The 576,349-nt window shown below is 33.2% G+C and overlaps 21 protein-coding genes and 6 long non-coding RNA genes across 75 annotated transcripts; 11 read left to right on the top strand and 16 right to left on the bottom strand.

Moving 5' to 3' along the window:
- Positions 1-5,815: 5,815 nt before the first annotated feature.
- LOC125057236 (nuclear factor 1 B-type) lies at positions 5,816-44,581 on the bottom strand. 8 transcript variants are annotated; one of them, XM_047660801.1, is made up of 14 exons: positions 44,452-44,581; positions 21,498-21,653; positions 18,734-18,925; positions 18,035-18,218; positions 16,782-16,853; positions 13,672-13,767; positions 13,082-13,243; positions 10,876-10,983; positions 10,446-10,579; positions 9,427-9,535; positions 8,420-8,577; positions 7,842-7,957; positions 7,541-7,629; positions 5,816-7,370 (listed from the first exon to the last, which is right to left on the bottom strand). In XM_047660801.1, exons 1-14 carry the CDS (start codon positions 44,527-44,529, stop codon positions 7,216-7,218), a joined length of 1,809 nt encoding a protein of 602 aa, XP_047516757.1. In that variant the 5' UTR covers positions 44,530-44,581; the 3' UTR covers positions 5,816-7,215. The 8 variants fall into 8 exon arrangements, with proteins under 8 accessions (XP_047516757.1, XP_047516759.1, XP_047516758.1 ...); XM_047660803.1 differs by having other exon boundaries at positions 5,816-7,349; XM_047660802.1 differs by having other exon boundaries at positions 10,446-10,564.
- Positions 44,582-56,040: 11,459 nt separating this feature from the next.
- Positions 56,041-57,949, bottom strand: LOC125057160 (U3 small nucleolar ribonucleoprotein protein MPP10). The gene has a single exon (XM_047660659.1). The coding sequence runs from the start codon at positions 57,806-57,808 to the stop codon at positions 56,060-56,062; it is 1,749 nt and encodes a 582-aa protein (XP_047516615.1). The 5' UTR covers positions 57,809-57,949; the 3' UTR covers positions 56,041-56,059.
- Positions 57,950-58,607: 658 nt separating this feature from the next.
- Positions 58,608-72,005, top strand: LOC125057161 (nuclear receptor subfamily 2 group C member 2-like). Of its 2 annotated transcripts, none has more exons than XM_047660661.1 (11): positions 58,608-58,831; positions 59,268-59,396; positions 65,934-66,083; positions 66,667-66,779; positions 66,889-66,997; positions 67,455-67,565; positions 67,987-68,082; positions 69,694-69,862; positions 70,446-70,635; positions 71,154-71,301; positions 71,725-72,005. In XM_047660661.1, the coding sequence occupies exons 2-11, from the start codon at positions 59,273-59,275 to the stop codon at positions 71,949-71,951; spliced, it is 1,437 nt and encodes a 478-aa protein (XP_047516617.1). In that variant the 5' UTR covers positions 58,608-58,831; positions 59,268-59,272; the 3' UTR covers positions 71,952-72,005. The 2 variants fall into 2 exon arrangements, with proteins under 2 accessions (XP_047516617.1, XP_047516616.1); XM_047660660.1 differs by having other exon boundaries at positions 66,664-66,779.
- On the top strand, positions 62,636-63,449 carry LOC125057162. Of its 2 annotated transcripts, none has more exons than XR_007118173.1 (3): positions 62,636-62,669; positions 62,829-62,951; positions 63,253-63,449. It is a non-coding gene; the product is annotated as an uncharacterized LOC125057162 (long non-coding RNA). The 2 variants fall into 2 exon arrangements; XR_007118172.1 differs by lacking the exon at positions 62,636-62,669 and adding an exon at positions 62,671-62,717.
- LOC125057163 lies at positions 64,478-64,909 on the bottom strand. 2 transcript variants are annotated; one of them, XR_007118174.1, is made up of 2 exons: positions 64,799-64,909; positions 64,478-64,642 (listed from the first exon to the last, which is right to left on the bottom strand). It is a non-coding gene; the product is annotated as an uncharacterized LOC125057163 (long non-coding RNA). The 2 variants fall into 2 exon arrangements; XR_007118175.1 differs by having other exon boundaries at positions 64,792-64,871.
- Positions 72,006-73,659: 1,654 nt separating the features above from the next.
- LOC125057239 lies at positions 73,660-84,734 on the bottom strand. Its single transcript, XR_007118185.1, has 3 exons — positions 84,171-84,734; positions 83,132-83,136; positions 73,660-73,926 (listed from the first exon to the last, which is right to left on the bottom strand). It is a non-coding gene; the product is annotated as an uncharacterized LOC125057239 (long non-coding RNA).
- On the bottom strand, positions 74,311-82,943 carry LOC125057237 (carbonyl reductase [NADPH] 3-like). Its single transcript, XM_047660809.1, has 2 exons — positions 82,299-82,943; positions 74,311-74,524 (listed from the first exon to the last, which is right to left on the bottom strand). Exons 1-2 carry the CDS (start codon positions 82,930-82,932, stop codon positions 74,319-74,321), a joined length of 840 nt encoding a protein of 279 aa, XP_047516765.1. The 5' UTR covers positions 82,933-82,943; the 3' UTR covers positions 74,311-74,318.
- Positions 84,735-89,850: 5,116 nt separating the features above from the next.
- LOC125057307 (carbonyl reductase [NADPH] 1-like) lies at positions 89,851-95,045 on the top strand. 3 transcript variants are annotated; one of them, XM_047660921.1, is made up of 4 exons: positions 89,965-90,050; positions 93,610-93,662; positions 93,886-94,523; positions 94,776-95,045. In XM_047660921.1, exons 3-4 carry the CDS (start codon positions 93,890-93,892, stop codon positions 94,979-94,981), a joined length of 840 nt encoding a protein of 279 aa, XP_047516877.1. In that variant the 5' UTR covers positions 89,965-90,050; positions 93,610-93,662; positions 93,886-93,889; the 3' UTR covers positions 94,982-95,045. The 3 variants fall into 3 exon arrangements, with proteins under 3 accessions (XP_047516881.1, XP_047516878.1, XP_047516877.1); XM_047660925.1 differs by lacking the exon at positions 93,610-93,662 and having other exon boundaries at positions 89,851-89,968; XM_047660922.1 differs by lacking the exon at positions 93,610-93,662 and having other exon boundaries at positions 89,910-90,029.
- Positions 95,046-101,552: 6,507 nt separating this feature from the next.
- On the top strand, positions 101,553-103,399 carry LOC125057280 (carbonyl reductase [NADPH] 1-like). 3 transcript variants are annotated; one of them, XM_047660877.1, is made up of 4 exons: positions 101,571-101,689; positions 101,792-101,824; positions 101,897-102,534; positions 103,054-103,399. In XM_047660877.1, the coding sequence occupies exons 3-4, from the start codon at positions 101,901-101,903 to the stop codon at positions 103,248-103,250; spliced, it is 831 nt and encodes a 276-aa protein (XP_047516833.1). In that variant the 5' UTR covers positions 101,571-101,689; positions 101,792-101,824; positions 101,897-101,900; the 3' UTR covers positions 103,251-103,399. The 3 variants fall into 3 exon arrangements, with proteins under 3 accessions (XP_047516831.1, XP_047516832.1, XP_047516833.1); XM_047660875.1 differs by lacking the exon at positions 101,792-101,824 and having other exon boundaries at positions 101,553-101,672; XM_047660876.1 differs by lacking the exon at positions 101,792-101,824 and having other exon boundaries at positions 101,554-101,689.
- A 1,382-nt stretch (positions 103,400-104,781) lies between these two features.
- Positions 104,782-114,141, bottom strand: LOC125057279 (zinc finger protein 26-like). 2 transcript variants are annotated; one of them, XM_047660873.1, is made up of 12 exons: positions 113,493-114,141; positions 112,821-112,927; positions 112,472-112,517; positions 111,810-112,000; positions 111,566-111,660; positions 110,396-110,506; positions 109,754-109,870; positions 109,405-109,608; positions 108,469-108,573; positions 107,610-107,826; positions 106,619-106,804; positions 104,782-105,879 (listed from the first exon to the last, which is right to left on the bottom strand). In XM_047660873.1, the coding sequence occupies exons 1-12, from the start codon at positions 113,653-113,655 to the stop codon at positions 105,565-105,567; spliced, it is 1,857 nt and encodes a 618-aa protein (XP_047516829.1). In that variant the 5' UTR covers positions 113,656-114,141; the 3' UTR covers positions 104,782-105,564. The 2 variants fall into 2 exon arrangements, with proteins under 2 accessions (XP_047516829.1, XP_047516830.1); XM_047660874.1 differs by having other exon boundaries at positions 105,767-105,879; positions 106,614-106,804.
- A 3,234-nt stretch (positions 114,142-117,375) lies between these two features.
- On the bottom strand, positions 117,376-124,302 carry LOC125057469 (adapter molecule Crk). The gene is made up of 8 exons (XM_047661194.1): positions 124,063-124,302; positions 123,784-123,970; positions 122,676-122,798; positions 121,959-122,211; positions 120,148-120,276; positions 119,352-119,459; positions 118,612-118,707; positions 117,376-117,883 (listed from the first exon to the last, which is right to left on the bottom strand). Exons 2-8 carry the CDS (start codon positions 123,867-123,869, stop codon positions 117,779-117,781), a joined length of 900 nt encoding a protein of 299 aa, XP_047517150.1. The 5' UTR covers positions 123,870-123,970; positions 124,063-124,302; the 3' UTR covers positions 117,376-117,778.
- Positions 124,303-124,557: 255 nt separating this feature from the next.
- On the top strand, positions 124,558-130,053 carry LOC125057470 (ubiquitin-conjugating enzyme E2 H). Its single transcript, XM_047661195.1, has 5 exons — positions 124,558-124,756; positions 126,172-126,248; positions 126,901-127,068; positions 127,383-127,511; positions 127,827-130,053. The coding sequence occupies exons 1-5, from the start codon at positions 124,704-124,706 to the stop codon at positions 127,997-127,999; spliced, it is 600 nt and encodes a 199-aa protein (XP_047517151.1). The 5' UTR covers positions 124,558-124,703; the 3' UTR covers positions 128,000-130,053.
- Positions 130,054-130,528: 475 nt separating this feature from the next.
- On the bottom strand, positions 130,529-134,855 carry LOC125057468 (mitochondrial import receptor subunit TOM40 homolog 1-like). Its single transcript, XM_047661193.1, has 8 exons — positions 134,626-134,855; positions 133,704-133,771; positions 133,422-133,613; positions 133,066-133,197; positions 132,574-132,685; positions 132,113-132,189; positions 131,885-131,981; positions 130,529-131,782 (listed from the first exon to the last, which is right to left on the bottom strand). Exons 1-8 carry the CDS (start codon positions 134,753-134,755, stop codon positions 131,643-131,645), a joined length of 948 nt encoding a protein of 315 aa, XP_047517149.1. The 5' UTR covers positions 134,756-134,855; the 3' UTR covers positions 130,529-131,642.
- Positions 134,856-150,537: 15,682 nt separating this feature from the next.
- LOC125057009 (STING ER exit protein) lies at positions 150,538-151,395 on the top strand. The gene has a single exon (XM_047660413.1). The coding sequence runs from the start codon at positions 150,690-150,692 to the stop codon at positions 151,332-151,334; it is 645 nt and encodes a 214-aa protein (XP_047516369.1). The 5' UTR covers positions 150,538-150,689; the 3' UTR covers positions 151,335-151,395.
- Positions 151,396-152,218: 823 nt separating this feature from the next.
- LOC125057007 (muscle calcium channel subunit alpha-1) lies at positions 152,219-225,664 on the bottom strand. 18 transcript variants are annotated; one of them, XM_047660396.1, is made up of 48 exons: positions 225,468-225,664; positions 192,273-192,398; positions 181,173-181,384; positions 178,434-178,539; positions 177,866-178,005; positions 176,930-177,036; positions 175,863-176,015; positions 175,303-175,499; positions 174,866-174,969; positions 174,573-174,751; positions 174,290-174,393; positions 173,862-173,977; positions 173,239-173,341; positions 172,342-172,493; positions 171,910-172,120; positions 171,602-171,722; positions 171,367-171,452; positions 171,179-171,285; positions 170,889-171,052; positions 170,406-170,556; positions 169,313-169,448; positions 168,308-168,474; positions 167,603-167,690; positions 166,136-166,243; positions 165,891-165,943; positions 165,682-165,819; positions 164,727-164,841; positions 163,982-164,112; positions 163,536-163,761; positions 163,151-163,249; positions 162,860-162,892; positions 161,782-161,967; positions 161,094-161,196; positions 160,810-160,973; positions 160,568-160,665; positions 160,314-160,402; positions 159,681-159,821; positions 158,820-158,985; positions 158,118-158,126; positions 157,066-157,240; positions 156,834-156,933; positions 156,477-156,552; positions 156,322-156,405; positions 155,591-156,072; positions 154,580-154,680; positions 153,839-153,945; positions 153,498-153,561; positions 152,219-153,433 (listed from the first exon to the last, which is right to left on the bottom strand). In XM_047660396.1, the coding sequence occupies exons 3-48, from the start codon at positions 181,376-181,378 to the stop codon at positions 153,272-153,274; spliced, it is 6,108 nt and encodes a 2,035-aa protein (XP_047516352.1). In that variant the 5' UTR covers positions 181,379-181,384; positions 192,273-192,398; positions 225,468-225,664; the 3' UTR covers positions 152,219-153,271. The 18 variants fall into 18 exon arrangements, with proteins under 18 accessions (XP_047516352.1, XP_047516366.1, XP_047516351.1 ...); XM_047660410.1 differs by lacking the exons at positions 155,591-156,072; positions 166,136-166,243; positions 225,468-225,664 and adding exons at positions 156,191-156,228; positions 167,144-167,251; positions 219,723-219,984; XM_047660395.1 differs by lacking the exons at positions 166,136-166,243; positions 225,468-225,664 and adding exons at positions 167,144-167,251; positions 219,723-219,984.
- An 808-nt stretch (positions 225,665-226,472) lies between these two features.
- Positions 226,473-237,204, top strand: LOC125057324. The gene is made up of 7 exons (XR_007118190.1): positions 226,473-226,551; positions 228,040-228,089; positions 228,896-229,047; positions 229,667-229,808; positions 229,996-230,162; positions 236,731-236,907; positions 237,037-237,204. It is a non-coding gene; the product is annotated as an uncharacterized LOC125057324 (long non-coding RNA).
- A 487-nt stretch (positions 237,205-237,691) lies between these two features.
- On the bottom strand, positions 237,692-251,670 carry LOC125057155 (protein transport protein Sec24C). 5 transcript variants are annotated; one of them, XM_047660651.1, is made up of 19 exons: positions 251,546-251,670; positions 250,266-251,025; positions 249,386-250,232; positions 249,149-249,291; positions 248,776-248,893; positions 248,422-248,507; positions 247,902-248,091; positions 247,501-247,610; positions 247,249-247,362; positions 246,762-246,851; positions 246,206-246,391; positions 245,709-245,856; positions 245,266-245,426; positions 244,489-244,657; positions 243,091-243,303; positions 242,443-242,637; positions 241,891-242,070; positions 240,385-240,578; positions 237,692-238,939 (listed from the first exon to the last, which is right to left on the bottom strand). In XM_047660651.1, exons 2-19 carry the CDS (start codon positions 251,007-251,009, stop codon positions 238,802-238,804), a joined length of 4,026 nt encoding a protein of 1,341 aa, XP_047516607.1. In that variant the 5' UTR covers positions 251,010-251,025; positions 251,546-251,670; the 3' UTR covers positions 237,692-238,801. The 5 variants fall into 5 exon arrangements, with proteins under 5 accessions (XP_047516607.1, XP_047516602.1, XP_047516604.1 ...); XM_047660649.1 differs by adding an exon at positions 239,788-239,921 and having other exon boundaries at positions 238,800-238,939; positions 249,386-251,025; XM_047660646.1 differs by having other exon boundaries at positions 249,386-251,025.
- Positions 251,671-253,587: 1,917 nt separating this feature from the next.
- On the top strand, positions 253,588-277,927 carry LOC125057459 (gamma-aminobutyric acid type B receptor subunit 2). 7 transcript variants are annotated; one of them, XM_047661177.1, is made up of 32 exons: positions 253,588-253,795; positions 254,162-254,317; positions 255,077-255,180; positions 255,757-255,894; positions 256,461-256,628; positions 257,866-258,041; positions 258,427-258,601; positions 258,704-258,782; positions 259,301-259,455; positions 260,600-260,754; positions 261,421-261,567; positions 262,222-262,331; positions 263,902-263,928; positions 264,655-264,785; positions 264,889-265,011; positions 266,370-266,480; positions 267,048-267,176; positions 267,697-267,792; positions 268,073-268,255; positions 268,972-269,077; positions 269,369-269,459; positions 269,836-270,007; positions 270,474-270,635; positions 271,085-271,265; positions 271,610-271,711; positions 272,321-272,431; positions 273,560-273,685; positions 274,470-274,543; positions 275,522-275,602; positions 275,779-275,914; positions 276,622-276,768; positions 277,580-277,927. In XM_047661177.1, the coding sequence occupies exons 2-32, from the start codon at positions 254,170-254,172 to the stop codon at positions 277,825-277,827; spliced, it is 4,092 nt and encodes a 1,363-aa protein (XP_047517133.1). In that variant the 5' UTR covers positions 253,588-253,795; positions 254,162-254,169; the 3' UTR covers positions 277,828-277,927. The 7 variants fall into 7 exon arrangements, with proteins under 7 accessions (XP_047517133.1, XP_047517128.1, XP_047517129.1 ...); XM_047661172.1 differs by having other exon boundaries at positions 276,607-276,768; XM_047661173.1 differs by having other exon boundaries at positions 255,074-255,180.
- A 1,364-nt stretch (positions 277,928-279,291) lies between these two features.
- Positions 279,292-309,719, bottom strand: LOC125057168 (vinculin). 4 transcript variants are annotated; one of them, XM_047660673.1, is made up of 27 exons: positions 309,452-309,719; positions 302,272-302,379; positions 301,458-301,603; positions 295,827-295,932; positions 295,576-295,677; positions 293,934-294,066; positions 293,688-293,769; positions 293,463-293,580; positions 292,908-293,029; positions 292,157-292,223; positions 291,476-291,585; positions 290,110-290,212; positions 289,761-289,897; positions 289,227-289,357; positions 288,298-288,446; positions 287,977-288,042; positions 287,663-287,774; positions 287,161-287,254; positions 286,470-286,659; positions 285,573-285,809; positions 284,869-284,998; positions 284,016-284,036; positions 283,649-283,761; positions 282,813-282,903; positions 282,396-282,416; positions 282,237-282,301; positions 279,292-281,527 (listed from the first exon to the last, which is right to left on the bottom strand). In XM_047660673.1, the coding sequence occupies exons 1-27, from the start codon at positions 309,506-309,508 to the stop codon at positions 281,420-281,422; spliced, it is 2,919 nt and encodes a 972-aa protein (XP_047516629.1). In that variant the 5' UTR covers positions 309,509-309,719; the 3' UTR covers positions 279,292-281,419. The 4 variants fall into 4 exon arrangements, with proteins under 4 accessions (XP_047516629.1, XP_047516630.1, XP_047516631.1 ...); XM_047660674.1 differs by lacking the exon at positions 282,396-282,416; XM_047660675.1 differs by lacking the exon at positions 284,016-284,036.
- A 528-nt stretch (positions 309,720-310,247) lies between these two features.
- On the top strand, positions 310,248-311,655 carry LOC125057170. The gene is made up of 2 exons (XM_047660677.1): positions 310,248-310,593; positions 310,920-311,655. The coding sequence occupies exons 1-2, from the start codon at positions 310,440-310,442 to the stop codon at positions 311,486-311,488; spliced, it is 723 nt and encodes a 240-aa protein (XP_047516633.1). The 5' UTR covers positions 310,248-310,439; the 3' UTR covers positions 311,489-311,655.
- A 9,271-nt stretch (positions 311,656-320,926) lies between these two features.
- On the bottom strand, positions 320,927-371,354 carry LOC125057489 (talin-1-like). Its single transcript, XM_047661212.1, has 86 exons — positions 371,068-371,354; positions 370,538-370,675; positions 369,979-370,128; positions 369,370-369,473; positions 368,996-369,131; positions 367,771-367,962; positions 366,322-366,403; positions 365,940-366,108; positions 365,177-365,349; positions 364,217-364,372; positions 363,801-363,886; positions 363,487-363,572; positions 362,690-362,783; positions 362,014-362,091; positions 361,410-361,528; positions 360,849-360,962; positions 360,285-360,407; positions 360,085-360,199; positions 359,795-359,872; positions 359,601-359,725; positions 359,409-359,513; positions 358,868-359,029; positions 358,458-358,671; positions 357,892-358,037; positions 357,451-357,553; positions 357,306-357,377; positions 357,025-357,164; positions 356,585-356,677; positions 356,125-356,286; positions 355,664-355,874; positions 355,275-355,408; positions 355,085-355,187; positions 354,947-355,018; positions 354,307-354,428; positions 353,993-354,085; positions 353,724-353,888; positions 352,759-352,969; positions 352,287-352,435; positions 352,107-352,203; positions 351,722-351,793; positions 351,542-351,654; positions 351,228-351,320; positions 350,651-350,809; positions 350,132-350,342; positions 349,531-349,673; positions 348,971-349,079; positions 348,562-348,639; positions 348,032-348,153; positions 347,278-347,376; positions 346,809-346,967; positions 345,660-345,858; positions 345,078-345,145; positions 344,734-344,814; positions 343,866-343,991; positions 343,267-343,374; positions 340,596-340,685; positions 339,865-339,981; positions 339,426-339,544; positions 338,652-338,784; positions 338,087-338,238; positions 337,369-337,498; positions 337,159-337,259; positions 336,250-336,412; positions 335,361-335,453; positions 334,530-334,604; positions 334,051-334,210; positions 333,600-333,712; positions 333,274-333,399; positions 332,610-332,783; positions 331,857-331,999; positions 331,326-331,460; positions 330,665-330,751; positions 329,975-330,077; positions 329,479-329,588; positions 327,758-327,882; positions 327,061-327,203; positions 326,501-326,563; positions 326,207-326,318; positions 325,244-325,322; positions 324,471-324,606; positions 323,903-323,989; positions 323,661-323,781; positions 322,982-323,094; positions 322,478-322,568; positions 321,911-321,975; positions 320,927-321,521 (listed from the first exon to the last, which is right to left on the bottom strand). The coding sequence occupies exons 2-86, from the start codon at positions 370,671-370,673 to the stop codon at positions 321,426-321,428; spliced, it is 10,365 nt and encodes a 3,454-aa protein (XP_047517168.1). The 5' UTR covers positions 370,674-370,675; positions 371,068-371,354; the 3' UTR covers positions 320,927-321,425.
- A 3,328-nt stretch (positions 371,355-374,682) lies between these two features.
- On the bottom strand, positions 374,683-418,221 carry LOC125057016 (apolipophorins). The gene is made up of 59 exons (XM_047660421.1): positions 418,074-418,221; positions 414,582-414,608; positions 413,563-413,759; positions 413,236-413,400; positions 412,997-413,146; positions 412,527-412,719; positions 412,235-412,398; positions 411,965-412,035; positions 411,302-411,467; positions 410,404-410,586; positions 409,913-410,065; positions 409,108-409,255; positions 408,627-408,747; positions 408,141-408,303; positions 407,774-407,968; positions 407,523-407,702; positions 406,641-407,178; positions 405,904-406,080; positions 405,487-405,833; positions 404,959-405,174; positions 404,137-404,257; positions 403,688-404,063; positions 402,830-403,058; positions 402,371-402,525; positions 401,924-402,083; positions 400,771-400,992; positions 400,012-400,184; positions 399,509-399,617; positions 398,811-398,967; positions 398,060-398,229; positions 397,158-397,303; positions 396,014-396,265; positions 395,319-395,460; positions 395,007-395,151; positions 394,161-394,352; positions 393,387-393,625; positions 392,036-392,134; positions 391,506-391,559; positions 391,268-391,433; positions 390,335-390,516; positions 389,579-389,778; positions 388,854-388,983; positions 387,941-388,112; positions 387,266-387,384; positions 386,854-386,982; positions 386,192-386,335; positions 384,795-384,960; positions 383,619-383,824; positions 383,117-383,248; positions 381,846-381,950; positions 381,163-381,347; positions 379,687-379,918; positions 379,057-379,204; positions 378,326-378,466; positions 377,634-377,749; positions 377,233-377,347; positions 376,412-376,527; positions 375,699-375,893; positions 374,683-374,998 (listed from the first exon to the last, which is right to left on the bottom strand). The coding sequence occupies exons 1-59, from the start codon at positions 418,144-418,146 to the stop codon at positions 374,981-374,983; spliced, it is 9,885 nt and encodes a 3,294-aa protein (XP_047516377.1). The 5' UTR covers positions 418,147-418,221; the 3' UTR covers positions 374,683-374,980.
- An 11,940-nt stretch (positions 418,222-430,161) lies between these two features.
- On the bottom strand, positions 430,162-435,731 carry LOC125057439. Its single transcript, XR_007118202.1, has 3 exons — positions 435,091-435,731; positions 434,155-434,204; positions 430,162-430,801 (listed from the first exon to the last, which is right to left on the bottom strand). It is a non-coding gene; the product is annotated as an uncharacterized LOC125057439 (long non-coding RNA).
- A 29,632-nt stretch (positions 435,732-465,363) lies between these two features.
- Positions 465,364-495,055, bottom strand: LOC125057346 (protein boule-like). 2 transcript variants are annotated; one of them, XM_047660998.1, is made up of 4 exons: positions 494,350-495,055; positions 473,649-473,711; positions 471,451-471,604; positions 465,364-470,693 (listed from the first exon to the last, which is right to left on the bottom strand). In XM_047660998.1, the coding sequence occupies exons 1-4, from the start codon at positions 494,722-494,724 to the stop codon at positions 470,524-470,526; spliced, it is 762 nt and encodes a 253-aa protein (XP_047516954.1). In that variant the 5' UTR covers positions 494,725-495,055; the 3' UTR covers positions 465,364-470,523. The 2 variants fall into 2 exon arrangements, with proteins under 2 accessions (XP_047516954.1, XP_047516955.1); XM_047660999.1 differs by having other exon boundaries at positions 465,364-470,675; positions 494,350-495,052.
- A 751-nt stretch (positions 495,056-495,806) lies between these two features.
- On the top strand, positions 495,807-523,423 carry LOC125057338 (dual serine/threonine and tyrosine protein kinase-like). Of its 3 annotated transcripts, none has more exons than XM_047660984.1 (22): positions 495,807-496,033; positions 500,745-500,892; positions 501,134-501,294; positions 502,250-502,366; positions 503,259-503,654; positions 503,994-504,181; positions 504,503-504,600; positions 505,133-505,344; positions 506,180-506,296; positions 507,014-507,128; positions 507,868-508,043; positions 508,396-508,543; positions 508,953-509,040; positions 513,249-513,416; positions 514,564-514,693; positions 516,370-516,488; positions 517,023-517,114; positions 517,785-517,917; positions 519,554-519,732; positions 520,320-520,545; positions 521,326-521,411; positions 522,460-523,423. In XM_047660984.1, the coding sequence occupies exons 2-22, from the start codon at positions 500,778-500,780 to the stop codon at positions 522,684-522,686; spliced, it is 3,291 nt and encodes a 1,096-aa protein (XP_047516940.1). In that variant the 5' UTR covers positions 495,807-496,033; positions 500,745-500,777; the 3' UTR covers positions 522,687-523,423. The 3 variants fall into 3 exon arrangements, with proteins under 3 accessions (XP_047516940.1, XP_047516937.1, XP_047516938.1); XM_047660981.1 differs by having other exon boundaries at positions 507,868-508,166; positions 522,460-523,422; XM_047660982.1 differs by lacking the exon at positions 495,807-496,033 and adding an exon at positions 496,140-496,157 and having other exon boundaries at positions 507,868-508,166.
- Positions 523,424-526,562: 3,139 nt separating this feature from the next.
- LOC125057576 lies at positions 526,563-527,719 on the bottom strand. Its single transcript, XR_007118219.1, has 2 exons — positions 527,332-527,719; positions 526,563-527,170 (listed from the first exon to the last, which is right to left on the bottom strand). It is a non-coding gene; the product is annotated as an uncharacterized LOC125057576 (long non-coding RNA).
- Positions 527,720-548,966: 21,247 nt separating this feature from the next.
- LOC125057593 (trypsin-like) lies at positions 548,967-560,035 on the top strand. Its single transcript, XM_047661377.1, has 7 exons — positions 548,967-549,119; positions 549,640-549,714; positions 551,584-551,735; positions 552,456-552,583; positions 556,497-556,755; positions 557,514-557,663; positions 559,868-560,035. Exons 1-7 carry the CDS (start codon positions 549,056-549,058, stop codon positions 560,018-560,020), a joined length of 981 nt encoding a protein of 326 aa, XP_047517333.1. The 5' UTR covers positions 548,967-549,055; the 3' UTR covers positions 560,021-560,035.
- Positions 560,036-576,349: the final 16,314 nt, after the last annotated feature.

Raw genomic sequence — 576,349 nt, 5'->3', positions numbered from 1 at the left:
TTTTATCGATATGAGCACATTTATATGTTTAAAATTGTCAAGTATCAATCGTTAAAGATATATCTACTGAGACCAAGTTGAACTTAATAATAGAACTTAATAATAATTAACTTTAAAATATTTATTTTTATCAAGCTTCATATTTTTGACATAACATACTTTATCGATAATTAACGTTACTTTTTTCAAGCCATTAAGCGTAGCTGAATCATGGTAGTTAATTTATTTTTAAGTTGTTAATTTTTTAACTACTTAATTCGTTATTATTTTAATACAAAGTTACTATAGGATATAAAATTCTAATTTGCATATACATAATAATAATATTTCCATCTGACGCCAGGTGTTTATTCACTTTCTCGATGAATTAGAATAATGTTAGCAGGCCCCTGTTATAATAAAAAATACATTTGCGTACTAAGCACGAGTTTATCACCCCTAATATTGCACCCTACTTAATTAGCTGTACAGCTGCGCACGCAGCTCGCGTGACGTCATATCGATTCTTTTATCGATATTATCGACCGCGCACCTGTCCAACTCTATCTTCCGGGGTAATGAACTTATGATGTAAGAAAGGGGTTAGGTACTTCCTTATTTTAATAACGGAAGAAGAAACAAAAAATTTGAAATTACTACAAAATCATTATAATTCTACTCTATTACGTCAGAACGGCTGAGTAGATCTGGATAAAATTTTACAACAAGAATAAAGTAAAGTCGTTAAAAAAATAGGCTTAGCCGGAAATGAGCTCCCGTTCTACGAAAAATAATCATATCTCCCATAGAATACATTACGATTTTCATGCGATCTAGTTCACGAACAAGTTAGTTTTTAAAAATATGTTTTTTAATATAGGTAGATATATAATTATTTGAAGCCTATATATAGTTATTTTATTAACTATTTTAATGTAAGAGGGCTTCGCAAATACAGTTTTCGCGTTTTCTTTTTTTGACAGCAGACAAAACCTTTTCATGACATTAAAGCAAGTAGACGTGACGCAGAATAACTAGACGTAGAAACAACTTTTGTGATCTTTGTAGTTTAAGCGAAATCATTCCCGTAATATTTAAACCAAGTACCCGTTGCGGTCGCTTTAAATAAACTACGTTTAATACAAAACTATTATGCTGTATACGTACAAAAAAATATAAAAGTTAAATACCAAAGAGCAACTGTATTGAAAAAATCAATAAAAAATCCAAAAATCAATAATTGACAAAAACGCGCCATTTCGTTTCTTACCGATTCCTCTTCAATTTTTTTTGATTCTCCCTCTAAATCGATCACCTCAATTTCATTGGCGATGGAGACATCTTCACCATTTATGAAAACCTCGACAATCAACTCGGACATGAGAAAAAACCATTAATTTATCGACTTTAGATATTCTTCGATCTCATAATATCGGAAATCTAACCCTCTGTGACGTACCGTTGCCATGACAACCCAGTTTTACAGTCCGTACTGATAATATATGTCTATCTCTTTCTTTTGCATTGTTTATCCCATAAAAGAAAAGGATGATGATATTCCGCTCAATGCCTTCATGTTTCGTAAAATCGATATCGCACAAGGCTGGCCGTCGATTAACCGTTCTATGGAAAGACAAAAGAAGAAAGTTACATACCATAGAAATTGCACGGTAAATTCAATTCTCTTGCGTTGTCTTAAAACCTACTTTAACTATTACAATACCCTTCGTATGAGCTGTTATTTATAATCGCCGTTTTCTAGACCCACCGCGTGGTTCAAACGATATTGATTTTCCGCGATCGCGTTGGCGTTTTTCGATTTATTGGCTAAAATTAAAATCCACTTATTACCACCTACTTATCTAAGAATATATTAATTAGCAAACTGAAGAAAAAGGTGTAAGTTAGTATATTATATGGCCCCAGAAAGATAGTGTTAGCACATAAAACTTATGTACGAATTAAGTAACTACGAAACTAAGAAAATTTTGACTTTTTAAAATTAACTCAACTTCTTGTAAGCAGAAAAAAACCATTTAATTATGTGTATGTTTCGAACATGGCTTTTTTCGAATTTACTTTTAGTTGCATTCTGTTTAAGTAAATTCTGGTAATTTTTTACTCGAAAATATCGCTTCAATCACTTTTTTGAGATCTCAAAACTTTATCTTATTTAAATTTATTTATTTATTAAATTAAATTCGAAATATTATTTATGGAATTTTGAGCATGTTCTACCATTTTCAAACTATTGCTAGAGGAAAGGATGTTAATAAGTATAAGGTATTTAATTTGTGGTTTATAAATAAAACACAACTATTGTTTGTTTCTTTGTATTGCATCAACTGTAACACTTTTCAGTTTTCTTCGATATTGAGCAAAGTTTACCTACATTATTATAATTGCTTGTATATTTACGTTAAATTGTTAATAGCTTTGTGCGCTAGTTTGTGCGTCCGAGCTTCCATTAACGCCCGATAGGTGGCAGTATTTTCAATTTCTTTGAGCGTAGATATTAGAACTTCAACATGGCCAGACTGCGTGGTGACGGAAAAGTTTAGTAGTAAAAACCAAAAAGAGACTTCTGCGCATTTAATTAATGGCCATTTGCCGGGAATTTTAAAGGCTTTACTATACACTGTCGGTTTTATTAACAATTTAACGTAAAATACGAGCATAACAACGCATGCTATGTCATAATGCTCCAACTCCTGACAATACACACATGGCAACTTGTGCCTCATATTTGTTTTAAGCTTTAAGCACCAATTTTCTTTATAACAAGTCGTTCGAAATAATTAAACGACTAAAATTCTATAAATATCTTACTATGTATAGGTTAAAAATACATGTTATAACATTTTTACAAGACTATCCTTAATTAAGTTTCATATAAAAATCAAATAACTTAGCCATTGGTGTTTTATTAAGCCATTTGATTCATACATGCACATGAGACAAAACAATACTACGAAATTAATTAAATAATGGTAAGGACAAACAATATTTTTCGTCTACTTTATGAAAATTATAAATACACTCCAAAAAATATTTACATACAAAAAAATGTGGACACAATACTTAAAAAATAATTAATAAATTCGCTACACAATTCATAATTGCACGATTAAATTGACAAACTAACATAATTGATAACTAGGAGTATTCTTCTAACGGTTAATTATTCTTAATTAATCTTTAATTACGTATGTTGTTATTCAATTTAAGAAATCCAAAACTTATAAAGACGGATTTTTGTTTCTTTATATTTAAATATAATCGTCAGAAATAAGTGCGGAGTATTGAAATCATTAAAAAGCATCGCAGGAGTCAAAATAGGGACCTAATCAAATAAAAGCGAGCCTAAATTCTCATAGATTAAGATATACATGCCAGTAAAATATACACGGGTAGGGTACAATGTAGGTAATACTAAAATTATAGAATATATTAGAAGTATTCATTAATCAGCGAAACTACGCGTAGAAGCGTTACTTAACCGTAATATACTTAAGACGAGGTACAACTCTGGATTCGAAATAAACTTCCAGACTGCTGGGTGCCCAACGATATCGAACTGTGGAGCTTCCAGGGGGAAATAAACAAATGAACATCTCACGCGTCGGGTGAGTAATTGGTATCCATAAGCCTTCGCGGAAATGAAATCTAACAATGAAGGTACAGGCTTTTAAAGTAAATTTAATCATTTATTTCTAGTTAGCACGTTGTATAGAACGCATCATAAATATACAATATTGTTGTATCTAAGGCACATAATGTTTAGGCTTTCAATTATTACTCCATATCGTAACAATGGTGCTAATTAAAAATTAGAACGAATGTGTGTTGTGACAAACACACAGACGCATGAATTTGTCACACGCACACGCTATTGCAAAGCTATTAATAAATACTACGGAACCTACCGACACGGTTAATAAAAAAGTTAACATCTCTGTTTCCCTTACTTATCCGCTTCAACAAATGCATTTCATACAACATGTTTTTGAGTGCCTAGTTTGAGTTGCACGTGAGTAAAACGTGATATTGAACATTTTTGCAATGCCCAGTATCTATACCTCAAAGTATTAAACCTGATCGACTGGGCTTATTTGTATTAATTTTAGATTTGGGCGTAATAAACCCGTAATATTTTGCAAACAATTTTTTGATGTATGCTTACGCGTAAGACGTAAGTATATATTCCTACGTCTTACTCGTTCAATACTTTGTGAAGCTCGTGAAATTTCTGTATCACTCAAAATGTAATTAAAAATAAATTCAACGCAGTATTACAAATTCGTTTAGATTATTACGTTTTCCTGCATCTCACTAGATGTAAATCGTAGGTTAAAGGTACAAAATAGGCTAACGTCACGCCTAAATAAACGCATTATCGCTTAACTCATACTAGGCACTTCTTTAAATCTCTATTTTCTTCAGCACGTCGTGCGTTATCGCCAATCATACAAAACAACTATTTCAATATAAGACACGTCCAGAATGAACAATTTTAATCACAGTCTAGAATATTCGGCACCAATGAGCTTTTAAATTCGTCACATTAGTTTAGATCGAAATTGTGATGTCCGAACGTTATTACGTGACGCCTAATTTCTGGTATAACTAATGTATATGCTAGCAATTGACTAAATCTTCGCTTCCTATTTCAACTAGTAGCTGTTAAATATATCTATAGTCTGTGGAACAGCTAAGTTATAAATTGTACCAAACTGATTTAACAGGGAACTCCGTTCCATCCTCTTTCTATAGAAAAAATATTGCGTGTCATACGATCGTACTAACTTCTAGCTCACTAAAGCTGATTTATAATAATCTTTATTGCTCGTTTGTTATTGCTACGTTACACTATACTAGTTCTCTATAAAAGGGCAACTGATTAGAAAATCCTCTGCAGCTTTTGGCCTGTATACATGGCACCTACTGAATTGTATCAATCCTTCTTTCACACGTCGATACAAAAGCAAGGTACAATCCAAAAGTTTATTGTTTTAGTTTGCGTATCTAGCTAAATCTAAAAGTTATAATAAAACGTGTGCCTCAATGAAGACGTGTAAAAAAAGGATATTTATAGGAACCCAAAAGTTGACATGAAATTTTTGTAATCGGGCAGTGGTGTATGAATTTCAAAATTTTGATTTTGTTTTATGACAGCGATATAGAGATCGCAGATTCATATCACACTGCTGGATTATGATGAACAAAAACGCTGTCAACTCAACCGCACCTTAAACTAATACTCGAACACAAAGGTTTTTTAACTATCGCTATCTCTCTCAGTAAGGGACAGAAATACCTTTCAAAGCCTTCGCGTTCGAGCGTAACTATCAAACCGTGTATATATATTTAGATTTAAGTGTAATTTGGCCACAATCGCCCCTTACTATACGTAAGGGGATCTATAATTGTAAATATTTTCTTTAAGTACATTACATTGCTATACTAATGACTAGCATGTATGGCCACGGGAACTCAAAAAACCAAAACATGATTTTAAATAATGTTATAACAAGCACTACCGCCTTTTTCTAACCAAAAAGATTGACATGATGATTATCTAAAAGTTGACTATGTAAGCTGTGACTATTTAAGTTCGCGCGCGTAATTTCGGTATATTCCCATATTAACAATTATCCCAGACAGTTCTTAGCTATTATAAAGTATTTTAATCGTCCTGAATCATTATTTGTTCCGTTAGTCAGCATTTTAATATGGCGTACATTGTTTTTTAATTATTGTACGAAGAGTTAACTTTTCACTTATCTAAATTTATTTATCAAATTTTAATTGTTTTAAATTTGTTTTTGATTGTTATAAATGAATAATAATTGGCATGTGAATTATATATACCTAAGAGCTTATCTAATTAAATAGTGGTAATTTCTATGTCTTATAAATGAATCAAATCATCAATGTCATTTCACCTTTTTGGTTACAAAATAGGCCTACAAAAATCGGATGGATTTATGACGAACACTACATTTTATGTCCTAATTATAAAGTTATTATACGTTACGAAAGGCACCTATATGTCCCTCGACAAAGGTCGATCTACTTCTATCATATATTTATCGGTTTCAATCCGATATAACTTAATTGTTGGTAATAATTCGCCGATAAAAAAACCACAGTCTAAGCAGTAATGTAAACACTTCATTTGAGATCTTCTGTTTATTAGTCTGTGGAGAATTTTCGAAGCGAAATGTCGTATCGGATTAAAATATGATAAATATGTGACAGCCGCTTCTAAATATACATGTAAACTAAATTCTTAAGCAAGGCTCGTCTTTCTCAAACGTTCAATAAATTAAAAATCTCAATAAAACACTGCGCTTACACTAATTATTTTTAAACAGAACAAAAACAACGTATCACACTTTCAATCGAAAATTGGAAGCATTTTTCTTAACTGCCTTTAAGGTCAGCAAAACAACGATAAAAGCAGTAACTTTCAAATATTCACTAAATTACTGGAAGGCTTTTTTCATATTCGTTATATTCTATAAAAATATTAGAATATAATTGTTTTTATAACTTTTGTAACAGATTTACCAGTTATTAAAATAGTCCACTAGATGGCGTTGTCATCAACACGTGACGTCGGTAAAGTCACTCTACTAAACTACAATGCCAACAAAATATGTACACTACATAGAAAAAAATATTCTGTACAGCGAATAAATTTATTGTCAAATGAAAATATTCGATTTCAAATTGAAACTCGAAAGACAGTCCGGTGGTCTGACCTCTAACGATATCCTTATTCTTTCAGGCCCGTTTAGTTAGCCCGCCCCTTTCCTAAGGTAGTTTAATCATAGAGTAAACCACAATTTGAAAGAGAAAGGGCCGATAAAGTCGGTGAACTTGAATGTCAGTATTTATAAAACTTTGTTGTTTTCCTGTGAAAATGAGGGTAGTTAGTACCAGGATATCTAAATACGCTGAACTGGCCAAAAATTAAAGCAGATAGTGTACAACATACAACTTTCACGAAAGACGTATTTGATAGATTTTTGAAACGTTGTAAAAACCTAACAGTATTAGTATCACTAATAATTCTGCTTTTTGAAACGTTCAAGCCAGTACAGTGTACAATAGAGGTCAGTGTCTATGCGTAACAGGACGCCAGTGAGGGAGGGGCGCGGGGGTCCACCTTAGCACTGTTGCGGCCGAACCGTCGCCATGAACGGACGTCTCGGTCGCACCGTGCAAGGATCACGGTGATCGAAGATCTGGAGCCGGTTTATCCGGGGCAATGTCGTCCGTGTCAACTACGGATTGGACATTTGTCCCGGTGGTGTCCATGGCTGTTGTGTCTGATGTTATTACGTTCGATTGAAAGAAACGCTCTGTGAAAACAAAGTTGCCCTCTGTTAATGAATAGGCATCGGATGCCTATTGGTCACAATCACATTTATTCAATTATTTAAGCTTAGTTTCAAAATCTCTGAGTATAGAAGACAACGACCATTCATTCTCAAATGTTTTGAAACTTTTTTTAGCGAAATAAATGTAAACTAAAATAAAGCTTTTTATTTACCATCATCCAATAAAACGACGTGGTCTGGACCCGTTGGTGCTGTCATAATATTAAATTCCTCTTCTAATGTTGGAAAAGGGGCATTCCATCTGGAAATGAAATCATAACTTTCATTTTTATATAGTTAAATGCACAATGCAAATATATCGATAGAACAAATCATTTTCAGTCTCAAATATAGTAACATTATATTTGAGAAAACAGAGTCTATCATTGAAGTAAATGCAGAAGGTTAAAAATTAAAATGATGATTTATTCTTGTCGACAGTACACAGCTAAAATTTGTTAGTATGAACCATACCTTGGTGGTGCTCTAGGTGGAGGTCGAGGTCCGTATAGCCCCAGGCCTCCCGGGGGCGAACTCCCTCCTCCTCCGGACACCACTGCCCCACCACCTAAAGACCCGTAGCTAAACACCTGCAATTATTATATTTATTTATTTTGCTTGTAGTTTTAAGTTAGTATTTGATGTATACAAATTGATGTTATTGCGTCCCCTTTTTTCAGTTTTGGAGTGTTATCGTAATTCCCATAATCCACTTTGAACTTCGAGATGATGTATGGGATGTAGTTGAATATATATAAACTTGTGTGAATAGAGTACTGTTACTCCAACCTAAATGGAGGATCCTCGACCACGCTTACAAGAGGCCCCAGCGGCTAAGGTCAAGAAGATTTATATATCGTTATCGGTCGGAATAACTTCATTAGCGCGTTTCAGAGTATACGTCATCGCAGTCAATCTACGGCTACAATCGTAGGTGTCGCTACACTTGTGTAGTACACAGACAGTGAACTGATTTTGCCTTAACAGGCAGACTCTGATATTAATGATACTCACCACATAAAAACTGGTCACTGAACTAGCATTGAGATTACCTGTTGTGGCTGCGAATGGAAGTGGTTGAAGTGTGAGATGGGAGGGTGGCAATCCCTGTAGGGGTGCGGACTACGTCGTCGTGGAGATCCATTTGGTGACCGCACTTCGGGAGATGATGGAGATCCCACTCCCACGCCACCCACACCTACTTCACTTGCTGGAGAGACATCCACACAAATTTAAATAAATGTCTGTGATACATACTTATACAAAAATAAAAATTGTGTCTTAAGTCAATTTCGCGCGCTTGTAGCTTGGTGATGCGCACGAAATGTAAAAGGAAACGTTAAAATTTTCAAACCGAAAAAAATTGCATGAAAGTTGATAAAACCGTGTGTTATTGTAGTTATCAGACAGCATTCAGTCTGATCCTATACAATATATAGATTGGCTCGTAAACACATGGCTAGAATGCGGTTTTTTAGGGAAAAGATTGTGTAGTTGTGGGTATTTTGAAGTGAAACTTCTTTAGGCGCATGAGGGTAACATTTTTACAGAACGTCACGAAGATGTGCAGCGTTTTTGTCGAAGAAAAGAGAGAAAGCGATTGAGACCGATTGAGAGAGAGTGAGAACCTTATAGAAATTCTATTTTTAAATTTAAAATTTCGTAAAGAGAATTTATGACATATATTAGTATTTAATATTTTATGCAAAATAATTTATTGAAATCTCAAATGAAGAATTGTAAATTAAAATGCCACGTGTTTGCCACAATTATAATCGAATAAATAAAATTTATAATTGTATTCATTTTCGACACTTAATATTTTAATGACAATTAAATTCCTAAAATTCCTTTTTCCCTACCTCTAAGTCTCGGAAATCTAAAGTTTTAGATTTGTATAAATATGAACAAGAGTTAAAAATTAGTTTGCCAAAAAGTTTCACTTCTGACATGTGTAGTGTGTACTCATATACGCACTCACTTTTTTTACAATGGAAACACGAAAAAACGAACTCAGGGCTTTTAAATTTTATGAATGAATATACACTACTAAACATACCTGTAGATCTGATAATAGCAACCGGCCTTGCCATTGGTGGTAACGGTGGTGGTGGTAACATGGAGCTGCTGAAATACGGTGGTTTGGGGCTTCTGGATAATGTATGAACCTGGAAGATAAATATCAATATTTATTTATTTATTAACACTTCGTTGCATATACATTAATATAGTACAATTGACATAATTAAATAAAAAGGAGAGCAACTGGCTGCCTTATCGCTTTCGAGCGATCTCTTCCAGGCAACCACTGTGAGAAAAAAAGTATTAAATTACATAAGATAGGCAAGAAGTGCAAAAATACATGTATTACATTTATATATTTATGTATTTGCAAAAAAAAATTTTTTTTCTATTCATAAAAAAGAATCACAAAATCTGATGCTAGGCGCGGAAGACGGCTGGAGCAATTCGAGTATTTCTTAAATTTATGCCTTGAACGCTAAGGACGGTTTATAAAGAGTGAAAAGTGAACAAAATATTTTTATTTAGCACTTTAGGGTTAGTTTTATTCTCTATGGGGAAGTATAGCAAATAGTTCTACATGTTGGTATGTAGCTATTAAAAAATAGCCTATGTAAAATCATATTAAGGTGAAACGAACTTCTCGTGGGCAGATAGTTTAAAATAATATTGTTACAAAACATCAGTTATTTTCAGATATTAATATTGTGAATAAGTAAGCTGTGACTAAATATTTATTGATCATTTTTTTCGTTAGATCGGTAAAGGTAACTTCAAAACTAAATAAGTCAAATTACTATTAACTGAAATTCTCCTTCAGGTCTTAAACTTTGTTTACGCTATGATAAAATTTAACAGATGAGCGATGATTTGAGATGAGGTGAGGTTAAAATTGTGCAATTAGCCTGATTGGTTATTTATGAATAAGGGTTTAGAAGGCAGACAATTATGCACACGTTATAATTTTTTGTAAACTCCATTTTCCCAGAAAAGTTAAATCCATTGCTGCACGGGTTTTCCATTTCCAACCTGTTTCAGCGCTAATAACATACTAACTTGTAATTGCTGAACATCGGTAGGTGGTTCTTGGCAAACGAAAGTGACGAAGTCCCCTAGGGAATCCTGGGGTGTCCCATCATATTTGCTAGAGTGCTGGCTTGATAGACCCTCAGATGCTGAAAGGCAAACATCTGTATTAAATGATAAGATACTTTGTAAAACCATTCATCGGGACCGATAAACGATAGTCTGAAGCGAAAATTAAAGAAATTCACTATTTAGTGATTTGCACTATATTTTCCAAACACTTTTAGCGAATTTCTATCACATATAATAAACACAATACATAAAGCGTTAGATTAAATCCAAAATAATAAATAATTTAATTTAATAAGATGTTGAGTACGAAAACAAAATAAAAGAAAAGATTTTACAGAAAAGTCAAAGTTAATTATTTTTTTAATCTAGTATTGAATATAACACTTACAAGTAGGATGTGTGTCAGTAGGAGGTGGTGCATGTTGGTAAAATATCGTATTAGAAGGCACCAGGGGTGCCTGCGCAGCACTGAGGCCCGACGAACTATGTGGGATGCCTGGAAAGAGTTTCAGTTTCATTACCTAGATGGCACTTTGTACTATAAAAAAATTAAAATGAATTACACTTTTAATATACATATATCTATTATTTACGTTATTTTTATTCGCTGACTATTTTGAGGGAAACATTGGGCAATTTACACGGAGCTTATGAAGTATTAACTAACTGGTTTAACTATGCATAAACCCCAAACGCTTTTGGCTCAAAGGCTGTATCAGGAGAAGAAATTGTCTATTCTCTATAAAGTCTACACTACCTTTTTTATTAATAAACCTTTCTTTAAAATTCCCGCTTTATTCATAATAGTCTTTCACGATGTTTAAAAAGCACTGTTCTGCCGTTTTTCATAGAAAAACACGATTTAATAGACAAGGATGAATACTATAGTGACATAATATGGATGAATAATTCTTATATAAATGAGACTTTAATATACAATGATTACACATATTTTTATATAGTAAGAACACTATAATATACGTTCGTTAACCTTTAACACGTCAACATTGACTTCTGATTCACAAAACAAGCTATATTTAGTTGGACCAACGCGATGTGCATACTAACACGGATGGTTTGTAACTTATAGTCTTACATATGACAACAAAACTACCATTGTTTAGCGAATAATGAATTAAAATTCATTCAATATTGAATATTTATTTAATGAGTGTAATTTAAAAAAGTGTATTGTACTCTTAACTGTAAGACTTGACAATTACAATCATACCATTATAAAAAAAATCGTGGCGCTAAAACCTTTTTGATTATTTTGATGATTATTTGTAAATCTAATAGGCAAGTAGGCGATCAGCCTCCTATGCCTGACGTCGACTTTTTGGGTCTAAGGCAAGTCGGCTTCCTCACGATGTTTTCCTTTACCATATAAGCGAATGTTAAATGCGCACATATGCAGAAAGTCTATAAGTGCATAGCCGGGGATCAAACCTACTACGTCAAGGTTAAGATCCGCACGCTGACGCCACTAGGCCAACACTGCTTTAATTGTATCATTATATTTACTTATTCAGTTTAGAATTATTCTATGACGATAGTACAAAAGCTATGCTTAATATATCTGCAGCATTTTATGATATGTTCTAATGTTCACGGAATTATACACTGACAGTGGTGCGAACTCGTTACCTACTATTGGTAAAGCTTGCCATGTTAGCTACGAGGACACGAGTCCAAAACACAAGGATAAATTAATAAAATTTTAACTTAATTTAAACTTGAAAAAAAACTTATTTTTCAAAGTGTCCTTTGAGATAAATTTAAATAGATGCCTTCTAACATGCCAAAGAAGAATGGAAAGGAGCATGTTTCTAGGAGGAATGGAAGGGTTTGAGGTAGACAAAGTCAGAAAGATTATAAATGTGAAGTTGTTTTACAACATGGCAACAACGGGGCACATTACAAGAGTAGAATAGAAAAAAAATACTGAATGGCAGCCCCAAGATGGGAACGGTAAAGAGGTAGACAGGTTAGGCGATGGCGGCATGATGTACAAACTATATCGGCGGATATGTGGACTACAGTTGCCCAGGTCAGATATAAGAGAAGAGATCTAAAAGAGGTCTACTGACTAAATATTTTGAGTGTCTTGTATTATATTTAAAATATGTAATTTTATTAAGTAACATAATACTGCTAATATATAATAAAACAAAAAGCAATAACTAACCTTAAAATATAATAACTAAAATATATTATTAAAAGGAGTCCCTTTAGGCAAGGTTCCGAAGATACAGGCAGCCTTAAAATTATTGTATGGTCACACCTCAAAAGGCGAACATTAATACGTTTTTACATTCATATTTAAATAATATTAATTTATGTTTTTATGGAAGAGTAAATAATGATGTACTTACTTTTAAAAAAGGGTTTTTAGATCAGATACGAGACTATACTAACGTTTAGAGACACAAACAAAATAAGGTAAGATTTATTGAGTAAAATACGCCTTCTCTGCATACATTTAATTTTTGTGACTATGGTAGCACTAAAAAGATTTGTTATAATATCGAACTATATAAAATACGGGTGATCTAATAGTTAAAAATTATTAAGCAAATTGCATATTAACTCACTAAAACACTGTCCAACAAGCATGGTAGAGGGAGTCCCTCGGTCAGTGGGCGGCTCAAATGCGGGCGGCGCTGGACTGTTGTAGCCGTAGTAGCTGGACTCCAGCTTAATGCCGCCGCCGGACCCACTGGGAGATTCTGAACCCGTCTCTTGGAGAATTGAGGCTGGAATTATTATAAATTATAAGAAAAAATACAGAAGGTTTTGACACTTTATTGAAGAAAGTTTGATTATTAACGATAATATACATATATTTTTTAATTATTGAATTATTTATGTTCTCTAGTGAAAATAATTATTTCGAAGATTATAAGAGTATTATTTGTTTAAGGGTCTGTTTCACAATGTACGGATAAGTTCTACATAAGTTCCAAATTAGCTATTCTTTACTTATTGGTAGGATAAACACTATTGTTGCGTTTCACGACTGTCAGATAGCGCTATTCGTCACATAAAGTCCATCATAAGATAAGAGTCCGATGAATGTCAAATAGCACAATTTATCTTACAAATAATTTATGTGTTGCATTGCTATTTGGTACTTTATCCATACATTGTGAAACAGACTCTAAATATAAAAAATAAAAATTACCTTTAGAGAGCTTCCAAAGCTCCTTGGAGGAGAAGACGCCGGTCGCTAAAATGATATCGTTGCATATAACACCATTGTACGGATTGTGCGTGTAGCCTGAAAGCCACATCCCACACATTATCTATTAATGGCTTTAATTAAGGTTTATTATCTATCTCATTTCCACTAAACGATAGCTTCAGTATAAACAGGGATAGACATATTTCTGTCCACATTGCTTTATGTTTCTTCTCAATGTGAACTGATTTTTTTGAGTTTATAATTTTAGTTCAGCCAATAATAGTATAGGATAATGTTTGTCTAAGAAAATACACTTCTAAGTTTTACTAAATTTTCTCTCAGGGAATAAAAATCTATCTATAGTTCAAAGGATAGTCAATATAGCTACTATCTGTCAATTCACCTAAATATAAATGTTGGACAGGAATTATATATAAATTTAACAAACACATACGAAGAGATACAATTGTTTTCAAATTTCTAAATCAGAGATAACACACCCATGTCTATGCTCCTCAAAATTTTACATGCTACAAACTTATTGGATATATTAAGGTGAATAATGGACATACACACAAATATGATGTGTATAATTATTAAATCAGTATTTTTACACTGTTCTACTAATCTGTTCTATGCCCTTAATTTGAGAACTGGCACTAAATGTAAGATTATAAAAAGCAGTACCTGTATTTACCTAATGTTTTGATTTTCATCTGTTTTTATCTGCGTTAAAACAATTGACAACAGAATACAGAGGAGTACAGTTTAATCATTTTATTTCCTCCTTATTAGTAATAATACTGATTTAGATTTTATAAATATAAGAATATAGTTTAATTATATATTTGCTACGTAATTTTTATAAAGTCATGTAGACTTTATAGTTAGAAATAAAACCACTGTTTAGTCTGTAGCACTATTAATATAGTACGTGATCGTCGTGCTAAATATATTTAGAAGAGCATAGACAAGAAGAAAGAGAAGGAACACCAACTACAGATAATTTGACCAAATTCAAACGTTAAGCATGAATGTGAGTGCAAGCCAATGGGATTAAAAAATGTGCCTAAATGTCTTTGTGCAAACACCAATTGTACTCGCTAAGGTCTGAGAATGGTTTTATAATTCTACTAACAATCGTTAATCGCTAGACACCTTTTTAATTAAACGTAATTCAAGTATTCATCCTCATTCATAAAAACTGAACCACTAAACTCTTTCCGTCTCTTTCTGTCAAACTGTGTTTATGCTATGATTAAAAGAGACGCAAGAGTACAAAGTTAAAATGGTGAAATTAGATTTAGTTTTTTTTAATAAGAAGTTAAATAGCTATGTTTGTCCTTATGGTTGAAATAATGATTTCTCAGAGATTTAAAAGTGAATGAACATCGCAGAAGATTTAGCTTGAGGCTAATATCACGTAAATGTATATGTCACCGTAAAATTGTAAAAACCGTTAGATTGTAATCTATCTCGCGAGATTGTAAACTGTCGAAAGATTGTGAACCTCAACGAACTGCTTACAAATTAACGTATTACAGTGAAACTTGGTTAAGTGGGACCTGGATAAGTGAGAAACCTCCATAACTGGAACTCATGCTGAGGTCCCAACACGTTGGCACTGAATTACCTCTGTTAGTGGGACGAGTAAGCCTCTATATCTGGGATTTGTTCTTCCGATTTATGATCATAGTTACCTCTATAACTGAGACAGCGAGTAAATTTTATATGCATAAACCTATTATTAACCTGTATTAAATATAATATATATATATAATAACCTGTATTATTCGGTAGTTATATGAAATTGTTGGGAAGTAAAATTAATCTGTAATTGACCAAAGAAGTTTGAATGATAACTAAGTTAGTGTAGTACAATCTACCGAATAATACGTTAAATTGTAAGCAGTACGCTGAGGTTCACAATCTTTCGACAGTTTATAATCTCGCGAGATAGATTACAATCTAACGGTGTTTACAATTTTACGTTAACATATACAACTATAAGAGTAATTTAAAAGGAATTGCTGACAATATTTATTGAGCAAAATTATTCTAACACTCAGATTCTATGTAGCATTAGCTCACAACGCGGGAAAATCTTTCTTTTCTGGACGTAGCAACTGCACTAGGTATTTTCAATTTTCCCGGAGTGTGTCATTAATATCTATCTAGCGATTAAGATTTACATATTAATATAAACTAACACATAAGCAGTAAATTAAAAAAATAATTAAATTTTTTTTCTTAGAAAAACACTTTTTTAACGGATTTGAAGTTATGTTTTATTATAAATTTACAATTATTTTACATAATTTTAAATTTAACCGACGTTTCGTAAAAATTTTTTTTCTTATTAATAAAGAAAACGTCTCTCAAAGTCTTAGTACAAGTCACGCCCAATAGATTTCTTGGTTGATTACTACGAACGCAACATAATACGCATAATAAAAAGATTAACACAGCTGAATTAAAATACTCATATAAAAACAAAAAGTAATAACGTTTTATGAACGAGCCAGGCTTATGTTGGTTCTAAGGGTAAGTAATAGGGTCTGAGACTTAGAGGTAATAGTTAGGCAAGTCAAAAACGTATCGAATTTGACACACGAGAGTCACACTTAGAGCTGTCTAGACTCAGAAATCTTACTGTTGTTGTTAAATTGAAAACGAAGGAAATTTAATCTAGGAAATCACCTCTAGTTCAATCACACGCGACACGTACCGTCTTTCCTTTTAACCAATCACGCGATCGTCTTTTGTTCTACCACTTTTTAAGATTAAAAAAGCCAGCCCATTGGGCATTTACTAGCATTAATTTCTCTAATACACTTTTACTTTATTTACATTTATTGTGACTTGTTCATAAATTAAATATTAGCTTAGTAATCCAACTTAAATCGTCAGCATTTGAGTGTCATTTATCGCATCTATTTTTTATTAAACACATTACATATTATTAAATAAATAATCCTAACCTAAAAGTACAACAAGATGCACTGTCTACAAAGCTACACGTGCAAATAAAAAAAGCGTGCAAACACATTCTCAGTGACCGTAACGAGACACGACACGACACCGACACGACACCTTTACTTTAAAGTTACCTTTGCTCTTTGCCTCATGTTCGTTCTCTTTGTCCCTAGGCGGGTTTGGCGATAAGGAACCGCTTAGGATATCTGAAACATTACCACTTTATAATATTTTAGATAAAATACTATTAACGATTTTTTATTAGCTTTTTATTGAAGTAATAGAACCGTATGTATTCTGTGATGAAAGTTTTGTTTTAAATTTATAGTTTTCAAATTTGTTAAAAAAAGAATGAGAAAACCAGAAGATGATGATTATATGTCTCTTAACGCATCATTATTCATTAATTTATTTGCCATAAAACTAATAATATTGTTTTTTGAAGTTATACTTCTTTTGGCGCGTTAGGGGAAAATGATGCGAGTAAATTTTTACGATGCGCGCGCACACCGTCACAAAGATCCGATACCCTGAATATCTGTTAAAACGTCGGTAAAACAGTCTGGGCCGCTAGTTGGCGCTTGCTCTGTTTTATCGACAAGTTGCATTGTCTGTCATGGCGTAGTGTTTTTCAGAGTCGTGTTTATTTAAACTAAAATAATGATTTCTATACGAGAATAGTGTTTATTGTGATATCGTTTCGATTGGAAGCGACTATTAAAATGGACAAGAAAAATGCAATTCGAAGAGGGAAACGTCGCTCTAAAGTGCTCGAAGAAAATTATTACGCCAAAGAAGTATACAACAAAGATGTATAACTTCTAAAGCTTGTACATAAGTACACACACGTTTTTTTATGGAACTGGAGGCGGGTCACTTAAAGTTAATTGTTTAACGCCGCCCATGGACTCCCAAACAATACCACGAGGTGGTGCAATACCACGAGGTTTGCAAGTGCCTTTAAGGTGTACGCTCTTCTCTTGAAGGGCCCTAAGTAATAATATTTAAGTTATAAAAGTGTAATTCTAGCATATTTAAATAAGCTTTTTACTTTAAGTTCCTTTTGAAATGTATGTAGGAACTCCTTTGTAATTACTAATTACTTTTTCAATATTACTAATTCAAAATTATTTAAAATATATTTAGTTTTACAACTGTAACGTGTCTTATATTGTTTGACACATATATGTTATTTTTGGCATCTATGCTAAAAATAAATAAATAAATCTTAAGCCAGAAAACATATGTGCTTCATTTTCCACCCCTATTGATATAAATTTAAATTTCCAATACTGGATCAAAAATTTAAGCATTTTATAGGGCGGAAAATGAAGCATTCAAAGACAATAGTTGAGCGATAGACCTGGCAGACCGTCGCTCCCATTACCATAGCTATTGATGAAGTTCGCAAGGTAGAGGTCCAGCTCTCTAACTGATACATTGATGTGGTAAGGGTTCACACAGAGGCCTGGCTGCGTGCATTCTGGATGTTTCTCCAATCTCTCACCATCTGTGCTTTCTAGTGGTATCGCTTTGAAAAGGATTACCATTACTAGGTCTAGCCGCCACACCTGGAAAGTGGGGTAAAACGTGTAAGAAATCGGTGTCTCTTTCAAATCTTTATTGATACAAATACCACATATGTGGCTATGTTGACTAAAGTTAAATTGAATACCTACATTAATTGATCTAAAGGGACGAATTCGATTTTCTATGTAATAATTAAACCATTTTCTTGTCATCCATAAGTCACCTACATGAATTGTAGATCGATGCAATTGTATTTTTAATCTTAATTTAAGTTAATTTTTAAATATTTTTAAAGTATAATATATCAATATCTTAGTTTAGATAAGCGATAAGTTAGTCGCCAAAATATAAAATATTTATTTATTCAAGAACGGAACAAAACAGACTCATCATAAATACCGTAAAGAAAAATTCACGATATAATTAGAGAAGATTTCTTAAATTGCTTCACAGATAAAAGGTTAACTTAACTTACTAGTAGGAGTAGAACGTAATCTCCAGGTAAAGATTGTAATTTGTGTATTATTATAGACTAATAGACAAAAAGGAAACCTACCTTATCGGCTTGACGTAAGCAGTCTATCCTCCTCATCTTTCCCTTCTGGTCTGGGTTGGACAAGACGCAGACGGCTGGTCTTTTCCCCGTGATGCTGAGGACGAAGTCCTCTCGACAATCCTGCGTTATATCCTTGCGCAGCTTCCCTAATAATCTTGACGCCCATTTCTGTTTCACTTCTGCTTTCTCGTTCTGGAATTATTTTTTTATCGGATCACAAATATGTATTTATTTGTTAAGAATCAGTAGAAGAGGTACATTGCGTACCAGATTATTTAAGATGACATCTCGTTCAAATTGCTACCAAAAATATTATGATTGATAATAAAAATGGTGTGAAATTCCAACGTCAATGGAAGGTACGTTAGAAAACGAACCTTCATTAAAAAAAAAATATAATTGATATTTTGATAAACCTATAAATATCAATAATTTATGTTTAAATAAACTATTTTCTTACTTAATCTAAATTCATTCGACGACTTCATTGAAACAACTTTAGCGATGCTTTTAGATAAGGCTTTCAAACCGGGGTTTACAAAACCTTCATTCAATATTTTTTTTAGAAGAAGAGCTCTTTTGTGTTTTGATGAGCGTTTATGAATTTGAATATACATTGTAGGTACCTCCTGCAGTCTACCTACTCAGGGTAAACTTTAGAGTCAAGAGTTAGCGCCAAATGTTGTCTAAAACAAAATACTGGAGCCATATTTAAGTTTCGATTCCGAATCTTACCTTAAGTACAATTACTCGTAAGTCAAATTTACGAATCTCGAATCTGCTTTCGTTCCAACGTGCTCCTCACTTTACACAAATGTATATACAAGCTGTTTTACAAATTGCCAAGTTTATTTAACCGTAGTTAATTGTAGAATAAAAAGATACTTTGGAATAAAAAGAAGTAGGATATGAGGCTTAAGATTTCGGTTTAATTCAGTGGCGAATTTACCAGCAGGCTGAGTAGGCCCTAGCGGCCCTAGCGGCTAAAGGCGGCAGATTTTTAAGGCGGCAAATTTGGGAACCGATTTTTTGCTACCTTATAGAATTCAAAAAAAATCTGCATGACCGTTTTCTGATGTTTCACATGTGATCTTCCCCTCTCGCTTGTCATTGTATATTCAGTGTAACAAACTTCCATATTCTAGAACAAAACAGCTAGTTTGCCGCATACCAACCAATAATCGACCTCTGCGCCCTCAGCTCACACTTTGTATGAGTGAGAAAAGCGAAATGCAGAAAATCTCTTTCCCCTAACCCATACATGTCAGTCCTTCTTCTGGTTGAAGGCTGGAGGGTATGTGTATAATTTTGTGCTCAAAAATGAAACCCAAAAATTATTTTACGTGCAATTTCAACGAAATTGTTGGATTGTATAAATAATCTAGGACATGACAATTGTAGAGGCAAGGGCGGCCAAAACTCCACAACCTTTACCTTGAAAATTTGTATATCCACTGATTTAATTATAGTTTATTATTGAGTGGAGGAAGAACATGACCTTCACAAACATTGCGATTAGAAGAAGAAAAGTTTATTAATTATATTTTATCCTATGAGAAGTACAATTGTCAAGAATTCTCGGGGATGTTTGCATCATGAAAGGCATCGAGAGCCAAATTTTTAAAGGCTTTAATGTTCTGAATTAGACAGGACTAGTAGATTTATATACATACATACAGGTTGTAGCTAGGTTCACCATGAAACCACCATACCTAGTGGTCGTGAATAGTCGGTTAAGTCAAACATGTACGCAAGCGGGATACCGTCCAAGATAGTGGCATACCAATTCTATGTAGATACTATTAGGATAAATAAATATAGCATTGTTAGTGGGGCCAAATTTTTAATTTATTTATATCTATTCATATATGCTATATGAGTTAAAGTTGATCCATCTTTAATATTTTGCTGTTTTACTAATTACGTTAATGTTATTTTAAACTTTAGGTACTTTACACCATCATTTTTATTGTATTTTTTTTATATCATTTTGTTAAATTTGTTGGTGACGAGTCGCACAAAATTAAGAGTATATATTTTGTATTAACAATATTACGACAATTTTTACTTTATAAGTAAAACACTATACGCACTTTTTGATACACATTAATCAACAAAGATATTAAAAGATAAATAAATAATACAAAAACATTATACGTTTTGCAAAAGAAATATTTACAAACTTATTAAACGAATCTAAAACCAGCCAGTATTCTATTAACGAAATATCAAAATCCGCAACACGCCATACTGTCTCCGAATACCATAGGCGGGCAGACGCAATGCGCTAAGCTCTTCCCTTCTCATAAATCCGTGTAATTTATACAGTGACGTCACGTTACATAAGACCGAACATCCGAAATTTATAAATTATTTTATATGCACAGAGATAGACGAAACGACCCTACTTTATGTTTTTGTTTTGCTAGACACGAGCAAGGACTTGATTTTCGATAAAGGAAACTGTTTAATTTGAACAATTGCACTATAACACCTATGCGTCCTAAGGTGACTGATGATTATCTACATTTTTTTATTACACCTATTTTATTTAGAAAAATGCGCGGTTAGTTTTATTGAGGCGAGTGAAACTACCTTGAAAAGTTAGTGTCTAAATACTGGCTGCTGCCATCGACTGCGTCAAAGGATAATAAAAAAAATCTCTTCACTAAAATTCGCTTAAATCCGATGAGTTGCGCGTTAGTATCAATACATCTATCGTCTATGCCAAAGGTTATTCGAAAATGTTTGACTTGAAACTTACCTGTAACTCATACTTAGTATGCCGCTCCTCTTCGAGACTCATCCGTTTTTCGTGTTTTTTATAATATTTCCTCTTGGCCGCTTGCAAATTGAACCACGTGTATGAAAAGGACTTTACAAAAGGCATCAGGGCCTCTATGAACGGATGGAATTCGTCCTGTAACATTCAACACACATAAAATCCTCAAATCAATACATTAGGTTTTATCTCCATATAATTTCGGCTTAATGTTCTATTCTGTACAAAGAAATCCACGCTGCAAAGTCCACGACATTTTTGTGTTAGATAAAATATATCAAACCATTTTTTGCAACAACTGTAGCTGCTTTTCTTCCTTAATTATCATTGTAATGTAACAATTGAAAATCAGTCATCATGCTATCTCGTTTCATATCTAAATAAAGTTACTTCTAGAAAGGGATAACATGATTATGATTAATTAAACATTTAGATATTTACAACAAAAGCATTCATAACATAATCTTCCAAAGGCACGGAAAGTTACCACCCGAGTGTCGGTTTTTAGTAGATATTAGGTATATTTTATTTTTTACTCATTCGATAAGAAATTCCAAAAGAACCTTATAATAAATATCAATAATATGTTACCTAGATAAATCTATATATATAAAAAGAAAATGGTGTTCGTTTGAGGCTCTTTCACGCTTAAACCACTGATTGTATCGACATGAAACTACCACCATTCGATGCGAAATTTTTCCTAGATGGTTTATGGCTATTTAATTCCAACGTTCCTTCATTTTTTTATTTCTGTTTTACTTTTATGAAAATTTTTCCCGCTAATAAAAACAAAAGAGGCTTCCTAGAACCGCAAAACGTCAACATCTGTTAAAAACTCGATTTTCGAAATATTTCAATTTTCTTAGCGGGAAGTTAAAGAGAAGAATAATAAAAATATGAAAAAAAAAAAAAATAATGAAACATAAAATTTATTTTAATTCGTCCAGCAAAGCGGGCGCGACACGGCTAGTATATAATAAAGTATATTTTTAATTCGTTAAACATTTTTTTTCGTGATACCGACGGAATAAAACAAACAATTTAAAAACCGAATTAGGTCATCTAGACAGTGTAAAACCCGCCAATATTGACACATGTCACTGTCACCGATCAAGCATTCATCGCGCGCGGCGAACAAATGTTGTATTGTTGTGCTTTGAATCATAACTTAATATGCAAATGTGCCATCCTGATTTATCGCTAACCCTTTTTAGCATATTGGAATGTATTTGTTTTTATATTTTTTTCGAGACTCAAATTATAAGTGAATGTCAACCGTCATGTTTTATTCATTAAGAGTTCGAAGAAACCGTTTGACGTTTCAGAGAATTTTTATTCGAATTCTGAAAAGTTCTTGGCCAACTGTCTATCGTCCGTCTACCTTTTATGGAGTGGGTTACCAAATCATGTAGGGTGATATGAATAAACGGGGAAGGTGCCTTCCTTAACACTGTTATTTAATTTACTTTTTTTACCTTCCAGCAAAATTATAACAGCTATATTTCACATGCAATACTGTTCTTATATCACTTGGTGCTTTAAAAAAAAAGGGTGCGTGTACTTATGTACGCGCGTAAGAAGTTATACTTTTTGGCATTATTAAAAATAGTTTTTGATTGCATGCAAATAATTAATTACAATAAAATAATCAAAGACTGGAAAAGGAGTCATTATAGTCAATAAAGTTTTTACATTATTTCCAATGCCGTAGCATCTTCCGTGGGCAACTTCATTCTGTTAATTTTGTGTCACGGTGTGCGCGCATCGTAAAATTTCACTCTCATCAATGTTTCATAACGCGCCTATAGAAGTATAACTTCAAAAAGCTATATATTTTTGATTGTATCTGCAAGAAGCAGCAGATGTTTCGAAGTTCAGCAGAACATACAAAACTGATTTGTACCTGTTTTCTAAATTGCAAGTTCACCTTGCTATGTTAAAAAGAAACTAAAAATCGAAAATATACGTGCGATCCACGTGTATACAATAAAATTCCTCTCTACTACGATACGATCTAATAAAGAAACTATGAATGAAACCTGAAAAACACCGGTTATGTTTTCCATAAACAATGAACTAGTCAAAACATTAACTTGGCTAGCAACAGGGCGCGTAATGCCAGAACTGATTGCCAGGATTTCCACACGTGGGGGCTTCCCTGATCGCTTTGCCAAATATTTAATTTTGCCGTTCACCTAATGAATCATGGAGTTTAGGAAGGTTAAGTGCAAGAGGTCGCGGGCTAGAGTAGGATGGGTTTCAGATGAGGTAAAGAATGTAAAGATTCAACTTTTTTCTAGGCCGAATTTTATGTTATGGTATTTTTATGTATTGTAATTTAAACTATATTGCATTAAAAAAATTAAAAGATAAATTATATTTTACCTTGTATAATATATATAAGACTTTCTATATTTAAAAAAATAATTAATCTACTAGGTAGAATAACTATAAATATAATATGATAATTAGAATAATTTATTATAACCTAAACATCATCAAACATACAGTATTTAAAATTCTTAACCTACATAGTAATAATAAAAATAATATGATAATTAAATATCAACGAAAAATTACTGACCAACTAATAAATAATTTTCCATTCCTCCTAACCAATGAGATTAAGACAGTAGAGTATCGTAAAAATCTACTCAAACATTCTACTTCACTTTTAAAAAAAAATAAGGGCTTATATTCCCAATTATGTGCAAAAGCAGGTCATTCTCCACACTCCAGTCAAAACATTATCTTGGCTTACACCACAGACGCTGAGTACTCTGGCAAACCACCTTGGCAGGACCCTACCGCCACGTGGCGCATTCCTGGCAGAAATACACAAAAAACCTGCCAATTTACTACTGAGAATGAAATTAAGCCTATTGAGATACTACGAAGGTCTAGTTCACTACGAGTACAAGGACGATATATGTTTTTATTTTTTTTTATTCAAAGAACCCTTAGTATATTTATAAGGTGAATTTACATCAATTAGGGTCAGAAGATTTATTTTAATACATTTCTAACCAGTTAGAAATGTATTAAAATTACAGATTATTATTAAAATTTCAGATTATTTTTAAAGTAGGAAAGTCTTATAAAAATAAACAAATTTTTTAATTGCAATTTATGCCATCAAACAAAAAAAAAACTTTAGATAGTTTAAATTATACAATACATAAAAATACCAGAACATAAATATCTTCTACACCGCTCAATCCCATCTAACCTTCTAAAAATAGTTAATAAGAACTACATTGATATGAAAAAGAGGAGAGATTTAATTGTTTGTAAGAAATTAACTTTACTACTGAACCGTTTCAGATGGGCTATAGAATCACTCGGAGCAGAGCATCAATAAAAAATGTTGCAAAAACGGGGGAAATTATTTCCTTTTAAAAACTTCCCTCAGTTTGTTTGGTTGAACGCGCTATGTAGATATCAATCTCAGGAACTACGGGTACAGATTGTTTTTTTTTTAAACTTGGAATGTCCATTTATTGAAGAATAAATATCATGCTACGACCAAGTTAAAGTTGATAAAAGGGTGGTCCACAGCTAGCATAGACAATTTTATTTTTTACTTTTTATTGCATTTTTGGTTATATGTTGTAACAAGGTTTTTTTACACATTTAAACATGTTCTTTTTATAACGATTTCACTGCATTGATTTCCAAAAATGGGGGGATATAATATCACTACCAAGATCGGATCAGCGTTATAAGAAAATTTTATAAAATTGCTTAGGCGGTTTAAATGTTGCCGAATAAAGCTTTTAATTTTCAACAACACGTGCGGCTAACGAGCTTCTATGAAGGTAATAATAAATAGTCATGTCATAATTTCCATAATTAGTATAGTTATGATTATGACAACCAACTCGCTTCGCTATCTTTTATGGGCTCATGGTTCATTAACGCTTGTGATAGCTATTTCCAAATAACTGTTGAAATAACACTGTCAACCAAAATGTCGTTCTAAATAATACAACTAGTTCAGTATATAACAGTAAGAAAATAAAACGAGCATAATCTAAAAATAAAATTACCGGAGCAAACGCGCAACCGCCATGTTGAAGACACGAAAAAGCGCGCGAAATAGAAAATACAAAATGGCGTCGTAAAACTATCAAAGCTCGCGATAAGGCGCGAATATTTGGCGTATATGAGAGAAATGCTGAATTGTAATATTGTTGGCAAGCTAGATCGATAGAGTTTACTCTGATGCTGATGATATCACTGGGTTTCACGTGTTCTAAATTTGCTTCCTATTTTATGAAGACAATACCTGCAACTGAATTTGCGTTCTTTGTGTGTCGAGCAGTTGCTCACTAAAGTATTTTGTTTAAACCTAAGAACACATGTCATGTAAGTATACATGTAGCTAATATTATTTTTTTAAATAAATAAAACTTTAAATTATGAAAGTTAATAACAAATGTTTCAAGGATGATATACATATAAGTTATCAAAGTTTATATAATATTATCTGCTTCGTAGACCTAGATTTTGGGTCTCTCTCAGAATTTTAATGGCGATAGCCTATGGAGTTTATTTCGTCATAAAATTGACATAAAAGTAAAACCAATGTTTATAAACGTATGCCGAGCCGATCTAAACAAACTATTAGAAATACTTCCAAAACACGACTACTGCCAAACTGGAGAGCATTCACCCGAAGATTTTGGCGCCAAATCACTCGTCAACGATTCATAATTTTTTATCTGTATTCCGCGATTTATTTTATAGACATTGGCGCTGGTTCATCGGGGATACCCATCTGGACTTGGCCGTGGCACCGGTTGGCTACCTATTTGGGTCACAACGTCATGCCGGAGGTCGCCAAAAACATAGACAACGCGGAAAGTTGCTATGTGAAAAAATACGGCAGCCATCTTGACACGAGCCGTTTTGGCGCGCAACAAGTGAACGCATACGTTTAGCTGCGCACGTAATTCCACAATAAATATCCATTGTTGTAAACTGAATGCAGAATTTGATTATATGCATTTAGGTAGTTAACCTGGACGAGCCTGGAATATTTAGCTGTGCGTTTTGAGGAATTTCTCCTTATTGAAACTCCTTCGTTCTCTCAAACATAATTTTCCGTAAAACGTCAAGAAATATCTACCGCTCCTTGACAATATGCCGCAGATTACTTAGTGAAGGTATTTAGATTTCTAAATACGTATTGATATACGTTTGAATACATTTTTGGAAATATAATTCAATTGTTTATATGTTACTTGCCATGTTCAAATATTTGTAAATTCGTCCGATCACTTACCTTCAAGACAGGTCTTTACATCATCAAGAAAAGCCAATAATAGATTACGTTATATCTAAGTATTTTAGTCCCACTTAAACAGCTATTAAAGTATATTAAATCGCTTCAATTATGGAGCTACTTATTACCACTAAAATTGTGAAGACACGACAACACCGCGCGTTTGAATTTGTTTGATTTTTTCGTAGGTAAATAACGTAGGTATTTCAAAATTTGAATTGGTCGTACAGAACTCGAAAGAATAATTCATTTGGATCGTAAAGTTTGTCATGTGTATCAGGGCTAACCCATCAAAGAAAACTGTTTTAGACGTCGTAAACCTCTATAGGACACAGTTATTTTTTTAACGCTTGTTTATTATCTCAGCTTTCTTTTTAAACGTTATCATTTTGTTTTTAACTTTAGACAGATTCCGTTTGCGCTCATCTACGCACGCTGGAGTTTCACCCCTTAGTTAATGGAGGAGTGGAACTCTTTGCCTATATTATCTTTCCTAGACAGTATAGTATGGGTTCATTTAAGCGGTGGTTAAATAGGCATCTCATGGACAGGCGAGCCCTCAATAGGCAACATCTCACTTAACATCAGGTGGGATTCTGGCCAAACGTCTGTCCAGTTCTGTATATAAAAAAGACAAATCAAATCATTTTTGGTGATTTAATCTGGTGATTTGAACAATGATTTATACAGTGTATAATTATTATTTATAAAAGGATAAATATGTAATAGCTCTATAGGTACTTTAATAATGTAGCAGTGTTGGCCTAGTGGCTTCAGCTTGCGGCACTTATCCCTGAGATCGTAGGTTCGATCCCCGGCTGTGCACCAATGGACTTTCTGTCTATGTGCGCATTAAACATTCGCTCGAACGATGAAGGCAAACATCGTGAGGAAACCGGCTTGCCTTACTCCCAAAAAGTCGACAGCGTGTCACGCACAGGAAGCTGATCACCTACTTGCCTATTAGATTGATATGGAACATATACATAAATCTGAGGCCCAGACCTAAAAAGGTTGTAGTGCCACTGATGAATTTTATACTTAATAATGCAAGCGTAATTAGCCTAGTATATTTACGTTGCCATTGACTTAAAATTCTGAATGAAAAAACTAGTACAAAACTGTTCAAATATTTACACTAAAATCTCCAACTAGAATCAAATGTATCGTTTGATAGTGATTCCACAGTGATACTTTGACGTATTTATAACGCATTCACGAGCTGAAGCACTGAAACAGCTGAACCGTTTGCTGAAATAGAAAATAGTTTCAAGAACTAAATATTCGGCACGTTTGTTAGCGGACTTTTAAGCATCTAAATAATTCTCGCTATTTCGTTTGGATATAGCTAAAAGTAACCAATGTTTACTACAAATCACGTAAGTGTAATCCAAATTTAAGGATGTAAATTATAGCGATTTTTTTACTTTCATTCGGAATTCATAAACTGTATAAGTACTTAACTTTGTTTGCTTTTCGTATTGCTATAAAAAAAAATTTTAATCTATTTAATAACATGCGTTACAATTGTTAAACTAATATAAAACGTATAGGACTCTTGATTGCCAAACGACGTGTTACTTATGAAAAGCTATACATACGCTTTCGCTTCCACATATGAAAACGCTATCAAAATCGCCATAACTAGCACCTCATCGTGCACTCAAACCGACCTTCCTCGATAGCACCAGAGAGTGTTCAGCCCATACTAATGCAACGCTCAATATTATTTCAGACATACGGATACTCGTATATGAAGACAGATCTCTATATTTTACGATTTAAAAATTTATATGAGATAGAATTTATATTTTATGTAATACTGGAGAATTACATATTTAAAGAATAGGTCGGCTACTTATTTGTGGATCATAGTCATGTATTTGTATTTAATATTATATTAACATATAAATGTCAAATCTTAATTTAATTAAATATTTAAGAGTTTTTTTTTAATACTCAAAACCTATTTAAATCAAATAAAAATAAAAAATATCTAATTTAGAATACTACTGTCCTATACTTGTGCAGAAACCTAATCAAATTTTGACGCTCACTTTCTTTTATTTTAATTGGTAGTATACGAGTAGTAGAAGTAAACGAATATTTAGGAAGACGGTATTTAATCGAGCATTAGACTACTAAGCTACAAGTTACAATAAGGGACCACTGCACCCGGATGCGACAGAGTTATGCGCGGTACCTACTACGAATAAACACTGCAGTCGGAGGAATTCTAATTCACTTTATGTGTTTTAATGGCGCGCTTCTTAGACCTCTAATGCGATTTTATCATGCATTTTCTTGTGCTTTTCACGTTTTTATTCTCCGTATTACCACTAATCACACACACTCACTGATGCACTCACATGAGGTGTACACAGTTAAAAAAAGTACGTACAAAGTACACATGTCAGAAGTGAAACTTCTTTGGCAAACTAATTTTTAAGTCTTGTTCATAGTTATACAAACCTAAAACTTTAGATTTCCGAGACCTAGACGTTGGGAAAAAGGAAGATATGTTAGGAATTTAATGAAAATTCATTAATTGATGATTAAATAATCATCATTAAAATATTAAGAGTGTCGAAAATTAATACAAATTATTAAAAAAAAATGTACCTCTTCGACAATAAAAACACGTGGCATTTTAATTTACAATTCGTCATTTGACATTTCAATAAATTATTTTGCATAAAATATAAAATACTTATATTTCTCTCTCAATCGGTCTCAATCGCTCTCTCCCTTGATTTCGTAAAAAAATTACCCTCATGAGCCTAAAGAAGTTTCACTTCAAAAAAAAAATTTAAAAAAAAAAACAACAAAAAATTATGTAACTATTAAGTTTGTTATGAAAGAGTTGGTAACCCTAACAGGTATTTTTTACTTAAAAGGGTACCCAAATCTTACATTTTATAATACATTTTTATAACAAATAAACACATTTTTATTTATTATAAGTTATAACCATGAATCAACTACGAAACACAAAACGTTGGCAATTCAGAAATCCACGCTTTTAACTCCCATTTAATTTCACATGAAAAATCTATAAACTATGATTGTTTAATTACGCGGCATGTTTTCTATTTACGATGGCGTGCATACGAGATTTTTATCCTACTATTATTATGTGTCATAAATTATAGCTAGAAACATTTTGAAAATTGTAAATTAATAAACACATTCGAATTACTCAATTAATAAAACGCAGATAATAAACGTTTGTTATCTGAGTTAATAAGTTCATAATGAATATAAAACTTAGTAAGAACTATAAAAAATAATTAGCGGCTTTCTTTGAATTTAATTTTACATCGTCACGATTGAGTACAAAGAACTATAAAATACTAAATTAGTGGCGCTACAACCTAGATCTGGGCTTTAAATTTCTGTATCTGTTTCATGATCATTTGTCAATCTAATAGGCAAGTAGGTGATATTTTCCTTCACCGTTAGAGCAAATGTTTAATGCGTACATATAAAGAAAGTCCATTGGTGCACAGCCGGGGATCGATCTACGACCTCAGGGATGAGAGTCGCACGCTGATGCCATTAGGCCAACACTGCTCTGTTCACAAAAAAAACAATATACTTACAATATAAATCAAAACAGAAAACTTTCTAAGTACCTTTGAGCTTAAAAATACGTCATCAATTAATGGCCTGAAACTCTCTCGTTACCGCTAGGGATCAAATCAAAATCCACTAAGTGCATCTTGTTTGTATTCCTCAAACATAACACAAGGTGAGCTCCGGACATTGCACTGCTCACAATTATTTGCAAATAAACTAAATAAAATTCTAATCACGGAGCTATTTTTTTACAATGGCTTGTAGTTTTAGGGTTATCACTTCTGATGTCAATATATAGTATTTATATATTACCCATTCTTGACCAGGTATATGAAACATATATTTTATTAAAGGTGTATTTATTTTATTCAATTCGAAATTAATAATCCACACTATTTGATGTGTACGGTGTTGAGTTAAAATATTATAAAATTGTGATAAAAAAGCGCGTTTTAATCCAATAAAATGACAATATTATGAGATTATACTATCAAATAGAGTACAGTCCTATACTCTCCATATGGTGAGTCTCAATATTTTTTTGTTACAGAACAGGGGGAAAACGGACAGGAGGCTCAGTGAGTGAAGTGATACCGCCGCCCATGGACACTCTCAAAGCCAGAGCGCTCGCCAGTGCGTAGCCTTTTAAAAATAAATCAAAATATCTTTAATAAGAAAGTACGCCTTACTTTCCTTACAATATTTAACTGCTCGTCGACAACCCTAAGATGGAGGTTGTATTGTAAACCTTATGTTAATGCTATTGTTTACCTGTGTGTCATTGCGTAACTGTTTAAGCTGAGGTGACGTATTTTTTATCCGGGTTAACAACTTTGCTCTAAGGGTTATGTACTTCGAGGAAATTGGAAAGAAAATTGTGACTCTGAATGAAAAACGTATGAATATGAAAGTGGAGCGAATACGTACTAGTTTTAGTTGGTCTTATTTCTATAGATATGGGTGTATTTTGAGAAAGCTTTACGCTTGGTTTAAGAAAACCCAATGAAATCCAAATCAAAATGTTTACAGTAAAACCCAGCTCCTATTATTTCAGTAATGAGAACAAACAATGATGAGGATGTAGAAACATTTTAGTATACCAATTCGTCTATTCGCTAAAAACTTCTTAGCAATTTCAAATTAACCTAACAGCTTTGTTAAACCCCCAGCGTGCAGTCATAGTGTTAAAACTAACATTAAGAACCACCATTAGCGCATATACATGCAAATTCAACAATCAACCGTCGAAAACCGTCGAAAATTATTCACATAGACTAACTCCAAAATCCCTTAAGACGCTACCATTTCAAACTACCGAATGACGTTTAACGGCAAACGTATGCAAATACCTCTGTTGTCTCTGGATGCTGGGGATTACACAGCTCTTCTTGTCTATGGCTTAGCTTAAGATGTATCTGAATATTGGCATAATGTTAAATCGAGTTATGACTATGTTCGTCGATAGTAATTTGTGGTAGCGCATGTTGGGATAGTGTTGAGACTGAAATATCGATACCTATTCGATTTGAATGCCATATAACATGAACAGACTAGATAAGATTAGATTTATTTTTTCTCTGTATTTTATATAAAACTATTGGCTTCATGAATTACCAACGCAAGATCAGAACAATATATTTAAGACACGTAACCGTAAAAACCGACACAGTTTATTGTTAATTTTATACAGTATGAAAATTATGATTTTTCCTATATTATATTCCGGACGATAAAAGTGGTTATGAAAAGATTAATTACGTTAGAAATGTACCTATATAAAGTTGAAAATCAAAACAATAATTATAGTAATAACATGATTCAATATAACAATGATTTATTAACCCAATAGTAATATAAATCATACAACTTATATAAAAGGCGCCAGGCGTGTACAATTTAAACAAGCACTGACCATTAATTCATCACATAGATCACTTGAAATTCTATGCGATCGACTTCCACGCATACAAAATGACTGAAACGTCCCGATTGATTTTCTCAAAGCCTTAAGCCCTTGAATTTTAAATATATCTGTTTGCAACTAAAATATCACTTACTATTTGGTATAATAATAGACATACCTTACTTTAAAGATACATTCTGTTCAGTATGGAGTTTATTACTATATAAATGGCCCCAAAAATAACTGATTATCTTCAATCTTCCTGATGTTATACGATACTTTTATATATGGTACTATAAATAATAAGTAATAAAAGACCGAAGTCGGAAAGGACGAAACTCGCATTGTTAATATTGATTTTCCTTCATAAATTAAGTTTGCCACAGATAGGGAATTTAATGCGCATTGCAGTGTCTTTTATGAAAATTAGACAGAATGCACTAGAAATAAAGAAAGTCACGTCCTCTGAGTTAAGTGGCCCGCGTTCAATGGTCCAAAGTCATTAGGAAAGCTGTAATTAAACGACCGATTAAAAAGAAACGAATCTTTCCAGACAAAGGTAGTTATAGGCGAAATACCAGTATCTACTAACAAAACAACTGGGGCGGTTTCAAATAATCAATATTAATGTTTTCTTGGAGCTGTTATTGCGTGACTATTTATAAATATTATTTAATAGAATGTACATGTTTTATAGGTTAGGTTTTAGTATATAATTTCTAACCGAAGTTTATACAATATAGGCAATAAGCAGCCGTTAAACATTTGCAGATTTGTGCTTACGTTTTGGAAAAAGGGTAATGGATGACAGTAACAGAAAAACCTAATTCATTAATGGATCAATGGATAAGACTCGGTGTTTTGGATTAATGTGCCTTCGCGAATGAGGAAAATGGAACTGTATACTTTCACTCCAATTATTACCGAAGCCTCTCTAGAAAAATATAATTATGTAACTTCCACAATGATCTTATTTGGATTTTCTTTAATTTATGGTTCGAAACTATTTCTAGATGATTAGAAATATTTTTCCGAGCCACGGAAGTTAGTAAACACACAATCAGCGCTGTACAACATCTAATAAACAAGATACTGTTTGGCAAGGCTGCAAGGCGTTCCCGATTACACTTCCATCATTCCGCCGGTTCATTCAATATTTTTTTTTACTGAACGTTGTAATTTCTTGGCGCGAACGCATCCGTTTACATGCCAAACAATAAATTTATTAGCCGGAGGAGTGGCAACACTAAACTCGCGTCATCGATACGTCATCGATTTCACGATTTTCAATATTTTGGAAATCGATTTGTACTCGATGTTCTGCGTGTTATATAACGCGCGTCAAGGTGACTTCGTAGCCACTACTCCGGTCTATTTTAAGTCGAATTTCATAAATACACCGTGACAGCTCATCTCTCGCCCGCCGCCATGACTCGCCGGCCATTTTGCCTTGCGTAATTATCGGCCCTGCTTCTAAGATATTCCACATCGGAATTAGTTGATAGAAATACGAAAAATAAGAAAATTTGTATTTGATACAGAAAGTATGTGACGGCATACAAAAAGCTTTTCAAATCCCAATGAAACAGCAAGATCTGGCGTCCATATTATCCAATGTAACATTAAAAATAATTGCTGTCAAATGAAAGTTATTCCGGACGTTTCAACTATTAAAACGACAAATTGTAATTTTCCACTTAATGAGGCACAGTTGTCACAGAAATACAAGTTGCCTTGAGCGTCCTTGCTAATTTTAAAGTCCTTAAAAGTTTACCGTTTATGAGGTAACAGAGGTTGTGACGTATTTCTGGCAAGCTGCCGGACGCCGTACGAGAAAAATAGTCGAGACGGCGTGTGCCTTTATATTTAGAAGTGTCCCAATCGAGCGAAATCAACTAGAATCGGTGCTGGGGACGAGACTATCGCGATAATGTCCAGTATAGTGCAGGGCCGGAAAACTAATCGTATATTACGTGCATGTATCGGCAGATGCGCTGACCAAAATTGCGGAGCGAGCCTCCCATCAATATTCTCGACCTAATTGAATATTATTCGGCAATTTGTGTTGCTGAAAATCTGGCTGGGAATATGCGGTGTCCATATATCGTCTGGTAACGGTGTTAATGTTTTCTATGGGCATGACACGGAGCGATGCAGTTGCAGAACTATATTTAGCTGAGCGGTTTTAGCTCTGGGCCGACGTTTGCGCAACGCGTTGCTCTGAGCGGGACGGCGAATTCTATTATCGGAGAAATGGTACGGATTCAGTTAAGAAATATTGTCATTCCGGTGTTTTTGAGGACTGTCCTCTTTGCACCTTCTGAGTTTTATTTATATAAAATCGTAAATGTTTTTTAAATAGTTTTCCAAGAAGAAATACTGCACTTGAATACCAAAACTAGAACAATGTTTTTTAATGAACAAGCATATTTGACAATAATTAGTCTCAAAAATAAAACGTTTCTGTCTCTTCTCGATTACAAAGCAAGTTGAGATCAAAGACGTCAGAATAACAATGTATTTATATTTGTAACATTTGGTAGATATGTGCATACAAATGAATATTAGTAGGACTTCTAGAGAAAATAATTATGTGCTAGTATCGGTACTACAATCACTATCAATACAATACCCCATATATTACAGATATTAATAGTTACAACTGAGTTACTTGATTATTGAATAAAGTTATGTAAAAATATTTAATATAAACAAAATCGTCGACGAAATGGAAGCAACTTTACAAAAAGTCTTTATAAACTTTGGCTCTTACTTTTATTATATGCTTATTTATTTAGATTTTTTTAAATGAATGCTCTAGATACAAGGTTAATATTTTAGTTAGATAGCGAGTCTAACTGTTAAATTATTCTAAATCTTAACCTGAAGATATGCATATAATTGTATGAACACTTATGAATGTTTTACGTCTTTAGCTAATTTTAGAGTTCTATTTAAGGGTGCCGCACACTCCCCAAATAAATACAATTATCTTTAAGATATAGTTGGATAAGGTTAAGGACTGCTTAGAATTTTATTTAATAGTGACAAAAAATAATAATTGGTATTAATATTTTCACCTAAGTGGTCTAGGCATTCTTCCTAATTGACCCAGGTCTACGACCGTATTGCCCGCTATTTGGTCTCCGATGTTTATTTTTGACCTAACGATGTCCTTTCTACGGTAATATAAATGGTATATAATTTCACGCCACCTGTCATGTGAGAGGATTAACCATTCAGTTGCGACCGACCAACCACAAGTGGAAAACGAATTGAAACTACTTGACGTTAAAAAAATACTGTACGTAATGGAAACTTATTCAATCGGTAAAAAATAGGTTGGTACCTAATTGTCTACGGTTAATAATAACTATATATTCAACTTTAAATAGTAATAGACCAGAAGCGCAAAATATATTTTATTTATGTTTGATAAATAAATATGTACGTAATACTCCTGATTAATAAATATTCGTGTACGATAAAGCCCCTGAATTATAATATTCTTTAATATCAAAAACATTCAAAATGTCTGCGTTTAAACAACTAACGAGGTATTTAAATAAAGAGTTTTAACGGCTTGAGTTATATTAAAATCCTCCTCTGAAAGTGAAATAAGCACTGAAATACAGCAATATTTCAAAAATAAGCGAAAAATAACGTTTCCAAGGTAGCTCCTATCGGTATTTATCAGTGCAATGTCACAGACAGACGAAGATATTTTATATATTTGCTAACGAAGCGCTCTCGGCTTTCAGATAATGTTATGTTGGAAATTAATATAGGAGTTTTCATTATATTGTTATAGGTATTTTACTAATATTTTAATAAATAATTTGTGGTCTCCATAGACAAAGACATAGGTTTTACTTAATTTTGCACAAACTCTGTTACTATTAACAGAGTAAAACGTAATTTAAAATATTGGTTGTTTGTAAAGTAGGTTTACGATCGAGATGTTTACGTGATAACGTCTTATTGGTGATATAAGTTTTTGGGAAGTAAGGAATTAATGAAGATAACAATTTTTTCAAATTTTAAATTACATCTATCGTTTTATTCACACTTTTGATGATAAATTTCGGGTGTAAAATGACAAGTTTACTTATTCGACTATGATATACATTTTTCTTCATACATTCACGGAATGACTGGCAGCGCTCGAGATGAGACCGTCTCTCTCTCGTTATACCTGCGATCGCGCTCGTGAGGTTTTGGTGTGACACAAGTTTCTGAACATGTCACCCGAATAAAACGATTTTAAAGACGTTATCACGTCAAAAGGGATTTTCATAACTTTTGCTTACGTTGATGCTACGTTAATGACGTAAAAAACCGACTCTCACAAACACTCTCTAATTAAATGTACGTATATTATAGTATTTACTAAACCCTGATAGTTCAAAGAAAACCAGTTTAATACATACACAAAAAAGCTATATAAAACAGAATACATAATCATTTAAAAATAAAACATGGCATGTCAAATACATTAGTTCTACTTAGCAGACGTAAGAAAGCTGTAAAAGCTTCCTTATACACTGTATATTCAAGGAAAAGAGGAAATTGAAAATATTTCATATAGAATAATGATATCGATAACAATTTGAGCGAATTAATCCGGAATCGGCAGATTACAGCGCGGCCCGAGCAGCCGTACCGAATTGATTTTATGTAAGCCGCCATTTTAGAACGTTTTAAATTATTTTTAAATGGAATCATATTTTATATATTCATAGATTTTACGATTTCTGACAAATAGTTGGCGAAATTTTATTCTTTCTTCAATTAATAAAATAAAATTTATAATATCTATGTCATTAGTAGTATTAAATACCAATACTTATTTTTTAGATTACTTTTGATACGAAACTTTATACAAAAATGCAGTATTCCGTCAAAAGTTCAAAGCCTAGAAATATGCGCTGAAAATTCACTCTACAGTCGTGAATTTCAGTGTAAAAAAGGAAAGCAATAAGATCCAATATCCCAGTATGTGGATCTAGCTATTCTATTGGAATACTAATTCTTAGAAGTTAGGTTTAGAATGTAGTGTTCATTTCCCATATTAAAGCAATTTGTAAAAGATTAATTAAAAGACCGTTTATAGTTTGCACCTTCTTTCTTTCAACAGGATTCATAGTTTAAACGAATCGTATATTACGATTATGTACTCTTTTTCATTTTTATTTATTAGACATGGTCGAATTTACGGGTTTGGAGGCTTCGGATAACAAATTATTTTCCAAAGAAAAAGGACCAATTTTTTTAATCGATAATTTACTGTAAACCCAAGTAGATTATTTTAGTATTTAACAAACATATCAAAATTTATCAAGAGAAAAGTTGTTTACTATTATTTACTAGACGATTTTTTTTCCGGAGACTATTGTGGGGGCCCCTCTTTTGGCTACAGCCCTCCCCTAAATCCGGCCCTGTTACTAGATAAACCCTCTGTTCTTACTATAGTAGTAGTTCAATAAAAACAAACACAAGAATACATAGAAAATCTTACCGCAACTGTTACACTAATATAATAAAGAGTAATAATTTGGCTTTTGTTTTCTTGTTTGAAATGGATAATCTCTAAAACTACTTCAAGTATTTTAGAACAGCTTTCGCAATTACAGTTGCTCGCCTAACACTTTGAGCCTGTTCCTTTACTTTTTTATTTTTATAAAGAGATATATCTCATTACTTATGAGATATGACTTGCATAATATAACAAAACTGTATAATTCTTTGTGACAATATTGTTCATTTCATTATATATATTTGGATACATAACGTCTGTCTGTCAGTGTCAAGGATACGTCCGGTGATGGATGTTGGCAGGTCTCCGACAGTCACGTGCTGAACGTATTTTTAAGATTTCTTACCACTGTATTCATAGATTGAGAAGGTGTGAAATATGACTTTTATAATTTTAAGAAATAAATTACATTTTTCTAACAATTTTCACAACCCCAACAAGAATGAAAAGTTCGCATCGCCGAGATTTTGCTTTTTTATTTTATTATGAAAATACTTAAGCTATATAAGATATTTATGCCTTTGGGTAAGAATTCTGATAATATAATTAACTATTCTCCCTGTTTCAAAAATATTAAAAAAAATCATCAATATTGTTTTTGTGTACGTAACTGTGAACTCAATGTACATTTAAGAACGAAACGTGTTAAAAAAACAGTTCGTAAGCAAAAACCCCATTCTAGGATTTAATAATAAAAAAATCTATTAGCCAAAACATTTTTCTGTTTATTCAAACCCCAAGGGGGTAAATAAGACGTTTAATACTTGTATTCTCCCTTGCATAACATGGGTGCGAAACTTGGAGTCCGACTGACAGTCTCAGAGTAAACCTTCCGAAGTTTCAAAGGGCAATGAAAAGGAGTATGCTTGGAATAAGATTGAGTCACAAAATCAGAAACTCGGATTCAAGCTCGTATATACCACCTAAAATGTAGATGGACAGCTCACATCCGGAGATGCCAACTTGATACATAGAGCAAACCGGTAACTCTTTGGTATCCAAGAGATGAAATCAGAAGAAAGGGAAACACATAAACACGCTGGAGGGATGACATAAGCTTATATCAATCTCAATGTTAAACCTGTAATTCGGAAATAAAGGCTTTATTATTATTATTAAGGGGGTAAAAATATGTTTTATAAGTATGGTAAGATTTTTTTAACTCTATGCAAGATAATTCGACATGTGCTTCGACACGAACGGTACCGACTTCTTCAAGTCATCATGATGGGCAAGGTCGAGGGGAAAGGATGCGCTGGCAGAAGGAGGAAGTCGTGGCTCCGCAATATCAGAGAATGAACGGGAATGGCCAGCGTAGTACAGCTGATGCGCTTGGCGAAGAATAAGGAGAATGATGACGTGCTGACCGCCAACCTCCAGTAGTGGAGAGGCACTACAAGCAGAAGAAGATAATTCGTGTCTAACTTTCACATATTAACATTTGTTGAAAAGATTCAATCTCCTAGTAAAGCTAGTCCTACTAAATCTAGTCACCCCAACAGCAAAATACCGCAGAGCCAGTGTTGAAGTGTTTTAGTTATCTTAGTGAAATCGTTAGAGCGTGTCAAGAGGTCCTCGTAGCGACGATCAATGATTAGATTCATTAGAATATTACGTGTTTAGGGATTAAGTCGTTTTAATTTCTATGTCCATAGCAGTCTAGAGTTTCTTAGTCTACAAGCAAACTAATATTATTTGAAATAAGTAAAAGTCACACATTGTTCTATGACTATATTAGATGTTTAGTTTAAAAAAATTCAATTCAAAATACATTACAAGTCGTAAAGTCTTTTCATTCGATAACATGACAAATTAAATTACCAATACGTCAATAATCAAATAAAATATTGTGAAAAATTACATTTAAAAATAGAATATAAAATATGGCATAGAATATAAAACATTCTTAATTCTTAAAAAGTTTATAAGCTATTTCGCAAGAGCAGTCACGGGCTGTCTGATAAATACATTTCCACAATTATAAAGGAAAACTTGGATAGCTAAACTATTTAGAGACTACGAATGGCGTAGTCCGGTCATTACCAAAGTAAGGGCGTAACATTAAAGCAGAGAGCCGTCTAAAAAAGTAAATGCAATCAAAACTGGGAAGTCTTAATTGTTGGAAATAAACGTTAAACGACGTAGCGTAACAGATAGGAATGAGGCGCTGCCAAGTCATACCGCGGCTAGATAACCTTGTATTTATAAAAACCTTTTTACAGTTTGGCCAAAAAGTGTGAACGCCTATTATTAAACAAATCTGCCTAAAGGGGTGCGAATCAAAGTAATTGGACCAAACTTTTTATATGAAATGCTACCTACTAAATTTGAAATGGTAACGTTATTTTCGTTGTTTGATTTTGATGTAAATTAAAAAAAAGAATCAACCAACTAATAAATGCGGTTAGTATATTAAATATGAGCCGATAGCTTTGCCGCATGAATTGCAGTTATATTCTGAATCCTTGTAATACAAATTGAATTTTAATTAGATTCACGGAAAATTTTAAATTGTCTTCAAAATAGCATTTAAATACTATTATTCCCTGATTTCAGTTGAAAGCCCAACCTCTTGAAAAAAGTGCGAGACGTAATGTTTATTCTGTATTACTTTAGTGGCCATATTTTTCTGTTTTACGGTAAAGTAATTTAATATATGTAAATGAGTTATAGATACAAAATAAAACTAAGAAATTAATAAACAACTGTGAGGATAGAAACAAATTGTTATATTTTAGCTTTTTTTCTCTAATGTCAGTTCAAAGCCCATAATATTTTTTCTGTTATAAGTCACCATATTTTTGTTTAACGATGAAGTAATTTAATATATATTATGTATAATTGTATAGATGTTATATATATAAAATAGGTGTTCTAAAAATTTAATAGAAAGCTCTGAGATTGGAAATAAATTATTATATTTTAGACTATACACAGCATCTCCTATATTAAATTAAGCTAGCCGTGTCATTTTTCGCATGTTTTTCGCATAAATATTGACGTGACTCCCTCATACGGAACGTGACTTCGAATGATATTACGAACTAATATAACGCCATACATAATTGTGTGTCAAACACTTCATGATACTATAAAGTTTACATTTGAATTTATGTGTTGCATTTGTTTAAATCATGAAACCCTTGTAACTTTATTTTAATTTGTATTGAAGCTAACTATACTATTATTTTTGTTTAGAACAGGGCAAGAGGCTAACCTGATGTTAAGGGATACCGCCGCCCATGGACACTCTCAATGCCAGAGGGCTCGCCAGTGCGCTGCTGGCCTTTTAATAATTGGTACGCTTTTTCTTGAAGGGCCCTAGGTCGAATTAGTTCGGTAATACTTCAGTGGGCAGCTGGTTCTACATAGTGGTGGTGCGCGACAAAAACTGCCTTAAAACGCTTAGTTGTAGAACGACGGACGGCGAGGTGATACGGGTGGAATTTCGTATTCTGCCTCGGCGTCCGATGATGAAACTCAGCATTTATTGATCCGAAAAAAATAATATTTATAACAAAAATGTTTTTAATTTTGGACTGCGTAGATATTGATAGCGCGAGTTATATTTAAAGCACAAAAAAAATAATACAGATACTTATCAATTATTATTAACGAATTATTAATCTAAAATTTAACTTGAATTCCCACGTAGAACCAATCACATTATTTTACCTGAACTTTACCTTTTTACCTAATTTTAACTGCACTTATTGTAAACGCATCTATAATGGTTTTTGGTTGACAGTGAAATGAATAAATAACACAACGGTGGCGGATTGTTTATATTTCCTCATATAAGTAGATTTGAAAATGTAGATTATTCCGTTACGTTTCTTTAAATCTACAGCAGCGTTGGCCTAGTGGCTTCATCGTGCAACTCTCATACCCGAGGTCGTAGGCTGTGCGCCAATGGGTTTTCTGTCTATGTGCGCGTTTTACACTCGTACGATGTAGGAAAACATCGTAAGGAAACCGGCATGCCTTAGACCCAAAAAGTAAGTTAGACCTTAGACGGGCTCAGGCACAGAAGTCACTTACGTACCATTTCCGAAAATGATTACGAAACGGACATAAATAAGTCCCAGTCTAAATTTTTTTTTAAATCTATATAAACTTTTTGTGGAATCGTCTTTTATAGTTCCGCCCGCCCTAGCATAAACTAAAAGCAAACTGAACTATAAATACACTATACATAACTTTGATATGAAATTATAGTATATATATGATAAAATATACATACATATAGTAAATACTGTTGATGTGTGTACACAAAAACAATCTCATCGCAGATTGGAGGATTGCAATTTTGTTTAACAAAAGTACAACATTGAACAAAATTTGAAAGTTTAAACATATTGTACACAGAAATAAACAATGTTCCTTGGATATTCTTATAAAATGATAAATCGTATTGATTTATGATTTCTGAATCGTTGACCTAAATTCCATAATTACGAAACGTCTTATTGAAGCATTCAATAATTCCTGTAATCAATAAAACCTAATAAAACCAATCACCAAATTCACAATCTACTAATGGACTTTCCTTTGCCTTTGGAACACGTAAAAAAATATAAAAAAGGGAACGTGCAACATTCTTGCTGTAGGGAGTGCATTCAGGGCTCATGCACATTTACAGTCATAAAAGAATGACTATAGATTAAAATAATAGAATCTATGGCCAATCTTTCCACACGGATTCAGATTTTCTTAATCTAAAGTTATTTGAATTTACATCGCATTCGAAATGGATTTTTTTAACATGAAAACTTTTTTAACATAGTTGAGAATAATATTGTAAATTCAAATAATTTTAAAAATAGAAACTAACATTAAAAATACAGATTATATCAACATTAACAGTTAGTGAAAACATCCAAACACCGATAGTGGCAAGAAAAGGTGATAGAAAAGAGAAAATAAAAACACCAGAGGGGGTAGGGGGGAAAAACATCGAATTTCGTAAACACCGATGCGACGCGAACCGCTTTTCGCCGGCCGGGTACTTTTAGGCGATTAGTTATTTTGAAATTTAACCAATTTATTTCAAGAATATTTAAATATTCTTTATTAGAATCTTTAGATACTTTTAACAATATTTCGTGTATTCCAAATATTTTAATTAGTTTATTGTAACAGATTAAATTCTTCGAACGCATGAATTGATCGTAATAATTGAAAGAAGATAAAGATAATCCTATATTTTTCTAGCTTGTCTTTGCATTTAGGAAAATTTTACATGTAAAACAAATTCTATTTATACATATGCCACTTTTCTACGTTATTGCCTTCAATTGCGACTACTGCCCAGCCAAGCATACACTGCTGTAAGCACTTTCTTAGAAACAGGAATTTTATAAAGAAATTTACTTATATTGAATATTAAGGCTGTATTTCTTTTTACGGGTAATAGAAATCATTACTGATCCTTAACATAAATGTATGTAATATCTGGCGTATATACTTTGATATATTAACTTCTGTTAATTAGATACATTTTTATCAATCACTATTTACCTTGTATTACGTGTTAAATTGTTTAATTTATTTAAGCTATTTTTGAAACAAATAGTTATTTTCTTCATGATTTTAATATCTTACATTGTATGCTACCAGTATTTCAATTTGTTTGTTTCATCTGTCCGTAGACAAGATTTATAGTCTGAATTCGATATTTATGTATAGAGTATTGGTGCAATGTAAACGGTATATAATCTTCGTGAAAAGGTTCAAACTTTCAGACGACTGCAGTGCGTTGCCGTAGAGTACTGCACTGCTTACTCATATCTTAACTGATAACATATTGATCCATTAAACGAATTTCATTTAAAATTATCTTCAGCATTTGTTGAATGGAATATAATGTATGCTGCAATAATTTTTTTACTCATTTAAAGTTTCAACCATATATTGACATTTTGAAAAAGCTAAATATGTTTATTATAATTCTATTAAAATGCAGCTACGTCGTGTGTTTAAAATTCAATTATTTTATTATTAATTATATTATCAGATGTAATATTCCAGCAAGGTTATTTAATTAAAATAATTTCACATGATACTAAATTTTTCAATATTAAAACATCTAAGATTTAAGAAATACAGCAACGATATTGTCAATATAATAATGCAAAGAGAGATAAAACTACACCTACGTGAATGCTTTTAGTCATCTAAGACGTCTTAAATTATATACGTATTAAAGATATTAAGAGCGAGCTTTGAAAGCACCAGCTTGGAAATACTTTAGCATTTAAAACAAACATTTAGGTTATATTCATCTTCGCATCTTAAACCGAACGAAATAAGATCACTGTTTTTCAGCGTGAACACAAAAACGTCGAATTTTCAGTGACTTTATGTAACGCGCATCAGATAAACAAGCTAATTTATATAGCCTTATTTTTGAGGTGTTGCGACGCCCTCTTTACCCTACCTTATTGATCTGTTTACAAACTTACACTTAACACTATTTTTTAAACACGTGGTGCCTAGCACTGAACACAATTTTAACCCGAAAATACCCGGGCGGCGGACGCGAGGAAGAAGCGATACAGCCCACAACATCTGTTAATATGATCATTGTTAATTACATATGGGTTTGTTGTTAATATATTGTAGCAACCTGTCCCGAGGAGGGCGCTTGAAGGTAGGTTGCGACGTCGTCCACCATGCAGGCTCGCGGGAGGTCGGGTAGGAACATAATACGTTAGATGGCGCGCATCACGCGTGCGAGCTCCGCGGCGCGCCGCGTCCGACTGCCGACTGGGCCGAGAGCTGCCCGCCTCGCCCTCACACCCCTTACTATTTCAGGGCTGTAAGCTTTTCCATTTTTCCTGCATCGCACAACTAGTTCACGTAGATGGCGTTGCTATATTCCATCTATACATTTGACTACTAATTGATTCTCATACTACACTATAATACTTATAATGACTTCCTGTTAGTAGTATCTGTAAATTATAACAATGTGCAAGTGTTTGTTAAGTTATGATTTTTGTTGTCAAAATACGCTTATATTATAGATTACACAAAATATTCATTCAGTATGCGTAATCTATCAAACGAAAGCTAAGGTTTTTACTTTTAATAATCAAGAATAGATGAACTTTTCGAAGTAGTTTGGTAATCATTTTCCAACATTTATTGAAATGTAATAAAAAAATCAATAGAATTTGTTTCAATTTATTGTCTATAGTCATCAGGCAGCGATCGTGCTGCTAACCTAAAACATATAGTCAATACTTATGAAATAGATAAATAAAAGTGAAAATAATATTTCTAAAGTTTTTCCGGCTGATCAGCCCTAGCCAGCACGTTGTAATGCATTCGCAGTGCTCGCTGCGTCTCGGCGCCATTCGGTCCCGATCGGTACTCGCTCGTCGTCACTCGGAAAGCTCTTTCATTTCCTACTACGTGACGTATCAATGTTGACTATATAATGTAATATGCACTTTATGTTACTACAGTAAAGTTTAAAATAGCCCACACAGTTCCTCCTTGAGTATTGTATTCGACTTTTGAAATATCCTAATTTATCGAACACTCATTTAAATATTGTAGTCTCTATTACAAGGAAGTAAGGTTCCCTTTGCGTGTGTGCGTTTTCCAGCTGACTCGTCATAAATGTGTGCGTAAAAACACATCTTGGGCGGAACGGCGTTACGTTTGGGCGCATTTTTTAGACGGTTTCCTTTGGCGTGTTAAAGAATATTTTGCTCAATTTTCAACATTGCAGTATAATTAAATTATGTTTTTACAACTTTTGTTAGCTTAGTACAATGTTCTTCTCAACTTTATGCTGCAAGTTTTTATTATATCATTGAGATATTTTAGCAAATGTTAATTAATACTACTATGGCTGTAAATGTTAGTAGGATCTTTAAACAAACTTTATTCCAAATGAATCACAATTATTTTCAAATAGCTCGGCTATTTACGAAAGTGCACAACAAAATGTAACATTGTTTTGTATACCTAACAAAATCTTGTATTGAAAAGCTTTTATATATTTAATATCTATAACTAGCTATATTAAGGTCACATATATATATACTAAACTTAATAAAATGCCATTTATGTAATGGCGTGTTTCTAGATTATTGTGTATATTGTAATATGATCGTTTTGATTGTATAGCTCGTTACTTTGAAGTTATTTAATAAATAAAGTTCTATCCGTATATTATCTATCATACATCGTTCTATCAGTATTCTACTCCGCGTACGGACTCGCCTATCTACCATATTCCTACAGCGAATTGTATCTTATTTCGGCCATACAATGCGCAGAGGCGATGAGAACTTGGAGAAACTGATCATGGTTGGTAACACAGAAGATCACGTCACCGTTCACCAACCAAATGGACCGATCAAGTGAAAGACTCATCGTCCTCATAACTGTATAGTGTATAAGAGAGGTTCTGGACAGAAACCGGTGGAAACAGATAGTCCTTGCTGACCGCGACATGAGCTGCTGATTAAAGAGAGAAAGTATATCTAATATCTATAGTTTGTTTCATATTAAATGCACGATTGTGATAAAGACAAAACATTCAACTGCTGCTTGAGGCCTGTTGTAAATACGTAAATACTAAATTATTAAAAAATGCATTGCAGTTACGGTTATAAGTTTTTTACATATATATTAGTTTTTTACAGTTTTATATCTTAATATATATAAATTACGTGTCACGTTGTTTGTCCGCTATGGACTCCTAAACTACTAAACCGATTTCAATCAAATTTGCACACCGCGTGCGGTTTGATCGAACTTAAAAGATAGGATAGCTTACATCTCAAAACTATTTTATTGCAAATTATTTGTTAATTATTTGATAGTCACAATTCTAACAGATGGCGCTGTGTTGAAAGTACCAACGTTTCACATAAGAGACAATTTAATGGCATTACCACCAAAAAAGCATGGTGGTCCCCATGACTGGTGTTCTCCTACCGTTTCCCTTGAATAGTTAACTACTATGTAATATAACAAAAACCTTAGCCACAGCAACGCCTGGCCGGTCTGCTAGTAATATATATTTTTTTTATCTTACCTTCTCTTTGGTTAAAATAGTACGTTCGTGTAGGAAATTTACATGACAATAGTAAAGAAATTCATGACATTGATTTCGTATACTCTGTGGTAGAACAGAATCATAACAAGTCAATTGTCTTCAATAGGTTAAAAGGGATTGACCTACTTGAAGATTGAGGAAAACAAGCCCTATTTTTCCTTTGCCGAACTCTCAACGTTGGTGATAGTTCATTCGTGTTTTTTATAAGTCTTGATAAGTACTTTTGAGGACCACCGATTTGAGATAGACAACGCCACCACCACTACGGTATCTCGCATGTAGCAAAATATTGATACTACCATTCTTTGAAAGCACTTAAATTATTTTTTAAAAATCAGTGGCGCTACAACCTCTTTAGGTCTTGGCCTCAGATATCTGAATGATCATTTTTAAATCTAATAGGCAAGAAGGTAATCCAGTGCCTGCCACACGCCGTCGACTTTTTAGGTCTAAGACATGTCGGTTTCCTCACGATGTTTCCTTCAACGTTCGAGCAAATGTTAAATGCGCCCAAAGAAAGAAAGTCCATTGGTGCACAGCCGGGGATCGAACCTACGACCTCAGGTATGAGAGTCGCACGCTGAAGCCACTAGGCCAACACTGCTCTATATAATATATAATTCCTCTATGGATAAATTATTATCCATCGAGGAATTATCTGTCACCCAGAAATCCTGAACCTAATTAATTCAAGTTGACACGGATGCTGATCACATACTTGCAAATGGCTAAAGCGTGGAACCCCTTGCCACATTGAAAGGTTACAGAACTTAAAATTTACAACTAAAACTCTTTCGTTACCAGCAGATTTATTCTGACTCTTTTTTATAGGACATTAGGCGAACCTGCAATACCAGGAGGTATTTTTGTCTAAATAAGTGCGAATGAAATAGCATATTTGAAAAAACAAAGCAACTTTAACGTTTGAACTGCGAAAGTAAAGAAACATTTCCTATATTCCAATGAGATCTCCAGTTTAAAAACGCATTAAAGCAGCTTAATGTAAATAACAATAATTGTAAGCTCACATACGTTTTAACTTTTAATTAATCCATGCACTTTTACGGGAATCTGTAAGATTATTCAATGGATTCCGAAATGCAGAGGCTTAAGCAATTACCCTCAACCGTACACACTGTGATAATTTATTTCTAGCTGATTAGTGTTTTAGTCTGGATATACATGTGGCTGGAGCTTTTACAGGCAGGTCACGGCATACTCTGTTTACACATACACATGCTTAGAATTTATACGATTGATCCTCTCATAATATCACCATACCCAACACCCACAACTTACAAGAAACAATAGCTTAACAAAGACCCTTAACAATGTATCAATAATGTCTATTATTTTGTCCACCGCCGGAATAATCCTAAAATAGATACACGAATCTATAAAAAAAGATCACCCGAAAACCATTTATATCAACCCTCAAAAAGCAGTACATTAAATACGCCAATAATAAACCGGAATTTCTACAATTTCTACCCATTAAAAAAAACTGTGTGGGCTTAGGTGCGTGTGCTACAGTGTACCAGGATTGATTCATTCAATCCTGAGCTAAAGTAAACAGTTACCAAACTTAATAATAATTATTATTTATTTATTTACAGGAATATGATACAAAAATATTAGAGTGATACCATCTAAACTCCGCATAACTACCACACATGATGTCGTGCAAATATGTCTTCCATAAGTAAAAGATAGAATTTTACATAGGTTGATAATAAATAGATTGTAGTTACATATCTATTTCATTATTAATCATATTATCATAGTCAATTCTTTTTTTATTTTATCACTACATCATCCCATTATTATAATATATTAAAACGTTATCAAATACACATATTAGTAAACATAACAATCAAGTATAAAGTATTTAAATTTTCTGAACCTACAAAGTAAAAAAAAAATACTTAAACATAAGAAAATTAAAACAAATTCAAAAAGTTTGGTTCCTGTGGCAGTACCTTTAACGCTTTCAGTAATTCCTCGCTGTATTGCGATACTTATTCGTTATCAAATTAATATTCAATATAATGTTTCACTTGATAACTCTCTTCCTCTTCAAGGTACACTAAGTCACTCACTGTTTCACATGTTCACTTGTTCACATGAGTCCAATTTCTAATTTTAATGTGTAAACACTGTAGATTATTAGCAATATCTTTAGCGGAAATCGTGCATGGTTAAATTAAACGTTCCCATTTGCAACTCAAGTCGAAAAAGATTTTGTTATCAAATGTAAAGCATCGTCTTAGGTTATCGATTATATATTTAAGAAACATCATTTGCTGCTTCGTACGTCCTTTTATTACTCTAATAATTTATTTGTCATACCTTAGTGGACCGATCCAGTACCAGTACAGGTCTTACCATCACCCAAGCGCAGAGGCTTGGCGAAGACAGGAGAGAGTGGAGGAAGTTGAGCGGCGACCTTCAGAAATGAAAAGTGCGAAGCAAAAACTGGTCATGCCCAAACATTGTAGTGGAAGTAGCGTTTATAATACTTGTGACTAGAAACCCTTAGTCGTAGTATGTAAAGAGCGCTCTCTGATATTGCAGCTAGGCGGGCGCAGTTTTATTCCACAGAGTAACTTGACATAGATATATCATAACATACCTATAATAATTAATATAAGAGGATTAAATCACGTTTAAATATTAACATTTTGTTATTATTTATTTTTAACACACGTGTTTTCGTTTATAAATTTTACTACAGTTGTGATAACATAATTAAAAAAATGAAATAGCCTGATTTTACTTTACTTTAAAATGACACATTTTTAGGCTTAATTATTTCGAATTTAAATTGATAAACTGTTGCGACGATTCGCATTCATTAAACCTAAAAATGGGGTTTGTTTCTTTTGTAGCAAGTAAACGGCGTTTCCAGGCTACCACGTAACTTCCAATAGCGATAGTGATTCCAATTTTATATTAAGTATATACTATACAATATCTACACACCATAAACATTTTGCTATGAATGATGTATTTTTTGTTAGGGAGTGCAATTTCAGTCATTTATTTTTTACAGTGTAGTAACATGTAGGTATGTTTTAATAGTTGTACACAAACGTATATTTAATTCATTTCAATTAGTATATAATCTCTATTCTATTGCTACCCTGTGCGATAATCAGAGAATACTAAATCTAATATAGCACAACTAGGAGTCTCAAAATCCGGCGCCGTATATTATATTAGGCTGAGAACAGAACGGTTAAATGATTCCTCTCTCTTGTGCACTTTGCTTAAACATATTTCATTCGTCATGTTTTATTCTACAAATATATAATATATTCAAGTTAGTGTTGCCCAAATGCAAGACCAAGACGAGACTTAGGCCAGTCTTGGTATTGCGAAAATGCAAGAACAAGACCACGACCGATTTTGGCCAACACTAATTCAAGTAGTAGTTACCTTCTTTCTCACTATTAAAGAATAATGGTAATAAGCTATAATAAGTTAAAAGTCGGGTAATCACTATAAATTTATTTATAAAGGTATTAAATACATAGTTCCTATATTTATTTATGAATCGTTACACTCAATGAATAAGGACAGTTTAATGGACATTCGGTGTGCGTTAAAATCATTGTATTATAAAATGCTTTTTAACAAATATTGGATCAAATTGAAAATTTTGCTATAAGAATTTAATTGTATTATTTTTCGTCAAATACATTTTAATTATATGTTGTGTTGTTTGGTTGTAGAATATAAACACGAAAAGAACTAAACCGGTTAGAGCATTATAATATTTTATTTGCGATAATCTCTTGGATTGTCTATTGATACTTCAAAATAATAATTTCGACTTTAAATATTCATTATTAAAAATTATGTTTGCACTAACGGCATGAACTTTTAATGTCAACTCAACATTCTGAGAATTCTTATGAATATTTTCCTCGGTTATGTCAAGCCATCAATAAAGAATAACGCGGTATTTACGGAAATATCCAAATAACCATAAAACTATATTCGCGCAATAGATAAGGGATGGTAGCCGACTGGTGCAAGGACAGGGGCCACATGGGCTACAGGGACAGATGCATGGATGGGGCCTCCACTATATTAAAGATTACATACAAATTACCCATAGCATTATTTACCAAGTATCACTGTCTAAAGGCCGATTTACATTATCTTAGTGTTTAGGAGAGTGCTTTAGGATTGTACTTTAGTTGAAACATGTAAACGCTACTTGCTTTAGTAAACGCTACGCTAAAGAACTTGCCTTTCAAGTTGTACTAAAGCACTCTCCTAAACACTAAGATAATGTAAATCGGCCTTAATAACCATAACATGTAGGTACTTGAATTTGAAGATTTTGTAGCGATCAACAATAAAATGTCGATGTTAAGCTTAAACTTAAAAATACAACAACCAAAATACAACAACAACAATAACATTTTCTCTTATCCACCTTAATCTTTGCCATATTTACCATTAAAGGATTCTGCCTTGTTTCCCACTCCTCCCACTGTCCAATACACGTAAGACCATGTGTACTGAATGTTTACAATTAACAGACACATTTATTTATTTTATTCGCATTACTTGTCCACAGTCCCTGGAGTCCCTGGAGTCCCAATATACATACATACATAGGCCTAGGAGTGTTGACTCTCATCCCTGAGGTTGTAGGTTCGATTCCCGCCTGTGCACCAATGGACTTTCTTTCTATGTGCGCATTTAATATTCGCTCGAACGGTGAAGGAAAACATCGTGAGGAATCCGACATGTCTTGGACCCAAAAAGTCGACGTGTGTCAGGCACTGGAGGCTTACATACTTGCCTATTAGAATGAAAAATGACCATGAAACCGATTCAGAAATCTGAGGCCCAGACTTAAAGTGGTTGTAGCGCCACTGATTTATTTTATCACACCTACATATTATTACCCGCCTGTAAAATGTTTGTAAACATTTGGGACTCAACATTTAAAGATCAAATCATTGTATTTGAAGTGTGTTATAAGAGGTTACAAGTATACGCCAGGGCCTCTGGTTGTCTTAATGCAACCCTTGCCACGGTCGTGTGCTATCGTGCACATAAAGTCAAACGGGGAAATTAAAAAGAGTTACAGCCGCATCGACGCCGCGGGCTTGCGCTTTTTTCCGATAGTAATTAGTGGGAATATCAGTTTTATTTGCTACCAATTTTATCTCTAAATGCACTGTATTTTATTTACGATAGTTTAATTATCATTGATAATTTTCACACTAATTTTCGTAATATCCGTTTATTTGTTAGGTTAAAGTAGGCTTTATAGAACTAGGAAGTATTCATATACTTTCAAAGAGATTTGATTCCTCTTACTATGTAGTGTATTACTATTAATTATTTGAATAATCATAATTACCTTTAGTATTTATTTATGAAGCATGTTTTACCGTTTACGTAATAAAGTTCGCAACACAACGGACAGCCTTGTACCGAGATTATAATTCCCTTCCAAGCCACCTTTATCTATTTAGAAAACGTTAGGATGAAACGTTAATTATGCTTTCATGTTACAGTTTATGCTAAAAATCATAATATTTTTCATATTTCATTCATATTTGCATAAAATAAAAAAAAAATGTATTTAAACTATAGTTAGTATCGCATGCTACGAGAGCTACGAAATGTGCGCTCCTCCTTAGACGTATTTCGTAACTACGCAATTACATTTAGAGCATATTTTAGCCCATATTACAGGTCATTAAGTACTGAATTGCTTATGTGCCTACAATTTATATAAAAAAAATTAATTTTAAAAAACTTTTTTTTGAAAATAAATTTTATTTGCCCCATTTATTTACGAGTTTACATGCTGCATGTATTGACCATCTTTGTGAGAGGCTGGTGCCTTTAATAGGACTATAGAAGTCTTGTGGTAACAGGTCACCAGCTATCCATCGCGGTCACAAAATATACAAAAAACATAAAACTAAATAAAATAAAACTAAACCATGTGTGGTGGTGTGGGTGTTCATTATGTGTTAGTGTGTTTGAATGAAACGTGTGTGAAAGATAATTTAAAGTGTACATCAAATGGCTATGGATAACAAATTTTCTACTACATCGTATTAAAGGGTTTTTAGAAATTTAGAAACATTACTAAACAGACTGTATTTACTCAAAGAAGAATAAAGTTTATTGTACCAAAATAGCTAATTACAGGAAGTATTTAAATTAAAAATATAAATAAATTTAGGATCTTTCTAAAAGGCTTTTGAAATATTTTTAAACCTCTTGCGGTTAGCCGAATATAAATTCTTATCCAATATTCACAAATTCTCGCGGCATTCTAATGTTCAGTAGCAAATTGCAATTTTCTCATGCCGTCCGTGTCGCCGCGTTAAATATTATATCTTTAAAAATATCGTCTACGAGCTTAATACGGAAATTCTTTTTAAAATCCACGCGAACGTTTCTAAAAATACTTAAATTTTCACAAACGACTGCACTAACATACTACTAACTAGTCTAATCTTTAGGTAAGGGTGTGACACTTGTCAATGAAATTTTTCAATGTTTTAATTGTAATAAATTTATATATAGATATTATAGCTCTCATAACTAATTATCTACTTTGTAAGCATATATTTCGCGTAATATAATCTTTAGTGTTCGTCACTTAAAGGCCTGTACATAGTAATTAATATTTGTTGAGAATTTAGAATTGGTTGACTTATTATTAAAATTATATCTGTCAAAATTATTTCCTACAGACTATATTGTTCAAATATTTTTTACCACAGCCAAAAGTAAAGCCAAAATATTATAGTAATCCGCAGCTGATGCACAATATAAGCCTCAGAAAGGGCATCGTCAAGTTAAACTGATGTCCCAACGTCTTCCAAAAGACCCTTCTGTTACTGCAATAATAATCAATAATTGCGCCATACAAAAAAAAAAGTATAATGAATGTGTATTGTGTGCTCCAGTGAGTTACGCGTTGTGCTGACGTGCTACATATGCTACGACGTAGAACTTTACAAGATTTTACCTATATAATAATATGACTCCTTAGCAAACAGGTTTTATTAATTTGGTTTAATAAATAAAAAGATCAACGTTTTATTTAGCTCTTGGAAGTGTTTCGTGTTCTTTTAGCATCCATAAGCTCCATGCCAATTATTATGCACATTGAAAGCAACGTAAGAAATTACGCTTAGAAGGTATATGCGCCTAGCTCGAAAACTACTATCTTAAAAAACTTGATTCAAAATCTTAGCCTTAGTAGAGCGAGAAAAGCGCGATGTTTTTAGCGCTCGCGGCGCTTTCAGCTGATTTATACTTCGCTTATCGCCCGCTGAATTTATTTGTCTGCTCGCTGCAGCCCACTGATGGTGGCTTCATTTAGTCGGCATTATTACTTTTAGACCTGCCAAAAAAAATTCTAACAATTTTATTATAATATTCTAGAGATAATTGCTTATATTTGCTTTAACAATGGCTAATACAAAATATTGTTTTTGTTTATAGAAACTTCGTCATTCTTAACATTTTCTAATTCTTAAAATATGTTCATATATAAAACTTATGAATTTAAATCAAATAATGAATTCTGTTTTAACTCAATATCTGTTCAGAAAATATTAAGAAGATAGCTTTCATATTGTAAATCAGAATTTTGTTTTTGGGACGATATTGTGTCACATGTGAACAACATTTCATCTCTAAAGATATTTAAGTCTTGACGCGGGTTGTCTAGGCTGTGGTAATTGTACAAATTATAAATATGTGACCGAGCGCTGCGACGCGGATTACAGTCGCATCACAGTCCACATAACGTTTACAGTAATGAGCAATGTAATTTGTAATAGGAAATTTAAATAATAATACCAATCCTGTAATAAAAGAATGTCTACAAAAGTAAATTCATGATATACCTACAAATATATAATCGGTTCTCATGATACACGCTTTGACTTACAAGTTTACAAAACATATAACGCATAATAGGCCTAATATTCACCCTTAAATTGCTCAGTAGTACTACATAATATATTATCACCAATATAATGAACAACTCAACAATAAGAAAACTGTGGAAACATTCGCTTCACCGCACTGTACGATTATTTATTTACACCGTATGCAGATTAATAAACTTTTAATGTTCAACTGTTTTGTGGTCTAATAATTTTCAATGGATGACCTCTTTATTCTTACATTATTTTACGGGTTTATTATAGGTACCACATTCCTAAGTCAACAATATTTTTGAGATATCGAGTAAATATAAGTATCATGATGTCTGTATGTGTAAACCAAACTATGAAAATGTATGCATGTTTTAAATAGTATGAAAGTTTTATTATAACGGAAATGTTAATAGATTTAATTAAATATTTTATAAACTACAGAAAGCCGAAGCGCTTAGCCAAATATTAGCAAAAGCGCGCTAGTTGCAGATGTGTTTTTTTGCAGGCGCGGGTTATTTTAATTTTACTTCTTTTTGCTCTAACATTGGCGGTTCATTTTGTTACGAGAATTTTCTGTTTTCGTTAGTATTGCACGAGTATATCCTTATTTTAATTAAATGCAAGTAGAATTGAAATTATTTTGTGTAATAAATACTCTATAAAAAGGTTTTTAACTTTAATCTTAAGAAAGATGTATGCTAAAAATAAAATCTTTAGTGTTTTAAGTATTATGAAATCATTATTTATGGTATGAACTCACGTGTTCTTTCCTTGGTTTGTTGTTGTTTAAAAATATGTTAAAGATATATATACCGTACTACCAGAGTTAATGACAGATTGTAAAAAATATCCAATGGTGCAGTGGTGATTCGAACAACCAACCTCGGGGTCGAGATTCGCGAGTCTAGCCACTACACCAATCACATCACCACGTATATTCAAGTAATTCTTTTAAAAATGTCCCTACAATATTTATATTTAAGTTACCTAAATGTATAAGCTTTATAGGTAACATATACAAGTTATGGTAAATAGAAATACTTAGCTAAATTACTTATCAGCTTCAGACCTACCAAAAACACATTAATATTATATATTTTTCTGCTTGTGTATTTATTCATTATACCTATGAAAAATGTTAATGTGACAAATAATTATAAAGACTATAAATATCAAACTTTAAATCAAACAACGAAAGTAGAGATAAATAATACCATTTATTTATTTTTATTCTTATTTTTCTTAATCAAACTTGTGGCATCGTCATTCAACTGTTGGAAAAAGGCTTTAGATGTTTTTAACGATTTATCATTTGCCTCCACACCTTTTATTGTATTTCTATGGTCTGTAACTTTCATAACTTGACCCTTCTTTTTCTGGAACATTTTCTTTTTCCTTCTTTCTCTATTTTTGTCTGTTTGTGTTCTTTCTTCTTTACTCATAAGGTCTCCTTTGTGCTTCTTCTTAACTTCTTCAGGTGCTAATAGTGCTGCATCACTAGTGGCAACAGGGGCAACCTCTTCCATTGAAATTGCTGGTGTGTTACTGATGATTTTAACTTCCGCCTGAGGTGCTTTTGGAGTGTAATGATAATGGCATAAAGCATCAAGTTTTGCAAATAACTTGGACATTATATCACGAATCTCTTTATGGCTCTCTGGTTCATCTTCTTCTTGAATGTCTCCAGATGCTGCCTGCTTTTGCTTTAAATACTCAGCTTCATAAACTTGAGCTAAACTAAGCTTGCTCTTAGAGTGATCTAGAATTTCTGGTTTTTTAAATGCTAGTTGATCATCAACTGGTTTTTCTTTCTTTTCAACATCATCCCATGCTTTATCTTTAATTCTCTGACGTATGAGACCTTCTAAAGTTACTGTTGTTTGTTCAGTTATTATTGGGGCTGGCCGTGTAGTCAAGTCAAAATCAACAACCTCTTGGAGTAATGAGTTTTGTGGTCTTTTAGTAGCATCAACTTCACCTTTTAGTTGCCATGGAGCTTCTTTAATGGATTTTTCTTCTAACCTCGATATCTGTTGCTTAAGTCTTTCTTGTCTTAGTTCAAATTCAGATTTCTTTTCATCCTTATTTATAACTGTATTGTTGACTTCAGTATTACTATGATGGGAATCACTCTCAGAATCAGTATCTGGTTGAAGACCAGTAAACCTTACCTTCTTATCAGAATTTTTAGGAATTGTATCTTCACCATCATTATCTAAATCACTAGCTATATCTTCATCTGGCATATCTTGATCATCTACATCTCCATTCTCAATGCCTTCATCATATTTATTATTTTCTTCACTTACATAAGAGTCATCATCATTAAAGAAATCTTTATACATCACATCCTCATCATCTTCAGACTCTGCTTCATCAATATCTTCAAATAAATTTATTGACTCTTCATCATCATCTTTTTTCTTGCCCTTTTCCTCCATCTTTTCTTCATTAATTAAAAATTGTTCCATTTCTTGTAGTTTAAAAAACTGGTCATCTACAATGGAAGACTTTTTATGAGGTTTTCTCTCTTTCTTAGCTTGGTTTGTTCTCCCAGATGATTTACTTGGAAAGGATATTTCATCTTCTTCAGGTTTTGTATTTTTCTCCTGCATTTCTTGCATCTCCTCATCATCAGATTCATGTTCTAATTCGGGTACATCTATAGGAAAACTCAAATCATTTTTATTCGAGATACAATTGGCGACTTCCCATACCAAATGATCCCAACACTCAGAATTCTGTAACTCAATTTGCTGCCATATTTGCTCTTCATCAAGTTCCTCTATGATGAGATCCTGCAATGCACCACCTTTAGATTTTTTGTGAGTCTTTTCTTCTGATTTTGTGAAATCGTACAACGTTTTAATTAAGTTTTTAACGTCCCCTTTGATATCATTTTGAATAGCTAAATAATTTACAGGTTTTGCTGTTATATCACTAAACTTTTCAATTAAATGTTCCATGATTGTGTACCCATGAATTTAGCTACTTATTAGTTTTTACTCACGATTTATTGCATCAAAAATAGATTTTTAATAGTTCATTTATTAATAAACACGTGCGACTCATAGATTTGATTTTTGGGTTAATCAACAACAATAACAGATGACAGCTACGACACTGACAATGATTGACAAAGACTGATCGCAAGACAAATTTTGGCAATTTGACTTAAAGTTAATTATTTTTCTATGAAATTCTTTCGACTTTGAATAAGATATGTACTTAATTTAAATTAAATACCAAGTCGTTTTGTTCTTGAATATATCGTGATTATAAAATCGACGTAATCTTAAGAATGGTGAACCCAATACTGTGTTAAAGTAAATCTACCTCATATAAAGTGTTTTCTCATTTGCGAACACTGCTACGATATCTTATACTATCGTCTATCTAAAATTAAATCGTTCTTATTGCTATTTTTAACAAAGGCACTCTTTTGCCTCTCTCTGTAAAACTGTGTTTACACTGATAAAAATAGGCAAAATTACTAATTTAGTTAAAACCATGGAGCTTCAAGTAAACATGTTTGTCTCCATCGACAAATGCAATTCTACTATAAAATTATACAAAATATGTAAATTTATATTTGATACTATGAATAGAAAATGCATAACTGACATAAATATTTTATTTGTTGACCTGGGAAAAAATATATGAGTTTATGAATAAGTCTGTGCTTGGAATTCTACTTTCTACCACAATAGTCTACTTACTAATTTTACTACTCTGTGGTATTGAATTCATCTGTGGACTACTCTATAATTTCTACTCGTTGACGTGCAAGGGATATTTTTTGTTTGATATCTAATTTTCAACTTTCATGTTATTTTTTATATTCGTCTTACCTCCTAGTTAAACTTAATAGTGAAACTATGTTCTCTAATAACCAATCGTGATATAATTTCAAGGAACGTCTGAAAACCTTGATTACTGAAGTTGGTAAACTATATAAGATATCCTCAAAAGTACTGTTAATTCTACAGGTAAAATTTCTTTTTTGAGATAACTGTTAAGCACTTAATAGGTAATACACACTTGCAATGATTCCATGCGCTTTACGCATCAGTTGATATTGATATAGAGACTTACTTTAGAATCATTTTCAACTACTTACATCATATATGATTTATGCCAATATGTTCTTTACCGCGGCCTTAAAGTGAAAGGTACATTATTATTTTAAACAGTTAGGATTATGATAATCATGGTTTTGTGTATGTAATATTGTTACAACCAATTCTTGTATAGTTTAAAAAACGTAACTATGTTCGTAGACTCAAACAATTATATTAACAGAACTCTCAATTGCTTAATAAAAAGCTAGATTTTGTTTTTATGTTTTATCATAACAACATCCAAAACATTGTTTTCTACTGAAGTCATGGGTGATAAGAATTATCTACAGCAATTGATTTTTAGCGACAATGGACCCACAAGATCAGATGGAAATGAAATACAATACAGGAAATGAAGTAGGGGGTTTGGAATTATGTATAGTTTGTGGAGATAGAGCTTCAGGACGGCACTATGGTGCTATTAGTTGTGAAGGTATGTAGCACAATTTGTTACTTTTAGGTGTCAAAGCATATAAAAAATCCTTGATTGAGATTTTTTTAAAATTATATATTTACAAATCCTTATTAATTCATGATTACAAACCATTCTCTTACTTATAAATAAGCATTAAAGATTATTTATTATTTTAATTTTTTTTCAACTGTAATGACAGTATTTGCTTTCAATCCCAATTCACTGTCAAATGTAGCTAACAGGTTCCTGTTATTTTCAAATACAGTAGAACCTCTATAAGTCGAACATCAAGGGAAACGCCAAAAAATTCGAGTTATAGACTTTTCAACTTATGGAGGATTTCGACTTAGGCGGATTTTGATTCGACATAAAGAGTTTGAGGTTTATTCTTATAAATTTTGAGTTAGAGAGGTAAAATAAATAAAAATTCAACTTGCAGAGGTGACAAACATATTTTTATTTATTATAAATCAACATTATTTCAAATCATTTTAAAATAAAAAATATGGCATTAATAAAAGTCAGTAATTTTTTTTTGCTTTCTCTATCTATAGCATTGTCTAATCTATAAAGAGCAGAAAATTCTTCTTCTTCAGAGTTACTGGTTTGCTCTATAAAATTACGTAAGGTATTCAATGCGATTCGCGCCTCTTTGATGGAAACCCATGGAGCGCATGTACTATTCACGTCTTCTATGTCATCTAAATCATTAGTATCGGTTTTCTGAGCTACTGAATCGATAATTTCGTCATCAGATAATGTCCCAGCAGTCATAACTCCATCATCGCATGAAACAAAGTCCTCAAAGGATATTCCTGATTCAGATAGCACTGCGTTCCATTCTGCAGGAGGTGAATTAGAAATATCTTCGGTTTCAGCTACTACTGTTGACGACGATGAAAAACCACAGTGTACATAACAGTTTTTTATTGTAGTAGCAGTAACATTTCGCCAAGCTTTATCAGCCATTCTCATGGCTTGCAATACATCTATAGTAGAATTCTTTTTTTCTTCCATATTATCCAGCATGTTCCTGACAACTTCTTTTCGATACAATGACTTGAAGTTTTTAATGATACCTTGGTCCATAGGCTGTAAAATTGATGTGGTATTGGCAGGCAGGTAATGTATTTTAACAGCTTTCATTTGTGGAATATCTTTATGAGCTGTACAATTATCAAGGAACAACAAGATTTTTCTTTTTTCTCTGGCCATTTTCTTATCAATGCTTATGAGGCAGTTTTTGAAAATTGCAGAAGTCATCCATGCTTTTGTATTCGCTTCATATTGCAGTGGTAGTGATTTACATCTTGAAAAACAATGAGGTTTTTTAGATTTGCCGATGACTAATGGTGAGAGTTTTTCTGTGCCCGACATGTTTGCTCCTAGCAGGATAGTCAAACGTTCCTTGCTATGCTTCCCACCATGGCATTTATCATTTCTAAAAGTTAGAGTCTTATCAGGAAGACATTTAAAAAACAGGCCTGTTTCGTCAGCATTGAAGATATTGTCAGGTTCGTAACCATGTAACAAATCTTGCAATTCACTTTTCCATTTGTTACAGGTTTCAATGTTGACACTTGCACTTTCCCCACAAACTTTTTTAAAAACAAGTTCCTGTCTTCTTTCGAATTTTTCTAACCATCCATTACTGGCTCTGAAATTAACGAGTCCCAATGATTTAGAGAATATTTGGGCTTTTTTTTGTAACAGTGGTCCACTAACACTAATATTTTGGCTGCGACACTGCTCAAACCATTTAAGTAAGCACTCCTCCAAGCCCGGATATTCTGCAATTCTTCGTCTTTTGCAGGACAAACTTTGACCATTTTGTATTTTTCTCATGATGTCTGATTCATTTTTTATTATTGTTGAAAGAGTACTCATTGGCAGGCCAAATTGTTCAGCAACATCTTTCTTTTTTTGACAGCTCTTCACAGCTTCGAGCACTTCTAATTTTTCAGCAAGACTCAAAGTTTTTAGTTTACGTTTCACAGCACTCATGTTAACTGTTGTACTAATTGATGTGTATTGCAGTAGAACAGGGTTCACAACCTGAAGCCAGGCAGTTATCGTACCAGGGCCGTAAAATTATCGTATATGTGATCCATATACGATAAATTATCGTACAGTCAGGAAAATGGCTAAAAATACTTTAAAAATCATATGAAACGTGAAAATAAAATGTTGCAAACGATTTATAGTTTAAATCTTGTAAACTTGTGTTTTTCAAATTGAAAAAAATAATACTTAAAAAAAAATAAACTTAATTCAATCTCTTCCGTCAAAGAGGAACAAAATACGCAATATTTTCTCGTTGAACAATATGGTGTTCGCTCTAAGTGATATACCTATTGTCCGTAAACATCGCATATTATTTTTATCACTTAAAATTCGTTAGGTATTAAAATGTTATCGAAGACTTCCAAATCTGCGTCACCATACAAATCGTGAATTTTTTGGCTGGGCATTCTGATGCGTTTTTGTGTTTGTACATTAACGCTTTGTTCATCTACTGTAGTTGCCTTGTGACAGCATAAGTTCCTAATAGAAAAATAAGCCAATAGATGGCACTGACACTAAAAACTGTAATTGTTATTGGGCTATCTGTGTAATCATCAAATTTTTTATCAGACTGGAAATTATCGTACAATCTGCGTACGATAGTCATGTACCATCGTACATCGTACGTAGCTATGAAATTATCGCAAATGTACGATAATTATCGTACGGTTGTGAACCCTGCAGTAGAACCAAACTACTTCTGGGGGTCTAGCCAAGATGGCTTAACAGTAGTGTATGTAGAAAGTCGAAAACTAAATTTGTATGAAAATGACAGCTCGTGTCGACAGTCGGTAGCCTAGGCCCTAAAGGCGTGAGTCGGGATACAATAAGCGACGCCATGACAGTGCTACGAAAAGACACACATTAACGCTTACGCTATTCGGTAGCCAACGGCCAATTAATGTTTCGACAGTGTAGAAAAAACGGCGTTTCTCCGCCATGTTTTAGCGTGATCTCAAAAGCTGCTGTTTGCAATATTTAAGTACAACTATTGCCATCTTTAATGGCTACCGTTTTAAAAACATGTCATATTTTGGACGTTTTAACGAAATGGTTTTAATTTGTTATCTGTCTTTTTTTAACGTTCTCGTGTAATTATAATAATTTAAACTAGAGTTAATATTTTTAAGTTAAGAGTTTTAGTTTTTCTATGTGAATCAATGCGAGGATAACATAATAGACACAGATAAATATGAAAATATCAAGAAAATCAGCAAATTAGTAGAGGTAAATCCTAGTTATATTGGATATCTCTTATTGATATTTATATTGCATGTAAGTTCATGAAATTGTTTTTTAATTTGAAAAATACATATACCATTTAATATTGCATATATTATGTAATCACAAAGTAAAATTATTGTACATTTTATTTGTATATTTCAGATGATAAAGCAGTCACTAATGAACATAATTAGAAGTTCTAAATATATTAATCAAATAAAGTGGATTTATAGGTACTTCATGAACTTTGGAAATATAAAATCTAGTGAGCAATACTAAGGAATGGTAAGCAGATATTTTCTTTAATTATTTACTAAGTTTATATACTAGAGAAGTTATTATAATATTGTTAATGAATGAGAAGTTTGAATTCAAGTCCTTTGGGAGTTACTGACATTGTTTGGTTATTAAGAACTTTAATTGACAATAAGCAGCAGTGACAAATTAAGTATATTTTTAAGTTTAGAATTAAGTAAAGAGTTTTAATACTAAAGTTACCTATTGAACAAACCTTGGGCCGATCTTACAGTTTAGTTTGTCAGTTTTCTATTTGATCAAAGTACTAACTAAAATATTTTCTTTTCAGAAAAAGAGAAGCTATGGAGTATGAAATAATGGTTGGTTAAGTAACATTACCTCAAGAACAGGAAACAGTAACTGAAACTATGTTCTTCTACATTTAATCTTAATAAGTTCAGCAGTTTGAATGTTAATGAGACATTATTATAAACAAACTGCATTTGTAGATTTTGGGAAGAATTATATCTTTACAATAACTATTATTATTTACATTTGTTGTGTTAAGGAAACAATCACTATTTTTTTTAATCGCCCAGGATGTATTCATAGTAACTGTAGGTATCATAGTAATTTTATGAAATCATCACAACATCTAACGTTAGGTTTTATGAATTGAACATTTTTTTGTATATAACAACACAAACAAGATATTGACATTGCTGCAAACTAACACTTACATTTATTAGTTAATTATCTACATATATAAATATGAATACATCTACATTAGGTAGTAATGCATTTCATTTGATGCACCTGTGTGTGTTCAGTAGTAATGTCTGTATTGTTTAATAAGTTGTTACATATGCTTATTTTTCTATGTAGACTGCATTAAGGAAGATATTTGGTGCCTTATTTTAATGAAAAATAACCATAACTGAAACATTTTTATTTTGCTACCTGTTTGTTTAATATTCCTAACTATTAGTAGGTATGGGTCTTTCATATATGCATTATCTGTATATTCTTATAAAATAAACTAATATTGTGAACCACTTTAATGGCTTTTCCTACTAAAGAAGACATAGGTAAATTACCAAAAATAAAACTGACAAATACATAACATACAATGTTTATTCATTTCTTACTTAAACAGATTTTGCATTTACATATTCACTAGTAGCAAATCACTGATATAACCAAAAGTTAATTGACATGAATATTAACTTAAAATAAGCATCAAACTTAAATTTATATCTAAGATGTTGGAGCATCAATATGGAGTCAAAGGTTGATTAAGGGTTATAATTTAAGACTAAGTTTCTATTTTATAATTTTAATTAATCCCTCTTTTTTTATAATTATATTATAAACAATCAACCTTTATGACTCTAACTTAAACTGAAATTGTTTGATGGACATAAACAGAGATAATTCCAACTAGTAGCAAATCACTAATCTATACTTATATAAAAATCTGCTTTCAAATTGACATTAAAAATGTTCAAGCACAAACACCAAACCTAATTAAAGCTTAAATCAAACTCTAATTTCAGTGTTCACACTAGTCTATGTTTCTATTGTTTTTAAATTCCTTGGACTTTATCAACTTCTAGACAACCTTATTTTCACTCTTTATTCATCAAACCACAGTACTATTTATATTGTTTCTTCTAAGCGGTAACAAAATATGTTGCTTCTTCATTTTGCAGATTAGTTGTGAGGTCAAAACTCGAATCCTAAAAATATCAAAGTACTACTAATTATTATTATATATCGCGATTATGCAATTTCAAAATATTGTATTTATTTGTAGCCTTAAATTTCTGAGAAAACATGAAACAAAACATAATTAATTTAAACATGCAATTAAAATTCATATATTCACTTTGCACCTTCCGTAAATTCCACTTAAATCGAAAATTGTTCCAACCTTGCTGACATTCTAATGTCCCTTTTGCAATAATATTGTAAAGTTTTAACTTCTATTATTTTGTTTATAAAAGTGACATTAGGAATACATTTAATCCAGAGACAATATGACGGAATAAGGTGCTACGAACAGCAGCTCGCATCTACGCTGTCGACTTTGCGGTAATGTATCGACATGCCTCTTGGCTACGAACGAAGCGTTTTCGACAGTACAATTACGCAAAAGCGGTAGTGTATGTAGAATACTTTTCGACACCAATATGGCTAGACCCCCTGACAGTATTTAAGTCGAAAACAAATGACTGGCTCAGCTAAATTTCAAAGGGAATGAAAATTGAACACCTGACACAAAGCAAGCAAACACGTGTTTCCATGAGTCATAAATTTATTATTGTATACTCCTAAAATGTTTTCTAAGAAACAATAGTGTACTCACATTGTCGGCAAGTTCTTAAAGTCGGTAACTTATTTTTGTTCGAACAATAGAGATAATAAATTCCAAATGGACAAGTTGTAAAGGTTGTAAAATGAAACGTTCCTATGTTCGAGATACAGAGGTCAAATTTAATTTTTCGAGTTATAGAGTGAAAATATGTACCAAAATGGCTTGGAGGGACTCGGTGATTATTTCGATTAACAGAGGGTCAAGATTTCAAGTAATGGAGGTTTTGGTGTTTTAAGGGAAGGGAACAAAACATTTTTTCGAGATTTGGAGGTTTTTGATTATCGAGGTTCGACTTAACGAGGTTCTACTACCACCGTTAACGTTAGTAAATTAATCTATTAAAGCTTTTTATAAATTTGACAAATACTTATAAATGATCCTAATCCTTGGGATTGATTTGCTCCAGTTCAAACAATTTGTATGACTCAATACTTGGCGATTAAAAAGAGTGGCAGAATGTTTCTTGCCAGTTCTGTTTACCCGCTCTACGCCCTTGACTTGCGAACTAGTAATAAATGTAAATTTACAATTAATTTAACTTGTTTTTGACATTCATAACTGTACTTGTTTAGCTACATGAATAATGATATTTTGTGTTTGAGTTTGAACCAAGAAACAATATACATATACTTATATTAATGTAATCCATCTAGGGTGCAAAGGCTTCTTCAAAAGATCAATCCGCAAGAAGCTTGGCTATCAGTGTCGAGGCAGTATGAATTGTGAAGTTACAAAACACCACAGAAATAGATGCCAGTACTGTCGTCTGCAGAAGTGCTTGGCTTGTGGTATGAGAAGTGACTGTGAGTATAAATACTATAATTACTTAAGCTTTTGCTAAAAAAGTCCCAACCGTTTAAGGCAAGCTTGACAGAATGTGCATGCCCAACCTGGTCTAATCAAGTGAAACAAAATATGAATATATTAATATTCTATAGGACATTAAGGGAAAGTGATATCGTAGATAGGATATTTTGCTGAAAGAAGACTTAATTTTATTTTGAAAATTAAGTATTTACTGTTTCCCTTGATGTTCCATAGTCTTGGAATATGTATGTGTATATAGGAAAAAAATAATTTGTATTGTAGAAAATATTTAATATGAATATGATTCTAAAAATCTCAGATAAAATTTAATTTGAAATAGATTCTACGAAATAGTGTTGACTAATGCTAATTATCAGTTTTCGATATTATTTGTATTATTTACATAAACCCATTTATTTCCATGGATGACAGAAATGGTAGTCTCAATGTTACTCAAAAACAAACTGCAGATTGGATTCCTACCTAGAGTATACATCTTTTTAAAAGCCTAAAATATACAATAATAATGTTTGGAACAAATAAAATGAGCAGTAATTCTTGTATTGTGTGGCACAGCGGTCCAACATGAGAGGAAGCCGATAGTAGAGAAAGTGAAGAGTGAACGGGATGTTCATGAACGACAAGCAGCCTATTCAAAACTATTGGGACTTGCCAACCATACACAAGGACAGGTATGTAGAGAGGTTTAAATGAAATGCTTAAGAATAAATCGTAATATCTATATTTAATTGCAAATTTATTGTAATTGCATTTTTGACAACTTATGTTCGTTTTCTTTAGATAAACCCAAAGGAGGAAGGAGGCGAGGCATTTGGAGCAGTATCTCCAGCAGCTCCAGCTTTAAACTTTGCTTTAGCTGCCGCTGTTGCTTTCAACAAAGGGAATCCAGGTAGATTTGTGATGGTCCTATGTCACCAATATTCTTATTTGTTAAATGAAGAAACTGTGTAAAAATTACTCTTTGTACTCGTTAAGTAGTGTTGGTCTAGTGGCTTCAGCGTGCGACTCTCATACCTGAGGCCGTAGGTTCGAACCCCGGCTGTGCACCAATGGACTTTCGTTCTATGTGCGCATTCAACATTTGCTCGAGCGGTGAAGGAAAACATCGTGAGGAAACCGACATGTCTTAGACCCAAAAAGTCGACGACGTGTGCTAGGTACTGGAGGCTGATCACCTACTTGCCTATTAGATTTAAAAATGATTATGAAACAGATTCAGAAATCTGAGGCCAAGACCTAAAGAGGTTGTAGCGCCACTGATTTATTTTTAAAAATTACTCTTTAGACATAATTTAGCAACCCACAGCTTTTTTATGATTTATTTTCATAACAATTGTAATTTTCAGCTGTTTCTCCATACTTGGGTAGTGGCCCCAATGAGTTGGATGGAGCAAGACGCCAACAGCTCATGTTGCAGACACAACTGGCAAAGAATCTCTTCAAAATGGGACAATTTGGTAAGGATACAGTTTTGTTATTTACTTGTTATGTGGTAAATGTTTAAAAATCATTAAATTTATCTTTTTTTGGTCTGAATCTGTAGGCCAGATTATCTGTGCTATCTACATATAAACCTGCATATACTTTTTATATTTCTTTTCATTTACATATTTTCTTTATGTTCAAGTTGATACTTTAATTTGTGCCTCTATATATTGTGTTTTTGACATGAAACATTTGTGAAACGAAAGTTTATCTGTATTTTACGTAAATTAAAGATCAATTATTTTTCTTTGTTTAAAATAGTATCCAAATCGATGTTGATCTTTGTCTGATAGTACAACAAATAACCATGGAAAATAAAAAGCTCAAACCACCACACAGATGTTTATTTTAATAGCATGATAACAAAAATAAGAATTGTAATTTCATATGCAGGTGCAATAAATGAATACCTGCAATCAGCGTACGGGGCCACGCCTCCTGACGTACCCATGACCGCCTTACACGCAGCGGACACACAGCAAACAGATGGCGAGTATTATTCCTTATTTATTAAAGCGCAAAAAAACTGAAATAGAATATCTTTATATATATAATTCTTCTGTGAGTGTGTATGTCACTGAACTTCTGTCAAACGACTGGACCGATTTTGATGAAATTTTTTGTGTGTGTTCAAGGGGATCTGGGAATGGTTTAGATTCACAAATCAGCCCGCCAGATGGCGCTGCAGTCGGTACTTTCATACTTTGCTTTACTAATTGCTTGAAATATCATGCAGGACAACGTCTGTCGGGTCCACTAGTATTATATACATTTATAAAGGAATCGCATCGCTAATCTATGCTTAACTTCTGCATAAATTAATTTTTGAAGTTATACTTCTTTAGGCGCGTTATGAAAAATTGATGAGAGTGAAATTTTACGATGCGCGCGCACCGTGACACAAAATTAACAGAATGACGTTAGTGGCGCATGTTGGCACACACGCTGCCTCTGTTCACTGTGTATTTATATTTATAATATTTATCCACAGGCTTTGAGTTTGGTTTTGAGTACATTTAAAACACGTGTTTTCATTTTGTTTTAATTATACAAGTGCGAATTTTATATGTGCGTCGGAATTGATAATCAGAAGTGATTTAAATTGAATATTTAAATCAATACTAATTAATATTAGAAAATAATAATACATATAATAGTAATATAGTATAATATAATAGTATATAGTAATAGTATTTATTTATTTAATTTTTCAAATGTAAACTGAACTTTATTGACTATAATTACTCCTTTTCCAGTCTTTGATTATTTAATTGTAATTAATTATTTGCATGCAATCAAAAACTATTTTTAATAATGCCAAAGAAGTATAACTTCTTGCGCGCGTACATTTTTTTATTCATATATGCATTAAATGTTCCAATAGCGACAGCAATACCCATCCCTACATTTTTGTTTGCAAGTTAGATGCAGTTCTCTCAAAATCCGTAGTCCTGACGTAGCATCATATAATTGAGATCGGGATCGCTATTATAAGTTATACAGTAAGGGTTGTTAGGATGTTAGGCCGTCCATAGACACTGCTAGAAAGATCGCGAGTGCGTTGTCGGTTTAAATAAAAAGATCCTAGTTATAGGATTTGCTCAATCATCATGGTTTTAGTTATATTTGCGGTAGTAGTTTTTGTCATATCCACACATTTAAGTATATGATAACAGACTCGGCCAAGCGTTGCTGTGGCTAAGGTTTTTGTTATATTACATAGTAGTGAACTATTCAAGGGAAATGGTAGGAGAACACCAGTCATGAGGACCACCATGCTTTTTTGGTGGTTATGCCATTAAATTGTAGCTTATGTGAAACTTTCAACACAGCGCCATCTGTTAGTATTGTGAAGTTGTCAAATAATAAACAAATAATTTGCGATAAAATAATGGTAATGGGTATAAATTAGGATGTAAGGTATCCTATCTTTTAAATTGGATCAAACTACACACGTTGTGCAAATTTGATTGATATCGGTTCGGTAGTTTAGGAGTCCATAGCGGACAAACAACGTTACACGTAATTTATTTATATTAAGATTATATAGTAAGTATTTAAAGTTTTAAATTAAAACATTTTATTAATTCTATTTTATAGGTGAAGAACTAGGGATCTTCAGTAACCCGGACTCACTTGAATTGCCCTTATCCCTTCCGGGGTCGGGTGCGCCTGCGCTGCGATTACACGCGGCGTGTGAAGCGGCTGCTAGACTATTGGGCGCTTTAGCTAGATGGGTGCTATCTATGAGCACAGTTACTGCGTTGCCGTAAGTATAAAAAAGCTGTAAACCAGTTCTGTAGTCCAATCGGGCTTGGAGCAGACGCATTTTGGCGTTTTCTTCATAGTGACTTTTCCTTAAGCCAGAGCCTTCTACGCTTCTTTTCTTCTCCTTCTGTGCTTGATACGTAATTTTTTTTGTTTTGAATCGGGAATTATATGACTATTATTATTCTTAAAATATTTGTAAGCAGCCATTTTGCCATTCAGCGTTCGACTCTCATACCTGAGGTCGTAGGTTCGATCCCCAGCTGTGCATCAGTGGACTTTCTTTCTATGTACGCATTTAACATTTGCTCGAACGGTGAAGGAAAACATCGTGAGGAAACGGAAATGTCTTAGACCCAAAAAGTCGACGGCGTGTGTCAGACACTGGAGGCTGATCACCTACTTGCCTATTAGATTTAAAAATGATCATGAAACAGATTCAGATATCTGAGGCCAAGACCTAAAGAGGTTGTAGCGCCACTGATTATTTTTGAAATAAATATTGGAACGTCCAACTGTAAACCCCCAGAGTTTTTTTAAATTAAAAAAACACGTTTGAAATTTTAGAGAAAACTATTTTCCAGTTTTGAGATCCAAGTTACGCTTCTCCGCAAGTCCTGGGCTGAGTTATTCGTTTTGGGCCTTTGTCGTTGGGCCCAGCCTTTGGGGCTGGATTCTCTTCTGCCTCTAATGTCTGCACACTTACACTCTGAGTTACGGGAAAGATCAGAGAGTAGAAGTGGAAATCAGAGCAGTGAAGTCACTACACCGGAGGTAACATATATACACATATTTTAAAAATTTACCGTTTAATTTTGATTTTTAATGTCAATTGAATTTGGCTATAAAGCAAACATGGTCATGGATCAATTAGGAAAATAACTCGTAGGTCATGTATGACTGCACATAAGATTCTGGGTTCAAATGGCTGGGGGAAAATGAAAAATCATTGCGTATTTTCTTGTGGGAATTATTTATTGAAACATTACAAAATAAAAAAGAAAAACAAGTAAAATAAATTACTGGTGATGCAACGGGCGGCCTTATCGCTAACAAGCGATCACTTCCAGGCAACCCTAGTAAGGGGAAAAAAATAAAAACAAGAAATAATAAGGGTAAAGGTTTACAAAATTGGGAAAAAATTATGTATATTAAAATTTTATGTAATATTAAAACGCACACACACAACTGAATTTTTTCATTGTGTATTTTACCTAATAAATGACGAATGTAGAACGTAAGAAAGTTAACAACTAAAACTAATAATTAAAACAATAACCAAATCCTTACAGATAACAATATCGGACTATTCAGACGAGCGCATAACTGAAGTATCAACGATGCTGTCGCGTCTTCACCAAGTGGTCCATAATATGCACCAGCTACGCATCAGCGACCGTGAACACGCACATTTGAGGGCTTTATGTCTCTTTTCGTCTGGTAAGAACATACAAGTGATGTTCCATTTCTGTGTACTGATATTATTGTATATTATTTTTTCGAACATAAAAAAAAATTCCTAGTTGAGTTAGAGAAATTACCGAGTTGTAGATTTTGAAATTCGCAAACGGTGAAAAATTTTGCCCAATAAAAACCCAAGCTCAGTTGGTATCACGTATGAATAACTAATAAACAGATTCTATAATAACGTACATCTAACCGCCACCATGCTTTAAAGATCGATTCCCAAACAAAATGCGTAAAAAGACTCAGGCTTATTATGTAAAAAAAATGACGGTACTCCAAAATAATTAGTAGTGGTAGTTTAACGCATGTCAAATGCATTTATTTATTATATAGTTTTCGTTTTTTAAATTTAGAATCCGTGCGTTGGACAATCCCTTAATTTCACTTTATTCGCAGATGGCGTTCCAGATTTTCTGACCCGAAAACTTCAGGACTATCAGATGAAAGTGCTGCGGTCTCTGCGCTCCATTTGTGACGAAGAGAGGGCGTTGACCCTTGTCCTACAACTGTCAGTACTACGCAGTTTCACCCCGACCTTTATAGAAGATGTCTTCTTTGTAGGCTTCGTAGGAGACGTCAGCATCGATGAGGTGATACCTTATTTGTTGAATGCGGAACGATAAGTAAGAGCATTTGGGAGCGTTCAAGTAAACATCACGCAATATTTGGAGATTATTGACCCCCCCCCCCATGTAACGCGCCGTAACGTTTTTCTGTACCCAAGTATAGTAAAACGTTTCGTGACCACCTAGTGACTCTTTATACGTAAAAGTTACTATTATATGGTCTAAGTCGAAAATAATATAAACAATAACGCGTAATTCAATCCCCGCCCCGCATCGTAACGGTTTACAAAAGGACTCCCCCCCCCCCCCAAAATTCGTTACGTCGTAGTTGAACGCTCCCTTATGGCAAATCAGTGTGCTTCAAAAATACTATGTGATAGAGTCGGTGCGGAAAGAACCGGCGTGGCAGTTATGAGAACTAATAAAACTCTTATTTGCCACGCCTTAATGTATTATTATGATAATTTTATACAATTAATTTGATCACATTAAGTATCGAGAACTGTTGAACTATAATGATGTACATAACAACAAAATAGGCCTCAAATCCAACAACGGTTCTCTTTCTGCACAGACTCTAACCGTTATTTAAAAATGACATTACGCTTGGTCACGTGACCTATACAAACTGTATTCACGCTAGTGTCACCCTACCCAAAGTATTTTTGCCTATGTACGAAAATAAAAAATTTCGTTTTTGACATGGGTTGCTGGAGGTAAAACTACCCACATGTACTAAGAAATTTTGATTAAGAATGCTATTTTAGCACAATATAAAGCTATATGGACTTATTTAGATGCCAGTGAAAAATTACGAATATGTTATATTAGTTTTATTTAAGTCAATATACATACTATTTTTAAACCTGATAATTGGTTGAAATTTCTCTAATACACTAATTAAAAAATAAATATAATCAAGACCACTTCCATAGACATAAGTTCTAATTCTCGTGCCTGCTCATATAAGTGCGCGTTGTTCTTGACTTGTTGTGGAGTTATTCTAAAAGTTATGTCCCTATTTCCTATACACAATATTAAAACATATTTTTTAGACCGTAAACAATTATATGTGACAAGAGAATTTTGAAAAAAAATCCAGTTGTGCCTTAAAATAGGTCTAGTTCTTCAAACTGTCTTCCTATTTAATAATTTAGATATGATAATAATAATCCGTCCGATAAGTTAGAAATAAGTTATTTATAAGTGCCTTAATAAAAATTATTATAATCTACCTTATTATTTTATTTATTGAACTATATCCTATGTCGCATAAGAACGGAGGTCGCTTAGGTAAAGAGGATTAGGATAATAAATATGGGAACCTGCGTAGTGCCACGACACTAGTAATGATATTCTCACGTAGCTCGAGTTTCGCTTTGGGAAAACGGTAATTTAAAAATATATATTTAAATGTAAGACTGGGAGACTTATTTCATTATAAGAAATACCTAAAATAATAAAGTCAACTAATACGTGGGTAACACTGAACATGTTTAGAACTGGCCAGTTAGAAACATTGCTAATGAAAACTTTTTTGAATATAAATTTTAGAACTCTGTTAACCTAATGTAGCATATTGCATTCATTTGTTTTATTAATTGGCGGCAAATCTAAAACTCTTGTTTCACGTGAAAGAACCCAACGCGAGAAAATTGTCGGTCAATGATTTATTATGACTCGTTGTGGGCTTACTCAACAACAAAGCTATGATAGGCTGCGATTTGCATTTCTTAATGAAGCCATCACCCATCTCGACGCTGTATTTGACATCGACACAGGTGATGAAACCTGAAACCAAAAGACATCAGCTCAGTGGGTGTTTCCTTTCGAGGATCGGCCAACTAAGGTAAAGAAAGGAAGAAGTCAAGGAAAAAAGATGATTCCCTCATTCATTAGTCGGAAAGGTCATTTCGCGACAGTTGTGCTAGAAGACAAAAGGACAGTTACTGCTGGTATGTCAGTCGCTGTTGTCTTGGAAAAATTCGACAGCAGCGCCCTCGAAGCAGGATCCTTCTTCACCACGACAATGCTTCAGCGTACAAAACGGACTGTTGAATAATTCACTATGGCAGATAATGAATCATCCGCCATTCAGTCCTAACCCTGGCGCCCTACTACTTTCGTTTATTCCCAAAAACTAAAGATAAAATTCGAGGTATTCGCGAGGAATATATGAACTTTATGCTATTAAGTATTGCATGACTCTATTTTTATGAGTATTGTTTTACTGTATAAAAAGTTGATCTATTTATGATTCCATTTTTAAGCTTAGTAGAGCAAATTTAAAATTATAAGCTGCTCTTTCAAAAAAAATCAATATTAACGCTATTGTTATACTATAAGTAATTAAATATACTGTAACATTATTAAATTTTATTATTTAGAAAATTTACATATAATTTTATATATTTATTATAATCTTTATAAAATATAGTCTGGATCAGCCAATTCCTCTTCCCAACTGATTGCAGTCTTGTCCTTCCAAATATACTGCCCTTTAACAGAGTCTGGAGCATCTAATGCCAAGTAAACCGGAGCACGTGCTGCTTCATCAATAGTTAGTGGTCCCCTATGTAAAGTCATATCAGTGGCCGCATAACCAGGGTTCACTGCATTTACTATAATACCTAAAAAAACATATTTCTAAGTAAGTAAAGTTATAACAACGACAGGTTGACACAAAGACTGATGATAGCAAAAAAAATTAAATTGTGGAATGCTTAGAAGGCTGTATTCCGGTGGATCCATATATTATAGATGTACAACATTTTATTTTATTACATACTTTTAATGTCATGTGTTGTATATGTGTTTACATGTTAATTACGATTTCGTCAGCCCGGACTCCCAAAAAAAACCAATAGTTAGCTAGGTATTTATTACATTTAAACTTATAATTAAATTACAAAATGACATCCGTTATCGATGCTAGATATATACGGAGTGCCAAACATATTTTATTTAATTAAAATGTTAAATCGCGGTAAACACTGTGTCAGCAGAGTAATTCCTTGAAGCCGGCACGTTGACCATACACGTGCCGCGATGTCAGCGATCTTCTTTAGGGTACCGTATGTAATTCCTCCACCCTCAGAACAGCAACTATTTGAGCACTTTGAGGGAAAATGTTGCTGGTACTCCAGGTTTTTCAGAATCAGGAACAGCATATATAGGGTTGCTTCTTGGTTCTTCTTCTGGTGTAGTAGGGTTCTTTCGCAGGTATCGTCGAAGAATATAGGCAAGGAAAATTATAACTATACCAGATACAAGTGCATAGAGGGGCAACGTTGTATGGTACAGTGAAGAATCAAAGTGGGCAAGACGTATGGGATTCTGTAGCATAATTCTGTTTTCCAGATGATGTAAGTTATCGAGATTTAAAGAATTTAGAGTTATATGTGGAATCTCGTTATTTTGAACTTCAGTGAAATTACTTCGTATTTCGGTGATCTTCAGCGGCTGTCCCTTGACTTCATCTTCGCTATTGGTTATCTTAAAGGTATCTGTTCGTAATGAACATTCATGGGGAATTGTTGCTAAGTAGCTGCCAGATAAGGATACATATTCCTGCCGTTCACATTGAAGTTCGACATTCGTAGGCTTTGGGAAGACAATAGTATAGTGTCTATCATCCAGTTGTTCCATAGCTTGTCTTGTAATGGAGACTTAAGTGGGGCTACATGATTTATCTAAAGATTGATGAATGATGATACTCTGGATACAATCTGCGTGTTCTTGTGGCTGGTAATAATTTGTGCTTTTCTCACAGAGAAGGTATTCGCCGACTTTCGGGCATTCGGTTTGCAAATACATGAAATATTTCCCATTGGTTGCTATGAAAGGATGTATAGGTATAAAGGTCTGTTGGAATTTATTAGGAACAATGGCAAGCCTAAATAGGTCGTAACTATCTTTAGATATTATAGGAATTTTAAAAATTATAACAATTCTCTTACCTATGAAATAACTACCTGGTTTTATAAGATTATAATATTCTCTCAAATCAATATCTAAGATTTCATTATTACTATATATTTCTCTTAATCTACCTATCATGTATTCTAAGTTATCTATGCTTATCATACTATGATGCGTGCTCGCTGCACGTATAAATCCTAAAATATTCTCTATTCTAATTAGCTCTAAATATAAATCATCTGTATTTTCAGTAATAATAGCTAATAATTGAGCGAATTTAGCAAACTTAACTTCAAAAAGATAATGCTTATCCATAACTAATTTCAGTGTTTCATTGATTTTAATTTGATTTTCCGCTAAATTACTAATAAGTTGCGAATATTGGCTCGTCCAATTTTTATTAATACTTATATGATCATTTAACTCAGAAACTAATTTATTTTCATTTGCTTCTAATAACTCTATAGCTTTATTAAACCTTTCAGCATCTTTATGATCTAAATTACCTGTAAGACCTTTAATTAATGATCCTAATCCATTAATAAGTCCCCTTTTTACTTTAGAAGGTTCCAAGGTTTTTAATTGCGAATCTATTTTTGACAATTTAGTATGAAGATAATCAATCTGAATTTCATATATAGGCAAAGTAGTATTATCTAGTTGAATTTTAAAATAGTCTAACTGTTCATTTATAGAATTAATACGATTTTCTAGTTCTGAAAGTTCTAAATATTGTATAAAGGTATGATAATGAGATATTAGCTTAGCTTGACCAAGTTTAAAGGGTAAAAGTCCAGGTCCATTGTCAAGAGTCTCAAGTTTTATCTCTGCTGCCTTCGTCATTGTCATTATCAGTATTAGTCGGTACCTGTAACAATTTTGATGACTTTGGTACTCGTTTCAAGCGACATTTAGCAACAGGTCCCTTTTTCTTTGAAGTGTAAATGTGTATGGGTAGATCTGCAAGAACTGTGTCGTGAGTGTATCGTGGTGCTAACTTTTGTCTACTTGCTAAGGGGTTCTTAATAAAAACCTGCTGATCGGGTACATATTCAGTTTCTGGCTCACGATTTTTATTTCTATTAGTCATTAAATTCGTACGGTCAATATTTGTAGCTTCGCTAATCATTTCATATACTGTCTTCATTTGGTCTCTATGAGTTATAATATATTGTTGCATAAGGTGTTCAGCTAAATTAAGATCTAAAGGGTCTCTAGGATCAAAATGACCTCTAATGATATCGTGTGGTCTACATTTGGTGAAACTATGTACTGAACTGTTATAAGCTAGGATTGCATAAGGTATTTGATTTATCGTGGGTTCATCTTTATTTTTCAGGCAAAGGATACGAAGGTGTTCTAGTAAGGAAGAATGGAATCTTTCAATAATTCCGTTGTCATTAGGCGAATGAGCTAGTGTTCTATGATGATTAATCTTATGAAGTCTAACAAATTCTGCGAAAAGTTGATTAGTGAACTCAGTCCCGTTATCTGTCACAATAGTCAAAGGTAGTCCATGATGAGTACTGAAATGTAATAGACCTTGAATGATACTTATAGCTGTACCATCTCGTAAGTGATATGCTTGGCCGTATTTTGAAAAATAATCTACAAAGGTAAGATATTTTTCAGCTTGCGCTGTGAATAGGTCCATATGAACTATCTCAAAGGGCTTTGTTGCAGGTGGTACTATGTTAAACTGTGGTCTAATTGGGTTTCTGTCATATTTAGTCTGTCCACAAATTGTACATTCATTTATATATTTAGTAATTTCTTCCCTCATTTTAGGCCAGTAATAACGACGTGATAAGGCTAAATAACATTCATTGATACCTCTATGGTTAGTTTTACCTTCATGATAGTGTTTAATTATTTCTTGCTGCCGTAAATACTCCTTAACATCTTCTAACTCGGTTTTTACTAAAACCAGATGCATAGAGTTACATTTAAAGTTATTTTGTAAGATTGGGATTATCGAATACATACCTAATGGTGGAGTTATTTTAATAGCAGTCTTTATTTTAGGATTGACAAATTCTTTTATTGCATTTATGACATCTTGTTCTAATGAAGACTCTGAGACTTGTATATGCGTACGCGTATGGGTATCAAAAGGTTTAGTAACATTCGGTCTTCTTTTAATGTCACCTACTATAGTCAAACAAACCTGTCTATGGAATTTGTTAAGTGGTTCATCTGTGATAGGTATTTCAAGGATAGGATTTTCAGCGGATGTGTGTGCTGTTACAGTGGTAGATCCAGGTGGCTCTGGTCTTACTGACACATCTATACCACATTCTTTAAGAAGTGACTCTATTTCCTCGTTATTGATTTGTACACGGGATAAAGCGTCAGCGTTGGTATTATATTTTCCTTTTTTGTAAATCACTGTATAGTCAAACTCACTTAATTTAAGTCGCCATCGCGTCAGTCTCGAGTTCGGTTCCTTCAAATTCATAATCCACTGGAGTGGTTTATGGTCTGTAATAATTTTGAATTTCCTACCAAACAAATAGGGTCTAAAATACTTAGTTGCCCAAACTATTGCCAAAAGTTCTTTTTCGATAGTACTGTAATTCAATTCACTGTCACTCAATGTTCTAGAAGCATAGCAGATCGGTTTGTCAGAGCCTACTGTGCCTTGTGAAAGTACTGCCCCTAAAGCTACGTTGGAGGCGTCCGTTGTCAGAATGAACTCTTTGTTAAAGTCGGGATATTGTAAAATAGGATCGTTAGTAAGTAAGGTTTTGCATTTCTCAAAGCATTTGATATAGTCAGAGTCTAAAGTTATTTTGTTAGTCTTTTTAAGACATTTAGTCATCGGTTTCGTTAGTCGTGCAAAGTCAGGTATGAACTTCCTATAATAACCCAATAGTCCTAAAAATTGTTTAATTTCCTTTGTTGTTTTAGGTAAAGGATAATTTTCTATGGCTCTAATTTTATCGGGGTTCGGTTTAATACCTTCATTACTAATTATATGACCAAGGTAAGCAGTTTCAAGTTTTAAAAATTCAGATTTGTCCATCTGGATCTTAAAATTGGACTCTCTCAGTCTGTTAAATACTTTTTCTAAATTAATTATATGCTCCTGCAAAGATGTGCTAAAAACTATGATGTCATCAAGGTACACTAAACATATCTCATTTTGTAAACCCTTAAGGATGTTGTCCATTACACGCTGAAATGTCGAAGGTGAATTTTTGAGTCCCATTGGCATGCGTAGAAATTCAAAGTGACCGTGTTCTACGTTAAATGCTGTCTTCGGTATGTCTTCAGGATTCATCTCGACTTGGTAAAAGCCAGATGCAAGGTCAAGAGTCGTAAAATACTGACATCTACCTAATTTGTCTAAGACGTCAGTAATGTTTGGAATAGGGTACTTATCGTCAATAGTCTTGTCGTTTAACTTCCTAAAGTCCACTACAAGTCGCCATTTTTGTCTACCAGATGCATCAGCTTTCTTTGGGACTACCCAAATGGGTGAGCTCCAAGCAGAGTCAGAAGGTCGTATTATCCCTTGTTCGAGCATTTTACTTATCTGTTCCCTAACTTCCTGACGATGTACAAAAGGATATCTGTAACTTTTGGTATAGACTGGGTTTTCATCATGAGTTCTAATATTATGTTTGATTTTATTAGTGAAGGTTAATGGTTCGCCTTCAATGTAAAATATGTCAGCGTAACGCTTACAAAGTGTTTCTAAATTTACCCGTTCTTCGCTATTTAAATGATCAGTTCTAAGTCTGTCTAAAACTTGGTTTACCCTGTCTGAGTCCAGTTCAGTATAAGAACTTTCAAAGTTAAATAAGTCAAGTTGTAAAGGTCTGTCTATTGGAAATACAATGTCTTCGTCTGTCATATTCTCAACTTCTACTATACCAGTCCAATCAGTCACATTAGTAATGCATTCGTGAATAATGCAATTACTTATTATTTGTTCTGGTATAAACACGTCACCATCGTCATGATGTATCGGTATACCAACTAAACGAGATGATTTCGCTGGTATTATTTGTTCTGTGAATTTTTTACATTTATAACGCAATAGAGGGATTTTTGCAGTGTCAGTGATTAGTATATCGTCTTTAAAATCGATTCTACAGTTTTCTAATAAATCTAATCCTATCAAACCATCAAAATAATTATGAAATTTATAGATAAATAATTTTATATTTTTAGTATCATTAAATTCAGGAAAACTAGGAATTGATATTGAGTGTTCATGAACACTTGTTAATCTAGAATTAGTAACTTCAAAAGGATCGTACATTTTTGGAATATTACCGAAATATTTATCTACTGCTTCAGGACTTATGAATGATTGGTTTGCTCCTGTATCAATAAGAAGTTTTAAAGGTGGATTGTTAATTTTGATATAAGGTAATTCTTTTTTTGATTGTATATTTAATTCTATTCTGGTGGGGAATTTCGATGGCTCTGTTGAAAATCCTGACGTTTTCTACCTTTGGAATGTCTCGGTTCAATGTCTTTACTAGTACTAGGCATGTTATTATTATAGCGAGTATCCTCTATTGGTGGTAAATCTTGCTGTTCATAGTACTGATTATTATCTGAGTCACAATAAGAGTATTGTCCATAATAGTCATTATAGTCATATTCAGTATTACAATAATTATAGTCAACATAATCATTGTCGTATTCATAATCATTATAATCATTAAATTCATTAAAATTAACTTCTCTAAACTTAAAGTAATTAGATGGAGGAGGATTGCCGAATTTTTGCCAATCATGACCGGTAATTCTAGGTGGTAAAGGTTTTGTCACAAAATGACTCACTCCACTCATAGGCTTAGGGCCAGAATTATTCTGTGGAGGGTTCCTGTTAGGTATTCTAAAACCACTGTTATTATTAGGCAATGGTGCTCGGAACATTTGCTGAGTACGCGTTGGTTGCATAGGCATGCGCTGATGACTATTAAATTGGGGATTAAAATTAGGTTTATGCCAACTAGGTCCGGGTAAAAATTTAGGAGAATTAAAATTATTATTCATAGGAGGAAATTTAGGCTGTGTAAATTGTTGGTGTGAGTTGTGTGGTGTTAATGGTAATAATGGTTTCTTCAGATCTGTTGCTAAATTATTTCGCTGCTGCAAGTACATAACATTAAGTTCATCCTGGACAAATTCCAAAGCCTTCTCAATTGTTTCAGGTCTCATACACCTGATTCTGGACCCGAGAGGATCTTTTAAACCTCTTACAAACGCTTGTAAAGTTAATTTTCGATATAAAATTCTCTTAGCTTCTATAGTTGTCTCTAATGTCTCGTGCAACGATACATAAGACATTATAGTGCTAAAAAGGTTTTGGCATTTGTCATAAAATTCCTGTGGAGTCTCATTACACTGTGTCGCTAATGCTAAGTCATTGTATAGTGCGGTCTCATCCCTTTGGTCAGAAAAATTATTAATTAAAGTATTCCTAATACCTATCCAATTTTCAGGAATACCATTTGAATTTATTGTACGAGCTGCGGAACCAGTAATTTTATTTAAAATGCCATTTATAACACATAAATTCGATAATTCATATCCTAACTCGTCCTTCACGCATTGAATTACGATCTGATCACATATTCTAATAAATCTAGGGAGAATATGTGGGTTACCGTCAAATTCAGGAACTGGGCGGAGAGCCTTATATACTGTATCAGGATCCATTTTATATTTTAAATTACTAAAACTTAAATTCAACCTACTGTCTAAACTTTGAGGGCAATTCGAGCTCTCAGGAAAATTATTTAAATCTACTGAAGGGCAATTCGAGCCTTCACTTAATTGACGATTCGAGTCTATACCTAATTGACGATTCAAGTCTACTAAGCTATCCCTACGAATTTTATGCCTGGAGGACACAGGACTATTTTTCATAGGACGGAAAATTGTGACGAGGAGAAAGCAACACTGATGGAAAAATAATTCAATGTACTCACATAACTCGTCGACTTCCCTGGTTTTCTTTGCGTTGTACTGAAGTTTGAGTACGCCCCGGCTGCTTCCAAATGTTCTTTGATATTTCGGTGAACGCTTAAAAGCGATAGCTAGAACGACCGCGCGCGGTGTCGAATCTAGACCCCGGAAATCTTCTTTATAACGATCGTAGTAGCCCCGAAAGTATCCTACCGACTGCGCCAATTACGATTTCGTCAGCCCGGACTCCCAAAAAAAACCAATAGTTAGCTAGGTATTTATTACATTTAAACTTATAATTAAATTACAAAATGACATCCGTTATCGATGCTAGATATATACGGAGTGCCAAACATATTTTATTTAATTAAAATGTTAAATCGCGGTAAACACTGTGTCAGCAGAGTAATTCCTTGAAGCCGGCACGTTGACCATACACGTGCCGCGATGTCAGCGATCTTCTTTAGGGTACCGTATGTAATTTGTTTATGGAATAAAAAAAGCTATATTAATGTCATTAAACTTGACTAACTTAAATAGAGAAGAAATTACCTCTATCAGCATACATTCTTTGTTGTATCTTGGACAATGCTGTTATAGCAACCTTAGCAACAGCATAGCTTGAATTTCCCCAGTCTGCTGCCTGAGTGCCTTGTTTCGCTGCATCAATATATTCTTGCAGCATGCTACACAAGCCTTCTATAGTTAGATTAGGGTCCTTAAACCGATTCCTCAACTTCTCACTCTTGATTTTAGTCAAATGCCCACAAGAACTTGTTATGTTAACTACTCTTGCACCATTGCGTAGAATTGGAAAGAGTATTTGGCAAGTCGATAGAACAGAGTAGAAATTAACAAACAAAGTTTGTTCTGCCTGAACTATGACAGGTTCCGGAGCATTAGTTTTAAAAGCAATAGCAGCATTGTTCACTAGAATATCTATACCCCCATAATTTTCTTTCAAATGATCACGCAATTTTTCAACGCTCTTAGGGTCTGTGATGTCCAGTTGATGGTATTTTGGTCGCAGGCCTTCTTTGTTAAGTTCAGCGACTGCATTCTGTCCGCGATTTATATCTCTTGAGGTAAGGTAAACGTCACCATCAAATCTCTTACAGAGACCACGTACTATGCCAAAACCGATTCCTCTATTTGATCCGGTAACAACGGCTACTTTAGTGGGCATTTTTCTGAAAACTAATATTGTTTTAAAAATCATTTACTATCTTATACTATCTCACCTTATCTTATCTTTAAGTATAATATTTATTTTTATCACATCCGATTCAAAGTACCTGATTACTTATTTGGAGTATTTATAAAAATAATGTATTGGCCGTTTTAGGGCTTCTACACACGTACCACAACCACACCACGACGACAACCACACCTCAACCACACCACGTAGCCGAGCGTATATTTTGTATTGAAAATGAATAGGACTGTTCACACGTACCACATTTGCAGTCGTTATCGACCGTGTGTGTGATTCCGACCCCATTGTAACCACAACGCAACTACCAGCGACACTACGAGCTAGTGGCCGACCACATCGCAAACTCAACGACATTTTTTCGCTATGAAAGTCAAACTGTGTCTCGACATTTTGTCGGTACCACAACGCATCTACATGAAGCTGCAGCGACACTATTCACACGTAACCACTGCTTGACAGCATTTCACAGTCGTTGCAACGTGGTGTGGTTGTGGTACGTGTGTAGAAGCCCTTAGTCCCTATGAAAATTATTTATAAATAAAAAGCTCAAAGCAGATCGTATTCAAATATTCTGATATCTTCATCTTCTTGTTTACCTAGGTACCTATGACTTTCTGCTCTGTTTAGGTGTTAAACTGAGTTTGTGAGATTTTTTTCCTGAGACTGTTTTACTGTAATAAACATGGTTGAGATAAATTATTATTTTCAGTCAAGTACTAACATCACATTACCATATAGCGGATACAATATTTTTTTATCAAGTCATTAATTTATAGAAAAGGCCAATTTACTAATAAATGACGCTACGTAGATCAAATATTTACTCATCACTTTGATAACAGTGTCACCTTCGATAGATTATTTTTTTCAGGTAAAGCTGAGCTTGTCTGAAAATATAACATAATGTTTTGAAATAATTGTAAAACTATACAATTAGTTTTTATAAAAATAACTGAACTCCTATTGCTATCCATAAATATTTTGTAAGTACATTTTAAAATCATAGTAAACGATAACCCTATTATTATGAGAAATAAAGCACCCTAGTGGCAGTGTCCGAGAAGCCAACTGAACTTCCGCAGGACAAACCTTAACATGCAGCATCTGTAATATTCCGAAGTTTCTCCTTCAATATAAAATCTAATTAACCAAAGTATTAAATACAGGTTTTATGCATACGACACCTTCACGACAATGCCTCAGCGCACTCCGCATAACGGACTGTTGAATATTTGACTATGGCAGGTGTCGAGATAATGAGTCATCCGACATTCAGTCCTGCCCTGGCGCCCCGACTTTCATTTATTCCCAAGAACAAAAGATAAAGAGAGAGCATCAAGCCGATCAGTAAGACATTGGACAATTCGACAAGCCCTTTGGTGAATTTGGTCGAAAGGAAGAAGCTGGTATTTGGGAGCACCAGCCCAGAGATGTGAGCAGTATTCCATATGAGGTCGTACTTGAGCCTTGTAGAGCTGCATACGTTGTACCTCAGTGAAATACTGCTTAGCTCTACCCAAACCACCCAGCTTTTTGGAAGCCAGTTTGGCTTTTTCTTCCAGGCTGTTTAGGCGTTCATCTGAGTTTGTGAGTTTTTTTTACCTGTGAGGTTTTTTTTTATTACTTTAGTCTCTACCTCCTAAGACCTTCAATACAGCAAGTACTAATATAACATGTTATGTCATTAGCATGTAGCCGATAAAATATTTTTAGTTTTATCAAGTCTTTATTTATAGAAAAATCCAATTTACAAATCAATGACGCGACGTACATCAAATATTCACTAATCACTTTGATAACAGCTGTGTCACCTTCGATAGGTTTTTCAGGTAATGATGAGCATGTGTGAAAATATAACACAATGTTTTGAAATATTATGTAATTATAAAACTATCATACAATTAAGCTATTTTTGAAGTGAAACTTCTTTATCGGGGTTGGAAAAATTTTTTTTGTTACTCGTCACAATTTTTCGTTACGCTTTCGTACGCGTTTTCGTTAGGCGATTTTAAGTTTCACTTCAAAAGATGGCGATCTTTTGAAGTGAAACTTCTTTATCGACGTATGGGAGTATGGGAGAATCTTAGTATCTACTATATAGTAGTACAGTAATAAGTTAAAATCTAATAATTGTATTTGTATTCATGTCTATGATAATAAAAGCCTTTTGTTAAACTTTATCTAGTTTAACTTTATTTAACCAATTTCTGTAAAGTTGCATATAGTAGATCATTTTTCGCAAAATAAGGTCATTAAGAAGTTTCACTTCTTACGTGTGTACACCTAGTACACGCACACATTTTTTTTATTAACTGAACTTCTATTGTTATCCATAAATACTCGTTGTCTAAGTACATTTTTAAATCATAGTAACCATAGGGTTACTATGTATTAAGTCTTTATAAACTTTTAAAAATGTTTTTAAAGACTTAAGAAAAATAGACGTTGGTGGATTCGATGATGGTTGGACAAGAAAGCATTTGGGTGGAATGAAGTTAGTCTCTGAATTAGCAGATGAAGATCCTGAGAGCTATAAAAAGCCGAAAGCCGGTACCAAATGGTTTAGTAGTTAGGCTCCAGCAGCAATTTTTAAAAGGCCGGCAGCGCGCTTGCGAGCCATTTAGAAGTGCGAGTGTCCATGGGCGGTGTCACTCAACATTAGGTGAGCCTCCTGCTCATTTGGCTCCTGTAACATTAAAAAAAATTTAAGCTTTTATTAAAATAATTCTTTAAAAATATTATAAGTCTCATCCACCATAGATAATATACATAATCTCAGGCTGCTTTGTTTCTTAATCCTCGTATGACTTTTATCCCTGGAAACTTAGTCAAAATGCATTAACTACTGTTAATGCATTTTGACTAAGTTTCTAAGTTAAAGTTCTTTTTAAACAAATCTAGTTTTCCACTTTCTACAGTAGTAGAAAGTGGAAAACTAGATTTGTTTGAAAATTTGTCGACACGAACTGTTAGGGCATCTTGGCTAAACCCTCTTGGCAAATGTTCATCTGAGTTTGTGAGTTGTTTTTCCCTGTGACTGTTTTACTGTAATCAACATTTGAGATTTTTTTTTTTAATTTAGTCGCTGCCTCCCAAGAAGTTCGATCCGACAAATAAAGTACTAAAATCAAAAGTCATGTCATTAGCATGTAGCCGATGAACATTTTAGTTTTATCAAGTCATTATTTGATTTACAAATAAATGACGCTACGTATCAAATATTTACAAATCATTTTGATAACTGTATCACCTTCGATAGATTATTTTTTCAGGTAATGCTGAACTTGTGTGAAAATATGATATAATATACAGGGTGGCCAAAAAGTCGTGGATCAAACGCAAATAGGGGATAGATGAGGTCATCAGCAGCAAAAAATTGTTCTACGGGAGGTCTCTAAGGTCAACCCTTGCAGAGTTATGATTTATTTTGGTTTTTATATGAAAATTGACTTTTTTTACTAATTCTTATTGAAATTCGAAAAAATCTACATCCTGTATCTTTTTCATAATATCCACTAGATTGGTACTGATGAGTTCTTGCATTAGACATACTATTTATAGTTGTTTATTTAGTGTATTGAAGATAATATTAAGTTTTACGATGTAAATTTTTTTCAAATCATAACTTTTTGTTTATTTCGGACCCCACTGTGAAATAAAAATACTCTACCGAAAAGTGACCCTGTATTACAAATTTTGGCGCATTTAATAGGGATTCTGAAAATGTATTACACATTACCATAAGTAGCTCTAATATCTTTCTAGGACGAAAAAACAACAACGATTCGGACTTATGATAGATTATTTACCTACCTGTGACCAGTACTGTGTGGATCAGACTAAATTCAAAAAATTGGACAGATGGCTGGAAGGTTACGTAAAAATTTGATTAGACGGTGCAGATTAAGTATTATGGTCAGAGTAAGGAATTATGAGCATATTTTATTGTAAAATATTTTGTTTCCTACAAACAACCATTGAGAAATAATTGTTTTAATACAATTATTATTTCACAATCGTTGTTTGTAATTATTCCTAGAAAGATATTAGAGCGACTCATGGCCACGTGTAATATCTTTTCAGAATCCCTATAAAATGCGCCAAAACTTGTAGTATAGGGTCACTTTTCAGTGGAGTAATTTTTTTTTACAGTGGGGTCCAAAGTAAAGAAAAATTTATGATTTGAAAAAAATGTTATATCGTATCACTTAATATTATCTTGAATACACTCAATAAACAACTACAAATAGTATGTCTAACGCAAGAACTCATCAGTACCAATCTAGTGGATATTATGAGAAAGATACAGGTGTAGATATTTTCGAATTTTAAGAAGAATTAGTAAAAAAAAGTCAATTTTCATATAAATACCAAAATATATCATAACTCTGCAGGAGTTGACCTTAGAGACCTCCCGTAGAACAATTTTTTGCCGCTGATGACCTCATCTATCCCCTATTTGCGTTTGATCCACGACTTTTTGGCCACCCTGTATATCTTTTGAAATAATTATAAAACTATCATACAAATAAGTTATTTTTATAAAATTAACTGAACTCCTATTGCTATCCATAAATATTTTCTAAGTACCTTTTAAAACCCTAATAAACGATAACCCTATTATTATTAGAACGCTGTTAGCTGCTCTTACTGCCACCATGGTAAACCAGAATGTTCCTGGGATGAATATGTTGGTAATTTTACCAACATATTATATATGTATTTACAATGAGACTTAGACTATGAGAATTAGACTCAATATTACCTTACCTTTACCTTTACCTATTACCTTTAGTAAGGGAACTGGAAAAACCCTAACACAATCATTATTCGGCGTAAAGTTAGCAGGAACTTCTGAAGCGTTTTTGCTTTTCTATATCAAAAATGAGTTTGTCGGTGAAGACGTTGAAAATATTAGAACACATAAAAAATCAGTTAAAACAAAAATAACGTTTTGGTAAGTCTAGCAAGAGTATTGTATTTAATGTTGGCGACTTAGTACGAGTGGAGAGAGCAATTCCCGCAACCGGCAGAAGTAGAAAATTAGGTCCCATTTCGTGGTCACTACCGCATTAATAAAACGTAACGACAGATATTAGATATATTATCATTGATGTCACCCCTTTATCTCGAAAAGAGATTCGACCTTTTACTGGTGTTTTTACTATTGACAAAATTCATCCTTGGCTAATTTTTATATCACTAGAATAATTAGGGGACTTAATTCGGTTCATAGACCAGTGCAGATAGCCTTTAAAAACCCATTAGAAAAGGAGGGGAATATGATCAAAATGAAAGGAAAAATAAATTACGGTCGATCTGAGGTCGGGAAGGGGCAGGGGGGGAGTTTTAAGGGTAAAAAACGGTTTATCTCGATTTCCGGCAAAACTAAAAGTCCTACCGAAGAAAGTTAAATGGCAAAGTTGTAGGCAATAAAAAGATCTACAAATTTTGTATTTTTTATATTTTTTTTGTATCAGTTAATGATACGTATATTTCTATGTTTTACATATAGATATGAAAGGCATATATACTCATTTGCTGTTGTGGTTATGATGATCTCGTACAGTTTTTACAATTATTGATTATTGTGGACATGAAAGGACTTAAAAGGAATAAAATAAAATATTATTGAAATAGGCGATATCGTAATTTAGAAGTCATTGTATATTTTGCCGGACGCAAACATTATCAGGAAAGGCGGTAGCTTTTAATGTTTATTAATATAAATCCTGTTAAATTTTAGTTAAAAAAATATAATCTAATATATAAAATTCTCGTATCACAATGTTCGTTCCCATACTCCTCCGAAACGGCTCGACCGATTCTTATGAAATTTTTTATGCATATTTAGTAAGTCTGAGAAACGGTTACTATCTATCTTTCAAACCCCTAAATGTTAAGGGTGGTCCGTCCACCCCCAAATTTTTATTTTTTATGAAACAGCATACAAAAATACATACTACCCCTAATTTTCACCCCTCTACGATCAGCCCATATTTTGTATTATTGTAGATGTTTTATTGGACTAAAAAAATGTTCCCTAGTAATAATATTATACATGGCAAAACAACGTTTGGCGGGTCAGCTAGTTATTATCTAATAATCATGTTCTTAAAAGCGCGGATGTGCCACAGAGTAAGTATACTCGGGTGTCTAAGTAATGAAAAAGGCAGTGTTGCCAACTTGGGGTTTTCCCCCCCAAATTTAGGGGTAATCAAGAGGTCCAGGGGTTTTTGGCGGTACTTTGTTCAAGAATTTTCTTCTCTACAAACACACGATTCTATTACATTAACCTTCAAACGCTATCAACAAACAACCAAATATAAACACCAAGCCTGGCTACAGCTTAAACATTGAAAAGCAATAATTTCATGTGTCAAAGTTGTTCCTTCTGACAATCAATCGTCAATATATACGATTTCAAAAATATCAGCAACAGCAAAACCCAGCGCTATATCCATGCCAATGCCTTCAACTAAATATTTGAAGCTTATCCCAATGACATTAAATAATATTGTATTTGAAGGAAAAAAGCACATTGAAGCAATTCATTTTCTATTTTAATTCTGTCTCATTTCACTGTAACAGAACAGATAGAAAAGAAATTGACGAAAACGCAAAAAAATGAATGAATTCGAAGAAAGAACAGTAAAGAAATAAAAAATAAGAATCGTTTCATCTCATTGTTATTATCATTAATACTATTCGGTCATTGATTAACATAATATATAAATATATTACACTAAACATTATTAAATATGTACTTACATAAATACAACAGCTATTTTTTATTACTTCAACGTATTTTTAATTCATATTTGAAATTACCTGTCAAACCAATTGTACAACAAAAAATTTAGGGGGTTTTGATCGACATTTAGGGGTATTTGAAGTTGGTCCTAGGGGGAACATTTTGTATGAGTTGGCAACCCTGGAAAATGGTATAAAACATGCTGCACGCGGAGGAGTGAGGCCAAACAATTCTGAAGTTTATATTAATATGGTAATCAGTGAACTGTGAATTAAAGTCATTTATTTAACTACTTTACAGAGGAAATTAAAGTGTAATAAGTGATTCAAGATCTATATCGACGCCTCCTACGCATAAAGTCGGAACACATTTTTTGAGTAAAATTGTTTTTTTGTGCCATAAGAACACTATTAAACAGCAATACACAATCCTGAAACCCAAATTTTAATATTTTCTATAAATAATGAGTTTTTGAATTGATAATAGTCGTAACATTTGAACGCTCCCGCGCAAATCGTCGCGCTTATAGTTCCGACGATGCGCTCCGATCTATTGGACCTCAGCCGGCCAAACAGAGCGCAGTACCGACGTCGTATGACACGAACTAGCATGCACAAAGTCTCTCCAATTTAAATGTTGAAAATAATATTGATGTTGTGTTGTTTTTGTTTACTTTTGTTCGTTAGGACGTGTGCAATTATAAATTAGTGAAATGAGCAACCTACGTTCGTCTAAGATTTTGAAATTAGTGTTAGATAAACCCAATCCAAACAGCGAAGTAATGACGGCCGACGAAAATTTTGGAAATGGTAAGTTTTACTCTATTTTCTTACATTATTATATAATTCACTTGTTTATATGTGAGATACCATCATACGAATAAATTATATTAATAAGTGTTAGTGTTTAATAGACCTCGACAAAAAAAATTTAGTCCCGGTGCATAACGTCGGAAGGTCTATGTTACGACTATATACGTCGGATTCAGTCGCTAGCAGTGGTCAGTTAAGACTTTATACTACGCAAAAAATTTATTCTAGGAGTCGTAACTTACACTTACGACCATACGCGTGGTTGTAGTATAAAGATAAATAAACGTATAAAGACGGATCACAGACATAAGACTTTATGCTTTGTTATATAATGAAGATACGATTATCTGCTATTCAATTGTAGCTAAAATATCACTAAAATTGAACTTTTAATTCTATTTATAACTGCTTATGTATTTTTCTCTAGGTTTTTAACTAATTGGACTTCAATATTTTCAGAATAACCGGTGCCACTTGAAGCTGAAGACCAGTGGAATCTGTACAAGACGATGTTTGGGCACTCTTTTAATAAAAGAGCAGTGATATTGAAAACAGTTTTGTAACAAGTATTCACGAGGTAACGTCTAATACGGAAGCAAAATCGTCACTGTCGTCTGCTATGCCAAATGAAAAAACTATAAGATGTATGGATTCAGAGCTATGTGCTGAAGAGTTTTCTGCTGATATAATAGAACCTTCTTTAACACCAATGCCCTCCCCGAATTTTTTCGAGTACAGTGTGGCCACTTCAACTCCGTTATTTAGAAACTCATCTATTTATGATGATAATAATTATGGTTCAACTAGTAGTGTTAGTAGAGGCAATACACCACAGCTTCGTAACGCTTCGAGTCAGGATTCTTCTGTATGTTCGTCAAATGAAAGTACACCGTCAGGCAGAGTTGGAAGAAAGCGTCACCGTCGCCGTGATGAGGGGAAAGACGTAAAAAGAAAATGTTTAAAAAATTTAGGGAAAGCCTATTTAAGAAGAAATGGAGTTCAAAGAGATGGAAAGATTTTGAAACAACCATGTCCGACTACTTGCTTTTACAAAATTTAATGCACAAGAACGGGAGCGTATATTTTGTTATTTTTGGCAAATTGGAGATCACTGTCGGCAATGGGATTACATCGTCAATCATACCGAAGTAGGCGACACTAAGTATCCTTCTACTTCTAGACGTAAGAAATCCATTAAGTATTGCTTGCCTCTTATTGAACCAAACTCTGACATACCTATTAGAGTGTTTGTCTGCAAAACGATGTTCCTAAACACACTTTCTGTAGGGGAGAGAACTGTTCAAACAGCATTGGCAAAATGGAGTTCAGGTGGTGGATCTGTTTCTCCTGATCGGCGTGGTGGTACCAGAACTGTTATTATTGACGACGAAATGAAACAGAGTGTTTTAAGGCATGTCAAAACGTTCCAGCCTATTGAATCTCATTATGTGCGTTAGGACACTACTAAAATTTACTTAGAGAGTGACCTAACATTTACAAAAAAGTTTTCATTATACAATGAGTAGTGTACGATTGAAAATATAACTAAAAAAGCAATGACAGTAAGACAGTATCGAGATATCATAAATCAAAATTTGAATATATCATTTCACAAACCAAAAAAAGACATCTGCAATGAGTGCCATATATACAATACAAACTTAAATACAATGACAGAAGAAGAAAAACAAAAACAAGAACTTCACATGCGAAACAAGACTAAAGCTAGAGAAGTGAAGGCAAATGATAAAAAGGAAGCTTTGGAAAGCAAAGGAAAAATAGTTACGGCGTGTTTTGATTTCCAAAAAATTGTAAACTGTCCCCATGGCAATGTCGGTTTATTTTATTATAAAAGAAAATTGTCAATTTATAATTTTACTGTATTTGATCTAGCTAGTCAAGAAGAAGAAACCGTATTGTGTTTGCATGTTATACCTATGTAGCAAAAAAGTATTGTATAACGATAGTTCATAGGTTTTAAGAGCGCGGGCACACACAAAATGAAGCCGACTCAGTTCATGCTTTGATTGAGAGAAATGCAAAAAATAAACTTATATATACTCCTGCACAGTGGTTTTCACGGAAAATAACATTATGAGTTTAATAACCAAAAAAAATTATTCATCAAGAAGGAAAAATAATAATTTATTACATACAGAAATTTTAGGTCCATGTTACTCTGATCATTTACCTATTACATTAGCAAAGTTTAATGATTTATTAAGTCTTTGTCAAGGACGTATAATACCTCAAGAGTACCATGGTTTTTATCAACAGTTGTCACACAGCGGCAATGTTGCAGAACAGAACAGTAGTGATTCCTCTGAATAACCGTCAATTACATCACTGCTATTCTATCATAAATCTAAAGTTCTATTATGTATAAGATGATTCAATATCTAATTTAAAGTAATTTTCATTTTATTTTGAAGATTTAAATATTTTTTGTTTCCTTTAACTTGATTTATCAGTCTTATTTTTAATTTTTATTTGTAGTCATTTTTTATTTCATTAATCTATCTGTGCTCCAAAGACTCACTGGCCAGTTTTAATTTTATTAGTGAAGCTATTTTTTTTTTAATTAAACGTTTATTATACTGTTCATGGTAATGAGAGAAGACTGCATTATGTTCCTATACTTATAGATATTTTAATAAAGCTAGTTTTAGCCTACACTTTTTGTTGTTTTTATTCTTGAAGTACCACCACCACATACGACCACCTTTTCGAGATACCTATATGGCAGTTTACACGTAGCATAATGTCGTAATTCAAACATACGACTTTATTCGCGTTGTTTATAACAACCTGATTAAAAGCATAAAGTCGTAACAATAAGATACGACGTTTCTCTAGTGAGTATAAGGTCGTATGTAACTAAAATTAGTAATTTTGCATAAATATAATTTTTTATAGCATCCAGCTTTGAGAGCAATGTTTTGTAACTAATAATTAATCGCATAGTGCAAAAATATCGGTTAAAAATGTTTAACAAATTAAGTTTATCATTAACGAACACAAAAATTGCTCTCCTGAAAAAATGCTTTTTTTGCCTTACGACTTTATGCGTAGGAGGCGTCGATATAGTTTACACATTTGATAATTGTGGTCGTGTAGCATAATATTAATAATAAGTATGATATCATTTGTCAATTAGATAAACAAGAAGATGAAGTCATTTCTGAATATTTGAATACGACATGCTTTGAGCTTTCTTAATTCTTATTTATAAATAATTTTCATAGTTAAAACTAAAACGGCCCATTTATTATTTTTATAAACTCTCCAAATGAGTAATCAGAGATAAGTTTAGGTGGGATACTAAATGACTCTTTTTTAAATAATGTTTGTTTTCAGAAAAATGGCCACTAAAGTAGCCGTTGTTACCGGATCAAATAGAGGAATCGGTTTTGGCATAGTACGTGGTCTCTGTAAGAGATTTGATGGTGACGTTTACCTTACCTCAAGAGATATAAATCGCGGACAGAATGCAGTCGCTGAACTTAACAAAGAAGGCCTGCGACCAAAATACCATCAACTGGACATCACAGACCCTAAGAGCGTTGAAAAATTGCGTGATCATTTGAAAGAAAATTATGGGGGTATAGATATTCTAGTGAACAATGCTGCTATTGCTTTTAAAACTAATGCTCCGGAACCTGTCATAGTTCAGGCAGAACAAACTTTGTTTGTTAATTTCTTCTCTGTTCTATCGACTTGCCAAATACTCTTTCCAATTTTACGCAAAGGTGCAAGAGTAGTTAACATAACAAGTTCTTGTGGCCATTTGACTAAAATCAAGAGTGAGAAGTTGAGGAATCGGTTTAAGGACCCTAATCTAACTATAGAAGGCTTGTGTAGCCTGATGCAAGAATATATTGAGGCAGCAAAACAAGGCACTCAGGCAGCAGACTGGGGAAATTCAAGCTATGCTGTTGCTAAGGTTGCTATAACAGCATTGTCCAAGGTACAACAAAGAATGTATGCTGATAGAGGTAATTTCTTCTCTATTTAAGTTAGTCAAGTTTAATGACATTAATATAGCTTTTTTTATTCCATAGACATGTAAACAGATATATACATTAAAAGTATGTAATAAAATAAAATGTTGTACATTTATAATGTATGGATCCACCGGAATACAGCCTTCTAAGCATTCCACAATTTAAATTTCTTTGCTATCATCAATCTTTGTGTCAACCTGTCTTTGTTATAACTTTACTTACTTAGAAATATGTTTTTTTTAGGTATTATAGTAAATGCAGTGAACCCTGGTTATGCGGCCACTGATATGACTTTACATAGGGGACCACTTACTATTGATGAAGCAGCACGTGCTCCGGTTTACTTAGCATTAGATGCTCCAGACTCTGTTAAAGGGCAGTATATTTGGAAGGACAAGAGTGCAATCAGTTGGGAAGAGGAATTGGCTGATCCAGACTATATTTTATAAAGATTATAATAAATCTTATATTATATGTAAATTTTCTAAATAATAAAATTTAATAATGTTACAAGTATATTTAATTACTTAGTATAACAATAGCATTAATATTGATTTTTTTGAAAGAGCAGCTTAAAATTTTAAATTTGTTCTGCTAAGCTTAATAATAGAATCATAAATAGATTAACTTTCTATAAAGTAAAACAATACTCATAAAAATACAGTCATGCAATACTTAATAGCATAAAGTTCATAGATTCCTACTTTTCTTTTAAAAGTCCCCATTACCTAATAAATTGTTTGGCCTGAGAAATTTTTCACATATAGCTCCTGGTAACATGTGGCTTCAACTATAACTAGGTCACTACTCATTTATTGACATTACATTAAATGATAGTATTGATTACCATCGATATGGTGTTTATTATAAGCTGGGGGTTAGGTTTGTAGGACTCCTTTTTCCGCAATTAGACTCCTGATTGGTCCGTTGTGCGTAAAAGTCCTGGCTAATTTAGCCAGCCTAGCTTCTTCCAGAAGCACAGAAGTCTCTGGGCACTTCACAGGCTTCCCGGAGCGACCTCACCGTTCCGAGGATTTTACACGTTGATTTGCCACAGCCTCGCATTTATATTTTTAATACATACTTATTTATAATAAGCTATAACAAACACCACATACTTAATTAGGTAGAAATTAGGCTTGTTTTTTTAAACAGTATTTAGAGCGTGATTTGACTTTAAAAAAAAGTTTGATTTGTATGGTGTAATGAACAACAAATAACCAAAGATAAAGCTACATCCGTAAGGCAATTTAAAGATATCGTCAATCAACAGTTAAACATTCGTTTACTCGTACCGAAAAAGGATCAGTGTGACTTAAGTCACTCAATGAAAAACATTAAGTACCTCACCATTGGATAGTGAGAAATTAAAATATAAGTTACATTTAAAGAAAAATAGGAGCTCAATAGAATCCATCAAAAAGTTGTACAGCTATGTTTTATTTATAAGAAAGAGCAAGAGATCAAAGAGCGGGGCTATCAATGAACCTCGCCAAAACCAAGTATATGGTAATTAGCAGATGAGAAGACTTAAACCCAACAATCTCGGTGGCAGGTACTACTTTAGAGAGAGTTAATAAATACAAGTACCTAGGCACATGGCTGACTGAAGCATGGGAGTCTGAAAATGAAGTGAAGACCCGAATAGAAGTTGCTCGTGCTTCCTTCAACAAAATGAGAAAGGTACTCTGCAACAAGGACATCAGTCTGCACCTCCGAAGTAGGATGCTTCAATGTTACATCTGGCCAGTTTTAATGTATGGTTGCGAGGCTTGGACCTTGAAGGAGGCAACCATTAAGAAACTTGACGCCTTTGAAATGTGGTGTTACCGAAGAATGCTGAGGATAAGCTATGTCCATAGATAGAGTCACGAACGAAGAAGTTCTACGGCGCGTCAAACGATCTCGAGAACTCACGTTGAACATTAAAAAGAAGAAGATAAGTTACTTGGGACATGAGTTTCGACACGAACGGTACCGACTTGTTCAAGTAATCATGATGAGCAAGGTCGAGGGGAAAAGACGCGCTGGCAGAAGGAGGAAGTCGTGGCTCCGCAATATTAGAGAATGGACGGGAGTGGCCAGCGTAGAACAGCTGATGCGCTTGGCGAAAAATAAGAAGGAGTTTGACGAGCTGACCGCCAACCTCCAGAAGTGGAGAGGCACTTTAAGAAGAAGAAGAAGAATCCATCAAAAAGTTGTACAGCTATGTTTTATTTATAAGAAAGAGCAAGAGATCATACTAAAGAAGTTATACAGGTAGCCAATCGCGATAACTGAAGCTAAGTAGGTACAAGGACTTGATTACTTTGTGTGACACAATGATAATTCCACAAAAGTATCATGATATTTATAAAAACCTTAATCATACTAAGTAAGTCCAGGGTGATGACGAAGATAATTAATTAGATAACTTAAAAACTAATTCAATTTATTTTTATGTTGAAAAATAATAATAAATAAGTTTATAAATTAAATAATAAGACTAATCAGTCTGAATGAAGCTGCGATGATAATTAGATTAGTAATATCTTCAGATAATTAAAATATTAGGTACATTAGTTTATTGTTAATCTCTTTTTAGAATAGTTGATTGTGAAGCATTAAATGTACCGTTATTTTATATTTTAAGTTCCTATTTAATTTTGCCTGTTTAAAACTAAACCTATTTAGTTGAAAATGTTATTTAATGATTATTTTAATTCAGTGCGTGTCGTTATTTATATTCCCCTAAAGCAGTCGTAGGTAGAGCTAATAAAAATAACCCCGTATGAAGAGATTTGTCTACAGAAGTATATTTTTTACTTTTAAGGGTAAAAATCTTAGAATATTCAAATCGTATTATAATTGCACGTTTTAAAATAACTTTAAAAAAAACTAGTTGATATCATTGATTTGATATCTCCTACGTATAAACGGTTAACTTAGACTTGATCGACACGGTTATATTACTTATAATGTAGAAACAGTCATATATCGAGTTTTTCATGAAAACAAGTATAAATATACAAATGGCTAATAGAATCATAAATTTCAAATACATATCTTACAAATCATTTCAGACAAAAAAATAATACGAAAAAGTGATTAGATTAATTTCTAGAGAGATTCAAACATTCACTACGCTCTCCTGAAAACCTCTATTTATGACATGTCTGTTAGTCAATATGAGAGATTCATACATATGTAAGGTTCTAACATAATTCTTTAAAAATGTTAAGCCCATCCACCTTAGGGTGCGTCCACATCTGGCGAATATGCCGTGACTGCTCGCGAACTGCACAATCGCGGCATATTCGCCAGATGTGGATGCACCCTTAGAACTAAACGTATTCTCAGGCTGCTTTGTTTCTTAAACTCTCATATGACTTTCTGCCCTGTTTAGGTGTTCATCTGAGTTTCTTTTTCCTGTTACATTTTTTGTATTACTTTATCCTCTGCCTCCCAAGACCTTCAATCCGACAAGTCAAGTACTAATATAACATGTTATGTCGTTGGCATGTAGCCGATAAAATATTTTTTGTTTTATCAAGTCATTTATTTATAGAAAAATCCAATTTACAAATAAATGACGCGACGTAGATCAAATATTTACCAATCACTTTGATAACTGTGTCACCTTCGATAGATTATTTTTTTTTAGGTAATGATGAACTTGTGTGAAAATATAATACAATGTTTTGAAATATTATGTATCATACAATTAAGCTATTTTTATAAAATTAACTGAACTTCTATTGTTATCCATAAATTCTTGTTGTCTAAGTACATTTTTAAATCATATTATTAATTTATTGACATATTAAATTAAATATAAAATACAATGTTTCATTAAATAAGCATCTCGGTGAAGGTCGTTGTATATCGGGATCTTAGACCATGTAGTATAATATTCATAATACGTTAATTCATAATTACGATATCATTTGATAATAAGATAAACAAGAATATGAAGATATCTCAATATGTGAATACGTCCTGCTTTGAGCTTTTTATTTCTTATACATAATTTTCATAGTTAAAACTAAAACGGCCAATTTATTATTTTTATAAATACTCCAGATAAGTAATCAGGTACTTTGAATCGGATGTGATAAAAATAAATATTATGCTTAAAGATAAGATAAGGTGAGATAGTTTAAGATAGTAAATTATTTTTTAAAACAATGTTAGTTTTCAGAAAAATGCCCACTAAAGTAGCCGTTGTTACCGTATCAAATAAAGGAATCGGTTTTGCCATCGTACGTGGTCTCTGTAGGCGATTTGATGGTGACGTTTACCTTACCTCTAGAGATTTAAATCGGGGTGAGGGGTCAGAATGCAGTCGCTGAACTTAACAAAGAAGGCCTGCGTCCGAAATACCATCAACTGGACATCACAGACCCTAAGAGCGTTCAAAAATTCTGTGAGTATTTAAAAGAAAATGTAAAATAGGTAAATTTTTACTCTATCTATTATTAAAAAAATCTATTCAAATCAATTTTTTTTAATGTAAAAATCTATATTTGTACGCGATATATTTAAAATAATTGATTAATAATCAAATTTTTTTATAATTGAAAATCAATCATAGTCGATTTTTCATCTGCCACCTCCCGACATTGTCTGGTTTTTTATAACCCATTTTTATAAACCTCGAACTAGTAAGGATATTCAATATACATCGATGTTTACAATGCGATACATTGAATCCGATGCTTTGAAGATGTATTGATATGCTCGATGCATTGATGTTTTTTGTAAAACATCGAAAGGCTGATAAAACCAATTTGTTTTACAAAAACTCAAGTTTGGATGGAACACTATAATTTAAAAGTAAAATAAATTAACTCAGCAGTACAAGATTACATACAATTAAAAAGACAACAAAAATACTGCAATGTGCTACTGAAAAGGCAAACACTCAGCATTTATCAAATTTCACCTAAAATCTATCAAAACGAGATTAAGTTAATTTCTATTTTGATTATTCTTAAACGTTAATTTATGTTTATTTTAGATTTGGACATCCATAAGTCGAGCGGACCCGATGGCATCCCTCCAATTGTGCTGCGTACTTGTGCTCCTGAGTTGGCTCCGGTCCTAACGCGCCTTTTCCGGTACCTTTACACGCTCGGCACTGTTCCGAAGTGCTGGAAGATCGCTTCGATACATCCGATCCCTAAAAAAGGCGATCGCTCTGATCCGTCCAACTATCGCCCAATAGCTATAACCTCCTTGTTCTCCAAAATAATGGAAACCATTATTAACAGCCAGCTCCTGAGGTATCTAGAGGGCCACCAGCTGATTAGCGATTCTCAGTACGGCTTTCGTCGTGGTCGCTCAGCTGGTGACCTCCTTGTATACCTTACACATAGGTGGGCAGAGGCAATTGAGTCCAAGGGGGAGGCGCTGGCGGTAAATTTGGACATAGCGAAAGCCTTCGATCGGGTGTGGCACAGAGCACTGCTCTCGAAGCTTCCAGCCTACGGGCTCCCTGAGAAATTATGCAACTGGATTTCCAGCTTTCTCGCTGATCGGAGCATCAAAGTCGTCATCGACGGAGCATGCTCCGACCTGAAACCTGTGAATGCTGGTGTCCCACAAGGCTGTGTCCTATCCCCGACCCTGTTTATTCTGCATATCAATGATATGTTGCAGCTTAGCAACATTCATTGCTATGCGGACGACAGCACTGGGGATACTTTTTACACTGGCCGGGCAGGTATTTCTCGGGCTGTTGTCGATGAGTACCGGAACAAACTTGTGTCTGAAGTCGAAACTCTTCTACGTGGAGTCTCGGACTGGGGTAGACTAAATCTAGTCCAATTTAACCCCAAGAAGACACAAGTATGCGCGTTTTCCGCTAAAAAAACTCCCTTTGTCGCTACTCCCCTCTTTGAAGACACTCTCCTTAAAGCCTCAGCTAGCATCGGAATACTGGGCGTTGAAGGAAAGGCTAAATTAGCCTCCAAAAAGCTTGGTGTGCTCAGCAAGGCGAGACGGTACTTCACTCCGGGCCACCGCTTGCAACTATATAAAGCTCAAATTCGGCCCCATATGGAGTACTGCTCTCACCTCTGGGCGGGAGCTCCCCAGTACCAGCTCCTTCCACTTGACCGTATTCAACGAAGAGCGGTTCGAATCGTCGACGACCAGTCCCTTTCAGTGCGGCTTGATCCCTTGGCGTTGCGTAGAGATGTGGGATCTCTCTGCATCTTCTACCGCATTTACCATGGAGAGTGTTCAGAGGTGTTGTTCGGTCTAATACCTGCAGCTGAGTTTCATCATCGGACGTCAAGGCAAAATACAAAATACCATCCGTATCACCTCGACGTCCGTCGTTCCACAACAGAGCGTTTTCTAAGGCAGTTTTTGCCGCGCACCACCACTATGTGGAACCAGCTGCCCACAGAAGTATTTCCGAACCAATTCGACTTAGGGTCCTTCAAGAAAAGAGCGTACCAATTCCTGAAAGGCCGGCAACGCACTTGCGAGCCTTCTGGCATTGTGAGTGTCCATGGGCGGCGGTATCACTTAACATCAGGTGAGCCTCCTGCCCGTTTGCCTCCTATTACATAAAAAAAAAAAAAATAAAAAAAAAAAAAGATTTTTAAAAGACATGAAAAATTAAATGTTAATTCAAAAATTAGGAAAAAATCGATTTTTATGCAGAATGTCACATCCCTAAGTATAACATTAATAATAATTATGATGTAGGGGCCTCACAGCCTAGCTGTCTTATTAAGTGGCAGCTAGGTGAGGGGTACCGGGTTCGATTCCCGGTTCGAGGGCAAGTTTTAATTTAATTTAAATTTGTTCTCGGCCTTTGGGAGTGTTGTGCCGTACCAGGCGAGGGCTTAAACCGTACATGGAGGACACGGTCGAATTTCTAAAGACAAGCACGAATTATAAAAAATCCTATACTTGACGCTGGCTAATGCACAAATCGTGCCAGAGCCATATAAAAAAAAATTATGATATAATTTGACAATTGACAATATGATAAACAAGAAGATGAAGATAACTGAATCTGAATTCTGAATACTTATGTACGACGTGCTTGAGCTTTCTTAATTCTTATTTATTTTGTAAAAAAATTTCAAAGTTAAGACTTTAACGGCCAATTTATTATTTTTATATGACGTAATATAGGTTAAGGTGAGAGATAAGTTTAGGTGAGATTGTAAATTTGATAATTTTGGTACACTGCCACAGGGACCAAACTTTTTAAATTTGTTTTGATTTTCATTTTATTTATTTTTATTATTACTTTGTAGGTTAAGAAAATTATAAATACTGTATTGTTTAAGGTTAGTTATTGTTTTAATTGTTCTTCTGTTAGATAGTAAATTACTTTACTTTTAAATAATGTTTGTTTTCAGAAAAATGGCCACTAAAGTAGCCGTTGTTACCGGATCAAATAAAGGTATCGGATTTGCCATCGTACGTGGTCTCTGTAAGAGATTTGATGGTGACGTTTACCTTACCTCTAGAGATTTAAATCGAGGTCAGAATGCAGTAGCTGAACTTAACAAAGAAGGCCTGCATCCGAAATACCATCAACTGGACATCACAGACCGTAAGAGCATTGAGAAATTCCGGGATTATTTAAAAGAAAATTATGGGGGTATAGATATTCTAGTGAACAATGCTGCTATTGCTTTTAAAGTTAATGCTCCGGAACCCGTCGCAGTTCAGGCAGAACAAACTTTGTTTGTTAATTACTACTCTGTTCTATCGACTTGCGAAATACTTTTTCCAATTTTACGCAATGGTGCAAGAGTAGTTAACATATCAAGTTCTTGTGGGCATTTGAGTAAAATCAAGAGTGAGAAGTTGAGGAATCAGTTAAAGGACCCTAATCTAACTATAGAAGGCTTGTCCAACTTGATGCAAGAATATATCAATGCAGCAAAACAAGGTACTCATGCAGGAGACTGGGGAAATTCATGCTATGTTGTTTCTAAGGTTGCATTAACAGCATTGACAATGATACAACAAAGAATGCTGGCTGATAGAGGTAATTTATCTTTATATATATAATTCTTCTGTGAGTGTGTATGTCACTGAACTTCTCTCAAACGACTGGACCGATTTTGATGAAATTTTTTGTGTGTGTTCAAGGGGATCTGGGAATGGTTTAGATTCACAAATCAGCCCGCCAGATGGCGCTGCAGTCGGTACTTTCATACTTTGCTTTACTGATTGCTTGAAATATCATGCAGGACAACCTCTGTCGGATCCACTAGTTATCTATATAAGTTAGTGAAGTTTAATGACATTTATTTAGTTTTATTTTATTCCATAAAAATGTAAACATATATACAACACATGACCTTAACAGTATATATAAAAATAAAATGTAACTTTATGGATTTAACATAACACATTCCACAATTTTCTTTCCACTTTTCATCTCCACTTGTCTTTTGTACCACCGGCCTCTCAATCTTCTGCTTCATGGCCCCAGCCACATTACCAGTCTTTGTGTCCATCTGTTACTATACCTTTACTTACTTTTGAATATGTTTTGTTTCAGATATTAAAGTTAATGCTGTACACCCTGGGTATGTGGACACTGATATGACTTCTCATAAGGGAGTGCTAACTATTGATGAAGGGGCAGTTGCTCCACTTTACATAGCATTAGATGCTCCCGACTCTGTTAAAGGGCAGTATGTTTGGAAGGACAAAAGAATAATCAGTTGGGAAGGAAAATTGGTTGATAAAGACTAATTGGACCTTACAATTAAAGCTTAGAATAATCCTTTATTATGAAAATTTTTGATGTTTACAAATAGACATCATAGAATGAGGCTGAACTGTTCTTATAATTGCTGTAAATTTTGTACTTTTTCTAAATAATATAAGATTTAATAATGTTACAAGTATATTTAAATTACCTATAATATAACAATAATGATTTTCATGAAAAGCAGCTTCAAATTATAAATTTGTTCTGCTAAGCTTTATAACAGAATCATTAATAGATCAACTTTTTATAAAGTAAAAAATTCTCTCTTCTGTTGTCTGTCTTGCATTACTTAAGCTAAACATAAAGATAAATTTCTATGATTTAATTAAAAATCCCTATCAGCTATTAGATTGATTGGCCTAAGACATGTTTCACATATCATAGCTGCTGTTAACAAGTGGCATCAATAAAAATGACTGCAAAAGAAAAGACTGTCACATTATTAGAGTTGCACAGAAGTCATATAGGGCTTTATGGTAGTATTAATATAGTATATAATGGGGTAAATTACTACTTGAATATAGTACGAAATCTGATGTATGGGTAATCAAGTTTGTGGTACATATTATACTTTCAATAGTTAGTGAGACTATAACTTTGTTGGTTAAAATTTCCATGTCATTTAGAATGGAGGGACTCTCGTGGTCTTGTGTTTTTCATTAGCAATTGTTTCACAAACTGCATGTAATGCAAATTTTTCCACCTATATTGTTAATAAGGAGAATCAAGGTACTGCATGCAGGATTGTTTGAACCATTATAATTTTAACTAATTTATACTGGTGCCATAAGCCTAGTTTGCGCTGATTAATACAGTCTAAATCTATATTGATTAGTCTTTAGACAAACTATACATAAATTGGGATATTTTTATATAGCTAATACCAGATTATAATTCTATGGTTACAAGCACAAGTCTGATGCTATGTTTACCCACCAAATTCCAGCATTTTATTCATAAAGCCTGGTTAAGAAAACATTGTAAAGTACTTTATAATTTGGTTTTTGTTGGTTAATAAAAACTCAAATATTTTGTTAACATCAATTTGGTGTTTGTATTGACTTATTAAGTAGAAATTAGGTTTGTTGAATGAATCAGTTAAAGAATATTACTAATTAATTATCACAAAATATTAAACTTCTCACTCTACAAACTACATTCAACATCTGAATTAAAATATAAAGAACAATAATTTAAAGTTTTTTTTTATTTACATTAATTTAAACCAACTGCTTCATAATTCTTTTCATTGCTATACACAATAATTATGTTTATCGAGGAGTCTGTCTCAATACAAGAACATAACAGTACATATTATACTTAAAGTCTTATTTTCAAACATACTAGTATCCTTAATTATGTAATGTTTTGACATAATCATTATTCAGTTTGAATGTGACTTACAAGTCTTAGACACTTGTAGTATATTTGTAAATAAGGGGTTCATATTTGTAATATTGTGATAAATTATTATTATATCTAAGTGGGCAAGTATTGTGATGAGATATAAAATAAAATATTTAATTTGTAATATCGGAAATAGACAAGAGTCCTAAGGAAAAACAAAAATATATGTTTTCTAATTTGCTTAATTAAATAACAAATAATCTCTTAACACCTAGTGCTACACTCAAAATAAGTTTGAGCAAAACATTAATTACACAATAGTAATTACTAACTTAACAATGGTTAGATTAGATGTGATACAAAACCCATGGAATTATATGAGAGAAACATACAGATGTAAGCTTCTAACATAATTCTTTTAAAATATTAAGCCCCATCAACCTTAGAACTACACATATTGTGTGGCTGTTTTGTTTCTTAAACCCTCATTTAACTTTCTCCCCTGTTTAGGTGTTCATCTGAGTTTTTGACAACTTTTTCTCTGTTTTACAGTTATGTTTGAAATTTTTTTATTATTATTTTAGTTATGCCCCCCATGATCTTCGGATACATTTGTTTGCCTTAAGAAAATTATCAATTAAACAAATTCTGAAATATGTCTGACATACACATACATATGACACATAACATTTATTATGTTTGGGGTCTTTTACAATTCTTTAATAATATTTGAACAATTATTTCAGGTAGTAACAAAAATAATGCTAGGAGTTTTCTTAAGCATCAACATCAAATAGTCCTAAAGAGTTGATCTGCTTAACCGCTTATATACTGTACCTGACTGTTCTATTCTGACATGGATATATGTTAAAGAGATAACCGTTGACAGCAGACATTGTTTTTGTGAGAGTGTTGACATTGACAACTGACTGAATAGTTATAGTCTGCCTAAACGATGGATTCCCTCTGGATGTCAACAAATGTTTCAAACATTGGTATTTTTATGCCGTTCGGTTCTTCGGCGTCTTCAGCGTCTTCTGGTTCGGTCTTGACAAATACTTCTTCAATTTGCATGGGATCTTTGGAACATCCAGGCAATTGGGTTATGGAACGTAATTCCCTGCATTTCTTTTTCGCCTGCGCGTGAGTCATGTTCAGATGTTTTGTGAAATAGTGAATACGGACATAAGATTGAGTTTTGAACTTCTTTCCACACTCATTACAACCATATAGCTCTTCTTCGTTTGTTGGTGATTGAGGATTCTGAAAGAATTTTTGAGCTTGTGTTTATCTATTTAGTACTGCTATTTATTTCTTCACATCTAATAACATTCTAAGTGTGTGTGTATGTAAGTATGCTTAGTACCCCCAATTTATATGCTTACTAGCTGCCCCCGCGAACTTCGTTTCTCCTTAATGCCTAGCCTACCTATTTAATACAGACTACCTTGGAACATTTTTCTATGCTACCCTAGAGACCGTTCGGTTTTCCGGAATGAAAACTTTTTAGGTTTTTCTGTGATATTTCTCTATATTAACCTGAGACTTCAAGTTATAAGTTCCTAACTAACAAATAAAAAATAAGGGTTGATCGTAGAGGGTATAGGAAAATTAAGGGTTGTATGTATTTTTGTATGCAGTATCATAAAAAAATTAAACTAAAATTTTGTCTAAAAAATAAAAATAATAATTTCGGGGTGGACACCCCTTATCACTAAGGGGTTTGAAAGATAGATAGTAGCCGATTCTCAGACCTACTGAATATGCATATAAAATTTGATAAAAACCGGTCAAGCCGTTTCGGAGGAGTATGGTAACTAACATGAATGTTCGAACAATGAATTCAGTGACACAAGAATTTTATATATAAGATATGTTATGATCGGCCAACTTTTTTACTATTATAGGAAGCTTATTTTTAAGAAATATGGACTTTGCACGTCAGATAATAATACTAATAATATTCATAATATATAAAATTTAACTCGGTGATATACCATACCATATCCTCCACCATGATAAGTTTCCTCTTATTCTGCCTTCGTATTTGTGCACGCGTCATGTGCAAGTGCGCGACCTGATAGTGCACCTTGACATAAGACTGCGTTTTGAACTCTCTTCCACACTCGGTACACGGGAACATCTCACCTGCGTGAGACTTTATGTGCCGTGTTAGAACTTGCTGATTCTGGAATTAAATTTCCGATCTTGACTCCATATGTAAGATCGAAACTTATTTTGTTTCTAATTAAGTCTCCACTACGTAAATATTTGTTTTTTTATTCACGTCTGTCGTTCCACAACAGAGCGCTTTTTAAGACACGACGCATACCACTAATAATTAATTCCATTATTACTATAAAATTTCCTATGTACATTCTAATAAGACCCACTTCAGGACTCAAATCCTTTTAAGCATTGCCTGTCAAACTTGGTTAATTTTTTGATAGCTCTTAAACTAGAAAACTTATATTTGCATAAACAATATAAGTTCTATAGTTCAGTAGTTGATACATTTATGTAAAATGCAATATGAAAATCAAAATATTATTAAAATCATTTTTTCATATGCGATTCCTTAAAATATACTATTTTCATTTGGTCGTCTTTTTGATCATGGAGTTTGGATCTTTGATATTAACTATTAAGCAAAAATCCAGTTCCATCTTTAAAAACTTTTCGACCAATAATAAATAGAGGAAACTACCCTCACTCGATTATATTTTCACAAAAAAGGTTTGTGACATTTATAATGCATTTTGATAGTTAATGTATGTATTTGTATGTTAATGTATGTATTGTATATTTTTCTTCTATTTTCCATTGTGTACTGACAATTTGTCAGTACCAATATTGCAGTTTTAATTTTTGAATATTGTCGGTAAATTTTTTCTTTGTAAATATTTCAAATCTTGTATTTCTATTTAATTTTCTTTATTAATTCTTCTTTAGGATTACCTGTAAAGATCTTGATGTTAAAAAATACTACTAACCGCAAACGCCTTCTGACAATGCGGACAATGTTTGTCCCGAGGTGGGACGGCCCCCAAATGGCGTGTGGCGATGTGGTCTCGCAGACGCACTGGGGTCCTAAACACTCTGCCACAGGTACAGGCATGACCGCCTGCGTGTTGTAAGTGGGTCCATTTAATGTGCGATCGTACTTCGCCCTTTGAATAGTATAGACGCTTGCAATGATCACATTGATACCTGGAAAGTTTGGATAAAAAATATTTTTTCTGGAAGTGTTTATGCAGATTTTACTTATATTTGAAATCGCATCATGTTTGATAAACTCTGGTTGTTTAATATATATGTTGTCTTTCATATCAAAGTTAAATTTTGTTACAATACACAAGCGACAATTTTCGAATAAATTTTCCATTTATTAAAACTAAAACAATCTAGAGTTAAAGAAAATTGAGGTTTAGTTAAAACAGTATATAAGCCTGTTTACTACACTCTGGCGATTGAAGTAATAGTAGTAGTTGATATGTAAATAATAAAAGAAATCCTAAGTAAATGAAAACGTATAATAATGAACAGCAGTATTTGCAATAAATTAGGGAGCATTCAGGGGGAGGGGGTTACGTTACGATGCGGGGCGGGGATTGAATTTCGCGTTATTGTTAATATTATATCAACTTTCCAGTACTGAACAGCAAGCACATAATGGTAACGTTTAGGTACAAAGAGTTTATACGTTTAACGTTCAGACGTTTTAACGTTTAGAAAAACGAAAACAGAAAAACGTTACGGCGCATTACACGGGGGGGAGGGGGAATCAAGAATCTCCAAAATTTGCGTGACGTAATACTTGAAGGCTTAGTAATAATTAGAGTATAGACTTACTTCTTGCCACCATCAACGTGCATTCTCTGAACGTGGTTGTGCATCTTAGCGCGGGTATCAAACGGCCGCTTGCAGTATGTACAGCGGTTGTCTTCGTCGGGACGACTGAAATTGCATTTGATAAATATAGACGACATCACACACTTTTATTCAGAAATTTAATACAAAAAAAATCTCATGCTTTTTTCCCAATCGTGATCACGGGTGTGATCAAAAATCAAATAACTATTAATACATTCATGAATATCGCGCCATTGCGATTTTTTCATGCAAAATTTCAATGGTGCATCTAAGTTTGCAGCGTTGGAACACTTCTGCTTTCAGTCATTCATCTGATAGCAATACAGCAGTTGTAACCGTCCCATCAGATATGAGAGTAAATAAGAAGATAAACAATAACATCTCCTACGTGGCCAGTCTCAATAGAAATCATAGACAATTCAGTCTGAAGAACTTTCTATTTATTTACAACATTTCTAAAGTAATTTAATCTTAAATCTACATTTATCGCTTTAATAAATCAGTAAAATCAAACGTTCTATTTATATATTTTTATACTAGCTGATCCGGCAAACGTCGTTTTGCCATGTATATCATTTTTAATAAAAAATAGGGGTTGATCGTAGAGGGGTGAAAATTAGCGGATGTATGTATTTTTAGTAATGATCATAAAAAAAAAACTAAAAATTAAAAAAAAAAATTAGGGGTGGACTACCCTTAACATTTAGGGGGATGAAAAATAGATGTTGTCCGATTCTCAGATATACCTAATATGTACACAAAATTTCATGAGAATCGATCAAGCCATTTTGTAGGAGTTTAACTACAAACACCGCGACACGAGAATTTTATTGTATTAGATATTACAACTGCATACTTTTTGGAATTTTGTCTAAAACAAACGTTTATTATAAAAAGTTTGAATCTTCCACTTACACAGTAAAATTGACCGCATGCGCGGCTTTATAGTGCTCCTCCAGCAGATGTGAATTCCTAAAACTCTCCGAACACTCCAAACAGACAACTTCACATGATTCGTGCGTCAACATGTGTGTCTTGAGGTACGATTTGTGTTTGAAGGTCCGGTCACATTCCGGACATTTCACTATTTTTGAGTCTTGAACTTCTTTATTATGTTTTCTGTAAATTATGTTATTTTATTTTTATGTCCTAAAACTTCTATCGTTTTCCAATTAAATAAATTCAAACATGTCATAAAATAGTAACCGCCAATGTTGGCAAGTAAAGTATAACTAAATTAAAATTTCAGCGACGACCTGCTCACCTAATATGATTCCGGTACCACCCACTCTCATAGTAGACCTGTTGGCAGATGGGGCACTCCATTGGGGTCGATTTTGTATGAATTTGCTCAATGTGACGGCGGAGGTATTGCGGACGCCTGGAAAGATAACACAGTCAGTAAACAATACGTATTAAAAAATTGTCCACATTCTAATACATATCTCAAATCACAATCTCTTGTTGAGCGCTGTAAATATGTCAAACTTCCTACAGAGAAAAAGAAAAGCTTAATACAAATTCCATGTCTCAACACCCAATACGTTGTTGACAAACAGGAGACAATACTTAGCACTAAGTTTTGATTCAGAATCATAGTGTAACTCCCATACGCCAAAAACGTGTTGTATTTAACATTCGGGAGTCATCCTTAGCGCTAACAATATTACCTTCTACCTTACAATATAATTCATATAAAACTGGCACAATGAGGTCCTGCTTTAAACTCTTTGTTTTAATTTTATATTACTGCTTAGTTGGCAAAACCTTTTCTCCAAAAAATTAAGAAAAGTATTCCTAGAAAGAGTTTGATGTTAATGAAGGTCTTGATACTCTCAATATAAAAGGATAAGAGTATAAAACTCATAACTTCGCACAATAATAATATAATAATAATATTACTCACTTGAAGGTAGACCCGCACTGGTCGCAGTTAAACGTATTCCCGCTGTGCATAAAAGATACGTGGCCTGCCACTGCGTCTTTGTCCTTGTATCGCACGCTGCACACCATACACCTATAAGAATAATAAAAAAACGTGTGTCACTCGGGGACTGCCGCGGTTAAGCCTTTGCATAGCATTTTTTATTAACTTATGCAATTATAATTATTTATTTATTTCTTATTTATGCAGTTTTTTTTTTCTTTGATATTAATTCAATCTTACACTCCTATCACTCTTCCAGACTCAGACTAATACTAGACTATAGGCGTGCCTATATCGTCTGTCTCCCTTACGCTACGTCACCAATCACGCCAGACCGATGTGAGACGCAGTATGCGTTCTGTCCCGCTCTAACGCGTATTGACCGCACCTATATTGTAACAATTGTGACAACTGTGACAACGTACATGCGCATGCAACACGCTGTTTAGGTATGCGCTTGCTTGTTCATTCTGTAGTAGAAGTGGGGTTAAATGTTAATTTATAAATGGTAAACGTCAAAACTTATAACATTTTAATTTCTTCATGTAAAAGTCGACTTTAATATCAAAGCCATAAGTTAAAAAAAATTGTTGGTGATAACTAAAGTACATTATGATAATTTTTATGATATTCACATAAAAAAAGACTCTATTGTATATTAGCAAAACTTATTTTACCTTGTATGTAATGAATATACTTGATCTTAATTCTAACAATGTTATAAAAAATATTATTTAAGGAAATATATTTTTAATTGTGTTATTGTAAATTTGCATTTAACATAATAAATAAATTGTTATAACTTTTATTACACTCCTTTATTCTGTAGTAATGAACTGGTCAAGTTAAATTTACAGTTGTAGTACACTACAATTATAATAATTAAGAAACCAATTTTAGATAAATAGTAACAGTAGGTAGGTTATAGGTAGGTAAGTATAATCACAAACAAATTCAGTATTGTAATGAATCATTCACCTAATACATGATCTAGAATCTAGAGTGTGACGGCCTATAGTTACATGTAGAAACACTAGTTTTTCCAACTTATTAATGTATGCAGTACACCAAAATTCAAGAAAATCGGTTCTGGGCGTACTTAGCAAAATACTTTAAGAATGTTGTTTAGTATTATTTTCTAACTCCTACCTGTATCTTCTATAATGTCGCAATTTGTGACGATGAAGTGTCTCCTCACTCTTCATATAAGTATTGCACACTTCGCAAACAAATTCACCTGATTCCTGAAAAATTAAGAATTAACTTTAAAAGTTTAGCTTAATCAAACTACAAAAACCTATGCGGGTAGATTTTCCACTTTTAATATTCAGTCTAAACTTAAACATGATGAAAGAGAAACAATATTCATCACAACAGTTTCTTTGTAACTAACCTTTGCGTGCAACTTCATATGCACATCATAGGCATCTTTCACAACAAAACCAGCAGCACAACCTTTGCATATATAATTCATATGTTTTCGAGACTCATAGGCTTCTTTCAACTCAGCCAGACGCTCTTCTTCAGTAATTGTCACTATCTCTATCTGGTTAAGGATGTCATACCCATAGTATTCCTCAGTTCCTGAAAGATTAAAAATTTTATTCTAAATGGTTTAAATGGTTGAGATTCATTTCTGAGGTTGAAGGTTCAACCTCCACTTGTGTGTGTTAATGCTCGCTCATATGGTGAAGGAAAACATAGTAAACGGCATGGTTTAGACCCGAAAATTCAAAGGCTGGTGTCACCTTCACTTACTTGCCAATTAGAATAAAAGTTAGAGATACAGATACAACAATATGAGGCCTCTGGTATTTTTTAACGGTATATACAAAGTCGAACAATCACGTTCGACTTTCTTTCTTATTTGGAAGTATAAATATATATATCAAAGTATTGAAAAAGTAGATAGCAAGTGTTTTAGTTAAGTCAAGACTGCTTCACAGAGGGCTATAATTTTGGTTCTTTTAATACTACTGATGATTGATCTAGTCAAATTGATTGTTTAAATAATATATTATACATATATAAGATTATAATTATGAACACACCAACCTTTTGAAGAACCTTCTTTAGATGGTTTTTCAGTAGTGGATTTTTTCTGAAACAAAGTTAATACAACTTACTATAATATGTCATTAATATTGCTATTTAATTATAACACACAGATACTAAAAAGAGGTTAACTGGCTACATCAAATAATACTCCAGTTTTATAGGTAGTCTGTTAGTATTACAGAAACATACAAGGATTATCAAATTATATTTTTTAGGATCATGGGATCTTATATTATAGAATGTTAGTGATGAAACTCTTAGGACTGCTTTTGATAAAAATATTGCTTTGAAAATAAACATATTACTATGCAATGGACATAATGACTTTTGCTTTACTTTTGATTACCTCAGGTTCCCATTCATCATCAGAAAGCATTATCTTCTTCCTTCTTTGTATAATTGGATTTCTGTTTTTCTTTTTTTTACCTGTTGATGTAGATGACTCTGCTTTATCTAAAAATATTTAAATCAAACTTGTGACTAAGACAAAACCTTATTAATTTAACATATATATCAGAAAAGAGAATATAAGAAACTGCCTGTACCTTTTTTATTATAAACTTTATAAATTGAAAATGATAGGATTATTTGGGGAAAGCTCACTTGACATATAGATTTGTTAATAATTTAGGCCACTTTTTTAATCTACATAAAATATTACAAGATATGTTATGACATTGTAAGTTAAAATTTAAACTGTAATAATTCAAAAAGTTAAAATGTCTTGTATATTAGTATAGAAATATAATACACAAGTTAATTTTTGTAAAGTATAATTCTAGTCATATGAAAAAAAATAACAGTATGACTGTCACGCTTTCATGCCTAATCTGCTGACCCAATTTCAAAGTAAAAATTTAATTTCTTCTTCAGTGTTTTAATAATTGTAGTAATTAGTTAAGGGATTATAATCATTTAAATAGTATTTTAAGATGTTTCAGAATTTTTTTTGTATTTTTTTACCACACAACAATTGCTATGCTACTCAGTTTCAACAATAATTTACACAAGTACCTACCATTCATTAAAATATCTATAATTCCAAGCACTTCTGGCATATCTGGTGGCTCACTTTTAATTACCATATTCACTACATGCTCCGTATTTTCCGATAAGTTGATATTTTTGTTATGACCTTCTTTTGCTATGGTTCTTTCCACATCACAATTTTTTTCTTCCATTTCAATTTTTTAAGGTGAACAATCACGTTATTAAAAAAAGGAATACGAAACCGATAAAATTAAGCGAGATTTTTAGTAATTATTTCCACTTTCTAACTTCCTAACACTACTTTCTTTTACTGCTTATCCCGTCTTTCGATTTTTATGACAAATCAATCTACATCTAAAACATTAAACACATTTTGCAGACTAAAGTCATGTATGTATGTCATGCCATTACCACAAAACTAAAGAAGAAATTCGCCATGATAGATAAAAACAATCTACCAATTACAGTTTGATAAAGTCATTTGAAACAAGTGTCTCTATTGAATGTGATTACAGACAGGTAACAATAAATATTTTTTATCAGACTATGAATTATAATGATAAGAACACGATCAAAAAATTCACATCTTTAGTGCTTTTTTTTCATAACATTTTATTGATCAACTTTGCCGACAAAAAATTTACACAACTCTCATCTTCGTAAGACGTAACTGTCGACTCGACTGTCAACAGTCAACTGTCAAGTCAAAAGATGACTAGACAGTAGACTAGAATAGTGATTGGGCTTGAAAATGATCACGTGGCAAAGCGTTGCATAATGTCAATCTCAAGCCCATGGGCTTTGATACATTATTGGAACGTCGAATACACACCATTAACCATTTGATAATTAATCATTTCATTTATTACTTCGTAATTTTGTAAAATTGTACATTTTAAAGGGATAGAAGAGTACCCAGTTTATTGTTAAGGATATTATGTTAGTACTATGACTACAGTACTTTTCTGTGTTCATAGCCTCTGGGGCTAGAGACAAAAGACACTTTGCGACAGGCGTGACCCACTAAGTGAACTAACGCCAAACTAATGTTAGACGTTAGTAAAAAGAAAGGGGTCTTTTCGTCGGTCGTTTTTTTGTCTCAAATCTCTGGATCTATAGGCAAAAAAGGTTGCAACGGCCGTGACCCGCTATCGTATTCATAAATATAAAATTGTATGATAATGACATTCCCCTACTACATCTATGCATTAGCTTTAGCTCACCAAACGTTCTTAAAAAAATACGATCTATATGTAAACCTGTTACGCCTGCCACAAACTGCACAATAGCTGGGGTCTATTGTTAATATCATTTCACGTAACCCGTATCTCTCACGACTTATTTTTATTGTTAACCTTAAAAAAGGTTATAAGGGATTTGATCTTTTGAGACGCATTCTCTACAGCAGATAACTGTACAGTAAAGGGACCTAGACATAGACTTTTCAACAGGCGTGATCCACTAACTCGTTTTTATAGGCAAGCCTGAGCGCATGTTATTCATCATTGGCATACAATTTTATAATGTAAGTGGTTTAAGATAGCGATGGTTGGTTACTTCAATAGTGACGAAAGACGGAATCTTTTAATGGATTCGATCTCTACTCGTTTTTTATTGTTATTGAGTAAAAAATATCCAATCAATCGTGAACCACGAATCGAGACAACACGATCGGCACGAAAATGGTAAACGACCACAAGATGAATGGCGTGTGATTTCGTTTTTCCCTATTTATAAAACTAATTGTCCAGAATTGGAATGCATAATACCTGGCATTACCAGTTTGTTTTCTTATATATCATAATAATAAAACAATAATATTATAGTTATTCTTCCTTATTTAATTATTATCAAAAATTGTAATACATAACTTAATAAAAAATTAGACAAATATTTTTATTAGCACTTAAAAATACAATACATACATTATATGATTTGTAATCTCAAAATATATTTATTTCCTTTTATACATTTGGTATTTAGCCCCATTATATTGAAGGGCTGTATTAAAATAAAAATATACTGAGTTATAAATTTTTCAAGTATCAAATTTTTATACATTGCATACTTAATTATTTGTTACAGTTCTAAATAAAATGCATCAAATAATACTGATCTATAACGCACAACATGAGAGTCTAAGTGCGGCACCTGAGTCCACAAACCAGTACTGATCTATAATATGATTAGTTTTAATTCAACAGGAAACTCGCAATGTTACTTGTATAATTAAGCTGCCAATAGTAGTTGTTATATTATTTTAATAATCTCAGTATATTTTTATCATTAATATTAATTATGTCCTGGCCAAGTGCAATGAAACCTGTATAAATAGGTATTGTACAAAATTGTGCAGACTACAAGCGGTTATGTTATAAAATGTATAAAGTTTTTGTATGGGGGCTTATGAATTACTTAGTCAATTCCATTATAGTAAATTGTGTAATTTATTATTAAGACTCAAATAATTATCATTTACCAATTACATTTACGGTGGTAACTAATAGTATAAATTATAATTACTCTCAAGAAGTATAATAGACAAGACTGTGGGAAAAATGAAAATAACCAGTTGAAAGCCAACACTTGTTGAGGATTATTTTTTATGTATTTGTAATATAATTTGAGTCTTAATAAATATTATAATCATTAAACTTGTCCAGTTCAAAGCAGTTGACTTAAAACATTTTGCACCAGCAATTAATATAAAAATATTGACTATCATATTTTGGAAGAATTTATTAATAATTTGTGTTGTAAGCACAATCTTTTAAAGTTGTGCGTAAAGAGTTTAGATATAGTAATGACGCAAAACTGTAACATTAAGAATTAAAGTAAAAATAAAAGTAATAGAAAACAGAATTTGCGCTTACAACACAACTTGAAACTAAATCTACAATTACACTATATAATATGTAACATTGCAACTTTTTACAGTAAAATGCTGTATCAAAGCTGAATAACACAGGTTTATCTCTGGTTTTTATTCATTCTTATAGACTTAAGCGCATAAGCATTCATATGCAATATGCCAATTTTTTTACATTTTCAATTGCCTGTTATATTAGTTACAAAGGAACTGGCACTGATGACCTTGTGAGAAAATTTAATAAGAACGAAAATACTTGATTGTTATATTTAATCTTAGGAATAAGATTAGTTTCATCTTATATTAGTCATACAGTACAAATAAATCAGTACAATGACCTCATTCTGTCTATGGCATGCTCAAGTCGCGTTGTGTTGCCTAGTTTCTCTGACGAACACAATTTTTCGTCAATAATTCACGGTACTAAGATTTAGTATTTCAGGATGACTACTGGTCATCATGGTTAAAATACATAGTTCAAAAAAAGATTGGGTGTAACGAAAATAAAATTATCCATTACTTAATCGTGTATTGGCAAAGATATGCCAAATACTTGGTAATAGCCTTAAATGGCAGTATCAAGAAAACTGTGAAGAGTATTTTTATGAATATTCAGAAACAGTTTTATTGCATATGCTATTTACACAGATAAATACTACATGGATTTCGATGTAACAATTCCAGTATGGAAGCTCAGTATATAATTATTTTAATGTCATGTCCCGATAAATAATAAACACTACAGTTATTACCATTCTGAGTTTTACATCAAAATTTCTCAGAACCTATTTAATGTAACATGAAAAATAACATCCAAAATATAGAAAAAAAAATAACCGATTCTTTTTTAATTAATATAAATAGATTTTTTAATGTAAATAATATTCGTTCATATGTGCGCACATATAAATTTAAAATTTATAAATTATAGCCCTACTCGGTGGGCCTATTAGTTAATTATTTGAAGTAGGCTGAGAGTGTATAATCCCAATTCACTGCAAAAATGTTTTTATGTTGGTATAAAGTTCTAGTTCAAAACTCATACCTTTTAGGTACAAGAAATTGCTAAAAATATAACTTATATAAGATAAGCTTACAACTGTTAAAATGTAATTGTTCCTGAAAACATTTTAAATCAAGAATGTTAATTTAGATTACTTTTAATTGTTTTCTTTATATGTTATTAAACTTTATACAAACCTTAATCATTTTATACTTAGTATACAAAAAATCTTTTATAACAGTAAGATTTGGTAATTTTAATATTCTTGAGTCAATTTTCGCTGTTGTTAAATAAATTAGCCTATTTATGACACAAAGCCTTTTTAAGTTGTAACATACACATACCTGTAAAATTGTCCAAATGAGAAAAGCCTTGCTCCATAATAACAATTGGATTCTAGCCACTTCACTTACACTAACACTTTGTCACCATAGTATAGCATTTAGCTAGTTATGTCATCAAGGAACTCCACATAAGTAAACGGAAAGTGACCAACTTTTCCGTTCAGCTCGCCTTCCCATTGGCCGTTTATGTTCATTTTTGTTACCTGTGATTAATATTTACATGGGTAAAATTGTTTTAATTAAATTACAATTGCCTAAATTTCAAAAGCTCCCAAGCAACTGCTTTATGCCAGTTTAACATTATAATTTTGTGCTACAATTGATATGATTTTGGTAATATTCTCTTGTACGATATTATTTTAATTATTGTTATATAATAATTGGTATACAGGGCGTCCCAAAGTTATGGGACATGAAGGGAAAGTACCTTAAATATCGTAGATAGGTAGACTGAAATAAGACTTTACGTTATTTTTTAAAGTTAGTAATTTTTCATTTAAAGATTTTCTAAAAATTACTTGCCTCGTCTGGGAATCGAACCGACTTAAAAAAAAACACATCTACTTTTATGATTCCAATCGAAAGAATGGCCAAAAACTAAGTACTCTTCTAAGTAACATAGTTTTTCAAAGAAATGAAAAGCGTGAAATTAATAATTTTATTTAAATTTAAAACATTATCGTACCTATTTGGTCTAAAGAAAATCCCCTACGAGTCACTGAAAATATTTGAATGCAGAATTACTAACTTTTAAAAATAACAAAGTCTTCTTTCAGTAAAATACCTTACCTTAATACCTTAAATATCGTAGATAGGGTATCTACGATATTTAAGGTACTTTCCCTTCATGTCCCATAACTTTGGGACGCCCTGTATATTAATGATGTGAATATTTTTGGATCATATTAAAATATGTATAATGAAAATTTACCTTAAGTATTTCTCCCTCCTGTAATTTAAGGGCAGTTTTGTCGTAGGCGTTAGGGACCCGCGATTGTCGTACGCGTGCTAACGCTGGCAGAGTGCGCTACAAACAAATACATGACATTTAATTATGACAGAATAAGTATAGTAGAATAATTAATAAAAAAAAGTGTGTGTGTACAAAGAACACATGTCAGAAGTGAAACTTATGTGGCAAACTAATCTTTAAGTGTTGTTCATATTTATACAAATCTAAAAGTTTAGATTTCCGATACTTAGAGGGACGGAAAAAGAAAAATATGTTAGCAATTTAATGAATTGAATTGTCATTAAAATATTAAATGTCGAATAATAAACTAAAAATTTTTTTGTTTATTACAATTCCTTCACATCCGGGTGTCCCTTGACACCTCTCAAGTTTTTTTATCACTTTCAAATTAATATATTGTTATTCTTATTGTAAACCAAACTTCAAAACTAATATATTGTTGTTATTATTATAATATATTATATTCTTTACGTCACTATACTAAACTTTGATAAAAAAATGTGATGGTAATTTTTTTCCAATGCCAATAAAGAAATTTGACTTCAAAAAGCAACATGGCGCGTAACCGAAAAACGTGACGATTTGATACAAAATTTCTCCCATACGTCGATAAAGAAGTTTCACTTCAATAATAATTTAGTATTTTATAATAAAAATCTCATTAAAGAATAAGTTTCATTGGGTTTTTATCAAATTACCTGCATATTTGATCCTTTTTGCTGTTTATTGTTTGGAGGACTCGGGGGGTCTCCCAGCTGAGTCAGAGCCTCGTTTGCTGGATATGGCATTCCCGACGAGTCCAACAACTGTAATTAACAAAGATAATATGTATTAAAAACCTTATGTTTAACTTACGTACAATAAGTGTGCGTATGTAACAATAATAGTTAAAAATTCTGAATAGAAAAATAATTAAACTTATACACAATATATTATTTATCGAACATTTTGAAGAGTGATCGAATCTTTATATGTATCGATGCCAACAAATCGAGCGATACGACGAAGTTTTAATATATTTCGTGGCCTGATCGTAGAATTTATTATTTCACAAAGTAAATATCATAGATAGTTTACTAAATAATAAACTGTCATATTTTGTTGTACGTTGTTTTGTCGCTTTATTGTCCTAGCGAGAAATAAACTCGACTGTCGGTACTCATCCGTACCGAACTTTCAAAGAATTTTTTTTTACACATTGCGCATGCTTGTATGTGGTTTATCACGAAGATGCATCAATATAGCAAGATATGAATTAAATAAGTAAAAAACCTAACTAATTTAATCAAAACAAAATAAATAATAATAAATTAATCATTACAAAAATAACAAACAACGCAATAGCAAATACCAATTATTTTTATGTAAATACTAACACTAGTCTGAAACTTTTTTTTTTCTAATACAGACTTTTCTTTCCATTCAACGGCAACTTGTAACGTCAAAGGGCACAGTCTCTTGTGTGTCGTTATATAGAGTTTACACTGTACTCACCCTCTGCACATAGGGTACTGGTATAGAGCCTGTGCGTCCCTGAGCGTTCCGGGCGGTCCACCATTGCTCCTCATCACGATTTATCACCATCAGCCTTTCGCCACGACGGAACGGTAAGTCGTCTGCGTCCTAGAAAATATATAAGTAACTATTAATTTTAAAGCTTAGCTAGCTAATACAGTTAAAGGCCGATTTACATTATCTTAGTGTTTAGGAGAGTGCTTTAGGGTAGTACTTTAGTTGAAACATGTAAACGCTACGCTAAAGAACTTGCCTTTCAAGTTGTACTAAAGCACTCTCCTAAACACAAAGATAATGTAAATCGGCCTTAAGGGAACGTGCAAGAATTACGTCACGCAATGTTTGGAGATTATTGACATCCCCCTCCCATGTAACGCACCGTAACACTATTGGGTACAACGTTTTAACGTTTCGTGACCACCCAGTGACTCTTTATACCTAAAACTTACCATTATGTGGTGTAAAGTACTGGAAAGTCGAAAATAATATTAACAATAACGCGTAATTCAATCCCCGCCCCGCATCGTAACGTTTTACAAATATAACCCTAAAAAAATCGTTACGTACTTGAACAACTAAAAGAAAAATCTATATAACATAATTTACACTGAATACTGCGGATAGTGAAGAATATCTATATTTATACTCGACAGATTATGATAATCATAGATGAGAATGGGATGAATAGGATGTGATAAATCATATATTATATCTTCTTTATAAACCATTTGGCTACATTTCAGTTGACAATTATTTTGATGTAAGTGTGGAGTTTCTTGCCCATTCTTCTCCACACGAAACTACCTTTTGGAAGGGGCAACTAGAATCATCTTTATATTTTATTTTTTTTGACGTTCAAAAGTGCCATTTTAGATGGTCTAATTGAAATAAACGATTTGACTTTGACTTTGATAGCTATTAATTGTTACAAAAATTTAAAGATATGTTATCTTCATAAGTTTTAGTTTTGCTTTTAAAGTTTCCTATTATTATGACTTTGACAATTTATATACTACGATATTTTTCTATACTTATAATGTTATAGAAAAATATCGTAGGACGTACAGAACGTAACAACAGAATATTTGCATTTGTTATAATAAAACATCACGTAAAGATCGTACGTACGTAAAAGCGTTCGATCAAAAGATGCCCGAACTGTTAAAAAATTATAGTACGATTTGTATTCGCAACAGAATTTGTGCTATAAATAAATAATTTTAACATCCTAAACCAAAATAGCTCATTATTCATCATGTTCTACACATCATTATCTATTTTTATATGGCAAGAAATTATGATGAAAAGAATTAGCCGGTTACGCATAGCCTAGTGCCACATTTTCTATTTATTTATAGCAGAACTTCCGTTAGATAAGGTTACGCTTCACATGTATGTATATGGATAATTCAAAATGAGTTGACAACTGCAGCCGTTCCTTCATTTAATGAGTGTCGAAAAATATATTGTACTTGGCCAAATGTGACAGGAATCTTCTAATTTAAGGATTTCGGAAATATATTGGTATACCTTAAATTTAATATATCTTGATGTATTGTAAAAATGTCAGACTACATAGATAAAAAACAGGTCGAATTTAAAATTAAGGTCCTACATTCAATATACACAGAAGTATATGGAGTAAGAAAATATCTTTAAAATAGACACATTACGTAGATCAGTCGTCAACATCGATGTGAAATTCAGTTAACTAAATCGGTTGTAAACTAACTAATAACTTTATAATAATTATTTAATTTATATACATTCGAAGATTAAAAGATACTTACGCTACCATCAAAATCGAACTTTGCGATTACAACTTCCAGTACATGGTGAGGCTGGGCGGGCGGCGGTGCGGCTGCTTGCGCATTAGCTTGTGGCAGTGGCCGAACTAAAGGAGTGGTGTCCAGGTAATGAAGCCGATAGAAGGCCAGTAAGGCTGGCATATCAGCGAATAGTTGGTTACCAATGCGGTAACGTGTACCACCGTCTGGAGACACCACTCGGTTTATTATATAATGAGATACTCTATCATCCTCCCTGCAATCAATAAAGTAAATAGAAATAGGTATTATATTATATACCACACTATCCAAAAATTTACTGATTTAATCAAAGAACAGTCACATATTTGACATACATATATAAAAAATGCAAGTAGCACATTTTTTTTATGGAATGCATTTAACAGCAATTTTCTTTTGAACAGATAAAGCTATGCCTATAATAATAAATGATATGTTATATTAGTTTCTTCCCACAAGGTTAAAAACCTAATCCAAGGTTGTAATGCAAATACATACAATAAACATTCATAATGCTATTCTTACTCAAGTTTTCAAGTGTTTCTTAATAAGGAAGGTCATGTAAGATTTTATAATAAAACATTTTACTTTCGTATACTTATTTTGTTGTACACTGTAAATGTAATGTCTCTTTCTATAAATCTCTTATTATTAGTAACAAAAGCTTTTTTTAACAACAAAGGGGGAAAACAAGCATACCTGACACATAAAACATAATCTCCATGAATGGTTTTAGAGTCTCGTACTAGAAAAACACCACTCTCAGTTTCATTTAGTAAAAGTTTTGTTGCCTCAGCTCTAGACAGTCCACCGAAATACCAGCTGTAAGAAATATCAGCAATGTAAGTATGTATAATTTACTTATTAATTGTATTGCTACTAATATTCCTTTACAGGAAAATTTCAAAATATACCTTATAGTTCTTTTCTAGGTAATAATTAAATTTCGTATGAATCACGATGTGTCACTTCTACAAGTTGAAAAATGTACAATGGAACTGGGATAAATACAGAAATATTTATTTTGAATTATTGGTAGATATTGGTATATGCATTATGTAGAAGTATAATTTATTTTGATAGTTATTATTACATTTTATGAAAAATATAATAGGTTTATAAATCAAATATAGTTAAATTATATAATGTTTTGTGGCTGAAAAGAGAAGATTTCAAAAGCACCTATAGGTACTATAAAAAATACAGTAAAACCTGCTCTACATGATCACATTTACTACAATTCCCATATTGCTAAATTGGTTCTGAACCAAAAAGCATCAACAAATGTTAGTTCTATGTAATTTTGTTTAATATATTTTGACTTATTCTTTTCTGCTTAAAATTAATTTATTTAAAGCAGCCTCAAAAAAACTTATATAGGCTTTAGTTTACTGATGTGAGTAAGGAACTTTAGAAAACACCAAAAATGATTTATAGTTAGGGCATTTTCAAAATAGAGACATGAAAACGAAACAATTAGTAACACAAAAATTCTAACTTCTCAGAAAATGTTTATACAACAGGTAGTTAACCTGGCTCAAATTTAGATCAGTTGTAAAACAATGTTTAGCAGAACTGCACTAAAATCTAATTTTATGATCTTAAACTCATTTCTTAACTTAGCACCATTGAGTCAGATTTGCATTATACTTTATGAAATTATGAATAGAAGAGTGAACTGCCTATTGATATCATGATACATACTACACACTAAATGCTTCTTATTAGTTTACTACTTCTGTTGTTTAGAGTTTAGACATCTTAGTTCCATATCAACTATACCTTATCAGAGCAACGGAGTTATTACCTGGACATGTCATTTTGATCAAACGAAACCCCAATAGTAGGGTTCGCCATCCTAGAACTTGATAAATAACAAGCGCCAATTAGCATTCATCGGCTCTCCATCGCTGACGGATGTTGGCTGATTACACTGCGGTTATCATTCACCCCGGACATATGCACTTCCTGAGATTCACCTAACGATGCTTTCACTAATACAAACATAAAACGACACATTAATTATTGTAATCAACAAAAATTTCAATTTGTTGACATCTATTCACTGTGACTGTCATCAATTCACCAAGTTATATGAACATCAAAACACATGTTTCCGAATTTCTCGCACGCTGATGAAGCGTCACCTTCGCACGCATACCTCTCTCACTAACTTACTGATGATATAAATGTAATAAGTCTATTAATAGATTGCATAAAAATAATATTGTAAACCACACACGCGAACTTTCAGGCCATGGGGCGTAGACACAAGTGATTTTTTTTTATTTTGACGCATTACGCTCTAGGAGCTGAAATTTGTCGTTGACTGCTGTCTCTATGCAATGTATAATATTATGTTCACAAAAGAGTTTATAAAAACTAATTTATTAAGCGTTAATATGCTAACTAATCGATAACTTTCTTAAGGGCATGCCCTTAAGTAAGTTATCGATTAGTTAAAATTTATCTAAACATGTTTAAAAAAAGTTCAAACAATCTTTATTCATGAATCCTTGCTTCATGTCACCAAGTCTTTTTGACATATTTTCTATGAAGTTACACATCATCTTCAAATTTTAGTCTATGGTACATGTCCATTGTTTTTCTTCAATGTTATTTTTCTGATTGCTACTGGTGGACGAATTTTTTTCTCGCTGCGTCGAGAGTGAGTTTGTGCTGGTGTTCGTGTTCGATACAGTGATTTATTCGAAATAGATCACGAAGATGTCGTCACCGAGCGCTGGGAAACGTCGTATGGACACGGACGTCATAAAGCTGTATCCTTTGTTATCTTCCCTATCTAGTTGTACAAAGCACCTAGGTACTGCGTTGATCGTTCATACAAATAAGTAGGTAGTTAAGGGCCATCAGCTGATTGTCATGATTGGGTATAAAATCGATATCAGTCGTTGGTACATCACACAAAGCTTTGTTTGCCCTATTAAGAAATTTTAAGTAGCATAGGGGATACTTTTAATAGTATATTAATGGGATAATTGAAGGGATTGAACCTTTGTATACGTCCATGTACATACCTATAGATACACGCACACGTAGATAATCGTGCATACGGTACGTTATAGAACGCTATTCTTCCGTATCTTAGATTGTATTTCGTAATTCATATGTAGGCCATGGTCTCGATTGCGTATTTTCGTATACTATCACGGCCCTTTTAATACTTTTTTAATTCCATGTCAATCAAACAATAGTATATCTAATCCTTTTTTATTCAGCACACACTTTGTTCATTCCTTTGTTCTTTTATCACAGCTTAAATATTTGTCTTTATTTACTTACATAGGGCAGAGTTATTTCTAATATTTAACTAAATCTTAATACCCTATTAAAATACTAATATAAAAAAAAATATTTATCTAGTATAATTATCTTTAAACCAAGCTAAAAATTTATCGGATTTATTATCATTGACCTATGAAAGGTGAATGACATTGTTTAAATTAAACTCAATAAACAATTCCTAATAGAAAATAAAATTGTATAGGTGGTGTTATGTGAACTGCACCTATATAATTTTAATTCTAGGGAAAAAACAGATTAATATTAAAAACTTTATTATACATCTGCAGAATGTTTTCTCACATACTGAGAAGTTGTTTTTTTAAAATAGGAATTGCCAAGTTGAAGGCTATTTTATGAATTATGTATACAAACAATTGATCAATATAATGAATTCACTAAAGTATTCAGTAATCATGAATGCTAATTAATCTTGAAGCCATATTAGGATGTATGCAAATAAAAAATACAAATGTATGATTTATATGCTATACTTTTATACACTTCAATTATTGTGCCACAAGCAATACAAAATGACTGGGCAGAAACGAGATTTATTGCAATAGGCATAGGCATATAGTAGACTGTAGAGCAGCCTGTATCTTCCAATTGTACATAATTAGAAGAATATTTATATTTTTTATGCCTGTATACTGTTTGTTATCAAACTATTGCTAACTTGTTGCACCACATATTATACACTTTCCTATTTATATAAGTTTGGTTATAATATAACATCAAGTATATTCAAGTAATAAATCTGACTTGAAAAATCAAGAGGAAGTTTATAATTTGACTTGTAACTTTTACCGTAACTGTATTATAATAAATGAACTTAATGTAATAGTGGTTTTTTGAAGGTCACCAGATTTTTCCTTAACCATGTTATCAGTATTGAAAGTAAGCATGAGGTGACAATATTGGGCGGTTTGAACGAGTTCTGTGTAAAATTCTTTGGACCTCCGGGCAGTGAGTATTAAACTAGTAATGTCCCATACAACGATCAATTGTCATGCATCCTCATGATGGACCCGAAGAAGTCAATCACATATCCAAGTGTTAGTGTTTGTAAACAAATTTATGTAAAAAAAATTACTTTCACTCTGTCATCACATACAAAACTGAAAATTGGTTCACTGCTTTTCACATAAATTAGTTTAAAATTTAATATTTGTTGAGTATATGAGTGTGTAGCAACACAGCACACTACTTTTAACCACAACACACCCTTCTAGATTTTTTTTTACTCCAAGTAAAAGGTTATTTGGATTGTAAACACAAGTAGGAAGTGAGTGCCTAGTTAAATGGGAAATTTTTTTGAACATTTGGATTTTTTGGTTTGGATAGACAAAACTTATTTAGTGAGACACTTTAAGAAAAGAAGTAAAAATGTCAATCCTCAATCCAATTAAATTGAACAAATAGTTTTCACAAATGCTATATGCTAATGAAAATTATTTTTGGAATAGATAAATAAAGCTTGAACAAAAACCTAAGAAGTTAATTTCTTTAATGATGCTGCTTTCTTTGTCTCTTTTGATCTAAATCCTTATATATATATTTATTCACCGTAAGAAACAAAGGTAAAGTTTACCAATATATTTTGTTATTGTATCCTCAGCCCCATACGAAGGCGGTGTGTGGCGAGTGCGTGTCCACCTTCCTGACCACTATCCATTTAAGTCTCCATCTATCGGCTTCATGAATAAGGTCTACCACCCCAATATAGATGAGGTGTCAGGCACTGTGTGTCTTGATGTCATCAACCAGGCTTGGACGGCATTGTATGGTAAGGTTTTTCGAATTGTTAAACTACTTTCTTTCTTATCAAATAACTAAATGATTAATAATTACTTATTATGTCATGTGATTGGAATTTACTCTGCATATGCATTAGTAACAAAATTTATTTGAACAATGGCTCACAGATTGTTGTTTGATAATTATTTCAAAAAAGTATAGAAGAAGTAAGTTTGTGCCTATTAAAAATTAACAGAACCTCATGTTAAATTTTAGTCACCGGTTTCTTTGCGAGAACATAAAGAGTATATTGACAAAACCTCTCGTTTGACATAAAAATACACCAAGATAAAAATGTTACAGATCTGTCAAATATATTCGAATCTTTCCTGCCCCAACTGCTCACTTACCCGAACCCAATCGACCCACTGAATGGAGATGCGGCAGCCATGTTTCTACACAAGCCCGAAGAGTACAAGAAGAAAGTAACTGGTACGAATCTTAATAAAGTTGAATTTCTATTATTGAGACATGTATGCAGGATATTTTGACTTGCTTTACTACATTGGAAAGGAATTCTATTATGTAATAAAGCACGTTAAATTATTTTTTATAAGCGTTACGATATAAAAGAAACTATTTAGATTTGTAAATATTATTTAATACTTATTGATCATAACTTTTATCAAAGCACATTACATGAGATAACATGACAGTGTCCTAAGCTACTTTCTCTTAGGTTTTGCAAAACATATAATTCTAGATATTTTTTAACTATCCGTTACATCTCATTAAATTTAATTTTAGACTACGTGCGAAGATTCGCAACGGAAGAGGCGTTACTCGAAAAGGACGCCATAACAGGTATGGGGGCCACATCCGCCTCTTCCGGTACCAAGCCGTCCAATGGCGCCGCGAGTGACACCGAGAGCTCCATGTCAGAGTTTAGTGACGACGAGGCACACGATATGGAGTTATAACGTTGTCTCGCTCACTCATCGCTCGCTCACTGTCCTTACGGTTGTTCCGTGAATTCTGCGTTGTATTGCTCCATTTGAAGTCGTAGGCATTATTCGAATTTTAAATTTCGATTGGTGGTTTTAATAATTTTATAAGCAGTGTTTAGTTTCAACTACTGTTTAATGATGTTTTGAACCAGATTGGCTGTTAATCAAGGATGTTTGGTTAAAATAATTGCATTTAAAATTTCAATAAAATCAAGCAACGCAGATAAAACGTTACCACGCCAACTTAAAATCGTATAATTTATGTCGTGTTCACTGACATTTACAATCCAGATAATAGTATAGTTATGGACCACTAATGCCAATTCTAGGTTTATATATAACTGCTCAGGTGATAAGTGAACACGGCGACATATGCTTTAAAATTTGATACAATTTTGTCTTTAAAAGTTCTATGTGTGGTTTTGAATGTTATAGATAAGTGGCTTTTATCGGTCATCGCGTTATAAAAATTTAATGTTCTATTACAACCTTATAAATTATAAAAAAATGTTAACAAGTCAACGAATATTTCGCGGTGAACCGAATACGCTTAAGATTAGCTACCATAAGAAGTGTTCAAGTTTATGGAAAGTAGAAAGTCTCGGAAAGTTTTATGGAAAATTGTAGGTTATGTTCATAAGAACATTTTTAATCTATGTTAGCTGACATGATGGTAATGTCTTCTCTCTATGTATCTGAGAGAGACGGATTTCGAATTAAATTCTAGTACCCTATCTTAATATGAATTGTTTAACTAACATTTTAATAATTGTATTTTTAAGTAATGGCAACACCGGTGAATAGTGAGCGAGGTAGCATTTTGTAAATATCTTTTTAATCTGTCCCCATAGCATAAATACAATAATTCTATATGGCCCGTAGAAGCGGACTGCAGTCATCATTATATCTCATAGGTATTTAATTTTTTTATTAGTGTTAATTTTTAATGTGTCATTTTTGTCCATCTCCCTCTAACATATCGTTATTTTTTATACAAGCAGCACCGGATATTGGTGGCAAAATTCGTTACTTACGTAGATAGAACCCATTTTTTGACATAAAATTTTCCAAACATAATTATTTAAGTGTGTTTGGTTCTGTTGTTAAGGTACAAATTATAATTTGATCATTTTTCTACTAGCAAGTAATGTACTGTAAGAGCTGTTAAAACTGTGATTGATTTCTATGTTATGGAAAAAAATTAAATTGTCTATAGAGGTTGAGAAGTAAATCATATCTGTACTTAGTCTAATTGCTCTAATGCTTAAAGATATTTTATTTTTAGCACAATTTATTTTCATGTTTGTGAATGCAGTCTTCCCTTGTTATCAGTTGGCACTGTCTAAAATTTGTTATATGGCAAATTTATTTTAAAAAATATTTTTTCTTTTAATGAAGCATCCGCTTTTAATGAACTTTTATGAAGGTGACATTTTTACTGTTCTTGTCAGTAATGGCTTATTTTGTAATGTTCTTTTTTAATGTTGCTCATAAATAAATGCCATAATTTCTTAAATCGATTCATTTTTTCGCAAATTTTTATAAGCGCAACACGTGGTTTGAAAAATTTAAAAGAACATTACAAAAACCAAGATCTCTACAAACGACACATTGCAATCTTAAGTGTTGCAATCGTCTTAGTTAAGTCTAGGTTTATATAGTTGTAATGTGAAAAAATATATAAATAATATAGACCTATTATGTATCTCTAAATGAAAACTCAGCCATAATAATGATATATTTTGGTATAGGAGAAAACAAAATTAACTAGTTGTTTTTTTAAATATTTTTCAATTATCCCAGACTGGTTTGTACCTTCAGGTATGTTAAACTTAATTTTTCTTGGAACAAAATCATAAATTGCAGGTTTTTCTTTTAAAGATGATATTTTTATTTGTGTAAAATAGCATCATGTACCAAATCACTCAGTTTGCCTGTGGTTATTTTTAATTAGTTTAACATGTAAAAAAATAAAAGTTATATTTTTATTTAATTACATGTAATAAACTTACGTTATTTTTAAACTAGCAAGTTGTTTTATTTGATCCAACGCTATACTTTATTAAACTCGTGTTATGTGTGTAATATATGTACATTTTTGATGACTACAAATGATAGCTAGTTATGGGTCTTTAAGTATAAATACCTGAAACTATTATAAATGATATTTAATATAATTAGGGCCTCCGATTATTTTATAATAAGGTTTTTATATCAAGAAAAATACTTCACTGGGAGACACGACTAGACAAAACTTTATTAAATGTACATATATGTGTATGTCGCGCATATGGGTATAGTTAGCTGTGGTAAAATTTTGATCCATAAAAACTGCTTACAATATATCTTTTTTTCGATTGATTATTATCTATCAAAGACAAGTCGTCTATTAATAAAAAGGCTTATTATAGAACGCACCTAGCGCTCTAATTAGATATAATCAAATATGGCGGCGGCGCGGGAAACAATGCTGACACATAATGTTATACAATAAAATAACCATTAATTAACATAATTCTATTTAAAATAAACAGTTCAACAAGAGGCTCTATTTACAATATGCCATATATTATCTACATTCATACAATGTACAGAAACCAAAGATGTCACTTGAGGCGGTCACTTCAACTTAGGAATAGCAGTCTTATTTTCGGAACGATTTACCAAACCTAAATGCATTTTAAATGAAGGTGATGTAAAAAATACATCAATTTGAATATGGTTATGTTAATACCGAGTGCCTTAACATTATTTGACTTAAGTGCCAAATTTACAAAGAGTAAGCATACAAAATCAAGGCATTATAATAAAGGTAATATAGTAGGGGAAAAACATTTTATTTACCTTTATAGTACTGTTATTATTTTTAATTAATAAAGCCCTGCTTTACTAAAAATTGATTCAAACCTAGGTGGTATTTTTTTACAAATACAGACTAAATACTGATTATTGAATAGAAGTTGAGTGACCGGTGATAAATGCTATTCTGGAAAACAGTTGAAGGGTGTTGGAAATATATGCATAGACAACAATAATCCCAAAGTTAAGTTACATTCTTAAACGCAAATACATGATTCATTTAATTTATCCTTTGTCAAGATGTAGCAAGTATTATTTAATTATTCTTCAATAATACAATTGCTTTTTTGTATTATTGAACTTGAATTGTGGTCAGGTCTTTTTTGTAAGGTTATTTTTATGTAAAACATTATTTTATACTGAAAACTTTTCAGAAGTTACATTTCATAGTAAATACTGGACAAAAAGTGACTAAATACTATTGTACACTTGAAAGACAGAAAACAGCTTAAAAATGGATGATAAAGTTTATCATTGTATAGTGTGACTTTGTGCAACTTGCTCCATTTTATCTATAAAAGTCATGTTTTTTAATAACATACATATATATAATATAAAAAAATTAAATACTTAAACCTGACCAATGACCATTTTAAATGTTTGATAAAAAATCTTCAGAACATATCATAATTTTCTCCACTATTTGGACCACTATATAATGGCAAATTAACATTTGTCAAAGCACTGTATTTGGTTATGAGCGACATACCTCTCACTTTCACACTTCACTAACACTAATATTTCACTATTACTAACACTAGCCAATGATAAGACCGCAACCAAACTTGAATTGTTGTTTGGCTTGGTTGGCCATACCAGAGAGGGCAAATGTGAATGGTAATGGCTGTAATTTCTTCTCCAACACAGCTCCTATGTTCCAGTTTGAGTCTACCATACCTAAAAGTAATTCCAAATTATATTGATATAGTGGAAGGTGTTGTATATTAAAACTTTAGTTACTTCTGATTAATCTTTTTATCATAGACAATTTAAACCTACCTCTAAACACAAGTTCCGCTTTAGGTATAGTAACTTGGTAGCCTATGGTGCCTACAGACTCCATTCCTCTAAATGAGGTGTCCATTTCGGCCACCACCTGAAAACAGTAGTGTTAAAACTAAAGCAAATATTTAGTTCCTTTACTTTGAAACTGTGTCCAAAATGAAAACAATTCTATTTCATTAATTTGGTCAATTGGAGGATTATTTTTAGTTAGAGAGAACTTACCTGTAGTTGTTCACTGGCTTGTTTAAAGTAGCACACATGGAAACTGGCTGGTCCTAATGTTGCTGATACTTCTGAATCTGTAATTAGTTATTGAATAAGAACCTAAAACACATGTGCTAAATATTCCAGTAACATGGACTAAAACATTTTAAGAAATATTTATACATAATTACTAATGAGATATAATTGATGAGAAATGTGAATAATATAATTCTTTAGGAAGCAACCAAGGTCAACTATTTCATTTTTCCTTAAAGGTATCATACTGTAGTACTGTTACATATATTTATACAAGTATTTTGGTCCTGTGTTTGAATTTAGAATTAACAACAATATCTGATTTGCAAGAAAGAGAATTCTGTTAATTTATTCATGCAAACAAAAAGGTTAGTAGTGAAATTTTTTTATATAAGTCTATACAAAATACTCCTTTGGTGGCAGGAGTAAATATAATAACTCACCATCCATAGTATATCTAGCAGCAGCAGACGCGATTGCTATCTCTCCACCCATGACGCGTGCACTTGATTGATAGACCAGCTCTGCTCCCAACGCAAGCCGTTTAGTTACTGACTGGAAAATATTAAGGGAAAACTTGAACTCATGTTCTTATTTATAAATATTCATAACTGACCAATTTCAGTTTTCATAAAAAATATCTATATATTTTTAATTGGTTATCTATTAATTTTTTAACTTACAATATCACAAGTTTTTAGAGCATATTTATGAGTTTTTATAAGTTTAAGAGTAAAATAAATTCAGTTAGAAAAGTTACATTTGTTTATTGTGACAGCCAATTATTAGCTTAAGTTCATAGTAAAGTTAATATTGTCTCTTGATTAAGATCAGTGTTAAAAAAATTAATCAGTGCCAAAAATTACTTACTGTAGTAAGTGAATAGAGTAATTTTTGGGATACAAATTTTCTATTTTTTTAAATGTTATTCTAACCTGTAAATAGTGTCCTACAAAAACAGAAGACTTCTCACTAAAGTCAGGTTTTCCAACTGCCATAGCCAAAGTGTAATCTGAACCTTTGTACTCAAAAGTACCTTGAGTAGCTGTTAATTTGCATTCCTGTATCTGAAATAGTGTACTATAATGAAGATACAAATAATATTCAGTTAAGAAGCTTTGAGGCCACAAGGTTAATTTATGTTATATTTGAAGCTCTAAAGCATTACTATGTTGCCGTTATTTTAAATTAAATATGACTTATTTTAATTTGGCTTCGGTTCTTGCCTAGAAGAAATTTTATTTTTGAATAAAAATTCAGCTAAAATGAAGATATGGGGTGTATAAAATACCTGTGCAGCTGCCTTAACTCGAACATCAGGTGATAATTGATGGATAAAGTTAAAGTTAACATTGCCCGCTGGATCTACATCACCTAGAACCACAGGAAATGCCTCTGTTGGTGATATTTGCTTTGTGCCAATGTATGTTGCACCAAGCTTGTACCCATTTTGAGCTGTACTCATAGTTAAAGTATGTGACATCTGTAGGAAATAATAATATGTAATTATATATCTTTAGATTGTTCCATTGACTGAATGTCTCAAAGCCATAGTTAACCAAGTAATATCTACCTGAAAGTGGTTTGATATGCCCTTATTAACCATCAGTTTACCTCCCTCAAAGTTCACTGGCATTACATCTAAAATAAAAATAGTGTTCAAGTATTTATATATAATAAAGAGCAGTTTTTGTCTAGTGGCTTCAGAGTATGACTCTCAACCCTAAGGTTTTAGGTTTGATCTCCGGCCAATCTCTTCAATCCAATGGTCTTTCTTCCAATGTATTTAACATTTGCTCAAACGGTGAAGGAAACCATCATGATGAAACCAGCTTGGGTTAGACCCAAAAAGACGACAGTGTGTGTCAGGCACAGAAGGCTGATCACCTACTTGCCTATTAGATAGACAAGTGATCATGAAACAGATACAGAAATCTGGGGTGGACCTTAAAAGGTTGTAGCGCCAATGATATATTTATGTTTATAATAAAGAAATGCTATGTGAAGATCCTTGAAAGAAAACACAAATATATAAAAGAATTGCAGAAAATATTTTAAAAAGTGCCATTTAGAATGTAAGTCATTCTATACTTACCTTATTACATATGGTAAAATTTGTAGTATAGTAAGTAGTAGTAGTAGTTATAGGTAGTAAACTTTACTTAAAACTTAAACTAAATTTATATAGAGCAGTAGTTAGGTACTCTGTAAGTGCATTTTAAATGTAAGCTCATTTAGATCTTGAGTTTGACTTAGAAATCACAAAAATCTTTTTTTTATAATATCACCAATTTGATCAACTCGCTATTCGTTCATATTACACTATGTATAAAGCGATATTACATCATAGGTTAACCAAATTAAAGCAAACTCTACTATTAAATTAATGTGTGTTTCTGACTGAAATTAAGACGAAAAACATTTGTAGGACTAGAATATGTTTAGTCGTAGATTATAGACAACTCAATTGATAATAATAAGTATCAAAAATGTACCTTTCGTCTTTTTGTGTAATTCATCTAAAGTGCCAGGGTTTTCACGTTTGTTTGCATCTTCTAAATTTTTTATATCAGTGCTAGATAAAGCCGAGTTAGAAACACGGTATCGGCTCGCTATGGCACCCATTTTAATAGGAAACTCTGTTTACTTTTCCTGAATTTCACAAAAATCGATGAACATGTGCAATAGAACACAATTTGGTTGAATAAAAGACAAATGACAATCGCAACAAAATTGACAGACGTCATGGCCAACATAATAAACATGCATATAAATGCTATTTACCAACCTTCCAGCAGCGAGATTCCATTCTAAATAAAAATTTCAGCAGCAGGCACTTCTTCCTCAGAGAAAAACCTATAAACTATATAACTAGACTAGTGCGCATCGTACTAGGTTATACATATATGTAGAAACAGAAGTGCTAATTTTACCTACATACAATTTATGTTTTAAATTCTCAACGCCTCTTGATTATATTTAATGGAATGGTTGGTGAGTATAAATGAGTACATATTTTTTAATACGTTTTTCTAAAATATGTAACTGTTGGTTTTGCTGCGTTGAGAGCAGCATATGCGGCTGCAGTAGCAAATAATTCATTAAAATATCCTTTTAAATAACTTTTTATCCCGGTAAATTAAATTTTTAAACACAGTAATAATTAAAACGTTTAATTATTACTTAAAGTTTGATATAGTTATTGTGCTGTCGAGGGCTTGTGAAGTTTTACACATTGATAGATAGAACCGTTCTTATTGTGCGTTTTCCAGTTACAGCACTAGAGCGCATTATGCGGCATAATGCTCAACGTTGAATGTTCCAACTACAGCAACGCTTCGCACAATTGAGCACTCTCAAAACTAATGCTCTCGCGTGCTTCTCGCAATAAATACCAACACAGTGACAGAAAATAGTTACAATGTCACACAGATACCCAACAAGCACCGTAAGCGTTAATGCAATCAATGCTTAGTCTTATTATTCCATTGTGTACCACGAATCAAAGTTATCATGTAAGGGGTTTTAGCTGTAAGATTATAATTATATTAAAGGTAGTCTAATATCGGCCACCATAGTGATAGGGTCTAACATCGACCAACTTAGAATAAGAGTCTCGTATCGACTATAAGTTAAGAATATTAAGTGTAATTTACTTAATAAAGTTTTCCTTTTTAAAAAAACCTTTGATAACCGTCGCGATTTGACTGGCGCAGCCGGTAGGATATCCGTCGTGATCCTGTGCCTGTGAAGACTTAAAATCAGTCTGAGTATAGGGTTGCGCGTGTGTTTTTACGCATTAAACGGATATTTTACGACCAAACAAATAAGTCATTATTGATCGCGTAATTCGACGGTAAAAGGTCAAAAAGTGAAAGAAGCAGAAGCAGTTATAAATAGAAGAAATGGGTTGCAGACTTATGTGAGTAAACCTCTTCGCATTCCAACCTGTCCCATTTTATTTCCGTTTGACTGTGTATTGTGTAAAATAGATTTAAGTAATTTTAAGTTGATAAAGATTTTAATTGAAATAAAAAGAGAATTATATTGAATTAGTAAGTAAGTAAAGAATATAAATTTAAACTTTTTAATTAATTGTAATAGATATTTTTTTTTCTTAAAAATGCAAGAAATACGCACTATTCCAACTGATATTCTAAATATCATACCTAAGTTCGATGGGGAACAAAAACTATTAAATTTATTTTTAAAGAAAAGTGAGTATGTCATAAGAGCCTTTAGGCCAGAACGCCCGAATATAGCACAAGATATATACATATTTCATGTTATAACAAGCCGCCTTAGAGGTAAGGCAAGTCACTTGATTAGCGAGAGACAAGACATCAATAATTGGGAGGAGCTAAGAACAACTCTTATCCAACATTTCGGAGATCCTAGAACTGAAGAATGTATTTCGATTGAATTAGAAAATATTAAAATTAATCAAGGCGAGTCATATTTAAGCTTTTGTAATCGAATCCAAAGCGTCCGTAGCACATTATTTTCAAAAATTAATTTAATAGAGGACGAGAATATTAAGAACGCGAAGATGAATATATATAACCATACATGTTTAAATGTTTTCCTTTTCAATTTGCCCGAAGATATGATACGCGTTGTCCGATTACACAGATGTACAACTCTAGAAGACGCGCTCAGTGTAGTAATGGAAGAAGTAAATTTCCTTAACCAATATAAATCACGGAGTGTTAATAGACAAAAATATACTCAAAATATTAATGAAAAAAATAATTTAACACAAAATAATTTTCCACAAAATAATTTACCACAAAATAATTTATCACGAAATAATTTTTCACAAAATAATTTTAATAAGTTTAATCAATTACCCCAATACCAAAATAAGCCTCCAATGAATTTCAAATTCGGAATACAATCACAACAACAACCTCAAGGATTTAAACCTAATTTCTCTAATTTTAAATTCGGTACCAACCAAAAGCAAGGGATATATAATCCTAATAATCCTAATAATTCACAATTTAAGTTTGGTGGTGGACCACCTCAATTTGGATACAGGCAATTCCCCCAAACAACGAATCAACAACAATTTAAATTTGGTATCCCACAAAATCATCAACCAAAACCGGTACATAGATATGATAACGATGTATCGATGCGAACGGCGCCTCAAGCTAAGCCAAATTTTATGACACCAAGAACATCAAATAATTTATTTTATACAAATTACATGAACGACGATATGAATAATTACACAGATGACGATCATGAAACATTTTATACACACGAAGATAATTATCCCTATGAATATTATAATGTAGATTCGAATGATTTTACTCCAGATAATTATTGCGAATTAGAACAAAATTCAGAAGGTAATCCTTCAGAAGGAGGTCTCAATAACACCTCAGAACCTGAAAATTTTCATACACAAGCCTCAATAACCGACAAACCGAAGTAATACAATTAAATCATCACGGTGCTTTAAAGTTGCCACATATTGAAATTCCCGAAATAAATAGTAAGTTTATGATAGACACAGGTAGTTCACGATCCTTTATAAGTCCTAAAATAGTAAATAAGTATTTGTCAGAATTTAAATATTATGAGACATTCGAGGTCGTGAGTACACACGCACAGAGTCACCATAACGAAGTAATTTATATACCTCTCTTTAAAACTTTTTGTAGTACAGATTATCATAAATTTTATATCTATAATGTGGATAGCGATTATGGCGGTTTAATAAGATCAGACTTATTAAAACAACTTGACGCTAATATAGACATGAAAAATCAAATTTTAAGAACTCGTGACACAGAAATACCAATTATTTATAGTCCACCATTTGCCATTCATGTTGATGCACGATCTGAAACTCGTGTTAAGATTCCTGTTAATCTTCCTAATGGACAAGCAATATTAAATTCAATTAATTTTGGTAAAGGTATAAGAACACCATCTGCTCTTGTAAAATGCGAAAACGGTTATGCTACCACTATAATACAAAATTCATCTGATAAAAACTATGAAATTAAAATCACTAAACCTCTGATAGTTACAAGTTACAATGAAGAAATAATTAATATAAATAATACTCAAACAATTAATGATTATAAAATTGATAAAATTCTGAAACAAAATTTGTCTAAATTACGTTTTGAACATATGAATGAGGAAGAAAGAACTAAAATTTTTAATTTGTGTTTTGAATATAGAGATATTTTTTACAGCGAGCATATACCATTAAGTTTTTCTAATCAAGTTAAGCATAAAATTCATACAACTAATGAAGACCCAATTTACGTAAAGCCTTATCGTCAATCTCCAGCCGAAGCTGTTGAAATTAGAAATCAAATAGATAGACTTTTAAAAGATAATGTAATACAAGAATCTAATTCTCCATGGTGTGCACCTGTACACCTCGTACCAAAAAAAATCGACGCTAGTGGTGAAAAGAAGTTTAGGATGGTTGTTGACTATAGAAGACTGAATGACATTACAATAGACGATAAATATCCATTACCTAATATAACTGACCTCTTTGACAAACTAGGTAAAAGCTGTTACTTCTCAGTACTTGATTTGGCTAGTGGTTATCACCAACTGGAAATAGAAAAAGAAGACCAACCTAAAACTGCCTTTTCAACTCAATTTGGACACTATGAGTTCCTTCGAATGCCGTTTGGGTTAAAGACCGCACCAGCGACATTCCAACGAGCAATGGACAATATTCTTAGAGGACTGCAGGGCATACATTGCTTAATTTACTTAGATGATATAATTATCTTTTCATCTAGCCTCGACGAACACCTAATAAAACTAAAACTAGTATTCGACAGACTTAGAAAGACCAACCTTAAAGTCCAACTCGATAAATCGGAGTTCCTTTGCAAAGAAACAAATTACTTAGGACATACAATTACACCTGACGGACTAAAACCAAATACCGACAAAATAGACGCTATACTTAATTACCCAGTACCAAAAACTACGACAGAAATTAAGAGCTTTCTCGGACTTATTGGTTATTATCGAAAATTTATAAAAGACTTCTCAAAGATTACACAACCCATGACAGCATGTCTAAAAAAGAACAGTAAAATTGTAATTAATGAAAATTATTTAAAATCATTTGAAAAATGCAAAGAACTTCTTGTTAATGCACCATTACTCCAATATCCCGACTTTACAAAGCCTTTTATTTTGACAACTGACGCATCTGACTATGCACTTGGAGCTGTACTCTCGCAGGGCCAAGTAGGCAGTGATAAACCAATAGCATATGCTAGTAGAACTTTGAATGACACAGAAAAACGTTACAGTACTATAGAAAAAGAGTTATTAGCGATAGTATGGGCAGTTAAACACTTTCGTCCATACCTATATGGAACAAAATTTACAATTTATACAGACCATAGACCATTAGCTTGGCTAGATTCTCTTAAAGAACCAAATAGTAAATTGACTAGATATAAACTCAGATTAGCTGAATACAACTTTAAAGTCATTCATAAGAATGGAAAGCAAAACACCAATGCTGATGCTCTCTCACGTATTAAATTAAATGCTTTAGGTAAAAACGATAAAGATAATCAATCAATGGTAGTTAATGTAGATAACTCTGATAGAAATCTTGATGACTATATTCAAGAATTAACCGATTCAATAACACGATTAGGACAAAACAACCAAAGTAAAGAACCTGAAATTGATAACAGTAACTCTATGTCTTTTTCTGAAATGTCTAGGTCTATTCCATCTCGAGTTAATTCCAGGTCATCATCACGTACATTAACAATAAACTCTAGTACAGATACAGCACATTCTGCTGAAGATATGGATACTGATGGCATTCCCATACTTTACGAAGCTATAGATACGAAACCAAACCAAATATTAATACACCCATGGTTTAAAAATGAACTTTCAGTTAAAATTCGCTCACATCCCAAGCAAAAGATTTTAGAGGTTCACTTACCCCTAGATAATTCCGAGTTAATAAAAAAATTTCTTAAAGAATATATTAGACCCAAAATTAAATACTTTATCTATTACGAAAATAAAACACACCGACAATTATTCACACAAGTATTAATTTCATTATTTAGAAAAGAAACCGTAAAGCTTTATGAATGCACTGAAAGAGTAATTAATGTCACTGACGAAAAAGAACAAGAGGAAATAGTAATGAAGTATCACGTAGGCAAAACCTGTCACCGAGGTATTAAAGAAACAATTTCTCATTTAAAACGAGTTTATTTTTGGACAAATTTAGAAGAAACCGTAACCAGTTTAATAAATTCATGCGACACTTGTAAACGTATGAAATACGATCGTAGACCATTTAAACCTCAATTACAACTCACACAAACTCAATCAAGACCTTTTCAAGAATTATTTATAGATTTATTCTCCATAGAAGGAAAATATAACTTAACCATATTAGACGCATTTAGCAAGTTAGCACAAGCTTTTGAAATCCCAGATAGATCAACACCTGAAGTAGTCAGGGCACTTATAAAGTATTTTTCATTCTACGGCGTACCTACTAAAATCAGTTCAGACCCTGGTTCTGAATTCAATAATAAACTCATGAAAGACTTAATGACATTATATAAAATAGACATTCACATAGGCACCCCTAACAATCCAAACTCAATGGGATTAATAGAACGATTCCATTCCACAATTTTAGAAATATATAGACTTGCGAAATATGAACATAAATTCACAGATGCTACATCAGTGATGACTTATGCTATAATGGCTTACAATCAAACAATCCATTCAGTAACAGGTCTCACTCCGTTTGAAGTAGTATTTGGTCACACGGAAAATAACAATCAATTTAATTTAAATTTTGATAAAGAATATACTCAACAACTAGTTAGGGATCATGCAAAAAGAACTCACTACTTATACAAATACTTAACCGATAAAATAGGAACTAGGAAAGAAAAAGTTCAACAAAGTAGAGTAGGAGAAACTAATTTCGATTTAAATGAAGGTGATAATGTTTTTATTAAAGGCATAAATCGACGTAGAAGCAAGGATAAGCCCAGGTATGAAAAAGCAAAAGTTAAGGGTAAAATAAAAAGAAATGTAGTATTGGTAGAAACTAGCACAAAAGATAAAAATGTTCCAATAAAAGACATAAAACGTCCCCCACAGGTTCGTCCTGCTAGTGACCCAAGCAGTAACGATCCGGGCCCTTCAACTTCAAAAGGTTGAGAAGAATCCAGGCGTTCTCCCTCTTAGAGAAGGAACCGCTATGATTACGTATGATAAGTGGATAGTAATTAAGACATTAGATATTAAACTTATTAAGGAAGAATTAGAATTTAATATGCATAGGTATATAGAACTAAATAAAATAGTAGAATTACAGTTAAATACCAGTAGCCCTTCGTTAACATACTTCAATGATGTTAAGCTTCAAGTTAATTATATGTTAAATATCACATTGAACAAATATTCAGAAATTGTACCAATTAATAGACAGAAAAGAGGACTCATTAATCCTTTGGGATCTCTAGTTAAAATGATAACAGGAAATTTGGATTACGATGATGCTATTAAATATGACAACTTAATAAAAAATGTAAAATCTCGTGAACATTCTCTGGAAAAGAAAACTACTGTTATATCCGAAACGATAAGACTTGTTGCAAACTCTACTATAAATATTACAAACAATCTCGAACAATTAAGTGATGCAATTAATAAAATTAATAAAAATATTAAAGACATTTCAATTATTTCACATGTTAACCAAATAACACATATCTATAATTCCTTCTTACATAATTTTCAAATAATTTACACAAAATTGACCGAGATTGAAAACATTTTAGCATTCAGTAGAATGGGCGTATTACATCAATCTATAATTAATACTAATGAACTCATTAATGTACTTAGAATCATAGAGAAAACAGATAAGCTGATATTTAAAGTAATTCCTGAAAATATTGTAAGAATTGAACAGTCCATGACATTGAAATCGTATTTTAAGAACAATGTTATTACTTTAGTATTAGAAATACCCTTAGTTAAGAAAGAAACTTATTTTTATTATAAAATTGTACCCTTACCTATCACCCAACCTGAAACAAACCTTACCTTAATAATATTACCCAAGTATCCTTACCTTATTGCGAAGGGGTTGAAAGCGAAATCGCTGTCGACACCATGTAAGAATATAGAAGAAGAAATATACATCTGTGATGAGCTGCAGACCATGGTACCTGTTGAAGACACTTGTATCCTGGACCTGATGAAATATTCTCACAACGTCTCTTGCAAACAAATTCCAATAGAATTCGAAGAAATTAAAGTAGAACTTTTACAGATTAACCGATGGATAATCTACTCTAAATCACCTGTTGATCTGGTTAGAACCTGTGATAATGAAATTTTACATTACACTCTCATAAATACTTACTTATTAACCATAGAAGATAAATGCCAATATAACATTGCAAATCACAATTTAAGAATACATAGCAGTAACGGTGAGAAGCTTATATCTCAAAAGCTGCCGCTAGTAAATTTACCTGAAAATTTGAAGATCAGTATCCAGAGCAACATTAATCCTGTTAAGCTGAATGGGGTTGATTTAACCAATTTAAAAGTATTATCATACGCCCTACAAAACAGTGAAAATCAAAGTGATAGTGTAGTGAAAACCAATAGTGTCAGTTTAGGGACAATAATTCTATATGTAATTTTAAGTCTTATATCCTTTCTGGCATACAAAAAGATAAAAACATGTATAATATTTCAAGGCCGAAACCATCCTCCGAAAAATTGTTCTTCAGATGATTTCGAGCTTAAGGAGGGAAAAGTTACAATGTCACACAGATACCCAACAAGCACCGTAAGCGTTAATGCAATCAATGCTTAGTCTTATTATTCCATTGTGTACCACGAATCAAAGTTATCATGTAAGGGGTTTTAGCTGTAAGATTATAATTATATTAAAGGTAGTCTAATATCGGCCACCATAGTGATAGGGTCTAACATCGACCAACTTAGAATAAGAGTCTCGTATCGACTATAAGTTAAGAATATTAAGTGTAATTTACTTAATAAAGTTTTCCTTTTTAAAAAAACCTTTGATAACCGTCGCGATTTGACTAAATTGACCAGTGTTTTTCATTACGTTGGCATTTATCGAAATTTTCGTTAGTAAATATTATTTATTGTTGAAAAATTTGTTTCGTCGTAGATTTTGAAAATAATTAAAGTTATTTCAAACTGCTAAAGAAAATAAATATAAGTATGGATGAAGGTATAAATAGTTCCTTTTTTTATATTCCACATTTAAAATATTAATACAATTTTATTTTAAAATTCGGATCTGTAAACAAATTTATTTTACAGGATTATACTTTTGTAAACATTGCAATCGTTTTGAAAAAGTATATAATTTTTTTAGAAATCATTTAAAAAAAATTACTCAAAACGTAAATGATGTAAACTTCTTACATGAAACTAAATATTTTCCTGTTAATTTAGCTTGTTAAAACCTTTATATTCTTTAAAGGTTTTCTTTTATTTCAGTAAAAAAATGTTAATGAAATAATTTGATTATTAAAATAAGCGTAAAAAGTTTTCAACCAATTATGTATTATTGTTAACCACATTATTTATACATTAATGAGGTTGCTAACTCTATTCATAACATTTTTTTTTTTCAACACTGACTTAGCGCACTCTGCTGATGCATTTGAAAACTAATTCACGTTCCAATTAAGCTTCAGCATTATGCGGCATTGTGCGACACTGAGTCGCATTATGCTCTGTAATTGGAAAACGCACATTACAATCGTCATCGAGGCAAAGACTTCCAAAGTGTATTTTTTATCGTCCATGAGTGTCAGCATGCTCATAGTCTTCTGTCCTCCTCGTCTGTGTCCAACCCATTCTGCGGCCTGATACAAAGTAATTTCTATAGGCATCAGGCTTAGACACGTGATCATTTATAAATTCGTTAGTGGGTAACGTCTACAAAGAGACATTGACTCAAGCACCTGAATAAAATAATTAATTTTAAAATAATTTTGTCTATATCCTTCTCATTATAAGATTTGGCTTAGATGTCTTAACAGTAGTGTATGTAAAATGACAGTTCGTGTCGACAAATTTTCATACAAATTTAGTTTTCGACTTGCATACACTACTGTTAAGGCATATTGACTAAGGCCCTACGGCTACTTAAATGTCGAATTCGGCTTCACAGTCAATTATTAGAGTCTAATATAATAATAATAATAACAATTGCCTAATTATTAGACAATTGTTATTACAAACCTTGAGGATTCAAGAATATAAGAATTAAGAAATAAGAATGGGGGCCTCATAGCCTACCGGTCTTATTAAGTGGCAGCTAGGTCAGGGGAACCGGGTTCGATTCCCGGTTCGAGGGCAAGTTTAAATTTAATTTAAATTTGTTCTCGGCCTTTGGGAGGGTTGTGCGGTACCGGGCAAGTGCCTAAACCGTACATGGAGGACATGGTCGAATTTCTAAGGCGAAAAGCACGAATTATAAAAATCTCATACTTGACGCTGGCTAATGCACAAACCGTGCCAGAGCCATAAAAAAAAAAGAAAAAAAGAAATAAGAATACTTACTATATTTTTTTTTTTTTTTTTTTTATATTATGGCAACAGCTTCAACTTTATGCCAGTTTCAAGTAAAAGGTTGGGAAACTACACGCGAAAAAAAATAAATAAACAAAGACATCAAAAGGAAATAAAGGGATAAGCTGGTTAAAAATAAAATATGTACATAAACATATTACATCTTAATATTATTATAGATTATGAAAGAAGATAATACATTATAATACAATAAAGGATAAAGCAAAAGGCAGGAGATTTTAGTCGGAAACGGAACATGAAGTGATTGTAAAGAATTCAGAAAGGAGGTACGGTCATATTGGGAACAAGAAAAGAAAATATGGTCAAGGTCACCAATATCTTCTCCACACTCACAAATATTACTATTAATAATACGAAGCCTTGCTAAATGATGAGGTGTACAAACATGTCCTAAACGCATTCTGGAAATGATAGAAGTGACAGTTTTAGAACTTTTAACCTCAAAGAACCATGGTCTACTGGGGATCCTGGGTTGAATTTCAGCATAATGTTTGCCTTTGAACTTGCTGCTTCTCAACCAAACATCATTCCATGACTCCCAAAGATGGGTTTTCGGAAGAGCAGCTAAATCATGACAATAATTAATGTATGGGACTATGTCTCCATCCTTTATAGCTTCTTTAGCAAGCTCATCGACTTTCTCGTTTCCTTTAATTCCACTGTGACTTGGAATCCATGCAAAGATAACGGTGTAATTTCTTTGAGAACATATTAAAAGCTTATCACGTATTTCGCAAATAATAGGATAACAAAGTTTCATTTGAAAAGGAAATTTTTCAAGAGATTGTAGTGCACTTTTTGAGTCTGAAAATATGATTGTACTTTTAGATTTTAATAAAATAACTAGTTCTAAAGCTTTTAAAAGAGCAAAACACTCTCCAGTAAAAACCGAGGATTCAGGAGGAAGTTTAATCTTTTGAATTATTTTATGTTGCCAATGAATTAGACCAACTCCAACACAATCATCAACAGAGATTTTAGAGGCATCTGTAAAAATATAATCCCAACCTTCCCAATTTTGTTCCTCAACGCTACTCATGAAACGAATATTTGTTTCCAGAATATCTTGCTTACGGACGCCTATATTATATCTTATATCCGGATCAAGAATTAAAGAATTGAATTGTGTCATAAATATGGGTAATGATGGAGATCGATGAATGCGGCTGTGTAATGTTAAAAATTTACGAAAGCTTATTATTAGACATGGTAATGATTTGTGACGCCAGTAACGGGATGTATAAATAATATTGTTCAATTCATGCAGCCTTCCATGTAGAGGGTGGTTAGAAAACTGCATAGATTTGAACAAGAATCGATCACTTAAAAATTGCCTTCTTAATTTTAAAGGAGGATCGCAGCATTCTACTTGTAAAGCATTGGATGGGCTTGATTTCATTACTCCTGTCACAATTCGCAAAGCTTTTGACTGAATGACATCGAGTTTTTGACTTCCCAAGACACTTCCTCCATCTAAGAGAAATGTGCCATAATCTAAAACAGATCTTATAAGAGCGTTATACACAAGTTTCATAGAAAACGGATGAGCACCCCACCATACACCTGAAAGGCATTTCATGATGTTAAGCAGCTGTGCACATTTCATAACAACATGTTCATAATGGGCAAGTCCAGACAATTTTGAATCCAATATAACTCCTAAAAATTTAATTTTTGTTTGGAGTGGCAAAGATTGACCATTAAAGGTCACATTTATTATAGGAGTTGTGCGTTTTTTGGAAAATACGACTATAGAACTTTTGGAAACTGATAGATCTAGGTCATTTTTAACTAACCAGATATTAAGACAATTAAGTGAACTAGACATGGAATTGCAAGCCTTAACCACAGATTTATCAACGGAATAAAAAAGAAGATCATCTGCATATTGTAGCACATTTATATGGGAATTTATAGATAATTCTAAATCATACGTGTAAATATTATATAAAAGTGGGCTTAGTACCGAACCTTGGGGAAGGCCTTTAAAAACTGTACGCTTTAACTCGGTAATATTACCATCTTTCTGAACGATTAATGATATGTATCTACATGATAGTAAATTGATGATAAAACGTATTAATAACGTAGGAACCTGTAGCTCTAATAATTTGCGTTGTAGAATAGAAATGTTCACATTATCATAGGCGGCAGAGATGTCCAAAAAGGCAGCAACAATATCTTCATCACGCGAAAAAGCTATGCGAATATCTGTGGTCAATATAGCTAAATTGTCTATTGTAGATTTTGACTTCCGAAAACCGTATTGACTATTGGCTATTAAATTATTGTTTTCTATAAACCATTCCAAACGATTCTTCACAAGATGTTCAGCAATTTTAGTTAAAACGGAGGACAACGCAATAGGCCTATATGCGGCAACATCATTGGTAGGTTTGTTAGGTTTTTTAATCGCTATAACTTCTTGAGACTTCCATGTTTCAGGAATATTACCTGTGACCATGACGGAGTTTATTAAATTTAAAAAATACATTAAGGCAGTATCACCAAGATGAGATAAAAATGAGTACATAATACCATCCTGACCAGGAGATGAATCTTTAACATGTGAAAGCACACCTTTCAATTCATGTAATGAAAAAGGAGAGTTTAAAGAGGAAGTGTCATCTATCAAAGACGATTCCAAAGGAAAGTAGATCGATTCAGCAGCTGTTGGAGGAGCTAATCTGTCTAAAAAGGCATTTGTTAAAAAAGGGGGAAGTGAAGACGATGATAAAGATTCTTTGAAAGCAGATCGAAAACGTTTAATACTTGTCCAAACTTCTGAAGGGCACGTAGAAGGAGATAAAGAAGTACAAAAATTTTTCCAGCCTGCCTGCTTTTTATCTCTGAGGAATTTACGTGTGGTACTAATAACTTCATTGAGAATATCTAAATTTTCATTGGACATGTCCTCAGCATAGACTCTCTCAGCTTCCTTTCTTCTGCTTACAGCAACCATACATTCTCTATCCCACCATGGAGGAAAAGGAATCTTATTAGACGGATTTCGTTTGACAGAAAAAATCTGATCGGCAGATTCTATTAAACATGTAGCCAAAGCTTTAGAGGAATTGGTCTCACCACCGCTAACTAATTCAGGCAAATCATTTATTTTAGATTCGACAAGGATTTTAAATGCAAGCCAATCAGCATTATTTAATTTATATTTCACACGAGGTTGTCGTTTTTGATAAGGAGAGCGTCTAATAGGTGAGGATATGATAATCGGGAAATGATCACTGCCAAAAGTAGATGATGAAGTGTACCAAGAACGAGAAGAAGCAAGATCTGGAGTACAAATTGATAAGTCAACCGCGCTAAGCTTTTCATTAGGCTTTGTACGTCTGGTTGGTGAGCCAGTATTAAGTAAACACAAATTATGTAAATCTAATATTTCAACTAAACGTACACCATTGGAGTCAGTAGTGCCACAACCAAACATTTGGTGATGAGAGTTAAAGTCACCCAATAGAAGGAATGGACGACTAAGTGAAGAAAGTAAATTATTAACGCTATTGAGAATAACAAAAGAGGAACGAGCTAGGTAAATGGAAACTATAGAAATATTATCAATTTTTATGCCGACAATATTAATGGCATCATTAGAGATTAATGAGGAAAACGCTATTTCAGAAAAATTAATTGAGTTCCTGACAAGTAACGCTACGCCACCATGGCCATCAAATCTATCATCACGCAAGCAGGTATATCCTGGGATCCTTAATAGGTACCCTGGCTTCAACCACGTTTCAGATAACGCAACAACAACGGGAGAATGTTTATTTATCAAGTATATCAAATCATGTTTCTTTGGAACAACACTCCTGCAATTCCATTGAATTATCTTGGAATCCATTATTTTTAATAACATTAACTGATTTAATTTTTTCATTAATAGAGGCAACGTGGGACGGTTTCAATAAGTTTGAGTTTATTAAACTAGTTAATAATGCTAGTATCATTTCTAATACATCAGATTTTTCTTCTTCTTTATTTTTGTGTCCAACCAGAGCACTGCCGTTTTTAGGCTCTGGAACTTGGAAATCTTTTAAAACATTATAATGAGCAACACGATCATAACCATGTTGTGGTTTACGAGGAGAGCGAGGTTTTAAGAATATTGTCTTTTTATTTGAGGCATTAGTAGAATTATTACGAGATACAGACTTCGCTGCGGAAGAATATACGGGTTTTGGTACTTCCGGAATTGTTGAACTTAATGCATCTGCGTATGAAGGCTTAATAGAAGAAAAATATTTACTGGCTTCGGCATAAGACATGCAGCTCTGAGCCATTTTAACTTTGATTTCTGTCTGTCTCACAAATTCTGGACATGACTTATCTATCGCTGAATGGGACCCTTCGACTTCACACATTACACAATACAGAGGATCTTTATCTGACCTGTCACATGATACACCTGCATGTTGACCTCCACAGTTATAACATATTGGAGTCTTAGAACGACATTGAACTTTGGTATGACCATAACGGCAGCATTTATAGCATTGTATGGTAGGATAAATATATATTTCTACTGGAAGAGCATTATAGCACATGAAAACCCTTTTTGGTAAAACTTGCCCATCAAATGTTATTACAACTGATTCAGAGGGTTTCCAAGAAACCGAGTCATTAATTTTTACCTTGCGATTCAAACGTCTTATTTTAAGTATTTTGCCGCAGCCTATAGGTACGGATACATTTTGTTGAACTTCCTCTACACTCCAATCTACTGGGACCCCGCGAACTAGACCCATTCTTGTTACGCTGAAAGTGGGAATGAAGGCTTTTAACTTTTTCGTTTCCAAAAGATTGCAGTTAAGAAAATTATTGGCGTCTTTATAATCGGAAAAGCCAACTACGCACCTGTTTCTTCCTATACGCTTTACACTTCCGGGAATAATATTATTAAATTTGTTCTGCTTTAAAAAATTGCCAAATGTTATTGGATGGAGAATGGTCCCGTCGTCAGGTGAACTTTGAATACGTTGAACATGTATAAAATAAGGGGAAACATCGGTAGAAACATATTCAGTACGGCCAATCGAACGGGGGTCCGTATTGGTTACTGAAGTTGTGGTGTTGTTTGAATTTCCCGCGTTAGAGTCTTGAGAGATATTTGAATTTTCCGTGTAAGATGTTGATGGTCGAGAGGGTGTGCTATGTGAATTATTATTATTTTGCAAGTGTGGAGATGACGTGGATTGAGATATAGGTTTTGAAGTAACCTTTTTAATTAAAATTGACTCATCTTCTACATTGCATAAGCTTTCGCACTGACAGTAATCACCGCTAGAACCACTACCTTTCTTTTTCTTAATTTTCGTACATTGCCGACAAAGGCGCAAATAACGTGTTCGTTTACGACTTCCTTCACCTGTTTGAGATGATACCGAACAATCGGTATCCATTTTGTCAAATTCATCTTGTGAACCAACAGATACATTTGATCCCACAGGGAGATTCAAGCCAACAAGGCCATCATCCCCCCGACCTAGATCGGGGGGCTTGTTCATACAATATTTACAGAAATTACAAAAACTTACCGACTACACGATGACACTATACACAAATATGATATAAAGATTACATATAATACAAAAATTAAAACTACCAGCTTATCCTCTGCGTTTTAACTAGTAAAATTAAATTAAATATTCAACACCGTGAAAAATACGTGAACGAAGTTTCCCGCGCTTTTTTTTCCCTCATACTTACTATATAATACTGTGGTCTGTGACTCTGTGATTAGTAATAGTGATATGGCTTAAAGGTCTCGTTACCAGGCCATAAAATTATAATAAAAAAAGTAATAGTGATACGACGATCGGCATCGCAGCAATCAGCAAACAAATTTCACACATCCACATTATTATGATAAAATAAGCCATACAGCAAGAAAATGCCTAAAGTGGTTTCCAGGAGTATTGTTTGTTCTGACACAAAAGACCAAGAAGAATACAATGAAACAAAACCACTGCATATTTACTATTGTTTATGTGGACAAATGTCGCTAATTCTGGATTGTTCATTAGACAGACTACCACTGCGACCAACAGACGGAGCCCGAGTCATTGATGGTTCAAAACACGCTCATAAAATCACTTCAGATCCTGATGAAACGATTTATTTAAAACGAGAGAAAGGTATTGAAAGGCAATACAGATTAAAATGTAAGAAGTGTTCTATTCCCATTTATTACAAGCACGATCAAGAAAGTAATGTTGTTTTTATACTAGAGGGTGCATTAGTGCAGACTGTGGGTGAAGTGACAGACATCTATAAACAAGTGGCTTTAGTGCAACCAAAGAAAATTATGGTTACAAAACATACTAAGAATATGGGTAAATTCAGTTCAGTGACAGTTTCCACTATAGACGAGGAAGAAGATGAGATAGAAGCAAGAGAAGTGGCTGACAGCTATGCCAATAATGCTAGGATTATTGAAAAACAATTGGAAAGGAAAGGAATGAATAAGAGACAGGCTGAAATGCCATCACAAGGTTCCGGTGAAAAAAGAGTTCGAGGGACTTTGATAGACAAGTAATATTTTGTTTATTGTTTGAAAATTGCAATTTGTAATAAACATACAATTTTTAACTTATAAATACAGCTCAATCATTTATTTCTACCCCTAATAGGTTATCTAAACCACAACTTCATATAAACAGGGTGATAAAAGTAATAATAAGAACAGAGGTTTTAAATCTTTTTAATCATATGAAAAGAAATACATTTATAATATTTAAATTTACCATGACTGACAATATTTTCTTTTTAATATTTACAATCGTTCTGGTTCTTGTAAAAATTAGGTATGAAGAGAATTCTTTATATAAACAGACTGTTTTATTAAGTTTTAATGTCAATTTATTTATAATAATATAATGTTGCTTTTCTCTGACTCTTAAATTATGAAGAAAAAAGTTCAAATTATAGTACAATAAACTATAATTAACTTTGCATAATTAAAAATTAAGATTTATAACACAGGGAAGACAGTGAATATGACTACAATCAAATAGTAAAAAACTGTTCTACTAAGTTTTAACATGTTGAAACTTAGTGGTACAATAACATTTAGATTTTTACATAATCAGTTCAACTTTTAAAATATTATTATGGAAGTATTTTAATAGCCAATGTTAAAAAAAATGGTTAAAACAATTTAATTATTTTAAGGTTTTAACAGGTAATAAAAATATTTTAAGACCAATTGTTATAACACTGATTATGAAGTTTTAAATCTTAACCCTATAGGAATGTGATTTATGGTAAAATGGGTAAGATTTTATAACACTTTATTCATTTATAATTTACAATGTCTCAGAAGGGCACTTATAAGGGTAATCCCTAAGACTATAATTTGTAACTGGCAACACCGACTATTATGGACTCTCCAAAGTGTTTCATACACATTAATTTTTTTTGGTGTCGCAAGTACAATTTTGAATATGCTTGTCAAACTGGATCATGTTCTTTTTACATTTAAATACAATAGAATACTATATTGATGCCACTTAAATTAATATTAAATTCTACTGTCTTTCATATTTTTACAAGCCAAACCTTATGGGTATTCATTGACAGTAAAGTAAGTTTAAAATTCTGAAGAACTTTAAGCAACATATTTTTGTTTAATTTATAAATAGGCAGTTTTAGAAGGTATCATTTTTTATTTCTGCTGACCATGTAAACATTTTTATCTTAGTATGGGTAAATTTCTAACAAAAAAAAAACCCAAAAGGAAGAATCATTATGTAGGATTGTTTAATATCATATAAAAAGAACTATAAAATTTATTTAAAGTCTTCAAGTTTTGTATTGTCATTCGACTTTTGAATTAGAATATGGATTAGGAGTAGATAAAAAATAAATCAAAATTTCTAGCAACACTACTTTCAGTCTGACAATATCAAGGGAAAATCAATTTTGATATTATAGATCAGGCCAAACAATTTAATACCTAGCTAATATTTAATACTGTTATATCATATTTAAATTAACTGTATATTTTTGAATTTAACGCAAATTTTAAATCTACCAATAGAAGTTTTAAAAATCAAAATATTTATATAGAATTTGCAACTCAGTATTTTTAGCATTGGTGTCTACTGGAATTTACTAACATTGATAGTAATGTTCAGTTCTTACAACAGCGTCAGAGTCTATTCTATTAAGAACAGAAACTGAATAAGATAGTCTCAGCTAACTTTATTTACAATTTAATTGCAAATTCTAAAGATTACGTCAAATTTCAAAACAAAATCCTGCTAAGTTCATACATACATCTATTTAACCTTTACTATATAATTATTTTAATTTCTACGAATCTCACTTTATACTGTTGACACAGTTACCTAGTACCTAATTTGTTCCGCCTGGTCGAGTCAAACAAATTCATCGAAAAGTCTAAGAGTAAATTAACGAAAATTTGAGCATGACCACCTAGTGTATATAAGTAAAATATTCACAAGGTCTAGTTTAGACGAGCACAGGCTTCCGTTTTCGCTTGGTCCTGTGGTGTTTGGCGCTAGGCCGAGTGTCAGTCGGTGCTATAACCGCTTGAGTGGTGGAGCCGCGGGCTGGTGAAAAGGATGGTATTGACGAGCTAGGATGTCGCCCTATAACAGTCCAAATGTCCCCCTATACATTCATTACGCCGTCAAAAGAACGATAAACATAATATTGTATATTCAGTGATACTTACAACTTGTGGTTGGTTTTGGGCGAGTTTTATATTCCTCTCTTGTATCATTAACTGGTGCGCTGCCCTGCAATCGAAAGAGAAAATAAGTATTAGATGTACCTACTAGGTGGTACTTTAGATTATTTATAAACTTGCTGAGTCGTCATGTGCCAGTGCATTTTTATTTCCTGTTATATTTCATACACTGTTAGCACAGAACTTCTGGATCGTGCACAAATACCTATTTGTGTACTTAGATAAACCTTCTAATGCTTAAACTTCTGATTATAAGGCATATTAAAGTTTCCTCCAACTTACAAATCAATTTTAAATTACTTATCAACTTTAAAATAATCTGGTACCTGTCCATCTGTTCTTGTGTCATATCCAACGCTTCTTGCATTTCCCTAGATGTATTCCTTACAAATTCCGGATCGCAATATTCTCCAAGTCCTTGTTCTGTTAAAACCTGTTGAAATTTACAATTAGTTTTATTGAAATTACGTAAACGGAATTTTAGTTTCAAACATCTTAAACTAGGTCCATATTCAGGAGAAATTCTATATCACTTCACGCGATAGAATAAAGAAACGGTACTGATAGTTTAAAAAGTCAACATAGAGACACAATGACAACAATCTAATGGGGGTTCTATATATATATTATAGAAGATCCATTGAATCGACGACGGACTTAAAATGTTTCCAACAACTTATTTTTTCAAACGTTTGCAATTATTCAGATATATTATTAGGTACTAGCTGACCGGGCAAACGTCGTTTTGCCATGTATATCATTTATAATACAAAAATAGGGGTTGATCGTAGAGGGGTGAAAGTTAGGGGTTGTATGTATTTTTTTTTGAAATAAAAAAAAATATTTAGGGGGGTACCCTTAACGTTAGATGTTGTCCGATTCTCAGACATACCCAATATGCACACAAAATTTCATGAGAATCGGTCGAGCCGTTTCGGAGGAGTTTAACCACAAACACCGCGACACGAGAATTTTATATACTTATTAGATTAATGTTGGAAGTGTAATAGAGTTTTCACTGTCAATTAATTAAATAGTCGTAGCAATGGCAATGATTTTTATCTTACCCTAGTTACAAGGCTTTCTGCAGACCCCACAACTGGCACTGATGAACTATTGCGAGGGCTGCCTGGTAGAGACATCACACCACGCCCAGCACTATCTCCGCCTGTTATTTAGATAAGCTTATATTTCCGTTTTTATATTCTTAGGATTCTTTATCTGCAATGTCCGTTTTTAAATGTTCTTATCTCGGAAGTTTTTCCTTTAATATTTGTGTTAGATAACACTTTTATTTAATTCATAATTATTTTAGCTAATGTTTCTAAATTAACTTTAGTTCAATGCAAATCTAAATCTAGCAACTATTCTTCTATGTATGAAGCATATAAGCTAGTCCTAAATATTCTATAATAAAGCAGTGAAGGTATACGCAATGATTACCTAACATTTAATTTATCGTCCTCATGAGATTTAATATCGTGCATTAAGCATGATAGTTCTAATAACTATCTATTCTAAACAGTTCTTCATATAGGTTAGTTTACGTGCCATGTAAGTACCCTGTTAAAATGACAGTGACTACTTATTAAGTTATGACATATTTTGTTAGGTTAGTGTGCTTAAATGCGTGTGAAAATATTTTTAATGTGAAAATTATGTTTTTTGCAAAGCCATGTATGTGTTAATACAGTTTCGACACGTCGTATCGTTAAATGTTCCTGAATTTGTCAGAACCCATCGAACTCCTATAAGCTTGAATATAAAATTAGTGCGTGTTGATGAAAAGCATAGAAAGTTTCCTTCGTTTAATATACAATTTTCTTACCCAGAACATTTAAAGAATTACTAAACAAAATACTAGAGTTATAAGACACATTAGATAAACGTTCTGCCGGACACGTCAAAAGAACCATAAATTCTAAAAAGGATATTTTTCTTAAGAAGTTACAAATATAAGAAAAGTAGGTATTTGCAGAGGAAAGATTATTTGATAGAGTTGGAATTTTAGTAATCAAATTCATAGAAAAAAGATCTAGAAGTTATTTGAAAAAGGAAACTTCCTACAAGGTGCGGACCTGGCGAATGCGGGCGATCTACATGACGCGTGTGCTGCGCATGCGTGGCAGCGCCCGAAGACGCGCTGCGCACCATCCGACCTGCCGCCATTGGCCGAATTGTTCGGAGACTTCTCCTCTCTCCTCCTCTACTAGCCCGCTGCTGCTGCATGCACGGGGCATGTGAAAACGCAAACGGCAGTTTTGCTGCTGCATTGTAGCCGTACAGAGTCATTGTCTTCGACTCTAAAGCAGGCGTTATCTCCCCTGCCAGTAACGGAGAAATCTTTGGCTGTATCGTATCCGTTATAGGGGAGGGTGTTTTATCTTCGGGCGACGCTTTCCGTGGTATTGTAAGTTTTTCTATAGATGCGTTGTCTTCTGGGTGAACCTTTTGTCGATTGGTAGGTGCTTTGCTTGATTCCGGGGTCGACAGGTAATTGACACAGCCAAACGCCAGCCCGATCTGTCCCAGCATTTCTGGATAGTTTGACCGCTGATTGCTGTCCATCCAAAGGAAAGCGTGTGTAAGAAAGTGTTATGTGTTATTCACACGATGCAAGTTAGTGCTAAAACATTATATCTACAGAGTTCACTCGAAAAATCACACGTTTTAGCTACCTTGATAAATAGCGTTCTTAAGATTGTTTGTTGTTCTTCTGCAATAATAAGCGATGTTTCTATGAGTTTCTTTGAGTTTTTAAAAATATTAGAATGTTACACTTCCGATTAATAAATGTTTTGTTACTTACTCTAACACCTGATAAATCTTTTCTGACTCCCCATTGAGTATCAGCGGACGCATTGGTATGTGTTCTTTGGGTTGCCCATTTGCTCTATAGATTTAAAATGATTATTATTAACTGAATAACTTACGAAACTATGAATAATCGATGTTACTACTTACAAATTTGGCGTTAAAGGCAGAGGACCAACTCCATATTCCTTTTGCATCATCGAACTTAGATGGTTTCCGACGCCTTCTAAAAAATAATCAAATTTTATATAGAATAAAATAGTACATACATCTTTATTAAACCTTATTTACACTAAATATTTATTAAATAAAATTATTTGCAAGTATGCATACATTTGTAGTTACTGTACACAATTAGTAGTAGTAAATTCAGTAAATTCCTAATAGTCCCTCCCGCCTTTCTCTTTAATTAGCTTTGATAAAATTGGTTTAGCGATGAAAACGTTGAACGTAATCACGATTAGTTTTAAGTATATAAATATAGATTCTTATATTTTTTTTAAATACCTGCTGGAGGATCTCCAGGTTTCCGTTGTCTGTTTAAGTTCCTATTGGGTCCATGTCGTCGAATGCTTGACCAGACGCCGCCGAAAAGTGAGTGATTTCTCTGAAAATAGTAGCCTTATTCTCATCATTCTGTTGATATTTTGAAAATAGAATTCTGACATTCAGGTTATATGACAGTTCCTATTCACGTCTGAATTCTAAACAGAAAAACCTTTTTCAGAATATAACTCACCCGGTGCATTGGTAAGTCTAAGTTAGCATCAACATCATCTAGACATCCGGAGATAGCTCGCTTCAGTTCAGGACCAGCTTCATGCAGGGTTCTCAAACCAGCCTGTAGCGTCATCTGCTGAACCACTTCGCCACCAGCACTAGCTCTCATCTCCTGTTCCTTTCGCTTTTTGAACCTTCATGTCATAAAAACGTTTCAAAAACTATTTCACGATTGAATTAAATCGCTATGGTTTTCTGATGGAATATTTACACAATTCTAATCGCTAATGTTCTTATGTTTATGACTGATGTGTTGACTATATGAGTACTCGCTTGTACCTATAAAGCTGGCAAAGGTTTCTGTTCTCTATATTGTGACTAAGCTAATTTCACATCTATATATGCCTAGAAATTCTATGCTTTGTAAAACTTTAATTCTTAAGCTCTGCTATTTGATTCGCATAATATCTGTAATATTTCTGTTTTGAGCGTGGAATGGGTTATGTATTTCTCCGTTTAACAAAATATCACAAAAACACAACATATAACAATGAATAAATGGAAAACAAATGAAATACCCGGGAAAAATCCAAGCATGCCTGCTTACGGATCGGGAGTTAGCTTTGTGAAGGAATGGGCTAAGGCCTCAAAAGAAAACTTAAACCTTGAAGAACCATGCGGGGTACAATCGAAAACATCTATATTTTTGAATTCTGTTGTCAAATTTTGTTCTAACATCATTCGAAGCTGTAGTACTTAAGTGTTGTGGTGTTTCCTTACAACAATACATGCAGTGCAGTTTGATTTTTAGTTCGTCCTTCATCTGAAGGGCCTTGAGATGTTGGCGTGTAACATCTTAATGTCTCTAAATGCAAATATTATGATAACGTAGGTAGGCTCACGCTTTTGGGATATATGAATGTAATTGGTAATTAATTTAAAAAGATAGCTTTTTGGATAAGAAACGGAATTCTGACGAAACACCGCGACACACAAGTTTCTAGCTCAATCTTTTAACAACTAAAGGGTACATTCTGTTTCCTAGCAACATACGTTTCCTTTGATACTTACGCGTGATTCCTATGAAACAAAAATACAAGGTCAGTGTTAAACTGAACGTAACAAAAATATCATATAAGAAACCAATCATAAAACACATCTGTTTTGGCTTATTAAATATGTGCCCACTCAAAAGCTCATAAAAAATTTACTTATTTTAAATACAATTATTTTATATCAGCAACGATACAAGATCCTTTTATAATTTTAAAATATCAAAAGTTAATTATTTGTTTAACTTTTCTGTAAGTTATCTGTATTAATTTTTGATATTAACAATACTCGTTACGTTGTTATTTTGAATAACAAAAAATAACTCTTGTACCTTGCTGATAGTGTAACGAGGAAGAAATTAAGCTGAACGTATCGTTCATAGCATTTGTTAAATAGTTATTTCAAATAGTTTTGGCCAAACCGCCGCAATATCGATAACACTTTTTATTAGTCTATACTTTCATTATACTGTAACATATAGGTATACATTAAAGCTATGAGAATTGCTTATTGCTGTTTAGTTCAGTCTTAGCAGGTAACTTGGTAAAAATTTGTAGGGAGAGACTCAAAAAACGACTCCGATATAACAAAACTTGCCAATTATTTGACACCTATTCTGCTGTGCATAGAGTGTTCTTGCAAATCAACCTTAATACTTCAGTTATGTAATTGTTATACATAAATACTCTGATACAATACTAATTTAATACATTTGTATACCTTCTGAAATAGTCTTGTATTAAGAATGTTGCGTAAAACTTTCCAACGGTGATCTCGTTGGGATCACCTGGTGGTGGTACAACTTGGTCCAGCAGTTTCGGTGAGGTTCGCTTCCAAATCTTTTTTATTACAGCTCTCAATTCAGTATTACAATCGTCTATATTGCCTGAAATTAGATGAATACTTTGATTAAATATTAGTACGGTTTTTTGTGAATGTTTAACTAACCATGATACTTTAACGTATTCATGAATAGTTAAGTTTAAAAGTGTTTTGTCCTGCAAAAATCTTATGTCGCATAATACACGCACGTTTACCAGAATTTCCTGAGTTCGGTTTCGAACAGAACAAAAACACAAAATTGTGTCTGCGTTGTAACCCGTTTTGATTGATTGATTTATTTTATTTTTAGCCTTAAATTATTTCCTGATACACTTTAGTCTAATTAACCTGTGTTAGTAAATATTTTTTACAGTTAGTATGTATCAGGAAACCTCTCGGTAAAGGTCTTCTCCAAGGCGTGCCATCTTTCTCTATCCCGAGCTATTTGAATCCATTGAGGACCCGCGATCTTTTTGATGCTATCTTCCCATCAAGCGTAGGGTCTGCCTCTGTATCGTTTGCCTGGTGGGCCTCTCCATATAGTTACTGTTTTCGTCCATCTGTGATCTGTGAGGCGCGCTCCACGACCCGCCCACTTCCACTTCAGTTTTTTTGCGTGGCTTAGAGCACCAATTGCTTTCGTCTCTGATCTTATGTTTATGTTTCTTATCTTGTGTACCGTTTTGATTACTTATATATAAACCTTGTCAGATGTGTTTTGTAGATTAAAAAGTAGCACATTTTTATATGTTAACTTACCATCCGTTTTGATCTTTAGTGAAGTTCTGACCACAGCAAAGAGTGTGGCATTAAAGAGCACGGTGCCATCTGAATTAAGTGGCATGTTCATAGAGACTAGACGCTTACAGGCTACTCTATGAGGACATAGCTTGCCGAAACCTGAAAATAAGAAAGTCATGAATGAAATGAGTAGGTACGCAAGTACACATGTGTACGAGTAACTCAAGGCGTTAAACGTAAATTAATCAATAAAGCTTTTTATAAATTTGACGAATATTTAAATGATCCTTGGGATTGATTTCAAACAATTTGTATTACTCAAACTGAGCGATTAAAAAGAGTGGCGGAAAGTTTCTTGCCAGTTCTTCTTGCCCGCTCCGCCCTTGACTTGCGAACTGGTAGTAAATGTAAATTTACAATTAATTTAACTTCTTTTTTGACGTTCATACGTGTACTTGTTTACCTATGAAAAAGTTATTTTGAGTTTGAGTATCGTTGTCGCTATTGGAAGTAAGAGAGTTAGGGCGCCGGCTTAATAGCGACAAGTTAAAGTGAATTTTAACAGATTGGAACTTTTAAACGCGTTTAGTTAAATTGTTTTACGTAAGTTACTATGTCTTATCTCTGTCTGGTGTCTATATTTTAAATTACCTAAAGGCGGGCTTATTTTCCTTAACAACGTCACTACATCTAAATGTTTTATTCGACCCTTTGCGTCAGGATCATATTCACTCCATAACCTGAAAAGATAAAATGACCATTGTACTGAGTTATAAACACAATGGTCCAAAAATACTGCATTATCTCAGCTTAACAAATATAAGTAACTATGCGTAAATTACAAGTTGTTTTATTTGGAATCTAGATCGATTTAGCGGATTTAATATTAGGAAATGTTTTCATACCTTATAAATTCATCTAAGTGATGTGGTCCCAATATTGACCAGTCTCTAGTCAAATAGTCAAAGTTATCCATAATGACTGCCACGAATAAATTAATAATCTGGAATAAAATCATATAGAATTTTTACCTAGTAATCTTGCTTATGTATTTTTCTATTACATTGACATAATTCGACAAAAACGTTAGTACAGTAATACTATAATAATTGGGAAGTTTTTTTTTATTTTTGAATTTAGAACTCACCAAAAAAGAACACAGCACGTAAAATGAGATAAAATAGGGAAAAGCTAGAACACTCCCACAGGATTCACTACTGGTCCCCTCTTCCCCTTCATCTCTATAGTTTTCATCACATTTTACATCGGGATCCGGGGAAACACCCATCATTATGTCTTGCCATGCTTCACCTATGAGAAATTAAAATATATAATTTAGTCTTTCATCATCATCATATTTAGATCTAGAATATTTATTAGTGTTTTTATATGAAATTTATGTTTTTTAACAAATAATACATATATTTTTACCTGTAGCTGATCGGAATAATACTAGAATCGCCTGTGGGAATGTTTGAAAGTGATTGTTTCTCGTTATTGGCGTTTCGTCGTCTATCGCTATTTTACCGAATACCTAAAAGAAAAAAAAACTAGTTATTAATGCCTCGTAATATGAGACGGGTACTTAACTGCGTCCGTTGATATTTTATAAGGCTATATATGACCCATCCGATATAATAAGTTCTTCGCCGGGAAACGAACTGCAAGACGGTCGTCAGATTAATCTAATATGTATATAAAATTCTCGTGTCACAGTTTTCGTTGCCGTACTCCTCCGAAACGGCTTGACCGATTTTGATGAAATTTTTTATGCTTATCCGGTATCTATGAGAATCGGCCAACATCTATTTTTCATCCCCCTAAATGTTAGGGGTAGTCCACCCCTAAATTTTATTTTTTAGACAAAATTTTTAATTTCTTTTTTTTATGATACAAAATACAAAAATACATACAGTCCTCAATTTTCACCCTTCTACGATCAACCCCTATTTTTTATTATAAATGATAACAATGGCAAAACGACGTTTGCCCGGTCAGCTAGTATGATATAAAAACATCCTCTACAATCGGTGATATTCAGACTTGCCAAAAATAACTTGTTGGAAACGGAACTATTAGAACTAGTTAAAATGTTTTATTCATATTTTTTACGTCTTACCTGCATTCCGACTACAGCGTATATAAAAAACAGCATCAAAATAAGGAGAGCCACATAGGGTAGGGCTTGAAAGGATTTTATGAAGGTCCATAACAGAGTTCGGATGCCCTCTCCTCTTGACAGCAGCTTGACGAGTCTCATGACACGGAACAGACGGAAGAAATTTATCGATGGAATTGAGCTTTCCTGTAATAGTTTAATATTTATGTAATAAGGTATTGGTGGTAGCGTGATTAAATTTATTAAGTAATGTTTCTTACATTTTTAAGAAGCAAATACGTTGTTGCAGGTTTTTAAAATTGAATCACTTTTCAGATTTGAATTGGTTTTAAAATAGAACACAACAGCTAAACAAGAATATGCGTCGACATAATTAACGAAAGTTGAATCATATAAGATCTCTGAACTTTGACAAAAATTTCAATTTTGCACTATATACTAAGGTAAGCTACTTCCAATCGAAAGTTACATGTGTGTAGTATAACTAAAAAGATTAATTAATGAAGTTATTTTTTTTTTGTTTATTAATTATTGTAATCGGTGCTTACATTACAAATAATACTTTTTATTTACAGAAATCTAAAATATTCGTACTTATGCATATGTGCGTAAGCTTTGTACTACTAATTTTTTTTAGTTTATTCGTCTTTACTGAATATTTATAAATGTGTTTGTGCGTGTGCACATATGTATTTATTGTAACTGTCCCAGTTTTTACATCAAAAGCTTACGATATAGACTACAAAGCTAAGACTATTAGTAACATTGACTGTAGAAGATAAACATATTGTATCTTTTATATAGTTTTCAGAGCGGAGAACACTTGACCAAAGATTACGTTTCTTTTTATTTCAGACAATGATCAAATAAACAAAATTGTATACACTCTATAATTCTTCCTATCTCATTTTCTCCCACGTTAAATCTTATGAATTTATGCGGCTGTCTCTTTTTACTGTTGATTTTTCGTTTCATCGACTTTCAAATCACAACGTCATTCGTTACTTCATCCTACTTCTTAACGTTGAATAAAGGTAATTTTTGGTCAAGTTAATATAGTAACATCGAGCTAACTTACCTTAACAACATGCGTTCTTGGCAGACCACTTCCCTGAAACACGGTGTGAATAAGTAACTACAACATCAAGAAGATTGTTGTTATCACAACATCAATATCCTCCATGCAAGGGACAGTACCGCACTGTCTAAAATTAGATTGGTCTAAATTCATTAATAACATATTTAAAATGTGGTTCTTTTGTGGAATGGAATTTACGCGATTATTAGCAAATATTTTGTTTTTTTTTTTAAATTTAAACCAACCATAATAGTGTTACCTATGGTGTTGTCTAGTGCTCTGTGCTGTTACCTGGTTTTTAAGTTCGTTTACTTGTGATACGACGATGTCTATGATGCTACCAAGGACTATAATGAAGTCGAACGTATTCCACGCATCTCCGAAATAGTTCTGAAATAATCAAAGTTATGAAGTTAGAACAAATATCGAAGATATCACTGCAATTTTGACTAAATTCTAACTCCCAACCGGTACCTACCTAGTCCGAATATAACGTATTATCAAATGATATGATGCAAAAATATAGAACACTAGTTTAGCTAATGGTAAATCACTAATTTAGAAAAACCTATTTGTAAAAATAAATACATAGTGCCAAAAAAAGCCTATAAATAGACTTCAAAAGAAATGATACCAAAATTTTAAAAACTATTTTCCAGTAGGAGTAAATATATACCTTAAATCTAAAGGCCGCAAGTTTAAAGATGAACTCCAGAGCAAACACCGCGGTAAAGATCATGTTCAGCATATCCAACGCTTTACTGTACTCCACGGGCTGGTTGTGGTACTTCATGGCAAGTGTGATTGTGTTGATCATGATGAGAACGAAGATGGCATACTCGAATGGCTGGGAAGTCACAAACCACCATACTTTGTACTGTATACGGTGCTTTGGAATATACCTTGAAAATAATAAATAATGTACATTTAATTTGATTATCGTAAGTGATATTTGAAATTCGAAGTCTGTTTTAAAAGCTTTTACGTACAAATGCAAAATTCCTAATAGTTTTCTATACATATTTTATAGCAGTTATTTCAAACACAAAGTCATATTGGACTCACTAACTGAAAAATATTATAAAATCTTGATTTAAGTCAATTTGATAAATAACCACCCACCTCCTAATAGGTTTTGCTTTTAAAGCGAATTCAATACAATTCCTCTGGTTCTTATCTAACTCGCAGTTCTTGTACTCCTGCTCACCCTCGTTTTGGAATGTAACTATGACGAAACCGACGAATATGTTTACCTACAAAAGGATATATTCAGTTTTATATTGGTTCAATATTGACCCGTCTTTGGCTGCATTTGTAATGGCAGATGGGTCAAAAAGACCCTTACTTGGAAGGGCCCAGTGGGAAGAAGAAAGAGGAAATAAAAGGGATAACGGGAAAAAACTGAAAATTGTCCCAACAAATAGGGACAAATGGAAGAATCTGGAGGAGGCCTTCACTCCGTTGGCGGTCGAGTACTAGTGTAAAACTTAAAAGACATGGACTTACTATAGTTATAGTGTACTCGAATAAAGGCTATTTTTATTATTCTTTTTTCATATTGACCCGTCTTTACGGTACAATTGGGACTTGAGATTCATCTTACGAGTTTTAAACTTTGATTTCCCGAGTAGTATAACAAACTATTAGTATAGAAACTGTATGGGTTGATTGCCTAGTTTCTTAATAAGAAAATGTTGATAATTAAATGTTGCATTTTTACTGCAATATAGAATATAGAAACTTCAACTTTACCAGTGCCTTACGACTTTAGTTTAGAAACATTTGTCGAGTAGAAAACTTTGGAGAATTCCATTATTTTCGTGCATAGTAGAGTATAAACAAAATTGTTACTTGTAATAAAACTTACCATGAAGAAGGCGATTATAATAATATAAATAATATAGTACGCAGCAACAATTGGACGGAAATTAGTAATAGGACCACGATCTTCAGCATTTGAGTCTATAGATACATACAATAACCTGAAAGTTGTGAAATATATTATTATTCAGCGCATTTTTTTTATATTGACAATGAGTTTGTTTCAAAATATTGTTCCTATAAGCTTGCTTAAAAAAGTTATTCCTTTAGAAGAGTTATTCTACTTTAATTCCAAATCTTGACGGAACAGACCGTACAGAAGCAAATTCAGTAAGATTATAATAATATAATAACTTATATATTTATTCATTTATTTATAAAAACGCTTTTGCCCTAACAGGCAACCCTAAATTGACAAGTGTGCACAATAAGTTAATAAAATTTACAGACGAAACAAAAAACAAACATACGTAATTAATTAGGAAAAACAAAATTATATAATAAAAATACAATAAATTAACTAAAAAATAATAGAACTTTTGTCAGTTTACTCAACGGACAATGAAAAAGGTCCGTTAACCTATGTAATTCGTTAACTAAATTAATACACCAAATCATCTGTGCCCTTTTCAAAAAGTTTGTCCGAGCTGTGGGCACATGAAGTAACGGCGGACGGTGTCGCTGACGTACCCATCAGGTACATTGAAGTTAAGGTACTGAAGTTCTGTCAAATTACTGTCCTTGCCATGTAACAATTTTATGAAGTACATCACAAGCGCGAATTCTCGGCGTACTCTAACATCGTTGTAGCCCATAGAACCAAGAATAAATAAGGTCGGATACATGAGTAACAAGGCTGCCTCAAACATTTGTTTTGTTAAATAAATTTGTTTAGATTATATGCATTTGTAGTTTGAGTTAGAGTTAGTAACAATTCGGTCTTTGGTACGTTAGTATTTGTATTTTTGAAGTTGTGTGTTTTATTATTATAATTAACATACCCTGGCCATCCTTCAAAAGTAGATACTGTAAAAAGGGTGAGCATCCCCTTCATAACATTATCGAAATGAAAATCATTTTTCTTCCATTCTCTATCTCTTACCACGTAATTACGATTTTCAAACACCAAATACGTCCCCCTAAAAAAGTATTATATCACATAAAGTACAATATTAAGTATTTAATAAAAATGTTTTATATTAATACTTACTGGCATTCATCTTTCGTCATTTTGGATATATCATTACACATAAAAAATTTACCCTGAAACAAAACTTTTGCTTAAGTTTCTTAAGAAGCTGAAAATTATTTTACATGCGCTACAATAGAAAACTTTATCGACATAAAATTATATGAAGGCAAAATTTAGTAAAAAACACTGCCGTGTGTTATAAATTATGGTTAAACTAAAAAGCTTCATATATAAAATATAATTACAAAATATTGCAGCCTTACCTTAAACAACTGTACACCAACCACAGCGAACATAAATTGTAACAAATACGTAACTAACATTATATTTCCTATCGTCTTAATGGCTACTATCACACATTTGACCACATACTACAGGTGCATGCCATTAGTTCATACATTACCATGGACAAGGGATCCGGCCCGGCGCAGCATCAGGACATAGGGGAAAAGCAACAAATTATTCACAAAGGTTTATGGAACGTTATTTCTACATACGTTAGATCGACTGATCTACTGAAACGCCAAGGTAGGGGTTATGGTCTATGACTTTTTCGGGGTTAAATGTCTGGTCTGGTTGACTCTACACCTTTGGGTCTGGTCGTCATGCTTGTTAGTCATAGAAACTGTCAATGCTGATGACGTCAATTAAACAGAGAGTGCGCGTTAGTCATATTGTAATCATTGTACCAACATATATACCAAAAATTATTGTTACCAGTTATTGATATATTTTAAAGAATTTTCAGATTAATTAAATTCTGAATACAACTTTCAAAGCATCATTTGTAAGAATAAAACGTGTTAGAAATTGTTCTTCAAAAAACTTATGACACATTGTAAGGAATACCGCTCCCTCGGAAGAAACGGACTTCCCGTTTAAAAAATCGTTAATAAAGTGCCGAAACAAAATGCAGTCTTGTAAAATTATGAATTGTTATATAATAGGAGACAGAAAAGGATAGATTATAGATAAAAACAGCGGTAACCATTATTAATAAGCAATCACACAAGTGCCTTTAATTTTATTAATAACATTTTATGTCATTCTTGCCAGATTTAAAAACGAAAACGTTTCAATTATCCTAATGCTAGCAATTTAATACATAAAAGGCGTTTAAAACTTGGCAAGAATCACGTTAGTGATATTCTCAAGCAATCGTCCCGAACACGCTGATACCCAAAGGTGTATGATATGGAAGTGTATATAGAGGATGTGTGTAAAACAGCACACGTGGTTATCGTACGAGGTTTGTCGCAAGTGCCCCCTACCTTGAACATTTGTACTCCCATGACCGCAAACATGAATTGCAGTAAGTTCGTTACCAATAATATGTTGCCGATCGTTTTGATTGCAACCACCACGCATTGCACAACGTGCTACAACCAGTTAAAAATAATATGAATCAAAAGATTATCTTTGTGACATTGTTACATAGTTTACATTTGTGTCCCCCTTTCACGCACTTCAAGTCACAAACAGGTATTTAAAATTATCTTAAATTCTCATAGTCTTTACTTCCATAAATATACCTGAACTAAACCTAAACTAACCAAAAGAGGCGTGTGTAGGTATCTAGAAAACACAGTAAGATCGCTGTACTTAAACGCTTTTTCACCTTTTTATTCACTTCAATGTAAATCATCTATCTTTTGTCGCTTTTTACATTTTAATAATATTATATAATGCTATATTGCTATATTGAATAAACAGCAAATGAAAATACTGACCTTAAGACCTTTGGCCCGGTTGATGGCCCTAAGTGGCCTCAGCACCCTGAACACTCGCAATATTTTCACCACAGATATACTACCAGACCTAAAGGATAAAAAAAAGGCTTGCTAAAAAAAAGCTTTGCTATTTTTAGTTATTTTTTATTAACTCTAAAGCTGGCCATAGACGGACCGCATGTTGCAGTCAAGACCGACTGCTGTAGAGCGGTCGCGTTGAAGTCGTACACGACCGCATAATGCAGTCGACTACGACTGCTTGGAGCAGTTGTGTTCGACCGCAAAATAATACTGATGCGAGTTCATTTACAAGATGGATTTCGATGAAGAAACACTGCTACTTGTACTACTATTACGCAAGCGTAGGCGTAGAAGACACCGTAGTATGTGGGTGCGTCCAATACTACAATCAAGAGAACAGCATCGAATATTTCATACTTTGTATCCCCAGCTGAGAGAAGACACTAATAAGTTTTTCAACTACTTTAGAATGTCCGTGATTTGATGAATTAGTTAGTATTTTATTGTACTTGAGGGAGTGGCGCGCGGTCGGCAGCAACCGCTTGTAGCGATTCGTGTATCGATTGTTGTAATAAGCGTCAATTTTTTTCACTTCCATTTAAATTATGTGATTTAATACATTAAATATTTTTTATTGCTTAACGCTTAGGCGTATTATGCTTACTGTTTTATTTTAAAACTTACTTAAAGCTCATAGAGATAAGTGAGACGCAGACAACCAGCATATCAAGCACGTTGAAAGCGGAGCGCAGGAAGGCACCCTGGTGCAGGATGAGACCATACGTCACCAGCTTCAGGAACAACTCCAGCGTGAAAATCCCCGTGAAGAAGATGTCGAACTGACTCAGGAGCTAGAAAATTATGCTTCTCAATACTATAGCCGCATTAGAATCAACTGCAATATTGTTAAATTATGCTTTAGTAAAAAAATTTGAGAGTTGACTAAAAGGTTGACGGACAGTTAAATTAATAAAGGGCTTCGTTATCTATTGCTTAATTATGTATGTACATTTAGTTATTTTATTATTAACTACAACAAACACAGCTATGTATGGAATCGTATTTTTTACAAAATACACATTTCAAATTGAAATCGATTTTTTTAAATTTTGACGTAAATATATATATATATATATATATATAATATAATAGCGACGTAGGAAATTTAAAATGATAACTGTACGATCGGAGATCTCTAGCCGGTGTTACGTTCTGATATAAATTGTTAATAGAACATTAACCTCTTACATAACAATAACATCGTCCCCTATTCATTTTCAAAGATCAAAATCAGCAATATTTTCCAATTCCGTCTGTAAAAACCAACTTAGGAGTTCAGGCATCTCTATCGAATTCTTCGCGAATATAAAAGAATCAACGCTATTTATCCACAGCCAGATTTAGTATATTTTGTAGTAGGCTGATCAATTTAAAAAAAAATTGTCAAATGCCTATTTGATACCTAATCCCCTAATTAAAATTTACTAGTAATTTTTACATTCTTTGTAACATTTGTTTACTTTTATTGTCATATATGACAGCTATCTTTTCTGAAATACATTTTAGAAAAGATAGCTTGTAACATATATATTGTAGATATAGCATTATATATATGATGTGGTGAACATTGACAAATAAATAAGAATGAGTAACCCATATGATATTACAAATACCAAAAAACATTCTTACATAGTTCCTAAATCCCTTCTGAGCAGCATCTAACGGATCTTCAGCAGCCAACATGGCAGATGAGAGCATGATGCACACCAAGATGATATTGCCAAACGTCGACGATGCTGACATCTTGTAGCAGAGCACACGAAACCTAGCAGGAAAAGTATTATTACTCTTTTACAAAGTAGATGGAGATTCTGCATTTTTTTAATATTTTCAAATTATACACTCACATGCCATAATATCGGCCATGCCATGTCACAATATTCAATAAAATTCATCTTTTAAAGAAGCTGATAAAGCACTGCTTGTATTTTTTGGTCTTAAAATAATAATCTCAAAGCTGAAAGACAATGCGCGTTTGGGGAGGTAGAGATAGAAGATATTTTTTAATTTGATTATATTTAGGTATTGTTTATATTAAAAAGTGGTTGAATAAATACAAACATTGAATAAAAAGCTCATTACACATTTTTTAGAACATCCTTTAGTTATGGTACTGCTTAAAACATCATATTAAAATAATAAAAGGCATCCAAGAAGTCAGCTACACTAAGCATGCAAAAGGAAGAGATACTGGGCTTAAAATATTCGTATCTAAAGAATTCCTATTTTATATTTCTTAACTAAGAAAAATGTTCCTAATCATGCTTCTAAAAGAAATAAACCTCAAAACTTCTATACCTCTAACTTTTCTACAAAACACTCAGTAACCTGTGAACTCATTGTTTTATAAACACAGTATTTTTAAACAAGTGCTAAAGGGAACTGCTAATTGCCGATTTGACAATGAGACACTGGGTCAACGATCACCTGTTTGTCGGTGAGAATATGAAGAAACTACTAGCGTTGGGTATTGGTGGCGTCTGATTGGGCATATTCAGTTCGGACATCCGCCGTGGTCTAGCCGTTACCAGATTTCCTTCCTCTTCTTCCCCGTCTTTGATAAAAATATAATCTACTTAAATCTTTATTAAAAACATGCCTAACTGTATCCTAACTTATGACTACATGTGAAAAGAAGCATTAAAGAAAGCAAGAGGCAAGGTGAAAGCTAAAAGTGAAAATGCAGAACATCTAAACGGAAGCAACCACCGCGATCCCTAACCTGTTGGTTTTGGAAAATATGAAGAATGAGGAAGCATCGGGGATCGGTTTCGCAGAGTTGTGGATTTCTACTTCAGAGAGCCTGCGTGGTCGAGCCGATGACGTGGTCGGCTTTCGTTTCAAACGTGGTTCATCCTCGAACTCTGTATTGACTATTTTACCGGAGTTAGACTTACAAAAAAATAGTAGGAACACAAAAAAGAATACTGTAAATTATAAACGAAAAAGGAAAGCATCTAATTTTTAGCGATAACGTACTAGCTATTATAATGATAGCAAGTAGTTATATTTTTTTTAGAGGAATGCCCTCTCAACAATTTTAATAGCAAAGTTCTTGTACTTTTGTAGACGTCAGAATTTTAACACTAATTATTCATGTTTCAATTGTCGTAAAATCTTTCATTTGTTAGTGATTTCTATGAAATGTACAGAAATTTTGTACCAATTATTAATTAATTACTTTTTAACATAATTGTCCTCTTACCTATATGATTTCGTTGATGATTCTCCATTATATCAAGATCTTCCTGTTCCTGTTCTTCTTCAAGCCTTTCTTCTGCTTCTTCTTCATCTAATCTGTCATCTATCTCTTCTCCTTCCATCTCATCTTGGTTCTCACCGTCTGAACCTTCATATTCCCTCTCCGAACTATGAAAAAATAGTATGTATATTGTATATAGCACATCATATATTTTTAGGACAGATTTTTAATATATGTAGTTATTATTTGTCCGGAATGCGTTTAGAAATCTTCTAGGTAGTTGATAAGCTTACTTGTCACTGGTATACACATCTTCATCGTGAATGTATTCATCATCAGTGTCAATCTGTCCACCTTCTGTTGCTACTACGCTTCCACCTTCTTTCTCCTCTGGTGCTTGCTAAAATATATTTTTTATGATAGAAAGTGAAGTCATTAAATGTGTTTTTGTTTTAACCGCTTACAGTATATTCGTACTTACCCCTTCTTCTTTTTCAATATTAGTCAATGATTCAGCATCAGCCAGATTATCAACAGCAATGGCCAAGAACACGTTCAGAAGTATATCTATATTCTGTATTCAGGAAATAATTTAAGTTACTCTACATGCCTAGAGGTCCTAATATTAAGGTTTTTTCAATTACAATTTATTGTGATAACTATTTATTGAGTTTATATATTTGCAGGTTTATTTCGTTTTGTGTTTAAAAGGATACAGTTTCCGCAAATGAAGAGAATAATAAAATATATACACGCGACGATGCCAACAGTACCAACACCGCCGTATGCTTTAATGCCTTCATACATTACTGCGTTCCAGTCCTCACCTGTCAGGATCTGCAAAAAATTGTCTTTCTCGCTAGAGAAAAGTGCAATTACACCAATTTACCGGTAAAGTTGAAAAATCTCTAGCTCTATACATAAAGTGCAATACCAGGTCGGATTGGACCTCTTTATGAACATTAGATTTCTTTCGAGTATTTATTTTAAAGATGAATAAAAAATATGTATGAAAAACACAAACCTGAAATACTGTTAGCAATGCCTGCCAGAAGCAATCAAAATTATGCCGGTCCTTTTCTACAACCGGGTCGTAGTTGAATCTGCCGCCAAACACTTGCATTCCAAGTAGAGCAAAGATCATGATGAAAAGAAACAGTAGTAGCAAAAGAGAGGCGATGGATTGGATCGAGTTAAGAAGAGAGGCTACCAAGTTGGAGAGTGATCGCCAATATCTGAAAACGTACAAGTATTTTAGGATTTTTTAAATATTTGAACTTTCAGAAGATTAAATGTCTTTCATGTTTATTTTACTCTATAGATAATGATTCTGGAAGCACAAATAATTTGGTAATAGTTCCTTAGCAACATTTTATAATATAATACATTTCAATATGTAATGTATAAAAACGAAATACAATATCGTCCTAGTAATTTTGAACCGCAAAATACTAACTTGGTAACTTTAAATACTCTAAGCAGGCGCACACATCGTAACACGGAAATACCGAGGGGCGGCATCACTTCCGTTTTTGTGAGCACCATTTCACTGATCGAACCCACAACCACAAAGCAATCGAATCGGTTGAACAGTGACACGAAGTAACCCTGAAGTATAAAAAAAACATTACTCGTATTCTAACGCTTATCAATTGAGTTTTTAACTGATGTACTTAATGATACTGAAACTTATAACTCCTTATTCATAGCAAGCAATATCTCAAGAACTAACGCGCACGGTATATCCTATCAAAACCTTTCGTCGAATTAAAAATAATCAACAAATTGACGTAGATTTTGGCGCCTTTGATCTTTATGTCTTTAACACAGAAAAAGGATTTTCTATACACATAATCTTCAGTACTGTTTAGATGCGGTTCGGAATATATAATAGTATTCACCATATAAATATTTTGTTAAATTAATTATATGGTGAATACACATACTCCAACGAAATATTTTGTAAAAAAAAAATTATTCTAATTAAATACATACTTATAATAATAAAAAAATAAAAAAATAAAGCATGCAAATACATGGGTCTAGGCTCAGAATATGATTTTGTTCCATTCGGTGTCGAGACCCTTGGTCCGTGGGGTCCTAGCGCTTTAAGGCTTTTTAAAGACATTTCAAAAAGGTTAGTCGACATCACAGGAGACCGAAGATCTGGCAGCTACCTCGGACAAAGAATTAGTCTAGCAATTCAAAGGGGGAACGCTGCCAGTATCTTCGGAACCTTGCCTAAAGGGACTCCTTTTAATGATATATTTTAGTTTTTGTTAAGTTTAGTTTTTTATTTCAATGTATATTTTGTAATATATATAATGCTATTTAGATATTATTTAATCCTTACCTGTAATCCTAAACTGTACATCTTCACCAACATCTCAAGTGTAAACAACGCTACAAACATCGCATTTCCGTACTCTTGAAAATAGTCCAACCATTGGGGCTGGCTGTAATTAGAAATGGTAAAATTATTGAAATAAAAACCATCTATTATTGTTAAAACAGATCATATAAAAGGTTTCAGATTGTTTGCACTATAAATTTAAGCTTATGTTTCCCTATTTTTTTTTTTTTTACAATTCACACCAATTGACCTAGTCCCATGCTAAGCTGGTGAAGCTTGTGTTATGGGTACTAGGCAACGGATATACATACATATTATAGATAGATAGATATATAAATACATATTTAAACACCCAAGACCTAAGCACAACACCAAATGCTCATCACATCGATGTTCGTCTCAGCCGGGGATCGAACCCGGGACCCATGGTTTCACAGTCAGGGGTACTAACCAATGAGTCGTCAATTATTACATAACATAATTTCCCTAAACATACAGAAAAGACGCATGCTAGCCAACATTCGGTATTTTTCTTGTAACGTGAATTATAAAATAAAAAATATGGTAGTGAAAGCTTGCTACAGGGCATATGAATTGAAAAATTTATAAGCTAAAATACTCACTGATAATGCTCACTTGCTAGAACGACAGTGTTGAGAAACACGAGCACTATGATAAGCCAATAGAAGGTTTGCGATTTAACTGCGCGTCGACATGCACGTTTCATACGCCGGTTCACCTAATTGACAAGAATTTACAAAGTATTAATATGTTCAAATTCTACTAATTTGTTTTGATGTTTATACTACAATTATTGATTAAGAGCTAAGTATAAATAAATAATATCTTAATCAACCAAAATACAGGATATTACGATATTAGGTACATGGTGATGTAAATTATAATAAATTAGTTGCAGAGATTAAAAATTAACACAAATTAGTATCATTATTTATTAATTTATTTACGAAAACTGAAATAAAATCAATATTTTAAAATTAAGTGTTAATTGAATTATAATTAATTAATTGTAAGTCAATATAAAACTTACTTTATCAAAATCTTTTTTCCATAATTTGCCAATTGACACTTTTTGTTGCTCATTAGTTTCTATTCCTAAATGGTCCGTTGAATCGTGGTCTGTTGTTGTTTGTCCTGAAGTAAAACAATACATGCGTTAGTATTAACAGATATATTTATTATTGAATAAATTAATTTGTAATCGACCACATGACTCTAAAGAGCGATAAGTTATAAAACTTTAAACGAGTTTTACGCTAAGAGCAAACCTATGAAGAATTTGTTATCAGTAAAATATGAATTCTATGTATTACCTATTCCAAAATCCCTTTTCTGAATTATCTCTTCATGTTGATCAGCGAGAGGTTCCAAATACTCGGCCTGCGTGATCCAGTCAAGGTAGCCCTTCAGATCTTCCTCCAACTGTTGTTTTTCCCGGAGCTTTTGAAAGTCACCTCTGTTCTTCGCCTTTTCTCTTTCTTTTGAGAACTCACTAAAATGAAAAGATAATTACGATTTCAAGTCATTTCAAAGAAAATAAAAAGTAAAGTGATAAAATATTTCATTGGTATATTTCACTCGTAAGGATTCTTAAAGTTGTACATACCCCGACAACACACCGAGAATTAGGTTCATGACGAAGAACGCGCCCAGAATTACCATAGATACGAAATACACCCACTCCCAACTGTTTCCCATTGCGTCTTGAATCTAAAAGAAAGTACAATATCAAAATTTTAACTATTTAAAAGTCTTTCGCTTACGAAATGTTGATGACACGCAATTTTTTAAATCTAGTTCTACGGCCGTAAATAATTAGTAATGTCGAGTTATGAAAGTAAATGAACATTTTGTGATTATAACGTGATTTATTTAAATTTGTTTTTCTGATAGTTTAAAGGTTTATATAATATATGTATATACTTTTGTGTAACCATTATAGCTAAACATAAGTTAAAATATTGCGTTTGTAACAATAAGCCAATATTATTAGGGTAAGTATATATAGTTCAAAAGGTTTTATATTTTATTTATTATACTCACATTATACATAACATCTGTCCATCCTTCAAGCGTAATACACTGGAAGACAGTAAGCATAGACAAGCCGAAGTTATCAAAATTTGTAATGCCAAAATTCGGTCCAATCCACCCGTCTCTGCACTCCATATCAGCACCAAGTAGGGAACAATTAAAGCCATTGTCGACGTCACAGGGGTGAGGAGTTTCCATTATTTCATCTACGGAGAAATATCACGTTGGTACAAAATATTTTTGTTTATATTAAATCAAGTAAGAATTTTAGTTGTTTCATTTTCAGTAAAGTATAAAAAAGCATAAACTTATTCTACGTAAATATTATTTTACATGAATATTTGTTTATTAAAAAGGAACATTATAATAAAACATTTTGTATAAATAGACTATACAAGAATGAGTGAACCTTGCTGTGAACCAATTTTTCTAACTATGCTTTAATTTTTTACACAAGTATTGGTGCAACCCACCCGCGCACTACGTATCTTCAAACAGGAACCTTGCATTAAGCTTGTATTTATACAGATTAGAAAAACATCAAAACACCTCGCCAATATGATAATTACCTGTGAGTCTACTATAGCAAGACTTGTGCATTTTTCCGGAGAAAAGCTCCAGCCCAATTATGGCGTAGATGATGATTACGAAAATCACCAACAACGCGATATGGAGCAACGGTATCATTGCTTTTAATATTGAGTTGAGCACTATCTGCAGACCTGTTAAAAACAAATTCCATTTATCACAAACTTAAATCCTGTTTCAAGAGTTGTGTTCAGTTTGGTATTTATGACAATGCGTAAATCATTAAAACTTCGATTCCGATTACAGATACGGAAAATTGGTTTATAAGAATTATAAACTGGATAAGAACATTTAATAAGTTGAACAAATTTGGATTTCATTAGTCAAAACATCCATTGCACACCTGAAGCTTTTAGGGCCATAAAGATACTTGTTAAATTATGTTATCCTAAATTCTCAAAGCATTTATTAAAATATTTTACAGTTTCGTAAACTTAAGAAAATTTCAAAGTATCTTGTTAGAATTGAATAGTTCCTCTCAACTTTCATACGCAAATCTTTTCAACAGATTGTTAGCTAACATTTGATATTGTAACCGTTACTTGGGGTCAGGTCAGGTCAAACCTACAAGGTTTGAATGTTTTTGAAGTTATACTTCTATAGGCGCGTTATGAAAAATTGATGAGAGTGAAATTTTACGATGCGCGCGCACCGTGACACAAAATTAATAGAATGAAGTTGCCCACTAATTGAAGTTAATGGCGCATGTTGGCACGCACGCCGCCTCTGTTCACTGTGTATTTGTATTTATAATATTTATCCACATGCTTAGAGTTTCTACATTTAAAACACGTGTTTTCATTATACAAGTGCGAATTTTATATGTGCATCTGAATTATAATCAGAAGTGATTTAAATTGAATATTTAAATCAATACTAATTAATATTAGAAAATATTTGTGAAAAAACTGTGCTCATCAACCTTCCTAAGTGCTTCAATACAATTGAGGTTAACTATCCGTATGTATAATAATGCCAAAGAAGTGTATAACTTCTTACGCGCGTACATCAGTACACGCACCCTTTTTTTTGTGTTTATGTTACTCACTTGGTACTCCGGAGACAAGTCTGAGCGGCCGTAGCACTCGAAAGGCCCTAAGAGCCTTCACATCAAACGCGTCCTTGAATATACTTGATAGTACTGTGCTTACCATGCTGGAAATTATTAATTAAATAATTTTGTTTAGCCACGCATAAGCAAACACACGGCCTCTAAAGTACGGTAACGTATGTCGACGTTTCCTTTGTTTTCGAACTTTTATTATTTTAAATTAATTTTTTACATGATATACTGTAACTAGGTTAAGTTCATAAATGTAAAAATAAAGTATAACTTAGCATATTTGTAGTATAAACTTCAGTTTATTAAATTGTTTTTTGCCTCTATTGTTTATTTAGTGTGATAAGAACAAAAATTAGCACTACTATAGCTATTTGAAGATCTTAATAAAGATATAATATTTCTGAGTTAAATTTAATATGCTTCTCTATGCGTGTTAAGTACTTAGTTTTGATGCCACTAGACACTTTAACAGTATACGCTTGAACTAGTGTAGTTTTGCAACTATAAGTGTAATGTAGAGTAGACTCTAAAGTACCGGCGGTCTAATTAGCCGCCTGTATATATCCATTAATGTAATAAAACAGTGTACTAAATCATAACTATCTTTTTTTATGAACCGTAGCTAGAGTTATCCATTAACTTATTTCTAATTATGAAATTGGATTCTCGATCAGTGAAGGAGAGAAAAACTTTTTTTACAGATTTGCTTAAATAAGCGTTCTCCAATGGGTTTAAACGCGAATTTATTATAATTTATTACACTCGAAACGTCCAGTTATGTATGTATATAAAAAAACAAATCCGCGATTGTACCTGTTAAGTTTTGTTTATATTTGTAGCACTCATAGTATTAACATTTATTAAGTAACCGTTAACACACGACTCTGGGTACAATTGTATACCAAACAAATTAGGTCTTACCCTATAACAACTATAGTAAAGTCGAGTAAGTTCCATCCGTTTCGTAAATACGAGCCCGGATGCATAACGAACCCGTAAGCTATGATCTTCATCACGCACTCGCCAGTAAATATCACTAGGAATATATATTCTATTTTCTCCTGTAACAAAATACATATGTTGATTAGCTTAGTAAAACGATGCAACGTAGAATTAGGATACAAAATCCTTTCTAATATTTTTATTTAATCACTGATTATATTACGTTTAATTTAGCATTTATATATAATCAAGCTATTAGATATTTAGATATAAACTATATTTTGTATTAATATCGAGATGGTTCAATTTCGCAGCGTAAATTTTAAAATGCTTTTTTTGCCCTTCTTTAAAAAACAAATGAGTCACTTATATAAATACACAGCTTTGTCTCTTTCTGTCATAGCGTAAACATAATTCGACAGAACAAGATGATGGTGACTAATTTCCCTCACCTTTTAAGTGTGCCCATTATTTAGCGAATTGTATTGTGGTAATACTATCAATAAATAAGCGTTTGTATTATGATATAAATTAAATAAGTACTTACAAGAACCCAGTTGGTATAATTCGAATCACTCGCAGGATATGGGGTGTAGACAGCGAGCGCGATACAGTTCGCGAATATTGTCGTTAAGATCATCCACTCGAACGGTCTGTGCTGAGTTAAGGCTTTGGGCTTTATTAACATATATACCCCAAAATTATGCGTCGAGAGACATACTATTACCTATTTTTAACAGATATACACAAATATATTAATTTACCAGCTGACCCGGCAAACGTCGTTTTGCCATGCATATTATTTATTATTGTGTATCAATGTTGATTATTCTATAACTTTAAATTTCAAAAATGAGGAAATAATCGATAAATAAAAAAAAACGATTTTTTAAAGTGAACGTCACATCTCTTATAACCAATAGAAAATGGCGGATTGTTTACAAATTTCAATACATTACTCAAAACTTTAAATTTTTTTGTAAAAATATTTAGACGCGTTTCCGCAGCAAAACTCACTTGGAGGTGTTCCAATGAAGGTCCCCTGAGACTTTTAAATAATTAGTATCGTCAAAAAAGTGCGGTAGTATTCAACACCCAACCCACTGAATATGTATAAAAATTTCATAAGAATCGGTCGAGTCGTTTCGGAGGATGAACGATGTGAGTATGGTAACGAACATTATGACACGAGAATTTTATACATAAGATTTACATAAATCGACGTGACAAGTGCTTTACAGGAATCGTCATCAGCGAGAGAATTGTTTTTCTTGTTTAAGTTATTCAGGCTAGTAAACTTTGGCCTATCTTGTATTTAAAAGAATTAATAAATACTTTGTGAATATAAGGTACCCTCTTTACAGAGTAGGGTACCTACAAATCTCGCAGATTGTAGAATTTTGGCGTTGTAGTCTAGGAGTTATTTATTACTTGGAACTCGCCATCATCAACTGCTTATATGATATCGATATGCGTTACATAATACGACCTACAGCTGAACACCTCAATGTCGGGTGAACACGCAGCAATCGCCAGTGGCCCTCTGCCAACATTGCACCGAACCAACCATGCGTTGGGAATTGATTGTCACGTCATTTTGATACTCTTAGCAACAAACTGTTCAGAAACGTAAGCTTAAAATTCAATTAGTGTATGTGCGGTCTATGAGCGAACATAAACTGATATTAAAGCAATTTTCACAAACGTTTAAAGAGGGATAACATGAATGCAATGCATGTATTGAAGTGACTCGTAAGGTTCCGATATTATTAAAATGTCCATTGTTAAGGTATACGTCATGTACACTGTTACGTATTTCATACAACATCAAATTACACAACAACCGAGAAGCTTTTTAATGTGATGACGGATCAAATGTGGAAACTAGGGAGTCTATATTTAGGGCGGAAGTTGCATATTATACGGATACTGTCCTTAGCTGAAGTTTGTGTAGCAATATCTATTATTATAACAAGGAATGTAAACATGGCCCAGAATACAGCCACTATTGTGTTATGCTGAAAGCTAGAATAGTTTACGATACCAAATTTATATTTTTATTGAATATCGCTTTGTTATAAACAAGACTGAAATCTTTTTAAAATGAAATGTTGGATCGTGGAACCGATCTCATATCAAATGAAATATAGTACGAATCTTTGGAGCAAGTCGTTAAATTTTTGTTACTTCGAACATATGTATCGATTTGAATATCGAAAGCGAAATTGTGTGGGCTATAACTACAGATTTTTCCACGGTGTGTAAGCGGAAAAAATGTCTAAAAATTGTAACAAAACGCAGAATGGTTTAAAATGAGTTAGTGGTGCTCTTTATTGAGTTATGAGCAACAGATGGGAGATTTCATTATTGTGCGGCAGCATTTGTAATCACGCGTGTGAGGTTCTTTCCCAGAAAATTTATATTAAACTTTCACAGGAAACAAATTCAAGCATTCCTCAACCGGAAATTATGTATTTAGAAACCTGAGTTTTTGACAGTTTTGGCAAGTTTCTTGATAGTTTTGTCTTTATCCTTTTGTACATGTCCTTTTTTTGTGAATTCCATACATTTTTGTATCCTAGGCGTGTTGGTTTCCTAACGACTTATAGAAAAGTGTACGGTCTAGGCCGGCAGCGCGGGGACGGCAGTACACAAGTCGGAGAGTTTAATTTACCAATCACTAGGCTCACATTGTCACTCTTAAGTGTTACTAGGCTAAATCTGTCTTATTTGTTTGTTACTAAGCTATAGGAAATGAAGCAATTAAAATAATTAATGAGTGAATGCAAGAAAACGTTGAAATTAGCATTTTTGTTTATTCAACACAACGGCATTTCCTGATTGTTTTCCAAATATTTCCGTCATTCATACTGCCGCTGGCGACGCGCCAGGATTTTTATAAGGTTAATGTTCTTTATCGCGGGTATTTTAGGGTTTTTTTACTTACGCATCGAGTACGCATTCTTTCCTTTTTTAATCATCAAATTTTTATTACTCATGCTTTTGAGAAAAAAGCTAAATTTCCAAGTGTAAGCTAAAACTTCTTATAAAATTAAATCTTAAATCTACTACGATTTTTGATTCCTAAACACTAGTGTATAACTATTTTTTTTAGAGAATTTAGTAAAGGAAAGGAATAAATATACTAAAAGTAAATGATGTAAGTGTGGATGAGTACGTTTCTAGTTACAATTTCGTTTACCTCAAGTGTACTTGAGGTAAACGAATACATATTCTTAACGATAATAATAACATGACCAAATGTAGATAAATATAAAAAGGATACTTCCACTCAACAATATCTATGCAGAGTTTTCTTAAGGGATTTTTAAGGGTGAGACAAAAGAGTGCCCGTTTCGGTCTCTCGGGTTGTACTTTGAGGCCCCGACGCGCTGGCTTCCGCGGGGCCACGGGGACTTGAATGAGGGGACCCGTGCCATCTGGCTGCGCTGCTGTGGGCGTTGGTGTTGTATCTGCCTCTTCTGTACTCATCTTAACCTGGAATAAATGGTAAATTTTTAATATGCATAGACTATCTATTTAATAAGAAAATTTGTCACGTCACTGCCATTATTTGATGCATTGATAAAGTCACGTGATTTAATGACCCAATTGTTTAGTGACGTAACTAAATTGATTCCCTTTTTATAACTGTTGTTATTATTTTTGTATCCTTAGAACTGAATATTCAGCTCGTTATCGTATGCAGGTAGTTAAATTTTTCATTTCTTTAAAGGTTGCAACGCCAACGTCAGTTGTTCGTAAGTTATTTTTATTCGAATCCTATTAAAAGATGATGCCCATGGTGCTTATCGACATATTATTTTAGTAATTATACTTTTGACACAATATATCCCTAAGCAAAATATATATTCTTATGTAAGTATTATTGCTTTACTATTCCGAACAAGTAACACTTTCATAATAGTTATTCTTGGTTCGCTATTAAGAAGTTAACAGCGTGCTTCGTCGATGTAAGTGTTATCGTTTGAAAGATTTTTCTGCAATACAAAGCTTATCCAGGTCATTGATACCAGATATATGAAAATGCTCAATAATTTTTAGGTTAAAAACATTAAAAAAACTATTTCATTTTTGCTAGTATCTAAAACAAAATCTGTTGGCTGGGTAACACCATTATATTGTTATATATATTAACGTATTTACGATATTTTGATAATAACATTTGGTTATGTTGTTGTATGTTTGCTTTAAATTTTTGCTTAAAAACTATACAAATATTGTAACGAAGGAGAAAGAAAACGACATGTTAATTTATTCTCATACAGTTTGATTTTAATTTCTGTAATATAAGATCATGTCTCATTAAAATCAGCCAATCCGTTAAACATGTTGAACATTTTACGACATCAAATAAAAATACACTTCCGAGCAGTGAGCGTGATTCATTGCTCAAAACGTTTCTCGGAATGCATTAAATTTGAGACATTTTAGTTTATAAGCTACGAAAGAACAGCGATTGATATACATAGTTATTATGGAAATAAAATAAAGTATTTAATGTCTGCAATTTGGCTGTGTTCACGGATCGTGTAGCGAGTCCTGCTTTGCGATTCTGTAACTCACTTTTCGAACTCACACAGCGGTTTTCGCATCAGCGGTCGCTCTGAAATCAATCGTGAAGCAGTCATTTTATGATTTGGCATTCTGATAAACAATAAACTACAAGCTCCCACCTTTTCAGAATGCCCATTGATTTCAGAGCGACCGCCGATGCGAAAACCGCTGTGTGAGTTCGAAAAGTGAGTTACAGAATCGCAGGGCTGGATTGGAATAGAGGTGCTGACCAGGATCAAGCGACACACGCTATCACTTTAAACTAGCCTTCATTTTCATTTATATAAATTTCATATAATTTCATATAATAAAATAATTTTTCATACGAATATCTTTTCTCCAAATGTTAACGTTCAGTAGTTCAATCAACGTTTAATAATTATTAACAACGTAATTCAAAGCAACGTTTTAGTAGCGTAGTAATATTTGTGTTAACAAGTAGATCGGTGGATCATTAGATTTGATTGATATAGGTTTAGTTTGGCAATAAAAAAATCTTTTTATTTCCAAATAAAACCTACATGGTATTATTTATAAATAGAAATTCTTTAATAAACTCTTTTTACTAAAAAAGGAGCGTTGCAGCTGTATTATTCTGACACAAATAACTTTAACACTCATATACCCGCTTTCGCCTGTATCTAGGAGAATTTTAAATAATATTTCAGATATTTAATAGTGTTTTACATGTTTCCGGCATCTGTCTTTCAATGATACCGGCGCTTTGATTAATTCATTTCTGTTAAACAGAATCTCATTTTATAATAATCGTTAGTTAACATTATTAGCACGGTTATTTTACTTCATTATATCATAATCAATAGAGTCCATGTATTAAGAGTAAAAACAAATCCTAAAATGCTTCCAAGTCATAAGATCCCAGTGAAGCGTGGGGGCTGTGCGTCTGTTTCATATTTCTTTGGGTAAATAGGTGATCAATGTGTAATCCTTATGTGAGATACAACATTGATTTATCGCATGCAGTCTTCCCCATATGAGCAAATATTTATCAAGCAAAGCAGAGGATTGAATGACGATCGGGATCTACAAATTAGAGTAGCAATTGTTTGAATAATTTTGTTTAATAAAAAACGATTAACAATCTCATTCAATTTTCTAAAAACAAGAATTGTTAACGTAGCTATTTCGTAGCACGAACTACGCCACAATCAGCGAATTCGTAGCACGTTGACATAGCCTTTAATAAATTACCCTGTCTATTTTAGGTACCCGTAGACGAGTTTTCAAGACATCAGAAAAATTAGCGTACGTCTAGAATGTTCGAATGAGTTTGACAAAATATAATAGTATAAGATCCCGATATACAACGACCTTCACCGAGATGCTTATTTAATGAAACGTATTTTATATTTAATTTAATATGTCAATAAATATAATCCATATGGGTAGCAAATTTCAGTCCAGAGTATGTTTAATTAATATTTAAAAAAAATATATTTTTTTATAATTTGCATGTAGTAAATTTTTTAAATAATCATACCGGTGAAATGTTTAAAAAAATATTTTTTTTTTAATATTAATTAAAATACTCTGGACTAAAATTTGCTAGGCAATCCATATGGATTATATTTATTGACATATTAAATTAAATATAAAATACGTTTCATTAAATAAGCATCTCGGTGAAGGTCGTTGTATATCGGGATCTTAGACCATAAACAGCTATTGTCAAAATACATGAAACACTTGTGAAATATGTAAACGAAAAATATTACTCTTGCGCGTAACCATTGCGTATTGCGCGGTAATATTTCACATTCAATTCATCCATGAACTCTCTTAAATACTTGTTTAACATGTGGGAACATTGATACAGCCCTGCGATTCTGTAACTCACTTTACGAACTCACACAGCGGTTTTCGCATCGGCGGTCTCTCTCAAATCAGTCGTGAAGCAGTCATTTTATGATTTGGTATTCTGATAAACAATAAAGTACAAGCTCCCACCTTTTCAGAATGCCAAATCATAAAATGACTGCTTCACGACTGATTTGAGAGCGACCGCCGATGCGAAAACCGCTGTGTGAGTTCGTGAAGTGAGTTACAGAATCGCAGGGCAGTTATGAAAGATTTGCTCGCTATCAAAAACGAAATATTGTGCAATTCTTTACATAATTGTATTTAAAATCGATGTGTAAATATTTCAATACTGATAGTTTGAAGGTCACGTATCGCAATAAAGGTTGCGTGAAGCTATACCATTAGGATGAGTAATTTTGCGGGCACGACCGTAATAGCTTTATATTTCGTTCACAATAACTCTATACAGCTTGTAGCAACTATTTTATGCCAGTTAATACCAGCTACTGCTTATCAATATATGATTTAGAACTCTTAACTAAACTGCGCTTTTAGTCTTTTTTCTATGACCTTCATTAAAAACGTGTTTAAATTACTAGGGACAAATACAAATAGTCAGATCGAGTAGTTTGCACATTTGTGTAGGTTACTTTATTTGTTTTATTTAAAGACAAGTACAGAGTGAGTTACTCATACAGTGTTAACGTGAACTTTTTAATGTGTCATCTCCGTGATATTTCGTATATACGAGTATGTCCTTAAATATACAGCATTTACAATATTCTTAACCTATGTGGGTTGTTGTTAGGTAATAATAATATGGATAAATAGAAAACTAAAACAAGTTTTAAAAGTTTGGTTCCTTTGGCCACGTACCTTTAATGCAATACAGCAAGGAATCGCACATTTCCTTGCTTTATTGCGATACTTATTCGTTGAGTGAGGAGAGCACCAGCTCTGGGATCACCGGTACTATTAACCAGGCGCCAACTCAAATCTTTAATTAGACACTACCAGCCTTACGCGGTTTGTAATTGGGGTATTTCGTACTAATATATAGACATTAATGCTTAACGATGTTTTTAAATATTTATTTAATATATTTATTTAATTAATTTTATCGTATGTATTATAGAAAAAAAATTTCACATATGATGCAATTGATGTTAAAACTATCATCTTTCTAAGTAAATGACAAAATACCAGAGTGTACTTCATTTAAAAACGGTCTTAGAAGTTTGTCACTTTAACTCAAATCACGTATAGGTATAACTGACAAGAGTGATGACGTAGAACAGTTGCACTGTCAGACTGAAAATGTCCAGCACATGGAGAAGCAAGTGGATTAATGTCAAGGTGGATTAGATAAACGAGTTATACTGCTAACTTAGCGATGATATAAAACATCCATTAACATAAAACACTCGCCAGATGCTACATTATATCATAGTGATACAACTGTATAGTGTATATGTTATGTAGAATACGATAATATATGTTTTTTTTTGTAATTTGTAAAGTTTGTTTGTGGAATGTATTCTACCGATTCTGCAAAATTTAAGGAAGCTTTCAAGTCTAAGAAGAAGTCAGAAACAAACGCTTTCAAATTAAAAATACGATTTATTAGTCATAGATCCAACCCGGTACTCAACAAAACCAACAACAATTTCTATTTTTGATTCATTGACTTGCACATTCTTCAAATTTTTTTTATAAACCAGGGCAAACGGGCTCACCTGATATTAAGTGAAACCGCCGCCCATGGATACCCTCACTACCAGAGGGCTCGCAATTGTGTTGCTGGTCTTTAAAACTATCAAATAGCGACAAACCCCAATTCCGATAACCTTTTAATAACCGTAGTTGCTGTACACTTGAAGTTACGTGTGTACTCAATTAAATAAAACTTCAACTGACGTATCTCGATAACCACGATTGCTGAAAAGCACTCAAAACGTTGAATTACGTAAAAAATTATCGTTCACATTCGTTAATCAAATTTTATTAAAATATAAAACTCGTTAAACAAAGAAAACATATAATATCGTAATCTTAACTGGGATCGAAAACGCCATTTAACGTATGTAATATTTATACAATTAGGTTTATTTAGATAAAAAGAACACGAACGTTTGATGTTTTATTGCGCATTAGTTTATTTTACTTAACTGTATCTTTGTTCTGCATTCACAGATCCAATAATTTGTTTCTTTTACCTATTTTAAATAGGATTAACATATGGGTTTTTTATGTTTGTATATAGGATGGGTAAATAGGTTTTGCTATATAATATCTAGAAATAGTTTAAATTCGAACAGTGTTAGTAGTCAGTATACAAGTGTGCAGTTACTCATAAGATTGAGAATACCGTAGGCCTAGTTGCCTATAAAGGAAAAGTATTAAACTAAAAATATGTGTGGTAGGTAGGTAACTGCGTCACTTGTCTAACTTTTTTGGTACTTTAGGTTTTATTTAACGTAATTTCTATGTACTTACTTTTTGGGTTTTTTATATTTTTAATGTAACGAGAAAGATGCTCACCTGATGTTAAGTGATACCGCCTATGGACACACACATTGCCAGAAGGCTCGCAAGTGAGTTGCCGGCCTTTTAAGAATTGGTACGCTGTTATTTATGTAACATTTACTAACTAAGGACTTCAAACGGATGTGGTTCTTTTAACCTTCATGTTTGATTAAATGCAAATACTTCTATGTATGTGGTCTAAAAGTAGCGTAGATCAACATATCATACTTTGTAGAATTAAGTAATAAACCATAATTATTTATTTTATTTATTTATTTATACTTTATTACCCTAATCAAAAACATAAAAAATACATAACAAAAATAAAAAAAGCAGGTAACAAAAGTTATAAGGCAACGGGCGGTAAGTAATTAATATATTTTCTAAAAAAAATTGATCGAATATGAATCTGAATCTTGTACATACTTCTCTTTATCGAAAAGAACCGTCAGTGTCGGAACAAATATTACTCAAGAAAACTGACATATATAAACATACCTTGTTTCTCTTTTGTCTGTACATTGGCCAGATGCCGATAATTATATTAGTACGTAACGTATCTATAAAATGAATCTAATGTACTTTATAGATACCGACGTCAATATTAGATAATATGAAGCTTTGGTACACTGAGAATAATTTTTCAGTTTTCAACCTAAGCCAAAAAGCAGTGTTTAATCCATCTAATCATTTGATTCTAACGCATAAATATTTTGAACGAAGAACGAAAGTAATCAATATACTTAAATCAAATATTTTTGTAAATCAAATCGTAGCTTAAAAAATAAGATTCAGGTCCTTTTATATGTTTAGTATGCTTCAGTATATATTATAGTATGCTTAGATAATAGCATTGGGTGAATGATTCATGTAATTTCAATGAGATTCTGTCTAAATGTACTTACAGAATGTACGTACAGAAGGAGATAGATTTCATCCTTGAGTTCAGTTCTTTCTGTCTTGAAGAGTTTGGGAAGTCTGTAAGGACTAAACTAACCTAAAATAGCTAAGTCATCGCCATGTAGACTTAGCATTGAATTCCGTTATGTCCTCGTTAACTACTTGATTCCACAGCAGTGGTGATTGGCTTGTGGGCAACCTCTACTGACGATACCTCGAGTAATGTTATTTACCGTAAACTGTATAGCTCGTTGTTTTAACAATTTGTTGATCCAATCATGATGTAACTGTGAAATTTGTATTGTCAAAGGCGCCTTCTATGTCAAGTTGTGGAGTGATGATTCTGTTGATTTGCCTGAGCTGTAGACGTATTGATTTGGGTGTGAGAATTATAGATAATTAGATAAGGACACCTGGCTTTGTATTTCCAGGTCCATAAGCCTCTCCAGCGTGTTTAAAAAAAAAATGAAGTGGTGCTGATGGGTCTAAAGGATTTTACTTGGGTAAAGTCCTCCAAATGCATTGCTAATATAACTTTATTAGTCTCAGATTTTTATTTAAACTGAAGTTTAAAATAAAATGTAATTTAATCATGTAGGTTACTTTTTACCTAAACTTATGAACGTCAAATTTATATTGCTGTGATTCTCGAATCAAGAGCGGAGAACGGACATTTCAATTTAACTAAACTTTAGTAACTTTAGTCATGAGAACTTGGAAACTAACAAAAGCATGGATCATAGACAAACCCGAAGGAATCAGAATGTCGGCTAATATATTCCAATATTCCTTGACCTATAAACCGCAATAAACAACTTGGAACATCAAATGTAAAACAATAGAGTGAATCATTTCCAATTGGAAAATGAAAATGATTTCACTCAGAATCGCGGCTTTATTAAGAGGAAAATTCGATTCTTTGTTTTCCTCTCAATCATATTGTATGGAATATTGTGTGCTAATGAAAATGACGTAGAGCAGTGTTGGCCTAGTGGCTTCAGCGTGTGACTCTCATCCCTAAGGTCGTAGTTTCGATGTGCACCCGGTTCTGCACCAATGGACTTTCTTTCTATGTGCGCATTTAACGTTCACTCGTACGGTGAAGGAAATCATCGTGAGGAAACCGGCATGTTTTAGACCCAAAAAGTCGACGACGTGTGTCTGGCACAGGTGGCTGATCACCTACTTACCTATTTGATTGAAAAATGATCATGAAACAGATTCCGAAATCTGAGGCCCAGACCTAAATAGGTTGTAGCGCCACTGATTTACTTTATTTTAATGAAAATGAAGTACTTACACGTAGCACGTGAACATAAAATCAGTAAAATTTAGACTTTACCATAGAGAGATAGGTACTTAAAAAAATATGGTTACAGAGAAGCTCCGCGATTGAACATCCTGTCCGGGATTTTTGTGAGACTCTGAGTAAAGATGCCTACGTAGAAGAAAATTCTCAAGCTAAATTTAAAAAAAAACTATCGATTTCCAGCCATGTTTAAAATTTGGAGCAATAATTCACACTAAACGATAAACCAAAATCTACATTATTATATAATATGATTAAATTGCTTACTGGATACTTTCCTACCAATAATAATATAGTTGATATTTAACTGTAGGTATATGTTACTGAAAATCTCTAGAGTGCATTGATGCATTAACATGAGACGCAATCTTGAATATTTGATTTCACTGCAGGAATATAGATTTATTCCAAATCCTTATTTTATACAAGAACATTTTTAGATGCAAGACAAATATATTGATAAGAAAGAAACTTTTGATTTTCCAAATGGGTGTTTGTTTACTTGCTGATAATAATGTTTAAACCCACTTTAAGCTACACTATGAGCCAAACAAAAAGCAAATGGTAGCTTTATTATTTTATTTATTTATTTATTTATTATATACATGATCTTAAATAGAAAGAAGTTGGTGTGGTGGAAACACAAACTGGACACAGTTTTTCTGTCCACCAGGACGTCGAACATATTTAAATAATTAACTTATTACATACTTATACAATATAACATTTTTACCATTAAACCATCAAAATTGCACGAACAACGTAATAAACCAATTGAACCATTGACGCTCCTCAGTTATTGAAAACCTAAACTAAACTCTGACATTTTATATTGTTTCACATAAGGGAATGTCACAAGGTCCTCAAATACAATTCTCACTATCAGAAGCATACCATAGTTTTGTGATGTAATTCATATACGATTCATATAGTATAGTAATGGGTGTAAGTAAATAAATATGATTATTATTCTCTTGGTATGCAGTTATTATTGTAATATTTTATATGATACTAGTTGACCCGACAGACGTTGTCTTGCATGATATTTCAAGCGATTAGTAAAGCAAAGTATGAAAGTACCGACTGCAGCGCCATCTGGCGGGCTGATTTGTGAATCTAAACCATTCCCAGATCCCCTTGAACACACACAAAAAATTTCATCAAAATCGGTCCAGTCGTTTGAGAGAAGTTCAGTGACATACACACTCACAGAAGAATTATATATATAAAGATGTGATAGGACTATTTCTATTTCACGTCTGCAAATATCTTTCTTTTAAAATTAAGGCTCGAAAAATATTCGTGTGCGTTCTATGAGATTCACTCAAAAATTGTCGCAGGAAACTGCCAGTCATACAAAATTTATAAACATTTTAACAGTTTCGGTATAAATATATTTCTATAGAGGTCAGTTGTCTAGACATCCTAGCGAGAAATCGTGATTACATTATATATGTAAATATTTACATCCTATTAATTTTTGTGCCAATTTAACTAATTATGTGGTGAATTTTCGTCGCTATTAAACAAAAAAATATAAAAAGCGTTTCTCACGAAGCGACATGTGCGATGTATTAAAAAAATTGTTTGAAAAACTTTAAATTGAAAATCTGTAAAAGTCCGCCGGCATTTTTTCATGAGGTGGTTGTTAATAATAAATTTCCCTGAAATAAGCAAATTCCTTTTTAACTTCATTTTATGTCAGTTATTAATCATAATTTAAGTCCCTACAGATTGATTTTTTTTCGATCGATCACCAAGGCTAAGCCGCGGCAAGATATTTGATACGTTCTTAAGGATGTTCCTTTCGCATCTCTTGGAACGCGTGAGGCCATCGATTATTCAACCGACTTATATATTAAATATCCGCACTTTTTGACATCCACTTAAACAGTTTAAAAAAAATATTATACAACATGAATAAGAAAGTTTCATAGCTAGTTCGCTTAAAATTACTTTATTAGGAATTATATTTATGCTTGGATTGAAGCAATTCTCTCAAAAAATTTATTAAAATGAAAACTATCTAATATATTTATTTTCTGTAAAGTCTTTGACCTCATTACGTTCTGTCGTATTTCAACGCTCCCATAATAACGAAATTATTTCCCGAGGTACATTTCCACGTGTTTATAATGTGCGTTCGTAAAATTTGAAGCGGATTTCGCAATGAATAATGTATGGTATTATAAATAACATTTTGTCAATATTTGGTAGGACCGTCGAAAACACATAACATCACAAACATGTCATTTCCGCGCCATCCTTAAATGGCCATAGGCTTATAAACTTTGACTGAGCCACGAAAGTCTTGGTATAAACTTAAAACGGGTACAAAAGATTAATAATAATTCATTTTTATTTGGTTCATTCTCAATTAGTTGTAAGAGCAGTGTTGGCGTAGTGGCTTTAGCGCGGACCTCTCAACCCTACTCGTGAGGTAAAATAACGGCCGTATAGCAATGTACTTTGCGTATCTTTCGTGAGCGCAATTTAACATTTGGTCGTAGAGTAATGGAATATTACTTTATAAATATTATATATATATATTTTCATCGCGAGGAAACTGGCGGAAAATGACAATATAACCATAATTAGACGGCGTGAGTCCGTTTAAAAAAATTTAAGAAGGAACCGATCTTGGAATCCATCAAGAATCCAGAAACCCGAGGCTGATATCAATAAATTATTGAACTTTTATCTTTGTATATTGTCCTATGTTCAAGTATAAAGATGCCTAACTTTAGATATATGTATAATATATATTAAAGCAAGTTTATAATGTAATAAAATCAACATTTGCATCTATGTATTTACTATTTACTCATCACGACAGGCGCCGCCAGTTTACTGCTACTTATATTTTACGATTATGATCTTATACGACATAAAATCGAAATGACTTACAATTTTAAAGTTCAAATATTAATTTTAAACATCAAAAAACAGGGCGTTTAATTGTAAAGTAACAATATTAAGCTACTGCCCTGCGAATCTGTAACTCACATTTCGAACTCACACAGCGGTTTTCGCATCGGCGGTCGCTCTCAAATCAGTCGTGAAGCAATCATTTTATGATTTGGCATTCTGATTAACAATAAACTACAAGCTCCCACCTTTTCACTGTGTGAGTACGAAAAGTGAGTTACAGAATCGCAGGGCAGTTCAAAACACAGAGCTAGATGTCGCTGACTTAACGCAAAAATAACTAAAATTAAAATTAACAAGATTTCATGCGTTTTAAAATCTTACCTATTGGTTTCTCCTCCGCACGTCTTCTTGAAAGAATTCGTCACTTCCATATACACACAGAATTAGGGAAGGTATAAATTTACAAACGCGATACTAGACTAGTGGAATTTGCGACGGTTTGGTCCCCTGTAACAAGATAAAGTTAAATTTTAATATCTAGATTTCATGGACAAGCAATGTTAAAACTATATACACAAAGTTCAATAGATATCCTATAAAATTGTTTTGTAAAAAATCGATCAGCTTATCTAATCCCTATTTTATTAAAATAACAATACCATTTTACTATGAACATGTATTTATTAAATATTGACGTTCTTAAATGTACATATTTACCAATGTAATTGAATAAAATTCAAGTAATTTTCTTTTCAGTTATGTATTGACAGGCAAATTATTTTTGTTCAATAGTATGTATTACAAAATTTAAGCCTTAATATAATGCATAATGTATAAATATTATGAATGATTTAAGTCTTATATTATACTGTTTTCTATCTTTGCTTTGGGTTCTTTCAAACGTTTTTAATTTAACGCCTAAAGCTACCTTCAGGAATGGCTAGAATTCAAATATTCATGATAAAGAATTTTCATATAAATCCGACCCTCATTTCCACGAAAAATAACAAGAGATGGATAGCTTGCACCAACTGAAGTGCGATTTCTCGGATCATTGGATATGACTTTCTATCATATTTTTTTAAAGTTTGTAGTGTTTCACAGATATTTTTTGGCCTGATATTTCTTTATGAAACAACATTACATAGATCGCAGAAAATAATGATGTCCGGCTTTGCACCAATACACTTTCTGTCTATGTGCGCCTCCAACACAAGTTAAGGAAGACATTGTGCGAAAACCAGCATGTCTCAAATCCAAAAATTTATTACATGTGTCATACAGAAGGCTAGACCTAATAGTCAATGAAATCAAAATAATTAATGATACGGACCCATATAGAGCTGTAGCGCCACTGATTTATTATTACTATTACTATTTACTAGCAGACTCAGTCAAGCGTTGCTGTGGCTAAGGTTTTTGTTATATTACATAGTAGTAAACTATTCAAGGGAAACGGTAGGAGAACACCAGTCATGGAGACCACCATGCTTTTTTGGTGGTTATGCCATGAAATTGTAGCTTATGTGAAATGTTGGTGTAATGTCCTGCTTCTTGGAGTGTTTTACGGCTCACCAACACCACAACACTTGTACAAACGTCCTACACACAACCGCTCCGTTCGGGTGTCGGATTACGACTGACAGTCTGACAAGTGACGTAGGCGCATGAGACAACCAAGCAACACTTTATTTAGTCAATACACTACATCCCTTTTTTGTTTTATTTGTTTTTATTGATTATATCTCTCTGATTACTCATTAATGTAACTTGGATGTAATGTGATGGATTTTACATGAATCAAACATAATTAATAAAATTAAAGTTTTATGCAGCTACACTAGGGTTAAGTTCCGACATTGATTTCCTCGTCGTTAACTTCATTTCTTTTTAGACATTCCATTCCCCTTGAACTCTTTTCAAATGTACAACGTCCCTTCTTCGAGTTTGACCGGTTTCATCGTTTCTTACCGTGATATCTCCTCCTTTCGTGATTTCCACCGTGTGTGTATCTGGATTTATTTATTTTATTTTTATTTATTTCCTTTATTCCTATTTTTATATACACTATGTCTCCTGGTATTATCCCTTTTCCCATTTGTTTTCTTTTTTTTTTTCTATCCTTAACCTCAGTGTCTTATGCTGTCCTCTCTATTGTATCGTTTACCATAGGTAATTTATCTCTAAACTTTTGAAGAAAAGTTCTGATGAGGTTCTTCCAGTAACAGAATGTGTTGTACATGGTTAAATATTCCAGTAAACTTTCCTTTCAGTCTTTATTTTCAGCTATACTTATTTCAAGACGTTTAAGTATAACACAGTTTTGTCTTTCGACCTCTCCGCTTTGTCGCAGCCAATATGGTACTGTATTGAAAAGAATAATGTTTATTTCTGTTAGAAATGATTTAAACTCTTCGCTGAGTAACTGTCTTCTATTATCTGCAGTTATTGATTTCCTAATCGATTCCTTTAAGTTTGGCTACAATTTCAGTAGAGGTAATTTTGCGACAAATCTTCACTTCTTTATAATATGTGGTCACCACTTGTAATGAATTGCAATATCAATCCAAAGCACTTCTGGAAACTCACGCCGTTTTATCGGGTTTGGTGGACATGGTGCAGATACAAGAGTACATCCTTTACAGGCTTTAACAATTTTATCAGCCTCTGTCGCATCTAGGCCACCAGACTTTCGTACGAAGTCTCGCCTTCATTGACACGATACCGGGATGTCCCTCGTGAGCTGCATTCAAAACTCTTTTACGAAGTGCCGAGGGAACCACAATTCTCATTCCTCTCAATAATATACCCTCATGAAAACAAAGTTCATTTTGTAAGATTTTTAACAACGTCACGTCGTCGTTCCATATGTTCCGATATAAACCCTCTTTCACGTTTAGTATTTCCCTATCGTCCATTGTGCTATCTATTATTTCTTTAATATAAACAGCACGAGGTCGGGCAAACTCTACAATATGACAAATGTGATTGTCTTCCAATTTTATCAGGGATTTCTCCGCATTTTTACTTATTTGTTGTCTCGACAATGAGTCGGCGATATTGGTTTTCCCTGGTTTGTAAACTATTTTATAGTCGTAAGATTGTAAGCGCATAACCCATCTCTCTATCCCTGCACATGGTTTAGATTTAGGACCAAATATTACCTCCAACGGCTTGTGATCTCTTATAAGTTCAAATCTTTTACAATAAAGGTATATGTGGAAATGTTCCACCGCCCACACGAGAATTAACGCTTCTTTTTCTATCTGGCAATAGCAGCGTTCACAATCAGTCAGAGTTTTGTGGCCATATGCAATAATCCTGGGCTCACCTTTGAAATTACTTTGAACTAAAACTCCACCTAAATCCACTGGACTAGCATCTGCTATGACAATCGTACGATCGCTAACATTATAACACCCTAAGCTAGGAATATTTGTCATGATTTCCTTCAACGACTTAAAATAGCCCTTTTATTCTGGTCCCCAGTTTTCGGTTAGGTACATGATATGCCAAACATGAGTCTCTTGTATCTGAATAAGCCTTTACTGGTTATAAAGGTGGGTGTTTATTGAAGCAGGATCTATTTCAAGTTGGTGAAATGCGTCTTTAATATCCAATTTTGTAAATACTTTTGCATTTTTTATTTTAGGTAGCAACTTGTCCATCGTCGGCAATGGGTAATTTTCTCGTACAATGGCTCCATTTCCTTCAGCACCGGCACTACAGGGGACCCCATTTAGAAGAACCCACTATCGGCTCTATAATATCCCTATGTTTAAGTTCTTCTTCCTGTCGAAACGACCTTTCTTTTGTTCATGTCTATATTATTATAATATTTCCACTTTTCGCTTCAACGTCTGTTTCGTTCGGCAGTATTGTCTGAAATGCCACATAAGACCACACTTTAGGCATTCTTTATTCCTTGCTGAGCATTTTGCATCATTTTCAGCATGTCTAGGTTTACCACATCTACCGAATCCATGAACAAAATTCTTTAATTTATCAAAGTTCCTTTTAAATTTACTATCCATTCTGTTTACTTCTTGATTCTCATTTGATTTCAGTGGGTTTTTAAACTCGTCTAATTGTTTATTAACAACTTCAAGAGTATTTGCTTCGGTGATTACTTGCTCTAATGTAATTTCATCCCCAATCTATGATATCGTTTTTCTCAGTTCGGGTAGATAACATTTTTTCGTTATTTGGTCGATAATGTTTTCATCTTTGTCGGCAAACTGAAATTTATCAGCTTGTTTTCCCAGTCTCACCACAAATTATTTTTTTTTTCGTCAGGTTCTAGTTTAAGGAGCCAGAAAATATGTTTCTCGTATATTTTGTTCTGTTTTGGTGCAAAGTAGGCATCAAGTTTAGATATTGCTACTTCAAACACGTCTTTGCCTTCAGTTGGTTCGACTTCAGCTCCAGGAATGTTGTAAAACACTTCCTGTAAGTCTAGCCCGCCGAAATGTAGAAGAGAGGCCCTTTTCTTTACATCTTCGTCAATGTTATACGCTTCGAGGTAAATGAATAGTGCTCGTTTCCATCGCTCCCATCGTGCACCCATTGAGGTAGATTTACCGTTACAGTCGAGCTTTTCCAGTGAAAGGAGTGACATCTTTGGGGCGACCAGGAATTATCAATTTAATGATTCAGATATCTATGTATCTGCAGTTAGATTTGATCTCAGATGCTTCCATCTCGTATCAATTTAATGATCGGATTATATTTTTATCCGCATAAAGCCGTTCATACCAACAAACGTATAAATTGAATTATCAGATTTTTAATCTGCTAAGTTAGTACCCACTAACGTACAATAATAATTTTAATGTAAAGCTTTTATTTTATTTATTGGTATCAATTTAATGATCAGAATTTTAATCTGCTTTTATTTTTATTTACTGAAATCAATTTAATGATCAGAATTTTAATCTTTTTTTATTTTTATTTACTGAAATCAATTTAATGATCAGACTTTTAATCTGCTTTTGTTTTTATTTACTGGTATCAATTTAATGATCAGACTTTTAATCTGCTTTTGTTTTTATTTACTGAAATCAATTTAATGATCAGACTTTTAATCTGCTTTTGTTTTTATTTACTGGTATCAATTTAATGATCAGACTTTTAATCTGCTTTTGTTTTTATTTACTGGTATCAATTTAATGATCAGACTTTTAATCTGCTTTTGTTTTTATTTACTGGTATCAATTTAATGATCAGACTTTTAATCTGCTTTTGTTTTTATTTACTGGTATCAATTTAATGATCAGACTTTTAATCTGCTTTTATTTTTATTTACAGATATCAATTTAATGATCAGACTTTTAGTCTGCTTTTATTTTTATTTACAGATATCAATTTAATGATCATACTTTTAGTCTGCTTTTATTTTTATTTACAGATATCAATTTAATGATCAGACTTTTAGTCTGCTTTTATTTTGATTTACAGGTATCAATTTAATGATCAGACTTTTAGTCTGCTTTTATTTTTATTTACAGATATCAATTTAATGATCAGACTTTTAGTCTGCTTTTATTTTTATTTACAGATATCAATTTAATGATCAGACTTTTAGTCTGCTTTTATTTTGATTTACAGGTATCAATTTAATGATCAGACTTTTAGTCTGCTTTTATTTTTATTTACAGATATCAATTTAATGATCAGACTTTTAGTCTGCTTTTATTTGATTTACAGGTATCAATTTAATGATCAGACTTTTAGTCTGCTTTTATTTTTATTTACAGATATCAATTTAATGATCAGACTTTTAGTCTGCTTTTATTTTGATTTACAGGTATCAATTTAATGATCAGACTTTTAGTCTGCTTTTATTTTTATTTACTTGCATCAATTTAATGATCAGACTTTTAGTCTGCTTTTATTTGTATATACAGGTATCAATTTAATGATCAGTTGGGTTCCAACTGCTTTGAGTAGATACTCCCTTTTGTTTTACAGTAGTAATCACAACCACATAGTTTTAATTAATTTAGTGAACCAGATCCAATTTAGGGTCTTTGTTCAATATGCGTTAGTTAGGTAGACAGGTACCTACCGATTTAACGGTCAACGGTTGTAAATAAACCTTGCTATTATTATTATTTTTTTTTTTTTTGTAGACAAATAGAAACATCACTAAACACAAGCATAATCTTAGTATATATAAATTACTGGTCACACTGTTTGTCCGCTATGGACCCCCAATCCACCGAACCGACACCAATCAAATTTGCACACCGTGTGCAGCTCGATCCAACTTAAAAGATAGGATACATCTCAATTTATACCCGCAATATTATTCTATTGCAAAATATTTGTTCCTTATCTAACAGTCACCACTCTAACAGATGGCGCTGTGCTAAAAGTACCAACGTTTCACATAATTCTTTCAACGTTTCTACAATTTAATGGCATAACCACCATAAAGCATGGTGGTCCCCATGACTGGTGTTCTCCTACCGTTTCCCTTGAATAGTTTACTACTTTGTAATATAACAAAAACCCCAGCCACAGCAACGCCTGGCCGGTCCACCAGTACAATATATTTCTATCACTATGTAGGTAGGTGCTACAAAACAATCGTACATTCAATGTAGGAACCCGTAGTTTAGCTTAGCTGAACCTATAGGTAATTATTTGTGTATATCCTTAGCTCACTAATTGCAGAGGTTTGTTGCTTACTGTTTAAATGTAGGTACGACAATATTAAATATTGTAATACAAGCAAGACATTTATGAAATATGAAAACAATAAGTACCTAAGTGCTGTTCATATTTCCCGTCAACAATAAAATTATCTACATTCGTTCAGAAGTCAAGATGCAACTGTTTCTGCTATCAATAGCTAATGATTAAAACAACCGGGTCATAGTAAATTATAGGCAAAGTACTCTGGGAATGACGTCACTTGTTTAGTGCACCGTATCTTTCCCTTTTTTTTTTTTTTTTTTACTTATGTGTACTCACTTTTTTCCTCGTCGCCACATGTAATGTCCTGCTTCTTGGAGTGTTTTACGGCTCACCAACACCACAACACTTGTACAAACGTCCTACACACAACCGCTCCGTTCGGGTGTCGGATTACGACTGACAGTCTGACAAGTGACGTAGGCGCATGAGACAACCAAGCAACACTTTATTTAGTCAATACACTACAGTTGGTACTTTCAAGTTTCAACACAGCGCCATCTGTTAGAATTGTGACTGTCAAATAATTAACAAATAAGTTGCAATAAAATAATTTTGCGGGTATAAATTGAGATGTAAGCTATCTTTTAAGTTAGATCAAACTGCACACGTTGTGCAAATTTGATTTAAATCGGTTAAGTAGTTTAGTAGTCCATAGCGGACAAACAACGTGACGCGTTATTTATATATACGTATATTAATATATAGTTTGCATCGGCAAGGGGTGCAAAAAAAAATTATATTACATTCATATCAGATTTCATATCAAACATGTGGTTGAAATATGACAATGTGCACACATCATAGGTTGAGTTAGTCTAGTTTAGTAGTCTGCCGGCTAGGGTATCTAATAAAACAAATGAGCATTGCCATAACATGACGTCATATGAAACGCACCGTATTACACGGTATCGAAGCAACAGCTGATACTATTTGTGGAGTGCATCTAGGGCGGTGCGTGATTTACTGCACATTGTCTATTAAAAGATCGCTCTATATGCGTTATACCAATGTTCGGTACACGTCAATTGTTTATTTTAATATTACCTCCCAATTTCACTCATTTGTTTCACTTACAGCATGAGTTGAAAAGAATTCTATTCTATATATTATGCACCAATTTTATTGATAACAGATGTCAACACATTTTGTGCAATTCAGTATTTATGAATGAATTACAGCAGAGATTCATAAACTTTTATATAAATTACGTGTCACGTTGTTTGTCCGACTGTAGAACCGATTTCAATCAAATTTGCACACTGTGTGCGGTTTGATCTAACTTAAAAGATAGGATAGCTTAAATCTCAATTTATACCCGCAAAATTATTTTATTGCAACTTATTTGTTAATTATTTGATAGTCACAATTCTAACAGATGGTGCTGTGTTGAAAGTACCAGCGTTTCACATAAGCTACAATTTAATGGCATTACCACGAAAAAACCATGGTTATCCCCATGACTGGTGTTCTCCTACCGTTTCCCTTGAATAGTTTACTACTATGTGATATAACAAAAACCTTAGCCACAGCAACGCTTGGCCGGTCTCCTAGTATATTATAAATAATAGTTTTATTCGAAGGCACGATCGTACACAATAGTATTAATTGTGTATTCAATTCAAATTACATTGATTCAGAAACCAACAGTGGTTAGCTTGCAATTGTAATGTATTCATTATTCATGGTCTGTACCCTAAAAATAAACATTATTTTAACCCCTTTAGGAATGCACGCGAATAGCTTCTATTTGCCTGTAAAATTGTTTAATGAACGTGATGCATAGGTTTCACAACTCAGTTTAAACAGTGCAAATTAATACATTTAATCATCAAAGCATTACTAAGCTTTGAATAATGACAATTATTGATGCATATTCCGCAAGATGTTTAGAGAAAGCTCATAATGAACATCTGCTGACAACAGCTGTTCAGGAATCATCCTTCAGATAATATATTCGAGATAGACGCTGTCAAACGTGCACATGCACTAATAAATAATTTAAAAGACCGCCTTTTAGCCGATTAGAGTGACGTTAAAAGAGTGGGTGTAGTGTTAGCCTAATGGCTTCAGCGTGCGACTCTCATCCCTGAGGTCGTTGGTTCGATCCTCGGCGGTGTACCAATGGACTTTCTTTCTATGTGCGCTTTTGACATTCGCTCGACCGGTGAAGGAAAACATCGTGAGGAAACCAGCTTGCCTTAGACCCAAATAGTCGACGGCGTGTGTCAGGCACAGGAGGCTAATCACCTATTAGATTGCCGAATTATCATGAAACAGATACAGATATCTGAGGCCCAGACCTAAAGGGTTGTAACCGAACTGATTTATTTTATTTCTTTTGTTTTTAAAATTTTAGTGGCTCGTATGAAAACAATATGATATTATTTGAGCATAGTATCACGAGAACGTATTGATAACATCAACATATAATATCTGTTAGTTTTTTAGAAGACACACTTTTCATAGTTTTAGAGCTAAGTAACTCAGGTCGCAGTTCTTGGATTATAAATTATTAAGTACATAAAGATCATACATAACATTATGTACTGTACTATACACACATAAATTTACTGTTGTAGTCTATGAATTGAAGCGATGTTATGGTTGTCTCTTGTTAGAAAACTCATAATAAACCAAAGCAATAAAACCTGAGTGGCGCTGACAGATCCAAGCAAGCTAAGTTTAAACGTCGTTAACTTTGAAATTCGAACAATTGAGGACTTTGAATGACAAGTTTGTGACGTCAGTTGGCTGGGGGTATAGGTGCTATTAGACCACAAGCCCATGAACAAAAAATACCTGTGAAATGACCCAACCTGAATTACGCTTAGAAGGCTGTTACTATATCTGAAAATAGCTCTGAGCACTATGCCGTCATTTCTGAGCGGTACATGTGAGTACGTGAGTGAATGGACTTTCTCAGGTACAATGGGGGAATTTCGACTAATTATTAATGTACGGCTTTGTTATAAGTGTATAGATGATTAAAAATAAATGTCGAAAAACCTAGTGCCGTACAAAAGTGATGGTGCCGGAAGTCGGTGCAAATTTTTAATTCGACGACAGTTGCAGAAGCAATATAGGTCATTTATTACTGTACGGCATTTGTGTGATTCCTTTTGGACACATATACAGATACTTTACCCGTAAACGCCGTACATATTCCCAGCGGACCGTTCGAAAGCCAAGGGTCGCAACATATGTCTGATTAGCATATAGGTGATGATGATATGAAACAACATAACATTAAATGATCTTGAGAGTACTTCACAAATAGATAACATTTTCCAGCATGCCGTACATTTTTTGTGGAACACATAGGTGTATGGGGTAAATTACTTTCCTCAGAAAAGAGTCATTTTCCGGTGACTTTTATCTGTACGGTAATAACACAGGTTATTAATACTTTAGACAATCTTCAATAAAAGATAAATGCCGTACACTTTCGATAGTCCGCTACCACCGCCTACCAATACAGGGCATCCCAAAGTTATGGGAAATCAAGGGAAAGTACCTTAAATATCGTAGATATGGTATTTTACTAAAAGAAGACTTTATGTTATTTTTAAAAGTTATTAATTCTGCATTCAAAGATTTTTTAAAAATTACTTGCCTCGTCTGGGAATCGAACCGACTTAAATGTAAAAAAAAACACCCCTACTTTTATGATGCCAATCGAAAGAATGGCCAAAAACTAATAACTCTTCTTAAGTAACATAGTATTTTAAAAGAAAGTAACAGCGTGAATATATCTTTTTAATCAAATTAAAAACATTATCTATCGTATTCGGCCTAAAAAAATCCCCTACGAGTCTGTTACTTTAGAAAAGTTATTATATAGGTTATATAGGTTTTGGCCATTCTTTCGATTGGCATCATAAAAGTAGGGGTGTTTTTTTTTTAATTTAAGCCGGTTCGATTTCCAGACGAGGCAAGTAGTTTTTAAAAAATCTTTGAATGCAGAATTATTAACTTTTAAAAATAACATAAAGTCTTGTTTTAGTAAAATACCCTATCTGCGATATTTAAGGTACTTTCCCTTCATGTCTCATAACTTTGGGACGCCCTGTATTATATTTTTATTTTTGTTAAAAATATTTTTCCTTTACCTCTCTCTGCTGGTACGATAAGGCTGTAAATATACATTACAGCCTTATGGTAGTATACTCAGATATGTACAGTTATTAATGACCTTAAGGGACACCTCAAACGTCGTCGAAGTTTTTATCAGCTGTAAAGAATAATCTGGAGGAAAATGTACGGCATCTGGTTTTTTTTGTTTACTTATATTTGTTACATATAAAATAACAATAATCTTTGAAAATATTACTCCCCATACTACTCTAGGAGCATTTGAAAAGTCATCTAAATTTCGGAAATTTCATATATTTTTTATCATAATATTTTTATTTGTTACCATTTATAATGAACGGCTATAATGTACAACGGTAATATTTAGTAACATTATGTAAAAAAACAAGTTGCCGTACATTATTCTCTGATCTTACAGCAGTAAGAACTTGGTAAATCCTGAAATTTCGATAAATATTTAATTACACAAATATTAACTATAATATTTGGACGGCATAATTATAAAACATTATTGTCCGTGTTAAATAATATTTTGAACATGTTGCCGTACATTTTACAATGACCTTAGGGTATATGGGTGTAGGGGTAGAGTTCCGACCCTTGGCTTTCGACCGCTCCGCTGGGAATATGTACGGCGTTTACGGGTAAAGTATCTGTATATGTGTCCAAAAGGAATCACACAAATGCCGTACAGTAATAAATGACCTATATTGCTTCTGCAACTGTCGTCGAATTAAAAATTTGCACCGACTTCCGGCACCATTACTTTTGTACGGCACTAGGTTTTTCGACATTTATTTTTAATCATCTATACACTTATAACAAAGCCGTACATTAATAATTAGTCGAAATTCCCCCATTGTACCTGAGAAAGTCCATTCACTCACGTACTCACATGTACCGCTCAGAAATGACGGCATAGTGCTCAGAGCTATTTTCAGATATAGTAACAGCCTTCTAAGTGTAATTCAGGTTGGGTCATTTCACAGGTATTTTTTGTTCATGGGCTTGTGGTCTATATAGGCATACGAAAGCTTTTTAAATCAAGTTAAGGAAGAAAGCGCAAGAAAAGCTTTTATCATTTTACTTATTTGTACAGAAATAGAGTTAATAATAACGGTAACAATGATTCTTTCTTCATTTTATTAGTTCTTGCTGCGTTATTAATCTATCTTTGTAAACTTTTTATGCATTAAAGAATTGCATTGTACTCACGGAGTTGAAAACTACGAATACAAACAGAAATTCAATTAAAAAGTGAAAGATGTGATTTATCATGTTTTCCTCTCTGGAAGGTTACTGAGTTCCTACTTCATTTACTTCCGCGAGAAACTATTTCCGCTCAAAACTCATTTATACCATGATATATTCATTTTATTTGAATTACATTTATATTTACGTACAACTGTATCAGACAACTATATTCAGAGCTTTAATTTACATTTTCTACGCAAAAATCAAACTACTATAATTAGATAATATGGGTAATTTGTGGGTGTTATCTTCATTATTAATAAAAAGATCACTTAAGATCCACTAACAAATTTCGATGGTAATTATTATTTAAAAAGTCGGTCTGTGATACAGTTGAGTGAGCTACATAAGTTGTACGCCTGCTTTAGTCATACTAAGTTCAAACTCAAACTCAAACTAAAAATATCTTAATTCATGTAGGTAAACAAGTACACTTATTGATGTCTTATATTCGCACGCTTGAAGGAATAACATATTGAATTTGCTTCTCTTTGAACTATAATATCTCCGGCATAAAATATGTACCTAATGTTCTTAGCTATGACCAAATCGTGGGAATAACGAAAACAAAATATCTTATATACCGTCTGTCCCTATTTATTCCCCCAAAGGAAGTAGGACACGTATCGAGTAGGCGGGGGTCAGCGGTGGTGCAGCAAAACGCACAATTAGGTCGGAGGTCACTGTGCTTTTCGGCCGTAACCACTCTACGTTATTATCATACTTTTACTAGCCACGAACATCATTTATGAATTAAAGAAATTCCGATATCCTTCATACATTCTAAGCCTGCCGAACGTTTATTTATTTCGTTACCTTATACAAAAACATACATATAAAAAAAGCAGGTTACATTAGTTATAAGGCAACGGGTGGCCTTATCGCTAACGAGCGATTTCTTCCAAGAGCAATAAAAAAAGAAACACCTACAGAGGCTAAAGTACAAGAAGTGCATAAATAATTAACAAAAAAAACTGAAAATAATTGAGAGGCAATTAATATATATATTAGTAGTAGCTAATTACGAGGCAGAAGATAATGATCAAAAAGAAGATTTTTAAATAAATTTCAAGACTGACCTCTTCTGATATCAATTGGTAAGGAATTACATAGGAAGATACTTTTCAGGATGTACGATGCAGCATACGTTCATAGGCTTCACCAAAGAACTGTATAATTAATAACTGTTACATGCAAATATTTCATACTACAGACCGCCCAGGGCACGGGTTTCTCGTGAACCGTAATCTTTGACAGATTATACACGTAAATCTTCTTCATGAATCACTCTATCTTCTGGTGAAAACGGCCATCTTATTATTGCTGAAAATCCATGCAGTAGTTTTTGAATTTATCGCAAAGAGACAGCCGCGGCAGAGGACTTTGTTTTAATATTGTGATTTTCACAAAAACTCCTTGTTTGTCAAAAATTATTACAGGACAACGCCAAAGTAATATTTGGGAAAGATAACGGAAAATTGCCGACTGGATTTCAACTCTTTTGGACACTTTTCACGAATATAACATAGTGAAGATAACCCGTTAAGTTCATTTAATTTGTTCGGGATAATATTTGTATGTAGACAATTACTTTAATACACGATATTGTTACAGATAAACTTGAATGTATAAGTTGTAACCAATATCAACAAAAATTTCTTCATTCAGAATAAAGTAGATTATATTTCCATATTCATTAGTACAACCACGTCTTGCTTATGAGAGCATGTCTGAACTCTCTCCAGTGAAGTGTCACCCGGGCCAATCACCCGCAAAGGAACGCTATGTTAGCATAATTCTAGTTCCCACACTTTGCTTTAGCGTCAAATTGATAATAACGAAATTCAGTCTCATTCTGGACTCAGGGTACGACAAAATAAGGCATTAGTATATTTATTTAAAATGTGGTGTATAATAAGTTTTCTATATTAATAAGAGAACATCTCTTGTTAATTTATTAAGAACACAATACACTCAAGTCAATACAATAATATAAATTCTCTCACAAACAAATTTAACAACATATAATAAACTCCATAATAACTTGCTTGATGCAATTTTACCCAATTTAAAAGGTATATTTTAATATGTAGGCAATCAATTCCTACAGATGTACACGCTTCAATCATTTATAACAGACCCTAACAAAAGAATTCGACCGTTTTTGAAAACCCTTGAGAAACTCATTCACTTAGCAATTTGTATTTACGATTGCAGCCTTTTCTATCGCATTGACCTTTACAATACTTGGTTATAAAGCTAAATGGTCCAACAGTCTGAACAAGAGAGGATTAATTGTTTAAAAATCAGGCTATGCAAAACCAGTTGTATTCTACTGTTTTCTCTAAGGTAAGTAAGAGTTGGTCTGGTAACGACCCGTCTCTTATCTATTAAAGGTAAATTAGAAAAAATAAACCGACTTTAAATACTTGTTAACGTAATATATCTTGGTAGCTATTTTTTTAATTAGCTTATAAGCTTATCAATAATGTTACATAGAAGGATAATGACGCAAGGGAGAAGTGGCTATTACCTTCTTCGTTTCTTTCATCTTTGTATCTTGTTTAATGGATAAAATATCTCAATTTTAAATAGTTATAGTACAAGTTTTTTAATTGTTATAAATTAATTATATAAAGCAAGTGATGACATTAATTTAACGAATAATAAATATAAAAGTGTTTTACGTCCAATATAACAATATATCTGTAGCGGCGAAGACAATGAGAAGTAGGCCGAGGGGCAAGTGGAATGCGGCGTAAAAATAATGGAAACACCACTCACCTAAAGTCCACAGTCTCTTCACCTGTCTTCGTGAGAGAAGACCACAAATAAATCTATATGCACTATAAGCGGAAGAAGCGTAAGCGCAAGCGAAAGCACACGCGTGAGCTCGCGGCGGCGGGTGAATCCTCTCTGCTGCGCGGGAGCATGTAGAATGCGGTCCCCTCCTTCTACACTTTAATACCGCAAAAGAGAAAGAGTGGTGTTTAGGGAATGGGTGCGGTAAGGATAGAGAATGTGATCAGAGAGGACTAAAGGAAACTGGATGGCGTGAACATTGCCCCCGGCCTAAAAAACCTTTAGGTTTTTTATAAAGAGATAATTTGTAATATTAAAGAAAAGAAATTATAATAAATAAAGCGGTTTTTTTTTTTTTTTGAAGCGGTTTCTAAAGCGGTTTGTAAACGGTTTTGTAAAGCGGTTTCTAAAGCGGTTTGTTAAGCGGTTTCTAAAGCGGTTTTATAAAGCGGTTTGGAAAGCGGTTTTGTTAAGCGTACTGTAAAGCGGTTTTATAAAGCGGTTTGTAAAGCGGTTTTATAAAGCGGTTTCTAAAGCAGTTTTGTAAAGCAGATTTACTGATTTGGTAATGGGCATAAACGCACAACAGGCCTTTTATAAACTCCTGTTGCGGTTTTTACTAAAACTACTCTACAAACTCCATCCTTTCCTGGATAGATTTCCATCACCTTTCCTAAAGGCCAAGAAAGTGGAGAAACATTATCTGTTACAATTACTACGATTGTACCTATTGTAACAGGATTGGCCTGTGTATTCCATTTTGTCCTGGACTGTAGCAAATGAAGATATTCTACCTTCCATCGGTTACTAAATGATTGTACCATACCATCCAGCAACGCAAATCGTTTTAAAAGTGAAAGTGGTTCATCATTTATTTTTATCTTTGCGGGTAGAAACTTTAATGGTGATGACATCAAGAAGTGAGCCGGAGTCAGTGCTGTGAGCTCAGAAGGATCTTCACTTAAAAGTGTAAGTGGTCGAGAATTGATTACAGATTCAATTTGGGTAAGAACAGTTAACATTTCTTCGTACGTGAGTAACTGCTCACCCACTACACGACGCAAATGGTTCTTAAAAGCCTTAACAAAAATTTCGAAGCAGCCACCAAAATGAGGACTTCGAGGAGGATTGAATTTCCACTGAATACGATTATTTGAAAGCTCAGTTGCAAATGTTTCACGAAATTCATTCGAATTTGTAAGTGTAAATATATCTGATAATGCATTTTTAGCTCCAACAAAATTCTTTGCGTTATCTGAATAAAGAACAGAAACCGAACCACGACGCGCAATAAATCGTTTGAATGCAGAAAGAAATGAACTAGTACTAAGGTCTGTTGTAAGCTCAACGTGCACGGCTCGAACCACCATACAAACAAAAATACAAAGATAAGCTTTCATAGAGCGGACTCCACGTTTTCGATAAGGAATAATTGAAATAGGACCAGCATAGTCTACAGCTGTATGAACGAAAGCATTAGATTCGTTTACACGATAGTCGGGTAAGTCACCCATGAGCGGTATCGTAGGTTGAGGATTTGCTTTGAAACAAAAGTTACATTTATGTATAATTGATCGCACTATGCTGCGGCAAGATAGTATCCAAAAACGTTGTCGGAGTATCGCCATTAAAGTAACTGGACCAACGTGACAGTTATGATTATGATAATAGGAAATAATTAACTCAATTATCCTATCCTTTTGCGGTAACAAAATAGGATGCTGGTGATCATACTGAAGATTGGCATTTTTTAGTCTACCACCAACCCTTATCAACCCATCAGAATCTAGAAAAGGACATAATCTTTGAATAGAACGTGAGCAGCGACCACTAGTTTTAATGTTATGGATAACATCAGAGAAGTATACTTTTTGTAAAACCTTAAAAATCTGTATTTCAGCAAAATTAATATCATCAGCAGAGATACTAGTAGATCTAGGAAGTCTTTTCAGAAAACGGTATATCCATACCACTGTACGGAGAAACAATAACCATGAAGAAACTCGATGAGACAGTTCTAAAATTGGGTTTGGATCACTCCACACAGTAGCGGGAATAGAAACTATTTTTCTTTCTTCTTCTACATCAACAGCTGTTTCAGAGTTAACAGAAGTGATTGGCCACTCAGATGATTCCAATTCTAACCATTTTGGGCCAGTGAACCAAATAGAATTATTCACAAATGCAGTGGGTGACATACCGCGAGATAGACAATCACTAGGATTTTGATCACCCGCAACATGATGAAATTTTTCAGGTCGAATATGAGAAACTATTTTTGTAATGCGCGTAGCAATAAAGGTCTTAAATCGGTGCGGAGATGCGGAAATCCAATGTAGTGCAACCATTGAATCAGTGAAACAAAAAATGTCATTAATGACGTGACGTTTCTTGTAAGTATCTATTACCCGCTGAGCTAGCTTAGCCATGAGTAAACATGCGCAAAGTTCTAGTCTTGCAACGGAAATGGTTTTAAGCGGAGCAACTTTCGACTTAGCACATACTAAGCGAATTATAGGCGGAGAGTTTAAAGGTTTATTTGTCTTTAAATAAACAGTAGTGCCATAGGCTTTTTCACTGGCATCCGCAAAGGCAATTATAGAAATTGTAGATTTTTCTTCAACCCCTAAATGTCGTTGAACACGTAGCTGTCGTAAACATGGAAGTTCCCGAATATAAACTTGCCAAACATCAACTATAGCTGAAGGAAGTGGTTCATCCCAGCCTATTTTAAGAAGGTGTAATTGTTGTATAATTAGTTTAGCGTAAAGTATGACTGGAGCTATTAGTCCTAGGACGTCAAATTGTCGTGCTATAAGTGACAAAATATTACGTTTAGTCACATGGTTATTATGGTTAATTGAAACTGCATACGTAAACTCATCAGTGGTTGGAGACCATTGTAAACCAAGAACTTTTAAATTATTTTCTGAACCATCAAAATCTATTTTTCCTAATTGATTATCAGAAGATGATAAATTTTCAATAAGCTCCGATGTATTGCTGGCCCATTTAACAAGTTCGAAACCCCCAAGTCTAACAAGCTCTCGAAGTTCTTCGCAAAGTTTTAACCCAAAAGGCAAGGAGGGCACAGAGTAACAAACATCATCAACGTACGTGTTATTTTCAATTATAGGAATAGCGTTCGGAAAACGTACTTTTTCATCATAGCACAGCTGGCGTAATACCCTCATTGCAAGGTAAGGACTACAGCGTAAACCGAAACAAACACGATTGAACTGGTAAACATGAAGCGGTGAAGTTGAATTAAAGCGAAACAAAATTTTTAAATATTTACGGTCATTTTCCGAAACGCACACTTGTAAGTACATTTGTTTTATGTCCGCAATAAAGGCAAATTTATACAAGCGAAAGTCTAACAAAATATTAAATAGATCACTTTGCAGACTATCTCCAGTATACAATATATCATTCAAAGATAAACCAGAAGATGTTTTTGCACTAGCGTCCATCACCATGCGCCATCTCGTGGAGGTCTTATCCAACCTCGCAACTGCATGATGTGGAATATAATAACCTTGATTTTTATTATCATTTTCCACTAATGAAATGTAACCCTTATTGATGTATTCTTTAATAATTGCATCATATTCCAAACGAAGTTCCTTTGATACTGACATTTTACGCTCAAGAAAATAAAATCGTTGTTTAGCCATATCATATGAGTCTCCTAAAACGGCTGGATTCTCTGAAAAAGGTAACATCACTGTATAGCGACCAGTGGAATCGCGAGAAACAGTATTTGTAAATATGCGTTCATTCTTAATAGCGTCTGGACTCAAAGGGACAGAACATTGCACCTCTTCTAAATGCCAAAACTTTTGAATTAAACTTTCTAACTGCGGCTGTTCAACTAAAGAACATAACGAAATAGCGGTACAACTGTTATAGTTATTGGTGCAATCAGAACTTAATAAGGGAACGTTTCCGATGATAATGTACCCGAATATTGTTTCGAAAGCGGTAGGAGTGCCAGGTGCGCCAGTAACACGGCCTGACAACATTATTTCGGCGTATTGCGGTGCACCAATAAGTATATCAACCTCTGAAGGATAAAAATAATTTTCATCCGCTAAGGTAATATTGTTCAAATGCTTAAGCGATGACATATTAATTTGTGACACCGGTAAAGAGTCTGTAATTTTGTCTATCGCAAAGGCATTCAAAGATAAAGAATTATTGTTAATCCGAGAAGACAGAACAATAGACACTTCTCCTATTATCGGATTTGACGCGGAACCAATACCCTTTACAAATTTATTAGAAAATTTATTAACCTTTAAATTTAATCTTCTGCAGCATTTCATTGTTATAAAAGTGCTTTGAGATGCACAATCAATTAAAACACGCACACTGTGTGGTTTACCATTTAAACCATATATCAATACTTGTGCCGTACCTAATAAACATGTATTATTACTTTCGGAAATAGCGGGCCGAATATTACAAAGCGAAATATTTGAGTTATTAATCGGCTGATTGTCGCTGCGTGCAGGTAAATAAGGTGTGTTATTAGCGGGAGGCACAGCAACCTGTGCAGTTGCATTGCTCATGCGATTCAAGTTATTAGGGTGAATGTTTTCTTGAGAAACCGTCGCATTACGACACAGCGTTGAATGATGTCTCATGCGGCAATGACGACAATTCCATGCAGACTTACATTTATTTAACATATGCGATAAACTTAAACAGTTAAAACATCCTTTATTGTTTTTGATAAAAGTATATTTATCCTCGATAGACAATTCTTTAAATGAATTACATTTATATAAATTAAAATGATCGATGCGTTTACAAAATGAACAAGAAGACTGCTTCTCTGTAAGCGAAACGAACGCACGCGACGAAACCGGTTTGTTATCAAATGTGCGAGTAGGATCCAGATGTTGAGCTATCCTATTATGTTCGCGTACGAATGCAATTAAATCTTTATAACTAGCTATTGTTGGGTTATTCATATTATGTAATTCAAAGGAACGAATCGTACTAGAATCTAATTTCTTACATGATAAATATAGTAAAATAAAATCAGCTAAATTTTCTAATTGTAATGATTCTAAACTTGATATTGCGGTGCAGTAATTGTCAAGAAACAGTTGTAAATTTTTATGTGAAGCGGTGGTAAGCGGTTTGAAGTCTAGAATCTTTTGCATATAGGCTGAACCTAAACTTCGTTTGTCATGGTATTTGTCTATAAGCGTTTGCCAAATTAAAGCATAATTTTCGGCATTTGGAATGATACCTGCGCAAACTGAAAGGGCCGAATCAGACAATTTACTGATTAAGTATTGAATGCGTTCATGATCTGTAAGGTCAGGGTTTTCGTGTATCGTACGTTTAAAAGATTCGTGAAATATTGGCCACTTAATGACATCACCATTAAACATCATCAAGTCTAACTTCGGTAAACGAAACGATCTACGTTGGGTATTTAAGTCGGACAAACCATTGCTACCTGCCACTGACTTGTTGAATTTTTCAAACATGTACTTAGAATGACAGTACATATCTTCAAATGCATTCATGCATTCAAAATTAACAGTGTATAGGGGATTAATTGTTAATTCGATTATATTTATTTTATTTACAGTTTCTGAAAATTTATCCCGAATGTTGTCAATCGAAATCATTCCCGATAAAAAATAATTTATGTCTCTTTCATCCGATGTCTTCTTAGACCTATCATATAAATCTTGTAATCGTGAAAATAGATTGTCGCGTTTTGCTATTAACACGGCTCGTTCAATTTCAAGAGAACTGTTAGCACCTTGTTTCTCTAATGTTGCTTTACGAGTCTCCATATTAACTAAGATATATATATATATCGCGAATTGAAATAAACTAAAATAATATATCGCGGCTCGAAAGGACCAAAATAATGTAGCGGCGAAGACAATGAGAAGTAGGCCGAGGGGCAAGTGGAATGCGGCGTAAAAATAATGGAAACACCACTCACCTAAAGTCCACAGTCTCTTCACCTGTCTTCGTGAGAGAAGACCACAAATAAATCTATATGCACTATAAGCGGAAGAAGCGTAAGCGCAAGCGAAAGCACACGCGTGAGCTCGCGGCGGCGGGTGAATCCTCTCTGCTGCGCGGGAGCATGTAGAATGCGGTCCCCTCCTTCTACACTTTAATACCGCAAAAGAGAAAGAGTGGTGTTTAGGGAATGGGTGCGGTAAGGATAGAGAATGTGATCAGAGAGGACTAAAGGAAACTGGATGGCGTGAACAATATCGTTTCAGAAAAATCTAAGTGCCTATTATACACGTCTCCAGAAACGCAATATATCAAGAACTACAAAACTGAGTTTGTTGAAGCTTGAACTGTGTCCTTAAATATAAGAAAAGAAAGAAGAATTTGTGACTAAACATACACTCACGAAACTTGGAACGTAAGCTTAAATATAGACCATCATATTCAAATATAAATTTACAAGGTTATAGGTTAACCGTATATTTTATTAACACGTTCACCGCCTGCCGCGGTATTTCCGCTGGTGCGGACGAAGAAATCTATGTCCCTCTCGCTGGTGCGTAACGATTATCTCAGGTGTTTGTAAAAATTCGACAGGGACAAATAAATATTTCATCTTGCGGTCAAAATTGTAGGTTTTCCCCATCAAAACATAACGGCAGGCTTTTATCGACCTACCACGCACTGACGCTGCTTTGCATCCGCTGAGTGCGGCAGTGGGCCTATTTCATCCCGCCCACCCAACAGGCAGCTGGCGACCTGATACCGCACAGAGCGCGCGCCCGACCAGTTAGTGTTGTGCTATCTAACTGATCTAACATAGCGTTCGATATTATCAACGATGGCAAGCAATACAAGAAAAATACAAATTTTGGAAAATAGAGTAATTCGCCTAGCAGTTATTGACAGTGATAGTGACAGCAGTGAAGAAATATTTTCCACTAAGAAAAATAAAAAGTATTTCTGTTTCCAAGACAGGCATACATAAGTAAATAAATACATTTTTCAGTTCCTTTAGTAGTAAATGTAAATTTACGATTAATTTAACTTGACGATTCAAAAGTGTACTTGGTTACCCACTTGAATAAAGATATTTTGAGTTTGAGTTTGAGTTGAGTTTACGATAATTCTGTTTTATTTTCGATATTTCTCTGTCCCATCACTACTAAAAATATATTCTAGTGCGGTTCAGGTCGATATCGGCCTGCCGATTTTCCTGCTTTATTTCTCATTTCCTGTTTGCCAGATCCCGGGGCGAATCAAACCTAAGGAAGTTGGGTTCAAGGTCATTCTAACAATATAAAAAAAAAATGTATACATTATGTTTCCACAAAGTTATAGTAATTTAATCTATCCTAGTGCTGTTGGATCGGAAATATCATTGGGGGCGCATTTTGGCCCGCCGCCGCACCTGATGAAAAATTATTATTTTACTTGCCGCAGTGAACGTGTTAATATTTTTTTTGAAGTCGGTCAAAAAGGACCCATGGCAGCCCTTTACAAGTCCTTCTTTTTGTTTGTATAGACAACTATATAGTAAGTTATGATTATTATTTATTTCCCGCCTAGCTACTGCTTATTGTTTAAATACTTGTAACCTATACGTAGTTAATGCTTTGTTGAATCCGGAAATGTTTCTTCTGCCCACGTTTCTTTAGACGTAATAAAGGAATAACCGTACACTGTTATTTAGGTCAAAAGGTGTATACGGCGTTCGATGGAAGCTCCCAGGTAACTCACCTAATTTTTGAACATTTTGGCATTCACAAATTCATAAAGTGCTTATGAAACAAGAAGCATCTTTTCAACAATGTTTTGATCACTTCAGGCGTTGATCGATTGCAAACATAAAAAGCAATAAAAATAAAATATATGTATATTATGGAATATAAGAAACAGGTATTACTTATTCCACGTCCTTAAATTTGAATCGGTAGACATCCCTACTCATCGGCAAAGATGACAGAGGGTGTAGGCCGAAAGAAAAAGCATGCGCAAAGAACTCTCGGTACTCTTTTAAAATAGCAAATGATCATACAAAATGACTGGTGGCAAACAACACTCATTTTAAATCAAATATCGCATACAAATAAGTGATTAAGTAATAAATACACTTTACGTTCCTTCTCTATCTTCTTTTAAATCTCTACTGTACCAGCATCACCTGTCCACATCACATCCCTAACTTTCGTACTAACCGATCTGAAATTACCGTGATTCTTGTCTCGTGCACTTTTTCTTTTTCATGTGAGGACATGACATTTATTTTATTACTTTCCGTTTCACTGTTTACAGATGTGTTAATTACTTTGCTTTGTTCCATTACTTTGGTCTAAGTATACTATATGTCTTATGTAGTTTTGCACTTCTTGCGCTCACCTTATCTATTTTTATTTTCTACAGTGGTTGCCTGAAAGAGATTGCTCGAAAGATAGATAAGATAAGGCCGCCAGCTATTTATATTTCATTATTTTATTTTTATTTCTGTAACACTTGTTTAAAATAAATAAATATTTTTAAGTACCAACATGCCTGGTATTTTCAACGATATACACCTGTTATAAGTACAGTATTTATAACGTTTACCCCTAAAAGTAAAACGTTGTATGCGGAAGTTTAATTATTACAAACCGTCATTTTATTCCCCAGGGGCGTGATCCGGATAACAACACGCAGTTAGCAAACAATTTTAATTATCTTAATAAAATATTCTGAACATACAAGGCCTTCTGAAACTTTCAAGGAGATTGGGGGCTAAATTGTTGAGAAATTATTTTGATTCCCGACTTTTTAGCTTTAAGATACCACGGGAAATTGCGGTGAAAAGACAATATCCAATTTGGTGCTTATCGTCTTAATTAGATTATAAAATATGTCTATTATGGAATATAAGATTCTATATCAAGATAATATATCGCTTATTCCACGTCATTAAATTTGTATCGGTAGATATCCCTTCTCATCGGCACAGAAGACAGAGGGTGTAGGCCGAGAGAAAAAGCCGGCGTAAAAAGCTCTCGGTACTCTTTTAAAATATCAAATCATCATACAAAATGACTATGGCAAACATATATAGAAGAAACCAGAAGGAGGTAGATACGGTCCGCTCTTTATTTATTACTGATTAAGACATACATTGTTTTAATTATCACCTCTTCACTACATAGTATAAAACAAAGTCGCTTTCTCTGTCCCTATGTCCCTTTGTATGCTCAAATCTTTGAAACTACACAACAGATTTTGATGCGGTTTTTTTTAATAGATAGAGTGATTCAAGAGGAAGGTTTATATGTATAATAACATCCATTAAATAATGGAGAAGTACTGTTATTTTTGAGGTTTCTAATGTGATGTCGTAAATAATTACATTTTTTCCGCTTACATTGCAAATGCAAGCTGAACCCTACGAGTTTTATCAAAATAATGTACTAAGTATTGTACACATTGAAAAGGTCTACAGAAAAGTCCGTGATGGTATATGTCTATCTCTTATGGATAACCCACAATAACTTTTTTTTGTCATTTACTTTTTACGACAAATAATGGCTAATTTTCGAAGCGATTTTAACCAATACAGCATTAATCGTTAACCAATTAAACACCTTGAATACATTGTTCATTTAATATAGATCTATATGGCCCTTTACAGCATATGATTTAAATGAATATTTCGAAGATATTACAAATTTAAAAGTTGCGGGACGCAGCGCGTCGGAGGCCGCGGTTCTCCCTATACTTTATAGCACTTTGAATTTAGTATCAGCATTGCATCCGTGCGAAGCCGGGGCGGGTCGCTAGTAAATTATAAAAGCATAAATATTACATTATTCATGTGGTTAGCGAGAAATGTTATTATCCATAAAACCCCCTTCTTCATAAAAACTAAATAATCCAATTAAGTCCAATTTAACAAAAACACCGTTCATTATAGCGTAAATACAATTTGACGGAAAGAAACAAATTAAACAGCGTTTGGAATAATATAGTGCAATATCACTAATTAATTTTCTATGAATACATTCGTATTCATACGATTTGAACCTATTTCAATAAAAATACATAAGACTTGTATATAAATAAATTTAAAGCCTAATCCAACTTAAAGTAAATTATTTATTTAAGGAAATAGTAAATAAATAATTCAGCAGTGTACTAACACAATTATTAATGTAAAATACATCTATGTATATTGTATAATTGCTGCGTACGTGATCTTAGAGGTAAATGAAATCAGTGCAATTATTCCGTTCGAAGGAACAAAAGACAAATTAAAAAAAAACTTCATAGACTTACACGATCTAACACGAGTGCTCTTTTTCAACGCACTAGTTTCACAAAGGTGACGTCAAGTGACAGGCGAGATTCTTTCATTGGAAGCCGTTTGGAATTCATATATTGAATGTACCGACACATATTGCTACACTACTGTGTGATAGAATAATGAATCAGTACAATAGTCATCAAAGGCGGTTTCCACTATAAACATAAATATTTCTGATTCATCTTAACATCGCTTACATAACCCTGACAGCTTATAGATGAACAAAATTATTAGAAATGTTGAAGTTATTTATCTTATCCTAAACAAACTAATTTAAATAGACGAGTTATTCCGTTATAACTACAAAGATGAAACATTTAAGTACCATTGGATCACATGAACTCACAGGCAAGCTTCGATATTATAAGGCCCAGCCTTGCGATTCTGTAACTCACTTTTCGAACTCTCACAGCGGTTTTCGCAGCGGCGGTCGCGCTCAAATCAGTCGTGAAGCAGTCATTTTACGATTTGGCATTCTGATATACAATACGAGTAAACTACAAGCTCCGTCCTATCCGCTTGTCAAGACGTAATGTAAAATTGCTTAACAGAATACCATGAGATTCCAAAAATGATGTGAGTGACGAAGGGATCGTTGTGAGTGCGAGGTGCACTCACGGATTAACAGAATCGCACGGCAGAACTCATAACATAGAGCTTAAAGGAGTTCTGTAATTTGTGGTATTGGGCGAAACCGAATAGAAACATCGCTGCGATGATGGAGACAATATTGTCCACAGAAATCGTATTTTAGGAAACTTATTGTGGACAATATACATAAACATCGTAGATAAAAAATACATATTTTTATTTAATTATGTAAATAAACATAGAATTATAGTAGAGATTCTGTTGCTGAAAAAACAGTCTAGTAAAACGGGCAATCATTTTAGTTTTCATCTTATATTCTAGCTTCAAAGCAACTCATCAAATTCTTATTAATTGAAGTTAATATTTTATTAAGATAATTAGAAATATACCAGCCAAGGGTGGTAACTTGATTAAGCCGAGTTTCAGATAAGTAATCTAAAGTAGATTTCGAGACAGCGTTAAGCCTGCGAGATTCAATCATGACGCTTTGTCAGACATTCACAACGAGAGTCCTTCGTTGTCATCTCAACTGACTAAAGGAACGAAAATTGTATAATATGTATATACTATTTATAAAAACATAACTAGAAGGTAAAAAACAACTGCCCTGCGATTCTGTAACTCACTTCACGAACTCACACAGCGGTTTTCGCATCGGCGGTCGCTCTCAAATCAGTCGTGAAGCAGTCATTTTATGTTATGGCATTCTGAAAAGGTGGGAGCTTGTACTTTATTGTTTATCAGAATGCCATAACATAAAATGACTGCTTCACGACTGATTTGAGAGCGACCGCCGATGCGAAAACCGCTGTGTGAGTTCGTGAAGTGAGTTACAGAATCGCAGGGCTGCTATCTGTTATGAAATAATTACTCTGTTAATAACATGAAGTTACTGTTAAATATAAACATTCTGTTTAAAAATTGAGAAACTTACTCAATTCTTTGCCTTTATACTATTGAGTTTGTACTTATATATTTTACGTAGGTACTATTTTTTTTAATTTGGATAACTTGCAAGGTAAAAAATTCAACTAAATTAAAATTCAACGCCTTCAAAGATTTTATTGATTCCCGTCCGAATGTTTTTTTAATAAAGGGATCAATGAACTACCTATGAGATGAAAAAGGTGCACAGATGGCAATGGTACATACTTTGATTAATTAAATATATTCTATTTTAAAAAAATATACTTTTTGTTCCTCCCATACAAAACGCCAAATTCATTATATAAGGACCATATATTTATTAGTTAATATATCAACTTGACCTACTTGGATCTTATTACAAATATTCATCAAGAAACAAAAAAGAAGAACCCATACTTCGAAACATCTTGCTTACCATCTGGTGAGTTTGATCACATCTAGTAATAGTTTTAAACATGCATTTTATAAGCTAGCTAAAAATTCTAGAGCTGTAATTAAAAAATAATAACGTCGTCCGATATTCAATGAGTGTCATTAATCATGCCTAATGATATTTGTGTTCTAGTCATAGCTCCATAGACTCGAGATTCATCTCATTAAAAATCTAGTACATTTCAAAACATAGATTGAAGAACCATAAAAAAACTGAAGCTTTCGGTTTCGAGGTATATTGAGTTTCGGATAAATTATTGGAAATTATTATTTCTTTAATCAATTTTTATTACACTACAATTGGTCGTGATTTAATTGTAAACAGAGCAACTTGTTAAACACTGAAATTTGACTGGGACTTAGTTAATACTATTATAAAGTTTATAATTTTAATTTTCATTTAGCACAGCTACACAATTGTTCATAAAATTGTAAATTAAATTATATCTTCACCTTATTTTTAAATATAGAAAACATAGTTAAAAAAAGACCGATTGTATAATAAGCCAACAATTATGTAGAAATAAAAAATCAACAACAAAATTAAAATTTTATAAATATAACAATTTTTACACGGACAACGGAAAAATTTAAGGAATTGTCAACTATATATAAGGTAATGCAATGTTTGTATAATGCATAATAAAACATTTCTTATAATAATTATTTTAAACTATCATTACCTAGGGTGTCTGTCAAATAGCGATACTTACAAGGTATTTGGAAGGTATAATAGGAAACACAATCTGTACACAACACACACAAAATAACACGTAAGTCCACTCAAATTGAATTACATATTTACACTATATTCACGTTTAATAGTGCCCGCGCCATTTTATTAATTTGTTTTTGGAACACACCTCGAATTTTGTTTTTTAATATTTTTGCAAGGCGACGGCTGTAGGTTTAGACGGGCGGTGCGATCTTGGAGCGCGCGCATTCGGTATTCGGTAGTGTTGGGTACTGAGTTTATCGACAAATAGGAACGTATTCAGACTTCGCAAGTAGCAGACTGTTCTAGCAGCGAATGCAGCATAGGCGTGTGAAGCATATAATCGGGCTGTTTACTTTTGGAAAACCTATAAAAATCAATGTGTTATCTTTTCTGCAATATTAAAAAAACCAAAGGAAGAAATACGAACGATATCGTTAAGATCGAAATGTCTTTATTTTTTACATCTGGCATAGCTGTCACGGACGTGGTTACATGACGCACAAGCAAAAAGTAATGTTCGTATTTATACATTGTACATGTACATTATTGTGTACTTCGTAGAATATAATGTTCTTAATACTAAATTGATTTTCAAAATGAACGAAAATGCAAAGTCTACACAATATATCTTTATTTATATAAATGTGCTGTGTCTGTGTATGTAATTAAACTCCTCTTAGCGGGTGGACCGATTTTGATAAAAAAATTGTGTCGGTTCAAGTGGAACGAGATTTACAAGTAGATGGTGTTTTTGTTTGAAATTTTTGTATTCAAAACAACAACAGGAAAACGCCTGATAGGTCAGCTAGAAAATAATTATAAATTTATACGATACGATTCATTTTAAAGATCGATGATCGTACATCCCTATTCTGAATAACGACCAACTTCACTTAGTTGAGTTGGATGCGCGGCGCACGTTCGCAATTCAACTAACTTCACAGAATGCTATGTGACCTCGTTTTGACGCGATGAATTATTTTCGAAACAGCAACGCATTGCCCACCTTAGACACTTGTTTGTTTTCTTACCCTTTGTTTCCTAAATGTACTTTAGTACTCTTATATTTAACAATATTTTTTGCTTTTTATTTCACGAAATTATCTTTTCCTATTAAACAGAACTGTTTTAATCAAAACATTGTTATAAAATTCATTGTTAAAAAATAAAAAAAAATAGAATATAGCTGTATTTTTAGGAATTATTAAATGAAAGAGAATCGCGTTTCTAATACTATAAAAAATGTATATAAATAATACACTATAATGGGACATCTTAAAAAATACAGATTTAATAAAAAAAAGTTGAGAAAGGTAGATATAATAACCGTAAAATCTCTACAGTGTACAAAGCAAAAGCTACGTAGGGCCTCTACGTATTTGCGTAGCAAACTTGTAGCTGTCCTCTACGCACACTCGTGGAACCGACTGTAGTACTTTGTTGACAGAGGAGACAGAAGGATTTACACGTAAAATATTTTAATCATATTACAGCCATTGCGACGTATAGCATACAGATATATGGAGGGGGTCAAATTGATGTAGTTCATCTGTACACGGTAGACAATGATATTCTTCTTAGAAAGCGAGCAGCTGCTAATGTAAAAAAATCTAACTGTTACATCTCTGAGTGTCTATATATATCACAGAAAGAAAACAGTATGTAGAAATTTGTTCGAATTAGTTCTTATGGTTATATATTTGCCAGGGGTTCTAAGTTCAAGCAGATGCCTAATGCTTGCATATACCGTAAAATGTTAAAAAAAAATCAGTTTTTTTTTTCAATACGAGCATCTTCAGAGCGATCTTTCCAAGATATTTGAATGGAGAGTTTTAAATAAACTCTCACCTATAAACTTCACCCGCTCTAACGTACCTATACTACTTATACGAAGGCTCGAAATCAATCAATCGGATGACGCCGGTATCGTGGTGTTGTGTTTGCGCCGGACTGGATGTTTCGTAAACACATAAGACAGATTTGTCGAAAATCCTAAGAAAAGCTTGGGTTTAACACAATCAAAGGATTTAGCGAATATATTGTGAAAGTACAATGTTGTGCTGGTGACAAGACATTTGGAGCATAATTCCGTGATTTGGACTCCCTATGATACTAAGTAGGTATATGGCGATATTGCAGCGGGTACAAAACTAATTTTTGAGGCACCTTAGAATGTACGGTGTTCATCCTTTCTATCCATTTATGTGTCCTTATTGCGATAGACTTAATAAAATTATTACATGGCAAGGGTAGCAATTCGGGAGTACTAGTGCCTTAGTCTTAATATACCTGATGGGTACGTAAAGAGACGATATCGTCCACCGTTACAATTTGTGCCCACAGCTAGAATTAACTGTATAAACAGGGTATATAGTAAATGTATAACATTAGTCAACGAGTTACATAGATTAACGTAATTTCAGATTGAAAATAAGCTAAAGAATAGCTTGTTTTTCCCTGTTACACATCGACTGTGTTTTTTGTAAATACATAAAAAAAATGTAAATCTAAAGAAAATATTTATTGAAATACTAAAAACAGTTGCAAAAGAATTTGAAATGTTGAAGTTCTCATAGACAGAAATAATTACAATCGTTTTGACATTTCGAACATTATTCATTCTCTCAAAGTAGCAGATGACATATATACAGAAAGAACGCTCAATCAATCCAATAGCTTACGATATCAGTCGACAGAGGAGGCCTGTGCCAAATTGCTCTTTGAATGGCACGGACTAGATATAAAAAATGAATACCACAGTAGCGTAGCTGGGATTTCTGCTCTGGAAAATGTTCAAAGACTCAATTTTAAGAAATCAAAAATGCTAGAACCCTATCTAGAATTAAAATGATCAGTCTTTGGTTTTGCAATACAAAACAAAATGGCATGGTACTTACTATACCGAATATACTAGGTTCACATATATAACATATACACACATGTATAACATGATTATCGTTCCTAAGCTTGGTTATCGCTCTAAAAGTTTGATAGTACATATGTCCCTCATGTACAAGATGTTCCCACTCTGAGAGCTAAAGGCGTTGGGGAGGAATGGAAGTTTCGGTATAAAGTTATACAAATATAATAATAGTACTTGACATGAGTTAGTAACCTAACTTTAGTTACGTTACATATATATATTTTAGTTAATAATTAGAAGCTTCAACAATCATCGCACACTTGAAAAAATGAACCCTTTCGTTTTTACCACAATCTCTAATAAACTGTAATTTAACATTCTCGTTCCGATAATGTCCAATAACATAAGTGTTAGATTTACGAACTGGTCAATAAGTCTAGTTAGTTTTGTTAATCCGGCGGCGCAACCGCACTACCCCTAATGTTATCTTAGTTATAAGCTTAAGTTTTAAACAATTAAAGCCAGTTGTTACAAAGCTTCAAACATAGTGTTTTATTTGAAAATATCCATACAAAAAACCGCCACCAAACTTAATTCACGCCAAGATAAATCCTCGATAATATTTCTTAGTAAAACGATGTAAAGCGAAATTTATGAGGAATTAAGAAATTAACAACTTAATTAAGCCCATGTTCGTGAGCATATTAAAAAAAAATGTTTGTTCAATTTAATTAAAGCGCTTACAAGTTATGATAAAATCAACATGCGATGAAAACATATTTTCATAAAAATAAACACTTAACAATATGTTATTTTCTAAATATGTTAAAATGACTATTAATTTGTATACTATATATTTATTTATTTTGTAATCTATGATAAAAATTAAAATATTTAAAAATGACTACAATTAAATAGGTTAAATAAGGTAGCGTGAGTTTTACTACGCTTAAATAAGATTTGTGGAAATACTAATGAGTCATACATTCATGTATGAGTTTTTTTTATAATTGGGTAAATGTCTTCCATTGTTTTGTTTACGTGTAGACGATATAATATGATATAATATAATATAATATAATATAATATAATATAATATAATATAATATAATATAATATAATATAATATAATATAATATAATATAATATAATATAATATAATATAATATAATATAATATAATATAATATAATATAATATAATATAATATAATATAATATAATATAATATAATATAATATAATATAATATAATATAATATAATATACAGTAGAACCTCATTAAGTCGAACCTCGATAAGTCAAAAACCTCCAAATCTCGAAAAAATTTTTTGTTCCCTTCCCTTAAAACACCAAAACCTCCATTACTTGAAATCTTTACCCTCTGTTAATCGAAATAATCACCGAGTCCCTCCAAGCCATTTTGGTACATATTTTCACTCTATAACTCGAAAAATTAAATTTGACCTCTGTATCTCGAACATAGGAACGTTTTATTTTACAACCTTTACAACTTGATCATTTGGAATTTATTATCTCTATTGTTCGAACAAAAATAAGTTACCGACTTTAAGAACTTGCCGACAATGTGAGTACACTATTGTTTCTTAGAAAACATTTTAGGAGTAAACAATAATAAATTTATGACTCATGGAAACACGTGTTTACTTGCTTTGTGTCAGGTGTTCAATTTTGATTCCCTTTGAAATTTAAGCCAGTCATTTGTTTTCGACTTAAATACTGTCAGAAGTAGTTTGGTTCTACTGCAATACACATCAATTAGTACAACAGTTAACATGAGTGCTGTGAAACGTAAACTAAAAACTTTGAGTCTTGCTGAAAAAAACAATATTTATAAGAATGAAACTCAAACTCTTTATCTCGAATCAAAATCCGCTAAGTCGAAATCCTCCATAAGTTGAAAACTCTATAACTCGATTTTTTTGGCGTCTCCCTTGATGTTCGACTTATAGAGGTTCTACTGTAATATAATATAATATAATATAATATAAAATAATATAATATAATATAATATAATATAATATAATATAATATAATATAATATAATATAATATAATATAATATAATATAATATAATATAATATAATATAATATAATATAATATAATATAATATAATATAATATAATATAATATAATATAATATAATATAATATAATATAATATAATATAATATAATATAATATAATATAATATAATATAATATAATATAATATAATATAATATAATATAATATAATATAATATAATATAATATAATATAATATAATATAATATAATATAATATAATATAATATAATATAATATAATATAATATAATATAATATAATATAATATAATATAATATAATATATTTATATATTCTTCTAAGTTATAAATCATGAGATTTCATGTGTCAGTAGGATACCATCATACTAGCAAATAGAAGGGTAAAATATTTTTTGTCACAAATTAAGGAGCCCTTGCAATGAATAATTACTAAGAACGTAATGAAAAATTACTCGGCCTAGACATGCCTAAAGGTTAATATTGTTAGTCGCACAGCGTTTAATTACTGTCAGTCATTCCATGTGCTTTGGACAGCCTCGTTTATTAGTTAGCTAGCCTTTATAACCGGGTTTACTTGATATTAATAAAACCTTCTACCAGTAAAGTAGTTGGATTTATTATTTTATTAGTTGTTACTTAAAAGAAATCAAATCTTTAGACATTATTTATAATATTAGATAATTAAACGACCCAAATGAACACATAAATAGTAAATTTTCGGAATTCTTATAATTTAAAAAAGGTTACCTATGATTTAGCCATCTGGAAAATACTTGAAAAATGTTTACTTTATAGGCTGTAGGTATAGCTTACCGTTTAAATACCCTACTTGTTGAATGCGGTACTTATTTTATAATGCCATTACAAAATAGGCATTCGCAAAATGAGTGAACTTCACGTTTCTTTCACAGTTCAACTACACTCACTATTTTGCGAGAATTTACACTTCCTTGAAATGTTGGCACTGAATTTCCGATTTAGGTTATTACGAATATTTTAGATTTTATTACACCTATTTATAATTAAAAGATAAATATAGACGCGCGCGCGCGACGCTCGCTTACAGATTAATAAGCTTCCTCTTAGATATATTTAGATGTTTAGAAATGCATATTTTATCTGCGGTTGATGAAAATATTCGACATTGATTTCTTAGTATTACGTCAATAGAGTATGATTTTGTATGAAGTTTTAAATCATCTAAAAAAGAAAACATTAATTATAAGTATGAGTTAATAATTATTCTATATCAAGAATTAAAACACGTGATACATATAGGTATTGTCGCAAATAAACAAAACATTTTCACTCTTACATTATTAATAAAAGGTTTGTTTTCTTTAAATAAAATTCAATCAATTTCCTTTATTTCAACTAATACAAGAGAAAGTTTACAAAAGTATATATGTATACGTATATTGTATAGAAAAAAAAGTTCTTTATAAAGGTTCTGATGCACAGCTGTCCTCTTGTACAGCTTGGCTTTGTAGCACAAAGGCCTCCTCCAGCTGTTTCTTCCTATCCCTGGTAAGTCTTCTGCCAAGTCTTTGCCACAGAGGACCGGTCGCTTTTAAAAAAAAATATATGTTCTATAAAACTAATCTAAAATTCTGAAACTAATCCTAAAACTCATTTAAATAAAAATACTGTAACGGGTTTAAAAGCGAAATGATTGCATTATTTTTATTATTAAAATATATGTCGTTTTCTTTTATTCGGTTTCCTATAACTTACTTAAGGAAATAAACATTTTACAAATCTAAAGAGGTAATTGCGGCCTTCACAGAAGAGAAGATTTAAAAAAAATATAACGAAACAAAACACTTTTCTATTGACATAAGTCAAATGATATCCAAATTTTAGTCCGTTAAGTAAACCAAAAAAACTACAAAAAACAGTAAGTACTTTATTTTTACGTTTGTTTATATAATTTAATATTATCGTATTGTGTTACGAAACGTAGTGTGAAAATTGACCCAAATCATTAAGTTTGCATGTGTGAAGGATATGAATACTCTTTAGCTATAACCAATTTAACTATTGTTTTTATCATAGAAAAGGTTACTTCAAACCTACGTTGGTAAAGTCATTTAAAGGGGAGTTCAGAGCCTAACTTAAGTCTAAATAAACAAACAAAAAATTGTCAAGTCTTTAGGGAATTAGATAAAGGGTTGCAGGTAAGGTGAAGATGATGGTGTCGGGATAAGATAATGGGTTATCTGCGATACGCTTTTTTGCTCATCACCGCCTTCCTTACTTTCATCACTGGAATACATAGTTGCACACGAAAAGTCTACATTGCCTGCAGAAAACCAGCGCCCTGTGGAAAGTAATTGTAAGTGACTTTTAATATTCTTCTTATAAGTGACTGAATCATTTAACCAATAGGTAGTAACGGAATAAATTACTTCATGAACCGTAATAAAAAAATACATTACGAGTACAAGATTTACTGACGGGTATTTCTGATATGAGCGGTGTTGGCCTTGTGGCTTTAGCGTGCGACTCTCATCCCTGAGGTCGTAGGTTCGATCCCCAGCTGTGCACCAATGTACTTTCTTTCTATGTGCGCATTTAACATTTGCTCGAACGGTGAAGGAAAACATCGTGAGGAAACCTACATGTCTACAACCAAAAAGTCGATGGCGTGTGTCAGGCACTGGAGGCTGATTACCTACTTGCCTATTAGATTTAAAAATAATCATGAAACAGATTCAGTAATATGAGGCCAAGACCTAAAGACGTTGTAGCGCCACTGATTTATTTTTTATTTCTGATATAGCATCCGGTTCTTATTATGTTGCCCTTTGCCAAACAAATTGAATACTCAAACATAAATGTAAAATATAAAATTATATGTTTGAAAAATCATTTCAGATTTATAATGGCGAAATTAAACTGGGTATTCTTCTACACCTTACTGCTGGTTATATTCTCTATAATCGCCACCGGAAGTGCCTGTAAGAAGAAGATTCCTTGTAGTGGTCGTGCACCATGCCGGCGTGGACCTTTCAAAGACTAACACACGCGTAAAAATTGTGACAGATTCCGTAACCTGCTTAGCTGTGAAAAAGTAAAGAATAAGGAACCTTTTAAAAGGCTCCAAACATGTTTAAAATAATGAGCGTTACGAAATCTTTACATGGAAAATCTTACTAGCATGTATAGTTTGTAACTTAACGAATGTATTTGACAGAAAATAAACCACATATGTAACAAAACTTATACCAATACAAACTTAAAAGATATAAACGTTTTATTGATTAAAGAGATATGATTTGGGTCAAATTCCACTTGTATGTTAGTTATTATGTACTTATTTGCTTACTAATAGATTTTTGGTTGCAGATTTTGGTGGAAAGACTCAAATCATTTCTCTTTGCAGGTGAAGCGGCATTTCCAATGTAGTGAAATACCAGTGAATATTAAATCAAGGTATAGTCATTTTCCTGATTCTTCTGCACGTTCTGAAAAGTAGGTTTATGTACTTTGTCAAGCGGTCGAAACCTAGTCTTTTCTATTTGTGATATATAGAGACGATCGATTTATCTTTTAACATAGGCTATAAGATGTATGCAAAAACATATACTTTAATGTGTGACAAAACTATCAGTCAAAAGTAAAATGAGTAACAACTTTTATAAGTCATAATATTTCCTTATTTTCTATCCTTACAGTAACTTAATGCAATAGAAAGATTATTACTAATACAAAAATATAACTAAAACATAATGCCATATATGCCGTGAAAAACACAAAACAAGAAAGCCTAACCCTTTTTCTAATAATTTAAGAGTAATGCTACCTTTGTATTTAAAATATATTTCGTACTTAATGTATCTGTACTGTATCGGGCCGACATGGTTGCGAAATGAAAACTCTTAGGGAGGGTGATAATGTTTGATGGAAACAAAGCGTGGTGAGATTCGTTTGTGATTGAAGCATACAACACACATTCACAGGGGACACGCGGTGTGATATTATCAGTTAGTCCACTTGTAATAAAACGTACTGTTTTCTATTTCGTTTTACATTCACGCCATCCGGGCTTTCCTGTTTATTGTGCAATAAGTTAAAACACCTTTAACTATGAGTCTTCGGCTCAAAATCAGTACGATGCTATACTCAAAATCTGAAAGGTCTCGACATTAGCCACTGAAGCAGCCCTCTATACTGGTCAAGGGCCCTTTAAGTCGGAGGAAGCAAGAACGCCCTTACTATACACAAGTTTTTCAATTTAGAGTTTTGGCCGTATACATAATGGCTTTAAAATGGTACTGTGGAAACGAGTAGCGGTCCTGGTTATCACGTTACTGCGTTTGGTTGTCGCGTGCGGCGGAAGAAAAAGAGTGACTTGCACCCCTGAAAATCCCCCGTGCAAACGGTGAAACCGGTAATCTTTTTTAAAATAGCTGACCCGAACGGGCCTACCTTTTTATATGTAGTATGACTAAAAACTTTAATTGATCTCTCTACTCATCCTCTGGGTCTTGGCCTCATACGCTTTTTTTTTTAAAGCAGTGTGCAAACGGTTCTAGCCCGTTACACCGTGATACCGCCCGCCGCCCTTGGACACACACTGGTAGGCTTGCAAGTACGTTGCCGATCTTGGTAAATCTTTGAACGACCCTAAGTCGAATTGATTCGGAAATACCTCAATGGGCAGCTGGTTCCTCAAAGTGATGGTGCGCGACACGTGCCTTACAAAATAAGCCAGTTATTTAACGACGGACGTCAAGGTGATACGACTGGTGATACAGCCTTATATGCTTTACATACATTGTTTATCGATCCAAAGCATGTCGTATTCCTTACGATATTATCTATATCAATAAGCGCAAGCAAGTGTATGAACCGCACATAGAAAACGCCATTGATAAAAATCGGGGATTAAACCCACGGTTAGGGTTTAAGCGCGTATTCTTAACCGGCTAATACTTAAAAGCTAACAATGATCCACTGTTACCATAGTAAAAAATCATTTATGTACTTCATAAAAATGTTTATGCTAGGGGAATGGAAACAGAGTTATATCAAGAAGTAGTGGTTCTACTAGTGACCCTCTTACTTTCCTACCTGGAGTCCTGCTTCGCGTGTACCAGAGTTCGCTACAACGACTGCTCGGATACAAGTGCTAAGTGCCGAAAGTAATAGGTAAGTGAGTGAGTGAGAAATTAGGCAGATTGTACGAACACATTAAATATAATTTAAAAGCTGTAGACGTGTTCACGCTGCCCAACTATAAAATATTCTGAAATAACTAGTGTAAATTCTGTGTTATAAGCGAAATAAGATTATAGAATATTAATAAACACGAGTTTATAGACGAATTTTATTTCAGCAAACATGCCGTACATCAGTGAATTTGTTCTGGTCTTCGTTCATATCGCTCTCTGTGTTATGAATGCGGGAGAAGCATGCAACAGAGATAGGAAGCATTGTTGCCAGAGTGACTGTAGACCTTGTAATCAGTTTGGTGGTCCAAAAGCCAGGGGCATAAATTCGAAGGTACGTGTACTTTGTCTTAATAGCACTGAACTGAGCGTTACATACCTACATAGTGCGGACTGAACTTCTGTAACTTCTTATTTAGCTATAGATTTCCTTATTCAAAATAACTTCTAATTGTAAATAATAATAGCCAAATAGCCTTCTTAGCTAACAACAAACAATATTTGTTTCACGTTGGATCATACGAGTAATTATATAAGAGCCTTGTTACCAGTATTTCATTTAGACTTTTGTCCAAAGTTATATCAGTCTTGCCTTGTAGTATAAGTGAAAGGCTTAGGACCTATTTACGATCTTCAAGTATATAGTAGTATACATAAGTTACTTTCCATTTACGATACACGGCTACTAAGGGGTACAAGTAATAGTTGGTTTATCATATTTTGATTAGCCTACGTGAAATTTTAACTGACCATCTTTATATATATAATTCTTCTGTGAGTGTGTATGTCACTTTTTTTCGGTCGGGCAACACCGTTGATAAGACGTCAACAAAACTTCTCCCAATTAATTAATTAAATTTTAATTTAATTTGTTTATATTTTACACTTAATTATCGATAATATACTAAGTAATAATCAATACTTTGTAAGAACAGTGCCATTTTTCCATGTTAAGTGTGTAACGAGGTGCAAAACTGTATATTGTATCAGAAAAGTTCGCTGTCAAACTAAGTTAAACTGTAACGATAATTGTAAAGTGCATTATCATCTTAAACTTGCGTGTAAGTATATTGATATTATTTCTTTATCACACACGTTTACTACAACGGTGTCTTGGTGTTTATTGCCAAGGGATTAACTTGAACTGATTAACTTACAACCTCAAACTTTGCAACTCTTCTTCTAACTTTGACTTAACACCCATCTGATTTGTCACTTCTCTATTTTTTTGCATCTGGAATGGATAGAGTGATGACCAGAAGGGGTGCTGCTCGCTTGGAGGAATCAAAACTCCAATTAACATTACAGGAATTAAATAAATACAAAAATTTGTGTGAGGAGTTGCAAAGAGAACAAGATGACAATGAGAAGGAAGTGCTTCAAATTTTAAACAACAATACCAAACTCAAAAGTGAGATGGCTGAAATTCATAGCGAATTAGTAAACATCACAGAGGAACGGGATAAACTTAGATTATTAGTAGATCAATTTGATCAGTGCAGTGATGAGTTTGATTCAACTCTCAAGCTCAACGCAGACCTTAAAAGTAGATTAAGTGAAGCCCAAGAGACAATCCACAAAATGGACGGTGCTAGCCAGAAAATCCAGGCACAATATACACATGCTCTGTTTGATAGACTGGTTGGTGCCGCTCCACTGCCTTCTGCCAACTCAGTTTTGGGAAATAATAACCAAATTGAAACGATAGACTTAACTTGTGATAACACAGTACAGAAAATAAGTTGTAGTCACAATAAGTTAAAGAAATATATTAAAATTAAGAAATCAATTAAGAAAACACAAAGATTTATTAAAAACAATAAAACTACCTGTAAAAACAATTTTAACTCATTAAATAAATGTAAACAGTTAAAATGTAAGTTCGATTATAGAAAATTAAAATATGAGGCTGATATACAACACCTTCAGTCAGAGATTCTCCGTTTGCAGGAATCCTTGAACAATATTAGTTCTAAATATGACACCTCACAAAAGGAAATAGGAGAATATATACTGGCAATGGATGGCTTGATAGATCTGTGTAGTGAGAATGAAAGGATGTTCAACTCCTTAGTAAACAGTCAAACATCAGACTGTAAAACAGATATGTTGGGTTGTTCACAGCCAGCTGTTTCTCTGGAGTCGTTGCCACCTGTGACTCATTCTGCGGAGTTGTGTAATAGCCTCACAAGTACTTCCTTCGCCACACATGTAAACCTGAATGTTAAATCTAATGTAATAAACAAAAATCAAATAATGATATTTAGCGATGAAATGGGCAAAAACATATCTTATAAGTTATACCAAAATTTAGGTTCTCAGGTCATAAATTGTTGTATGCCTGGAGCTTCCTATAAACAAATATTAGATAAAATAGTAAGTAATAGTTATTGCCCATCCACAACTATTGTACTTTTAATTGGGAGAAGAGGTAATGTAACAGTAAATATGTTAATCAGTTATTTTGAAAAGTTATCAAAACTTAATGTAAATAAAGTTGTCTTATTTGCTTTTCCTTATGGAAAAGGTATGTCACAGACCGAAAACAATGCTAGGTACAGATGCAATAATAAAATTCATACAATGACACTGTATAATAAACAATTTGAATTTATTGACACTAATGTCATCATTAGTTATAATTACTTTTTGACAAAAGATAACTATTATCTTTGTAATTATTATATTGGACAAGTAGCAAATTCGCTATCATATTGTATTTTAAACGAAGCCAAATGTTTGGCTAACCAATCTGCTCCTATTGAGCAGATAGATAATAGTACCTTTTCTCAAGATACCTTGGAATTTGTTCCAAGTAATTATTTAAATTAGATTTTAAGACAAAAGAGGTGATCTCTGGCAATAGTTCTAGTCATAGTTGTTTATTAGGAGATCCATCAAACTCCTTAAATGTCAATAATAAAATCAATAATAAGCATATTTTAAATTTAGTACATCAGAATATTCAGGGTTTGATGGGTAAAGAATTGGAGTTGGAGTTGTTCATGAACTGTAATAACATTGATATCTTATGTATTACTGAACATTGGTTAAAGGACCACCAGTTCATGTTTAGCTTCAACAATCATCTGGTAGCCAGCTCGTTCAGCAGAGTTAATTTAATACGTGGAGGCTCTTTAATTATTGCTCGGAATAATCTTAAATTTAAAGAACGTACCGACATAGTGAGCCTGTCTGTTGAGCGAGTTGCTGAGATAGCATGTATTGAGCTTGAGCAGTTCATTGTATTGAGTGTATACAGGCCCCCTAGTACTTTATACGATACTTTTGAAAAAATCCTAGAAGATGTATTAATAAAAATATCTAGTACTAATAAAACAGTTGCCATCTGTGGAGACTTTAATATTAACTTATTAGATAAATCTAGTATTGTTAATAGATTTTTAATCTTATTGAAATCATATAATTTATATAATATTTTCCTTGAGCCAACTAGAATAACTGCCACCAGTGCCACTTGTATTGACAATGTTTTTACAAATGTGAAGCCAACTTTCTACTCAATTATTAATCTGTTAGATTCAGATCACTGTGGCCAGTTGGTTTCATTTACTAAAGACATTGTTAAAGCAAATCGAAAAAATGTTAATTTTGTTCCAGTAACCAGTTATCGTTTAGAACTTTTTAAAAATAATTTAAATGAAAAACTGCCTGGTTTGCCTTATCACAATAACCCTGACCAAGCTTACTCTTCATTATTTAACATGATTAATTCTCAGTTTAAGAAGGTTTTTACATCTAGATCAGTTTCTGTTAGTGATCGAGTTTTGTTTAGTGACTGGGCCACACCAGGTATTTTTAAAAGCAGAATAAGATTATTTGAATTATATAATGAAAGGAACCATGATCATAGTGAAAGGTTTAGGGAGTATGTTAAAAATTACTCTAAGACTTTTAAGAGAGCCTGTGCTGCCGCAAAATCTTTACACATTAAAAACAAAATACGATCTTCTGCAAACAAAATTAAAACTACTTGGAATATTATTAATTCTGAAATAGGAAGAACCACAGTCAAGAATAATGATTTTCATCTTAAAATTAATGATATAGATGTTAGGGCGGATTTGGAGGTGGCAACCGAGTTTGAATCTTTTTTCACTAATATTCCTGTATTAACAACTCAAACTTTGTTGTCATCTTCCGGCTCCGCATACAACATACTTAAAGACTGTGTCGCAGAATGTGGGACAAGTTTTGAATTTACAGTTGTTAGTGCTAAGGACATTCTAGATGCATTTAAAGATTTGGAAGTAAAAAAGTCCACCGATCTTTGGGGGTTGTCAGTTCAAATAATATCCTCAATAATTGAATGTATTTCCCCATTTCTGGCAATTGTGTTCAACTCTTGTGTCGCATCTGGTGTGTTTCCGGACTTAATGAAGTTAAGCAAGGTGATTCCACTCTTCAAATCTGGTAGTACAACCGATCCTACGAATTTTCGCCCTATCTCAATTTTGCCTACACTGAGCAAAATTTTTGAGAAAATAATTTTAAAGCAAATGCTAAAGCATTTTAACAGACAGAATCTTTTTCACTCCAAACAATTTGGATTTACTAAGGGTCGGTCTACTGCTGATGCAGGTGTGGAACTACTCAAAAATGTATTCGAGGCTTGGGAGAATTCACAGGATGCTTTAGGCATATTCTGTGACTTGTCCAAAGCTTTTGACTGTGTTTGCCATGACACACTAATCAAGAAACTACACCACTATGGCATTAGAAATAAGGCTCTTAGACTTCTCAGTTCATATTTAGACAATAGAATACAAAGTGTAGATATTAATGGCAAAAAATCAAAAGGATCTGTGGTAACTATGGGTGTTCCGCAGGGTTCAATTCTAGGTCCTTTCTTATTCCTTATTTATATCAATGATTTACCTTTTTGTGTAAGGGATGATCACAAAATCCTATTATTTGCGGATGACACTTCGCTTGTTTTTAAAGTTAAGCGTCAACTTGAAAATTTTGACCAAGTTAATTTGGCACTATCTAAGGTTGTCCATTGGTTTAATGTTAATAATCTGCTTTTGAACTCAAGTAAAACTAAATTAATAAAATTTTCTACGCCTAATGTGAGGCAGTTAAGCACCAATGTACAACTGAATGGAGTAGAGTTGGACCCTGTTGAGTCAACTGTTTTTCTTGGCATTACTGTTGACGCCAAACTACAGTGGGGCCCACACATTAACAAATTGTCTGGAAGGCTCAGTTCAGCTGCTTATGCTGTAAGGAAAATTAGACAAATTACTGATGTGGATACTGCCAGAATTGTTTATTTCAGTTATTTTCATAGCTTGATGACGTACGGCATTCTCCTTTGGGGAAACTGTGCGGATATTAATACAATCTTCTTATTACAAAAAAGGGCTGTCCGCGCTATATATAAGTTAGGTCCTAGAGTTTCTCTCCGAGAGAAATTCAAAGAGATAAACATTCTGACTGTAACTTCACAATATATTTTTGAAAATTTACTTTATGTTTACAAAAACGAACCGGATTTTGTCAAATTGTCTGATCTTCACTCCCGAAATACTAGGAACAAAAATAATTTAACAGTTCATGCTACTCGCCTTCATAGAATAAGCAACTCGTTCATGGGTCAATGTATACGCTTTTACAATAAACTTCCTATGGATGTTCGTAAACTTCCCCTTAAGAAATTTAAATTTTTTATTAAATCAAAATTATTAACTAAAGGATATTACAAGATATCCGATTATTTAAATGATAGAAACGCCTGGGATTGAGCTGCTCGCTTATACAGCTATCGCTTGTGTTTTTGTAAGCTGTCTTTCACTTCTTTTTTTTTTTTTTTTTTGCATGTTGTACATATTTACAATCTGACATGTCTTGTGCTTTTGCATATGCATTTTATTTTATTCTATTGACATGTTTGTGCTTAGTGCATATTCATTTTTTTACATTTTTTTTTTTTTTCTATATTACTGACATGTTTTGTGCTTAGTGCATATTCATTTTTTCTTTTTCTACAGTACTGACATGTTTTGTGCTTTTGCATACAATATTTTACACTTTGACATGCCAAGTGAATAATGATTATATTTCGATTATATTTTTCAATTTCATTATTTTTTCCTTGCTTTAAGGTACACCTTAAAAATACATTTTGTATCCATTGTAAGTGTAAACATTATGCGGGTATATCATAAACTCTTTTGCTTGATTTATAATTTGATACATTTTAGTCTATAGTTATTTTGGGCTGGCGATCTGAGTGAGTTGTTGCCCCACATATTTTTATGGTGCCACTGGCGGTATTGTTGTGTACCGGGTTGTGCAGCTCCCTTAAAAATGGTTGAGCTGCATGAGCTATTCGGGGCATGCTAGCCGTCTGCTGGCACAGGCTTGCTCAGATCGATCTGGTTCTTTCTTCCAAAGACCAGTCCAGTAAATACTCTGCATTTGTTTACACCAATTTATTAATTTATTATTGTATTATCTGGACTATAAAAGAGACTAAGACCCCCGAGTTTGTTTCGACATTTCTTCTCAGGGCAGTCAGTTAGGAAATGTCGACTTCATCTAGTTTAGGATGACATTGTAAAAGTGATTTATATAGTCCTACTTGCAAGAATAAACTATTTCATTTCATTTCATTTCATTTCACTGAACTTCTCTCAAACGACTGGACCGATTTTGATGAAATTTTTTGTGTGTGTTCAAGGGGATCTGGGAATGGTTTAGATTCACAAATCAGCCCGCCAAATGGCGCTGCAGTCGGTACTTTCATACTTTGCTTTACTAATCGCTTGAAATATCATGCAGGACAACGTCTGTCGGGTCCACTAGTTTATCTATATTACTGACTACTTAACACATTTCTCAAGCATCTCTTTAATTTCCGTTTACCTTCGCAACAGTGACTGGTGAAATAGCAGAACATGTCGCCGAAGAAGTTATTGCTTATCTTTCTAGTCCTTATAACTTGGACACTGGTGCTTTGCTGTAAACGCAAGAATGCAAACCCGCCGTGTCCCAAATATTGCATTCCTTGCAAGTATAAGGGGCCTATTATAGAAGTTGTATATCCAAAACAGGTAAATTTAAATATCGTCCATAATTTTGAATATAAAAATTTATATTCGGCTGTGTGCGAAAGTGGGTTTACGTTTGATTATTTTGCTTTATAATTTAAGATGTGTATTTGATTTATGAATTTTTTTCAGGGAAACAAGACTTTAATTTTATCACCGGTACAAGAGTAAATACGAAATGCCCAGCGGGATAAATTGGTACATAAAAATAAAGTGTCCATAGAAGAATACTTAGTTCCACTGTTTGTCCTATTTTATAAATGTTATTAGTATTCAATATACCAAATACCGTGCCATAAAGCATACGTGTTTTATTTCTATTAAAAAATTTTTTTTGTTGGATCTTAATATTTAAACGGCACAATCGATAAATAATTCTCGCGTCACAATGTTCGTTCCCATACTCCTCCAAACCCCTAAATGTTAAGTTATATTAATAAGTTTTCATTCCGGAAAACCGATCAGTCTCTGGGGTAGCATAGGAAAATGTTCCATGTTGATATGTACTAAAAATGTAGTAAAATCACGTTAAGGAGAAACGGAAGTTCGCGGGGGCAGCTAGTATATACATAATAAAGTCTATAATAATATGTAATTACAAATGCGAATCGTATCGTGCGATTAATATTTATTGAACTACCGAAAACTACCGAGAATGTATGGGAAGCATTTGAGAAAAGTAAAACGTTCCTATATTGAATCAAGATACATTTTCATATATGTTACACATATACAACAGTACCCCAAACGTTAGCTGAAAAGACATATTGTTTTAATAAAACAAATATTAACATAATTCCAATATACTTTATTTACACAATCGAACCTTAATCCTATAATAATTGAATTAACCTAAAAAAATAATGTCTACTGTAGATTGGAATACATATCAATACCAAACAAATGACCTATATTAACGAAATATTTTACCTAGAATGTATAAAGTAAATCAGATTTAATATATTAATAAAATTATGATTTTAACACTTGAATGTCAACTGATGACTAATTTCACATGGTTAGCGAATGAATATTGCAATATTAAATCTAAATAAATTTAGAAATGAGTTTATACCAGATGAAAAACTAATTGCGTAATATCATAATTAATAAATGAATTATATATAAATCGCTCCAATCATATTGAATTATTTACATTAACAAAAATAGAAACCTTAAATATTTTAATACATTACAATTAAGGCTTTTAAACAGAGAACAGTTTTTATCTTTCCTTTTCACAAAAAATTACACGAAATTATGATTTTTTTATTAATTGTATGTTACACACAAGAAAAATTAATTACAAATTTAATCTACTTTTTTTAATTAAAAAAACTGCGTTTAGTAGACTACTTTGTGTATTTATACTCGTTATTGAATTATCATGAGTTATTAATTTTTGTAAGTAGTATATACCCATAATCTCTTATAAAAACTTATCATCGTATAAAAACCTCAATTCTCATAACATTGACCACACATATAATTGATCGGTTTGTCATAATTGTATTTGGAAATATTAACTATATAGCACAAATGTGGAAGGCCTAATTCCTATTCGTATTTTATCATTAGAACAACGCTAAGTAAAATTATATTTAATTATCAGATTGCAAGGCCATTTAAAATAAAACTATAGAAACGCGAAAGCAGTCACAATTCACTTAACAAATTCGCGTTTATATTAGTGTTATTTTAAGAAGTACTAACGTAAACCAAATATATAGTTTCATACATATACTAAATGTCGTGAAATATATAAAAAAAGGGAATTTTCTTGGCTAATATGAAACTTCATTAACAGTCTAACGTATGCGTGATCATCAGGAATTTATCCCAAACACTTTATTGGAAACATTTTGAAATGTCCACGGTTTATTTATATTTCATACTGCTATAGAAGATTTCTGATTTCCTTATGTATGTGGCAGAGGTAGTCGACGTATGAGGAAGACCCGTCCACTCCTCGATCTTCAACCAAGAAGTGCCGCAACACTGCCTCCAATTTGTCATGCTGACGCATAACCGTTAACTGAAATAAAAATAGGAATTAATGGCAACTAACGTCACGAGAACAGTATATACCCGATGCTATGTCGCGTTTCGCTTGATTGTGATTGGTTGTGTGGTTGCGGACGTTATATTATGTCAAATTAAATTATCATTTATTCATAAATGTCGTCGATAAAAAATTAAATGCTAAACTAATTCGTAACTTACATTTACTGTCAGTTCTCAAAGGGCATAGAACAGACAAAAAGAAACGACAATAATCTGTATTTAAGGAGTTGTATCTCTTTTTTATTTTATTCAATAGATATTCTATAACTAAAATAATTTTCATACGCAATTCTCCTGACAAGACTTAACTTACTTCAAACCACAATGTAACCTTTCATGGATTTTGTATATGTATTCTGAAATATAAATTTCTAAATATAAAAATAATCTATACACCACCATCCATCTGACCAATCACAATCAAACAATAGTTTCATAGTCAAACCCGGTGCGTTATTAGAAATTTATTGTTAATTAGAAAAAATTAAATATTAACATTACTTTAAGGAATGTTAGGTCAAAAAATTATCAGAAATATCCACCACCAAATAACTTTTTCTTCGATGATGCAAATTGTTGAGCTTACGGCATGCATGACACTAGACAAATATGAAAGCGCACACAACCCATTACAAACTTCATAAAATCGATTTTATGACGTTTCCAGCGAAAAACCAAAAAGGGCATAGAAACACTTTAAAAACAACAAATATTTCCTTTTCGTAATCTTCGAAAGTAATTTTTTCCACAATCCCAAATTCGGGTAAGCGGCCAAAGAAAAAAACATCCCAAAACATTCAGATGCCAAATTCAACCTACATAATTTTCTGCACCATTTTGTGTGTGTTCATCAAAAACTCCACATAAGAGGGCGTTCCATCGACACCAGAGTCTTCCAATAACATTTTGCGGTATAACGCCTCGTTCTTGCCATTCTGATGTACGATTTCAAGCTACGTGCGACAGAGATAGATATAAGAAACATGCACGTGCGAAAGAGAGATACCATGCACGTAAAAGAGTTACAATACTACATTCGTGCAATTCATATTAAATGTGTTAGTGAAGGTTACTAATTATTAAAAAAAAAGAGGAAAACTTTTGTTTAAGAATAGCAAAGTTTTATAATAGAAAAAAGCTTAAATAAAAGGAAAAAATACTAAATAGTCTAAATATTAAATACATTTTTTACAGTTAATTTTGCATAGGTACAGTTTTTTATATGTTTCAAATTATATCTCATAAATAAATAACTAAGTCAAATGGAAAACAAATTTTATAACACACAACTAATCCATGACAATAAAAACTATGTATATCATAGTATATACTATAAACTATGTATATAAATGTATATCGAAATAATAAATAAAATCTATCAAAATATATCAAAATCTCAAGAGCGTTTATGCTCACCCGCATAGCAGTTCTCCTCTTATCTCTTGCATCTTCTAGCAAGGCTCTAACGGCTCTGTTCAGCTCGTTATCTAGTTCTGGAAGCTCGCAGACCTGGGTATTCAGCTGGTGAGGAGATGGAGCGCCGAAAACATCATTTACGAATTCCGGAGAGGCCTGTGATCCAACCCAGAGCAGCATATGGACGCCATTTTCTGGAATAAATTGGCTCAAAATTATACGATAATGTTCTTACACTTACACTATGGCAGCGCTGAAAAAACTGTGCATTTTATGGTTTATATATATATATATATATATATATATATATTATATCTTATATATAAAATTCTCGTGTCGCGGTGTTTGTAGTTAAAAGACACTGTGCAAGATTAATGCATATATAAAGAAACGTGTCTCGGCAACATGAGTGAACATCAGGAGAAGGTGTTGGAAGGTCATGGTGCTGTCCACATATAATTGTCTTTGATGCACTGTGTTTAAATTTGGAATATCTTTATTTTATTTTTACATGTACGGTGTCATTTAATTTAGTTCATATATTTTCTCTTACAAGTAAACACAATGTTTTACAATTTATTTTGCATTTTAATTATTGCTTTAGCCACTAGTCCACCCTATCAGTAAACTCCTCCGAAACGACTTGACCGATTCTCATAAAATTTTGTGTGCATATTGGGTATATCTGAGAATCGGACAACATCTATTTTTCATCCCCCTAAATGTTAAGGGTCCACCCCTAAATTATTTAATGTAATGTGTATGTAACGGGCAAACAAAATATACAAAGTCGAAGTCAAATCATTTAGGCGTAATAAAGGCGCTTTTGAAAGTTTTTTTTTAAATTACACCGGTTGTTTCATATGGAGAAGCATCGGATAGAAACTCCATACTTACTTTTAAAATAGTTTTTACAATATTTTTTATACATTGATTTGATATATGATATATGTGAAGACCTAGAACAAAACTGATCTCAACAACTTACAAAGTATGTACAAACAGTAGGTGCTTAATAAATTGCTGAAATTACTTGCTTTTTATTGAGTATTGAGATATTGTGGATGGTGTGTTGCATCACACACCATTCTGCTAGTTACCTTTGTATGGCCTAATGTACTATCGATGTAACCATGATGTGTTATGATAGCAATTTCGATGAATTCAGTTTTGTTACTACGTTTTCAAATAATATTTCATTAGCGTCTTATAATCTTAAACGAGAGGTTCTATGTTAGTTAGTATGTTACTCATTATATTCCACAGTAAAGTTCAGAATATTATAACCCCTTCCACCAAACTTCGTAGAAATTTAAAGCTTTTTATCTTAGTTTTGTTCTTCAACAAGTAATATGCAGGCTCATTTCTGTGTTTAATTATTTTTATTAACAGGGAGGAAGTTGCCTTTTGTGTTTTCAAACTAGAAACTATATTGCACCGGGAATCAAATCTATACACATTGGAGTTCAAACCCAGTTATCCTAATTTATCTTAAAATATACTTACCAAGCAGATAGACCCCCTGATCGCTCATCTTATCGACAGAGGCCCTAAGCGGCTGCGGCGTATTTGGAAGCGTATGTAATGGAAGAAGACGCGGGTACGTGTATACTACGGACTGACATACGTCCGCTGTCAACGCACGGTACATTGCGCACGAACGGTCGTCACAGGTTATGTCTGGACCTGGAACATTTATTTTATTATACTTTTTTATAATTTCATTTGTTCCATAGAAATAGCTCTATCATACAAATATAGTTGAAAATTTATGGTCTATTGTTTTGACAATAACAGTTCATATTTCTAAGAATATTTATGGTACGTATTTTTTGGGAATAGATAATACAACATTGTGCCCTTATGTATTTTTTTACTAAAAAGAACATATTTAATAAAAACAAAATATATAAGTACATTGTCATAGAGTAATATTTTACCTCGCTTTAAAAAGCTATTTAAAATTATTACAAACCAAGAAAATATTCTATGAGATGGTTTTTAATATATTTATAACAAAAATTTACCAACTTCATGTGTGATTGTAACAATACATACCTCCAGAAATAGCGTCTGACCGTAATAGACCGCTGGTATACAAAGGCAGTAGTTTCATAGACTCCGGTAAGACTAATTGGGCCGCAGAAGATGGCGACGCACAGTGTCTTCTGTACGCGGCCAACGAACGCGCGCATCGGGTTGTTAAACCTTCACGTACTGCGCGGGGTGGGGCGTCACGAAGGACCCATACCGCTGAAACATTAATACCACAATAAGTTTATAAAGCGTTTAAGGAAGATGGTAACATTTAGTAAACGGTGTAGTTTGACACCAATTATAAATAACTTAACTCATTTTTATGACATTGTAAAAATGAATATGACATTTGCATGCCTATTTATATATGGCTGATTGTGCGGATTTTTGTAGTTGATCGATCTAATACCACTATCTTGGCAAATAAACGATTTATTTATTTAAAATTCTTGACGAAGACCAATCAATAGTAATATTAGGTTTATTATTGTTTAATCATTCTTAATACATCATCGGTCAATTCTACTTTTTTTAAAGCATATAGCAATTCTTTAGCTGAAGTAATCTTTCGTTTGTTTCTGTCAAATTCTTATATTTCGCTGTGATAAATAAATACTAACGAATACTTTGAATTTGTTTTTATGGAAAAAAATCGGTAAAAATAAATACCTTGTTTAGTTAGGAAATTGATCATCGTATCCAATTCAGCAGATCTATACACATCAGCGAGCTGGTGGGCCACATTGAGTGCTAGGTTTAGCACACGTAATCTTCTCTGACCGGATCGATGCGTGTACAGCAACGCAGTTTGTATGTATACGCCGTCCTCGCCCGTCAGTTTGTCGTCATGTTTTATTTCGACGCCTATCGCCTTGTCAGGGTCTAATTAATCAAATATTTTTAATGTTAGAGGTTATTCTTTTGATTTATAACTGGCAGTAAATTTATAAGCATTTCATTTTTTAAATCTAAGTTTATTTATAATGTGAATAAAATTCTCGTGCTACGGTGTTTTGTGTGAATTTCGGTTAGTTCTGCGAATCGAACCACATTTAATTTTATTTTTTAGACATAATTTTTTGTTTTTATTTTTTTTGATATACCAAATAAAATTACATACACCCTCTACGATCAACCACTATTTTTTATTATAGTAGTTAGTTATGTTTATTTAACAATAAAAAAATTTCCTAGAAATAATATACATGGCCAAACAACGTTTCCCGAGTCTATTAGGGGGCGTCCATAAATTACGTGAGGTGTTTAAGGGGGGAGAGGGGGTCGAGTCAAATCTCATTTAATCTTACGTTGGAGAAAGGGGGGGTCTCGGCAAATATCACGCAATTTTTTTTCTAATTAAAAAAAAATTAGGAAAACAGTTAACCCTTAAGCCTATCTCTGCAACTTCCCGCTAACTCCATACCTAAATTTCACTTATTTTGTTTTAGTTGTAAATAAAAGCACGAAGCAATTTTTTTTTCTTTTTACAATAACAATCCAACGCATTTACGTAAGAAACCTACATTTTGAAAAATCTCACGTGAGATTGGGGGATGGGGGAGGGGGTTGAATAAAATCTCACGACATCTCACCAGGGGGGGAGGGAGGTACAGAAAATTAAAAGAAACACCTCACGTAATTTATGGACGCCTCCTTATCTATTATTAATATCCCGAGATATTATTAGTCCAGTCCTTTAAATAAAACTTATTTAACAGACATAAGCGCGAATTTATTGCATTATTAAATGTGCTGATCGTGACCACGATTGCTGTAAAATATTCGAAATGTCAGTTATCGTCAGTAAAGTTTAATTTAAATGTACTTGCGTTAACCAAGACGTACGTCCTGTCAGAAATTGGCAGATAAAAAAAATATCAGTTGAAATATTACTCCAATCAACTGTTCACTAGTAGTTAGTGATTAAAAGAGAATATTTTCCAACTGCAGAATTGTAGATTTTTAGTAAAGACTTGCTTGAAAACTTTCTCCATTACGCCACCAATAATGTCTTCTTTAAGTCTGAAAGAAACTGTGATAATAAACATATTAATAATTAAAACATACCAATAGCAGCCAATTCGACATCAGTGGTGTTAGACATAAAGAAATGTCCGAAGAAGTCAGTAGCTCGTACGCCCGTGGACGTGCGTACACGCATCACGGCATCGTGAGCAGTGTTACGCGTCACTACGCGACGAACATCACGGCATAGACGACTGCCGTCTGTTTCAGCCTGGAAATATATTAGTTATAAAGCAAAAGAGCGAAGACGACGAAAAATCAAGATTTCATTATCAATCGCAATGTGTAGCCTTTCTTTTCTTCTCTCTCCTTCCAAACATAATGAAAGTTATCAAAAATGATAAGAAAAACAACCACGGGTTGCACTCCGGGAGTGCCGGCAGAAGTGAAAACTTGAATATTAACGTTGTGCATTTTTGATATTTTGGAATGGTTAGGGAATAATTTTACACGAATTGCTTTATCAGTATAAAAGTACATACTATCATATACGTGGAATACAATATTTATTTATTGCGCTATCGTACCCAAACATGACAATTTATATTACATTAAATACGCCGCGCCAACCGTCTACTCTCCATCCGTCTTACGAATTTTCGATCAGGTCACGTGTCCTGACGCGAGAATAACATTTTTTACCCATTCCAAAAAAGTGTACGCCGCTAAAGAAGTTTTCACTTCAAAAATCTACTATACAAATTTTAAATTACTTCTTTTAACATAAGATGACCAATTTTTTTAACTAAAATATATTTTAGGTAAAAATTTTAATTCTCTGTCGGTTTATCGGCTCCGTCTCGAATGAAATAAACTTACAGTGAAATAAGTGTATTTATGCACTTGTCCGCCCGTCAATCGCGGCAGTTGTCCGATAGTTGCCGTATCGACGTACGAGTTGTTAAATACGAACAGTTCGACGGACACGCCCGCAGCGGAACACGCTTGACCTAGCTCGTTGTACGCTGTTGTTTGGGGACCTTGAACATAATTATTCAAACATCAAACTTATGTACATAATATTCACATTTATAAATTTAGTTGTGTATTTTAAAATGGCATTCATGTTTTATGATACGATATTGAATATCTTTGAAAAATCCCAAACATTCAAAAAAAATTATATACAATAAATCATGAATATACTCATATATTGTGTAGTTCCTCAAATTTCCTTCAGAATAAATATAAAAAGTGTTGGCCAAAAAATACGACAAATTTAATTTAACAAAAAAATATTACGCCAAAAAGTAAAAACTCACTCAAGATCTGCTTCTCTTTTTCTGTTCCAAGAAGTTTTCTATCTTCTCTATTAATAAGTTTTCCGGGCGCATTGTAAGTTGGAAGCGATGTGTGGAATACTAAGAGTTGACCACAGGTATCTGCCGCTTTAAGGGCTTCCAGACCGGCCTAAAAATTATTATTGATATTTTTATAATACACAAAATAATAAAGAGAGTTTAATTCCTAAATATAATTTAATATTATCTATGTTTAGTTGTGTATTTTTGGTCATAGCAAAATAATGTTCTATCATTTGTGCAATGTGCAACAAGTTTTAGTCAAATACATAATCTTTCTGTTTTCTAAGCCTTAAATTGTAATATTAACAACCCGTTGAATAAATATACACAAAATACATTATATACAGAATGTTGTGTAATCATAGCATTTATGTTTGCTTGTTATTCCTAAATGTGGCGGTAAATAAATGTTCAACATATATATATACATAAGTATCCTTTGTAAATTATCTTACCTGAACAGCAGGCAACAAAATAATCTCAGTATTCTGGTTCTCAGCAAATATTGTGGGTAATTGCTCGAGCAATGCCTCCAGAACCGGTCCAGACTCTTCAGCTTCTACAAGGAAGCCTTCCAGGATTGGTACAAACATGTCTCCGATGTCACCGACTGATAGCATTTGTGGTTGTGCAAGGGAACCCTAGAATATTGTCAATTATAATAAAACAGAATTCCTGTGACAATAGTGTTTAGGCAGTTTTTTTAATTAATTCATTAGTTCTAAAATTAATTTTCATATACTTTTTAGAATTAAAAAACACTATTTAAAATATTAGTTATACAAATTTTATATTAATTTTTTTAATAGTCCCAATTCTATGTTTTTGCAATTTCCAATAAATGAAAATATATAATTCCATTTGCTCACAATTTTGTAAAATTTAGTTTTTCCTGTTCTATATTGTGGTATATTCTGTTCGACATATTATGTAATTTTACATATTTTCTATTTCGATAAGTTCATTTTTTTTGTTTGTACAATTATTTCATTAATTAAATGTCAATCTCACCTTGATATTGTAGAAGTGCACAGTAGAACTGTAAGTAATGAATCCTACTCGGGTCATACACTTGCCAGTTTGTTCATCCTTTGGCATTGCCTGTAAAAGTAATTATAAACCCAACTTCATTTCTAGAAACTACAAAGAATAATCGGCCTTACTTTAAATCTATACGGCCTTATAAAAATGTTTTTAAGAGAAAAGTTATTATTGTTAAATTTCTTCTAAGATTCTATTTGGTGCCATTATTTATCTAGAGTGGTGTTAAATTAGTGGATTGGGCGTGCGCCTCTCAACCCTGAGATGTGTGTTCAAACCACCGCTGTTCACCAGTGGACTTATCTTTCTATATGTGCAATAAACACTCACTAAAACAGTGATGGCGTGTCTGACACAGACGCCTGTACACCTACTTGCTTATTATGTAAAAAGGAATGATCACGAAACAGATAAGGAATCCGAAGAGCTAGAAGGTAGCGCCACGTTTTTTATTTACCTGAATGATATCCAGAATATTGTCACATATAGTGCGCAGAAGACCACTCTTCATGGAGTTATACGATACGTCTATTACGAATACTACAGCTGGTGGATTAGGCAGGGTGTTGTTCTGAAATAAATTATTAACAGATTTGAATAAAAATCTATTTAATTATTAATAAGAACATATATAAATTGACAATGGCAACAGCCATATAGAAGAGAACTTTTTCAGGCTTCGATACTGAGTAAAGAGTAAATAACTCACCCTACAATATTCTTTAGTAGCGACAATTTCGTAGGCGCCGACACTAATTTCAGCCGGAAGTCTTCCGTACTGTTGCATTGTGTTTATGTATTGCGTGTACTCCATTGGCACTAAAATAAATAATATTCTTACATTTATGAATGTTTATGTTAATGTTTGTTGTGCCGAGCTAACATTGCAAAGTTTTATTTGAGAAGTGGAAAGTATTTTTAATCACAAAAATACATTTATTATATTTATTTATTTAGCTGTTAGCATCAGTCATTTTAATAGAAATGATTATTTAGCTACATTCATAATTTTTTTGAGACTTACATTTGACAGACATCATATGTATAGCAAATTTCAAATCATAGCAAATTTTTATTTATTCAAAGATTATGTCTTTAAGATTAACATACCCTCAGTAGTAGCTTTACAGAAGGCACACTTAAAATGCCTGCCCGCATCTACAAACTTCATATTGGGACAGATATATGCTTTGCATCGACTGCATCTCACTGGGCCCATGTTAGGTGACCCCGTGAGGGCTGCAAAGTCAATTAATGGTGGCTCCTGTTCTGTACCCACTGTCTCTGCCATGGGGGCAATCTGAAGTCATACAAATTTAGTAATTAATAAGATATTAAGAATTTCGGCTCCGCAAAATTATTTGAATAACTATAATACTTAATATTGTATTTATTATACAATATTACTTAAAAAGAGATTAAGCTAGGGTTTTTCTTGCTCAAAAACTCAAAGAAGTAAGAAAACAGTAACACACTATACAGTTACAGATATAAGATTAACAAAATGATTAAAAAGTTTTTAGTCTGAAATATTGACCATTTACAATAGACATTATTGTAAAACTTAAGAGATTTCAGGATTGGCAATAGACTTAGGTTGGCTTTACATTGTCTTATAAAGTGTACTTACAACAAGGCAGAAGGGAATGGATGTTTGTTTGAGAAGGTCAGTTGTCACAGGAACACTGTACAGGGAACTTCTTATGAATCTGGGACCTACACAGAGAAAAAGTTCCCTTACTTCAATAGCACAATGCACATACATTAAAAATCAAATAAATATAATTAGTTATGTGAAGATATCATTTTAGATGAATTTGTCCTCATTTAAAATAGATAACAAATAGTTACAAGTGTTTGCAACATATGTCGCTACATTTGCAAAAAAGTTTTATTTGAGATTTAGAATCAAATCATTAGGAATCTGAATATTATCAAAAGTTAGGACATAATGAACTTCAGTAAAAGATAAAATTGAACTTACTAGCATTTCCTTTATCATCAACAATAAAGTCAGTGGTGACAAGTGGAGGCACTAAGCCTTTATCGTTGGTTACAAATACTCCACTGCGGTTATTTTGGTCATCGGACATCACTTGGATCTAATGGTGATATATTAATATTTAATTATTAAAAAGGTCTATTACTTAAAGTGTCTTAATAATATAATTATGATTCTATATTTAGATACTAAATACAATTCTCTAATTATTTTATAAAAAAGACTATAAAATAATTTAATCCTAATAAATTATTTACTGTAAATTTATAAAACTCTAGTCTCTAATGCTTTAAGAAATTAAATTTTTGCTTTTGAAAACAATATACAAATGGAAAATTATTTTAACAGCACTTACTGGACTTGGCATCTGATCAGGATCGAGCCTTCTTTGTTGAGGTTGCTGGTATGGCTGCTGTCCATAACTTGGCTGTTGGGCTGGGAAAGGTGGTGGATATCCTGAACCTGCCTGGTAATTTTGTTGAGGCATTGGGGGCATTCCTGAAAAAGTGTTTATACATAAAATTACCATAATAAATAATATTAGGATCAAGTATCTAATAGCAAATACCACAAAGTACAACAATAAAATTACCTGGATATTGAGGATTTTGTGGTGGTGCAGTGAACTGTCCCTGCTGATTCAATGGTGGTGGCATGTGAGGCATACCAGGCATAGATTGAAACTGATTGTACTGTGATGAGGGGGGCATGCCTGACTGTGGAGGCATTCCTGGCTGTGGAGGCATTCCTGGCTGTGGAGGCATTCCCGGCTGTGGAGGCATTCCCGGCTGTGGAGGCATTCCTGGCTGTGGAGGCATTCCCGGCTGTGGAGGCATTCCCGGTTGTGGAGGCATTCCCGGTTGTAGAGGCATTCCCGGTTGTGGAGGCATTCCCGGTTGTGGAGGCATTCCCGGCTGTGGGGGCATTCCTGGTCGGGGAGGCATTCCAGGTTGTGCAGCCGTGCCTGGTTGCTGAGGCATTCCTGATCGTGGAGCCATGCCTGGCTGAGAATTCATGCCCATCTGTGGTGGCATGCCTGGCTGCGGCGGTATGCCCTGCTGCGGTGGCATGCCCTGCTGCGGTGGCATGCCCTGCTGCGGTGGCATGCCCTGCTGCGGTGGCATGCCCTGCTGCGGTGGCATGCCCTGCTGCGGTGGCATGCCCTGCTGCGGTGGCATGCCCTGCTGCGGTGGCATGCCCTGCTGTGGTGGCATTCCCTGCTGCGGTGGCATTCCCTGCTGTGGTGGCATTCCCTGCTGCTGTGGCATGCTCTGCTGCGGTGGCATACCCTGCTGCTGTGGCATGCCCTGCTTCGGTGGCATACCTTGATGAGGTGGCATGCCTGGCTGCGGTGGCATACTGGGCTGAGGTGGCATTCCTGGCTGCGGTGGCAATCTTTGTTGTGGAGGCATGCTTGGTTGTGGGGGCACTGCTTGTTGAGAAGGCATGCCTGATTGTTGGGCCACAGCTTGTTGAATAGGCAATCCCTGTTGTGGCATATGGGATTGTTGTAAAGGTTTCTGCATGCTAGGAGGTCCTTGAGTGTCAGGTCTCATTGAACCCTGCTGACTTGTTGGTGGCATGGAACTTGCTTGTGAAAAATGCTGATTAGGCATAGGACCTCTATTCTGTATATTTGATGGTATGTTTTGCCCAAGTGACCCTTGATCAGGTCTCATTTGGGGTTGGTTCAAGCCTGGTTGACTAGTTGGAGGACCCTGTCCATACTGAAGTGGCATTTGAGGATTTTGTTGCATCGGTGGCATCCCTGTTTGGCTCTGCATACCAGGTTGTTGTTGCATGGGCTTTGGCATGTGCATAGATGTAGGTGGTTGATTGAACTGAGGACCAGGAGTAGAAGATGGAGGAATTTGGCCCATTGAAGCAGGGAATTGTTGAGGCATACTTGTGACTGGTGGCCGGCCAGGTTGCAATGATTTAACACCAGGTGGCATTTGGTTAAAGTTAGATGTGGGTGGAAAATTTGGAGGTAACTGACCTGGTGGCAGTTGGGATGGTGGTATAAATCCCTGTGGCCCATTTACATTCATATTTTGCATCTTGTTTGATATATCATTTTGGGAACTATTAGGTGGAATTTGGTTATAATTATTAGAATTTTGAATGCCATTGTAATCTTGTGATGGAGGATAGTTTAGTGGATTATTTGGCGCATTATTATTTTGGCCTGGTGGTGGATATTGTGGATTCATCATTTTGTGTGATAATTATCTGTAACAATGTATAATAACCCTATTTAATTATGCATGAGAATAATTATAAATTTAATATACCACTTGATTATCTTTAATTGTATGTTTATGACATAATGACAGTAATATTTTTTTGAGTCTTTATAGTGCATTTAGATGTCTGTTTTTATGTTACCTATATGTAACTACAAATTGCGGTTTATTTGTAAAATAATTCGGATAATTTTAAACAATAATAACTAACTTTTTAACATAAACGAATTATGACAGTAAGATTGGATTTGTAATTGCTAGGAAGATTTCATTTCATCTGGGTAGAATTTCCAGAAGTAATGCGACACATGAATTTTTCATAATATTTTGAGTCTATTACATATAAAATAAGACTGTAACAAGTTTTATTTTCAAAAAGATTCTTACACGAAGGTTGACAGCTGGAGACCCACTTTTAAAAATGTAATTTAAAATTGGTATGTATTAGAATCAAAAAAGTTAAATTATTTGTCAAATAGATACATTTATAACATTTTTACACTTACTTCAGTTTTATTATATTTTATCGTATTCACACACTAAAAATATAAACAACACAAGAAACTCCACAAATTTTCGGGCCACGTATCCTGACTGACAGTTTTGACAAATCACACCGCTTATGTGGAACTTTTCAAATTGCAAGGCAAACGCTTGTAGAGGAACGTCTTTTTCGTCGTTATTGATGTGTAATTGTGTGTAAACAAATATATTACAACTTTAAAATTTACGTGACATATTATTTTCAATCTTTTTGCTCTTTTTAATACAGAATTCATATTAGAGTATTGAAATATAATTACAAGAAATCGTCTGAAAATGTTGAAAGGAACGTTATAATTTCATAAAATAATATATCTGTGCAATATGATTTAAAAATATTATGAACTAACCAACTATAGTGCTTTTCATGAAAGAAGTCCCGCGGTGACTTTTGGAACTAAATTTGACAGGTCGGCAATGTTGTCATTCGTCGATGTTATCAAGTTCTTTTGTTGTGGTAGATTTTTGTCAATTTTTAACTAGCTTAGTGAATTTTAAAGATTGATTACAATGCCAAAAGTTGTAAAAAGTACGGCTCGAGAAATGATATTAAAGGTGAAAGAGTTCTGTGAAGCGGAACATAAGAATCAAGGTGTTTTAATACCACTAAACAATGTTGGGAAGAGAGTTGCCGCCATAACAGGTACTTTTTAGAGTTGCCATTTAATAATTTTTTGCTGTATTGATGGGACTTTTATGATATAAATTCGTTTTTGCGACAAAATTGAACAAATACATAACGTGATGAAACTAGGTAACTGAAATTAAAACATATATTACATATTACATAAGCATTATAAACTTAAAGTTATTATTATTTTTAATTGTTCATAATTTAATTGCAGGTGTGTCAGAGAAAACTGTAACAAGAATTACAAACGAAGGTATAACAGCGGCGTGTACTTCGAAAAAAATTGTAACCCAACAATTATGCAATAAAACTCTGAATAAAAAATTGTATTGCTTTTCTTTACCCTATTTTCTCATCTTTTCCCTGTAAGTAGGTAGAACACCGCTCATATAAGTAAATAAAAATATACTTTTTACATAACAGAAATATTGTTTCATCGAAGTATGCAGAAAATAATATTATTTGATAAATTACATCTGCTTAATGTAAATAAAATAGGTAAATTTTTTACTCATAAATGGCAACATTACGTCATGCGATTGCAGCGCCGCGTCTGGGGGACTTCTTTCATGAAAAGGACTATACACAATTTTATTTAATAAGCAATAATGCCATAATGATTCAAGTCATTAAATATTTTTTAAATAATATGTTTAAAATTTGTATTTACTATGAAGTAGCATTATTTTATATTATGTTAACGAAATAATTGTTTTCTTATCTTCAATAAGTACTATTTAAAAAAAATATCTTATATTAAATATTTAACATATAAGTTTTTTGAAAATTCATACAACTGTTTCCTTATTAAATTTCGACGTTTATGCATTTATTATACATATCATATCAGCAAAATAAAGTCTTTAATTCACGGTATTAATTCAGTAGCGGCGATCCCATACAAAATTCAAAACTATGTGAGACTCAGCTCCTTAAATAAGAAATACCAGGGACGTTTTAGCGCTTTGCGCATGTGTTGAAACGCTGTGTTGTGACAACAGGTTGTCGATGCTTTATATAGCTACTGGTTATAAAACTATGCCATTTGTATTAAAGCCTATGCCTCCAAGTTTATATATATATATATATTCTCGGATATATATATAAATATATAGACTTGGAGGCTTAGTAATTAATACACCTACATTCTCGGATCGGATCAAAATGCAGTCAATATGAGGGTGATTGACTGCGACGTCAAAGTTTGCATTCCACAGTAAATCTCCTCAACGTTTTCTGTTACCCTATTAGAGTTAGAGTCACTTGTATACGATATCTATACAAAATAAGTATGAAAAATTAGCTGTGACGTTATAGCATGACTTGTTGCTCCATGTTTAATACATATTTCATCGACACATGCGCGTCACTACTAAACCGCCCTCGATCGATTGCTTCAGAGCCTAATTTTACCACGAGCCCCGCCGCAGTTAATATATCCTTGAAAATTTCTACCAAAAATGAGCCAAATCCAGTACTAAAATGTTAATTAGGAGTTAGTTTTAAAATGTGCAAATTTATTATGTGATTAAAATTATTGTGAAAATGTGGCCAGCTAATTGATGTTCATACTAGATATCAGGTAAATTAAAAAATAACTACTTGTGTTTATGCTTAATTTGTTTTGATAGGCGTAACGTAAAGTAAAAATATTTCTTAAAAAAAAAATTGGAAATAAATGTTTGTTTCTTTTACATTCATATAAATAAAGTATCACTAAACTAAGCATATTAAATTATATATAATATTTAAATACATCATTCATCTTGAAATTAGTTACATAATTTAAAAAAATATATTAAGTTTTTTATACTTGCTCTCAATATATTATATTATAATACTTGTAGTACCTAAATTAACTTAACATTTAGTAAACCGCTATTTGCTAAGTTTTCATAGAACATAAAAGTTAAAAATTTATTTTGACCATATATACCAATTTTCAAAGGTTTCAATATGACCTTAATCATCCTGTGGTCCCTGCTGGTGCTGACCCAGGGGGTGCCACAAAAGCCAAACCTGGATGCGATCCTCAACCGTCGCACCGATGTCTACATAGCAGGGTTTTTTCCCTTTGGGAAAGGAGTGGAGAACTCAAACACTGGTATCTATCTTCGCTGACTAAAGTCAAATGTGAAAATCGTTATAAAAGCTTTTTATTAATTTTTACTTTAACAATCAACACTAATAATTGTTAAACATTAACGAATATACTTTCTCGTACAATCGTAGTAGAATTCGTAGCAAATTATTTAAGAAAATTCGTTACCTGCCTTGCGATTCTGTAACTCACTTTTCGAACTCACACCGAGGTTTTCACAGCGGCGGTCGCGCTCAAATCAGTCGTAAAGCAGTCATTTTACGATTTGGCATTCTGATAAACAATAAACTGCAACCTCCCTCCTTATAAGAATGCTAAATCATATAATTACTGCTTCACGACTGATTTGAGCGCGACCGCCGCTGCGAAAACCGCTGTGAGAGTTCGAAAAGTGAGTTACAGAATCGCAAGGCTGGATATTTTTGACGTGATAACGTCTTTAAAATCGTTTTAGTCGGGTGACATGTTCAGAAACTTGTGTCACACCAAAACCTCACGAGCGCGATCGCAGATATAACGAGAGAGAGACGGACCGATCTCCCGTCTCATCTCGAGCGCTGCCAGTCATTCCGTGAATGTATGAAGAAAAATGTATATCATAGTCGAATAAGTAAACTTGTCATTTTACACCCGAAATTTATCATCAAAAGTGTGAATAAAACGATAGATGTAATTTAAAATTTGAAAAAATTGTTATCTTCACATAAAATGTGTTTTATTACTTATGAGCTAAGTACCAAAGCTATGTGAACACCGCTGTAGGTCGAGGCGTGATGCCGAGTGTAAAGTTGGCGCTGGACCACGTCAACGAACATGACACGGTGCTTCGGAACTACAGGCTGCATATGTGGTGGAATGACACCGAGGTAATTAATATTCCTTTAATTGTAAGACAACATTGTATTCTACAAAAACAGTGTTGGTCTAGTAATATCTAGTAATACAGCACACGACCATCATAGTCCTACGAGCGTTCTCCGGCTGTGGTACGGCGAAGGCAAACATCGTGAGGAAAGCAGCATGCCTTAGACCCAAAAAGGCGTATGTCAGGCTCTGAAAGCTGGTCACTAACTTAGGCTTATTAGAAAAAACAGATGATTACGAAACATACACAGAAATCTCAGGCCCAATAAAATATATAAATCAGTGGCACTATTACCTCTTTAGGTCTGGGCCTTTCTGGGATTTCTGAATCTGTTTCATGATAATTTTTCAATCTAATAGTCAAGTAGGTGAACAGCCTTCTGTGCCTGTCGGTTTCCTCACGATGTTTTCCTTCACCGTTCGAGCGAATGTTAAATGCGCACATAGAACGAAAGTGCATTGGTGCACAGCCGGGGATCGATCCTACGACCTCAGGGATGTGAGTCGCACGCTGAAGCGACTAGGCCAACACTGCAATATATATAAAAGAGGTAATACATGTATTTTTTTCACTCCAGTGTAATGCAGCCGTTGGAGTGAAGTCATTTTTTGACATGATGCACAGTGGTCCACATAAGCTTATGCTGTTTGGGGCCGCTTGCACACACGTAACAGATCCAATAGCTAAGGCCTCTAAACATTGGCATCTTACTCAGGTATATATATAAAAAAAGGGTGCGTGTACGCGCGTAAGAAGTTATATTATACTTCTTTGGCATTATTAAAAATTGTTTTTGATTGCATGCAAATAATTAATTACAATTCAATAATCAAAGACTGGAAAAGGAGTCATTACATTTGAAAAATTAAATAAATAAATATTTATTATTATTCTCTTACATTAAGAGTAACATAAATTCTATTATTATTCGAATGTTGTTTTTAAATTATGTCCAATGCCGTAGCATCTTCCGTGGGCAACTTCATTCTGTTAATTTTGTGTCACGGTGCGCGCGCATCGTAAAATTTCACTCTCATCAATTTTTCATTACGCGCCTAAAGAACTATAACTTCTAAAACCTCTTTTCTAGCTTAACATTTATTTCATAAAGATTATTGAAACAAGACAACCCATTATTATATACTAATAAAGGCACGGAATCGTTTTATTATGAGGTACATAATCCTGTGAATGTTTCAAAAATGTTTATAGGCATTATTTTATTGAAAAAAATATTAAATATGTTTTTGAGACTGTTAAAATTTTTTTTTAATTTTCCAGCTGTCATACGCAGACACACATCCAATGTTCACAAAGGAGGCGTTTCCCAACTTTTTCCGGATTGTGCCCTCTGAGAATGCATTTAATATACCTCGCATTCGCCTGCTAGAGCATTTTAACTGGACCAGAGTGGGGACTTTATATCAAAACGAACCTAGATATGCATTGGTAAGTATTTTTATATGCCGCCATATATAGTTAGATTTTAGGAGATCCTTAACACGTTTAATTGGGGAACGCTTATATATTCTTACTTGCTAGGTCAAATAAAAAAGCCGTAGAGCTCTTTAGTTTATTTAAAAAACAACGAGCAATTTAATTGCTTTAAAAATATACAAAAAATAACGAATAAACGCTCAAATAACTGTAACTAACATTAAACGCGCTGTTAACCCTCTCCCAATACTCACTTGACTTTACTATTGGCACTTTTATCGCGTTAGTTAATAGTCGCGTTTTAGCACACTTTGACGTATATACCTCTGGGAATAATCGTGAACGATGTTCGAGAACTTTCTAAGGTACTAAGTAGTTACACTTCTAGTGAAGGTTCTTATCTTCTATCTCTCTTGCGTTTTTACCATCCATGTCCCTAAAAATATCCTTCTAGAATGTTAACTAGGATTGTTCTGAAACAGCCTGAAAAAATATTTCGCCTTTGAAAAAGAGGGTGACTAAAACTTTCATTTTCAATGTTGAAATTTACACATGTAAAATCCAATTTAGGGGTTATATGTATTTTTGTATGCTGTATAGCTTTTAACATACTGGGATTTTTACATAGGTACCTACTGGTAACACGTCTTAAATTCCCATAAAACTTTACTCTAAACGAATGATATAATGAAACGATTTGGATTTTTTGTACAAATTGATTAAATGATGATAATATCATAATGAGTACCAATCAGTAAACGCCTTTAAGACTATCAACAATTTAAACAAGATAAATTGACCAATTAACATTTATCAACTTGAACTGTTTCGACATACATTCATTACACGAGTGTGATGCTTTTGTCTATTACTTTAAAACATGTATGTCGCATACATAGGTCAGTAGTTCATACTAGTTAAATAATATACATGTTTATAAAAGTATAGCTGACTCCTTGGTTTACCGTGTTCATAAGCAAGAGAATTTGCATCGATCTAATCACAGTTTAATTTTGTATAAAAAAGCTAGACAAGTTTGTGTTATTATTTTGTTGGAGTCAAAACACTCTAGATTTCTTTTTTAAACATAATACACCAATAAAATACATTTTGTGACAGCATCAATAAAATAAATGATACAGCAGGGCCTTTCCAGGCCTCCTCTTCCAGGATCTGCCCATACTCACGAGACGGCAACAATCCTTTGCAGAAATATAATGTGACTTACATATAAGCGTATTGTTTCCAGGCCCACAATCGCCTTCTAGCCGACTTAGACAATGGAAGCTTCGAAATAGCAGAGACTCAAAGCTTTGCGACCGAAGTTCGAACGGCGCTTAATAAACTGAAGGAGAAAGACATCAGAATAATTTTGGGAAACTTCAACGAAACCTGGGCAATGAAGATATTCTGTGAAGCTTACAAGTAATTTCTATTTTCATAATTAACAAAAAAAATCTATGCGTATGAATTATTGTGTTAAAATTAATTGTTTTATTGAGATATCTTAACACATTAAATTTGATAGAAGCCTCTCGTATGACTCTCGTAAATTTGTATACAGCTTTTTGCATCACGCAATTTATTTTTTCTTCGAATCATGTTTCTACACGAACTAAGGAGAAGGGAGAACTACAATCACTGCAATGACGTCATACACTTAAACGTGACAACGAAGCTATTCCTGCTAAAACTCTTACTCTCTCCTGAGGTCTCCTTTGGGTCGAAGGTGGAGCAGCACCTTCCTTCCTCCACAACAATATCTAGGATTAGAATTATGGAGAACAATATTAGTAATTCTTTATTACAGGTTAGAAATGTATGGCCGAGCCTACACTTGGCTCCTCTTAGGTACATATAGCCATAGGTGGTGGCAAAGAAAAGCGCCGTGCCCGCAAGAAGAGTTGACTACTGCGTTGGATACAGCGATACTTACCGATCTATTACCACTGTCTACTACTGGACAGACTACCGTTTCTGGTATTGTGAGTATAGATATTTTTTATTAACAAAATCTTTGCGATTTTAAAATTGACGTAGCATTTGTTGGTTTATTATGTACATTTATAGAATAAATTTATGTACAGACGGCAAAAGATTACCAAGTGGAATACGATCGAAGAAGAGGCATCGAATATTCTCGCTTCCATGGCTACACATATGACGGTAAAATCCTTATTTATTTATTATTATTTTGTTAATATTTATCTATCTATTGACACCCTGTCGCTTATCTATGTACAGATATATATTGTCTGTAGGAAATATTTTATTGTTAAAATGCATTTAATAAGCTCCAAAACTACTGGACTGATTTGAAAAATCCTACATTATTCCCGATGAACATAGACTATAGAATATATATAAGTATTATAAATCAAATATCCAGCCGTGCGAAGCCGGTATCGATAGTATAGGTAGTATAAATATGTTTTAAAAAGTGAAAGGAGAGTGTTTGTTTTAGTTTATAATAGTTGTATACCCGTAGCTGAGTTTCATCATCGGTTGTCGAGGATTACGATTTTTCACCCGTACCAACTCGACTTCCGTCGTTCTCGGACAAGGTTTGGACGTCGAGCACCACCAGTGTGTGGATGCTGCCCAATGTATCATTTCCGAACCAATTCTTAGGGTACAATAAAAGTGCGCACCAATTCGTCTCTTCTTACGTATAGTTTTTTTAGGTATTTGGGCTATGGCTCTGGCCATTCAAATAGTGGCACATCGTGTAAAGATCAAATACAAGGAGAGGACTGTACAGGATTTCAAGTATAGAGATAAGGAATGGGAGCAGCTATTCTTAGACGCTCTTACTAATGTTACCTTTGAAGGAGTCACGGTAATATTTTTATTTATAGTCAAATAAATATATAATTATTGCAGTTTAATCTCACTAACGAGGCATGGTTCATTTTCTAATAGTATAGATTTGGTTTAAAAAGTGGTTCAAATTAGACATTGGCTCAGAATAGCTAACTAAAAATAATTTGTAACTGCTTGAGATATAGGATATTATATAGCAGAGTGCTTGAGATACAGCACATACAACCTGGGACAGAAGGCAAACAGGAGCATAACGGAGACCCTCAGCTCACCGTTAGCTAAGACTAGACAGGCAGAGAGACAAGTAGTCCCGATTTTAATTCTATTGTTTAATAACAATTACAAAACATGTCATCTTATGTCTTGTCCGGTCAATACAAAATAGTACGAGTATGCACTTTATATGGAACCACCTATGTCTCGTTAGAAACACATTTTCTTATTCATTTATCGTTTGCGTTTAAGATATTTAGCAATCAGGTTGATTGTCCCAACCTTCTAACTAAATTTAAATTTCGTGTACTCTCTAGACACCCTAGGTATCCCATCACTCCATTTGTCCCTCATTTCAGAAGAACACGTTATGGCCAAAATTCACCGATATCTAGATTGAGTATTCTGATCACAAGTCAACAAAAAAAATATTTTTTGTTGAGTCTGTTATTTAGTGAATATTTTCTGATTGTATACATCGAAAAAGAAGCAGAAACTCTATTTATAATAAATAAAGTTTGCTTTTGTACCTTTACACAATGTACAATGTATAATGTATATACAATACAATGTAAATAGAGCTCTTTCATAAAAAATAAATTTCGTTGTAGTAACTACAAAAGCAAACTTTAATAGATAAAAATATTTTTTCTTTAATTAGTTAGGCATAAGTAATCAAAATCAGAGGTACAGAACGCAGACTCAAAATTCGTGTTGACCCGTGTTATATATCCATATTTCGTCCCACTCACACTTAAATTCATCACACTTAAAAATACATTTTCGTTTTGTTTTTTTCTCTTCGTGTTTGTAATGTTTGCCTATAGGTGCTTATCATATTCAATCTTGTATTTTATTTTTCTTGTAGCTATGTATCAGTGTGCCGAGGGTTGGCAAGCTTACAGAAGCTAAATAAATAAATGTATAAACGTAATTAAAAATTGTAGGGCCCAGTGCGCTTTTACGATAACGAGCGCAAAGCGTCCATACTATTGAAACAGTTCCAAGGAGATATGGTGGGAGAAATAAAGGTTGGGGAGTACTGTGCTGAAAGAGATCACCTGGATTTGAGTAGTGGCGATCCCTTTAAATGGATAGGAAAGTAAGATTTTTTGTTAAAAGTTTCTAGATTTTACTGGTGAGAGAGAGTTAAGAAATGTATTTAAAAGTAGCGTTTTTGAGCGTTGTTTGAATCCGTTATTGGGCAAACTTAGTCATTATTTAATAGCAGTCGGAAAAATATATTTAGATGTATAAAATATGCTCAGTGCTATCAACATTATTGTTATAAACTAATTATTTATTAACTAAAACAATAACGAATATTAAAATATATTATTAAAAGGAGTCCCTTAAGGCAAGGTTCCGAAGATACTGGCAGCTTTCGGTCTCCTATGATGTCGACTAACCTTTTTGCTTTTTACTTAAAAGAACAAGGGTCTCGACACCGAATCGGAAAAAAATAATTACTCTCACCTGTATGTTAAGTTAATAATTACGTATGTAGGTATTACTCCGATTTAGGTATTACTGTGGTAATCGGACCCAGAATCTCAGGTCATGAGTTTAACATTGATCATCGCTTTATAAATTTATAAATTTACATTGAATCCAACTTCTACTAACAGATCACACAGATTATATTTACGAAACAAAATTAAATACTTGAAGAATGCAATGCATTGCAATTCTTTTATGCGTGTGTTCAAGTAACATTCATTAATTATGTGATGATATACGAATTTTGATTTGACTTTTGGAATTTCAGAAATCCACCAAAAGATCGAACGTTACGCCTGATAGAGCACACGCAAGTGAATCTTACAATCTACATTGTTCTTGTGTCATGTTCCTGTATTGGTATTTTGTTGGCGACAGGATTCTTAGCTATGAATATACACTATAGAAACCAAAGGTAATCTAATGTAGTCTGCTTTTGTGATTTGATTTTTGTAATTTCGTATCGACCTAAAACGCTTGCTAAGACGAAAGCAATAATAATTTAAATTTAAGCTATCGTGGTTGTTTATAAACGTATCTAGAACTTTTTATGGAATTCCATTGAGTTCCTTCCCTTCAGTTAATAAGCGTTAAATCTGTCTTTACGGAACGAACTGACCTTAACATTTAAAATACAATAACTGACCAGAAAGATATCAGAAACTGTTATTCAGTGTAATAATAATAATAATTTATTCATCAGACAAATACAGTCCATTCATTGATTAGTAAATTAGTAACAATGGTTTCTTAAGATCTATGTTAGTAGAATTAGTAAAAAATAAGAAAAAAGTAGTTAAATTAAAAACTCTTTGGTACAAAGCCCTGCGGAGCAGTGTCGTACGAGTAAATAGGGGCACTCCATTCTCTCGACTATCATCCGTAATACCCATATGTTATTTATATTAATATAGTCCTGTAACGCATCATTCATACTGTTGTATGTCAACCTTCTAGACGAAACAATTATAGTCCAAGGATCGAATCCGTGACTTTTATTTTCCATAGGTAACATAAATTGCTGTAAATGACGCGATAAGATTATACAAATTATGCAATAATATTCCAGGTACATAAAAATGTCATCCCCTCATCTAAATAACCTTATCATCATAGGCTGTATGCTCACCTATCTCAGTGTGATCTTCCTTGGCTTGGACTCCAGCCTCAGCAGCATAGGTATGTCATTCGTCTCACCAATTATATAATTTATTTAAAACCATTTTGATATTTAAATTTTATAGGCCGATCGCACATTGGATTTAAATAATAAGCAATAATTTTCGAAAATTACGTAAAGGTAATGTTAACTCTATGCAATTTATTTTTGGCATATTGAAAAAAAACGTAAAGATTTACAATACTAAAGCTACTTTAAATACCATTAGTTTAACAGTTTAAAATACACTTAGGAATCTATCGCTAAGCAAAGAAATGCGTAAATTCTTAGCTGTCTTTCCATAAGTCAGCACAGTTAAATCGAGGTTTTTAACACTCGTTGGATATTATAACCTGTGCCAGTCTGGAACTACCGATAACGATATCAATATTGAGATTTGTACCACGTGATTCTTAAATGTATAATTTAATATAATAAATTAGGATAGTTCTCGCTATCTGAAGTTACCAAGTACTGACGCTAAACCGAACTGGGCGACGCTGGTTATGAGACTCTTATGTTTTTTGAACAGAAATATTTAAGAAGTGTTTGCCCAACGCACTTATTATAATTGTGTGTGTGTGTGATTCATTAATTAATTAACTTAAAATTATTTTTAATAAGTTTCTGTAGAAACTATTTCTTTTTCACATTGAAGTCATTTACTAGTTCATGGCATATGTAAATATAACATAAACTTAGAAATATCTCCGTTTCTAATCGGCAACATTTAATTTCCAAGAAGTAAAGAAATCATGGGAAGTTTAATTGAGTTTGTTAGATTTCTTATCTGTTATTATGAAATCATATGATTTATACACTCATTTCGTTTTATGCACCACAACTTCCTTAAAGATTGTGTATCATAGACTTAACTAAAAAAATTGTATTAAATATTCATATTATCTTAGATCGAACACTTATAACTCGATGACGGCTAGTATTTTCAAGGTTTTTGATTAGTAGTCGTTTTCTCCGCTCCGAATAGTAGAATAAGAAAATAAAACATTTAAAATTGACGCAAAAATATCTCCAATACAAAAACTTCTTGTGTTTCGCCTCTCCCCTCTAATTAAAGAACATATTTAAATAAAACATAAAATATTAGGATAACGGCGTACTTTATATTTTAAAAATGTAGAATAATGTCATTTTTAAAAAAGGATTGACATACATATCGGTTGTAAAATATTTATGCGTGCCACAGGATTGTTTTGCGTAAACTAAGGAAAATATATCAAGCTATATAAATATACAACAAATCAAGCCACATTGTAATCTTGAGTAAATTCGGTGAAAGTAGTGAACATTATATTATTTTTTTATTAATTGATTATTATTTTAGATTAATTGTATTACTTTCATGATCATAAATGAAGTTCAGCTAATCTGTAAGAGGACATTTATAGGCGGTACGAAGTTCGCCGGGTCTGCTAGTTTTACCAATTGAGCGAATTCTTTGACGCTGATGTAATGTGTTGAGAACTTTTCGAAGTTATCCATTTGTCATCCATAGTGCGACCGGTCTTAGAGCACTTTGGGGCGCATGTCGCTAGCACTCATAATCTCATCATGTCCATTGATTCTTAGGTCTTTCTCAGGAACTATCGCGTGGAGGTAAACGCTTTGTCCCATCCCTCGCTTGAGCTTCGACCCTGGATTGGACCCCGAACCAAATTTTGGGAACCCTTTACCTCTGAGAAAGACCTAGGCATGATCTAGGTCACCGGAGTCGACAGCATGTTTCCAAGTTTTGGTTTTGTTCCTTTTTATCCATCTGCAGTGCTTTCGGTGGATTTTGTGTGTTTTTTATTTAAATGTGTTTTATGTACATCATGCTTGTTTAAAAATATTACTGTTAGCTAATAAGTGTTTTAATATTGTTCATAGTCTGAACTATGAAGTACTTGCTTAATGTTTAGAGCGAAAGTAAATCTGTCAAAGTCAAAGTAGGCTTTATACAAATAAACTTTGTAAGCACTCGGAAATATTTCGATATTCTGATTTAGGATTTTACGTCATCGTACCGATTCTAGTCGCAATTTGTAAATTTACAAATCGCTACGTTATTCTTAGATTATCTATGTTAAGCACCTCCTGTTTTGGAGAGTGAGTTATATCAAAATACCAGTAACAATCGCTATATTTTATTCAAATATATTAAAAAAATACAGTTCATAGGAAAAACAAATGGCAATAATATTACGATTAGGGGGTTTTTATTAATTAATGATATATCAAAATACATTAATATGACAGCTAGTGTTCCGTACAATTGTGTATTTATAAACTGAAAATATAGTTTGCCAAACAATACTTTAAGTACTATATTTAATGTTACAGCGGCCTTTCCGTACATTTGCACGGCCAGAGCATGGTTACTGATGGCTGGCTTCAGCCTCGCCTTCGGAGCCATGTTTTCCAAGACCTGGAGGGTCCACTCTATATTCACAGATGTTAAGCTTAATAAAAAGGTATCGCCTAAACTAAATTTTTAAAAATTAAACAAGAATAAGAACTGTTTTTTGAGAGAAGAATATTCGCAATACGGAAAACTTATAAATTTATTTTTTATAGGTGATAAAAGATTACCAATTGTTTATGGTGGTCGGAGTGCTACTGTGCGCTGACTTGGCCATAATGCTGACGTGGCAAATATCTGACCCTTTCTACCGAGCTACTAAACAAATGGAGGCCTATGTAAGTAGAACAAACGCCTGGCGCAGATAATGATTTTGTTTCAAAAATGAAATGCGTTCAAGATCTCGGGTTTGATTTCCATGGAATCAAATTTTTCGTTTTGGAATGTTTGAAAGACATGCCTTCCTGCTAATAAAAAGCGTTTTACTAGTGTCACTTAATAAGAATACTTAGCTCTGACCAATGTTAGTCTTTATTAGTCTCTTAACAACTTATCACTAGAACTTTTAATATTTTATTTAAATACTGAAACGTTAATAAAATTAAAAACAGATAAAAAAATCTAGTCAAAATAGTTCAGTCAATCATTAACAATTTAGACCAGGGTCGATAATTTTTGAAACCAAAAAAAATTACAGTAGGATGAAACCCATTAGAAAAGCAGGGGAATATGATCAAAATGAAAGGAAAAATAAATTACGGTCGATCCGAGTTCGGGAAGTGGGAGGGGGTGAGTTTTTAGGGGTGAAAAATTGTTTATCTTGATTTCCGGCAAAACTACAAGTCCTATGGAAAAAAGTTAAATGGCAAAGTTGCAGGTCATAAAAAGATCTACAACTTTTGTATTTGCAATTTTTTCACATAACCTCAAAATTTTGGTGAAAAATTCGAAAAACCAAGTTTTTGGTTTTTTTATTTATATCTTTTTCAAAAAAAAAAAATTTATTATGTCCCAAATATACTGTAATTTATTTGATTAAAAATATTTATTTTTTCGCCTCATTTTAACATAATATCAACAAAGCACCCTAATTTTCAATCGAAAATTCTGACGTCAAAATTTCAGCTTTTTTCAAAAAGTTTGGGGGCTTTCAGTTCGTTGAAATCTCTACTTTCCTATGGTAAAAAAAATATATATTACGATAGTAAATCTTCTCAGAAAATGCAAAAAATCGTATGCAGTAACGCCCAGTCATCCCCTTCCTTGAGTGCACTGGTCTAATTTGGAATTGACAACCGTTAGAACTATCGAATGGTTGATTTATTTTCTATGAATAAAATATATACAAAATTAATATTGTAGAAATTGTATCTATTTTTATAACAAAAATATATATAAGCCTACTGTTCATAGTAATTTAAGTACTACGATACTTAAAAATATTAAAAATATCTATCTTTATATATATAATTCTTCTGTAAGTGTGTATATCACTGAACTTCTCTCAAACGACTGGACCGGTTTTGATGAAATTTTTTGCGTGTGTTCAAGGGGATCTGGGAATGGTTTAGATTCACAAATCAGCCCGCCAGATGGCGCTGCAGTCGGTACTTTCATACTTTGCTTTACTAATTGCTTGAAATATCATGCAGGACAACGTCTGTCGGGTCCACTAGTATTATTATATATGTTTTAGCCTCACCCATCGAGTGAAGACATCGTAATCGTACAAGAGAATGAGTACTGTCAATCTGAACGGATGCCAATTTTCATTGGAGTCATCTATATTTATAAAGGACTGCTACTGGTTTGTTTTTTAAGATTATTTTCGAAAGTATTTTGTTTTTGCATTTAAGCAATGAAAAAAGAAGTCGATCAGCCATAAGAAGCGCAAAAGTCGTAACGTTTTTCCTACTAAAAGCTTTATTTTAATTTTTGTAATGCACAGCCTTATAAATATAGCAGTATGGATTTTTTTTAGATAAGTTCTAATAATTTGCCTTTTAAGATAAGTACTTATAATTTGCCTGTTGAAGTGTGCGTTGGAATGTGCAATGTGAGTGTGTGTCGTCTTTCAAGTTCATTCGATTTCCTTATTTCTTTCTAAAACACTTTATTTGGAAATAATAAGTTTTAGTTTACACTTTTCTTAAAACCACGGCTATCTAACGGAAGAAAATTTTTGTCAAAATTATAACGCTCTTTACAGTAAAAGAGTAAAATCTCAGTCATCTTTGGCTTATACGACTACTAAAAAGTTTTCTACTTACATGCCAGTTAAGTAAACAAAATTTAAAAAAATGCCAATTATCGAAGACAATTTTACTTAAATTAAGTTACGAAGAAATATATATTTCATAGTAATAAATTTCAGGTGTTCGGCGCATTCCTAGCATGGGAGACAAGACATGTTTCGATTCCTGCTTTAAACGACTCAAAGCACATCGGTCTATCTGTTTACAACGTGCTTATTATGTGTATCATGGGGGCTCCCATTGCTTTGGTAATAATATAAACTTACTTAAATATATTTTTTTATCTAGTTTCGGATCATATTTTATTTAGAATCGTCAATACAATAGTGACGTAAGCAGTACAGAATATCAAAATTAAAAAGATCGTTATAAATTAATTCTGACGTACCTACTAAAAGTCAATTCTTCGAAGTTTCTGATACAGACTTAACGGAGTTCTCACCAAGGAGTTTTCATTGTTTTTTAAGGCGCGCAAATTCAAAAATATAGCCGAGACTTCTATCCTCTATGGTATATTTTAATTTTGTTATACGTTTATTATCATTTATTTAATGTTTTTATTTGTTCATATTTAAAATAAAGTAGTCTATGAGAAAAAAATAGATATAAATGGTGATAATCTATGAAACACTTATTGTTGCACTACTATTTAAATAAATAGATAAATATCGATGAAATACAAATTAAATTGAGGTGTATTTAAAAGTATAACAATGGAGTCTAAATAAATCTTATCAATTTTTTTATTATATTGATTGGTTTTTTCAGGTGCTTGCAGATCACAAGGACGCGTTGTTCGTGTTAATATCAATATTCATCATCTTCTGTACAACTGGTACTCTTTGTTTGGTCTTCGTTCCAAAGGTAGAATCTTTCATTATATTTAGTAAAATTATGAATACAATGTAATATATAATAAAAAAATATATTTTATATATTTAATGAAAAACCCAAATTCAGGAGCGCTGTTTCCCAGTATGGGTCTTGGGAACTTTTTTCATAGACAGAAATGATGATGTATTTGTACATTTTTGTATCGTACAAGTTTTAATTGCGCACGAAGAAAAATCCACGGGGTCAAGTCACGCGCTTAAATCACTAGGCGAAAACCGCTCAGGATAAAAAAATCGCAATATTCTTATAGTTACTGGAACTCCGACGTAACGGACAACCGGGCGCGCAAGGTACGCGTATACGTGCGACTCTAAAGCCCGCTGCACACGAAGTTCGTTCGCCCGGACCCGAGCTTGAAAGACGGCTTAAGGAGTTACGACAGTATAATAACAGATATCGACGGACTCTACAGGCTAAGGAAACTGAATTACAGGTAAATTTATATTCGTTTATTATTGAAGAACTCGCAGGGCTTCTCCATATGAATCACTGGGCTAGTAAGTCGACTCAGAATGCCTTTTGAGCTAGTGTAATTAGTGTGTAGTGTAGCTAGTGTGTTACAACTATAAGTGTAATAAGCTTGAGTGACTAGTGAACACTATGAACATAATGCTTAAAAGACAGTCCTTAAATACACTAGTAAGTGGACTTTAAATGACGTACATCGACTATTACACTGTTAGCTTTAATAAGGTTTGAAGAGCTTTAAAGCGAGGCAGGTCTGGTTTCCTTAGTTTGGTAATGATTAGTACGAATTTTTGGAGCCTTACAAGGAAATAATTTTTGTTAAATAATTGTTTCGTGTACATTATAATGGATTATAGAGTGTACAGCTTCAATATAATAGTCATAATAATTACTATTATTATTAACATATACATGACGTTCCTCCAGAAATGCGTTACCCATATCTTAAAAACAACAAAACCGATTTTGAAAAAAAAATACTTTTCCCTATGTTGGATTATATTTAAATAAATTGTACTCAAATATAGTCTAATCCAACAATATGATATGTACACTGTACAGGTCATTATGAGTTTTCTAATTTTTTCGAAGTCTGTTAATAACAGTAAGAAATTGACTCCGAACATGACTTAAGTTTAGTATAATTGTTTCTAGTATAAGTATTTGTTGTTTGAATGGCAGATGCTACTAAGTAAGTTAGGAGATGATGGCGACTCAATTCGAGACAAGTCCCCAGCTACACAGCGTACAAAGCTACATTTACCGAAAGAAAATATCAGCCATCCAGGTACATTTACGCTAATCGCATTTTTATAAATGTTATATTTACTTTATATACAATATGCTATTTTATATGCTGTAATATAGAATATACATTCATAGATATTCAGGCTAATAACTGATTTAACAAAATAAAACGCTTATAACGTTTTGTTTAACAACTATTTCTTACAAATGTGTCTTTACAAAATTCCTTTAGACTTTTAAAAAGTTACCATAAAAATCTACGAACTTAACTTTGTACTATTCTGACTCATTTTAAAGCGTAATTAAGATAATAAAACTGAAGGTATTTCAGAGACGAGTGATATAACGTCTACGTGCAGTCTTAGCGCATCGGCTGGAGGAGAGACTGACTATAATTTACAGACTACGCTGCCTAATGACAAGTTAGTCTATTTAAATTAGAAAATTAGCTATTACCCGTGTGCTAATTCCAACCCCTGCTCATCATAAATACGCAAACAAATTTGTTCACAATTAAATACTTAATTGAATTGTTATAGAGTAATCTTCGGTGTATCGTTCTACTAAGATCAATAAATTATGCCTTTGAATGTTACGTAAGTATTATACAGCTTCCAATGAATCTTTCAAATTTTTCGCAATTGGTGTTTTGTGGAAAGACGGATCGAGCTGCGTGAAGTGATAATAGAGATGTGAAATAAAGTTAACAAAACACTACAAGATTTTTTGTTCTACATTCTCGCCCTTAAACAAGTCGTTGTACATTGTAGCTGTGGTAATATCATTAACATTTGACAGACCAAAACCAATTGTCCAAGACACGTTAAAGGAAACCAAAGAGCCGAAAAAAGAACAGACGAAGAACGTGTCCTTTAAGAACCACTTGGACTACACAAGCCCACCGCCTTCTAAGGCAGTACCAGAGAAGGACCAGCTCGCAAAATTACCTTATGGATGGTCTACTTCCGAGGTTAGGGCTAATAGAATATTAGTGGTTATTAAGTTGTTACATATATTTCGTTTTATTTTATTTTATAATACATTGCGCGTTTGCTTCATATTTGAAAAATGTGATCAGCTTTCTGTACATATTAATCCAAATGAAAAATCCTTTCGCCGGGAATCGAACCAGACCAGGCATACACATTAAACAAAAAGCCACGGAGGCGGTCGGGTTAGTTGATTATGAATTCTCTAATGTTACACATTTTGGAACTGTTTAAATTCAACTTGAGATTTTCGTAACAATTTATTTTCTCAAAATTAAAAAATTAAATAATTTTTTGCAAAAGAAAAAGCAGCATGTTTTATGATTATGTGCAATTCTAGAAGCTATTTATGAAATAAAATTAATACATAAATACGTGCCCTGTGGCTTTTTAAAGTAAGCTATTTATTATTGATCACTAAAGTAACTAAACCCCTTGCCTTATTAGGACCAAGAAGTGCCCAAACCTATAACTAAAAGCGAGCCAGCTAAAGCCGAAGCGAAGACCATCCCGGCTCTGAAGCTGAGCGACACGCCCACAGTCAAGTCAGTGCCTGCCAAAGTTCAGGAACCAATGTACACTAAGGCAGCTACGCCTAAAGTTAATAAGGTAATAAAAATAGCTTATATAAAATAATATCTTATAATTCATATCCCATCCATTTTGTATAAAAAAAATGTGGTAAATATACTACAATTGTTTGTTGTCATCCTTACAGACAAAGATTCGGATGTACTGTAGGCAAAAAATTAGACTTGAAACTCCGCGCTAGCATCGTGATTCATGATTTTTACGCTTTTAGTTTTTTTATGTTATTTTGGTTTTGTAATTGTTTAAACAACATAAATTTTTGTTTTGTACTTTCTTCCCTTAGTATTTCTTGTTATCTTTTTCCTTGCTAGGGTATCATGGAAGAGATCGCTTGTTAGTGATAAGGCCACCTATTGCCTCCTTTCTGAATGTATATTTGCCAAATATGTAATGAAACAAAGAATGCATTTTTTTATATAAATCGATATAGAATGCCCTGTGATCGTTATTTAAATGTTTATTACTAGACCCCAGAACTTCAGAAGAAACATGTAAAGAACCCGGACGGTATGAAAACTCCGCCACGGGACATCAAACCACGAGGTCACCGGCGCATGTCCAGTTCTGGTCACGTGCTTTTGACAGACCTGATGAGGGTCTCCATGGATGATCAGGAACCGCCGCCAGGGTTAGAGCGGAAGGTTATTGGTGAGTATTTTTGTTTTAAAAGGAAATTAAAGAATATTCTTTATTTTAAGGTTTACTTTTAAGAGAATACACGTCGTCCAAGAAATTACTGTATATTTTTTAAATATCAATATTTTTTATATTCATCGTGCTTTAAATATATAAATCAAAGAAAAGCTAAATATATCTCTTCATAGATTTGGATATACCAGGCTTACACCGTATACATTTCTGCATATTTTCCGATTTACTATTTATCAAAATATCCTTACTCCGTGAAAACATTTAAACAGTCATTATTCTAGAAATTTCGATTAGTGGTAAATATAATATTTATGCGGTACGCATTAACATTTTAACTATAGGCCAAGAGAGAGATCCACCGATACCCCCAAAGCCGAAACAAGAACCAGAGGATATTTTAGACTTAGACATGGATTACTCTTCGATGGAGAGGAGGAAATCTTGTAAGTAACACGTTTCTGCGGTGTTTGTATGACTTCTATTTATATTTTGCTTACCTCATCAGGTTGATTCAGAGTCTATAATTAGCGCCAAATATGACTCCCGTCTGTTGTAAACGTACGGATACCGGCAAACATCTTGAACAAATGTCCTTGCCTGCGCAGAAGCGATTTTTATTTATCACTGGGAGGGGGCAGCGTGCAGAGGCTTTCGGCGTCGGGAGAGTGACGTGTCGATCGCGTGGTTGGTAAATCAGTTGACGTTTGTGTCCCGCGCGTCCCGTACGATGCACAAACTTTCACCCACTCCCTTGTTTAATACTCAAGAAGTTTGCCGGTATCTGTAATGGATTAGACTATTAACTCTGTGTACTTAGCTTAGTGTATTCCTCTTATAAGAAATAGGAATCCAATAATCTTTTTATATTTAATTAGTTGTGATTGTTTAATATCTGCACGGCTACATTATTTTTGTAGTTATATATGTTCAATAATAAGCGACGTATGTTTTTAATAAACCTTTTAATTTAAATTTTGAAAACTTTAATATTCACCCATTTTGTAACTAGAGTTGCCCATGATATAACTATTACTAAGAATTAATTATTCTAGGCCAAAGAAGAGATTCCGAAAGGAGAAAGAAAGAAAACTACATAGTTGTGCAAAGTGATCTATGGGATACAAATACTTTCCAATATACCTGCCAGAAGCCGCCGCAACCAAGTAAGTATTGTTTAAATAAATTAACTTTTTTTCGTCAGCTCTAAGTGAAAACACAAACAAAGCTTTGTTTAGCAAAAGTGCATGAACCTCTTCAACTTCGGCTTTCATACATTTATTTGCACCATCATCAATGGCTTGTGGGCCTTAGCCGCCTCAAGTATATATCGCCATCGCAATCTATTTCGTGCTTCTTGTGTCCAACTTAGAACACCTTTTGTTTCGAGGTCCTTGACAACCCCATCCCACCAAAGACTCGCATTTTACCTGTGCTAGTAATGATACTATTCCTACATGTGATGTGTAAGTTAGCTGATAAATTTTCACATGAAATTGACCTCTTCCAGCTTTGTTTACAGTTTCGCAGATCTATCTTTGCCCAAATTTTGCAATAAGTTATCATTTATATTTCTCGTCATTTAAATCACATATTTATAGTTTGTAAAAAATCTGTTAGTTTCCGCACTTAGGCGCCCATTTGGTTTGTTGTGTATAAAGTCCTGGCTAATTAGGCCAGCCTAGCTCCTTCCAGAAGCTCAGTAGTTTTCTGGGCACTTCGCAGGCTTCACGCTGTTAGTTAGCAGTAGTTATTAAGCATAAAGCATGCTATGCCTTATAGTAATGCCCGTTGGCAGATCTTGCTTTAAATAAATATACCTATTATTTAATTAGAAAAGTTAATTACGCAAATTACATACATACTTCATTAGAAAAACTAGTAATATAATGCAAAACAATTGAAGTACACAAGTACAGAAGGATACCTACGGTAATTTCAATATTTAAAAGTTCTAATATCTCTGGGTTGAGTTCACGTATTTGTATAAAAATATTTATTTAATTATAGATTACAAGCAATAGAACCCCAAGCTAGAACAGTTTCAGGAGTCAGTTCTTCCCTTAATACATTTATAATTTTATACCTTGCGACAGCTAGTAAGCCATTACTGACAAGATGAGAAAATAAATATATAAAACAGAAATATAAATATATACATACCTAAGTTTTTTATTGTATAGTACTTAAAGTATTTAAGTCGTGCTCTTATTTATTTAATTATTTTACAAAAAATAAACTTTAACTAAATAATATGCTAAAAACTCATTCAGTATTTTAACGCATTTTATCAGCGCATGCACATTCACCCATACAACGAAGTGTGTCTGAGAAAAGTCGTCAACAACCATCGCCACGACACCACAAAGATCCTGATAAAAGCCTCGAAAGGCGGGCCTCTAACGCTTCAATTAATCATAGTGAGTCTTCTATATTTTTATTATCGAATGAACTCATAGAAATTCTGGGCCGATTTCAAATATTCTTTCACCATTCATTTGTTTTATTCCCACATTACTTTTTATTACACCATTATTTTTGCATTGCATTTCTTAAGTATGCTGGTAATTTTATTAGTATGGACCTTTCATCTTTTCGTCGAAATTCGAATCTAGTATACCATTATTACACCAAATAAAGTAGCTAATTATTCTAAAACATTGTTCGAATTTTTATATTTTCACCTCCCGCTTTGATATCAGACGCAGATATTGTACTGGTATAATACATCCTTGTACCCTATCTGGCTGGCACTTATTACTTTCTGTAAAGTCAGAGAATTTCCCATAGAGAAATGAGACTAAGAAAAATACTAAGAAAGTTTGGTGTCATCATCCGCCGCAGACACACATTTGTTGGCCTCATTGTACACTAAATATTATTTTTCTAATATTTTGTGAATCCTAATGGCTAATTAAAGTTCAGTTGTATGATGTATCTGAGACAATCTTACAGTATGATGATTCTTACGTTTAATTACGTTTACTTACATTTTAATTTATTATGTACACGCTTAACGAAATCTTTAGTATTTTTTTCTTTTCTCATAAGTGATTTAATTCTTATGAGCAAGGTACCTTAAACCTTTGTGACAAAGTATTTTATGTTTACGAAAGCGAATATATCAAATGCTTCTCGAATATCGTTTAAAAGGACCTCATCCTAACAGTTATGTTAATTTAATGAGAAATTATAATATTCCAGCCGTACCTCGAGGCGGGACCCCAGAAGGATATCGGGAAGCGGAAACACTACGTTCGTCTGATCGACTAACTAAGGTAAATTTATACAATAAAACAATACTTATTTAACAATATAAATATTGTGAATATTCCACAGGAATATATTTGATACAATTATCTTATTTTTTACGGATGAACATTATAAGTTATAAAGAATGCAGCCGTTTCACTCGCATTCAATTCGGTCATAAGATTTAATTTTTTAATTAAGGTTTATTTATCAAAGTTTACCATCATACATAGTACTAAATCTACGGTATATGTTACAAACTCTTTTATCGAAAATGTAGGACAATTTAGGTAAACATGAATGTTACAAAAAAAAAAAAAAAAGTTAAAATAAAAATACCAGAAACTTTGTTAAGCACAAAAAAATTATCAGCAAAACAGTGGATTACTTTCATTCTTTTTATTTTTTATATAATCAAATAGGTGCTCAGTTTTCTGTCCTTGAAACAGATAGTATTTTTTTTGTTAAGACATACCAGTTTCTCACTATGTTAAAGATAGATTGGTGCCTAATTTGAGTCTGAGCTTTTCTCAATAAATGGACTATTCAAGATATATATCTTACGGATGATAGTCGAGAGAATGGAGTGCCCCTATTTACGACACTGCTTCGACATCTCCGCAGGGCTTTGTTCCTAATAGTTTTGTTTAATTACTTTTTTCTTAATTTTTACTCTACTTTTTCGTAATTCTACTAACATAGATCTTAAGAAACTATTGTTACTAACTCACTAATCAATCAATGGACTGTATTTGTCTGATTAATAAAATTATTATTATTATTATTAATACGACCATAATAGTTCAGATTCAGTTACATATTACATACCTAGTTAAAAAAAATTGTAATTGGTTGTATGTATATGTTTTCTCATATGTTAGTTAGTAGGTGAACACAGGTCAGACACAGAATGATTTTAGAATCTTAGGAGCATGTCAGTTTCCTCACGGTTTCGTTCACCACCCACAAATATTAGGCTCAATATATTATTGAAATATTTCCAGCGACGCGGGTCAGAGTTTCCTCAACCAGTCAGTACTCCACCTCATCAACTTAGTGCTAAAAGGAGACAATCTACAGCTCAGGTACAATTACCTTTACAGTTTTCTTAGTTTCTCTTTTATTATTACACATACATATGTTTGATATGGGTATAGCAAACATAGTTATGGGCGTTAGAGCACACATATTATTATGTCTATATGTTTCTTTGATATTGTCTTTTGAAATTAAAAATACAATTTTAATAACATTCTGCCAGATGAGGTATCAAGAAGAAAACCCAGAAATAATAGAAAAGACAAAAGAAGTACGAAAATCCGAAAAGTCTGATGTAAGCAAGAGTATTCAAGATACTGCTTGGAAACCAGAGCCAGATACCATCAGGGTGTCCAAAGGTAACTGTTTTTAATTATTTTCCATTCAAATCTTTAATTATTACATTCGTAACATTAATATAGTATGGAATGAACGCTAACTGGGGGGTGAAACAGCTGGAACTACAAAATTATTCATCGGAAATGTTAGAACTGCGTACAAATTAATAAAAGAGAAGCGTTTCACACCCCAGATGGCGCAAATTCTTACAGGGCACGGAGCCTTTGCACATTACCTGCATAGGTTTAAAATTAGGACAAGCCCAACATGTGCGTGCAGTAATGAAGATCAGACAGTTGAACATGTGCTCCTACATTGCCCTATATTGGCATCGTCCAGGCACGACCTGGAGCAACAAATGCAGATGACTGTAGACCGCAACGGCCTGCAGGACATGTTAATGAAGCACAGATCGTGCCTGGAACGGTTTTGCGAAAAAAAATTTAAATATATTAAGGCGGCAAACAAAACTGAAAGAACGGGTCTCGCGAGGAATTGCGCCCCGCCTCGCCCATGAATATTGTAAACAAAAATATTACTCAAAATAGCCGGGGCGTATTTCGCGAGACGTGTGATGTGAAGTTTAGAGATAGAAAAAGTCCCTGGACACTATGGCAGGGGAGTAGAATAGGTATTATTTAAAATAAAATAAACATTAATATAACAAGTAATAATTAAAATTCTTAAAGAGAATAAATAATCGAGATTTTAGTGACGTATTGTACAGGGCAAGAGTCTCCAGCCAAACGACTCCGTCAAGAAGCAGAACCTTTGAAGCGAGACTCGCAGAAACTAACGCAGCCTGCGCCTGCACCTCCCACGCAGAGACCGCACCATCACAAGAGCAGCCCCAACGTGGCTGCTAGGAAGTGTGGTGAGTTTTTTAATTGGATTCAAAGTATATTTCTTAGAACTGTTGCTTAATATTTGTTTCTAGTCCGATTCATCCGCGAGTTCGAGATCATAATTGAGTTATACTTTTTTTTAAGTGAAGTGCAAGTCGGAATATAAGAAATACAAACTTTTGCTTAAAAATAAAATAGATTGACTGCGTAGATGTTCAAACTGGATCTTGCTTAATATATTGTCCTCTGGCATGCGAGAGCCGCGGAGATGCAACTTCAGATAGGACTAGAAATTTTTATTTTATAGAACATGAGACTAACGTGTAGGAGGTCCACCTGATGTTAAGTGATAGTGCCCATGGACAGACATGGCCAGAAGGCTCGCGATGTCAGTCATTTAAGAATTAGTACGCTCCTTTCTCGACGGGCAGCTGGATGTTGAATGATGTGTCATTTCGATATTACTAATTCCTAAAACCATAATAGTAACGCCATATTTATCAATTCTAACGAATGATACAAATATTTTATTTAAATTATGGCCATGATTTGGATATTATTTTAAAAACTAAAAATTTAATTTCAAAACTCTTCCTTTCGCGTCGAATAGTACATACTCCTTGGACTAAAAATAAAAAAAAATCACTTTATTTGACGAAAAAACATTTTGTACTTACATTCTAAAAGTTATAAACATACAATATGCAACGAATCGTTGTGTTTTCACTATTCCATTTTAAGTCGTGTTTTTGTCAGTACTTAGAAGGAGTGACCTTCTATACGCTATGCTGTAGAGCTGCAATATGTAACACTTTTTCGGAAATTTAAATTTATTTTTAGAATCACCAAAAAGACGCGAAGAACGCAAATCGGCGTATTCCCGCACCGAGTCAAAACGACAGGAATCCGGCGAACGCAAGATGTACGCGGCGAGCAGCGAGTCGGAACTGTTTGAATACGCCATTTTACCAATTTTCCAGAAATTACTAACGGAAAGACATAAGAGCCAGCCACATGGACTCAATCTAACGTATGGCATGAGTTGTCCTAATATATCTATTAAGTGCGATATTGTTGAGTATCTATAGGTAAAAGTTTGTTGACCTTCAATTTAAAAAAATGTTTTTACGGGTATCGTTTATAAAATACAGATTTACCAGCTTAAAACGCGTTTAAATAAAATTTTTGCATGTATGCATATGCATATGCAGTTTTTGCATGTAAACGGAACACGTTGTTAAAGAAAGTCAGAAGGGACTTCTCTTTACTTACAATAATTTTGTTAATTTTTGTAATATTACTTCGATCGGATCGTATGTTTCCTACAAAGTATTTAACGTCAAGCTATTTAGGGTATAACTGAAAAATTGTTAGGAAAAAAATCACTTATTCACAAACCGCTATGTATTTTAAAACAGGTGCCACACACATAATCGACCTCTTTTATATATAATAACCCTGTTATATATATTTGTAGCTTTATAATGAGTTTGGAACAGCATTAAACGTTAATGTTATATTTCAAATATTTGAAGTATCAACGGCCCTAGCGCATAACTGCTGGAAGAATTTTCTTAGATATATTTGACGCATTATTTTCATTAGCATTGGCATTATTTTCGGGTTAATACTTTGTCAAACTAATGGTAAAGCTGCCTACTTGTGGCATTATACATAATTAGTATAAAGCTCTATGAACCTTATGAAAATTCTAAAACCCTACTATTAGTAAATAGATTAAATACGAAAGATCGTCAATTTCTCAGTATTTTAAGAAGTAAAAAATATGTTTACTAAAGTACTATAAGTAGAATATTTATAGCACAAATTTATTTGTTATAATAATCAAAATTTTGTTTATATTGTTTTATACAGTAAAATATATTATTTAGACGTGAAGTTTTCTAATTCTAGTCAACGATTATCTTTATTCGGCCAATTTCATTGCACTCAATATTGCGGGTAGTTTAAAATTTATCATTATATTTCGATTAGCTCGGTTTTGGAATTGGCCGTTATATTTGTTACTAATTTAACGACTATGCACACAACTAAAGACTTACATTTGTTAATTGTTACTGTACAAATAATTTAAGGGAATAAATGACTTTATTATATAAAGCTTTTTATTTACATACTAGTGACTTCGTCTCTCTAAAAGTAGAAAGACGTTTTTCTTCAACTCTCCCAGTCCCACTCGCTCTTCTTATTGTTGAAAACTGGTAGAACCCCCAATGTGACGGATAAAAGACAACAGGGTAATGTAGAGTTCGTTTCGTTTTCGAAGTCTAATGACTAGTGAAGGTAGGCATAAAAATCTTTCTACCCACATATCTTTATCACACCAAATAGTTCAAGTTGTCTAAATAACATTAATACGGGTAAAATCAACATACCCACACTTGTATAGGACTATCAAAAGATCAGCGCGTCTTTGTTAGGGGAGGGGGCAGGGGGGTGTTTCTTACTGAATTTCACGACGCTGTAGAATTGAAAGTATTTGTCAAAAAATAATTTTGTTTGTGTCGAACGTTGAAATAAAAAAGGTCAGACACATACAAGAATAATTTATTTTTCGCATCACAGTTTCTATGGCATTTCTAATACTGTCTAGGCAAGGCGTAACTAATATCAATTTATCACTATTTTTAATTATTCTATTGTAATTAATACGTTTAAAATAAAAATATATAATATAAAGGGCAACTAACATTTTCATTGCCTAATGTTATGAATGGATACATCGCAACTAAAACATTTCCTGATCCATACTAATAGGACATTGTCATGGTGCCGATTTATTTTGACTATAGACCGTTATAATATAAAACGGTAGGTACGCAATAAGGAACAAACAAACAAATTATATTTTAAACCAAATCGGAGAGAAATTTAAAGGTAAAAGAAAAAAAAACAAATTGTAAAAGAAGCTTTATTACAATAAATAAAAAAAAAACAATTGTAAGTAACAAAGGTAAAAGGTATGCAAATAAAAAAAGTCGAGTGTACACAAGATTATACTAGTTTTGTAAAATATGAAATCGTTAAAATCTGGTTTCCATATTACGTACAATACAATAAGCCACCTTAGTTCATCTTGCAAATTCTCTAAGCAAGCAGAGCCCAAGGGCTCTAGGCAAGTTTTAAAGCGATAGGGCATTTATTTTCATAGAAATCACATCACGGCCTGCTGCAAAATAGAAGTAATAGAACCAGGTAAGATGCTCCGAGTTTCTATAAATGTGTATTGTGATGACCCCGAACATGTATTTAATAATCGCTAAAGAAAATATGTATATTTTAATTCATCGTAATACAAAAAAATCAATTTAAATAAATTAATTGTGGATTTTTGTATAAGAACGCGTTTCTTTTAGTTAGCGCACAAGACACTCAATAACAACTTACATTAGATTTAATACTTAGTCACAATTATTGCTTATAAATACTTCCTCACAACTCTTAAACATTATATGAGATGAAAAATACATTTATTTAGTTATAAAAATATAGATTACAATTTAGATATTAGATACACTATACGCTGATTATGATGTATATATGAAATATAATCAGTTTCGAAAGACAGAATTAAAGATTATTCTTAAGATGTATAAAAACTCTAATAATATAGATATTAGCTACGTTAAGGCCATTATTTATTTGGAAAGGATTATTCATAGTATATACTAAAAGCTCAGTATTAGAGATTACACAAACCTATTTTTACAAGATATTATAAGTATGGTGTGAAAAAAGTTATGCCGAAGTGGTATCAGTTTGTATTAGGTTTAATATAATTATATCAGCGAACACCTCGCCACTAAAATGAGTACAACATTTATATAATGTATTAAAAATGGACGATCTAATTTTACACTACTAGGTGGTAGGTCAATCTAAATGATGCACAATATAAAATCATTATTTATATGTACCCACACAGTATACTACTTTTCAGCCATTTTATATGCGGGGAATCAAGACCAACTAAATGATCTGAAGAACTTATATTCCATGTACGTATAATCCGGTAGTCTTAGCCACCAGATATACGACACAGGAGGGTAGGTACAAAATGAAGAACCGTCGGATTCGTCTTACCCGCACACCGTCTCACGTATATGATGTACGCCATGAATTCTTTAAAGTTTCTTTAAATTAGGCGATATTGATATTTGACAATTCTTTATAAATTGGTTATTGTTACATCCGTATAAAATATATATATATATAATCCGTTCATTACACTGACCAGTACCCTTAGCACGAAATACGATAGTATCCAGTATTCGCATACTTCAACACGAAAAGGGTAGTTATTGGCGTATACGTAATCCATAATGGTATTGCTTCCAAATCAAATATTGAAATTTCTATTTTTGAAAATATGCCAACGAAGTCCTGAAGTTTCCCTATAAAATGTTAAGATTTTTCGTATTACCCGTGCTAAGGGTACGCTTCTATCCTACACCTATAAAGCACATTAAAATGGCACTTTCAATTTCATAATCACACGTTTCTTTTTTAAACACAAAAAATATAGCACCGAGAGAAATATTGTGTACAATGCTTTTGATCATAGAGTATATAGTTGATTATTTGTGGGAGTATTAATTTATAAATAATATAAGATGCATTATTGTTAGATAAAAATATTTTCTACCCGATTCTGTTAGTTTAAATCTGGTACCACGGCGAACGGCGCACCCAACGAAGTCGGTACGCGCCTTGCTCTGTGCGAATTTTTATTGAAGCGCCTTCAGCCGCCTTCACTGTTTCCTTTACCTGTACAAACAAAAATGGAAAATAGATTATCTTATATATAAAATTCTCGTGTCACAATGTTAGTTACCATACTCCTCCGAAATGGCTCGACCGATTTTTATCAAATTGTATATGCAGTCTGAGAATCGGCTACTATCTATTTTTTATACCCCTGAGTGATAAGGGGTGTCCACCCCTAACATTTTATTATTTTTTGGACGAAATGTTAATTTAATTTTTTTTATAATGTGCCATTAAAAACTACATACAACTCTAAATTTTCACCCCTCTACCATTATCCCCTATTTTTTTTAATTGATAGTTATTTTAATTGAACAAAAAAATTATTTCTAAAAATAATATATGTACATGGCATGTTTTGCTATTGCCGGGTCAGCTAGTATATATTTAATATTGTTTCGAGAATTGAACCTTGAACCATGATGAGCATTATTTAAATATTAAAGCATGAATCTGTCTTATTATAAATCCAATGGCATAACGTCCTTACAATTTTTTTTGTTTTTATTTTTTTATGATACAGCATACAAAAATACATACAACTCTTAATTGTAACCCCTCTACGATCATGTATTTTTTATTATATTAGTTATTTTTATTGAACTAAAAAAATATTTCCTAGAAATAATATACATGGCAAAACGACGTTTGCCGTTCAGCTAGTGTAAAAAATGTAATTTGCAAGAAAAATGTTTATATTTTAACTTACACTTTGCATGAGATTTTGTGCGTTTCCAACCAACATCTCAGTCGCCTCTTGGTCTTCTTCGCTACCTGAAAATGTTACACCGTACTATTAAACAACATTATCTTAGATACAATTACAATTTTAGGGTAATAAAAAATATATTAAACAGTAAATAAATACCTCTATACTCCGCCATACCGACTGCATAAAATACATATAATAAATTAAGTAAGAAGCTTTTTTTTACAAGTATAGATAGTAAGATAAAAAAAAATATTGTGTGTGATTGAAAATGGCAACATTGTTTTATGTTTCAAGAGGATTTTCCCACTGAGGATATAAATAAAAGTCATAGTTTTAAAGACTACAATGCCTTTCGCATGTTATTAAAAAAAAATATAGATTTTTGCAACTTCTCATTTCAATTTTTTCAAACATTTAAATATGGCAACATTTTTTATTTACAAAAAAACAGATCCAAAGAACCTAAGTTTATTTCTAATTCTAAAAACGGTTGGAGGTTACTAATAATATAATATTGTTAAAAGCGTTAAAAAATTTATATAATTGGTAAACTAAATAAAGTTAAGTTCATACCTTGTGCTCCAAGCATAGTAGCCTTAACGGTGGACAAGATCTTCAATTGAGTGCCGATAGTTGGGATACGCTCGCAAACTTGCAGCAGGTTCTAGAAAAAAATAATTAACAGTTATAAAACAAGAATATTTTTGTTTATCATTAGGTAATGATTAAGCGTATTTATTTCATTATATTTATTAGATTAATCTAATATATAAAATTCTTGTGTCACAATGTTCGTTCCCATACTCCTCCGAAACGGCTAGACCGATTCTTATGAATTTTTTTATCCATATTCGGTAAGTCTGAGAATCGGTTACTATCTATTTTTCAAACCCATTTTTTTTTTCAGACAATTTTTTTATGATACAACATACAAAATCCATACAACCCTTAATTTTCATCTACCCGCTACGACCAACCCTTATTTTTCATTTGTTAGTTAAGAACTTAAATAACTTGAACTCTGAGGTTTATATAGAGAAAAATTCACAGATAAACCTAAAAAGTTTTCATTCCAGAAAACCGAACTGTCTCTGGGGTAGCATAGCAAAATGTTCCATGTTGGTATGTACTAAAAAGGTAGGCTAAGTAAAATCACATTAAGGAGAAACGAAGTTCGCGGGGACAGCTAGTATACTATAATATAATAATAATAACAACTTAGGGGAAATATCACTGGCTCTGGTAACAATAACATCAGCTGTCCATGACATTAGTGAAGTTGTTGTATGTTTGAATCCTCCGAATTGTATGATAGAGCGTAATTTTTATAGATTATTATTATCATAGATTTCGTAAATATAAAACAACATTAGTGTGCTATGGTATAAGGGTGCGCAAGCGCTACTTACGGTTCGAATTCGCTTGTCAGTACACTCAAGGGCAAGTTTCTTCGCCAGTCTAGTCACCTCCTCTGAAGCCTCAGCGATAGCTTTAGCGGTGGCGATCAGTTCACGCTTACTACCTGTATATTATGTTAATAATAAATATATAATATATATTTGGCATATGTATGAAGGACCTGTCTTTATTTTATTCATGGTGAGAACAATACACTTATATATGGAACTAAAGCATAGTTCAAATATAATTCGAAAACTATGGTAATGAAAATATTTATCTACTAAGGAAAAATTATAACACATCAAATATATATTTTGAGATAAATTTGTATTTTTTAATGGAAGGCGTAGCAAACACAACGCACACGATACTTACCACTTAAATTCATAAAGACTTCTATCCAGGTAGCATACGAACAGACAATGCAATAATACAGCAATAAATGAAATATACAGATGCATAAATGATTGGCAAGTTTATATGAGCTTAGCAAGCTTTGCACACTATATCCAAGAATATATTACAAAAAGCACAGAGTTATTTATACAGCTATTCTTAAATATATTATGAATTGCTTATGTAAAGATTTGCTCAAATATAAAAAGTGCCTAAAATGTGCTCTCTTTCGCTTTGTATGCTTTAGACAACAGCTACATTTTGAACTATAAAAAAATATTCCCTATCTTTAGTTTTAATCCGACGTAGGAATAATAGGTACTTACTTATAGCATCTCAATAAAAAAATGGGTACATTGTAATATATTTAGATAAATATCATTTGTACATATTTAATTTTTAATCATATATTAACGTAATCATTAAATAAGTAAATTATTTATTGTAATTAATAAGCGTGTTACGTGATGTATCTGTTGGACGGCACTTTTTTTAAAGAACGGGGGCAAACGGGCAGGCCGCTCACCTGATGTTAAGTAATACCCGCTGCCCATGGACACTCTCAATGCTAGAGCGCTCGCAAGTACGTTGCCGTCATATTAAGAATTGGTACGCTCTATTCTTGAACTACCCTAAGTCGAATTAGTACGGAAATACTTCAGTCTTTTTGTTTCTACATAGTGGTGGTGCGCAAAAACTAAAACTTAAATTGCTCAGTTGGGGAACGACGGACGTCGAGGTGATACGGAATTTTGGATGTTATATATAGTGAATAATGTTTACCATATATCAGTAATATATGATAATTGTGATTAATAAATTGGTAACTTACCCTTAGAGTCTGATCGTACGAGGTCTGAGAGTCGAGCCATGAGAATAGCCATTCGTTTCGCGGCTGCGATGATCTCATTGTCCTTCGAAGACCATTCCCGGACAGCGCGGTGCAAGTTGTGGGCTGCCACCTGAATGTCAGTGATAATTATTTAGAATTATTTTTGTTTCTGTTAATAATTAAATTTAGTTTTTTTTTTAATTTATAAGATTACTTATTATTAACAGTACTGTGTTTATTATACGTATTTATTATTATTGCTTTGTTGTTAAGCATTGAGATTTATTCTATTAGTTTTAAGAGTTATAATTTAATTTGATTTGTTTTATTGTATTTAATTGTTTCATATTCATAAGAATAACGACCAATCAGAGCAGAACAAATGCCTCGAGTGGTGTCTAGAGTATTCAGCGGAACATTGTGGGGATGAGACGTTGGATCGATGTAAGTTATTAAAAGTGTGATCGGTGCGTTGAACGTGTTCGCTAGTTATAATTTAAGCTAAAGTGTTATTTGTAGTTAAAAGAATTGATCTTAATTAAATGTAAATGACGGTATTTCTTTGACATACTTAATCGGTACCAAGTCAAATAAACTTTTGTAACTTTTGTTTCAATATACAATTTTTAGTGGAAACGCATGCTTAAACGTAATTCAACCACGAGAAATTTAATATTTTTAAATTTTTTTAATCTAATACTCACCAAAATTGGCTGACTAGGATGGGGCTGCCTATCAAAGATATCCTCTCCCTCGTCATCGGTGTCTGGAGGTGGAGGCCTGGGTGGCGCAGAGACGGCTGGCGGCGGAGGCCTGGGGGGCGCGGCCTCTCGCACGTTGACGCGGAGGGCAGCGAACGACTCCGGCAATGCCGGTGGCGGCGGTGGAGGCCCGTACTGCCGGGCTAGGGCTTCTTCTACGCCATTCGACGCTTTAATTATCTGATAAACAGTGGAAATACTTAAATATAATTCCGTGTCTTAGGAGTATCAGTGCAAGGAAGTTATTATAATTTATTTGTATCTAGATGGTCGCTTATTATTACTTTTTAATACTTACTACGATAACACTATTGAATAATTGAATTTAAATTGACAACCCGTTCACTATGTTTATCTTATTATAATCTATTCAGCTTGTAAAGTATTATAACGCCCATAAGAACCCCAGTTAAGCCTTTAGGCTTATTCCTATAACATTACATCAGAAAGCAATCTAAATAAATAAAATATGCTTCAGTACAATATATACCACTTATGACTCTTAGGGAGCGTTCAAGTATTACGTAACGAATTTTGGGGGGAAAGGGTCCTTTTGTAAAACGCAACGATGCGATTGGGATTTAATTACGCGTTATTGTTAATATTATTTTCGACTTTCCAGTACTGTACACCACATAATGTTAACATTTAGGTATAAAGAGTCACTGGCTGGTCACGAAACGTTTTACTAATGGGAATTTTAAAATTTAATTTCATCTGTAATTTGAAAATTTACAGAAAAACGTTACGGCGCGTTACATGGGGGGGGGGGGGGGGAGAAAATCTCCAAAAATTGCGTGACGTAATACTTGAACGCTCCCTTACCGACTCGGACCATACCTCATTATTAGCAGCTCTCCAAGCGGGAACAGCGCTTCGGTCTTGAAGAGCGACTAGTTTCGCGTGTCTTACGGCGGGCGGAATGCTGGCTTGTAGGCGTTGCTGGGCAGCACCCAAAGCTAGAGCGAACTCACTGTCTTCAGTGTTCTCGCGCTCCGCTCCACCCACGAGGAGTACGCGGTTCGCCAGCCTAAAAAATAATTTTCATTCTTTATATATATTTTCGACATCTTATTTACAATTAAATTAAAAATAATTAAAATCACAACAAATTTAACTACCTAATCTAATTTGTTAAATTTTATGCTAATTTTTATTTTTGTTTGATGTCGTTTTCGACATCTATTACTAGAGTCAAAAAACTCACATTGACAAAATCCAAATGTTTTTGAGATACGAACGTCATGACCCTTAGTACGTAGACGCGCTTGTCTCTCTATTAACTTTTTTAATCATATTTAAAAGTTTCTACACGCTTTCCCCTTCACTACACATAGTATCCGTGTAGTGAAGGGGGGGTATCATAAACTTTTTCACGACACTTAAATGAATCCACATCAAGCGTTCAACGAAACAGTAATTATTTAAATTTGCTATAGAGCTGATAACAGTGATTAAAAAGACCCGGATATGTGTCTTTCTCATTACGATTATGGTACTTAAATACACTGTACTGTGTTATTGCACTTACCTAGCGATAGCGGATGTGTTGTCGACCATTTTCTGTGAGTCGTTGTTACGGATAGCGTCTTCACATAAATATGTATGTTTCTGCATCAGCTCACCTAAAATGACCAAATATGTATTATAGTTAGTATGACCGTGAATAAATACGTTAGGTACTACTTACAATTTTTGTATTTTGGCGTAAAAGCTTAATGAAATAGCAATTGAGAACTGGACACCACTAAAATGAAATGTTTGGTACATTGCATTTAAATTAAATAAATACATATAAACAAAAATACAATAATTTAAATTTTATGATGTCATCGCTGAACGACTAACTGTATAAGTTTCTGTATAAATTTGGCTTACTTATGGACAAGTCGAATATGAACTTTTTCCTTCTATTCTGAGTAATCCACAATTTCTTCTTTAACGGACGAACTAGTTTATAATATGCACATGCAATCGCGTTGGATATAATAAATTGTTATGTATATACATTTTAAATATTATTAATTGCATACCCGCAGTCCTTACAAAGTCCAGTGGGTCAAGTGCCTGGTCACAAAGGTCTCTGCAGCGCAACACTGCGTCCGCGTACTGGTTCTTTAAGTTGTTGAAATGTTCTTCTGCGACCTTAATAAGAAATATCGAATCAAGCCTTGTATAAGGGAAAGGAAACACTGAAATTTTATTAAATATATCCCATTGAGTTAAATCATGTTTAATTTAAAAACTTTCAGGATTTTACTGTTCTGTTCAACGAGAATACTCAATAAGTATTAAACTTAATTAATGTAATAAGTAGGCTTTTAAAGTATAAAAAAAATCACAATACCTTGCTTTCGGGATAATGTAGACGAATTTTTCCTGCGCAAATCAGTTGCGGGGAAAGTTTTTCGACCTGAAAATTGTTTTCATATTACATTTATATTTTCAATTAGGCAAACCCAATAATAATTTTCTTAAAGATTCATATTTTTATTTCAATTGTTCTTATAAGAATTAAGTTTTTAATTCTAATATATACATGGTGATGTTACGGCAAATTTTAAAATCAAACAAAAAGTTAGACTTACACAAAAAACATGCTTACTATCCTCAGTCTGGTTTAATAAAGATGGTAAAAAATTAACGAAACCAATTTTTTTTTTCATACCTCTTTAGCATTATGATGCAGCATATCAGCTAATTTCTTATTATGGCGTACTCCAGCAGCCACCATATCCGCAGCGGCAGCAGCCTTCCCGCTAAACGCTTGCAAGCCATTCGCCTTCTCTTCGAACTTTAACTCGCGGCCCGGGGTTCCTTTTCATTTGAATACAATTAAATTTACTATGTAAAGGCGTTTCAATGGTTATACTTAATATTTTGTCCTAATTCTATCAATAGGAAAGTTTAATATACACGTATTTTCAAACTCAAAATTTAAATAACTTTATTCATATAGGTAACCAAGTACACTTATAAACCTCAACAGAGAAAATGTTAAATTGATTCTAAATTTACATTTACTACCAGTTCGCAAGTCAAGGGCGTAGAGCGGGCAAGAAGGACTGACAAGAAACTCTCCGCCACTCTTTTTAATCGCCAAGTTTGTGTCACTCAAATTGTTTGAACTGGAGTTCGTTATGTTTGAACCTTGAATACACTACAGCGATTTTCTAAATTATATGTTACTAAATTCATGTATAAAAATCGCATATACATATATACATATACTATAATTTTTGTTAAATAATCATGTTATTTATTTATACTTTATTACCTTAATCAAATACAACATAATAAAAATAAAAAAAGCAGGTTACAAAAGATATAAGGCAACGGGCGGCCTTATCGCTAACAAGCGATTTCTTCCAGGCAACCCCAATGTGGAACAATGAAAAAGAAACACCTACAAAGGGTAGAGTACAAGAAATGCAAAAATAATTAACAAAATAATTGTGAATTAACGAGATTTTTTTTGTGTTTTATATTGCCCATGAAACAAACTTTTTGTGACGTAAAATGTGGCCAAGTGACGTACGGAGTTACACTTTCGCTTGTAGAAAAAGAAGGAGTACGAAAAGTATAAATAATGAATACCTAATGGAGCGTTAACAGCATCTGTGAAGTGTCTGAGAGGTGCAGCGACATCTATGAAGTCTTCAACTACTCGATTGACGACAGCACGGTCCAAGCCGCGTTTTAACTCATGCAATTTGTCCGTCAACTCCCTGAAAATTATTTTATATTTAACACCTCGCTGCATAACAAAATTAGTACTATGAGAAAAATAATTATAAATACTGTGAAGATAATCGTTTCGTTTTAGCTTTATAGATTTTTTTCAACTTTATCCTGACAATTTTGGCTTGGGATTTTAATTTGACGATATTAAGAATTAATAGTTTTTTGTTTTAAAGTGTGGGAAAAGAATGTAAAATGATAGACGAAACGTTGCGTTCGACTGTCATCAATTTAAAATACCTTTCTTAATACAAGTGAGTATTATTCTTTAATTGGACATTTATTAACAGGTTTAAAAATAATACGGAACGAATGAACATTTGTAATAAGTGAAAACAAAGTAAATAATTTATTGTACAATTGTACATAGAGGATGTTTAAAAAACCTACCTAGTGACAGCCCTGGCTTCGTCTGAGTCGCCGCGTCCGCGCATACACAGATCAGACAACTTGTCGGACAAATGTTGCACCTCTGAGCAGAGCTGCATTATTTCAGCTTTCTCTCGTCCGTGCAGGTTATCGGCAATCTAAAATTTAATCTTTGAACTAAGCAGTGTGAAGTCTGACGCACGCTCTATTGGCTCGGATATTAGTCATAAATGCTATTTTAAGTATTGATAAGCAATAAGACATCTGAACTGGTACAAGGTTCCGAGTCGTCATAATGATGGCATCGGTTAAAACATTTCTGAATTGTTCTCTAATGATTTTATCATTCAAATAACAATTTTAAACATACAGTATGCCCCTGAGCCACAATGCTGCTAATAGCTTTCTGTCCTTCAAGACGGGTAGCAGGTTCGGCTGCCGGGTGAAGTAACCATTTGTGAGCTGCCTCTAATCTAAAATATATGAAATGATGACTTGTTAATAACCCGACTATATCTAAACAGTTTTGAAAATATTATATTTGAATATTGCTGTAACGGATAAAAAATTATGCATCATTTAAATAACACGGTTAATTGCTATACAAGTTTTATTGAGCTTGAGACAATATTTTTTTATATCAATTTGCAAACTTACGACGGAATATTGTAAAAGCTGACCAATAAAATTTATTTATTTTTTTACTAAAAATAAATAAACCTCGCCAAATTGCACATAACTAGTGGAACTAATTCTTCAAATGCCAACAATCTTTCAAATGTCATTATTGATTATCATTGTCATCTGTCAGGTGTGGTGTCAGTTTGATTGTGTGTGGTGTAATTCTTAGACTATGTGAGTAAAAATGCCACAACCTTTTAATAGCCAGGTAATTACTATATAACGAAGTATCTTTTGGAAATAATAAAAATGTGTGCATGTAGGTGTACACACGTAAGAAGTGAAACTTCTTTATGACCTTATTTTTCGAAAAATGATCTACTATATGCAACTTTACAGAAATTGGTTAAATAAACTTAAACTAGATAAAGTTTAACAAAAGGCTTTTATTATCATAGACATGAAAACAAATACTATGTAGTACTAAGATTATTACAGAATTTCATTAATTGTAATAGAATTATTAGTATTACTATCATTGTTATCGTTATTATATATTTTTGTTACTAATGGCTTCGAATCTTTTCGGATCAACCGTGGTAGGAACAAGAAAAAGATGGCGCGTAACCGAAAAATGTGACAAATGTGTGTAAATTTTTTTCCAACGCCGATAAAGAAGTTTGACTTCAAAAAGCAACATGGCGCGTAACCTGCTACAAAATTTCTCCCATACGTCGATAAAGAAGTTTCACTTCAAAAGATGGCGCGTAACGGAAAAATATGACGCGTAACGAAAAAATTTTACACTAAATTTTTTTCCAACCCCGATAAAGAAGTTTCACTTCAAAAATTGAAGTAATGGGACTCTGAATAATGTGTCAATGTCATACGCATACATATATTTTCATCGGTCGGGCTTTATAATTGCTGATTTAATTTATTATTTCCCAAATGTTCTATAAATATATTTTTTGGAATGAGCGACTTTGAATAGTGGTCAAGTTCAATTGTTTTTTTGTTTCAATGAATCTTGTATAACTTATAAAAGCAATATTCGCTGTGGTCGTGTGTTCGAAGCCAGGCTATAATTAATTGGTATATCTTGTGCAACCTACCTGGCTTGTATCGTCTTTCCGCCTTGTTGCTCGACGGCTCTTACTCCTTCATTGACCACACCTTCTACCTCGTCAAGCTGATTGCCCAGATCTGAGGCTAGTTTTAATGCCTGTAATAAGTAAATATTTGTGGAAGTTTTATATATACAGTCAAAATCTGTTATTACGACATCGAAGGGACTGCATATATTTAGTCGTAAAAACCGATAGTCGTAACAGCCGATGACGTTGTTATTAAGAACCTAATACAATAGAATTCAGCCGGGACATTTGATTTTGGTCAATATAACCGGTATGTTGCTCTAAACGATGTCGTCGTAAACGGTTTTGACTGTTTAAGTATTGTCAGAAGTAGTTGCTGGGCCCTCTCATATCATATCAGCGACATCAGCGCTACAGATATTGAGAGAACAGTATCGCTGTCGCTATTGGAAGTTGCAGAGTAAGGGGCTTTGAGCTAAATTCACAAAAGAAATGGAATCCAAGGATGAGGAAATGGAACAAGTTAGAAGTTATACCAAAATTAGTATGGGTTCTTGTATTATGTAAGTTTTGTGTCAAACTTTTGAAAATTCAGGACCAGTTTCGATAAAAAAGTTCAATAAGCGCCAAAGTCATTGGACAGTATTACAAAATAAAATAAGTTCAATTACATGTATCTTAACAATGTTATTTTCATACCTTAGGTTCTTTGCCTCGCCCGAATTGTCTCTCATCACACAGTACATCAGCGTTGATACCACCAGACCTAGAAGATATTTTACATATTGTTAATCCAAATAAGTCCAGACACATTCATCATAACTACACATATAGAACATCACTTCAATGAAACTAAACAAATCTCTTACAGGTTTGAACCGCTATCGGAAAAAGGTCACGTGACCTAGCGTGATACCGCTCACCCAATTTGTAAATTGCGATTGTATCACGTCCTCCGCAAAATAGTTTTTTTTTTATAGAACAGGGGGCAAACGGGCAGGAGGCTCATCTGATGTTAAGTGATACCGCCGCCCATGGACACTCTCAATGCCAGAGGGCTCGCGAGTGCGTTGCCGGCCTTTTATGTATGTATGTATTTCTTTAATGACGCATCACAAGTGTACATTATGTTACCTACGTGAATAAATGATTTTTGAATTTAAGAATTTACTCTGGGCAGTTACAAGGAGGTTATGTCTAGTCAACACATTTCCAATCATCAAACCAACAGACACGCCCCGCGATTTGTCGTAAGTGTTTCTCAGAGGACGTTTGTCAGGCGATAAGAAAAATTCGCTGAGAGAAACTTCCGTCTTTAATGACGGAACTTGGAAAAAAATTGGTAGGAAAACACCTAAAAACATTCTGTGGTTCTTGCCAAGTAATGTGTCAAATGACACAGGCAAAATAAAGAGGCTGAGACAAAGCAACAGTAAAATGATAAATGTACCTGACAGTAGATCTAAGCGTATCAGCATGGGCGGGAGTGAGATGTTCAGCGGCACGTTGTCCCGATGTCAATACGGAGCGTAATGCACGCTCACCCACTGTATTACGGAGGGCTTCGGGATCCTATTAGTTTAAAAGTTGTTTATACGTAGAAAGAATCCGTCAAGGACTGATTCAGAATTTATCAGTAAGAAAAAGCATCACGTAACGCAAATTTTGACACCCCCCTCCCCCATGTAACGCTCTGTGAAGTTTTTCTCTACATAACCCACAGTAAAACGTTACGTGAACACCAAGTAACCATTTTTCCCTCACACTTATGTGGGCTTAGGTACCGGAAAGTCGCTAAAATACCTTTGTTGTTTAAATCGCGTTAATATTAACGCATCGTAACTTTTAGAAGACCAAAATTCGTTACGTAGTACTTACTAGTTTTTAATTTTATTGAGTGTTAACGACAATTGTATCGCATAAATATTCAATATTCTCTTTGGCACATGCTAACATACGAAAATTTTACACTAAAATAAAATATTTAGGGTGTAAAACCCCTTACATTAAGAAACTCGTGCGCAGCTCCCGCTTTGTTATGTATCATGGATTGGAGCGCCTTCAGTACTGCGATATTGTCCTTCTCTCCGCCGTCCTCTACGTATGACGTCAGTTGCAACACCCTGTAGAAGTGACATCACTCATCATATATCATTACAAACACCATGTATACGTTCTAAGTTTTTAGTAATCACATTTTCTATAAGTGAAGAAGGTGTAAAATTCATACCTAATTATTTCGTGAATTTCATCCGCCATACGTTTTGCTAAATAGTTTCTGTTCTCTGATGCGTCTTCTATACCCTTGCCACCTAGAAAATAATAGTAGCTTTTAATTTTAATTTTGTAGTTTTCGCTTTTATTAAATAAAAAGGATGTATTTAGGAACCTGGTTTCGAGTGTAGGCCAAATTATCATTGCTGTTACCTGTTCTTTTATCAATGCTCGCCTTATGATGCGCTTTTTCGGACCTTACCTTCAGACAGTATATGGATGTATATCTTCATTGAGCAGATGAGGACTGGAGCCAACTTTTTGACACTTTCCAGACAGCGAGTCAAAGTTTCCGCGTGTGGAGGATGCGTTAGTTCCGCGGCGCGGGCTGCTACCTATAATCAAAAAATTATTGCATGGATTTTGCCAATAGCATGTATTTTTACTAACATTAGCGATGGTATGTCACCGTAAAGTTGTTACATTATTTATCTCACGATATTTGTCAGTTGGTCGTGTTGGCTTTATATAGAAAAACAATGCGTTAAATTGGAAACATCGCGTATACGGATCTAGTGGGTGAAAAATGAGTGGACGCCTACCAGCAAACAGGGAAGATGAAATAAAAGAGAATGATTGCATGGTTTTTGCCAATATCATGTATTTTTAACGAACATTAGCGATGGTATGTTTCCGTAAAATTACTAAATTATTTATCTCGCGATATTTGACAGCGATATGTATAAGGATCTAGTGGGTGACAAAATGAGTACCTACCAAAACCTTGTAAAATAGTAGCGAAAATGAGAGACAAATGGCAGAATTTGTAGGAGGCCCTCACTCCGTCGGAGGTCATGTACTAATCTATATATATAAAAAGGAAACCCGTTTTCCGTTGTCACGACATAACATGAAAACGGCTTGACCGATTTGGCCAATTTTTTTTTTATTATTTTTCTTTGAAGTACGACGATGGTTCGTACGGAGATAAAAATTTAAAAAAATTGAGTGAAAAAGTCTAAAAACAACACTTTTCTATATTCCCATACATAATATTCGTAATAATACTTAAAAGTCAATTTAAACTTTAATACCGTATCATAAAGTTCAAGTGTTAGTGGAGGGGTTCCGGGAAGGTAAACTTTTATTTTTTGACATAATGTATTTGTTGTCTTATCAACTTTCTTTTTTTTATCTTAGGTAGACCGGTGTCCGGAATAGCAGAATAAGTATTTAAAAAAAATAAAGAATCGACTGTTAGGCGGTACGATGTTCGCCAGGCTAGCTTGTTTTAAATATAATACCATAAACATAATGTAATCTTTATTATAGTACTCGAATACAGGCATTTTATTAATTTATGTATACGGATCACAATTTTTCAATAGTTTATTAATGGCACTACCATTGTTTTGTTTAAATGTATCAATGTAACAATAGATGGCGATTGTTACGCATGGCTTTGTTTATGAATTTAAAATTCTATTATAGGAGATAACGCAGCACATGCTCGTTCATAAAATATATGCGTCATTGTATAAAAATCTTAGTTTCGAGCGTAAGCGCTGAAAGATTGTTCAAATATTGACGTAACATACGTTAGAGTTACACCATTATTGGAAATGATATAAGATATATATATGTGCATTAAAAAATCATAGATTACGACTATAATACGAGTCTAAAAAAACCAAATTCAAAATAATCCCTTATCAATTTAAATTCTTATAATTAATTAATCGTGCCGAGTTCGGATAAAAATAATGTCATTAAATTTTAAAACTAATATTTACTTTAAATAAAATGTAATTGTTGAGTCAACTTTATTATTATAACAGTTTGAATATTTGGTTTAATCCACATCAATAAAAATATTATCAACTCAATTTTGATATGTTTTTTACCTCTCTCGCTGCTTTCGAAAGCGCTGGTGATATGTCCCTCAGGAACTGCACTAGGTCCTCCATAGTATCTATCACTTCAGCCACACCTAAATAGTCTAACACCTAAAACAAAAGCATATAGGTTATAAGCGCAGTTAAACCATTTTCACCAAAGCTGCCTCTTTAATATTCAGCGGAGCTCGGTTTAAGAGTAAAAGAGGAATGACTGTAGTACAATTTTACAAATCAACTTACAATTTATATGAAAGTACCTTTTTGCATTCTTTTACGATCTTCCTAACTTCCGACTCGTCGAAGCACAACAAAAGCGCCGATGTACCTTGAAGAATACCTCGAGATCCTTCTATCAGCTTCTTCCTGTAAACGGCAAGTTTCATTCAGTCAGGTAAGGTAGGTTTATTCCAGAACGACGGCTCCAATAATATTTATTACTCAAAAAAACCATGTGATCATAATAATAATAATAATAATAATTTATTTTTTGCAAGAATATGGTACAAAATGTTAAGGTGATACAATCATAAATCGTTCGCATATTCTGCCACACACGATGGCGCGCAAATTTGTCTTAAAGTATTTCACATTATTATTCAATGTCAATTATTCTTATACTATCTAGTCTATTATATTATATACATTATATCATTAGCTTTATATCAATTACGGTGTTTCATGCAAATAATCATTTATTGAATAGTACATTTTTTCTAAAAGTAATTCACTAAGTCGCTTTTTAAAGAATCTAGACGGAAGATCTTTTAATTCTTTTGGTAATTTATTGTAGACTTTAATTGCCATACAAAAGGTGTTTTTCCGAAACAGTTCCAGATTGATTTTTGGCACAGCCAATTTCATCCCATGTCTACTTTTTACTTCAACTTCTACATTCGACTTAAAAATATGTATGTTTCTGTGCACGAATAACGATATCTCTAAAATATAAATACATGGAAGAGATAAAATTTTGAGCTTCTTAAATAAAGGTACGCAACTATCAAGACAGTTTGCTCCACAAATTGCTCTAATACATTTCTTTTGAGCCTTAAATACCCTATTTACTTCGACTGAATTTCCCCAAATTATAATTCCATATCTAAGTATAGATGAAACATATGCATGATAAGCAGCTAATACCGTAGCATGGTTAACAGTTTCCCTTAGTCGTTTTAACACAAAAACAAAACTGTCTATTTTGTTCTGTAATTTTTCAATATGTGCCTTCCAACTACAAAATTTATCTATCGTTATACCTAAAAATACACACTCGTTCATTATGTCTAGTTTATTGCTTTTATATTGTAAGTCTAATTGTGTTTTAGAGTTATATGTCTGAAAATGGATTATGTTAGTTTTGGTCATGTTTATTTGTAGATTATTGGAATTCATCCAGTTAATGGCGTTGTCTAGAGATTTAATTAAGTTGTTTTTTAAGTCTTGTTCGTTTTTACTTTTTATTATAAGTGTAGTGTCATCAGCAAATAGTATACAGTTCTGGTGTATAGCATCTGGAAGGTCATTTATGTATGTTAGAAAAAGTAGCGGGGCCAAAATACTGCCTTGAGGTGTTCCGTACTCATTTTTCTTAAAATTGGATCTATAGGTTTTTTGCTCTAATTTACAAATCTTTGTTATCTCCACATATTGCATTCTATTTTCAAGGTAACTTTTTACCCAGTTATAAGCATTACCTCTTATTCCGTAGCAATCTAATTTTTTTAAAAGTCTTTCATGACATACAAAGTCAAAAGCCTTTGTCATATCTAGAAAGATACAACCTATAAGCATTTTATCATTTAAGCATTCAGTAATTTGTTTGACTAGGGAAAAGCACGCAAGGGTGGTAGAACAATTTTTTCTGAAACCAAATTGTTCTTTTTTTAAAATATCGTATGATAAAAGGAAATTCTCTATTTTATTATACATTACTTTTTCGAAAATTTTAGATAATATGGGAATTAAAGTTATTGGTCTATAATTAGTCATTTGTGTTTTTGCTCCTTTTTTATGTAATGGTTTGATAATTGATATTTTTAGTTTTTCAGGAAAGATTCCTTCTACCATCGATAGATTAATTATGTATGTCAGTGGATCAAGTAGGTATAAAGCGCATGATTTAATTGTTTTGGTATCTAAATTATCGTATCCTGTAGATTTTGTATTTTTTAGCGATGTAATAATTTTTAATATATCCGTGTTATTTATAGGGGAAAGAAAAATACTTTTATGATTTAGAGGGATTTTGGCTTCTGGCAAATTGTTTGTTTTATTTTTTGTAGGCAGTGAGGTAAAATAGTCATTAAATAAGTTGCATATTTCATGTGGTGATTCATATGTTTTGCTATCAATATCAATTGCTTCTATTCCTGAATAAAATCTCATGTCTCGTGTATTTGTTTTAATTACATTCCAGGCTGCTTTAGTTTTGTTTTTTGCGCAATTTATGTATTCTGCATTAGTAAGCTGATGGGACTTATGTATACATTTTTTTAAAATAGATGAGTATTTATTATATGCAGATTTATTTTGTTTTTTATTGTGCTTATTTAAATGATATTTTAGGTATAACGTTCTTTTTTTTATACAACATTTTTTTAGGGCTTTAGTAAAGAATCTATTTTTGATAGGTTTGAATGTATTTTTAATTTTTAGGATCGGAAAACATAAATTGTAAAACAAAGTTATAGTGTCATGGAAGTTGTCGAATGCTTCATTTGTTGTGGTGGAGCTGTATACGTCCGAGAAGGTGAGGCTTGATAGACACCTAATAAATGTATTAGTGTTTTCCCTATTGAGTTCTCGTCTGTATATAAACCAGTATTTTGGAATATCTTTAAAATTTTCGTTTTCTTCGAGTGTAAAAGTCAGTGATTGTGCGGTCTCATGGTCTGAAAGTGCCAAGTAGTGGAGGTCCGAGTGTGTGTCATTTATGTTACTTGCTATTAAGTCTAAGCAGGAGTTTTTCCGTGTTGGGTGTTTTACATGATTTTGTAAATTATTATTTAGAAGAATAGAGATAAGTTCGTGGGAACTTTTATTATTTTTTAAAATGTCTATGTTCCAGTCTCCACATAATATTAGTTTTTTGTTGCGTTTCCTGCATAGGTTACTTAAAAGTTGTTCTAAATTATATAAAAAAGTTGTTACATCTAAAGTAGGAGTCCGGTAAATACATATTATTATTAAGTTGTATTTACTTATTTCAACGCCACAATATTCGAATTGGAGAGGAATTGGGGGTCTAGGGTAACAAATTTCCTTGTATTTCAAATTGTTTTTTATTAAGATGCACGAACCACCTCGGCGTTGATTAGGCCGAGAATATGAAGAGACTAATCTATAATTATTTATTTTAACGTTGGATTCACTTTCTTGTTTAATAAAAGTTTCTGTGAAACATATGATGTCCACACTTCCCAAACTTCCTTGCAGGTCCGTGATGGCTACACTAACTAAATCCTGTTTGCTAAGCAACCCTGCTATATTTTGATGGACTAGTCTTAATTTATTTTGCTTATTAGTTGTTACGAAAAAAATTACAACTGGAAGGCTGGTTTTTATTTGTAATATTGGTACCTGACATTTTAAGAAAATTTGTTATTTTTAATTGTACAGTGTGAGTCGACTTGTTTGTGTGACTAGGTTGCACGCTGGATTTATAGTTAAGATTTGTCTTATGCTGTGTATAATATCGAATGTACTCAATTTCCGTGTTTATTTTATCACATAAGTTGAAGAGGTGTTTTGTATGAGAATAGGGTGTGTTTTTATCGTACTTCGAGTGGCGTATTTTTAAGTAGTGGCAATATTTATAATTAGATAGTATAGATTCTAGATGAAAGTTAATTAATTTTACATTTAAGTGAGCATTATATTGTACATTGGTTATAAACACCTTTTGCTGTCGCAATTGGTATAACACATTACACAATTGTGAGATGAAGGTATAAGGGCGTTTATCGTTTGCACCTATTATTAATACTATAATGTCTTTAGGTTTAATGATGGACTTATTAATTTCACTTATACAACTACTTAAAATCTGTGCACTCGTAGCATGGGGCTTTATAAACGAAGTAACTTTGTAATTGTCCTTTTGTATATTTAATCTTGATTTTATTAATTTATGTGTTAAGCCACAAGCTTGCTGATCTCCAAATATTATTATTTTGGGTCGATTTTCTATTGCTTGACCATTTAAAGTCATGACATTATCGTTTTGAATAACTGGTTTTGTTGTTCTTATAGTGACATCTATTGGCAGCTCCTTACTATTCTGTTTGTGGTTTTCAATATTTGGTGGAAATTCTTGTACAATGCGCTTATTCTGTTCCTTATATTTGGAAGGGCAGGAACTACAGGCGAGTTGCGCATTTTCTTGGGTTTGTTTTTGTAGTAAGGTGTTGGTAGTAATATTAATAGAAGGTGAAGAATAATTTTGTTTTAGATTATTTATAGTTTCCTTTTGTTTTATAATTTCAAGATTTTTCGTGGAATTTTCAATTAATAGGGTTTCAATTGTTTGATGTGCTGAATCCAATTCTAATTTTAATTGTTTTATTTGCTCCAATAATTCGGAATGTTCATATAAACTTCTTGTAGAAATGTCTGGTAAAATTGTTGAGTCATAACAGTCACAGTTCGATTGACCAGAACTAGATGAAAGGTTAAGGGAATCAATAAATCTTCTTTGCTTTCTTCTCATTGTAACATTGTCGTTTTCCATTATAAAAAAAAAAAATATATATATATATATAAATACAATGATAACAATTGCTAACAGATGTATGGCTTGAACCGATGTGATTGGAACCGGGACATGTAATAGTTATGTGAGAATCCGAGGAAGAGAGATAATACCACTAGCCAACAGGCCTATTACATGTGTTTCAAAATTAAGCAATCTATTTCTATTTGTGTAAATTGCTTTGAAAATACGTTAAAATTCAACTGATGTGAGTCACATCGGAGAACAAAGGATTCACTTAATTTATATGTTTCGTCACTATTATCGTAGTTCACTAGTTTATAGCACTTTACCGGTAAGTTTGTCACTTTATTAGTTTGTAGATTGATTGGAAATTGTATTTTTAAGCAAAGATATGGTTTTATGTAAAATGTTAGGGGTCAAATGGGTCAAATGTTTTATTGCTATTATTGTCACTTTTCCATAAAAAAATACTTATTTAACATTACTACCACAAAGATAACTTTTACAAACTTCACTGATTTACTTTTTAATTGAAATAATGCACCGAAACTATTTATAAACAATAAAATACACGGAGCTATTGTTTTTCATAGGTAGGTACTTTTGTATCGTCTTTTTAATGTCGCCGGAATTCAACCCAAGATAACCTAAACATTTTCCTTAGAACTAAGAGTTACTGCAGCAAGGCCATAACGAACTTTTCGACAATTTGTTTTTATATTGTGTATTTGGAGTCGTTCAAGTATTACGTAAGCACTATCAGGGGGGGTGGGGATTTTGATTTTCTTATTTGGTGATTACGTCAACAGTAATTATTTACTTTTTTACACATATTACCCACACATTGTCTATGCTTGAAAACGAAATACATTTTTCGATGATTCCTACAAAACAACTATTATTTTTGAGAGCTTGCTTGCTTTTGCTGAAAAGAGGAAGGGGGTGGGGGGATAAATGGCAGTGAATCTGCTTACGTAATACTTAAACAGGTACCCTTTCCTAGGCTAGACCTTTCATATATTTTTTTTCTGACACATTTGGATTGATATAGTTGGTGTTGTTATTATGTATATAAATAACACATTTAGTGCTGTGCTTATTCTCTGCAATATTGTTTAGATAACGGAAAAACTTTTTGTAGTTTAATTTTTATATATAAATAGTTATTCCAAACCTGGCAGGTCCCGAATACGGGTCAGCCCTTAACATGTCAGAGGCCTGTTGGAGAAGTGTCGCGGCTCCTTCCACACGCCGTAAAGCACCAGGCATATCGCCACGCAGGATTGGGTCATCTGACGACTCGATAGTCTCGTGGCCCACCTAGAGCAAGAAAAAATCCATTATACGCGATGTAGTCCGTCGATTACTTGAGTAAATGCATTTTTAAAACGATCTATCAATATTTTTTTTTTATTTGTTCCTGTTTAGTTTCTTTTTTTCTTAAAAATTATATGTAATATGTATTTTTGCACTTCTTGCCTACCCTATCTAATTTAAAAAAAAATTCTCACAGTGGTTGCCTGGAAGAGATCGCTCGAAAGCGATAAGGCCGCCAGTTGCCCTCCATTTTATTATGTTATTTTTTTATTGTAATGCATTATGCAACGAAGTGTAAATAAATAAAATAAAATTCTAGCGGCCCGTCCCGGCTTCGCACATTTATTTTTCAATTTTTTTTTTAGATATTGATATGTTCTTTAATATTATAGCCTATATTAATCAGTGATAGTGTAGCATTAGGATCGTGAAAACAATTTAAAAATCGGTCCAGTACTTATTGAGGCAATTCGTTATAAACATACAATCTTTCCTCTTTATAATATAAGTATAGATGAACACTATTGCATATGTTAATATTTTATTAACACGTAGGCGAATTGTATACTTGAGATTTTGTAATGCCCTATTTCAAAATAATATTTTAATTCAGTCGAAACAGCGGCAATAATTGAGTATGTGTTTGGTTTCTATTCTTAGCTACTAATTACCTTCACGAGATTGTTGACGGCAAGTGACACGGCCTGCACTGGCCGTGCCAGATCCGGCATCGCGTTTCCATCTTCTGCCTCTTCATGAAGGATCACTAGACGGGAAACCTGAAAGTTAATTTAATTTTCAAATAAATTTTAGTGTATAAAAAGAGGTAGACCTAGCAGGATTAAGAACAGAATTTATCCATATTTTATTAACGCCTGAAACTATTATAATGGGCGAAACCCAGGACCTCTAGCTTAAACGAATTGTGCGTAACTTAACAACGTAAAACGTGTTTAATATGTAAGACTGTCATTTCTTTATAAAAAAATGTAGCATTATAGAATATTAAAATTGTTAGTTTAAATTGCATTAAAAGCATAATAGCGTAAGTCTATTTATTAGTGAATAAATAATTATTCAACTAAATATGAATATGAATGCAAATTGAAAGAAAATATATATGTTTGTTTTTAAAAGATTTTATATAATCTCAATTGGTAATATTCTATTATTATGAAATGAAATACAGACTTTTATTGGCATATTTTATTTACATACTTCTTTAAGAAAATTAAATTAAAGCATTATTCTCCTAACAAAACAATGCTTTAAAACAATTTTTTAAATATTAAAGTACAATGTGTCCCGAGTCCGACCAAGGAGGTTTCAATGGAGGAGGAGTTTTAAAACTCGCTTGCGGCTCGTTTCAAAAAACTACACTCATGTTTTAATACCCTCTATTATATGACAGTTGCATAAACTACTATTATAAGACAACCGAGCGTTTATTATTTGACCGACGTGCGTTATCAGAGTATGCCCTTCATAACACTCTGCGTATTTGCCTCGATAAGAAACATATTCTTAGCTCTGACGTAAGCTCGACTTGCATTGCCCTTATTGAGAGATCATTAACAAAGTACGTCCTTTGCAATGACTACATTTACGAAGAGAAAGTGTGGTTAATATTTGTTATTCTAGCAGGCAATCATAAAGCAATTTCAAGTATATGTATTGCCGTACCATACGATATCAGTAGGTGCTAAAAGAATTACAACATATGTAATTGGATTTCGTAGTTATATGATCCCATAATAATCAGTATCGGCTCTTTGGAGATTTTTATTATCACGTGTCTTATACTAGAGCAGTGTAGGCCTAGTGGCTTCAGCGTGCGACTCTCATACCTGAGGTCGTAGGTTCGAACCCCGGCTGTGCACCAATGGCCTTTCTGTCTATGTGCTCATTTAACATTTGCTCGAACGGTGAAGAAAAACATCGTGAGGAAACCGACATGTCTTAGACCCAAAAAAGTCGACGGCGTGTGTCAGGCACTGGAGGCTGATCACCTACTTGCCTATTAGATTTAAAAATGATCATGAAACAGATTCAGAAATCTGAGGCCAAGACCTAAAGAGGTTGTAGTAGCTCCACTGATTTTTTTTATCTTATACTAGTAAGTACCTACTCACATTATAGGACTTAACTATAGGGCTCAAATACAAAAATTTTTTTTTTGTGAATCAGCGCAGAACCTGGAGGTCGGGGAGTCGACCTGCAGCTTTGCATTATTTGTTTCTTTATGTGTAAAAGACCTCGCGGCTAAGGAAAAACTCTTACTTCAAGAACAGAAGGCCGGTCACCTTCATGCTTATTAAGAATTTCGATAAATGAAACATAGTCAAATAGAGGCCAAACTAATAACGGGACGTAGTACGACTGGATTATTATTAATAAATACAATACCAAGTGATTTAATATAGCGTACGTGCTAAAATGTAACAAAATGTATGAATGGACGTCTTACTAGTTACGTGTACAACCGTATAAGGCAGCGGCGCCCGCACACCACCAAGTGTTAAGCGTGGGTTTGCGAACCTTTTAAAGCTATCTTGAGGTTATATTGATCAACTTTAGTGTTGGTTTTTGTATTGCAGATTTTTAAGAATAGTTTTAAAATGCAAAGTTATTTTTTTGTTTACTTACTCCTACAGTCAAGATATTTTATTTTATTTTTTATTTTTACATTTAAGGAACAGAAACAGAAAACAGATTGGTGAAATACATATAGTTATTACACACTAAGCAACATTTGTAAACCTGAATTTCCAATTATATCTGTACACAGCATTTTAGTGGAATCTTCAGTGCTGGTTTACTAAATATTAACAATTAAATACAGTTTATAATATGTACATATATTTAACTTAATGACAAAAAAAAAATTGAAAAATTTAATGACAAAAAAGAAAATAAAGTTATTCTGGTTGCAAGTCTGCACCGCGAATATACAAACATCGATACGTTTTAGGAATCGAAGCACCTAATTTATTGATATATATAAATGAATTACGGTTCGTTTGTCTCCCTAAAAGTCGAGAATGGCTGAACCGATTTGCCTAATAATGCCTAGAAATAATTGTGGAAGTTCAGGGAAGGTTTAAACTTTAAACGGTGGAAAACATAAATAAGTAACGAAAAATACTAAAACAGTTTTTGTATTAAATTTAAATGCTTTTGCAAACAAAATTAATTATTATTTTTGTATTAAATTTACAAGTCTAGTCTATGAAAATATGTTTCTACTAAGAGATTACCAATACTACTAACAATTAGGCTTCAATAAGACTGTCTAACACTCTACATTTAAAAACCATTATAATTACTGTATATTACTAGTTGAAGATTTTATATACATGAAATCCTTGTACATATATTTACGCAGTGCCAAGTACCTATTACAGTATCTAGTTTGCATTGCATGACGTCAAAGGATGCTTGAAGCACGACCTGCCTCATTATACTGTACAATGTAAGTACAGACTCCAGTGCAACATTACTTTCGCTTTCTGATATATATCTTGTATACTGGTTTGTATTTATGTCATGAAGCCGTCTTTTCTAATCACTTGGTGATAAAATATATCACGGTTTTAAATTACGATAAAAATAATTTATTTTAAACAACAGGTTCTTTACACGACCAGGTTTAAGGGTATAAAGTAGATTGTCTTTTAATTAATTAGACAGGATTTTTATTATTATTTCGATAGTTTTATACTGACATTGACTAATAGCGCGTATCGAATGACTTATTGAACTTTTGGCGCATCCCCAGACATTTTGTTAAGTAAAGGTGAGTCAGATATCCGCAGGCATCCTTGAGGGTAGACAGTAGGGTGCGTCGCGCCCTTTATGCTAGCCCCGCCTTACATCTAACGATGTTTTTGTTGACTTTATATTTACGTGACGTGTTCTTAATGGCCCTTAAGAAAACGAAAGCTTTCGAAATCTTTTACTGAAGAATACCTAAATAAAAAGTTTAAAACAGTTATTGTTAATATTATTTTCGACTTTCCAGTACCACCACATAATGGTAACTTTTAGGTATATAAAGAGTCACTAGGTGGTCACGAAAACGTTTTACTATACTTGGGTACAGAAAAACGTTACGGCGCGTTACATGGGGGGGGGGAAACGTCAATAATCTCCAAAAATTGCGTGACGTAATACTTGAACGCTTCCTCACCAGTACGAAATACTGACCTTACAATGATGCAACTGGATGAGAATAGATCGTTTATAACCGACGCCCACGCATCAAATTGACGTCCAAGCGTCAACTAACTTTACTATAGCAAGAGATTGAAATAAGAAAAGCGGAAAAACTAACGAAATATTTATTTTATTTATTCATTTTAAATAGGAGCTCAGTCATTTGTTTCAGTTCATAGATGTACATAATATTTAAATTTAGAAGAAAGCAAAGAACTATACAACACATTTATTTTAATATTTCCTGCAAATTCTCTCAGATTCGTAAAATATTTATTATATTAGTGAATAATATAAGTAGTTTTCTTATATATGCAATTATTTATATAAAAGGAATAAAGTGCATCATCACAGTCACACACGGTGACTCACACGGTCCCGACCATCAAGAACTGCTTATCTGCATGTCCTTCGCAACGAAAAGATGTGGAACATAAACTTCTTTGCCAACCGGAGTATGCCATATGGCAGAGTTGACACCTCCTACGCAACTTTTAAATCATCAATGAATTATTTCGTCATACCTTGTATCTCATGTTTAGCTTACAAAACATTGACTAAATGCTAACTTTAGTCTAATATATGGTATGTATATGTTAAGGCAGTGTTAATTATTTATAATTTGTAACACAGTCTCCGATTTAACGCAAGTTTATGGTAACTATCGGATTTAGAAATATACGAATATCTACAGGTGTATTAGCTATAATTGAGTATAACATATATATGTATATGTAATACATATGGGCGCTGTCGCAGCGTGTGACCTTGGCCTAGAATCTCGCCGTTATTCTACTTAAGCCTTTATCTCACAAGCCCACTTCTATAAAGCTTCAACAAGCCACTGTTTTTTCACGATAAACGATGCTCATACTTTGCTAGCTTTTAAAAATGTGCCGAATAAGAAGATTGAACTATAGCACGAATAAGAAAGAATCATTTTAACCAGAACATTATTGTCGCCCTAAACTAGTTTCACTGGCAAGTAGACTTTGAAAACGTTTCAACAATATCTAAAGCATCACCTCAATAGTGTGAAATATTTCTAATAATAGAAGTCGCGGAAACAGCAAGCAAAACTGACGGTTGCATCATGGTTTAAAACGAAATGATTTCGACTTTCATATCATCTACCTACAAGAAATTGAAATTTACGGTGTAAGTTGTACCTGCAGACTGCGCAATGCTTAGAGAACTAGATGGCATCTGAGTCATAAATCAAATAACAATAAATAAAAATTAATTATAAAATATAGATCAGCCACTAAGCATTAATAACATAGCATCCTTCATAAATTTTCAACATACACTATTAGGCCCTGCTATCGTGAACGCAATTGACTTCAATCGATAGTTCATGAAAATTAATACGAAGATCACCGCGTTTAATAATACCGACAATGGCACCTTGACGCAGTTTTACCTGACTTAAAGCTTAAAGAAAAATTATTATCAAGCTTAACGGTAGTAATAATAAACTGATAATTACGACTGTAACCTTCGAAACAACCACGCAAAGGGCACACAAATAGCAAGTTTCATAACCGACGGATGTCAACACTGTCTAATTAGACTAATTAGAATAACGTCCCTGTTACTAACTAAGCTTCACGTGATTTTTTATCCAATGTGGTTAAAAATAAATGTATAGATAATGCAATATTTCTGTAAATAACAGTAGTAAACACAAATATATTAGTGTATCTATTGGGCGGTAGTGTGAAGCACCATTTTTTTTTTAACATCATGTAGGGATTGCATGTTTTATATAGCTCTAAATGCGACTCCTGACTAATGAGTTTTGATTAAATAAAAATTAATATTTAATTAGACGTCATAATGCGCCGTTCATGTTGCAGTATGACCTAAATATGTAGTGCGGTATAATCACACCCTTTGTTCCCGATTTTTTCCTAAAAACTTTATTTGAGCATTTTCTTTAATGCTCATGACATTTCGTTGTGCTTACTATTTATAATTTGTAAAATACTAATAATAATACTTTTGTATGGTGTTGTATCTGTTTGTATTTAACTTGAATATTAATTTTATTGTTAAAATTTAAAACAAATTATCTACGCTTATAAGAGAAAATAATTCTCTTGCATTATTAAATGTCATATTGTTATATTAAACTACTGTACAATTTATAAAAATATATTGACTAACAGTAAATGATATTTGATAAAGGAAGCTTATGAGAGCTGTGTTTTCTAATAGTTATGCTATTAATATATTTAACATTATATTAACTTAAAAATGTCCTTAATTTAAAAAGTATCAGCATATTTAAAATTTGAGTATCAAATTGCCAACAGTTCTGCCCTGCGATTCTGTAACTCACTTCACGAACTCACACAGCGGTTTTCGCATCGGCGGTCGCTCTCAAATCAGTCGTGAAGCAGTCATTTTATGATTTGTCATTCTGAAAAGGTGGGAGCTTGTAGTTTAATGTTTATCAGACAACCATGTTTATTAGTACAACCTAGGAACTAAATAATATTTTTAATTTAAACAACCAGATGAAATGTTATGTGTCTGATTGAATACTCATTGAATAGTCTTATGGATCATTAAGCACAACTCAGATGACTTCATTTTATCAGCTGGGCAATGTTTCCCGTCTGAAAATAATGATAAGTAAAAACATCTGATGATTGATTTAGTTAATTGTGTTCTACTATGTTTTAACAATGTTCTATATGGATTTATCACAATGGGAGATAGGAAGTCATATTTCTGAGTATATTTGTTACCATTGTTGTACCATTTTCCTAGGTTATACCATTATTTACTAATTAAGCCTAAGGCATGATTTATAGTTGAAGCATAACATGATCTATATAAAACACATAATATGTTAAATGTAACACAAAATTGCACATTTAAAACATACTATAAGAGACAATGCAATTCAAACTAAAAATTAGATAGTGCAACAGATGACTTTATTGATAAACCAATAAATCTAGAAATATACATAAATAATAAGGAAATCCAACATATTATGATACAGTATAATCTAAAACCTACTAATCATTCACTAACACATTATATAGTATAAAACAACTTTTGACACCTACAATTATTTTTCAATATCTCAACCTCTAAATTTGGCAATTTCTTCATGTTCTTATTATAGTGATGACATAATACTAAGATATGTAAATATATATTTTAGGAAGAATTCAAAAATGTACTGTTTTAATAGCTGTATACTTTAAACACTTGATTATGTGTGTGTTGGTGTTTTTTTATATGCCAATATGTTATTTTGTTTTTGTATGTATGGTAGTTGTATTATAATTTTACTCTACTAAAACATATTACAGGCTTCAGGCTTTATTAAAGCATTTTAAAGTAAAATCCTTCACACACACCTCTTAGTACATTTTAATATTAAATTCTGTAATAGGATTTAAAAACATCGGGTGGTTGAATAATTTAATCCAGCTGTCTAGTACTCGTCCTCGAATTGTATTTTCAAATATAGAGTCAAATTTACTGGTCAAAAATAAGTTTGAGGATTGTTGAGATGTCAATTTAGAGTTGTGTGGTAATAAAAAATTAGTAAACAAAACGCAAAAGTTACAGATCTTTATAATCACGAGCTATAAATAATATTCACTGACTCACCTGTTGAGCAACCGGCTCTAAAATACTTTCGATTATCTTCGTGTGAAATACGGGCATCTTGTATGATACTCAATACATTAGGGAAAACACAAAGACAAACGCGAAGCAAACAAGAACACAACACAATGAATCACTAACACAAAAATTAAGGACGAAATAAAAACAAAAATCCAATTCAAAGTACACCCAATAAAAATAAAACAGTTACACTAATTTAACAAACGTCACACGCGCCACACGCGAGCACGAATTGTGATTTAGGATTAGGAATTCAAATTTCTACTTTCGTCTGTTATCAGTGTCAGCTGTCAGAACATTTGAGTGACAACTTGCCATACCATGAAGTGACAAAAGATGAAGCTTTAATCCTTTATTCATTTAAAGAAATATTCATGTCAAAACATAAAACTAGTAATTTTATTGTATACTTATAATACGGTCCCTAAAATATTTGAAGATTTAATTTAATTTAGTTTGCTATTACTGCCCTCTAGGAAAGTTTTAAGAATTAATAGTATTGTTTATGTATAAATAATTGTGGAAGCACGGCGTGCCCTTCCTCTGACTTAAAAGAAGGATCCTGAGCAGTCTGACCGACTGGTCGGCTCAAGGGCTGCGGTGGTTAAGATTGAGAAGTTGTAAATAGCCCTAGCAGTCGAAATTACTTTGTAAGCGCGTTTCAAGGTCATCGTATTGATTTTTAGGTACTGGGTGACGCTACAAAATAAACAAAAATTTTGTAATGGTAAAATATTTATTTTATTTAAGAAAAATAAAACAAAAACTGCTTATAAAATTTTATAGTTATAATTTTTGATCAAGCAGGTAGCGCATAGCCTGCAAAATACTTATAACAATATGCCACTAATGGCAACACCATTTTGTAATCTATCTAACTTCCGAATGCGATGTACGACTACGATGCCAAGAAACGAGTCCGACCACCGACGCCAACGAGAACGACAACGACAGTGCGACACAATCCGCCATGTTGCCGACCACAACCGAGAAGTTTGATAAGAAATTATTACTTCTCGTGAAAGAAAACCCGGTTCTGTATAATACGAATCATGCCAGATATATGGATTGCAACGCGAGGGAAGTTGCATGGCAAAAAATTGGGGACGAATTGAAGCGGCCCGGTAAATGTTTTTATAATACACGATATTTCTTTCTCGAAATTATATTGAACGCCCCTACCACTGTTCTGTTGTGTTTCTGTGATCGCTGATTTTGTTTTCGACTCGTATGTTCCAATTTTTTTTTTATAATAGGTTGTGGTGATAATTCGTATTCATTTATTCTTAGATTTTAGTTTTTTTTTTAATTCAGGATTAAAATATTAATATTATTTAGGATAAAAATTCTTTCTTACAAAACCGCATGTTATATTTTGCAGTGCTAAAATACAAATTCTTATTTGAATAAGCGTAAGAAACGTTTGTAACCTTAAAATATTATTTTCCAGCTGCTGATTGCAAAATTCGTTGGATAAACATTAGAGACGTGTATCGGAGAATCTTGCGACAGCTAGCAACTAATACGGGTCTTCGAAAAAAACAGTATAAATATGAAAAAGAGATATCATTTTTGAAACCCTTCTTTAAAGATATTACATCTTTCTATAAATACGAGTCAGACCAAGGCAGCGACCCTGTGATTAATGAAGAAGAAAGTAATGACGGTTGTGATGAACCTATTCAGCCAATAGTAGAGAGGAAAGTAAGAAAGAAAAGAAGAAGGGAAGTGCCATGCCAAGATAGCGATGACCAGGAGGACGAGAATCCGACTATTCTTACAGATACATCAATGCCAACTGAACTTGACGCATCGGATCCCGTTGATGCATTTCTGATTAGTATTGGTACAACGCTTAAGACATTTTCCCCTTATCATTTAAATGTTGCTAAAAGTAAAATATTTTCTATAGTACAAGAACACGAACTTCAACAAATTGTTCAAAAAGAACGGTCTGGCACATCTCATGACAATAAGAGGATATCCCCTTCAGATAATAATATCAATTTTCTGGAATAGTGGTAACAAATGTTACATATAAACACATCAAGGCGAAATACCTAATATGCAGAAGATTACGTGCATGTACAAATTTTCATGTATGTGTGGTTTAAAAAAATTCAAACTGTATACTCGCACATACCTTTGTTAGTGTTAAATTAGACAATAAAAACGATTAATTATTATCTTAACGTTTATAATTACACAGATGTATAAATATGTATTAAATTCATATGCTTTTTAAATACATAAAAAAAATCTACACTGATTGCACTCAGTTAACTAAAGTACTCGTTCGTCTCATTCTATTACATTGTGTTTACGCTGTGATGTAAAAGAAATACTTAAGTTAAATCGGTTCAATAAGACTGATTTTTTTATGAATAAGAGAAAATATATCGAGCCAAGAAAATACTCGTACTAAGCCGTCGCAAGCAACAAGAGTTATGTTTTTATAATATACATGGTAGGGGTTAAAGTGTAATCGTATCGATTTACATCTTAACGACTTCTCCATTGGTTTATTTGTTAGGTATGTTTAGAATAGTATGAAGTATTTTAGAATAAGTATTATATATAATATATTACTATATATGTGGAGACTTTTATTATTAGACAATTAGAAAATCATATAAGACAAGCAAAAAAAACTATGTATTAGCTATTTTTTTTGTATATAAAGTGTAATGTAGATTTTAACGGACTTTAAAAACCAAAGGAGGAGGTTGTTACAGTGGCAATTTTATAGTTTTGTTAGGTGAATTGGAATATACAAAGGGCATTCTATAAATGATCTAACAAGATGATTTAAAAAATAATTAATCAGTGGCACTACAACCTCTTTTGGTCTTGGCCTCAGATTTCTGAATCTTTTTCATGATCATTTTTTAATATAATAGGCGATCAGCCTCCAGTGCCTGACACACACCGTCTTCTGACTTGTTGGGTCTAAGACATGTTGGTTTCCTTTCGAGCGAATGGTAGAAAGAAAGTCCATTTGTGCACAGCTGGGGATCGAACCTGTGGTAGGTAAACCTCGGGGATGAGAGTCGCACGCTGAAGCCACTAGATCAACACTGCTTATGATGATTTAGATAAAATATAAAAGCACTGTTATTTAAATGATAGCCATCCATTGAATAAATTATTGGATAGTTATTTTATTTCCTGTTTTTTTTTTTATAGAACAGAGGGCGACCAGCCAGGAGTCTTACCTGATGTAAAATTATAACTTAGAAAAGTTAGTTGTTTCATCCTACAAATTAAGTATGAATCATGCAGGTAAACATGTATTGATGATACTTTGTATTTGTGTTGATAAATGAATTGCTACTTTTCATGTAGTAATATCCGTTTGTAATTTGAATAAATTTACTAACATAACTTTAACCTTTATGGTTTATTTCACATCCTCTTTAGGGTGCAGGATGGGCAAGAAATGTGCAGCAGGTATACATTTTTGTTGTTGGAATGGTTAACGATACAAAGCATGACAGGCCTTGGGCAATTGTAAATATGATAGCTGTGCTGCACAAATGTCCTAAAATAAGCAAAGCTAGTTTCAATCAGTGTCATAGAATGACTAGTATGACTGTACTCATTCAGTCGAAAGGATCAGTCAGAAGTCAGAAGGATGTCGATGCAGTTCCTGCAAGCATCCCACCATCATCTGTTAAGTTCATATTTTGATATGTTACCAGAATTCTGGTAGCATAATTCTATTATGTGTAATAGTAAGTACATAGTAAAAGAATTATTGACGGCTTTATGATCTTCAATTTCCTTTTAATAGCTTGTAGGTAGTGTGTTTTTTTAATATTTTCTTTTAGCAGTTTGTTTAATTTATATAATTATTGTTTGCAATTTGCATTATTAACAACGTCACTGGTCACAATGATGAATGAGGTCTGTTTATAAAAATAAAATGTAAATTGTCAACGTCAAAGAATATTACCTGTGAACTGTCAACTATTCACTAACTAGTAAGCAGACTGTAAACATGATAGCCACTTCTCAGTGTGGTCTACGAATTGAGATGAAAAATTATGTAATGTAATTTGAATATAATTCACCATTCAATTGTTACCGCCGAAAAAAAAAACATGCAATTAGGTGTAATAAAGTTGGTATCATGGCGTTAACAGTCCCATAACCTCCCAATAAAACATGGGCTTGATGAATTTATTTGTGTTTGTTTTTATTTAATCCCCGGGGCTGTATTGCGGAGCTCCGTCTCTGTCGAGTAGTAAACAAAAAGCGAAAGGCCACCTATTAAAACCTGACTTCGCTGCCAAAACGCATTTGGACTAAGAGGGTTTGCCCCGCCAGGCAGGATGATATCCTCTACGCAGCTCTACCGGATATTTCCGTGTGTTTCTTATCATCAATAGGTGATTCTGTACGCGCCCAAAGCAAACACGTTCTACGTCATGTGTAATAACCACTCAGGAGGCGGTACCATTATTTAATCACGCGATCGACATGTCACTCTCCCGCCTCCCCCCCCCCGCCCTATGTAAAATAAAAACCTCCTTTAACCTAAAATATTGCAATACAAAGGTAAAGAAAATGCTACTAGCGTTAAGGATACTCTTCCACATTTCTAACTTCAATTGTATTTTCTATAAACTGAAACGTATTGGAATCGCGGAACACGGCATAACCGAACGAAAGAACCATAACTATGTTTGTGGTTTCTATGTAAGTTTTGAAATTTAACTGTCAAACTTGCCTCGACAGATGATTCTATAATAAGAAATAAAATCTGAAAATTATTTTATTTTTTTTATATTTTTTATTATAATAATTCATCAATCACAATAAGCTATTTAATAATTATATTTTAGTATTAGTATAAGTAAATACATAACTTCAATCCGGTAAAAATTGTTTTATTAAATGTGTAAAAGACAATAAATTTTTTTTATTATTTTGATATACATATTTTAAACGTGCTACGGTATAGTTCTGTTAAATTTTGATAGGAGCTTACATTATATAATATTTTGGTGTTTACAAAATTTCAGTTTTATAATTATACTTTTACAAATTGCTTAACTTATAAATATGATGGGGTAAGTGTTGTTCACAAATTTATTTTCCAAAAATAAATATCTATATCGAAGTGAATTCTTGATACAAAACCCTTTGCAAAAGGGTAATTAAAGGGTCTTAAATTAATAATAAAATCCTTTTAATTATACAAATTTACTGTACAAATATAAATAATTATATTTTCTTTACAGCTTAAACTTGACAAACTCGCTGAATTGTGATACATGTTGGATAAGAACCCCAATGAATAATTATACCCAATTGAATATTGCCTGAAGACATCTTCTTATTAATGGCGTCATTGTAATAAATAAACACTGTTATTAGAATATTTTCAAATGGCTTATTATTTACATATTATAAATTTGAAAAAGTACTTATGTAGATAAGTTAATTTAAAATCACCACAAATCATAACACAATTCATGAACTTAATAAAGAATAGTTTAATTATAATAAATAGGTACTTATGATATAGCATTATTATTTATTGTAAAAAGAAGAACCGGACGGCGGCTACATTTGTAGGTTTACTTATAATACAGATAACGAAAGAAGGTGTTTAACTGTTTAATTCAATTTGTTATATTTTAATACACGGAATAATCGTTGAAGAAGTCCCAAGAGACTTTGGTAAAATACACGAAACAAACGCGGGCGGAACCTGGTTATAAAAAAGTATATGATATTTTAAGGAATAATGCTTGATTGTTTTGTTTTACTATCTATATTATAAACTCGACATCTTCAAAGTCGGTAGAACGGGAATCTTCGTCTTGTTTCTTATCTCCGTCGATGTTTTAATAATTTCTTCATAATCACACTTCCTAAACTCTAAGTTGACCCAAAATAAAACTCTTTTATATCCGAAATATAGAATTATACTTTTTAGACATATAGACATAGTACATCCTATTATTTTTACTTTATGTACAAGTTTTAATTAAAATATTGAATTTAATATGTTCTATAAGTAGAACAAAAAGTAAGTTTTTAGAATCGCTTATTCTGTTATAGTGAAAAGGCAAAACACTCAAATGTTGTTTCAGTTGCGAGGTCATGTTACGAATTTTCATACAAATTTAATGAACGAAATCTGATTATCGCTAAGGTCACGTAGAAACATAAATGGGCTGATTTTTGTTACGTCATAGGAGGTATGAATTAAGGCCGATTTACATTATCTTAGTGTTTAGAAGAGTATTTTAGTACAACTTGAAAGGCAAGTTCTTTAGCGTAGCGTTTGCTAAAGCAAGTAGCGTTTACATGTTTCAACTAAAGTACTATCCTAAAGCACTCTCCTAAACACTAAGATAATGTAAATCGGCCTTAAGCGATGCATCTCAGTTGTAAGTTGACAATAGGCTCGCAATAAGAGCTCAAGGTAAGGCCCCCTATACTACTTTATTTTGGGTTAATTATTGTATCCTAATTATTGTTTCATTATAAAATATCCAGGGGGGTTACTACCTCTCAGGTCTGGGCCTCTGATTTCTGTATATTATGTAGTAGGTTTTGTAATGTAACATTCTTGTTCATTGCAATGTTCTTGCGTAACAATTATAAAAAATATTAAGTCCGAATGATTATTAGTTGTATGTGTAATATACCTATTATACCTAAAAACCGTTTTTTTTAAACAGCTTAAATTTTTTTAATTTATGAATTTTGTATGTTCCTTCGCGATCCTTTACGGTAAAAGGTTTCATGACTCTTATATATATAAATATATGTTGGTCTTTAATAAACCCAATTCCTTATGCAAATGGGTTCTGATTCTTTGTGGTTCAAGTAAGAAATACAAGTAATATTTTTTTATTAATTAAATAAAATCTGCGACATACTAGATTTGACTGGTAAGCACGCTTTATGACGCTAATCGCGTAGTTATTGTCTGATCTATATAAAACATGTCGCAAACTTTATTATTCGTCAGTCTGTTTACGAGCCTGCTGTAACTAAACAACTGTATATTTTATAATACTTAAAAATTAAAGAATACAGTGGCAATATAGTACAGCAATATGCAAACTTTAAATATATTAAGTACATACATATACCTTAGTGTTTGTATGGGCCTACTTTTATTCAATTGTGAAATGTGCTCTAAAATCTACCAAGCAGCAATGGGTATGTTGTCCTCAATTGCTTTCTGTGATTCGACTCTAAAGCTGTCTTTATTTTTTGTGTTATTCAATCCTGTCTATTGGAATGTCGTGTCTCGGCTGGAATATTATACACATTTCTTAACTAAAATAACGAAAAATCCGCGGAACGGATGCTACATACTAGGAACTACAATCTTCAGTCTCTGTCTAATAAGAAGTCATTACTTCATAGAAGCTATGAATAACCAAGCCACGTCTGAGTTCCTGCAGAATTATTTGACGAAAGCAATTGCGATTGTGCTTATAATCGTGGGTCAAGTCCTGGTTGTGACGTCGACGTATCAGCTGGGCATCGTTGGGACGTATTGTGGTGATTATTTTGGTATTCTGATGAAAGAGAGAGTGACAGAATTTCCCTTCAACATCTGCAATAATCCCATGTACCGAGGGTCCACACTGACGTTCTTGGGCTACGCTTTGTTTTACGCTAAGCCCGCAGGTATTCTCATTGCCTATTGTGTTCACTTGGTCTACGAATCAGCCATAAAATTTGAAGAGCCATTTACTATTAAGATTTACAGCTGTCAGAAACAGAACGGAAAAGCTGTGAACTGATTAAGGATTTGTATCACGCAAGGATGATAAACTCTTACGAGAGATGTGATGGATGACATGGTGCTTATCAATGATTCACAGATAATCTTCAATTTTCAAATTATGGATTGACGCTGAATTTCGACTTCACTTTTTCATCTAAGTTAAGCTACGCTCATTGTTAAGACTTATGAATATAACTTGTGTTCAGACTATTCATGTTTATTTCAATAAATAAAAGCCTTTTAAGTATTATGTGTTTTGTAACTTATTTCTTCTTAGCATTAATCAAGCCAGGGTCGAATTCGCTTAATACGCCTGGTTTGGGAGCACCTATCTTTTCTTAAAAGATCTTTTTTGGGACTTTCGTAACTGGGTTAGGATTATTAGATAAATAATAGACTTATCACACACAAGAAGTATTGTATACATAAACTAGTTAGTATCTAAAGTCCAAAAATTCGATTATGTATATCAAAATTCTTATAGTACTTTCTGTAGGTTTGTATGAGACTTCCGCAAAACTTTATGCTAGAAGTCTGAATATATAGGGACTCCTTGTTATAAATAATAGTTAATTTAAAGTTACAAATAAGCATTTTCATCACTCAACAAGCCCTAACCTCAAACTCTCAACTACGAGAACAGCTATGAAATAAAATTTGTTAATGTAACATTTTAAATGATTCCTGATCTTTATTATTAGAAAATACAAATTTAGGACATTTTATAAAAATAATATTCAATATTGAGATAGTAAAAAGGATGTAATGTTTTTTACTCAAAAAGCTATAAAATTCGTACTTCAGCTCTATATTAGCAACCACTAATAGCTAATTTCTAAAAGTCGAAAAGAACATAAAAACTTTACTGCATTGTGTAAAAAAATATAAATCGATGTTATTGCCTACATTAAACAAATATGCTGTATGAAATGATTTTATTCGTTTAATGTTTTCGTTAAGTATCAAAGTTCAAAGTTTCTAATTAAAAGTAGTTTTACTTTAAAGTCATATTCTTTATCTACGCGCTGTTTATCGATACAAAATTCCTATTCATTTTGTGTTTTCAATAATTAATACTTATTACAAATTTAAGGGAAATAAAGGATTATATATCAATAATTTCACCAGATGAAATGTGTCGTAAATATAATTTATTAGACGGGGTCAGATAGCTATGATCATTAGAAGTAATTAGCATTAATTTTCCTCGTCTGTATCAGTGGTTGATTGTTTATCAGCGCATTGTGTCATTTAATTATGTCACCATCAACAATTCCCTAAGGCGTGAACACGCTTCCACACGAAGAGATAACAGGAATACAAGAACCATAGTGCTGAGTCGAACTGCGCCGGTTTACCCTCAACCCCCTATACCGACTTATAGAGCTTTTGTATGGCACCATTGTAATACATTAGCAATTTGCTTCTTCTTACATATTAAAATAACTATAGTGTAATTGGATACAAAGCTTGATTGATGTCAGATTGTTAATCGTATCGGAAGTTTCACAGTATGGCACTGTTTCCAAAGCGGATCCGACTGCGATACGTGATAGGTACCTTAGAGCTAATCTCATACTCGTACATATACTGTTTGGGCCTTAGTGTAACTGCGAGCTCACTCGTTTACCTAAAACGACGTTTTGCGACAAATTGGTAGGTGCATATTATATTTTATGACCATCAAGTTCATAAATATGCACCAACCTGAGCGTGTGAATCTGATATCTTGAGTCTAAATCCTGGCTGTTGGCTTATTTGTCTTTGTTTGCTTGTTGAAGGAAAATATTATGTCAATACATAGACAAGGATCAGCCTTTTAAACTACAATGCTGTACTGCTTGCAGGCTGACCTGTGAGATGTTTTTAAATTAAACGTAATAAATGTCTAGTGTATGTATTAGGAAGCTGCATACATACATAAGGAGAACTAACTGCATACATACTACGGATCCTCTCGCCCAACAGTTATACCCTAACACATAAGTAGTCTACTATATAAAAATAAGTCGGGGTTTCCTTCCTGTCGCTATAACTCCAGAACGCACGAACCGATATCCACGGTTTTGCATTCGTTGGAAAGGTCTCGGGCTCCGTGAGGTTTATAGCAGAAGAAAATTCAGGAAAAATTTCAACAGAAAAGCGGGATCACCAAACGAAATGTTACATAAAACGAAGCCATCTGGTGGCGAAACGGAGTTCGCCGAGTTTGCTAGTAAATATATAAAAAAAGTGCGGGATGTCTGCACCAAGTGACCAAAGGTATCTGTTCAAGGTAACAGATGGTTTGGATCAAAGGTTCAAGTGGAGGATTAAGGGCTCTAAAGTCTTTTCTCCCACTTTGAAAGGAAGCTTTAATTGACAATTCGTCACTTTGAGATTTCAATAAATTATTTAGCGTAAATATAAAATACTTATACAATTTCATAAATTCTCTTTACGAAAGTTTAATTTTTAAAATAGATTCTATATTGTAATTCACCCTTCTCACTCTCTCCCCTTTCTTCGACAAAAACGCTGCACATTTTCGTGACGCTAACACGAAAATGTGCAGCATTGATGCATTGCGTTTCATCCGTAAAAATGTTACCCTCATGCGCCTAAAGAAGTTTCACACCAAAAATATTTTGTACGACATAGAAAATTTACTTAATGTTAAATTTTACACTGATATTTTGTTTTTTTTAATAATACCAAGTTTATTATCTTCGCTAGTCGGCAGGCTCTCGGAAGCTTGCTGATTAAACGTATGGCGATATGATCACCTCATTTTTATCTTGTTTTCGTATTCGTTATCATAAACTATGTTGAATCGAAAGTTTGTTAATTAATGATAAAGGTTATCTAAATTGTGATGTAATTGTTTATAAAAAATCAAACGTGCCAATTAACATAAGATATTATCTGTAATAGTAACTGATTTTGACTTTTTATTAAGATACCATATCCTAACATAACTTAAATTACATATATCTATATATATAAAAAGAAAATGGTGTTCGTTTGAGGCTCTTTCACGCTTAAACCACTGATCGTATCGACATGAAACTACCACATTTTTCCTAGATGGTTTATGGCTATTGATTTTTTTAATTCCAACGTTCCTTCAATTTTTATTTCTGTTTTACTTTTATGAAAATTTTTCCCGCTAATAAAAACAAAAGAGGCTTCCTAGAACCGCAAAACGTCAACATCTGTTAAAAACTCGATTTTCGAAATATTTCAATTTTCTTAGCGGGAAGTTAAAAAGAAGAATAATAAAAATATGAAAAAAAAAAAAATAATGAAACATACAATTTATTTTAATTCGTCCAGCAAAGCGGGCGCGAAACGGCTAGTGTATATATATTTTAGTTAATAATTAGAAACGTAAACAATATGTGAACAATCACCACATGAAGCCAATATGAGCCCTTTAGTTTTTTCCACACTCATAAATTATAGATATTGGCCAAAAAGGTCGACTGTACTTGTATTGAAGTGTCAATTAAATATATGAACCCTTAGATTAGCCAAGTTAGTTTTTCTTAGCGTCGCAACCTCACTTCCCCTAATTTTATTTCAGTTATAAGCACGACTTTAATCGTTGTGAGTTGGGTAAAACCCAGCTTCAAAGTGTTTTGTGTATTTAACATATATCTGAACATGTCTACAACAACCGCCAACGAACTTAACTAGTGTAGAAATAAAAAAAGTTTATTTATAAAATATAATTTATTTCACAATTTTGCGATTTAAAGTATTCATGACATGAGATACAAAAGTAACGCTTATAGTTATAACTCTTATAAACAAAATACATATATTTTTTATAATAATAATTTTACTAACAACCTTTTTCTTTAAAGTATGAGCCATTAGGCATTATTACGTGGTTAAAAGCAAAATGAATTTTACTCTTAATAAGACTAGATTAACGAATTTATATGGCGAAATAAAATACTAGTTCAGAAAAAAAAGTATTAGTGTGAAGGAATTTGTACACGAAAATGGCCTAAATTATGGCCTTATGTAAAATACGCATAATGTATGTGGAATGTAATAAAAATCTCTCTTAATATCTATAACTGATACATTTATATATTTCATTTATTTATCAAAAATATACAGATTATAAAATCTATCATTATCTTCATCCGCAAATCATAACTATTTACGACGATTTTATTATGACATCTTAAATTACGGTAAGCTTCAGTAGTAGTTCCGTCTGACCCATCGAATTCTACGTCCACGTTGGGACATTATCTTCACTGATGCGCTCTCAGCCACCTTCACTATCTCTTGTATCTATAAATATATTTTCAAACTTATGTTATGTCTATGATTTTTAATTAAAAGTTAGTGTGCGCTTAATATTTTTTTAATAGTACGCGCGATATGATTCCATTATATTTTTTAATAAAAGCTTTTAAGATTCGTTGGTACGAATATTGTGTCCTTAAAGACACGATTTATTGTAATACCTAAAATCTGGAGACTTAATTATGCTATAAGTCTAAATTGAAGCTACATTAATTAATATTTTTTTAATATTCACTATGTCCAGTAGAAAGTCCTCAAATTAATTGTGTGTATGCAAATGCTATTTCTAGTGTAACACAGCTAATACAAAAAATGTACAGAAAATGTTTATCTCGTTTGTTACGTGGAATGTCGAAATCAAATGTAATACTTACACTGGTCATAAGATTCTGTGCATTGCCAACGAGCATGTTCATGGCTTCTTTATCCTCCTCCGAACCTACAATAAATCACGGATTTTTATAATGAATCAAATATGATACGCGCCAGTATCGAAGTTCATGAAATAGAAAAGACGTAAGAACTTTGACTTATCGCTCTTTCCTGTATTATCAATAATAAGTAAAATAAAATAATATTTTTATTGATTTAAGTATACTATTAAATGTATATTTATTTATTTTACAGAATAATTCAACCTTATACACGGTATATAAACTGCCAGTTTTCTAATCAAGGCCGACGGATGAGAGAAAGAAGCATTAAACACTATTTGTAATCGCAATTAATTATTTTAAAAAAAATATAATTTGAAAATAAAACAAACTAATAACAAGTAAATAATTGTCTCAAAAAAAAATTGTTGAGATTTTTTTTTGTAAACATAAGACCTTTTAATTCATCTTAGGTTAGAGCAACTTAGAATTAGACTGAACACTTGTTACTGAGATAAATAAAACATTTCTATTCTTCTGAAAAAAATCGTAATGAAATAACCATACCTTGCTTTCCCAAAGTGGATCCTTTGACGGTCGTCAACATTTTTAGTTGTCCACTGATTAGAGGTATTCTTTGACATACTTGTAGTAAGTTCTAGAAAAAGTAATTAAACATCAAAATAACAAAAGAAAATACACATTTATAAACATATGAAACTCAAATAACTATCGCATTTATTTAAAAATTTAAATAAATAATAATTGTAATATCACGCTTAAGCTTTTTTTTTTCAAATTAATACCTACATTACCGGTACCTAGCATTACCAACTAAGACTACATCTGGTACCTAACATTAGCAACTAAGACTCGAAAACGTATTTTCGTTTGTTGACTTTGTTCCTTAGTTTTACTATGATTTGTGACAACACACGTTGTGTAGAGATTTTATACTATTTCGGGTCTGCTTCTATAATATTGTACCTATTTCATAATATTAACATTTTTCAATAGATAAATAAAGGGCATATTTGGAACAAGATTTGGGTATATACTATATATACATACGTTTCTAATCCTCAAATCACTACACTCCATGGCCAGTTTCCGGGCGAGAGCCGCCACTTCGTGGGATTTAGCCACAATCTCCTTTGACGTCGCTATCAGCTCAGCTTTGCGATCTACATTAAACAAACATATGGGTCACTAGATATTGCTAATTAATTACACTGATATTGCATTGTTTTTATTTCCGTCTACTGATTTCTCGATGTCGAGAGGTCGTATCCGCTTAGTAACATGGCGAAAAGAGAATAAACGAACTAATTGCTATTTTCTACGCGTATTATTTATTCATAAAAATTACACTCTATTATTTTAATATTGAGTAACAAGATTATTGTCGATCTGTAATGTCGTCGAGCGAGTTTGCTTATTTTGCCGAAGCCGCATACAAATTATTTGAAAAAGTCTATTAAGTATGAGGGTGTACAATTATTTAATAAATAACCGTCTAAAATTCGTTATATTAGCGCGTTTAACCAATTCAAACCTGCAACAAATTTACATATCAGAATGAACCTAGCATACTAAACTTGGCACAGCTGGTGGCGATGTGATCTCGTTCGTATATACATATTGTCTCATGTAAATAAAACACATTCTTTTTTGTAATGAGAAATAAGTTCTTTAAACATTAATAACTTAAACCACGTCATTTACAACTTTTGTTCAAGTTTTATCTTACCATTATACATATGGTGCGCCAACCTGGCCATAAGTACTGCGACGCGTTTGGCCACAGCAACCACTTCGTTATCTCGAGCTGACCAATCGCGTACAGCCGCGTGCAACCCGTGAGCTGCCGCCTAAAAAAACATTACTTAAAAACTAGCCTTATAGGGGATTCAAATTGTATTTGACAAATTTTTTAAAAGATTTTCGTGTTTCCACGTTTAATGAATTAATGAATTAATTGAAGAGTCTTACAAAGATTGGTTGATCGGCCTCTGGCTCCTTCTGGAAAATTGTTTCTCCACCGAGAGCAGACTCCACTTCCCCAGTCTTACGAATAATCTATAAAAAGGAAATGTATGATTTATCGTTGTTGTTGTCGAAACAAATTTATAAAATGATTTTTTAATTGTTTTAAAAAGGACCTGCAATCTACTTATAATGCAGTGTTTTATTATATTATCAAAAACGCATCACGCAACGAACTTTTGAAAAAATATTTAACTTATTATTTAACTTTTTAATTTATTTTAATGAGCACTAAAATCGCGATAAGATCACCCAAAAGAATTCAAAGGAAAAGAAATGAGGTCACAATCTGTAGTAAAATACGTCAACTTCAATAGTCTATTTCTAAGTTTATAGATGAATTACTGTATTTTTATTTATTTTTAGATCTATACCATATCTTTAAATATAATATTAACAACATCTTATTTATTGTGGTCAGCGAGAGATTAAGAGGAAGATTTATTTAAAAGAAGTAGGCGAAAAGGAAAAATGAGCACGGAAAGTCTTAAAGGAGAAACAAAGGATATATCACCTCAGCAGCAAGATCAGTCTTGGTGTGATGTGCGTCTTTAATACTCTTTTTGATGCTGGCCAGAGTTTGCTGAAGCTCAAGGTCCTTCTGTACGTTGGCGCTTGACATACCTGCTTCCACGACGCGGTTACCTAGCCTAAGCATTATTATAATAATATTCTCATTATTCAAAAAATACATTTCTTCCAGAGGGACAAAAATAGGATAATATAGATTATAATGAGAGGCATATGCAAATAGGCCGTGTTCCATCGCCAAGTGACGGTGATGGGGTACCGGTTGACACCGCTTAAGGCACAATATTAAGATAATTTATTAATTTTGAATTCGCATAGTTAACATAATAGAAGTACGATATCTGTGTAAATTTTTTTTCCGGTGAGCGTATTTCAAACTAAACGGAATAATTCGCGTAGCAATGTTAACCTGCAGTCACGTTATCGTAACAGGTTCGTAAAATTACCGTATAGCATCTACGACACCTATAGGGCATTTATAGAAGTTATGGATCCAAATTCATTGAAAAATATCGTGCAATCTAAGTATGATAGTAGTTTACTATCGTACCAAGTTTTAAAAGTATCCCACATACGATAATATATTGTATTATCGTATGATGTAAATTAACAAAAAAGTCAACGCTCTTCAAGTCTCTCTATACAAAATCATAATTAATATATTTTAGCTATTTTCAAACAATCTCGTTAAATAACCTTACGTATAAAGGTATTTTTAAATTTATTTCTGGAAGTAAAATAGGTAATGTTACTTACCTAGTTATAATAGATGATGCAAATTCTGCTTTAATCGGATCATTTTTAGAAGCTTCTTTGATGCGAGCCATTGTTTCAACTGAAATATCATGGAAAGGTAAATAAAATAATAAAAAAACACGTTACATTTCATTTCAGTCTGTTACGATATTTTTTCAATAAAATAAATATGAATCTTTTGTGGCATCCTACTTAAAATAATTATTGTTTCGCACATATCGTACGCGGTTCGCATACGACGGCCTTTAATATACCATCATAGTTTATATTTACGAACTGAATATTACTAAATAAAAATCTAAAGAGTACAGATCTTCAATGTTTAAATTGTGTTTGTTCTATTGTAAGATTATAAGTATATATAAGTTAACCTGCAATACAGTGTTTATTATAAAAAAATATTGGTTGTTTGTAAAGTAGGTTTACGATCGAGATGTTTACGTGATAACGTCTTATTGGTGATATAAGTTTTTGGGAAGTAAGGAATTAATGAAGATAACAATTTTTTCAAATTTTAAATTACATCTATCGTTTTATTCACACTTTTGATGATAAATTTCGGGTGTAAAATGACAAGTTTACTTATTCGACTATGATATACATTTTTCTTCATACATTCACGGAATGACTGGCAGCGCTCGAGATGAGACGGGAGATCGGTCCGTCTCTCTCTCGTTATACCTGCGATCGCGCTCGTGAGGTTTTGGTGTGACACAAGTTTCTGAACATGTCACCCGACTAAAACGATTTTAAAGACGTTATCACGTCAAAAAGGTTTTATTATTTTTATCGTATTTTACAAAAATACGATAAAAAATACATAAGACTTATTCGTACGTTCATAAAAAGAATATTCACTATTAATTTTGTTGGGAAGCGCGCAGTTTTTATAGTCGTTGGCCACACAGATTTAATCTTTCATTATTAATAATGTAATTTTATATTAATTTATATTTAACTTACCCGCTGCTTGCGCAAAGTCCATGGGATTCACCGCGCGGTCACATAACTCCCGAACCCGCGAAAGGGATTCAGCGTATTTCATTACCATGTCCCTGTAGTTCTCTATCGCTTGCTATAGAAAAACAAAAATCTCAGATCTATCTATCTATCTATCTAACAACCAAATATACGTGAATTTTACGTATGTAAACTTCTAAATGAATATAACTAATGATGCAGAGAACAAATGATTCATTTGTTTGAATCCTAATGGCAAAGTAAATTTAAGAACAAATAATAATTAGAAATACTTACGTCATCTTGATTTTTAACCGAATCCTGCGCAGCTTTCACAAGTGATGGAGCGAGAAGTTCTACCTGTTAGAGTAGATAGTTTATAATTATGTTACCGAATTTGTTGTTCCTTTTATTTTGTTTAAACTATTAATTGCAAAAATACAAATATTGTGTATAAAACAAAAAACCAGGCGATTAAAAATAGTGGCAGAGAGTTTATTGCCAGTTTTTCTCTTCCGTTCTACGCTCTTGATTTGAGAACTGGCAGTAAATGTAAAAATTAGAAGCATTTAGTATGTATTTATTTTTTGACGTTCATAAGTGTACATTGTGTTACCTATATGAATAAACGATTTTGACTTTGACTACTTGAATCCAATAATATGCAATAAATAATATATAATAAGGTTCTAGGTTTGATTCACGACGTTACTAAAAGGAGATTATTAATGTACACAGAAATGTAATCGCGCCATGTTCCGTAGGGAAGACGACAATTCAAGACACCTTGAAGTGTGATTGAAAAAGTATTGAATAGTTTTTCTTTAAATACTGAATATATATAAGCCATATTATACCTGTTTACTGGTGTTTATAATGTCATGTCTGATAGGTGCAGTGGTGGTGTCCGACACAAATTGAGCAGTTCGTGAAACGCGGCCAAGTTGAGCGAGAAGTTCTGCTATCTTCTTGTCTAGCAGGAGGTCACGCCGTTTCACATCTGATAATAGTAAACAATCCCTTTATAGCGATCAAAACGCGTTTTTATTTATTTATTTACACTTCGTTACCTTATACAAAAACCTACATATAAAAAAAGTAGGTTACATAAGTTATTAGGCCACGGGCGGCCTTATCGCTAACAAGCGATTTCTTCCAGGCAACCCTAATATGGAGCAATAAAAAAATAGAAACAGCTACAGAGGGTATAGTACAAAACAAGAAGTGTATAGATAATTAACAAAAAAAAACCTCAAAGTAACATGTAGTTAGTAGTTATAGTTAAACTAAAATAAAATAAAGTAAAATGTAAAGAAAAAAAATGTAGTTATAAAAGCATTAAGCTAAGAAAATACGTCTAAAAAGACGTGGACCTAGTGTCAAATAAATATATTCTTTATGTGTGTAAAAATTATTGCTGAAACTCTTAAATTATGTATCGCGTAGAAAAGGTTAATAAAAAGGTAAATTATACTAAAGTCATTATATTTTTTACAAATATATATGTCAAATTAAAAACTTAAAAGAATTAAGTTGGTTAAAAATCAGTTGTACCTGTTTCTTTACGTATATTCTCAATATCTTCTAAGGGTTGTTCTTCAAGGAATTCCTCTACGACTCTCGTTACTACGCCTCGTTCTAACATCCCCTTAAGGTCTCTCAGTCGTTCCAACAGAAGGCTTTAAAATTAAAAATACTATTATTCTAAAACACTATGAAATATAATAAAACTCATTATCATCATATAAGCGCATATAACACAAGAACGAAGCGATTCATATAATTCATAAAACTATCTCTGGGTCGCTAATGTCCGAGTATTGTGGTCAGTTGTATAGTAAGATTTGGCGAGAATAATCCTCCACCAATTTCGGCGCTGCGTTTCTTTTACAACGGTGTATAATTATGAGGACGACGAGTCTTTGACTTTATCAGCCCCGCTCGTTGGGGAACGTCCATGGTATCTTTTGTCTTCGGTGTTGCCAATTACGATGGATTCTCTAGGTTCTCGCCGGCCCTACGTATTGTGTAACGAAGTACCAAATTATGGGTTGTCGTCATATAGTTGATAAACGGGTTATGATATGGTGCTTGATGCATTTAGTCGTCCACGGTGTTCTTAACATCCGCCTCCAGTACCACATTTTAAAAGCATCAATCCTTTGCCTTTCTCGGGATATGGTCCACGATTCTACTCCATATAAGAAGATTGAAAATTGAAGGGCACGGATCAGTCAATTCATAAACTAAGTCAGTCAAATTGCACCGTGTTAACTAAATTACCCTTTCGTCTCTTTAAATGGAGATTACGATATTTATATTTATTTATGAAAGTACACCACATCATATAAAAAACATTTTCTAAAGCATAAGTTACCATCTATCCATTATAGACAATTATAGTGAATTTAATCGTCATTTTTTTTAGGATTTAGTTTTTAGAGAATCTACGTGGTTAAGGAATTTACTGAAAAGCGCGCTAGGATTCGTCGAAATCTTGCCTTACATGCTTATAAAGCTTTTAGATTTAACTTAATATAGGACTAAGATTTGATTCCCAGCTAAAAAAAAATAAACAGCGAAACATATCGAAATGTGTTATAGAACTTATACGAGTATATGTACAGATATAATATAATTATTATCATGCAAATTTTGCGGATTTTTCTTTAGTATAAGATCCCGATATACAACGACCTTCACCGAGATGCTTATTTAATGAAACGTATTTTATATTTAATTTAATATGTCAATAAATATAATCCATATGGGTTGCCTAGCAAATTTCAGTCCAGAGTATGTTTAATAAATATTTAAAAAAAAATTTTTTTTTTTTAATTTGCTTGTACTAAATTTTTTTAATTTTTTTCAAATAATATTTTTAATCAGGGTAGTATTATATATGTATCACTATAACTTTCTTTTTTACTAAAGATGTATAGTACACTTTAGTGTCACATAAAAAATATACACATAAATAATTAATTGATTAAAAATAACCTAACGTTTGCATATTCTATGGGCTTCATACTTTCGATTGGTATAGAATTTATCTAATAATCATACCGGTGAAATGTTTAAGAAAGTATATTTTTTTTAATATTAATTAAAATACTCTGGACTGAAATTTACTAGGCAACCCATATGGATTATATTTATTGACATATTAAATTAAATATAAAATACGTTTCATTAAATAAGCATCTCGGTGAAGGTCGTTGTATATCAGGATCTTAGACCACTTGTAAAATAAACGGAAATTTATTAATACAAACCTCGCTTTCGCACTTTGATATTTCACAGTACACTCTTTAAGAAGTTCTTTTGACTCTACGACAACGTGCAGCATCTCTTCTTTCTCCGGATCTTTTAGATCTTCACATATCTGTAAAAAAATGAATACTGTGTTTAAAAATATAAAAATTTATGTACTCAGATTTCTGTATCTGTTTCATGAGCATTTGTCGATCTAATAGGCAAGTAGGTGATCCTGTGCCTGACACGCCGCAGATTTTTTGAGTCTAAGGCAAGCCGGTTTCCTTACGATGTTTTTCTTTACCGCTTGAGCGGATGTTAAATGCGCACATAAACCGAAAGTCCATTGATGCACAGTTGGGGATCGAACCTACGACCTCAGGGATGAGAGTCGCACGCAGAAGCCACTAGGGCAATACTGCTCTGAATTATACATATATCCTTAACAAAATTCCGCCTTTAAAAATGCTTATAAAAAAAAGAATATAAGAAAGTTTATCGAAAAGAGATGTATACCTTTTCACCCATATCAATAATACTGTCAGCTGCGCGTATAGCTTCGTTCTTGACATCTTGTTTGCACGCCGGGTTTCGGAGCCATTTGTTGATCAAGTCGATTCTAGAAGATATTTTTTAACAGAAGTTGTTACGAGATTTTTAATTAAAGTCTTTCATACATAATAATAGCTACGTTGTAGATGCTTCTAAAGATCGCATTTAAAAACTCTTTCAAAAACAGTTACGTATTATGGGTAAGAGTCGTGACAGCGCTAAGTATGACTCCGGTGATTCAAAAACGTATTTAATTTTGACGTACGGGAGTTACTAAGTCACGCGTCTTAAGCGCTGTCAAATATGAGAAACTTCATACGAAATGACAGCTCTTGAAACTAAATTTGATTCCACATTCTAAACTAACCTTATATATATATAATATTGAAATGCAAACAAAATTGTGTCATATTTTCAAAGCTTTTCATCTATCTCAATATAAATCTTCTGTGCCTGTATTTGTAATTAAACTCTTAAACGGCTGGACCCATGTTGATTAAGTTTTTTGTGTGTTCAAGTGTATTCAAGAATGGTTTAAATTTACAGTGAGATGATTTTTTTTTAAATTTAAGACATGTGTACATGACAACGTTTGTTGAGTCCGCTAGTCAGCTATTTACGAAAACTATTTACCAAGAATTAAGGTATACTAACTGTGTCTGAAGATGACTTTTCGCTGGTTCTTGGTCGTCATTAGATATTTCTGTAGCTTGGAGCACCTTCATCTCACTTCCTTTATTTCTGTAAGATTAATTCTATGTTAGTTCCAGGGCATTAGTATCTATTTAATACATATTATTTGCCCAATAAAAAGCAAAAATTAAATTTAAAAAAAAATTATACTGTTTTAAAGCTTTGTGAATTTTCTAATCTCTGGAATTATCAAACAAATTAAAAACTATTAAACAAATTTTAGTAGTAGGGCTAGTTTAATTTTGACATTTGAAATGTGACAGTTTTGAGTACTGACTTAAGTACTGAATCAATCATTGTAACGACGTCGAACTGAATATTTGATTAATTTCTTTATAACAGAAATTGTTTATTAAAGGAAGTAAATCGCAAAATGATCTTTAATGTCATATAATAAATATGTATTCGGTACTCAGTAGCGCTACAACAATTTAGAATTTATACAAATCTGAATCTCAGGTTTGTATATCGTGATCATTTGTTTTTCCTTATAGGCATGGGTGGTCAGCCTTCTGTGCCTGACACACGCTTACGAAGTTTTCTTTCACAAACGAAAACAAAAAAAACGCTAGTTTGCATATTCTAAAAACACCTTTTTATACTATAAATTCTATTATGTTACCTTATGCAAGTGAGTAAGGCCTCGTATGATTTGATAACTTGTTTACTGATAGCTCCGTACATCACCCACGTGAGTACTTCTTCCTCTGATGACGTCACTTGACTCACCAGACGGGATGTGTCATTTAAGAGGTTTCTGTAAGTCAAAGGGGAATATTTATTAAAGTTAACTAAGTCAAAAACTAACTAATAGGGTAATGTTTCTGTGGGAGTTTATTTAAAATGAAAATAAATAATAATAGGACAAGAGAAAATAAAAAAAAAGGAATAATAAAAATTGCCTAAAAAGATCCAAAAAAAGACCGTACTACGATGTATATGTCATTAAAACATAAAAACATCAGGTTCTCTAAAAGAAAAAAAAGATGCAAGAATCACCCGAAATAGATCATATAAACTTTCTGGTCCTTCGAAACAGAATTTATTTATACTTCCTTTACACATACTTCCTTTAATCAAACTAAAGTACTTTACAATAACTGTGTGTGGACTCTTATTTAAATCTTAAATAAAGTAAGTTAAGTAATCATACTTAGCGTTTTCCATAACTATGCCAAGGTTGTGTTTTTCTGCTGTCGATCCATTATACCGAGGCGTAGGCGAACGCTTCATTGTTAACTTCAAACGATTTATAGCATCCAGTAGTTTCAAACTTCTAGAAATTACTATATCATCCTGAAAATATATAAGAAATATATAATTTGGACAGAGATAAAATCTGCATGTGACTAAATAAAAACGGGGATTAATTTTATAAGCCTATTTCAGATTATTTATTTGTGACTATAGAATCTACATAAATTGTTATTTTTCATTCTGCTGCTTTAAAAATTAATATTTATAATTTCAAGAATCCGTCAAAACGGTTCTCTAGGCAAGGTGGCGTCGCACTAGTTCTTATGATGAACGTAAACAAACTTCGTTTCAAAGTTTTTTTCGTGTTTAACATTCTTAAGTTACATATATTATATTTCGATCAAAATTCCTCCCTGTCGAAATTAAACTTTAAGACAGTATATTAAGGTGAAAACCTTATTTACAAGCCAGCAACGTCTTAGTCTTAGTATATTATTAATTTTCGATAACTTACAAGTACTCTATAACGATTTTTTAATACATATAAGTTCCAATAACAATTTATTTTTATACTGTATTATTGTAAATAAACACCCATAACATAAAAGCTCTGTTGTGAACCAAGTTAGTTGTGTATGACCCAGTATTTAACTATGGGTGGAAAATGTCTAGCTTACGTTTTACGAAAATTATTATAATCCAAACTTACCCTATAGGGGGAGGCTTGTATTCCATGTCTGAGTTGATCCATAGCTGAATTAATGACAATATAGTCTTCTTTAACTTTTGCACTTTCTTCCTCATTCATTTTCATGGTACAGTCGTCAACAAATTCAGATAATATTTGTATGTGTTTACTTAGAACCGGTTCCAATGATTTCGCCTAGAAATATAATCGAACCCGTAAAACTACCATACATTTAGATTCGGTTTAGATAAACACAAGGGTTTAATCAATCACCAGCACTCACAGCATGGCAAGCATTATATAGCACTTCATAGTCTAGCACTGTCTCAAAATTATTTTATTTATTTATATCACACGCCCTTTTCCCGAAGGGCTGGGCAGAAACCACTAATCTCCACTTGCTACTGTCCTGACATATTCTCCTTCACTTTCATGACATTCACTGTACTTTAAAAATTATATTCCGTATTTTAGGAACTCACAGTAACAATTAATAGAATAGTAGTGTTAAGTACAATTGATGGCATGAGGTCAAAGAAAATGGTGAAGAGGTTAATGGGTAATAATAGACCGACAATCGAGCGGTATGAAGTCATTAAGGAGGTACGAGGAGCGCACTCTTAGGTAATAAACAGTAATTAAAATGATTCAGCTTCATTATTACACTTGGAATGATGGAACAAACCTGTTCTTTATCTCCAGAAATTATTTTCGAGCAGACTTCATCAACGTTGTCAGAAATTTGGTTCAGTCTAGTTTGGTCTATGAGTCCTTTCTTCGCCGCATCTTGGTTCTCTTCCGAAATTGCTAGCTATGATTAAAAATATTGTTTGTAAATAAAAATAAAATTTACGACATTTTGCAACGAAATCTAAATAAAAAATAAATATAATAATAATAAGAAAGTTGTAAATTTCGACATTTTAGTTTTAGAACATATTAGTTTTTTATTTAATTATTTTTCTAAGTCATTGAGGCGTATAATAAAAAGAGTACCAAAGATTTCCTTACCAGATAGGCGGAATGTGAAGCGTATTGAGCGCTTGCGCAGGCAGCCGCTGCGACGTACCGCAATGTAGTGCCACACTCAGACTGGGACATCGTTTCTTCGCTATCCAGCTTGTCTGTTGTTTATTAATATCAATTATTTTAGATATCATGTGGATATTTTATTTTATTATATCAAAAAACCGATATCGGTAAAAAAATTCTACCTTTATACGTATATCGTGTACTAGTTGAAACATTTAAAACTTACTGAATGTACAAACACATTAATAATATATTTAAAAAAAAATCACGTGTGAAACTCTTATATCTCATCAATAGTGTTACATAATATTTTCTTAGAAACATTTACCATTTAATTAGATTTTTTATTACTAATACATAAATAAACTTATAGGAATATTAAATAAAAATTTATGCTATTTACTATACAATAACAGCGATATACACTCACGTATAATCTCTCCTTGCGCCTGTAAGGCGTCTAGAGTACCCTCCAGGCCGAGTGCACATGTGGGCAGATTCGGACTAAGTAGAACCTGCTGGAGCTGAATATTGCGTTGGAACTCTTCACCATCGCGCTTCGTTTTGTCAGCACGGGACGATACTTGAGCCTAATATGATTTATTTTTTATAACCAAAATTTAATTACATATTTACAATGCTGTTGTGAAATCATATACCTATTTATAATGAGTATAGTTTTAAACGTAGGTTACTTTGACCATAGATATATTCTAGAGTGAAGCCAAGTAATATTTTTGAGGTCCTCATAGTAAGACCTATCCATTTGTTTTTAATTTAAAAAAAAACTGCATTGCGATAAGTAACGGCAAGTTTTGGAGAAATAATTGTGGTCATGCTTTACACAAAGACCAGCGCAAACGAATAAAAAATCCTACTTCATCTATCGAAAACTCTAGGTATACTTACAAGTTTATTCAACGCTTCAGTCAAAGTTCGACAGGCATCGAGCAGTTTCCTTCGGGATTCTGGTTTTTCGAATTCCTGAGAAATTTATTTACATATAGCCTTAAGAATTCTTAAACTAGAGTGTTAGGAACTTAGGTTGTTATACTTTTGATAAGATGGTTTAAAAAATGAATCTGAAATTATTTTTGTATAAAAAAATTCGAATGAACAGATATACTATGGTTAGGAATAGTTTAATCATCTAGCGTCATGAAATATAGCAGCTTATTCTAATAAAATAAATCAGTGGCGCTACAATTTTTTTTATGTCTGGGCCTCAAGTTTCTGTATATGTTTCATGCTCATTTGTCATTCTACCTACTAGGCAAGTAATCAGCCTCCTGTGGCTGACACGCCGTCGACGTTTTGGGTGTAAGGGAAACCGGTTTCCTCACGATGTTTTCCTTCACCGTTCGAGCGAATGTTAAATGCGCACATAGAAAGAAAAGCCATTGCTGCAAAGCTGGAGTTCGAACCTACGACCTCAGAGAGAGTCGTACGCTGAAGCCATTAGTCCAACACTGCGCTTATTCTAATAGCTATCTTAATTATATACAATTTCTTTTCATTACGAAAATTAACTTTTGAAGAGATCCACTACAAACATCGTGAGGGATTTTTATTTATATAGATTTTAATATTAACTTTCAATACAAATACAGAAATGTGTGAAAAGTGTATTTGTTTTTAATAAAAGCGTAAGAAATACTTCTTTGATATGATTTAATTATAACACTTACTTTATTTCAGCAAGGCTTTGTTGAAAAAACTAACTAATACTTATTTGCTTACCTCACTGACAGATTCTGACGTTTCCAGTAGATTATACATCGCAGCTGTCAAATAATATGTCGCTTTCTCCATTTTTTTTCCTTGGATCACGTCCTAAAGAATTAATTCGATCACATATTTAAATTTTACGCCAAGATTACCATCTAAATATTTTAAATTATTCATATTTTTACAAAGAAATATCTAATTAAATAAGGTCTAAACCACTTTAAAAAAATCCAATGGCGCTTCAACCTTTTAGGTCTGGGCCTAAGATTTCTGTATTATGTCTCGTGATCATTTCCTTTTCCTTATAGGCAAGTAATTCATTAAGTTTCTAATAGAAAGTCCATTGGTGCACAGACATCGAACCTACGGCCTCAGGGATAAAAGTAATGCTAAAGCCAGGCCAACTTTTGCTTGTCATGAAAAATTATTAAAAGCTGAATATAATAATAACTGTATTTGAAATATATCATTAGAATTTGTTTTATTAAGGTTTTTGAAGTTATACTTCTTTAGGCGCGTTATGAAAAATTGATGAGAGTGAAATTTTACGACGCGCGCGCACCGTGACACAAAATTAACAGAATAAAGTTGCCTACGGAAGATGCTACGGTATTGGACATAATTTAAAAACAACACTCGAATAATAAAGGAATTTATGTTACATTTAATGTAAGAGAATAATAATAAATATGTATTTATTTAATTTTTCAAATGTAAACTGAACTTTATTGACTATAATGACTCCTTTTCCAGTCTTTGATTATTTAATTGTAATTAATTATTTGCATGTAATCAAAAACTATTTTTAATAATGCCAATGAAGTATAACTTCTTACGCGCGTACATAAGTACACGCAGACTTTTTTTTCGAATTTCGTAAAGTTATAGACATATGCCGTACCTTATTTCTGATAGCTTTGGAAAGAGCTGATATCTCTGCGACCACTTCGCCAGTGCTGCGAACGGCCCGCGTTATTCCTTCAGGCTTATCACTATTTAGGATGACTGTTCCTATCATAAAGCTTAGCTTTTGTGTTTGTTGACTCAGTTTCGAATTTAATTCACTGCGGAAATAACATAAATCAATCTTAAACATTTAGTTGTTTATCGAATACACAAAATATCATTTAATGTTCATTATCCACGAAGTAAAATAACTTTTATCCAAAACAGACCATTAAAGTACGTAACATTTTTTTGAAAATCAATAAAACTTCAAAACTTTAGTGGTTATGTTGCAGCAGTATCGTAAATAGAGCAGTTCATCCTATTGGGAATATCTATGTTGTTGAAACTCGCACCCGACGCATCGATTCCGCGTTATGGCGAAAAAGCAATAAATTCAAGTGAATGTAATATGTTAGAGTTAGAATAATATTTGTACGGTTCCTGGGTCTAGGGGCTCTCTTTCATGTAACAGTCACGTATAAAAAAGGTTCAATGCTATGATTTTATGCTTGTGTCTGGCTATCTCGGAGCGTAAATGTACATCCTTGGTTCGTACAATATTAAAACACCTTATAAGTACTTATATGTTCTTAGTGTTAGTATTAATTTCAGTCTTACAATCTATGTTAGTAAAGCTTTGTGCTCAAATTTTTGTGACGTAAACCAACATTCATTATAACATCTAACGACGAGTGGAGTTTAGATTCTATAAATTTATACAAAATGATCAATTCAAGTGTAAAACCGATATCATAAATAAGTAATTTTTCATGGTCTTTTAGAAAGTGAACATAACATTTTAAATCATAAAAACGTTCCAAGTTTTAAAAATTATGATTAGTAGTATAGATGTGAAACTCACTTGATATCACCGTCAATTTCACCATCTTTAAATGTCATCAAAGCTTGAAGATCATTTCCATCTGTAGCTCTCTTGTCTTTTGGTATGTACTTGTGAATTTCCTGAAACAAAACGAATCAATGCTCCTAAATATATTTACTAATATTTTTATAAATATGGTTATTTTTTGCATTCTCTGAGTCCAGTCAAATTAAGGGAAACAAGACTTACTTCCACGATTTGCTTGGTGATATCTGTGACGTCATCACCATCGGCATCTTGCCACGTCGCTACTCGTCTGCCACTTGCTAGGTTCCGTTTCTTTAGTAAGCTTAATAGCTTCTTCAAGTGTTCGTTTAATCTGAATATAACATTGTCTTAGAAGTACATTGTATAACAAATCATTGCCTAGCACCATTTTTTTGTAATAAAAAACTATAGGTGCTAATGTTATAAAGCTAACAAATTTTTTTGAGACACAATTCAATTACTTTTTCGTATTGAAATAATATTTTTGTGAGACTCATGGAGTCACGGAGGAAGGAAATATAAAAATACATGTCATAATTAATAATTAAACATACATGTTTCAACTTTCAACAAGCTGGATGTACCGGATTTGCCAGCACATTTGGTAATACAGTAAATCATTCTTGTTTCTAATTTTTGAAATGGACCCAGTTTTAGGTTCAATACAAAAATCTTTTGTTTTCATTATTTTAGAAAGAAACGTTTTTTCAGCCACATTCCATTTCTTCTAAATATAATTATTAAAAAAAATCTACGAAATAGTTTTTAATTATTTAATTTACGAAGAAACTATGTAGAATTAGCTTTAAAATAAATATAACTTTGGTAAGCTTTGTGTTTGCATTTAATTTTATATAGATTTAAATATTTCCGTAAAAATAACATTTATAAAAGTTTTCAATACAATAAGAATACATACTTGAGTTGACTGGTTGAATCCTTGGGTGTCGCAGCCAACATCCTCATAGCATACTGAGTAAGTGCTTGCGGTATATCATCTTGTTTCGCTATCACTGCGCTAGTGAGTGGTTTTTGCGCTGTTTTAATTGCTTCTATATTTATGGGTTTATCCTAAAATAATTCTTTATTTTAAACATGCATAAACAAAACAACCAGAAAACCTAAATAATTGCTTTATCGAAGCGATCTCGGAACAATCACTATAGGCGCTAATGCCGGTTGCAACAACTTATTTTATTTCTATGGACCATTCTTTCAACGCTAATTTATTGTTATTTATTTGATCATTAATCAGTAATACAAGTCAAACATAACTATAGTTAATAAACCTGAAAGAAATCGTTTTTAAATAAAACTTTGATCCTATATAAATAAGAGTTTGCTAGATTATTTACAACTTGACGTTCGAGTGTTCTCAATGAACCAACATTGCGACAATTAAAATCAATGTTTATTTTTACGAATTTAAATTAATCGACTAAGTAACAGTCGACATGGATACAGGATACAATAAATAAACATACCTTGTCCGTGGATTCGCTCATGTCATTAGCTGTCAGCAACAATTCAATTTTCTTTTCAGCATCTGTCAGATTCTGTAAGTCCTCCTCTATCGCTAAGCCGGCTGCTGATGAAACACTGCCTTTTGCGGCGAACCTAAATAAAAATTGGATATTGGAAGAGATATCATCATTTATATATCTTAAGCAGTGATGATCTTGTGATCAGAGACCTGCTTAGATATAGGTAGAGTGGAGGAGGATCTGCCGCAGCTGAAACCCAGCAAGTGGTGAGAAGAGAGACAAGGAGCGCTGGAAGTTTCTCGTTGCAGCCAAGACACATTTTGGGTCTCAGCCAGTGGAGTGAGTGAGATGTGAGAAACCCCCAATCGGCATGAATTAGATCGGTCGATGCGTATTGTAGTCATTATTTTTAGGTTACACATTACAAGTAGGTGATTTGCCTTCTATTTCTGACTCTTCCTACGTAGTTTTGCTTTACAATGCAAGTATATTTTTTAATACAACCAGGGAAAGAAGGCAGGAGGCTCATCTGATGTTAAGTGATACCGTCAACCGAGGACACTTTCAATGGGAGAGCGCTCGCACTATTACGCACATATAAAGAAAAATTCATTTTCCACGTTCCGGTTTAAACCGACGACTTCAGTAAGAAGCTTACACTAAGCCAACAAGTTTAAAAACTTAACGTCATTAAAAATATATGAGAATTTTTCGTAAATCTGTAAATATTACATTAATAAATACAACATATATCAGTCATAAATCTAAACTCACTTTAACAGATCACACTTTTCGATCAGAGCGCGAAGTTTGTCATAAAGCAAATTCCTTGAGTTATTGTCAGTTATTGTTTCAACTGAATCCTGGATAGTTTTCACATTAGCATCACATTCCTATTAAATAAATATAAATTACTAAAGGTAGAATAATAAATCTTAAAATAGTTTGATTGCTTAAAAGCGATTAAATAAAAAAAAGTTTATTTATAGTCTCTACAAGATGAACTTCGCAAGCAGCTTTGTAAAGGCGAAAAAGCTGCTTATAACTATAAGTATTATTATTTATTAAAATCTAATATATTTTCATTTAAAGGGAGTTGACATAATTCAACAGTTAGAAAAATAAAAGGAAATAATTAAAAATTAATTTGATGCAATTTTTTTAAATACTTTAGTTAGTAAATTAAAAAATTAAATCGTCATAACAATATTACCTGAGCGAATTGTTCGGTAACCAACATGTCGTGCAAGATTGAATCTTCTGGAACATCTGGAGTGTTTGACAAATTTTCGGCTTTTCCTATTATATCGTCGCACGCGTCTCTTATATTCTGAAATGGGTATTTACATGAAAACCATGGTATAAACAAATATTGATTTATTTAATTATAAAAGTGATTTAAAAAGTAGCATGATATCTATATTGTCTATGATATCGCTATTCGAACTCACAGAGTACTCAAGTCACTTTATATCACGTACAAAGTTAAACTAATCAAGTTCTGTTTCAATCATTTAGAGGTTCCCTAGAAATGCGAAGTCAATGCTTGCCATCATGCGACATACTTATTTCATGCATGGCCATAAAGAGCTGTCGGAATTAGGAGAATGCAGGGTCATAGTAAAGCAAAGTTTGGGTAGTTTTTAGTTATCTTCGGAAGTGTTTATTCCCAATATTTCCTATACATAAAAAAAGGAAAATGAGTGGCGCTACAACCCTTCATGGTCTCATATTTCTATATCTGTTTCTTAATCATTTTTTTTTTATAATAGGCAAGTAGGTGATCAGCCATCTGCGCCTGATATCCTATACATATTGAACAATTAGTTTTTTGACGTTCATGTAAATAAATAAATTTTGTTTTGACTTCTTGGCTTATAATTATTATAACCTGGGACTATCTAAGCTTGTTTTGTAAAAGTTACCCAATGTATTAAAACTTACCACTAGAGCTTTCTTAGAACAATTAGGGTGAACCAACTGGGTCGATTGGTAGAGGTCATTGGCAGCTGTCATCACGTCATTGACAAATACCTAAAACACAAATTTGATTGAAGGTTTCGATCCTGACTGCCGCGCGTTTGTCCGGTCCGTACAGACTCACGGATTTGGTACGGAGCGGAACATTCGACGCGCAAACCATCAGACCGAGCGAACACAAAATAATATAATAGTTAATTATGTTCGGCCGACCATTCAGACGAACGAATATAGTATGGGGCGAACCAAATCCGATGTCCAGTCTGCACCAAGTTCGATCATCTGTTATTACTCTAAGATTACAGTAATTTGAATATCCTTTCGTTATCCTTCAGTTATAAAATGCATTCACGCGTGTTTAATTTTTTATCATCCATTTTCTTTAGAGTAGAGTTGATGAATACAACCAGTTGCCTACTGAAATATTTTCGAACCAACTCGACTTAGGGTCCTTCAAGAGGGCACCAATCATTAATAGGCCGGCAACGCATTTGCGAGCTCTCTGGTAATGTGAATGTCTATGGGAGGCGGTATCACTTAACATCAGATGAGCCTCCTGCCTATTTGCCCCATTTTTCATGAGCATGTCAAGGAAATCGAGGGTTCATTTATGCACAATAGGCGTTCAAACGACCTTAGATATTTTTACCATTCATAAAAGCATGCTTAATTAACCCTTATCGTCATTTTGTATAGTGTACCATACATCCAACTTTATAAAAATATATGATCACTATAAAATCATTTTTAACTTAGTTTTATTAAACACATGATTTATACTTCATATTCTATACATTTATACTTCAAAAATAAAAATAGTAGTTTATCTGTCATAATTTTAAATCAATTGTGAAAAATAAACGTCAAAATGCGCCGCACAGGTTTATCTATAGTAAGTTTTATTTTATTTTTATGTTTGTACTCCTAAATATGCATGTTTTTTTATAAAATACACATGCCTAAATGTTTGTTTTAACACATTTTTATATATATGCTGTTGTCGCTATGAGAATTAGTATGTTTTTGTCGTGTTTTTTACTAACGTATATTATACTATACAATGCCGCAGTTGCAGTAATTTACCTTTCGTTGATGGTGTATAGAATAATATACATTGCTAACTGCACGGAATGAATATTTTTTTGGACTTTACTATAAAAATTAAATTGCAAGTATGTCTGTCTTATATATTAAACCAATTTTATTACAATTTAAAAGACAGTTGAACTTATGTTTGACTGCCTCGTTGATATAGTGGTTGTAGAAAGCTACACTCAAAGTTGGGGTTCGATTCCCACCAAAAATACACATATTATTATTACTTAAATACTACATAACTGATATATATCTATAATACAATATGGTTTGGCTTTACTATAACGATGGGTTTTTTGCATGTTTCTTTTACTTTGGGTTTAGACTGCTATAAATTATGTTGAGGGAAAATTATGGTATATTTAGTTTAGGAACAATCAGACAAAATACAAAATAGACTCAAAGATGCTGCTACTAACCTGCTAACTGAAAAGGCTTTGAAAAAGAAAGAATTATTATATACTTAGTATTGTCAAGTGGGTTGATAATAAACAGGTCACATTGGTGAGTTCTTATGATGATGCATACCCTGTCGAAGATATAAAACGATTCGGCAAAGAAGCAAAATCTCGTGTTGATGTAAAATGTCCTAAAATTGTTAAAGACTATAATCGTCACATTAGAGGTGTCGATTTGGCAGACATGCTGATTGCATTATATCGCACTGGAATAAGATGGCACAGGTGGTATATGAAAATTTTCTCGCAGCTTTTGGATATACTCGTAGGCATCAACAACGCTTGGCTTTACGTCACAGACATAACAAAATGATAAACACCACTAGAAAGCAGGATCGTCTAGATGATTTTAGGTATGAAATCTACAGTGGCCTACCGAAACGAGGTCGAAACGTTTCAGTGCAAAACCATGCGATGATGTCCGGTGTGACAAATATGATCATTGGCCGCAAATAACCGGATATGAGAGGTGCAAGTACTGCAAAGTTGGCCAGGCAAGTACGATGTGAACAAAATGTAAGGTTCATCTTTGTTACGTGAAGAATCAAAAAAGGTTTTTTGGAGTACCACTGCAAGCAATAGGGTCTCTGAATTATTAAATTACGATTATTTTGTTGTTCAAGAAAGATTAATTTTATTAAACATTTTATTTCCACCAAGACAGTTATTTTTATTTAAAATCATGTTATTTACAATAATCTTTTGGTATATATTAAAAACTACTAGTAACATTTCAACTCTCCCTAAACATACCAATGTATAGCATAATATACATTCCTGAAAATGCGATAATCACTGTACGTGTAGCAATGTATTAAAAAAAAATATGTTTATTATGGAACATAAGATACATGTATCACTTATTCCACGTCATTAAATTTGAAGGCATCCCTATAGAATAGTATACATCTTGTTTTTCCAAAATTTTCATGTCAGGTTTTTTTTATTTATTTTTTTGATGATTTTTATGCCCCAAAGAAGCTACCTATATAATTTTTTTTTGCTTATCTTCTAAAAAAGAATCTTGCCACGATAAGGGTTAAATTAGAAGGAAATAAATGAAGGAACCAAAAAGTACCTACCATTAAATCAATTATATTAGTTTGCGCATCGGCTTCTCTTTGTCCTACAAGGCAGAGATGCTGTACGTTCTGTATCACGTTTTCCAAGTCTTGACGCTTCTTTGCGTCCTGAAAACAGAGAAATATTGACCTTCGTAACTTGACGCACAAAAATGCCCTTGGCTGTTTCCGAAAAAAAAATTTATACGATATCAGTTGAAATTCATCATCGGACGTCAAGGCGGAATATGAAATACCATCCATATCACCTCATCGTCCGTCGTTACATAACTGAGTTTCTTTTAAGGCAGTTTTTACCACTATGTAGTATGTAGTAACCACGACTTCAGATAGGAACTTATCTCGGACCCAATTCGACTTAGAGTCCTTTAAGAAGAGTATACCAATTCTTAAGCCAGCAACGCACTTGCAACCCTTCTGGCAATGTGAGTATCAATAGGCGGTGGTATCACTTAACATCAGATGACCCTCCTGCACGTTTGCCCACTGTTATATATATATATATATTGGTTTTGATAAAAAAACGTGACAACAATGTCTATATACGTATAATGTTTTAGATGCGCATCTATAAAAAATCTTAACATTAGGAGTCTTACCACGGGATCTCGTTTACAGCGTGCAGTTGCCAGGTCCAAAGCACAGAGGGCGGCAGTCAACTCATTGGTGAAGCATTTCAATGCACTATGCTTCTCTACTGAGAGGTTTCCGTCTTCCAATTCACTCTAAAGATAATTATACATATATACAACCGGACAAGACAGACGTAGTTATGTACACAGGTCTTAAATAAAATAAAACCTAATTGTAAATCGAAACGCCAAGACATTTACAAATAATCTTTGTATTTCATAGTAAAACATTATATTATGTTTATGTTCTTTGTTATTTTATATTTATATTACATATCTTTCTCAATTTAAACCTTCACTGAACTTCCAGCAATATATCAAAATTCGCCAAATCAGTCCAGCAATACTCGAGTTTTAGCGAGACAAACGAACAACAATTAATCAATATATAGATATTTTTCGAAATGGTAAAATACAGAATTACTAGATGAATGCCAATATAGCTCATGAATGTTGGTTACAATATTCTAGAGAAGAAGTTTTCATAATTAGAAGGTTCATAGATCTTTCTTACTCAGTCACGTTACCTGCAGTCTAATAGGAAATTACTAAAAACTACTACACATCTAATGACACCGGCCAACTTACTAGCACCTCAATCTAATATACAAATAATTAAATTATATTTTCTAGAATTTGTAAGTTATGTTATAAATCAGAAGACATGGCTTTACACGTCTTTATTTGTTGCGACGGCTTTGGTCAGGTATGTACAAAATTGCTTACTTTTGATATAAAAATGTCAGAAAAGACAATTATAAATATTATTTGATAAATGGATTTAGATTTTTGCGCAGATGTTCATTTTATTAAAGAAAATTATAAAACACAATACCTTCGCGGAGTTAAGAATCTTTGATGCTAATTCCTTGAGAGGTGTGTCTTCTATCAATAAATCTTTGTCGTGTTTTGAATCCTGTAAAAAAATTATCTCTTCTGTCAAACATAGGACACCTATAATATGCTTTCGTATTAATTATATATATACGTTTCTAGATTAAAGGCAGAAAGAAAGTTTAGTTTTCTTTTTTTTATAAGTTAAAATTAATTTATAAAAATAAAATAAGTTGTTGCACTTCTTTAACAGTACTCTTTCGTGGTTAACTTGTGTACGCTGTGATGAAAGGAGACATTACTTTGGATAGTATATGTTTTATAGGTAATAATATATAAACTTACTGAATCTATTTTCTTATTCGTATTATCATCAATCTCAATATCCGCTGGTGGTATCCATTGATTGCTTTCTATAAACAAAAATATTAATTACAAAATGCCCTGATAGATACTAATACTGGAATTTTGTTTACTATTCGTAATCATACACTTGGTATAGCTACGCCAATAAAATTCCAAAGCGAACGTCACCCAAGTTTGTTTATCCGACTCGACTAAGAGTTCGATTAATGAAATAATCACGTATAAAAATAACAAAACATCTAAAACTTGTTTTTCACTTTAACTCCCACTAATTTAAGACAAAATATTCGTACAAATCTAATTAAAAAGGTTTTTTGTAAAATTAATTAGTTGGCGATTAAAAAGAGTAGCGAAGAGTATATAGTTAGTTCTTCCTTTTAGTACAAAGTCCTTTATTTGAAAACTCAAAGTAAATGTAAACTTAAAGTATTTAACTTTTTGGCCTTCAACAGTCACCCAAATTGATAAATATATTTTAACTTTGATAAATCAATTGAGTACGCCTTATCACACTCGATTTTAATTCGGTCCCTATACTCTTTCATCTTTATCTAAACTTACCTTGAATGATGTCCTTGAGTCTGTAAAGATCAGTCTGCAGGTGCTTAAGATCTTTATCAAGTTGTTGACCCAGTTGTTCATCAGACGAAACCAATGGAGACCAGGCGTTGCCGAGCTTTTCAGAGAGGTCATTGACGTGGTTCACTGAGTCTTCGAGTACAGATTGCGAGCATTCAAAACGAATACTTGGGGATGTTAACTGTAAGAAAATTACATAACATATAAGAAAAAATAATATAATTCTTAAATGCGTTTGGCGTGGTAGGGAAAGGTTATATTATTTTTAGTTTAAGAACTTCTAAACATTTACGACGATTGACAAATTATTTGCCGGGAACTATAATAGATAACTTATTTTAATACATTTTATATTTACATTTGGGCTAAATAAGAGAAATTATAAATTTCCGGCAACGCACTTGCAAGCCTTCTGGCAATGTGTCAGATATGCCTCTTGCCTACTATTACATAAAAAAATTAACTTATAATATGCGTAGTAATAATAATAATAAATTGGACGATGACGGCAAAAAATAAAATAGTGTGGAAAAAGTTGGAGGAGGCTTTATATTTTTGTATAATGTATGTAAATAACATATGGATAAAAAAAAGACTTATTATTATTATGTGTAAATGAATACAAGCGTTTACATGATACACTACTAATTGTTCCTCAACAAATTTTTAGTTAGTTTATTGCTTTCTTTGATATATCCAATTACCAATCCAGTTAATTATTAAGTAGTATTAACTACTTTATAATTATATACGTAAAGATTTGTTTAATGCCGTGAAAAGAACTTAACGTAGCTTTAAAGTAACGAATCTTTCGTATCATTAATATTTTAAAATACCTTCACATCTTCACATGTTTCTTGCCTATTGTTGTACTTATTAATTTCTTGTTTAAGTGAATGTTATTCTTTATGATAACTAAATAAACCCTAATATATGTAATATACAGTGATCAAGTAAATGTATACTGTTTTATATTCCAAACACTGTTGCGGGAAATATGTAGCGATAACAACATATTACTATCATAAAAGTTAAATTATATATATAAAATTATTAAAAAAAAAATGCTGATAGCAAAAAAGTTACAATATATTTTAAATAATTAATTTATATTTATATTCTAAATTATACCTGAGCGTTAGTAAGGAGCGCTTGCGCAGCATCAGCTAGTTCTACTCCGGTACGGTCCAATGGCTCTGCTTCGGAAGCGTCTAGGGTTTGAGCAAGCCGAGAGACGCGAGATAACATTAAGGAAGTTCGCTCACACGCTGAACGGGCTGTGTGGACGATCTGATGACAATTTCATACATTTATATAACTACACACAAGTATTTCTCCATCTATACATACATAATATATTTATATATATTCTATTACTTTATTTAATCTATTAAATAGAATTTTACTAAGATTTTTTCTCTAATACAATCCAATTTCAACAATAGCACGTATAGAAAAATACCAGTGGCGCTAAAAGTCTTTTAGTTCTGGGCCTCAGATTTGTGTATTCCGTTAAGTAATACGTAAGCAGATTTACTGCAATTTATCCCCCTCCCCTCCTAATAAATAATACTTACTAAAAGGTTTTTGTGAACCTTACCTCAGCTTCCTTCTTGCTCTCCGCTTTCTTGTAAGGGCTGAATATGAAATACAGCTTTCCAGAGGAATACGCATACTTCGACAAAGCGTCTGATAACTCCTAAAATATTTTGGAACTACGTTAGCATATAGATAATTTTTGAAATCAGTGCTGTAGTTTTGAGTTTATTCATTACAAACATAGAAAAGGACCTTCAAGAAAAGAGCGTACCAATTCGTACAGCCAACGCGTACAAAAAACAAAAAACACATTTTTTTTCCCTTTATAATATTGTATGTATAAAATCAATAATTACAATATTCATTAAATGAGCTTAGGATTGTGTTAGAACCTAAACCACTAGACCAACACTGTTCATCTTAGTATATAAATCTGAATTAATTATTCTAAAAAATGCGAAATTTAAGAACAAGTCTAACGATTTTAAGGTATATATTTTAATTCCTATCTCAAGTCAGTTTATGTACATTATTAGATACAGTGAATATTATTATTGAAGATATTTTATTTTAACAACTTAATTCATAAAAAACAGTCTAATTGCATTCTTTCAACTAAAGTCTCATGCGAATAAAAATTAATCTGTGTCTTTTCATCACAGTCGAAACACTATTTAAAAGAAATATACGAAGTGCATTGTAGATAAAGAGTGACACATATTAAGTTTTATGTACAACTATAGAAAAGTTCTTTTTCAAAACAAGAACATAATTTTTTTATCATCCTGAAAATCACGTATAAATTATTTCCTTACCTCAGTATTGTCATTGTCTAAATTGCTAAGAACTCCTTGAGTAGCCTCGCACAGAGCTTTCGCTTCTGCAATCATTTCTTCCTTCACGTCATCTTCTAAATATTTATGCGTCGATAGAATATCTGTGAAATAGATGTAGAATAAGAAAAATACTGTTATTCTAAATTGATTCTTTAATCACGACATGCACCAAAAATATTAATAAACTTTATTTAGGTTCTTCCCTCGAGAATTAAATCTAATAGTGCTTACATTCGTCCCTTTCTGTTAAATAGTGCTTAAGCTGTGGTAAATAGAGATAGAGATTATTAGATTGTTGTTCTTTGAAAAATCGTATTTGAATAGTAAAATATAATTTTCAGTGTAATTGAGACAAATGAGACAGCACGAACTGTGACCCGTATTTCCAAATTCAATACATATTAGACATACGGAAGTAACATTTAGCACTACGTATGTTTCTTATTTATACTTATAACCAATAAGTGCCAACGTATATAGCCGGTGTGTTATTTAATTAAATAACTTACATTTTATAGTCTCCGGTGCCGTTTGCGATATATTTTGCACGAGTTCTTCTTGGACTTTGTAATCAATTTCACCACGGCCTGAAATTGATACTCAGATATTTTTAAATGTATATTAAGAGTCGCAAAAGCTCTAGCTTCAGCTAATTACAAAAACACTATTATAAAATCTGATAAATCTCTGTGAGTGGTTTGGTCTAAGACAGGTCGGTGTTCTCATGTGTCTTGACCAAATGAGACAGTTTTAGATGTGATTCGAACGCACGTCCTTAGTTGAGTCACGCTTAAACCACCACTGATGATATCTATATACTGGGGTTATTAACTAAAAATGTGTCGCACGTGTAATAAAATATATCGTAGACATTAAAAATAAATCTGATATTTATACTTTAATGAAAATTAATCTCACCTGACATAGCTTGAACCAATAGAGCGATGGATTGATTTAATTGTGATAATTTTTCGCACAGCAACAACTTCGTTGGTTCGATTGTGGTTTTTTCAATACATCCCTGGTCCTTTAATAAAATACAAAACCATATTACTATAAACATGTTTTATACGTATTTAAAAATGTTATAAATTATTTTCGTTTCAAAATATAAACATAATAAGTAGTGTTACAGCTCGTACAGGTGTACAGATAGAAAAGCAGTAGATTTCTTTAATTTTCTAAAAATTTCTTTCTTTCTCTTTCTTTGTCTTTCTTGAAACAGTCAAATCACATTTCAGCTTCCTGTCTTTAGTTGTAGAAAAATTTCGAAACATTCATTCAACTTCTTTCAGTCTTCGTAACAGCAAATTCAAGTTCTACTGTTATCGTTATTATGATATAACTACTATATAATACGACCGAAAGATTAAAATGTATTAAAAATACCATATACAATAAATTGTTGCCTAATATATTGTTCATTATCAAAACCGCAGTCAAAATGTAGTAATAGTAAAAAAGTTAATCGAGACTACCTTAGTCATAATAGAAACAAATTCCAATAGTGGCGGTTCAGGCAATTCCCTCAATCTCTCTTTGGAGGCAAGCTTTTCCATAGCCTTTAATTTATCCTTTGCCTCCAAAACTTTCGTTTGTAGTTGTTCTTTATCTTCATCGCCTGTAGAGAAAATGCTTGATATTAGAATTTTTGTAAATTTTATAATTTAATTAATGTTATTAAAAAATCAAAACAACAACAAACTCTAAAATTCAAACTGTACAAAAAAAATGGCGCCAAAAACCGGAAAACCAATATCACCGCACCATCAATAGACAAAGTATACCTATTCGAAATTCAAATTTGGAATCCATAGACATGGCGCGCTGTGACGTTCTTTTTAACTCCGATAGCGCTGCTACAGAGTATAATATTACTGTGAAGTGGTAATACAAGTTTTGTACTTCATAATCGCTTTTAAATATTTACGATACTTAACTAAATAAGTATTTACGATAGCTAAGTACGGATCGTTCCGTATGGATAGATATTTTCCTCGTAATTTCATTGTGTTAATATTATTGAATAAATAAAATATATTAAAAAAAATATATATTTTAAGTTTCCAGAAAACATACCACTATCAGACGTGCAAATATTTCTCAACTCGTTCAGAGTTTTCTGGAGCTTATTAGAGTCATTTTTCATTAGGTCAGCCAAATCCTTATTGTGCGGTCCAGTAAGAGGTGCCCACATGTTGTCCAAGTCGTCGATTTTCTTTGAAAAGGTGTCCGTGAAGGAAATTAGTGCATTCTGACACTGTGGCTCCTCCATTGTTGGTGCTGTTACCTAATTATACATAACAACGATTTTCTATCATTTCTCACGTATATGTATATATATATAATAGATATTATATATGATAGACTATTATAAATTTTAACGTTTTTGTAAAAAATAACTTAATATTGCTTCGGTGCGATTCAGAAATTTGTATTATTGTTTGTATACTCAGTTTGTATACTCATTTTTACGGTACAGTAATGTCGGTTTTGTTAAGGCCCTTCTAAGTTCTAATCCGACGCTAGATGAGCTTATTTAAGTCTTGACCCTTAATGAACGACTCAGACTACGTTTTGTAGGTGGGTTCAACTTACTTGTGCAGCAGTCAGGAACACCTGCGCAGTGTCCACTATCTTCGCTCCACAGACATCGAGATCTGTAGCCTCTTCAACACCAACCTTTTGAGCTAGCTGATACACTTTTGTAAGGTATACCGATGCGTCCTTACACGCACCCTTTGAAAGGTCTAATATCTATAAATCAATAATAATTATAATTAATATAATTCATCAATTTATGCCTAAGCCAGGCATAATTGATGTAAATTGTTAGACACAGAAAATATGTAATAGAAAATTCAATTCTTTGTCTTTGAATTTCACAAGTTGTAATAAAAAAATAAATTGTAAAATGTAGGCAAATTGTATATCACAATAATTTGAGTACAATTTGTACTGTTAAGTGTGCCATGGAAGAACTGGCTGACATCTTTTACAGAGTCTTCAAAATAGAACGTCAATTATTGAACGGTTCTGACGTTTATTGACGAAGTCACCAGTCCTGTACACAATGCAAATGGTCTTAGAATAATATTACAAGAAATTTAAAACAAAATATATATTTAGAATCAAATTAGCCGAATCTTCTTGTTATTAAAATTGAAGTACATACCCGATCTTTCTTTCTTTCATTTAATTTAGGACTACATTCACTGTATATTGCTTCCGACTGGTCAGCAAACTGCATCGTGCTATTGTTAAGGTCCTAAAAGAGAATAATGTTCTAAATTTAAAAATAATTGGAGTCATCGCATCTTTAGGTTTTTAAACAGTAATTCTTCTTTCCATGACTGCATTATATGAATTTAGATAGCGAACTTCAAAAGGTTTCAAAGGCCAAATTGTTATTTTTGTATTTATTCGTTAACTACACCAAAATCCTGGAATTTTAAGCCGAAACCTACAAAATTAATATTGAGTAATTACCTTATACCGTTCCTCTTCAGCACTTTTGCATATCTCTTGAACAGTCGTTATCATTGGTTTAATTTTTTCAATAATATTTGCTTTTGGGTTTTCACCGTCAATACACTCTCCAGCTTAAATTAAATCAAATATAAGTATATTGTGTTGCAAGAACATAAAATTAAATATGATAAAAAATACCTTTTACGATTTTTGGGATGATGTCGGAAATTGAAAGAAGAGCAATCGTGGCAGTATCGTAGTCTGGTGAATCTAAAATATAAGATTTTTGTTAGTTATTTGCATGCCATGTCTTGAAGTTTAAGTTTTCAAATTAGTTTAAATTGTGTTGAACAACCAGTAAAACAAATGAGCAGTGATGGTGTAGTGGCTTCAGAGTGCGACTCTCATTCATGAAGTCTTAGTTTATTTATGAGTAAGGAAAATTGCGAGAACACCGCCATGCCTTGTGTATCAGGCATATAAGGTAGGTTGATCACCTTATTGCCTTACAAAACAAATGACTATAGGTTGTAGCGCCACTTTTTTTTCATAAAAAAAACAAAAGCAGATTAAGAATTGATACCTGTCGTAGCATGTAGTAGCGATACGATGGCTCCATTGAGTTGTGCTACATTTTGTGACAAAAACGCTCTAGGTGAGGTATTTGACTCGGATCCAACCTAAAAAAAATACCTCAAGGCTTGATTTTTTCTTTTACTACTTAGTTTATACTAAACAATTGAAGTGCAAAGTTCAATCGTACCCTTTCAAATTGTTTTATTCCATGTTCGCTGTCTCTTTCTAACTGCAGGATCGCTTCCGACAAAGCTTTTTTACTCTCTGTTAAACTAGCCTTGAACATACGTTTTGGTTCGTCCTCCACGGTAGACTTACGAACGACGTCACAAACTTCTGATGAAATAATTTTTATTTATGTAAGAATGTTTTGTTTTGTTATTTTAAAAGACAATTCACACCTATTGACCGAGTCCCATGCTAAGCTGGTGAAGCTTGTGTTATGGGTACTAGGCAACGGATATACATACATATTATAGATAGATAGACATATAAATACATGTTTAAACACCCAAGACCAAAGCACCCGGAGCAGCCGGAGATCGAACCCGGGACCCATGGATTCGCAGTCAGGGGTACTAACCACTAGACCAATGAGTCGTCGAATGAATATTAATAATGTTCGATATATTACATTTAATTATTAAATTAGTACTTACGTTGTGAGGCAGCATGAGCTTTTAGCTTATCCAAAGCCTCCATGACTCCCATAGTTTTATTAACAAGTATCTCTCGATTGTTGATTTGACTCGGATCTTCTAATAATGGTTTATATGCTAAAGCTAAACTTTGTAATTTATTCGCTAGATTTTTCGAAGCATCTGCCAAAGCCTCTTGACATGACGGCTCATAGAGGTATGGCGCTGTAAGCTGAATATATAAGGATTTTAATGCAATCCTACTTAATATAAATACTTGTAAAATATTTGTTGACAAAAAAATTCGCTGTAAAGTAACTTAAAAAAAGGGTGCGTGTACATGTACATGTACTCGCGTAAGAAGTTATACTTCTTTGGCATTATTAAAAATAGTTTTTGATTGCATGCAAAGAATTAATTACAATTAAATAATCAAAGACTGGAAAAGGAGTCAATAAAGTTTACATTTGAAAAATTAAATAAATAAATATTTATTATTATTCTCTTACATTAAGTGTAACATAAAATAAAATAAAATTAATTCTATTATTATTCGAATGTTGTTTTTAAATTATGTCCAATGCCGTAGCATCTTCCGTGGGCAACTTCATTCTGTTAATTTTGTGTCACGGTGCGCGCGCATCGTAAAATTTCACTCTCATAAATTTTTCATAACGCGCCTAAAGAAGTATAACTTCAAAAATATCGTTCTTTAAGATAAATAAAAACAAATCCATTTCAGCAATTTTCATAATACATTGCAAGTTTTTGCAATATAAGAAATACGCGAGGTGAAGTTTTGGAAGACTTAGTCAAGTGATTTATCTGAGAATAATTGAATTTATACTATATTATGGATACAAATATTTTCATTCATAAAATGTCTCCGGTTCAATCATATATAATTCTAATAGTTTTCTTTTTCATACAACAGATTTTTTATTAATATATACGTCTTGTTAGTACGTAGAATCGATTTGTCATACCTGAGCACAAGATTCAAGCTCTTTCGCTGCGTAGTTACAAGCCATAATAGTTTCGTTTAGTTTTAGATATTCTGGTTTTAACTCATCATCTACCCCAATCAGTCCACGAGTCTTGTACAATAACACTGACGTCTTGTCTCCCACATCCTTAGCCAAATCTACTGTCTGGAAAATTTTCAAAAGTTTTTACATTAAATATCGAAAGTATTTTGACGAAAGTTAAAGAGAAAATACAAAAATAAGTTACATTCAAATGTATACGTATTTACCTGGTCTTCTATTTTGGGTTTTGAGTGGCGGTTAAAAACGAAATTTAATTTTCCTGACGACTGCGCAAACTTTGCCACCGCATCGCTGAGACCCTAAAAACAAAATGAGGTATCTGATTATAGCTATGCATTCCGATAGACAAAACAAATTATCAATCTTATTCGACGAGTTTCTTTAAAAAACATTCAAACACCATCTTAGGGTCCTTCAATAAAAGAGCGTACAAGTTCTTTAAAGCACTGTATGTCCATGAGCGGTGTCTCTTAATGTCAGGAGATACTCCTGCCCGCTTCTTCTATAAAAAAAAACATACCGCATTGTCATGCCCCGCGGTGTGAGTACATATATCGTGGGTTGCATCAAGAATGTGTTGTAAGTTCTGTCGTAACTCCTTCTGTTCATTACCATCGACGTGGGCCTCAAGGGTTCGACCATCTAAAATGTTATAAATTTAAATATTCAATTTTTCATATAAATAAACAAACATTATGTCATTTATAATTATCACATAAAGAAGATAATTACAATGAGGTATAATATAAACTCGACACATGTAATGTTTCGAGAACATTTTTACTCTGATGCAATCTGAGGCCAATAGCCATATGTACCGCAAGTGGATTACTATTAACATTTGCAATGAATGCCTCGTCAAGGATCAGTAAACAAGTCTACATTAATTTATTGTTTAAAGAATTATTTGTTTAATTTGCTTGAATTATTCGAAACGTTCGAATAATAAATAAAACTAAACAAATGCAAACTAAAACTCGCGAACGAACGAACATTCGCGATATGAATGTACCTACTAAACAATGGTACGATTGTCTTCTTTACAGTTTATTACACTTTATTTCATCTTATATATGTAATGTGTTCGTAAAGTATATCATCGTGGGTAATTAATGTACAGCACATTTATTTAAATAGTGTTTATTTTAGTGACCACTTACCCCTGATAATCTCGGGTGTGAGTTCAGCAATTGTTTCAATTGCAGAATTAGTTTTTTCGTAATCAGGAAGTCCTGTAAAAGCATTATATTTTACAATTTGTTTAAACAAAAATATTATAGTTGAGATTTATTTACTACCTGATATCGAATTTAATAACTGAGCAATTGCAGCATTCAACTTTGCTATTTTCTTTGATAACTCTTTTTGAAGATCGTCACGATTTGCTTCACTTTTCACGTTCTGAAAAGATATATTCAATATAAAAAAATAATATTTTTAGTAATATGCCTTAATAAATTGCATTAACTGACGAAGAAAATCTCTTACATCATTGGTAATAGAGGGATTGTTCAATTTATAGTCTGCATCTTTTAAAGCGTCACTAAAACGTGATAAAGACTTCACAAACTTGAGTTTCTGTTCCTTTTCCGATTCCGGCAATGTTTCGTTATCCACCATAACTGTAAATTAAGTATCATTTTAATTAAACTATAATACTTCAAAGTACTCTTCATTTATATTGATGTATTGTTATAGCAACGAAACAGCAGCTATGTTTGCTGTGGATAGAAATTTTAAAGTAAAATTGCATGTACGCTCATAACTCCCGAACAATTAATTTAGTAAAATAAAGAAAATTAAAAAAAACATTTTAATTCAATGTTATGATTATATTCAGAATATTTTTGTTATTTTCTAATTTAGAACTTTCATACCATTTCTAGCACAAAGGTCCTTCAGCTTATCTAAAGCCTTCACGAGATCCTCGTTTCTTGAGGCGAGAGTATTTCCGTAGTAATACCGTTCTGGTTCTGACACTATTGGTTTGTAAGTATCGTTAAGACTTTGAAGAGCTGACTCCAAGATACCACATGATGCCTTCAAAGCGGATTGACTGGTGACGTTCTCAATGGTAGGTGTTGTTAACTGATGGTGTAAATTTAAAATATTATATATATATACATAGTTATCTATTGAAAATATAAAGTTGGAATGAAAAATCAACTGCAGTAGTAAAATTATAGAAGCTGTATGTTAAAGTAAGTGATACCCTACGAATAAAGATAAGATCTGACTTCAAAAGTAGCACTTCTAAAAGTTCTAAATTAATTAAAAGTTATTTTAATTAAAACATGCAATAAAATAATTAAGTAGATAATTAAGCTTGATATATTACCTCAGCACAAGTAATCAAATCCTTAGCAGCATCAGCGCATCTAACTCCAGCTGCTTCCAGGTCATCAGCGCGTGGGTCATTACCGATGGACGTCACTAACTCACTTGTGTCCATTAAAAGTGCTGATGTCTTGTTACCAACTTCCTTGGCTTGCTCCATGACCTAATAATGAATTTGAGAGAACAATCAACCTTAATATTAAATTCATATTATAGATAAGTGAGTAAATAATTTTAATTCTTAGGAATCTTGTCTAACGGACAATATTCTGGACTCCTTTTTAAATAAAATATTTTAGTTATTATATTTTAAGGCTAGTTATTGCTTTTTGTTACATTATAGAATCCTTTAATAATTCATAAACTACATTACAAAAGTTTTATTTCGGTTTTTGTATATCCTACATCTCTTCATACACATACATTTTAATAGTACGAGTGAATAGATAAATTTAACTTACCATATGCTCCTTATTGACGTTTCTAAGGGGATTCCACGTCCATTGAAGTTTCTTCGTAGCTTTCGCAAGTTTTGATGCAGCAGCATTAAGATCCTAAATGAAATATAATAAAACATTAACGCCTATTTTTCACAAAACTTCAATGATTTTTTTCTATTAATTATCAAATACCTATTACAGAATCTTCTTCTTATTATATATATATATAATATATTATTCTGTAATATCTCGTCTTTGTAGCAAAGACGTCTTGTATTATGCACCAAATTTTAACTTTTAAAATTTGATACATTTACCTAAAGATTTGATAATTTGGCAATAATGTTGTATGTACTCATAATTCGATTGTATAACGAAATAAAATCTAAAACCACATCCAAGAACTGCATCAATTAAACTTTGGTTGATTATAAAAATACTAATTCAATTAATAGGCCTACTGTTTTGTTATCATCTTCTGCACTAGCGCAAACATCTTTAGTAGCGTGGAGTATGTCTTTAAGGTTTTCTAACAGTTTTTGTTTGCTGGTTTCATCACCTTCTCCTAATTCGTGTAAGCGTTCTTCAAGTGTCTTAGAATCTGAAATAAATTGTCTATTTGAAAAAAATCTACGGATACAGAAATCTGAGGGCAAGAGGGAATGAGAAAGAGAGAGAGAGGATAACTTCACTATTTTTCAAGTAACAAGTATTGTTACAACGTATTAGAAAATATATTTACCCTGTATGATTTTTGGAGTTATTTGTGAAATAGTATTGGTTGCATCATTTATCTTTCCATAGTCAGGTGATTCTGTAACATTGAAATGGTATATAAAACGATGATTTCAAATTTAATTAAACCAAAAAATTGAGACTGAAAATACCTGATGACGTTGCTTGGAGCAATGTCGCGATTGCAGCATTTAATTTTGATATGTTTTGACTTAATTTTGATTCAAGCTTTTGTATATCGGCCTTTTGTGGATTCTGAAAGAAGATTGGATCTGTGCTTATATCTAGCAAATCTGCAACTATCTAACCATAAACTTAAATGTATAAAAGGTGGGACGCGAGGGAGACATATTTGCTGTCCTTATTTATAATTTTCTATTAATTGAGTTTAAAGCCAAAACATTAAATTATTTCTCTACAACTGATTGGTTATTTTAAGTCACAAAACAAGTTAGAATACTTAATTTTAGAATGTCTTTTCAATTGTAGAAAAAAGTCATATTTTAACTACCTTGTTGATTTACACTATATTTGGTTGCAATTTCAGTTAACTATCTTTTTTTTTAATTATAATATTTTGCTTTCATACATACATTGTAATCCGTTGGTACATCAAAGTCAGTATCATTTAACAGCTGATCTTCCATATCTCCTAAAGCTTTACGAGCTCGTGATAGCGTAAATTTAAGTTTTTGTGCCTTTTCATTAGAACTTCCATCAGAATTATCGTTTTCATTTTCTGTAAGAATATCGCTTAGTATTAATTCTTAATTTTCTTAGTTGTGTAAATCTTTTTCAAGTCCAAAAAATAATAGGGTAGGTTGATTCTTTTACTTTTCTACATTAGGTTTTCTACGTTATACCGGTTATACTACTAGGCATCTAAGACAGAGATATCAATCTTAACAATTAGTTTTGTTATGTACATTGAGAGAACTACATCGATTTGCATACAAAAACATCGAGATCTGTATATCATTCGCTATTGAAATCCAATATTTGAAATAATTCCGTCAATACGGAATAACTCAGCATTTCATTAAAGCTTTGACACAAATTCAAGTAAATTTGATAAATTGAAAAAAATACTCTGATATGCCGCTGTATTAGAACATACTATTTTCAGTTGAATCAGAACAAAATAATTTCCAAATCTTACCATTTAAATTAGCATACGCATTCATCAATCTTTCTAAAGCCTTGTTTAGATCAGTTACTTCATTAGCCAGCCTTTTGCCATAATAATGTCGGCCGGGATCATCAACTATAGGTTTATAGATTTGAGACAAGTGCTGTACTGATGAAGTCAAATTTTCGCAGGTACCTGTTAATGCGCTTTGACAGTGAGGCTCATGAATCGAAGGAGCGGTTAGCTGAAATGTATAAATATGTTGTTTACAATAACAAGATTTAACTTACATGGAATATATCTACGTTTTAGGTCAAGGCAATGTCTAATTCTTAGGAGTAAAAAAATTACAACAAATCTTTCAGATCCGAGTAGTCAGATTCTAAGACATCTAAATAAAAAATGGAATCACACGTGCTAGAAAATGAAATATTAAATACCTTCGCACACTCGTATAGTTCTCTCGCAGCATCGGCGCACTTTACTCCAGCAGTGTCAAGTTCTTCAGAGCGTGGATCTTCAGCAATGATACTATTTAACTCACTGACTTCAATCAGCAGTTTTGAGGCACTTTCGCCGACATCCTGAGCAAGGTCCATTATCTGTTGAAAAGGGTTTATAAATGCTTAATTGTGGGTTACGTTATAGTTATCGAGAATTATGAATAATAGGAAAATAATTTCTTTGAGTAATCCAATAAATAATGGTTTAATTTACCTACAGTGCGATTAAACCTAGTCTAACTTCTGTAGCTTCATCATCAGAAAAAATATTATTTAAATTATTTTTGCACGACCCATAGAAAAATCATTAAATATATATATATATATATGACATAAAAAAGACAGGTGTTTGTCTACACCTAAATTGATGGATGGTAAGATACAGGCTAAGTTATATATGTACTCTTAACTTGAAAAGCGTCATGTTGTAAATTTCGGGAAATACACAGAGAAATTAATAAAGAACGTTAAATCATACCTCATTTTCTTTATCAGCAACTAAGTTCATCTTATTTCCACGATTAAATTTATAGATTAAGTTTCTTGAGACTTCTCCATAGGCGTTACCAGCTTCTTGTAGTTTCTATAAAATACAAGAAATCGTAATAAGGTGTGCCTTACAAATACCTGGTTGTAACTTAAAAACATATTCCGAACTCAATCACATTACCTGTGGATCATCTGTACCGTTAAGTCTGCAAAGAGCAGCTGTTCTATCAATCAATCTCTTTATTTCATCAGTTAGAGCTAATCTAGCTTCACCATCTTCGTTCAAACTATTCAAAGCTTTCACATCTGCAAAGAAACCAAAATTTATTACAAATCCGTTATTTTAATGCGTATGTGATAACTAGTATAACATACCTTGTACTAATTCTGGGACTAATTCTTTGATTGTGCTCATACACGTTACAGCTGTTGAGTAGTTAACCTCTTTGGGGTCTGCAAATTGCAATTATAAAATAATTATAGTTCTTCATTCATTTATTCTTTTCGTTATAAGATCGTCCCCGCGTGTTTCGTTAGAGAGAATAGTTTTACATTAATTTGTAAGAAATGTGTATTTAAAGTACAAATTAGTAATTAGAATAATCAAATAATAAATAAATATAGTGACAATATATTAAAAAGGACGAATTACAAAACGAAAATACCTGAGTGGGCAATTATGAGGGATGCAATTGCAGCATTTAATTTTCCCAATTTGTGATTTACACTCTTTTCCAAAGTTGAATATATCAAAGGTTCTCCACTTGTACCGGCATATTCCTAAAAGTTAATATTTTTTTTTATAAACTATGAAAAATTAAAAGCCCGATTTGGCCATATCCATAAATGTAGTATATATTATTACCTGGTCCAAATCAGAATAACAGCTATCAAGAACTTCGTGAGTACTATCAACAACTGTTCTGAGTGACATTCTTCTAAGATTTGCTTCTGTTTGTTCGTCAGCTATAAAGCTGTTACGCGAGCTCTGGAATGTTTAGTTTTGATTTGGTGTGGAATATTGTTTTACATATTTAGAAGAAAATGTTTCAGTATGTAGGATATTGTATTATAAATAATAAAATCTATAAATACTTAATTTACTACTTTTGATTATATTATATGTACAAACATAAATCTTGGACGAAATTTAGTATAATTAAATGTATAAATTGCGCCAAAATCGACCACATTACGACGCAATGCACATGCGCTAAAGAGAGCGCTGTCTATAAGTAACCATTTTAATAGGTACGTCATAGACAAAAGATTACGCCTCTTAAATGCGTTCTATAATCTATTATCTAATATGGGCCCTCATCTTGATTCTTTTTTCAAATATTTATATGGCACGTTAATTAGTTTTTAAGTTAAAAATTACAATTTACGTTGCTATATAAAAAAGTTAATGCGCATATTGTGAACTTACATTTATAAACTGAGACCGCCTCTTGCTCCTGGGGTCTAGTGAAAGATACATCTGTGCGGAAATATCAGCTAACTTTTTAGCTATTTCATTTGCCGATTCCAGTTTGTCTTTATCCTAAAATATTTCATAATTGTTATGAACAAATTGCTGAAATACTGTATTTGGTATATGTTTTGATCTTTAATGAGAATTATTGTCCACATAATAAAGTGGACAGGAAACGAAAAAGAGGAAGACAACTTAAAAGGTGGATAGACCAAATTAAAGAATCGGCAGGTGGTTCATGGCAGAGTGTGCCACGGTGCAAAGAGAAATGACGGGATTTGGAGGAAGCCTTTGCAAAAAAGGGCACACGGATACCTAAAAGAAGATTGAAATAGAAACGTGTTTAAAATTCTCTGAATTAAAATTTTTTTTCCATATAACCAACATCCTCCAGAAGTCCTTTTGTAAGGTCGTAAAGGTAAGGTATTTTAGCATTAGAATGGTTGCTTTATGGAAGTCGACTGTAGTGTGAAGAGTGGTGAAGTAGGTAATAAAAATAGCCAAGCTTAAACTTACGTAATCCGAGCTTTTGGCTATATTTGATAGATTGTTAATATACTCGCACAATTCATCCAATTCGTCAAGTAGTTTCTTTGATTGTTCGTCGTTAAGTTTCTTTGCTGTATCTCTTACGCCTTTAACAAAAACAACAATTTTAATTTATGTTTCATTATTTTAACCTCAGTTCAGTAATCAGTTAATTGCCAGAAAGAAAGATCATCCACGAAGTGGAAAAAGGAGCCCACAACCCATAAGATTTGCAACAAACCGCATAATATTACTCAATCAATCAATCAAAATACGTTTATTCTGTTAAGATGCGTCTTAGGGATGCTTATGAATATCAAAAACGTTTACAATTTCGCGAAAGAGCAAGACTACGCCATCCGTTCGCAAAACTACCAGGAGGCCTTGTTCTGAGAAGAACGGGCAAGAAACTAAGCAAGTTTTACCCTCCCTCTACATTACAATTATTCAAAGGAAAATGTCATTAACCACAAAGTCATTAAAGTTACATAAGCAAAAAAAAATCTGTTCTGTGATTTACCCCATTCACCATAACACACATATTCACGACACTTACTAAATAAAGATAAACCATAATAGTTGGAACTTTTACCTTTAACCACAGCAGGCAATTCATTTTCCATGTCCGACGCAATATCATACATACTGCCATAGTCCCCTTCATTACCATCTGAAAACATATCAAATATAAACGAAATATCGATTTTAATTTATTGATACTGTAAACAAGTCAAGTACCAGTGACGGAAACAAGTAAGATTCTAAAATCGTTAAATCCAAATAAAGGACCCGGCTGAGAAATTTGTCACACTTCGCAATATCGTGTTATGATGTTCTCTCACTGCCAGTAACAATTGTTTACAATAAATATTTATCATTGAGTATCTTTCCTTATGTATGGACAACAGCAGATTAACAGTACATAAATCCGGAATCTAACGTATGCAACTATTTTGGTAAAGTATTTGAAGTTAGAACGCGTCAAATTAAATGTATAGTTTTATTAAACCCATACTTATTGCAGAACAGAATGGGTTCGATATGGTTTAAGTTTCTATTTAATTTTAGTTATTGTTATTTTTTTGTGTTATATTTTATTTTGTGGATGCTTGTTTAAATTTTTCCCTTGCTAGCTTGTTTGTGTTCTAATATAATTGATGTGTATGTGTGTAAAATTTGTGACGTCATATTTTCTTGTACAATTTTATGCATACACGTTGTTTTAGAACTTATCAATAAATACAAATATAAACCAACTTCACACGTACCTGACAAAAGAACAACAGTTTTGACAGAAAGAGAATTTATTCTGTTTAATCTCCTTCCAAACATATTAGGGGGCTCGCCGAGGGCTTCTCCTTTCTGAAAAATTTCAGAATAAAGTTGTATTTTCTATTAGTTTTTTTTTGTTTTAACTCTATTCTATTACTGTATTTAAATATAAATAGTAATAGGACGCATTCGTAATCTTAGATTCTTTAATTGAATTCTGTTATTTAATTTTGTACTAATTAATGGAGTTATTTTTCTTTCTTTTCTTCTTTCGAATTGTGATTCTTTTAAGTTATTACACAAAAACGTGTCCCTATCATTTCTAAAAGCGAAACTTTGTAGCCGCTTTCGAAAATATTCCTTCTTATAATGCTAAAGGGTTAAACGGCGTGGAAAGAAGGAAAAATCATGGATTCGCAACGTTAGGGAATGGATGGGTATTGCGACTGCGGTTGCTGCAACTGGCACAGGACAAGACACGCAGTAGACTGACAGTCAACATCCAGTAATGGAGAGGCACTAAAAGAAGATTAGGCTAACGACTTAAAAGACTGCTACTCTATATACGAAACTATCCGATACTTTGATTAATCTAAAGCCAGGCATGTGAATTTTAGGAGCGGCTTTGTAAAGTACACTTTAGTAAACTAAAGGACTTAATCTTAAAAAAACTTCCAACATTAGTTAAACATTTTTTGACACGAGAGTGATAAGGACAAAGTATTCAACAGTTTGAAGCTTAGGACGTGTATGAATATCAAGTATGTATGCTAATGTGAGTGAAGTTACGTACCATTCCTTGTTGACTCCTATCCCCTCGAGTGACGGTAACAACTTCATGGACTGTTGTTATTTTTGTCCCTTCACTTGACCGGTATCCTGAAGATATAATTCTAAGTCAGTGACAAAGTTGTACTTTACCCTTAGTAGGTTTTTTTCCATATTAAGGTTGCCATGATGTAATCGCTTGTTAGCGATTGTAGATTTCGCAACAAAGACGCCATAGATTATATCAAGATATAAATGGGTTTACTCTGGCCTATACTTTCTTTTTTACTTATGGTAACACTTTTCAATAACCATTTTTAATAAAGAAAGTGAATATACCTTGCTGCACAGAAATAATACTGCTAGGCCCGACGAATGATTGTTCGACAATTTTTGACGGTACTATATTTTGGATTATGGTGCCTCTGAAACAATAATAAAGCTTAAGAATATATAAAATATTCATATATTTTTATTTAGAGGAAGACCTTTGAATTTCATAATTACTATGACATGAATGTTATACAATTAAACAAAATTGTCAAAATACATTACGTTCTGATATATTCCTTGTCATTGATTATAATGCAGAATTTCCAACAAATAAATCATAAATTTGTTCTCAATGTTCGTCTATTTTTACATACAGATATTAAGATATGATCAAATGGCCGATATATTTATAACCGGTTTCCTTACATTTTGGTGAGGTGATTTTTAAATTTAAAATTAATTCACACACAAATATAATTTACCTCGATATCTCAACATTTTCCTCACAAATGACGTCTCCCTCGGTATGCACGACGTTATAAGGAGCGGCCAGCTTCTTGCGAATTATGTCGATGTAGCCTTGGAGGATATCTTTGATACGGAAAGCCTCATTGGTTTTTACTGCATACTCCTTTTCGCTATAATTCAAATATTAAAAAGTAATAAGAATACAACTTTCAAAGTATAAGAACAAAAATCGGTTCTACATTAGCGTCTTTTTTTATAAAATTACTAGCTGATCCGGCAAACGTCGTTTTGCCATGTATATCACTTATAATAAAAATAGGGGTAGATCGTAGAGGGATGAAAATTAGGGGTTGTATGTATTTTTTAATGCTGTATCATAAAAAAATAAAACAATAAAAATTTATCTAAAAATAAAAATAAGGAGTGGACTACCCTTAATATTTAGGGGGATGAAAAATAGATGTTGTCCGATTCTCAGACATACCCAATATGCACACAACATTTCATGAGAATCGGTCGAGCCGTTTCGGAGGAGTTTAACCACAAACACCGCGACACGAGAATTTTATATATTAGATAGTTCTCGAAAAATTGCATTGTGCAACATTATAGAGAGGTTATTGAATTGGAACTGATGTTATGAACATTTATTTATTTATAGCACCTCATTGCACATGATTTAATGTAATTAAGAAATAAAAATAACAGATAAACGGGCAGCCATATCGTACCTATACCCCAATACGATATCTCTTCCAGACTACCCATTTTATTACTTTTCACATATAGCTAAAATTGCATGTGTATCGAGTGACATTCGTGCTCTGCAATTTCCTATTTTTACGCCTTTTGACCATTGTATTGTTACATTCTCATATCTTGTACTTTTATAATACTATACATATAATTAAATTGTCTAATAAATAAATAATAATAATCATAAATGAGGAGAAAGCTGGTGCAATTGAAATTACCTATAATCTCCAAAATCCAGGGTAAACGATTCACTAGCGGCACGGTAGCTTTTCACCTGCGTGAGTGGCCATACTTGCAAAATCTCTTTGGTGTCCTCGTCCAGGCGTAGTATGGAGGATGCGTTTATTCCCAGCAGACGGGGAATGAGTTTCTTTTTGCCCTTATGCTTCTCCTGTAAGGTTAATGCAAAAGTTTTATCTTTAGTCACAAATGACTCGACATATGAAGTGGGCATGCGTTTAACTGTTTATATAAACGTTGACTAATCTAGGTGATGGCACTCACTCACTAAAATGCAAACCAGGCAACTGAAGACATGCCAGACGGCGATGGAAAGAAGCATGCTAAATATCAGGAAGTCCGATAGAATCAATAATAAAATCATAAGAAACCACACGAAGATGGAAGACGTCACAACGAGGATACGAAGATTGAAATGGAAATGGGCTGGTCACATAATAAGAGGTATAGAACGAGGTAAACAGTAAATTTTCGAAGGTGGGAAGACGAAATAAAATCCGTAACTGGGAAAATTTGGACCAGGAAAGCTCAGAACAGAGCAGAGTGGAAAGAAATGGAGTAGGCCTTTGCCAAAGTTGGGCAAACAGATGGGTTGTCGGTGTCACCGACTCACTAGTGATAATAGTTTAAGTTTAAATTATGTAAAATTTTCTGTCTGAATAAAGGCTTTTATTATTATTATGATTATAATCTAGGATGATCGAGCCACAACATATAGGATACTCAAAACATGAAATTTACCTTAACAAGGAAGAACGTGACTCCGTAAGTAGGCAGCTCCCGCGCAGTTTTTGTATACAAATTTTTTGCTTCCAACGGACTCAAACCTTGGTGTTTTCTGTGCTCTTTGAATATTTTCTTTTCAATACCCCATGATGTTGCATATTGTGCCGGGAGGAATTCTCGTAAGCTAAAATATAAATTAATTTAATCACAGATGATTTACCCAACCAAATATAACCGCCGCACTAAGACCCGTAAAATTATCTTTAATTAATAATTACGATAACAAATACTATAAAAGGTGCAACTTATGTACCTTAATGATTACCCGATTAGTTAACGGTTGGTTTTAACGTTAACGCATTTAATTAATTTCATATAAGCTACACTGATAACTTACTTTTCTATAAAACCAGGCTTGTGTTTCTCCTCATTAAAGTCTTCGAAATGTACTTGACATTGTAGTCCCGCAAATTCAGTAGCTGTGAATAAAAAGGTTTTACAATCCATATACCTGGATTAAAAAAAATAAACAAAAAATATAGTTAACTATCGTGGAGGGAGCCTCATAGCCTAGCGGTCTTATTAAGTGGCAACTAGGTGAGGGGTACCGGGTTCGATTCCCGGTTCGAAGGCAAGTTTTAATTTAATTTAAATTTGTTCTCGGTCTTTGGGAGGGTTGTGCGGTACCGGGCGAGTGCCTAAACCGTACATGGAGGACACGGTTGAATTTCTAAAGACAAGCACGAATTATAAAAAAATTCTATACTTGACGCTGGCTAATGCACAAATCGTGCCAGAGCCATAAAAAAAAAACTATCGTTTAATATACTTAAAAGGAGTATTAAGAATATTCATAGTGCTAAATAACCTGCATTTATATGAGCACGCCCCACATACACACCCTCTCCTTCACACCATCACACATCACATTATTTTTGTATACGAGTATATTATGTATTCCTTCTTTGACTATATCTTTAGTAAAATTGTTTTTTGTTATATATGTTATAGTTAAAACCGGTTTTTAGATAGAACGCGTTATTCCTAGTTAGAACGCGTTTTTACTAAACGCCTTTGTTAAAACTAGAATTAACTAATGCTCACAATTGAATATCAGTTAAAACTAGTTATTATTAGACAAAACGCGTTTTTTCGAAGTTAGTCAGTTAAAACTGTTCAGACTAAGGCTACTTTATTCTGCGTATGTAAGAAAGGATGTATGTCAAAAAGGTGTCTCTGCAAGAAAAATGGCTACCTTTGTAATTCAAAATGCCACGATAGTTTGTCTTGCAATAACAAGTAGATCGTCATCTTTTTTAATTTTAAGGTTGTTTGATTATTTTTTTATTGTATGTTTACCAATATCTCTTAAAAATATTATTATAATGTTCCTTTTTTAAATTTTATGGTTGTATTCTGTTGATTTGTTTGATTATTTTATTTACTTTTAATTAATGTTGTCACCTTGGCAACTACTTTATGCTGATGTTCCCTAAAATGTTCCTTTAGTGTAAGTTTTTTTTACTAGGTACGGTACTATGTTTCTATACCCTAGATCTTTTTAATAAATATTTTTAAAACTTTATCTTGTTTTCAATCCCAAAATTCAAATTAGTTTCTCTAGTGCTAGTTGTAACTAAAGCTCGGAGTGACAACTAGTTTTATCAGAAAATGAATTATATCAGTGGTAAATTCTAGTTTTCACTTGTTATTTCTAGTTTTGACAAAGGCATTTAGTAAAAACTATTTTTAACTAGGGAAAACGAGTTTTAACTAAAAACTAGTGTTAACTGTAACATATATAACTTATGTTATCTGTAGGATTATGAAACTAATAAATAAATACCTTTCACTTCCGTAACTATCTGCCGTCCGTCCAAGATAGCATCCCTCGTTTGGACATAAAGCAAGTTTAATTGAACCGGGTCCCGTGCATCCACCTTGCGGTCAGAGTAGAAGAGCCTTCGCTTGAATAGGAGAGTCTCCTTTGGATCAACATGAAGCTCACGCAATGTTTTGTGTTGGTCTAACCATTCCACTGAAATAATTAGAGAAGCAATTATAATACTTAATAATAAACATGTATTATACACCTCTGATATACGTATATGACCTCTAATAGGCAACGATGGCGAAACGACGTAAATAAATACTAAAAATAAAAATCTGTTTATTAATTTTAAATACATATGCATTACAATGTGTAAGATTTGGGAACCCTTTTAAGTAAGAAAAACCTGTGTCAGGGTTCCCAGCTCTTCCATAACAAACTTAAGTATAAATTCCTTAAAATATATTTAAATATATAATTTAATTACATTTTTTATTTTATTTACTTTTCAACTGTTATCAACACGCCCGAGTGTATGAGTGAGTGTGTGGGTGCAAATGTGTTAGTAAGTGAGTGAGTCAGCGAGTGAATGAAAATAGTGTGTAACTACATACTAGGTCTCAAAAGCCTCTCTAACACTGCGTAAGGTGTGTTCATAAGCCAGTCCTTTAGTCGTATTTTTAGATTGTAGACGGTGAGCGGGTAGATGTTACGCAGCCTATTTAATTTAATTTGTCGTGAAGCGCTTCTATTACCACTATTATATAGCGATCACGACCGTTCTGTCAAGAGTGTACCGAATAAGAAGAAGATAACCATTTATACTCAGTCTAAGGATATATAATATTCTAAACGTTAACGGTTTTTAAATTAAAGCATACCCGATTTCATGAACACATTGCAGAGCAAAAAACACTTGAACGAACAGTGAAATACATAGTGCCCTTAGTGTCATCGGGCAGACAGGCACTTATGTTTTTTCTCAGTATTCGTAATTAATATGACGAACAGTGTTAGTGTTCGAATCCTCACTGGGCACCATTTGATATTTCGTTCTGCGTGAGCATTCAATACTTGGTATACCCCAAGACCCAGATAGGATTGTGCTAGTAGATTATGAATTATTATTCGTAAGTAAGAATGGAGTATTATTGTTTCCATGGAAACCAAACACGTATCTTGGCGTGGATGGACAGGAGACTCCGATAGTGAAATTAAAAATATGAATTAAGAATCTTACCATTGTCATCAGTTTTTAGTTTCTTGCTGAGCTGTTCTAGTTTGGCGTCTTTTTCACGTGCTTGGGCTTTCCTTTTCAGTGTAAGTGTTCCGGTCATTGGCTTAATTTCTTCTTCTATTTCCATATGCTCACGACACTGAAAATGTATTTATTGTCTTGAAAATGAGCCATATAAATTTTATTTAAAGTGACAATTAATTCTTATATTCTCGATTAATGATTCAAATGTACATTACAAATGCAAAATTTAATAATAAAAAGGAAAAATAGCAGTGCCATAAACTTGACGTTTTTCAGGACTGGAAGCTAATATTCTACTAGGTAAGGTATACATTATATTTTCATATAACTAAATATAATTAAATTGAACATACCAGACCGTATTCTTCGTAATTAGTAGTTCCTATCTTGTCGCAAATGTACAACATCAGGTCTCCTATTGCCTTCGATTCATCCACTTGCAGGGTCTTTACTGAACCTTTTCATCCGAAAAATAGATGTTGAGAAAAAGAGATGAATTTATTAATTTGCAGAAATAAAATGCGTTTTCCAAAACTACTTTAAATTTATCAACCTATACAAGATTTCAACCCACCTTATAGCTTATATCTTATATAATAAAAAGAAAGCAAATATAGGTGTAGCAATATTATACATGTAAAGTGTATCCAAACTATAAGTTAGTTGACGGCTCAATGGTCTTGTGGTTAGTACCCCTGACTGCGAATCCATGGGTCCCGGGTTCGCCCCCCGGCTGAGACAAACATCGATGTGATGAGCATTTGGTGTTGTGCTTAGGTCTTGGTTGTTTAAAATATGTATTTATATTTCTATCTATCTATAATATGTATGTATATCCGTTGCCTAGTACCCATAACACAAGCTTCACCAGCTTAGCATGGGACTAGGTCAATAGGTGTGAATTGTAAAAAAAAAGAAAAAAAAAGTGTGATATTACTACACGTTAGTAAACAGGACCATACCATCTAACATTCGAAGACGTAGGTTCCTCATCCTCTCAAGGTAGTAGAGAGAATCACCATCACGGAGCATGTAGTACTCTAAGGTTCTGTGATTCTCCAGCCATACTCCTGAGCACTCGTCATCAGCAGAGGTTAAAAAGAATCCATATTCTATAATAAGGAAAACATTTTGCAATATACAGCGTATCAGTAAGTACTTGGTCCAGGGTAAGACAAAACAAGATAAAGCATGATTTAAAATAGTTGTGCATAGCAAAATACACCTTAATACGAAAGAAATTAAGACCGTAAAAGTTTACGAGTATTCAAGCCAAAAATCAATCTTTCCAATATATTGTACAAAATCCTAATAAAATTTAGACAATTAATTATAAAACGCGCATTGTATTGCTCCAGCATTTTTACTTCGCCATTTTATATATAGCATTTTGTTTGATGTGTCAAGACTGCACCGAGTTCAAAAACCCTTGCAGTTTTGTCATTTGCAACGTTCGAACTTCGAGAGCATTGACTTGCGGGTCATTCGTCGGTTATAAGAAATTATATGTATGTAGTGTACCTTTATCTGGATTTAACGAGACAATCTTGTCTTTAACGATGTCGTGGACATGTGAAACTGTGGTTCTTGTGTCGAAAAGTAGGGTCTTCGTAACCGAGGCTTCATCTAGAATTATTTTCAACGAAAGAGGCGCCATGGCTGGAAAAATATATTTTGTTTGTTATAACATTAATTCGTCAAATTGTTTGTTTATGTTTGTTACACTAATACCTTATACAGGGCATGACATATATATCTAAAACTACCTCCAACATTTCATTGCTATAAAATCCAGTTTAGAGTCCATACCAACCGTATTGGTAAATTAAAGTGATTATAATATGATAATACTTACTAAAATGAATTCATACACAGTTATAAAGGTAAAATGAAATAACAAATTATTAATAAAGCGGGAAAACCGAAATAACTATCAGTCGGGAAACCACAAACATAACACAAATCTAGAAACGGAATTATCGTATTATTATTTAAGAAACACTAGAGGCGTTTTCGACGAGTTTGAACTTTTAACAGCGTGCACAACTCACCGAATCTTATTACAATCTGATGAATGGTTTTTGAATGTCAATAAAAACAGAGAATACGCTATTAAACCGGTTTAGCACTCAATGTTTACGTAGTATTAAATTCGTCACTGTATGATTTCATCACCTACGCAGGTGACTATTCCTTCCAGCTGATAGGAGATTAATGAATCATAGTAAGATTTCGATGAAAAACGGTCATCGTCAGTGACGAAATTTCCAGTTACGCTTACATTAAAAACACATTCAAACATAGACATAGGTATTTATATCCTTATGTACTTTCCTATAGTGATGTTATTGGTAATTTTAACCATTTACTATAATTAAATGCCAAACCATACTAGCAAGAAAATATATATTTATTACATTTAAATAAGAATTATTTATTATGTTTTCCAACGGGCCTTATCTTCCAGAAACGCCGAATGAAGAACAACAATAATGGAAAAATTGTGGAGTAAAAGTGTGAAACTTATAAGCTACTAAACCTTTTGAGTTTATAAACCTAGTGTAATTAATATAAGTGCAATGTTCGATATCTCGGACACAAGAATATAGTAAGTATCAATCAATTATCAATTATTTTAGTTTAAGCTTTTAGCTCTTAGTAATTCACTAATAATTATTGTATAGATTGTAGTTCATGTAAAGCCGAACTCTTTTTTGTGAATTTTATAGCTTTTAATTAAAATAGCTACTTAAACACTACATTTATTTTAATTAATATTGATCTATTGAAGTAATTAAAAACAAATAGGAAGCCAATTTAAATGTTACGGATATTACTACGAGTTCAAATTACATTTCTAGCCACAACTTATGTGTTCATCTCTATACAAAGACGTCTTATTATTTCCGTAGTTTCCCAAGTTAATTTACACAGTACCGCTTAACCGATTTCTATGAAACTTCATAACAACATTTTACAATATCTGAGCTTAAGACTGTAATTTTTTAACATTTACAATATACTATAATAAATAGTAATCGCTAATTTTAGAACAAAAATAGTTGTTACAAATTATTGTCAGAGATGTAGTCGAGTCCAATACAGGTTTTACACAAAAGAGATAAAAATAATTTAAAATATTATTCCTAAAAGTTAAATCTAATTAAATAATAATAAATGAACTGTGACTGACCTGAACACGTCCTCTCTGTAGCACTAATTAGTTAACATTGTCCTGTCATGTGAGTCAGCGATATTATATTATCGTAATGTTTTCCTTCTCGTACTTTGAATGGCTTCTGCTATTTTAGTTCGGATTTATTGTCAGGATAGATTGATAACGCGCGTAGTAACTATATCTACGCATTTATAACACAATTTTTGTTTCTTTCTTATTGAATTTGTTGAAAGTTGTCTAAAGGAGCTAGACAAATCAAGGTTAGGTATACTTGATTGAATTGCTTACTTACTTTGTAGTTTGTTCATGCCTTCTAGGGTGATGGTACGGGCTCGATTAGTAACATGAATACTATGTATATGTTGACAGTTGAGTGACCTACTTTTTTACTTAACATAATACAAATTCTCTAAAGAATTTTCTTCCAAACCGAGTAGCGGCTTACTGGAATAGGCTTCCAAAAAGAGTAATTAGTGCATCCTATTTAAACTTATTTAAAAACAAACTGGATAATTTCACCAAATCCGCAGACACACACGCATTAGCTAATTAAGCGGCTAGTGTGTTTACCTACATAATAATAATAATATTATGTTATTAGTACGTTTAATAATATTATTTAAACGTGACTTAGTGGTATTCGCATATCATGTAACAACGACGTCATGAGTTATATTGCTAGCGAAACAATATTTCCGTGTTCATAGAAATAACTGGTCACCTAAAAAATACCAACAAAACAGTCGCAGGAAACATTGTCAACTGATATGATTTAATAGACTAGTAACATACACTTAATTCTGTTTATGCACTTACTCCTTACTAAACCGGTATGTATTTATAAATCAATAAGTGAAGTACAAACGAATTATTAGCATAAAATTCGTTTGTATTCCGAAATCACGAGCCTCACCGAGGAGGGCCAAATAATACTAAGCGTCAAAATAAAAATGTTTCTTACCGGTTCGTCTCAAGTGCAGTGACCTATTTATGGTTGTGTAGGTATGTATCGGTCAGTCGTACAAACACGGACCGTGTGTGACGCATTATGACCTCACGCGCAAATATTATGGAAACCACACGTTATTAGTATGGAATAGATATGCTAATTATCTTTTGTTTAGTTTAGTAGCACTTCTTATAGTTAAACGACTAATTATATAGGTAGTTATTGTATTTAATTTTGCGTAGGCTATGTCTTTATACATCTTTTTTGAGGTTTATTTTTAAACATTTTAAATATTCGTTGGGTTCAGGTAGATGTTATGTGTATTGCCCCGATTATGGTTATTATTAAAAAATAATTCACTTATTTTAATTTATTCAAGCAATTCAAACTAATACAGATATAACAAAAAAAATTGATATTTATTTTGAGACAAGAATTAAAAATAACCTTTTTTGATGTAGGTAATATAATTTATTTACGTGCCATTTATCTTGTATAAGATATTTACAGGTTCAGCAGTGTGTCTATATTGTATAAAAAATCATAGAATTCTATTAATTTATGAACTGTGTACAACTTATACACTATTACATTCCTCTGCAGAACTCCAAGGAGAGAAACAAAATAAGGAAGTCTCTCTTCACTCGGTAGCTCATGTCTGAGCTTCGTGGTCAGCAAGGAAACATCAGGAGCAGACTATCTCTTTTCACCGTTTTCTGATCAGTTTCTCTTCTTACATTGTGGAGTTTTGAGGACGATGAGTCTTTTACATCGGTCCATCTGGTTGGTGAACAGCCACGTGATCTTTTTCCTTCTGTGTTACCACGATCAGTTTCTCCAAGTTCTCATCGCCTCTGCACATTGAATGGCCGTAATGTGAGATGATACGTTGTTAGCATATGGAAAAGGCGATCGGGAGTCCGTATGGAGAGGTGGGTCAAGATCGATCTAATATATAAAATTCTCGTGTCACAGTTTTCGTTGCCATACTCCTCCGAAACGGCTTGACCGATTTTGATGAAATTTTTTGTGCTTATCCGGTATCTATGAGATCCGGCCAACATCTATTTTTCATCCCCCTAAATGTTAGGGGTAGTCCACCCCAATTTTTTTTTTTAATTTTTAGATATTTTTTTTGTTTTTATTTTTTATGATACAGCATTAAAAAATACATACAACCCCTAATTTTCACCCCTCTACGATCAACCCCTATTTTTTATTATAAATGATATACATGGCAAAGCGACGTTTGCCGGGTCTATATAGCTAGTCTCTATATAAAATTCTCGTGGCACAATGTTCGTTCCCATACTCGTCCGAAACGGCTCGACCGATTCTTATGAAATTTTTTATTCATATTCAGTAAGTCTGAGAATCGGCTACTATCTATCTTTCAAAGCTCTAAGTATAAGTTAATTATATAAGTATGTTCACCCCAAAACATTTTGTTATATTTTTTAGACAATTTTTTTGTTATATATATTTAGAGGTATTGGTATGTTTAATAGATATAGTAAGGCAATTAAAGAAAAACAAAAGTATTACATAATTTTTTATTTTAATACAAATTAATGGTTAACACTTACGAAAACTGCGCGTTGGTATAAATAGTTATAAAAATAATGGCCTTGAACACATGTTATCTATTTTGCTTTAATCTAAACCAATTTAAAAATGTGTCATCTGTTGTTGCGAAACGAAACAAATAAATAATTTAATAATACCAATTCTTTTTATTTAACAATAGGTTTAGATTCGAAGAAGCCAATTTTTCTTTTTATTCTAATCCATTATTTCAAGGCCCTTGTGGAACTAACGTAGCGATCACAGTTTTTCTCTACTTTCTTTTGCGAGACTGTAACAAAGAAATGTTATGTTATTTTCATTATCTATAAATCAATCAACAGTTGTGCAATTGCGATTTTAAGGGTAGGAATTATTAAATAAATATAGAGGCGAATAGAATGGAATATACAAAAAAGACAAACGGAATACCGTTTGTTTTTAGATCGGATTTTTTTTTGTTTAGTAAATCATTAGTTTGGGAACCAATTAACATTAATTTTGTTTAATACCACATTTTTAACTTCTAGGTGTCGTTCAAGTATTACGTAAGCAGATTTACTGCAATTTATCCCCCGCCCCCTTCTTCTTGTCAGCAAAAGTAAGCATCCAGAAAATGCATTTTGTTTTCAAGCATAGACAATGTAAGGGTAATTTGTGTAAAAAAGTAAATAATTACTATTGACGTAATCACCGAATAAGACTTGCTTAGTATTACGTCACGCAATTTTTGGAGATTATTGACCCCCCCCCCCATGTAACGCGCCGTAACGTTTTTCTGTTTTCTAATAGTAAAACGTTTAGTGACCACCTATTGACTCTTTATACCTAAAAGTTACCATTATGTGGTGTAAAGTACTAGAAAGTCGAAAATCACCGCCCGCATCGTAACGTTTTACAAAAGGACCCCCCCCCCCCCCCCCTCCACATTTGTTAGTAATACTTGAACGCTCCATAATATTCGAATTAGATATATTAAAATGACGACTTACAGCCTCCTTCTTGTCCTCAGTGACACAGAGGGAGCGCACTCTGAAGGGGTCGACGTAAGTGCAAGTGCATGACTGCACGGACGAGTACTGCAGTAGACGGTTGGTGACAGACGCCGCAGCCGTTTGAAGGAACTGCTTACGTTGAGCGGGGTTAAAGCCTCTGTATGTCGATGCGGAGAATACGAAGCCGTCAGTCTAGAAACAAATAGAAAAACATGTAAGATTTCTACCGCTTTAGTGGTAGATTAGTGATTACGTGCACGCACACACGCATACAAATCTAATAAATAATATTTTGGTTAAGGAAAAACTGGGACTCGAATGGCAAGCATTTAATGATGGATTATATAATGACTATATGCTGCGTAAATCATACTTCGTAAGTGTTTTCATAGACATTTTCTCGTGTACGTTCAAAGCGAATATGGACGATCTATAGATTTTATTTAAAAGTATTTGGAGAACGAGTAATTTGATCTTGATTTGGAATAATGGTTATCAATATATTTGTTGTAACATGTACTCATATTTACCAAAAATACAATGATATGTTTCAAGCTTAAAGAAAACTCATTAAAAGTTTTTTAAATTAAATTTCTGGACACATGATTCATGTTAAAAAACACTAAAGATTTTTAGGCTGGCAACATCAGCAAGAATATATTCTATACTCATCTAAAAGCTTTATTTGCTTAGTTTAAAAAAATACTTACGTCTTGTGCGAACTCAACACATCCGTCCCTCTCTCCAATATCAAGGTTGGCTCTTTGTTCTGTCGTATCCCGTTGCTTCTTGTCACCCAACACTAGTACAGAGTCCCTGGAGAATCCTGCAAATTATAAGAAAATTTACTAAAAAGTTTTAAATCACGTGATAATAGAGACTTTCATAAACTAAATGAAAAGTCTCTATCATTACTTTTAATAAATAAAGTATCAAACGCTAGCTTTGGCGTAAAATTATTCATACAAATATTATACGCAACCGTAAGCGTATTTCAATAATTAACAACAACAATTATATTACCACTACACGACTAAATTTAGTTGCTGCAATTTAATTAATGTGAACAACATTGGAACCGGCATGCAGTTTATTGCACTCACGGGGTAGGCCTGCATCATCAGCAACTTGCCACACACATCAAAAGATTTTCACATTTATAATATTAATATTGATTTTTATGTTTAATATTTATGCAATAGTATAATCATACTATATACGTATAATTTTTATTAACAATTTTCTTAACAAAATAAAAAAGAAAATTTAAAAAAATAATTAAAAAGTTTGGTCCCTGTGGCAGTGTACCTTTAACGCTGGCTGCATTTCCACGCCGTATTAAATTGTATATTATATATATTATATATATATATATATATATATATATATATATATATATATATATATATATATATATTATATTTTCTCACTATAACAATGACAATGGTGACAAAAATATTAGGGTGATATCAGCCCTACAACATTTTACAGTTTATTTGTAATTTATAATAGCGCTGTGTATAATACTGACCAACCACTGGTTTTCCTCCAACAGGCGGGAATTCCTTGGTATCAGTGATAATAGACACACTGTACGCGTTGTTTTCCATCCATATATTTTGTACCGCTGTACGGAGTGTTTCCACCTGTAAAAATAAATTATTCTAGCTTAATCAAAAAATATCTACGTTTAATGAACAACTGGCGAAGTAAATTGGGACACTCACGTATAAGATTACTTAAAATTGAATAAAAAACAATATTTTGCGCGTGTACTACACAACGAAGTAAAACTATTTTAGGGAATAGCAACGCGAAGTTTTTAATTATTACGTTAAATCGTCATTTTTTATTTAATGTGGCCATTATTTCTCAAGATGTTAAAAAGCTGAAAATTTAAAATAAATAATAGAAACAATAATAAGGATTTACCAAGAACAGTTGTGGTACGCATCGTCCTCCGATGGAGCTGATCAGATGTTTGACAGCGCCGGGTCTGAGCGGCAACTCCAGAATGGAATTGTACGAGGCCATAATGTTGGTCAATCCTATGGGAAAAATAGGATTAACATTAAATCTAATTCCAAATTCGGAGGTAAGCAAAATATTAGTTCTACCAGATTTAAAAAAAATGTGCGTGCGTACACATGTCAGAAGTGAAACTTCTTAAATTAATTATTACTAAGGTAACCACACCATGTATTTGTATATCTATATTCACACTGTTTACACACTGTATACGTGCTAATGATAATATAAATAACATTAAAATCTGCGTTTACTGCACAAGACGTTATGCGACAGAATTGTCATCTAAAGATAGATAATATATGATAGATTAGATATTAGAATATCTAACTACTAAACGAATACATCAACCAATAGCGTGTATTTCGCCCTTTCTCACTCTCTCTTAATCGGTCTAAATAGCTCTTTCCCTTTTCTTCGACAAAAACGCTGCTCATCTTCGTGATGCTAATATTATTATCATTGCGTTTCATCCGTAAAAGAATTACCCTCATGCGCCAAAAGAAGTTTCACTTATAACTTTTTATATATAAATTGTGAAGGTTATGTTAAAAAAAATTGGTTTCAGTATTAAAAATAAAGTAAGGAAATCTTACCAAGTCTCGTGTGCAGTGTTTCGATGAGGTCAAGTACCATTTTTTCTGCAGTGTCGATGTATTTGTTTCCAGTGACGACGCCCTCATAGCTTTCGTACCTGCTTTCATCATCGAACACCACCTTCGCGGTCTTCAGTTTCACTGTGAATAAAATTGATAGTTAAAACTTGCAACGGCCTCGACAAGATCTCTTGATTTTCCGAACCCTGAATTTGTCAGTAACGTAGGATTTATGGCTGTTTATTTGTATTTATTATAGAATCTCGACATAAAACATTCTAAGGGTTATTTTAGAAATATATATACGAATTCTGTTTGATAAGATGTAGCAGTAAGACTACTTTTTCTTAAAAAATCGTTTGAAACATGCACAATATACCTCGAATTAATTGTAATCTAGGTACCTACAACACAGGGGCTCCTTGGCGTTAGATCGATTTTGTCACAACCATATTACTGTCAAAGTTTTATTAACACTACTACAAAAATCTAGAATATTTTGCACATGTTCCATACTGACATGCCTTTAAAATTAATCTATGTTAATATTATAAGACTGATGCTGTTAGTTTCGTTAAAATTTTGCGATGCGTGATAAATACACTGTGTTTTGTTTCGAATAGTCTAGATAGGTTTGACAGTTGGAAGTAAATGAAAATAAACATTCTGAGAATCATATTAATGCATATGACACTGCAGGCCATAGCTAATGTCTTAAAATATATACTCACAGTCAGTGTCGTACATGATGGGGTATGGGTACTTCGAAGTAAGTCCAACGAGGTAGACCTTAATGTCAGAGATGCGCTTGCTCTTCAGTCCGTCGATCACTTGTGACACCAGAGGGACGACCAAGTCCTTGTAGTTTTGTTCATTTGCCTGTTCATTAAAGAGAAATTAGTATTTATGGTATCTTGCCAAGTTAAGAAAAACCTTGTGGGGGAATCGAATTATCGTTTAGGCGTTTCATCACGTGATCTATCGGCGCGGGCACATTTTCTGGCGTTAGAAAGAGTCGAGTAATTTTTCGAGTTAGAGAGAGACAGTAACTGTGTGTAAGTAGTTGCATGATATCTATCAATGTAAGTTTTAAAGCTCGTTATTAAAACCAAATCACATTAAACACTATTCAAGTAATCTTGGGCTTAAATAGATTTTTTTGATAATCCTGTTTTATAGTTGATCATTTCAACCTTCTGAGACAATTGTGAGACACACACACAAAGAAAGAATTGCTTAGTAACGGCCGTGACACGCACTTCAAACCTCATGATAACGGTTAAACCACAAGACCAATAATAAATAAAAAATACAAATGCAAATAAAGAAAATTGGCTTGACGCTGTAACAAGAATATTCACCTTGGTAACTTCAACAGCGACGACAATATCAGCCTGTTTGGCGGGTAATTTGAACTCGTACGTGTCTCCGACCTTCCTTGGCTGGTCTCCATCCGTGCATTGCACACATTTCTCTGGAAGAATTGCTGGTAACATGCCAGTGAGGGCTAATGCTGTGTAACCTCGGGCGAGGTCACAGGCCTGGTGTAAGGCTTGTTCGCCTTCGCCGGAAGCCGCGTGAATGCAGGCTTGTCTGTAATATATTTCTTCATTAGGTAAAAGTCTTTTCCTATAGTCGTATTTTTAATTAGACGAACCCAACTGACAGTTGACAACTGACAGTTGACAGCTGACAGCTAATGTCACTTTGTAAAATAATGTTGCCATATTTAAAGTAATAGTGATGCGTTCAGTTCTTGTTCAATCAGAAGAATGATCAATGAGTGTGAATAGTTAATCATTTCAAACAATAAAAGAATATTATTTCTATTTCAAAATTGTATAAAAGTGCTCTGATATAAGTTAGGTACTAGTACTATGTAACTACAATCAGTTTTTTGACGTCTTATTACAAAGCGCGGCGCGGCGACTAGTGCCATCACCGATCATTAATTCAGGGGTTTTTACTTTGTCACAACACTATTTTTATCTCATTAAAAACTGACAACACCGTAAACGTCAGTTGACTTCGTCTAATAAAAAATACGACTATAGAGTACCGTTTGTTTACTACTACTTTCCAACGAAGTATGCTAGAAAATTTGAAGTAATAAAACAATACTAGAAAATTTGAAGAATTGGGAGGGCAACGGGCCAGTCTTAACGAGAAGGAAAGATTAGAAAACTACATTAAAGTGCGGTGTTCGATTGTAAGACTTGTGGAATGTATAAATTATGTTGTCTTCTGTTAAAGGATTTTTTTATCCTTCTAAGTAATTGTGAAAGTCTATACTCTGATTTTTAATTCCGTAAAATTCTGACAGCTATCATTTTTTGACATGTCAGAGATGGTAAATGACATGTCAATGATGCCAGCTAAAGAATAAAATAAAGTAATTAAAGTTAATTCGATATATTGTTCGAGATATTGAAATATTTGTTATTTTTGTATTAGGTCACTTGAGTAAGATATTTTAGTTTTACCTTTTTGTAGGTAAAACATATAAAATACGAAGCATTTTTTTTATTGCCCTTAAATAAGTCAAATTTGTCCCTTTTTCGGGATTTTTTTTAGTAGCAACACTTATGAAATGACATAATTCTTCAAAATTCTGAGTATAGTTACATTTAATGTATAATGTATATTCCTCAGACCTTATAATAATAATAATAATAATAATAAAAGGTCTATTAAATTAAATGTTGTTAAACAGTCCGCAACTTTAATGTTTTGGAAACATTTGTATTGCTTGTATTGGTACACCTTTGGTTTAGTTAAAGAAAAAAAAAAGAAGATAGAGAAGATAAATAGTGCTTAAGAAAGTTAATCTACATTACCTGAAGGGAGCGATATCGAGGAACAAGGATAAGGGTCTAAGAGTGGAGGTGCCTCCGAAGATAGCTTCACAAGCAGGTGGAAGAGTGGAGTGAAGTTGGTGGTGGGAGTGCTCCGGAGTCTTCACTTGTGGACAGCTTCCGGCCGTACGGTACGCATTACCGAAGTCGCTTTCAGAATTAGTGATCTGAAAACATCTCACATGTAAGAAAGGCAGGTCGTAAACGGTTTAGTAGATCACGAAACAACGTCTTGAAAATAAAATTTACTTTAAATTTTATAAAATAAATCAGTGGCGCTACAACCTCATTAGGTCTTGGCCTCAGATTTCTGAATCTTTTTCATGATCATTTTTAAATCTAACAGGCAAGTAGGTGATACAACAGTGCCTGACACACGCCGTCGAATTTTTGGATCTAAGACCTGTCGGTTTCCTCACGATATTTTCTTCACCGTTCGAGCAAATGTTAAATGCGCACATAGAAAGAAACGCCATTGGTGCACAGCTGGGGATTGAACCTACGACCTCAGGTCAACACTGCTCAAATCCTACACATTTAAATTGCTAGAAATAATTAAAGTCTATTGACACCCTGTTGAAGTGTATTTTAAAATGTAATTGAAAGTTTTGTATGAACTTAGATAGTTATGGCTTTAAAACAAATGAATTTAACAAGTTACAAACCTTGCCATTGGGAAGCCTGAAGTCATCGTAGGGTTCGTTATTGCCGTCTCCGAGGAGACCACGAAGTTTGCCAAGGTAGAATCCTGATACTTCGATGTAGCACACCTTTATTTAAAGCAAAAACAAATATTTTAAATCTATGTTAAAATAGTCTGAAGTTTTATTGAAATTATTTAAAATAGATTCTTCTATACATTGAGATAAACCTGTTAACTAAAAACACTATTTTAATGAAACCTCAATGCCTTTTGCAAACGCAAACTTTTAACTGCTACGAAGGCTTTTGTTGAAATATAAAACGATGCTAAAAGTAGTATAAGATTAATTGAAGGACTAAAATTACGCTATTTGGTAAATTATAATAACGTTAATTAGATATTTTTAGCTTTACGTATGATATCTTTTATTTTATGTATGCTCTCAAACATGTTAAAACGAGGACAATCAAAAACTAATGAAATTAGAAAGAAATACACGTGTGAAAATGACATGAGAACTTACGAATTAAGGCCGATTTACATTATCTTAGTGTTTAGGAGAGTGCTTTAGTACAACTTGAAAGGCAAGTTCTTTAGCGTAGCGTTTACTAAAGCAGGTAGCGTTTACATGTTTCAACTAAAGTACTATCCTAAAGCACTCTCCTAAACACTAAGATAATGTAAATCGGCCTTTAGGCGCAGCAATAACGAGATTAGACCAGATTTTATTACTACCTGTTCAGTATAAGCCAGTAATAGTGTCTGTATAAGTAGTAAATATTTCGAACCTTCAAGTTTATCCCTATTAGCATAGTGTAGCTTATAATCGTGATTGCAAATGATATATTTTGTATATGTTGGGTAAGGGCTTTTTTATGTATTGTGATTTAAAAAAAAGATTTTTGCTTAATCTCCCCAACGCTTGTGGTGCGGGACCTTCATACACATATTTTGTTAAGAAAATTCGGGAGAGGACTGGTGTAGCTACTTCTCAAATAATATTCCTCATATCTTTATATATATAATTCTTCTGTGAGTGTGTATGTCACTGAACTTCTCTCAAACGACTGGACCGATTTTGATGAAATTTTTTGTGTGTGTTCAAGGGGATCGGGGAATGGTTTAGATTCACAAATCAGCCCGCCAGATGGAGCTGCAGTCGGTACTTTCATACTTTGCTTTACTAATCGCTTGAAATATCACGCAGGACAACGTCTGTCGGGTCCACTAGTATGTATACATATTTCTATTCCTACTCATAGGTTAGTTTGTTATTTTAAGGTATTTGCTTACCTCAAGTTTGCTAGTACAGAAAGCCATGATGCCGTACAGCGATCCCAAACCAATGCGACCGTTGGGTTGTTTGAAGGCAAACGAGTTTTCTGTTACGATCGGGTAGCCGTGATTAGCGCCATTAATGGTTGCCTGAAAAATGACGCAATTATATAATTTAAAACACGATTAGTTTTATTTTGTAGAACAAACTAACTATGAATTGTTCTTTAAAATGTCTGTTTTCTATGGAAATTTAAAAAATAATACAATATGGCTTCGACACGAATCATCTACCACATTATCATAGCATGGGGGCAAATTTTCTATATGTATAAAATTCCTTAAAAATTCAATTTATTAATTAAAATTTATAAATTAAATTTAGATATATTAAAAAGTAATTTAATTTTTAATTTAAATAAATTTAATTTAGTGAAAACAGTATTCATGAACGAATCAAAATCGGTTAAAAATTGTTTTAACTACTTTGCAAAGTGATTTTTTTGTATCAATATAATACCTGTCCGTTCTCCTTGAGTTCAATAACTGCGCCGTCCTTGTCTTCCATAATAAGGGACTTGGGGTTTCCATTCTGCATTTGGAGGAGCAGAGTGAAGTTCCGGTCGACGTGATCGTGTGCGAGTACGTAGCGGCAGTTGCCGGGGAACGTCAAGTGACGCCCATCGAATGTAAATATGTGTTGGCCGTTCACGACCACAGCGCGCACTAAGTTAATATTAACAAGTTAATGTTTGCTAAAGACATTTTAGCATGTGAATTAAAAATCAAAAGATTAATTACAGGAAAGGATTCCTATCTCAATTCAAATTGGAGAATTGGAGAAAAAGAAAGACCAATTTTTATTTTTTATAGAACGGGGGGCAAACGGGCAGGAGGCTCACCTGATGTTAAGTGATACCGCCAATGGCTACGAAATGATGATAGGCGTAAAAATATATCTACCCGTGCCCCATTGGTGGGTTAAATATTCTTAGGGTCTGTATCACAATTTACGGATAAGTTCCGAATTAGCTATTTATTACTGATTGTTAGGATAAACCCTATTGTTGCGTTTCACGACTGTCAGATAGCGCTATTCGTCACATAAAGTCCATCAAAAGTTATGAGACCGATGAAGTGTCAAATAGCACAATTTATCTTCCAAATAATTTATGTGTTGCATAGCTATTTGGTACTTTATCCATACATTGTGAAACAGACCCTTAATCTCAGGATTACAAATTGTTTATTATTACAATCGATATCGTTTTATTATAAGCAGAGTTAGTCTAGTGGCTTTAGCGTGCGACTCTCATCCCTGAGGTCGTAGGTTCGATCCCCGGCTGTGCACCCAATAGAATTTCTTTCTATGCGCATTTATCATTCGCTCGAACGGTTAAGGAAAACATCGTGAGGAAACCGTCTTGCCTTAGACCCAAAAAGTCGACAGCGTGCTTCAAGCACAGGCTGATCACCTACTTGCTTATTATATTGACAAATGATAATGAAACAGATACAGAAATCTGAGGCCCAGACCTAAAAAGGTTGTTTTATTTTATGTTTTATTAGTAATGAATATACAGACGAAGAAAATAAATTTTACAAATCTTACTACTGTTATAATGAAATACAATTTAGCTCTACAATAGATAAGATGACATCTTGACGCTTTTAAAACGAATATTAAGAAACTTACTCTTAGCTGGCACCTCATCAAGTGGGTTGAAGCTACGTGGACGGTAAGTGTAGAAGAGTTTGAATGGATCAGGGATGTCACCGTTGATCAGCTGAGTAATGAAGCTAAAGGCTGCAGATCCACCGAAGGTTGGAGCTGATATGGCGCTGGGGCTAGAGAACGATGGCTGGAAAAAAAGTTCATATGTTTTTAATTATCTTTAGCTGTTTTTAGTTGTAATGTATATGTTAACGTAAAATTGTAAAAACCGTTAGATTGTAATCTATCGGTTATCGGTATTCGGTAGATTGTACTACACTAACTTAGTTATCATTCAAACTTCTTTGGTCAATTACAGATTAATTTTACTTCCCAACAATTTCATATAACTACCGAATAATAATACGTTAATTTGTAAGCAGTTCGTTGAGGTTCACAATCTTTCGACAGTTTACAATCTCGCGAGATAGATTACAATCTAACGGTTTTTACAATTTTACGGTGACATATAGATTAGATAGAACCTCAAACTTCTGGGCAGTGACAGTAGAGAACTTAACTGCCGGGATAACATTATAATAATCTTAATATATAAAACAAAGTCGTGTTAGTTTTTTTTTATGGATCTGGCACGATTTGTGCATTAGCCAGCGTCAAGTATAGGATTTTTTATAATTCGTGCTTGTCTTTTAGAAATTCGACCGTGTCCTCCATGTACGGTTTAAGCACTCGCCCGGTACCGCACAACCCTCCCAAAGGCCGAGAACAAATTTAAATTAAATTAAAACTTGCCCTCGAACCGGGAATCGAACCCGGTACCCCTCACCTAGCTGCCACTTAATAAGACCGCTAGGCTATGAGGCCCCTAGTCGTGTTAGTTACACTTATAACTCAAGATCGGCTGGACCAATGTTAGTTATCTCTATTTTGGGGGATTCTTCTCCGCTCTGAATAGCAGAATAAGTTATCGAATAACAATAAATAAATTAATTAATTTTACGAATGCAAACACCATGTGGTGCCATCTTTTGACAAAATTACGCATCATTTTACATCGAATTCATGTCGGTTCAAGAAATTTCGATCTTGAACTGAATGAGGAGATGCATAACCAGGCTTTGATCTTGATTATATTACCTCATTAAAAAATGTTGTATATCAGAAAGAGCTTTAACATGCAGTATCGCAACATTGGCGTGTGTTAAACTGCCATTCTTCTTTCGCAATGGCAAGCAATAAAACATTTCAGTATTTGCAAAAAAAAAGTAGTATTAATGTTATTACATTAATGAAATCCTAAATTAAGTGTAACTAAAGTTAACACGATATTATTAGACGATTAGGTAAGTAATAATGAAGCACTCATTTAGCCGAAACCAAATTTTAAAAAGATTTTTAGAATCAGATAAATAACTTACCAATCCGAGGATAGGTGCAGTGGAGATACCCAAATGACTGAGGTTGGTTCTGACGAACTGTACCAAAGACGTGACGGCCACCACCAACTTCTCGTATACGATCTTGAGTTCTGCCTGTTCGTCCATCTTCTCTTGCTTAAGTTTCTATTATACAAAAAGTAATTTAATTTTAAATTAAAATTTTCTAGGAGAAATATAATTAAAAGAAAAAAGATTTAGAATATTTTTTCGGTCATTTTTTAGATAAAATCCTTCCTTCACAAGTATGGAATACATATGTATTTTTGAAGTTATACTTCCTTTGGCGCGTAAGGAAAAAATTATGAGAGTAAATTTTTACGATGCGCGCGCACACCGTCACAAAAAACCGACACCCATTAGCATAGTCAACATTAAAAAAAAAATTCAATTTCTTTAATTATGAAGAAATATTTTTTTGTATTTAAATAAACTTTATTTAAGTAGATAATGCGATATAATAAAACTTTCAATGTATTAAATACCTTTTTTCTATTGTTAGTGTCGTTTTTTCTACAAACGTACGGCGAAAGATAAAAGTTTTATAAAGATTTTTATCTTGTTACGCCAAAGAACTTCTAACGCGTGTACATAAGTACACACACATGTTTTTTTATGTACCACAATTGTTTTGAGTACCGTACCTTTTCTACATAGTTGAAGAGGGCATCAGAGAAGTTCTTGGTTTCGTCGGTAGGAAGGAAAGCGCGGACTGCTTGATGGGCCTCTTGCAAGATGGCTAAAGCTTGTTCTGGGACTGCCAGTTCATTCCACTGAAACATTTATGCCAGTCAACCCTCTAAACGTATTAAATTTATAATATATTGTTAATAATTAGTATAGATTCGATTATAAATTGGCATGTAAACTAATTTTGAAAAATTCTGAAGGAGCTAACTTGGAACTTCTAATTAAAAATCTCTTATTATCGTATTAAAAGGAGTTTAAAAACGATTTGAAACTAAAAACATAATTAATTGCCGCCCGCCATTTAAGTATGCATTTATAATTAGTAGGTATATGATTAAAAAAAATCTATTAAACACTTTCAGTTACCTTTTCCTTGATCATGGCGAAGATCGGAATTTCTTGAATTTGTTGTGTGACTTCGGAGAATACTTGAGAGATTCGGACACGCCATTCCTTCATTTGTGCGAAGAGAATGCGGACGACATCTAAAAATATAAAAAAAATGTGTGCGTATACTAGGTGTTCACACGTAAGAAGTGAAACTTCTTTAAGACCTTATTCTTCGAAAAATGATCTACTATATGCAACTTTACAGAAATTGGTTAGAGTTTAACAAAAGGCTTTTTTTATCATAGACATGAATACAAATACAATTATTTCATTTTACCTTATTACTATATTATTACAGAATATACTAAGATTATTACAGAATTTCATTAATTGTAATAGAATTATTACTATCATTGTTATCGTTATTATATATTTTTGTTTTTAATGGCTTCGAATCTCTTCGGATCAACCGTGGTAAGGACAAGAAAGATTGCGCGTAACCGAAAAAGCAACGTGACGATTTGCTACAAAATTTCTCCCATACGTCGATAAAGAAGTTTCACTTCAATAAATATGATAATCTATACTATTGTAGGAGTAAAACAATTGTTAATTTAAATTATCTTAATATACATAATGAATATATCCTTCATTAAATAGGCTAATTAATTCAATAATTTGATTTAATTATTTTAGACGTGAATTACTCACCTTTGAAGATGTTAGAAATGGTGTTGACGAGTTCATCGACCTCAGCCTTGTGTTTCTCAAAGAAATCGATGACGATAGCAGACAGATGTGCGGCCGTATCGATAATACCGTCTAAGTACTGACGGACAACTGCGATTATGTTCGTGTAGAGTTCCTTCAGTTGGGGTTCAACCTGGAAACATTTTACGGTTATATGGAACATATAGTAATAGAACAACATAAATATAGTTATGTAAACCGAAAAATTCCATTATAAATACAGATCTTTCAAGAGAAATATACAAGTAACCCTATTAAATTAAAATTTTATACAAACCCAATCGAACTATTTTTACTGTGTTTTTCATCTTAGAACGAGACGTATAAAATGAAAACAGCGTGAAGTCTGATTTTTGAATTAAAGCTAACCGAACAAAGGTGGGAATAATTAATTTAAATACTGAATAACTTTTGTATTAATTTCATTATGCCGTGATTATATATATAAGCTTCTGTATATATTACATATATCTATATATATATATATATAATGAAAATGGTCTTCGTTTGAGGCTCAATCACGCCTAAACCACTGATCGTATCGACATGAAACTACCACCATTCGATGCGAAATTTTTATTGCTGTTTTACTTTTATGAAAATTTATCCATACGGACTTCACCGCGGAAACATTCGGGGAGGCTTCCTAGAACCTCTAAACGTCAACATCTGTTAAAAACTCGAGTTTCGAAATATTTCAATTTTCTTAGCGGGAAGTTAAAAAGAAGAATAATAAAAATATGAAAAAAAATAAAATAATGAAACATAAAATTTATTTTAATTCGTCCAGCAAAGCGGGCGCGAAACGGCTAGTTAAATATAATAATACGATCTAAGAAATTCAAGATATATACCTATACTTTAGAGTTCTTACCTGTTGCTCGTATAGTTCGCAAATCTTCTTGGATACTGTAGTAACGGCTTCGATACATTTGTCTACGATTGGCTTCGTGACAGTCACTACTTCGTCGATCATCTTTGCGATGATTTGGATCAAGTCATGTCTAAAAATACAAAATAAAGTATACTACAAAAACATCGAAATTTTTTTTTTTTTTTAAATCTTACTGATTATATTGCACACACACATACACGTACAGATATACATACTTTGCTAAGCGTGTTCAATCTATTACATTAGGATGACATTTAACTAAAACATATAACATAATTTCTAAGATCCACACAAAAATAAAGTTTTAGAACAATCAAATTATATAATATAATATAAATATATATATAATATAATAATATTACGTGCATTTTCATTAAAACGTGTTAAATTTTTATATACAGTAAACCCTCTTATTACGCATTTTCATATAACGCGATTTCAGTCCCTCATATAACACAGGTATTCCCTTATATAACGCGGGGATTACGTTACATTTCTGTACTGTGAAATTTATAATGATTTGTACGAACATATTTCGTTCCCCCTTAACGTGAAAAGTTAAACGTGAATCATTTGTACATAACGCGTTATATATGGTCATACAAGTGCGTTATGCGAGAATACTCCTCCTCCTACTTCCTGTAACGCTTAACCAATCAACCGTGTTATAGCAGGGATAAATGTACTAATATTTGAAAACTTACGCAGCCTCTGAGAGCTCCTTGATGGTCTTGTCGTTGGTGATCTCTTGCATCAGTTTCTGGAAGTCTTCGCGGTACATTTGTTCGAGCTCCTTGGCTTTGGGTTCAACGCGCTTCAACATTTGCTTGAAGTCCCCACTGGCCTTTTCATTGATCTCCTTGGACTTAGCTAAGAGTGTGTCTAAATCACTCCTGAACGCAGTCTGTAACATAATTTCAGATTTATTTTCCTTATTAATATGTAATACATAAAATTTTGGCAATAAAAAAATAAAAAGTAGCTAAAGGCCTGCAACGCACTGGCGAGCCTTCTGGCAATGTGAGCCTCCTGTTACATAAAAGACAGTGCGGAAGAAGTGAAACTTCGCATTGTGGAAATGAAAATAGGAAGGGGTAGAAATTGATTTTTAGGGAAATCATATTGTTTACAAGACAAACTTTATTAATGCGTTGCTAACGCTCACGCTGGCCTGAAAGGTTTACTACGCGCATGCGCCCGAGTGCCATGGATTCACTCTCGCTCTGTCTCTTTCTAATTTCCTCTCCAGAAGCGTTAAACGTTTAAATCAACCTTGTTGGAAGTCACATTAGAAGTTTCACTTCAAACAAAAAGGAAAGCATTTATCAACAGTAGCATTTTCCACACACTATTTGCTCTTTTAACACATATTGGTATGTTCCGTAGACTTCTACAAAGACAATAGACAATAATACTTATTTGCTTTGTGTTAAAAAGTGTTATGAAGTGAAAAGCCTTACCACAAAGTGTTTGTAGTTATCCTGCGAGATACCATAATCTGATTTAACGAGATTGTCCTTCATGAATAGGGCAGCGTGTACGATGTTCTTCTTTTGTCCTGGCAAAACGATGTCAACGGAGAAATCCACGCGCTTTTCGGGCTCAATGTGACCGATTACTGAGAGCTTGCGTTCCTTTTCATCTATAAAAATGATGTGTAAAAAATTAATATCTAATATATGAAATTCTCGTGTCACAATGTTCGTTCGATACTTCTGAAATTTTTATGCATATTCAGTAAGTCTGAGAATCGGCTACTATTTTTCAAACCCCTAAGTGATAAGGGATGTCCACCCCAAAATTTTAATTTTATTTTTAAGACAATCTTTATTTTATTTTTTTATGATAATACAAAAATACATACAACCCTTAATTGTCACCTCTCTACGATCAACCCCTATTTTTTATTATAGTAGATCGTTATTTTTATTGAACTAAAAAAAATATATACATGACAAAACGACGTTTGCTGGGTCAGCTAGTATCAATATGTAAATCATTGTTATCATGAACAAGGTTACAAAAGCCATTATTTATTGAACAGATCGTATGCCCCTTCCAAAAGTGTTCTTCCCTCAAAAATTGAAAACTGTTTTAATTGCTTACTATTTTACCATACTATTCATTTTAACAAACTCTTAAACTCAACTTGACTTAACTATTATACAAAAGGCCGGCAACGCACTCGCAATCCTTCTGACATTGTGAGTGTTCATGTTCGTTTTCACTTAACATCGGGTGTCCTCCGGCCCACAAAAAATCTACTCTCGAAAAATGTATTAGATTTAAACATACGGGAGTTAGACTTAGCGCTGTTTAGTTTCTGGATCTCACCCTGAATCGAAGGAAGGACTAACAAGTATATAAAAACTTTTTATATCACATGTACTTACCACTATATCCAGTCGTGAACTCGTAGTACTGGAAGTCCTTCACCACACCGTAGATTTGTACAGGTTTAAGCTGTAAGATGCTGAAACGGACATCCGCCTGTTGAAGATTGTCCTTAAACACGGCTGATCCTTCCAGGTCAATGACCTTCACGATTGGGGTGTTCCACTAAAACCAAAGAGTAAAATTAATAGAATATAAGAGTGATTTGAAATTTTTTAAAGATGTTATAATACATACCAAAAGTTTGACGTGAGTGGGATTAGCTTCCAGGTTGAATTCGGCTTTGCGGTCCTACAAAAATAACATATTTTTTTATAAAGGTAAATGTTTATCTAAATATATATAAATTACGTGTCACGTTGTTGGTCCGCTATAGACTCCTAAACTACTGAACCGATTTCAATCAAATTTGCACACCATGTGTAGTTAGATCCAACTTAAAAGATAGGATAGCTTACATCTCAATTTATACCCGCAATATTATTTTATTGCAAAATATTTGTTTATTATTTGATAGACACAATTCTAACAGATGGCGCTGTGTTGAAAGTACCAACGTTTCACATAAGCTACAATTTAATGGCATAACCACCAAAAAAGCATGGTGGTCCTCATGACTGGTGTTCTTTCGTTTCCCTTGAATAGTTTACCACTATGTAATATAACAAAAACCTTAGCCATAGCAACGCTTGGCCGGTCTGCTAGTTATAAATTACTTGTTAATCATTCATAAAGATTGTAAACCTAATATAATAATTAATGCTTACGTTTCCAAGTAGCGGGTGAGAGATGATACCGGAACTGGAGATCTTGATGGAGCTCTCATCGGGACGTTGTAATCCACCACTCAGACGGATCAGGGCCTCCTAATAGTTATAATAAACCTTTATAACAATCGTAAAAAGTATTTATAAACGCAAATGTATTAATTCACGTTACTTTCAAGTTTCTTTACAATCGACGAACATATAAAAGTTACAGTCTGAAGTGAAATGTTACGTTAACGTGATCTATTGCCAAGAAATTGCAATATTTCGCAGAATTTTAACAAAATGTAACTCTAGAGTTTAAAGTGGGTAATAGTCGTGTAACTTTAATAATATCTGGTGATGATCACCTAAAACAAAACATTTAATTGCGATAAGGCCACCAAGAAATTATTTTTTCTTTAAATTGTACTTTTTTAAATAGTGCTAACTAATATTATTCATTTATAAATGATAAACAAAGTCAATAACTTAATGAAGTTTAAGTTTTCATTTAGTTTAAGCTATTATTGTTATTTTAATTTTATTATTTATCTTTTTAATTTCAATTATTATTTTGGGTTTGTTTCAATTTTTTCCTTTGATAGATTATTTATGTTCTAATATATTGATGTGCATGTGTGTTAATGTGTGATGTCATATTTTCTTGTATTTTTCGCTAGACCGATTCTTCTGAAAATTTTTATGCATATTCAGTAAGTCTGACAATCGGTTACTATATATTTTTCGAACCCCTAAATGTTAAGAGCGGTCCGCCCCTAAATTTTTATTATTTTATAATACAGCATACAAAAATACATACAACCCTTAATTTTAACCCCTCTACGATTAACTCCTTTTTTTATTAAAGTAGATAGTTAATAACTACCAAAAGAATTAAAAGATCTTCAGTCTAGATTCTTTAAAAAGCGACTTAGTGAATTACTTTTAGAAAAAATGTACTATTCAATAAATGATTATTTGCATGAAACACCGTAATTGATATAAAGTTAATGATGTAATGTATATAATAATAGACTAGATAATATAAGAATTGACTTTGAATAATAATATAAAATTCTTTAAGACAAATTTGCGCGCCATCGTGTGTGGCAGAATATGCGAACGATTTACGATTGTATCACCTTAACAACAATATGGTACAAAATACCATATTCTTGCAATAAATAAATTATTATTATAACCTAACCATATTTTCCTAGAAATAATATATATGGCAAAACAACGTTTTCCGGGTCAGCTAGTGTAATATAAACGTAGCTATATATAGCGTTTATATTCTGATATTTAAATAACAAGAGAGAACGATTAGTCAAAACAATCATAACACTTTAGTCGAGTAAGTACGTACCTTGCGAATCTTCGGGTGAACGAATCCAAGTTCAGCAACACCGTCTCCACCCTTGTTGTTAACGTTGAGGTCGACCAGGAATCGGGCTCCAGTCTTTGTTTCTGGCCTCTTCTTGTCCGGGAAAAGGCTGATTTCGGCACGGACCGGGAACGGTAAGGACTTGTCTGTGGGGTATTGGACGAGGGATTCCACTGCGAATACGCGTTTGGGGAGTTCGATGGTGATACCAGCTGGGAATTCTGAAAAATAATTTTATTATGATTATTTGGGAAGTCATTTTTTCTGGCCATGTTTTAACACGCTTTATATTAGCTTCACCTGTATGTATGTATGTAACCGACTCCTTCGGACTCGATTTTGACCCCCTTTTAACGGACAGATTTAATTCAAATTTTGCGCACCTGTCAAAGATCGATGACAATGCAATAGTCCGAAAACAAAAATGAAAAAAAAAATGGCGCTCTGTGCCACATTTTTCGTCTATCGAGCAACCCACGCTTTTTCACAATAATACCAGTATTTTTTGTTCATTACCATTTTCAGCCTAAATTAGGAATTATTTTTCACTTTTTAGTTTGATGTGCTTTAAAAGCGTGGTTTTTAGTTTTTTTTAACTATTATTTATATTATTAATAAGGTAACATAATATCGTTGGATTCGAATTCGTATAAAAAATATTTTTTTTTAAGTTTTTTTAAGATTCAAGAATTAGTGTTTGTCTGAAAACGGATATTGAATAAACTTTATAAGTGAGTAAAGTAAATAAATACTTACTTCCAAATTCAGGTTTACTGTATGCGTTGAGATGAATCTTCTCAGTCTGTCGGTTTACGTGCAAATTAAGTTGGTATTGCGGGAACATCTTGTCGGAGAACTCGTTCACAGCTTCCAGACCGAACTCAGTCGCAAATCCGAGTTTACGTAAGTCAAAGCCAACGTTAAAGAGGTGTTGGACTACTCCGGGCTCTAAAAGGTTAATCCAATGTTAGTTAAATAATAATAATAATAATAATAAGCCTTTTTATTTCCTGTTTTACAATAGTTGGTAGTTGTTATATTAAAGTAACCAAAAATATTGATTTTGTTAGTAATATATATATATGTCACCGTAAAATTGTAAAAAGTCCGTTAGATTGTAATCTATCTCGCGAGATTGTAAACTGTCGAAAGATTGTCAACTCAACATACTGCTTGCAATTTAACGTATTATTATTCGGTAGTTATATGAAATTGTTGGGAAGTAAAATTAATCTGTAATTGACCAAAGAAGTTTGAATGATAACTAAGTTAGTGTAGTACAATCTACCGAATACCGATAACCGATAACCGATAGATTACAATCTAACGGTTTTTACAATTTTACGTTAACATATATATATATATTACTAACAAAATCATATATATATATTATTTATTTAACAGGAACCCCGGTTTGGGTAAAGGCCTCCTCCAAGTTAGTTAGCATTATTATTATACTTATTATTTATGATTATCGTTACGCCTTCAAACATTTGAAATCCCTTTAAGAAACATCAAGTTGGTGTTTCTTTATGAATTAAATCAAAGACAAAATCAATTCTATTTATTAATTTAATAAAAATCTAAATATCTTCTACTCACGATTAACGTTGATCTTGGAGTTTAGTTCTGCGTGTGCGCATTGTTTGGTCTCTTCGCAGTAAACATACGAGCTCTTGTACTCCAAATTAGTAATGCGGGATTCTACCACGTGGTTGCGTTCACCGACCGCTACGTTGATGAATGTCTGAACAAAATTTGTTATTTTTATTTAATTTCTAACATTTCTAGCTCAAAAGGATAAAGATTCAATGTCTTCCTTGACGAGCCTATTTTAAAACATTAATTTAGACAATATAATCAGATAAAAAAGGCAATCTGGAACAAAACACGTTGGTATCAAAGGAATTTTACCTCAACTCCTTGTTCAGTGCCCTCTGTAAGCATTGTGCGGATGAACTTGAAGTTAGCGGGTTTCTGTGTGTCCTTGACCTTTAATGTTCCAGAACCTTCGATGATTGTCTTGGGCCCTTCCTCTTTCTTGATGAATGATGTACTGTGAAAACAATAATAAAGGTGTTTAAGACAATGTTGTGTACGTCGACTCGGAGGGTTTTCTTTTGAGATTTACATGTATGCAGGAGTTAATTTTCATTAACTATTTAGTATGTTCCATACGAGTGCTTTATTAGTATCAAAAATAGATTCTACTCAACACAAGTCAATGCGAAGGGCACTTTCGAAAATATTCATACAGATTATGTTTTTTTATATATTCGATTCAATATAGTGAATTAGTGTTAGTGCACGTTAGTCTTAAGTGCTAAACAGTGGAAAGTGAAAATAAAAATAGTACATAAGAATAGAGACTAAGTAGTCCTATAACACTACTTATATTAAATATTCTTTTTAGTAGATTAGGCTATACATAAATTACTTATTAGCCTACAAATAAATTATTAATTACTTACGAGACTATTTATAAAAAATATATTGAATATTCAAATATGAAATGCTTTCAGTTCATTTTTTTCTATACATGCATTGAAATGACGTCTTTATTGCATTACCTGAAGGTCTAATCAAAAGTACATAAAGTCAAAACTCACCTTCCACTCAATATATTCTTGTTGTCATTCACAGCGCTGAATTCCAGCCTCTTGCCATTTCCAGCATCCTTGGTGGTAATGTCCAGACGGTAGTCCTTCAGGTCCAATTTCGCCGAGTTTCCGTGGAATTTAACAAGAATATCTTTGTCAAAGCCAGCCGTGAATGAGGCGTCCAAGTCGAAATCACGGAAGTTCTCTAATTTGAGATCCACTTCACCGCGGTTAATTTCCATTTTACCGTTCATGTACATTCTATAAAAAAATAATTTAGAAAATTTAAACCAAATTCAATTGCCTGTAAACTCAAAAACGGCTTAACCGATTTTAGTGAAACTGTGATTAAGATTTAAAAATCATCTCGATAGGACTTTCAGTTTCCAAGATATTTTTGAATATATACATGTATTAAGCTATTGCATAGATTTTATCGGCTTTGAGCGCAGCGACCGAATCAAGAAATTCCGTAACGAAATAAACCTAACACACGATGACGTAATATAGGTGCGGCCAATACGCGTTAGAGCGGGACAGAACGCATACTGCGTCTCACATCGGTTTAGCGTCATCGGATAGGCGTCTGAGTGGTAGATTGGATTAATATCAAAGAAAAAAAAATACTGCAAGAAACAAATAATTATATTGCATAAGTTTATAAAAAATGCTATGCAATAGCTTTACCGCGGCAGTCGCCGAACCCACACGTATTTTTTTTTAATTTCTTTATTTTACAAAATAATATAATTTAATCACAATATGTTACATTAGAAAACCGCTGTGGTTTGTATTAATGTAACCATAGCAGTCTTGTTTAGGAGCGCGACAAATGCATATAAAAGTAGTTTTTTAATTTACTGTTTATGCTGGCGTTAGGCAATCTAATATCAGATTGGGTAGACCATTTATTAGCCGCGGTCACAAATACCTCAACGTTCTCTCGCCTTATACGTTGTTTGCTCTCGATGTACAGAACCGAACTTGGCTTTATATATAGTAGTAGCGTAAATTCATTATCATAATATATACAGGTCAACTAATAAACTCCCTGTTTTTTAAGTCGGATACAAATAGTAAATGAAGCCATAGAGTCTTGTTGAAAATATCATACAGAATATTTTTGTACAGATGTCTTTAAAGCAGTTGTTACCTGGTAATCTTCTGCGAGGTTGGGCTGGTGTACTTGAAGTCGATCGAGGGCTGGTTGTTGGAAAGAACAACAATGGACTCTGATTTGTATACGCGGTCGTCTACGGACACCAAAAGTAGTGAGTTGTAGGTGTCAGGGGTTGGGTTCTGTAAGTGAAAAAAAAATTATGAGTATTATCTATTTCTTAAAAGCACTAAAATATAAGAAAAAACGTGGTATCTTAATGCTTCTATCTATAGTAAAAATATGGAATGTATTTTGTATCTCTTCGGAATTCGACCTCAACATGATTAATTTAATATTTATTAGTTTATTTATTACACTACCTCACTAGTATTATTATCTTATATATAAAATTCTCGTGTCACAATGTTAGTAACCATACTCCTCCGAAACGGCTCAACCGATTTTTATCAAATTTATATGCATATTCAGTAGGTCTGAGAATCGGCTACTATCTATTTTACATACCCCTAAGTAATCCAGGATTATCCACCCCTAACATTTTAATTTTTTTATAATGTGCCATCAAAATATACATACAACCCCAAATTTTCACCCCTCTACGATTAACCCCTATTTTTTATTATAGTAGATAGTTATTTTTATTGAACTAAAAAATGTTTCCTAGAATAATATAGGTACATGGCAAAACAACGTTTGCCGGGTCAGCAATAATTGGCATTACTGACAGCTGTAACTGTCATTGTCATTTGAAAGCTCTATGACACATGGCATTGAGATCAAATTATTTTAGTAACAATAATGATTATGAAATCAATATTACTATTATCACTAGTATTAACAGTTTTGAAGTGATTTGACTTTGTGATACATAATAACAGTGGCAGCTATCAATAACCTCATTGCTCCGATATATTATAATTAGTGTTATAAATTACCTTGTTGTGCAAGTTGATTGAGAGCCTCTTAGCCTGGGCATTGTCAGGTGCGGCCGCGTCAATTGCGAGTTTGTAGTCCCTGGGTGCGGCAATTCCTTGGATAGCCAAAGCCATCGTCTTGCCTTTACCGTACTGAGCCTTGAAGTTAACATCACCACCCTTTTCATCGCCTGAAAAGATAGGATATTATGGGTATTTAAAGAGGCTCCAAGAAGTAACATGTTTTAAATTTAAAAAATTCAAAAAAAAAAAATAAGAATTTTATCAAAATCCAAAACAAATCAAATTTAAAAAAATCTTATGAGTTGAAGACATCAAGTTTTGTTTTATAAGACTGTTTATTATCTTATATATCAAATTCTCGTGTCACAATGTTAGTTACCATACTCCTCAGAAACGACTTGACCGATTTTTGTCAAAATTTATATGCATATTAAGTAGGTTTGAGAATCGGCTACTATCTATTTTTCATACCCCTAAGTGATAAGGGTTGTCCCCCCTAAGATTTTATTTTTTGGACGAAATTTTTTATTTTAATTTTTTTATAATGTGCCATACAAAAATACATACAACCCTTAATTTTCAACCCTCTACGAACAACCCCTATTTTTATTATAGTTGATAGTTACTTTTATTGAACTAAAAAAATGTTTCCTAGAAATAATATACATGGCAAAACGACGATTGCTGGGTCAGCTAGTATTGATGTAAAAAAAATTGAATGAATAATCTATAATTTTTTGAGGGTTACCTTGAATTTCAGCCTTGTACCCAAAGTCCAAGGTAACGGGGTCGTTGTGTGGTACAATGATTTTCAGTTTATTGTTACCGGTTTTCTCGTTGAACTTGCCGCTGCCGTCAATCTTGTATAAGTCTCCGTTGATTTGGATAGACTCGATAATAGTTACCTAGACAAGTAATTTTTATTAGACCAACAAAACTATATTTAACAGAATATAATATAATAAACCATATACGTTATATGTTATTAAAGACTTTTTGAAGTTATACTTCTTTAGGCGCGTTATGAAAAATTGATGAGAGTGAAGTTTTACGATGCGCGCACACCGTGACACAAAATTAACAGAATGATGCCCACGGAAGATGCTACGGCATTGGACATAATTTAAAAACAACATTCGAATAATAATAGAATTTATGTTACACTTAATGTAAGAGAATAATAATAAATATTTATTTATATAATTTTTAAAATGTAAACTGAACTTTATTGACTATAAGGACTCCTTTTCCAGACTTTGATTATTTAATTGTAATTCATTATTTGCATGCAATCAAAAACAATTTTTAATAATGCCAAAGAAGTACAACTTCTTACGCGCGTACATAAGTACACGCACCCTTTTTTAATAGCCGCTGCAAGAACAATTTTTTCTTGTTTTCTTTACACAAATCGGAAGAAAACTTGGTTCTAAAAGTTTCACTTACTTCGTTATCCTTGCCCTCTGGTTGAAGGAAGAGGAAAGATGAAACCCATTTAACGTCGTGGGCCTTTTCTAGTGGCAGTCTTACGGTCACCGAGAAGTCATTCAATAATCTGAAATAAATTATAGTGTAAGTCTATTCATATGAAACAAATGAAGTAATAATAGATAGTGCCGAGAAAATTATACTGCTTGAAAGTTTTGGTAAACATGAATAAATCAGTGGCACTACAACCCCTTTAGGCCTTGGCCTCAGATTTCTGAATCTGTTTCATGATCATTTTTAAATCTAATAGGCAAGGTGATCAGCCTCCAGTGCCTGACACACGCCATCGACTTTTTGGGTCTAAGACATGTCGGTTTCCTCATGATGTTTTCCTTCACCGTTCGAGCAAATTTTAAATGCGCACATAGAAAGAAAATCCATTGTTGCACAGCCGGGGATCGCACCTACGACCTCAGGTATGAGAGTCGCACGCTTAAGCCACTAGGCCAACATTAACTCACTTCTTTTCTCCATGGTTGGGGAAGTGAGCAGCATATTTCCCAACAGCTTCCGCCGAGAGGTCGTCTCCGTAACTGGTCTTCAAGTGGCACGCGTATAAGTCTGTTAAGTCCTTGTATGATGCACTTCCGTCGATCAAGATCTTCTTCGGAATCAAGCTACCGGATACATCGAGCTGAAAATTTGTTTTTTTTTTAAGAATTCTGTGCAGTTTTCAAAAACCCGACACTAATTTCACAATATTTATATCTAGACTCTGTGCGGTAAGGGGACCATCGTGAGATTTGATTACAATCACGATATTAATATTTAGTATGGAAAGTAAAACAATTTTGTGATAATATTCTTAAAGCAATCATGGCCTCTTCTTTAGTATTGTATGCCACGCTTCTGATCAATGACTCGGTGCTATGACCAAACCATTGCCGAAGATTATTTAAGACGTGCGTCTGCGGCTAGGTTATCGGTCTACCTGTCACATTTAACATACTAAGTGTATTTGCTACGAATCCTACCTTTTTAGATAGAAACGAATTCATTGAAAGAAAAATAGCTTTAAAATACATAAATAACGCCGTCACTACTTAATCATGTTTTTTTTATCAATACACTGAATTTACAGCGCATACGCATAATAAGATTACAATTTCATAAAATTACGAAAGTTTAATAAAGAATACAACAATAATAAAACTTTGAAATTGTATTACGATCATTACATGCTATACTAATCTATATCCTAACAGAATTATAATTAGTACCTTGACTTTGACATCATTTTTGTCACCGTTTGGCACATCTTTGTATAAGAAGTTGTTAACCATATTGCGTCCATCTGATAGGCGAATGTCCACGGACCCTTCGTAGTCGAAAGTCTTTTCAAAGTCAGTGTTAATGAGCCTGCCCTTGTACTGCACGGTAGAGGCGGCACCTCCCTTCTTTGCAGCGTCAGAGAAGAATCCTTCCGCGTTACCGTTGTATACCTAGAAAATAATTGAATAAGAAAAATTTAATATATATATATGTATATGTATAATAATAAATTTAATAACTATAATAAATAGAACTTTAACTAGAATGCAGGAATGAAAATACCTTCCCATACCTCCCCGCTTCTAACGAGTATATGTAAGAACGCACTACTAAAAATGTATTACAATAAACTTCCATCTTCATTAAGCATATAGCTTTAAGTATTAAATAGCAATAGAATACTTCGTCTTTATTACTCTCGTATTATTTGAAAAAATAATAAACAAAAATTTGTTAATTTTTTAAGGTTTGCAGTTCGTTTATAGACGGCCTTATGATCGGTCTAGGTAAAGAGTGAATGAGCAATTGGTGTAAGACAGCAATTCGGGGGTGGCACTGGAAGTTTTTCGTTTCGGAGGCTCACTTTTTGGGTCGCAGAGTTTGTTTATTAAAGAGTCCATATAGGCCTATTGCATATTTTTTGAAGTTATACTTCTTTTGGCGCGATGGAGAAAAATGATGTATATAAGTGAATTTTTACCGACACCCAAATTCTAAATCGTTAAGTTAGTTCCAGGTGGCATGAAAATCGATAATAACCATGTTCAAGTTGTATATTCTAGTATTTTTATATTTAGAACACGTGTTTCGTAACAGTACAATTAAACAGTGTGAATAAAGAAATATTATTTTGGTGTTTTTATTAAATCAATTTCATATACGACGGTGATAGTATTTACTAATAATAATTTATTATTTATTAGTATATCTATATATATTGAATATTAGTGAGAAAACTGATTTGAATAAACTGTTTTGAGTGCATTCATAGAGTATAACTTCTAACGCGTGTACATAAGTACACACACTCTTTTTTTTTAGTTTAGTTTGTAAGCTATCAATAAATAACACGTATATGATTTATGTATAATTAAGTCTTACATTGTCCTTGGAGCTAATGTCCCGGTTTATCTTAAGAGTGAGGCAGCGTTCCGTGGGCAGCACCAACTCTACTTCAGCAGTTCCCTTCGCCACGCCAAACAAATCACCGTTTTGATGAACATTCAGCTCTCCCTTCTTACCGTTGTACTCCAGTTGGTTCCTTGAAGTAAATAAAAGAAAACTCTGTTAAATTAGTTAAAATTGTTGTTAATAAAACCAAAATTCCAATGATTTTCAAAAGGAAAAGTTGCATTAATGTCTGTGAGGCGTACAGATACCGGCAAACTTCTTGATCATTAAACGAGGGAGTGGGGGAAAGTTTGGACACAAACGTCAAGTTACCAATCACGCGATCGACACGTCACTCTCCCGTCGCCGCGCACAACCGAAGTTAGTTTTGTCTTTCGTAATTAACATTAATTACTTTAAATATATCATTGATCTTACTTGGACTCCACAGATTTTTCTGTCACTTTGTTGTTGGTGGCGAAATGTATTTTGTCTTTGTTGTCCTTATCAAAGTTGAGGAACAACTCTACATTTGCGCTGTATTCCGGTGCCTTTGACACGAACTTCACGTCTGCTTTGATTTTACGCTGCGCCTACAAATAGCAAATATTAAAATAACATTTCACAATAAGGTACTTTCTAATCAAACGAAATTATTGATATAATATAGAAATTCTAAGGCTTGCTAGTAAAAACTAATAAAATAGAATTTAGCCTTCAAAAGTTAAATAATACACATTTATGAAAGAGCTGTAATCTAAATATTTCAAATAAGTAATAAAAGAAAATAAAACCTCGGATCGAATCTCTTCATTATGATTGGTTGACTACTGTGACAAACACAAATACAAACGACCCGCCAATATTAAATGAACACTAACACCTAATTTTTCTTACCTGTTTGAATTCAATAATGAGTACTCCATTTCCTTTGCCAGAGTTGTCAGTTACTTTGAATTGTCCATTAGCGTTGATAGTGTCCTTGAGCAGAAATTTGAGTTGACCGTTAGAATTGTCTCCGCGGTTGACCTTAGCCAAGAAGTCCACAATAGTGCCGTCCTTAGCGCGTGACAGCTTAGCGTGTCCGGAGTACAAACTGTCGTTCTCAATGATACCCACGTCGAAGCTGCGTGAAAGAGTTATTTATAAGATGGCATTCGAAATATAGAATGTATCACTATAACACAATTTCTGAGAAAAAAATTACGATATCTCGACTAAAATTTCGTCATGATCGTAGAACAATGTCGGATTTGAAAAAACAACCACTTTTTATCATATTTGGATACTACATTGACTAAATATTATGCTACACTAAAAAAATTCATGTTTTAAATTTTAAATTAATCAGTCGGTAAAGTGATGGGATTTGATAGACGCTCATAGAAGCATGTGATTTTTCTAGAAAACTGTAATTTAATGTTATTATTTTTATTTTGTTCCAAAACAAACCCAATTTTCATAATTACAGAATATGAATAAAAAATTTATATCAAACAAACAAACATGATTATTTGAAATGGCTGCCCTGTAAAGTTTACTATTTGTCAGATCCGTCACTATTCTACGACTATGACGATTTAATTTTTACCTTCAGAAGCTTTTACTAAAAATATTGTGTGTTATTGAGCTTTTACTAAAATATTGTGTGAACTGATTCATTATTAGGACTTAACCTTATAAAATTTGTCTCAGAAAAATGTCGGACACATAGTTGTACACATTTAAATGTCATTAGAATGATTAGATACTTACTTAACTTCCTCCCTTAAGTTGCCACCAGACATTTTGAAATGTCCAATTGCGCCAAGGTTCAAATCGTTAGGCTTGTTCTTGTGTGTAACAACTCCAGACAATTCATATTTGCCCAAGTTTTTGATTTCAATGTAATTTTCCAAATTAGATTTGTCGGCAGAGACTATGTCGCGTTTGACAAACAGTTCTATCGATTGTTTATCAATAGTGAGGCTCGATTTCACTTTGTAATCACCAACTTTCTTGATCTCGGTGCGGGCATCAACTTCGAAATCAAATTTGCGGTCGACGTAATTTCCCTCAACATCCAAATTGAATTTTTTAGGATCGTATTCGAGGTCAAATTGAGCTTTAGCTGGTAGCGCATGGATTTCAACTGAAAAAAAAAATGACTATTAAATTCTGAAAAAAAATGGCAACAAATAAAGACTTAAACAATCAATATTTACATTTGTTCTTCGTAATAACGTTTGTAGCATCAGCCCATTTGAGGAGTTGGTTGAAAGTGACCCTGTTCTGTTGGTTGCGGAGGTCCCCACCGTAGTATAGGTCTATGTCATTGTGAATAAGCTAAAATATATAATAAATAGTTTAGCAATTTTTAAGAATTTATACAAGTATTAACTCTAAAAATGCTTGTGGATGGCAAAAACCAGAAAAAAAATGTTTGTGCAAGTAAATATGTAATCACACACAAACCGTGTCTGGAACGGTTCTGCGACATTTTTAGATATGTGAAGGAGGCAAACAAAAATGAAAATGTCTCGCAAGCATTGCGCCCCGGCTTGCCCATGAATAATGTAAATACCGATGTAGCCGGGGCGTATCTCGCAAGACGCGCAACACGATTGAGTATCATTTTGTTTTATGTATCTTTTAAGTAAGAAGATATAATGAAGAGACTGGGTCTGCGGATACCAAGTAAAAACCTGGGTCTCAACTTTTTAATTTACCGCGCGCACACTTCAACTTGGTTAGCGAAGCCGCAGTCACGCGAGCAATACATATAATAAACAGAATTTCTATCGAGGTGGACCTATTTGTTTGTACACTGGCTGAGATCACTAGTTACTTGCTATTATTAGGTATAAGGTCTAGGTAGGTATATATATAAAATATATTTCATTATATTAATATATATATATTGCGTTAGTAGTAACTGTTAAGTTAAAATAGAGATGAAAAAAGCTCCTAGACGCCATGGCAGGGGCAGTAACTAGATAAAAAACGTAATCTTAAAAGTAAATAATAATTGTTCATAGCGAACTCACAGATTTGGTGTTCTCAAAATGTCCAAGAATCTTGAAGTTAACGAACGGGTTAAGGGTGTTCTGGAACTCGATCTTTGCGTCGCTGCCTTTGAGAGAACCACTTAGTAACAGATTGTGTTGGCCTTTCTTGGCCTTCAGGTCCATCTCCAATAACTTGGGCTCTTGGCTGAAGTGTCCTTCCATGCTCACTGGCTCGTTGGAGTTAGGGATAATGACCTGGTAACAGAGATAATTATTATTAAAGGGAGCGTTCAACTATTACGTAACGAATTTTGGGGGGGGGGGATTGAATTACGCGTTATTGTTAATATTATTTACGACTTTCCAGACCGTAACGTGACCACCTAGTGACTAGGTGGTCACGAAACGTTTTGCTATACTTGGGTACAGAAAATCGTTACGGCGCGTTGCATGGGGAGGGGGTCGATAATCTCCAACATTGCGTGACGTAATACTCTCAAAGTAGAATATAAATAATTTTAAAGTATCAATCGTCAAAATATTAGATTCTTCAGAAGACGAGAATACCTTAATGCCTTCCAGAGTGTATCGGACAGCTGGACCATTGGTTTCCTGGATCAACTGTCCGTCAACCTTCAGGTTTTGCTTTCCATTCTTGTCTGGCAATTCATACTCCAAGATTGGCTTCCAGATCTTTCTCCTGTCATTGCCAGCAGCGGTGAAACCAGCTCTCGCGTAGTATTGCATGTCATCCATCTTGGCTTGCACCAAAAGGGCCTGTTCGTTCGATTTTGTTAATAGAGAGATTTCGCCGTAAAGGTTTTTGATTGGAGATTCCAGAGATAGTTTTATGCTCTTCTCTTCGGGGTTACTAATTAGGTCACCGTTGATTTGTGTGCGACGATTTTGTGAACCTAAAAATAGATTGATTAATAAATATTCCAGTAGAAGAAGATAATATGAAAAGAGAAAGTATATTAATACCTTCAGCGTCAAACAAAAGTTCGACACCGTATTTGCCGTTCTGCATGTCGTTTCTGATGGCGCCCTTGATGTGGTATCCTCGAAGGTCGTTCTTCTCTAACGCAACACGGATTTTCGATGGACCAACTACTGGGTACTTCGCTAGGAATTTTGAGACGGATTGTTGAGCTTCAGTACCTGCAAATGCAAATCAATTAAATTTAATATCTAATATATAAAATTCTCGTGTCACAATGTTCGTACCCTCCGAAACAGCTCGACCAATTCTTATGAAATTTTTTGTGCATATTCAGTAAGTCTGAGAATCAGCTACTATTTATCTTTCAAACCTTAATTTTTTATTATATATTTGTTTTACAATACCTTTATGTTTTTTTTTAAATATATTTTGATTGGTTCAGATAATGTTATTTTTTTATATTTTTATTTATAATTATTAGTATACATTTAATATTTTATTGAAATTTAAGTTATATATTTATTTTTACCCCTAAATTTTTATTTTTTAGATATTTTTTTTTTGTTTTAATTTATTTATGATACAGCATACAAAAATACATACAACCCCTATTTTTGTTCTAGATAATTATTTTTATTGAACTATAAATGGCAAAACAACGATTGCCCTGTATATTATTCAAGAGTATTGGAACAGCTGTCGATGAAAATGAAACCGTATACTGTCAATATGTAGTTACCGTTGATAGAGAAATAAATCTTTTAAAAACCACACTTACCAGAGAAGGTGAAGGGAACAGAGAATTCTCCACACAGGGTAAGACCAAGAACTCCAGATAGTTGATCGAAACATCCAGAATATTCCTTTTTGTCAGCATCCACTTTGATGGCTGTGCGCTTCTCGAGTTGACCTTTCTCCGCAGTGAAGAAAACGAGCTCATTCGAAGCCGTCAGAATTTCTTGTTTGTCAATTGGCAAACCAAGTTGGAGATCGAATCCTTGGCCGTTCTCGATGACCTTGGCGATCACGTGACCGCCAGTGGAGGAATGCAGATTTACGATTCCCTTGATACCGGCATTCACCAAGTTGGCATCGACCATCATGACCATGGATACCTCGATGTCAGTGCTGGGAACGACCTTGATGTCCACTTTGGCATTTTGTGGTGAACGGAGGATTTGCTTAAGATCGATGTTGGTGGAGAGGTCTACGCGTCCAGTAGCTGAACCGATGACATCCAGTTTGAGTGGAAGACCGGTTGAGGTGGGGTAAGCCAGTTCGGCGTCCAGGAATAACATGTGAGCGCGGACTTCTTGCTGTAAGGTAAAAGCGGTGTTAAAAATAAAAAATGCCAATTTAGAGAAGGACAACAATTAAAATTGTATATAATATGACGACTCATTGGTCTAGTGGTACCCCTGACTGCGAATCCATGGGTCCCGGGATCGATCCCCGCCTGAGACGAAAATCGATGTGATGAGCATTTGGTGTTGTGGTTAGGTCTTGGGTGTTTAAATATGTATTTATATGTATATCTATCTATAATATGTATGTATATCCGTTGCCTAGTACCCATAACACAAGCTTTACCAGCTTAGCATGGGACTAGGTCAATTGGTGTGAATTGTCTATAAAAAAATAATAATATATATAAGTTAACCTGGAAATGCTTGACTTTTTCAACTCCTTCGTTGAAGATTTTCAGGATCTGATCGAGACCCTTGTTAAAGTCGAAACCTTTGTCATCTCCGAGTGACAGGAAAATTGCATCAGTTCCGAATAATTTTAGGTACACGTCCAAATCTAACTCATTGTTGTAGGAAGTAGATTCTGCTTTTAACTGAAAGAAGTATTACAGATTATTTCAAATTATTCAACGTCATTATGAGAAGTAATTTAAAGAATACATACGTTCTTATCGAAGTTATCAATTTCACTCTTGACAGATCGGCGCCCGCGCATGTTGCCGTCCACCTTGTTGAACGCTTCTTCAGCGCGTTTGTACAAATTATCGTAGACTTCTTGCGGCTTTTGTGTTCGAAGGAAACCACGTGGTCCCACGAAATGTTCCACCACACGATCCAAGTTACCTTGACGACCACCGATCTGTAAGAAAAACTTCCTGTTTGAACCGTAAAAAAGAATATGGTGGTTTAAGTCTTATGTCAATGTAGACACAATAAATCAAAGTATGGGTGATTAAAACTAAAGAAACCTGTCTTTTGAATCAGGATAAATAATGTTTATGTATTTATGTATCTTATAAAATTTAATTTACCTCAAATACATTGACATTGTGTCCGAATACTTCAGCAGTGAGGTTGAAAGTAGCAGATCTCGGAAGGAAGGAGTCCTGTGAGTAGATCACGGTTTGCTCTAAGTTACCACCAGCACCAAGGGCGTCCACGTTGTAAGAAAACTCGCGGTAGAATGAGTATTTTCTGTAACAAAAAAATAGATAATATATAAAACAAAAGAGCATCAACTTTAAAATAAATAGGTACACGTAACAAATCAACGTACGCAGTGCAGTTTTTAGAATCTAATATTAATTTGATAAGTCTGAAATAAAATATTTTTATATGCAAATGTTAAATATACAACAAAATTATATAAAACAAAAGAGCAACTTTAAAATAAATAGGTAAGTATACGTAACAAATCAACGTACGCAGGTCTTTAGGATCTTATATACATTTGATAAGTCTGAAATAAAATATTTTGATATGACAAATGTTAAATATACAATATAAATAATAAATACCTGTCGTCGATATTGAAGTGGCTGGGGGTAGAGATCAGTCCATAGTGCTGCTTAGCGAGCTGCTTGTCAGGGTTAGCCGAGGAGCGGATGTGACGCAGGGATGTTGTGATGAAACGACCCACTGCGTGAGACGTTAATTTTTAGTATGACAACTAATATATCTACATTAAATGTACTAAATTTGTTCCGTTGCGATTGTTTTCGTCAATATTTATTGTTTTACTTACAAACTATATTGCTTTATTTTATTTTAATAACTTTTTAATTCCTGTTCCATTTCGAAACCTAATATTGTTATATAACGCTTAGAAGATAAAGAAAATAAATAAATCACTAAACACAAAATAGGCGATAAAGAAATATTTCTGTATTCCGTGATTATGCAAGTCATGTTTTATTTAACATATTAATCACGTAGTGCTTAATTTTCATCTCTTCGGCCGACTTGAGAAGCTGTATAGTAAAAACGACATTTATTTACCTTGATGTACTGGTTCAGAGTCCAACAGAGACTTGATCTCATTAGCGGACTTGGCACACGGACACGAAATTACCGCGAGGTAAGCCTTGATACGGATTTCCGAGTCCAGCTGTCTGTTCTTCAGAATATCTAGTGCAGTTTTCTTCACCTAAAGATATAATAACTTTAGAATACTATAAGAAATAATCTACTATATAAAAATAAGTCGGGTTTTCCTTCCTGACGCTCCAGAACGCACGAACCGATTTCCACGGTTTTGCATTCGTTGGAAAGGTCTCGGGCTCCGTGAGGTTTATAGCAAAGAAAATTCAGGAAAAATTTCAACAGAAAAGCGGGATCACCAAACGAAATGTTACATAAAACGAAGCCATCTGGTGGCGAAACGGAGTTCGCCGAGTTTGCTAGTTAATTTATAATTTTTACATGCAAAGGCAAATACAATTATCTTATCTTAATATAAACGCGTCACGTGGTTTGTCTGCTATAGACTCCTAAACTACTCAAACGATTTCAATCAAATTTGCACGCCATGTGCAGGTTAATCTATCTTAAAAGATAGGATAGCTCATATATAAATCTATATAGTACGTATGTATGTCACTGAACTCCTTTTAAACGGCTGGATTGTTTAGATACACAAATCAGCCCGGCAGATGGCGCTGCAGTTGGTACTTTTATACTTTATTTAATATCCTAATTGCTTGAAATATCACGCAGGACAACGTCTGTCGGGTCCGCTAGTATAACATAAAACCTAGCTATTTAAATTAATTGTTTATACAGGCTTTCTGAGTTTAGGACCTACCTTGGCAGCACAGGGGTCAGCCTGGAAGGCTTCAAGGGCAGCGACCTTAACGCGGGCCTTCACGCCATTGTCATTGGCGCAATGGACCAGTTTGTCGATCAGACTGTCATCAAGATGCCGGATGTTACGGATACCCTTAAGCACGGCTACTACCTGCAAATATCATAATCGTTAGCTTAATACGCTGGTCAGATATGAATTGCGTCATATTTAACCCACTTCAAAGGGAAGAAAAGGGAGTTATGAGTTTACAGATAGTGATAGTTGAGGTTAGAAACATTTGAGTAACATGATCTTAAGTATATATTTGTAAGTAAAAGTCATATCCGAGATTGATTTAAATCAGTAATTCACGTAATGAACAGTACTAGTTTCATCAAAATAGGTTCAGCATTTTTAAGGATATCAACACATTTCTATTAAGTAGGTAAATTAATTTTTTTCAAAATTTTTTTTATTTTTTTACATGAGTAATAAATCTTCAAACTTACATTGTCTTCATCAACTTTGGTCTTGGGCTTGCAGTTCTGCAATTTAGCGGCAAACTTCTTGCTGAGGGCGGTTATTCCTTCAACTTTAGAGCTGTGGCAATCGTGGGAGCGGCAGTATACACCGGCTAGGGCTCCTACGCCGAGATAGAGCTCCTTTGGCACATCTGGAAGATCGAGAAGTCCCTGGAAAAAGATTAAACGTCATTAAAGTGAATTTCTAAGTAACTTACATACGAAATATATGTCATGAAATTAATTTCGTAACATTATTTTTACCAACAGTTTCACGTGTATTTCAATATTTTTGTAATGTTTGCATTAATTTCATGAATGCAAATGAGATTCATGCCCTGCGTGATTTTTTGGTGAAATTAGTTTCATGCAACTAATTTCATGATGGAGATGCGACGTAAAACTAGTGTCGCGAAAGTGCCTGTGTTGTGCGGACGTGTTTATTTTGATGCCACCCTGAATTCTTATGATAAAGACAAACTATTTCTAGTTGCTAAAAAACGCAGCAATTTAAGTTTATGGAGAAACATCTCTTTAGCTACATTCAATATAGAAAAATTAAGCTTTGATTCTGATGATGGTTACTGTGATACTGAGGATTTCACGACACTTATTATTTTACGAAATTACTTTCGTATATATCGAACTGATTTCCCATGCATGCCACTAATTTCGTAATGTAATTGCGGCTTAAATTACGGCTAAATATTTTTTTTTTAAACTGTACCAATCAGTAAAGGATTGAACGATTTTTGAATCTACCTTCATCCTATAATGAATTAAAAGACAAAGTCACTCTCGTCAAGCCCGTATACTATTTAAAAGAAAAATTCGTTCATAATTTTGTCATTTTCTACGATCGTCAAAAGTTGGAAGATTTACTTACAGTAGCGGCCTTAACGGTATCGCTGTCAACGTGTCTGGCATTCGCGAGTGAGAGGAACACCAATTTCTCTTCAAGTTTGGACAGCTGTTTGTTCTTTAGGACTTGTACTGAAGCTTCGATGCTGGGACCAGTACCGGCGCGTAGTAGACCGTCCAGGAATACACGCCTGTTATAAAATAATATTTACAATCCTTCCAACACTTTTATATCCAACTAGCTGATTCGGCAAACGTTGTTTTGCCATGTATATTATTTATAGGAAACATTTTTTTTAGTCCAATAAAAATAACTATCTGCAATAATAAAAAATAGGGGTTGATCGTAGAGGGATGAAAATTAGATAAAATAAAAAAAATTAAAATTGTAAGTATGTATTTTTGTATGTTGTATGAAAAAAAAAACTATCTAACACATAAAATATTTTTTTTATCATAAAAATTCTACCCGTAGCGTTGATCTCGCACCCTTGATACCGCGAAAACCTCTACATTGAAGTCGGGGTCACAATCGCTATTGGGAGTTACATAGTGCCGGTGCTGGCTGATTTAATTCATCTTATTTTAATGGCAAATATGAAAACACTTCATGATTCTCTAAGAGGCTTAGTGATGCCATCTATAATTGTAACTTTATAGATGTAAGAAATAAAAAAAATCAACTTACTTTTCCAAATTGTTGCCTTTAATTTGGCCATACACCTTCATGAGATCATCTTTGCTTGTTACTCTTATAATCTGTAATGCATGATATTGTGTTTATAAAAAATATTGAAGTTAAAAATTGTCTGTATTAGTTTAGTAAAAAAAACCTGCTTCTATGAAAAAAATTATATATTATGTCATAAAAACAACTTAATCAATACCGCTTCCTATCTTGTTATTTTTACTAGTTATATAAACACTTAATTTATATAGCATTTAAGTCACACATTACCCTGACTAGCTGGGCAAAAATTCCGGCAGACTTAGATCCAGCTTCGGTACCAAGGTGTTTACAGGCCTCTTTGATGGCCGCCAGTACATTTTGTGGGCTGCTATGGTCTCCATGACCTTGGTGAGGGTTCTCAAAAATGATTGTTCGGGTAACAGGACAGTTAGCTGTAAGAATTTAAAAAATAACTCAATTTAATATCAAAATATGTTTGTAAAATATATTATATATTATGGATTTATAAAATAAGGTTTTTAACAATAGAAAACACAGAAAGAATTCTAAAGATAATTACCTCCATTGCCACCACCACCCTTGGTTCCAGAGAGGGTCAGCTTGGTATGAACAGCTGCCCTGGCTCCATTCTCTCCAGCGGAGAATGGCCTGTATACATACTCCTCAGTAGCAGCAACTTTCTCAGGCACACCCTTGTTCACTTTGGTCTCCACACTTAAACTGGATTGTAGGATTTGAGTGTTCTTGATTTGCTGTTAGAAATGAAAATAATTTCAACAAACATCAAAATCATATACAGAACTTTAAATTCTATAAAAAATTTACAGAATTACAATGTTTTTATATTATGAGTAAAGTATTAAATTAAATTAGTATTTAGTTAAATTTTCCAACTTTTCCATTGGCTTTGTTATTTTTAAGTATCTTTAATGTGCTTAGTAAGGAATTTGCAATTTGAAGCCTAACATTTTTATGTATCTCAACATTATTAGTATAATAATAATTATTTTATTTCAAAATAATACTTACAGCAGTTGGGTTGTAGATGGCTGTGATCAGATCATTCTTGCCTTGCTCTCGGAGAGCACACCTTGAGAGGTCTCTTCTGCGGTGGAGCAATACTGAGTTGCCTTCCTCTGATGACGACACATCCGTTGGGCAAACACCAAATACATCAACCTAGAACATATTAAATATTATTTTAAAAACCATATAATAGTTACGATAAAATTGAACTAAGATGCATAATACAGTGAAGCTTGTATTACCTGTGTGGAAGGCTTCTGTTCAGTCTGCAGCAATGAGATGATAGCCCTCTTGATATTAAGTGAGGCGCGGGTGTCACCATCCTCTGTACAAATTTCAGCTCCCAATTTTCCATCTTGGAGGTTAAAGCGAACTGCCTTATCTATACCTGATGGTGCCTGGTATTTCTGAAATGGAATTAAAAATACAGATATTGTATATTTTTTTGTCATTTTAAATAATATATAATATAAACATTAAAAAAAAAACTATGCCTAAGATTGCTTTATAGCCCTAGAAATATTGGGGTATGTAAATTATATAATAAATTCGCGTTTATATCATCTTACCTTGCCATTGGGTCCAGAAATAGCCAAAGAGTTGACCTTCAGCGAAAGAGCGCAATTGCCCAAAGCAGTTACAGAAACTTGCCCAAATATTTTGACATTAGTCTCTTGCTTCTCAGCACCAGTCAGATAAACCGATACGGTGCCTTCGACTCCGTAAGTGTATGTATGTCCATTTAAGAAGGTTTCTGATGATGCAGCTAGAAAGTTTTTGAAAAATGTTTAAAAAATTGTGATCATATTATAATCAAAATAAAAATAATAACTGATACTTAAGCAAGTTAAGCTTAGCTTACTAACTTTTACTGATGAACAGTTGTAATATAAATATTTATAGTAATTTGTGAAGATGAAATAGTATAAGTTTTAAAACTAAAACTTCAACAAAATCATATTATTGTTGAATGATACCGAATGAATTATCGTTATATGTGAAATTTAATAATCCTCCAGTCTGATTGGACAAGAAGATTTGAAGATAGCATTAATCTTTTTTGTATGACATTGACAACTATCACTATGGTCAATAGCGCCATTATTTAAAATTTTATTAGCCAGTGGACACTGGACTGTCTATTAATAATAACAATAAGTAATATATAAAGTAATAAAACTAATAAGTAATCTAAGCCTAAGCCAAAGTCTTAGTCGGTAGACACTTTCGTCCCATTGATATCCTAATGTGATTATAAGTCAAAGACTAAAAACTTTTCTCAATTATTATAATTTAGGTTATTAAGGTTTTTTTAGGTACATATTTATATACAAGTTAATCGCAAAATTAACAGACCGCTGGAATTCTTCTATGAATTTAAAAAAATATTCCTCTCAGAACTCTGAGGTAGATTTTTATGAAGAGAAGTTGGAGAAATATATAAAAAAATCGCAAATTTTAGATTCACTTAGGTTTTTATTCTAGAAAAGCAAACAGTCTCTACAAGATAACTACTTGAATTCAATAAAAATATATTAGACTCACTAACAATATATTAGATATAATAATGAATTATGTAGATACTTACGTCCCTTGCAGGCTATTGAACATTTATCTGAAACAGAAATTGTATTTGTATAGTAATTAGTAAAGTATCGAGAGACAGTAAGAATTAGACACAGGTAAGTAGGTGATTTAATTATTCAACCAACAATTTGTGCATGTGTAACTAATTTCATAATAGATATTATTAGCTTTTCAATTATGTTAATTCTTTTCCAAATTTCAACCAATAATTTGTGCATGTGTCAATTATTTTTGTTCATACCTCAATTAACTATATTATTATATTATAAGCATGACAGCAATTATAAAAAAATACATTTCTTAAACACGCATTTTTATTTCGTTAGAGCATGTTTAGTTTAAATTAAAACCAAACTTAATTTTCCATGATATTATCTATCGGCAAACTGTAAGGTCCGATTTTCCAAGTTTGCTAGGTTTATCGCAGGTCAGCGCTGATAAGTTAAACAACAAATAACAATGTTAGTTCCGTTAAAGGTCCTTTGGGGTCAGGATATAAATAAGTGACTCATGCCCTTGTCAAATGTGAACTTAATAGATTAGGTAACAAATTTTCCTAAGGCTTTTCTCGACCCAACGATAGCCGTAAAATTAATATGTCTGTAAAGATATCAGATGCCGGTGATATAATTGGCGATACTGGTTTTCGAAACCCGTCAATTGTATAGAACTTGTATTAATAAATTTCCTATTAAGTAAAAAATATCTCTTCGGTATTTCCCTAATCCTAATATGATGTGGTGTTTGTTTATATGCTTAGAGATGTATGCCGCCTTTTAATATTATGCATTGTAAGCTACGTAATAAACTAATTACAACATAAAATGAACTATTTACGTGATTTATGATCGATAGCTTTCTCTAAGTTTTCTTACATTTTTTGCTTTTAACATACCAAAAAAAGGGCGGGTTGATTTTTTAAAATTTAAAATTGTAACAACGTTAATCGGTAAGTAATCAGGCTACATTAAAGTCGAGAAGCTGGGGTCAGCGAAGCCCGAATGGGGTCCAATCTCGTCTGAACGACAAATTGGGTAATTGAACCAAACTGCGCCACATATCGCACAACTACTCAATACATCAAATTACATTATTTCTACTTGTGTTAGCCTGGGCGACTTCAGATTTCTTTATAGTAAAGATAAATACATACGCTATACATTTTTGAGTAATATTTTAGCACTTAACTTATTTATTATTTTGAATTTTGGCAAACTTTTACGGATATGTATATGACAAAACATAGAAAGAGAAAGAGACTATAAACGATAAGGATAAAACGTATGATACACGTTTTATTATACGACGAGCTTTTAATGCTTTACGGCATCGATTTAAATTATTTCCTAAACTGGCAAGTAAAATGGTGAACATTCAGTATATCTACATATTCAAGATTAACTCTTAGTAACAATTATAAGTAATCAAAGCTTTAGAAGATTGTAACTTATTTTATGTAGTTTCTAATTCATAACAGCTTTTTATGTAATAACTAAGCGAAGGCCTATGAACAGAATAATTATTTTGCATGTATATAATATATTGCGTGTATTGTATACAAGAATAATATTTATTGTGTGTATACATGTACTTAGATGCCCCGCACGGATGTGCCAGTTTAGGTTATTGATTGAAATTAGCTGATTGTCGACATCGTAAAACAACGTGGGAATGCATTTATAATTCAATACAAAATAACATAAGAAAACATAATATAATACTTTCAATTCTCTCTAAAATAGAAAGTGAGTCTTGGAGGAAGCGGCACCTTTGCCCAACATTGTTAGCAGAGGGAAATATACAAATGTAAAATCTATAACTAAGTAAATTTACTGAGAGGTATTGATATTTAAAAATAACAGGAAACCTATATTGTTTACCGAATCCAAAAAACCCAAATGTGTATAGATAAAGTTTTTATGCGACCCGTCAGAAAACTATGAATATCAGTCAAAATGGACCGCCACTCATTACTCGGTCGGTCATAAGGCTTCGTTTATTACAAACAGAAAAAGAGAAAACTGTGACCGAACACAGAAAGTTCTCTTCAGACGCTCTTCTTTAGATGCAATTTAGTTTCAAACTTCTACCAAATGATTTAATGTCATTTTCTTTGATAAGAAAAATAATCCTTGACAATGACCATTCAAAGATGACTCCGGCTATCAATTGACCTTACTTATCGTTAATTACGTTAAAATAATATTACCTTTTGTTTGGTTATCGAACTCAAAACTTATAATGATTAACTTGTGTCATTAAATTTCTCATTTCATATTATATTAGTTATTATTGCAGATTTAATTGTTCGTACTTTGCGCCACCTTTCCTCGAAGATTCATTTAAAAATCATAATACATGAGATAAGAACATAGAATATCCGCGCATTATCATTAGAAAAGTTAATTTAACTTTATGAAATAAGGCTTACAAAAAACCCCTAAAGAAGTTTTTTTTAATTTTTTTACATTAATATATATATTTATTTTATGTTTTTAAGCTGCAGCCTTTTAAATTAATCTGTTATCCTCAAAGGACGTTTTCCTGTTAGATAAAAACATGTTTTAAAATTCTTGCAATTTTGTCAACAACTTATTTTATCATATATAAACATTCCTCATTACAGAAGAGTTACTTTTAAATAAACAAAGTCTTTCATTAACTTCACAAACAACTAATTATTGTAATCAGCGAAGATGACCTATGACTGCTTCGGGTTTTTATTTTATTATAACTCTTCATTAATTGTAAGACAGTTGAAAATTGCTTTTTCTTGGACATGACATTGATAATACAATCAAAGGTTAAAGTTTCATTTATCTGCAAACTGCGAATTATTATCGGAGTTAGCAACAGTGTTTCTCAACGGGATATACTACAGATAGATAAACAAAGATGCAAGGGTGATGTAGGCACCGCAAACGTGCTGCAAGTATTTAGTATATTGGTTACGATTTGCGATACTTTATAGATTTTGCTTATGACACACAAATGCCAAATTGATGGAGGTGACAAGATAGGTGGGTTCGTTATCAAAATTTGACAAATAGCCTATATAGCTGTAAGTATAATGAAATAAATTTCCTACACAAATAAACAAAAAATAATTCGATTATTATTTTTTGTTGTATTGATCTCAAAATTTTTTAATTAAAAACTATATTGAGTATAATTGCAAATTTTGGTCTAATTATAAACATTTTTTTATTTAAATGGAAGTTTTTATTTTATTAGTAGTACTTTGTTAAGTACTAAACAGATAAAAACAATTAAATTCCTTTGTATCCTACACGTTAATAAAATTTTATCTTGGATAATGTGACACCGGTTGTGATATTATGGTGTTCGGATTGCGTATCTTGTGACAACTATTCTTATGAAATTTATTTCAAGAAATTTTTGCGATCTTAACAAATAATATTAAATTAAAAATCGCAAGTAATTAATATTAACACTGCTTTTTTTTGCATTGTAAAAAAAAAAAAATACATACCACTAAGCGCCGGACTCCATAAAATCGATAGCAATAATACAACACTAAAAATGCTTAAACTATGAGTCCCCATTGTGGGACGGTATCACTATTATCAGTCTCTACAAACGTGCGTCTGCGAACACGACGCAACGGCAAATGCAGAAAAAGCTCCCCCTCCACTCCTTATATAGACGCAGGACTAATTCAAATTAAGAATACACTGTACTAAGATTAATTGTTTATTTAGGCGGTGACAAAGGTCAGTGATTAGAAACACAGTAACTAAAGTTATCTGTACCCTAAGCGAAGGCTCCAGCAAATTACCTTTCTATGCGCAAATAGCTTACAGTTAACTAATCTCGTAGATGATCTGTCTAATATTCGTCGTCAAAAGATCTTGTGAGAAACAAGATACGATTTGTACTAATGTAGAAATATATATAAATACTACAGATATTTTCATAGTTTCTAACGGAAGACTGTACATTTTCTTCAGGGATATTTCCTATGTAGCACGAAGATTACTAGAGAAAGAAGATACTTGAATTGAGGCTGCGTATTGCGTAATTTAACGGAAAATTTATGTAACAACTAAATAGTAAATATGCCTATATTTATTCAAGTAGACACTGTATATTACTTTACTATATGAATAAATATAGTGTTACAATTAACCATTGATTGATTATTCTGATTATTTATCGCTTTCTATACGTTTGCACGAACGGAAAAAGCGTAGGTATTTAGTTTTTAAAATCGTTATCACCTGGGTTATCAACTTAAAAAAGTTTAAGGTCGCAACCTATTAGAAGATAAAACTGTTAAACGAATCAAATTTGCATAATTACTTCTACAATTTAAATCTCTATTAGACGACGAAAACGTAATTTATGTTATCTTTGCAATATCACTTTGCTAAATTATGAAAAATAAACTAAAGCTCTTATTTCTGAAAATAAATACATAAATAATATAAAACATATAATAGGCGTTTGAAATAAATAAATCTTTACAAAAATTCAATTTAAATGCACTTAATAATTAACTGTAAATGCCATATTGGTAGGAGACTAAACACTCTCTTTATTACTTACTCAAAGTTACTTTGAAGTGACTGTAAAGTATTTTTTAACCGTCGCATTGTACGTTATAATATTATTTACGTTACATAATATTATTTATGTAGTTCATTAGCAATATTTTGAAAAAAGAACATTACATTCTTATTGATTCTCAGTGGTACGGTTCAGGTTTGGACTTCTAGTATTTTTTAGTGTTTCTTGGTTCGATGTGTTTGGTGTCTATGATCTTCAGATTTCTTAGCTGTTTATCCTCAAGGTGAAGAATTCGAAATGTTTAGTTATTGAAAATAGAATTGCTGATGATATAAATATATTTCACATCTTTATCCTAATTACACTCAATCAAAACCTAAGGTTTAAGACGAGTATATATGTCGACCGATATTTTATAATAATAGTTTTTTTATGATTGGATAATTCACACCAATTGACCTAGTCCCATGCTAAGCTGGTGAAGCCTGTGTTATGGGTACTAGGCAACGGATATACATACATATTATACATAGATAGACCTAACACATATAAATACATATTTAAACACCCAAGACCTAAGCACAACACCAAATGCTCATCATATCGATGTTTGTCTCAGCCAGGGATCGAACCCATGGATTCGCAGTCAGGGGTACTAACCACTAGAATGAGCCGTCTGATATTTATTTTATTATGATAGATTTAACTCTGCCACAGGGACCAAACTTTATAACAATAAATATAATATAATTATATAATACTATATTAAATTATATTATATTTTGTTATATAATTTTTATTTTTACTATGTAGGCTAAGAAAATTGTAAATACTGTATATATAACTATGATCTAATTCATATCATAGATTTATGGTTTGATGCTGCCCCCGTTGCATGTACTGGCAGATCTTGATTTCAAATCCCGGTCAAACAAATAATAAACAATTTATTTCTGAGAATATTTTTGTGTCATTAGTATAGTAGTCAATAAACAACAGATTCACAATATCAATATAATTAAAAACAATACAAATTTTTAGAATTGAGCTTATCGTTAATGATGTTGTTAATTATTGACAGATTTTAATCCTTTACTGAAAAGAATCTACCGTATTATATGCAATGCAAAACATTTTACAGCCTAAAATCCTTCCCCGGTAATTAGACTTTTTAATTCAATTTTTTTGACATGGTATCTTTAATTTTTTTGTACATATTGATGTCTTCTATAAAACTGTAGTACATAACTTTTTGCAGCGTATTCGCCATAAGGGGTTTTTATTGGTAAAAATATTATCACAGTACCGAAGTTAACATACGGATCATTATATAATATTTTCAAAAAAATTATCTTTTTTAAAATATTGTATAAGGCAGCGTTCAAGTATTACGTCACGCAATTTTTGGAGATTATTGACCCCCCCCCCCCCCCCCACGTCGTAACGTTTTTTTTTTTTTTTTTTGAAAGGGATCTCGCTGTTGGCCTTTAGGGCCTTGACAGCTCAGCTCGGGCTGTTTTGGCGAGCGTAGCTCGACCAGAATGAGCGTTTTTCCCGCGACTAGCGCAAGGGCGTCTCCTGTGAGACTCGAACCTCGGCTTGGGCCGTCACGGGGTGGTCAATCGCCTGAAGGGCAGGACGGAAACTCACTGGAGTGAGCGAAGTGCGAAATAAAGGTCCTCGCCTTCCCCGGTGAAGGCGGTTTTTAACCCTAATCTGTGTCTGAATACTTTGATTGTTATTATTTGCCGCGCGGGCGGCTTTTAATTTATTGTTTGCTACAGTAATTGGATCATCCGGATCCGTTAGTGTGTGTCGGGGCCTCCTATGACATTTTTTAGCCGGCGGGAAAGGATAATAGTTGATGCTTTTACGCACCAAAGGGTTGGGATGGTGTTTAGCCTTGTCGAAGTGGCGTGCGGACGCCAACTTCATCCATTGGGCTATGGTAGGGAGCTCCAGGTCGTGGTGGAGATCGACGTTTCTCACATAGAGGGGCGCCCCGGTCGCGACTCTCATGAATCGCATCTGAAGCGCCTGTAGCCGATGGATGTAGGAGGGGGCACAATGCGCAAATACTACGCTAGCGTATGTCATGCACGGTCGGATGCAGGCCTTGTACAAAGTCACCTTGTGTCTAAGGGACATGTTACTCCTTTTGTTTAGGAGGAAATAGAGGCGAGAGAGGACGAAAGAGGCCTTTTTGCGAACGGCGGCTACATGCTTACGGAAAGACATGTCGCTATCGAGCGTTACTCCTAGATATTTGACGGATTTTTGCCACGGGATGGCTTGCCCGTATAGGGTTACCTCTTTTTTGAGGCGGAATTTTTCCCGAGAACGAGCGCTCGCACCGGGGTTTCCCCTGGCAAAGAGAACTGCGACGCTTTTCTCGGGATTTATTTGGAAGCCCCATTTCCGAAACCATTCGCCTAGCGACGTGGTAGCGGTCTGGAGTCTGTCCACGATGACACCTCTGTCTTTGTGAGTGGTATAGAGAGCGGTGTCATCGGCATAGAGGGCTAGTTCCACGTTAGGAGCCCTAGGAATGTCGCCTGTAAACAGCGTGAAAAGAAGGGGCGAGAGGACCGAGCCTTGAGGGACTCCGGCCATGATGGGTCTAGGAGACGATAACGTCCCTTCGACACGATAGCGCATAGAGCGGTCGGACAAGAAGTCGTGTACTATACCGAGTCGACGAGTCTTAATGGCACTTGAAGGTGGTAGAGCTTGTAAACCAAGCCGTTGTGCCAGACCTTGTCGAAAGCCTTCGCTATGTCTAAGAAGAGCGCACCCGTGGCTCTTGGTCTCGTGGTGCTGTTGTTCAGCCCGGAAAGGATGTGCTCCGTGATTCGATGGACTTGGTGGACGCACGAGTGGCCTGGTCTAAAGCCAAACTGCTCATCGGGAATGAGCCCCTTTTCTAGGGCAAAGTCTAGGAGGCGCTTTTTAACTACCTTCTCGAATAGCTTGCTTAGCGTGTTGAGAAGGCTGATAGGGCGGTAACTGGTGGGATTGTTACGGGGCTTGCCTGGTTTGTGAATACCAATTACAATAGCCTCTTTCCACTGCGCCGGGAAGGTGCAGTTTTCGAGAAGGCAATTGAATATGGCCACTAGTAAGCATATCAGATGGGGCGGGAGACATCGTAAGACCTTGTTTGAGATGGCGTCGAGACCTGGTGATTTACGAGGCAGTGAACCCTTGATTAGAGTTTTGACCTCGGCGATCGACGTAGGAGGGAGCGGCTCGGGAGGGAGGGGCAGTGCGACTATGCGTTGGACTTCGCGGTTCACGTGCTCAACGTGCGCCGGGTCGCTATGGTCGAGATAAGGCGTGCACTGCTCTACTAGGTTTACGGCTAAGCACTCGGCTTTTTCGCCGTCATCGAATGCGTCAGGTTGATTTGGACGTTTTAGCGGGGGCATGGAGGCCACCGTGTCGGTTTTTAGGGAACGCGCGAGAGACCAATAGGCCGTGTGCGAAGGTGACAATTCGCTGGTAAGACGGTCCCAGCGTTCGTTTCTAATTTCCCGTATGCGCTCTTTAACTCGGCGCTGCGCGGCGCGGAGTGCTCTACGGTTATCATCGGTCGGTGCCCTAGCGAAGGCGCGAGTCGCCGCGTTCTTCTCGGTCAGTAAGCGCCTTGCGTCCGGGGGAAGCTCCCAACGTTGAGCGAACTCATCTGGGACCTTCCGGGACGATTCGGCGACCTTTGTCTGAATGTGATATGTGACCGAGGAGAGCGCATCTAACGCGTGAGCGGACGAGACTAAATTGTCGGGGATGTTATTAAGGTCAGAGACTTCGACGGGCTTGAGGGCCTCGTCTAGTTTCTGCCAGTCGACAATGGACTTGTACCTCTTCTCTTGGGTGTTAGGAGGGCCGAATTCAAAATGAACCGGGAAGTGGTCAGAGTCTAATTCGTGTAGCACCTCTATGCTTCGTGGCTGTAGTGCCACGTTGCGTAGAATCGCCACGTCTAAGACGTCCGTTGATAGAAGACCGTTACAATTTATACCGCGACGAGTCGGATGAATGGGGGCAATGACATTAAAATCGAGTACGTCAATAAGCCTACTGAGGGCTCGCCCATTAGGGTTTTGTTTTGAGCTATTCCAGTCCCCGTGCTTGCTATTGAGGTCCCCGGCCAGTAAGACCGAGGGGCCCAGTGCAAACAGGGTCCTAAGATCGCTCTCTAATATGTCCTTAGTCGTCGTAACGTTTTTCTGTAACCAAGTATTTAAACGTTTCGTGACCGCCTAGTGACTCTTTATACCTAAAAGTTACCATTATGTAGTGTAAAGTTCTGGAAAGTCGAAAATAATATTAATAATAACGCGTAATTCAATCCCCGCATCGTAACATTTTTTCAAAAGGACCCAAAGAATTCTAAAAGTTATTCAGATTGCTCCAGTAGTTTTGGAACCTATTCAATCTAAACAACGAAACTTTCCTCTTTATTATAACTTTATTGTATTATACAAAGCCATTGAATAAATATAACATCTGTCAGCAGACGGCATATACCAATGGTTATATGATAGATACGTAAATATTTTAATGGTAGCTAAATTACAATAACTACTGTTATAAGAAAAATGTTCAAGAATAGTGAAGAAAATGATCGCTGATGAGAAAAACTATTTATTTAATAATAAACAAAGAAGATGACTGCCACAAAGTTCAAACTTACTTGTTAACCCTTGTATTTATTGTAGACAAAATATAATATCGGTTAATGCTTTAAAATGTTCAAAACATTCACTAGAAGAAAAACAAACAAAATTAACTTTAGTATATTAATAACATATCCATTAAAGAAGTAGATTCTTAGGTATAAGGTTAGACTATAAAATGACGTATAAGGACCATATTGACACAATAGTTGAAAGGAAAAGCCTATAGAAGCTAGGTTTTGTAAGACTTGTCAGTGAATATTTTCATGATGTTTATTGATGTTTTCCTTTCTATGTTTCGTAAATGTTTGAACCTTTTTGTATATATTATGTATCCCATCTTTGGTATAATTGTTTTTATTATAAATAACTAGCTGACCCGACAAACGTTGTTTTGCCAAGAAACATTGTTTTAGTTCAATAAAAATAACTATCTACAATAATAAAAAATAGGGGTTAATCGTAAAGGGCTGATAATTAGGGGTTGTATGTATTTTTTTTGTTCTTATAAATAAATATTAAAAAAAAAAATTGGGGTGGACACCCCTTTTCACATAGGGGTTAGAAATATAGATAGTAGCTGATTCTCACACTTACTGAATATGCATAAAAATTTCATAAGAATCAGTCGAGACGTTTCGGGGGAGTGTGGGAACGAACATTGTGGAACGAGATTTTTATATATATATAGATTTAAGTTGGCTGTATGTGAGTAATGTCTGTGGGTCTTTAAAAGTCCATAAACGTAAGTTATATATTGCACCACTTTTTTTATCTTTTTCGCCCATATTGTAACATTAGGTATATTTGATATGTGCGTAGGTTAATGATCGAGTTTCATAAACAATATATAGTTATCGCAATACATAAATATTTTATTAGTGATTCTCAACTTATTGTTGGAAATATTTTGTTTCACAGATATTTATAGCGGTATAAATATTAAAAAGAATACCGGCGTGACGCCGAAAGAAAAGCATTTCCAAATGAGGTTTATATTATTTTTATAAGATTCTTTCATAAATACAAAACATAAAAATTACAATCCAGAAAGTAAAATTAACTAAAGTAAGTCTAATGAGAAAATATATGGATAATAAGAAATGTCCGATTATTCGTGTTCTTTTAATTGATCTTATCACTGAATCAAATTTCAATTCACTAGACCCGGTATCCAGTAGGTAATCGACATTCTTATGGTGGTGGAGTCTTTGTTCATGAACGGCAACAATATTCTGTATGATAGACGCGACCTGTTTAAAATTAAGGACAACTCCTCTAAGTACTTTGTTTTGAAAGCATTTAATAACGAAAATTTTGTTTTTGTTCATACAACTTCATGGCCATAAGTCAACATAAGTCGAGAAAGACATGGAGGCTTACGGCTGTTCTGTTAAAATGTTACTGTTACGAAATTGTTAATAATTACGTTCTTTCGAACGTTTTAAAAGGCTTTAATTAAAACCGCCCAAAAATTTGTATGCAACATACAAATACACATTTGAAACTAACAATTATTTACAATTTATTCTCGCTATAAGGCTTTTTAAGGAAATAGAAAAAGGTTAGTCGATATTACAGGAGACCGAAGAGCTGGCAGCTACCTCGGTTAAAGAATTAGTCTAGTTATTCAAAGGGGGAATGCTGTCAGTATCTTCGGAACCTAAAGAGACTCTTTTTAGTAATATATTTTAAGGTGGACTATTGTTTTTTGTTATATGAATTTATGTTATTAACGCCTTGTATACTGATAAGCATTTTAAAGAATTTTATGCACAATAAAATATATAATTAACAATATAATCAACATTTCAGCTTCTCGAATTGCTTGGACAAATGTTAGAGCAGTGTTGGCCTTGTGGCTTCAGTGTGGACTCAGTGTGACTCTCATCCTCGACTTTGCGCTAATGGACTTTCTTATGTATGCACATTTAACTCGCTCGTACGGTGCAGGAAAACATCTTGAGGAAACCGGCATGCATTAAATCCAAAAAGTCGACGGCATGTGTCAGAAGGAACATAAGGCTCATCACCTACTTGTCTGTTAGAAAAAACTAATTATCATGAAACAGATGTAGAAATCTGAGGCCCAGTCCTAATAGGTTGTAGCACTACTGGTTTTTTTAAACACTACTGTTAGTTGACGTTCTGAAACTGTATTTTAGTATATCTTTTGAACAGATGAACTACCTATATCTTCGTCCTTGTGAATGGATACAATAGTCCAAACAAGTTTAAGAATTGATTAATATTGAGTGTTGTTTATCTGTGACGATTTAAGTAAAATTTTCATGTATTGAAATGATGCATTTTCTTCCATTTGACACGTGCAGATATATTCACATCCGCCAATAATATTGATAACTTTGAACTATTGTACAATGTTGCAATCTGCGTTACCAGGAACTGAGTGTTTTAATATGAGAATTGCGATTTAAAATTCATTTATGTTCAACGCATATGATAAAATAAAATTATTAAGGAATCAATCGCGAACCTGCGAACAATCCAAGGACTCTTCTGAAGGGCTCTTCAAGAATTACTCTAGGGATTTTACCCAAGGATCATAGGCATATGACCGACCGGGTATATATATTTACCATATCTCAATCGAGTACTCATAACGCAATAGAGGTGGTTGACATAACAAAGTAATTATAATTTTCCCTTTAGACAATCCTAGTGAAATACAATATTAAAAATCTCTAAAAATAGGCTACAATTGTTGTATATGCACGTTTGTATAAGACTAAAAATGCAATTATATTTAATAAATAAATAAATTTTTTATTAATGACAAATAGGTTGTGGCAAAATTCATATATAGTGCCCACACTGGCGAGTCCATGATGTGATGTCCAGTGTGATGTTGTGGGTATCCAGATAACAATTATTCCATGTTTAATACAGTTTTTTGAGTAGTAGTTTTATTGTTACAACTAATCAAACACAAGTCTTATAAGACATGACGTGACAATAAGACAATGGGTGCGTAAGCGCATGTATTTGAGAGTGTAGCTGTAGCTACGAGTTATAAGCGTGCGCTGTGTCCGTGTTTTATTTTTCGGCACCTCAGGACTCATTCGATTTTATTAATCTAATTTGAATAGATAGTTATGGATTTCAAAAAAAATATTGTTTGTTTACATTTGCAACTTAGTTTGGGTACACCTCAGCCCCTTCAGCTATTATAACTTATACTGAAATTATGTAAATGAGTAGGCATATCTACAATCTTTGGCAACAACAATAACCCATACCGTAAATCGCACTAAAAAAGTTGTTCCGACCACTAAACCTTATATGTATTACTTCTCAACCTTAGCCACTGAGGCATTTTGGCCAGTCAGTGATTAGACTGTTCGAGGATCCTGCCTTTAGGTCGGAGAATAAACACGACAACCTTCCTCCACAAATGTAAATGTAAATTGCTTATTCAAGGGTGCTGCGGTGACTGCATTTTATGGGTATCCCGTAGACTCTAAAAGGAAAATAATAAAAGGAAGATAATGAAAGGACATTGAAGTGTGATTTCCAACACAATTAATCAGTCAGATAATTATGAATTATTGACAAGATGCATGAACCTCTCTGTGGGGTGAATGCCATTTGTTTTCTTAATCGTTGACAATTTGCTTATATGCTTCATAGCGGCTCAATATAAAAGTAGTAATATAAGTTATTAAGTGGCTTTGTTCTGTTGTAGATAAAACAAAAGCTACACAGCAGCAGCGTTCTAGTATTACGTCACGCATTTTTTGGAGATTATTGGCGCGATTGACAACTTAGTGACTCATTATACCTAAAAGTTACCATTATGTGGTGTAAAGTACTGGAAAGTCGAAAATAATATTAACAATAACGCGTAATTCAATCCCCGCCCCGCATCGTAACGCTTTACAAAAAGAAACCCCCCCCCCCAAATTCGTTACGTAATACTTGGACGCTCCCTTAATTAAGACTTACACAATAATGAAGTGCTTGTTTAATCTCCAAGAACTGAAAACATCATGTAACCCAATACAATACAATGTACATTGGCAAAGCATTTCTGCATCTTATTAAATTTAAAGGATGTTTGATCTCCTGTTTTTTACTGATTTTGGTGTCATTAAAGTTGTCTATGAATGCTTAATCGAATAGTTCAAGTATCATAGATACCATATACGGTAAATTTTTAAATGAAATAAACTAATTTTATTACGAAAAATTTTTTTATACTTTGATCAATGTTAGTAGTTGCTTAACTTTTTGCGAAAGCTGTTAAACTAAATTTTCTAATATATAAAATTCTCGTGTCACAATGTTCGTTCCCCTACTCCTCCGAAACGGATCGACCGATTCTTATGAAATTATTTATGCATATTCCGTATGTTTTTATTTATTTTTATTTTGTTATAAAACAGCATACAAATATACATACAACCCTTAATTTTCATCTACCCTCTACGATCAACCCCTATTTTTTATTTGTTAGTTAAAACCTTAAACTTGAACTCTGAGGTTTATATGGAGAAAAATCAAAGAAAAACCTAAAAAGTTTTCATTCCTGAAAACCGAACAGTCTCTGGGGTAGCATAGCAAATTTTCCATGTGGGTATGTACTAAAAAGGTAGGCTAGATATTAAGGAGAAACGAAGTTCGCGGGGGCAGCTAGTATAAATACGTATATATTTTTTGGAAAAGTGGTCTGAATTTTTCTAAAAACTTGCAAACAGGAAACAACTTCTCGTTTTCTTTATTAAATGTAAATTCATGAATAACACGCTATTACTTTATTCTTACAAAATATGCCTATTAACACTGTTTACGGTCAACTTTTTTAAATTAAAAACGTTTAATTTAGTTTTTAACTGTAAAAAATCAACCTACACTTAATCCTTAAGTTAATTAACTATGCACGAGTTTTACTTATATATTTTTTATTTTACTTTACATAGATTCGCCTCGTTGCCTGAAGGAATAACCTAAGGTAATCTGTAAGTGTTTTATTGTTAGTACAAAACAAAACATTATATAGTTTGCAACTAAAACCGTACGTTAGCGGGCTATCAATAAACTTTGAACTAGCACTATTTGCTCTCGTACTGATAAGGTTAATTATTACTAATTGTTGATAGTTGGGTGAATGTTTTAACTTCATATAACATTGAAGTATTTACCTAAATCCTGCTTAAAGACTAGTAGCGAATAAGGCATTTTAAATCACTTAATTCTTCGTTGGGACAAGTAAAAGAGCGAAACGTTAAAAAGTAATGTGCAGATTCTGCCCCACATAGTATACTGTTTTTACGTGACCCAGTATTCCATAAAAAATAAAAATAAAACAAATATGTTTATTATGGAATATAAGATAGGTAGCACTTATTCCATGTCATTAAATTTGGATCGGTAGACATCCCTACTCATCGGCAAAGAAGACAGAGGGTGTAGGCCGAGCCGAAAAACGGCTTAAAAAACTCGTACTTTTTAAAAAAGAAATTCATTATACAAATTCAACATCATTTAACAAGCGCCTTGGGTCTTTTGCGCTACGTAAAGATTTAGCTCCTTTGGTGTATTTACTACGAAGAATGTCTAGAGGAGTTGTTCGGATTAACACCAGCAGCAAGTTTCAAGTTAGTGCTTCGAGGCAGAATACGTCGATCGATGTCATCCCTCATTCCACAACTGAGCGTTATTTAAGACACTGTTGCCTCGCACAAATACTTGTGAAAATTCTGCCCGTCGAAGTATTTCCAAAATATTCGACTGGATACATAAAAAAGAGCTTTCTCCATGTATCCACGGGCGGTCGTATCAAAAATGCTAGCTAGAATCATGCTTTCCTTTTTCATACATCCTGTAGCAATTATTAAAAAAAATATTGCAAATAATCACTTACATGAGACTTAATGGTCTACAGAAAACTCCGCGATGGTATATGTCTATCTCTTATGCATATCCCACAATAACATTTTTTTTGTCATTTACTTTTAACGACAAATAATGGCTAATTTTCGAAGCGATTTTAACCAAAACAGCATTAATCCTTTTCCAATTAAATACCTTAAATACATTGTTGATTTAATATAGATCTATATGGCACTTTACAGCATTTGATTTAAATGAATATTTTCGAAGATATTACAAATTTAAAGATTGCGGGACGCAGCGCATCGGAGGCCGCGGTTCTCCCTATACTCTATAGCTCTTTGAATTTAGTATCAGCATTGCACCCGTGCGAAGCCGGGGCGGGTCGCTAGTTAAGTAATAAAATTGTCATCAATAAAGGCAAATTATATGGTATTCAAAAAATGGAAATATAAAATAATGGTTTTATTTTTATTATCGAAAATGGGTAAATACTAAAATACGAGAGAAACACACAAATTCAAAGAAAACTTTATTTTTAAAAACCTCACGTAGCCTAGGTAAGGTGATGCATATCTATCACATCTATCTATCAGTCATTAACAATGGAGCATTAAATTTCTAAGATGAAATTTTTGTTTACATTAAAGGTCATTCAATACAGTACAGTGAATAGATAACTATTTGTTATTTGATGTTAATAAGTGTAAAATTATAAAAATTTAGCTGGCTCGATTCCTGGCAAGAGAATATTTAAATATATTTAGTTCATTAGTATAGCAAACGAACGTGCCATTAAGGTGGTAAACATTATTAAAATCGTAAGCATTGTTAGAATCCCTTTGATAGATTTTTATCTGTATCTAATGCTATTTTATGAAATTTAGCCAATTATTTTAACACGCTTTTTCATATATATTATCGCTGTCATGAAACTTTTTATGACCTTTAGACCTTTAACTATATGAAGCTTATTTCACGTTTATGAATAAGACGTAAGAGAAAGCCTGAAAAAAAAAATGGTCTAAATGGTCAATAGTAATATATTCCCAAAGCACAAGTACTTCGTTGGTAGTTTTATAACGTCTTCATTGTGTTCATTTCTCTTCATTCCTCAAGTTATATGTAGAGGGTACATCGACACTTCCTCGCCTGCTATCTGAAATTAGTAAATTAATTATTAAAACAAGTAGACAGTTTTTGTTATATGTTAAGTAGGCAATATTTTAAAAGTTATAAAATTAGTTAATACACAATAGTCGCTCAAATGCGAGTTGATGATCACTAGGTTGAAGGCAGTTTTTGCCGCGCACCACCACTTTGTGGAATCAGCTGCCCACTGAAGTATTTCCGAACCAATTCGACTTAGGGTCCTTCAAGAAAAGACCGTACCAATTCTTAATAGGCCGGCAGCGCACTCGCGAACTCTCTGGCATTGAGAGTGTCCATGGGCGGCGGTATCACTTAACATCAGGTGAAAAAAACAAAAAACTATATTCATATATGTATGGCATTTCTATTTTACATTGTAACATGGGCATAATTGAGGATATCGACCTCAGTTATTGTATGTCTCCGTGAACATAACTAGTGAATGATGAAAATGTATCTAGTGTACAATTATAATATTTGTATTCCTTATTATTGGATATTTTCACTACTACGGTCCCCGTTTAATCGATTTGATCCATCGATCGCGAGGTCATTAACCTATGCAAATGAAATGACACCTAAATATACTTGATATCCATTAATAATAAACCATAAGAGTACTTAGAAAGAATAATGAGATCGAAAGAAACTGGACGAAACACGCAAGCAACGTCAAAACACAATTTTGTTGAATTATTCAAGCAGGCGTTTGTAAACAGAGGCCAGCGCAGCCTCGTACAATAATTTATTTCATAAGATTAATTTGAAGATTACGGCCATTTGAGAAGTACAAAAAATGGAAAAGTTCCAGAATTTGTTAAGTAAGCCATTTTGGCTAGAAATAGTCTAGCCATCTAGATCGACCGAGTACTCCAAATGAGTTAAGTCTAGCCTATAAATTACCGAGTTTATGTCTTTGTAGAATTTTTCGGACTTAAATTTTAAACATTTGTTTGTATTTTTAGCTTCTTATAGGTCAAGTTAAGTATTATATCAAATATATACGGTATGTCTACATACAATACCGTATTATTATTTAATAATGTTATATGGTAGTTCGTTTTACAATATAAATATTATGTAATCAAATAACGTAGGTTTCTAAAGCCAAGTTTTATCAAGATTAATTGAGGATACACTAGTAGCAATAAATTGTATAAGTCACAATGTGCCCTATATAGAGGCAAAACCCTTGAACCACTTGTTTATATTTTAAGTTCTTGGCTTAGATTTTAGAGGAAACATGATACATTGTAATTCACTATTGAAATAGAAAATGTTTATAATATTGCATAAAACTTTAATAGGAGTTATATATAGTATTGTCTTTTATTGTCATAACTTTTAGACATAGAAAGCGTGCGTGGTCACGGTGACTGAAGACAAAAGGTGTTGAATGTCAAAAAAGTAGTAGTAGTTGTGTTATCTGTATTTATTTCCCCGGAGTCGGTATCGACTGTAAAGCACGCGAAACGTCGGTTAAATTTAAAATTATGTAAAATTATTGTAAATTTATAATAAAACATAACTACAAATCCGTTAAAAAAGTGTTTTTTCCAAGAGTTATATATAAAAACCTATCAGCAAAGTAACATCTTAACCTTTTATCGTTAATTAACCTAAGCTATCCAAACCTCGTGACAACATGCCGTCTTTCGTGATCAGTATCGCTTGTCTAAATATTTTTTAATATTATTTTTTTTAAACTACCAAGTATTTATTTATTTATTTAATTTATATGTAATGTTTTATACTATATATATATAACCTATTAATTTTGCTTAATTAGTTATAGTTTTGACTGAAATTGATGAGGTTACAGGACGTCTACTATTGAGTGTTTTCAAGGATTTGGGGGTGTGATGTATCAAATTTAAAATTAATATTAATATATTTATTTGTTGTAAATGTTTTTTTTAAATTAGACATACCTACCTATTATACATAATATACGTTGTTTTGTTGAATATTATCGACACAATCACGACCTAAACCAGATACTTTTAACTTCGTTCGTTGATATTACCTGTATAGAACCAACTGACGCCGACTATGCCATTTTAAAAGCGTTCTAATGCGTACGAATTGTTTTATTGAGAAAAATATTTTTTATTATAAAAACTTATACGCAAGTACGTCGAGCGGCAGCACATAGCGGCTGGCGGGCGCCCAACTGCAGTCATTCTGCAAAGATATCTATAGTAATAATAAAAACTTGTATGAACAATGAATTTTTTGTAAATGCGAGCTACTTACTAGCCATTGTAGTTTTGTCGTTGCGTTTCTGAATCGCAATATTATTATATTGCTTGAGATAAAGAGGCGGTTTTCAATGTACTTAATTATGTGAATGTAGCTAATTTCTGTTCATACTTAACACGCGTGTAATATTCGTGGTCATAAGCGTATAGTTATTTATTGATTCTCTTTATAATGCTATTAAAATGCCATTTAAAATATAGTTTAATTTATTAGAATCTATTATTGTTCTCTTTCAAATTCTTTCTTTAAAGTTTTTTTACATTTTAAGTGATTTGGGTATCTTTTGTAGTGATTTCATGTATTTGAAATCGGAAAGTACAATTAGTTAGGTAATCAGTGATGACCACCTAAATGGTCATATTTTTAATGCATTGCGGTCTTTTTTATGAGTGCATATCTGTAGTTAGCTTAGATTTAATGCAGTTTATTTTTCTGTCATTGAATTCTTGAGTTGTAAAGATTTAGATTTTATTTTCACAATGTTTTTTGTTTTGTTTTTTGGTCACAATTGTTTTGTTTAATATCTTATACTAGTTTGATCTAATAAAGTCAGAGAAGAAGTCTCAAGCGCAGCCTAAAACGCTTTTCAATCGTCAATTTATTCATATTTTATAACCATTGAATCTTAAGACCGCTACGCAACGCGGGGACGACGAAGAACTTTTGAATGTTAATTATAAACACAATATTATATTAATTATATGAATAATGTCTGGACATAGACAAAATTTCTTATCCGTAAACAAAATAACAAGACATTGACAATATAAATGACTTCTTTGGATGAAACAATGTAACACGAATTTAGTTTGTGAAGATATTATATAACATTTTAGTCATAGTTCTATCCACACTTATATCAAAGTATATCATTCGGTGTTAAAACTATATTTGGTCTGAACGCAGCAATAAGAAAGTTGTGAGAATTTCTATTAAATCTAACATTGTTGGCAATGCCGTGGTAATAACGCCGGGTTTATTTTCTTTCTAACTATGAATAAGGACTCCGCCATTTTATTGTACATTGCAGTTACGATATCTAATATTTTACATGTCTATTCAATAAAAAATCTTTGGTAAAAATACATTTTTACTTACCAATAGAATAGAGCTTCTGTTGATTAACCCAACTATTCTTGTATGTATACCTGAAATTACATTTTGAGAATAACCAACTGATAACGTGTATGTACCTAGTCATTAAAATAGTTGAAATAATAAGTAGGCTTTCATAATAATAATAAAATAAATAAGTAATTAATTTCCATACAAATAAAGCTATATTGCCACATGAAATCTGTTATCATGATATTAGTGAAACGGAAAAATTTACAACACAAAACCTTCACACTTATCATTTTAACCGGTAAAGACTCGGTTATTGGAAACTTCTATTAGAAACCAGGGTAGCTACAACTTTTTAGGTGTGGGCCTGAGATTACTGTATCTGTTTCGCGATCATTTGTTTTTTCTAAAAGTCAAGTAGGTGATCAGCCTTCTATGCCAATTAGAAAACACGCCCGCGCCGTCGACATTTTAGGTCTTAAGGTGGGAACTGACCAATGTTACGAAGTGTAATGTAACATGTAATGTAATGTTGTACAGCGAGCATTCGTGCAGTCAGTACGTCGTGTTACGTTGTTTTTCCCCGTAACACGACGTACTGACTGCACGGAATACTCGCTGTGTACCATTACATTACATGTTACATTACACCTCGTAACGTTGGTCAGTTCCCACCTTAAGACATGCGCCGGTTTTTATATAACATTTTCCTTCACTGTACGAGGAAGTATTAAATGCGCACATAGAAAGTCCATTTGAGTGTCCAGGGATCGAATCTACGACCTCGGGGTTGAGAGTCGTATGCTGAAGCCACTACAGCTAATTAAAGGCTTTATATTAAAGCTTAATTGTTGATATTTCCTTTTCGTAATGCGTAATGATTTTACTTAGAATATTAATGAGAACTATGTGAAGTACTATCAACATTTCGTATTATAATTTTATTCTTAGATCATAATAATAACTTACTCTGATGTGACGTTCTTCCAGCGTTGTTTAGTTGTGATTAAGTAGTTCACCTCAATTCAGAGCTGCTGAGGCTAGAATAACTTTGCTAAGAAATATATCAAATAGTTTATGTAAATAGGAAAATATTGGTAGAAAACGCCTGGTTCATCTTATAAAATATAAAAAATACCTTAAGAATACCCAGCCAGATATTCAAAAGATATTAACAAATAAAACAAAAAAAAAACAATAGATACAATAACTACACGCATCTGATAATGTCTTTAAAATTACTACGCATCTTATTATATATAGTGAAGAAATACAGTTATTTTCCTATACTTTCACTCGTATTGAATTCTCATACAACGAAATTAATTTATCTTCGAACGAGTTTACTTATATCGATATTTCTGTCGAGTCATCGTCTGCTCAGATGAATAATATATATTCTTCATTTCAGCATCACTTATACCAACATATTTTTCTTATGACTAGAAATTTGTTAAATTGAACCGTCTGGTTCTATAAAAAGATTTATCGGAAAATGGTCAGCGATTTTGGTGAAATCGTAAGTAAAATCCTGACGTCAACGAATTTATTTTTATTTTAGCCATTTCAATGATTTGATTTTATACGGCGGTCGTTAAGCGAATACTCATTTTACGTAAGTTTTTAATTCTAAACCTAGCATACATATGACTAAATAGACCCCAACGTCACCTCTATGCGCGATGGCGATTATCTCCCTCATGCTGTGCTCGACCTGTGGAGGCTCAGGGTAAGGGTCAGCCGCTCGCGCCAGGATCTGGCGGACGACGTCACGTGGGGGAGTCCCCAGTGGCGTCGGACGTGATGATAAACCCAGCTAAAATCATTTTAAATAATCAATAAGCTTTTCTTTAAAGTGTTAAATTTAAAAAGTTATTGGTTGACTGAATTTAAGTAATTGGTGACAAGAGTCTCTATTAAAATTATATTTGAAATTGGTGATGTTTTACAATCAATTGTCAAGCTTTTTAAAAAACCAGATTCTAGGAAGGCACACAATAGTTACGCATACGCGTATAGAAACATAAAAATAATATAACTTTTTTTTACGAGTTTCCAAATTTTTATCAATAAATGTGTTTATGCCAATACAAAAAAGTCTTAGAATTTTGGTTTTATTATAAATACCTTGGCTAAAATTTGTGTTTTTATGTGTTGGAGACGCGCGGGCTCGTGCGTGGTGGCGGCGGCGCGCGCCCATGGGCCCGGCGCGAGCGCGAGCGCCGCGCACACGAGCAGGCAGGCGCGCATGGGCGCCTAGCCGAGAGCGGTTAGCCCGCGCCATCGGCACCGCGCCTTCGGAACATCTCGGCGCCTGCAATAGATTAATTCCATTACTAAATTATGCGCCAAATTGAAAACAAACTCTTTTAGCATTGGTAGAGTCAGCACGTTAATGTCAAGGCCGTTCTGACTATCGACGAAATGCCAAGAAAATAACAACGAAGAGTCCTAAAGCCTAAGCCTTATGATATAGTGTAGTTTTCAATTACAGTGTCTTGCAAAGTAAAGTACACAGTACAAGTACACAACCGAAAAGCAAGCTAATATAATACATTATTTTTTAGGTAAGCCATAACTTTAAATGCTGATGAAAGCTAAAAATAATCAGATAGAAAAGTCATGACTTTTAAAATCATGACTTCGTTTACATAGACATTCAAACATTCAACTATACGCAGGAAAAGAAGTTATAGTGAGATATATTATGTTAGGTTAGGTGAAACATTAGAAAGACAAACATTCGAAATTACTAATAGATTGTGGTCAAAATTAATTTTAATAAAAAATAGTTAAAAATCATCAACACAAAATACACATAGGTCTACGTGTTTTCTTATTTCTATACAGTATGCAGTACCTAGTCCTTAAATTCTCTCTCGCAATGGAAAAAACATGCTGTCACACCATAATGTTATGCTAAATAAATGAATAATAAGCGTTTAACGTCAACAAGAGCAATCAGTAAAGGCATAGCCACGATATGCCCCATCAAGTCACACGGACTTCTACTCTTCTACTCTTTTTTCTACTTGGATGTCTTTCAGGGAATCCTACATTTGTTAAATTATTCATTATATGCGCCGATATTCTTTGTTCTGTTTTGATGACGTATGCGGTAAAGCGACAGATGATTAATAGTTAGGGGTTTAAAATATCACAAAATTTAATCACTATACAAAAATAATAAAAATTAATCGCAAAATTTGTTGCTACGCGCAAAACTCGAAGACGGCTAGACGAGGTAGGAGGTTTTTATGGAGATGGGAAAAATTGCACGATAAACCCAAAAAACAGTTTTTATTCCGGAAAACCAAACAGTCTATGGGGTAGCATAGCAAAATGTTCCATATATTAGTTATGTAGCTACTAAAAAGGTTGGCTAAGAAAAAAATGCGAATCGAAGTTTGCGGGGGGGCTCTACACGGTACATAATGAAAACTTACATCAGATTTTAATGGATAGCTAGTTTTAGCTGATAATATGATAGCTGACTGCTGAATGATCAATATTACAAGACGTATATACTATCTTAAAACAGACTAAGTTACTTTTTTTATCTGAAACATAAGAGATATTACTTTAATCTCAAATTCCACTTAAACGCCACATCACTTTTCAATAATTTATGCCAAATTTAAAGTACGACACCATATATACGATTAAATTTGAATCGATTGTGGTGAAAATAGGTCAGACGCCGATAAATTTCATTACACTTGTTTTATTACAACCACTTATCTTAACGGTACTTTCAAATCTACGACCGAAATTTACGAAGAAATTTTAATTGGATTTTCAATGTAAAAAGTGAGACAACTTATTTTAGTTTAGCATTACTGAAATGAACTAAACAGAAACATAAGCTTATTATAAAGAATGTTTAGAATTATATATAATGTATTAATAAGTAAGTAGTCTAAGGTGTAGTCAAACAAATTAAATTCACGCGGAATTAAAAACAAATAGTCAGACACAAGCGATTCAAATTATAACTCCATAAAACAGGCTCAGTTCGGAGTTTTTCGTTTCAGCTAGTCCTAACCGTTTTAGACCGTCTTTTTAGCTGTATTAACGTTTATATTTAAGTACTATATAGTCAATAAAAAATATAATAAACGAAACTTACTTTCTATATGACACTTAAAATTTCGACACTATTTCCTGTTATAATATTAAGAAAATTTTACAAGCCTTCCCAATTGCGTGGCGTCTATACGAATACTGATAATAATTCTCTCAGAGCTTTATAATTTATATAGCAACCCACGCGCTAATAATAGGATGGTTCTATTGAGAACACCTGGCAAAAGGTCATAGGTTATCAAACCTTAAGGGACGACACAAACCTAGAGCAATACCAAAACGATTTTATTTTAGACTACGATTTTGTCTTTTCAATTTATCGATAAAGTATATAAAGTTATATTGTTTATAATAATTTTCCTTTTAAAATAATTTGTTATACTAAGAAATAATATAATGCCTACAAGACTACATATGTACATACTTTAGTAACAAATACTTACTTCACTAGAACCAATCAATAAAACAATCAATGTATTACAAAATTCAAAATGTAATATATGTACGGACGGTAAAGATAATGGGTGGAAAATTGCTTAGAGTAGCAATTATATTGTTATTAATATCTCCTAATGAATAAGGCTACGGTACATGAGACACGTCATCTATTTACGGGATAATCACCAATATATCTTTCCCGCGATCTTGTTTTGATTTATAAGGAATGGCTAAGAACGCTTGATGGCCAGAAATAAATGGCCAGACTCCGGTAATTTTTTCTAATCTTTTTATTAAAACTTTTCAAATAATTTTTCACCAGACTATAAAAATCCCTCTGATCCGTTTTTAACTTCAAATACGCAAGGGAAATTTTAAATAGAAATCAATCATTATTTACTTATGATTAATTTGTTTTGAATAGTTTTCATCCTTTTAATTTGGATGTGGATGTGAATTCTATGTGTGAATTACTTATAACATATATAAAATGCTATAGACGTATAGGAAATATGTAACTATTATGTATATTTTTCTTAACATCAATTACATTCGTTATAAATTCATATGAGTATTTTTTTTCAAATAACAAAAAGTAATTTCATTTAACCACACCTTTTCTTTCTGTATTTAAACTTTACAATAAAAATCTATGTATTGATGTCCGAGTTCATGATAATTTCATTATTAAAAGTATAAACCACTGTACGATTAAATAATAAAAATATATATTTAATAATAGACATTAAACGGAAATATCAGATGGCATAAGACGTAACTTGAAGACGCGTAGGTGGTATTGATAGAGCAAAATTGATTATTTAGGGAGGTCCCTTTATTGTACCAAGGTTATATATAATTATATTAATAAAAGGTTCTCTGTACTATATAATTTACAGATTGCAATATATATTGTTATTTCTATTATAACTATAAGAATAACAAGCTCAAATGTAATAATGGGTAATACGATTTGGATCAAGCACTCCACACACATTAGCAAGGAGTTTTAATTTTTTGTATTCCTATTTTAAATGATGTCTGCCTGCGCCATCTTGTAAAGCCTTCATAGGTTATTAAGGTTTTTTCACGCTGTCCTTCTTTAAGAGATACTAGCAAACCTGGCGAACTCCGTTTCGCCACCAGATGGCTTCGTTTTATGTAACATTTCGTTTGGTGCTTTTCTGTTGAATTTTTTCCTAAATTTTCTATAAAACTCACAGAGCCCGAAACTCTTCCAACGAATGCAAAACCGTGGAAATCGGTTTGTGCGTTCTGGAGTTATAGCGTCAGGAAGGAAAACCCGACTTATTTTTATATAGTAGATGATCAGTTAAACTTTAAAATAAAATGTTATTTTTTGTTTGGGAGAAGTGTTAATGTTAGTGTTCTTCTAATAAAAAACTTGCTTATATTGAAAAGAGTTTAAAAAATAATATATATAAAGCAATAAATATAGTTTTTATTTATCTATACTAATACTATAAAGAGTCAAGTTTGTGAGGTTGTAGGAGGTAATCGCTGGATGTACTAAACCGATTTTTAAAATCTTTACCAATTGAAAGCCACGTTATTCGAATGTCATTTGTTATATTTATACTTAAAAAATTAAAAGCATTTTCGTGGTATTCGAATTTGCAAAGAATTTGGGAAAAAACGGTAAAACGAAAACTGTTCCTTCTTTTCGTATGCTGTTTTCATAATTTTTGAATGTTTACGGATCATGATTACCCTAACCCTAGTGCGAAACCTTTTTTTATGGGTGTCTAGTTATAGATTAAATTGTATACATGTTTACCATAGTCATTTTGTATGATGATTTGATATTTTAAAAGAGTACCGAGAGCTTTTTTTTACGCCGGCTTTTTCTCTCGGCCTACACCCTCTGTCTTCTTTGCCGATGAGTAGGGATGTCTACCGATACATATTAAATAACGTGGAATAAGTGATACCTGTATCTTATATTCCATAATAAACATATTTTATTTTTACTCTTTTTTTTTACAAAAAAACTAACATGTGATACGTTTTGATCTCGCCTTATCTCTTCGGCATAGGGGTATTGCACAACCCCTAGGTTATATGCAAAATTGTATGTAAAACAATCTACAACCGAAGATATGATGTAGCTCAAAAGATATACATAAACAATGTTTGTAGAAAAATACGACATAATCTATGTCTTAGCCAATAAATATTCAAATAACCTGTCTACATTGTATTGAATCTTAAATTTCATTGTATTTACTTAGCCATCGATAAAGTTGTATAAACTTGTCAAGTTATACGGATCCATTACACCCGAGACATTATTTCTTCAACTTGAAATTTGGGTCAAAGAGAAAACAATTATTAACATAGCAACTTTGCTTTTTATTTTGCGAAATATACATTTTTCAAACAGTGAAAGATATGTCCTGTGAAACAAATACCAATTATTTATGAAAAAAATATTTAAATAGTTTGTCATACTACACGTCTATGGGCTCTTTCAGGGAATACGTATTACAAAGTTTAGTTTTAATAGAATACAAATCAAATGATTTTGTAGTAATTTCTTAGTGACTTCGCGGTTAATGCAGTGTTTACCTTCTCCAATTTCCGGAAAAAACAATATTTGATTTATGTTAAAAGAAAGCTGATAACCTACCACCATAAAGGTTTGCTCTCGCTATATTCCCACAATTCACGGGATTTATCATACAGCATTTTTCGTATGATAATTCATTTAAAAAAAAATCATTAAAAAATGTCGATCATTATCATTTGAACCTATCCAATTTTCATAATATTATAAACGTATAAGTTACTTGATAATCCGATTGAGCGATCAACATAAAATTTCGTATTTAGGTACGGCGAGGAAAAGAAAAATAAAAATAAGATGTATTCGAGTGAGGCCGTTGACAGAATCTATTACGTTATCTATGGGCCAAAAAGACCTTCCCACGCTGACTTTTAAAAGCTATTGGATTTTATATGAAAAAAAAGTTCTGAATTCTATTTATAAACCCAGCCTACAATCGACCGGTATGAGCTGACATTTTACGTTGACATTGTATGATTTTTGTTCCTAAAAAGCATGTCAATTTTTATCTAGACGATACCGATTTTCTCGCGCTGTTCGTCTTCTACCAGAAAATATTGATATGAAAGAAAAGCTTGTGAAGTTTGTTCAAAGCGGTGATTCCAACGCAAACCTGACAGTCTACGCACGTCTCTACTGTTGTTGAATATTAAATAGATTACTATAACTGCCGTTTGACTTTGTGGTCGATTCGGGTTCGATCGTGGAACGAGTGTCAAAGATTACTTTAATATTTATAGTCATTGAGTTAATATTTGAAATTATGATAAATAACGTTTAATAATAATAATGAGTATGGAGTCATTATTATCGACCATTGAATAGTCGTTTCGAAATAAACCATTCGTTTTTGGTTTTGCACTAATTTGACTTTGACGCTATTCATTTAATATGACAATGGCAGCTGACACTAACACCATTGATTCAACCTACTATTAAATTACTACAGACTATCAAATATATAGTGACGTTTATACAATTAAAATTAAAGTTCTAAATTTATCACTTTCAAGGCAGCTGTCCATCACGCATCACAATTCACACCCAAACACCTCCCCGGCCCCAAGGCGGGCGGCGTGGCGCCTCACAAGGTTGTCTGGGGGGTTAAGGGCTTACACACGTGCCTCTAACCGGCCAAATATTCATGCCTCCAATATGCGGTGTACATCATGAGTATGATAACTTTTCGGATGTCATGTTTACTGAGTTTTTATGAATATTTACAGTAAATATTTTTTTACTCAGTAGGGGAAAAACTAGGCTACGAGACGGGCATTAAAGGCAGTTACCGCAGCCCACGTATACCTATTTTGTTAGAGTTGCTGGCCTTTTTGAGTACGCTATAGAGCGTTCTATAGAGAACGGTTTGAATTTAGGTTGAAACGCTTTCGTAAAATTTAAACCAACACAGAGTTTTTTGCCTTCAAAAAGTATTATATAATGACGTATATGAGATTCTCAACGTTGAGATTGTGCCTTTAACCGCCACGAAAATATTATTTTATCTACGTATTTATATCTCATGTGCCGCAATTAATACAAGCTTACACGATGGAGAAAAACATCGTGAAGAAAACCGAAATGACATAGACTTAAAAGTCGACAAGGTAATTTTACGCAAATACGGTTTGGAACCCTTTATTTTTTGGGCCTTCATTGTAGCAGTGGAAATTTTATAAAGACGCCAAACTTGAGATTTAGTTGAGTTATAACAATTATTATAGATGTAGTGTATCCACTGAATTTTAACATATTTTTACTAAACAGAACAACATGGTATTCATTTCATGTTTCAGAACGTTGGACGATCTACACGCGAAACACCCAATTAAAATTTAACGGCTTAGGATATGGTTTATAACGTTGTAGGCTATTTTCAATCTAGACATATCGATTGGCACTAAACTGAGGAGATGGACGGCACGTGTATGTTTTTGAACTTAAAAGACTAGCAAGTCATTTTTACTTTTCATATAATCGTGTATTCTTAGATATATTTGTTTTATCTCAATATCTAATATATAAAATTCTCGTGTCGCGGTGTTTGTAGTTAACCTCCTCCGAAACGGCTTGACCGATTCTCATGAAATTTTGTGTGCATATTGGGTATGTCTGAGAATCGGACAACATCTATTTTTCATCCCCCTAAATGTTAAAAGTATCCACCCCTAAATAATTTTTTATAAATTTTTAGGTAAAAAATTTAATTTTTTATTTTTTCATGATACAGCATTAAAAATACTTACAAGTTACAACCCTTAATTTGTCATTATATATGATATACATGGCAAAACAATGTTGAGCCGGGTCAGCTAGTTTCATATATAATTTCAATAAACCACAGCCAAACATTTCAGCCTTTTAACTTTTTTATACGTTTGTCTTTATTAAGACATCATGACACATTACGATCTACAACAACTTAAGACTAATAAGTAATTTAAGTCTAACCCAATTTACTAATAAGGATTTTTAACATAAAAAAGTGTCCAATAACACTACATACTTACAGTCTCTATTAAAGGAAAGACGCTCTGTTCTTCTGTTTAAATTATGGTATTAACTAAAGTTTTTGTTTAAATTGCTCCATTTTGAAAGATATATTAAAATTCCTTAATGAATATTTTCATCGTAAAACCAACTATGAAAATTAAATCTTTCGTGTACAAACGATCTATTTAGTAACTTAACGATAGCAATAGTAATGTAGAGTTTATGAATAAGTTCACAAATCCTTAGCAAGGTCAGGCATTTTACAATAACACGAAATATAGAATTTTACCTACATTCTACTTTTTTAGTTAAATACATAACATGTTCAATCACATTTAATATAAACATGATTTATTACTTATTTATTCAAGCCCATATCTCAATATCAATGTCAACAAGACTTTTCGTTGGTACAGTATTTAAGACAAAATGACCGGATTTCCTAGATCTGTTGTATAATATATTGCCCATTTTAACCGTTAATGTAATTGCACAAAAGTGTATAATGTATATTTAAATAACCTAAAAGGCCAAAGGAACGCTATAATACGGTACGGTTCGTTGAGTAGTTTTTTCTTTTTTTAATTAGTATTATTATATTTTAAATATAACATTTTATGCACACTACATTGGCGTAAAAAATAAAAAATAGCAAGTCAGCCGTGTAAAGAAATAAAAAACATGTTAATGGAATAAATAAACAAGAGCGTAGATTACTTTGTTGCGGAGTCATTTTAAAACAATCTTTAGGAGATTCCTAGAAATGAAATGATGTTTAGGTGAATTATTTTAAAATTGTATATATGGAAATAACGACTTATTTTAGAACGAGTTTATTGTGATAAAAAAAAAACCAAACAGGGACTTACTTTATAATAGTAAACTGTAGAAGCTGTTTTTTTATATTATAGTTTCATGGACGGAATAATAAATCAAAATTCTTAACACTTAGATAATGATCATAAGTGCGAATAAACATTACATTAAATTATTAATCACCATTTTATACTGGTGTTGCCCGATCGACTGTTTCAGTATTAAAGGTTCTCGAAATTTTATTTAATTCTATATTATTTAAATAATTCAATGCAGTTAGATTACTTTATAACCAATTGTTATACAATATTATTGTTTTTTTTTTCTTTTTCTCTTAAATCTTATATTTAAGTAATAAAATGTGTGGCCCTTCAGGCTAAACCACTTAGTGGTTTATAGGTGTTTCGTTACATTCCTTTAATTTCCAAATACAATAAGAGAAATAAAGTATTTCCGAACCAATTCGATTTAGGGTCCTTCAAGAAAAGAGCGTACCAGTTCTTAAAAGGCCGGCAATGCACTCGCGAGCCCTCTGGCATTGAGAGTGTCCATGGGCGGAGGTATCACTTAACATGAGATGAGCCTCCTCCCCGTTAGCGCCCTGTTCTATAAAAAAAATATTTTTTTTTAGCTGTTTTTTAATAGTGCATTTAACATGGTACTTTACAATTTCGTTTCCAAAAAATGGTAACCATGGTAACAATAGCCCATAAAATGAGGCCGTTGACATTTTGATGTAGCAAACGCAAAAAGAATATTGTTCTTTTTTTGTAAACAAAATCGTAATGTATCAGATACTACTCGTACTATATCTGTACTTCCTTACTGATATAGATGAAATTTTGTGGTAGTATTTTAAGCTAAAATATCCCTTTAATTCCTTTATAAATCCCTAAATATCGGCTTAACCACGCCCAGTCTTTGAGACCCGTAAATCTTCCGGCGGTAATATATCAGCGTGCCTTGTCTAGACTTCCTAAATGGAAACGTTTCTCAATAGTTTTACCGCCTTTTGAATCATTAGAGTTAAGCACCGGTCGAAACGGACGTGTTTTGGATAGGGTTAGGTTTTTTTTGTATCTTTAATGTCCAGGTTGCGGTACGGAAATGTGTATTTTCAGTAAATTTAAATAACGGATATGGACAAACATTATCTTAGTTATAAAAAGTAAAATAGTAACTATATTTAGAACTGAATTATGAACTTGCTGGTAATTACGATCAAACAATAAACAAAAATACATATTTTCATGTTATATGACATACAGCGCAATATATTGCCCAACACTAGGACTTGAAAACCACCTACTTTGGGTAGTAAAACGTGGTTTAAAACTCCAGAAACATGTGTCGCGAAGCCAGATGAGTTTTTGCAAACAAGCCGCAATAAGTAAACTTTTTTATTCATAGTTTTTTAAGCAGGTGATCAGACGTCTGCGACTATTAAACCGAAACAATTATTGCTATACCGAGAATCAAACCCAGGACATGACAATAGCAAGGGCTGTGATACTACCATTTAATACTACTTGTAAGCCAAGAAAACTGTGTTATATAAAAAATATTAGCACTGCTCCGACTTAGAAGCAAATTGTGCTTTTATATTATTTTATTTTATTTAATAATAGGAAAGTTTTCTATATATGCTATTTATTCTGATATTATATATTAGGATAATTTTAAAAAGTAAAGGTTAATAAACTTAACCAAAGTACCGCTGGGTGCTCGATAAATACAAAGTTTAAACGAAAGAAAGAACAAGAAACTATGATATCAAGAACAATTCTTTAAGCAATTTATTTAAATCCAATGTAATTCGATAAGTTTCAATTCTCAAAGATAATCTACAGACATTGTTCGTTCACTATGTAAGAACTTTTACTTAAAGCTAGATACATTTTTAACATCTCAGGTTGTTATTTTATTTTAAATTTATATATTCATATAATATCTAATATTTATACCGCATGAAATGTTTTAACACTACCTTAACTTTATTTGCACGGTCTCAGGATAAAAATTGTACTTATCTAGTTAAGCACTTCCTCTCAATAAGGAGATTGCGAGATCAGCGCTATGGATATTTAACTGCATCGAATTTGCATACAAAAACGTCGCGAACCGATCCCGATCGCATTCAGTATTGTAAGTTACAGAAGGGCTCTGCTCTAAACTCTATATACTAAAATATTATCAAAAGATTAAATTTGTGCCTTAATAACAAAGAAGTAAATTTTTTTAATCAGCTTTCATAGTTTGACGACTCATTGGTCTAGTGGTTAGTACCCCTGACTGCGAATCCATGGGTCCCGGGTTCGATCCCCGGCTGAGACGAACATCTATCTATAATATGTATGTATATCCGTTGCCTAGTACCCATAACACAAGCTTCACCAGCTTAGCATGGGACTAGGTGAATTGGTGTGAATCGTCTTAAAAAAAATAAAAAAAAAATATCGTTAAATAAATATATAAATGATACATATACGTATTGCTGAATATAAATATTAAAAATCTCAACCAAGGCCGATAATTTCCTATAGTACATAGCATATATAACATATATACCATGGTATGTGGTATATATAACATTTATACCATCGTGTTAGTGTGTGCGTAATAAAACTTTCTTAATTGATCTTTGCATATTAAATTTTTATTCCATGACTTAGTCTTTTGTATCTGTTACGTAAGACTGATTGCGTGCTAACTTGCCAATACTATATAAATTATTCTGATCCATTTTACGAACCAAAACTACCATAAAGCATTAAACATTAATTACAAGTTATATTTTTTAAGTCCACTCTGATGCATCGCGCGGATTTCCATATTTTTCACATTTCAAGACGAGTGCAATGCAGTTATTTATGTTCAGTTACTGAGAGCCGATGCCAAATGCCCTGCTCCATGAACAATTCAAATTTAAATTAAAATTGCTTATAATATATCTAACTGGAATTTAATTTTATAGCAAATAATACTAGTTCCTACAGTTGCTTATACAGTTGGTGTAAAAAGACTTACTTAATTTGTTATGTAATGTTAAATAGATATAACATTAAAATGAGTATGCTTATTTTAGTTGGCAGATCTATATTATATTCGTTGAATATCGTTGAATGTTTAGAAGTTCGAATTTCAGTATAGGATTCATAATAATCTTTAAAGATTGATTTGAGGTGACAATCATTCAATACACCTTTAATAACCTTTAAGCACTTTAAGTAATAATATCCTATTGAAAGATCATACAAATTTTGGCAAGAACTAAAATAACGCACTTGATATTCTTTTATTTTGATTCAGCTTGAAGCGTAAAAAACACTCAGCCCTATCGTAGTTGTACATCTGTGTGCGAGCTATATACGACGCATGCGAACGAACTCCTCACGCACACACTCAAATTCTTGGCATCGAATCCAAACAGGGTTGTCCCATTTTATTTTTAAAGTTTAAAAATCCTTCGCCCGATTTGGCGTAAAACATTGCTGCTAGTATTTACATTTTGAAATGCCCTTTTAACGTTTGGGAAATGAAGTGGTTAAAGTAAATATGAAGAAGGTTTTGTTTCACGCAGTTAGTCTAAATTGAAGTTTTATTATAGGAACATTTTAAAACATTGCAACAAGATACTTGAAGGTGAAACCTGTAATTACGTGTGTCGTTTCGATCAAGACTTGACTTTTGTTTGTAAAATGCAATTTATTTAACATTTTATTTCTCTCTATTATGGTATAATTACCTCAAACTCCTTTTTACTCTATTTTAAAAACTCAAAACTGAAATTAGTAGAAATGAATTTGTTTTGCGTACAGTACTTGTTTTAACAAAATATATCAAAATAAATTCAGCGCCACGCACAAACTCAAATAGCCCAGTCCATAAGCAATAAACAAAAACAATCAATACAATTTTTTCGTAACCGATTTTACGACAGCCCATGTTTACGATATTTTTACGAGAATTTTATTTATCCAAAGCCTCTAACCGCCATAATGACAACATCAAGTAATATGATGTAGTGTAACGTCTGCTCGCTTGCATGGGGTTGCTGTTATAGGATAACTTACTGACATAAATAAGTTACGGCTTAATGTTTTGGGGATCACCTGCCTTGATTTTTAAAGCTTTTTTATGGCTACGCGTTAATATTAAAGTCTGTTATTTTTATTTTTCCCAATTTTATGAAGTTACGAAAAAAAGTTTTTGCTCCTCATAAATGTCCCTGTGGCAGTGATGTCGACAAGCTGTCGACGGACTGTCATGCCAAAAAAAGTGAAGGCCGCTGCTCGAGACATGCCGTACTTAACGATATCACGCCGGTCCCATGACACCGTCAACGTTCCAAGTCTACTTGAGCCGACTAGTATTGCAAGAGACGATAGCAAGAGACCGGACGGTATGAGTTTGATTCCATGGAAGATGGGCCGGGTGCTGGTATGGGATGCAAACTGTTTAGACACGCTGGCCCCTTCCCATCTACATAGAACCAACAACAGAGCTGGTGAAGTGGCTGAAAAAGCTAAAGCATGCAAATACAGGGGTTTAGGCTCCGAATATGATGACTGAACCGAATGGGACACAAATTCGGTGTCGAGATCCTTCGTCCGAAAATAATATTGGATATAGAAAAAGGTTAGTCGACATCACGGGAGACCGAAGAGCTGGCAGCTACCTCGGTTAAAGATTTAGTCTAGCTGTTCAAAGGCGCTGCCAGTATCTTCGGAACCTTGCCTAAAGGGACTCCATTTAAAAATAAGTTTTAGTTATTACATTTTTAGGTTATTTTTACTAATTTATGTTAGCTGTAGGATTACTTAATATATGCCTTATTGGAATACGTTTAGTTACGAAAATGTCAGGACGTTACTCTGAATATAAACTGTATGTAAAGTAACTACTCTTGAATGTTGTAATTAATTTTCCTGACCCTTCGAGAAAGATTTATGTCTTAGTAAACGACGGCCATTAAAGTATTTACAAAGCAACGCATAGTAAATAGTCCATAAATTAAAGACATTGTTGCCATAGAGTATAGATAAAAGTTGCAAGAGTACACTCGGTAGGATATTGAAGGGCGAAAAAAATACAATGTCACTGAGGTGACCTCGGATTTAATCGTATTTGCCTCAGCAGTCTAGACGATATCGACACTCCAATTTGTGTTTTGGTTACATTTTCTAGGCTTTTTGATGAATTTAGGCTTGATCCTTTCAGACTGAAGAACAGAATAACAACATCAGATACCAAGGAATTAAATATATTTGTTTTGATTGTACGTAATTCTTACTACGCCTTGCAAATAATCCATCCTTAGTTAGACATTTAGTCATTTCGTTCTTAAAAAAGTTAAATTATTGGAATCACATGTGGGTTACTTAGATAAATACAGTAAAATTATACCTAGCTGTGACTAAATTTATAGATTCCATGTGGAGTATGCAAGAGAATCTTATGATTAATAAGTAACCATACATTGAATTCTAATTCGCACCGTAAAGTATGTTCTATCTATATATTTTTATAAATTATTTTGTGCTTATCTAGTTAGTTTTATTGCGACCGATTCCATCAAACTAAATCTCACAGAATGGAGGGATATTTTTGAAGTAAGCTGATTACGATCAGTGAGGAGTGTATAGCGAAATATAAATCGAGTGATTTAAAAACAATTTGAATAGGAACAAGCAAGGTTAACCGGTGCAGTGACTTTCATGGGTTCATAGTCGTGTTTGGATACTCAATCTTGTATAGACACAAATAAGTTTATCTTTGGATCCATTTTAATAATTTTTTCGATTGTAAAAGCTAATGTAGCAATGTATTAAACGTTATATGGAGAACCGGTTATTACCAGATGAAATGAAATCACTACATAGTATAAAACAATGTAACTTTCTCTAGAGTGATTGAAGAGGAAGGTTTATATGTATAATAACATTCATTAAATAGTGGAGAAATACTGTTATTTTTGAGGTTTCTAATGTGATGTCGTAAATAATTACATTTTTTCCGCTTATTTCCCTACGAGATTTATCAAAATAATGTACTAAGTATCTTACACTTTGAAAAGGTCTACAGAAAACTCCGCGTTGGTATATAATGTCTATCTCTTATGGATAACATTTTTTTGTCATTTACTTTTTACGACAAATAATCGCTATTTCCTTAGCGCTAAGCATCCTTATTCAATTAAATACCTTAAATATTTATTGTTGATTTAATATAGATCTATATGGCCCTTTACAGGATATCATTTAAATTAATATTTTCGAAGATATTACAGAGAACTTTGAATTTAATAAGTTGTAAGTAAATTACTAAGTTGAAATATATGTTGTGTATAAAAAGTGTTTTAAAAAACTACAAAAAAATAAATATGCTCTGTATAAAAATCTTTTACGTTTTTGGCTAACATTTCATATCAATTTAGTTCTAGAATTTTAATGGCCTCTAAAAACTACAGACAATACCTAAATTAGATCATAAATATAGAAAAAACGTTGAGTACATTTTCAAAGAAAAAACGTCATCTATGCGATGAAAGTCATAAAGCTTTAATCTTGCATTTAATGCGTTTGAGAAAATTGGAAGAGGCCATTGAAGAGATAAATGCGTCTGATTAAATTACGAGACTACTTAATAGAACCTAAACGAATGATTCAAGTCAGTTATTTACTTTAAATTTTAAATATCCAGCCAGAATTATAACCAATATAGAAATTGTAATTACTTTTATGGCTTTCTATAGACAAAATATGTCGTATATACTTTATGTGTTGCCAGTTACTTACTGGTACCTTATTCTAGGGGATGTCTAAATGATTTTTAGTGAATTTAAGCAATACAATTGATATTAATTCATTTATCTTAGTAACGTAACAAATACCTAGTTTGACACTCTCCATCAGTTTGGAAATGAGTAAACTAAACTACTTAAGTTACTTAGGTATTTCAAAAATATAATTCATGAACCATTTTAGCCAAACCAGCAGTTTATCTGTATACCAATTACCACGTTTGATTTTTGTAATATCTTTTTTTATAGGAAGCTACTTTGATTATAATAATATTTTCTGTCTCTTCTTTTTCTATGCGTACCCGCGTGTTTTGTAAAACATATAAAACTATAGGTTCTTCTTGCGTGAAGATTGATTTTGAATTCGTTTTTAAAATCTCGTCAGAAGAGATAGATTAATAAAAATTGTAATATGTTAAATAAAGCAATTCCGCGGCATTTCATCTATCCGATAGTTTGACTTTTTAAATTAGTAATAAACTATCAATTATTAGTACATTAGTATATTAGTCAATACAGTCGGGGAATTCATTTTGCTGTGGCGAATTTTGGTAAAGATAGCTGGCAACATTGAGTGTAAATGTTCATAATAGAGGTATTTGTCAATGTGATTCAAATGATCTTAAATTTAATTTAAATAATTAAGTTTATTATGCCGTGAAATTATTGTTCATTCAAAACGCGTTGTTTATATTTTATAATTCTAGAAACACCATACATTATTTTTACATCATGTAATATTTCTATTATTTACTTACTTTAGACATTATATAGGAAACGTCGCATTATGTCAGCCGTGAAAAAAGTTTGCTATATAAAAATGCTTTTTAGGCAAGGAAAGTTTGTAGGTGTGTCATAAGCCACGAACGTCACAAGTCGTAATTTAGTTTGCAAAACTGTTCGCAAATTGTTGATAAGTTATTCTTGATTGTTCGATGCTATATATGTTGAAAAGAAGCCTACTTACTTTCTGGTAGACTCCTGTTCGTACGTAGGAACATAGAATCATTGTCACGTTTATTTATTCGTTCGCGTTAATTCGTTTGTTACCAGAGTGGTTACTCTGAAACTTCCAAAAACGATACTGATCTAAATAATGAGTTTTGTTTTACGCGATACCATGGTGACATTAGCGCTACGTATGTTGTGTATTATACATTCATCGCACTTGCATACAAAAACGTCGGGATATGGCTGTCGCGATTGGAAGTTAAAGAGTAAGGGCGCTGCTCCTATTAATATTTGAAGGTTATAAATAAGAGGGATAGTCTTGGGACAGGCTGGTATTACTTATAATAATGAAATAATAACGAAGCGCCATCTAACATCACGATTTTCCTGTAGATGATACTGTTTCTGGATACATAAAGCAAATCCAAAAAGCGCAATTATTGAACCATCCTCTATTTAATCAATATTTTAGTTCAGTGAGAACTAACTTTTTTACTCTAATCGGACTTTTGATGATGATAATATGATACGAAATCACTGGTACTAAGTAATTATGTATGTATATTACTAGCTGCCCCCGCGAACTTCGTTTCTCCTTAATGTTATTTGACTTAGTCTACCTTTTTAGTACATACCAACATGGAACATTTTCCTATGCTACCCCAGATACTGTTCAGTTTTTCGGAATGAAAACTTTTTAGGTGTTTCTGTAATTATTCGCTATATAAACCTCAGAGTTCAAGTTATAAGTTCTTAACTAACAAATAAAAAATAAGGGTGGATCGTAGAGGGTAGATAAAAATTTATCGTTGTATGTATTTTTGTATGCTGTATCTTAAAAAAAAAAAATTTGTCTAAAAAATAAAAAAGATTTTTTTGGGGTGGACACCCCTTATCACTTAGGGGTTTGAAAGATAGATAATAGCCGATTCTCAGACTTACTGACTATGCATAAAAAATTTCATAAGATCGGTCGAGCCGTTTCGGAGGAGTGTGGTAACGAACATTGTGATACGAAAATGTTATATATTAGATACAGTAATAAATTAGACATAACATTCATTTAAAAACACTTGTAAACAATTTAGCCTATTATATACAAATTATTTTAATGTACGACATTACTAAAATTAATGTTTTATAACATTATCTTTATTATTCCAATTAAATCGTTCATAAAAGTGAAGCAAGTTGGAGAGTTGCACACTTGCCAACGAACCCACTCGCCCAAACTCTGTGGCTATGCAGTTGGCGTGTACCGCAGTGGCCATCATAGTTAGACGTATTGAAGTCAAGGTTCACTGGCGGCTCTATTGAACTACTTTACCGCTTATCATTAATCATTTAACCTACCTACTTAGGCTACCTGCGTATATAGGTAACATGACGAAAGCTGTTAAATATTTATAAAATAAATTGTCAATGACTATGATGGTTAGATTTTAAAGTAAAAGTTAATCATATAGGTGACATAATGTATACTTATGACTCGTCAATAAAGAAATACATATTAATGCTTCTAATTTTACATTTACTGCCAGTTCTCAAATCAAGGGCGTAGAACGGGAGAGAAGAACTGGCAATAAACTCTCCACCACTCTTTTTAATCGCCATTTTTTTACACAACGTTTGTAAGGAGCTGCAGCCATTACACCATGTTCCACATGACATATCAAGTAATTAATAATAATAACATAAATTTAAAAAAAAACAAAGACTAGTCCTCTATCAGCAGGAGGCATGGTGAAATAGGAGCACGCACTTACATTCTCGTGGGAACAACACGCAAACACATAGTCGATATAACCAACATCACCGCATACACGAATTCAAGTACGACCAGTCAGCACAAGCAGCACCCGTTCACGAGCATGACTTACGATTTTAATTTGGTAAGAGACAAATCCGTATAAAAATTTACAATAAATTTTAGTCCGTTTCGGTTCTAAATAAGTATTAGTACCTAGTCTTGTGTGATTTGGAGTTCTGTAGCAAAGAATTTAATGTAATGAATAGTAGAAAATGAATGCTGTATGTAATAATACAAATGTAATGAGTTTCTTCGCTTGAAAACGCTCAAGATATTTCCTGATCCTGATCAACTAAAAAAACGTGTTGTTCATCTATCGAACATAAAGATACTACGATTAACGTAGGTGAAACCGCAGGTACAGCTAATGTATGATAAAGGTGGTCTTGAAAATATATTCATGATACATTTAAAGCCTAATGTTTAGCTAATTACTAGGTAAATCTATTATCTTGAACTTACAAGGAGTAAAGATCTACACGTTTCCGCTGACGCCAACCCTCTAAGGGGAAAGAAAAAGTTTAAAAAATTCTTATCCATGCTTTCAAATGTCTGATATTTCCTGTTCGGGTTGTACAAAATAGTAACAATTATTTAAATTTCCAATAATATATGTGAGTGAGTATTTGAAATCTGTTTAAAAGTTTTATTTTAATACATTTTTAATTCTATCTAACTCAATAAAATACAAAATTTGTATAATATTTAATTGAATTACAAAATTTGTCCGAAAAAATAACCAATGTCCTGTAACCTAAGACCTAAATCGGTTTTAACGTCGTCGTAAACTAACTCATCACCTAAAATGTTAAACATATTCTAGCAATCTGAACAAATATACAGCTCATTTGAATTATAATAAAATCAGTGCTGTTGTACATTGATAGGCAACCATTGACATGCAAATTGGGCCTTATCGTCTGAACGTTACAAGAGTACGTTATTTATGATCTATTACGAGTGAGCATGTCATATCTTGCCCCAGCCACTTACGATTTTGCAGAGTTAACAAGAGACGTTGTGTTGATATATCATTGACAATATAAGTTCGTTTTCTTTGGCCCGAAATAACGAAGAACTTTCTAGTACCTACTTGTAAACGAAAAAAAGAGAGGATTTAAAAAATTGTTAATAGGTTATTTCTTTTAAAGTACCTAGTGTATGGACTTTTTCAACGAACGTCCCGAACGAGTTGTCAATAAATAAATTTAATTACGTTATACGAAATATATACTGTTATGTTATACTTCTTTATTATATTTATAATTGGTCTTTAACTAGCTACTAAATAAGTAATAGTTAAATATGGTCGAAATTTTTTTTGTTCGGATCAGCATATTTCTTTAAATTTAAAAATTTTATTAGTTTCACGTCTTTAAGTGACGATTACCAATAATCATGATAATGTAATAAAACTCCTTATAAATGAATTAAAAACTCCTTTCGAAGTAGATTACAGGTATCAATGTTCCCACGTTGCATATTCTGTTAAATAAAAATTTTACTACTGTGAAATTCTTTATGAAACTAAAATAAAACTCACCAACTCTCCTTAATGATTGGAAACTAGAAGTTAAAATTTTACGACAAGCAAGGGCCAAAGAGAGAGGAAGCGAAACATTACTTAAAAAGTTCTTTATTTGTAAGCGCCGGGAAACTGCATCCACCAGTTTAATGCCATGTTTTATTTGAAAATCGCAACAGACGCATCAGGCGACCATAAAACGTATGGTCGTAAACCAACTCGGAAAATATAATTGAATGTGAAAAGTTGGCATTAAATTTTACGACAGATAAAAAATAATATATTATACTGCGCGTACAATTAGTACTGTAGTACTGCGAAGACTGTATACATAAATATGAGGAGTGATAAGGTTCGGGCCATGTGACTGTCATGCTTACTATCTCAAGGACCAACAACAATCGGAGACGGCTGTAAGTCTGTCAGATTTTATAGTCGGCTATATATGCCGTCGGGTCATCCCGGGGAGGGGAGCGACGGGTCGCACGCAAATGATACGCGAGGAACGCGCACCGCATCGATCCATGTGCCGGCTACCCGCAGTTGGCGCCCCACACCCCTCGCCGCGCCGCGCCCGCCGCATACACGCGCACGCACGCAGACACGTTCATCTAATGTGTTCTGCCAAATGATCCGTTCCGAATATTAAGACGTCTATGTAGTTGAAAACTGATAGTCATCTCCGTTGATTGGATCAACTACTAAACATGTTCAAAATATTTTAATATCCAATTTAAATAAAAAAAATATTTTTTTCAAATTTTATATAGTCGAATCAATTATGTTTAATTTGATTGAACTCAACTTTACCGAAAAAAACTTCAAGTGTAAAAGCTAATGAAGCTTATTATTTATGGCTCTTGTACAGGTTCGTTATTACCGGAAACTCGCGCTCCAACCCCTCATGGGGGAGGTTAATTGAGCACAGAGCCACGTGGTAACAATTATTTACCTTAATGTAAACCACGTGCGTTAACATATAAATTATCTTCAAAATCTATAAAATATTTTTTTTAATGTAAGCTGAGGCAGAATAGTAAAGCAATGCGTATTGCAAAATATTTCAATGAGTTTAATTCCAGTATTTTGTATGAATATTCTAGAAGTATTATTGCAAAGACTTATATAAAAATGAAGAAATAAGATGGTGAATTTACAGACATTCGGGTTTAATGTTTCTACTTGTTACACAACTTGGAAAATAGATCTTAGTTCTAGGTACGTAAGAGCTAAATTACAATCGTGGACGCGGTATAATAAATGTACGTCAGGCGCGACAGTAGACTCTATGTGGTTTTCAAGGAACTGCTATGGATTTTAGGACGATTACCAAAATATACGGTCATGTGATTCATTTAGTGCTTTGCTCACTAATGTGCTATTGCCTATATAAGTTTAGGTGGAATTGCTTATGGATTATACATTTAAAATAGATGCAGGACTTTTTATGCGACAACAACATGCATTAAGAAATAACTTTAGAAGTAATATACGTACTAATGAATAAAATAAAACTTTGAAACTTCTGTAAACATAAATGTAAATATGACATTTAATAACTGAAAATGCTAAATTTATGCAGAAGCATGATTAAATACACTACTGTCTCTAAAATTACTTAAGCTTTGATAGTAAATAAACGTAAAATGTAGCGTTGGAGCGCTCCAGCGACGACACCCCAAATCTAGGGCACGTGATTTTCAGACACACGATGCAAGATCAACTCACATTGGCCACAAACAGGAACAGTTCTAATAAGTCTTATCCTAGGTGATGCAAAAACACACAATCAACAATAACCGGTGGGTTTTTCGTAACGAATGCACGATGATCGCGAATTTGTATTTCGCGGAGTCTTCATTTGGTTACCGGTGAGACATGGGTACGTGTGTCGCGCGCGCTGGACTCCACTCGACTGAGGCGCCGCGCCGCCTCTCCCCCGCCCCGCACCCGAGCTGCATCCTTCAAATGCTCCCTGATAATCGGGAGAAAATACAACACACAGTTGCAATTGGATCGCCGCATACTGCTCTTTTTTGGCGATGATTCAGGCGGTAATTGCGTGAGCCCTCATTGGCCAGTTCCTTGAACCCTCGCGTTGCAATGTCCTCGACGATAAAGAAGTACTTTAATAAGTTCACTTGTTAAACTTTAACCACGTTAGACTTAGACTGGGAATACTTAACAGATATCTTCTATAGACGGGATGTTTTTGACCCGAAAAATTATCGAGATACGGCTAGACAGGCCTATGATGTCAACTTCGTCTGCCTTCCTTTAGAATACGTTTTGCTCGTAATTCAAAGCTGATGATTGCGTAATCATAGTCTCGATTGTTATAGCGTCTCATGAAGCAAGGTTCGATGCCGATCGAGGCCAATCTTATAAAAGCCTTTTATAGACGCAGATCGAACTTATAATACGTTTTTATATTGATTGTGACATTTGATTAATATTTCGATTAGTTTTATTAATTTTATTCTTACCTTATGCGTGAGAATTTAAAATGTAATAATATGTAAGTATTTCTAGCTATAGCTTAATAACGAAACCAACTATTTGAACAAACGTATTTGTAGCAAGAAGAGCGTAGCTTTCCCGTAGCGCTTACCGAGCGATATTGTAGCATGAATGTGCTACAGGCCTACGAACGTAGGCGTAGAAGTTGACACGTAGCACCGTAGCCTAGAAATAGTTATTTAGCTCAAATCTTGCTTTTTATTAAAATTTAAATAGAGAGGTTGAATTTAAAAATTAAATTTTACATAGTAGTTATAATTTTCAAAATGGTGTCAGGTTGATATTTGTATGTTTGCGTACATGTGCCCAACATAACTCACATCAAAGGACACTTGCTACATTATATTTTGTGCATCCCAGCGGGCGCTGGCGACACGTACAATCTAAGCAAAAAATGTTTTTATAAATACATAATAAAATCCATAGAAATAATACTTAACATATTCTTATATTTCTCCGATAATCTATACAAACCCAATATGGAATCTTAGACAAAAAACTTGGATATTAATTAAACAAAGTTTGCTAACAGTTTATCCCTAATTTTAAGATAAAACCTTGCTGGGAATGTACCCATTATTAAAATTATAATTAAAATTATTATTATTACTCTATAGATTTGGAAATTACCGTTATAACTATAAGTTAATATTTTTCACGCAAGTGTACTCAAAGTTCCATAGCGCCGTCACGCGTTGTACTCGCCGATAGCTACTAATGTAACACTTTACATTTACACTACCATACACTTATGTGCATTTACAAATAGTGTCTTGAGACTCAACAAATTTTAATACAAAGAATATGCTTTGTAATTTATTGTTCTATGAACCTTTTTTGTATGGGTTCGTTCTTTTCTTCGGTTTTGTAAGTGGCTTACTCTATTTATAAACCCGTATTAGATGTATGTTTGGAGATTTCGTAAGCCCTACTTGGGGTTTTACCCTTTTTAGTATTTTTAGTAAGTTTAGTTCTAGTAGTTATCTATATAGGAAAATAGGTGGAAAAAAAATTGTTTCGCTGACAATTAATTCTTTGGTGTGACAGTTGTTTCACAGTGCAATATCAACTTAAATTATGAATCACAATGTTTTATTTCTAACTAAAAGTGTTACACTGACCCTTTAATATAGAAGTAGTATTTGATAAATAAATTAGCAGGAATTTCATGTCTCTAAAGTCCCAATAGCAACAACCTTCCAAAACCTATGTGACCTTGGTCCAAACACTCGCATATCTTAAGGCTAAATCAAACACTGAACATAGATATCTTCGCCCAGACCTATTATCAAAAATATCATCTTTCATTTAAAAAGCAACTTTAATTTCTGGTATTAGGTTCTATTTTGGAGCATCCGGTAAAAGATAGTCTTGCTTCAATAGAGTTTGCGTTTTACTACGTTAAAATAAAGTAGGGTTTCGTATAATATTTCGTAAAGGGTGTGTTGTGGGCTCGCTGAGAACGTCCTCTAAGAAATAAAAGTTGGAGAACTATCATTCGGTGTAATTATTTATTATACTTGTACAATTATTTTGTACTAAGTAGATAAATAATTTTATCAATGGTATCACTACCAAAAAATTAAAATGGAAATTAACATTGAATTATATTAAATATTCGAGAGCATGTGTCATCTGTATGTATATATTTATTATTATTATTTATTTGTTCAGACAAAATAATCCATTATTATGCTAGTATAACCTTACAGACTAGTATATTATTATTAAAAATCTAAACATAAAATTCATGAAAAAGTCTATGTATAAACTAGTCGTAAATCGAGGAGTGTGCGCACAAAATGCCTCATGATAGGCGAAGACAGGACGTCTCCCACAGTCTTCAAGAAGCTGTTCTGACCGCCCCGTACCAACAGAGATCTTGTTTTAATTGTAATAATAGCCCAGAAATCATTTGTACGGGCTTGGGCGAACATCCCCGAAGCAATTAGCAAGAGCATCCTGAAAGCATTATTGTATTGAACGCGCATGCCAGTTATAGGAGAGTGTGTCAGGCATAAAATGGGATACACATAAAAACAGTATCACCGTTCGATTTACGATGTAAGTCTTCACCATACAAGAGAAATCTAAAATATCTAAGCATGCGGGATTTGAATTCAAGACCAGAGAGTGAAAGATCGAATGCTTGACCACTAGGCTAACAGTGCCTGCAAATAATAAAAATGATTCCATCCATATTATTCCAGAAAGTAAAAACGGGTATCGCGTTTCGCCATCTTAGATTTCATCGCAAGTTGTGCCAATACTAAGCCCTCGTAAGGTATCTATCGAAGTGAAAATTTCGTTTTTATTTTAAAACATCCAAATATTTTTGTAAACTTGTAAACTCATAAAGCTATACTAATGTATTTAAGTAGCGATTAAAGTAATACTGACGTAAAGGCGTTAATTATCCACCCAATTAGTTTATTTTTATTAAATGGTTTGAAGATTCACCTGTTATTTGAAAATAGATCAATGGGTGGTTTGAAATTGGAATAAACAACTAATAAACTAGGAATACTCTCAAAACAATTCACTGCATGATTTTTATCTATATTTTTTAACCGCCGCTCTAGTTACGGAGTAATTAGGAGAGATTTATAATAAAATATATCATGACGCTGCGGCAATGCGGGCGCATATTTTATATTTATAGTGCCTTTTGCTTATCTCGATGTTGTGCACTAGCCTCACTTTTAAGCTGGTTACTCAGTGATTTGTGGTTGTGAATGGTTTTTGCCAAAACTTTGTCGAATAACTTCTCTAATAGTCTATTGTGCGTTAGAAACAAAACCGTTTTAAATAGGTTCTTAAGGATTTTTTTTTGAAATAGTAACCAGAAAATCTCGTAAAATTATGAAAACATAAAAACGGATTTATTTTAGTCAGACATGGCACATAGAAAGGGTAAATGAAACGAAACGTGAGCCATAAAAAGCATTATGATCTTATCAAATAATTGTTATTTCTATAAAACGAGAAAAAGGCGTCAACGAGAGAAAGGCGTCAAACTTAATACAACAATTTATGACTTAAAGACTCGACTATAGATAGAATAATTAAAAAAATGCCTTTAATCGTTGATTAAACAAACTGTTACAACAATATGACACTTGTATATATAACCGTTATTTTTAAAACTAGAATCTCTGATTGCGGCTTTGGAGGAGGTTTTTATATAGTGTTTCCATTTTATTTAAATTTTCTCAAATTTTATTTAAAATTATTGCATTAATTGTAAATTGTAATGTAATTTTCAATGATATAATCACGAAATTAGCTAAATTTATTGATTATATATGTTACGTAACAGCTAATATCAGAAATATAAAAAATATGGTGCAGTATAGATCACTTTGAAATAGATGATCATAAAAAATTGCTAAACAAAAAGCATTAACCTACATATCCATAAAAATGGAAAGGTGCCCAATATTTCTGGATTTTGAAATTGTTATAAACAATTATTTTGAAGAGTATTACTGTTTTTACTTTTTATGTTATTTAACTTGAGGTTTCAGACTGTTGTGCAAAATATTTTACGCCATGCATTCCACAGCTACCTACAAATATTTATGGTAATAAAAGTATACTATTTATTATCAGCCACCTCAACTATACTAAGGTTTTGTTGATTACGATAAAGCTTTCGAAACGGTATCTTACAAAGGCATCTCACGAGCTCTTGGTAAATGTAATGTTCCTAGTGAGAATATCAATCATACAAAACATATTCCATCAAAGCGAAAGCCGCCCGAAGTTAGACAAAATAGGCCTAGAAATAGAAATATACAGAGGCGTAAGACTAGGCGATCCTTTGTCGCCTAGGATATTTGTACGGTTCTACAGAACATTATGCAAAACCTTCAATAGTTCTCCCATGCAAAAGTTAGAAATAAACGGTCAGTACCTAAGCAACTTGAGATTCGCCGACGATGTAGTTATTGTATCAAACAGTGCTGCACAGCTACAAAATATGCTTAACGAAATGAGTTCGAAATACATAATTTTAGTTTAATTAATTTGATGAGGTATAAGTATCATCCAAAATATTTGCACTCGGCCGACCGTCACATTTTTTGATAGTCACTGCTTAGTTTCACTCGAATTATGTTAGATGCATTTTTATTTTTATTTATACCATTTTGTTAGTGAATGCCACGTCTCTTGAATATGTCCCAAACTAAACCAAGGGAATCAAATATCGTTTAATCATTACCGACATGTGGATAAATAAACCAGACAAATATACCTAGCATGGAACATTTTTGTGAATTAAAAGAAGTTCTAAAATCCGATATTAAGTTGAGTATAAAAATAACAGCCATACTTCCATGTCTATTATATGGATGCAAAACGTGGATTCCTAATAAAGTGCTAATAAAGAAGGTTTGAATATCTTAAACTGCTGTGGAGCGTTGTAATTTTCAATTGAAAGTTAAAGACAAAATGAAAAACAGTCTTACAAACAGACGTAGTAACACACTCAAAAAGCTAAAATGGAAATAGGTTGGTCACACTGCCCGCGTTTGTAATGAGTATTTGAGTCAAAAGGTCCTAACTTGGAATGGCCCAGTGGGATGAAAAAGGAGACGCCCACCATTAACCACGAAGATGGATTAAAGCAGGGGGAAATTGGAAAATACTAGCAAAGATAAGAGGCAAGTGGAAGGATTAGGAGGAGGCTTCACTCCGTCGGACGTCATGTACTAGTTTTAAATATAACTTTAATGTAACCTTAATACTAGTACTATTTTTACACGCTTTATATTAGCTTCACCTGTATATATGTATGTATGTTATATGTGACCCACTTTAAACGGACAGATTTTATTCAAATTTTGCGCACCTGTCAAAGATCGATGACAATGCAATAATCCGAAAAAAAAAATTAACTAAAAAATAAATAATAGTTAAAAAACACGCTTTTAAAGCACATCAAAGGGTTGCCTGATAGACGAACAGAGCGCCCCACGCTTTTTCACAATAATACCAGTATTTTTTGTTCATTACCATTTTCAGCCTAAATTAGGAATTATTTTTCACTTTTTAGTTTGATGTGCTTTAAAAACGTGTTTTTTAGTTTTTTTAAACTATTATTAATTTTTTAGTTAAATTTTTTATTTTATATTGACCACTTTTATCAAGAAAGGCAACATAAAAATAATCATGAAAGGTACGAAACAATACGGTTGTCCTTAAGTGACCCAAAATTTAATAAAATATTTACTACTTTAAAATCTTATGAAATGGCTTGCAGCTATTTCAATACAATTTTTTACAGTATCCACAATATTGTAAATACATCGAGTATATATATGGATTCACTCAAATAGGTCGATGGTAGTAAACAAATGGTCAGTTTCCTAAATTAAAATATTATTTTTGACAATTTACATCGCTACTTCGCTCTAATAATTTTAAGACTGGGTTGAACAGCTATCATGATACATGGAAAAGGGAATTCTAGATGCGGCAAAGGAAACATTTAAACAGAAAATAAATATTTGCCCAAAACTGTGATTTTTAATTGTATGTTAAAAATATGAATAAGACTGAATTTTTATTTAGATTTAGAAAACAGCAATAACAGAAGCTAATTTAGTCTTTATTCGTTATTAAAAAGGGCTGTTCCTAATAAGCCTACCATCTCCGGCTACTTTATCACCGGAGCGTCGATTAAGCTACGCATCCTTTCTTTTCTAGCATACATTCTCTAAATAAAAGAACAAGTTTGTTATTTAAAGTAAACGTGTACAGAGATTTGCCTTTAGGAGGCTGGAAGTTGTTAGGCTGCTATTTGATACATTCTTTCTCCCAGTCTCCCATGCCAGTTGTATGTTACATACGCCGTCGATTTATGTATTTAAGACATGCCAACCTTACGTTGTTTTTGCCAACCTTAAATTGAAAATATGAGTCGCGCTGTTCCGACATAGGTTGCGAGACATAGGTTTAGAATCTAGGCTGATACTGTTCTATATTTGTATGACATCTGTTTTTAAAATATAATAATGAAGCTGTATACGTTACTGCATAAAATAACCATGACGAGAGAACATAATGGGTTTACCAACCGTTCGTAACACAACCTTATGCTTATAAGGTTTTCTCAGCTCTTGTGATTTTCCTATTATTTTTTTTATCCATGAGAGCTATTTAAAATACCGCATCTAAATTTTTCCAGTCGCATGTGGTCTGGAGAGTTTCCAAGGCGTAGGCAATAGGGCACTGATAAGTTGGGTTCAAGCACCCTCGCGGCTCGCGCAGAACCCGCGCCCTATCGTATTGGTCTCTAATAGACTTTAAACGACCACTTATGGTTATTTACTTCTTGGAAGTAGATTCTTCCTTACTCACATTGTTTTCAGTACTAATTGTCATCAACGATTCATTATTTATTTATTTTTTAAGCTATATCCAACAAATAGAATTAATGAATAGTATAAACTGCGTAAAGTAGCAACGTTTGATACAACGCATCATATCTATATAACATAATTAAATAGAAATTAATGTTGATCACGCGAAATCCGCTACTTAGTGAAATTATACTGTATATATTTACAAAACAAACATATTCATTCAATTGCAATTGATTTTGTAGTCGTTGATTTTTGCATTTTTTTTTAAGAAAAAGGAGTTCAGAAAATTTTAATCGTAAGATTGTGTGATCCTTATCTCCTAATACTATATACGGCCCTCTAGCGACACGTTACAACACCTGAGGCACCTACCTATACCAACAATTTATATTATTATTTGATAATATTTTGTAGAGTATATAGTATAATATTAAATCATTATTCATGATATTTTAACTCGCTATATTTAGTTTTGTAAGGATTATATTGCAGTGTCTAAGAAATGTATGTAGCCTTGTATACATTTAACATTCATTCAAAGAAAACATGAGGAAAGCTTGCCCAGATCCAAGTCTACGACATGTGTCAGGCACAAAAAGCAGATATCCTACTTGCTTATTAGAAATTAAAAGGATCACGAAACTGATACATAAATCTGAGGCCGAGGGATAAAATATTGTAGCGCCACTGGTTTTTTATATCTTAACAATTTTATAAAATCTCATACCAATGAACCTTTTTTTTAAATTTATTGGTGCCCTTTGTGTAGGATAAAATAGGATAGGATGTAAACATCAAATAGGATGTTTGTTAAAGGTTATTTAGGTATTCAATAAAAAGTCATTAAATTATAATTATTTTATTATACGTGACTTACCTACATTACAGTACATTATTTGTTATTGCTTCATTTATTGTACTTATACCTATATTATAGTATATCGATGCGATTCTGATATGAACTTCATTGTTTATTGCGATACATGGAAAGAACGCGAACATGCAGTTTTGTCAAAATAATTTTTACGGTATCATCTTAAAGGTTCTACTTGGAGGTAGCCAGATTAAGTGATTTTCACCTAAACAAGCATGTCCACAAGTATTGACGGATATTTACCGACACAATTTAATGATAATAATCCTTTGAATATTTATTGTCAATAAATATATATCACACGTCAAACTAAAGCTGCTTGCCAATGCTCAATGTAATATTATTAAACTAAATAATAATTTTACGAACGGCCAAAGAAATGTCGGCTGAGTTAGCTTAATTTTTACAGACCAGGCAGGTGAACGAAACACAAAACGATAGTGCGTTTCGCTTGCTTCTGATTGGTCAACAGCAACCCTGACACGAGCACGTGATCCGATCCTAGGCTTGCGTTCGATCTTCGTTTATTATCAGTACGTATGTTATTATCAAAACATTGGGAAAAAAAAAATAATACATCTTTATCTAGAGTTTGGTATCCAATGAGTACTGGGCTAGATGTATATATAAATATATTATGTCGGTAAAAAGTAATAGGAGGGTACAACAAAAGTTTTGAGCAAATCGATGTATCTACATTAATTCTATAAATGTCTTTTGATGCTTAATCAATTTCATACGGCCTATACACACAATTATATATATTCAATCTTTCAAAATAATCCAACTTCGCTTCAATTATATGATTATTAATGCACTCAAAATTCAATTAATCTGGTATATGTATTTTTTTACCGTAAATCATGACGTATTGTGCATAGATGTGAGCTTAGATGTTAATTATATTTTTAATTCCATTTGTAAATGTATTTTACTGAGAAAAGCCAGTGATTTTGAAAAAACGAATAATTCACACACCAGTATCAATCCCACTTGTCTTGACCTCTTATGATAGAATGTCTTAAATTCTAATACACAAAAGTCAACAAGGAGAATATAGAATTAATATTAGCCTTTTAAATATCTATTAATCCAATAACAATATCACATATAATAGCTAGACAATTATATATAACTATCAACAATCCTACATACATTCGATGATGATGTTTTAGAAAATATTTCTCTTATCATAATTCGTATAATAATTATTATGTGCGTAATGACAGATTATGATCACTGTATGCATTGCTAATATTTCATTTTTCATAGCATTTACTCTAATTAAATCTAATAATATAATCTTAGAATATTTTGTGGAATTTTCACCAGCATCTAACATTTAGATTTTTATGAATATTACGTATATAGATCTACAAATACAGATAAATAGATTCACACATAAATTTTACTTGAATTTATTATCATTTTAAAACATCAGACTAAATGGTCGTATATCAGTTACCGACGCGTAGCATTTAAAATAGACTTCTTATAAGTAGTCAACAGTTACAATACAGCTATGACATGTCACTACGAACAGATCGATAGGACTACCCCTATAGTAAGTATTTATTCATTTCGTTCAATTCCATAGTAAACCGGAGATATATAACTTACTATAAAGGTTCGCGCCCCACGGAAAAGTAATTAGCGATATAGCGTCTAACAGGGTAAAACGATCATAACCAAACATCTGTCTACAAATTTGTAAAGGTATATAAAAACTCTTACTGATGTAGGGGACAAACTTTAACAAATATAAAGCCTTCTAAATATAACCTCATTTACATTCAAATCTGGTTCATGTAAACAAATCACTTGCTACTCGTGATAGTACTGCACGGAAAATTTGTAAATGCAAAATTACAAATAAGCTGTAAATTGTTTGGGCAATTTGTTGCTATTTTAGTGAGTTGCTGTTTAAAGTTCAGAATTAAACCAACAAGTGAATGCTTGTAAATGTATGATAAATCTGTTATTCACAGAACACAAGTAGACAAAGTGATTGAATGTAAAGAGGTATTTGACAACGTTGTGTTGCAGGTTAGAAACAATTTCACAAATACTTTCACACACATCTTTAACTTCTATCATATGCAGCAATTATAAAAATACGGATAAATGTTACTGCAATGAATAAGAAATGTGTTGACATCTAAAGTAACAAAACAATTGAACATGTAACGAACAATCCTCTTTCCGTACTCTTTAACACAACTTCAACCACATTGTCATTGTATTGTCTTTGTCCCTGTATTATCTACGCTTCAATATCGACGGATTTACGATTCCATGTACTGGAATCGGTGTAAAGTACCTACAACAGGGCCTTAAGACAAAACAGTTTTTGGTGAACATTTATTTCTACCTGTTCATTAAGTAAGAACCATATTTTTAAGATTAATTTGTTTATTTTATTAAGGTAAGATAAATCCTCACCAAAAACGTCACCTTTAAGACTCGAAGGGCCTCAGACCAAGTAGATGTTCGTCACAGGACGGCGATTTTAATTTAAAAATTGATGATAACACGTACCTATGAGATCTATATTATAACAACGTTAACAATCTTAAAGTGAAAGCAACAAAGTATGATAAAGCTGAATAATTGTACAATTTTAAGAGTCAAAAAGTTATGATAGAAGATCTGTAAATGTTGAAATACGACATCAAGCAACACGGTAATAGACATTTACGAAATATATTTAAATTCACACCGACAACAAGAGGCTCATGCTATTGTAGAAATAGTTTAAAAAGTTTAAATTTGACAACCACGATAGACATCACATTAATCTAAGCGCTTAATATAATAGTAATGAAGTGACTTACAATAAGATATCTAGATTCGGTTACATTAATATTGTCTAAATTACTTCGTCGAATATATAAATATAGATATCTAGCGACAGATTATATACAGACAACAAATAAAATACTATAGCGTAGTACTTTCTAGTTTATCCGATATGTCAGGCAGTAAATATCTAGGCCACATAGTTTAAATAGATTAATGCTTTAAATATATGCCGTCAGAAGGACAACTACCGACGCTACTAAACAGGGAACAATGGCTGACGAACACATAGGAGGCTTATATTTAAAGCAAATTCCAAGCGATAGAGTATATTTTAGAGTATATAACGCTGAAGATATAAATTAAATCGTACATGGCGAGAATAGTTAAATAATTTGTCAAAATAAACCAGTGCATTTCTTTGAAAAATCATAAAGTAATTAGTGCTATTCTTAAATGCTAAATATTATAGTAGTACAAGTCCAAAATAGTAAATTGACAGCGTTTTAGTTACACTACACTTATTGAAGCTTAGCATCCATTCAAGTAGAAGATAGTTTCATTAACTAAAAAACTGATATCAATTTGAATAAAAGATAAATATTTGGTGCCCTTTTACATAACAATACTAGCGTAAAATAATATTCATAGGGTGCTACTTCGATGATTGAGATAAATTAGAATCGTTGTTATTAGGAATCGAATTTGACAAGAATAAATGTATTTTATTTTTAATATTTGAGGTAATTAACTTTAGATAAATCAATAATTTAATCTTTGTATTATGTGTATAAACGTCAGATTCCTTTGACAGTTGTTTAATTTTAAGGATTAACACGCCTTTGCAATAACATAGTTATCTAAATATGAAACGCGAAAATATTTTCAAGAAATCTATTTGTGGAAATCGTGTGTGAATTTAATCTGAATTCATTTGATGTTATCACACTTTGGACCCCAGATAATCATTTTAATATAACTAAATTATTAAAAATAGGTTCTCTGTACTATCTTAGGACAACAAATAAATGTATTTCTATGGATTAACTAAAATTCCTTTAAAAGGATAACAAGCTATCAACAACGTTAGGAAAAAATCTAAAACTGCTATTATTTGTGCTTTAACTATGCAAATCTTCATTTTTAGATTGGTACATTTATTAGTTTAGTAATGTCTTTTCAAATGATATATATAGTTTTATATAACAGCGAATAAATATATAGTGTCATTACGTTTTAATCATGAACATCACATAAACATTTTAAATTACATAATACTAAAGTGTCCGAATACTACACAATAATATTTATCTGACTCAATTCAAACACAAATTGCAATTGGATTGTATGAATTGATAATGAATTAATTGAAACAGTGTTTGCGATTTTGATGTCAATCCAATTACAGTTTTAGTTCAATTTCGGTTCTGCGGTCAAGCAATTTGTACATAAATACCTTAACAACAATTTTGAAATGTGATGCACATTTCATTACACTCCAATAAAGACAAAATTGTCAAAAACACAATAGTAATTTTATCTCTTGAACACTTCGTGAATCACATCCCTTTCTTTGCATCTTACCCTTACCAAATTAAATAAAATATATTTGAAAAATAAGATCATACATTTATAAAACTACGTCACAGTTAACGGTAAATCAAATGTTGGAGCTTGTTTAAATTTCTGGCCATCGTTAAGACAACAACGTTAAGGTTATCTTTTAAGATCTGTTTTTCCTTTAATTAGTTGATTTAATCTTTATAATTTTTAAAAGAGCATCAATTCTTTATTAATTGCTTGTTTTAAAGTACACTGCTAATTTAGAAATGACACACTTCAGGGTTAATTGTGAATACCTTCACATATAACCTTTTGTAACCAAGGCTTTGTATTAGAGAAGTAGATCTTCTATTAGTAAAACAGTATTATACGTAAAATGCAAATTGTCTACCGAATTTTCTGGTGAGTCCGAAAGCTATGACGCAGCTTTTCACGCCTCTGCATACAAATTAAAACCAAAACCGTAATGTAGCGAACAAACAATATTTGAGCATATAAACTTTGGAAGACTCGAAGGAATGACTGTAAAAGATACGTGAATTACCTACGTTTCCCCTGAAATAGGATAAATATCAAGGATTCTAGATGAATTTAATACAGTATATGCAGAATACACAAATTTAAGATTATTAAAATTATAACTTATAATATACAAACCTAAAATATCTTTGAGGAATAATCTGCAGAATAATTTAGTCGTAAAAGCTTTAGAGACACGCGATTTCAATAATAGAAAGAACTTAATGCTATACATGAATCGAGGGAAGTTAGTAAATGAATGCCGGGTGTAGTGGTGGCGGCGGTATGCGGGGCTGTTTGTCGAGAGGCGCACAACACGCTGGTTCGCAACACGCACTGTACTGCGCAGGAGCCGGGAGTAGCGCAAATTGAGCTGGTGGACCATAGATGGCTGGTGCCGCTGGAAAGGTTTTGTGCCCTAATATAAATACAAACGTAATGTACGGATTAATTAGAGCTTATATACTTCTAGATATCATGTACACTATGATATTTTAACGAAATGAAGAATAATTTTAAAGGTCTGTAAACATTCGGGTGTAACATTTAAAAAAATTATAGAAGTGATAAATACAAGTCTAGTCGAGTCTAGTCTATGAAGAATAATTTTTAAAGGTCTGTAAACATTTGGGTGTAACATTTAAAAAAATTATAGAAGTGATAAATACAAGTCTAGTCGAGTCTAGTCTATGAAGAATAATTTTTAAAGGTCTGTAAACATTCGGGTGTAACATTAAAAAAAATTATAGAAGTGATAAATACAAGTCTAGTCTAGTCTAGTCTTTCCTCCAACTTTGATTTTGTTCCCTTTGGAGTAAAGACTCTTGGTCCGTGGGGTTCAAGTGCACAGTTGTTAATTAAATATTTAAGTTGGCGCCTGATAGATAGAAACGGTGACCTCAGAGCTGGTGCTTTCCTCGCTCAACGAATAAGTATCGCAAAACAGCGAGATAATGGTCCCATTAAAGGTGCCACGCTGCCACAGGGACCAAGCTTTTTAATTTGTTTTAATATTCTATTTATCTATTTTTAATTATTATTATTACTATGTAGGTTAAGAATATTGTGATACATCCATATTTACTGACTCATAGAACTATGTATGTGTTTGCAAATTGCTTCTTTAAATGATAATTATTTTAAATATAAATAAGATAGATGAAACATATGCTTACTTTCATAGGGCAAAGGATATACTGCATATGGTGGGGGAAGATCACAAGGCCCACACGTAGGCAACGTCGCCAGGGGTGGGCAGATCAACTGGTAGCAGTGCAGTGGTGCCTGTAGCGGTGTTGCCTCGGAGCTGATCAGTGGTAGTTGAGTTATCTGAAAAACATTGTAAACGATTCAGTGTTTGATTTTGAGCATGATTAATGTAGAATTCATTAGCGCCAGATCCAACTAGCTACTCAGAAATAAGTTACCGACGCAGTGAGAGAGAGAAAAAGATTTTGTAACACTTAGCTAGTTACTTACAAAAACGTGTTGGTTAATTTTAATGCGTCGCATATATTTGCGTGTATAAAATTTGTGAAAAAAAATATTCATAAATTTTCAGATTCTGAGATTGCTATACTTATGTACGCGCGTAAGAAGTTATACTTCTTTGGCATTATTAAAAATAGTTTTTGATTGCATACAAATAATTAATTACAATTAAATAATCAAATACTGGAAAAGGAGTCATTATAGTCAATAAAGTTCAGTTTACATTTGAAAAATTAAATAAATAAACATTTATTATTATACTCTTACATTATGTGTAACATAAATTCTATTATTATTCGAATGTTGTTTTTAAATTATGTCCAATGCCATAGCATCTTCCGTGGGCAACTTCATTCTGTTAATTTTGTGTCACGGTGCGCGCGCATCGTAAAATTTCACTCTCATCAATTGTTCATAACGCGCCTAAAGAAGTATAAATTCAAAACTCACAAATAAAGAATGGTTCTACAGATATTACTTGACTTCTCATCTATTCATTGAAGTCTTTGATTTATTAATAAAACTTATTTAAGATCAATCTGAAGTATTATACATATATAATACCATCTAAAGTATTTAACCTATGTTCTAAACAATTCTGGGACATCTACAATGCAATTTTAACTGAAAACAAGATGCAACTGTAAGGCATATGTAAATAGTTTTGTCTCGTGTTGGAAAGTGTCCAAAATGTCGAGATTGATGGAACACAAATATTGGAGCAGGTTCGATTAAGCACATCGGGTGAGCTATTTTAGTTCTTTGGGATTTTGGCTTTGACGTCCGTATTTGGCCAATATTTAAGGCGAGACGGTTGTGGCGAAGAAATTACGTATGATAACTTTGAGAAATATTATAAGAAATAGAGAAGATTCGAAATTTGTAAGACACAAGTAAGTTGTCATTTTTAATTTTTATTCATATAACCAAGTACATGAAAGTCAACAGAAAAGATGTTAAATTGATTCTAAATTTACATTTACTACCAGTTGTCAAGGGCGTAAGGCGCGCAAGAAGAACTGACAAGAAACTCTTCGCCACTCTTTTTAATCTTCAAGTTTTGAGTCATTTAAATAATCATCGAATTTATGAAAAGCTTTATTGAACTTAAAAGGGACCAACACATTGTATATAATTTTACTGTTTAGATTTTATTGTATACATTTTTTATTTATTTAGAGAAAAATGAAAAAGATCCAATCAAATCTTATAACTAGTCCGTTTATTAATAACAAATTTCATAGTTTTTGGTATTTTTTAATGAAATGGTTTGGTACCTTATGAAGTCCATTCTACGTACAAGCCATGACATAATCGATTATGTATATATTTATTATGTAATGCATAACATAAAAACATTTTTACAAGTAACCACATTTAATAAGCACTTTACAAACTCTACAAACGTTTATACTTAGTAAGATTTACTAGAAACATTTTCAATTATGGCGTGGTGAAAGAACTAATAATATTTTTAAAGGTTTCGTTATTCTCTTAAATAGAAAATAACCTGATTTCTGTAAAAGCCTAGAATTTTTGAAGTTATACTTCTTTTGGCGCGTTAGGGAAAAATGATGAGAGTAAATTTTTACGATGCTCGCGCACACCGTCACTAAAAACCGACACCCTGAAGTCAGCTATGGTCAACATTTTAGTTTTTTGAAGTTATACTTCTTTTGACGCATGAGAAAAATTATGAGAGTAAATTTTTTCTATTGTTAATGTCGTTTTTTCGTCAAAGCTGGAATAAGGCGAAAGATAAAAAATTTGAAAAGATTTTTATCTTGTTACGAAAGAAGTATAACTTCTAACGTGTGTACACACACGTTTTTTAAAAATAAAGTGATATTATTCAAATGATAAAAATGAATAAGTAGTTTACCTGTTTTCTTACAGCCTGAGCTACTCTAAGCCGTCCAAGGGGAGAAAACATGACACCACCACTCTGTAACAAGTTGTAAAGTTAAAATACTAAAATCTAGAATATCTATAGAAAGATTTCTGGCGATTTGTTTCGCAGAGGCGCAGAGGTCTAAACATGTAGAGGTCTAAACTTTTTAAACGAGCATTTTTAAAGTACAAAGGAGAGATTTATTTTTATTTACACATATTTAATATATTATATAAGAAACTTAGTAAATATATTAGGTCCTGATTACTTTGTAGGTTAAGAAAATTGTTAGCAAAAATTATACGTATAATGTAATTATATTAATAAAAGCGATAACATTAAATAATAATATGATTAATGACATTCTTAAGGATAAGTGAACAAAATCATATATGTAAAATAACAATGGTTAGCTATTCTCGCTAAAATCTCTATAAAGTCGCAAATATGAAATATAAAGAGTAAATCAGTAGCAGCACAATACAACGGTATAATTGGATGTGCTCTCAACGGAAGGGCTCAGGGAGGTTGCAGGGGTATATTGATTCTATTTATCTTCTTTGTGTGCCATTTCAACGCTTTATTAAACCTCTGCTATACGTTATTGATACTACAATAGACATTTCAATTCAAAATTTCAGTTATTAAGATTATCCACTGGTCGTAATCATAATTGTTTTCTGGATTTTGGGTCTTTTATATGCTTATTGTCTACATATTTTTGAAGTTATTCTTCTTTTGGCGAGTTAAGGAAAAATTATGAGAGTAAATGTTTCAGATGCGTGCCCACACCGTCACAAAGAAACCGACACCCTGAAGTTAGCTATAGTCAACATTTTAGTTTTTTCTATTGTTAGTGTCTGTTTATCTACAAACGTAGAATAAGATTTTTTTTTAACATTTTCATCTTGTTACGCCAAAGAAGCATAACTTCTAACGCGTGTACATAAGTACACACACATTTTTTATTATTTTATTAATAATAATTATATGTTTGATGGTGAAATAAAAGAAGATAACCTTTATAATTAGTTAATTAATTAGTAGAGACTCGGGACTTTTTCATTTAAGGCTCTTGTCTAGGAGCCATAAATCATTGTATTGTATACTTAATTTAGTACGTTAAGCTATTAAAATCAATAAACGATCGTAATTGTATTACCGTTTAGGTCTCCAGTAGTATTAGCGTTAATTAACAAGGACTCACCATTAAGTTAATACAATATTTGCATTAATTAAAGTGTAATGAAAACCTTAAACATAAAACAATAGCTACTACAGTTAAACGAATAAAAATTCAAGTGCAAAAAGCGAGCTCTCGACTCGAGGGTCACAGTGTGTCTATATAACAAGATTTTAGCCAGCGCCATTTTGACGCGAATGTTTTAAATTTCCGCCTACGAAACGTTGGATTGTGTGAATGTTTAATAAGGATTACAATTTACATAAAAGGAAATTATTTGATATCTTGGTTTACGCGAGTACTGAACAATTTAAATAAAATTTCTTTAACGAATATAAACTCAAACTTATTAAAGTATTTACATAAGATTTAGTTAATCTTTTAATTGGCTTTAAACATAATTTCAAATAGTGATCTGGCAGCTCGCTGGCCATGATGATTCAAAAGCATTCAAAGCGTCTAGTTATGTACCTAAATCTGCGTTGATATTAATTTAATAAGATTCATTTAAGGGCAATTATTTCTTACTTTGCGTCACCACTACTACTTATATTTAACTTTATTTACTTAATATCGTGCAATGTTTTACTCAAGTAGCAAACTCTTGGTATACCATACACTTTTTTTACGTTTATTTAACAAACAAATAATGTTATTTTATGAAATTTTCACCTTAAAGGTTCTTCAATTCGAACAAATTTGCCAAAAGTTGAAGAGTCTTTCTCGTCCGAACTCAATGAGACTTGGCTGCCTCACTGACACACTTTGCTGACAATCACCTAACTTTTTAACTCTTGTATCCATCGTAGCTTGTATTGAAAGAAAGAAGGAAAAGCAAAGAAGTTTGATAATTTATTTGAATCCCATTATTCGTTTTCATAAATACCGATATTCACAACAGTCGCCATTGTTGTGAATTCAACAATTTTTACGAAAATTATTTAGTATAAATTTGTGATGTTTCATTAAGTGATTTAAAAAATCACATACAGAAAGAAGCTAAGTGATTCCTTTAGATATAGTTCAAACCTTTTTTTTAAATATGTTAGTAAATTTGTATAATATGTATCGTTTGTAATTTTTTGTACGTTGTTACAATGTACCCAGAAGAAAAGAAGTTTATAATGTCTTCTGGATTTCTACGTTCACATTTCGGTAAGAATCATATAGTTTTAGAAATAATGTAAAAAGCCGCTTCCATAGAAAATATTACATAATCTTAAATAATATTAAAACTTAAAATCATAACACAGACTAGTTTATTTGGCTGCACGCGCTAACCTCAGGAACTACTTCGAATCAAAAAAATCTTACTATTACAATTTTGAAGTCTTTTTATCAAGGGATATAATTATTACATAATTCTACAACCGAATCAACACCAGCGTTAATTCGTAATAGACCACAAGGCATAGCTAGTAGACCCCAAATCATAAGATCATCCTTATAATATTACGTATAAACGCGAAAGTTTGTAAGTATGGATGGGTGTTTGTTACTCTTTCACGTAAAACTACTGGAATGGATTTTAATGCAACTTTACAATAATATAGCTTGTACATCAGAATAACACATAGGCTACAATTTATAAAGATATTGTGGGAATTGTCCGAAATATCAAATAAGTAGGAAAAGATCTACCATCTGCGAGCTGGCGTGCGCTGCCAAAACCGCTGGTTACACATATGTAGTGTGTGATGGAAATGTTTATATTAAATAGTCAATTAGTAGATTTTTTCTACGCCACGCTAATATAAGCTACTCGAATTACTAATCCTGCGCAGACGAAGTCGCAGGCACCAGCTAGTTTGAAATAAATGATTTGCAGAGACTTTTGTTATAAAATAAATAGAAGAAAATAATAGGTGTGAAATAAGACGCTTATTGTGAGAAAAGTGACACTATTGTGATACACAACTTAATTCACGCTGAAAAAAATATAGCAAAAGAAAAGAATATTGTTATGAAGTCTCAAATAATTTATTGTGTGGTAAGCAGAAGAAGTGTGATTTTATTTCTTCTTCTTTTACATTTTGTTATCGTTTAATAGAGAGATGATTATTGGAATTACATCGTTCGGTAAGGCATTTACGCAATTGAATATATAGTAGGAATAATAGCCCACTGAAAGATCACATTTAGCTTTTAACCAATTTTGTTTTGGACTAACCGTTAACTCTTAATTACGGCATTGAGTTAAAAATTGGTTTTTCAAAATGGCCCTCAAAGTAATACAATGATGAGTTCAATTTTTAAATCTTTCTCAAAATGACAGCCGCTCTGTAGACCTTTAACATTTCCATTGTAGTCGCAACGAGTGATTTACGAACATTAATTAGTGCGACGTCTGGCTTTGGAAATAAAAATAGTTCACGTCTCTGAATAACGCAAATTTCAACCTGGGAATAATTTCCATGCTAAAACAGAGATAAATACCTACTATTACAATTTATAACTGAATAAATTTAAGATTTCAATCAAAACAAAAAGTGGTCTGAGACCACCTGCAGACTCTACACTATCTGGTCAATATATTCTTGAAGCCTTGTTGTACGTCCAAAAAAATATAAACGATTTTAAAACAAATGACTTTCACCAGTATAATACGCGAAATAGAACTAATTTGAGTGTACGACCAACCAGGCTCCAAAAGATAAACCACTCCTTATATGGAAATTGTATTCGTTTTTACAACAAACTCCCAAGCGAAATTAGAGAAATATCACTAAATAAATTCAAAGCCCTCGTTAAACAGCAATTAATCAATAAAGCGTTTTATAAATTTGAGGAATACTTAAATGATCCTAATCCTTGGGATTGATTTGCTCCAGTTCAAACAATTTGTATGACAATACTTGGCGATTAAAAAGAGTGGCGGAAAGTTTCTTGCCAGTTCTTCTTACCCGCTCTACGCCCTTGACTTGCGAACTGATAGTAAATGTAAATTTACAATTAATTTAACTTGACAATTCAAAAGTGTACTCGGTTACCCACTTGAATAAAGATATTTTGAGTTTGAGTTTGAGTTTACTATATCACTGTGAACTTTGCTATTAGGGCTAATATTTAATATCTCGATAAATTCCTTCAGCCGTACAGAAAAGGCTTCCACGCTTTAAAAGTTTAAGAGATTTTGCTTATTTATAGAGAGTATATCGGTATATATATAAACCTTAAGTACGTAAAACCGGACCGATCTCATCTAAATGAACTGGCAAGGACAATGACAATGTTTTTCTTCTATGCACGTGGAATGTTAGCTGTTAACTTTAGGAGATTTCTCTCCAAATTTTCGAGCGGAAGATTCTTCGAAGAATATTTGGTCCTGTTTGCGACGACCGTGTTTGGCGTATTCGCTATAATGAAGATCTTTATAACATCCTTGACGTCATCAACATCGTCCAAATCAGAAAGTGCAAGGCTCAAGTGGGCTCATGTGTACCGATTGGCGGATGACAGAACCACAAGGTCCTAACTGAACTGAACCCGCTGGTAAGAGAAAACCCGGTAGACCGAGGCTGCGTTGGTGAGATGGAGTTGTCAAGGACATCGAAACAATAGGTGTTCCAATTTGGACGTGGGAAGCACTGGATAGATTGCGATGGCGAAGTATACTTGAGGAGGCTAATAAGGGGCTGTGTAGCCATTGATGATGATAATGATGATATCAGTATATATACGGCTATACATTAATTACTTTCTGTCTTGATTAATCTTCATAATACGTGTTTGCGTATTTTTTTTTTTATATGATTGGACAATTTACACCGATTGACCTAGTCCCATGCAAAGCTGGTGAAGCTTGTGTTATGGGTACTAGGCAACGGATATACATACATATTATAGATAGATAGACATATAAATACATATTTAAACACCTAAGACCTAAGCACAACACCAAATGCTCATCACATCGATGTTTGTCTCAGCCGGGGATCGAACCCGGGACCCATAGATTCGCAGTCAGGGGTACTAACCACAAGACCAATGAGCTGTCAAACACACATGTGTTCCTTTTTCACCGTGCCTGACAGAGGTTTCGTTTGGTTCTCTTATTTTTTGTTCATTATTTAATTACAATAATCAATTGTTTAAACATGTTATGAGGCGCATGAAGTAATTGTTGCAGGTTTACAAATATGTATATAATAAGGAGAACTAGCAGTAAATAAAATTTTTGATGCAAACTTTTTTTTTCTGACGTTTTTAAGTTACTTACATGAATAAATGATATTTTGATGTTGAATATAAAGAAGTAGTTTTAAGACAAAGAAGCGCGCTTTTCACAGTAGAAATGAATGTTTAAGCAAATCTGTGAAGGATAAAATAACCTCATCAAAAATCTCGTCATTAAAGGCACAATAATGAGCAGTAAAAACATGAAATTGCGACCACAATTTAAAAGTTTCGAGGGTTCTCTCATAATAATTTTCCATTTTTGCACAAAGCCGTTGGTTTCGAAGATCGTGTGATTATTTCTCAAAGAGCTTTGAGGGGTTTTGTTAAAATATATCGCTTGACTGGACTTCGAGAAATTATGGAAATTTATGTGTATTACGTTTATTTCAGGTAAGCATATTTTATAGATTTCGTGTTATCGTTACTTTCGCGTCTGCGTCTCTTTTAGACAAAAAAATACCTCCTACGTGGATGCTTTCAAAATCACTGCTTAAAGTTCCAATCACAGATATATTGAATAATAAACATTACTTTGCATTCTTGATAAAGCCGATATTTCTTAGATCTTACCCTCAGATTCAGAATAATAGCCCGGTCATTTTAGACATAAAAATAGTGATCAAATAAAGAAAATTCCGACAAAGCCAAATTTTTGTAGAGACCTTAGGTTTACCACAAGGAATAAAGTGTCAAAAGTCCCCATCAGTCCCATGTGAGCTTAGGGACTTATTCGGGGTCAAAGGTCAAAATTTTAGGTTTTTTGGATTTTTCTCGAAAACGGTAAGTTTTATCGTAAAGTACCTCAGAGCAAAGTTGTAGATCTTAAAATTCTCTATAAAAATGATTCCTATGATTTTTTCTCTAAGACTCACTATTTCCCATATATTGCGCTTGTAAGAATCATGTTCTACATAGTATGCACACATATGCCACGAATATACATATTTAGGTACTCAAGCAAGCAAAAATGCCTACTCGTGTCTCTTTTATGTATACATTATTAGTATAACCTGGGAAGGCGCAGCAACGGACAGAAATATATTCTTCTAAAAGTTTATCAGCTTATCCAAAATGCCAAAACTTTATTTTATTTTTACATGCGATGACTGGATGCGATACTACGTCAGAAATGTTAAGAAGGGGCAAAAATTCATTATTAAAATTATTTGAAAAAAAAAATGATTTGATTGACTGCGCAAAAGTATTTACAGAAATTAATTCTTCACCTCAAATACTAATTACTAAAGCAATTCGGTTTCTTCTTGCGGTTTATGGAGCTCCAAAAAAAATTGATTGCATAGATACGTACAGATATTTAACATTTGTAAAAAATACACGAAACAAAAAGCAAGTACAGCTATCTTGTCTTCCTCCAACATCGGCATCTGCTAGTCAACATTTGTTTCGAGTATACTATCAAGTTCAGACATGGCAAGGCAATGAACTGAACCCTGAAGTCTGGGGTTGGAAATTGATAAATAATACTTTGGAACCGATTCGAACTTTACTGCCCCCTTCTCCAGAAAAACTTCTTAACATTATTTTTTGCAATTGCAAGAAAGGTTGTAGTGCCAAATGTGGCTGTAAAAAAGTAGGGTTGCAGTGTTCTCCAGCGTGTACCTATTGCCAAGGTGTCTCTTGCTCAAATGTTCAATTAAATAAAAGAGAGGAAGATTCATGTGATTTTGATGAAGAGACAACTGATTCATCTTCATTTGAACAATTTCTAAGCGCTTATCAACAGGAAGGAGAAGAATAAGAACAAAAAGAAATTGAAGAAAACATGATTGTTGAAGTTGAATAATATGAAGAGTATGGAGTCAGATTAAAGTAATAAAAAAAAAGTTTGAACGACAGTTAAACTCAGTAACCCATATCAATAATCTTCATACTATTAAATAATTATTGTTCCTGAAAATAACGTCAGAAAGGTTCGTGGAATAGGCCTACCGGGGATACCACGTTAAAAAAAAAACGCGCCGAGTACACCTCACAGGTGGTGAGGAAATGTGTGCATATTATGTAGAACGTGATTCTTACAAGCGCAATATCTGGGAAATAGTGGGTCTTAGAGAAAAAATCATAGAAACCATTTTTATAGAGAATTTTAAGATCTACAACTTTGCTCTGAGGTACTTTTCGATAAAACTTACCGTTTTCGAGAAAAATCTAAAAAACCTAAAATTTTGACCTCGGACCCCGAATAAGTCCCTAAGCTCACATGGGACTGATGGGGACTTTTGACACTTTATTCCTTGTGGTAAACCTAAGGTCTCTACGAAGATTTGGCTTTGTCGGAATTTTCTTTATTTCAATTGTCTAAAATGACCGGGCTATAAGGACTTAGCACGAAATATAACTCTTGTATGCAAAAAACGTATAGGATTGGCGGACCAAGGAGCCATTGTTCGCGCTACCCTTACCTCACTCATAGTAATCAAAGAAAGCAATATACGAATCGACATCACATGAAAAATTATATAACACATATTTAAAGAAAACACAATTTTACCGGATTGAAGTAACAATTAAATTTACAATTATTTTACATAATTTTAAATTTAACCGACGTTTCGCGTGCTTTACAGCGTGCGTGGTCACGGTAAAGACAAAAGGTGTTGAATGTCATAAAGTATCACAGCTGTAGAAAAAGTTGTATTATCGTATTTATTTCCCCGGAGTTGGTATCGACTAAAAGATGGGAGGGTTTTGGCGGAAATGGCTTACGGTGTCCTCTATTTATAATTTATAATAATACATAACTTCAATCCGGTAAAAAAGTGTTTTCTTTAAATGTGTAAAGGTTATGTCAATAAAAGACAATACTATATAACACATAATTCTGAATAATCCCAAGCTACGATAGGTACAATGCGATATTGAATTCTTAAGGTACCAACTGAAGCGAATTATTAAAGAACCTAATTCAAAGGCAAAATTTAATATTGAGGTCAAAGGAGCCGAAGTAATGAGTCAGCAACAAATAATATAATCTTGAGCTTCGATATCTAAGACGATTTATTTTGTCTGGGTAACGTTGATTTTTTTGGCTTTGTTACTACTTTAGCAAATCACTGCTTCAGTTATGATTGTAGTTAATATCCTCTGTAACGATGTTAATTTGTTTTTTATCGTTGATCTTCGTGTTATCGTAAATATAAAAAAAAACATCAGAGCCTTTAGTTTTACGCAAAACCATGTTTGTTCTGTACTGTAATTGTACGAGCCAAGGCCATACATTTTGCTCACTGAGTCGAGCTCAGTTATAAGCGATTCTCTAAATCGTCGGAGTTACGGCCAGACGTAGACAGTCTCTTCAACAGTTACATTGCATTCATTCGTTTCATAGCAATTAATATTTCATTATTTCGCATATATTCTATTGTTGTACGCTTGTTGTATCGTTAATTATAACTATCGTAAATTATAATCAGTGGCGATACAGCCTTTTTTAGGTCTGCATCTCAGCTTTCTGTATCTGTTTCATGATCATTTGTTAATCTAATAGGCAAGTAGGTGAGCAGCCTCCTGTGCCTGACGCACGTCGACTTTTTGTGTCTAAGGCAAGCCGATTTCCCCACGATGTTTTCCTTCACCGTTCGAGCAAATGTTAAATGCGCACATAGAAAGTCCATTGGTGCACAGTCGATGATCTAACCTATTACCTCAGGGAAGAGAGTCGCACACTGAAGCCACTTTTTTTTATACGAGGTGAAAATGCGCTTACGCAGGCCCGCATCAAGGATGTCGAGCTTGACGCGGGGACTGTGGGGCTGGGTCTACACTCAAAACCCTCTGCTATTCAGAGGGGTAACGAGACCCCACCCACTAAAAACACCTCAGCCCTTCACACGCCCTTAATATGGGCCCTCGGGGTTCGCTAGGCATTCTACCCAAGGACACTGATGCCACTAGGCCAACACTGCTCTAATTTACTCTACTTATATATAATTATAGAGTAAACATAAAATCTTCTATTATTTAAAGCACCCTGATGAACCGAACAGTACTTGACCTGAATACACGTAAAGGCACCGAAAATAACTGGCACGAAATTCTATTTAATTTTGGTAATAACTTTACTAAGTATATCTTAGAAATGTAATGATTGTATTCAAAATAGGAACCTATTGAAAGAAACGGTAGGATTGCGGAGCTCGGAGCTTACTGAATGAGTCTTGACTCTCGTATCACTTTATCAATGAAATGTCAAGATGCAACATTAAAAGTCAGCATTTTATATGCCATTTAAAAAGAGATTAATTTTTCTCTTAAAACGACGCTAAAGTGTAGATTAAAACGTGTAGGTCAAATCATACGTACTATAAGTTCCACAATATACGCTTAATACGTTTACCTAATAATATAATTTTTCACTTAGACGCCTCTGTACTTCATTAAATCATTTATCTTATTTCTAATGCTGTAATAATTGTTACTCAATATTCTAAGAACAGTGCTACGCATCTTTAGCAGATGTCATTAAGTAATCTCTTAATGAACGATTCGGGGTACCACAATACCCGTGATATAACGGTCTTATTTAAAAAGTATTGATTGTTAGTGAATATTTTATCATAATTATTTACTTGCAAGGTCTTATGAGACGAATATGGGAGTTAATATCATAATCGATGTTATTAAAGCAAAGTGGATTCTAAGTGGATCAGCGTAGCAAAATTGTGGTTTGTGGTTTTGTGACATACCAAATATACCGGGGTTAAACTATTTGATGTTTTGAGATTCAACACATATTTCACAAAATTGTATGAATGTTTTGTTTTATATAGTATCTGATGATACTATAATGTATTTACTAGTTATAAATATAATAGACTTTTACTAGTTATAGCCTATCTATCCGACTTTGTTTCAATGAAAACAGGAAAGTACACTTTTTTTTAGTAAATACGTTTGATTGACTATTACTTTCAATAATAAAAAAAAGGGTGCGTGTACTTATGTAAGTTATACTTCTTTGGCATAATTAAAAATAGTTTTTGATTGCATGCAAATACAATTTGCAATTAATTTTTTATTTTAATAGCATACATGCCTAAACTACTAGTAAATACATTGACAATACGCCTAACACAACATTCATATAGAGTTTTTAATTTAATTTAAGTTGAGTTTAATTTAATTCAAGACTATCTTATTTTCTTACAAAGTATGTAACAATTTCAAATTAAAAACACACGTAATATTTTAACATAAGCGAAATAACCTTAATTTAAACGTTTGAGAGAGCTTGAAGCGAACCTAAACCTCCTTCAATGTTGTGAAAAAGAAATTTTTAAGTGCACATTCCTTGTGAGAATGTAGGGCTGGAAGCTCTTAAATTTGAAGACTGTAATTTATTTTATAAGGCACATTTAACTTTCTTGTTCCACGTTTATCTTTAACAATGTGTGATAAGAAACAATGGTGCAATTCATTTGATTGGTCTGTGGATATGCGGAAAGATTCATCTCCCATTTGGAATGAGAATCAAATTCTTTATCTGATGTCTCGTTCAACCGTGCAATAGAATATACTGATTGTATCCTCTAGTTGTGATTAGTCTAGACTCTGAACATTGAAGTTCTATTTTTGAAAAGTTAATTATAATTCTTCGGTTTCAAAAGTAGCAAGATGCACTACAAATTTTTGATAGTCGAGGAATAAATTATACATCTCAAAAATATAATTATGATACCAACCTATGGTAACTATCTTAATGTCTATAATATATCAAACGTAATTGTAGGTTTCCAAGCCAATGGAAGAAGCCATATTATGTAAAAGCATGATACAAATAAGCCGTTAACTACAAAATGTTGTCCTCCGTTCTATCTGTGTGAACGCGATAAGCTCAAAAAATAACGGATTTGCTAATCGGTAGTGGAATATTCCCGAAGAAGGTCTACAATTCATAACGGTTTTATGTAAATTGAGTGAAATATAACGATTATTGTTAGAGGTCGCATAAAATCTACGGGCGGAAGCTAATATTAGGTCCTTACATATGAAATTGACGTTTTGTCGTACAGACCTCAAATAAATCCTCTTTGGTTAGGAATTCCTAATAATTTTTTTTACAGCTAATTACTCGTGCCTTTCAAATCCATTATTAATTTCATTTTACCGCTTTTTGCGTTCTCTATATATAAAATGGAAAACATGAAAAACAGTTACGACTACGAGTTCCTCCCATACAAAACGCCAATTTCATATGTAAGCACCTAATATTATATAAACTGCACACGTTATAGTAAGTAATAAAGACTTTACGGACGATGACGATAGTGCTCCGAAACACGCAAAACAGGCAAGCTGGCCTTAGGTATATTACAATGTTTCTCAAAGCAATTCTTCAAATATTTTTAGTTGTTTCGTTTTAAAACGAGCTGCATTTTTAATATTGTACCTAGAATTGCCTTTACAGTCGAGTAAGCCCAGTAGCTCGTAGGTTTTTCTAAGAAAACAATTTATTTTATGAATAATACTATTTTATATCATTGAATATATTGAAATTTATAGACAATAAACGCAATAAGGTGATTTTAATTGGCCTAGGGAATTGAGTCTGTGCCTCTCACTCTGATGTTGTGCGTTTGAATATTCCTGTGCAACAATGGACCTTTTATATACACAATTAACACGCGCTCGTTCGTTGAAGGAAACAAAAAATCGATAGCGTCTATCAGCGATTGAAGCCAAGTTCCTAGGGGTTGAAATTAAACCACCGCTGATTTTTGACGTGGCAACGTCTTATAATTCGATAGAGCCGGCTGCACGCACGAAAAAACATGACGCATGCGGCGTCACCTCACTCTGAGGCGTTCCATTTAAGACTTGAAGTGCAAGCGAAAGCGCGGATCGAGCGACAAAGAGGCACAATCGGCCTCCGCGTTCGGCTCAATTCAATTGTGATTTCCACTTTACCTCCTCTATATTCATACAAAATATCGATCAAACAAATAAAATTTAAATTTTCTTTTGAAAAATGCAACCATTTCATCAGTATTTTCTTATGACGTTGTCACGTTCGACTATCGTCAGTAAACCGACTTTACAGACAACCGATTGTTTTAAAATTATTATTGAAACCTAAAGAATAATGTTGTAATAAACGAATGATGCACTGAAAACATCATCAACTTATATAAAAGTGTTGGAAATGCATAAACGGGAACGTTTTCTATAAACTTCAGTTGGATTTATCCGTAGCGAAATGCGTGAAAATATTGTAATGTATTGTTGCGGGTACAAAGGAAAAAAGTTTTTAAATGATTAATCGTTACGGTATAAAACGTAACAAAACATTATTAAAGACTGAAATTTTAAATGTCAGGTTTTAAGTAAAAACAGAATGTCACTTCACTATCTTCACTTACTTGTTTATCCAAAATAAGTTCGGCTGTCGCTGATAAAAATGACAGATTGCAATCGTATGTTATCTATGTCAAACAAAGATATCACTTGCGACACGATAGCTTTGATACAGATGTAAGGTTAATTGAAACAGCAATAGAATAAAAACCCGATCAGTGTAATAAATAGCCCCTACCCCCGAAAGTAGCAGGGGAATGTGGGGCTCGGCCTAAACCAGAGTCTCTGCTATTTAGAGACTGGGTGAGCAATACCCACTAAAAGCATCTCGGGTAGTTCCTACAAGGCCAAGTTAGAAAGGCTCTGGGGTCACTTTTGCATTCTACCGGACCCTCAATGGTAGAACTGTTACGCTTACAACCTCATGTGCAGTATAAACATATAGGAGATAGGAGATGGGCATATCTTTTCCTATTTATTCTTCATCTTCTAACCCTAGGATTTGACCTAGAGCGCTTCCTCTCTCGTCCTGACATCGTTCGTCAGGTCCACGTAACCTGCCCTGAGGAACCCCTCATTGGCCACCTAATCAGCACTCCTTAGACATTTACAGACAGAATCCGACGCTCTTCTAAAAAAAAATCTGACAAGATGCTGAACATAGAGAACCCCGTGGAAATGGAAAACCTCCATTATGAATGTACAATGTACATGGCAAGCTATTGAAAGCATTGGAAATATCTAAGGACACCGCCAAGGCCTTTCCTCCACCACGGACAACCTCCATAGTAGATTATTTTTAAACTATTAATTAATACATTATTTCCGAAGCTGTTGCTGGGCAACTATAAACATGCTATAAATCCTTTTCCAAACAAAGACGTTATATATCACAAGTATTTAATTTGAGTTAAGTTGCCCTCGACATCATTTGATATCAACTTACAACAATATAACAAATCTACCATGCGCGAATGTATGATGTGGAGAGTCTTAAGTAAATGCGAGTGAAACTGCGGAGAAGAGCTAGTCTTTTAGATATAGATATCGGTTTAAAAACCTTGAATACAGATTTTTCATCAGTCTTATTACTCACTTCCGTAACGGCGAGGCGCTATTCAAAGATACTTACCACAGTGTACTGTACATAACGTACATTAAGTAGTGCATTATAGGAATGAGATGAATAAATGAGAGAAATAAGTATGTACATTTTTTTATGGTGGGGAATGCAGTTTCACACAAAGTGTGAAAACACCGCACTAAAACCCTCACATGGGAAAACGGGCTCGCGTCAGCATTTAGTTGAGTCCACTTAACAAGTTGCTATTTTTTTAGCTCGTGTGTTTGTTATCACATATTTAACTCCTGTTCAAAGATTATAATGTCTCCGTGAGCGCCTGAACATCCTCTGTTGACCGGTTATAAAGTTGCTCTTTGAGCTTCTCTATTTCTTATTTAGATTCCTCCAAGCGCCTTTATAGAACATACTTTAAGCAAATCTACAGCTGCAACCTCGACGGCCTTTCTTCATTGTATTAGTTCCGTTTCTGTATTTTACCCTGTCATCTACCCCGAAGGAAAGCAAGACCCCTTCCGAGTTCCACATATCAACAATAAGTCTTTTTCCATAATTAACAGTGCCATAAATTATTTAATGCAAAATAAATTCACCATTCTACCATTAGAGTTAATTTAATGTACCAATAGAATAGCGTCAACATCGTAGTAATCCTTATATAAATAAAATAAAATATGTTTATTATGGAACATAAGATACATGTATCACTTATTCCACGTCATTAAATTTGAATTTGTAGGCATCCCTACTCATCGGCAAAGAAGACCGAGAGAAAAAGCCGGCGTAAAAAACTCTCGGTACTCTTTTAAAATAGAAAATCATCAAACAACACTTATTTTAAAACAAATATCGCAAATTAATTAGAGGTAGCCTGTCTAGCACTAGTCCCAGGCCCTTTTATCAACTAGATAATCGTTGACTTTATAGTAATATATATAGTTGAAAGGCAGAGATAAAAGAGCCTCTGGGATTTTATTAAAGAAGAGTATCCCTTTCCCCAAAAAAGAATTACTAACTTTAGATAGTCTAGTACGGGGAAATTGCAGCCTGCGTTTGTTCCGTGTATTAACATTGTGCGTATGTTCTATTCTAGTAAACTTATCACTATTTTTGTATACATACATAATATTTTCATAAATATATTGCGAGGGAAAGGTAAGTATATTAATTTCCTTGAATTTACCTCTAAGAGATTCCCTACATTTTAAATTATAGATTGCACGAATAGCCTTCTTCTTCTTAATCGATATCTTGGCTGGAGCTGGAGCTGTGGCAGAAAGTGTGGCTTTTTCGGACCGCTAGTAGTGAAAAATTACACCCAAAAAATCCCCTCTAGCGCATCAAATCGCTTACTGGGTGACAAAGTCTTTTCCCGCGAACTTTAACTATAAACCTTACTAGAGAACTCATTACACAAGTTCTTCCTGTGTATAAAATTTCAATTTAGAAAATATGCTTTAAAAAGGGTTATTAATTTAAATTTCAAGGTTGAGAGTTGCTTCAGAGTTTGGAATAATCGAGGATGCATTAAATTCCGCTGACGATGCCGTGACTTTTATTAGATTTGCCTCTTTCGTGTCTATTTATATATGATAGGTGACTCTTCTATAAATTTGTTATAAACATATGTGTAGACTAGACAATTATTTATTGTTTTATATATTCGTCTTCGAATAAAAATTCACTTTAAAGATCATTGGTAAACTTGTTTTATTTTGATATCCGAGGTGGAAAGGTTGCGCTTGCAAGCTTGCGCTTGCAAGACCAGAATCTCTGCTAGTCAAAGAGGCGGCAATACCTACTAAATCAGCTCGGGTAGTTCCATCAAGGCGGACTAACAGACTAACGGATGGACTAACGGACGGATTCTTTTGACCCTTAACCCTTAACGATCGGTTATCTAACGTTTTATTAATTTGACAATTTACAATATATAAAATTATCAAGCCATTGACGCATAAATTTTTTATCTTCAATCACAATTTTGTTTCTGTAATTTTATAAAAACGACCACGATCTTAGTTTAGGCAGTCAATAGGAGGTCTAATGGGTATGGAATGTGACAATTGTAGAGTTCGTGAATATTCAGTTGACAACGCATATCAGATAGCTACCGAAATGATAAAACAAATATAAGGCCTTGACGCATTCACATAAATTTTGGATTTTCGAGCATAAGCATTGCACAAATATCCAAAACATGGCGTGTTGGTACAAATAAAATGTTGCATGTTATGGAATGTCACGGCATGACATTTAGGGGTTGTATTAGCCGGGGCTGAGGGTTGATATGGGTTAATGTACTTTATTGTGGCCCTTATCGTGATTTGTTTAAATATAGTACAACGAAACGCACACCTTTTCATCGTGGACAAGACGAACGCCAATTAACGAATACTCTACTCACCCATACAATTATTCCGATTCAATGATACATTATTCTTTAAAATATAACTAATATCACTGACCGGCACATAATATGTCTAAAGTTAGGTACCTCACGTGATAAGGGACTTGAATGGTCTAATGATATTATTTGTGTATGTATGTAGTTTTAGTTCCAAATTCAAAACCATTACGTATATATTTAAATCATTCTATAATTCTTTATGAGTCAAAAATCATAAAGAATAATAACAAAATATTAAATTTTTGACAACATAATAAAAGAAACATACGTATCCAATTGTGAACCTCCTACGGGTTTTAAAGCCTCATTTATTTCTTGAAATAACACTTTTTACAAAAGATACACACGTACCTACATATAATACAAAATTAACTAAATTTTTTTCAAGGATCTCTTCAAAAGTATAGGCATAGTATACTTTCTATAATGCGCATTTTTCTGCCAATCATCACCAACTTCTTTAAGCTTGTCAGAGCACCGCGTAAAGAGGGCGATCTCTTTCTTTTCCCTGGTCGGCCTTTCCACCTTGTTCCCGTTTGTCCCTGTATTGCTCATGCGAGCGGTGTGGCCTGCCTGTTTCCAATAGGATGATAGTGCTTCAAATTTTTACTTTGTAATTATTTATTTATTTCAGTATCCTACAGCTTACACAAACTATATAAATTATAAAAACAAACAAATAGGTAGGTACACCAAAAATATAGCCAAAGATGGAATTCATAATATAAACAAAAAGGTTCAAACATTTACAAAAGGGAAAAAACAGTAAAAATATTTATTTATTTATTTTTATTCATTTTATGTGTGAGGTCTAAAATTGAGGGTATGTACGTGAATGTGTGTATGTGGGGTATGCTCATGATGCAGGTGGTTTTGCGCTATGGATATTCTTAATACTCATTTTAACCATATTCCGCGATAGGCTAAACAAGTCAAGGCTTAAATATTGGTCGTTGTATGTCCGGGCTGCGCGATACAAAACTTCTTATCTTGTTCTTTCATTTTAAATATTATTTATTTACTTTAAAAACAAATTATATAATTTAGCTCCACTTCTTGTTTGATATATCTATGATTCGGTAGCCAATCATAGATAAGAATGACATGGTAAGTAGGCGTGGCGTGTCTTTGGCCTCAAGAAAATATTAACATCAAAACAGATGTAGAAATATGTTCCAGGAAATTTAGTGGACCTCGCACATTGTATAGCTTTTAGTTATCAAGATCTAGTAAAAAACTCTAACAGAAGCTCTCAGTTTTATTTCCAAATTTAACAAACATGTATAAGTTAATCCAGGCAATAAACCGATCGTAATAAATATGTGCTTCCATTAGGGTAATGACTGCGCACAATATGCAATCAGTGAGGTGGGAATGTTGTGCTCAAATCGTCACGTTTTGTCCCAGCGCAGCGCCGCGGAACGCTTTATGAACGTTTTAGCGCTTTTTCAAATATTACAACGTTACATAAGGGATTTGTTTTTTTTAAAAGGTCTATGTACTATTAAATTCAGATTGTGTATTTTCGTGTGCTTATGGGTATAGATCTCTTCCAACAATATCCATGCTGTCTATATTACTTGTATTCTCAATGCCTAGTTCATACAAGAACCAAAAGTTAAACTTGGTTCTTGTACGAACTGGGCATTCTATACATTCTCTTCAAGATTTCTCAATATCCTGTTCTCTATTATTGTGTGTTATGGTTATATAAATATGCCTGAATTATTCTTTTATCGAGACTCAGATGGAAAGGACTTCTTAGTTATTTTTTATTAGTCACCATTAACAACGTGTACATTTTTATACATTACATTTAAAACTTGTATCTACTACTATGGACCAGATTACTTCCAATTAGTGTTATTAATCTTGCGCCAGCTGGTCACTAGGGAGAGTGAGGCGGGATTATGAGTGCTTTCATCGAAAATTTTCAAAGTTTGACATAATATTTCAATCACGAATGGGGCGTGACAGGGCCGGCCGTAAAGGCTTTTATTATGCTCCTACTTTCTAGTAAAGGACTGGTATTAACTAAACCTTTAAGATAAGCTTTACTTTGAGATACTGCATAGTTAAAGAAAACGAGAAAACGCGTCTCTTGTTTTTGATTAGACTTGAGATGTTTTTGTCCTGTCACAACCATACGTGCGACTTGTTTCTTTGTTTAATTTTGTATTAATATAATATAATATAATATAATATAATATAATATAATATAATATAATATAATATAATATAATATAATATAATATAATATAATATAATATAATATAATATAATATAATATAATATAATATAATATAATATAATATAATATAATATAATATAATATAATATAATATAATATAATATAATATAATATAATATAATATAATATAATATAATATAATATAATATAATATAATATAATATAATATAATATAATATAATATAATATAATATAATATAATATAATATAATATAATATAATATAATATAATTCTATAATAATTCAATTGCCGATAAGGCTTATAATTTCGCGATAAAGTCAAGTTTAAAGGTTGATTTACAAGTAATCTTTCCAAGTATAATTTACGTGAAAGCAGCATTCTTTACCTCCAGCTTCCGCACAATAGGTCTTAGATTCTTCGACTCAAAAAGGGCACTCTCTTTTGTCTGAGGTATCGCATATTTCGAGTACAAGTGTTTGAAAGTCTTTGCATTTCAAAAGCCACTTCAAAGCTTAGTCTTGCCACTTGATAGCGATATTTTTAGCCCTTTTTGCCTGCTTTGAATTATCGATCATCGATAAAACTTTAGAGAAAATCAAATAATATGCATCACGGTAGCAAAATTACGCTTGGGATGTATAGTATATAGGTTAAAGTATAATTGTTATTGTTATGTTTTTAATTATTTTTTAAGTAAAACTGTGTTAACGTTTTCTGAAGGCGTAGAATAATTATTTATCGACAAATAGGTTTTGCGGAGTAGTACGCTATAATAATGGCTATATATTAGGTATTAAAATATAAAATTAAGCCATTATTAATTCCAGCCATGCCATGGAAAGGAGCATGACTGGGATCAAAAGAAAAGCCAAAGTAAAGAGTAGCAACATCAGAAGAAAGACTAAGATACAGGACATAACTTTGAAAATAAGAAGACAAAAGTGGAAATGGGCAGGCCACATGATCAGGGGAAAGGATAAATGGAGTAAAATAATCACACAGTGGTACCCAAGAGATGGAAAGAGATAGAGAGGTAGACCACAAAAAAGGTAGCACGACGACATGGGGATCGCGGGAACAACATGGGGTAGAGTGGCCATAGAAATGCCAGAATAGAGAAGATTGGAGGAGGCTAAAGTGGAACAAAAGAACAATCTACGAAAAGTAAAGAAAATACTGTCATGTCCGAAAAGAGGTTATAATTTATAATTTATTTTTATTAATTCCAGCCAGTCACTTTCCGTGCAGTTTGATCTCTTGGCGTTGCGTAGAGATATGGGGTCTTTCTGCATCTTTTACCGTATTTACCAATGAGAGTTTTTCAGAGGAGTTGTTCGGAGTAATACCTGCAGCTGAGTATCATTATCGGACGTCAAGGTACAATACAAAATACCATCCGTATCATCTCGACGTCCGTCGTTCCACAACTGAGCGTTTTTTAAGGCAGTTTTTGCCGCGCACCACCACTATGTGGAACCAGCTGCCCACTGAAGTAATTCCTAAACAATCCGACTTAGGGACTTTCAAGAAATGAGCGTACTAAATTTTGAAAGGCTGGCAATGTCCATGGGCGGCGGGCGGTATCACATAACATCAGATGAGCCTCCTGCCTGTTTGCCTCCTATTACATAAAAAAAAATATTATTAATTGGATACTTTAATAAAACTATTTGCCGTTTACTGTAGGACAGTCTACGTACATATTTGAGTGGTTGAACAAAACATGACTGCCAACGTTCATTAATTGAAAAGGCACTTGCAGTCGTAATTTTAATTGTTGGTACACCGACTAAAATTAAACACGTAAAACTTCGTACAGATTATAAAATCCAGGTGAGTATTGAAAATGGAATCACCATTTTTTCATCAACCAACGTTTCTGCGTGTAACCTCTGCGCCGTTGGTGATAATATTATATAAAATATAATATATTTTATAGGGTCTACTTAACTTATCTATTGTATTAAATATAAAAATGTATGGTATAAGTTACATTATATTATAATTTCTAATTTACTACATGTATTAATAAAATAAAACGTATAATATACAAAGAGAGCAGAAATATTCCACTATAAATATTCTTATTAAAAATATAATTACAGCATCTGGTTTTTATGTTACCGTTGAATATTAATCTACAAAAAAAATATGTAAAATCCTGTAACATCACTTAAAACTTGTTTCATATTATATCAGTTTAACATAAATGATAAGAGATGTTTATTATTATTTCGTTATAGGAAAATATTTAAATGATATCACATCTCGGAAACAAAGAAGTAGCATATAGATAATAAAAACGCTCTAACCTGTTTGACAATCAGCCTTGCGACCCGCGGACTGGCGAACGTAACGAAGCCATAGCATTTGGAGACCCCTGCCCTGTCGTAGATCACCCGAGCAGCGGTCACCGTGGCGAATCCCGAAAAGAATTTCCACAAATCCTCATCTGTCGTGGTCAATGAAAATCCACCGACGAAAATTCTATTGTGAATAACGGTTCCGAACTTGGGAGCATCAGATGGTGGCAGGGTGTCATCCGTATCCTCTTCCGGGGAGTTCAACAGAGCCTTCAGCTTCTCATGAGGGTCAGCGCTCTTTCTGTTATTCGCAGTGTTTTCTTCAACCATATGGGCACAACTTGCGGACTCACTCCTAATATAACGCTTCGAATTACCTTCCATTTTAATTTTAATTTAAAACATGTTCCCTTGTTTACTAAACTACAATTTTCTAGCGATAACTAAAACGGCACTATTGAAGGGTGAACGAGTACTGGCCTAAAGCGCGGAATATCGATTTTTAAGGCTATACCGTACGTATAGGTTGTGAGTTGCGCCGTGCGGTACGCATCAACTGACTTCAACAAGATGTTGGTACAAGGTAAGATAAGGTTCTTGCTTAAGATTTTAGCGATACGCGCCTAAAAATAGTGTTTGAGCTATTGTCGCCTGCTATTTTTACTGTACGAGAGAACTGGGTCAGATGTACAATGTTTTAGCGCGATTGGTTGTTATCGAGGTGCACTCTTGTTTATTTTTTGTGTACAGATGGCGGTAGTCTATAGTCAATTAAGTGTTATCGTTATTGTTCCAATGATAGGGACAGTAATAGAACAATTATTAGAATAGCTATAATATTTTAGTATAGACATAAATTATTATCATAATAATATATCTTTTGAATTTTATGATTAAGCTTTAATTATATGCCGTACAAAAGACCGCATGCGCCGAAATGACTTCTAATTTGAAGATTTAATACCGTGTGTCATGTAAAGACAACGTAAATATTGCTCTAGTTATTTTTTTTTAATCGAAATTAGGTTCTAAACGACTTATCGTAAGAAGTAGTAATTTTATCTACTTCAATGAATCCATATATAATTTAGTTTAGGATATTCATTATTACGGATTACCCTAGGTGCTTTTTCTTTAGAACTAAGGATATACTAGTTTTTGAATCATTGCGCGCAAACTAGATACGAAGTTGCGGCCTTATTGTCTATGCTATCGTGTGCAGTCGTGCTATAGATATTAATTAAATTTGTTGTTTTACATAAATAATATAACTTCTTACAAAATTTGTTATATATATATATGTAATTATATATTTTTTTAGTTAATTTTACCCCTTTGTTTTAAGTACTTGTTCGCAACAAGTACCGCTGACTATCGATGTGATGTCACTGTCAGATGCTTGACGTCTTTTAAGCCTGAAATGTCAACTATGATAAATCACAATACACGTCATAAGTCAAAACTTACTGAAATCATAACAAAAAGTACAAATGTTTTTACTATTTCTTAATAGACTGTGTATTTTGTTAATTCGGATAGGAAAAAATAAAATTACTTTATAATTATCTAATAGGTTTTTGAGATTATTTACGTAGTTTCACCATGCAGTTCATTTGTATCTACTGAGTGTTTAATATGTAAAGTGAATTTATAGCAATTTGTGCCAATTACTATCAATTTATTGCGTTTGTGGGTAAGTTGTTGTTTATTTACGTTGCACAGTTATTATGAGTATTAACTTGTTTTTTATCGGCGTAAGTATTACTTACTGAGTTTCACTCACAAAAAGACAGAAATTATTGTTGCGGAACAGTTTCGTAAGTTTGACGTTGTGAATTGTGCCTACCTACTTACATTTTTATTTAAAACTAATAATAATGTTACGTGCAGTTGTAGAAGGGAACATACATTTATATGTTACGAATACCTACTTAATGCTATAATTATATATTTTCTAAACCCATGTGCTATAAATAATGCTAGTTATAGAATTTTTTTTGTTATATAAATCTTATTAAAGCCTGGTAGATTATACATGTGGTTTATGAATTGCGACATTTTTGTGAGCTAAATTTCGATTAAAACAAATTTAAATATCTTATTAGCACTTTTGAAAACAGAAATAGACACATATAACACCTATTTTGGGCCATGTCCTTATGTTACGGGCTTATGGGACTTATATTATTTACTTATGATGTTGATTATGGAGATGAAATGTTTTTTTCATTTATGATCATTATATGCCTAATAAATTCCTACCTCCCACCATGTAGATTGACATAAATTAACCTTTTTAATATTTCTTTTAACATATAATGTACATCTTATTACTTATACACATAGTTCATTTTTAGGAGGGATGACTTAAAACACTAAGGGTCTGTTTCACAATGTATGGATAAAGTAACAAATAGCTATGCAACACATAAATTATTTGGAAGATAAATTTAGCTATCTGTCACTTCATCGGACTCATAGCTTATCATGGACTTTATGTGACAAATAGCGCTATCTGACAGTCGTGAAACGCAACAATAGTGTTTATCCTACCAATAAGTAATAAATAGCTAATTTGGAACTTATGTAGAACTTATCCGTACATTGTGAAACAGGCCCTAATACTTTTCTAGTGGTCTATCTGGTTTTTTTAGTGATATTTGTAGGCATAATTATTAGCAAAATATAAAAGAGTTGAAGTATGTCATTGTTAGTGTATCTCCGAAGGAGTATTAAATAAACTGTTGAATAATATTGCCATTATTATTGAGTAACTGAGCGTTTTTAAGGCATGTTTTGTTATGCACCTCATGGGGTCTCCTTGATAGGAGGGTACCAATTCTTAAAAGACTGGTAACACATTTTCCAGTCTTCTGACAGTGTTCTCACCAGACCATTTGTCCCGTTCTATTAAAAGAAAGAATATATTCTAAGTATTAGTCTTTTCATCATTATCTGAAATTAACAATATTGACAGACTTTGAATGATACTTTTATGTGATGTTAAATGTGTAGGAACTGAATTTTGAATAGAGGAAATGCAGCAAGAAATTTTGCTATTCTCAGGGTGGCCATTATCCATGACCGTTAGCCCGATCCCTGTACTTAAGATTCAACCTGTGCTCAACAACAATTCATTTGTTTAACTTATTAAAGTTGTTTAGTTAATAAGTACTGTAAAGGGTACTGTAGTTGTAGAAAAATAAATTTACAATAGATTTTTATGTGTTTATTTAGAACATAATTTGACCAATAATGGGCTCTACTGTAATTTAGCCTTTAAGCCTTTTGTTGGTAACAAAACGAGTACCAGTATAACAGAGATCAAGGCAGCTTGGTTGACCCACCACCAAGGTTGTTATAGATAACCCCAGCCGGTAGGACAGTGGCCCTATAAACTAACTTTACTGCTTATATGGATGGATGTGATTGATACACTGATAATTTGTATATCACACAAGTATTGAGTGTATTTTTAATTTCCTTACTAAAGAAGTTTGTAGCCATATAAAGATTTTGTCATTTTAATGCAACAAATTGTCTTGTCATATTATGTAATTTAAATATTATTATAAGCACCAATAGTTAATACACATAGCATGAATAGTTGATTATAAAACATCTAAAATTATCTGTGATGACCTCACCGTGGAATAAGTAACCTCATTGTGTAAATTATAAGCCACTTACTATAAGCATTACTGGTTTCACAGTTTAGTACAAAACTGTTTAACTAATAGGTTGGGGAAAAAGTTTTTTCGCATTTTTTAAGAAAATTCAAAACATTTTTTAATATAGTTTATTTACATTTAACTAAAGTATGTAGGTACCATTTTGTTCGATAACTTTTTGCCATCATTTAGGTAGGGACATGATCTCATTGCTATAGAAACTTTGGGGCTTCTGATCAAAATACCGCGACAATTGGTTTTGGCAGACCTCTTGTGATATTAACCTGACACTGCCTAAAGAATTCTGAAGAGACTGAAACAGGTGGAAATCTGAAGGTGTAAGGTCAGGACTATACGTCGGATACATTATCACCACCCAGCCAAGCTCTCTTATTTTTTGCTGAGTGGCTAAAGATGTGTAAGGTCTAGCGTTATCATGATGAAAAACCACACCCCTTCTGGTGATTAATTCCGGCCGCTTTCTCTCAACTTCTTGCTTTAATCTCATCAGTTGTTCGCAGTAGAGTTCAGAATCGATGGTCCTGCCTGGTGGTAACAGCTCATAATGAATAATTCCAATCCCACCACACACACCATCACCTTGTTGCGAGTTATCCCGGGTTTCGACACAGTCTGTGAAGCCTGACCGGCCTTTGACCACGACCTTTTTCGCACGTTCTTGTCGTACGTGATCGACTTTTCGTCATCAGTTATCAGCTTCTTCTAAAATGGTTCGGTTCCATTAAGTCGTAATAAAGAACCAAAAATGAGTACACGGTTCATTAGGTGTCTTACAGTGAGCTCGTGAGGTACCCAAATATTGATCTTTTTTGTGTACCCAATGTTTTTCAAATGCGCCACAACTGTTTTGTGGTCAACTCCCCTTTCTTCAGCTACGTCGTAACTACTGATATGCCGATCTTGCTCCACTTTTTCAAAAATGGCATCCATTTTATCCGTCATAGGGCGACCAGAGGGACTTGGATCTTTGACATCAAAATTTCCGGATTGAAAACGCTTAAACCAAATTTGTGCTACTGTCACAGACACTGCGATAGGGCCAAATTAACGTCGCAAATTTTTTTCGCGGCTTGTGTTGCATTTTGACCTTTTTTGTTGTAAAATTTTAAAAAGTATAGAATTTCTTCATTCGCTTCACTCATCTTGACGGTACGAAAAATAAATAAAAAACAGACATTATCCTAATTTGATTTTGGAATTATCTTCTTTAAAATCTCAACTTTCCTTGATAACAAAACAAGCCAGATACATATAGTATAGCCAAAGAGATTTTGTTACAAGTTCATACATACTATAATGCGAAAAGACTTTTTCCCCAACCTAATATATGTAATCATTCAACCTAGAATACCTGTTTTATTAGGTTCCATTATGCCTAAAATCCTGAGCATTTCCATCTAATTTTTGATACTGCATTTAAAACTTGGGTGCAACAAGAAAATTAAAGGCTGAAGAACCCACATTCCAGCTTCATATTTTTTTATGATTTTGCCACCTGGCAACATATACTACATATAGCTATTTCATAATTATTGTTATTTTTTATAAGATTCTATGTACAATTTTATTTCTAAAGTAGATACTAATGGCCTCGGTGTTGATTTCACAATTTAGCGTATAGATGCGTCATTAAAACTCGTAGTAAAATGCACTCGCAAGCTAAATTGAAAATACGTACCCATATTAAATATACATATGTCGACATCGACAATAACTAATCGGATACAAATTATAATTGTATAAGTAACACACTACTTTTTCCCCGCCTTATCGAACAAGATGTTTTTAAATATAAATATTTTTTATGCCTGCTAGTTTTATTACGATTACGATATATCATGTCTATTACACCTATGAAATAAGAGAATTATTTTCTTTTTTATCTCTTTCCAATCATCACCAAAGTTCAAAGCTATATAAATATCTTAGAAGATTATGAATCTAACTTGAGTGTGATGTATATTTCCTTTTGGCCATTAATTAAGAATATCGGTTTTATTTATTATAATAGTTTCCTGTTTTCTTATCGCACGGTATATATTTGCATTTATTAGAGGATGGTGTGCATACAAACCTTATTTTATATTAGAAGTTGATAGTTAAATTTAATTATTTTTTACATTTATTTATTTTTCTTACCTTACATTTTGGTTTTCTACTGAGCGCTAAAATAATAATTAAAACGATAAACCTCTTATGACGCTAGTCGTCATTTTTATTATTATTTTAGTAAGAAAATTGGCCTTATACCTTTTTGTCTTTGTTAGGTAGTTTACACATATAAGCTTTCCATAAAAACAGCTTGGACTTGAATAATAGGGAAATTCCCTGGTTTATTTTGTCCTTGTAGTAATGACGCGATTAGTCCGAAGCTTTGTTTCGGTTGAGTTTCCTTTAAAGGCCGATTTACATTATCTTAGTGTTTAGGAGAGTGCTTTAGGATAGTACTTTAGTTGAAACATGTAAACGCTACTTGCTTGAGTAAACGCTACGCTAAAGGACTTGCCTTTCAAGTTGTACTAAAGCACTCTCCTAAACACTAAGATAATTTAAATCGGCCATAAAATCGAAGTATCGGATACTAGTTATGACTTCTGCGACTTTTATTACTATTGAATTTCTGAAAAATTTTACGAATCGAAATCCTTAAGGTATCTGGACATTTCGTAGTTTTAATCTAAATATAGGATACATAAGGATTTTAATTTTCAGGGTGTTGTGTAGTCGTGGGTAGTGGTCACATGGATGGTGATGGCAGGAAGCGGATGGCGAAGGAGCGCGGGTCGCCTGCGCACTCTACGCGTTCTGCTCAGAGACACGAACCGCGCCCTGCGAGATGTGAGAGACGTGTTGAATTGTGGTAAGATTTCATCCTATACTTTTATATTGATCTGGTAAGTAAGAGATTTTATGTAAAACATAAAATACTTATTTAATTAAGGACTAAACAAAAGAACCATAGGAAAGTAAAATAAATATTTTATCTTGCGCTTGAATATTTCGTGAACTTTTAACTCGAAATATCTCTAGGGTAATATTGTTAGATTTGATCTGAATTATGCATATAAATAAAATGTACATGCCATTTTCAATATGTGCAGATCCGGATGTATCATCAACTGTAGAAGACATAACTGAACAATGTTCCCGCCCTACTGCGCTGGTTATTTTGGGAACCAGTCCCGATGCAAAGGCTCGTCTTGTGCACTGCATTCTTGGAAGGCGGCTGCTGCCCGACCCACTTCCTAGAGGATGTCGCTGGGTAATACCATTCTTGGTTTCGTCCGCCCCTCAACCCTGTGGTAATGCGTTCGAATCACGACTGCACCAATTTATTTTTATTACTAAGTGCGCAAATCTTTGCTCTTATGGTGAAAGTAAGCAACGTGAAGAAACCGTAATGTCTTAAAATCAAAAATAAATTATGTTTCAGTGTCTCACTAGATGTATGAATGTGTCAGGCACAGACTAATCACCTCTTTTAAAATTTAAATTCTCAAAAAAAACTGATGCAATCTGTGGTGTAAAAGTTTATTATGAAATATAAGATACAGGTATCTCTTATTCCACATTAAATTTGAATCGGTAGACATCCCTACTCATCGGCAAAGAAGACAGAGGGTGTAGGCCGAGTCATACAAAATGACTATGGCAAACAACACATATATAGGGTTGTAACACCACTGGATTATTATTACTATATTCTAAAATAGTAGATTCAATAATTTGAACGTTGATATTTATTCAATACTTGATTTATTTAGTAAGTACCGAAAAATAAAGATTATAAAATCAAATTCAAATTCAAAAATCATTTATTCACGTAGGTAACACAATGTACACTTGTGATTCGTCATTAAAGAAATAAATATTAATGCTTCTAATTTTACATTTACTGCCAGTTCTCAAATCAAGGGCGTAGAACGGAAGAGAAGAACTGGCAATAAACTCTCCGCCACTCTTTTTAATCGCCATGTTTTTTTTTTTACACAACGTTTGTAAGGAGCTGCAACCATTACACCATGTTCCACATGACATTTTAAGTAATTAATAATAATAACATAAATAAAAACAAAGACTTGTCCCCTATCAGCAGGAGGCATGGTGAAATAGGAGCACGCACTTACATTCTCGTGGGAACAACACGCAACCACATAGAACTCTTAAGTAAATATATGTTTGAGAAACGCGTATTAAATCGAAATTGTACATTCCAGTTACGCATTCAGTATGGTTCGAGTACCCAAGTGCACCTCACGCTAGGGACAAGTGAGTTCGAGCTGGTGGAAGAATTGGAGTGCAATCGACAGCCATGGGACACGTTGCCTTTGCAGGTATTGAAATATTAAACATTTTGTATTATAGTATTGTCTCTGTTCTTAGCTTAAAGCACCTTTAGCAACCAATAGTTTTGGTAAGTTTCCCGCAAAAAAAAACTATTGTTTAGTTTTAATTGACTTAAATGCTTTCAGTAAAACAGCGTATTTGCCCGTTGTTTTGAAAGAATAAAAAAATGTAGAAATAATTAAATTTATAAGAGTATAATACGCGCAAAAACTGCTGGTTATCACAGAAACTAGATACGACTTCCAATTGTTTAAAAAAAAACATACTCAAAAATTGTGTCAAGTGACAGGCTGTCGGCTGCGATGAATGCCCTTTTTGGGCATCTCGTACGTTAGTTTGCCCCCCGATCCTATTAAAAAAAATCGGTTGTCTGTAAAGTCAGTTTACTGACGATTTTTGAACGTGACAACGTCATAAGAAAATACTGATGGAATGGTTGCATTTTTCAAAAGAAAATTTTAATTTTATTTCTTTGATAGATATTTTGTATGGATGTAGAGAAGGAGGTAAATGGGAATCACAATTGAATTGATCGATTACAATAAAATCGATATAATATTATACTTTATAATATACAATAAAGATGTCGGACGCTGCCGAACGCGGAGGTCCATTGTGCATCTTTGTCGCTCGTTCCGCGCTCTCGCTTGCACTTTACACTTAAATGGAACGCCTCAGAGCGAGGTAACGCCGCATGCGTCATGTTTTTTCGTGCGTGCAGCCGGCTCCATCGAATTTTAAGACGTTGTCACGTCAAAAACCTGCCAAATTTTGATGTGCAATTGATTTATATACTACGGTCTTGAGTTTGAATATGTGATTAAATTCGCACTCTCCTTATTCCTCCACGTATTAACCTAATTTATTATATATTTTTAGGATATTCTTCGCCAAGACAGTAACGACCTCACAACGATGCTTGAAATCGAACTGAACAATTCCTTCCTCAAAGATGGTCTTCGAATAATCATTCCGCCGGACCTTGAAACCGATTCTGGCCAAACATCCTTACACGGTTTAAAAGAGCTCTACTCAGATTTTTATCAAAAACGGGACAGCATTTTACGGAATTACTCCCCGATATATCTCTACGCGCTGGACCGCTATGGAAGGAATATCTTCAACGAACCAATTAATAAAATGTCGGTTTCAAGAAGCGACGAGGATTTTTGGGCGACCTTTGATTTGTATAATGTCACGAAAGTTGATATAGTCAAGAAAATGTATCCCGTTGTTTGGAAGGAGAGCTGTGAACCGGCGGTTTTTAGTGCTGAGGTGAGATTTTACGGTGTTAATATAAATCTAGATACAAGTCCTTGTAATTTTTCCGCATTAACTCGTAAAGGTTATACTGTGGACAGTGTCTAGACCATAAATTTTAACAATTATAAATACCTTACTAAATTTGATAATTAATATGATATGTGCTTGCCTATTTTAATATATGTGCTGATTTGGGATGATTGTGCGGTTTTTTATAATTCATTAATTTAAATGTGCCACTTTCTTTGCAAATAAAGCGATAAGGCAGTTGCCCTCCTTTTTGTTTAATTATTTGAACAGTTAATACAAACATAAACAAAAATGTTTAATAATACTAAAATACATTTTCAGAACTGTCTCGATCTCCATCAAATAAAGGAAATTAATCCCAGATCTCAGGTCCTTTTCGTGCTTTTCTCTGACAGTCTGAGTGAAGACCGGCGAATGGAAGTGAATGAAGCGACTGAGTCGACTGAATCGCCGTATAGGAGTGAAGAATTGCCTGAGTCTGACAGAGATCTTTTGAAAGATGGAGTTGCGTGAGTCTTTAATAGTACTCCAAATTGTCATACATTTCGCTCGCATTTTTCAGTAATAAAAAAAAAAACTAATGAGGAACAGAAAAAAACCAGTGGCCTTACTACACATTTAGTCCTGAACCTCAGATTTCTGTATCTGTTTCATAATCATTTGGCGGTCGACTTTTTGGGTCTAATGTAAGCCGGTTACCTCACCGTTCGAGCGAATGTTAAATGCGCACATAGACAGAAAGTCCATTGGTCCACAGCCGAGGATCGAACCTACGACCTCAGGGATGAGAGTCTAAAAGTTCTGAATTTAATGTTATTCTGATTATACAGTGCCACAAAGTCTTTGGATCGGAAAGCTTTAGAAATCCGATCTCAAGAAGAAAAGACAGCGTTCTTGAACGAGTTGCTTGATCAGTGGGAAGTTGCTTGTAAGTACCTAGTATCGACTTATGTCAAAGTCAAAACATTTATTTCAATTAGACCACCTAAAATGGCACTTTTGAACGTCAAACAAAATACAAAGAAGATTCTAGTTGCCCCTTCCAAAAAGTAGTTTCGTGTGGAGAAGAATGGGCAAGAAACTCCGCACTTACTCTTTTAAAATAGGTTTACAATATTTTGTTACATTTGTTAAATAATTCAATGTGAAGACAATGTACTCTTAGAATAAACTACTATACTAAAAAAGTTAGCATACATGTTCCTCACATATTTACAAATATCGAAACCGTAGAATATTTACATAAAAGAGTAATAAAAATATTAAAAAAAAACACAACAAAACAGTGTGAGATAAAATAAGTAATTACATTTGTAGCATTATAAATTAAAAAAATATGTTAAAGCAAAAAATCAGCAACCAATTTGAATTTGTCCAGGCTCTATGATTGTCCTATGGAGCACGACCAGCTATTTATCTATATAAACTTATATTTTTAATAACCACGGTAATACTTGCAGCAATCTCTGCAAAGCATCGCGCAAAATCTCAATGGCTGATTTTAGACGACTCAGATATTTTTAAGAACATAGATAAGACGGAAGTTCAGCGTAAGAAAGACCCAGTCGCACGTACAGTTAAAAGCAGAACTGTATTGATAAATAATGTACTGAAGTTCGCGACTGATTGCGTACAAAACTGCATATTGGAACACTTCTCGGTTCTAAGTGAAGTGAGTTATTCATTAATTTTCCTGTAATTATATGTAGGTAACTTCAAAATGAAGGTAGGTAACTTTTTTCATGTTCGGGAGTCGAGACTTAAATAGCACTGAGTATCATTTTCTAATCTTACCCCAAGAAGATGGTTTATAAATATTAAAGATATTAAAAAGAAATTACATTGTAAATTGACATTTTGAGTGCCTTTCAACAATAATAAAGCCATTAAAGAAATTGAAATAACTTGCTACACGCAGAAATCAACTTGGCACCTGCGTGGAATGTGCTTCCCCTCCCACCGCACCCCACCGCCTACCGCTCTAGCCCTTGACGCGACAGTACGATCAGTTAATTAAATAACGTTAAAAAATAAACTAAAATTATATTTGTTTTAACCTATGGATATAGAACTGTTACCACAAAATATACCTACATTTAATCTCCTTATAGATAAACGTTGATATTATAAATAATCAATACCTACGCGCAAAATTCGAGGGGAGGGGGAGAAGATTACTTGAATTTTGTATGCAGTCACTATGACGTCATTGCAGCGAGATGCCTAGTTAACTTTTGCGTGTGTAAGGAAATTAAAACAATAAATAAAATTATGAAATATATTTTTGTGATAATAATCACTACATGGTTGGGAAATACTTTGTTTGTTACTAATAAACAAAAGTTATTGGGCTCATTTCTAACATTCTTTCACCAATAGCTACATTCTCGCTACCCCACATTATTCTTAATAAATTCTATAGTTATTGTCACAATTTAACAGCTACCTGGAAAGCGATTTAAAACATTCTCGCTGATGCTGACATATTAATGTTGTATAATTTTCAGATACATGTAAAGGTACTTCAAGAGTTGATATTGTCTTCGTTTGACCTGGCGAGAGAGTTACAGGTGGTGCCTAAAAAGATACAGTATGTTGCCAAACAGGAACAGTATTTGTATGAAGTGAGTTAATAATATTACAGTCCAACAAAAGTGTTATCAATCAATTATTAGATATATTATATTATATTTTATTTAGAAAATAGTTGTAATTTTTCTTCTTTTTAAAATTATATGATTCTAAAGAAAAATCTTTTTAACCGGATTAAAGTTATGTATTATTATAAATTTACAATTATTTAACATAATTTTAAATTTAACCGACGTTTCGCGTGCTTTACAGTACATTTTTATAATAATATATCTTAAACTTAACTTTAATCCGGTTAAAAAGTTTTTTCTTTAAACGTGTTAAGGTTATGTCAATAAAAGACAATACTATTATATGATTCTACTAACGGTATTGAACCCTCTAGCTTAAACTTTGTCTAAAAGGCTGGCAACGCACTCATGATCCTTCTGGCATTCAGAGTGTCCATGGGCGGCGGTATAAACATAAGTTGATTCTCTTGCCCGTTTGGCCCCTCTTCTATAAAAAAATTGTTGAGAATAATTTATGTTTTATTGCAAATTAAAAGCTTCATCATGTGTACTTTATATAAAACGGTGCAATGATACTAATTTATTTTTGAGGGGTATAGTAGTAGTAGCTCTATCATTAAGGTTCTAAGTCCATCTGAAATCATGACATTTTGATTTAAAAAAATACAATATATGAGAAAAGACAATGCAAATAGTATATATTTAGGTATAATAAAAAAAATATTTTTATTTTTACAGACTATAAATGCTAAGTTCTCAGAGGGTGACAAGAAACAGGAATTGGTGCAGATAATGCAAGAAGTATTACAGGAGATGAAATATGAAATACACAATATGGATTGGAGTGTTGATGGTAGGATTATTTAAATTTATTACATTCATTATTTCGGAAAAAAGTTGGGTGTGTTTGAAAAATGTGGTTAAAAAAAAAATATTGAAATTAATTATTCTCACATATTTAGCTAATAAAAAATCGCTTGATTCTAAATTGAAGTTCACTTAAAACAGATTTTTATTGTTGACTAATTATACAGTAACAGCTCGCTTCATTATTTTTTCTTGTCATATGCATATTATTTTTTAGTTCCATATATTTATATATATCTCATATTTACATTTCAAATTTATTTTTAATCAAACTTTATTGATGACATCGACATCTTTATTACGACACTCGCACGTACCCACAAAAACTTGTCTTGCTTGTTTAACGCGTATGTGTCCGTGTACGTGGGTAATATTGAAGTAGTGCGTGCGCAAGTGCCCTTTGTGCCGATATGCTTGGCATTTTATATACATTTTTGTAATCGTTAAAACATTAAATCAATTAATTCATTTAAAATGGTGTTTATTTCATCTACCCCATATACTTATAAACAGGTTAGTTACTAATCTAATTAGTAAATTAAATTAATAGATAGAATTATCTAATAAATTACTTTAATAGACAGTTCTCCATTTAGCTTGCATCTCTTTTATACATACTATTTTATTTGTTGCATGTTTATACTAAACGAGCGGCCGTATGTCTAACAAGCGACTACAAACTGTCTTTCAACCAATCCCTAAGTATTTTAATCTTAATATTTTAGATCTCCCGTGCCATCAAGACAGGCAATTTATGATCTCGAATTCATGTTTCTACACACCCAGAAAAACTCCGAATAAAGCAATACGACTGAACCAAATCAATCGGCCACAAAGTAGTACTAGAAATGAAAACGATTTCGATGAAGCAGATTCGTGCCATTTGGTGGACGAAGACAATGTGAGTTTGTCGGATGGTGAAGAAGCGCTGTCGTACGATAGTTTTAACATCGATGATTACGATATTGTGATGTCTAATGAGGAAAGCTTTGGAGCTAGTCAGAGTTATATAGATTATTTTAAGGTAAATAAAGGTTGCAATATTTGGTCCTTCGAGTCGGATAATGGAATCAATTTTTTCATGTAAAAAATTCATTCCCTTCTGCATTTTTGTAATGCAGTGATGGCTATATTACAATTTCGAAAAATATTATTTTATATGTCACTAGTTGTTATTGCGTCATTCAAATATATGCATATTTTTTCTACATACAACAAATAAAAAGGTATAAGTAAGAATATTAAACTTTTAGAGTACAAGAGAGCCTCTCAGCGGTACAATCCCGATCGAAAGTGAATCCCTCCCGCTTTCTCCAAGTTTTAGTGGACGAAGCACGGTATCTACTTGCTCTAACACCACCTTATCCACCAAGCAGGCTTCGCTTGACGTGCAAAGGACAGGTATGTTCATTTTCCCTAACCTAGGTATATCATCTATATATAACTAGGTATATCAGCACGGCTGTGCACTAATTATGTATGTATAATTGTTTCTTGGGTAAACAACACTAATAATTGTGTAAAGCTTCCGAAGCCTTAACGTGTTTGAATTTTGTTGTAAATTTCTATACGAGTAAGAAATTCCATAATATACCTAGCAAGTTGGCGGTCAGCCATCGCTTTGTAGTAAAATGTTTGTTGTTTCAACGAGGTAGGAATCCAGAACGATGATTGACGGTGTAGAGATGCTTGGAAAATTCTCGATACAACATTAATTTTGTACTTGCAAAGTAAATTTTGGATATGAAACAAACATTAAAATTATGTGAAGGTGAAAGTTGAATTGATATAAAAATTTATTTGATTTCAGTCTTGTCAAAACTAAGTCACAAGATAAGTGTGAAGCTAGTCAAGTTTGTAGATTGCCTCAAAGACACTTACTTCGGAACCTTGCAGAGGTAAGTTAAATTTATACATAATTGATATAAAATATCCCATAGTTCCTAGTGGGAGTGCCATGCTGTTGCCTTCGGGCTTCAGCCAAATGGGCAGGCACGACCGGGGCAGTACCACTGTCTCTTAGAAAACCGGCGTGAAGTGATGCAATAGGTTCGCCCTATTGTACTCGCGTTTCGTGCGGTGAGAGAGACTCCCGGAGCCCATCCCCCCCCCCCCCATATGAAATATGAAGGCGCAGAAAAAAGAGAATCTACCCCAGGGGGGTACCACACGCGCTCGCGGTGGAGAATCCCCCTCTGGGCGTCCAACACCGGGACACTCAGCACCCGGTGGTGGACGCACAGGCTGCCCTTCGTATTCTGGGGGGGGCAACTCTGCGCTCAAAAACAAAAACAGTTATCGTTCTCGGGGCAAACGGAGCAATTCAACAAAGGCACCCCCGTCCACGCTCGCCGTGGACTTCACAAATGTTAGGGGGCTCAATTCCAACATCAACGCAGTCCACTACCATTTAGAGACTGCGAAGCCGGCCTTGCTCTTTCTTACCGAGACTCAGATATCCCCCCCGGCTGATACTTCCTACCTCTCCTACCCGGGGTACAAATTGGAACATTCATTTGTGCCGCGGGCTGGAGTTTGCGTGTACGTCAGAGAGGATATCTGTTCTCGTCGCCTCGGGACGCTTGAAGGAAGGGACCTATCTAACCTCTGGCTGCGCGTAGACTGCGATGACCATCCGCGATTCTACGCATGCCTGTATAGGTCCCATAGCGGAAATACCGAAACTGACCGACTCATTGAGCACATCCAAATGGCTACAGATTCCCTGCTCGAAAGGGTTCCTACCGCTGAAATCGTGATACTTGGCGATTTTAACGCCCACCATGCCGATTGGCTCGGCTCTGAAACCACCGATCACGCGGGAAGATCCTTTCACGACTTTGCTTTAGCCTACGACCTGACACAAATGGTCCCTGCGATTACACGAATACCAGATGTGGATGGTCATAAACCCTCTTTGTTGGACCTTCTGCTGACTTCACATCCGGAGAACTATCAAGTCTCTGTTGACCCGCCATTGGGTTCATCAGATCATTGGGTGGTCCGGAGTACTGTGCCATCTACGCGCCCTTCACGGCCCCGCTTTATGGGTTGTCGCCGTATTTGGCACTATAAGTCAGCAGATTGGGACGGGATGCGGTCTTTCTTTGCGTCCTACCCTTGGGGGCCTATGTGCTTTTCGCCGGAAGCTCCAGATTCCGTCGCCGCCTCTGTCGCCGAAGTGGTTCTGCAGGGCATGGAACTCTTTATTCCATTTTCTGCGGTGCCGATCGGTGGCAAGTCTCAGCCCTGGTTTAAACGTTCTTGCAAGGCGGCCTCGCGTCGAAAGCGAGAATGCTTTAAGGCATGGGCGGAAGCGGCGAAATCTCGTGATGCCAATACCAGCGAACTTAAAACAGCATATAACTCAGCCTCCAGGTCCTTCAAACGGGAAATCACTAAGGCAAAGTCAGAGCACATTGCCGGATTTGGCGAGAGATTGGCCCAACTCCCTTCAGGGACACGAGCCTTCTGGTCTCTCGCCAAAGCTGTCCAAGGGAATTTCTGTCAGCCCACCATTCCGCCACTGCACAGGGAGGATGACTCTCTAGCCCATACTGCGAAGGAGAAGGCCGACCTTTTGGGCTGTCTCTTCGCGTCCAACTCGACTTTGGATGACCGAGGGAGATCACCACCGACCATTTCGCGGTGTGATTCTTCGATGCCGGAAATCACATTCCAGCAACGTGCTGTCCGCAAAGCACTTTCTTCCTTGGACATTCATAAGTCGAGCGGGCCGGATGGTATCCCCCCAATTGTGCTGCGTACTTGTGCTCCTGAGTTGGCTCCGGTCTTAACGCGCCTTTTCCGGTACCTGTACTCGCTCGGCACTGTCCCGAAGTGCTGGAAGACCGCTTCGATACATCCGATCCCAAAAAAAGGCGATCGCTCTGATCCGTCCAACTATCGCCCAATAGCTATAACCTCCTTGTTCTCCAAAATAATGGAAACCATTATTAATAGCCAGCTCTTGAGGTATCTAGAGGGCCACCAGTTGATTAGCGATTCTCAGTACGGCTTTCGTCGTGGTCGCTCAGCTGGTGACCTCCTTGTATACCTTACCCATAGGTGGGCAGAGGCAATTGAGTCCAAGGGGGAGGCGCTGGCGGTAAGTTTGGACATAGCGAAAGCCTTCGATCGGGTGTGGCATAGAGCACTTCTCTCGAAGCTTCCAGCCTATGGGCTTCCCGAGAAATTATGCGATTGGATCTCCAGCTTTCTGGCCGATCGGAGCATCAAGGTCGTCATCGACGGAGCATGTTCCGACCTTAAACCCGTAAACGCTGGGGTCCCACAAGGCTGTGTTCTATCCCCGACCCTATTTCTTCTGCATATCAATGATATGTTGCAACTTAGCAACATTCATTGCTATGCGGATGACAGCACTGGGGATACTCTTTACACTGGCCGGGCAGGTATTTCTCGGGCAGTTGTTGATGAGTACCGGAACAAACTTGTGTCTGAAGTCGAAACTCTACTACATGGAGTCTCAGACTGGGGCAGACAAAACCTAGTCCAATTTAACCCCAAGAAGACACAAGTTTGCGCGTTTTCCGCTAAAAAAATACCCTTTGTCGCTACTCCTCTTTTCGAAAACACTCTTCTTAAAGCCACAGCCAGCATTGGAATACTTGGCGTTGACATATCGAACGACGTTCAGTTTCGCGGTCACTTGGAGGGAAAGGCTAAATTAGCCTCCAAAAAGCTTGGTGTGCTCAGCAAGGCGAGGCAGTACTTCACTCCGGGCCACCGCATGCAACTATATAAAGCGCAAATTCGGCCCCACATGGAGTACTGCTCTCACCTCTGGGCGGGGGCTCCCCAGTACCAGCTCCTTCCACTTGACCGTATACAACGCAGAGCGGTTCGAATCGTCGACGACCAATCCCTCTCCGATCGGCTTGATCCTTTGGCGTTGCGTAGAGATGTGGGGTCACTCTGTATCTTCTACCGCATTTACCATGGAGAGTGTTCAGAGGAGTTGTTCGGATTAATACCTGCAGCTGAGTTTCATCATCGGACGTCGAGGCAGAATACGAAATTCCACCCGTATCACCTCGACGTCCGCCGTTCCACAACTGAGCGTTTTTCAAGGCAGTTTTTGCCGCGCACCACCACTATGTGGAACCAGCTGCCCACTGAAGTATTTCCGAACCAATTCGACTTAGGGTCCTTCAAGAAAAGAGCGTACCAATTCTTAAAAGGCCGGCAACGCACTCGCGAGCCCTCTGGCATTGAGAGTGTCCATGGGCGGCGGTATCACTTTACATCAGGTGAGCCTCCTGCCCGTTTGCCCCCCGTTCTATAAAAAAAAAAAAAAAAAAAAAAAAAGGTATACAGATACTAGAATTTTAAATTATGGTATCCTTTAAGATTTTTGGAAAATATAAGTAAAAGCTTATTAACTACATTTGTCCTAAGCTTACGGGAATATTGCGATATCCTTTTTTTATGATTTCCCATTTAAGAAGCTCAAAATTTTATCTCTTCCATGTATTTATATTTTAGAGATATCCTTATTCGTGCACAGAAACATACATAATTTTAAGTCGAATGTAGAAGTTGAAGTAAGAAGTAGACATGGGATGAAATTGGCTGTGCCAACAGCTTTTGTATGGCAATTAAAGTCTACAATAAAAAAAAGAATCTAAAGAATTAAAAGATCTTCCGTCTAGATTCTTTAAAAAGCGACTTAGTGAATTACTTTTAGAAAAAATGTACTATTCAATAAATGATTATTTGCATGAAACACCGTAATTGATATAAAGCTAATGATTTAATGTATATAATATAATAGACTAGATAGTATAAGAATTGACATTGAATAAAAATGTGAAATACTTTAAGACAAATTTGCGCGCCATCGTGTGTGGCAGAATATGCGAACGATTTATGATTGTATCACCTTAACATTTTGTACCATATTCTTGCAAAAAATAAATTATTATTATTAATAAAAAAATATTCATATGGTAAAACTAGTATAGTAAAATTTGCTATAATCATATAACTATAAGCTGGTTGAATATTTTTTTTTAATATTTCTTTTACAGTTTACGACTTTTTATAACAATTAAGTATATTAATTTTTATCGTGCATTTTCAGATGTCTAGAATCGTTGGAGTCGTGTTGTCGTGAAGAGCTAGGCGGTCGTCCGGCGAGTGAAGCGATGCGGCAAGTGGTGTCTGCGGCGGATCGGATCGACTTGCAGCCTTGCGCGTCCTTCTCCCTACTGAGAAGCTTATTGGACTCTATTAGAAGACTGTTCTATAGGTCAGTAGGCTTAGAAACAGTTAATATATAAATCTATTTTAAAGTATATTACAATAAATTAGTTACATATCGTTTACCCCGAAGAACAAAGTCGTAAAAGCATTATTTTTTTTTAGGAAAAATAAATGAAGGTTATTATTCCTAAGATACTAAAACAAACAACAGATATATATTTGACGTTTTAAACATTGTTGTTATGTATTTAGTGTAAATAGTAAAAAAAAACTATATCTTAATATAATATCCCGTAATTGCTTTGTCAATTGCGAGTTAACTGCTGGCAGCGCCATTTTGGACTGTCTGCAGTCCACGCTCGCGACCATCGTTGATTTTGGAGTTCTGCAGATCTTTTGCGAATCCAGGTTCGCACTTGCCAGAAGGGCAAGGGAAGGAGCGGATATGGACCTAAACGAGTATTACTAATATTGTACACAAAAAAATTTCCGTAGAATATCCTTGTTTTTTTTAAATAAAATCCTACATCACCCAAAGAAGTCAAAAATGACAAAACATTAAAATAGTCGTAATAGTTTACGACTTTGTTTCCCGGGGCAAGCGATATATTCTCTTGTATTAAGTCAAAAAATGCCAAATCCAGAATCAAATTAAGATAGCCCTGTTAAGAGCGTTATTTATTTGTAAAAGCTCATTTTTCCTTGCGTAATCTATATATATATAATGAAAATGAACTTCGTTTGAGGCTCAATCACGCCTAAACCACTGATCGTATCGACATGAAACTACCACCATTCGATGCGAAATTTTAAGGTGGTTTATGGCTATTTATTTATTAAATTCCAACGTTCCTTCATTTTTTTATTGCTGTTTTACTTTTATGAAAATTTATCCATACGGACTTCACCGCGGAAACATTCGGGGAGGCTTCCTAGAACCTCTAAACGTCAACATCTGTTAAAAACTCGATTTTCGAAATATTTCAATTTTCTTAGCGGGAAGTTAAAAAGAAGAATAATAAAAATATGAAAAAAAATAAAATAATGAAACATAAAATTTATTTTAATTCGTCCAGCAAAGCGGGCGCGAAACGGCTAGTATTAGCATATAATAGAAATGATTGAATTAAAACATCACTTATATGATATATGAATAGTGTTAATGTTAACTAATGCTTTAATTAATTTATCAGATTGCGAGTAGTGACTGGCGAAGCCGAATCCGCTTGCTGTGCGCTCAGTCCAATTTGGCGAAGGCAGGTGGCGCTATACACACTTGCGTCCCTCTCCACGCATAAGCTCGCTCGCCTCATCTCCGAACAGGTAATGCGTGTCTTAACCTGTATACTCGAATTGTGTAACAAATATGTAGGTGACCTTTTGTGCCTAAGGAATAGTTGCTAATAATTATATTAGCAACTATTCCTACGTATCATACGGAAGTGCTAGTAGGTGTTAAATACATTCATAGACTTGTGATCATCGCCAAATGTAAAACAAAAGACGAAACGATTGTGCATTTTCCATTGTGATTAACAATATAATATATAGATCGCGATCGATAATACGCGTACGTAGTAGACGCGTTGACGAATCATGAACGGATCACTTATGCAATTATAATTATTTATTTATTGAAGTGAAACTTCTTTATCGGGGTTGGAAAAAAATTTACTGTAACATTTTTTCGTTACGCGTCACATTTTTCCGTTACGCGCCATCTTTTCCTTGTCCCTACCACGGTTGATCCGAAGAAATTAGAAGCCATTAGTAACAAAAATATATAATAACGATAACAATGATAGTAATAATACTAATAATTCTATTACAATTAATGAAATTCTGTAATAATCTTAGTACTACATAGTAGTACAGTAATAAGTTAAAAAGAAATAATTGTATTTGTATAGGTATGTTATCTAAAGCTGGCGGCTTCAACACATTTACACTTTGTGCTTGTGTAGTGTCTGTGAATAAGCGCGAGACGTGATGTCAAACTGAAATACAATCACAAATACATCACGAAAAGACTGTCCGTCTCTCTCGCGCTCGGTCAAGCTTATGAGTATAAAAGAGACAGTTATTGTTTTTCTTTTGCTACTGTTTATGTTGATCTTTACTGTTTTATATTATTATTATTTTATACATGTTGATCTTTTTTCAAACATTACCAGGGCAATCTCGTGAAATGGTGCACAATGTTTTTAAGCATCTTAATAAAAACAGTTTAATGAAAAAATGTTATATTTAATTTGACATCAGATGCGACTGGGGTTTCTCAATACTTCTCAACACAAAGAATAGTTAGTGAAGCTTATGTCGAAAAATGAAAAATTATTTACACGAACTACTCTTTCACGTTCTTGGTCTGGCTTAGAACTTTTGGATCCACCCTCGTATGCACCTTATATTTATATGTATTTGACACATTTTTATTTATTTACAACCCACCCAACCTTACTAAAACCAGAGTGGACTAAAATGTATAGCATGGCAAAAAAATCATATTTTGAAACATACTGTATGTGAAATTGCATTAGTGTGAGTACTGTGAACCCGCCAGCTTTCGATAACCGACCTATATTCATGTCTATGATAATAAAAGCCTTTTGTTAAACTTTATCTAATTTAACTTTATTTAACCAATTTCTGTAAAGTTGCATATAGTAGATCATTTTTCGAAAAATATTCACTTCTTACGTGTGTACACCTAGTACACGCACACATTTTTATTTTATTTATGGAGTATTTTTTTTCTTTGATATTAATTCAAATTTTTTTATATTAATTCTATCTATCACTACCAGACTCAGGATAACTGCGTTCTGTCCCGCTCTAACGCGTATTGGCGCCACCTATATTACGTCATCGTGTGTTAGGTTTTTATTTTCCTTACGGAATTTCTTGATTCGGTCACCGCGCTCAAAGCGCGCCGCGATAAAATATATGCAATAGCTTAAAAATATGAGGTTTAAATCTAGCATTAATTTCGTTCACAGATCGTGGAACGTTTGAGCGTAGCTCATGGGCGATACCAAGCGGCGCTGACGTCACTGGACACTGCGCTTACTGCACGTCTGCATAATACTGAAGACGTCAAACTCACCATTAGAAAGAAGTTAGTTGTCTTGTATTTATATTAGTTTTCTTTAATCAAAATCTCTTGATAGATGTAACAAGGCGACTATATGGTTCTTTAAAATTTGATTATCGTTCAAACTTTACGTGTCAATATAATATGCTAGAAAGGACTTAATACCTAAAAACTGAACGTTTTAATTAATAAAGTTGAAAATAATTTTAATCAAATTGTTTTTCACTGCTTACTCAAGATGTTGTTAAACCCTTATGGGTTGCTGAAAAAAATTTAATGGAGCTAGACCTCGAAAAATTGATTGAATTGAAATCAACAGATACATAAACTTTAGTTTTATTAAAGAGCATTTTTAGTATTTGGAATACGTGTGAAATGTGACACACAGACACGTATTTCAAATAGAGAGAGAGACACAAAGGTTACCAACTATTACATATACTATTTAAGACTCTCACTATACATTTTTCAAGAGGCCCATACAAATCTAAGAATGAAAATATTTCCGATATTGGTATGTTAAATATTTGTAATTATTATCATAAAATCTTCTTTCAGGTACGCTCCGCTCTTCGCCCGGTTGTGTCTAGAGAGTACATCAATGTGTGATCTACTGATGTATGGCGTACCGGACCTAGGCCGAGAAATCGGTACAATTTTAACTGTCATTTTATAAATTGATTACAATTATTTTCTTTACTAGATGAATTATTATATATTATTGTAGGCAAGTTGTTGTCCATCTAAGCAGTAACAAACGTATAACTTTTTTACCTAGATACCCGGATATTTATTTCAACAGACTAAACTAGATTATTAATTTTCATAAATAAATAATATTATTATATATTTATTAGTAACATTACTTATCAAAATTATATACATGCTATATTTAAGCATTTTACCCAGTCACATAGAAACTACACTAGCCAAATTGGATTTCGAATCTACAGAGCCATTACTACATATCTTGGTATGACTTTGAGGTTTCATAAACTAACACAGACGCAGTACACATAACATCATAACAACTTTCAGCTACACTCTTAAATACATGCGCATACACACCCATTCTCACACTCACTCATTCACTTAATTTGTAACATTAAATTTATTATTATTATTTATTTCTTATTATTATCTTTTTTTTAACTGTTTCAAACACTAAGCACGTAATAATTGTGTTCTAGTTACACTACACAGGGCCTCCCTAGTGTGGGGACTAGCGATATATGAATTCTGTCACAACCCTTTTGTCATAAATAAAGTTTTTATTATTTATTATTATTATAGTTATAATATGAATGTGCTATACGTTAGGTCGAGGTCAGTACGGTGTGGTATACGCAGTGCGTGGCTCATGGGCGGGAGCGACGCCTGTGGCCGCTAAGTCTGTATTGCCTGCCGACGATAGGCACTACTACGAACTAGCTATGGAGTTTTTCTATACCAGGTGATCTTTTTGTATACATTTAATTTTATTCTTCTTCTTATAGTGCCATCTCCTTGCGAAGGTTGGCGATCATCATTGCTCTTTAAATTTTGAATGCCTCTAAACAATGACTTGGTGCTTTGTTTCAAGTTTTTCAACCAGGAGATTCGTCTGCGACCAGGTCTCCTTCTAACTGCCACTTTGCCTTGTATGATTAGTTGAAGGAGCTCATTTTTTTTTTATTAGAAATAACTATAAAACATTGCTTAAATTTAATAATATACTGTCGTAGCGCGGTGTTTTATAGCCATCATTGATACATACACAATTTGTTTTTTTCTTCTTAAGTATATTACGCACAAAGAAATTCTTCAGATTTTCCCGTACAACTGAACTCTTCAGCTAGATAATAAATGTTTATATGATAACATTTCCACCATGGTTTAGTGTTTCGGCTAAATTCACCCAAATCTCTAACTAAAAAACGCCACCATAGATGACGTTCGCCCTGCAATTGTAATTTAAATGTATGATTAACGCTGTGCTAGTTGACACTAACAACTATTGATTGAAATATTTATTATTATTAACGTCCTTAAAGTGTAGATGACTTTATTAACAAGACTTACCTAACGAAACTGTGATAATGTATCGAAGATAAAAATCTGGATAATGTATAGGTCTAACACATGTCGGTTTCCTCACGATATTTTCCTTCACCGGGCAAATGTTAAATGCGCACATAGAAAAGAAGTCCTCTGGTGCACAGTCGGGGATCGAACCTGCGGCCTCAGAAATGAGAGTTGTACGCTGAAGCCACTAGGCCAACACTGGTCTCTTAAACAAATATACTAAAAACTATAAGACCCTGACGAACGTAAAAAGTATAATATTAGAGCTGATTTACACAGGGTCAGTAACTGACTACAAATTCGAGGCAAGTCAGTGCTGACCCGAAAAAAACCCTGTGTAAACTGATTTGAAGTCAGTACAGTGGCTTGAAGTCAGCGCTGACTTGAATATTCGGGCACGAATATTTTAAAGTCAGTTGGCGCCCCCGCCACCCGCGCACCCCCGCGCCATCCATATAAACCCCGTGTAAACAGACAAGTCAGTGCGTGGTTAGTCACTGCCGCTGCGTTGTAGGGTGACCACGTTTTTTTCGCTGGCGATAAAAATGAAGCTTAGCGAAGACAAAACCTTAAAATTGGTGCAATTATATGGCCAGTTTGTGGAGCAGGATCTTCAAATCCCAATTGCTTCAGCAACAAAGCAGAGCCACCAATTTCGTTTCTATCGTCAATCCATTTTCTTACGCGTTGTCGTTTATTTTTAGTTATCTCATTTTCTACCATTCTATCAACAGCAAAATTGATAAATTTTTCAACAAATAATTAAATCGTCGTTTCAGTTGTTTTTGCAAATTCATTTTTCCCACTGACTTCACAAACGTGTGCTCATCGTGAGAAACGCACCACTACTACTTACTTCATGTAAACAGTTAAAGTCAGTCGCGGCGCCGACATTGGCGCTGCGACTGACTTGTCTACTTACCCTGTGTAAATCAGCCATTAGGTTAAGAAACTAGGTATTATTTTCAAATCTAAATTATACATGATTGTTATTAAAACACCTTGAAATATGTTGTGCAACTCAGGAGCATCCCGTCCCACCCGCGTATAGTCCGCCTACTCGGGTCCTTGGTACAGCGTGGCGGTGGCGGATGTGTTAGCGTCACATTGGTCTCAGAGAGATGGGCTCGCGACCTTCACACTGCCGTAAGAGCTGGACTCAGTTTCGCCCAAAGGATGAAAGTCAGCTGTGATATTGTTGAAGGTAAGTTAGAAGAATCATATATAGTTTATAGTAAATATATTTGTTTTTTAATGGCTACGTAGAAGAAGGGGAAAGAAGTTAGAAAAAAAATTGAGTATAGTTATTAATAAATGTTAAAATGTATACGGTATTTGAAAACTCATGTTTGTCTAAACATTTTAACGTGTGCTATACATTTCTAAATAAAACCTTGAAGTCGTAAAGTGTAATTGTAATCAGGATCTTATAAATTTCTAAATATAGTTTTTTTTTTCATATTGGCTGGTTTGAGAGCAGGATTAGCCGTTTAAGTGTGCGATTTTTAATCCGTAGGTTGCGTGCTCAACGAAACACTAATAGATTTTCCTTTCTATAAAGTATATTTTTTAATTTTTTAACTTTATTCATATATACAAGTACACTTATGAACGTCCGAAAAGAAGTTAAATTAATTCTAAATTTACTACCAGTTCGCAAGTCAAAGGCGTAACCAACTCTCCGCCACTCTTTTTAATTGATAGGTTTTGAGTCGTACAAATTGTTTGAACTGATTATATACGATGAAGAAAAACTTTGAGAAATTGAAAATGTGTATGTAATGATTTCAGGCATCCGATATCTTCATTCCCTAGGCCTAGTCCATCGAGATATTAAACTCAAGAATGTCCTCTTGAACAATGAGAATAGGGCAGCATTATCTGATCTGGGCTTCTGTGCGGCTGGAGCGCTGGTATCAGGGTCTTTGGTGGGCACACCAGTACATATGGCACCAGAACTGCTGGCCGGAAGATATCAGAGTGCAGTCGACGTGTATGCCTTTGGAATACTCTTCTGGTAAGGAAACGTATATATTTTGAGTTAACGAACTTATTTAAAATTTATGTAGATTCGACGATATCTTTTTGTCATGTATTTTGATTTCTAGCTTTACAATTTCTATAAAGCTTTTCTTTGATGATTTTTAATATAAAAAGGTTTATATAATCGTCAAGGGTATAATGCAGCTATCATTCCATATGTTTTAATTATAAAAAGATTATTTTAATTTTATTGAAGTGAAACTTTAGGCGCATGAGGGTAAAATTTTTACGGAACGTCGTTTTTGTCGATTTTTTTTCTTTAATAAATATGTGCTAGTATAATAATGTGGTGCAATTATTCATACTTGAACACCGATGGTGTTTTTAATACATATCAGTATCATTTTTTTTTATTATCTAAGTAACAACATACCATTTTTTTATTGGTTTTGTATTTATAAGAGCACAGAACCAAGACCTTTTTTTGATAAGACCCAGTTGGCCATTTTAGAAAATGTGGAAATAAGTTAGCAATTATGATAATAATGAATTTGTTATATTATTTGGTAATTGTTACCATATTTATGGTTGTATTTCTGTATACATAACAACAACTAATTTTAATTAGCCTTAGTATCATTCATTAATTCATGAGAAAGATTGGCAAAATGAAATTATGGGATTTGGGCAGCTTAATTACTCAAATAATTAATTTACAAAGAAGTTTCACTTCTGACATGTGTACTTTGTACGCACGCACTTTTGTGTATTATTTTAAGTTTCGTGTGTGCTTATAACTAAATGTTTATGGCAGGTATCTCTGTGCTGGAAGTATCCGCTTGCCGGCTGCATTTGAGAGCTTCCAGAACAAGGAACAGCTATGGAGTAAGGTAAAACGAGGTGAGATTTGAGACATATATATATTTATCTTACAATACAATGCATACAAATATTATTTTAACTTAGGGAGCGTTCAAGTATTACGTAACGTATTTTTTTTCCTTTTATAAAACGTTACGATGCGGGGCGGGGATTAAATTACGCGTTGTTGTTAATATTTTATTCGACTTACACCACATAATAGTAATTAAAGAGTCACTAGGTTGTCACGAAACGTTTTACTATACTTGGGTACAGTACTGTACTTGGGTACTGAAAAACGTTACGGCGAGTAACATGGGGGGGGTCAATAATCTCCAAAAATTGCGTTACGTAATACTTGAACGCTCCCTTATATGGTCCCTACCTATGCCATTAAAAATGATTTAATAATAATACAGTTATAGAAACTAAGTCATTCTAATTGCACTGTTGTAACTAAAGTACTAATTTGTCTCTTTCTTTGCGTTTACGCTATGATGAAAAAAGGGAATTGAAATTTTTGTTCTTTTCGTTAGTAGAGTAAACGAAAGTTAATTGAAAATTCTAATATGCTATGAAACTGCCGATAGGTCCGTCTCATTTCGAACTGCGACTTGTATAAAATGAAGTCACTTGTATAAAGAGTCAAAGTATAAAAATAGAGTAAAATCCACATTATTCATGATATGATATGCTGCTGTGTTTTCTTAAAGATGGAATGGAAAATGGTGTAATGGTTGCAGCTCCTTACAAACATTATGTAAAACAAAAAACTTGGCGATTAAAAGAGAGAGTTTATTGCCAGTTCTTCTCTTCCTGTCTACGCCCTTGATTTGCGAACTGGCAGTAAATGTAAAACTAGAAGCATGTATTTCTTTTTTGACGTTCATAAGTGTACATTGCGTTACCTATATGAATAATTGATTTGATTGAATAATTTTATTTGCTCATAAGACGGCACTGATGGAAATTCTTCTTTATCTGTATATATGAATAATAGTTATAAACAAGCATTGCTTGCTTTTTTGATGAAACAAAAAAAATCTCGTTTTCTCTTATTTATAAATCTAATTGACAATATTTTCAGGTCTTCGACCGGAACGCTTACCCCAGTTTTCAGACGAGTGTTGGGACATAATGCAGTCCTGTTGGGCCACAGAGCCTTGCCAAAGAGCCTTATTAGGTGATATCCAACCGCGTCTAGAGGCAGTATTACGCACTGCTCTTATTGAAGATCAACCCGGACCAATATTCACACAACGGACCAGTCTTTCAGAAGACGACAGTCTTAATATGACAGGGCTGGATGATTGACAGCACTTGTTTACTGAACTTTTTTGAACTGTTGGTTAAATCTAAAATAAAAAAAACATTTCAATTGAAAGCTTTTGGCAAATGTTTTTGGCGTTAAGTGGATTATAGCTAGCGTCACCATGGTTACGATATTCATATAAATATAGTACTCACGGAAACAAACATTTAAACCATGTTTTATAAGAAAGTTTGTATCGATTTTTATCGAAATTGCGTTTTATTTGTAAGCTGTTTGAAACTTTTTTAAAAAGACATTAAGGCGCTTATAATATTACAATGGATTTGAGTTGGGGTTAGATTAGGGATGATTTTGATTACAATCAAGCGAAACGCGACACGATTGTATTATTTCCTTATATATTAAGTGTTTGATACCACATCTTTCATTTCGTGGTGCATAAGCCCAATATTATGCCATCACCGCCCAACAGTAAACTTAGCAACCCCAATTCTCTATAATAAGAGAAAAAAATAATCCGACAATTTTCTTCAAAAATCTTGTATTGTTATTTTTAGATTAAATTTTTACACAACTTTCAAATGAAATTATTGTTTGCTTCACAAGATCACTACGATTAGCATGATGTGTGATAGATTTTCTATGTATCAGTAAAAAGTATGTAATATGAAAAAAAAGGTTGCGTGTAGTTATGTACGCGCGTAAGAAGTTATACTGCTTTGGCATTATTAAAAATAGTTTTTGATTGCATGCAAATGATTAATTACAATTAAATAATCAAAGATTGGAAAAGGTGTCATTATAGTCAATAAAGTTCAGTTTACATTTGAAAAATTAAATAAATAAATATTTATTATTAAGTGTACTTAACATAAATTCAATAATTATTCGAATGTTGTTTTTAAATTATGTCCAATGCCGTAGCATCTTCCGTTGTCAACTTCATTCTGTTAATTTTGTGTTACGGTGCGCGCGCATCGTAAAATTACACTCTCATCAATTTTTCATAACGCGCCTAAAGAAGTATAACTTCAAAAATAACGAAGTAAAGCTTTTATATAAATAAAGGGTGACATATAATATAATCAAAATTATGAATACTGTATAATCAAGTTTGTGATTTAAATCGTTTTATACAGAATCCATTGATATTACCACAAACAAAAGTTATTCTATAATCTATTAAAACTTGTGATACTAATTAGCTATAGGGGTTAAAAGTCTGGATTCACCCTTGTAAGCAACGTGGAGTATTTGTTATAAGCACATATTTACTCCGGTACTCCTTCCGCTGCCGGAAAAATTGCCTTATATCTCTTAAAATACTCTCCATAAGTGGAAGTAATAGGAATGTCAAGTTTTGTTGTAACTTGTCAAAAAACAAAGGAAACAGTATATCCTTAAGGTGGGAACTGACCAATGTTACGAAGTGTAATGTAACATGTAATGTAATGTTACACAGCGAGTATTCCGTGCAGTCAGTACGTCGTGTTACGTTGTTTTTCCCCGTAACACGACGTACTGACTGCACGGAATACTCGCTGTGTAACATTACATTACATGTTACATTACACCTCGTAACGTTGGTCAGTTCCCACCTTTAAATTAAAATGTTTCAGTGGTGCTAAATTAAAAATGATAATGAAATTATTGTTGAATGAATACAATAGTCTTAAGTGCTTATTCTGAGGTCTCAGGAAAGATCTGATGTATGTATTGTGTGAGATATGAAATGTTTTTAATATACGCTTCTTGCTTATATTTGTTAGTATGGAGCAATTTTGAACGGTATTAAAACATGTTTTAATATGTATTATATATTTTTACTATATTAAAGATTCCTTTATATATGTTGCAGCCAACTAGCTTAATTAGCCGTTCAATTAACAGCCTAGCCTTGTAACTAAACGGCGCCGTTTAACAAGCGGCCTGAAAGATGTTCAGCCAGTTGATCAAACAGCTAGGCAAATGACTTGGATCGATGATATTTCATTACTTGCCTAGCCTGATGACTGTTAATAGTTGTCGGCAAACCACAAATTTGATGGTGTTTTCCAAAGTTTCATGAAAAACAACAAGTACAATGGAAGAGTGTAGTGACAATAATAATGGGAATTATTTTTATGTCATGTTTCATCTTTTTTATTTGGCAGAAATAAAAAAATAAAAGGCTCTATCGTACGAATGGCCTAAGCATTAGCCAGCATTATTAAATGTTGTAACAAACGCTGCTACTGAATAACTTTCAGGCCGCTACTTAAACGGCGCCGTTAAGTTAAAAGGCTAGGATGTTAATTGAACGGCTAATTAAGCTAGTTGGCTGCGACATATATACAGACATTGAGCGTGACACGTACCGTGTCGCAATCTACCGTGACGGTTATACACTTTCAGACATTAAGTACAGTCATCGGACGCGGTTTGTCTGTGGTCTCAATGGCTGCTCTGAAATGTTCAATTAATAATACAATCAGATTAGGCACGCACAGACAAATATTGACCAGGTACGGCCTGTGGCTTTTGGTGTCCTTACGATTGTAATCATATGTTTATACACACTAGACGAAAATTATCTTGTCTGCTACATCATGTCTAGCACGTTCGATGTCTAAACGGAATATTAAACATCTGTATTGTAAAATTCTAATGCCCGCCTTCCACTGCGAGCGGAACGGACCCCTTACGGACTCCGCTATACTCGTAACGATGATTTTCATACATGTGCTTCCACCAAAGCGGAGACGAGCGAAGCGGAGAGAGCGAGTTGAAAGAGTCACATATGAGGTTAGCGAGTTGACCGAGTTTCCAACGGAAATGAAAATATATGAAAATCATCGTTACGAGTATAGCGGAGTCCGTAATGGGTCCGTTCCGCTCGCAGTGGAAGGCGGGCATTAATACTTAACATTCGAGTTAAACTGAGACTGACCTGTTGAGCGTAAAATGAAATGCGTTAATGAAATAAAGAAAATGGGCGATTTTCTTAATTTCATGAAACCAAATTGTTAGAATGAACTTTGATCAAGTGATCTCGTAATTGATTTGTATATGCATTTTGTTATACTTGGCTTTGTGTTATGTAGTGTATAGTTTCGGCGAAAAGATAAGGTTAGAATGGATTCGAATGTTGTACTAGATTAGTGCCGCGATCTCGACATCCACCACTTCACGCTTCAACACATTTGCGATGTCTGTAAAGAATGATTGTTAATTCACACAGCACAGCACTCTAGTCTTCCATCCTAATATATTCAGTGTGATTGCATAATAAAGTTTTGTTTCCGCCATATTGATATAAAATGATAAAAAGTATTTTCAAAGGAGGAACTATTCATAAGATTATTTTATTGGCAGGTTTTATCGCTACTTATGTTATCTATTTTGGAATATTATTAAAATGTTTGAACAAATTTAAGTTCAAATGTTGTTTTATTTTTGTTATGTAAGCAATAAAACCTATTCATCATAATAAAATATTTTTCAGATTCTTCTTTTTATTATAATTCCCTAGTAACAGTTAATATCAGAAAGATACAATTACCGTTTCTGTGCGATGTGACGCTATTCTTAATACGTAGCGTATTTCATTTTAAATTAAATAACTAACTTATCATCGTGTAAGGGCATTCCTTACCTCTATGACTCCTGTATCTTAAAATTTATTGGAGTCAACTTACCCTGTAAATTGCCCAAGGAAGAAAAAAGATTCAATCAGAAGGTGCTTTCATAAATAAGTCCTCCACCATTAGAGAACATGTCCTATTCATAAACGTTGGCGCTGTGTGTCTCAATTAGTTTGCCGCGTTTATTTATTTACAAAGTGATATCAGACAAACTAGGTATTATGTAGCTAGTCAAGTAGTGGGTCCGCGAAAAAAGGGTTTTTAAAAACTTAAAGTTAAAATGAATACAACCGGTCCGATTTGAGGTCCGTTTAATACTAAATATTACAAGTGTTCTATTATATTTATATCCTATTCTTAAAGGCCTACGTGACCGTTCTGCTGACACATTGTTCTCACGCTCTACAAGGAAACGTTACTTAGTAAGAACTAAGAGTGGTTCGTAAATCATGTAACAGCATTTCGGCTATTGAAATATAAAGGATCTTTGTACTACTATGTTGCAATGGTTTTTGTTTATATAAAATATAATCATCTTATGGTGGTGACAGATGGGGTTATATAACTCCTCCCTCCTTAAGAGCGAAATTATCAGGGGATTGCACATGCAAATTCTGATTATTTCGCCACTGCAACATATTAATAATCTTATTTTTTTTTAAAAACACAACAATTAGCAAAATACAATAAAAGAGTGCCTAAACTAATGCTTTTCACTTTCACTGAATTGCCCATTTCACTATCACTATCTCTGTTAAGTTGTTACAGCATGTAAGACATGTGTTGCCGGTCACTGAGCTCCATTCCTTGTAAGTTTACTGGATTCTGATTTTCCTTAGAGTTCACTGTTGACTGTAACTCCAGCAGCTTAATGGATGGGATACGTTCTGATGACATATTTTCTGTATATGAACGCTGATGATGTAATTGGATGTCATTGATGTTGAGATCGCAGGGTTAATCTATAGTAATGATATATTATGTTCCCTTTATAGAGTTTCGGCTTATCTCATTTTTGCAATTATTTTGAATAGTGATTTGATTACTATTATTGTACCTTTACCTCTTCTATAATTACTGTATTCTGGTCACAGTTGGATGGGTTTTCCTTGAAGGTCATCAGCTCCTCAATGCATGTCGTTTCAGGATACGGTGCCCCTGTTTTCTTGTGTGCAGAGATAATTTTCCTCAGAGACTTGTTTGCAAGGCTGTATAAGCGGTAAGTATGTTACACCTTTCACCAGGATATAGGGATATTTAGGAATGATTATTAAGGTTAGGTTTTTAGGGTCATGAAAGATAGGTAAGGGATACATTTTATTACTATAAGTTGAATTGGTTATTAAAGCTACCTCTAATACAAAAGTTATTTTCCTGTCTATCATGTATGATTTAACATTAATCGTATCTTCTAATTTAACTAAATTATCCCAAGTGGGTGCATACATAAGATTTTCTGACTGTGATATATAAATTAAAATCTGTAATAAATGTGTAAAACATTGGTTTTGTTGAAAGCCAAAGCAATTTCTAATTCGCTTATTTTTTATATAAAGCGTTCTAAAATTACTTACAAAAAGATTATATATGTAAACTTAAAACATATGTAGAGTATACTGCATTATTTTCTTTAGTACTTATGTCTTTTAACATTTTTTTCTACACGTTTTAGTCTTTCGTCCATAATTTTTGAGTTATTGTGTAATATTTCTGATGAATTAATGAGTCCATCTAACATTTTGGAAACAACTGTTAAACGCTTTTTTGTTGAAATTTTGTTGATTACCTAATTGATTAATTTACTGCTCATATCGTTGAGCATCTTCCTGATCTAAGTTTCCAGTTATCATTTTAATAATAGAGCCTAGAGGGTTCAATATTCCTCTTCGTACTCGGTGTGAAAGGATTATTTGCCTAATCTTTTCAGTAGTTATTCTTTCCAAATACTATACTTGTTCCCTTATTCCTAAAAAATCTTTAAACTAAGGCTTATCATCACTTACTATCTTGCTAAAATTACTATATTTCCTATTGTTTTATTCTAATTCCATCAGTAGGCCATTTAAATCTAATACCTTAAAAATAAGCCAGTTATCCTGTTGGATGAAGGCTGTTCCCTGTCTTACGGATACCTGGATTGTTTTCAACCTTTTGAAGTTGAAGGCCCAAGCTGGGGCTCGTGAGTGTCATCATGATCACTAAGCACCACCTTTGAAGGTCGTTTTATGTTTTTAATTTTTACCTTTTTGTGTTTACCTCTAATTGTAATAGGGATGGTGTTTCTTTCAGGTTTTCCTGTAACTATGGCCTTTTCAAAACAAGGTTTGTCCTTACTTCTGCGAGTGTTTATTAATTTTGTGAAAATTGTTTTCCCTTCTGGCAACGGGACGTCGGATTCGCCACCGCGTTTTTCTCTAGAGTTTCCCTTAAACGTTAACATTTTATCAGATATGATTTTGTATAAAACTTTTATTCTTTTGGCGTGATCTTTAATTAATTTTTGCAAGTATCGTTTCTCGAAGTCTATATTGAATGCGTTTTCAGAATCTACATGGCCAAACACTACTTCAAACGGTGTTAAAGTTGTTACAGCATGAATCGCATTATTATATGCCATGATATGTGATATAATAGATGCGGCATCGGTACATTGTTGTTCGTATTTTGTCAGTCTGTAAATTTCAATTAAGGTGGAATGAAAACGTTCAACTATTCCCATTGAATTAGGGTTCCTAGGCGTGCCGATATGTATTTGGATTTTATAGAGTGACATCATTTCTTTCAATAGATCGTTGTTGAATTCAGGACCAAGGTCGCAGCTTATTTTATTTGGTATGCCGTAAAATGAAAAGTATTTTATTAGTGCGCGGATAACGTCAGGTGTGCCTTTAGTAGGAATTTCAATTGCCTGTCCTAGTTTGCTAAAAGCGTCAACTAAGGTGAGGTATGTTTTTCCTTCGATACTAAATATATCTATAAATAATTCCTGGAATGGGGCATCTTGCGTTTGAGTTAACTGTAAATATTGTTTCAAAGGCTTTCGGTCATATTTCATTTGTTTACAGGCTTCACAAGAATTAATTACTGCTGATATAGTTTCTTTCATGTTATTCCAAAAGAAGTGTCGCCTGATGCGTGTAAAAGTTTCTTGAATACCTCTGTGACAGGTTTTTCCGAGATGAAATTTCAGAATAACGGCTTTCTGTTCATTTTCATCGTCAATAAAAACGATTCTTTCCGTACACTCATGAAATTGAATTGATCCACCTTTAAAAAGCCTAATTACCATGTTGCTGAATTGTTTGCGATGTTCCGTATTTCCGAAATATATAAAATATTTCTTTTTGGGTTTTATGTATTCTTTCAGGAATTGTTTGATTAAATAATTACACAATTACTCAATAATTTTAGCTCACAGAATTTGATGTGAATCTAAACTTATACTTACTTTAGGGGTTGCAGAATTTCATGCACTAACCTATTTACTTCTATGTTTCTTTAATTTACTTATTACAATTTACGTTTATATAAATTTAACTCTAACAAAGTCTTAAAACTATCGTTAAGATGAGAGATGTCGATCTCAAAATAACAAAAGAAAAGTGGAGAGGGCTGGATTTGAAAGGTGAAAAGGTGACTTACCAGTACATCGCTGCCTCAACACTCGCACAAAACACCCTTAACGCTTTTGGATTTGCGTTCTTGACAAATTTATTTGTTCTTTTGAATAGCCGTTTTTAGCAATCGCGACGTAGTTTCCCCTTTTTAGGTAAGCAGAATTTGATGCTCGAACCGATAATTGAGAAGTACGTGCAGCTAGAGCGACTATCCTGTCCTCAGCGCCAGTCAAGTAGTGGGTCCGCGAAAAAAGGGTTTTTAAAAACTTAAAGTTAAAATGAATACAACCGGTCCGATTTGAGGTCCGTTTAATACTAAATATTACAAGTGTTCTATTATATTTATATCCTATTCTTAAAGGCCTACGTGACCGTTCTGCTGACACATTGTTCTCACGCTCTACAAGGAAACGTTACTTAGTAAGAACTAAGAGTGGTTCGTAAATCATGTAACAGCATTTCGGCTATTGAAATATAAAGGATCTTTGTACTACTATGTTGCAATGGTTTTTGTTTATATAAAATATAATCATCTTATGGTGGTGACAGATGGGGTTATATAACTCCTCCCTCCTTAAGAGCGAAATTATCAGGGGATTGCACATGCAAATTCTGATTATTTCGCCACTGCAACATATTAATAATCTTATTTTTTTTTAAAAACACAACAATTAGCAAAATACAATAAAAGAGTGCCTAAACTAATGCTTTTCACTTTCACTGAATTGCCCATTTCACTATCACTATCTCTGTTAAGTTGTTACAGCATGTAAGACATGTGTTGCCGGTCACTGAGCTCCATTCCTTGTAAGTTTACTGGATTCTGATTTTCCTTAGAGTTCACTGTTGACTGTAACTCCAGCAGCTTAATGGATGGGATACGTTCTGATGACATATTTTCTGTATATGAACGCTGATGATGTAATTGGATGTCATTGATGTTGAGATCGCAGGGTTAATCTATAGTAATGATATATTATGTTCCCTTTATAGAGTTTCGGCTTATCTCATTTTTGCAATTATTTTGAATAGTGATTTGATTACTATTATTGTACCTTTACCTCTTCTATAATTACTGTATTCTGGTCACAGTTGGATGGGTTTTCCTTGAAGGTCATCAGCTCCTCAATGCATGTCGTTTCAGGATACGGTGCCCCTGTTTTCTTGTGTGCAGAGATAATTTTCCTCAGAGACTTGTTTGCAAGGCTGTATAAGCGGTAAGTATGTTACACCTTTCACCAGGATATAGGGATATTTAGGAATGATTATTAAGGTTAGGTTTTTAGGGTCATGAAAGATAGGTAAGGGATACATTTTATTACTATAAGTTGAATTGGTTATTAAAGCTACCTCTAATACAAAAGTTATTTTCCTGTCTATCATGTATGATTTAACATTAATCGTATCTTCTAATTTAACTAAATTATCCCAAGTGGGTGCATACATAAGATTTTCTGACTGTGATATATAAATTAAAATCTGTAATAAATGTGTAAAACATTGGTTTTGTTGAAAGCCAAAGCAATTTCTAATTCGCTTATTTTTTATATAAAGCGTTCTAAAATTACTTACAAAAAGATTATATATGTAAACTTAAAACATATGTAGAGTATACTGCATTATTTTCTTTAGTACTTATGTCTTTTAACATTTTTTTCTACACGTTTTAGTCTTTCGTCCATAATTTTTGAGTTATTGTGTAATATTTCTGATGAATTAATGAGTCCATCTAACATTTTGGAAACAACTGTTAAACGCTTTTTTGTTGAAATTTTGTTGATTACCTAATTGATTAATTTACTGCTCATATCGTTGAGCATCTTCCTGATCTAAGTTTCCAGTTATCATTTTAATAATAGAGCCTAGAGGGTTCAATATTCCTCTTCGTACTCGGTGTGAAAGGATTATTTGCCTAATCTTTTCAGTAGTTATTCTTTCCAAATACTATACTTGTTCCCTTATTCCTAAAAAATCTTTAAACTAAGGCTTATCATCACTTACTATCTTGCTAAAATTACTATATTTCCTATTGTTTTATTCTAATTCCATCAGTAGGCCATTTAAATCTAATACCTTAAAAATAAGCCAGTTATCCTGTTGGATGAAGGCTGTTCCCTGTCTTACGGATACCTGGATTGTTTTCAACCTTTTGAAGTTGAAGGCCCAAGCTGGGGCTCGTGAGTGTCATCATGATCACTAAGCACCACCTTTGAAGGTCGTTTTATGTTTTTAATTTTTACCTTTTTGTGTTTACCTCTAATTGTAATAGGGATGGTGTTTCTTTCAGGTTTTCCTGTAACTATGGCCTTTTCAAAACAAGGTTTGTCCTTACTTCTGCGAGTGAAATTAAAAATTCTCATTTAAAAATTATAAATATTTATATATTATAACTTGTATCAGATATTTCTCATTCAATTAATCACAGGTTATTCAATACAATTTTGTGAATCATTATTGAAGGTATATATTTACAATTCATAATTATTAAGTACAAAGTCCAAGAAACATGAGTAAAACTTCATAACATTTTTAAACGTGTTTTAAGAAGTTTGTGCAGCTTAGGATTTCTAAACAAAGTCTAGCAGATGTGGGACGCAGAGAATTTAAGCTTTTCTTACTCATATGAAAAACGTGTCGTAGATTTTTGTGAAGATATGAAAACACATTTTTAATTTTAAAGTAGGTACTAGTAGTAGGGTATAAACTTATTTATCAATTTGACAATGTGTTATTTAATTTTCCGCCAACCGTTGATCCAACATACTTGTCTGGAGGAGGTAGGGCATTTTTATTTGCCAGGCTTGATTTATTTGAGTAATTTAAGAATATACATTAAATTACTACCAACGAAATTACAAAACTGTGCCCTTCATTCTGTATGATGAAGCTGCATATTATCACAAAAAGAGTAAGATAAAGTCGGTCTGTAAAAATAACATCTTTTCTCTAATATAAGAAAAACAGCACAACAGAAAAATATAAACAAAAACATGAGAACTTCATCTACAAGGAGTTGACAATATTTTTCTAATTCATAACCATCTGCTGCAGCTGAAACGGCTTAATTTTTGACTAGGCACTTCAAGATTTAAAATAAATTAAAAGGATTTACATACATTGTTAGATGGTATTCGGGATATTCAATCTAAAAATCAATTGACGTATCGACGCATACGGAGACATGACAAATCTGTCGAAAAGTTTCTGCTTAAAGGGTATAAATCGCCATCTGCGCATACAATATCGAGACATGAAATTATACAGAAACAAGTAAAAAGTATTGGATACACTTCTGTTCAAACAATCCTTACTAACTCGGTTTTTCGTCTTCGTTAGAGTTCGCAAAGATAATACTAATATGTAGATACGGTTACATATTTAATAACGATAAAATATGACGCGAAATATAGTATCTACACGCACTCTTTCGGACACACACACGCACTTAATAGTATATACCTAACAAAGTTATCATTGTCTACAGCCTTGCGATTCTGAAACTCACTTTTATAACTCACACAGCGGTTTTCACAGCGGCGGTCGCGCTCCTCTACCTCTACAAACTTTAAATTTGGTCGTTTCCCGCCATCTGTACTTTTAAATCTTATAGTGATCAAATCACGCGTAACGTATAATGCGGAAGATTTAAGATCAGTTTCCGATCACCAGCTTGATGCATTTATTTACAGCCAAAAATACATACAAAATATAAATAATAAATACGTAAACATAAAGAATTAGAAGAATTACTATAGTATGAAACAAACGCATAAATATGGCTGCCCCAAAACACTAAAACAAACCACGTGTTGAAGCCGTTACATCTAGATGCTTAATCTATAAAGAGTCCAAAACGAAGGGAACAAAATTATTCTTTCTGTCGGATTGTTCGTGTAAATATTTTGAAGAGATCGCCGGATTATTTCGGCTTCTGTTTTACTTTCCCCTCGCTCGGCTAACTTGTTGATTTTTACTCTCGCAATGAAGACGAACACAAACAACTTATTTCTGATTGTACTTTCTATAGATAATATTCTTTTTTATACAGAAAAATATATGATTTCATCAATTTACTGTTTGTTTTAATCTATTTACCAACACATTGTAGTTACGTTATTAAGTTTATATTCTGTGATCGGTATTTAGTGTATCATCGTGCTACTCTTATTCTTGAGGTTGTAGGTTCAAACCCCGGTTGTGCACCAATGGACACTCGTCGTACGATGAAGGAAACATCGTGAGGATAGCGTGTGACCCAAAAAGTCGACAGCATGTACAATAATCTGAGGCCAATATCTAAAAAGTTATTTTATTGTTTCCTGAGATTTAATATCTCATATAATAGAAAAGCAAAACCTTTAGTTTAGATTTACTTTTGAGAAATTGTAAAATCAATTAGTACGTTGAGTACAATTTCAAGTGTCTTAGTTATTAAACAATTATGTGGATCGATTAATTAATGAAATGTGATATTTGAGTAAGTACGAGTGACGAGGACATTGACACATGAAATGTACAGTCTGCCACTTTATTGGGTTAAAACATAGAGTATAGAAATCAGCTTTACATTTTATTTTTTTGTTGTAATAGATTTTACTTTCGCAAATCACGGGCCAATTTCTCCCATCCCTTTGTCCTTGGCGCGACAGATAGTCCCTTCGTCAGAGGCAGTTTCAACGCAGAGGAATTAGTCACCCACGTAGTCCTGGAATGCGTGGCTTCCCAATGATCAGAACTCCTTGGAGCAGTGAGCTCGAAGAAGCCTGCGATGTGCACAGGAAACTTCTTCTTTAGGAGATTGTGGAAGGAGCTAGGCTGGCTTAATTAGCGTATTAATTGTACAACGGTACAAATATGGGTCTAGGTGCGGAAAATGATTGCACCTTAACATTATTATAACTCTCGCAAATATTTAAATAAAAAAAACTTTAACGGACATATACGCGAATCTATTACGTTAACGTATACGTTATTATTATTTATTATTATATGTGGTGAAAGAAAGGCGCTGCTCTTCCTTCAACCATAAGGGGTCCTCGAACAGTCTAACCACTGACTTACCCGAAGACCCCAGATGTGTGGCTAGGATAGAATGATGCGTGATAGATGGGGAAAATCAAAACTTTCACAAAGCTAGACTGAACATTCGAACGCCGTGATGACGAGAGTGATGCGCTAGAATTGTGCGGTGTGAATTGTGCGGTAAAGATAGAAAATATATACCTGCCCAGAAAGTTTTCTAATATCGTTCAAAATTGTTCATCTCAAGGATATACAAACGGGCCTCATCGTGGCCCGGACTAGTCTCTTAAATGTGATCCTGAGTGATAATCATCACGAAAAAAAGTGCGGATAGTGATTTAATTGATTTAAAATAATTAGTATCAGTGTTTTGAGGGTGTAATTAATGTATTTCTGCCTATTGTTTTAGCAGTAATGTGTTTATATTTAGTATTATGTACCGGTGCCCGTACTCTGTAACATCCAAATAGCGAGAGATATACTGGGTCGACATTTTTGCATGCAAGCTCGATTTAGTTTTCACAAAACACGTAGCACTGATGTCGCAAACTTATTGAACAGAATCTCATTGAGATTGATATCGCTGTCAGTATTGCTACAGAGTAAGGTCAATAAATTAAAACTTAAAACGTCAGTTGCGTACAAAGATTATAATCACAGCGTAGATATGTCACCGTAAAATTGTAAACACCGCTAGATTGTAATCTATCTCGCGAGATTATAAACTGTCGAAAGATTGTGAACCTCAACGAACTGCTTACAATTTAACGTATTATTATTCGGTAGTTATATAAAATTGTTGGAAAGTAAAATTAATCTGTAATTGACCAAAGAAGTTTGAATGATAACTAAGTTAGTGTAGAACAATCTACCGAATAATAATACGTTAAATTGTAAGCAGTAAGCTGAGGTTCACAATCTTTCGACAGTTTATAATCTCGCGAGATAAATTACAATCTAACGGTGTTTACAATTTAACGTTAACAGATACATTACGTAAAGAAAAGCCGTATACGCAATAAATAGTATTTTAAGTTACTACAACAGTAATGATTCTTTGTTTTTAGTGCTCTGTGACTGTTCGTAACTTTTTGTAGGCTAGGAGATTGTTACACATTTTAAGAACATAAAAGACAATCTTAGATATATAATGAAGAAGATTCTAACCAACTCCTGTTTTTTCAATAAAACTGAAGTTCGTTGGCAGGCTTAACCTATTCATTATTGTAATGGATTTTTTTTATAGGCAATCGAGCCTATGCGACGCCAAAAAATGCAGTTATCGCAGCCTTTGACAATCATTTTAGTGAGAACATTGCAAGCCTTTCAGTATACTGTCTTTTTAACAATTGGAGTCGATTCCACAGTTCGCTAGTTCACAAAAGAAAAAGTCTAGTGAAGCAGACGTGTATGAGGCTGCTCGTTTTATATAATTATTTCTGAAAGAGACGCAAAAGTTTATCTTTCCCATTCCGTAAATGGGGACTACATACCCATGATGTAGTCATTTATACTTTCGTTTAGAGTTCTCATAAAATCGTTCACGTTTTAGTTCTAGCTCTTAGTCTATAGGGATTGAATGTGACTTAATTAGATCAGTAATCACGGGCGGTGCGTGTCACGTGACACTCTCTCATTCAATTATTGCGCCGGAGTTATTCATAGTAGCGGGATTAGCGCTCCCTGTCGTCAGATAATTCAGACGTATGCGATATCCATATCGTCTTTTTTAATAAGTAGAACTGGCATGTGATATTTGGATAAAAATTAGATTTGTTTGTGAACTAGCTATATTTGTACAGACTTTGAGTCTCGCATGGAAATTTTGCAGTATATTTTACCGTTTCGTCAATATGTGCCATTCCTATATCTGTATAAGGGACGCTTTGATACAACTAATCGAAACCAACAGCGTTTATGCACCTGCAGTCATTTTGGTTTCAATTTCTTGCTAATTGTGAATTATTTTAGATTGGAATGTAACTGAAGCCTATTCGACTACTTGGTTTATATTAAGTTATAGGTAAAATCACTATAAGACGTGACAGAGAAGTCTAAAACTTTTTGTTAGTTAGAACTTTAATTTCAAGTGCATGTAAATTATATCGAAATTCTTCAAAGTAAAACACTTATAATTATTTTATCAGATTGTAATTTTTGCGTTTTGAACGCCAAATTTCATACTAAATTAGGCCATAGGAGTACGAGTTTTAATTAATGAGACAATAGTAATTAAACATCTTTTTAAGTCTGGCCCTCAGATTTCTGTATCTGTTTCTAGATCATTAGTCAATATACATATAATAGGGAAGTAGATATGATCATTGATCAGCCTTCTGTGAGACACGCTGTCGACTTTTTGAGTTTCAGGCGAACTGGTTTCCTCACGATGTTTTCCTTCAGCGCGAGCGACTGTTAAGTGCGAACATGGAAAGAAAGTCCGTTCGTGCACAGCCGGGGATCGAACCTAGGATCTGAGGGATGAGAGCCGTACGCTGAAGCCACTAGGCCATGACTGCACTTAATGCATAAGTTAAATACAACATTGTATTAAGTTTATATAATTTTATATATAATAAATATTAGGTACATATTTGCGTATATATAAATGTTTGTTAACCAGATTCCTAAAGGGCGTCCGATTTTGATGAGTTTTTTGTGTATTTAAGACGTGTGTACCCGACACACGTCTTAAATAGAACAACGTCAGTCGGGTCCGCTAGTATTTCGAATTAAATAACTTTCTAAAACATTATAATTTCTAATTACATTGTTAATTAAAAAGGTAATTGTTGTGTTTATTTTCCACATTTTGAATTGCCTGCATTTGTCATTCATAGCCGTCAGTGATTTTAAAAAATTACTCTTTGACTTGGCATTCATAATCAGTTACAGTTAATTTGTATTTACAATTAGTGGTCGTGTAATTATTCTAGCTTTGTTGCGTTGCTAATCTGTTAATTAAACCTAACCGCAAGGTGATTTGTTGATGCTTCAAACATAGACAATAAACTTTTTATATAACATATTAGTGACTTGTACGGGCTTCGCACGGCTGAACATTTATATTTTTAACATTTCGGATATATACAGGGTGGTCAAAAAGTCGTGAATCAAACGCAAACATATTATCCCCTATTTGCGTTTGATCCACGACTTTTTGGCCACTCTGTATAGTGTATATATAGCTTATACTAACTCAGGAAATGCAATATTCTAAAAGTGAAAGAATTTTGCGGTTCACTTTTTCTTGTCTTTTTTCGTTTCAATAATACAAATCGTTCCTCTTTGTAATATTTGTACAGAAAATGTCCCTAAATCTAGTTATTTGAAATTAAACAGCCACTTATTTTAAAACAGTTATTTATTTGAATTTTTAGTATATTTTAAAGCATTAACCTCGTAAGCACTGCAAATAAACAGGTCTAAAATACCCAAACCGTTTCATTTTAATTTGAACCCGCTCTCGACATTCAAGAGCTCTAGAGAATAATTCTAATTGCAAATAACCCTTAAAATTCACGCTACCTTTCCGAGGGTTACTGGGGCACTTTTTACCCCACTTTCTTGTGTTTTAAATTGTTCCCGTCAAGGTTTTTGTTACGAACTTATTTGTGAATGTTGAATCGTCGCTTATCTTGTTTAGTACTTAATGGGTACTTTTTACATGATTTTTTTTTCAATTTCACATCTACATATATGGACTACAACTACCCACTGAAGTATTTCCAAATCAATTGGACTTAGGGTCCTGCAAGAAAAGAACTCTTGAAAGGCCGGCAACTCACTTGCGATACTTCTGGACATGTGAGTGTCCATAGGCGGTCGTGTCACTTAACATCACGTGAGCATTCTGTCCCATAATTTAGAAAATAGAATACCTAGATGCTTAGAGTCATTAAGATTTGATGATGCAGATTCGTAGATTGATCACTTAATAGCTAACCGGCTACGTTATGAAATGGTTAAGAAATTTCATTCATGATGTTAGTAGATAGGCCTGAATGACAACTATTATTTTTGGCTTATTTTGAAAAATCTATTAGGTTTATATCAATGTCAAACGACATCACAATCAATTCGAGATTTTTTAGAAGCATGCTGGAGTTCACCAGTTCGTTGTTGACATCCCCAGGTGCCACAAGATTTGGATCGTCGGTTATAAAAACAGCAAAGGAGTGGAACCCCTTCCATCTTCTCTAAGCAGTTATAATATGGGTTCATTTAAGCGGCGGTTTAATAGGCATCTCCTGGACAGTCGTGCCCTCCAATAGGCAACATCTCACTTAATATCAGGTGGGATTATGGTGAAACGTCTGTTCAGTTCCGTATTAAAAAAAAAGCAGTGGCGCTACAACCTCTTTAGGTCCGGGCCTCAGATTTCTTCATCTGTTTCATGATGATTTGGTAATCTAATAGGTAAGTAGGTGATTAACCTACAGTGCCTGACACACGCCGTCGACTATTTGGGTCTAAGGCAAGTCGGTTTCCTCACGCTGTTTTCCTTCACCGTTCGAGCAAATGGTAAATGCGCACATAGCAAAACGTCCATTGGTTGAATGAGAGTCGCAGACTGAAGCCAACACTACGTATTAAAAAAATCAGGTTACATTTACCATATACGTAGTCATCATATCAAAACGAGAATTATCCTCTTGGTATAAATAATGAACATTCAAAACATACACAAGACGTAATTTTTAGAAATAATACAACGCTCCTTACGTTATAAAAAGCCTAATTAGGAGCGAATATCTTGGTAAAAAACCTCTCTGAAACGATATTAAATAATTCTTATAAGCCATTGTCCGGACCGCGGCAGTCGTAATGATGTGACACTTTTGAGCCTGACTTTGATAAATCTTATAATATCGCCTCCCGGGACTCGGGCAGCGCTTTGTCCTTCATTTTTGACTTGATATTGTTTTTGAGTGAAATTTATCGTCGGAACAGATATAAGAATTTTGTTATTCATTCCTTTTGAATTCGAAATGTAGCCTGGAGCAGACATATTCACGTTCTCTTTACGCTAATTGCAATCAAAGATTTTATTTTAAGAACATGTGGGGAGACTGTCAACTTTATATTCTGCTAAAATACATACCTCAAAGTTATTCTTTAAGAAGATCTGATTACTTATTTTTTGCATACGTTCTTAACTGAAAATGGTGGAATTCCACTTGAACGTGGGACACCTCTCCATCTTATGATCTTTGGGTAAGTGATAATCTTGGTTTGATTTGCGTAGAGGAGAGTGACCAAATATGGAATACCATTTTGATTTTTAGGCATAATTTCCACAAGTGTTATAAATAAAAAACTTTTTGTGGTAATTATTAACAATCATATATTTGCACTTTAGTTTGTAATAAGTTTAGGTTTTATTGATTAGTTTAAGGTAAGAAAAAATTTAAGAAACTAAATAAAGATTTAGGTATCTAAATATGGAATAGGTACCCCAAATATGGAATACTATAAACACTATCAAAAATTAACCTTAAAATACACGAGACTCTTTGGAAACTTGGTAAAAATATAGAAAGGTACACAATTTTTTTACAAAAGTCACAAATCCAGGTATCAAACTCTGGCACAGCGCAATCATTACATGCCCAGAGTCCACACAGAAGATACTTGATCCATGTTTCCCCATGAGTATCATTCGAAAACAGCACACCACAGAAAATACACTCCGAATCTTCAGATTCTGGAGCTGTATATCCTATCAAGGCATCGGGTTCACTGTCAGTATCAAATAGCATCACCTCCTCATTATCTGAATTAGGCTTAGTCTTCTCTTTTGGTTTTTTCCTTTTGATATTTTCTCATTCTTACTTCTTTTTTTTTTGGCAACACGACAGTTTTCTTTCCCAGTGTAGTAGCTGCGGCTTGTTCTGGAGAAAATTCGTTTTTCTGACATAATCAAAACAAAGTAGATCTTGACACATCAAAGTATTTTCCAGCTTTTAAATAACCCATTTGTTTCTCTCTTACTAATTTTATTACTTCCGCCATATGCTCTGAATCCATTCTTTTCGCTTTGTTTTTGAGTTGACGCCCGCCATTTTGGTAAAACATTTAAAAAAAATATAATTAACAAAATCATCATGTCAGCTGATACTTCAGAGAACCAATTATGGAATAGTCCATAATTGGATACTGTGATCTGTCCATATTTGGATTTTCCAACGATTTCAAAATTACATTCAGATTTTTATATTTAAGAAAGTAATATCATCTAATACCGCTAAAACATACAAAAGAACGTCTAAACGGTCTCTAAAAGCTATAAAATCAGTACTGTGTGCACTTTCTTTACGAAAAATACGTATTTTTAACATACCTTAGAAAGTTATGCGGTAGCGACAAAACAAAAAACTGTCATAATGACGAAAGCTCTTGCTCAACTGACATGCGACAACTTGTACGCGTAAACGGAAGTAAGAGGAGACAGAAAATCATTGTTTAATGAGTATGTGAGTTTGCATTTGGGAGAAATAGGGGTATTCCATATTAGGGATACTATCCCATATTTGGTCACTTTCCTCTATTAAATAAATGATGAATGAATGAATGCGGATGAAGGTAATACATGCGTCATAGTTCACAAGTTGTTATAATACTTATTTAGTGAGAAAAGTCTCCTGAGATATAATCAAGAAGTCTAAATGAATTATCAAAACAAAGCTTTCTTTGAGTAGCTATTTAGAATAAAACCTTATAAAAATGTTAATTGTATAAAGGGCAGATCAAATCCGAAACTGTCAGGAGCCGCGAACCGGGGAAATGATTCCAAATCCCCTCATTTACTAAACTCAGCTTCATGTCAGGAAGTCTCTAGGAAACGGACTCAATTGTCGCTGAAACTTTCCTTAAGAATTTCCAGTATTTATATGACTCTGAGAGAACAAATAAAAACCGTTATTATAGATTTAATTTTCCTAGATATAATTGAAATATAGATGAATACTCCAATTTACGAAACTACATTTTAAGGTATTACTTGAATTAAATTGATTTAAGAGACAAGATAGGCAGGGCTGTCGAAATATTCATTAAGAAGGCAGGGACGCTCGTTAGGACGAAGCATTCATTAAAAAAGTCTTTGTCAACGTTAAGGTGTAAAAATGACTTAAATAGAACTCTTTAAGTGTGCATTGTCTCCGAGATGAAGGGATGAGTTGGCTTTTGTTTCTACAAAATAATTGATTTTACCTGACTGTACTAAGTTGGTAGGTTTTTAAGTCTAAATAGCGTAAAACATTCAAAAAATATTGTACAATGTACATATGGGTAACAATGTGGGTACCGTGTTAGTATCGGAGTAGATGACAGATGACGGAACAACTGCGTGACGGCTGAAATTGCTACTACCGTCGCCATTACTACAAATTATTCCCCTTATAATGGTTTATTTTTTTACTGGTAATACTAATATCCATGACAGCGACGCTCTTACAGGCCAAGAAAAGAATGTGGCACTGTAGCGTGCTTGGGCCTTAGTAAAACATAATTTTTAGTTTTATCAAAGTCAAAAATCATTTATTCGTGTAGGTAGGCAATATACACTTATGAACGTCAAAAATCGTATGTAATAATCCCTTACAAAACTAACAATAAATAAATAAATATATATATATATATATATATATGTCATTTACTATTTAAATTGACATTAACGACAAGAGTGAGGCTCTGCTAAGAGAGTGACACAATGCTATGTGGAATCACAACATATCAAAAAAACTTAAATTAGTAATTTAAACTGTAACTTACTGTATTGCATAGGTGACGATTATTAAGCTCAGTTCATAGTAAGTTATATATGTATTGTAATTTACTCTAGGTTTTTTTTTACTTGGAATACGATATATGTACTGCCATGCCTACGTATATAAACCATCATTTACACATATATAAAGTGTTCGTGAATTTCGGTGCTAATTTGAAATAAGGATAAAAATTTGGAGAATGTTTGGGAAGCACTGAATAAGTATTGTTTTCTCTCAGTCAAAGGATAACTGCTTCATTAAAATGAAAACTGGGTTTTTAGCATTGTATCTTAACGAAGAGATTTCTATAGATATTTCCATTTCTGAGAAATCTAAAGATCGTCATTTCTCCTCGCTATTTATGAAACTGGACAAACTTTTAATGACATACCGTGCTAATGAAAATGTTGAAGATAGAAATGTATTTTTTTATTTAATACGAAATGGATTTAATATTAATCTATAGAAATGTGTCCCTATCACCCTTGTACCATCTTGTATACTAATGAACCTGACAAAACATGGGTATATAATAGTTTCTTGACTTTAGAAGGTAACATATTTCATTTATAAGTATAAGAGAATTGTCTCTTACTATTGAGTAGCAACATGTATAATGCCTTAGTTGAGTTTCACTACAATTATATCTCTATAAAGGTATATTTCAATGTACCGCCTTTATCTTGAGTAAATTGTGAATATAACAAATGTCGCGTAATATCGTATTGAACTCCGTCTATATTGAACAATATTTGACAAGTCGATACAACTCGAAATTAACATAGCTCCTAGCGTTTCCATTGTTCCATTCCATGTTCGTACATCATTTTATTAATATTTCTAGTTTTATTATTATACAGCAATATTGACTTATGTATAATACGTAACCATGGGCATGGGCAGACATTTCTGTATCAGATTCATTGATCTTTACATACCTTAGTTAATAGTATATCTCTACTTAACAGACGTTAAACGGGCAATTTTTAAGTCTAAAAGTATTTAAAAAGAAAGTAAAATAACATTTTTATTTGTATATAAAAAATCGATAAATAGAAAATAAAAACAAAGTTTAAAAGTTTACTCCCTGTGGCAGTGTAATGGTGGGAGCATCCCCCATTCCTCGCTGTATTGCGATACTTGTTCGTTGAGCGAGGACCAGCTCTGCGGTCACCGGTACTATCTTCCAAGCCAACTCAAATCTCTAATTAGTGCCTATGCACTTGAACCCGACGTTTCTTTATCAGTAAGTAACACAAGTGTCTAAAAAAAACAATGTAGTTGTTGATTTTGATTTATTTCGTACGCATTTTACTCAAATAGGTCGATATTACATTGTTTTTAACATACTACGTCAATATTTTCTATCGACGGTACTAAATAAAGTCAGCAATATTTTCTGTAAAGTTTAAATTCTCACAAATTGTTTCAAAAGTCGTCCGTTTTCGTACCGCGTAATAGTGCGACCGTTCGTCTATTTCCATATTATTATGATAGTTTTTCGACATTTTGTTCTGAGCTATTGAAATCGTTCTCCGTTTACGATGCTCCCTAACAAAGCGCTCTTATCTGACATCGCCCCTCCACTTTATTTTACTGCTTTCTGACGTTGCCCGGTGGGGGGCATGGAATTGATTCCTGCTTCTCAGCCTTGGACATGCTCACAAGAGGAGCGTTTGTAAACGAAAAATATTAGTACTATTCAATAATTAGATATTTCGCAACGTTATATCTGAAAATTACTCAAAACATAAAAATGTTTCAATGTCTTAAAACTTTAATATTTCGTAGTATAGTTTTATGTATAATATATTTGTAATAGTAACGGTACATACACTATTCTAACGTACGCGACTCGTCAGGAGGTGTCGTGGTAAATGTAAAAGCAAGGTACGTCATAGGTAAACACATGTAGAATTATAAACTCTAAATTTATTGAACTATACATTGTATGCATAACGTTAAACATGTAAATATTAAACTATCATTTAATGGCTAAGCGCGATCAAGGCAAGAGATAAAAAAAGTTGTAAACCTTAATTTTTAAGTGACCTGAGGAAAATTGTATTCACACCCAATTCTTCGTGGTTCTAAAAGTAATTGTTTCTTTTTTGTAGACACCCTCGTCCCTCTTATTTATAAAACCTTGTAAATCTAATATACACACCGTTTAATTATAATACTCATCTGTCTTGTTTTATTATTCTTTTGACAATAAGTTTAATAAAAATAATGCAATTAGGCAATTTTATCTACTGATAGCGAATACATCATATGAATAAAACAGTCACAGAGGCTGTCAAGTGCAATACGTGGGTAAAATAGCATCTAGCCGCTATCCCGTATAACGTAGTCACTCCCTGAGCCAAGAACATTGAAACCACTCGTACATTCGTCGCATTCCCAGTTATGGCATTTCAAGGGTTACTTACGATTGCAATATATAGGGTGATATTTTTCTCTCCTATAATATCATTAAATTATATGAGAGAACAGTTTGTTGACTTGGCGACTAAGTTTCGTGGCGGGATGCAGCCAAAGATACGCTGTTATCGTCTTGTCTCGGGAGATTGCGATTGCCGTGGGGTTTAAGTGTATGCACAGCAGCAAGTCCCACATAGCCCTCCACCACAAGGCAGTCGTGCCGCGGGAGGGTATGGAACGTACGAGTATTTACTTACGAAAACAAAGGCGAGTAAGTTTATACAAGAAATTTGAAATAATTCATTTAATCTTAAGCAACACGAGAATTGCTTTAATAAACTTAAATAACATTCTGGCAATCACTTTATTCACAGCAGATGTTTTTGAGAAATAAATATCAGTTAACACCACCAACTAGATTTGTTTTCCCGCAAGCTCGTTTGCCCCCCTATTATATAAAAATACGACGCAACGAAGATCTCCAGTAGCCTGCCTTTTGGTCACTTACCAATATTATCGCGGTAGCATAATTACCAGCATAATTTTAACACACCTAAAGCCAAAAAATATCACATCCCTTGAAATATATCTCGCCATCTGCAGGTTTTCCAATTGTGGTTTTGTGGTTAACAAAAAACATCTATTTAATTTAACTTGACGAAATATTATTTTCTACAAATATCTTGTGGAATTTATAAGAAAAAGTAATCCCCACAACACGATATGGCGAGGAAAACAAAAAAGAGCGATAATTTATGGTTTTTATTTTGTAAATCTCGGAGCGGTGCCTCCCCGCTTGTGATACAAATCATAATAGCATTTAGATAAGCAAGGGTGTTCGTAACATTTTTGTAGACTTTCATGTTTCTTAATATAATATAATCTATTTTCACACTTTTTTGATTACTCGCATTTTAAGAAGTTAGAACGAAGTTATTGGTCATTTAATTTGCACATTAGTCCAACATTTTGTCACTAATTGCGTAATTAAATTAGGTACTTACAATTCAAAATTTTATGCATATTGCACAAATAATTAGTGCTAATTAATTTTTTTCATGGTGATATACTGTTTTACTTCACATCACTTCACTTTATTTTAATGGCAACTTCTGTGTAAATCACAATTCCCCAAATGTCGCGTTCTAAGTCTTAACACGATGAGTAAACTGTTTCATATACCATAAGATTTTAATTAATAATAATAATAACGTCACGTACGTCATTTTAAAGTTACACATTATATTTTTACACATGCTATATTTAGATATGTGACACTAATAATAAACACTTTATTTGCATCACAAACAAAGCGGTCTTACTGCTTAAAGTTTCCTCCAAAAAAACCCAGACGTAATAAGGCAATATTAAACTTAATGAATACTTATTAAATTACACTAAATATAAAAATACGACCACATATTACAATAAACTTATAACAAAGGGATACTGTTACAATCTTCTTAGACGTTTCTTAAACGAATTTCTTGTAAGCGAGGACTCCACGAATACCACAAAGCATTCCACAAACGAATGGAAATGAGCGAATACTTGTTCGAAAACTATTACCGAAGTGTCTCCCTTGAGAGTCTCACTTGCCTTCGAACTTAAAATGATAACTATGATATTAATGAAATAACAAGTACGTCAAATATATAAAGCCTTACATAAAGGCTGACTAACTTTATCGCAATATTAAAATTCTTAACTCAAAACAAGTCCACGAAACGAAACTAGTAATGAAGACGTTTAAATCTGAAGTAGTTCTGAGAAAATTTGCGAACAAACAAAATGTTCAATGCAGCAACGAGAAAGATTTCCATTTTCGTGAAAATGCGGGCTTTTTCCGACCAAATTGCGATTGTCTGAAAACGGTCTTCAAGGTGCCGACAATCACGTCCGATGTTTACATGCAAAGCAAGCAAGCAAAGTTTTATATTTTTTTTTCATGCTAGATAATTTCACAAAGACTATTATGAAAACTAAACAGTATTGTAGCTGATGTTCACGGTTGATTATGTTTAAATTATTATATTATTATATAATTAATTTCGACAAAATACATTGAAGCCGTGACTTGGGAAAAAAAACCTCTTCCGCACTCTCGCGGACTGCGCAAGCTAAATTGCGTTGACGTACCAAGAGTTTATTTGAAAAAAAAGTGCGTGCGTACAAAGTACACAATATGTCAGAAGAGAAACCTTTTTGACAAACTTATTTTAAGTCTTGTTCATATTTATACAAATCTAATCTAATTTATACAATCTAAACCTAAGTTAAAGTTAAAAGTTTTATACTCTCTCTCTCTCAATCTTTATCAATCGCTCTCTCCCTTTTCTTCGACAAAAACGCTGCACATCATCGTGACGCTAATATTACTATTATTGCGTTTCATCCGTAAAAATTTTACCCTCATGCGCCTAAAGAAGTTTTACTTCAAAAAATTTTGACAAATGAATTTTATAAGAACACATTTATGAACCAAGAATGGTTCATACATATGTTGGATAACCCGTCGATTCTTACTTATTCAACAATAAAAATTTTGAGTGTCACAGAATGCAATATAACCTACGACTTATTTTAAAAACAACGATCACTAAAAAGTAATATTCACTTCTATGGAATTCAGCATAAAAATTAGATGCAAATATTAATTTTTTTTATGGATAGGTAAATACATAAAAATAATTATGTGTTGATAAAGTTGATATCTTTGTAGACCGCGAAGGTTAGATATCAGCTATTTTAGCGCGTGAATATTAATATTTACGTAATATATCACTCGAAATATACTTTACTATTATACACTAATACCTTTATTCATAAGAAACTAAATTAAACTACATAATTATGATTACACTGTTATGGTAATAAAAGCCTGGCAATAGCCTTAATTCTAATTTACAAATCAATGAGATAGACTACAAAATTGTGTATTCTTAGAAATCATAAACGATAAATATTAAAAGAAACAAAACAACCTAGGAAGTTTTATTCCTTACAAAACAATTTTTAATTAACTAATTACCACAATGAAAATTATACTCAACCAGAAATTATATTTGACACAACTCAAATATAAAATAAAACACTAGAGCGTCCGTCACGTCCGAGAGCCAATCGCAGCATATCCCCGGTGTTCCCAGTTCCACTCCTCTCTTTTACCCCTCACTCGGTCCGGCTTGCTCTGTGGAGATATATATATATAAACATGTAGGTAATAAAGTTATCTCTTTAAGACTATAGAATTATAATAATAATAATAGAGTATAGATTATAATAATAATAGAGTTAAATGTATGTTATATATATCCGATTTGAGCAGTGTTGGCCTAGTGGCTTCAGCATGCATCTCTTATCCCTGAGGTCGTAAGTTCGATCCCCGGCACCAATGGACTTTCTATGTGCGCATTTAACATTCGCTCGAACGGTGAAGGAAAACATCGTGAGGAAATCGTCTTAGACCTAAAAAGTCCACGGCGTGTGTCAGGCACAGGAAGCTGACTACTTGCCAATTAGATTGACAAATGATCATGAAACAGATTCAGAAATCTGAGGAGCAGACCTAAAAAAGGTCGTAGCGCCACTTATTTATTTATTTTTATGTTAAATATAGTTTTTTATTTGCGACTATCGCAAAAATATATATTTAATATTATACATTTTAAAATCATAAAGACATATATTAAAAAATAAAAAAAGGGATAATAAAAATACTTTAGTGGATACGATAAGATATTTTAATTACTAGAACATAGTAATTGATTTTTAAAGTAGCCGTTTAACTAACACAGAATGTGTGAGTTGATTATTAAAGTTGATTTATTATAATGTCGCTAGAAGTCAGATTAACTTCCACATAAATATAATTACATAGCAAAGCGTGTAGATCGAATTATCACCGGTTTACTACTCCGCGCGCAAGTATGTTTGTGTGTTTGTAGACAACATGTTGTGTCGCGGATTGATTGTGTTATTTGTGTTTATTGTTTGTTCTTTAGGCCAAAATTATGGTAACTATCAGACATTCACGACTTTTTATATACTCGTATATCTATGAAAGGTATTACTAGATTGGTCAAAATACCAAAAAGAACAAAAGTTCTGTGGTTTAATATTTAAAGCTTATATTATTAGATGGGTCATTTAATATTACTTTAATTTATTTCGGTTTCATTTGTCTTATATGTTTCATAGATTATTTTTGTAGGCATTTTGAGCCTTGCATAACGTTGTAAAACACATATATTTTTGTATTCAAATAATTTACGCCCTAACATTTGCTTATAAAATGACAAAAAAATACTAAATTGGTGCCTTCAAAACCGCACAGTTTATATGAGCTACTGGATTAATTATGTCAAAATTTAGAAATTTTACTTTGAACCCTTCTTTATATACCAGTTTGGAAATATAACAATTTCATTTTTAGTAGCTAATGTGTTATGCCCAGTAACCATTTTTATTTTATTACCGAATAAGTTTAAAAACAATTCTAATAAGGATTATAAAATACATTTCAAACTGTCACAGACGGGCCAGCAAGGCACTCAAGAGCGGTAATGAGTGGTAGACTTAATGCCGTGGAATGGACACCCCACATAAAAGGTAATTAACATTAGCTATCTAATATGAAAAAGTACTTATTAAGTGCTGGTAGTTTTTGTTTTTTTTATAGAACAGGGGACAAACGGGCCAGAGAGCTCGCAAGAATTGGTACGCTCTTTTCTTGAAGTACCCTAAGTTGAATTGGTTCGGAAATACTTCAGTGGGCAGCTGATTCCACAAAGTTGCACTTACAAAACGCTCAGTTGTGGAAAGGTGGACGTCGAGGTGATACGGGAATAATTTCGTATTCTGCCTCAACGTCCGATGATGAAACTCAGCTGCAGGTATTAATCCGAACAACTCCTCTGAACACTCTCCATGGTAAATGCGATAGAAGATGCAGAGTGACCCCACACGACGCCAATAGATCAAGCCGCTCTGAGAGGGATTGGTCGTCGACGATTCGACTTTCCAAGCAATATAGCAAGGAAGTGCTTTTTATGTGCGAATGTAATGCCTTTTTTGGTACGCTGTTTTCTTGGGAACCCTAAGTCGAAACGGTTCGGATATTTCTGTGGGTAGCTGGTTCCACATAATGGTTGTGCGCGGAAAAAACGCTGATTTATTTTATATAATGTATGTAATTTATTTTGATAATAAAGTATTTACAATATTTTTACCAACATACTAATAATAATTTAAAATGGATAAATAGAAAGATATTATATTTATTTGTTATTCATTATTATTGTTAAGAGTGTAAATAATCGAATTAGGTTTTGTAATAAACTATGCTTATTAAGTTTAGAAGATCAAATGCACGATGTATGCATTTGGTTTATTTGTTCCGCTCAGTATTTTAAGCCTTCCAATACCTATACAAGTGGGTAGATAAAATTTATTTCACATTTGACTTGTAACCCATTGAAATGTTACCATTTATAGGGCCAATTGAACATTTGTTAGAGAACGCAATTTTATTTATGGGACATGTAGGGGGGGTCAATACATTTTTAACCTCAAGTTTGTGGGGTTGGCGTACTTGTCCCCCGGCCGCCATCTTGGAAAAATGGGTGCAAAAACACGTTTTTGGCTATCTCCTAAACTATCCATCGTACATAAAATTTATAAAACACATTTTGTAGCAAATCGCTGTGCCTATAAAATGTGTCTAATATGTACTTTTTATCATAAATCCAAAATTCAAAAAGTTATTCCAAAATAAGTAAAAAAGTGATAGCGGGGGACAAGCACACCAACCCCACAAACTTAAGGTTAAGCTTGTATTGAACCCCCTACATGTTCCATAAATAAAATTGCGTCCTTTAGAGGACGCAATTTGTTTACAAATGTTCACCAAATGTAACATTTTAATGGACTATTGGAAGTTTGTGACTTTATTAACGTTTTATCTTTATCACTCATGTGACTTTCAAAATATAACTTTATACAATGGCTATATAAAGCTATGTAAGATTCTTAATAATATAACACGTTTAAGAATTCGGCGCGGATAATTCAGAATCTTTGATCCACACTTTGAGCGGCAATTATATCGTAATTGAAGTGAAAAATAATATAATTAATGAATACTTAATCAGTCTGCACTTAACTAATGAATAAATGTATATAATTATAGCTGTTACTGTCAAATTGTGTTACGCTGTTATTTTTTTTTATAGAACAGAATTGGCAGATGGCTCACCTGATGTTAAGTGATACCGCCGCCAATGGACAGTCTCTATGAGGGCTCGCGAGTGCGTTGCCGGCCTTTTAAGAATTGGTAGGTAATGTTGAAGGAGTCGAATTGGTTCGGATATACAGTGGGCAGCTGAGTTATGTGCAACGGATGTGGACTTAACTTATAACTCGATTTTAGTATGAATAAGGGGGAAATATTTGATTTTAACGGTACATTGTTGTCCTTAGAATATACTGGACTGCTTAACCCAGAGTGCGTGCAGCAGTACGTCCGAATCTACCTAACAAGAATCGTTCCACCGAGAACCTACTTATACCACCACGAAGTCATTGCCACACACACCTACCCGCAGGGCTACTACGGCGATGGTAGCGTCGATGTGAGAAAATATTTCGACAGTAATTTTAGAACTGCCCTGCGATTCTGTAACTCACTTTTCGAACTCACACAGCGGTTTTCGCATCGGCGGTCGCTCTCAAATCAGTCGTGAAGCAGTCATTTTATGATTTGGCATTCTGAAAAGGTGGGAGCTTGTAGTTTATTGTTTATCAGAATGCCAAATCATAAAATGACTGCTGCACGACTAATTTGAGAGCGACCGCCGATGCGAAAACCGCTGTGTGAGTTTGAAAAGTGAGTTACAGAATCGCAGGGCTGAAATGTTTTATAATATATAATCTTAGTAAATCAAGACACTAAGGTTTGTAAAGATCCTTTAATATCGCCAGTCGGAAATAAAAATCAATTTTTAAGATTAAATGTCTTCAAACTGTACAAATATTTTAATGGAATAAATAATTTGGTGAAGGAAAGTGTATCGTTCCTCCAACCTTAATGGATCACCTCGACCAGTGGATAACCTCTGACTGGCCTGAAGGCCCCATTGGTTGAGGCCGAAAAGATCTATATATCTATACCAGCCAGAATAACTTGGGTGCCACCCTTTAGGGTTTTTCGTCATCGCCAGTGGTGTGTAAGCGCAGATTGTGGATGTCTACAGATTTCTTAGTACAGTTTTTATTTCGGCGTTATATCAGTCATAAATTACAGGAATTATTAAAAGTAAAAGCACTGTAGTAAATGTGAATATTTATTACAGATTGGCTGGCGAATAGTCGGAGGTCGATTCGTGGACATAAAAGAGGCTCCTTACCAGGTTCTATATGGCAAGTACTGCGGTGGGACGCTCATAGCTCCTGAGTGGGTGATCACCGCAGCACACTGTAAGTAAGTGTAACTGATAACTTATTACGTTCATAAATTATGATGAATCTAGAACAGTCATGGTAGGAATAATACATAAATATTGATTGTCTTTCCACAAGACAGCGTTTATTAAAGCACTTTTTGCTGCTTTGCGACAACCATTCCCGACGAGGTATTCAGAACCAATTCGACTTCAAAAGAGCGTACTATTTCTTAAAAGGGCGACAACGCACTCGCGATCTGACATTGTGAGAATCCGGGCGATAGTATCAAATAACATCAGGTTATTACCTCTTGCTGGTTTGCCACTTGGTCTGTAAAATAAACATGCATTTAGATATAGTAACAGGGGTTTTAGAGTATGACTTTATCTTAATTAATGAAATTAATTGAACGCACTGCCTTCTCATTTTTTTAAACAACGGTTCTATTAATTGTTACTTTTAATGTTAAACAATTAACTTTAGATACCTTATTAAAACCCAATAAATAAATAAATATAGACTTTATCTTCATTATTTATTATTTTAACAATCTTGTTAAGTTACATTTTATCTTACTTATTAACGAAATTTAGTTAAAGTAAATGTAAATATTATCAAATTATTTCCTATTAGACACCGGTTTCTTGATCGTCTTGCTTTTCAGCATAGGCCTCCCCAAGTATTCTCCACAAAGATCTATCTCTTGCTTTCCTCATCCATGTCGCTCCTGCCACCTTTTTAATATCATCTTCCCATCTACGATGTTGTCTACCTTTACTTCTCGTTTTATGTCTAGGGCACCATTCCATAACTTATTTGGTCCATTTTTCCGTATTGCTTCTTATCAAATGCCCAGCCCATTTCCATTTTAGTTGTTTGATTAAAAACCCATTACAATTTTATTATTTTAATTACTAAGTAATATTTTATAAGTAATACAGAAAACAGATTATTCTGAAATTATGTTTCCACTATTACTTTTGGATATAACATGTGTCGCGTGTTGTTTTAATCTTAATATATAAAACAAAGTCAGTCCAGAATAGCATAATACTACTAAAAATATTTTAATTTACAAAAAAAACCAATACAAAATGTTCATGGGTTTCATAAATGTCAAACATTTAATATCCCGTGGATGTACGGTATAGACCACAAGCCCATGAACAAAAAATACCTGTGAAATGACCCAACCTGAATTACACTTAGAAGGCTGTTACTATATCTGAAAATAGCTCTGAGCACTATGCCGTCATTTCTGAGCGGTACATGTGAGTACGTGAGTGAATGGACTTTCTCAGGTACAATGGGGGAATTTCGACTAATTATTAATGTACGGCTTTGTTATAAGTGTATAGATGATTAAAAATAAATGTCGAAAAACCTAGTGCCGTACAAAAGTGATGGTGCCGGAAGTCGGTGCAAATTTTTAATTCGACGACAGTTGCAGAAGCAATATAGGTCATTTATTACTGTACGGCATTTGTGTGATTCCTTTTGGACACATATACAGATACTTTACCCGTAAACGCCGTACATATTCCCAGCGGAGCGGTCGAAAGCCAAGGGTCGCAACATATGTCTGATTAGCATATAGGTGATGATGATATGAAACAACATAAAATTAAATGATCTTGAGAGTACTTCACAAATAGATAACATTTTCCAGCATGCCGTACATTTTTTGTGGAACACATAGGTGTATGGGGTAAATTACTTTCCTCAGAAAAGAGCCATTTTCCGGTGACTTTTATCTGTACGGCAATAACACAGGTTATTAATACTTTAGACAATCTTCAATAAAAGATAAATGCCGTACACTTTCGATAGTCCGCTACCACCGCCTACCAATACAGGGCGTCCCAAAGTTATGGGAAATGAAGGGAAAGTACCTTAAATATCGTAGATAGGGTATTTTACTAAAAGAAGACTTTATGTTATTTTTAAAAGTTATTAATTCTGCATTCAAAGATTTTTAAAAAATTACTTGCCTCGTCTAGGAATCGAACCGACTTAAATGTAAAAAAAACACCCCTACTTTTATGATGCCAATCGAAAGAATGGCCAAAACCTAATAACTCTTCTTAAGTAACATAGTATTTTAAAAGAAAGGAACAGCGTGAATATATTTTTTTAATCAAATTAAAAACATTATCTATCGTATTCGGCCTAAAAAAATCCCCTATGAGTCTGTTACTTTAGAAAAGTTATTAGGTTTTGGCCATTCTTTCGATTGGCATCATAAAAGTAGGGGTGTTTTTTTTTAATTTAAGCCGGTTCGATTTCCAGACGAGGCAAGTAGTTTTAAAAAAATCTTTGAATGCAGAATTACTAACTTTTAAAAATAACATAAAGTCTTATTTTAGTAAATACCCTATCTGCGATATTTAAGGTACTTTCCCTTCATGTCTCATAACTTTGGGACGCCCTGTATTATATTTTTATTTTTGTTAAAAATATTTTTCCTTTACCTCTCTCTGCTGGTACGATAAGGCCGTAAATATATTTTACAGCCTTATGGTAGTATACTCAGATATGTACAGTTATTAATGACCTTAAGGGACACCTCAAACGTCGTCGAAGTTTTTATCAGCTGTAAAGAATAATCTGGAGTAAAATGTACGGCATCTGGTTTTTTTTGTTTATTTATATTTGTTACATATAAAATAACAATAATCTTTGAAAATATTACTCCCCATATTACTCTAGGAGCATTTGAAAAGTCATCTAAATTTCGGAAATTTCATATATTTTTTATCATAATATTTTTATTTGTTACCATTTATTATGAACGGCTATAATGTACAACGGTAATATTTAGTAACATTATGTAAAAAAACAAGTTGCCGTACATTATTCTCTGATCTTACAGCAGTAAGAACTTGGTAAATCCTGAAATTTCGATAAATATTTAATTACACAAATATTAACTATAATATTTGGACGGCAAAATTATAAAACATTATTGTCCGTGTTAAATAATATTTTGAACATGTTACCGTACATTTTACAATGACCTTAGGGTATATGGGTGTAGGGGTAGGGTTCCGACCCTTGGCTTTCGACCGCTCCGCTGGAAATATGTACGGCGTTTACGGGTAAAGTATCTGTATATGTGTCCAAAAGGAATCACACAAATGCCGTACAGAAATAAATGACCTATATTGCTTCTGCAACTGTCGTCGAATTAAAAATTTGCACCGACTTCCGGCACCATCACTTTTGTACGGCACTAGGTTTTTCGACATTTATTTTTAATCATCTATACACTTATAACAAAGCCGTACATTAATAATTAGTCGAAATTCCCCCATTGTACCTGAGAAAGTCCATTCACTCACGTACTCACATGTACCGCTCAGAAATGACGGTATAGTGCTCAGAGCTATTTTCAGATATAGTAACAGCCTTCTAAGCGTAATTCAGGTTGGGTTATTTCACAGGTATTTTTTGTTCATGGGCTTGTGGTCTAGTATACTCTCCTCTCAAATCAAAGAACGTATTTAAATAAAGGCTTGGAATCGATAAGATAAATCCAAAATATTCGGATAGTGGCGTATTTTAGATATTCAAAATTTAGAACAATGTGAGTAATGAAAAAGTATTGATATACATGTTGTCAAATATTTATGCATGCATTCACAAATTTCTTTTGCGTAAACTAAAGATATATATTAAGCTACTTAAATATACGACAAATCAAGGCAAATTCTAACGTTGAGTAGTTGTGAACAAATATTTATTTTGTATTAATTGTATTAGTTTCATAAAATCATAAATTCAGTTCAGCTAATATGTTGCACGACATTCATTGACTGTTAGGCGGTACGAAGTTCGCCAGGTCAGTCAATAATATTTTTATATGAAATACCAGTCATATACGAGTTACTCGTTTATGTGGAGTGATATTTTGTCAATGCTTCTTGATGTAATTCGATTATTTTTCACAGAGAAAAGGCGGAATTTGTATATGTCGGATCGACATATCGCAGCTTGGCGCAGCCCTACACAATTTGTGCCCATTTCATCCATCCCTTGTGGAACCAGTCCAAACTCCACACTCATGACTATGATTACCAGCTCGTTCTACTGGAGAAAGCTATTCCTGTCACAGCTTCCACTAGACCCATCGCGATTGGCAATATTGCGGACGTCAGACCCGACATCATGATTGGGGTTAGCGGATGGGGGCATTTATCCTATAGTAAGGTATAGTAATAGAGAAAAGCAACAATTTTGTTCTTATTTTTCTTTAGAAATTTCAAAATTATAAAGAGGATTTTTTTTGTAGCGCTTTAGGGAATCAACCCAAGTAAAATTTCGTAAAGTATAATTTCGTATTATTTTGTACGACTGTGCAGACTGGGGTAATCCTATTATATTATATCAGTTATAATAAATCAAAAGACATCTTAATATACGTACGCATCTATAGAGAACTGGGGGAAAAGTTTGGGCCCCTGTCGAGAACCCTGGACGGCCCTCGCTCGGCAAGTTTCTGATTAGCGCCGTTAACCTACTTCTAGTTACGGATTATGAATGAGTTACAGTGAATTAGCCACGATGATAAAGCTTCGACAATCTTATTAACTTATTGTTGCATAGGTTATAGTTCGACACATGCCTATTTAATTCCTTTGACCTTCAACGCGACACTTCTCAAGACGCTAAGTACGTCACAAACGTATAGGATTTGAGATACAAGAGTCATAGTAAGAACTCTGAATTTTTCCCTCAAAGTTTTTGTTAAGTAATGTAAAGAAGTCGTATAAAGCTTTGCAATGATCTCTTCTTTATCAACAACCAGTGTAACTTCTTTTCACGAATTCTAAGTTTGTTTATCTTGTGTTTTATCTATTTAACGCACTTGCGAACCTTCGCCAGCGTATCTATGGGCGCTGGTGTCGATTTACATCAGATGAGCCTCCAGCTTGTTCCGCCACTCTTTAAGAAAAGTATTATTTTAGAAAAGCCGAATGCAAGACCATTTGCGACGTGTATTTGTGCCAGTGATGGCAGATGAGCTCTGTAAAGAGATGCCCGACGGCAACTATAACATGATTACACCAAGAATGTTCTGCGCTGGATACCTCAATGGAACCAAGGATTCGTGTCAGGTAATAGAATTTTTGTTTATGATAATACATACAACGATTTTACTTTTGACGTAATTGTATTTGAAATCGGCACGTCTAAGAAAACTAGCTGTTGTGGTCGCCGGCAGAATGATCAGCGCTGTGGAACAGACGTGTTGAACCAGTGCGAGTTACAACCGCATGTCACACATAAAATGTACCTTATTCCGTAAAAAAATGGTTTTTTGTTGTTTTTTTTATTATATATTTTAATTTTATTATTATTATTATATAAGAGCAATGATGGCTTAGTGGCTTCAGCGTGCTCTCATCCCAGAGGTCGTAGGTTCGATCCCCGGCTGGACTTTCTTTCCATGCGCGCATTTAACATTCGGTCGAACGGTGAAGGAAAACATCGCGAGGAAACCGACGTGTCTTAGATTGAAATCACCTACTTCCCTATAGATACAAAAATTTAACGCTAAGAGGAAGTGTGGTAGTGCCATAGGATTTATCAATATCAAATATATTTGTAGTACCAAAATCAGTGATGTAGTATATATGTAGTCATTTTTCGTTATATATTAAGAATATCGTGGTCTATTTAAGAAAATGTATATGTTTCTATTTTGCCTTTAATCTATAATATCTAATATATTATCTGTATCAGAACTGGTAAGCGGTATACAAAAACTTTTAGTAAATATTGGAATACAAGATGTTCAATATATATTTTTTTAATAAACGTTCGTTTAAGTTGAAAGTAGCGCAGTGACAGAATACACTAATTACATTAAAGCTCTAACAAAACACGAATGCCGACTTTCAATTGCATTATTCATACATTCCCTGCAGTTTTATTCGGGACGCAGCATAGTTTAATTACATACAGAGTTCGCAACGTCATAATTAGTCGTGTTTGTTCAATAATTGGGTTGCTTTAAAAATATACGGTAAAATATAGAGCTTGATTCTGAACAAGTTATCTTTTTCTGATTCAATTTGATTATATAAAATCTACTCATTTAAAGGCTTATTATTGGGTTTTATCATTCTTTCGACTAATTCGAAACAATCGCTGGTAGTGTATAAAATTGACAAACAGATGATTCGTCACAACCAACGTGGAAGAAATACTTTATATATTTATTAGCCACGCAATTTAATGTTATTATTCCATGAACAATATTGTAGGAAACAGAACAAAACACATACAAAATTATAATATCTGCGGAAAAAGACAAGGTTAAAATTCAATACGTTTTTGACTTAGGGTGAGATCTATAGTGAGCACTTGGACTTTGCTCAGACTTTACTTACGAAAAACACTAAGGTTAAACTATGATTTAGTATATTTATAGACATTTTAACGGTGAGATTAAGCTAAGCTCAAGCTAAGACAGAAATTGATGTTTCATTTCATGCAATACCTTCTTTATTATCCTTTAAAAAAGTAAAGAATGGTTTTAGTTAAGTCTGAGCAAAGTCTAAGTGCGCTCTATAGATCTCACCCTTAGTCTTGACTCTGTACTTTGCCTAAAGGCTTGAATCTTACTCTAAGCATACACGGAGCAGGTTTATACTTTCTTTTATAAAATGCCGATATTTTGATGAATATTAACCGCCTTTTAAAATAATAAATGACATTAAAATCTATTGCGTACATTTAAATATCTAAGCGCAAAGATGGAGAGATAAAATACCGAACTTTTAGATTTTGACAATTGACATTGAGAATAGCTCTCGTAATAAACTGCAGTATCACGCACTCGCAAAATTTTGCCGCATTGTTTTCAAATAAAAGTATAAAACGTCGGAGTGCGATATGAATTAAAATACTTTTAATCTTTTAATTTAGGTCATGTTTACGTCGAGTCAAGTAAATTTACATTCAACTTTAGAATTTTTGAGTGCTTTTACTTTTAAAATTGTGATATTGTATGACCCGATGCTATTTATGCCATTCCTAAGCTTACATAATGTGGAAATAAAAGTAACAGCCTTGCGATTCTGTAACTCACTTTTCGAACTCACACGGCGGTTTTCACAGCGGCGGACGCGCTCAAGTCAGTCGTAAAGCAGTCATTTTACTATTTGGCATTCTGATAAGGAGGGAACTTGTAGTTTATTGTTTGTTGTTGTGAGTTATAGAATCGCAAGGCTGGTTTTTCCATCCTTTCCACAACAAAGTTGTTTATTTATTTATTATAAAGATATTAAATGTAACAATTTTTTTATATTTTCAGGGCGACTCTGGCGGACCAGCAGTTGTTAACGGAAAATTGGTTGGCATAGTGTCATACGGTGTCGGATGCGCCGGTGCCGGACACCCCGGCGTCTACAGCCTTGTGCCAGTAGCCAGGCGGTGGATACGAAGTATCACCGGGCTACCTTTGTAATAAATCTTGCCCATATATGTTGTTTTATTATTATCTATATAGACATATTATTACAAATAAAAACACACACACATAAACACACAAAATAACAATAATTAAAGAAAAAGAAAGAAATTAAATTAAATAAACAACTTAATCTTTGTTTTTAATTTATGTTATTATTATTACTTACTTAAAATGTCACATGGGACATGGTGTAATGGTTGCAGCTCCTTACAAACATATTGTAAAACAAAACAAAATGGCGATTGAAAAGAGTGGCGGAGAGTTTATTGCCAGTTCTTCTCTCCCGTTCTACGCCCTTGATTTGAGAAGTGGCAGTAAATGTAAAATTAGAAGCATTGATATGTACGGACAATGACATTCTTTACTGACAAGTCATAAGTGTACATTATGTTACCTATGATTTGATGGATGTGATTAAATGATTTTTTACTTTTAAATAACAAATATAATAATAGATATATAAAAAGAAAAACATTCCCTTTTCCCATTCGGTTCGTTTCAAGTGTGTAATGCGTGTGTGCTGTAGCTGTAATTGGCCCTGGCTCAGCATTATGCTGAGGAGCACAATGTTCCATAGCGCTGATCATTCTGCCACAGACAACATCGGCTAGTTTGCACCTCAGCCGCCAAAAAAGAAAGAAAAGGAATGTAATAATACTATGTAGAAATAATAATAATATTAGTAAAAGTTAGCAGTGTAAGTAATGAAGTCTTGTGTAATGGTGTGTATAACTCAATAAAATATAACTAAAAGTTAAAAATAAGAATAATTGTTAAGAAGTAGATAAATAAAAAAAATTTTTTTTTGGGTGGATTAAAAAATAGATTTCGTGAGTTTGTTGAGTCAGTAGATTAATCTTATAGCTGCGACAAAAATTTGACTTAAATTATTTAATTATATACAATGTTGGTTTCTCTATAGATATTTTGAGTGATTTGTTTGACCCGATCCTATTTATGTCTTTAACTTGAAGGTCTCTACCCCCAAAGGGTATTTATAATTTACTTAGCTTAAATTGACATTATAGCGTACCAATTACAATTTTGTTGTTGGCAATTATAATTGTTTAAATTAAGCATTACATTTAATTAAACAAGATTCAGATAGGTTCACTTTATGTTCCATGAGTAAAACTAACGATATTATGAAAATGTTTGATAGATTTTTTGATAAAAGTATTTTATTAATTGAAAATATAAGCTCAGTCTCCGTAATGAGCGAGTTCGGCTCCCAAGGCGCAGTATTATTTATTTCCCCGCGGAAATCGCATTAACATCTTTTAAAAAAGGCTAAATTGGATCTTAACTTCATTACCGTTAAAAATTATAAAATTTTAAACGCGAATAAAAAAGTTCATCAAGATGGAAATGAGTAACAACCGTATTGTATTTGTAATTCATCTATCGTTATGTTAATTAATAATTATCAATATTAAAACATTTATTTGGGCGCATAGTTTAACGCATTTCTCAATAATCAAATCAGTGGCACTACCACCTTTTTAGGTCTGGGCCTCAGATTTCTGTATCTGTTTCATAATCATTTGACAACTTAAAGGCAAGTAGGTGATAAGCCTTCTGTGCCTGACACACGCCGTTGACTTTTTGGGTCTAAGGCAAGCCGGTTTCCTCACGATGTTTTCCTCCACCGTTCGAGCAAATGTTAAATACGCACATTCAAAAAAGTCCATTGGTGCACCAGGGATACCACCTGTGGGATGAGAGTCGCACGCTGAAGCCACTTGGCTGTTGGCTCAGTATTTTTCAATAATACTCGGGTATTAAATATTTTTTATGATTAAAGTCTCTACGCTTAACGATAAATAAGAAACCACTTCTAGTATGATTAAAACAACTATAAAATGCAAAGAGGGCGTATTGACTGGGATACGAAGGGGAATGTTTAAACAATCTAAATGAAGCATAATCGCTAGATATTGACATGTCCCATTTAAGCCCCGTTTTAAGTAATAGCCTAGTCATTTATGCCCTATACTACAGATAATAAAAGATATGATGGCAAAATGAAAGATAATCCATCAATATTATTGGCCCTTCAATTGGAGTAAAAACAAAAAGGCATCAAATAAAAGCAATCAGGGTGACCTTGGGTGTGACCTTGGCTCGTTCAATAGATCATTGAGATCGACAAACACCGTCAATCACTGTCATAAATATTAAAATGACTAGCCCTTTGCCGGCCAACTCCAACTATATTTCATCGTATTGTCGAATCACCATTACAAGATAAATAAAAAGTTAAGAGTGAATTAGTGTTCGTAAAGGAGATCCGTATACATTTATGATTTTAGACATAGACATAGACATTACTAACAAAATACACACACAGAAACACACAGAATAATAATAATAATATAATAACAATAATAAAATAAATATAAAAATTATAAAAGATAACAATTTTTTTCTTTTAAGGAACAAGGTTTTAATTTTGTAATTTTTCAATTTTAATTTTTTTTTTTAATTTAAACAGACAATGCGAGTGTCCATGGGCGGTATCACTTAACATCAGACGAGCCTTCAGCCCGTTTGCCTCTCAGTAATTGTATTTCAGTGATTGTCTCAGCTTGAAGTATTTCAGTAAACGACTGTTCAACACAAACATGCTCATTTAGTTTATTGGCTAATTCTAAATGTAGAAGAAAAAGATTACATATTAAATTTGTCAAAAGGTTTTACAACCAAATATGAGTAATACCCGAAAACCATGCACGAGAATGTTCTCATCAACGTTCTCTAATTACTGTCGATCCCTTTAATTTTCCCTAACAATAAAAACTATGTAATTCGTGGACTAATATAATACAGCAAATAAAATGTTCCCTTTATAGAAGGTATATCCTATACAGTGATATACACTATAAGACAAATACGTTATCAATGGAAATTATCATAAAGCTATCTTTTATATGATACAATGACTTCTCACGACGACGTCGTCTGGATGACGTCATGAACCATAAAATTATATTGTTTTAAGTTAATTTTATTTTTATAACAATTTAAAAGCTTTAAATAACTTTAATACCTCTATCCTTTTAGTTTTCGATTTAATTGTGAAACTCCAGTACGACTCTTGCAACGGGCTAGGGAATTAGAAACCCACTAACATGAACCGTCTGAAATCGTTCCTTTATTTAAGTAAAGACGTCATATTTATAGGGAATCAGTTTCTATATGTTAAAAGTAGCCGTAGACTGTATTGCATTCAAATATGATTTGATGATGATAACATGATTCCATTCAACCATTGGAGTTAAAAAAATATTCTTTATTATTAGTATTTGTGAAAAAATATCGTTATTTTCAAATATTCCTACAATTTTGCTAAATAAAAAAAAAACAAAAAAAAAAACAGTGCAGCATTTTTAGGTCTGGGCTTCAGATTTCTGTATCTGTTTCATGATAATTTGTTAATCTAATAGGCAAGTAGGTGATCAGCCTCCTGTGCCTGATACACGCTGTCGACTTCGGCGGTTCCTCACGATGTTTACCGTTCAAGCGAATGTTAAATGCGCACATAGAAAAAAAAATTGGTGCACATTCGAGGATCGAACCTGCGACGTCAGGGATGGGACTCGCACGCTGAAGCCACTAGGCCAACACTGCTCCAATATAAATATTATTTACTGTCAAATTTTTTAAAGTTAGTGTTATTTATTAAAAATAATTACGGAACTCTAAAATAGACCCTCCCTACTTAAATAAATCATGGTCACGTGTGTGAATACGAAATGCTATTCGTTGCGAAAACGCTCGGAAAACACTCGCATAGACGCTACGAGAATGCAGAACGATTGTGAAATATACGGAGTTACGAAATGAAGCTGATTGCTGCTTTTAAAAAAAAGTTTATATATTTCAAAGCTTACATTAATAGTTTTAAACAATTGGTTTAGACTTCAAAAGACCCGTACTAAATAATAATAGGCCACAATTTTCTTGCATTTGCGTTTCAGTAAATGTACATTATGCAGTCGGAAGACAACCTGACTACTACTGCTACTGATAACTAGTGTGCTATAAAAAACTAATAAATAAAAAAAGTTAACAATGTATGTTATCCTTTATGTTAAAATTATGTAAATGTGTGTATTTGGTTAGTGAACAAAGGCTTTTATTATAAATGTACATGGATACAATGGATACCAAAAAAAAAACATGTGGTGAGGTCGTAAGGTTCAGTTTGAATCGTGCCGGCGGATCATTTAGAGAAACACGTCTTTACTTCGTAAATGTATTTTGGCAACTAAATTTAATCGTCAAAATAATTGAAACTACGTTTTAGGTTAAAAATCGCAAAACAGAATCACCATAAGCCGCCCACCAAAGGACTACTGAAGTCCTTACAATATAAGTAAAATCAACAAAATTTATAGGTGCTTACATGCTTTGAGTTTGCTTCTACAACAATCATTAAGGTATCGGTATATGGTGCGTAACAAATAGGGGTTAATTGTAGATGGGTTGTAGGTATTTTTGTATGCTGTATCATACAAAAATAAAAACAAAAAAAATTGTCTTAAAAAATAAAAACATTTCTTATGGGGTGGACACCCCTTATCACTTAGGGGTTTAAAAGATAGATAGTAGCCGATTTTCAAACTTACTGACTATGCATAAAAATTTTCATAAGAATCGGTCTAGCCGTTTCGGAGGAGTATGGGAACGAACATTGTGATACGAAAATTTTATATATTAGATTATATAGAACAAGGGGCAGGAGGCTCACCTGATGTTAAGTGATACCGCCCCGCCGCCCATGGACATTCTCAATGCCAGAGTGCCCGCGAGTGCGTTGCCGGCCTTTAAAGTGATAATAAGTGTTTAATTAAAACTACGTTTATAACATAGAAAAGTATTTCGTATGTTTCGCGAGGGGAGCCAACAAGGCTCTAGTGGTTGAGTATGTGAATGCAGTAAATAGGAAAAATCAACTCGCGATCGAAGTAAAGGTTTGTCGAATGGAATTTACTTCCTCTATTTTGTAGGCTCAATTTGTGCTGAGCTGTTTACATAGGAAACAACAAATATATGATCGTTACTAGATCGAAGCGAGTACCTTCCTTTGTATGTAAAACTGTGTATTATTGGACAATTTAGAGTTAAATGTTCAATGAATAAACACACTGTAACATTTATACTAAAGCACCTTTTGGCAATTGTCAATGAATCAAACTTAAAAATTGTCATAGCACCCGCTTTTTTTTAAAGCAGTAAAGTGTATTTGCTGTTTTTTAAAATTATTCTAGTAAATTTACCAGTGCCTTTATCGGAGTATCTAGCAGATTCAAAAGTTCCCCTCCCTGGATCCTTAGACGACGTCGCAACATTCATAAAAAGCCCAGAAAAATAGGATCCACCATCACGTCAACGTCGAGGATATTCAACTCTTTAACACCACGGGCCTAGTGAGAAGACTGAAAAGGACAAAACCATTTGAACTATTGAATTAGTATTAGTGCACATTAGTATTAAGTGCTAAACAGTGAGTGAAAAAAAAAACACAAGAACAGAGTATCGTCCCTTTAATAAAAACTAGTACACTTATGAACGTAAAAAAATATGAAATGCTTCTAATTTTACATTTACTGCCAGTTCTCAAATCAAACGTTTTTAAGGAGCTGCAACCATTAGTCTTAAGTTAGGCTAGATCGTAATGATGTCTTACTAAAGAAATGTATAAAAAAAAATCATTGGCTAATTCTAGATATAGATGAAAAAGATTACATATTAATTTGTCAAAAGCTTTTACGACCAAATATGACCCGACAACCTCCGAATGTTCTCTAATTACTGTCGATCCCTTTAATTTTCCTTTCATTAAAGCGATGGTACACGGAGCTCCCCTGAGGTCCGAAATTTAATAATGTTACTATAATTTCTGAATGGTCTTCATAAAGCTGAATTCCTGAGAGTCTCCACAATGTCTTTATGAGACGCGAACACGATCATCAATCTTAAAATATTGCTTTTGACTATGTTACTGTCAGTTTGAGTTTCAGGATATTTTAAGAATAGTACAAGATAAGTTCCATTATTATATTTTAATTGATTTTAGCTTCAATAAGCAAAAACATAGTATAGCATTTATAATGGTTAGTACTAATTTATGTTTTATGAGACCAATTTTGTAACAAAATCATAAAATGTCACGATCCTTAAAGAAGGCGACTTAGATTAATTAATGAATTTTCTTATAATACATTGAAATTTCAATGAAAGACGAACAATAATAAATTGACGATAACGTGAATATATAAATAGCTTGACATTAATACGTTCGAGCCCAGAGGCTCGGCCTTCCCAGATCCTGGCGGGCTCACTCGGGTGCGCCCGGGTACGCCCGGCTAAATTAAAAACTGCTCCACAATAACGACCCTTTATCCCGGATCTATCAAGAATATTACATTTAAATAGAAATACTTTAGCCTTTTTACGATCAGGGTTTCTCGGAAGCTCTCGCAGGGGACTGGGGTAATTTAATTATTTTTAAATATTTTCATAGGGAAAAACCGAGGAAAGAACCGTATGTATGGAAAATTGTCAACTGGATTAAAACAAGTTTTAATCATTAGGATGACAATTTTAATTACTTGATTTGGACATTATAATCCGTAATTATAAGTTTCTGAAACTATACGTGCAAATGGTTTCGGCGGTTGTTCGAATAGGGGCTAACTAATAAAGAAGAGGGTCAAAAGTTCTATTATTTGTTAGTGCATATAGTAGTTAGTTATATTTGATGTTTGTGAACAGAATTTATGTTTGTTTTTTACTTCCTGTGTAAATTTTATTGATTTGTTGTGCATTCTTTTACGGTCAACCTGTTAGGACAGGATTAATTTTTATAAATAAATTTAAAAAAAAAGTTTTATAATCTTTAATTAACGTTTGTTAAACTACTATTTATGTAGGAAACATCTGGTACTGGTACTACTAATGCTGTCCTTACCACATTCAGTTCCTGATCGAGTGAACATTTAGAGTAAAAACATATCAGAAGAAATAGTATCAATACAGTGTTAATGTTACTTCTCTCTCTACTCTTTACTCCGCATTCGTCCGTTTTGCGTGAAGGTTTGGCTATGTTCAGCTTGCCCAATACATTTTTTTAATTGTTTTTTAATGGAATCTGGCTGTTGGCCTTAAGGGCCTTAACGATTAGCTCGGGCTGTTTTGGCGAGCGTAGCTCGGCCTGAATGGGCGTTAAATTTCTTCTGGATGTGGAAAGAAGTTATATACACACCATATTATCTTCGAACCACAAGTCCGATCTTCCGGCTTCATTTAGCCGTCAAGCATTAGATTTTTGGCTGATTTGCACTGTAAAATATATCATTATTAATATACCATATGAATTATTAGTTGACTTACAAAATATTTAGGTCTTAGCTGAAACTTGTCTCGTGTCATAATATGGGATTCAAAACAATAACATTGTTCAGACTATCAAAAATATGATAAACAGTACCGCCGGAAGTTCGTGAAATCTCCATATTTTCCACAAACTACCTGAGCAATGCATTTAAAACTTACTTGAAACTCAAGTATAAATCAAATAAACAGCGTACACTGAAGTGTTTATCGCAGGTTCTATGCTCGGCGGAGGTAAATAAATACATTTTGTGCCATTAGGCGATTCCTTTATGGGCTGAGCGGATTTGCGATTTTAAATTTGTTTATTTATTGTATAGCGATTTATAAATGAAGATTTTATGATATAGATGTTTGAAAATAAGGTAGACATTTCTGTTTTGCGTCTGTTTCAGTTTTTAATGACAACTGTGTATACTAAAACAATGAACTTATTAATCTACAAAACTCTAAATGACTATATACACACTAACATTACTTTTACTAAAATAAATCAAATTCAGAAGCGCAGTTCACGACGCCCTCACAATCTAATTGTACCTAAGTTTATAACCAATAACGGTAAAAAAAATTGAGCGTTGGGGGAGTGCTGCGGTATAATAGATTTCCACAAAATATAAAAAGTGCAGACAGCCTGGCAATATTTAAATTAAGACTAAAAGACCATCTCTTGAGTGATCCTTAGTTACCTACGTAAATGAAAGTCCACCCAAGTTCTTCTTCGCTAATTCATCCTTGAAGCTCTTCAATGACTCACGACGTGATAAATTCTATCTTTAGTATATAAGTTCTCATGTAAGTGACTATTGTCTGTTATGAGAATGAATGTCTTTAAACCTTAACCGTTTTGTTTTGAACAATTATTTTATCGCACAGAAACAAAGCCAAATTATTAATGTATACGTCATGTTAACTAATAATTAATAGTGTCTTATTTTAAAATATCTACGAGTAAAATATTTTAAACAAAATTAAATTTTCCAGTAACGCGTCAATACTATTTGACAAATATTTAAGTTTGATATACAATTATACTTTCTAAATGTTTGTTTAACATTGCAGTAATGTTATTTACGAAATCCGCTATCAAAATAACATCTCTAAAATATCGAATGTCGTAATCATTCAACCACATTAAATAGTATTAAAGAATGTGATTTACATAAATTGGTTTAAAACGCGAGTCGGCAGGTGTCGTGTCCAATGGATCCGTCGTTAACGCAATTAATAGCGTTTAACACGTGTGGACGTGACAATCGTGATGTTAAGTCTGTAATGAAAGTATTATCATTTAAGCCCTGTGCTCCCCTATAGTGCAAAACACAGATTTTATCTGTATTATACATATATTTCTGTTGCTAATCTATGGTATAAGTATAGACCTATACATCGAAAACATTTATTGTTTTTGAAATCAAATATAGTCAATTAAGCACGGGATATTCCGTGTATTTAAATTAAATACAAATTTTACTTATCTATTTAAATTATCTTATTATATCTAAGCTCACTTTTGTAAATATATCTGAACTCATATTTACTATTGAATAAAGGTCTAAACGGAACAGAAACACCAATTTCACGTCCCTAAAAAGTTATTAATGAAACTTGTTTTCGTATTGTTTTTAAAGCGTTTGACCGTTGTCGGCCGATGTCATATGTCAACGTCAACTGACACCGACGTCAGCTGACAACACGTTACATTTTAGTGAAAGTTTTTATTTATCAATACGCTTCAACAAGCTAACTATTTTCATCGATATAAAATTGGAAATTGAATTGGACGATTTTAGATGTTTTGCACAGTAATTTTAGTGTTGATCAAATTGAACATAATATATTTACATTGAAAACGAATCGTATTTTGAAACGCTTACAGAAATATATGTTTTTTTTATAATCAAAACATTCATAAAACGCATACATAATTTTTTAATTTACGTTTCATTATTAAATTCTTTTGTGTTGCATTGCAAATGGTGAATCCGTGCTTTTTATTTTGTAGTTTATTTTATTATTTTTTTAGATTAAGATAAATAATTTTAGATTACGTAAGGTTGGTGATTCTATAATTTTTTTAATATAAAATTTGATTATGCACTTCTTGCACTTTACCCATCATATTTCTTTTTTTAGTTTTTTTGCTTACTAGGGTTGCCTGGAAGAGATGGCTTGTTAGCGATAAGACCGCTGCATACCTAATATATTTTATGTAATATCTGCTTTTCTATAAATGTAACGAAGTGTAAATAAATATATATTGTAAACTATAGGACGTTACCCGATTTTATACAAGATATGTACTTTATATTACTATTTAATAGTAAGTATGTTAGTCATGTCACGAAAAAACATTTTTTGAGAAATAATGCCATAACGCGAGAATAATATGTAGTAGTAAATTGTCCGGGTAGAGCAGTGTTGGCCTAGTGGCTTCAGCGTGCGACTCTCATACCCAAAGTTTTATCATTTGCTCAAACGGTGAAGGAAAACATAGTGAGGAAACCGACATATCTTAGACACAAAAAGTCGACGGCGTGTGTCAAGCACTGCAGGCTGATCACCTACTAGCCACTGATTATTTTTTAATTGTGCGGGCAGGTTTTATACAAACCATCTCGAGTGTCTACCAGCTTGGTAGTTAATGACTCTTGTTTGCTCCTTTCCATGGTTACACGACTCCAAAAACATTATATTAATGAAATTTGTACTAACTAAGCATTCATATCATCTCATATGGATATAAAAACAAAACTTTTTCCAATTCCCTAAGGATTGAAACGCATTAGTAAATTAGCAATATTGCACTTTTATAGTGAATTGATAAAGCCTGGATTATCCCTTACGGATCCACGAGGCATTACAGTGATGCATTAAATTTTTTCCGAACAAAAATGTAATGAACGAGTTTTTCAACATGAGTGATTGAATTTTAAAAATTACGACCGTGAGTGATTCATTTCTTTCAATAACTTTAATAAGCATAATAAACATTTAAATGTATTACATGATCTTATTATTAAAAATTATGTTTTTTAACAAATACAAATGTTATTTGCTTTTAATAATCAAAAAGTAGTTAAACATTTCCTGTATCCGTTTCATATTCGGTCTAAGAAAGTACAATCACATTTATACGTTCCTCAGCAGCGTGCTGCTGAAGTTCTCCAACCTCTTCAATTCTAAAACTATTCCTTACCTCAAGAACGATTTTGAAATCTTATAGCTCATAGCTATAGCCTACGCTCGTCTTCAAAATATATCCTTAAAATCCTTTCACATAACTCTTCCTTTCTTGGCGATTTCTTTCAGGTCTCTGCAGCGAGGCTATGGAATTAATTTTCTTAACCGCTTAGCTGATTCTATATATTCCTTTTAATCTCTGAAATTATTGTGATTCATGTGTGTTCATTCTTTTCATAGTCTAGTGTCTACACATGTTATAATTGGTTTGTTCCATGTTTAAGTAATTATATATCTTTTGTAATTTTCCATTTCAATTTCTCACATTATTTAATTTTTTTTGCCTGAAAGAGATAGCTCGAAAGTGTTATCACTTTAATTTAATGATTTTAATTGTACTGTATTTCTTGCAACGAAGTGTAAATAAGTCTTCTTATATACAAATGGAGTTTTGACAACTATGTAGTTATTGTATAAATACGTACAAAGAAATACAATAAAATACTTTTATACCATAATATTATATTATTAGAGACTAGCCGATGTAATTTATCATGTATTTACTGAGACTAGTGGAGACGGTCGTGTTTGCTCACGTCGCTCGCTACGGCGTTCACGAACAATTCAATCAAGGACGGATATCAAGCAAACAATGTATTACTTGTATCTGGTTGCTTACTTTGAGTTTCTTATTGTTATACGATAATACTACTTATTGGGGATTTAATCTCCTGTATTAATATAAACTTGAAACGACTATCGTTAATTGAAAGAGAGTGCTCCGATTCGCATCAAAATACGCGTAAAGCGAAGGACGAAACGATTGTGCGTTTCGTTTGTTTGTGATTGGTCAATTACATCTCTAGTACAATACGCGTTGTCACGAGACATGATGTGTTAGTTTTTGCGGCCATTTGACTATTTGAAATCCAACGCGACATTTCGTTCATATTTAGTTTTATTTTGACGTGATAACGTCTTTAAAATCGTTTTAGTCGGGTGACATGTTCAGAAACTTGTGTCACACCAAAACCTCACGAGCGCGATCGCAGGTATAACGAGAGAGAGACGGACCGATCACCCGTCTCATCTCGAGCGCTGCCAGTCATTCCGTGAATGTATGAAGAAAAATGTATATCATTGTCGAATAAGTAAACTTATCATTTTACACCCGAAATTTATCATCAAAAGTGTGAATAAAACGATAGATGTAATTTAAAATTTGAAAAAATTGTTATCTTCATTAATTCCTAACTTCCCAAAAACTTATATCACCAATAAGACGTTATCACGTAAACATCTCGATCGTAAACCTACTTTACAAACAACCAATATTTGTTTTTATTATTTATTTATTAACACTTCGTTGCATGTACGTAAATATAGTACAATTGACATAATTAAATAAAAAGGAGAGCAACTGGCGGCCTGATTGCTTTCGAGCGATCTCTTGCAGGCAACCACTGTGAGAAAAGAAAAAAAATGTATTAAATTACATAAGGTAGGCAAGAAGTGCAAAAATACAAGTATTACATATAGTTGTTAAGAAAAAGACACTAAACAGGAACAAAAAACAAACTAATAAAGGATACATGAAAAAAAAAAATGCCCATGAATCATTTTAATTTAATTTAAGATCAGTCTCACGTCAGTTAGCAGGTATTTTTAAAGTTAGGGATACGATGTGGACAGGTAATGTTTGTACAGAAGAAATTTAAAGGAAGATAGAGAAGGAGCTAAGCGAATATGGACGGGAAGTTCCATAGCCTAACTGCAGAGACCTTAAAGGACTCGCCAAGAAAGGGGGAGTTATGACACTACCTAAAAAACAACGCCTACAACTTTAGCTCTGGTACTCAGATTTATGTATCTGTTTGGTGTTCATTAGTTTTTTCTAATAGGGCCCCCCCCTCAAACCTACGAACTATGCCAACACTGTTCGTAACTATGCTAAAGGTCGATTCACACATATCAGTGAACCCACAGTTCCGGCACAGTACCGTTACAGTTCCGTATCCGTGCTACAGTGGTGCGTCAGTGCTTCAATTCACACATATCAGTACAGATCTCTGCGGGTCTTCGTGCACGACGTTCCTTTCAGACTAGCGTTGACGTCGATTGTTTTGATGGCACTCTTCAATAACACAGAATTAGCTATGATAGCCATTGCTTTAGACGAAGAAGAAGAAGAGAATCGAGGAAAAAAAAGAAAATGGGTACATGAAGCATGGAAGTTAAGAGAATCAGAAGGAGAATTCGTGACATTATACAAAGAATTAATTAAAGACGAAAGAAAGTATTTTGAATATTTTAAAATGCATAATCTTTTTTATTTCGATGCAGCGGCGTCAGTGATCCGTGATAAAATATCGTTGTCGCCGATCACGTCCGTGATGGCCGGTGCCGGCACTGACACTGACGGTACTGAGACGACACTGACACTGACAAGTGTGAATACATCCATAGAGAATGTTTGAAAGAATAATTATCACTGATGCGGTACTGTGCCGGAACTGTGGGCTCACTGATATGTGTGAATCGACCTTAATACTGTGTGTATTTTGTTGAAACAATACTTTCTAAAGACGTGATATGACGAGATTCTTAAATATATCTTCTTAGTGACACTTCAACTCTTTCATGAAATAAACTAAGCAATCTCTCATATGAATAATACAGTGCGTGTCAAAAAATGGGTACACCATACAATTTCTGTGAGAAATTGGCACTAGCCACACATTGCTAAATAAAACATAAGTTGACGCCAATTTGCGAATGAACCGGCTCTAAGTGATGGCTGGATCCTGTATCAACTCGTGGTGAAAATATAGCCCATGCATTATGCAACGCTGTGTATTATGTCATATGTTGTGGGCGTGTGTAACACCGTTGGATATATGTATACAAGCTCTACACACAGACGTTTATACTAAAATCTGTACCTTTTAGATTTAGATTATAGTGACAATACAGCATATTAAAATAAAACAACATGACGATAATTTTGATTATACTTATATCGTAATAAATAAAATTTGAATAAGCAATATTTTTTACTAAAATATCATTTTATTTAATCAAGAATTAAACATTAGGAAGAAATTAAAGATTATATACTTACATAAAAAATAAAGGAGGATAAAAAGAACTAGTTCGGTGTAAGCGCCAGCCGCATAGTTCTCTAATGAAATTGTCCATAAATCAGTAATATTGGACTGGCGACATGCCTAACTACTGTGTTTTCCTGCTCCGCGCCGCCGCCCAACGCCGCCCGCCCTAACCGTTTACATAAAAACACGTCGCAGAAACAAATATATTGAAGCTTTATTTCATTTGTATTAAAATGAGTGTGTGAAATGGTTTCTTGGTTTAAACAATTGTATTTTTGCCAAATATACGTACATACTGGGTCATGAATATAGATGGCCCTGTCGATAGCGTACTGCGAGAAGGTGAATTTAAATATAGTGCTGTAGAGTATTTTTCTCAGAATTCTGAATTTAATCTTTATATATATAATTCTTCTGTGAGTGTGTATGTCACTGAACTTCTCTCAAACGACTGGACCGATTTTGATGAAATTTTTTGTGTGTGTTCAAGGGGATCTGGGAATGGTTTAGATTCACAAATCAGCCCGCCAGATGGCGCTGCAGTTGGTACTTTCATACTTTGCTTTACTAATTGCTTGAAATATCATGCAGGACAACGTCTGTCGGGTCCACTAGTAAACTTATAAAAACATTTCAGATCACTGTTGGCCTAGTGGCTTCAGAGTGCGACTCTCATCCCTGAGATCGTAGGCTCGATCCCCGGCTGTGCACTAATGGACTTTCTGTCTGTATTCGCATTTAACATTCGTTCGAACGAAAGGATCGCGAGGAAACAGACCTAAAAAAGGTGGATTGCTTCCTCACTACTATATTTCCTTCACCATTCGAGCGATTGTTAAATGCGCACATAGAAAGAAAGTCCATTGGTGCATAGCCGGGCATCGAACTTAAAATCTAAGGGATGGTTCGCACATTACATATTTAAGGTAATATAAAACCATTTGTATAAGTTCTTAGTACAATTCTATGTAAAGGTATGTCTCCCTAATAACCTAATTCGTTAATTTGTTGAAAACATATTATACACTTTATAATGTATAATCTTTATAGAGATTTCCATGGCTGGCACAAGATGCGCACACAGGCGACTGAGCTTCACGTGAGCAATTAATAAATTGCGTCGAGTTAATAAGTGCAGCGGATCATCCTTCGTACAGCATAGGGCTGTCAAAGTCGTTTAACAAATAATATTATTTCTAGTAATATTTTCTTGGGTACGTAGGGATTTGGGCCTTCGTAGTTTATAGTTAAATGTACAACATCTACAGCCTACAAAATTGGGTTTGATTTCCGGTGAAACAGCCAGTACAATAGTACCAGCTCCTTCCGCTTGATTGTATTCAACAAGCAATCAATCAAAATTAGGTCCTTCAAGAAAAGAGCGTAACAATTTTTGAAAGGACGACAACGCACTTGCAAGCCTTCTGGCAATGTGAGTGTCCATGGGCGGTGATATCACTTAACATCAGATGAGCCTCCTGTCTGTTTGGCTCCAATTACATAGAAAAAACAATGATTGTATTGCGCTTGACAGTTGTACAAAATTATAACGGTTTTGGTCAAAAAAATAATAAGATATATAGTCGTCTCAACTTAAATAATTAAATATTCTATACAACTATAGGTCTACAAATATTTATCTTGTCCCAACCCTAGTGGAAAATCCTGGGCCGTGCTTCGCTGATCCAGCGCACACTATTGATCCTAGTCACCAGTAACTCGCTATTTTTACTTAAATGCTCCCAAGAATAAAGCATACTGCAGACAGTACATATAGATATGTATTTGTATGAAGTTGGGAACAATAGAATGTTTTATTATATTTTTTTATTTAAATATAAAATGTTTTGTTAGCGGACTTCGAAAGAGGAGGAGGTTGAGGCCAGATTGTTTTCATTTGTCTCAGTCCATCAATTGTCGAATAAACAACAAAAATTCCGATTCCAAATCGTACCACATTAGAAAAACATAAATTGGTTTTTCTTTCTTTATTCCAGGATCGATACTCTGTAACTTTCAATATCAATAACTATCCTGACTTACCTAATCATTGAAATTTGGTACGCGTGATTTCAGAAAAGCCTCTTCCTGAGTATGCAGATTGAAAGAGTTGACAATACTGTTGGAATCGCTATCGTTACTAGAAGATACAGTCTCGCAGGTGTCAGAGAATTCCAAAGAACCTCTTCCCTATTTGATTATAAAGAAGTTGCAAAAAAACAAATAAACAAGCTTATCAAAATGAACTTCGAGCTTCATACTCTTTTGAGGAAAGCCATGTCAGCAGAGTGAAGTAATCAGAATCATGTATTATTCAACGCTGGTGTGGAGATAGCGCGCTGGCGTGGCGTTGTTTTTGACGACTAAACGACTTCCGATGCGATGGATAACGCGGAATTAGGATGCAGCACGGATTTAGGTGATTTCTTTTGAAACGAAGAATAATTATAGACCCGATTTTGGAGATTGAGTTTGGATAGCGAATTGATTTTCCTGGCTCCCCGTTTTTCTATACAAACCTTACCTCTTAAATCTGGGAAAAATTTGTTATAAGCATAATATTTTAATAATAACGAAATATGTAGGCTTATGTTTCTTGCCCTTTCACCCGCGCCAGAGCCGTGCAAATTAC

Source organism: Pieris napi, chromosome 16 (genome assembly GCF_905475465.1).
Source record: "Pieris napi chromosome 16, ilPieNapi1.2, whole genome shotgun sequence".
Taxonomy (NCBI): Eukaryota; Metazoa; Arthropoda; class Insecta; order Lepidoptera; family Pieridae; genus Pieris; species Pieris napi.
The sequence above is the reverse complement of the archived record's forward strand: the minus strand, read 5'-3'. Positions and strand labels throughout refer to the sequence as shown.

What these genes read in the sequence shown, in the direction of transcription:
- LOC125057236 (XM_047660801.1), bottom strand. Translation starts at nt 44,529, where the DNA reads ATGTTCCTACCCGACCTCCCGCGAGCCTGCATGGTGGACGACGTCGCA. An exon ending in AAGCGCCCTCCTCGGGACAG is followed by an intron (nt 21,654 to 44,451) that starts GTTGCTACAATA and finishes TGAATGTTACAG; the next exon opens with GACGAATTCCATCCGTTCAT. An exon ending in TCCATTCGCAGCCACAACAG is followed by an intron (nt 7,958 to 8,419) that starts GTAATCTCAATG and finishes TAATAATTGCAG; the next exon opens with GTGTTTAGCTACGGGTCTTT.
- LOC125057160 (XM_047660659.1), bottom strand. Translation starts at nt 57,808, where the DNA reads ATGGAACATTTAATTGAAAAGTTTAGTGATATAACAGCAAAACCTGTA.
- LOC125057161 (XM_047660660.1), top strand. Translation starts at nt 59,273, where the DNA reads ATGGACCCACAAGATCAGATGGAAATGAAATACAATACAGGAAATGAA. An exon ending in TTGTGGTATGAGAAGTGACT is followed by an intron (nt 66,084 to 66,663) that starts GTGAGTATAAAT and finishes TGTGTGGCACAG; the next exon opens with CGGTCCAACATGAGAGGAAG. An exon ending in CTTCAAAATGGGACAATTTG is followed by an intron (nt 67,566 to 67,986) that starts GTAAGGATACAG and finishes TTTCATATGCAG; the next exon opens with GTGCAATAAATGAATACCTG.
- LOC125057237 (XM_047660809.1), bottom strand. Translation starts at nt 82,932, where the DNA reads ATGCCCACTAAAGTAGCCGTTGTTACCGGATCAAATAGAGGAATCGGT. An exon ending in AAGAATGTATGCTGATAGAG is followed by an intron (nt 74,525 to 82,298) that starts GTAATTTCTTCT and finishes ATGTTTTTTTAG; the next exon opens with GTATTATAGTAAATGCAGTG.
- LOC125057307 (XM_047660925.1), top strand. Translation starts at nt 93,890, where the DNA reads ATGGCCACTAAAGTAGCCGTTGTTACCGGATCAAATAGAGGAATCGGT. An exon ending in AAGAATGTATGCTGATAGAG is followed by an intron (nt 94,524 to 94,775) that starts GTAATTTCTTCT and finishes TGTTTTTTTTAG; the next exon opens with GTATTATAGTAAATGCAGTG.
- LOC125057280 (XM_047660875.1), top strand. Translation starts at nt 101,901, where the DNA reads ATGGCCACTAAAGTAGCCGTTGTTACCGGATCAAATAAAGGTATCGGA. An exon ending in AAGAATGCTGGCTGATAGAG is followed by an intron (nt 102,535 to 103,053) that starts GTAATTTATCTT and finishes GTTTTGTTTCAG; the next exon opens with ATATTAAAGTTAATGCTGTA.
- LOC125057279 (XM_047660873.1), bottom strand. Translation starts at nt 113,655, where the DNA reads ATGGAAGAAAAAAATTGTGATGTGGAAAGAACCATAGCAAAAGAAGGT. An exon ending in ATGATGAATGGGAACCTGAG is followed by an intron (nt 112,518 to 112,820) that starts GTAATCAAAAGT and finishes ACTTTGTTTCAG; the next exon opens with AAAAAATCCACTACTGAAAA. An exon ending in TAAAGAAGGTTCTTCAAAAG is followed by an intron (nt 112,001 to 112,471) that starts GTTGGTGTGTTC and finishes TTAATCTTTCAG; the next exon opens with GAACTGAGGAATACTATGGG.
- LOC125057469 (XM_047661194.1), bottom strand. Translation starts at nt 123,869, where the DNA reads ATGCTAATTGGCGCTTGTTATTTATCAAGTTCTAGGATGGCGAACCCT. An exon ending in AGTTCGATTTTGATGGTAGC is followed by an intron (nt 120,277 to 121,958) that starts GTAAGTATCTTT and finishes TATATTTTCTAG; the next exon opens with GACGCAGACGACTTACCGTT. An exon ending in CAGTACCCTATGTGCAGAGG is followed by an intron (nt 119,460 to 120,147) that starts GTGAGTACAGTG and finishes TGTTAATTACAG; the next exon opens with TTGTTGGACTCGTCGGGAAT.
- LOC125057470 (XM_047661195.1), top strand. Translation starts at nt 124,704, where the DNA reads ATGTCGTCACCGAGCGCTGGGAAACGTCGTATGGACACGGACGTCATA. An exon ending in GACACGGACGTCATAAAGCT is followed by an intron (nt 124,757 to 126,171) that starts GTATCCTTTGTT and finishes CCATGTTATCAG; the next exon opens with TATTGAAAGTAAGCATGAGG. An exon ending in ATTCTTTGGACCTCCGGGCA is followed by an intron (nt 126,249 to 126,900) that starts GTGAGTATTAAA and finishes TTGTATCCTCAG; the next exon opens with CCCCATACGAAGGCGGTGTG.
- LOC125057468 (XM_047661193.1), bottom strand. Translation starts at nt 134,755, where the DNA reads ATGGGTGCCATAGCGAGCCGATACCGTGTTTCTAACTCGGCTTTATCT. An exon ending in GAGTTAAGGCAGCTGCACAG is followed by an intron (nt 133,198 to 133,421) that starts GTATTTTATACA and finishes ACACTATTTCAG; the next exon opens with ATACAGGAATGCAAATTAAC. An exon ending in TGCTAGATATACTATGGATG is followed by an intron (nt 132,190 to 132,573) that starts GTGAGTTATTAT and finishes AACTAATTACAG; the next exon opens with ATTCAGAAGTATCAGCAACA.
- LOC125057009 (XM_047660413.1), top strand. Translation starts at nt 150,690, where the DNA reads ATGCCTAAAGTGGTTTCCAGGAGTATTGTTTGTTCTGACACAAAAGAC.
- LOC125057007 (XM_047660396.1), bottom strand. Translation starts at nt 181,378, where the DNA reads ATGAGTACAGAAGAGGCAGATACAACACCAACGCCCACAGCAGCGCAG. An exon ending in TTGCGGCCTTTAGATTTAAG is followed by an intron (nt 163,250 to 163,535) that starts GTATATATTTAC and finishes TGATTATTTCAG; the next exon opens with AACTATTTCGGAGATGCGTG. An exon ending in CCCAAAACCAACCACAAGTT is followed by an intron (nt 153,434 to 153,497) that starts GTAAGTATCACT and finishes ATGAATGTATAG; the next exon opens with GGGGACATTTGGACTGTTAT.
- LOC125057155 (XM_047660646.1), bottom strand. Translation starts at nt 251,009, where the DNA reads ATGATGAATCCACAATATCCACCACCAGGCCAAAATAATAATGCGCCA. An exon ending in ATATTCTGGATATCATTCAG is followed by an intron (nt 246,852 to 247,248) that starts GTAAATAAAAAA and finishes TTACTTTTACAG; the next exon opens with GCAATGCCAAAGGATGAACA. An exon ending in TTTTGTTGCCTGCTGTTCAG is followed by an intron (nt 245,857 to 246,205) that starts GTAAGATAATTT and finishes AATAATTTTTAG; the next exon opens with GCCGGTCTGGAAGCCCTTAA.
- LOC125057459 (XM_047661171.1), top strand. Translation starts at nt 254,170, where the DNA reads ATGACCTTAATCATCCTGTGGTCCCTGCTGGTGCTGACCCAGGGGGTG. An exon ending in TCAGGAACTATCGCGTGGAG is followed by an intron (nt 263,929 to 264,654) that starts GTAAACGCTTTG and finishes TTAATGTTACAG; the next exon opens with CGGCCTTTCCGTACATTTGC. An exon ending in TAACGCTTCAATTAATCATA is followed by an intron (nt 273,686 to 274,469) that starts GTGAGTCTTCTA and finishes ATAATATTCCAG; the next exon opens with CCGTACCTCGAGGCGGGACC.
- LOC125057168 (XM_047660673.1), bottom strand. Translation starts at nt 309,508, where the DNA reads ATGCCCGTATTTCACACGAAGATAATCGAAAGTATTTTAGAGCCGGTT. An exon ending in CCGTCAACAATCTCGTGAAG is followed by an intron (nt 301,604 to 302,271) that starts GTAATTAGTAGC and finishes TTCTTGCTCTAG; the next exon opens with GTGGGCCACGAGACTATCGA. An exon ending in CGGTATGGCGGAGTATAGAG is followed by an intron (nt 282,302 to 282,395) that starts GTATTTATTTAC and finishes TAACATTTTCAG; the next exon opens with GTAGCGAAGAAGACCAAGAG.
- LOC125057170 (XM_047660677.1), top strand. Translation starts at nt 310,440, where the DNA reads ATGTTGCCGACCACAACCGAGAAGTTTGATAAGAAATTATTACTTCTC. An exon ending in GGACGAATTGAAGCGGCCCG is followed by an intron (nt 310,594 to 310,919) that starts GTAAATGTTTTT and finishes ATTATTTTCCAG; the next exon opens with CTGCTGATTGCAAAATTCGT.
- LOC125057489 (XM_047661212.1), bottom strand. Translation starts at nt 370,673, where the DNA reads ATGGCGCCTCTTTCGTTGAAAATAATTCTAGATGAAGCCTCGGTTACG. An exon ending in ATTACGAAGAATACGGTCTG is followed by an intron (nt 369,132 to 369,369) that starts GTATGTTCAATT and finishes ATACATTTTCAG; the next exon opens with TGTCGTGAGCATATGGAAAT. An exon ending in GATAGTTACGGAAGTGAAAG is followed by an intron (nt 366,404 to 367,770) that starts GTATTTATTTAT and finishes TTTTATTCACAG; the next exon opens with CTACTGAATTTGCGGGACTA.
- LOC125057016 (XM_047660421.1), bottom strand. Translation starts at nt 418,146, where the DNA reads ATGGGGACTCATAGTTTAAGCATTTTTAGTGTTGTATTATTGCTATCG. An exon ending in CCATCTACAACCCAACTGCT is followed by an intron (nt 412,720 to 412,996) that starts GTAAGTATTATT and finishes CATTTCTAACAG; the next exon opens with CAAATCAAGAACACTCAAAT. An exon ending in CTGCACCTATCCTCGGATTG is followed by an intron (nt 384,961 to 386,191) that starts GTAAGTTATTTA and finishes CTTTTTTTCCAG; the next exon opens with CCATCGTTCTCTAGCCCCAG.
- LOC125057346 (XM_047660998.1), bottom strand. Translation starts at nt 494,724, where the DNA reads ATGGAAGGTAATTCGAAGCGTTATATTAGGAGTGAGTCCGCAAGTTGT. An exon ending in CAAGGCTGATTGTCAAACAG is followed by an intron (nt 473,712 to 494,349) that starts GTTAGAGCGTTT and finishes AACTTGTTACAG; the next exon opens with AGTGGTGGTGTCATGTTTTC. An exon ending in ATATCCTTTGCCCTATGAAA is followed by an intron (nt 470,694 to 471,450) that starts GTAAGCATATGT and finishes TATTTATATTAG; the next exon opens with GGCACAAAACCTTTCCAGCG.
- LOC125057338 (XM_047660982.1), top strand. Translation starts at nt 500,778, where the DNA reads ATGGTGATGGCAGGAAGCGGATGGCGAAGGAGCGCGGGTCGCCTGCGC. An exon ending in GTTATATAGATTATTTTAAG is followed by an intron (nt 508,167 to 508,395) that starts GTAAATAAAGGT and finishes TTAAACTTTTAG; the next exon opens with AGTACAAGAGAGCCTCTCAG. An exon ending in CAGCTGTGATATTGTTGAAG is followed by an intron (nt 519,733 to 520,319) that starts GTAAGTTAGAAG and finishes TAATGATTTCAG; the next exon opens with GCATCCGATATCTTCATTCC.
- LOC125057593 (XM_047661377.1), top strand. Translation starts at nt 549,056, where the DNA reads ATGTTGTGTCGCGGATTGATTGTGTTATTTGTGTTTATTGTTTGTTCT. An exon ending in ATGGACACCCCACATAAAAG is followed by an intron (nt 549,715 to 551,583) that starts GTAATTAACATT and finishes TGTTGTCCTTAG; the next exon opens with AATATACTGGACTGCTTAAC. An exon ending in ACGGCGATGGTAGCGTCGAT is followed by an intron (nt 551,736 to 552,455) that starts GTGAGAAAATAT and finishes TATTTATTACAG; the next exon opens with ATTGGCTGGCGAATAGTCGG.